The following is a 576,716-nucleotide window of genomic DNA, read 5'->3' as shown; positions in this document are numbered from 1 at the left end:
TTTTAATTGACTTAATTAAAGAACAGTTCTTTAAATTGAGCATGAGAGGTTTAAATAATCCTAAATAGATTAAAATATTGCATTGAGAGAATAAGAGAGTGTCCATCTCTATTTCACAAGGATATTTCAAGTGTAACCAGCTGTCCTCTTGCTTTTATGTATTTAAAGAAGATCCTGGTTGGAACTGGAGTGATGCCTCAGTGGTTAACAGTGCACACTGCTCCTGGCATCCATGTTGGGTGGCTCACAACCTTCGGTAACTCCAGCGTCCAGGGTGTTCTGACACCTTTTGCCTCAGTAGGCATCTATACTCACATGTGTGCATACTCTTCCCCCCAAACACATAATTTTAATACACAATAAAATACACATTCTTAGAAGAGATGATCATAGTTAATCTAAATAGAGCTTTGTGTTCAAGTCACATTTACTTTTTTAATGCTGTTTATTTGGGTCTTTTTGTTGTTGTTGTTTTCTGTTTTGAGATTATAAAAGTAGTGGGGGAGGGATGAATTGGAAGGATTTATATATTGGTGAAATTATTAAGGCCACTCCACGTAGTTAAAAGGGAAGTTTATTTTGTGGGGTACTTACAAATGAGGGGGTAGGTTACAGGGTCTGGCAAGGGTATAGTGCAGTCCGGCCGTGTTCTCTGGAGAACTCTGCTCGGTCTACCTCCAGCATCCAGAGTCCGGGAACCAAGAGAGTGACCTCTTCCAGATCCTTGGTCTTCCGCTTCCTCCTCCGCCCTGCCTTGTGGGCGTGACCATTACCGAAGTGTTGGAACTTCCAGGCCAATGCTGGGATGGCTATCCACTACATCTCCCCCTTTTGTCTAAATAAGGAAGTTCTAACCTAATACAAGACTATATACAAAGAGATGGTTATCAAATATTGTCCAGGAGTAATGAGGGATAATGACCTAAATAAGTTGGAATTACAATAAGTGCAAACAATATCAAGCAAAAAACACATAGTAAAATCCAGGGAAGTCTAGGGCATGGGTAGGTGGCATGTTACAAAGATCATTCCAAAATGTGTCCTATCCTAAAGAACCTGAGTCTAATACTTAATATATCCTATCTAAGATATTATATATGTATATATACTAAGTTGTAACTATAACTGCTAATCTCCAACCTCATCAAAGACCTGAGAAGGAATATAATAAGTATAGACTAACAGAAACGGGTTAATTTAAGATAGAATAAGTAGATAACAAGAAGCCTGCCACGGCCATACAGTTTCTAAACAATGTAAGTCTCTGTGTGCTTTCTTGGTTGGGTCTGAGCGACTGTGGGACTGGCGGGTAAGAGAGATTTGTCCTGACTGTGGGCCAGGCAGGAAAACTCTTAACTACAAATGGCGCCCAACGTGTTGGCAAGAATTTCCACCTAAAACCTGAGAAAAATGATTCTAAACGGAGCTAAAAACAGCTTCCTAGTTGTCTCTCTCAAGTTAGTGGCAGCCTGCCGGTTTGAGCTACTATGGCGGGTTCCTGGTGGGTTCCTGGTGTGTGTATCTGACCTGCAGTGTGGCGGGAATGAGGAATCTATAAGTGACACTTTACTCTGCTGCGTGGTGGATTTAGCCTTTGCTAGTTAAAAAAAAAAAAAAAAAAAAGATTTCTGGGCTATGCACTGCTTTGATAGAACTGCTTCTGAGAGTTGATGGTACACATGGCTCCAGACCCAGAGCTGGTGGCAAACTGTACCACCGCCATGTTGGGAAGCTGAGGTGGGCGGAGCCAGCAGTCACAGCAGCGTTTCAGTCTTACAAAGATGGATATTACACAGAGAATCTGGTTTGTCTTGTCTTTGGGACTTTTAACTGCAGAAAAAGATTTGATTGTAAAAGCTGTTGAGTTAAATAAATACGTAAATTGTAAAGGTAACTTGACTTCAAAATTTGGATATAAGGATATGTTGCTTTGGAAAAGAGTCTCTGCTTTTGTTTCCACAGAAAGCCAGAGACTGTGGATTTGTTCCAGATTAAGATACATCAGGTTTGATCAGCCAAGACCACCTGAAAGGTCTCTGATGACACCATGGCCCAGATGATCCAACATCCAGAATGCTTTCAAGGCAACTGGCTCAGAGGTTCACCCTAATGGATTACTCCATAATCCTAAAATTTTCTTTGTGTCCCCATAAGATACAGCGCCCCCCTCCAGCAGGAAGTAGTAAGAGAAACTACGCCCACATTCCCAACATTATCAAGCTGGCTTTGGAGATGGAATTGGCTCACTCCTTCTCTAAACCCAGACATATTGCTAAAAGAAAAGGTTAGATTCTTGTGTCCCAAATCAGAAGAGCCCTCTGGTGTGGGACAGAGAAAAACCAATATTTTTCTTTAAAGCAGGTTGATTATAAATGAGATCTCTTTCTAAAGAAGAAAGGGGGATATGATATAGATATAATAGGATGAAAGGGTAGATTAGGGAACTTACTTCTAAAGAGCAACAACTTGTTTAAAATGTTTTACATTGGTATAGATTTTAGTCTATTGATACAAACTTAAAGTTAATTTTGTTATACTGTGTGTATATTTCTACTCTTGTTTAGGGTATTATGTTTGTACAGCTCATTTAAAATTGAAATGGATAATTAAAAATAGATTAATAATTAGTCATCTATGATAATCATACTCCTAACCATGTTAGTTAAGTCTTCTAGGTATACACAGAAATATTTTAGATAGATAATTAATCTTCAAATACTTCAAAGACCTACAGAATATGGCATTTAAAATACTTTTAAAATTTAGACTTTCTGGACAATGAGACATGTCTGCTCCTGGCAGCACCAATTTACTTCAGAGACGAAGATGGGCATTGAAGACACTTCATATGGAGTTTATCTTCACCTTGGCAAAAATAGCCATTTGGGCAAGAAACTGTTCTTGCCTGGACTGTTTGATCAACTGGACATGCAAGACCTATAGAAAGGTGACCACTGAGCTTTGCTTGACAAAATGGTCCTTCAGGTTCCTGCTTCACAGAGGAAACTGCCAGACATTCTACAGGACACTGAGAGAAGTGACCGAGAGACTCTAGTCCTGTGGGCTGAAGAGAAATGCGCCAACTTTACAAAGGATCATTAGGTGACTGTCCAGGCTGCCAGCTGTCTCTGTCTACCCTGCAAGACTCCTGAAAAATGCTTGCATCCTTCTCCCGGTTCTCAGGTAATATTATATCCTTCTGAGGTCTTTGATGTGGTTGAAGACTAGATAGTTATAATTTCCTCAGTTATGATAAAAAATAAGTTAGATATAAAACCTTAGACTCACAAATATAAGATAGATAGGATATCTTCTTTAATATTGTACCTGTAATTCTTGCTTGATAATTGTTTTGTTATATGTAATTGTACTATGTAAAAGTTAAAACCTTCCTTAAAAAAAAGAAAAGGGGAAGTGCTGTGTATATCACTCTGTGTAAATAAAGTTCTGATTGGCCAGTGGCCAGGCAGGAAGTATAGGCGGGACAAGAGAGAAGAGAATTCTGGGAAGTAGAAGGCTGAGGAGACACCGCCAGCCGCTGCCATGAGAAGCAACATGTAAAGACACTGGTAAGCCACAAGCCATGTGGCAAAGTATAGACTAACAGAAACGGGTTAATTTAAGATAGAATAAGTAGATAACAAGAAGCCTGCCACGGCCATACAGTTTCTAAACAATGTAAGTCTCTGTGTGCTTTCTTGGTTGGGTCTGAGCGACTGTGGGACTGGCGGGTAAGAGAGATTTGTCCTGACTGTGGGCCAGGCAGGAAAACTCTTAACTACATTTATATCCTTATTTGCACTCTGGGTCGTATTTTGTTTGTAATACTGAAGCCCTCTTTTCCACTTAACATGTTAATAAAAGCACCTTCCATGTTGCTTATAAAATATTTACACCCATCATTGCTAGTAGTTATACAATGTTCTCTTGAATAGAGTTTCCGTGTTTACTAACTTAGACAGTATGGCACTACTGTTTGTAATGCTAAATATGATCAACACAGGCAACTTCATTTCTTTCAAGATATAACCAGCTATCCTTTTTTATGTTCTGGGATATTCTTAGATTTTAAAATTAGCTGCACTGGGACTAGGAAGACACTGCTCAGTGGCTGAAGTGCTTGCTCTATAATCCAGACAACCTCTATTGAATCTCTGAGACCAATGTAAGGGAAGAAGAGAACCGACTCCACAGAGTTGCCCTCTGGCCTCCACATGTACTCCATGACACTCTGCTCCTTACACTTTCCATCATATATACAAAATTAAAATAAACACAACTGTTTAAAAATTAGCTACAGTGGGTACATTCAGAGAAACTAATTTTGACTCTCTCCATTTTACAGCAAAAAATCTCTTAGTCTAGAGTACTTACTGGCTTTCATGTTCTGGGGAACAGGGAGCATTATAGCAGAGAGACCAGTGTGGCAGTTGGAGGTTGTATATCCTCCCCTGCCCCCCAGTGCAGGCTCTGGAAGGAGGGCAACAAGATGGTTCTAAACAATCCAGCATCCCTTGGGCTTCTGTTGATGTATAAACATCCTGCTAGGCCTTGGCCACACCAGGGCAACTAGCTCCTTAATTCAGTGCTACATCCCTATGCTCCATAGAGTAATCAAGACAGAACTGCCTGACTTCTTGACTTCTTCTGTTGCCTTTGGATCTCTGGATGGTTGGCTTGTTTCTTTTTCAGCACTACACTTGGTACTTAAAGACAAGCATGGCTTTTCACTGCAGGTTGGACATCCCTAATATGAAAATCTAAAATTCCCAGTACTCCAAAATCTACTGCTTTTTGAGGGCTGACAGGATGTCACAACTGGAAGATTCCATACCATGAAACTAATCCAGTTACAAAATTATGGAAAGTATCATAGCAACATGACTCCAGGCTGTGTGCATAAGGTGCATATGAAGCACAATGGAGTTTGTGTTAAACTTGGATTCCATTCCTAAGTTATCCATTAGCATATGTGAGTAGACCAAAACTCAAAATATCTGAAACATCCTGGCTCCAATTACTTCACATAATGGATATTCATCCTGTGTTACACTTGGATTTAGCAATGCTTGAGAGATTTTAAAAATATTCTCGCCTGTAAACTGTGTATTATAATGGTTTAAGGAATGAAGATAAGGCACATTATCCTTGAGTGGTCTCTTTAGAATATTAACAAATATTGATTGAATCATTATCACTCATGGGCCTGTGTTCAAACTCTGCCATGGAGAGAATTCATAAATAATGCTAATCTAGCTACACTGTTTTGGAAGATGGACAAGTGGCATGAAGTGGTGAGAAAACTCATGATTTGGGCTGAGGTGGCTTGAAGTTGAACGGTTCTCTGCCACTTCCTAACTCTGCATTTAGACCAGATGCTTTACCTTGCTGATTCCCAGTGTTCCTATCACTGAGCATGGTCCAGTTGGGAAGATCCTGAGTATCATGACTGTAAACTACCTGATGTGCTGAGAAGTACTGTGAAGGCTTAGCAGGGAAGCACATAGTAAAGTGGCTGGGAGACTTTCTGCCCACAGACATGAATTAAAAGACTATATATGTATCTTTGTTTTTTCAAACTCTCGAGGACTCTGTTTCTTTATTTGGAAAAGTAATAATACCATATGTAGGGATGCTGTGAAAGATTAAAGGAGATAATTAATGTGTTGTATGTAACTGAGTTCATGAAATATTATGTTAGCTGGCTGATTTATAACATTACACGGTAATATGCTCTCTTCTTCCTCTTCAATTCAGAAATTAGTATGCCCCCCCCATGTGTTTTCCAAATGCTAGCTGCTTGACAAGAAATGAATGCTGTATGCCACTTTGATATGCTGTTTTTTTCATAGTGCCTTCACAGGATCAGGTAGTTTTTAATCTATAGATGTAAAAAATCATACTTACTAAGAGATGCTAATCCTAAAGAAATCCTTTGTATTAACAGCATTTTTCTGCTTTTTCTAAAGCCATAGTTACCTGCAGATGGCTGAAGCACTCTGAATTAATTCCCCCTTTACATAAACTGAAGGGTTTTGACTTGGAAAATGAAAGGTTGTGAAAAGAAAGACTATGTATCTATATGTATAAATGTGTATATGTTTATGTGTATATGCAAAAATAGGTATGTATAAAAAAAAGGTAGATAGCAAATAGATGGCCAGTGCAGCTGTTTATACAGCATGAATCTTAAAAGGTCTTATAAAAACAAACCCAGTGCCAGTTATTGGGGTGAATGCTGGAAGATCAGAGAAGCAGAACAAGCCACAGCCACCTCACCTTGCCAATTCCTCAGCTGATCCTGTTTCCTCAGACTGGAAGCCTCTGAGTCCTCATCCAAATGGATCTCAGCTGAACTGTTGCTCAAAAGTCTAAAAGCTTAACCAGCTCTAGTTCCTGGTTTTCATGCCTTATATACCTTTCTGCTTTCTGCCATCACTTCCTGGGATTAAAGGAGTGAGTCACCGTGCCTGGCTGTATCCAGTGTGGCTTTGAATTCACAGAGATCTGGATGGATCTCTGCCTTTGGAATGTTAGAATTAAAGGTGTGTGTGCCACCATTTTCTGCCCTCTGTATCTAGTGGCTGTTCTGTTCTCTGATGCCAGATAAGTTTATTAGGGTGCACAATATTTTGCGGAACACAATATCACCATGTTTGTGTAGATATGTAGGTAGATGAGCACCACACAGAGTCACAGAAGATACAGATAGGGTTAGATAGATGCTCCAGTGAATAAAGTGTTTGCAGTGCAAGTAAAAGTATTGACTTCAGATCCCCAACGTTCATTTAAAAGTCCGTGTGGCAGCCCCCAAGCTGGAATCCATGCAAAGTGATGTGGAAAGAAAAGAATCTCATGGGTTTGCCAATTACTCACTCTAACCATTTGTGAACTCCAGATTCAATGTGAAACACTGTCTCTTAAAATGAAGGTGGAGATTGATGGGGGGGGGGGGGGCGGGGACACACCTGATGACGACCTCTGGCTTTCACATGGGCAACTGCACCTGCATAAAATCATATCACACACACCCATGTGTGTGCGCACACACACACACACACACAAACACACACACACACACTAAAATAAAATAAAGGGGGAGTAGGGGGTCAGACACATACACACATAGTCACAGAGGATTACATATAGTTACCCAGATCATAAAATTATTACACCATAAATTTCTCTGTCCGTCCCCTTCTCACTCTTAAAATTTAGACTTCTGTGTACAAGTATGACTAGCTACTAAAACTTTAAATGTCTTAGGAGTTGATTTCCTAATGTGATTCAGATTTCCACAGTTAGTAAAAAATGAATAATGTGGGAAATATCTGTCACTTAAAGAAAAGGGGGATTACTTGAACTAAAAGAACACTTGTTAGAAGAAGCCCATTACCAATCATTGAGAAAAATGAAAGATTCTCCTAAGGCAGTGATTCTCAACCTGTAGGTCTCACCCACTTTGGGAGTCAAATAAGTCTTTTACAGGGGTCACCTAAGACTATTGTAAAACACAGATATTTATATTACAATTTGTTACAGTAGCAAAATTACAGTTATGAAGTAGCAACAAAAATAATTTTACGGTTTGGGGTCACCACAACATTGAGGAACTGTATTAAAGGGTCACAACATTACAAAGGTTGAAAACCACTGACCTAAGGTCAACTTTGTTCTCATTATTCAGTCCAAACTTATTCTTCAGCTTCAGAGTTTGCCTTTAAAAGCCTGCATCCCTGGATCTGAGCTTTGTTTTCTCCACCCCTGAAGTTGAGTGATTTCATGAAGAAACAGAAATACCAAAGTAAGTAGGGAGGAATAAGCTTACATATGCCTCTTTCCAGAGACTACTTGTATTATTAGTAGAATCCCAGCAGCCACAGTACCTAAGTGCTTCATGTCTGACTGTGCAAACCAGATCCTCCCTCCTCCACTAGTCCTGAGTGAAATGTCACAGCATAGAATGAGATATGAACCTTCCAAGGAGCTGCCAGAAAGATCAGAAGAGCTGAATTGCAGAAAATGTAGGGTAGTCATTGTCTCATTAAGCACTCTTCAGCCAAGTATGTAGAGAAGATGACAGATACTCTGTGGTATAATCTTATTTCTCGCTCCCTAAGAGCTTACCTAGATATGCCTGAATGACAGAGAGCTTCATTATGATTCTGTTGACATGTAATGTCATAATTCATCAATGCATGTTTCCTACCTCTTTCTTATTTAACTCATTGCCTCCTACTTTTATATTCTCTGAGTTGAATTTCCTATTATAATATTGTTAGTTAACTTTCTAATTGGTGCAACAGAATACCTGACATTAACAACTAAAAGAAGAAAATTTCTATTTATGCTTATGGTTTTGAAAGTGTCAGTCCATCAGAGTAGGATGGGTATGATCAAGTGGAACTGTTCACATCATGGTAACCCATGATATGGAGAAAAGGAAATGCAGGAAGGGGTTAAGACATGATGCAATCTTTAAAGAGATGTGCTCACTCCATTTGGACCTCCATTCTGCTTTTCACCATCTCTGTATGTCATTTTATTATGAGTCTATCAAGGGAGTAGTGTATAGACTCCATATGACCTAATTATCTCTAGACTATATCACAAGCACATCCAAAAGTGTGTTGAACTATTCTCTGTGTTTTTTTTTAAATCTAATCAAGTTGATAATAAAGATTAACAATCAAAAGCACCAATATTTTTTAACCTTTGATTCAAACTGTTGTTAGAAAGAAACTGAGATTCATCTGTAAGGACACAACTTTAAGAAAACTTCATAGTATCACTCAGTTCTCACAGTATCCTTAGTAAACATATATTTATTTGTTGAAACTTTGAACTAAGATTGACTAGAAGTAGTGGTACCTGTTGTTACTAGTGACATGCTAATAATACCCACAATGCAGTGCATCATAGTTACCAGAACTTTCATTTCCAGATAATATAGTGAGATATAAGATGACATGAAAAATCAAAGAGGAACTATATTAATTAATAGAAAAATGATAATAAAAATTGCATGTGGGGGTAGCTCTTTTTGACAATGTTAGAGGTTCATCTAGAAGGAAGGGTTAGGTTAAATGCAGTTAATTACTGATATTGTGCTTGCTCTGAAAACCAGTATTATGATAGCTTTAAGGAGGCTATTATCACTTTCAACTGTAGGGCAATGTGTTGCAAGATAACACTTGTTATTTTAGCACCCAACCCAACTGCCCATTATTGCTTTGAAGATAATAATCAGAACTAGTAGCAACACAGACCAAAAAGGAAATTATAGTCCCCTTTCTAGGAACAAATAGATTTTACCTGAAATAGATTTTATGATATGGTTGAAAGATATTTGTATGAAAGAAGAAATCATCTGTGGGAAGGCATTTCTTAGCCTATTATACCCAGAAAGGAAATATAATGTTGAGTAGGCAATAATTCATTAACAAATGGTACTGTCTTAGTCACTGTTCTATTCTTCTAAAGAGACACCATGACCAAGGTAACTCTTATAAAATAAAGCATTTAATTGAGGGCTAGCTTATAGTTTCTGTGGCTTAGTTCATTATCATCATGGTGGGGAGCATGATGCTGTAGCAGTAGCTGAGAGCTACATCCTGATACATACACACACACACACACACACACACACACACACACACACACACGTGGAGAGAGAGAGAGAGAGAGAGAGAGAGAGAGAGAGAGAGAGAGAGAAGGCATCTAGGCTTGGCATGGGTTTTTGAAACCTCGGGGCCCATGCCCCTAGTATCACACTTCTTCCAACAAGGCCACAACTCCTAATCCTTCTAATCCTTTCACATAGTGCCACTCCCTATTGACTAAGCAGTCAAACATTTGAACTTGTGGGGGCCATTCTTATTCAAACTACCACAGGCACTAACTTATTGGTTATGACTTGATATTGTAGAACAACATCTAAAACTACCTCTAGTGGCATGGAGGTGATCAAAGCAGAGATCAATTCCCTTCATATACTACTTGCCAGAGTCAAAATACACCAAGAGGAGGATGATAGAATAGATTTATTATACTATTTGAAAATCCATAATTTTATTGTATTTCCCAGAAATCCAGAGAATAGCTTTTCTACTAGGTTGATAAGTAATGCAGTGGTAAGGAATCCATTAGCACTTGTGGGTCCTGTAGACTGACTGACTCCTTCTCCTTCAGTTGTGGTTAAAAGAAGGATAGAGGACACCAGGAGAACAAGGCCCACAAAATCAACTAAGCAGGGCTCAGAGGGGCTCATGGGGACTGAAGTAACAGTCATAGAACCTGCATGGTTCTGGGCTAGATCCTCTGCATATGTTATGGTTGTTTAGCTTGGTGATCTTGTGGGGTTCCTATCAGTGGAAGTGGAGAATATTTTGACTCTTTGCCTGCACTTGAGACCCTTTCCTCCTACTGGGCTACCTTGTCCAGCCTAGTTCTGAGAGTTTGCAGCTACTATCATTGGTTAATATCCCTGGGAGGCCTGCTCTTTTGGGGGGAGCAGAGGAAGAGTGGATCTGGAAGAAAGGGGCGGTGTGGGGAGGGACTTGGAAGAATGGAAGGATGGGGAAACTGTGGTGTGGATGTAATACATGAGAGAAGAATAAAAAAGAATATCTGATTATTAAATTATAAATTTCTAGTATCTTAGAGAAGATAGCATTCTGTGTTAGCAGGGGGCACTTTATAAAACCTATCATTCATAAGCAAGGCTGACAGAATGGCCATCAAGTTTACACTAGCAATAATGGTGTATTGAATGACAGGTATTAATGACTATGGCTATGAGATGGCCTAAGAAGGAGATTGAAAAATAACTACCAAGGTGTTGTTAGGCTTCTGCTCACCAAAAGTCTGACACTAGATACCAAAAATTGAAATTATAGGACTTTGTCCATTTTCTAGACTGAACAAAGTTGACAACCTATGGCCAAATTCTCAGAAAATATTGTTGATATTATCAAATCTATGTAGAAATAGTACATATAATAACCTATCTTCCATCCCTTCCCAAGACAAATCTGTTGCATTTTCCAGAATATACGCTGGGAAGATGAACAGCACAGATGATCTGAAGACAGCTGATTATAGGTTCTAAACTGTCATTAATGCCAGGGAAACTAGAATGCCATTTTCATCTTCCAGTTATGGCATTAATGAGACTTAATACAAGCTATGCAGTAAGTTAGATTCACTCTGATCTTTCTATATATGTATGCAATAATTCCACACATTGTGACTTCATTCTGTAGTTCAAAGTTAACAATGAGTGATTCTTTCCATGGAATTAAACTCCCTGGTATCATAAATGACAGAAAGCTCTACTAGCAGAGGTAAGTTTGTAAAACCTGTCAAACTAAATCAATGGTGATACAAAGAATCAAAACACATGCATTTGCTCTCATACCATGTGCCTATTTATCTATCTCTGGTGATAGTTGAAATACATAATAGGCATGGGAGGCATAGCTAAGAGGGGTCTTTGAAGCTGACCTTAACTCTACAAACCAAAACAGTTTACTCAGAATCAGTAATTAATCCCTGTATGGTTGATAAATAGATTAATGTTATCACATCCCCCAGCTTTATCTGTGATATAGAAAATGTCTGCTACTATGTTAGCTACATTTATATACCTATGAAGAGGGGGAGGAAAGACTGTAGGAGTCAGAGGGGATAGAGGACACCAGGAGGACATGGCTCACAAAATCAACTAAGCAGGATGCACAGAGGCTGAAATGGCAAGAATGGGCCCTGTATGAGTCTGCATCAGGTCCTCGGCATATATGTTATGGCTGTTAGGTTGGTGCCTTGTGGAATTCCTAACAATGGGAGCAGGTATGTCTCTGACTCTTTTCTCTGCTCTTGAGACTCTTTTCCTCTTTTTAGGTTGCCTTGTCCAGCTTGGTAGAAGGACTTTTGCCTTATCTTTTCATATCTTGTGTTTCCTGTTTGGCTATCATCTCTTGGAGGCCTGCTGTTTTCTGAAGAAGAAATGGATGGGGAGTAGACTTAGGGAAGAGGGGAGATGGGGGAGAACTGGGAAGAATAGAGAGAGGGGAAACTGGTTGGAATGTACTGTATGAGAGAAAGAATCTATTTTTAAAAAGTTCATGATGGAAAGGGCATAGTCTCTGCTGAATAGCTTCTTCACAGGGTTACAGAGAATTTGGTGATATTATGTTCATGAAAGAACTTAAGAATCTAAAGTGCCCAACAGTGGAAACATATACTAATGCTCTAGAAATGATGATTTTACAAGTCAGTAACAATAAATTTAATGATGAGCTGAATGTATTTGGAATATTCCAAGCATGGCTCAGTAAAAGTTTCTAGCATTCATTATGGGGGATGGGGGTGGGGGTCAGCTGTTCAGGTGGCCTTGGACTTAGTCTTTTCTGTCCTCTGTCTTACAGTGCTCAGACACTACAGTAGGCTGTGTTGGAATGGCAGCTTCTGAGATGATGGAAGAGTTGCCATAGTAACCCAGGCTCTCTTCCAATTCTTCTCCTATCCTCTCAAACAGGGTGTTCTTCATGTTTTTGCACTGCTGACCTTCTTGACCCATGGAATGAAATTCAGGATTGGTTTCTTTCTGTAGTTTTCAGCTATGATACTAGAAAAGCATGAATAGATAAAGATTTCCCTCCAGACACCTTTCCTGAATCTTGAGGGATTGGTTGGCAATGAATTTTAGACTTCTATTGTCCCTTGCTGCCAATCCAGAAGTATAAACATGTCTGTAAATGACAACTCAGTTTGCTACATTGGTTTCTGTGTGTATGTGTCTTGAATCAGTAGACTCGAAAAAGTTGGTACCAAGTGGGCAGTGCACCTCTCTCATAACTCTTTGATTGATTCTTTTTCTGTTACTGTAGAAATTGCAATTCTCTTCTCACTTCTCCACACCAGGTTTTGGCCACTGGAGTATGAGTAGAAGTAGTAACATATTATTTTGGGTCACAGTATTAATGGTTAGGTGTCTCAAGGAGCTATAATACCTGTTGTTGGTGATAGAGTTACTTTTAATTGAAGGTGAAGATGCTACACATTGCAACAGTCTTTGGGGACTTGAAAGGTTAAATTGCCACGAGGAGAACATTTGCCCTGGGGCTTTCCTAGATCTGCACTGAGATTTTGATGTACTCTCTTTATATCTCCCACAGGATAGCTTACCACTGTAGATCAAGCAGCTCTCTGGCCTTGGCTTGAAGAAATAGACACATTACCCCTCCCACTTGAAAGTAAACTGCTGTCTTATAGGGGAGAAATTTGGTGATTTTTACCTACATCTGAGGCCTGAGATGATCTTGCCTTCAGTCTATGGTCAAGGCCATAGGTTCAGGCTTCAGACTATCTTTTCTCTTGGGCTTGACCAAAAGTAGAAAGGCCATATTTCTGAAGTTAATGAAATCAAAATTTGATTTGTTTATGTTTTATTTATTTAATACTTTTTATGTGTATGCCTTCATGACTTTGGGTGTACGTCACATGTGCAGGTAGCCCTGGAGGCCAGAAAGGGGCATCAGATCCTCTGCAACTGGAGTAACAGATGTTTTTAAGCAGACCAGTGTAGGTGCTAGACTGACTGACCAAGGTCCTCTACGAGAGTCATAAGCATTCTCAACCTCTGAACCATCTACCTAGTCCTTTCTCAAAGTTATAAGTACTGGATTTGTCATTGTGTGTTACTAGTTTTATGTTTATTTGTTTGTTTACTTTTATCTTAAATAGTGAATGCAACTTTGAACTTAAAAATCATAATCATAGCGATCAAAAATGAGGTCACAGTGTCATGAAATGATACATGTAAGCCACAGAGACTGGCTAATAGTCTATACTTCAACATCAAAGTGCATTATCATGACTGTCTTTATTATTATTTCTCGTTTTTATAAACAGAAGGTATCCATGAATGCAAATCTTTCCCTACAGTGTTGTTAACTGTGTGCTTGTCTGTTTTGAATGTGGGTCCTTTCAACTAAAAAAGGTTCTAGTCGGTACAATTGGGTAATCCCTGCAGAGACGATCTAGGCTTCTGATTTGGAATATCATTATTTTTGCTTTAAATACCATTTTATTCTGACTTAGAGACCTTGACCTATTTGGGTTTTTTTTGTTTTTGTTTTTTTTTGTTTTATTTTTTTCCAAAACTGAAGCCTTTATCATTCTTCTGTGACCTGCACACAGTCCTCAGCTTTTCTCTTGATCAGTGTGCTCCTCAGGGTAAGAACTGAACAGCTCAAAGTAGCTTCTTAGGAGCACTTAGTATTTACATCTTCAATGGATTCAGTGAAGAATTAAAAAAACAACTACATGGAAAATCTAATATATGTTCAGTTAATGAATGTGTATGAAATTATATAAATTACACAGCTGACATGTAGCAAGAGCTTATAATAAAATCTTTGTCATTGCTAATCCTAGGATCTTAATCCTTTTTTTACTTGAGGCAGTTAGGAGAGGGGGGAAGAGCCAGACAGGGATCCTTTCAAGGTCTAGGTCCCAAAAGCCCTGAAAATTGGGTTGCAGAGTCTCATATTCTTGGGGATTCTCTGAACCTTAACAGAACGCCTGCCTGATGAAGCAGAGATACCTGGTGAACTACGGGAGAAAGAACACCTTGATGGAGAAAAGAATCTGGTTTCCCAGGTGAAGCAGTTGTCTTCCCTTTGAATATTGTAATTCTTACAATACACTTACAGCCACTTTCTGAAATTAGTATCTTTAGTGTGCAGTAGACAGGGAATGTACTGCGATCTTCTTGGGATGGCTGGCAAATGGCCTTCTAAGCTCAATCCAATTTGACTGAAGTCCTAATACCTAGTAGATACTGGCTTTCACTCACCTGTAATATTTTATGTGTGTGTAGGACATCAGTGAGGAGATGGCTTCAGTTCTGTGACAAGCTCTTGCAGGAAAAAAAAAGGCTTACTCTCTGTAGCCCTCAAGCTCTAGAAAAGAATTGATGAGTAAAAGTCTAAAGAGAAAGTTTTCAGATCAATATTAGAGTAGTGTGGGATACAAAGTACTATGGTCTACCAAGATCAAACTACATGTTCTCTATCTCAAGGAAGACGTAATAGAGTAGACAAGAAGAACATGTAAGTAAATATGTGCAAAATACTATGATGCTTATAATGTTACAAGATGCATTTGCTAAGTGTAACTCAACAAAATTCATAATACAGAGCACCACTTACTTTGTCTTCAAAAGGACATATTTCTGTTGTTGCTACTCTACTGTAAGATGCTAAAATATTGCCTAGATTATTGAAATAGCTTACTGAGTCAGTGATAGCATGGCTAATTGGTTTCTTTCTCTTCCTTCCCTCCTTCCTTCCTTCCTTCCTTCCTTCCTTCCACCCTTCCTTTCTTTACTTCTTGTTTGTTTTTTCGAGACAGGGTTTCTTTGTGTAATAGTCCTAGTTGTCCTGAAACTCAGTACTTGCTTTGAAGACTATGACAGCCTTGAACTCACAGAGATCTGCCTGCCTCTGACTCCTGAGTGTTGGGATTAAAGGTTTGTGCTACCACCGTCTGGCTGGCCAATTGGTTTCTATACCTGCTGAGCATATGGCAGAGATTTTATGGCTAAGCACTGTGATAACTTCATACAGATAAGACCAATGTGGATCAAATGTATTAAATAAGTACTGTGTGGTTAAACCTTGTCTGTTAGTTCAATGGGATTGAGAAAAGCCACAACCTGTAAAGCCCACCTCTGAGTGAATCTTTGAGAGTGTTTCCAGTGGCACTGGGATTGTTAAGGCTCTAAACTGCTGAATGGTTTGATCCACTTATGGATTAAAAAATTGAATAGACTCTAGAAGACGGTAGAATGCTGAAAGGTGGGGTCAGATTCAAGGGTCATTTGAGAGTGATATGTTGTCCTGTCCCATTTCTGTTACAGCTCTACTCTGCTTCCTGTCAGCCATGATGGGAACCATTTTACTTCCTGACAACAAAAAGTGAGAAGCCTCTGTCATATTCTCCCACTACCCTAGTAAAGACATAGGAGCAAGAAACTAAGTAACAAGATCCTCTGAGACTGGCAGCCAAAACACATTTCCCTCCTTTTAAGTTGTTCCTGCCCAGAATTTCATCATAGTGTTGACAAAGTAACTAATACCGAAGTTTTTAGGTATGATTCCTTTATTAAAAGTCACACAATGACTAGTCATTTTAACCATCAAGAAAAGACAGTCATTTTATGCTCTTTGATGCTTTGTTCTTTTTCCATCCTGACTTCTTGTCATTGTAACAATAAAAACCATTGTTCTCTGAGAGAGATTACCAAGAAACTATATATTGAAGTAAAGGCTGATAAAAACATCGAACTATAACTATAAATCCATCTTTGAGTTGATATAATGGCAAATTATACAAAAGACAAAACTATAGTGATGGAGGCAGATAGATGGTTTCTTGGACTGTAGTTGGGGAAATATACTAATTGCATCAGTCATGCCTAAAGATAATGAGAGAATTTTTTCATGTCTAAATTTGCATGCCCATTTGTTAAAGTATACAGATATACACAGTTAGATCAACAATTTTAACTGTCTCTATAGTACTATAATGGCATTCAGCAGTGTTTGACCAAAGCCAGAGCTTCGGGAGTTGTAGAAACGTTTGAACTCCCATAAGTTTGCTGTTGAGAATGTAAAGGAAAACAGCTTATTTGAGTTGAAAGATAGCTGAGTAATATCTTTTACAAAGCTGATATGGTTTGGATATGAAGTATCTGAAAAGGCTCACAAATCAAAGTTCTTGATAGATGAGGACTATAACCTAGTCAGTGTTTTAATCCACTGATGATTTCATAACTAACTTGGTGGTGTTATTGGGAAGATTTGTAAATTTTAGGAGATGGGGCTTTACCTGGAGGAAGGAGGGCATCTGAAGCAGGTCTTAGGCCTTTGAATATTATGGCAGCTCTCTAGCAGCATCCCTTTCTCTCTCTCTCTCTCTCTCTCTCTCTCTCTCTCTCTCTCTCTCTCTCTCTTTCTCTGTGTGTGTGTGTGTGTGTGTGTGTGTGTGTGTCTCCTTCCCACCTCCTTTTCTCCCTCTCCTTATTGCCCCATCCTTCTTCTTCATCATAAGGTGAGCAATTATTCTCCACACACCCTTTGTCATGGTGGTCTGCCTTAGCATGGCCACGAACCAAAAGAGCCAGGTAGTCACTAACTGAAACCTTTCAAATCATGATCCAAAATAAGTCTTTTCTCCTTTAAGTTACTTTTTCCAGCTATTTGGACAGTGACATAATAAATTAGCATAAATGAATATGCTTTGATCAAAGAATTCTAATGCTGTATATTTATCCAAAAGAAATGAAAATCTGCAGTTAAGCTTTGCTTATAGTAGTTCAGAACAGGAAACAGTACAAGTATAAATACATAATAGTGAACAATGTGGAATATCCATATAACAATCCATTGCTGAATAGTGTAAATGAATGAATTACTGATATGCAAAAGCATAGGTGAATACTTACATTAGAAGCCAACTTGTAATATACAAAGGAGCTTAAACTGTTCAGTTCTACTAATATATTTGAGAACCCTAAGACTAACCCGAATGACAGAAACCGTGCTATCATCTTGGGACAGGGTGGGGAGAATTTATGACCAAGAAGCACAAATAATGTTTAATGTGACACTGGTGTTAGGTTTTGAAAGTAGTCATGACTTCACAGGTGTGTACACCTGTCAAAATGTATCTGGTTGTACATATTAAATAGACAAGTATAGTTTGAGATGTTAAAAAAGGAATCCATTGTTGCTAACAGGAATTCATGGCACAACTACTTGCTTATGATGACTACTTCTTAACACAGGACAATCAACTGTTAATGTCACCTGAAAACCTATTTTATGCTAAAGTAAAGTCGAGTAAATTAAGTTAGGAATAAAATACTGTGGTAACAGGAGGGATATCTGAGTAGTTAGGAGCACTTGCTGCCATTTCAGAGGACCTGAAGTCCTAATACCCTCAATAAGCAGTTCACAATTGCTTTTAACTCCAGCTCCAGGGTATCCGGTATCAGATGACCTCTTCTGGCTTCCTGGAGCATCACACATGAATATAAACAAGCACACACACACACACACACACACACACACACACACACACATTAAATAAAATGAAATGAAAAATGTAAGAAAGAAATCCTTTGTTTTTCAGTTAACATTAAACTCCTAACTTGGGTTTGATTCTTCCTGCCTCCTTCTCAGAGTGACTCCCTAGGAGATTTTATTCGAGAACTCCCCTTTCCTATTGCTTCTTTTGACCTACTCCCCAACTTATAGGAACAAAAGTTTTAATACTGACATTTGTTTAATTACAGTTGTTCCAGTCATATAAGCTCTATTGAATCTGAGACCACTTTACTTTCCATCAAGCCTATTAGCAAGACTTGACACACTGCATGGCACAAATAAATGTACTATAAATATTTACTCAGCACACTGATGCAAGGAAAATGAATAAAAGTTAAGTCAAAAATATATCAGTACCTCCTCTAACTATTTTGACAGAAAGACTTATTCTCACGTGTGTCTCACAGGAGCAGATAAGGAGTACTGAGAAGTTACTTCTGATCAGTGAGTATGTGTTCAGAGGCACCAGCTGCAGCTAATTCACTCTGGTATTTCAGGGATGGATTTCAGAACTCATCTAATGAGTGTCCACAGTGGCTTTAATGAGAACCTTGCCCAGACATGACAAATGCCCAGCAGGCAGCTCTTGAACACAGCAAGGCACAAATACTAAAAGTCCATTTTCTAAAAAAAAAAAAATCAAAATTTTTTTTCACAGAGCCACCACATGGAATTAAACTACTCTTTATGTAGACTGCAACTGTCAGTAATGTCTTACACATCATGAATAAAGTAATGCTAACAGTTGTATTTCCAACTATATTGTATTGAGTGTGTGTGTCAGGTTGACCTAGGAGCTGTGATGGCTCTGCCAAGTTAGTGAACAATGGGCTAGAAGAGATCCTTGGTAGGAGAGAAGACCACATTAGTAGCAGGATTTAACTATGTTGAGCCTCAGTTGACTACTTTAACTAAGTTGACACCAATAATTTTCAACTAAATACAAAAGAATAAGTTAAATAAAAATACAACAGCTATTAAATGTTGGTGCATGCATAATTCTATGTTCAGAAAAATATGCCTATTCATTTAAATAGTATTTAACCAATTTGAAAATCATAATTAATTTATAATAGTTTACATATACAAAAACAAAAATAATAAAATTAATATCAAACTCACCATCTGTTTTATGACTTTGAGTCTTCCAAATTAGTAATGTACTATTTATCTCTAGTTAAATAAATAATCCTTAAGGTCTTTCAAGAAGCATAAAATTCTCTCCCTTGATGTTATGCGTATTGTTGCTTTCTAGATCCTTCTAATATTTATTACTCTATTTCTAGTTGATTAACTTGAGCTAAAACTATACCCTCTAAATATTCCAATTCTATTCTTTTCATGTGTTTTACATATAGACTTTCTTTTCATAAAATATAATGGAAGAATTTTTTAGCTTCCAGAATCCCCCCTCTGCTTTGCAGAGGGTCTTTCTCTGTGTCTGCCACATGTGTGTGTGTCCTCACCCCCACTAAATACCTTCCTTCAACTGCTGATTCTGTCAATGATGCTTGAAACTTCTCTGCTGCTAACTGTTGTGCTTGATTTCTCTTGCCTTTTAATTCTTTAACTGTCAGAGTAAATGAACCAGATCAAGACCCTAGACTGTATCATTTCAAGACTCATCAACTGTATCATTTAAGGGTTCATCCAGTACTTCTGAAGATGTTATCATTTGGAGACCTTATCTCAGGATTTCTTTTTATTAGCTCATCAAGGTAAGAAAACAAAGCAAACCCTAAAAGGATAGGTGTGTCCTGCCACTAAGCTGCAGGCACCCTTCCCTCTTCCTAGAACTAGTCTTGTAATTTCATTTTCTTCTTTCTAACAAGGAAGGTCCACTCAGACCTCTTAACCCAGCATTAATATGATCAATATGTATGGTTCTTTAACAGTTTCAGACATTATAGTTAATCAAATGAGATGCTATTTGGGTAACTATTTCTCACTAATGATTCTTTTCCTGATAACACTGTTTCTAGAAAATTACTTCTCACAGGTATAGTATGATGTCCTGTGTCCTGACCAATCAAGTTCCCTGATTAAAGGAGGCTGTCAGATACTCTGTCACAAAACTTACAGATACTGGTCTAGTAGTGACTTCAACAAATGGAATCTGGATTTCATTCAGGTTTGGCCTGCATGGTTCACCTCCACTAAACATTGCAACTGATCATAAACAGAGGTATCTCTTACTGATAAGACAATGCCAGCATGCCTTCTATAGGATTCTGCTAAAAAATTTTTATGGTACACAGCTGTCTACAAAATTAAACCTTACCTCATTAAACAATATATATGTTAACCAAGACGTCAAGGTATTTTTCCTCATTAATTTTGTCTATTATTGTTCCCCATGAGGGTTACAGTAGAATAAATTCAATGGCCAACTTCTGAACTTAAATTGGCTGATGAAAGGCTCCTTGAACTCTTGAACCAGACATGGGTCCTCCACAATATACATCTTACAGTAGACAACGGCAACAGAGAAATCATCCATCTCATCAATGCTTATGACAAAGCCTGTCAAAGATTCTATGAATGAGTTTCTTGCCTGTTCTCTTCCTCTAATAAGAGAAAAACTGCCCCAGCAACTTTTCTAACTATGTTCTTAGGAGGAATTATAGTGCTACTAATAGTCTAACTTTTATGTGTTGCAGATATTATCTTGTAATATGACAAGCTCCAAAGATACACACTGTTGGCAGTCTTATGCTCTGGATCATTACCATCAGTTAAATTTTTTCATGGCCCCTTAGATAGACCTTCCTCTGAAGTACTCTCGCTGTTGTTCCTTCATTGTCAGTTAGAAGCAGCTAAGAGTTGTCATTACTCCCAAACACCCAAACAGCAGTTAGGATGACCTCTGGGATGGGATGAAAAACAAGGAGTTAAACAGACTCCCTGAAAGACGGATAGAGGGGCCATGATTGTGTAATAAGGTGGCAAATCTCCAAGATGGCCAGCTTCTTCCTCACTCTCCTGACTTGAGACAAAAACCACCAGGGGCTTTAGTCTCCTACCAGTAGCCCTCTTGTTGATGGGACTGGCTCAACAAAATCAAGGCCTGATCAGGACATGTCACATAACAATTGTAGATCAATCAACCATCCTATCTGTCTTCAAATGACTAACCTGAAGTGGGCAAGGAAAATTCTTCAGTGGCTTGAAAACCCCAGCCCTCTAGAACAGACTAGATTTTTCAGGTTTCTAGGGGCCTTCTCTGCTTTGCAAAGGGTCTTTTCTCTGTTTCTGTTGAATCTATGCATGTTTCTTTACCCCCAATAAATGTATAAATGTCTGTTTTTTGACTGCATATATATATGTGTGTGTGTGTGTGTGTGTGTGTGTGTGTGTGTGTGTGTGTATAAATATATAAAATTTATGAGATACTTTGTGATTCTAACATTTATTTTCTTATTTTAAACTATATCATCATGTAAATAATAAAGTTTAGATTGATTGCTTGTCAATTATTTTTCTATATATCTATTTTTGTCTTGCTATACCAGATAATACCTTCTGCTCAATGGTAGATGTTAACACTCATTGAGAATTTTCAAGCTTAAATGTTTCACAATATCTCTTCATTCTTCCCACAGCACACAGCTAATCATATTGATTCATTCTAACAAATGCCTGCATTGTCTTAGTTTTTCTTTGTACTCACAGGCTACAGCATATTAATTGCCCATAGTAGATAGCTAATGATTAGCTGAGTTTTGAAACAGTGTCTTGAAGTCATATGCTGAATCACTGAAAGGGTAGTACATATAAATGATGCATTGAAAGCTTAGAGAAGTTTTACTATAATCTTTAATAATTGAGGAATTCTTAAATTATAGATCACAAATTTGAATTGGGCATTAAAATGACATCAGTACTGGTATTCTTTTTATTTCTTTACTGGAGAAAGAACACATATTATAAAAATTTGCCTCTTCATTGATTTTTATGTGTATAATATGGCATTGCCATCCATAAACACAGTGATGTACAGCAAATTTCTAGTACTTGATTTGTCTTGAATGGCTGAAGTTATCTTTCTTTCTATCTTTCTTCCTGTATTTATTTATTTGTTTGTTTGTTTGCTTATCTGGTTGGTTAGTTAGCTTTGCGGCTCTGAGAACCAAGGTTCTTCCCCATGCTAGGCAAACTTAGAGAACATGGCTGTAATCCTAGCACTTGGGAAGCTGAGGCCTGAAGATTGAGCCTGAGGCTACCCTATGTTCCTTACATAAGTGGTACAAAGCTAGCCAAAGCAAGGTGGGGAGGATTATACACAAGATTATCATTGCATTGACTTATTATTTTCTGTGATTTCTATGGCTTGGATTTCTTGTTTCAGTTCTTACAGAAACTTATAAACCTTTACAATTAACTGAACACTACAAAAATCTATAACTAATATGGCTCCAGGCAACACTGATGGAATCTTCAAAATAAAAATGATTTCTTTTTTCTGATAAAGATGAGCAAAAAAGAGCTGTTCTCCAACATGAATGAACTAATGGTTTGTATCTCCTTACACAGAAATGAACTAAGTCATAGGTTTATAAAGTTGATTGTTGGTGGGCCGTTTTGTATGAACATAAGCATTTTTAGCAAGATGTGCAGTGCAGAATATCTCATGTGTCCCTTTGTAATTATGAAGCAGTTTTCACTTTGTACCTGAGTCTACAAATATGGCTGTTGAGGAGAAGCAACATTGGGATATGTACTCTCTGGTGCATGATGCAGATCTGTGACAGTGTGGCTCACGAGTGCCTTCTGAGGTCTCTGTGGTGAAGGTTTTGTTTGCAAAGTTTAGAACCTTTGAGAGAGGGGGCCTAATAGAAAGAAATTAGGACACTAAGTGAATACCCATGATGGGCACACTGGTACACTGGACCCTCCACTTCTCTTTTTGCTTCCTTGAAAATGATCAGGTTCTTCTGATTGTGTTTCATTCTAACAAAGTCTAACCACAGATTTAAAAATTGAGCCAACCAACCACAGACTGAGACAAAATGAACTTTTCATCTTAAGACGTTGTTTACTTTTAGTATTGTGTAACTCTAGTGGAAAACTGGTGCAAAATGTAATTGAGAATTTCTTAAAGAGAACTATTTTATTTTAGTTCTCATTTGTGCCTTAAATTCTGGTCAAATTATAAATTCTTCTAAGTGTTTATTGCTAACAATAACAGGATTATTATTAAATTCAGCTTCAAGATTTTATTGAGCATAAAATAGGTACCTGGTGTTCTAAATGATGCTCTAGGAGCTATAAACACAAGTAAGAGGTTGCCCCTTGCCTTCTAACTGGGATATGATCTTTAGTACCCCTGGTGTTAGATAGCACCCCAGTTCCTTTATACTAAATGCCATAATATTTTGCTGTTGTTTAATATTCTCAAATTCCTTGAATGAGAAAGGAGGGCTCAAAATTAAAGGCAGGATGAAAGATTTAACTTCCACATAAACAAGTTAAAAATGACTCTACAAAGCGGTAATAAGAAGTAGGCTTTTGGCTCATAGTTCATATGTTTCCACTAGTTTGGCTATTTGTCCCTGTGCTTTTTCCAGTCATGGTCTCAACAATTCTCGCTCATACAATTCCTCTTCTTTCTCACAGTTTGGACTCCTGGAGCTCCACCTGTGGCCGGCTGTGGATCTCTGCATCTGCTTCCATCAGTCATTGGATGAGAGTTCCAGCACGAGGAGCCCCCAGCTGGATCAGGCCCTCTGGATAGGTGAGACAGTCGATTAGCTTGAACTGTTTGGGGGGCCCCCAGGCAGTGGGACCTGGACCTGTCCTTGATGCATGAGCTGGCTTTTTGGAACCTGGGGCCTATGCAGGGACGCTTTGCTCAGTCTGGGTGAAGGGAGGAGGGGACTGGACCTGCCTCAGCTGAATCCACCAGGCTGGGCAGAGTCACCTGGGGAGTCCTTGCCCTGGAGGAGATGGGAATAGGGGGTGGGTTGGGAGTAAGGCGGGGGAGGGGTGGGGGTAAGACGCGGGGCGGGGGACAGGGGAATCCGTGGCTGATACGTAAAATTAGATTAAATTATAAAATTTTTTTTAAAAAGTAGGCTGCATGAACATTCTTAGGACTTAAAAGTGTTACAGTTACTTTGTAGAAGTGAATCTACCCCGGTGCAAATGCAGAGGGAAGAAGATGGAAAAGAAGCCAGCAGTGTGAGGCGGGAGAAAAGGCAGGAGTGTAGTGCAGTGTATGTCAGGGCAACAGAGCACTGGCAATGAGCCATTTGACTGCTGGCTGCCCCTGAGGTTGATTTGCAGAGGTGAGGCTTGCATCAGCTGTCAGGGAAATTGGAGCAAACCACCATTAATCCTGAGAGCTTCTCTGCATTTGCATACCACTGTGTGGAATTTCTCTCCAAGTGAATGATTGCTAATTTTATTCAGACCCCAGTTCAAATGGCACATTTATACGGAGGACTCTACTGACCAACTTATTGAAAATAAATTACCCCTTTCAGTAACACTCTACTCTGTTTCATGTCTTGATATCTAAAGTCACCTGTCAGATTTGCTTTTCTCTATGTTTTGTTAACTTAATAACAAAAAGGTGACAGTGCAGTACTTGCGTACAATGAGTTGTGATTGTATTCAACCCCCACTGCCAACTCTCTCATCCTTTCCCACTTGGCCTATCCCTTTTCTCTCTGTCCTTTCCTCTCTCCCTTCCTCTCTCTCCTTCACTCCCTCCCCTCCTCCCTCCCTCCCCTCCTCCCTTACTCCTTTCTTCCCTCCCTCCCCCTCTCCATTCCTTTTTTTTCTTTCTGAGCCCCATTCAGGCAGTCACATTTTTTGAGTGTTTGTTTCCTTCCTCTGGGAAGTAAGATTTACAAAATCCAGAACTTTCCTTCTTTAGCTCTTGCCAAGGGGACACAATTTTCTGTCTTTCAACTTAATTTTCCCTAAAATTTTGTATCCAACAGTTGCTACCCTTATAATGTCTGGGCTATTCTTTGACATATGCTATTAATATATCTTCTTCATCTGTGCCATCAACTGAATTGCAATTTCCACTCCCCAGAAGGCATCAGAAGTACAATAGGACATTTATAGAAGCAAGCTCAAAATCCACCTGAGGCTTCTGCACTATCATGACAGCCTTAGCTTCAGTCCCCAGAAACCAGCGGAGTGACCCTTTTCTAATGGTTTGCTTTTCAAAAAGATATTACATTTGTGTTTCCTCTTTGTAATCTGACCTACTTGGAAGTAGGGGGAAGAAATCATCAAAGCCTGTGGCCAAAATTACATCTAATTTACCACATGAAAATCTGAACATGAACAAAATAAAATGTATAGAACATGCAAATGATATGCCCAAAAGCTGTGCTCATGATAAACCAATTAACATGTTTTTGAAATGTCGCAGCCTACCGTGACAAGTGAGTTGAAGAATCACATATTGAAAGTTATAGAAGTGGACTAACTGAACACGCCCATGTGAGACTTATCTGCTCAGTCTGAGAACACTTGATGGTTCAAACTCGTGAAGCAAGCCCAGCTGGGACAGAAATCCTCCCTGTGTATTTGGATTCAGCACTCCCTTTTGAACACAACAAATGATTTATATAAGAAAGATAAAAAATTAAACCAAAATGTCTCAGCAAATACAAAAAAAACCTGTATTTTTCAGGTACTATTATTTATACATAACAAGATATTATGTTGCCCCCCCCCCAAAAAAAACAGAACAAAACTATATTTGGAAACAGACAAAAATGGTACAAAATAACTTCTTGGTACAAAACCAATGAAGAAAACAAAATTCAGTAGCAAATTTGAATAGAAGCAATTATAAATAAAGGGAACAAATGCATTCTAAAACTTGCGGGATTCCCAAAACTATACATCATAATATGTAGTCTGATGGCATGTTCTGGAACGTAAGAAACATTGGAAAATCTCTGTGATCAGAAGTCACTGCAGCTACTGAGGGTTGAGGCTAGCGAGCAGAGTGTGGTTTCTGCAGCTGCTTTTCTGCTTCGGTGACTTGCTGCTGGCCTAGGATGGAGAGCCATCTGTGAGAGTGTTCTATTACCCAGTTTCCTCCCTCCCACAGGATGGTATATTCTACTGCGGGGTATGTTCCACAAACCCCGAGATCAGCAGGCAAGGTAAGATGTTCCCTGTTTCCCCAGATGGTGCAACTCACTATGCTCTACTTGCTTCCTCCACACTGTGATGCACTTAGGGAACACTCCTAGAACTGGGAGATGTCAATAATAGAGGACCTGGAAGAAAAATTCTCCAATACAGTTATATTTTCATGATAAATGTTCCCAACTGGATAGTTGGTCTCTAATTGTTAGTGCTGGGTTTTGGAAGTTGTGAAGCCTTTTAGATATGAAGAATTGATAGTAGATATTTGTACCACAGAAACATTTTCAATTAGAGTGATTATTGGGTGCTATGTTTTAATATCTCCCCTTTTCATCTTAGAAGTCTACCTGCATACTGACTTGTCGTCAATGATGGTCGACTCTTTCATGATTCTCCTTTGTTTATCAGTTCACATAGGAGAAAAATCATTCATTCCCGAGTGCTTATCATAGTAAAGGTCTTTCTACCTCTTTCCTGCCTCTCCTGTGCCTAGTATTCTGGAGGTTTGAGTAAGAAATGTCCCCTACAGGCTCACATACTTGAATACACAGTCCGTGGTTGATGACATTGTTTGGGGAAAGCTATAAAACTTGAGTTGGAATTATAGCTAGTTTTGAGACATTGTAAGTGGGCAATCGAACTCAGGTCCTCTGGAAGAGCAGCAAGTGTATTTAACTACTGAGCTACTTCCCATCTTCACCTCTAGTTACTTTATACTTGATTAATTTATCTTCATATTATCTTAATGAAATAGATATTAATACTATTTCCATTTTGTAGATGGATAGACAGAAAGCTTTAATTTCTTGTTCAAGCTAACAGCTTTTAACTGGAGAAAATATAAAGCAAGATTGGAGATACTGCTTGGACATGCCATCATTCCTATCAGATTGAATTGGAATGATTTTCTTGCTGGGTAGTAGTAGGAGAGCTGATGCCTCCTGAAGGTGTCTGAAAATCCTGCAGAGGTAAAGGCCTTCTTCCAGATATTCTAGTTGGTTCATCAGCTCTTTTCTTCAGGACTGGGATACATCCAGATTGGTGTGCTGTACAGTAACTTAACACACTCTTACGTCCTGAAGAGGGAGCCAGGAGTCCTGTCTTCTCTGTGTGAGCCTGAGGAGTCAGGGAAGGGCTTCTAAAAGAGGATTTCCCCATCTTTAACCAGTCCTTGCTAGAAATGACTTATTTGCATGAAATGGAAGATTCTAGGAATCTCTTCTCCAGAGATTAATGTTGAGTCACTGATGACAGTCATGTAGATCAGCCCAACTTCAGTCTTGAACCAACAGGCAATCACAGTCACAGTCACATAACTTAGCATTTAATGAGCAAAGATTTGGTGCATTGTCTCGACCCTCACAACCACTATATGGGTAGATGTCTTTATGCTCATCTTGACAGATAGAGAGCTGAGAGGAACAGAGAAAATGTTCTCCAAAATCTCCTAGGAAATAGCAGTGTGATAATTTGAGCCAATATATGTTGGAATTGAGAACCAACCCTTCTTTTTTCTTTTTCTTTCTTTCTTTTTCTTTCAAGACAGGGTTTCTCTGTGTAGTTTTGATGCCTGTCTTGGATCTCCCTCTGTAGACCAGGCTGGCCTTGGACTCACAGAGATCTGCCTGGCTCTGCCTCCAGAGTGCTGGGGTTAAAGGCATGCACCACTGCCACCCTGCTGAGAAACAACCTTTCTGACACTTAGGTAAAAAGCAAGACAAAATGACTATTATATGTTTCCCAACACCTGAAAGAAGAAAGACATTGAAATTGTATCTTCTAGAGGAATGGGTCTTAAGTTCTGAGTATGTAGCAGATGTGCTCCCAGGAAGTATGACTTACTTTTCTATCAGCCAACTTGGGGAGTCTATTAAAGTCACAGGCACCATGATTAAATTCACAGGATATAAAAAAAAAAATTCACAGAATATGTAGTAAGTTGATATTGGCTTGATACTTAGAACTTCTCCCAACAATTTCCTCAATCAACAGCCGGTCCTATCTCCTGCACGACTTATAAGGACTTCCTAAGCACTGGAAAATAAAATTCTCAAATATCTATGACTATTCATATTACTACCACCACAAGTACCATGGGAACTGCAGCTTTTCATTGTAGAGTGAGATGTTTGCATAAGTACACTCAAAGTAACCCTGATTCTGAGGGATTTGTATCCAATGACCCAATTATTTTAATTAATTAATTTTTCCCAACCCAATCAGTTTTTTCTCCCTCCTTCCTCTCTTCCCAGTCTCTTCACCCATCTTCCCCTCCCCTCTCACATCCAGGCCTTCTCCTTTCTCTTCAGAAAAGTGCAAGCCTCCCAATGTATATCAGCCAGCCATGGCATATCAAGTTGCAGCAAGACTAGGCATCCCCTCTCCTGTTAAGGCTGGATGAGGCAACTCAGTAGCAGGAAAGGGTCCCAAAAGCAAGTAACAGAGTCAGGGATAGTCTTTGCTCCCTCTGTTAGGAGTCCCACAAAAAGACCAAGCTACACAACTGTAACATATATGCAAAGGGCCTAGTTCAGTCCTATGCAAATTCTTTGGTTGGTGGGTCAGTCTCTGTGAGCTCCTATGAGCCCAGGTTAGTTGATTCTGTGGGTTGTCTTGTGGTGTCCTTGGCCTCTCTGCCTCCCATAATCCTTCCTTCTCTTCCATAGGATTTCCCAAGGTGTGCCAAATGTTTGGCTGTGACCCAGCTTCTTTTCTGAGAAAGATTTCTCAAATTCTCAATTAGTTGATTATTTATCATTTGAAAAAATAACCTTTGCAAATGTTCTCAGATTTTGTCTCATTTAAGACTTTGAGTGATACACTTGTATTTGAAGTCTAGTGAGTATCGATAGTAAGATTTGAGCATTTGACCTCTTCTTTACTGTAGTTTATCATATACTGAGATCACTGTGTAGATATGGCAGCAATTTATTTCTTGCTTGCCCTGGATCACCTTGCTTATTGCTTTGAAATGGCAATGCCTCAGATGTTTGCATTCTTTATGCTTAAGATAATGCCTGATTCTTTCCATATATGCTTACCATGTTTTATCCATGCCATCCTTACTACTCAGAATAAGTTATGATTAGTTTTATCTATTCTTATTTTCATACTAAAGGAGAAATACTGGAAGATAAATGTCACACATGATTCATTCTTTTCTTCATGTGATAATTGTAGAATTATATGGTAGAAACAAAGAAAAAATGAAGAAAGATGGGAGTAGGAAAAGAAAGAACTTGCCTGGTTGTATTAGTTTTCTACTACTACATGATAGATCAATGCAAAACAAGTGATTCAAAGGATGCCTAGTTATTAGTTCTCTGATTTGCACTTCAGAAGTCCATCACAGACTATCTGGGTCCTCTTCTCAAGGTGTCAACAGGTGATATCAAAGAATTAGCAGACTAAGTTCTCATCTGAAGACACCTTTGGAACAATGTGCTTCGGAGCTACACTTTCGTTGGAATAATTCAGTAACTTGGGTGTGCTGGACTCAAGTAATAATTTCCATGTTGTCTATCACCTGGGAACTACTTTACATAACTAGAGGCCTCCTGAATTCCTTGATGTGATGAAATTTCCTTCAAACTGGCAGTGGCAGGCAGAATTTTTCTTACACTTCAAATTTCTTATTTGATCTCAGATCTCTTAACCAAGATTTAAGAGCCTCCAAAAATTAGATCAAACCTATTTATATAATCATTTTGGCTGGTTTTATTATTTTCAGTGTTTTGTGATTAGTTAATGATACTGTTCATGTTTATAATGTATTTTGATCATATACTTCCCTAATAACCCCCCCATCCCATCCTATTCACACTAAACTTCTTTTCCTTCTTAAAGAATTTGACTCCTACTTTCATGCTCTCTTTCTCTGTCTCTGTCTCTGTATCTCTGTCTCTGTCTCTATCTCTGTCTCTCTCTGTCTCTCTGTCCCTCTGTCTCTGTCTCTCTGTCTCTCTGTCTCTCTGTCTCTCTCTCTCTCTCTCTCTCTGTGTGTGTGTGTGTGTGTGTGTGTGTGTGTGTTACACTGGGGTTATTTAAGGTTACTTGTAGGAGCATGGTTGAGTGGTTATTTATACCTCTGAAGAAAATGAATTCCCCTCACCTGGTAGTCATTAACAGCCAGTTTGTCCTTGGGGAGGGATGGGACCTCACAAGGCTTGACCTTAACAGGGATGGAATACTCAAAGACCCAGTCTTATGTAGGTAACCACAGCTGCTGCAAGTTCATGAGTGCAATGTCTATGTCATAACCAGGAGCCAGCCTTTTACATCATGACTCCTTAACCTCTGGCTCGTACATTCCCCCTCTTTTGTGTTATTCCCTGAACCTTGGATGAAGTGACAGGGATGTCATGAATAAAGGGCTAAGCAGTCACTAATCACTGATTCTCAGCATGTTGACCAGTTACATGTCTCTGTATTAACCATCTGTCACTGCAGAAAGAATCTCCACTGACCAAGGCTGAAAGTAGCACTAATTCATAAATAGAAGCACAAACATTTGGAAGTCATCTTCATAACATGCCTATTTAGCAAAAACAACAGTAGAAAGTTTCCCTAGGGCCTATGACCTATCCAGCCATTAGCTTTTAGCCAGGTTTACAGTCCTGGGCATGTATTCCTTTTTGTGAAATAGGTCTCAAATCCAGTCAGAAAGTAGTTGGTTACCCCCACAACAATAATGGTGCTATAGCACCAGTGGGCACACAGGTCAGTTTTGTAGAATAAAGTCCTGTTTAATTGGTAATATTATTGATGGTTTTTCTCCCACAGGACCTTGCATGACACCTTCCAGCAATATATTATTTAACTGGAAGGCAGGAAGCTTTCAACTCAGTTCCATCTTGATGGCTCTACATTATGCAACTAAAGTGTATGGTGTCTTCAGCAATAGGGTATTATCACTTAGTTGTGGAAGGCAAGTAAGAACAGTGCAATAGCCTGTATTATTTTAGAAGCTTCTGGTTTTTTTATAACTAAAAATTCATAACAAGGTATCCTACATATAACACTGATTTAAGTTTAAAAACTCATCTTCTTGAAGCCATGTTATCTATCTATGCAAGATATTTCATTTCTTCTTCTTCTTCTTTTTTAAACAAATATAGGGGCAGATAAAGGGATGGGAACAAGCTTTTAAAAACTTAGGAGATGAGAAAAAGCAATATAGAAACCATCTAAAATATAGGCTAACTAAAAGTATCTTCTTATCTTAGGCCAACCTATAATAAGATTTTAATTCATCTTGGTTTATGCACACCAGTGGACTAAGAATTTTTAGAAGCTGGGCAGTGGTAGCACTCACCTTTAATCCCAGCACTCAGGAGGCAGAGGCAGGTAGATATCTGTGAGTTCGAGGCTAGCCTGGGCTATAGAGTGAGATCCAGGACAGGCATCAAAACTACACAGAGAAACCCTGTCTTGAAAAAAAGGGGGGGGAGAATCTTTAGAAACATCTTAAAATATTTTTGTCACACTGGTTAATTACTTTTGTCTTTTCCTTTTTTGATTGTTTTTCCTTTTCTTGAAAACAGATTTTTTATCATATAATATATCTTGATTATGACTTCCCTTCCCTCTCATCCAGCCAGCTTCTCCTCATCTCTACTCCTATCTGGATCCACTCCTTTTCTTTCTCTCATTAGAAAACAAACAGGCTATTAAGGGCTAGTAATAAAATAAAATAAAATGAAATGAAAAAATACAACAGGATAAAACAATAACACATCAGAATTGGACAAACAGAGGGAAATGAGCCCAAGAGAAAGCACAAGAAACAGAGACCCACTTGTCCACACATTCAGGAATCCCACAAATACACTAAGCAGGAAGTCATAATGTATCTGCATATATATGCAGAGGACCTGGTACAGACATGTGCAGGTTCTGTGCATGTTGCCTCAATCTTTGTGAGTTCATATGTACTTTTACCATATTGATTTAAAGGCCTTATTTTCTTGGTGTCATCCATCCTCTCTGACTCTTATACTTTTTCTGCCTCTTCTTTCACAGGGTTCCCTGAGCCCTGATGGGAGGGATTAAATGGAGACATCCCATTTAGGGATGAGTGTTCTACGTTGTCTTACTCTGCACATTGTCTGATTTTTAGATCTCTGGATTTGTTCCCATCTGCTGCAGGTGAGTCTTTTTTATCACTATATTACTTAAATTTTAGAGCAGCATTTGGTTTACTCTAGGTCCTTGAGATGTCTAGTCTTGGTTTCTTGGTCACCCAAGCAGTTTCAAGTATGGATTCCACCTTGTAGTATTATTGCTGGGAGGAGCATCCTTCAACAGCTCAGAGATTGAGGGAGATCCATGATGTCAGTAAACTAATCACTCAACTTGACTTTTCTATCTGAGGAAGTAAAACTTAATTCTCTAGGGCAAAAAAAGGTACACACACACACACACACACCTCCAACATGTCAGGATCTCACCTAGGGCTCTGATGAATGATAAGCCTTCAGAGAAACTGGAGTGGAAATGCAGAGCAGGGAAACTGCTGGACAGACAGACACATGACGATTTTTCTGAGGCCAAAAGTTAATTCTTCATTTTATTCTTTTTGGGGGCTGTTCTACTCTATTCTTTTTCTGTTCTGTTCTTTTACCCTAACGTTTCCCTTCTGTCTCTCTTAATGTCTTCCTTCTAACTGTGTTTCTACATCTTTCCTGGTGTTTTCCTTGTCTCCAGTCTTTATTTTTTCCCTTACAGCTTATACACCACAGCAAAATCTTTTAGTTAAGATAAAAACTATAATGTGGTTACATTTTGTTTTTGAAGCGAATGATTACAATGAATACAAATAAAAAAACATGTTTTCCATATATCTAATATGATTAAACATTTTATGTATTACAGGTGAAAAACAGTTGTCCCAAGAACCCACATACATTTATAACCAAGCAACTTGTTATAAATTAACAGTGTAAGCGAACAAGGTAATTTTCTTGGTAGTTCTTTTGCTGGCAGGGTGCATTTTACAGTTACAAAGAATAGATCAATCACTTTATTATTTATCTCAAAAGGCAATCAAAAATTTAATATTTCTAAAAATATTAAAAGAATCATGCCAGGTGGTGGTGGCACGTACCTTTAATCCCAGCACTCGGGAGGCAGAGGCAGGTGAATCTTTGTGAGTTTGAGGCCAGCCTGGTCAACAGAGCCAGATCCAGGAAAGGCACAAAGCTACACAGAGAAACCCTGTCTCAAAAAAAAAAATCACAAATATAAACTTCTATATATGAAAAACAATCAGCTCTACTTTATTTTTTCCTTCTAAACATTTTTTTTCATTTTTCTTTATTAAGAAATTTTCTACTCACTCCACATTCTATCCACAGAATCCTCTCCTCCCTCCTCCCTCCTCCCACCCCCCACAGCCCTCCTTCTCAAGCCACCTCGCATCTCCACATCCCCCAAATCGAGGTCTCTCATGGGGAGTCAGCAGAGCCCAGCACACTGAGCCTAGGCAGGTCCAATTCCCTTCCCACTGCACCAAGGCTGTGCAAGGTGTCACACCACAGGCACCGGATTCCAGAAGCCTGCCCATAGACCAGGGACAGATCCCGATCCCCCTAAACAGTTCAAGCCAAACAACCATCTTCCATATCCAGAGGGCCTAGTCCAGTTCCATGGGAGCTCCACAGCCACCAGTCCACAGTTCATGGGCTTCCACTAGTGTGGCCGGTCATCTTTGCACATCCTCCCATCATGATCTTGACAACCCTTGCCTGCAGTATCTCTCCTCCCTCTCATCAATTGGATTCCTGGAGCTCAGCCTGGTGCCTGGTTGTGGATCTCTGTATCTGCCTCCATCTGTCACTGGACAAAGGCTCTATGATGACAGCTAGGTTATTTGCTAGGCTTTAAAACCTCAGCGTGCAAACCCAGTCACCAACAGTTTTTTATATCAGGAAGCTTAGGGCAGAAATGGGTACAAGGAATTACTCATCACCTTTGATCACCAACCCATCCCCTGCAAATTGGGGGCAGAGAGCAAGGAGAGGCCATAACAGGTAGTTTGCCACAGAGCTGGGGATTTGATGGGGGGATTGGACTAGGAGGAATGGAGGGAGAGGTAAGGATCTGTTGTTAGCCTACATGCCTCTCTTGTTAGAGGGGCCTATGGTTTGTTGGTGAATGCCTGTTTGAGTTGGAGCTTGGATAAATAATGAGTAGTGAGAGGAAAGTTGTGAGGTCAAGATCTGTGTGATCCACTGGAAATAGGGGTCTTAGCAGGGAGTCTTCTGAAGAGCTGGAGATGAGTTTGGGGGATTGCATTTGGAGCAGAGGAGGGATATATGAGGAACTGTAGTTAACCTACCTGTTGCCTGCCCATAGCACCCTGCTGGAGATGGAGAGTGGGATTAAGCAATGAGTGGGGGCAGGGAGGGAAGATCTTTGGGATTGACTGGAGGTGAGGACACAGAGGAAGGGAAGATCACAGAGAGTGGTCTACTACAGATCTGGGGGTAATACTGGGAGTTGGACTTAAAGGAATTGAGGGAGTTGAATATCTGTAGTCAACCTATTTGATTCTCTTGCTGGAGTGGCCTGTGGTTTCCAAGGAATGCCTTCTGGGGCTGGGGGGTACCCTTATGTCTTTTCTTATTCAGAGGACATTTATGACATGATGTCTGGGACCACCTCACAAAGTGTATGCCGTGGCATGTGAAATGATGGCAGTATCTTCTAAGGAAAGTACTTCTAGGTTTAGAGTCACCAGGTCCGTGAGGATTCTGCTAAACTTTTCATATTGTCTGACCTTTGAACAGGTCTCTCAAGTACTGAATAGAGATACAGGAATTCATTCATGGACTTGGGTAGCATTACCTTGCTTATTTCTAGAACCTAAAATGAGATACATCAAATAAAAAAGACTCCTAATGTGAGTCTCTGGCCTCTATATATGCACATATGTGCACCCAGACACACATGCACACACACATGAATATACCATAGACACACAAAGGAAAAAATAACTTCTCTAAACTTGTGTAAAACATCACCATTTTTGTCCTTATTTACAGGTACGGAAACTGGGGCACAGATTAGACAAGACATTCATCTTCAACGTACCATTTCTAGACTGTAGAACAATGAGTATTTTAAAGAAATTTTCACCACTGTTATTTCTAAAAGGGGCATCATAGAAGGCCATATAAGCCATACAAATAGACAAGGTCTCAGGACAGGTACACAAACCGAGAACTCAACATCATTTTCAGGTTCTCCTATATTATTGAGATGAGGTCACCATGAAGGAAAGAAGGAAACTAAGCCCTTGTGCCATGGACGTCAAGAAATAGTGTACAGAACCTGGGCCTTCATTTCTAGTTTCATAAATGATCCCACATTCCTCTTCCACAAATGATCCAGGGAGGGTGAAGTGTAATGACGCTGGAGGATAATGGACTCCGATCACCTTGGGCTGGTCCACAATCATTCCTATGAAACCTTACAAGGGCCATTTATTCTGCTGGTTTTGAGTATCTGAACTGATAAACTAGAGAGAGTTACTTCCTTCATGAATCACACATAGCTATATGTTAGCATGCTTGAGTTGCCAAACAAAGAGTCACAAAATGAGCAAGCTTAACAAGAACACTTAAATTATTCAACACAAGCGAAGTAGCTTCTTTCAGATCACACAGATGGGTAAGAGTCTTCCATGTTAGCTGATATTTTATATGGCTCTTGATGCAGACAATTCCCTTCTGGAAATGACAAACTGCAAAGCAAGATTCTTGCAGGACCACAAAGAAGGAATTTTGTTAATTCTCCCTCTTCGCTTCCGCTAATTCCGTGGCTGTCCAATACAACTCCAAATTCCACAGAGCATTCTCTGTGCATTGTTTGACTCCAGATTCCTCATTTTTATGAAGATACTTGTCACATTGATTAGCAGTACATGCTGCTTTGGCATGACCTCATTATAAATAATTACATCTGTGATGACCCTATCATGATATAGCACATCCCAAGAAACAACTCCTGCAAATGTATCTTGGAAAGGATTCAGTTCTACCCACCACAGCATGTACATTCCTTCAGTCTTGGCCTCACACATTCCTTCTAAGGACCAAAGTTGGCATTTGAATCCATGTAACAGAGCAGCTAAGCTGATGAGCTCTCCATTCACACTGCCACTTACCAGCTGTGGGACTTGGGATAAACTACTTTCCTTCTCTGTTCTCTGCTTTCTCATTTCTGTACTTCAGCACTAATCATTCCGAGTCTGTCCATCACTGTAAGAAATAAAGGAAATGAAAGGAATGAATGAAAATTCTAGCTCGGCATCACAAATGTCATCTGCTCTGGATATATTTTCTCTGATGAACGTCTGCATTTATAAAGGATTTTAGTTTATGAAGCATGCTCCTGTATCTGACATTATTTGCTCTATGCAGAACTCCAGGCAGCACACCGCATGTTTAGTCTTCATTTACAGTGGATGAAGGTACAAAAGGAAAGAAAAACAACCGGACATACTCAAGAAAATCAAGTAACAGAGGCAAAATAGTACCAGGACTCAGGGGGGTGGCAATGAGGCCAATTGTCTTTAATTTACACCAAGCTGAAATCCAAGCTGATTAAGCTTAAATATTAGGGCCTTATGGAGACCCACACTCTATTGACTGTGTCATGTCATGAACCAATGTTTATGTGAGTGAACCCACAAGAAGAGAAAACATACCACAACAGAATTTCAGTTCATAGATGTATGCTATCTCACATTCTAAACTTTCAAATCCAGTTTACTTTTAAAATGTTCAGTGCTAATTTTATTAAATGTATCTCTAATATGTTACATTAAGATAACCTTGAGAAGGAGGATGGCTGAAAATTGAATGCGTTGCTCAGTCGGGCCTTCTGAAAGTCATGAGAGGAAAAGTAATGTGTTAGGTTAGTTTTTGAGGTTCACCCACAACTGAAAGGAGTCCTTTCTGTAAAACCTCCTGCAAGGTTTTCAGCATGGGCAACACAGGCTGATGATTGCAAAATTGCTCTGCCTTAGCAATTAGGACTCCTGTGGTGCCCAAGGAATCCAATTATAGTGGGGAAGTCATATAATAATATGGGAAGTTATCCTGATCGAAATGATATTTCACTAAGTTCAGTAAAGATTAAGCTTGAATAATGCTGAAGTGTGAAATCTCAATTATACATTCAGTTCCAAGGAAAGAGGTGCTTTTCTTGTAGACGCTTGTGATTTTTTTCTCACCTTAAAAATATTGAACATGAACCCTCTGAAATGCCTGGAAATGCAGTTCTCAACATGAACAGACAGGGTGGAATAACTCTGCTTTTTCCGACTGGTTTTCTGTTTTTAATTTAAAGGCATGAAAATGGGATGGGGTATAGCAAGGAAATTGGACTTAGTAGTCACTCCTCCATTTCTGTGGGAAAAGATGGCAGCCAAAAGAACTTCTGGAAGGAAGGGTTTATTTGAGCTCATGGTTCCAGAGGGATAAAAGCCCATCATGGTGGGAAGGCATGGCAGCAGAAGCAGGAAGCTGACCACAGATCTCATCTAACACTGAAAACACAGAGGAGAGAGAAAACTGCATGTGGGGTAAATTTAAGAACTCTCAGAGCCTACCCTAAGTTATGTACTACCTCCGGCAATGCCACAGCACCTTCCCAAACAGTGCCACTCACAAGGGACCAAGTGTTCAAATGCCTATGCCTGTGAGAACATTTCCCATTCAAACCACCATGCCAGCTCACCCAGGACACCTGCCTTTGGGTCTCTGCTCTGCAGCTGCTTTTTTCACTGTCTGACTCAGAGGACTGAGCTACAGCTGTCAGGGCCCTAGCTTCCTCTTCAGTTACTGGCATCACAGCACCGTTCCGTCTTCAACAATGCAGCACCAGTTCTGGGATATGGTGTTGCTAAAGTTCTTAGAAGGAAGAAGCTATCAGTCTTGCTTTCCGTTGGGGATTTCTAAATCAATACAAACTCAATAAACACATACAAAGTCTAACATACAATTAGCTTTATTTTTTTATTTTTTGACTTTTTAAAATGCATGCATGTCATTCCTCTTTTTTTAATTAAGAATTTTTTTATTCATTTTAAATATCAACCAGAGATCCCCATCTCTTCCCTTTCCCCGCTCCCCCTCCACGCCCTTCTCAACCCACACCCCCATTTCCTCCTCCAAAAGGGTAAGGCCTCCCATGGGAAGTCAGCAAAGTCTGGTGAGGCAGGTCCAAACCCCTCCCCTTCATCAAGGCTGTACAAGGTGTCCCATCATAGATAATGGGCTCAAAAAATACAGCTTATACACCAGGAATGGATTCTGATCCTACTGCCAGGGGAACCCTAAAGCAGATCAAGCTACACAACTGTCTCGCTTATGCAGAGGGCCTAGTCCAGTCTCATGGAGGTTCCAAAAGCTGTTGGTCTAAAGTTTGTGAGTTCCCACTAGTTTGGTCTGATTGTCTCTGTAGGTTTCCCCATCATGATCTCCTTTTAACCAAAACAAAATAAATGTACTTTTAGACCTGTTAGCATGTATGAATACCATGATTATATTACATTGAAACATTGAAGGATAATTTAGGACCCAAAACTAGAGATGTGTAAATTATCATCCTAATAAGAAACACTAACAAACATATGGCAAATGTGTATAGGAACACACACTCTCACACAACCTACAATCAAACAAATCATTCATATATACATAAGCATATACATCCTACAATCTAATATGCAATCACATATACAAACACCCATAAACAAAACTATAAACATATACTCTACCACATACATATACCAAAGACATGTCTACAAGTCTGTACTTTCCTTTTTGCATAAATAATGAAATTTTATCATGCAATAACATTTAAGCCTACGGGAAATAAAATGAGTAGAAGTAAAATTGACAAATTATTAGAATGACTTAAATTCAAATAGAATTTCAGAAAAAAATGTTGCCTTATATAGACAAAAAGGAGAGAATCTGAAAGAACCCCACAAGGAATACTTATATGAGCCAGTTTGCAATCAATTGGTATCTACAGAATGGAACACAAGGTGATAGGTACATAAATTTACAGACAACAATATTGTAGGTGCCTGTGGAGGGGCATCAGCCCAGAAGGAAAGACATTGAAGGTCTCAAATGACATGTATGTTTAAGTGTCATGATGTGCAGTCAACTCCTCCAGTGTGACCTGTTAAGTGACAACGTGAGGCTAAGAGATGCCTAGATAGACAGTGAAACAAGTCCCATGGTGCATTGACCTTATTTTTAAAAAAGATTAGCATTTGGATCTGGGCCTGAAGAGCAGTGACTGCCCTGACCAATGTGAGGATCTCTACTGTTCCATCAGGTGAGACCCAAATTAGAACAAAGATGAGATGTGCAAATTTAATATCTCTTACAGTTCCAAGATTGTCTCAGCATCCTGGATATGAACATGGAAAGAGATTTTTAGAAAAGTTTAGCTCACATTAAGCCTCAGCTGGCCACAAAACCAAAATCATAGTCATTCTTATTTAGAACCCAGGAGATTACATCAAACTCCTGGCAAAATAGGATTTGTAACACAGGAGACAGGCATACCTTCTCACTTATGGATGCATTAGCTTGCTTATTGTCTTTTCTCTAGCTTTCTTATAATGTAACTGTTCATTGAAAAGAGTGGTTTTTTGATATAGTCTCACTATCTAGTCCCTGGCTGGTCTGAAAATTTGCTATGTAGACAAGGTGGGCCTCAAACTCATAATGATCTACCTGCCTTTGCCTCCCAAGGTGTGTGCCACCATGCCTGGCCTGAATAAAGATTTTTTATTGATTATTTCTTTAATAGTTTCTTGCATGAATGTAATAAATTATGGTCACATCCATCCCCCCATCCCTTTCCTATCACCATTACCCACCTCTTCCCATAAAGCACCCATCCCACATTCATGTAGTTTGTTTATATATTTTTACTTTGTGTAATGGGAGAAGAAATAATATAAGAACTGTGTGATGAGGGGGATGTGAAATGCCTTGTGGGCATGACATGCTGTGGCACTCATAAACTCACAGCAGCTACAAGTGCCTCCATAAGGTCTGCACAAGAGTGAGCCCCTAAAGATTCAGTCACAGATGGAGGAGTGGTTCATGAGGTCCAGCCCCATACAGAAGTGCTAACAGCAGCCAATGACTGCCTGTGGGGAGATTATTGTCCTCAGTGATGAAGCCACTGGTGAGTTACCTCTGTTGCCGTGGATACCTTCATGTCCAAGTCCATATGGGCAACCCTGGCTAATCTCATTGGGTTATAAAATCTAAATATTATAAAATATTGTGATGAGGCCATATATATATATTCCTATCATAGTGAAGCCACAATGCATCATGATTAAACTAGTTTCTTTGTTGCTGCAACAAATCACCTGATCAAAGCAATTTTAGGAAGGGAAGGTTTATTCTGCTTACAGTTTGAGAACAGTCCATCTTGATGAGGAATGTGTGGTGGCAGGAGTGTGAGGCTGCTTTTTAACATTGTGTCATCAGTCAGGAAACAGAGAACAAAGTGTGTTCATGCTAAAGGAATGTTTTCCTTTTTATGCAGTCCATGGCCCCAACCTATAGGATGGTGCCATTTACATTCTGGCTCAATTTTCCCACTTTAATTAAACTACTCTAGATAATCCCTCACAGACATGCCCAGAGTTTGGTCTCCAAGACTGTTCTAGAGCTTGTCAGTCTGACAGTTAATATAAACCATCACAGTGGTAAATTGATAACCCACTGACTATCATGACCATACATCATGTACCATACAACTAGTTCTTTCAGTTGTCTTATAATTCCCCAGTCTACTTTCTATGTATTGATATAGGTCAAGAACTCAAGATGCAGGAGGTCGTGTGACTTTTCTAAGACCACACAGGCATAGAAAATCTCTAATTTGAACCCAGCTTTACCTGACCCTAAATCTTTGGGATCTTTTCTCTTTAAAATAGTATGCTTATTCTCTGAAATGTTTTCTTTACACTTTAAAAAATAAAGAACATTTCCCTTGAATATTCCTAGCTCTGTGGAAACTGCTTAATAAATGTTTGAGCTGATTTTGAGTAAAAGAATGAGAATATCAGCCACTATGTGGGCTGCCCTCACAGACTCACATATACCCCCAGCTCTCTAGCATACACCCTCACTTTCCTTCCCAGAGTCTCTGGAGCCCCATCTCAGGGAAATCTGGGGCACATGTTCTTGTAGAGGGGCTCTCTACACATGCTGAAAATCTCTGAGAAAAAAAGTTTATGGTGCTAAATTTTGCTCTTGAAGCAGGCAATCTCAAGCTCTGAGCATTTAATTACTTACGACAAAACAAAGAAGCCAACTTAATAGGATAATTGCCCATGAAACAGAATTAAATAGAATCAAAAGAAAAATTGAAGCAACAATATTCTCTTGTCTGAGGGAAGAGCAAAGCTAATTGTTTTCTGTCTGAAGCGCCTTTTTGGGTGTTTCAACCCTGCCAGTTTTTTCAAGACCTTCGAGTAGTGTTGTGCTTTATTACTTTACCTACAGAAGAAGTAAGGTGTCTGTAACCCTGGTCTTTGAAGTTGACATTAAAAAAAAACTATTCTTTTTTTTAATTAAAATACGTCATATCATTTTCTCTTTCCCTTTCAACTCTGCAGTCCCTCACATATCCTCCTCTTCTCTCTCTCTCTCTCTCTCTCTCTCTCTCTCTCTCTCTCTTTCTCAAACTCAAGTCATCTTTTTCTTTAATTGTTTGTGGTGATATTTTATTTGTGCTTTAATAATTAAAGCTTGCCTGGAGATCAGAGGAAAACATCAACCATTATAAATAAACAAAGAAGTCAGGCAACAGGTAGCAAACACCCTTAATCCTATCACTTGGCAGGCAGGATCTCTATGTGTTCAAGGCCACACTGAAAACTGAGCCAGGTGTGGTGGCTCAACTTCCAAAACTAGTTTAACCATGTAGGTCTGGAGATAGGTACAGACAGACAGGAAGTGACAGAGCTGTGTAGGAAGAGGAAGTGATGTAGCTGAATGGAGAGAGCAAATCAGATGGAAGAACAGCAAGGCATATAGACATGGGTAGACAGGAAGTAACTTGCATTTGGTGTTTGGGTGGGAGCTACACCTCACACAGCTCCTCCCCAAACCCGCCCCTTCTGAGCCCACCAAACACAGCTCCTCCCCAAGTCTGCCCCTTCAAAGCCAGTCAAACACAGCTCTTAGCCCAGAGAGGCTCAAGACCATTCCCACAGGGGACATATAAGCTGCATCCCAGAAAACAGACTCATGGTTCTTCTGGTCTCCTCCCTTTTTCCTCTCTGCACAGCCAGGGAATTGCCTAGGTGTGCTTTACCCATTTACTTGGGCTTTTCCTGATTTGATCTGATTCGGTTCATTGCCATGGCAGAGAGGCTTTCAGGAGGCCTAAAAATTTATTATTTGGAAGCTGCAGAGTTGATAAGGTAAGGCTGGCTGGTGGCTTTCCCTATTTCCTTGATCTCTCTAAGGCTTTTTACCCCTATATTTGGCTCCATGTTTTTTTCTTCTACAATTGGCACCCAGTATTAAGCCTGAGCTAAAGGTCAAGCAGTTACAATTAATATAATCTTCTGTGTGTTTACTTGGGGGATGTGAGTGGGAGAGATTTGTCCCAAGTGCTAGCTGGCAAGACACAAGAAAACTTCCAGCTACATTTGGCATATCAACATGGGGCTCTCAAATTTCCATAAGGCCTAAAAGAGTTTTAAAAGAGCTTCTAAACACACAATAATGGAGCCAAAAACAACTTTCTACTCCGTGTCTCATGTGAGTCAAGATATAGAGATGCCAAGGTACAGAGACACCATGGCATCCAGACTTGGGCTATGGTATGGTGGGTTTACAGCATATGGGCTTGATTGCAGCATATACATTTTGCTAGTACAGACCAAAAAAAAAAAAAAAAAAAAGGAAAGAAAAGGTTTTTGGGTTACACACTGCTGGATAGGAGCATGGATCCACTGCTTCCCAGAGTCAGCAGTGAGCATGATTCCCCCAGACCCCAGAGCTGCTGGTAAACTTAGCTCTGCCATGTTGGGAAGCTGAGGTGGGCGGAGTCATCAGCCACAGCTGCCATTTCAGTCCTACTTATACTGCAGTTTAATGTAATAGATTTACAAAAAGACAGATTCAGATGGGATAAATCCTAAACAGTTACAATGTGTGTAAAAATGTACATAGGCTTGGGAAAGAGAAGAACATGAATATAGACAGTTATATAGAGAAATGTCTTTTTAAAGTCTTTAAAGAGACAGTAAAGGTATTATAAAAAAATAAGCCATTAATCCAGCTGGATCTCCTGCTCCCCTAAGCTTTCTTTCCCTCAAATCTTGCCCTTCATTACTCCCACTGTCGTCCAAGTTGTTCATGTAGATCTCATCCAATTCTCTGTCATTGGGTGATCCTTGGATCTTTCCTAGGGTCCCGTTTTCTAGGTAGCCTCCCTGGAGTTGTGTAGCAGTCTAGTCATCTTTGTTTTACATCTAGTATCCTCCTATGAGTGAGTACATACCGTATTTGTCCTTCTGAGTCTGGGTTACCTCACTCAGGATGATTTTTTCTAGATCCATCCATTTGCCTGCAAACTCTCATCCAATAACTGATGGAAGTGGATGCAGAGATCCTCAGCCAGGCCCCAGGTGGAGCTCCAGGTGTCCAATTGTCGAGAAAGAGGAGGGTCTGCAAGAGTGTGAATTGTTGAATCCAAGATTGCAAAAAGCACAGGGACAAATAGCCAAAGGAATGGAAGCACATGAATTATGAACCATAGGCTGTGGAGCCCCCAGCTAGATAAGGCCCTCTGGATAAGTGAGACAATTGAATAGCTTGATCTGTTTGGGAGGCACCCAGTCTGTGGGACCAGGATCTGCCCTTAGTGCATGAGCTGGCTGTTTGGAACCTTGGGCTTACACAGGGACACTTTGCTCAGTCTGGAAAGAGGTGACAGGACCTGCCTGTACTGAATCCACCAGGTTTAAATGAATCCCCAGGGGTGCCTTGATCCTGGAGGAGATGGGAATGGAGGGGAGGGGCTGGGGAGAAGGTGGGGGTGGGTGCGCGAGGGGGGAGGAGGGAACCCATGGCTGATGTATAAAATTTAAAACACATAATAATAAAGAAAAAAATTTAAAAAAAGAAATTGAACTCAGAAGAAAAAAAAATAAGCCATTAAAGATGGACATTACACAGAGAATCTGGATTGTGTTGTCATTGGGATTTTTAACTGCAGAGAGACATTTGATTGTAAAAGCTGCTGAGTTAAATCAATATGTATATTTTAAAGGTGTCTCAGTTTCAAAATTTATGTCTAAGGTACATTGCTTTGGAAAAAAAGGTTCTGATTTTGTTTTCACAGAAGATGAGAACCTGTGTATTGCTTCCAAGCTAATGTGGTATGATCAAGGAATACCCCCTGAGAGGTCTCCAGGTGATCCAACATTCAGAACAGCTTCAAGGCAACTGGCTCAGAGAATACAATGTCACAAACTGTTCTAGTCAGGACTTGACCATAATTCTTAATTTTCTCAGGATCCCCATAAGATTGCCAGTGCACCCAATCAGCAGGAAGTAGTATGAGAAGCTACACCCAATTCCCCAAATATTGTTTATAAATGTTTATTTTTATTTAAAGAGGGTTGATAATAAATGCAATCTCTTTCTAAAGAAGAAAAGAGGATATATATAGATATAGATATAGATATATATGATAGGATAAAAGGGTAGGTTATTGAATCTACTTTTAAAGAGTGACAACGTGTTTGAAATGTTTTACATTGCTATGGATTTTAGTTTATTGATACAAATTTAAAGTTAATTTTGTTATACTATATGTATATTTCTACTCTTGTTTAAAGTATTTTATTTATGCAACTCATTTAAAATTGTAATGTATAGTTGAGAAATGCAGATTAATAATTAGTCTGAATCTACCAAGTTGAGCTGAATCCCCAGAGGAGTCCTTGCCTTGATGGAGATGGGAATGGGGGGGTGTGCTGGGGGGAGGGCAGAAGGAGGGAGAACAGGGGAATCCGTGGCTGATATACAAAATTAAATCAAATTATAAAATAAAAAATGATAAAAAATTAGTCATCTATGATAAACTTATAGTCATGTTAAGTTTTTTAGTTATACATAGATATATTTCAATTCGGTAGTGTTGCTGATATGTATATGTGTTCTGGGATGATCACTTGGGTTTGGGTAACCTGTCATTAGAAAGACTGATTCAAAGTAGATTAGCTGAATGTATTGTAGTTTTTACAATGATATTTTAGGCAGCCATAAAACTAGAGTTTAGATTCCTATTTAATAATGGAGGAAGGTTTATAATATGCAGGGTTTGATGAATAAACTTTGGTTAATATTCATTGATTATAATTGATAATGTGTGTAAATGTATTGGATATCAAATGTATATATTAGTTACATATAAAGTTATTTTTCCAGAATTAAACTTGAATTTTCTATCAATTTAATTAATTAATAATATGTAAACAAAAGACGGTTAAAATCTGGGATGACTTAGATAAGTACAAAAATGCATAAGTATTCTCAATAAACGACTTTTAAATATGAAAGGAAAGGTCAGAGGGAGTCTCTCCTGTCACACAACAGTGCAGATCATCTGTGACAGACAGGAAGCACCCTACAAAAGAGTACAAGCAGAACTTGTAGAATTGTTTTTTGTTTTGTTTTGTTTTTTTTTTTTGTTTTTGTTTTTGAGCTGAGGATTGAACCCAGGACATTGTGCTTGCTAGGCAAGCACTCTACCACTGGGCTAAATCCCCAATCTGAACTTGGAGAATTGTAATTCAAGGAAATGCTAATTAAAAACACTTTCAATGAGTGAATGAAAAAGGAAACACTGTATGTTTCTAAATATTCAGGTTTTATATAAGACAATAATGATGATGATGATGATGATGATGATGATAATAATAATAATAATAATAATAATAATAATAATGTCAAAAAGTTTGTCTAAGCTGATCTGCACTCAGAATGAAGTAACACCTCACTCACACTCGGCATTCACAATAGGTCACGGAAAAAAAAAGTCATGAAGTAGTAGGATTCAGTGGTAAAGGAATAAGAATCAATCATGGGGTATTAAAATGAACAGAGTACGCTATACAGTCTATAACTTATCATTAAAGAATAAATATAAAATAAGATTCTGATTCTGCACCTACAAGTCACATATAATCTTTCTTCATGATAATTAAAATATTTTTATAGGTATTGCTTAAACTTCTCAAATGTTTTCTTTGGCTCTCCAGAAAAAAAAAAAAGGTCCAAATCTAGTTGACTTAGAACAGGATACCCAAATGTTTAAAGGGTTATTTCAATTTCTGCTCCTTAATTATTATATTGAGAAAAATTAGTGGGGCAGTTCTGAGTTCTTTCTGAGCTTGTAGCTAATCCAGTTTGTTAGTGGTATAGTCACTACACTCTAGGACTAAGGACATTCTCTTATTCACAGTTGAATGCAGACTTGTGGGTATTTGGTACAATTATATCAAGTCTATGAGGTGAATTAGAATCTCTTCAAGTTTTTACTGATGAAAGAATAGTAATCCTTTGACTCTTCCTTCAAATTCACTTTTCTTCATGCATATATCTACTTTGAGAATACCACATAACTGAAGAGACTTCCCTTAGCCTGTTGTGTGTTATTGGCATCATCCCGAAAAACTACTTACTGCATCATTTGTTATGAGGCAGACAATGCATCTTTAAACCTGTGAACCAAAAGATGTTAGAGCTTGCATTTTTGTGAACTCAGTTTTGGAATCTGATTCATTGTTGTTCAGGTTCAAAATGTCTCCATCTCCTGTTAAAGAATCTCTTCTCCTATCTCGGTGGTAGAAAATAAAACTCCTAACTTTTTAGGTGAAACCTTAAAATGTCAGTAAAATTAAAGTTTATACTCAGCAATTATAGTGTAAATGCCACAGGGTGGATAATCTAAGGAGCAAATATTCTTCTCTGTATTCTCAATAATGTATAAAACTTTGGATGCAAGAGTTATTTGCATTAAATTTAAGTTTTTAAAATTATAGCTATTTCTTCTTCATCTTTATGTTCAATGGCTAACATGATACCTGGCTACATTACAGTATAAGAAATACTGGATGAGTGAAGGAATGAATTATTTCTAAAATGATATTTAAATAAATGGAAACAGTGATTTGCAATAAAGAACCTAAGCAAAATAGGACAATGTGGGATTCTCTTCACCATGTGCAACCCAAGGCACGTATAAAACTCATTACAAATTTTACACAACAACACCACTCACTGAGCAAACCCAAGACCACCACTGACAAACTCTGTTTTTGGTTATAAAACATTTGGAAAATTTGGAATACAGGTTATAACCCCAAGGATATCAATTTTAGCCATTTTACTGAAGCTGCAAGTTTGTGGATATTTTATTTTTAGAGTGTTACAACCTTCAAATGCCTTCCACAAGCTATAATAAATTTTGAGTGCAAAATTCACTTATCTGTGGAATACAGTCATGGCCTGGGTGTAGTCTGGGTAAATTGGAACCATAAAACCACTAGAGACACAAGAAACAAGGTTGTGTTATTTGCTTTCCTGAAATTAAAGACAAAAAATAGTGACAGGGGGAAAACTCCATCTTTGTAGATTTCTTATGTGAGTTATGCAACTCATTTAAATTCATGGACAATCTATGTACTTAATGAAATACTGACTGTGTTAGGGAAGGACAGTTTTATATATATAATGGCAGCAATACAATAAAGACTTTTGACTTGCTGTCCTTCAAAATGCATACTTTTAGAGTTAGTTGAACTGGGTTTGTAACTTGGCTGAGCCACTGGTGTGTGTGTGTGTGTGTGTGTGTGTGTGTGTGTGTGTGTGTGTGTTGTATATTTGTATGAGGTGTGTGTGTAGTGTAAAGGTGCATGTGTGTATGTGTTATGTTTGTGGTGTGCATATATCTATAAATATATCTATTTATGTTCATTCAGTTTCAGTATTCTTACCAAAAGGCCTTCTAGATACATTCATTGTAACATTCAGAGCCCACATTATATGACTTCCCTTTAAAGGCTATTTTTCAAAAAAAAAAAAAAATCTTCTGCATACAGTTTTCAATGTTCTGTGTCATGTAGCTCTGCCCTTTAGAGTCACATAAGGTTGAGCCAGGATGTAACTTTATTAAATCTTTTCCCAGAATAGCATAATAGCAAACACATGATCCCACCAGAACATCTTTTCTCAGAATTATTGTAAGGTTCATATGGCATTTTCTATGTGATGATTGCTTCATAGTGACATTTAATACACAAAGCAGCTCTGTTTCCAAGATCCAATCCCCCAGTCTAATTCCTAGCAATGCAACAGAGCACCAGTTGCAGTGCTCCCTGCCAACACCTCCATAGTGATCTCATAGACCATTCCCTCCCAGACACCTTCCACCCCACTTATCAATGTTTCCCAGCCCTTGACTCCATCAGTCATCCCCTGATAAACTACAGGCTATGCCTGCCAGAAAACCAGTTAGACTGCCCACAGAACTTCTCTCCTCTATCTGTTCCTTCAGACTCAATCCCCCAGCTCTACATCCCCAGCTCTACAACAGAACATGCTTGGCAGCCCTCTATATCCCCTGACTCCCATAGGATCTCCTGTGGATCCCCTCCTAGCTTCCCTCTCCCAGCTTGTTGCTTTGTCTCAAACTCCCAACTCCCTTATATACCATCTTTCAACTCTGTGCTTTTTCTTTTTAGCCGTGGACCTTTTTTCACAAGAGCCCATGGCCTTGGCATCATATCAAGCTTGTGTTACAGTGTTATCAGCCCGTCTATGACAAACACAAGCTCTGCCTCCTGTTCCACTACTTCTGTTTTACACATCCCTCACTCATTAATCTGCCTTTGCTTTGTTTACAAATGCTCAACCACATGTGCTCACACCCCTCTATATATCAAGAACGGGTTTGTCATGTAAAAAAAGTAAATAAACTTGAAAGTGCTGACACTGCTATGTGGTAAACACTAAAGTAAGCCCTTTGCAACTAGAACATGCAATCACATGTTAACTTATAGCCCTCCTATATACAACAGACAAACAGGCTGAGAAGGAAATCAGAGATACATCACCCTTTACAATAGCCACAAATGATATAAAATACCTTGGGGTTACTCTAACGAAGCATGTGAAGGACATATGTGACAAGAACTTTAAGTCTCTGAAAAAAGAAATTGAAGATGTCAGAAAATGGAAAGATCTCCCATGCTCATGGATAGGCAGGATTAACATAGTAAAAATGGCAATCTTACCAAAAGCAATCTACAGATGCTGTGTGCACCAATCCCTTCTTCACGTTCACATCAGGATAATTTGGGTTTGGGGAGAGATTTAAGCTCAGAGTAATGTAGAATATTTAACTATGTAAAGATGTGTTACATTTATTTATGTTGCAGGATATTATTTTAACTGTGTAAGGATGTTGTTACATTCGTTTGTGTGCTGCATTTGTTCAATTACATAATGTTGTGTTGCATTTGTTTCATCTTGCCTGCCTAAGGCACCTGAATGGTCTAATAAAAAGCTAAATGGCCAATAGCTAGGCAGGAGAGGGACAGGCAGGCTGGTGGACAAAAGAGACTAGGTAGGAAGAGAAATCTAGGTTCCAGAGAAAAGAATGAGAGGAGAGAGCAATAGAGAAGGAAAGGGACATACCTAGAGCCAGAAGCCAGGCTATCACCAGCCAGACGTGGAGGAAGCAGAAAGGTAAGATGTAGAGAAGGAAAGAAAGAAAGAGAGAGAGAGAGAGAGAGAAGAAGGAAGGAAGGAAGGTAAAAAGCCCTGAGGCAAAATGTAGATAAAGAGAAACAGCTTAAAATAAAAGCTGAGGCAAGATCTGTACCAAAGGTGAGTGCCTGGGGTTATAGTCAGAGAGGCAACTGCCCCTGGGTCCCACCACTGGACACAGGCCATCCTGGGAGGACCTGCCCAACTTGGCTCCAGTTTCCGGCCAATCATCGGGCCCTGCGGGAAGGCTCCCCTTTTCCAAGACTGCAGGCAGAAACTGCAGTCTCCAAACCCTGCCCCCACACCCATCTGCTGGAGACCCCAGCCACTTCCTGAGAATCAGAGACCAGCCCCAAGCTTCCATCCTGCCCTGGAACTCCCATCTGGACCAGAGACTAGACAAAATCCCATCTAGAAAAGAGGAGCTCCCATCTGGACAAAATAAGGAGACCCCAGGGACTTCCTGAGACTCAGAGTCCAGTCCCCCAGCTCCTATCCGGCCAGCACTCTCATCTGGACCAGTGCTCCCATCCGGCTCAGAGCTTCCATCTGTACCAGAGAGAGGCTCCCTAAACCTGTCAGCTCTCTCTGGACCAAGTACAATGATAAGACCAAGAACGAACACAAGAGGAGATGGGTAGATGCAAAGGCAGAAGTACATACAACAAAATAAAGAGCAATACACCATCATCAGAACCTAGCCATTCTCCAACAGCTAGACCTGAACATCACGGAATGGAAGAAGAAGAAGAAAACAACCTTATAAGTAACATCACAAAGAGGCTAGAGCCTTATATAGAAGAAATCAAAAATAAAGTAGAGGAACAGACAAACAAAAAATGGGAGGAACACTATGAAAAACTAGAGGAAAGGACAATTAGCAGAAGAAAACAATAAGTCCTTGAATGAAAAAGCAAGGTAGACAGTCCAAAACCTGAAGAGGGAAATAGAAAAAATGAAGAAGACACTAGCAGAAGGAATGCTGGAAATAGAAAATCTGAGTAAACAAACAGGAATTTTAGAGGCAAGTATAACCAACAGAATGCAAGAGACGGAAGAGAGGATCTCTGGTGTTGAAGATACAGTAGAAGAAATAGATTCATCAGTCAAAGAAAACACTAAAACCAACAAAATAATGACCCAAAATGTCCAAGAAATTTGGGACACCATGAAAAGACCAAACCTACAAATAATAGGGATAGAGGAAGGAGAAGAATACCAACTCAAAGTCACAGAAAATATATTTAACAAGATCATAGAAGAAAACTTTCCCAACTTAAAGAAGGAAATGCCTATGAAGATACAAGAAGCCTATAGAACACCAAACAGACTAGACCCCAAAAAAAGTCCCCCCAGAACATAATAATTAAACAACTAAACATACAGAATAAAGAAAGAATATTAAGGGTAGCAAAGGAAAAAGGCCAAGTGACTTATAAAGGCAAACCCATCAGAATAACACCAGATTTCTCAATGGAGACTTTGAAAGCCAGAAGGACCTGGACAGATATAATGCAGACACTAAGAGACCATGGATGCCAGCCTAGACTAATATACCCAGCAAAACTCTCAATTATCGTAGATGAGGTGAACAAGACCTTCCAAGACAAAACCAGATTTAAACAATACTTATCCACAAACCCAGCCCTACAGAAAGCACTAGAAGGAAAATTCCAACCTAAGGAAGGCAGATACACCCATGAAAACACAGGCAATAGATAATACCACAGCAGTAAACCCCAAAGAAGAGAAGTACACACACACACTACCACCAAAAAATAAAAATAACAACAGGAACAAACAATCACTTGTCAATAATATCCCTTAATATCAATGGACTTAATTCACCTATAAAAAGACACAGACTAACAGAATGGATATGAAAACAGGACCCATCTTTCTTCTGCATACAAGAAACACACCTCAAATTCAAAGACAGATACCTCCTAAGAATAAAAGGCTTGGAAAAGACTTTCCAATCAAATGGTCTTAAGAAGCAAGCTGGTGTAGCCATCCTAATATCCAGAAAAATAGACTTCAAATGAAAATCAATCAAAAGAGATGATGAACGAAATTACATACTCATCGCAGGAAAGATCCACCAAGATGAAGTCTCAATTCTGAACATTTATGCCCCAAACACAAGGGCACCCACATATGTAAAAGAAACATTACTAAAACTTAAATCACATATAAAACCCCACACATTAATAGTGGGAGACTTCAACACCCCACTTTCACCTCTGGACAGATCGGCCAAATTGAAACTTAACAGAGACATAATGGACTTAACTGATGTTATGGCTCAAATGGACTTAATCGATATCTATAGAACATTCCACCCAAACAAAAAAGAATATACCTTCTTCTCAGCACCCCATGGAACCTTCTCTAAAATCGACCACATATTTGGCCACAAAGCAAATCTCAACAGATACAAAACAATTGGAATAACCTCCTGTGTTCTATCAGACCACCATGGTTTAAAGTTAAATTTCAACAACAGAAAAAACTACAGAAATCCTACAATCTCATGGAAACTGAATAATGCTCAACTGAATCACCAATGGGTTAAGCAAGAAATAAAGAAAGAAGTTAAAGACTTCCTAGAGATCAATGAAAATGAATACACAACATACCAAAACTTATGGAACACTATGAAAGCAGTGCTAAGAGGGAAATTCATAGCATTGAATGCCCACATAAAGAAGCTGGAGAAATCTCATGCTAGTGACTTGACAGCATACCTGAAAGCCCTTGAACAGGAAGAAGCAAAGTCTCCCAGGAGGAACAGATGCCAGGAAATTATCAAATTGAGAGCTGAAATCAATAAAATAGAAATAAAGAGAACAATACAAAGGATTAATGAAACAAAGAGTTGGTTCTTTCAGAAGATCAACAAGATAGACAAGCCCTTATTCAAACTAACCAAAAGACAGAGAGAGAAAGAGCATCCAAATTAACAAAATCAGAAAAGAAAATGGGGACATAACAACAGATAATGAGGAAATCCAGAGAATCAACAGGTCATACTTCAAAAGCCTCTACTCCACAAAACTGGAAAATCTAAAAGAAATGGATAATTTTCTGGATAGGTACCACATACCTAAATTAAATCAAGACCAGAGAAACCATTTAAATAATCCAATAACCCCTAAAGAAATAGAATCAGTCATTAAAAGTCTCCCAACCAAAAAAAAAAACCCTGGACCAGATGGTTTCACAGCAGAATTCTACCAGATCTTCAAAGAAGACTTAATACCAATACTCTTTAAATTGTTCCACACAATAGAAGCAGAAGATATATTACCAAACTCCTTCTATGAGGCTACAATTACCCTGATTCCTAAACCAAACAAAGATGCAACAAAAAAAGAAGACTACAGAATGATCTCCCTCATGAACATTGATGCAAAAATACTCAATAAAATTCTGGCAAACAGACTCCAAGAACACATCAAAACAATTATCCACCATGATCAAGTAGGCTTCATCCCAGGGATGCAAGGGTGGTTCAACATATGAAAGTCCGTCAATGTAATACACCATAAAAACAAATTCAAGGAAAAAAACCACATGATCATCTCACTAGGTGCAGAAAAGGCATTTGACAAAATCCAACACCCCTTCATGATAAAGGTCTTGGAGAGATCAGGATTACAGGAAACATACCTAAACATAATAAAGGCAATCTACAGCAATCCAACAGCCAACATCAAATTTAATGGAGAGAAACTCAAAGCAATACCACTAAAATCAGGAACAAGGCAAGGCTGTCCCCTCTCCCCCTACTTATTCAATATAGTACTTGAAGTTTTAGCCAGAGCTATAAGACAACTTAAAGAGATTAATGGGATACAAATTGGAAAGGAAGAAGTCAAGCTCTCCTATTTGTAGATGGCATGATAGTATACATGAGTGACCCCAATAATTCAACCAAGGAACTGATACAGCTAATAAAAACCTTCAGCAACATAGCAGGATACAAGATCAACTCAAAAAAATCAGTAGCCCTCCTATATACAACAGACAAACAGGCTGAGAAGAAAATCAGAGATACATCACCCTTTACAATAGCCACAAATGATATAAAATACCTTGGGGTTACTCTAACTAAGCATGTGAAGGACATATGTGACAAGAACTTTAAGTCTCTGAAAAAAGAAATTGAAGAAGATGTCAGAAAATGGAAAGATCTCCCATGCTCATGGATAGGCAGGATTAACATAGTAAAAATGGCATTCTTACCAAAAGCAATCTACAGATTCAACGCATTCTCCATCAAATTACCAACACAATTCTTCACAGATCTGGAAACAATAATACTCAACTTCATATGGAAAAACAAAAAAAACCCAGGATAGCCAAAAGAATCCTGTACAATAAAACAACCTCTGGAGGCAACATGATCCCCGACCTCAAGCTCTACTATAGAGCTACCATAATAAAAACAGCTTGGTACTGGCATAAAAACCAACATGTGGACCAATGGAATCGAATTGAAGACCCTGACATTAACCCGCACACCTATGAACATATAACTTTTGACAAAGAAGCAAAAAAATGTACAATGGAAAAAAGAAAGCATCTTCAACAAATGGTGCTGGCATAACTGGATGTCAATGTGTAGAAGGCTGCAAATAGATCCATATCTGTCACCATGCACAAAACTTAAGTCCAAGTGGATCAAATACCTCAACATAAATCCAGTTACTCTTAACCTGATAGAAGAGAAAGTAGGAAGTACTCTTGAACGCATTGGCACTGGTGATCACTTTCTAAATATAACACCAGTAGCACGGACACTGAGAGAAACAATCAATCAATGGGACCTGTTGAAACTGAGAAGCTTTTGTAAAGCAAAGGATATGGTCAACAAGACAAAGTGACAGCCTACAGAATGGGAAAAGATCTTCACCAACCTCACATCTGACAGTGGGCTGATATCCAGAATATATAAAGAACTCAAGAAATTAGACATCAAAATGCCCAACAGTCTAATTAAGAAATGGGCAATAGAACTAAACAGAGAATTCTCCACAGAGGAAGTTCAAATGGCTGAAAGACATTTAAGGAATTGCTCAACATCCCTAATTATCCAGGAAATGCAAATCAAAACAACTCTGAGATACCACCTTACACCTGTCAGAATGGCTAAGATCAAAAACACAGAAGACAGCTTATGCTGGAGAGGATGTGGAGCAAAGGGAACTCTCATCCACTGCTGGTGGGAATGCAAGCTTGTACAGGCACTTTGGAAATCAACATGGCGCTTCCTTAGAAAATTGGGAATCCATCTCCCCCAAGACCCAGTTGTAGCACTCTTGGGCATATACCAAAGGAATGCTCAAGCATACCACAAGGGCATTTGCTCAGCTATGTTTGTATCAGCATTGTTTGTAATAGCCACAACCTAGAAACAACCTAGATGCCCTTCAACTGAAGAATGGATAAAGAAAATATGGTACATATACACAATGGAGTACTACTCAGCAGAGAAAAACAATGACAGCATGAGGTTTGCAGGCAAATGGATGGATCTAGAAAAAATCATCCTGAGTGAGGTACCCAGACTCAGAAGGACAAACACGGTATTTACTCACTCATAGGAGGATACTAGATGTAAAACAAAGATGGCTAGACTGCTACACAACTCCAGGGAGGCTACCTAGAAAACAGGACCCTAGGAATGACCCAAGGATCACCCAATGACAGAGAAATGGATGAGATCTACATGAACAACCTGGACAACAGTGGGAGTAATGAAGGGCAAGATTGGAGGGAAAGAAAGCTTAGGGGAGCAGGAGATGCCATCTTTATCAAGAACAGAAAGGGAGAACGAGGAATAACAGACCATGATAAATGAAGACCACATGAGATCAGGAATAGGCAGAGTGCTTGAGAGGTCCCCAGAAATCCACAATTATATATCCTCTGTAGACTGCTGGCAGTGGTCAAGAGAAAGCCTGATCTGACCTAGTCTGGTGATCAGATGACTAAACACCCTAACAGTCATCTTGGAACTCTCATCCAATAACTGATGGAAGTGGAAGCAGAGATCCTCAGCCAGGCCCCAGGTGGAGCTCCAGGTGTCCAACTGTCAAGAAAGAGGAGGGACTGTAAGAGTGTGAATTGTTGAATCCAAGATTGCAAAAAGCACAGGGACTAATAGCCAATTGAATGGAAGTACATGAATTAAGAACCAACGGCTGTGGAGACCCCAACTGGATCGGGCACTCTGGATAAGTGAGACAATTGAATAGCTTGATCTGTTTGGGAGGCACCCAGGCTGTGGGACCAGGACCTGTCCTTAGTGCATGAGCTGGCTGTTTGGAACCTTGGGCTTACACAGGGACACATGCTCAGCCTGGAAGGAGGGGATCAGTACCTGCCTGTACTGAATCCACCAGGTTTAAATGAATCCCCAGGGGTGTCTTGGTCCTGGAGGACATGGGAATGGAGGGGAGGGGCTAGGGGAAGGTGGGGGTTGGGGGCGGGATGGGGGAGGACAGGGGAACCCATGGCTGATGTATAAAATTTAAACATCATCATCATCATCATCATCATCATCATCATAATAATAATAAAGAAAATGAAAAAAAAGAGCTGAGCTAAGACCAATCATTGAAAACTAATAATGAATGTCCATGTCATGATTTGGGAGCTGGTTTGTGGCCTAAGAAAAGGCCTGCTACAGAGTAACATAGCAAAGGATCTTGATTTTCTTTTGCTCTCTCAAAACTAAACTAACTGATTCAATCTGAATTCTCAGCCATTGCCTTCCTGGAGGACAACCACCAGGCAGTTACAGGACCATGTCCATAAGCAAGAAACAAGCATCAATCATGGCAAAGCACTACAATTTTAGGGTCATTGGTTAGCATTATTAATTCTTCAATTCTGCTCCTCCACAAAATGCTATACAGCAAACAAGCAACAAAATGAAAAGGCAAGATATAAGTTATTATATTTCCAAACTACTTTTCTCATAGAGTTGATTTACAAAATAAAAACTCAGATAACACAATAAGAAAGTGATCAAAAGACCACATAGATAGTTTTTTTGATGTATAATTGATCAACACGCTTATGAAAAGGTGTGCAACATACCAATCATCAGAAACAGATTAAAGGTACTTTGTACTTGTTTAGGTGAGATGCTTCTAACAAGACAAAAACAAAAGGTATGAGAAGAGAAGGGAATCCCTCCCATGCTGTTGTTGCAATATAAAATATATAGACACTATGGGAACCCTACGGTTAAAATTAAAAATAGAGTATATCATGTGATCCAGATATTTTTCTTCTGGGTGTACATTTAAAAGAAATGAAAGCCATTTTTCAAAAATGAAATTGTATTCCATGTTAGTTGTAGCACTACTGGCTGTAGCCAAGCTACGAACCCACTATGCTCATAGGTCATCGAAAGATGAACTATTGAAGAAATTGTGGGGAACAGACATGTGGTATTAAACGTGCATACACTAGTATAAATTAAATCTTTAAAAAGAAAACAGCCATATGGAAACCTACTATTTTATAACACACACACACACACACATACACACACACACACACACACACACACACACACACACACACACACACATACACACACATACACACACACAGATATACATTCTCATTCTAGTTTAATTGAGATTATCCTACAAAATAGATAATGTTTCTTTCAGAAGTCATAAGTTGTTAAAAACAAAATACAAAAGAAGTTCTTTGTTGAGAGTGTCCAATACCACCCAGACATTACATGCTATAATCACTGCTCTTGGCAGCAGAACAGGACATGATGTGGAGATTGTATTGCTAAAGTTACCAAACACTTTGGTCACAGGACATGGAGAAATCAAAATTATACTGACCAAGAAGCTTCCTCTCTGCTGAATTGCTTTCACAGTTTTGGAAGATGCTAGCAGGCTGCTAGGAGGGAAAAGTCACCAGTCTAACCCAGTTGTGAACTCTATGATGAAGCAACAAGTTTCACCCATGTTATTGGTAGAACTGACAACTATCTGATTGACATTAAGGCTTGTTCTGTAGGAGGAAACATATGCATGATACAGACTGAACTGGTTATGTTTATATATTAAAGAATATACACACACTACATATGTAACCACAATTAAATAAAAAGACAGAAGAAAGGGAAGTGAGGAATTGATGTAATTATATATAATATCAAAAAGTATTTTAAAAGTGCAGAGAGTTAAGAATCTATAGAGTACTGAGCTATAAATAGATGTCTGTAGCAGATATTCCAAACATAAGGTTCAGTGACCATTGCAGAAAAGGGATGGGAATGTTATAAGAGCCAGAAGTATGGGAGAACCTGAGCAAAAAAGCCAGTCTACATTTTGTCATGAAGCAGGGAGGGGCTCCCAAGACTCCATTACCTTAGAAGCTATTGGCAATAGATTGGAGATATGTTGTTCTTCCTTTAAGAATATATCAGTTTCTTGTTTCTGCTTTAAGAAATTATCACTGTTTTCATTATTTTGAATTACACAGGGGCTGGGAAGACAGCCCAGTCTGCAAAGTCCCTGCTGGGAAAACATGATGACTGTATTTGGAGTCCCAGAACCCAGACAAAAATCTGGGCCGGTGCTGTACATCTATAATCCCAGCACTGCAGAAAACACCTGCAGATCTCCAGAGCTTGCTGACCATCTTGCCTAAGTGACTTGATGAACTCCAAGTTCAGTGGAAAGATCTTCTCTCAAAAAGTAAGATTGAGAATTATTGAGGAAGTTAGTCAGCATCAACCTGTAGACCCCACAAGCACAGACCCACCTACACACTTGCACATCTGCACATGAACACACAGACACTACACACACACACACACACACACACACACACACACACACATACACACACACATCACCACCACCACCAGCACCACAATCACCACCATCATCATTATCACCACTACCACCACCACCACTACCACACATAACACAAATATATTCTCTTGCTCTGTCAGTAGCCTCAAACCAGTCTTCTAGAGTTCTGTTGGGGTATTAGAGGGCTATCTGTGCCTGCAGGACCTAAGGGAGACAACTCATGTTGTCTTTCCAGCTTCTTGTCTTTCAAGTCTTCAAAGGTGCAGCTCCATTGAGCGCATGGTGAATAGCTCTTGTTTCCATTTCTAAAGACCATACCTTCAAATGTCTCCCTCTCTTATATCTATGCTTCTACTGTAATATTCTTTTCTCTCACTTTCACAGTCTCCTGTGCCCTAACAAGTATTCTATGACTGTTTTGCATTCACCTAAATGATACAGAATGGTCCCTATATTCATATCTTTTTGATAGCCATGTCTATAAAGCATCTTTTTGTAATCTAAGGCATACTTGGAAATCCCAGAGAATAGGTTGTGAGACTCTGGGAGACTGTTATTCTTACTGTCACACTATCACTCCAAGTCCTATGACCAAGGCTGACATCCTTGGGGTAGGAAAATATAACACTCCTGTCAAGAAGCTATAAAAAATTAAGTTAATCTACTATACACAGGCAAAAATCTGGTGCTCATATCTCGATGCTGGAGAAAGCTCCTACATGTGGCTGTTATGGTTTGGATGGACACCAGCATCTCTAACAATGCACAGGCATATCAGATTGAACACCATCAAAGGATAGATTGATTACCACAGCCTGGCAAGGTTGAGGGGAAGAGAACAAAGGGGAAAACTCTTCTAGCAAATGCATCCAGAATCCTTCCAGCTGTCAGTAATGGGTCCAAGAACTGGGGTATAAATCATAGACTCATTACAAGTTCAGTGAGAGATTTGAAGCAAGTAATGATGAGGTTCCTCCACATATCAATTATGTCATGAGGACATGGGTTCTTGGGACCCTTCCTTTCTAGGATCAGCAGCCTATTCAGCTTTCCTAATTTCACTCCTTCCTGATTGCGAAATGTTTGCCTCAGCTCCTACTGTAGACTTTTTAATGTGAAGAAATGGTAATATTTAACCCAACTTGTTTCAAGAAGTTAAGATATAGTGCCATGAACCTCTAATAGGTTCTCTCTCCCCACTCCATCTCTCCCTCCCTTGCTCTCTCTCTCTCTCTTCCTTTCTCCTTCCCTCCCTTCTCTCCATTTTCCTCTTTCACCCTCCATCTTTGCTGAAGCTTTATGAAGAAGGAAATATTCCTTGACTTCCTTTTTTAACTTATTTCTCTTCCTTTTTTCTTTATGGGATGAGAATATTATCTCAAGGTAGGGACTGCAGGAAGGTTGAAAATATTGTTACTGAATACAGAGAAACAGAACTGTCCTCCGTAATTATAAATTCACATCTGAACCTGAATTCATGACAGTCTTGAATAAAACAAGGGCTCTGCAGGATTGGGATGGGAGTTTCCTAAACTAATATAGAGAGGTCTACAGGAAGAACACAGCACAGGCATCATAAAAACACCTCAAAGCCTTATTTCAGTTTCAGCTGCCCAGACTGCAATGTTTATCATGAGCCCGCTTCGTCTCCAAACTCTGCTGTGCTGAGCATATCCTGGGATCTCTCTGTGTGCTGCTGTGCCCTTGCTGGGGAAAAACATTCATCATCTTCACTGTACTAAGGAAGAAAATGGGAACAGTTTTTCAGTGAAACAAATTGGCATTAATCAGTGAACCACCCTGGAATCAGTCAGATATGACCTCACTTTCTCTTGACAGAAAGCAGTCCTCAGTGCTCCTAACATGTGAACAAGAGGCTTTGATTAGACGTACAGTTTTCCCTATATGTGCAGGCAAACCCTTCTGAAACATATCTATGAATGAAGAAGCCAAAGAGGAGAAAAGCACAGCTCACTGCTTTTCAATGAAATTGTTTTCTATGATTTTAAACTAGACTAGTGGTTTAAAAACCTCCAATGGTATGCCATCAAAGTTCAAAGAACATAAAAAAAGGATGCTTTACTTCAAAGCCTTGAAGTCTTTTATTTTCTTCCATAAATAGCCCATTGCTGGCTGAAATCAGGCATTAACTAAGCTGTGACTCAGGAAGGCACAGAGTAGGACTCAAGTGTGGTGAGTAAAAGCAGCAATTATTCTACATGAGAAGATCAATTTGTCAAAGGAGGCATGAACAAATGCAAATTCTTCTTGTGGACCATAAATATTTAGCATTTCTCAGCATAGTCCATCTAACTGGGTGAGTAACAACGATTTGCTTTATTTATGGAAATAGCCTTGTCTCTAACACTGAGCCATTGCAGCACAAATGTACAGGTGTCATTTTCCCACTACAATTAAGTTGTGTGTGAGGTGGTTTATTATTGATGATGATAAATTAGAGAACAGCATAGGGTTGATTACTTTGGCTCATTTTGTTTGTTTGTTTTGGTCATTTTTGCTGTTTACTGATTTGAATTAAAACAAGTAAATTTTGCATCTAAAGATGGTACCATAATGCCTAACATTGCCAGTAAAAATGACAATGATGGTGAGAAATAGCAAGTGAAGTTGGAAGTGATATGTGCATGTCCTGTAAAGATGTCATTGATGGGTTTCTGCCATGAACCACACTAGGCTTCACATGCATCTTCAGGAAAGCATCTGTCCTGAATTGCTGTAACTGTCCCCTTTCTATCACTGATAAGCAGAAGGAAGGGACCTTCAGTCTTACACAGCCACTGTGTAAGTGACTTCCTTTAGTGAGCACAGTGATAAACAGAAACTCCTGCACAGATCATGCATCATGAGTAATGAAAAGTCTTTGTTTGGACCTTTGACATGCAAGTTCTGCACAACCGATTTCTTTTTATTCATTTATTTAGTAAATATTTCCTGGCAATATACAAGCACTGAGCCCTGTTGACACTTGGGCTTCTCACATTTTTTTTTTGGTAGGAATTTTTACAACAAAGTTGTGAAGCAGATTCTATCACAATGATATTTTCTTGGGAAATATCATGAACTTCAAAAAAGCTTTGATGACTTTCCAGCCTTACAGACACCATTGGTTAAGCTGGATGAAGTCCTCAGGCTTTTCTCAGTTTAAACTCTGCATATTTACCTCAAATTGGGCTGGCTTGTGAATTAGATGATCAGAGAAGGCTTTAAGGTAAAAATGGGATGCTATCTCTATATGATAATTTTAAGTCAGATGGGAGATTCAGTGCTTGTTTGAACACAAAAGGTTATAAAGTATGTATCCAGGAAGTAGCTTGACACACAGTAGAAACTGAGTTGTCACCAAGAAAGTGACCCTTCTTAGGAGCCTGCTGTAGAGAAATTATATAGAACTATAGCCCAGAGGCCAGGTTCACAGTACCTCTCTTCTTCCCTGCCAGCCACTTTGATCACTTTGCATTTGCCCTCTTTCTCCTTGTATGCTGCATTATTTGACCTAAAATGCTCATAAAAAAAAAAAAAAAAAAAAAGCTAAACAGTTGGTTTTTCTCAGCTGATCACTGTCAGCTTTCAGATGACGTTGCAACAGCTTCCATTGGTTTTTAACTCAGAAATATCTCATCAAAATAAACTCAGCTTTGCAACTGGAGACAATATCACAGATCGGAATGAAGCCCAGAGTCTTGTCCACAGAACACTTGCACCCAGTGAAGCATCAAGGGCTGGCCTAGGGTACCAGGATAGAAAGAAATGTGGGTGCATGCTTGCATGTGTGTGTATCTGTGTGTGTACATCTGTGTGTGTATATATAACTGTGTGTGTGTGCGAGTGCGCGCATGCACATCTCTGTATATATATGTCCATATATGAAACCTTCAAAATATCTACAGATTGCACATCCAAAGGGAAGAAGAAAAGAAATAAAACTTAACTCGACCTCTCCTGTTCACTGTACTTGTCATCAACAGTACTTGATATGGTGATAAATTTTACTTGTCCTATATACATATCTTTAGAAACAAAATGATAATTCACTTATCTAACATAAGTGCCCAACAAACTCCTTTTGTTATTACCTTATGGAAAATTGTGTCTTTCTTCATTCCTAGTCTTCATTCTATGATGTGAAAAGTAAACACATCTCTATTAATAACAGAAAGGAAACCAAGAAAATTACACAGATTTGTCCAAGATCATTCAGCAGATAAAAGTGTTAGAATTTGAAGCTCTGTTCATCAGTTTCAAAAGTTCTAGTTCTTTTTACAACATTTTGTAGTGTCTAACAGAATTTTAAAAAATACATCCAGGGCTAACAGAGAAAGCTGAGGAAATGGGCAGAATTTCACAGTCCTGGCTCAGAATACAAAAACACTTCCTGCTTCCAATGGGGACCTCAGAAACCATTTCACTTCCTTGAGCCTCAGTCCTCTCATTCATACAAAGGTCATGCATAGGAATTGTAATCAACTTCATTGGTATGAAGTCATCTCAAATCAAGTTTAGTATTCTGGGAAATCAAAAGACCGATGAATAAATAACTCTCTTGACAGAGATTTCACCAGGTGACTCCCACTGTAGCATACTTCATATTCTAGCAAACATCTCCAAAATGAGTGCCCAGCTCCCCTTTAATAACACCAAGCTCAGAATTTGTTAATGTAGAATATGCAATCTCTTTAAAAATCCTAATGGTAGAGGCAGGACAAAGCCCCTCACCCCTGCCTCAAGGCTGTGCATGGTGTCCCTGCCTCTACCTAATGGACCACGCTCTGCTGACTCCTCATGAGAGGCCTTACCTTCTTGTAGGAGGGAATGGAGGGTGAGTGGGTGGGGGAAGTCTAAAGGGATGGGAGGAATGAAGGGGGAATCTGTAATTGATATATAAATGAATGAAAATTTATTTATTAAAAAATTAAAACAAAAAAGTACTAATGGTCTTATTCATATTTTGACTCCCCGTCCAACATTCCAACACTTGCTTAGCAAGCACCCTTATTGCTGTGAATGATTGATTGATAAATAAAGTGCTGATTGGCTAGGAGCCAGGCAGGAAGTATAGGCAAGACAGGAGAGAGGAGAATTCTGGGAAGCAGAAGGCTGAGGCAGAGGGAGACACTGTTAGCCACCACCATATGAAACATGATGTAAGACACCAGTAAACCACAAACCATGTGGCAAGGTATAGATTTTTAGAAATAGGTTAATTTAAGATATAAGAACTAGATAATAAGAAGCCTGCCACAGCCATAGAGTTTATAAGTAATATAAGTCTCTGTGTGTTTGATTGGGTCTGAGCAGCGGTGGGACTGGTGGGTGAGAGAGATTTGTCCTGACTGGAATAGGCAGGACCAGGAAAACTTCAGCTACATCCTTATACTTCAAAAGCTCAAGGGATGAGTTGATGTGAAGCTGACAGGAAGCTTGCATAAACTATGTTTTCTAGCACTGAGAATGGCAGCCAGAACTTCAAGTATAGCTGATGCCTTCTCTCACCATTGGTAATGTTCCACAAAAAAGAATCAAGTTAGAGGCTGATGATTCCTCTACTAGGTGATAAATAAAACTGAACCACCTGACCTGTGCTCCTCTTCTCATTGTGAACGTTCACGTCAACCTGGTTTCACTCCCACAGACCAGAGATCATGGAAGCTGCCTATCCAAACCCCCAGTGGGTTAGATGATAAGGTTCTTGAGAAAATGATATATAGTTAGTGCTTCAAAAAGTTAAATCAGTAGTGTCTATTGTTTGAGAATTCCAAAATATACATCATGTGTTTTGATCAAGCTCACTGTTTTTAATTCCACTTATTAAAACACAATACCCATGTATAGTCCAAATTATCTACATTTAAAAGATGAAACTCTCTTGGGCATAAAAAAAATTAAAATTTCTCTTTGAACCCAACTGGAACTTCAACAGTGCCTCCAGTGTAGCTGGAAAGTGATCTAAACAGTTGATGTGTGCAGGGACACACCTCACAGGATATAAGGTAGGACATTTCATTCTCCTCATCTGGTCTTCTCCCTGCATGAAGAGGTTAAGTTGAGGTGAAATCTAATGGTTGTTCAAGGATAAATGATGACAATTGTCTCCTGGTGGGAAGAACAAAGTCCATAAAAACTAGGAAAGACTCACTTGATATATGCTTGATTAGGAATTATTCTCCTGGGCAGCAAGGTACTACTACAAACCATTCAAGCTATGACTGACACTGTTCTGGGTGTCAAAATTCCACCTTATAATTGTCAGTACATGGTTGGTGATCCAGGGAGGGCTCAACCAATCCATCACCAATTAAAACCTAATCATCAGAGGCATTTTGAAGATTTACTTATTTACTATGTTTTATGTACATGAGTATTTTCCCTGCATGCAATGCCCATGAAGGCATTGGATATCCTGGAACTGGAGTTACAGATGGTTGTAAGCTACCATGTGAGTGCTGAGAACTGAACTCAGGTCTTCTGCAATACCAACAGGTGCTGTGTCTTAGTCACTGGTCTATTGCTATGAATAGACACCATGACCAAGGCACCAAGGCAAAACTTATACAAGGAAACATTTGATTGGGGGATTGCTAACCGTTTCAAAGGTTTAGTCCAATATCATGGTAGGGAGCATAGCAGCATGCAGGCAGGCACTACAGCAGTGGAGATAGATAGATAGATAGATAGATAGATAGATAGATAGATAGATAGATAGAGACTAGGCCTGACTTGGGTCTTTGAAACCTCCAAGACCAGCCTCATTAACATATCTTCTTCAACAAGGCCACACTTACTCCAACAAGGCCACATCTCCTAATCTTTCTCAATTAATGCCACTCCTGATGACTAAGTGTTCAAATATATGAGCCTATGGGTGTCATTCTTATTCAAATCACCATATTCCATTCTGTAGTTCCTATAGGCTTACACCATATCATAAAGCAAAAATGCATTCACTCCAACTTAAAAAGTCACCATTCTCTATAACAATCTCAACACTGTTCAGAAGTCCGAAGTTCAAAATCTCTGCTAATACTCAAAACAACTCTTAGCTGTAACCCTCTGTAAAATTAAAATAAAAAATCAGATCACATACTTTCCATATATAATCACATAGGATATACATTGCTATGTTGGATAGTTTTATGTCAGCTTGACACAAGTTAAAGTCATTTGAGAGGAGGGAACCTCAATGAAAAAAATGCCCCCATGAGATTAGCTTATAGGCAGGCCTACAAGGCATTTTCTGAATGAGTGATTATGGGGAAGAACACAGCCCATTTTGGGTGGTATAATTCCTTGGATGATGGTCCTGGGTTCTATTTTAAAAATTCAAACTAAACAAACCATGGGGACTAAACCAGTAAGGAGCATCCCTCTATGGCCTCTGTATCAGCTCCTACATCAAGGTTCCTGCTCTGTTTGAGTGCCTGACTTCATTTAATGAAAGGAGATATGGAAGTGTAAGCCAAATCCCCTCCAACAGCTTTTTGGTCATGGTGTCACATAGCAGCAATTGAAATCCTAACTAAGACAATTACAATTTCCAAAGGTGGGAATGAAGCATAGTGAGGAGATACTTGACCAAAGGATAAACAAAAACCATCCAAGCAAACTCCAATTTCCATGTCTCCTTGCCTGATGTAAAAGCAGTCTCTAGAACTCGAAATCTTTCTTTTTTCTTTTTCTTTTTCTTTTCTTTTTTTTTTTTTTTTTTTTTTTTTTGCTGACTGCAATTCACCTCTTTCTCTTGAGCTTGTTCCACACCTGATCTGTAGCTTTTCTTGATGGGTATCTTACAAATCTGATCTTAACATCTTGGAGTCTCACCAAACTTCACCTTCAAGCTTCATGCAATGGCCTCTCTGGACCTCCATGCAGGGACACCCAGGCCTGGCCTCACTAGCTTTGCTTAGCAATGGAGGGAGATTCCACAACCCCTCTCTTGTATCCTTGACTCTAAAGCCAAAACATGTGACTGAATCCATCAAGTTCGTTGGCTTGATGGGCTGAACTGGGGCATCTTGTTCAATTACATTGCAGACAGCTTTCTTTTGTGGATGATTTCTTTCACTGATTAAGCATCTTTCCTTTAATTACTTTTCACTATTTGGAAGCTTAGCTGGTAGTCACCACTCCCCTTTTTCCATTTATCATCATCCTTTTCTTTAAACTTTTTAATTACCTTGACCACTTGACTTAGCTGCATTATACTTCCTGATTCTCCTTTGCTCCTCAAACTGTACATTTTGTATTTTTCCTTTCTCAGCTTGTTTCTTTTCATTAAAGATCTGTGTAAGAGTGACTGCTAGTAACTAGGTGACACAGTCAATACTAGGCTGTCTTGAAATCTCTTCAGCCAATGCCATTTGTCCAACAGTCTTCAATTTAGCCTCAGGGAAATTATTTGGACATGGGCAGAAAACAGCAACATACTTTTCCAAAATATCACAAAAATACTCTCTATGCCACTTACTATGTTCTTCCCCTCTCAAACTTCTTGAGCTGAGCACCCACAGTTCAAGTCTCCCTCAGCACTATCTTTCATGCTCCTACTCTGATGGCCCAGTGCACCCTAATTAAAGCATCCAAATGCAACCAGTTTTTAAAGCCAAAGTATCAAAGTCTTTTATACTCCTCCAACAAACAGCATGGTTAGGCCTGTCACAGCAATATCCTCATCTCTGATATCAACTTTGGTCTTAGTCACTGTTCTATTGCTGTGAATAGATATCATGACCAAGTTAACTCTTACAAAGTTTAATTGGGGGATTGCTCACAGTTTCAGAGGCTTATTCTGTTATCATCATGGTGGGGAGTAGGGTGGCATGTAGAAAATCATTGAAGCAGGACCTAAGAACCGCATCCTGGTCTGTAAGCAGAGGGAGAGAGAGAGAGGCTGGATTGACCTGGCTTGGGCTTTGAAATGTCAAAGATCACACCCAGTGACTGGCACACTTACTCAAACAAGGCCTCACCTATTCCAATGAGACCACACCTCCTTATCCTTCTGAAATAGTGACACTCCCCTGATGACTAAGCACTCAAATATGTGAGCTTAGAAAGGCTATTCTTATCCAAACCACCACATACTGTTAACCACTGAGGGACCTCCTCAGGCATGGTCTTCAAAAGGCATTTAAAATTCATGACAGTGCTGAAGAGATGTCTCAGGGGCTAAGAGCACTGCTACTCTTGAAAGGACCCACATTCTGCTCCTACCACCTACAGGACAGCTCATCACCATATGTAATACAACTGAAGTTCTGGGGGATCTGGTGCTCTATTCTGACTCCCTGGGCACTAAGCACACAAGGGGTCACACACACACACACACACACACACACACACACACACACACATATGTAAGCAAAACACATCAACTCACAAAAGAAATATATATATATATATTTAAAAAGATACATGAAGATGTGAGTTAGCACATGACTGTGAAGGTGTTGGAAAAATATTCTCTTCAAATCAGAGTACTTTATTTTAGTATTTACTTGAGTTTGGGAAATTAGAGACCCTCAAGATCAAATCCTTTTTCTGCCATATATATATAATGCTTGACTTTAGTCCCTAATTCTGCTTTGATTACTGCTCTGAGAATAATTATGATGAAGAGGTGACAGTGATTATGGTGACAATGACAATGATGAGTTTTTACAGACTTGAGAGTAGAAACAAAATGTAAGACAATATAGCTTTCTCCTCTATCTGCTTGCTTTTGTCTTTTTTCTTTTCTTATTTTTTTTCTATTTACTGTTTAGGAAAACATAGCCCAGACTTGACAATTCAAAATTCACTGCATGAACATATTTTATTTAAATAGCTTCATAACTTGGAATGTATTCTTGTAATAGTCAACATGCCTCAGGTGGAGAGAAAATTTGATTTATTAAATTTGTCACTGTGGGTAACAAAGTATTAATTGCTGTGGCAAAATAAATCATGTCCCATTTTTTTATGAGGAAATAATTAACTGTCAATCTCCCATTTGCTAATGTAAAACATTGTAAGGGAGAAAGTCCAATGAAAACCAGAACAAGAAGGGCTTGTTCTGCTGAGAAGGACTCCAGTGGACAAATGAAGATGATCCCTTTCACAGACAAGGTGCATTCTTTAGAAACTGCCTCACTCCTCCTGGACAATAAAAAGGATACTGTATGAAGGGGCTGTGCCTTTTGAGAACATAGCCGTGCTCATGTGGTTGGAACCCAAAGTTGGAATGAGACTAATGTCCCCCATATAGGACCTCAGCTGTGCTAAGGTCTTTACATTTCTTCCTAATAGGACTCAGGGACCTTTGAGGGATCTAAGTTGGACTAGTGAGAAGACAAGCGGTAAGGGAACCCATGACACAGACCTCTCAACTACTCTTACATGGGCTAGAATGCCTCAAATGAGAAAGTGACCCTCCTTGCCCACCAGTCATTTTCATCAACTCACTAATATGGATGCTAGTTTTAACTATATCTGTTCATTTTTCCTACTAAAAAATGAAATTTCATCTAGCACCCCTTCTTGAGTTCTCTTTAGTATACCATTTTGTGTCTCTTTCCCCTGATAAGAACCGGCAGATGCATCTGATAATTTGCACAGCTAGTAGTGGACATCCTGTCCCCAAACCTATTCTGTAACTCAATCTCACCCTATCTTTGTTACTTTTCTAAATCAAAGCACTCAGGATGGTGGGCTATTGTTTGTCTCTATAAGAGGAAGACAGTTTGAAAAATGAAAAGTCTTCTACTTTGCCCCAATAGTAGAGATGAAAATGTATGAAACTGAGACTCTGCTCTTTTGCAGGTATCAGTTCTCAAATTTCCGAAGCTATGAGAATCTCAGTAGGCTAGAGAGTGACAGAGAGACTCTGCCCTGTTATCACTGAACTTGTCACCTCAACTCAATTTTAAGAAGTTAATCAATCTTTGTCCAATAACATATGTGGTGTGATGTGTGCTCTTGTGCCTTGAATGTGAGACATTGCTTAATACATGCATGAGTGTCCATCATTACATTTATAAGCAAATGCTACTCTACTGATATAAACCCCTGAGCAACACTGCACTTTGATCTTCTTTTTTTAAACCAAGCTATTTTGACCCAAGCCCCTAAAACAATAAAAAAAACCCACTGCTCTTATTTCTTTCCTAAAATCCTTTAATGACAACTTATTGCAATAGAGTCAAACTCATGCACAAAATTCTTTATAAACTGACCTCTGCATTCTTGGCCAGATTCTACACATAACATTTAAAGTAAACCATGATTTAAGCCACTAGACCTTAGTTCCTTTTTGCTATTGCTCACAGTTCCTTCCTTTCCATGTATTTTTTGGCAAAACAATGTTTGCTCATCAACATTCAGTGCAGTTGTTAGTGATGCTGAGTTGTTTCCTCTCACTACATTAACAGAACAGACTTAAAGAGTTGGAGTGCAAAATGTAATCTTGACAAATATCATAAATAAAAATGCTCATGACAGCATTGCTCCAAGTAGACCTATTATTGGTGCAGTTACTCTAGTTTCAACAATCAGACAGCAGGAGGATTGTGAGACAATGCCCTCCACCAGCCCCATATCTTCTCCCAATATCCAGATAAACTCTAACGGCTGTGTGTTTCCTTTGCTACAGAAATGAGAGAAGATACTGCCTGCTTTGGATAAAGACCCTGGCATCTGATTCCTCAACGTTTTTTAAGACCTATTCATGTTGCCTGAGGAATCTCACTTACGTGATTTTTTTTTTCTTTCTTCCTTTTCACCTGAAAAACAGAAAAAGGGACAACTCCCTCCAAGCCTGATGGGAAAGAGCAAATGAGATAGTGTCTGGGCAGAAGCTCAGAAGACATGCAATAAATAACAGCCATATTTGACTCAGTCTCTGCTCCCTACAAGTAAAAATGGACATCAATTGTTCAATCAGAGAGGCCTAACGTTGAATTTGATGCACATTGTGTTTCCCTTTTTCCTACCTGCCACAGAGGATCAAGGAAATACTCATGCATATAATTCCCCTGAAAGTGCTTTGGAAAGTATAAAGCACTGTACAATGTAGGTTGTCATTACAATTCTTATGAGGGAGTTGATTCCAGGCTATTAAAAATTTGACTGTAGTCTGGGCAGGAAAGACAGGCAAATTTCCAAACAGATAATAACTTTATCAGCATCTGACTAAATGCAAAGCATTGTGCCCTTCTGGTTGGTAATGAAAATAGCTGCAATTAATTTGACAGCCAGGCAAAACCATGAATTAATGGAGAGTCATTCTCTGAGGGACATTTTCCCTTTGAATGAAAAAACAACGATTGAAATAATTAAGTAAGTGTGTGGGTCATGCTAATTGGAAGCAGGTATTAAGGCAAACTTAATTTATGCTTGTATTACCATTACCTTCTTTATTTAAGCACACATTATAATTTCCTTAATTTATGCATATATCACTGTTTGAATGAGATGGCCCTCATAAACTCATCTGTTTGAATTTTGGTCATCAGTTAGTGGAATTGTTGGTAAGGACTGTGGGGTGTGGGCTTGTTGGGGGCCAACTTTGAGGATTCAAACAACCATCCGACCCCCAATCTCTCTTTCTCTTTGACTGCTGTCCATGGATCAGGATATAAAGCTCTCATCTACTGTACTAGTACCAAGGACCAATCCTCTGAAACTGTAAGTAAGCCATCAATTAAATGTTTCCTTTTATAAGTGTTGTCTTGGTCATGTCTCTTCACAGCAATAGAACAATGGCTAAGGCAGAAATTGGCACCAGGAACTGGGGTAGGCACAGTCACTCCTTTATAAAGCAGGCATGGGGAGATCCGAGTATGGCCAGATGGAAAGAGTTATCACTGTTAGGAGGTCATTAAAGCATGAAAAGTGAGGATGAGAGGTAAAATGGCATCAGGCAGGTGGGCCAACAGGTAAGAAGTGAGCCAGGCCTATACTTTGTATCCCCCAAGTTTTAAAAAGAACAATGAACTTAAGCTCTGAAGGTGTTAATGTGAATTCAAGTTTTTGCTTTACTTAAGAGTGAAATCTCAGTAAAAGGTTGTGACTTCCAGGCTATCACCACTTATCAGTTTAATATTGTGGGGCAAATGAATTTGAAATAGAGCAAGGAGGGATCTATAGGATGGTTTGGAGAGAGGAGAGGGGAGAATGGTGTAATTACATTATAATTTCAAAAATAAAAGAAATAATTAAAAAATAGAAAAAATATAGGTGACGGCTTCTAATTCTTTAAATAAAAACCTTTCTCATAGAATCCCTCCTCTCTCTCATTGACTGGACTCCTGGAACTCTGCCTGGGACCCGGCCATGGATCTCTGCATCTGCTTCCATCAGTCACTCGATAAGGGTTCTATGATGACAGTTGGGTATTCAGCCATCCAATCACCAGCATATGCCAGCTCAGGCACCCTCTCAGCTATTGCCAGTAGTCTATGGTGGAGTCATCCTTGTGGATTCCTGGGAACCTCCCTAGCACTCTGCTTCTCCCTATTCCCATGGTGTCTTCATTTATCATGGTATCTCTTTCCTTGTTCTCCCACTCTGTTCCTGATCCAGCTTGAACCTCACACTCCCCTAAGCTCTCATCCCCCGTCCCTTGCCCCCCATTACCACCTCCCTCACCCCCAGTTTGCAGGAGGTGGAAATGAGGGGTGGGTTGGGGTAGAAGGATAGGCTGGGAGGAGAGAGGACAGGGGAATCTCTGGTTGGAATGTAAAATGAATAGAAAATCTCTTAAAAATTATTTTTTAAAAACCTTGCAAATTTTTAGAGAAAAATAGTACTCTATTTTATTTTTTCTTTATTAAGAAAATTTCTACTCACTCCATATGATATCCACAGACCCCCCTCCTCCCTCCTCCCACCCCCAGCCCTCCTTCCCAAGCCACCCCGCATCCCCACATCCCCCAAACTGAGGTCTCCCATGGGGAATCAGCAGAGCCCTGCACACTGAGCCTAGGCAGGTCCAAGCCCCTTCCCACTGCACCAAGGCTGTGCAAGGTGTCACATCACAGGCACCAGATTCCAGAAGCCTACTCACTATTTAATATTATACATCTTAGGGGCTCAGGAGAGAGAACTACTAAGGGCGAGGACTATTTTCGGGAAATAGAATCTCAGCTCACCAAGCTCCATAGTCCACTTGCTTTAATTCCTCTGGCATAACATCCTATATATACAGCTTCAGTTCTGTTCTTGTGCCTAGCTCCTTTCTTGCCTGATTTCTCTCTATACTTATCTATTGCTCCCTCTAAGTTCTATCTTAATTCTCTTGTCTTAATTCTGCCTCACCTAGGGCCTTTTCAGCTTGTTCTTACCCAGATAGTACTTCCCCATCTGGCTCTTCCTCGTCTTCCATCTCATTCCTCTAGTACTCTCTTCTAGCCCTTCAATCTAGTTCTTCCCCATCTCAGTTTGTTCCTCTCAAGTTCTTACCCATCTAGTTCTTCCATTCTCTTTCCTCTTCTCCATCACACGTCCTGGAAGTCCTGGTATAAAAAAGGGAGGGTTCCTGCTAAATTGTGTAAAGCTATTACTTAATGTCCACCTCACCTATGCAGTGTCCCTTGTGGAATTTAAGTCAGGAGTCTTGTATGTGGGCTGCTATCATTGGGAGTCCTTGAAAGTTGGGCGACCACATGGGCGGTGCTTCCTGTAGTCCTTGAAAGTGGCTAAGGGAGATATATGATTCCAGAGAAAGCCTTTCCTGAGGCTGTTCTCCAAATTCCTGGAATGTGTATGTCCAGAGAGTGATTAGTCCACACTGTTAGCCCTTCTAGGGGAAGAGTCAATTGGGAAAACTATGAAGGCACACATGATTTTTAAAACAGAAGACAAGCCAAGTAACACCAAAAACTCCTTGGGATTTGGCTTCCTCTAGAGGAATTCCCTGATCCCTCCAGGTAGTGATTTTGCTATAACTAGCTGAATTCTTATGATATATTCCAGCAACCCGCAGCATACTCATAGATCAGGGACAGATCCTGATGCCCCTGCCTGGGTGCCCCCCAAACAGTTCAAGCCAAACAACCATCTTCCATATCCAGAGGGCCTAGTCCAGTCCCATGGGGGCTCCACCACCATCAGTCCACAGTTCATGGGCTTCCACTAGTGTGGCTGGTCATCTCTGCACATCCTCCCATCATGATCTCAACAACTCTCAAATGCAGTATCTCTCCTCTCTCTCTCATCAATTGGATTCCCAGAGCTCAGCCTGGTGGCTGGCCATGGATCTCTGTATCTGCCTCCATCTGTCACTGGACAAAGGCTCTATGATGACAGCTAGGTTATTTGCTAGGCTGGACACTAGAATGGACCAGTCCAGGCACCCTCTGGACCACTGCCAGCAGACCAAGGTGGGGTCAACTTTATGGATTCCTGAGAGCCTCCCCAGCACTCTGCCTCTTCCTATTCCCATGATGTCCTCATCTATCATGGCATCTTCCTCCCTGCCCTCCCACTCTGTCTCTGTTCCAGCTTGACTCTCCCATTTCCCTATGTTCTCATCCTCTACTCCTCACCCTCTGCCATCCCCCACCCAGTCCACTCATGTAGATCTCATCCACTTCTCCTTCACAGGATCATCCATGTGTCCCTCCTAGGGTCTTTTCCTGTTAGCTAGCCTCTCTAGATTTGTGGGTTGCAGTCTGGCCATCCCTTCCCTCCCATTTAGTATCCACTTATGAATGAGTACATACTATGTTTGTCCTTCTGAGTCTGGATTACCTCACTTAAGATGATATTTTCTAGATCCATCCATTTGCCTGCAAATTTCATGGTATCATTGTTTTTTTACTGCTGGGTAGTACGCCATTGTGTATATGTGCCATATTTTCTTTATCCATTCTTCAGTTGAGGGGCATCTAGGTTGTTTCCAGGTTCTTGCTATTATGAATAATGATTCTATGAACATAGTTGAGCATGTGTCCTTGTGGTAAGATTGAGCATTCCTTGGCTATATGCCCAAGAGTGGTATAACTGGGTCTTGAGGAAGACTTATTCCAAATTTTCTGAGGAACCACCATACTGATTTCCAGAGTGGCTGTACAAGTTTGCATTCTCACCAACAGTGGAGGAGTGTTCCCCTTGCTCCACATCCTCTCCAGCATAAGCTGTCTTCAGTGTTTTTGATCTTAGCCTTTCTGACAGATGTAAAGTGGTATCTCAGAGTTGTTTTGATTTGCATTTATTTAAAAAAATTGCAAAATTTTAAAAAATTTCTTTGTCAAAACTTTAATTAGTTACCAAGTATAAATAACATCTTATTATCCAGCTATCTAAAATCTAAACCTGAAGTGGAGCTATGATTCTTAAGCGAGAATAGGCAATCCTAGCATTCAACAAGCTTGTTGAAATTCAGATTCTGATCCAAAAAGCTGGGATGGGTTCTATGGCCCCACATGTTTTGATGCTGCCAGGCAAGAAGAAAACTTCTGGGTACCACAGATAGAAGAAGCTCATAATACCATCTCCCACACAGGCCTTCTGACACTGTACTCTTAATGATACCTAGCAACAGCTGGTCATGTCCAGTGCTGGGCTTCAAACCCACATCAGAGATGGACAGGGGTGACATATATAAAGATTACCTTCCCATTTTGTGATCTTATTAAATGCTGTCCTTATCAGTATGACTGAAGGCATGACAAATGGCAGGGATATTATGAGAATAAAATTAACTTAAACAACTCCATGGCTCAAATGAGTTCTTCATTGGATGTTGGTATCTTTGGGCATGGAGGGGCATCCTTTGGTGGAAAGTCCATCTTCTCATTAACAGGGAATATTATTGAATAGCTAGCTATCTTGTTATCTCTGTGCAGGTGCATCTTTACTCCTTGCAGCTCATCAAGGTACATTTCAGATCTATCTATCTATCTATCTATCTATCTATCTATCTATCTATCTCTGTCTCTCTCTCAAAATTGAGGATGGTCCCACCATCAGAGCCATCTGCCATGAGACCATCACTAGAGCTGATCTGAAGTCAGTCCTTTGCCCTAGAACTTCAAAATCAGTGAGTTAAATAAATCTCCTTTGAGGTGGGGGAGATGGCTCATGGGATTAAAAACACTGGCTGTGCAAGGCTGACAACCTGAGTTCCATTCTCAGAACCATCTGTAATCCCAGAACTGCTGTGCTGTGATAGGCAGAGACAGGAGAACTGTCTGGAAGCTCAGAGGCCAGCTATCTGGGAGCAGCATGGCAGAAACAGCAGAAGATACCTCATCTCAAAAAAGTGGAAGGGAGAAAGATTCAGCTACAACTGATTCCTGAAAGTTTTCTTTTGACCTGTACAGAGCTACAGTAGCACCCAAATTTCTGTGTGCATGTAGACACACAAACACAAATAATAATGATGATGATGATGATGATGATATTAATAATAGTAAAAATGTCTACCATTGGGTTTATAGTGCTGCTGGTGGTAATGATAGTTGTGATAGCCACTTTTGACTACCAGGAATGAAAGCCATGGTTTAGGCATTTACTTTCTGGCTTTGAGTCTGATATCCAAATTATGCAGACAAACTCCAGATTGCTGTCATACCACATCTGTCCATCATTGTACACACAAAATCTTCCAGCCACTGGACCAGTTCTCTCTCCTTCATAATTCTACCTCTTAAATGCTACGTCGTAACTGTCTAGTGTAATTTCCAGAACACCCTCCTTGTGTTTCTTAGACTTGGTGAAAATACCTATCTTTTTATTCCCAACAAAACCCCAAGTAAATCTATGGACATTTTTCCTTTGAAGGCCTCCTTTAACATACACAATTCATCACACTGTGGTGGATGTTCATTGTCATCTTATTAATGTGAAATGATTTTCTCTAAATGCTTCACTTTCACTTAATTAATCTTCCCTCCTCTATCTCTCTGTCTCTGTGTATGTCTCTCTCTCTGTGTGGTGTCTGTGGATGGCAGTCTCCCTCTATAGTCCACGCTGGCCTAGAACTCATACAATTATTCTCCTGTTTCTGCCTCACACATGTTGATGTTGCAGGGGATGTACTACCATGCCAGCTTCTACTGGCATATTTCCCTCTTCATTGATCCAAATGGGCAAAGGATCAGATATACCTTATCTCTGCTTTCCTAAGGCTTAGAGTCAACTCACTAGTTCCCTAACTGCTTAGTAAACTTCTACAGACTGAACCCATTGCACTGCAGAGAGCAGGAAACAGAGACCTTTCCAGTGGATCTACACAGTGAAGGGCAGGCCCAGGGCCTCTAACATGGTTGCCTGGCTCTGACCCCTAAGTACTCTTTTATCCTCTGCATATAGACATGCTCCTAGGTATACCACTTTCAAAACTTTATGCTGAGGGATTGGAGAATACCAATTCAGTGAATCATGAATGGAAAGTTTCTATTGAGAGGAATCAAATGGGGGTGTTTCAGAGAAAATTAGATTTTGACAACATACTAAAAAACTTCCAGGGCTGGAGAGATGGCTCAGCCGTTAAAGGCTAGGCTCACAACCAAAAATATAAAAAAACTTATGACCTTACTCAAGTGAAATGAATGAGGGAACTGTACCAGAGATGCTCAGTGAAGTGGGGCCCATGCCCCTGCAAACAAGCCCTGAGTCTTCTTTCATTTTCATTTAGAGATGTGTTTAAGGGGCTCAAATTACCAAAGGACAATTGTTTTGCTCTACACCTGTTTTGAATCCCTTGGGCTATTTTCTTTGATATAAAGTATTAGAAGACATAAAACTCACATGGCCGATATCACTTGGGGCTCACATATGCCAAAAAGTTATGTTATACAAACATTTTCCCTTTGATATATAGTATTGTGGCAGGAAAAGATCACAATTTGTGTATTTATCCATCATTTAATTATCCAACAGAGCAACAAATATCTGTTCATTTTTCAACATGTATGTTCAAAAAAACCTCCCTTTGTGCTTCTTTTGTAAAAAGCATTATCTATCTAGCAGGCCATAGAATAGTGACTGAAAGAGATAAGGTATCTGTCTTCTTTGAGTGTCTGGCTTAGGCCTGGCATTAGAACATGGATGTTCCTGCTCTCAAAGACACTGTAAATCACTCCTATTATTCTTTTATTGATCCCACCATTTTGCACTGAGGATCCCCACACATTTTAGTCTGTATTTGTGGCCAGGATTGTCTCCTTCAAAGAATCAAAGAGAAAAATCAGCTGGGTTGACATCTCCCTGACATGTACACATCTTGCTAGCTACAGCAGTCTTCTTATGAGTGTAGAATTTACAGGGAACTCAGTCAGGTTGTAATTGAGTGCCCTAGTGTGATGCAGCAGAGAAGAAAATGAATTAATCAGACTGCTCTGCTGTGTCTGCCTCTTTCCCCTGACATCCCTCAAGATGGCACATAACAGTCTTCACCTCTTCACTGTGTAATTAATATGATGGTGATGGTCTCCATTTAACTTATTAAATGTCTATCAGCTATGTAATATGTACTTGACACTTTAGGCTACATCAGGAATACACAGTTCTTCTACATTTCTTTGTGTTTCTCAGGAACTTGAATTCTAATCTGGAAACTTCAAGCCCATTATCAGATAGTACATACAGAAGAGTGAACATTTATACTGATCCTGTTTTAACTTCATCCAAATTCTCTTCCAGACATGGCCTAGTAACATACTTTATCCTTGTTTGAACCCTGTGTGTCTGGGTTCTAATTTGACACATCTGGTTCTCCTAGACTACGTAAGATTAACTTCAGTATGTCTCTCCTGTCATTCCATGAGTATTTTCCTTCTGGGATAAAATGAAGATGGTCAAGGCAAGATAAACAAGCTATGTTTGAGACACAGTGAATATACTTTAATGGGGAGGACTGTGTCCAGGGTACAACTTAGATTCCTTCTTGGCAAAGTTTTTTTTTCTTTTTTTTTCCCACAATTTTAAAAATCTTTATTTCACTGACATAAGGTAGCAAACAAACAAACCAGCAGAAACTCTAGCTCTTCAGTCAGCAGATATTCTCATCCAACAGTTTCCCTTTTAGCTCCTGGAAATGTATGTGAAGATTAAAACAAATGAAATAATAGGGAGTTAGCACATGGCTGGTAAAGCTACCCATAGACTCCATTGAATCAGTAGACAGTCTTTGAATGCTCACACTTCAGAAGAGAAAATATGTACAGTTAATAGACACTTACATCCAACCCCTTCCCATCATTAGCTCTGACTCTTGCCCTCTTTAGGATCCATCAGTTCTGCTATCTAAACATTCCAATGCCTCTCTAAAAGTTATGTACATTTATACTACACAAAACAATGAATTTTTACCTGTCTTCACAATTATGCTTGAGGGCCATTCATTGAGTGTGCCTAAGTGGCTCTGCTGCTTCCTGTGTATTATCTCTAGGTTTCTTGCCAAGTGGTAGTCTTTAGTGTTCTTATTTTATGGTGGGAAAACTGAGGTTCAGTTAGATTAGTTAACTTGCTGAAAAGCATAGAGATAGTGAGTGATGACGCCGTGATTCACTCTGAGGTATTTGAGAGTGTCTTTTAGTTATTACTTGTTATCCTTGGATTCTTGAAGAAACATGTTTTGTGTTATGCTAAGATCCTCTCCCCTACCCCTTATGGTATATCAGAATATATTAATGAGTTTCCCCACCTAAGCATTTCTTAAACTTAATTAATTTGGCTGCAATCAAGCACACTTACCATGGGCCTTTTGGATTCATTGTTTATGTGCCAGGAAAATACAACCTCATGAAGGGCTCCTCTGATGTGATTTGATTGACAAAGTCTAATCTTAGTAAAAAGGTGGCTGTATTTTTAAATCTTTACTTACAGAATGCTGTCATTACATCAGAACAATAGCCCTACAAAGTGGGTTCCTAGAACCAACGCTTGTTTCATTTCTATTCAACACAGTGCAACATTTCCTTATGACCAGCTGGAGTTGAAGGAACACCAGGAACTGAAAGTAATTAAGACCTGGCCCCTGGTCTTAAGCTTATAAAGAACAAGAGGCAAGTTTTGCTTGAGTTAGTCAAGAAATGAATCAGCCATCAAGGCTACAGAGAAATGGGGGCTTTTGAGCTAGACATACAAGGATCAACAGGTTTGAAAGGTGGATGGGTATGCAATAATATTTAAGGGCAGGAAATCTACAAGGGGTGTTGAGCACAGAATACATCATGGCAGAAAATAACATGTATGCTAACTACACATGGAACAGAATATGAACCTGAGAAAATGAGCCTAGATTTGTTGGGGCCTGAGGAATTGACTGAGCCTCAAAGAAAGTCCAGTGTTTGAGAGCATGTTGGCATGAAATCCAAGTCAATGTCTACAATATCCAGCATTATTCAAGTTCTGAACAAGTTGCTGTCAAAGGATATTGACAGGGATAGGAATGTACCTGTTACACTCCAAAGAATGTTCGCTTTCATAGTCACATGGAAAGTAATTGATTTCATATAAATTCTTCTTAATATCTCCCTCCCTCTCTTTCTCTCTTTCTATAATGATAGACATACTTCAATAATACAGTAAGCATCAACCAGACATAGAAGAGTTGAAAAGGTAGAGTTTAGGGAACATGTGAAGTCCTAACCCAGTGAAGTCCTGAGTGAACATGTGTTGTTTCACATGAACTTGTCATTCTAAGACCAGTGGTTCTCAACCTGTGGTTCCAACCCATTTAAGGGATCAAACCACCCTTTCACAGGGGTCACTTAAGACCATACAAAACATTGTACATTGTGATTTGTACATTATGATTCATAACAGTAGCAAAATTAAAATTCTGAAGCAGCAACAAAAATAGTTTTATGGATGGGGGTGACTACCACATAAGGAATTGGCAAAGATTTTTTAAGAACCAAATCTGGGAAGAAAGCCTATGGTAGGTTTCTGGCAGTATGACCTACTCATCCTCCATACAGCACTTGTGGTGGCCATGTTTACAATCATCCCACATTATCTGTAGTGTCTTAATGCTGTAGTCATGGCTGTGACAATCATATGTACTTTGCCGTATTCCTGCATCCAAGTGAAATATTTGATATGATCCTGCTCAGTGATCCCTACATGTATATACACCATACACTACCAGAGTGATTATACTTCTTGGATTATAGGACTAACATTACTGTGTGAATTCTCAACACTGTCTTGCTTTTGAAGGCAAAAATCTTCAATAAATCCTGTAGTATTAAACTCAAGATGTCCAAAGCATTCAGCAGCTACAATTTTCTTACACTTTTGTGTACCTCCCTTCTAAACCTCTGACATCACATGACAGAAACCAGGCCTCAGATGTTTAGAAGAATGCAAACTGAGACAATGTGGAAACCCATGTTTTATAACTTAATGTACATCATGTTGGTTAACATTGTATATTGAATTGACTTGGTTAAAATTACCTGGATGATTAGTAAAACATTATTTGTGGGTATCTATGAGGGTGTTCATGGAAGAAATTAGTATTTCAATCAGTGGACTGAATTAAGAAGATACATCATTGAGGTTGAGGTTTGGTCCAAATATGTAGAAGAATAAAAGTGGATTTTACTCTCTTCTTTAACAGAGACATCCATCTTACCCTGACTCTCAATTATAAACTCCTGATTATCAGTCCTCAAGACCCAGACTGAATGATGTAATCAACTTTCCTAGCTCTCTAACAAGACATTTTACCTGTGTATCACATATCAATTTCCTTCCTTATTCCTCCTTTCTTTTCTTTCTTTCTTTCTTTCTTTCCTTCCTTTCTTCCTTCCTTCTTTCCTTCCTTTCTTTCTGTCTTTATTTCTCCTTCCTTCCTTCCTTCCTTCCTTCCTTCCTTCCTTTCTTTCTGTCTTTATTTCTCCTTCCTTCCTTCCTTCCTTCCTTCCTTCCTTCCTTCCTTCCTTCCTTCCTTCTTTCCTACATACCTACATATTTATTTATCTGTTGCAGTTTCAACTACTCCCTGTAAGCTCATGAGTTCAACTCAAGGTACCTTGCTGGGAGCACTCACTGCTTTTGGAATGCTGGAGACTTCGGGAAGTGGATTCAGATAAAGAAAGGTAACTGAGGTTATGTCTTAAAGACTATCCCTGGTTCTTTTTTCTTTGCTCTCTTTTCTGCTTCTTGTCCATCAAGAGATGAACAACTTACTCTTCCATGTGTTCCCACCATTATGATTTTTTTTTTCTGGAGCAAATAAGGTGAAGTAGCAGACTAGTGAGCCAAATGACATCTTTCCTCATTTAAGTTGTTTTTCTCAGGTGTCAGGTCACAGCAGCTATAAACTACACCTGGCAGAGAAAATTGGAACCATAAAGGTAGGCTTATCACAGTGAATAAGACTCACCATATGGTTCTTAAGACTGAAACTGGTTAGTATGAAGAATCTGAGCACATTCGTCAGGTAGGTTAGAGAAACCTTATACTGGTGTAAGCAGAGTTAATAGGTGATTCTAGGGGATGGCCACCAGGCCACAGAACCATCAACAATGAAGTTAGAGCTTCACAAATTTCAGGTTCAAGTGTGGCCTTGGTGAATATCAACCAAGATAAGATGCCTTGAACTTATCTTGGGAGTCTGCCAGGTCCTATCCACCACAGGTTCAAGGGTATACGAAAGTTCATTTAAAAGGCTTTCCCACGTGAAGAGCACCATTGAGGTACCCTCATCCTACAAGCCACCAATAGTAAGTTTTTTTTTCCTCCCAACTTTTTGCCATGCCCAGCTTCTGACATATGCAGAATCTAATGCAGACATGGTGTAGGAGGACCCAGCCACAGAATAAGCAGGCAGCCAGTTTTGACACAATCCACTCTGTGGATCCAATTTTTCAAGCACATAAAATACAATTGTAGGATCACTGGTATCTCTACCCACATTTCAGAAGGAAACCTTGGGGGCTGTGCAATATGTGGCAGAGTCAGAATCCCTGTAGGCATACCCCAAGAAGGCAATTTGTGAAGTTTGGAAGGTGGTGTGATGTAAACTGTGATGGAGACATCGAGATATTGCAGATGCCAAAACATCTGCCGAGGAAAGCCAGAGACAATCAGATGAACCCAACCAAGAGAGAGGCTATGTGGGTTTGGAAAGGTAGGGCTATAATACTAGGGTTTCCCAAGCCCTTTGGGACCATATGTCCCAGGTGCCACACATGAAGCTAAGCATTTAGTGTTTGCACTGCGGAGTTTTGATGTTGATCCCATCTTTCCTTTCTATATTTCCACTCTTTATTTATTTATTTTTTAATTGTATTTGTGTTTTAATTTTACATATCAGCCATGGGTTCCCCTGTCCTCTCCCCTCCAGCCCTGCCCCCTTCCCCCAGCCCCTCCCCTCCATTCCCATCTCCTCCAGGGCCAAGACTCCCCTGGGGATTCAGCTCAACCTGGTAGATTCAGTACAGGCAGGTCCAGTCCCCTCCTTCCAGGCTGAGCAAAGTATCCCTGTGTAAGCTCAAGGTTCCAAACAGCCAGCTCATGCACTAAGGACAGGTCTGGGTCCCACTGCCTGGGTGACTCCCAAACAGTTCAAGCTATTCAATTGTCTCACTTATCCAGAAGGCCTGATCCAGTTGGGGGCTCCACAGCTTTTGGTTCATAATTCATGTGTTTCCATTAGTTTGGCTATTTGTCCCTGTGCTTTTCCAATCTTGGTCTCAACAATTCACCCTCTTACAGTCCCTCCTCTTTCTCCACAATTGGACTCCTGGAGCTCCACCTGGGGCCTGGCTGAGGATCTCTGCATCCACTTCCATCAGTTATTGGATCAGAGTTCCAGCATGACTGTTAGGGTGTTTGGCCATCTGATCACCAGACCAGGTCAGACCATGCTTTCTCTCAACCATTGCCAGTAGTCTATAGTAGATGTATCATTGTGGATTTCTGGGGACCTCTCTAGCACTTTGCTTCTTCCTGTTATTTTAAAATGGAAATATTCTATGCCCTCACTTCTTAGAAATGTATAACTTCCTGTTTGATTTTTCAGAGGCTTATAGTTAAAGGTTTTCTTTGAGAGTCATTAAAGACCCTAGACTTGGATGACTGAATGATGCTACAAACATTTAGGCAACTTTTGGAGAGAGAGTTAATTTTTTATTATGAAGTATTCATATGTTTCTGGGAGTAGGACATACTTTGACTATGAAGTGTAGTCTACAGTATCCCATGTCCTCACTGGTGACACTATTTTGTAAGGCAGTAGCAATTTTGGGAGGTGAGATCTAGCTGGATCCTTATGTGGATCACTTAAAGCAGTAAATCCTCATGGCTCCTTTCTCACTCTGCTTCCTGTTATCATGAGGTAAAGAGCTTTCTCCTCCATATGCTTTTTATCACTGTGATGCTCACTTAAATCATAAGAGGATAAAAGTCTCTGAGCTAAAATAAGTCTTTTCCAAGTTATTTCCATCAGGTATTTGGGGCTACAAAAGTTATATTGTCCATATCCTGCTGGTTCTCTTTGTCTGAAGAACCTTGACTAATACAACATGTGATCTACCAAAAAATAAGGAAACAATAAAGTATCCATAGTTCAAGACACAGGGGACAAACATTAAGTAAGTACCCTGATGTAAGGCTGCCTCAGTTGGCCCAAATACTTATTTTACACATATGCACACGGAAAAGATAGTGTACTTAGATCAGTTGAGTGGAATACATGAATTTGAGAGCTCCATTCTCTCTACACACAAAAGCCTAATGGCAATAATAAACATATTAAAAAACTAACAAAAAAAATTTACCTAGGTAACTGAAAGACTGAAACAACTGCTTAGCTTGTTTCACTTTGACACTTTTGGGGTATTAAAGAGGGTCATTTAGCTAATCTGCTTTGTCATTTACAATGACACTTTGCTGAGTGTGAGGGAGTTTAAGATAGATATCTTCATAATTCCTCAAATATGAAATCTAAAGTGAAGAAATCCAGGCTTGCAGAACCTAGCTATTACATCAATTTTGGGTCATCCCTAAAATATGCTTTTCTTTTATACTTCTGTTCTGCACAGTGAGTCTTCCAACATTTTTCTGGTGGTCTTAAACTCCACACACCCTTCACATTGTGAAAGCCATATTATTAAATTGGGGTATGAATGTCAAAGCCAGGAAGACTTTCAAAGCATGATTGAAACTGGAAATCTGTTAGAATGGAACACTCTACATACTATTGTGTTTGCTCCTGAATGATTTTTCTGATGACTTATGGTGATCTGATTATTACAGTGCAAGGCTCCATGGGCTGAAAAAACATATTGAATAAATAAAAAGCAATATACTTGAAATTACTGTAGGAGTAAGTTCTTACTAGCCCCAAATATAATCTACATTGATTTTCTTTTATAGCCAGTGGCTCAGAAAGGAAGGTAATTACCATCCCATTTCAAGTAGAGATTGAAATATGTTAGCCTGGAGTTCTTTGTAAATATTTTCACAAATAGAACGTTTCCTTTGGCAGGGATAGGCTGTGAGGTAGAGACTTATCAATTTTCATTGAATTGATGAGTTTAACCAAAGTTTTAAGAAAAGTATGGAAAAACAGTTCAATTGCATAGCAGAGGATGGAATTCTCCCCTAGATTTTATGTTTCATACTAATGAATCTGTTTTCCAAGTCACACATTAACTGAAGTTTAGGAAGTCTACTGGGTAATAGTAATGTATGCCTTCTACAAAGAGCATCTGAGCAGTTAGAAGGCTGAGAAAATATTATTTCCTTTTATTCTTCATTTAACATTCTAATGTTCCACCTGGATAATTCTAATTCTCACTTTGGATCACATTATCACATTCTGGAAAACGTTATTATCCTTTAAGATTGAGTGACATTTGAGAACCCACTGTCCACCCAGATGCTGCCTCATAGTTTAACATAAGCTAATGGATTTTTAAAAATAATACCAACTGCCTGTCACTCACACAGATTTGTTTTATGATCTAATATCTGCCCCTTTAGAATGAATGTCTCCTTTGTGTTTGATAGTACCATATATTTTCTAATTATAAGATGTGGTGTTCTTTATGTATGTAATTACTAGCTTGAGTTTGATATTGTGTGGTTCAAATAATATGTGAGTTCATTGCTTTTATATTCATTCCTCTATGGATCACTGAGATGAGAGTATACAAACTCAATGTACTAATGTCTTTGTAAGTTTTAACTTTCAATTCCATTGGTTTTAATAATCATCATTTCTTTTTAGTGAATTTAGTATAGTGTTGTTACCGTGAAGATTTTGCCCCTAATAAGACTTTTCCTTAAAATTTGTAATAATGACTGCCAACTTGACACTTAGGAGGCAGACTCCTAGGCACACCTGTAAGAATTGTCTAGATTAAAATTAACCTCTAAGGATGTCTATGAGGGACAAGAGTGATTATATTGATTGACATGGAAGACATATCTCACTTGTGGATAAGGCCATTTCCTGGCCAGAGGTTCCTGGGCTATATAAAATTGAGAAGGCATGCTGAGCACTAACATGCATACATGTGTTGCACTCTGCTTTTGACAGTGGACACAATGTGAGCAGCTCCCTAAATCTCTTAGGACTGTGGCCTCCCTGCCATAACAGACTATGACCTAGAACTGTGATGTAGAAAAATCCTTTCTCCTTTAAATTGTTTTCCTCAGAGTATGTAATCATAGCAATAAGAGAAGAAACTAAGGCAATGACTTTTTCATCTGAGTTCTGCTCTGTTAACTCTTTTGTTGCATAGCATTTGCCTATCTGTTTTACCTTTCACAATTATTTAGCTTTTCTGAACACTCATATTCATGCAGATAATAGACAAAATAACCCAAATTTTTATTATATTTCCATTATTACAGTATACATTGCAATTTGTAGATACATTATTTTTAAATTTTCTGAACCATCTTATTCAATTCTTTCACTGTTTTCTAAACCTTTCATTCTTTTCCATCTTTTGAATGATCAGATATTTCCCCACTCATTGTCCATGTATTTATTCCAGAATTTTCCAGTATTTCTTTTGCCTTTTTTCTTTTATTATTGTGGCTGTAATATAATTACAATAATTCTTGAATCCTTTTTCTCCTTCCAAGCCCTCTTATATATAACTCCTTGCTCTCTTCTAAATTTATTGCTTCCTTTAAACTAATTGTTACTACATACACACATAAATATATACATATATATTATATTCAAGATTTTAAAGTTTACTTGTTCCTTTAGATTATGCTTTAATAGTAACATCCACATGAAAGATATGGATTCTTATGTAAATATGTCTACTTGTCTTGAGACTTACAAGGATCAAAATCACATAAACTCTTAGCATAACTCTCCTTGCCTGAATGTTATACTATTTGTGTTTTAATTTCTCTCATTTTCTGCCACAAAATCATTCAGATTTTGTGACATTATTTTATATAGATGTTAGACTTCAACTGACCTCTTGATTACTTAGTGTTAAACCTTGTCTTCTTACATTAAGTCCTTCCTATGTCAAATTCAAGTTCCAGGAAAGTTCATTAAATGAGGATACAGAGAGTATAACTGGTGGTCGGTGTGCAACACAGCCTACTGGTTAAGACTGCAGGTGTGAGAGGAAACCTAGATTGAGAACTCGAGCATTACAGTTAGTAAAGTTGTGATGAACTCCCACATGCCTCAGTTCCCTCATTTGTAAAGCAAGGGCGTAGTATTCATCTCATTGCTGAGAAAAATTAAATAATGTATACCACCAAAAACTTAAAACAGTTTAAGGTACAAATATCTGAATCATTTTAAAGGACATGGAAAGAATGATTGGTTGATGGTCATTATTTATTACTGTAAGGCAAACACAAGGATTTAAAATAAAAGGAAATGATACTACAGATCATGGGCAAGTGATTCACCTCCTTTGTACCTCCATTTCTGGTCTTTCACAATGGATTCAGGAATCTTGCACTAACCCTTCTTCTTTGCTTCTGTAGTTACACATCTTTCTAACTGAAATGTACCAACCAGGATATGTGTTTTTATACATAAAAAGCTATGAACTATAAGACATGAGGCTGCACGATTTGGGCAAATTCCTTGTGCAGCTACTGGTTGGCAATAAAGACTTTCTATTCAGGCTTAAGAGTGTCCATGTGGCAGTCTCCACGGGGCTTACCTCGCAATAGCCTCCTCTGGACTCCTCTGAAGCCCTCCCACACCTCATAGTAGCAATGTTTGTCATTTGGTTTTGAAGATATCACCTTTCTTATATGACTGTCCCATCCATTCTATAGAGACTACATAAGGCAGAGATTGCATATTCTTGTTTCAGCTCACTAGGTGTCTTAGTACATTTTACGTTAAAAATAATGCAATAACATAGACTGGGTGAGTTATGAAAAACTTTTTTTTTTAACTTTGACTCACAGTTACACAGGTTCTGGATCAAATATCTGCATCTTGCAATGGCAACTGTGGTGGTTTAGAAGAAAATGACCCCCATAGGCACATAAAGAGTGACACCATTAGGACGTGTGGCCTTGTTGGAGGAACTGTGTCACTGTGGGCATGGGCTTTGAGGTTTCCTATGCTCAAGCTACACCCAGTGACACAGTACTTCCTGATGCCTGTGTATCAAGATGTAGAACTCACAGCTCCTTCTCCAGCACCATGTCTACTTGCATGCCGCCAGGTCTCAACATGACTATTTGGCTAAACCCCTGAAACTGTAAGCTACCCCAATTAAATCTTTTCCTTTATAACAGTTGTCATGGTCATGACATCTCTGCACAGCAATAGAGACCTTAACTAAGATAGCCACATTGCCAACCAGATGTGCAGATGTATAGGATATCACAAGGCAAAAGACAAGGAATACTTGTGTGTCTGTTCTAGCTTTGTTCCTTTTTACTATAAAGGGATCAAACCACTAGAAGTTGATTATGGGGACTCAACCTTGGTGACTGCATGCACTCTTAACCACTTACTATAAGTTTCCATTATAATTAGGTGAAGTTTTCACCCCTTAATACCTGATAATAGATTAAATTTCCATTTATGGCAGACACACTGAAACCATATGCAAATCATAGTCCAGGAAATGTTCACTTCCTAATCTTCTGTCATCAGCATCTTCCCTCAGTAACCAATTTCCAAAAGATGCAGACTTTCCAATAAGAGAACAGGAAGGACATTTATTGGGTCATTTCATACAAGGGTGGTGGGTTATTGTCTCTTAAGTAACAGGACTCTTGTGAGTCACAATTTCTTTCCCTCAACTCTAGTTGCTATTTGATAAAACTTATTTGTTGACTAAATACATGAAGGATATGTGAAAGATGCTCTGTTGACTTTAAAGGGTTGAGCAAGCACTAGCCACTCATAAAAACATAAAGTGTTAGGCATATGGTGTTAAGAAATTCAGAGCCCTTTTCAGGGTTTCATCTGTTGTGTTTTTATCAATTAAACTTGCTTTGGTGTTCTTTATTATAAAGAATATCTATCCTCTAACATCTTTATAATAAAGAATATCTATACTCTAGCATATTCCCTTCAGTCATTATCAATATTGTCATTATGCCTAACCACAATCAGATACATTTATGTCTGCACAAACAGAAGTCTCTTAGGGAGACTGAGCATACAACTGCAGGTGGCATCTTTTTGTTGTTGTCTTTCAGCAGACAAATGTACTTTTCACAGGGGAAATCCCTCCTAAGTTATCTTGCCCTGCTGCTTAGATCATGTATCTCACAGTCTGAAACTTGTACGCATAAGTAGAAAATATCTGCAGTCAAAGCCTGATGCAGTTATTCATATCCACAGTATTTTTGATATAACAATAATTGACATTATCTACCTATATCTATAACCACCTGATTTAATGGATATATATTTAAGTGTGTATATAGGGAGACTGAAAGAGAAAGAAGGAATAATAGGGAGTGAATGAATCATTTCTTGCTAAATAATAAAGACATATCAGTCTTAGCTGACATAATTTGTATATAATTTAAGTCTTTGAAAAGTAATAACTTAGACTGCAGTCAATGTGGTCTGGAGTCAGTTCACATTCAGTTTCTGAATTCATCATTCAGCAGATAATTGTTAGTTCCTATTATAGGTAGGGCTTATGATAGATAATAATAACAAAGTAAGGAGATACTGGCTTGCCCTTAAAGCATTCATAATTTTTTAGCATAGAAGAGAAAGTGGAAAAGAAAACAAAGTCTATACTTAAAAGTAGACTCCCTGGAGCCTGGATTTGGAGACGTGTCTGTCAACAGTTATATCCATGTCCCCATCTTGCAGCAACTACAAGCTGTACTCGGCTTTCTGGTGTTTTGAAAAACAACCTGTATGAATCCAGCTCAACTGTACAGTGGTCTCTATCTTCCTGTTTCTTTGTCTGTCAATCTCTGGTCCTCAGATGGGTCACTCTTCCTCTCACTGACTTCCACTTATGGGTAATGTGGTTCCTGAACATCATGATCTGAAGCCTCTTCACTCTGATTATTTCTTTCCAGCCTCCTGCCTCAGCCTGTATCCTCACCTCTGACCACTGGCACTCCTTCTCATGGTCTGCTTTCTGGTTCTGTCTCCATTCCTCTCCATCATGAAAAGGGTGCATGCCTTAAGCCAGGTGGTACAATCTTTATACCGGTGTTTGCATCTCTATCAGACACTGGCTGTGATAAGGGCTTCTACATATGAACTCAGGCCATGAACAAACAACAAATGGCTGTGAGGAATCTTAAGCCAAAGAAATTAATGTATAAAATTTAAAGAACTTTCTCAAAATCGGGTGATTTCTTATCCATCTCCTCTGTTCCATGGCATATTTATTTTAAAAATTAAAAGTAATGAAGCATCATATGTTATATTTCAATAAATCCAATACATACTCCCCTTAGACCATTAGGAAAGAACAAAAGCACTTCATATCTATTTTATGAGCAGCTACAAAGCCCAAGACACATTCCAGTTGCAGTAATGTTCAAATATGGAGAGTATTTACTTGAATTGATTCAGAAAATATTTACTCAATGCTCATTAAAGGCTAACACCTATAACAAGAACTACAGATAGAACAAAACAAATTTCAAAATCTGCCTTCAAGGATCTGGTATTCTACATAACCCAGATTCATATTCGTAAGTATACAAAGAAAAGCATAGAAGAAATTTTAAAAAATCATAACTTTATCTCCTATAAGTAGTTCAAAGTCATTTGATACATAACTAAAGGTGTATATTGCCTTTATAATCTCAAAATATCTTATAAAATTCATCAAAATGGGAGGTATTTCTTCATAGGCACTAGACTGTCAGAATGATTTTTGTCTACCTTGATTGTCTAGGACAATAACCTTAATTTATCTGACCTTCTGTGACTCTGGGATAGGATCTATCTCCTCCATTCACTCCTACCTAGTCTGTGAATGGATGAAAATTAGATTGCAGAACAGCGTTCAACTTGGAAGAGAGTTGTCATAAACCCACAGAGGAGTGAGTTTAATTTCAGAGCTGTGATGTTCCTGCCTAGCATTTAGCTTTAGAGATGGAGAGCCTGACTGCTGTGTTTGAATAGCCCTCCTGTCACACTCTACCCAGAAGCCATTCAACTCAGGTCTACTTTAGATTTCTCTTCTCCCGAGGCCCCTCATTTCCTACAAACCCAAGTCTCTTCAGAAAGTACCACATATCACCCAGACAAATAAAGACTGTGGATTTCAGCACCATAAGGAGAAAATGGAAGCTATCTAGCCAAAAGGAAAATTAGCAAAGGAAGACACAGAAGTATCGTGATAAAGAGATGCCCCCAAAAAGCAGTGTGATAATTATAGAAGAATTGAGAAAAATGAAATTTCTAAAATGGATTGCACAACCAAGCTGAATATTTAGTACATGGGTTAAAAGATAGGTTACAGCAGCTTAAGTGGATGTTTATATAGTAAAGCATTCTGCACTGAGAGATTTTCTTTACAAATATGTCACATTCCTACACATCCAGCCATTATCAGGCCATATGTTCCAGGACTATCCTTTTATAAGTATTTACACAGACAGGTGGTCTTGGAAAGATAAAGACTGATAGCCACAACTTAGGAACTAATTTGTTTATGTTATAGATAAAGAGAGTGACTCCTTGTGGAAAGACCTTGAAATATCTCTCCCTGGAATATTCTAGAAGAATGAACTTGGAGATAGTTTCCTGCTTTTATCACACACATACACACACACACACACACACACATACACACACACACACACACACACTGTAGTGGATAGCCATCCCAGCATTGGCCTGGAAGTTCCAACCCCCATTGAGGATTCAGTAATGATCACGCCCACAAGGAGGGAGCGGACGACGGAGGATCAAGAGGAGGTCACTCTCTTGGTTCGGGGACGCTGGACGCTGGAGGTAGACAGAGCAGAGTTCTCCAGAGAACACCGCCAGACTGTGCTATACCTTTGCCAGACCATGCAACCTACCCCTTCATTTGTAAGTTACCCCACAAAATAAACCTCCCTTTTAACTACGTGGAGTGGCCTTAACAATTTCACCAATATCTGGTGCCCAACATGGGGCAAATTCCAAAGGCCTAGGCAGCTCCCTCCCTCAGCCTCCTCCACGGCTGGCGGGTACCTAAACCCGCCTGCAAAGTTCCATTTAACCAGGAGACGCCTACACGGTTCCATTCCCAAAAAAGGGAACAGCTAGTCTGGTCTCAGTTCCCTAGCTTAGCCCCTAGACCAGCGAAAACCACTCTGAGTGAGGCATTCCCACTCCTCCCTGAGTGCCGGCTCCCCGCCACCTTGGCTCCTGCCTTCAACTGCCGCCAGCCAAGGTCGCTAACAGGCCTTGCTTTGGAGCTATACCAACGCCTCCTGCTGGCTGAAAAGTGCTACTGCACTACCCAAAACCACAGAAAGGTAAGCTTCTTTCAAGTAAAAGTACTTGATAATTTTACACCTTAAAACTGACTAACAAATTTTGAGTAATTCTTGTAATATGGCTGACAACACTACCTCACAAGAATTTAAAAACCTTTTTGCCTGTATGATGAATGACATTTTCCTGGAAATATACAACCTCCCCAAGACATATCTGGCCTGTACCATTTTGACATTCATTGTAATAATTCACACAGTGTTCAAACGCTGGTTTAATAGTAAGAACAACGATGAGTCATTATTGGGACTGATACAGGCTTTAAAAGTTAGCAATGAAGGCTTACAGAAAAAGATTCTGTCTATGGAATCTGCTGACCAGGACTTACATAAAAAGATTCTCTCTCTGGAATCTGCTAACCAAGATTTACAGGTTTTAAAAGATAGCAATGAAGGCTTACAGAAAAAGATTCTCTTTCTGGAATCTGCTAACCAGGATTTACAGGCTTTAAAAGTTAGCAATGAAGGCTTACAGAAAAAGATTCTGACTATGGAATCTGCTGAGCAGAACTTACATAAAAAGATTCTCTCTCTGGAATCTGCTAACCAGGATTTACAGGTTTTAAAAGATAGCAATGAAGGCTTACAGAAAAAGATTCTTTCTCTGGAATCTGCGGGGCAGGACTTACATAAAAATATTCTCTCTCTGGAATCTGCTAACCAGAATTTACAAAACAAGCTTGTACTCAAAATTGCTTTTATTGATAATAAATATGAGTATTTAATGGATAGAACACTAACTCTCCAGAATGAAGTTGTAGCTACTCAGACACTATATAAGGAAGAAAAATTATCATTACTTGATAAGATAAGGTCCATGGAATCATGTATTTCAAAAGAACATAAAAACTTCCATGATTCCATGAAAAATCTGAAATCCCTTACAAGAGAGGAGGTTTACTCCCTGGAACAGACCCTAGGTGCTCGTTTACAAGCCCTGGAGGAAACTCTCAATAAACATGACAAGGGACCTAATAAGCAGAAGGGCAAGACCATACAGGTTGTAACATCTCCAAATGGCTCTCATACAATGGCTTATCCTGTTATCATCCATGAGAAGACAGCAGATGACACATACCCCGAGCCATATATGACATATACGTTACAACCAATTTCAACAAAGGACTTTAAAAATATAAAGAAAGCAGTAGTTACATATGGGATACACTCCACATATGTAAAACAGATGTTAAATTCGTGGTCTACCTCACAAAGAATCACTCCAGATGACTGGCATCAGTTAATTTCAGCTGTTCTAGAATATAGCCAGCAGTTACAGTGGAAAAGCTGGTTGAGAGAAGAGGCAAGAAATTTAGAACAACAAGGTAAACTCAGAGGTTTTGAGATCTCCCAAGATCAAATACTTGGTGAGGGATGTTTTGCTGACAGGAATTTACAAGCCATTTATGATGAGCATACAATATCCCTATGCCATACAGCAGCTCTAAATGCTTGGGAAAAAATTCCAGAACCTGGAAAAGAAACTGAGGTATACACAAAGATATTTCAGGGACCGCATGAACCCTTCACTGATCTTTTACAAAGGCTGAACACAGATATAACAAAAGCTGTATCAGATAAAGAATTAAGAAAAGTATTAACTGAGTCCTTGGCATTTGACAATGCTAATGCAGAATACAAAAGAATATTTACACCATTAAAGATCAGATCAGCTCCTTTGGAAGAATGGATTCAGTATACTAATGGTGTTGAATCTCTTAACTACAATAATGAGGCTTGGATAGGAGAGACAAATCCCAGAGGTGAAAAAAGGCCCTGTGGTACCAAATGTTTTAAATATGGTACACCAGATCATATAAGTAAAAACTGTACATGGGGTAATCCTAGAAGTAATACTCCTTCTAGGAATAGCCTAAACAGGAGACCCCCAACCACCTCCTGGATTATGTAAAAGATGTGGCAAAGGCCGACATTGGACCAATGAATACAGATCAAAAATAGATATAGAAGGCAACCCTTTACTGGCGGAAAACACCTCAGGGGGCCTCTTGCAGGCCCCCAAATCAAATGTGGTAAGAACATTCCTGGCCACTGTGGAAGACATTCCTCTCCAGGACAACTGAATAAACCAATGCTTATTGTAAAAACCAATACTGCAATGGATGATAAAACAGCTCTGACAGATAAATCACAGTTTACAAAGAACACAATAAAACAAATATCTTGGCAGACTTCCATAAATGAACAAAGACCAAAGCTTAAAATTCAAATTAATGGCTTGGTTCTGGAGGGCCTGGTAGACACAGATGCAGATGTGACTATAATTACACCAAAATCATGGCATCCAAATTGGACTCTTCAAGAGGTAGATGTCCAACTTTTAAGAATTGGCACCCTATCTCAGATAAAACAGAGTTTGAGATGGGTTGAATGCATAGGGCCAGAAGGACAGAGAGGAAGGCTGAAGCCATATGTAGCAAATGTAGCAATAAATCTATGGGGCCGAGATCTGTTACAACAGTGGAATACCCAGATTAAAATTCCTACACTCTCAGAAAAGGAATACAGGCCAATGCATGTTTCTAGGAATAATATCATAACATGTTATAAAAACCAGTCACCAACCATTCAGGCTGTACACAAACAGAGCACAACTGCTGTTGAACTCTCAAAAGTACCAACTGCCTTACCTTTAAAATGGCTAACTAATAAACCTGTCTGGGTTGGACAGTGGCCTTTGACAAAAGAGAAGCTACAAGCTTTAAAACAGCTGGTTCAAGAGCAGTTAAATGCTCAACACATTAAAGAATCTACCAGCCCTTGAAATTCTCCTGTATTTGTTATTAAAAAAAAAGTCTGGTAATTGGAGAATGCTAACAGATCTGAGAGCTATTAATAAAGTAATTCAGCCAATGGGCTCCCTACAGACTGGAATGCCCTTGCCCTCTCTGCTACCCAAAGAATGGCCTATAATAGTTATTGACTTAAAAGACTGTTTCTTTACCATACCATTATAACAGGAGAAACTCCTTGATGAGGAGAAATAAAATATCATCCACCAATGTGACATCTCCTCAGGTTGGAAGAAAAATTAACAATCAAAGGTTGGGGTAGGCTTCTATTTTTGTCTTTCCAGGATAATGGAAATACCCATCTTCCAGAAATCATAAGGCCTTGGATATCTGGATGTTTACAACAGAAAAAAAAAATCTATTGGTAACAATCTACACAGGCAATCTCTGAAGTCTCCAGAAGGAAGATGGGGCTCCAACAACAACAACAACTCTACCCAATCCAGAATGATGCCATGGTAATCATCATCATACTACACTTCTTGCCAGAATTTCAGAAAATCTTACCCATTACTCTAAGAGTTGCTACAGAATCTACAGTTAGTCTAACTGAGATTTAACTATCTGAGCTTTCTCACAATACCCAACAGAGATACCATTGCCCCCTAAACAGCAGGAAGCAATTCTAAGAAAATGACGCCCCTTATCCCTTAGGTTTCATATTTCTCAGGGTTATGGATAATGGTTCTAGGGTTGGGGGTGGAAGAAATGGTTAAACTCAGTGCTCTCCTTAAGGAAAGAAAATATGTCTCAAAAAAAAGGGAAAAGAAGAAATGAAATGGATACGTATAAGATATTATGGTAGACTATCACATACATTAGTAAACAAATTTAGTAATATAGCAGCCTTTGCACTGTTATGAATTCTTATATGTTGATACAAATATAAACTTTTTATATTCCTATTTAAGATAATTTGTATGTTGATACAAATACAGAAGTATGTTTGTTATATTATACACATATTTTTACTCTTATTTGAAATATTTGTATATTGATACAAATGTGAATTTATGTCTGTCATACTGTATGTATGTTCTACTTCTGTTTAAGATATTCTGTATACTGATATATATTTAGGATTATTATCATATTGCATATTGCACTATACATTCCTACCTCTGTTAAAGATATTTTGTGTATTGTCACAATTTGAAGTCATTGTCCTTTTACTGTACATTTACTTACAGATTGTTTGCCTTATTTATAGCAAGCCTTAGTCCTTATGTTGTTTAGGTAGATGAGACTTACAGAGTTATTGTCACCTATGCTTGTCATCTCTATAATTATGTTAGTTAGGTTATCCAGATTTATAAATACATAGGTCAGATGGACAGGTAATCTTCAAACACTTCATGGACCTAGAGAATATGGCATTTAAATAATTTAGAATTCTGTTGACGTGAGACACAATTGCTCCTGGCAGCACCAATTTGATCCCGAGAGAATGTTGGGCTTCTAAAACATTTCCATTTGGAAGTTTGTCTTCTTGGCACAAAATGGCCTACTGGGCAAAGAACTGCCCTTGCCTCAACTGCTGACAGTACAAATGCTGTCCTTTCTGGACAAGCAGGACACAAGGAAAGCGACCACCATACTTTGCCAAGACAGGGTAAGATGGTCTTTTAGAATTCCTGCTTCTGAAAGTGGTCTGTCAGATACTCTAGGACTGTAGCCAATTTGAATACACCAACGATACTGAAAAACATTAGGTGACTGTCCAGGCTGCTAGCTGTCTCTGTCTACTCTTGCAAGACTCCCAAAAGTTGCTTGCGTCCTTCTCCCATTTCTCAGGTATTATTATATTCCTTCTCAGGTCTTTGATGAGGTTGGAGATTAATAGTTATAGTTACAACTTAGTATATATACATATATAATATCTTAGATAGAATATATTAAGTATTAGACTCAGGTTCTTTAGGATAGTACACCTTTTGGAATGATCCTTGTAACATGCCACCTCCCCATGCCTTAGACTTCCCTGGATTTTACTATGTGTTTTTTGCTTGATATTGTTTGCACTTATTGTAATTCCAACTTATCTAAGTCATTATCCCTCATTACTCCTGGACAATATTTGATAACCATCTCTTTGTATATAGTCTTGTATTAGGTTAGAACTTTCTTATTTAGACAAAAGGGGGAGATGTAGTGGATAGCCATCCCAGCATTGGCCTGGAAGTTCCAACCCCCACTGAGGCTTCAGTAATGATCACGCCCACAAGACGGGGTAGAGGAGGGAGTGGAAGATGGAGGGTCAAGGGGAGGTCGCTCTCTTGGTTCGGGGACGCTGGACGCTGGAGGTAGACCGAGCAGAGTTCTCCAGAGAACACCGCCAGACTGCGCTATACCTTTGCCAGACCCTGCAACCTACCCCTTCATTTGTAAGTTACCCCACAAAATAAACCTCCCTTTTAACTACATGGAGTGGCCTTAATAATTTCACCAATACACACACACACACACACACACACACACACACACACACACACACACCATACATACCATAAAATGTATATAGTTGAGGCACTCAAATGTGACTCTCTCTCTCTCTGGAGAACCCTGAACCCATCTTGGCTTTGCATGTTAAGATTGCCTTTTCTTGCCTCTTTCTCAATGTTTGTGTTTAAATCTGTATTAAAACCTTTTCTTTCCAAACCTAAATCTTGATTTATAAAATACTACATCTCATCAGAGAAGTAGTAGTTAGGACCCCATATCTATTGTATAAGTGTTCTAATAATTTGACATTCTTTGGATCACAGTGGTTCAATGGTTTCACTAATTCAGCCCTCCATTAGTGCTTGGTTATGGGCAGAACCATAGTGTCCATAGCTCTCCTCTGTGGGGAAGGTCCTGCTGTATCTGACTGGGAAGAGCAGATAATTTGAATCCTCACACTTTTCCATATGTCATTGGTGGTTCTAAGCTTTCTGTACCCTACAATGGAAACCTAAGAAACTACGCTAAGTGCTTTCAAATAAAGAGCAACCATCAGGCCACATTCTTCTACCAAAGCTGAAAATAGTGAGTACACAGTGTCACCAAGACAAAAACTGGCTGCAGCAGGTTACAACATGCAGACAAATCCTTTGTTAGATTAATCTGTTCTTTCTATCCTTTGGTGTTTCTGGCAATACTTTAATTCATTGTCCCAAATTCATAGACTATAACCCATGTTTATGAATAATAAAATGAACTATAATAAGATATATATGTGCCTCATCATGATTAATAAATTAATGCAGTTCCACACACAACAGATGTGATAAATACATGCACGTATGTGTTTATGTGTACAACTTAGTTGATTCTAGTTTTACATGTAGAGAACTTAAGAGCTGAGAATAGGTGGGGATTTTGAAGATGGAAAAGGACAAAAAAGGAGGGAGAATCTATGTAATCAAATATTAAAACCCATTAAAGAAGTTGAGCCTGAGTGAGTACAATTCCTTATGGGAATAAACAAAATAACAAATTGCCGAGGACAATTTTAAGAGCCATGACATATTGCCTGCCTGAATTAAGTTTCTGTTGTCCAGTATTGAGCCACTAGCCAGAAACTTTTGACATGCCTGGACAAGTCTTCAGTTATTAGAAAATAACTTAGTATTTCCTTATGTTTCTGCTACAGTGACCATTAGTAACAATGTTTTGTGGTTAGGTTGCTTGGTTGGGTTGCTTGGCAACTCAACAGTCCCCTGATCTTTTCCTGGTCTGCTTACTATAAAATCTACCTGAGAAAAATAAAATTTTGCAGCTTGATCAGAATACTGTCTTGCTGTCAATTCTTTGTGCCTCTTGTCCCTTTCATTCACTATTCCCCCTTCTAGGGTCTCTGCTGAAGATCTTACTGGCTGGGACAACAAATTATGATAATTACTCTTGTCTGTCAACTTGTGTACATCTGGAATTAACTAAAATCCAAGCATCTGGGTATACCTGTAAGTGAATTTTCATGAATAAATCATTAAATGGGAATAACCATCTTTGATCCAGATCTTTTGAGGTGGGAAGATCTACCTTTACAGTGGTAGTCTTCATAAAAATAAAGGATTCATTCTATCAGTTCTGTTCCTCCAGAGAATCCTGACTAATACACACATGGAGCATAATAAAGAACACAGAAGTCATTCTGCTCATTAGAAGAAACTAGAAATTATGCAGAGTTGGCATTTAGAATAAAAGTAGAAATAAATTCATACCTTTTACATTAGAGAAAAAATATTAATTAACAGATTAGTGTTAAGATATTTAAAATCCAAGAGTAGACATATTTACTAATGAAATAAGAAGCATACTGGAAGTAGAGACCATAAACAGGTTAATTATTATAGTTAAAGTTTTCTTTAGAAGAAAAGTTTTTTCCTGGAAAATGTTGTTTGAGATAAAGTTGGTGGTCAAAAAACAATGTAGAAATGTTTATTTGGAATCCCCAAATTTAAAAAAATCAAACTAATTTAAAAATATTTTAAAAAGACTTCATCCTGCCAATTAAAAAATATTTGTATTTTATGAGTTTACAGCACAATTGCATAATTTCACCCTACCCTTTACTCCCTCTGACCCCTCTCATATGCTCCTTCTTGCTCTCTTTCAACTGCATAGCCTCCTTTTCATTAATTGTTGCTATATGCATATATGTATAAGTATATTCCCAAATATATAAATGCACCATGCTCAGTCTCTAATGTTATTTGTATGTGTGTTTTCAGCGTTGACCATTTGATATTGCATTGCCAGATGCCTGTAGTTCTCTGTATACAGTTGAGGCCAATTTTTTTTATTTTATTTATTTATTTATTTACTTATTTATTTATTTATTCATACATTCATTTTATTTTACTTTTTGAGACAGGGTTTCTCTGTGTCTTAATGGTACATATCTGGATCTAGCTCTGTAGACCAGGCTGGCCTTGAACTCAGAGAGATCTGCCTACCTCTGCCTCCCAAGGTCTGGGATTAAAGGTGTACACCACCACTGCCCAGCCCATTTATTTTGTTAAAATCAAACAATGTATCAGAAAATAGGAGGTACAAGCAAATATTTAGATGACAGCAAGGAAAACTAAAATTGTAGCAAAAGGTTTGAAATTTTCTTAAACTTACTTTTGTTCCCAGAAAGTGTAACTTCAAACAGAAATGTATTTTAACATTCCTTCAAGTTGGCCAAATTTTATATATTTTTAAAAACAATTATCTTAATTTTCATTTTTCTGATGGCTAAGAATGTATTCTATTTTACACCTGTCAGAATAGTTAATATCAATAACACAAGTGACAGCTCATGCTGGCAAGGATGTGGAGCAAGGGAAAGATTCCTCCATTGCTGTGGAAATCAATATGGGGGTTCCTCAGAAACTGGGAATTGATCTACCTCAAGACCCAGTTATACCAGTCTTGGGCATATACCCAAAGGATGTTCCATCCTACCACAAGGACAATTGTTCAGCATGTTTATCATGGCTTTATTCATAATAATGGAAAACAGTCTAGATGTCCCTCAACAGAAGAATGGATAAAGAAAATGTGGTACACTTACACAACAGAGTATTAATCATGTGTTAAAAAGAAAAAAAGGATCATGAAATTTGTAGGCAAATGGATAGAACTAGGAAAAAAAAACAGTCTTAGTGATGTAACCCAGACCAGCAAAGATAAATATAGTATGTATTCACTTATAAGTGGACATTAGCTGTTAAGTAAATGATAGCCAAGCTACAATCTGTAGACCCAGAGAGGTTAGGTAAAGAGGAGGAGTCTAAGGGGGATTCCAGGATCTTATTGAGGGGAGGAAATAGAATAGATTTTAAGGGTAGACCGGGACCAGATGGACAAAGGAACAGGGGAATGGGGGAAAAAGGTGTGAAGGGAAGGAATGTGGGGGAAAGACAGCTGGAATTGTGGAAACCTAGTTCACTAGAATCTTTCTGGAATCTACAAATGTGGTCCTAATGAGAACTCCTAGTAATAGGGGACATGGAGTCTCACCTGGCCATCTCCTGTAGTCAGGTAAGGCTTCCATTGGTGTGACTAGGTTATATTCAATTTAGCTCTTGACCAACAGGGTACCACAGAAATCCTCAAACAACCCAGGCTTTATGCTAAGGCAAAATCTTTCTCTCTGCAAACTGACAGCAGGCCCTATTGCAAGGACAACACTCAAAAAACAAATTGAACATTGAGAAATTGAGCTGGTGCCTACATGGAGCCCTCACCCTTGCATTCTAGTCTCTTAGGTGTGAGAAAGTACTTTGCAGGCTGCCAAAACAAACAAACAAACAAACAAACCAGACTCCAACCCAGCCACAAAACCTCTGACCTACAATCTGTCCTGCCTACAAAATATGTTATAGCAGTGGTGGCACAGAACTTGCGGGAATATCCAACCAATATTTAATTTGGCCTCAGGTCCACTCCACAAGAAGGACCTCGTACTCAACACTGCTTTGGTAACAAGAACCAATGACTAGATAGCCCAGAGACTTATGGTAATACTAAACACTACTGGTCTAAAAAAAATTCAATAAAATGTTTCCTAATTATATTCTGCTATACTCATAGAATAGTGCCTTATCCTGTCATCATCAGAAAGGCTTCCTCTGGCAGTAGATGAGAACAGATGTAGAGACTCATAGCCAGAAATATGGGGAGAGACAGTCTATATTGGAGGTTGTCACCAAATTCATATGCTCAGAGCTCATGGAATCCCACTGAAGAGGATGTGGAAAGATTGTAGGGGCCAGAGGGTATGCAGGACACCAAGAGAACAGGGCCCTCTGAATCATCAAAGCAGTGTGCAGATGAGCTCACAGAGACTGAGGCAGCAAGTACAGGGAACACAAGGCTCTGTACTAGGTCCTATGCATATATATTGTAGCTATTAGCTTAGTATTTTTATGGACTCCCAATGGTAAGATTGAGTGTGTCTCTGATTTGTGTGCTTACTCTTGGGACTCTTTTCATTTCCCCTCTTGGGTTGCCATGTCCAACTTAGAGATGACAGTTTTTCTTTCATCTCATTATATTTTATTTTGTCATGTTTGACTTTTATTTCTTAGAAGCCTGTTCTTTTCTAATGAGAAACAGAAGGGGAATGGATCCAGAGGTGAAGGGAAGTTGGGAGAAACTGGGAGGAGCAGAGGGAGGAGAAACTATAATCAGGATATATTGTGTGAGAAAATAATCTATTTTCAATATAAGAAAAAGCAAGCAAGCAAAAGTAACAATTATATTTAAGAATTTAAGGATTGAGAAACTTGTATGTTACTGGGGGAGATGTTAATTGCTTTAAACAAGCTGGAGATTAATTTGACTACTTTGTAATTAGAGATAGACAGTAGCAATCCCAGCCATTATGTGGGCACGAACTCTTATGAACATGAGAAAATATGTGCAAGCTGTATATCACTAATATATTTGTAAAGTTGGTAACAGGAAATGAAAAAGAAAAGGATGGTGATTCTTGGTACAGTCTAAATACTAAATGTTGCTGTTCTGGCTCTACTGTCCCGGGTACCCTTGGGGGAAAGGGGTGAGAAGATACAGAATCAATGACACAGACTCTGGGAGTTGCAAGCAAGCTCTCATTTATTAAACAAAGGGCTGACTTTTTTATGTGTGGACTTTTTGGCAGGCTTTGCTCCTAGCTACTGTGATTTTTCTTGGTTGGCTCTGAGGCTGCACGTCATCACCTTCCAGTTGGAGTTTATGGGTCAGGTTTCCTCTGGCCAGAGTGTTCTCTGCACATGTCACATTTCTTTGTTTGCTTAAGGCATGGCCCAGTGTTTTCAACCTTATCCACCTCAACTAAGCAATGTGAGACTAGAAATTACATACAAGCAAATTGTTAAAGTATGTTTGATCATGTGACATTTTAAGCCATTAGAAATATTACTTGGGATGGGGACTAGACATTGAGTTTATGTCTTCCTACATACTAGGTAAACTTTCTACTATTTGGGTCCTCAGGCCTTTTTATTGTTTAATTTGAAGAAATTGTCTCACTAAGTTGTCTTAGCTGACCTTGAAATCACTCTATAGCCCAGGCAGTCTTTGAATTTAAGATCATCCCACCTTAGACAGACAGGACACAAGAAATCATTCTATATTAGCATGATTCCATTTAAATAAGATCTTAAACCACTAGAAAGCCTTAGGGCCCTGTTGCACTTGGGCTCACACAGGGCCAGTACATTCAACGACATACAATATCTTGTACCTATGTGGGACAATCAGCTGAAAAGGTGATAGGACACAAGACCTAGCCACCATCCTGCTTGTCAAGAATCACCCTCAGGTAGAGTTCCTTTTATCTGAAGAATGAAGTACCTTGCTATTCAATCAGGATACTATTGCTCACAAAGATATTGAGCCCCAGAGATGTAGCGCCTTAGAAGAACACCTCCTTACTAATTGCATAAGTGAAATGAGAAACTACTGAACTCATGTAGACATTGCATTCAACACAGTATGTTCCAAGACAGATTGCTCTAACATTGTCTCAAACAGTAGCAGCAAGTATCACCCATGGGAGAATAATATAGGAAACATCCTTACTGGATCCCTCTAACATCTCAGGAGGAAGGCTGCCTGCTTTTCAGTCATGTGCTTTGGTAAACTTTCAGAATTAAGAAATTTTATGACAATTAGATTATGAGCATAACTCCATTCACTTCTCCCTTCAACAGACTTGGTCTGGTGTTGGTAGCTTAGGAATGGAGGGTATGCTGAAAGAAAGTTGAGTCGAAGAGATGTTTAGGCCAGGTTAAAAGAAAGTCTCTTTTCTAGATTCACAGGTATTGTCAGCCATGTTGGGCACAAAAGTTTTCCAGGCACAGTCAAACCATTATCTCTACTGACTCACTTGTCCTTGGGACACAACACAACAGGGCCAGTGTGTCTCCTAATGCAACAGAAGATGTGGCTAGTGACTAATCGATGCAGTCAACTCAAACTGTGTTGAAAATTAGTCACTATGAAAGAAAATTTGATTTACCTCCAAGTAGTACAGCTCGTAAATTTTAGAAACTTGACTATGTTTCCTCTAAATGGGACAAAAGTCTGCCACATTTTCAAGATATTATCAAAAGTTAAAATTTGAATGTTCTGAACTGCCCATAGTAAGAAGGTAAATCTAGACTCAACTTTAGTGAATAAAAGATTTAATAATTTTTCCATTCTTTCTTTATTTTTTTTATTTTGATTTGTTTTGTTTTTTTGAGACAGGTTCTCTCTGTGTAGCCCTGGCTGTTCTGGAACTCACTCTGTAGACCAGGCTGGCCTCAAACTCACAGAGATACACCTGCCTCTGCCTCCCGAGTACTGGAAGCCTGTGCCTCCACTACCTGGCTCCCATACTCCTTTAAAATGATTGATAATTACAGAGCACTTCAACTTGAGATTTATTTTTACTTTGTGTGTATGAGTTTTTGCCTACATGTGTGTGTGTGTACTCCATAAAAGAGAGTCAGATTCTCTGGAACTGGAGTTAAAGATAGTTGTGAGCTATTGTAGGGTGTTCTGAACTGAACCTGTGTCTTCTGAAAGAGCAGCAAATTCTGTCAACCACCAAGCCATCATTCCAGCTGTGCATTTCAACTTGAAACAGTGTATGCACCGAGTTGGCTTTCTGGAGCCCAATACCTATGGTGTGACACCTTGCACAGCTTTGATGCAGAGGGAGGGGCTTGGACCTGCCTCATCTGTATGTACCAGGCTTTGCTGACTCCCCATGGGAGGCCTTACCCTTTTGAAGGAGGAGATGGGTTAGGGAAGGGATGGAGGGAGTGGGAGGAGGCATGATAGGGAAGTCTGTGATTGGTATGTAAAATGAATAAAAAATTTTCTTAATAAAGAAGTATATGCACCCAAAGTACATGGAAAAATATTACAATAATAACTCAAGCCCTCAGTTAATAAAATACTATTTTTATAGATTTTTGTGATTTGCATCTTTATATAACTTACACATATTTTACTTATTGTTTACAGTTTAAATAAATATACAGCCGGGTGGTGGTGGCACATGCCTTTAATCCCAGCACTTGGGAGGTAGAGGCAGGCGGATCTCTGTGAGTTTGAGGCCAGCCTGGTCTCCAAAGCAAGTTCCAGGAAAGGCGCAAAGCTACACAGAGAAACCCTGTCTCAAAAAAAACCCAAAAAAATAAAAAATAAAAATAGAATAAAAAAATATGCATTGTTTAGCTAAGTTTATTCGTAGTTGTTCAGTCAGGCCCCTTACCTCTGGAACCCACAATATGTAGACATTCCCATGGACTTAATATGGAAAATAGCAGTTCAGAGGTTAACCCGTTCCTTAAGTGATGTGCAGCTTAGTGGCAGAGAAGTCAAAACTGTGAGAAACGCAAGTTGGGATTTCAATGAAGTTATGTGGAATTTCTTCTGCTTTGTGCGTTTAACGTGCAGAAGCTAGGAAAGTAAACTCTGTCTAGTGGCAGAGGGAATGCATCCAGGAAGGAGGGTAGGTAGTAGAACAATGTGAAATAAAAAGAGAGGAGAGTACTGGGGCAGGAGTGTTCAAGAAGGCAGTGAGCTGACTGAGGAGGGGGTGAGGAATGCCAGGGCAAGGCTTAACTAAAGCGACATATTCACGAGAAGCTACACCCAAAACTTGCAACTCAAATAGTACCATGATAAAATATAACAGATGATATGAACAAAGTGGGGAAAATAGTGGGAGCTAAAGACTTGTATAGGAATAGAGACAGGGGCATGGGGGTAGGATAACCAAAACTAAGAGTGTACTAGGAAGCCTTATTAAACTCTAGTAGTTTGTAGGAAGTACCTCATGCTAATAAAAAATGTTGCTCCCAGAATACATGGATTATTAAATGCAAATCTCAAAGTAAGCACAGATGACCTCCCTATGAGTTATTGCCATTGCTCTGCATAACTCACCATAACTACATAGTAAGACTTCATTATTTAAGACACTATACACTGTGGTTTCAGGACACAAAGAAAACAATCTTGAACTGACAGTGAATTCTTCTACATGATTTGCTTTCTGCAGCCAGAAGGTGCTAGGCAAGCCAGTAAGAAATAAAAATATTAATAATCTTATACAGCATTGGATCCCACATGCTACAATACCAGCCTGGAAAACAAGAAGTATAGATGAATTTCTAAATGGTCTTATTAAATAAAAACACAAAGCCAAATATAGGGGTGAAAGCCTTAGAAAGATCAGGGAAATAGGGAAAACCACCTGTGAACCTTACCTCAACAACACCACAGCTTCCAAATGTGAGTTACTTCCTGTCTACCCACATTTATATGCCTGGCTGTTCTGTCATCTGATTTGCTCTCTTCGCTCATCTACATCACTTCCTCTTCCTACACAGCTCTGTCACTTCCTGTCTGTCTGTACAGCCCTCCAAACCTCCATGGTTTACTAGTTTTGGAATTTAGAGCATGTGCCACCACACCTATTTCTGTTTCCAGTGTGGCCTTGAACACGCAGAGATCCAAGTGATAGGATTAAAGGCTTGTGCTAACATTGTATTAGACTTCTGTGTTGTGTCTGGCATGTTCCTTTGTCTCCAGGCAAGCTTTATTTATTAAAGCACAAATAAAATATCCCCACATTTCAGCACAAATAAAATATTGCCACAAAGAGGTACCACTGATGCAAAAGAAGTGAGACTACTTATAGATTTAAGGTCTGTTCCACAAAATGGAATTCATGTGGTACTGAAAATGTGATCAAAGACAATAGCTATGGAAGTCAGAAGGCCCTAGCCCATTGATGTTGTTTCTCCAGATGGTAAATATTTGTGTTTATATTGCTTTATTTCTATTGGGACCAACTTGGCCAGATGAGCTTCTTATTTCCTGTAAGCAGTGGCTAAAGCAGAAACACATTACTGTTCCATATACCAACACCTCCACCAAAGCTCAGGGAACAGCCTCAAAGGGGAGGCAGAAAGAATGTAAGAACTGGATGGAGAAGACTGCTATGAAATGTTGTCCTCTGGACATGACATGGCTGCTGCACACTTGAATTCAAAGGGCAACTAACAAGGGCAATCAGCTAAAAGTTCCAGAATGCTGTGACAGAGGTTTTGAAGGCCTTAGGCCCTGCTGAGGATCTATTGGCTGTTGATGATGTTGGGGATGGGAGACTCAACTTTCTTTAGGAATGAGACCACTGGTAGGTTACCCATTCCCCAGTGGTTGATCTAACACTCATCTGTACATGTGCACAACTAATGGGACTCCTCAGGACAAAACAAACAAAAACAAGCAATTTTTAAAAGGAAGTCTCTGTTGACAAATTCAACCCTTGTGTCTGGAAATGTCTTTAGTTTTGAAGGACTATTTCTCTGTCGGTGGAATTCCAGGATAATAATTTTCTTCAAGCACAGGAGAATTGTTGCTCATTTCCATTCTCTTCTGACTTGCATGGTTTCTGAAAAATCAAGACGGCTCTTATTTTCATTTCCCTGGATATAATGATAACATGTGACTTTTATCTCCAGCCAGTTGAGATTTCCTCTTACCAGTTGTTTTTTCAGCAATTTGATTATATGGTATGCTAGAACTTTGGGATACAACAAAAGTCTGAAAATAGCCTTCATTCAAGACAAAGAGAATTGTGAAATTGGAGATGCTGTGATATCCAGCACAAATGAAGTCAATGGAGAAAACAGAAGGGGAAAGAAACCCTCAAATATTCCAGCGAGGAAAGCATGACAACACACAGACCACATTGAGACCACTACTTTTTAAAGAAGAAAAGTAAGTAAGACTTTTATTCCCCAAAATCTCCTTTGTTGTTCTTTAAGTTATAGTGACAGAGAGGAGCTTCACTGGTCTTTAACAAAATCCCTTGTGTGTTGCTGATAACAAAACCAAGGCCAACATTTCATAAGCCATTGGCTAGACACAGGTAGCTGAACCTCAATTCTTAATTTTCAACTCCCTGATGATGCAACTTCCAATCTTGAGTCATTTGAGTCATCATTTCTGTTTCTCAATCCCAGAATACCAACTGCACAATGAATAATATTTTTCTTTAAATCAACTTGAGAGCTGCTCACTCATAAATTTTAGTCCTGTGATGAGTAAGAATATACATAAAATAATATTTAAATATTAGAAATGTGTTTTCTAATTCTCCGTAAAATGCTAGGGTAACAACTCTTGAAGAAAGAATGTTTGAAATCACATCTATGCTCTACTGTGAGTCCTTGCCCTATCAGACCACAGCAATCTGCCTCTTGCCTGGGATGCTCAAGAAGAAATCATGTTTCCTTTTGCCCTAAAGTTGGAGAGAAAGTTTTATCTCTCATTGTCTTTCTTTTCATCAGCCCTAATTGCCAATGTGGGATGTGGTTTCTAGGCAGAGTCTTCTATGTATTCACAACTTTTAAAAAATAATTCAATTTAATTTTTGTGATTATAACTTAGATGGAACATTTTCCACTTTCCTCTCCTCCATCCATATATAACCCTCCCATGTACCCATCCTTCAAAGTCATGGTCTCTTTTGTCAATTGTTACCACATGTAAATATGTATATGTGTGTGTGTGTGTGTGTGTGTGTGTGTGTGTGTGTGTGTGTATTCTTGTATATAACCTGTTGAGTCTGTATAATGCTACTTATATGTGTTTATATTTTCAGAAATGATTGTTTGGCACTAGACAACTTACTGACATGCTCTTTACCAGGGCAGGACCTCCTCTTCCATTCCCAGCTTTACCCTGTTGTCTATAGTTCTTTCTATAGGGTTGTGGTCTCCTGGGTTTTTTCCCATTGAGTTTGGCTTTTTTGAGCACCAGCTTCCATCACTTTCCCCGACTCAGTACTAGTAATTAACCCTAGAGCCTTGTGAGTGTTAGGAAGCACTTTACCACTAAGCTATAACCTCAGCCCCCATTCCATTTTTTTTGAACATCATTTTTTTTCTGAATAATTCAATGTCTATCTGGCAAGTTCCTACATTTTTAGGTAAAATGTATACAATAATAACCAGCAAAAGATGAAAGCAAAAATCATTTATGTATTTCTAATCTATGTGTTTAATTTAAATTATAAGGACTTTAAATTTTTTGAGGAATAAATCCTAATGTTCTGTAACTCTAGTATAACCATGCTTAAAGATTAACTATACATTTTAAAATAGCTAGAACAGAGGATTTTGAGAGTTCTCAACATACAAATGATAAACATTTGAAATGAAGGAAACGTCAGTTATCCTGATTCAATCATTATACACTGTGTGCATATGTCAAAACATTACACTGTACCTGTCTTAGTTAGGGTTTCTATTGCTGCAATAACACTATGACCAAAAAGCAAGTTGGGGAGAAAACGGATTATTTGGCTCATACTTCCATATTACTCTTCATTATTGAAGGAAGTTAGGGCTGGAATTCAAACAGGGCAGGATCCTGGAGGCAGGAGCTGATGCAGAAGCTATGCAGGAGTGCTGCTTACTGACTCACTTCCCCTGGCTTGCTCAGCCTGCTTTCTTGTAGAACCCAGGACCACCAGCCCAAGGATGGCACCACCCACCATGGGCTGGGCCCTATCCTGTTGATCACTAATTGAAAAATGCCTTACAACTGGATCTCATGGAGGCATTTTATCAAATGAAATCCCCTTCCTTTCTGATGATTCTAGCTTGTGTCAAGCACAGTATCCAAGCAATTGTTTTGCACTAATTGGAAATATAAAAATTGTAGCAAATAGAAATTTATGACAATGTGAAACAAGAAACATAAAAACTTATACAGTAGAGCAAATTAAACAAAACTTTTCTAAATCACAGTAAGTCAAGTGTAGTGAAACACACCTATGATTCTAGCTCTTTTGAGGTGAAAGCAGAAGAGTCAAGATTTTAAGGCCAGTCTCCAATACCTAAGGACTCAGGATAGGGGCTGCAGAGATGGCTATGAGGTTAAGAGCGCCGACTGCTCTTCCAAAGGTCCTGAGTTCAATTCCCAGCACCCACATGGTGGCTCACAACCATTTGTAATGAGATCTGGCACCCTCTTCTGTGAATATAGTAGATAGATAGATAGATAGATAGATAGATAGATAGATAGATAGATAGATAAATAAAATATTTTTTTTAAAAAAAGGACTCAGGATAGCCTGAGCTACATTAGACCGTGTTACAGAACAACAGCAATAATAACAAAAAATAATGAGTACATATAGATTGCTTTATTTAATACATTATTGTATGGATTATTTTCTTTGTTGTTTGTAACAGGGTCTCTTGTAGCTCAGGCTGACTTCCAACTCTCTGTGTAAATTAAGAATGACCTTGAACTTCAGATGCTCCTGCCTTTACCTCCCTTCTGCAGGGATTAAATGTATGCACCACTATGCCTGGTGATTTTATCATTATCATTGTCATTATTCTAATTCAGAACTAAATAATTTTAACTGTATTGTTTACTTTAATAATATTTATTGTCTTTTAAACATTGATGTGCACTTTAGATCTTCAAAGAAGACTCACCAATAACCTCTCCCCCCAGACAAGGCATCTATTTCTTGAAGCTTCTCATCATCATCTTTTACTCATTGCTCTTTTCAGCATGGCTTCATCTCCAGGATTCTGAGCAGCAGCCTCCATTCTCTCTTTCATATTTAGTATTATGTTTCGAAGTTTAGTTGAAATAAAAAATCTTTCAGACAAAACTCTGCACTTCAGCAGACAATAGAAAGACATTACAAAGAAACTGAGTAGAGCTAATTTGTCTTTTTCTTTTTCTTTTTTAAGTGACCACCAGGTCTGATTGGTTTGCTCTTAGTTGTTGGCTTGCAGACTGCCTTCAGGGAGAGAACCACATTTCAGCATCTTTGTTCATGTTCGCCCCATAAGAACCTCCCCTCAGTGATGTCTGAAACATACACAAAAAAGAGAAATCTCTCCTCCTGCATAGGTGGTACTTGTCTTCTGAGTTCTATTTCTACCTTGCTAAGAATTGACTATCCTCAAACAATTAAAGGTAGAAATTTGATGCTCAGCCTGAGGGTCTTGGCAATTGCACTGTAGTAGGAAAAATGTCCATATGCCTAGCATCAGGTAGTTCATATACCTACCCTCATATATATGAAGCTTCTATGGTTTCAGGTCATTCTATACTATGATGAGATGAAGAGTTAACCTAAAATCTGTTTCCACAGCTGGTATTATGGGCTTTTTCTACAAGTGGAAACTAAGATTTGTCACTTGATATGATCTGATGTGGGTGTGGTGCTGGTGAGCACTTTTGGGTGTGATAGCAACACACTTGGTTCCCTCTAAAATACTTTGAACCAAGAATCAGTGGTCTCTGGAGAATCCCTGGAAGATCAAGGGCATGCTCCCAGAGAATTGCTCTTTTTTCAAGATAGGGTGCTATAGCCTAAGTGCTAGGAATCCTCTTCTTCCCATCGAGATAGTGACTGACTGATATTTCACCTGAAGTGCATCCTAATTTCACATGTCATGTTTTTGTTTGTTTGTTTTTAGTCTGAGCAGAATCATGTTCTTTCCAAAGATCAAGGAGAGAGCTGAAGGAGGACAGGGGCCATGGCGTGATGGTCACTTTACCATATTTGGGAATCTGTACCTCTTGTGGATCCCCATTTTGACCACTAGATGAGATGTTGGAATAACCTACTTCATTTACTGAACAAGATCCACCCAGAGACTTCACATTGGTATGTCATTAGTTAGTTCTCCAAGTTAGTGCCCCAAACTCTACTCAAAATTATTTCCTCCGTGTTTGTTTGTATTTATTTCTCTCTCCTCTTTTACTTCTTTCTTTTTTTGGGAGGAGGTAATGAAAATTGAACTTAATGCCTCTGTTCAGACTGGATAAGCACTATACACTGAGCTCAACTCCAAGTCTTCATTTTCCTGCATAAATTATTTTTGATGCATGTGCAGTTGTTAGCTGTGTGTGTGTGTGTTTGTGTGTGTGTGTGTGTGTGTTTGTGTGTGTGTTTTGGAGTGGGGGTGTATGCATGTGTGTGCCTCTGTGCATGGGTGTCTGTGTGTATGTGTGTATGTGTTTCTACATGGGTGGATGTGCATGTGCAAGTGTGTTGAATGCATATACATGAGCTACTACAGAGGCTGGTGCATCTCATTCAGAGGCCAGAATAGAATGTCTGGAGTCTTGCACTGTTGCATCTTTTCTTACTACCAGTCTCTCATCAAAACAGAAGCTCATGGGTTTCAGCTACATTGTCTGGCCAGCAAGTTCTTAGTATTCCCCTGACTTCAGTCCCTTGATGGGGTTGCTGAGGTGACAGGCACTTATGCCATGCCTGTTTAATTTTTTGCTTGTTCTTAGTTTTTATAAGGGTGCAAGATATTTGATCTCAGATCTTCGTGTTTGAGGAAGATGTTACCTACTGAGGCACCTCCCTGAACCCCCAGGCTCTCACCAAGCTCCCAGACTAGACTTGAGACTTATGTGCCTCAGGCAGGACTCCCACTCATGATTTCCTGCCTCCCCAAAGTTGAGATTATCACCTTGTGCCAGCAGACCCAGAGTTTTTTCAAATGGCATTTAACATTCATTTTCCCAAAGTGTGGACCTGTGTATCTCATGAGTGACAGATGCTCATTAATCTAAATTACTTTACTTCTGCATTTTGCTAATGTTTCCAAGATGAAATTATGATAAAATACATCATTCTAGGGTGTTTCTAGGCATTGTTACCATGTGAATAGTTTTTGTTTTTAGTAATATACTGCTAGGCGGCAAAAAATAATTATCATCACATCGAGTGTTTGACAGACAGCCTTATAGGAAATTCTAGTTTATTAAAACACATGTTGAGTTTCTTTGTAGAAAAGTTTGAAGAAAAACTATGATATATATGATACACATATCATATGTAATAATGTATATTATTTATCTTACATAAATCACAGCTGAACTTTGCATCTTATTTCTGCAGCATTGGTACTTTTCTTTAAATGTCAGTTTGTGTTGTTTCCCACGTGGTTCTATGTCAGAGCATTGGAGGCAGAAGAATCCAAAGTGCTGTTCACTGAATGCTGCTCCTACTTCCAAACGCTCCTATTTCTGCATTTTGTTTGTCAGAGCCTCGTTACACAGATTAACTTCCCTGGGCCTTAGTTATTTTACCTCTCCAACAGGCATGATAACTACGTGAGAGAGAAAGACAGACTAAGGACAGCAAAGCAGAACCAAAGTGGTCAGGGCACCTACACTAATGTTCCTCTAACCTGGCACAACATCAGAGTTAGCTACTATAATTTTATACCTCATTTCACAAAAATATAAATTATAAATCCACAACCAAGGCTTTACACACAAAAAAAAACTCCCCCCCACACACAAAAACACACATACATACAAACACACACACACATACACACACACACACACACACACACACACACACATGTTACGTTTCTCCTAAAATTTCTTCACAAAATTTTTTTTGAAAATGATGTTTAGAGTCAAGACACTGAAACCCTTCTTTTTTTTCCTCTCTTCATGGATCTTTTGCTATGACCTTCATGTTAGAATTGCAACACGTCTTCAAAGATGCTTCATTTTTTCCCCTAAAATTAGCTTTCAGACTATTGGTATTCTTCTATTCATCATTATGCAGATGTGGGGACTGTAAGGTTTAAGTCACAGCATGGCCATTACAACAATTGTAAAATCTGTTCTAATTCCAGAGATCCCAACTTTAAAAAAGAAAAAGAACACAGGAAAAAGCTATCTTAGGATAGACAGGAAGAAAGAAGAATCTGCACAGCCCTTTGGTATAGGAGCAGTCATAAACATTATGGTGTTTTATTGTCACATCACCCCACCTAACTTTGGGCTTTGAAGACATCAATAATCAAATCATCCAAGATTTGTGAGTATTTAACACATGTTAGACATTGTGCAAGCATATTTGCTCCATCTCCTTTAGTCTTTATGACCTCCATAAGGTAATTATTATTGTTTCAGATATGTTAACTGGAGCATTGTGTGGAGATGTGCAGAGATGCCCAATAGTTAATGAGCATTGGCTGCTCTTGCAGAGGACCTAGGTTCTTTTCCCAGAACTCACGTAGTGCCTCACCACCATCATTTCTTTCAGTTACAAGGGACCTAATGCCTGCTTCTGTTGTGCACTGGCACCAGGGATGCCCGTGGTACACATACACACATGCAGAATAAATATTCATATGCACAATATAATGATACATAATACATGATAATAATAATGTACATATAAATACATATATTCTTAAATACATAAATATAACATGATAAGAATATATAATGTTACTTGTATATATGTTTCAGAGCTGACCATTTGGTATTAGATAACCAATTTCTGTGCTCTTTCCTGAGGAAGACTATTTCTCCCAATATCAGCGTTCATCAGTTGTCTATTTTTTAAAATCTGCTTTGCCTCTATAAGTTATTATGGAAAAAGTACATGCTTATCATAAACTGGAAGTCACAGAGACTTTCTAAGCTGTAATGTGACTATACAATGTATGACATCAAAACATTCCCCTAGAAAGAAGAGTCAGGAAAAGTGTCCCTTTTGTGTATTCCTTGGCTGATTCCAGTTCATGTTAATATTAAGCAAGTGTCATTAAGAATAACAATTCTTAGGACCCACCCCCACTGGGAAGGTTCACCTTTTCCAAGACCCCAGGCAGACCCTGCAATCTCCACGCCCTGCGCCCATCCGCCTGAGATCCCAGACATTGCCTGAGACTCAGAAATCAGCCCCCAGCTCCCATCTGGCCCAGAGGGTCCATCTGGACCAGAGAGAGGCCTCCTGAATCTGTTAGCTATGTCTAAACCAAGAGAACTGATAAGACCAAGAACAAACCCACAAGGAGATGGGCAGCCATCAAGGCAGAAGTACATACAATAAAATAAAGAGCAATACAGCATCACAAGAACCTAGCCCTCTTCCAACAGCTAGACCTGAACATCACAAAATGGAAGAAGCAGAAGAAAGCAACATTATGAATAACATCATGAAAATGCTAGAGGCTTATAAAGAAGAAATCAAAAATGAAATGGAAGAACAGACAAACAAAAAATGGGAAGAATGCTATAAAAAAAACTAGAGGAAAGGATAAATAAAGCAGAAGAAAACAATAAATCCCTGAAAGAAAATCAAGAAAAAGCAATGATCAGTACAGGCAGACTCAGTGCCCTTCTCCCAGGCTGAGCAGTGTCCCTGTGTAAGCCCAAGGTTCCAAACAGCCAGCTCTTGCAGTAGGGACAGGTCCTGGTCCCACAGCCTGGATGCCTCCCAAATAGTTCAAGCTATTCAATTGTCTCACTTATCCAGAGGGTGTGATCCATCTGGGGGCTCCACCGCCATTAGTTCATAATTCATGTGCTTCCATTCGTTTGGCTATTTGTTTAAATGAATCCCCAGGGGATTCTTGGCCTTGGAGGAGATGGGAATGGAGGGGAGAGGATGGGGGGAAGGTGGGAGTGGGGGCAGGAGGGGGGAGGACAGGGGAACCCATGGCTGATGTGTAAAATTAAAACACAAATATAATAATAATAATAAAGAAAGAAAAAAAAACAATGAAACAGATGAGGGAAACAGTTCAAGACCTGAAAAGGGAAAAAGAAAAAATGAACAAGACACAAACAGAGGGAATACTGGAAATAGAAAATCTGAGTAGATGAGCAGGAACTTCAAATGCAAGTATAACCAATAGAATTCAAGAGATGGAAGAAAGGATCTCTGGTATTGAAGATACAGTAGAAGAAATAGAATCATCAGTCAAAAAAAAAAAAAAAAACACTAAAGCCAACAAAGTCATGACCCAAAATGTCACATATATCTAGAAAAAAATCTTCCTGAGTGAGGTAACCCAGACTCAGAAAGACAAACATGGTATGTACTCACTCATTGGAGGATACTAGATGTAAAACAAAGATGACTAGACTGCTACTCACAACTCCAGGGAGGTTAACTAGAAAACAGGACCCTAAGAAAGACATAGGGATCACCCAATGACAGAGAAATGGATAAGATCTACATGAACAACCTGGACATGAGTGGGGGTAATGAAGGGCAAGGTTCGAGGGAAAGAGAGCTTAGGGGAGCTAGAGATCCTAGCTAGATCAAGAACAGAGAGGGAGAACAAGGAATAAGAGACCATGATAAATGAAGACTACATGAGAATAGGAAGATGCAAAGTGCTAGAGAGGTCCCTAGAAATCCACAAAGATACCTCCACTGTAGACTACTGACAATGGTCTAGAGAAAGCCCGAACTGACCTACGCTGGTGATAAGATGGCCAAACACCCTAACTGTCGTGCTAGAAATCTCATCCAGTGACTGAGGGAAGCAGATGCAAAGATCCACGGCCAGGCCCCAGGTGGAGCTCCAGGAGTACAGTTGGCAAGGAAGAGGAGGGAATATATGAGCGAGAATTGTTGAGACCAAGATTGGAAAAAGCACAGGGACAAATAGCCAAACTAATGGAAACACATGAATTATGAACCAATAGCTCAGGAGCCCCCACCTGGATCAGGCCCTCTGGATAAGTGAGAAAATTGAAAAGCTTGAAATGTTTGGGAGGCACCCAGGCAGTGGGACCCAGACCTGTCCTTAGTGCATGAGCTGGCTGTTTGGAACCTTGGGCTTACACAGGGACACTTTGCTCAGCCTGGGAGGAGGGGACTGGACTTGCCTGTACTGAATCCACCAGGTTGAACTGAATCCCCAGGAGAGTCTTTGCCCTGGAGGACATGAGAATGGGGAGGGAGGGAAGTGGGGAGGGGAAGAGGAAGTACAGGGGAATCTGTGGCTGATATGCAAAATTAAACTAAATTATAAAATAAAAAAATTAAAAAGAATAACAATTCTTCATGTGGATTAAGGATGCATGGCTTATACTTTATTTATTCACTAAATACTCCTTGAATGACTGATAGAAGTGAGACCTAAGGCTAAGGCAGTGAATACAGTATCTTCACTCATAAAACTGTTTTATAGAACTTAGAACAGATGTCATAGCTATGTAATATGGCCTGTAATAACAAACACAATGGATAAGATACAATAGTAAGGTTAAAGGCTGAAGAGGGAGCCCTTCAGACTGCAAACATGGTAAAGGACTTCTGGTACGTGTTCTGTAATCAGACGTGAAAAGAACTGAGGATTAATCCCTGCATAACTCTAGGACAAGAAGTAGGCCACTGTCTACTGCTACTGGGAGGTCCTGAGAAGTGAGTATAGTCCAGCATGAGAACAAACACTAGGCAGTTTATAGTGAACTTCCAGTGAATTCACCCAGAACCCGGCATTCTGGTAAATCTCATATCTTAATACGCAGCCTCTGGTGTTTTGTTACAGAAGTGAAAAACAATATAAGGCAAAACCCAATGACTCTGGCTGTAATGCATATTCTACATGTTATAGCAGTAATGAAAGGAAGAGATAAGCATCTTATCGACCAGTCAACTCCCCTATTAATTTCTTCCAAACCTAGGTAGGGGAGATTAATGCTATTTATCAGGGGAAGTTCAGAAAAATCAATCCACTTTAGATTTCTAAAATAATCAACCTAAGATGTAGTAGTAGTGCTCACATCTTGGTGGTAAACAACAGCATTCTAATTGGACTTATGGCTTACAAACAGGAAGGAAATCATCCCTGGATGTAGAAACCCAGTCAGTTACCTAGAGCTAGTGATGACATGGATCTTGGAAAAGAACCATTTCCTTCCACTTTACCAAGCCAGCCTAATTCCTAATTGCCTTTGAAAATTTATTCTTACACTCACAGATAAGTGTGGCTCTCACTCCTCATCAAAGAACCTTCTCTGCTACAAATAGAAACCATTACAGAAAACCACTGTCAGTCAAAATGCAGAGATCACCCCAAGTGATCCTTGGATGCCCAGCTGCAACACATACATCTATAACACATCCCCTGCATCTAAGGGTCATGGAAAATTCTACAAGAGGGGGCAGAAAAGTGGTTAAGTACCAGAGGACCAAGAAAACTGCTGTGAGCTTCCATCTCCTAGAAATGACATGGAAGCTTCACAATATGACTCACTAAGCAAGACCTGAACAATGACAGCACTACTAGATGGAAAGGAAAACTTGTACATGGCCTCACCCCTCTATTAAGAACCACAGGCAGCTAAGGAATGCTGAGAGAAGGAGAATGAGTCTTTCCCTGAGATGAGCCACCTAATTGGTTATCTAATTCCAAGTGATCAGCCCTGAATTCACATATATACAAGCAACACTAAGGGACTCAGCAGGTTGTACTTATATATTTATGTGTTTACACATACTTATATGTGTAGTAATAATAATAAAAGAAAAAGAGGCCATGAATTTGAGAGGATATGAGAAGGGTGCCTGGGAAGGGGATTGGTGGGAAAGAACATGGGAGGGGTTGAAGACAGGAAAGGAAAATAGAAAATGATGTATTTATACTTTAGTTAAAATTAAAAATATTAATCAAAACCCATATGTTGTGTAAAATGCCAACAGTCTGAATTTTTGAGGAACAGTATGTAATAGAGGAGAGGGTTCAAAATCAGAATTCTGTCCATTGTCTCCAACATTCTACCTCTAAGAGCCCTAACTTTTTACTTAAAGCAAGGTGTTAATCTCTGCTTGCCTGGTTCTGATGGTCAAATGAGCTTGTACTGATTAAAGTATTTTGCATAGAAAGAAGGGCACCAATGTTCAAGGTACTAGTTATTGAAAAAGAATCATGTTACAAAGTTTCATTATCATTATTGACTTAAATGTACTGATTAAATTACCTTGCTCCAGGCAGACACATAAAAATATTGTGCACATTTCTCTGGTGAAATTCAAACCCCATAAACTGATTCATCACAGAGAAGAAATTATTCCTGGTTTTGAATTCAGAAGAAATATTTCTCTTGAATTGTCTAAAAGGTGCCATTTTCTTCAATATGGATATATATTTTCATCCATGCTTATAACAGTGTTATTTGGGCTTTTTCCCATTTCTTCATTATGTGAATTCCTTCTGTGAAAAGCTGTTGATGAATACATTTGTCTCCGTTCTATTTCAGAAAGCACAAAGGTGACAATGGAGACCTCCTAGGAATTCAAACCCATTACTGCATTTTTACCATTTTAGCCCAGAAAGAAATTTCCCTGGGTAATTCTTCCCTTTCTTAAAAGGACATGAGTTTTGAATCTGACTTCAGATGCTGTCTTATGACTTACTAATTGTTGTATTAGACAGCTTACCTAACATTTCAAGCTTTTGTCTCACTACACTTTAAGAACCTATAAGTGAACCAAATGAAAAACTTCAAACATGGATGATAAATACCAGAAACCAAACATCTACATAATTAATCCCTTTACTGCTCAACACTGAATAGAGAATCAACTTGATAACAAAAATTGGTAGGAGTGAATTTTTAAATTGTTTTATGTACATAGCAATCCTTAAATTTATTAGAGTTATCATCAGTTTAAAGTCATATTTAACCAGATACCCCTAGGAAACACTAAGATGTCATTCAGCCATTTGGAACCTCGTTTTATAGCTTTTAAAGGATGGTAGAATAATATTTTACTTTAATGTCTTCTATTTGGAACACTGAGAAAAGCTCAGGAGAACCTACCCTGAGTAGATATCTGATGAGTCATTGATAGATAGAAAATTCAGTCCATGTAGCTCATTGGAGAGTGGTGCCACAAATGTGGAAGCTTTGTATAGTTATTTATATATGGACGTTGCCAAATCCAAGGCCCAAAGATGATCTGAGAATAAAGGGCTGCCAGAACCCTGCAGAGAAGGAAACAAAGGTGGGACAGAGCCCTTCCTTGACCCAAGTAAGACATCCAGTTTTCCAGTCAATCAAAGGGAAGAAGACCAGCTGAGGATGGATGAAAAGGGAAAGCTGAACTCAGGTTTTGCCATCTAAAGGGGCTTATGACTAAAGTTCTCTTCTTCCTCTAAGCTGTGGTTAAAGTGAAATATGTACACATGTCAGGTGAGTGAGAAAGCAAATTTTACCTATATTAATAAGGTAGGGAAACACCATTTCAATGTATACACTTTCTCTGAAAGCTGACTCACAGTTTCTGAAACAATATCCCAATCTGCAGGGGAGAAGGTCTCACTCTGTTTCCATGAAGTCAAACAAAGCAGGTGGAAATGTGTGCCCAAGGGAAGCAGACTGCACATGAGACACATGAAGACATTCTCAGTCACTCGAGATAGACCCACACAGCTTTGACATACCCACTCTATTCTGCCTCCACTCCAACTTCCCCAATGCCCCCACTGACCCCCAATTCTTCTTCCCACTAGGAATGCTGTCATTCAGGCTTCATTTGGTCTGCCTTCCCCTTTGCTTCCTGCCCAACCTGAATACTTCCAGCCTCTTTTCTGATTACAGACCTTTTCTGGACACTATTCTTCAGTCATAATATACCACTCATCGACACTAAATGTCATCATTCCCCTTGTCTTTGCACAGGCTATGCTTTTCTTCTGGAGTCCAATATCAACTTCTTCTATATTTATGAGTTCTACCTCATTTTTCCGAAACCCCTTCCAAGTACTGTTTCTTCTCTTTCTTCCTGCTGTACAGTCCAGCATCCCTCCCTGTGTGCCCACCATGAACTTTGATTGGCCCATTCAGCTGCATATGCTATAATGCTGTATTTGCTTGCTTCTGTACAGTACCAGTTTTTGAGCCTGATGAAGGAAAAAAATCTTTTTGTGTTTATATTCTCAGAATCCAACACAGAGCTCAGTAATGCTAGAGGAATTGAATCAAATGGAATGTCTTCTCTGAGATGCATGAAGCATGACTTCATTAGGCAAATATACCAAATGTTTCCATCAAGCCTACATCATAAAGGAGAGAAATTCTACTTGCTTCTAACACATTAGGGCTATAACCCACCAAATTATTGCTGTGCATGAAAGCCTAAGTACAGGACTTTAAATCCTACTCTGAGGATGTTGCCATATAATTCAAACAAATGCTGGTGTGTACCATCTGTTAATAACCTTTCTACATTCTTATTGCTACAAACAAAAGAAGAGACAGGTACTGTTATGCACAATGTTACAAAAAGCAAATGTATATCTTACCTTCTGTCTGGAAGGATGGGGTATTCAGAGATGCACTTCTCTGTGCAGATTGAATTCACTGTCTTTTCAGCTGGAGTTATGAACCCTCTGGGGCAGGGAAATAGAGCGCTTGAAACCCAAGGCACTAATGAATTTTTCATGGAACAATCTTCCTTACTGTGAAGGGAAGTGGATGTATAGCCAACTCAGGGCTCTTATGAACTTCTCCAGAAAGGAGAATAATTGGGCAACTGTTTGAAAATTTCCTCTTAGCTGTTGATCTTAGTAAAATTTAAATGCTCTGTCTGCCACAGACTGAACCAAGAAACCTGCAAAGAAGTTCAAGTGGATGGCAAGAGAGCATTTCCCATCTCTGTCACTGGAACAAACCATTGTAACACATAGCACCACATGATGTTAGAAAGGGAGTCAGCTTAAATGGCTCAAACAAGCAATTTTGAAGACCAAGCTGAGACTCAGAGAGTAGTCATAAGGCCAGAAGCTATCCCATCAAAACCTTCATGGTTTCATCTGGCACATGGGATGTTTCCATCTCAACTTTGGCTTAAAGAACATATAAGAATTATTAGCTGAATACATTGCCTGAATAGGTTTTATGCATGGCTTGATCTAAATTTGAGCAATCATACCTCTCTCCTGGCTCAGCTCACATCTATATCATTCTCACATCTAAATTCTGAGTGGTGACACAAAGTCTGAGCACATCACCAGGTCTCTATGCCCTCCTAGAAGCACAATAATAAAAAGCACCTTCATGCCTTAACATTAGTCAGTGCAAAGTTGTTGCATCTTATAGATTTTCTAATGAATTACACACCTCATCAGGGGGTGTACACTCTGGCTGGCCAGCCCAGCATTGGATTTTCATGGCTGAATCCTGAAGTGAAATAACTCCAACTGAAGTATATGGGCTGGGTATAGGAGAGAAAGTAGATATTTAAAATCAAATACAAGTCAGCTTACTCAAAATAGTGATGAATGGATGCAGGAGAAAAATGGATGCTGTCTGTCATAGGTGCTAGTCAGTTTTCTTACTCCATTGTCATTTCTTCTAGTCCATTCATACCTAAAATTCTTAAATCCATTATTCTAAATGCCACTTGAATTATACCTCTAGTATACAAATCCAAATTGAAATCCATCAACGGCTGTCCATCCTTAAAGCTGGAGTGAGCAACACTCTCAAGGCTCCCCATGACATTGAACATACCCCTTTTAACCTGGTTTAGGCTCTTTTTTTTTTACAAGTTCCACCTAACATTTATCATTCACCTTCTTCCTCTCTACTCCTAAATCTCACTGATTATCCTATAGTCTTCTAAGCCACCATACTGTTTAGGAAATCCTTCTTAGCCTGCAGCTTATCCACCCCCACATTCCACTTTTTTTGTATTAAACTGCATGTGGCTGTTGCTCTTTGGGAGTGAGTTTTATTCATCTACAGCATATTAGCAATGTATAGAATGTCTAATCCATGAAAATACTTCTTAATAGTTTAAAGATTTAGTGTGACTGAATGACTGATAAGATCAATGTAGTGCAGGATAAAGTACATCACAGTTTAAAAGCAAGTTTAGAAGAGAACTCTGTCCCCAAGTGAGTCTCAGGATGGCCTTGGGGAAGTTCTTGAACCACTCAGGTGTTTTCGCTATCCATTATTCATAGGTACCCCATTAAACAATCTTAGTGTCTGCAGGCCAGCATTATACCATGCATAGTCCAGTGCTGGATAAGACCACTGATGTCTTGTCTATCCCAGAAACCGGTATAGAATCTTTTAGGCTGTGAAAGTAAGCCAGTAGAAGTTTCATCATCAGCCCATGATTTATTTCTCTGTGTCCGGGAATGAAAGTGTGTAGTGTCACTAGAAATACTGTCACACCATCTAGTTATAGGGAGCAATCAAGAACAACAGCAATAGTCTATGTTGTTTTGGACGCCTCTAGTTCTCGACTGACCAATAACTCATGAGGAGGTAACTTATGCCTGGCACTGTGATTTTCATTTAACAGCCTATGTCTTCTGTTAGGGGCATTGTTCAGTAACCTATACTGATTTAATATTTTTGGTTATAAGCCTAGCTTTTAATGGCTGAGCCAATCTCTCCACTCCAACACATGTTGATTTTAACCATGCTGACTGTAAGGCCAGAGGGAAATAATAAAGATATCCCATATGCAATTGAATTAATTTACCCTGGTGCATATCTTAGATTTTTCTTTGAAATTGTCAGTGCTTAATATCAGCTCATTTTACTGTAATTTTCTTATTTTTCCCCAAATTAGATGCAAGATATCCTGATTATTAAGGAAACAGGTGACTCCATCACGCTTTAAGTTTGTATTCAAAGTTGGACCTCATACATGCTGCTCTAGACTAAATAGGCCTGATTCCTAACATTAACAGAACACATTGAAGTTTTGTGCAGGTCCTTTTCACTATATTGCCTCACTTACCAGATGTTTTGATCTTTATCTCAGAGATAATCAGATAGAAGGACAAGTGGCATTGCATTACCGTAAAAGGCAGGGCCAAGTGAAATTTCCAGTGTTTAAAGACTTGCCCTCTTGGTTCTTCTACAGGTTTGAATTCCATTTCAAACACATCATAGCCATATGAGTGTAAACAAGCTCCTTTATTTCACTGAACTTGAGTGCCATGTGTCCTGTGGTGACTGATGAAAGGTTTACCGCAGCCCATGGGAGACCCCAGCTAACAAGTTATTAAGATCCCCTTTTTAAAATCTCCCCTGGTTCACTTCATTTGGGGCTCATCCCACAATTTCAGCATATATGTTTTCTCTCATCAATGACTTCAACACTAGTCAATAAGTGACTATTTGCTACTCAAAAAAGTCCTGTCACTTTTAATGTACCTGAAGGCGTTACTGAGATACCATGCTTTATTTTCATCTTAAAAAAATTAGGAGAGAGAAAAAAAAGAAAAAATCACCAAAGAAGGCTCATGTAAGAGCTGCATTGTGGGATGGGTGTTGACATTAAGCCAAGCTGGATCCCTTCAAAGTGATGCCAATCCCAAGGAGGAATGATGACCTTATTACATTCTCTTTAGGGCATTGAAACAAAGATATACCAGAAGTCAGATTTACAGTAGTGCTTCCCTAAAATACTAAGCATTTTGTTAAAATTGCTTCCTATTATGGGATGAGATGTAAGTATCTGAGTATCTAATTATTTCCTTGATACTGATATTGGTGCTTGCCCATGAACCATACTTTTAATAAAGTAGATTATAGAAAGAGCTAAAATCACAACTATTTAGTGTGTCTTCAGGAAACTTATTCAATATATCTTAGGTATTTTAGCCATAAAACAGTAATAATGGAACAACTATCTTGAAATATGAAGATTAATAATACAGTGTACTTAAAATACACCTGGCAGTGCTATGTAGTTGATAACCAAATATTAGTTACATTTATGGACACTCTGCCATAGTCAGAAGCATGACCTTGAGTTAAACAGTATTAAGGATGATGTGTTTATTATCAGGAAACAGAAGGAAAACAACATGAGCTTGCCTAAATGTTTTTATTTAAAAATTTATCACGGTAAAATTCATACAACAAAATCAACCATCTCTACCATTTTAAAGCAAGATAATGCTATCAAATGAATTTTTAGTTTTGTGGAAACATCATAAAAACTCACTTTAATAAAATCTACTTCTTATAAAATTGAACTTCAGTCTGGAAGTTTCTTAAAATATTAGAAATACATCTGCCTTATGACAGCTGTATCATTCTTGAGTATATACTCAGATGACTTTATATCTTACTGTAAAGACACCTCTGCTCTACTCACTATAGTAAGGAAGTGGAATCAACATGGATGACCATCAACTGACTGATGACTGGATATGTATGATGGAATATTATTAAGCTGTAAATAAAATGAAATTGTACATTTTCTAGGTAAATGGATGTAATTGGATAAAATTATGCTGAGTGAGGTCATCCAGGCACAGAAAGACAAATACATGTTCTTTTCTCATATGACAGTCATAATTTTTCTATTCTGTATGTTTAATACTGAATACATGTGAAAGTTAAGAAAGTAGGAACAGGCTCTGTGGGTGCAATTAGGAAAATGGAACATTAGACTACAAGTGAAATGGAAATAAATAAGGAAATATTGGGGGAATTGAGTTTTAAGTCTGTAGCAGCGTAATGGGGTTGACCAAATGAGGGATCATGACAAAGCCTAATAAAAATGAAGTGTTCAAAAAGAAGTTACTTAAGAACTTATGATCAGATAATCAAATTGAAAGAAAAGTAGTAGTAGAGGATAGTGGAACGTGTTTGACATGCACAGACATTGGTAGAACACTGGGGAGTAATGGTTTTCACAGGAATGTATACAGTGGATAGGGGAAAGAAGTGGGTTACCCAAAATTAAGGATAAATCATATATTTATATATGATATATATACATATATATTTATTCACATGAATATATGAATAAAACCCACCAGTTTGGAAGTGAATTAAAAATATAATTTTTAAAAGAGTTCGAACAGAAGCATCAATACAGTGGTGAATTATTCACAGAAGGCATAGGTTATTAAATAAACATCTCAGTGCCAGGCATAGGTTACCTCCCTATGAATTACTGGTCAATAAAGTCCCAAAGAAACCCATGAAACACAGGCTAATGCAATTGCCCTTACCAGATGTTAAAATGCTATTACTGGCTGGGCGGTGGTGGCACATGTCTTTAATCCCAGCACTCGGGAGGCAGAGCCAGGCAGATCTCTGTGAGTTCGAGGCCAGCCTGGTCTCCAAAGCGAGTTCCAGGAAAGGCTCAAAGCTACACAGAGAAACCCTGTCTTGAAACCCCCCCCAAAAAAAAATGCTATTGAAGACACTATACATTTTGGTTGCAGGACACACAGAAATCAATCTTGAATTTGACAGAAAACTCTCCCAGGTGGCTGTTTCATGGTGTTGGTAGATGGAAGGTTCTAGGCAAGCCTCTACATGAGAAAAGACATTAATGACTTTATCCACTGTTGGATCTGGCATTCTAAAATAACACTGCAATGCAATACTACACAATACAATGCACTACAATACAATACACAGCAGTGATATTGTTGATGTGGGTAACCAACTGCTCTCTTGACTGGATTTGAGGCCTGCTCCACAGTCAGTAATTAATGTCTGGTACTGTAAACGTGGTTGTCCCATAAGGAAAGTCCTGGATTTTAGGGGAGAACCTAGTGATGTTGTTTTTCTAAATGGTAGTTATTTGGCTAGAACCTCCAGCTAACTCCTCCTTGATCCAGAAAGCCCTATTCTTCTCTTTGTAAACCCCACCCTCTCAGAGAATCTCTAACAAAGGAAAGGTTCCAAAAAGCCCAATTCTTCATTCTTGGTGGCTGTGGCACTGTTTTCCCTGAAGTTGCCAGTAGCCCAAGACTAAATTTGTCAGTTTTTGATAATTCTTGGGCACAGTCACAGCTTACAGAGGACCCTTCATCAACTATCAACTTAAGGGTATATAAGTTCCCTGCAGGTGTGTGACTTCTCCAGCCCTCATTTCTGGGGCTAGAGGGCTCACCCAGGAGTTGCTGTGCTCAAATATACCTGTTCTTTTTTTTTTTTTTTCTCAATTTGGCTTCACCTGGCTTACTGTGTCAGTGGAGAAACCTATTATAACATTACAGAAAACCTATTAGTAGTGGTGACAAAATGCCTTCTAAATATTTGTGCACAGATTTGTGCTGTCACAATCTTTGGTCAGAGAAGCTTCTACAACAGGCAGTGGTTGTTGCAGAGGCATATTACTATTCAAAGTGCCAAGGACAAGAAACTGTGAGTGTTCAGCACTATATGAGACATCTACATTAACCTACCCTTGCTGCCCATGGCTCAGAAAACATCATGGAAAAGAGGTCACAAAGAATGTAAGAGCTCGGGGATAGAGAAGAGAGCTGTGAAATATTGTCTTTGGACATGACAGGTGAACTCAGTAGCTGTGGTTATCTACATTAGGCTTGCATAAGATAAAGTCATTTAAAAACTGTAGCTAGAAGAATGAGCTTCTGATATTCCAATTCTACCTGAGGAGTTGCTAGCATTTGATGGCTGCTGAGAGAAGGAGAGCTACTTTTCTTTAGAAGTGTGGTCATGAATAGGTTTCCCATGTTGCTGTGGATGACCCCTTGCCCATGGACAAAAGGTCAACCTTGATTCGATGCAGTTGGTTAAAAATAAATTAAGTAATTGAAAATTATAAAAAGAGAACATAAGTTGGAAGGGAGATGAGACCTGAGTGGGCCCACAGGTAAGGGTTGGAGGGAGGGTGTTAGGAGTGGCTAGATTAAGATACATACATGCATGAGAGTTGGGACCAGGACCTGTCCTTAATGCATGAGCTGGCTGTTTGGAGCCTGGGGCCTATGTAGGGACGCTTTGCTCAGCCTGGGTGAAGGGAGGAGGGGACTGGACCTGCCTCAACTGAATCTACTAGGCTGAGCTGAATCCCCACGGGAGTCCTTGCCCTAGAGGAGATAGGAATGGGTGGTGAGCTGGGGGGAGATCGGGAGGGGGGCAGGAGGAGAGAGGACAGGGGAATCTGAGGCTGATATGTAAAATTAAATTAAATTATAAAATATAAAATAAATAAATACAAAAGTTTCAAAGAATACAAAAAGTAGAAATAAAAGAAACTTACATAATCTATGTGTAGTTAAGTGTTCATTGTCCTCATTGTCCCTTCTTCCTAAGAGCTGATGGTCACACTCCTATGTTCTGTCTTTTTTATTTAGTTTCTCTGTGTTCCATGTTTAAGTCAAATATTGCAGTATAGTGAGCTTTGAACTGGATTATTTTACTTACTATAATATCCTCAAGCTTATTGCCTAGTATGTAGTAGATGATTCAGAATTTCTTTTCATTTTTAATGCTCAATAATATTCTATTATTTGTGCTTCCAAAAATTGGATGAACCATATAAGTGCCAATACACACTTTTCCTGCTTCTGCTTCTTAGCCACTGTGAATCTGTTGATATGTGAAGACAGATTTTTTTCAGTCCCTCACTTTCCGATGTTAGACTAAATACCCATTGTGGAATTACTGAATCATATGGAAACCTTACTGTAATTTTTTTTTTTTGAGGAACCATCAGACTGATTTCACAAAGGGCAGACTGTTCTGCACTCCCATCTAGAGCGAACAATGGACCAATGTCACCGCATCCTCTCCAACACGTATTTTCTGGTTTTATTTGTTTGTTTGCTTGTTTGTTCCACATAACCACCCCCAAAATAATAATGTGACTTCTCATTGATTTATAGTTCCCTGAAGACTAGGGACATTGGACATTGTACATATGTGTGTGTGCACGCACATGCATGTGTGCATGTGAATGGTATTATTGTGTATGTTATGAGTGTAGATGATAATTCCTGTTCATGTGTACAGATGCATTTGCCATAGTGTTCACGTGAAGGATAGAGGTCAGCCTTCCAGGCCCATCTTTGATTTTCAACTTTTTGGAGTTCAATGCTTGGTATACCAGTTTTTGTCATGAAAATTCCTAACATTTTCATAGTAAAAGCATCATTCCAAACAAATGGGATAAGGATGAATGAATAACAGAACAGCTTAGCTGGCCTGCAAGCTTCTGAGGATTCTCCTGTCTGCACTCCTATATCTCATAGACTTACTGAAGTTGCAGATGTGCAGCGGGGGACGGGAATGGTTCTGGGATCTCAGCTCCTTTCTTTTTGCTTGATCAGCCATAACGTTATCTATGGAGATGGAGCCAACTCTCCAGCCCTCAATGAACATTTTTTTTTTTTTAAATAAATGATGGGGAATAGGTACTCAAATTCCATATCCATTGGAAATCATGGTTCTTGGGTTTTGTTATTATGTTTTAGAACCTCTGTATTTTATATATTAAATCCAGAAAACATAATTTGCAAGCATTTTCTCCCTTCTATGAGTTGTCTTTCTAGGCTGGTATCTTTTGATGAACTAAAATTTTAAGTTTTTCATGATCCCACTTAACCTTCTTTACAGTGTTATTTCTCTCACTTGAACTTCAATTCCAAGGAAGCGCTAACAACCTATTGTGGGAAGTTTTGCCTATATATATTTTTTTTTCCGTGATGAATTTGTCTTAAGTCTTAGGTGTAGGTATCTGGTATCTTTTGTATAAGTTTTGTGTTAGATAATAGTCCAACCTCTTTTTTTTTTTTTTACAAGAAATTCAAATGTCCCACTTGTTGAAAAGACCATCTTTTTTTCCCCATTGAACATCCTTGGCACTCCCATAAAAAAAAAAAAAAAAAAAAAAAAAAAAAAAAAAAAAAAAAAAAAAAAAAAAAAAAAAAAAACCTCCTTTAACCATACTGATGAGGTTTATTTATGGAATATCTAGAATATCCCATCATTTATGTGTCTATTTTTCATCCCAGCCACATAGTCTTTTAATTGCTGTGAGTTTGTAGTGGTTTTGAAATCAGCAAGTCTTTTTCTTCAACATTTTTGTGCTGATAGCTGTTAGAAGGAGAGTAGTAGTTTGAGGATAATATAAGCTTTAAAATCCAAGAGAATTGGATATAGAGTTTAGTTGAGCACTGCTATGGTTCAGTGTTTATATTCCACCACCCAACAAGATGTATGTTGAAACTTAATCCTCTGTGCAGTGGTGGGAAATGGAGCTTTTGGGAGAAAGATTCAGTAAGGAGGCCTCGATCTTTTTAATGAGAGTGACATCCTTGTAACAGAGGTAGTGGAGAGGTTTTCAACTCTTGCTTTCATCTTGTCTCTGACATGGCAACATATTAGGTACCATTTTCATGCCTTCCAGCACATAGGAACATAGCCATAGGTGGCCACAGTGGAGCCTTCACCTAACACTGTTCCTGCTGGCCCCTTGACCCTAAACTCCTCAGTTTCCTAACTGTGAAAAGTCATTTTAGACTATTTTTTAAATTACTTATTCTGCGGTGTCTGCTACAACATCCCAAATGAGCTAAAACAGCCACACAAAGTTCTGTGACCTGTGACAGATAGGTATTCCACAGACTCATTGCTCTTATCATAAAAAACAACAGTAGTAACAAGTGTTTCAGTTAAGCCCTTAATGTTAGATCAAGTTTGTTTTAAGTGATTCAGATTTATCCTACAATGAAAATGAGCTCTACAATGCTTCCTGTAAATTTGAGTACCAGGGTCTAGAGAGAAGATTCGGCATGTGGAGGATGTGATATAAACACAGAAACCAGGGCAGAGCTCAGTTAGAATCTATAACAAATTCTCTCTTGGATTTTAAAGCTTTTATTGTTCTCACAATACCACTCTCCTTCTAATTGTCACCAAAACAGCTGAAGGAAAAGGACTCAGAAGTTGACAACCCTTGCTGCAAAATCACAAGAACTGAAGTTCACATCTTGGAACTCATAAACCAGGTATCCAGATATCCCTGAGAGATTTAATGTCTTCTTCCAGTTTCTGTGCAAGCACCAGTGTGTGCACCCATATACACATGTATGATTACACTTATAGACATGTATACATGTACACAAATAAGTAAAATAAACCTTTAACAAGATAAATTTCAGGATAACTCAGAAACATATAGACAACCGGAATTCATGAATATAAACTAGCTTCTAATTCCTTTCGCAGCATAGCCTGGCCTGCAGTGATGTGGATCTATTAACTGCAAATCTTTAACTCATCTGCTGTGAATACTGCTTTTCCTGTCATAATGTTGATATTTTTTATGACACGTATTTTCTATTCCAAATAAACTTCCCTACTTTCTGACATGCATAAACTATTGTGTGCATGTCATGTTAACTTTCAAAATTCCAAAAACATCATGCAATTGGACATTTTTCTAGTCTGAAAATTAAAAAAGGGTAGTTCAGTTGCACTATTTCCTCATTTTATCATTCAAGGAAAAAGTGGCACAAAAATGGTGAAATTACTGTCTACTCATACAAACTTGTCTTCTAGACAGTATACTTTGAATGTAGGAGACCTGGGTTTTCAGCTCAAGTCTTCATCACCAAATTCTAGTCCTCTTTGAGCTATATGAATTGGAGGTGATAGTGAATCTTGACTTTTTAGTTTGAAAGGATTCAGAATATACACAGAGGGGGGACACCTCCAGTGTGTCTGTCAGAGGATTTCCAGATTGAGCTAGGTGAGATGAGAAGACTCACTCTCAGTGTGGGTGGCACCATTCCATGGGCTGGGGTCCTTGACTGAATAAGAAGGAGAATGCAACCTTAGTACCATGTATCATCATTCATCTCTCTCCTGACAACAGACAACATAGAACCAGTGGACTTACTTTTCCTACCATGAGGAACTGCATGCCCACAAAGAATAAACCAAAATAATTCCTTCTTCCTTGAAGTTGCATTAGTCAGAAGCTTTATCACAGAGATGATAAGAAAGTAATTACACTAAGTATAAGAAGCCTATGATGGAGTCCTTAACAGAATCTCAAAATATTCAGTTCATTTTGGATCTTTCTCTCGGTCTGCTTTCTTGGATGCTGAGAGAATAATACAAGAAGGTTGATTTTTAACCCGGCTGAAGGGAATATGGAAACATATAGTGATGCATACTCTAATGAGTGTCCAGAGGTCTTATGTAGATAATGACATGATTCCTCTTCATTGTTTGTACCCTCAGCTTCATTTCCCCACAGGTATGGATGACTGTCCCTGCTCAGTTCAGTATGCCTTCTCACGACCATTTCCATTCCAGGTTCAAGAGACCAAATACCAGTTAACATTATCCCTCGGATTGCTCATTTTGTGTGGCAACTGAACACGATATGTACACCTACAACCATCAGCTCTGACAGAAGTGATATAAGCTCTGTCATTCAGCTTTGTTTAATTGCTTTAGAATGAGTCTGATTATCAAAACACTCTTGGCTCTTTACTTATTGTGAGTGATGTGTCACAGTGTCATCAAAAAAGCTGGAATGGGTCAGCATATAGTCAGCAGCAATGTCACTTTGACCACAGTATGGCAAATGTCTAGACACAAGGCCAGCAAACCAGGCAAGTTGAGTGGCATTAGGCACTGCAAGCAAAGTGATATTTATTTCTAGATTATAAGTAAACAGTAAGTCATGTGGAAAGAATCTTAAGGACCATTCAATTTTCTAATCTCATGAATGTGGAAAAGGAGACACAGTAAAGAAAAGAGACACCCTGAAGGTCACACAGCCAGTTTCTAAAGGCTCATCTGGTCAGCTACACAAGCCATGAACTCTGAGGTCATTCCAGCTACATCTATTTGCAGGCATATTGCATGCCATTGCCAATTCCATTTTCAAAAGATTCAAGGGGTAGCTCATAATATCATTACCATTCATCTCAATTTCCTTAAACTGCAAGTACTTAAAATAAATCAGGGTCAATAACGGCTCCTCATCTGGAAAAAAAATTCTCTTAAAAAGTTCCTCATGTTTAATAGCATTACTTCTTTTCCTTTTAGCCAGGCAACATTAGTTTTCCTCTAGCTCATTAGCTTTCAAAAGATAAATACATTTTTGTTGCACTTAAGAAACTACTATGATTATCCATGTAATAATATATGTGACTAGAAAATAAAAATATTCATTACTTATGATCATACCATGCTTATATTTTGCCCTTAGTGCATTTAATAAATTGGTGACTTTCAAATAAATGTCTGTTGAACTCACAATGTAGAAAAATATAGCTCAGAAAACAACCTCTTTAAGAGAAGATTCCACTTTGAATCTAAAGAAAAAGGCATTGAGTAAGAGAAAAACTTGTTTATCCATCTGGACATGGACTCTTTGAATTTTACTATTATAGAAAATAATTAAGTTTGTCATGTATTCAGCGTTTTGGTAGTCAAAGATACAACAAGAAAACAAAATGGACATGATTTCTGCCTTCAAAAAGTTTAACAACAGTAGGAAATAAATTTAACAGAATCTCACTAAGATACAGTCATGGACAGAGACTTGCATAAAAGACAGCCTTCTGAATATTTAGGGAGAATACACAAGCATATGGAAAATGGGGCCAGATACTGAAAAGCTAAACAAACACTTGGGTTCTGGCTAAGTAGCAAAGGGACACCACTGGAAGATTTTAACACGGACATGGCACAATATTTAGTGTAGTATTGTATTATGTTTATCTTTTAAACAAAGATTTGAAGTGTTTTTGCTCTTGAGATTACAGCAAGGATGGCAGAGATAGCCTTCCTCAACAGAGAGAAGCTAGATTTGTTCTATGGCCATGCAGCCTGGATGCTTCAACATTTGCCAGATCTTAGGATCGTGACAGGTCAGGCTTAGTTAGTGTTTGGATGGAAGAAACACTAAACTTTAACCATTCACTACAAGAAGAGAATGGGGGCAGCGTTGAGACCTGAACAGTCAGTCAGATAAACACCTGCTTTCCTAAATAAACATGCTAGAAGAATAAAGTAGCACTGGCTCTTTCAAAAGAAAACAAACCGCTGAACCTACAATTCTAAGCAAGTAGCAAGCTTGCAAGACTAGTATTTTCACCATTGCTCTGGAGAGAAGAAAACTGAAAGCATGAGTATTTAAATATCACACCCAGCATGACAAAAATAGCAAGTGCTAGAACCAAGATGTATGCTAATGAAGCTAAGGTTGGCAATTAAAATGTTTTTTTACAGAAGGATTTATTCTCATCTTCTCTGGTATTGTCATATGAATATTTTGACTGAGTTTAATTCCCTACTTAAAGAGGATATGTGGGTGTGCTTATAGTGAGTATTTCTGCCCAATCTCTCTACCTCACTGCAAATCCAGGTAAAAGGATTGGACATTTGCTATCATTGCCGTGAGCCCGTACGGTCTTCACCATGGAAGAACTCCATGGCATGAGGTTGGCCTTGCAACCTGCTTAAGCCAATAGGACTTGAGCAGACAGGGTATTTATTAAGTCCAAGCTGAAGCTTTAAAAGGCCAAGGGAATGAGAAAATGGTATAGTTATATTGTAATCTCAAAAAATATTTTTTTAAAACGAAGCTCGCAAGTAAAGAAAAAAATTATGTAAGTTCTAACTTCTAAAGGCAAAAGTAATTTCCTACAGGAAAAGCAAGCAGAGATTACAGTATAGTTTTCTTTCCCCTCTTTTGAAATTAAAGGTTTATATGTTTTTTTTATTTCAGTAAACTTGCAAAAAAAGTGAAAGTATGGGTAATGAAAGTTCCCACTGAGTTCACTTTGCTTTTCTCGACAGGGCAATGGTGTTCTCCAAAGGTGGACCACTGATTCAGCCTGGGCACCATGAGGAACGTGTATGAGAAGAGCCATAGCAGAGACGGAGCTACTGACACCTACCATGACAGCTGATGAAAGTTCTCATTGTCTTAACTCATTTGTGCCGACAGAATTTATAAACAGTAGGAACATTTTCTCATGGCCTGAGAAGATGGGAAATTTAAGGTCCAAAGCTCTGTCAGGCATGGTGTGTGGGGAAGGCCTCTTGTTGCCACAACTTCTGGAAAGAACAAATGCCATCTCCTCACAGGGCAGCAAAAAATGAATGACAAGAAACCCTTATGAATGACCATGTTTAACCCTTATGTAGGGCATTAGCTGCATAATGGGGTGGGACCCTCATGACTGAGTCATCACCCACAGACCCTATCTCTTCATCTATCTTCACCTGACTCTCCATCCTTTTTGCTGCCCTCTTACTGGTCCCCTTCCTTCCTGGAAAGAGCACCTCCCTTGTATTTCTATATTACTACTCTCTCTTTACTCTTCCCTCTTCAAGGTACCTTCTTCCCTTCTCATGGTCCACTTTCCACCTCTCTCTCTCTCTCTCTCTCTCTCTCTCTCTCTCTCTCTCTCTCTCTCTCTCTCACACACACACACACACACACACACACACACACACACACACACATACACACACGCATGAGCACATCTATATTCTGTATATGAGATAAGGCACCAAGCACCATACTATTTGTCTTTCTTAATATGGGTTAGTTGTTTCACTTAACAAAATGATTTCCCTTTTTCTGCATAGATCATGATTGCAGATTTTCTTTATGTCACAAGCCACATTTTTAAGAATTAAAATGGAACATGATGGAAAGCCTATGGGGAATATGGACACTGTGCTATCTGTCATCTAAGGTTTGGACGATTGAAACCTCATCTTTGGCCCTGCACTGCCTTTTTTAGAGTCACCCTGTAGGTGATTCTTCACCTGACATTTGAAGAAGTGGGATGCATGTAATCAAAGCTACCAGCAGGCAGTGTCAGGAATCGTTTATGATGGGGGCTCAATAAGGACTGAATAAACGAATAAGTCAACGAACAAATACCTGTTCTTTCCAGTGCTGAGGTTTTACTGAATGCCAAACTTCTCTTCCTTATAAAGAAAATGATCAGAACTGAGTTGAAAGGACATCAGCACGTTGCAATTCTTTTTCCTTTATTCCAACTTGTTTGCCTGTAGAGACACTTAATTATTTATACTGCCGTTAGGAAGTGCAACCAGGCCTTTATGCCTTGGATTCTGTTTCTGTTATTATTAGTCTCTGAGCTGTTTTTTTCTTTCCCCCAGCACAAAGAAGGAGGTGAGACGAGTAGCTGTGCTTCTCTTTCCAAAACCTGAAAGCGCTCAGCTCAGCAGTCATCTGACTCCTGAGCATCTAATGAGAACTATGAGAGACCTCATTTCCTTGTTGGACTCAGTCTTCTTGACCTCAGATAATCAGATAAGGAATAACACAAGAGGAGTGTGGATTATTTCAGTGATTTCTCACCAATGTCTTTCTGTTTATTCATCAGCTCAGCATAGCTGTTTGCTATTTGCATTTTGTCAAAACTGACTGTGCTGAAGCACTTTTCATTTCTGAAAAGAAAAAAACTGAAAATGCTGTGGATATTGCTCTGTATAAATAAAATGCTGATTGGCCAGTAGCCAGGCAGGAAGTATAGGCAGGACAAGCAAAGAAGAGAACAGGAAGACTGAGTCAGTCAGAGAGATGCTGCCAGCCACCATGATGAGAAGCAACATGTATGATACTCGTAAGCCACAAACCGTGTGTCAAGGTATAGATTTATAGAAATGGGTTAAGATAGAAGAACTAGATAACAAGAAGCCTGTCATAGCCATACAGTTTATAAGCAATACAAGTCTCTATGTGTTTACTTGGTTGGATCTAAGCAGCTGTAGGACTGGCAGGTGAAAGAGATTTGTCCTGACCATGGGCCAGGCAGGACCAGGAAAACTCCAGCTACAAATGGCACCCAACGAGTTGGCAAGAGTTTCCACCTAAAACCTGAGAAAAAAGATTCTAAAATGGAGCTAAAAACAGCTTCCTAGTTGTCTCTTTCAAGTTTGCAGCAGCCTGCAGTTTTGAGTTAATCTATGGCGGGTTCCTGGCATGCATGCATGCAGGCGTGACCTAGGCTACATTACACAGGTGTCTCCAAGCTGCGCACCATGCTGTGTGTTAGATATAGCTTTTGCTAGTTAAAAAAAAAAAAAAAAAAAAAAAAAAGAGGTTTCTGAGCTACACGCTGCTTTGATAGAAGCATAGAACCACTGTTTCTAAGAGTTGATGGCTCCCAGAGCTGGTGGTAAATGTACCACCTCCTTGTTGGGAAGCTGAGGTGGGTGGGGCCACTAACCAAAGCTGCTATTTTAGCTTTAGTAATGCTGCGGCTTAAAACAATAGATTCACAATAAGACAGATTCAGATGGAACAAGACTTTAAATGCTTTACAATGTGTGTAAAAATGTACATAGGCTTGGAAGAAAGAGAAAAGGAAATATATACAGTTATATAAAGAAATAGATAGATTTTTAAAATAAAGTCTTTAAAGAGACAATAAAGGTAGTATAAACAATAAGCCATTTAAAGATGGATATTACACAGAGAATCTGGATTGTGCTGTCTTTGAGATTCTTAACTGCAGAAAAACATTTGATTGTAAAAGCTGTTAAGTTAAGCCAATATGTATATTTTAAAGATTCTTTGACTTCAAAATTTGGGTGTAAGGATATGTTGCTTTGGAAAGGAGGCTATGCTTTTGTTTCCACAGAAAGCCAGAGGCTATGGATTTGTTCCAGATTAAGATACATCAGGTTTGACCAGCCAAGACCCCTTGAACTGTCTCCAATGACACCATGGCCCAGATGATCCAACATCCAGAACGGTTTCAAGGCAACTGGCTCAGACAATACACCTTCATGGACTAATCCATAATCCTAAAATTTTCTTTGTGTCCCCATAAGATGCAGTGCCCCCCTCCAGCAGGAAGTAGTAAGAGAAGCTATACCCAAATTCTCAAATATACCAAGCTGGCTTTGGAGATGGAATTGGCTCACTCCTTCTCTAAACCCAAGCATATTCCTAAAAGAAAAGGTTGAGAGATTCTTTTGTCCCATATCAAAAGAGCCCTCTGGGGTGAGACATACAAAAAAACAATATTTTTATTTAAAACAGGTTAATTATAAATACAATATCTTTCTAAAAGAAGAAAGGGGTCTATAATATAGATATGATAGGATGAAAGGGTAGATTATTGAACCTATTTTTAAAGAACAACTTGTTTAAAATGTTTTACATTGCCATAGATTTTAGTTTATTGATACAAATTTAAAGTTATTTTTGTTATACTATATATATATATATATATATATATATATATATATATATATATATTTCTACTCTTGCTTGAGGTATTATGTTTATGTAACTCATTTAGATTATAATGGATAATTAAGAAATATAGATTAATAATTAGTCTTCTATGATAGTCAAACTTATAGTTATGTGTTTTCTAGATATACATAGATATCATTCAATTAGGTAGGTAATCTTCAAACACTTCAAAGACCTACAGGATATGACATTTAAAATGTTTAAAAAATTTAGACTTTCTGGACATGTCTGCTCCTGGCAGCATCAATTTACTTCAAAGAGGAGGATGGACATCGAAGACACTCCATATGGAATTTATCTTCTCCTTGGTAAAAATAGCCATTTGGGCAAGAAACTGTTCTTGCCTGGACTGCTTGATTAACTGGACATGCAGGACCCATAGAAAGGTGACCACTGAACTTTGCTTGGCAAAATCGTCCTTCAGGTTCTTGCTTCACAGAGGAAACTGCCAGACATTCTACAGGACACAGAGAGAAGTGGCTGAGAGACTCTAGACCTGTGGGCTGAAGACAAATGCCCCAACTTTACAAAGGAACATTAGGTGACTGTCCAGGCTGCCAGTTGTCTCTGTCTACTCTTGCAAGACTCCCGAAAGTTGCTTGCTTCCTTCTCCCATTTCTCAGGTAATATTATATCCTTCTGAGGTCTTTGATATAGTTGAAGACTAGATAGTTATAATTTCCTTAGTTATGATAAGAGATAAGTTAGATATGAAACCTTAGACTCACAAATATAAAATAGATAGCATATCTTCTTTAATTTTGCCAAATACAAATAGACTAGATATTATAAATAGACTAGATATTATAAGTGTAATTCTTGCTTGATATTTGTTTTGTTGTATGTATGCAATTTTACTATGTGAAAGTCAAAACCTTCTGGAAAAAAAAAGAAAAGGGGAAGCACTGTGGATATTGCTCTGTATAAATGAAATGCTGATTGGCCAACAGCCAGGCAGGAAGTATAGGCAGGACAAGCAAAGAAGAGAATTCTGGGAACAAGAAGACTGAGTCAGAGAGATGCTTCCAGCCACCATGATGAGAAGCAACATGTAAGATACTGGTAAGCTACAAGCCATGTGTCAAGGTATAGATTTATAGAAATGGGTTAATTTAAGATAGAAGAACTAGATAACAAGAAGCCTGCCATGGCCATACAGTTTATAAGCAATACAAGTCTCTGTGTGATTACCTGGTTGGGTCTAAGCGGCTGTGGGACTGGCGGGTGAGAGAGATTTGTCCTGACCATGGGCCAGGCAGGACTAGGACTACATGAAAATGCTGGAGAAGACTAGGAGTCCACATTTCTTTCATTCATTCATTCATTCATTCATTCATTCTCTCTTTCTCTCTCTCCTCCCCTCTCCTCCTTCCTACTCTTCTCCTTCTAGTTCTTCTCCCTCTCCTTCTCCTTCTCCCTCTTCTCTTTCTTCTTCTTCCTCTTCTCTTCCCCTCCTTTAATCCCTCCCCTTTCTCTCCCCTCCTTTCCCACTCCCTTTTTCTGTTCCTATATTTGATTTTCTCTTTCCTATATTCTCTTCTCTTTTTGGGGACCAAAATATTAATTCAATCATACTCTGTATAAACACCCCTATGTGTTTAATAGATGTGTGTTGCATAGCTTAGTGCTTTGTACAGCATTTACAAAATGTTGCATGCATAGACCACAACAAAGAAACAAATATACTCCAGTTTAAAAAGAAATATCATCAGTTCTTCTCCTAATTGCAATGATCATGATCTGATAAGTGTAATTTATTTAACATTTCTTAAGGATCTACCATATAGAGAACTCTTCATCAGCACTCTCGGTGTATGGTTCTTAACACTATCTGGGTTTAGGTTTAGCAGGAGAAATATAGGTATATGTATTCATTCTACTTTCAAAGCAGACAGTCCCCAGTGTAGATCTGAAATAGCTACAATTAGATCGTGACTTGGGATTTCCAAAGTTACACTTACAAACAAATCCTAGCGTTCATGTTGGAGGTTCTTGAAAAGACAAACAAGTCTTGAAGACATTGTTTAATAATAATTTATATACTGCAAAAAGTACAGACAGCTCAAAGGATGCAACATTTAATTTGAATAGCATAAATAGCAGTAAACATGGGTTGGTGTTTCCTGAGCAGTTAATGTATGTTGTTTCCAGTTAAGACTAAAAAGGGTATTATGGACACAATACTAGTAAGTGATCAATACAGAGTCCAAACAATATATTCTACTTCTAAAGCCTGAAGATGTACTAGCAATAAAATACTTAGCTTGCTGCCTAGAATGTTAGACTTTGGAGAAAAAATATGGAATTATACACCTGTATATGCACACCAGATATAAAACTAAACTACCTGGCCAAATAAGGGATGAATTCATCACATTTTGCTTTCAGCATATTATACTCAATCAATTATCTGAAGTATTCAGGGAATAGTATTTTTGAAGATTTGCACTGTTTAGATACTTGAAATATTGCTTTTAGTGACCAAACACTGATTGTTGACCTGGATATGCTGTAAAGCAGAGATGGGCTCCAGTACAGCCCCAGATTCCTGAAGTCTTTAAGAGTCTTGGACAAAAACAATATGCTGGTACAGAAAGACATGGAACAGAGTAAAACATCTGGAGGCTAAGTGTTTGCTACTCACATTCTTAAGCATGGGGAATAGATAAGATCCTATATATTGGCTTTCAGAAGAGCAAAGTAGCCTAGAGAGATATGATGCCTGATGGAAGTTTAGAGTGTCCTATCAAGTTCTTGAAAGAGGTGTGGAAGTAGAAGACCAGGGAATTCAGAAATGTAAAACTAGTGCTTGTCTGATGAGGAGTTTCTCCATGTGAGAAAACCTTCAGTTTGTGCTCCAATAGGTTAAAAAAAAAAAAAAAAAAAAAAAAAAAAAAAAAAAAAAAAAAAACCTCACAAGTTCTTATTCTCATGATCACACCAAGAAAAGGTGAAAATTCCGAAGAACAATTTTCTTTGGACTTATTGCAATGATACAGCACGGGAGTTGGGCCAGGGTGCCCTGGTGGGTGGGAGAGACACACCATGCAGTCTCCAGGGTGGGTAGTGATGCATAGTGGAAAGTTACTCACACCCCAGGCACAGCATTCATGTGGAAGTTTATTTTGAGGGGAGGGGAGAGGGAATGGAGGGGAGGAGAAAGGAGAGAGAAGAGAGAGAAGGGAAGGGAGGGAGGGAGGGGGAGAGAGAGGGAGGGAGGGAGAAAGCTGGGGTGCACACCTCCTGGAAATAGAGAGAAGGAGAGAAAGAAAGGGAAGGAGTTCTCCTTTTAAAGGGGACTTTACATCAAGATGCAAGGCAGGTCCCCAAGGGTTGGGCCAGAATGCCAACACTTATGGGAGAACTGAGGTCACAGGTCAAGGAGCAATCCAAACGTAGAGGGCTGTATGCATTCTGGAAGACAAACTCTGGTAGGGTACTAAGGTGGCAATTTTAACACTTCTGAAGGCTGAGTGTGAAGACATGAGAGTCAGGACCTCTTGGGAGCAAGTCTTATTTTTTTTAATTAAAAATTTTAAAGTAAAACAGAGTTAAATCACGTCCTCTGTCTCAGTCACTCTTCTGTTGCTGTGCAGAGACACGATGACCGTGGCAACTCTTGTAAGAGAAAGTATTTAATTCGGGTTTGCTTACAGTTTCAGAATCTTAGTCCATTACGACAATGGCAGAGAGCTTGGGGGGCAAGTAGTGCTGGATAAGCAGCTGAGACTGACTCCTGGAGAAAGACAGAGGGGGAGGGGAAGGGATAGGGAGAGAGACTGGACCTCGCCTGGTTTTTTAAACCTCAGAGCCCACCAAACAATGACACACTTCCTCCAGTAAGGCCTGATCTTTGTGATCCTTTCAAAAGGTTTCACTTCCTGGTGACTAAGCCTATGGGGGCCATTCTTATTCAAACATCACCCACCTCCTTCCTTTTTCTTCCTCCAACTCCTCCCAAGTCTCCCATTACCTCACCCACTCCCTGTTAAATGATAGTCTTTTTTTTTTTCATTTTTTTTGTTATTTATTATATTTGTGTTTTAATTTTACACATCAGCCATGGGTTCCCCTGTCTTCACCTCTCCAGCCCCTCCCCTCCATTCCCATCTCTTCCAGGGCCAAGACTCCCCTGGGGATTCATTTCAACCTGGTGGATTCAGTACAGGCAGGTCCAGTCCCCTCCTCCCAGGCTGAGCAGAGTGTCCCTGTGTAAGCCCAAGTTTCCAAACAGCCAGCTCATGCACTAAGGACAGGTCCGGGTCCCACAGCCTGGATGCCTCCCAAACAGTTCAAGGTATTCAATTGTCTCACTTATCCAGAGGGCCTGATCCAGTTGGGGGTCCACAGCCTTTGGTTCATAATTCATGTGCTTCCTTCCATTTGTTTGGCTATTTGTCCCTGTGCTTTTCCAATCTTGGTCTCAACAATTCACGCTCTTACAGTCCTCTTAAAGGCGCCTCCTCACAGCTCTGGCACAGACAGGGAAAAACCACCCTAATGAAATCCACCCAGAGTGTTCAAATGAGGCCTGCTCTCTAGAGGAAGAGGCTCTGCAGAACCTTGTTACATTTAGGAGAAGAACATTTTCTCCCAGTGAGACCCACTGGACTGTCTAGATTTCATGTTACTGTTGGAGGGAGCAATGCTACAGCTTGGGGAGAAGACACGGTAGGGAGGGATATATGCTGTTAAAGAAATACTTGAGTTCTCAGTCATGAGACAGACCAAATGAAAGATCGCACTTTAATGAAGTAGAACTATGGAGCACTCTGAAAAGCAATGATACTTGCCTAACAGAAATCCTCCCAATAAAAGAGAAAATCAAACAGACAAACAAAATATTGGGAGTACTAAAGGCCAATAACTTAAAAAAAAAGAAATGATAGATACCAAATCTTAGATGTGAGGAGTTTGGAGGATACCTGGCATGATAAAAAATGTCAAGAAAACTAACACATAAAACCATTGCTATTACCAGAAACTGTAAAACCACACACACACACACACACACACACACACACACACACACACACACACACACACATTTTCTTATCCTCTTTCCTAAACTCAAAAGTCATTCATTTGAGGCCAGATTCATGCCTGCAATCCCAGCACTTGGGAAGCTAAGGCAAGATGATTGCATGAGTTAAAGGTCAGTCTGGGGTGAATAGTGATTTCCAGGCCATCTTAGGCTATAGTGTGAGACTCTGGCTCAAAAAGAACAAGCAACATTTTAAAAATTGTATCTCTTGTGACAAATTGGAAAATATAAACTGTTTAAAGCAATACTAATGCAATGTTCTTAGTTTTCTTTAGTCCATGGCTTGTGAATGTACTGAACATTGTGTGCTAGCTTATCAAAACCAACTATTTTAATGTGTCCTTTGTGTTGTCTCTCATAAGATTGACCAAAAAATACTCAGAATCCAGGATTAATATAGATCCTACTATACTGGAACTTTGCATAAACAATAAAGGCTATTTTCAGTATCTGACAATCCATCTTTATCTCAACTGTTATCTTTTAATCTAGATATCCTCTGCTGCATGCAAGGAGCTTAAATAACTAGGACAGCACATCAGAACTAATACATTGTCTTGAATTTGATGGCTAGTAATAGAGGGAAAACATTATGTTCTACCACAAGTTCATTTCTAAGCCTTCACTTTAGTTAAAGTTAAATCATACTTTTCCTCATTCATTTCACAAAGATCCATTGAAAGGATTTGCACAGCCCTTGTGTTTAAAGAGTCAAGAATCCAATGGGAAAATACATAACTGAAACCAATGTTTGTTGTAATGGGTGCCTATCTGCTCTCATAGAAGGCAACAGAGAGAGCTGTATAAAACCTTCTAACCCAATGTATCTGCCATATTTATTCTTTTGCAAGTACATAAACTTAAAATAGAAAATAGAATAAAACCAAAACATAGCCTTTCATGTAATACTAAGGTAGCAATTGCCTTACAGGAAATTAAATGAAAAAAAAAAAATAGTTGGGGAATTATGTCACAGGCTAAGGACAATATGAGAGATGAAATACGATGTCCTCCTATCTCCTTCCTAGGAGGCTACAAGGATAGCTCTAAGTGTTCCTAAGCTATCAGTCATTGGAAGCCAAGGGAGTCATAACCCATATTGTTAGAGTCAAACTTCAAGAGTCAACAGTTTATCTTGCACATACTACTCCATTCATCCTAGGCCAGACGTGCTCTATATAGACCAATTAGACAAAACAAATTAGTAAACTGGGAGAGCACTTTAGAGATGGAAGTAAGAATTGGTGTATCATATCCACCACCTTAACTGGTCAAAGTACATCATGTAGACCATTGGGCAAACAGACTACCCAACTTTGACAGGCAGAGATTCAGAGAAAGTCACATTGCAAAATGGCTGCAACACAAGGTGAGTAGAAATGTGTGTGTGTGTGTATGTATTTTTTTTCAGTGTAAGAGGATATAAATACCTAGCAATAGGTAGGAAGCATCTAAATGTTCCAGTAATAAACAGCAATTGCTATTTATAAAAATATTTAATGAAGTGAGGATCCAGCCTACAATCCCGTACATATCTGTTTTAACAAAAAATTTAACAAATTTAAATATAATTACTCAAATTATTCCTTTGTGAATAGCATATTAAAGCAGGGAACTAACAAGACAACTCCACATAGTTTATCTAGTAGTTAAAAGGTTTATTTCAGGGTAACTTACAACCAGTAAAGGGATTGATTGGGGTAACTTACAGCCAGTAAAGGGGTCGGTTACAGGGTCTGGGAGAAGTGAGGTATAGTCCAGTGTGGTTCTCTGGAGAATTCTGATTTGGTCTGTACTCCAGTATCCAGGATCATGATGAGCCAAGAGGGCCTACACATACATATATATCTCAGGTCTTAAGGGCTCCCTTCTGGGCCATGCCCCACGGGCAAGTCATAGGCTTGTGTGGAAGTTACTGGCTGCCTCACTAGGGGCAGTGCTTCAAGATCAAAGCTGGAACAGCTACCCACTACAGCATATTTTTAGCTTTCTATAAGAAATCTACATAAAGTAGCCAGGATGTGGTAGCACATGCCTTAAGTCTCAGCACTCAGGAGGCAGAGGCAGGCGGATCTTTGTGAGTTCGAGGCCAGCCTGGTCTCCAAAGCAAGTTCCAGGAAAGGCGCAAAGCTATACAGAGAAACCCTGTCTTGAAAAAAAAAAAACAAAAAAAAAAAAAAAAAAAAGAAAAAAAGAAAAAAAAAAGAAAAGAAAAGAAAAGAAAGAAATCTACATAAAGTGACTTATGTAGTAGGGGCATAATGATATTTTAGAGAAGCAGATAGAAATCACACTTAAAGCAGTCATCCAAATGATTGTTAACATATAAAAGAACCTGAGAGATTAATCATGTGTGGATACAGAGAACTCGTCTCCACTCATATACCTCAGCAATGAGCACCTTGTGGCATTGCATTGCTGACTCTCTCCTGATGATTGACAGAAAATTATCCTTTTGCACTTAGGCAATCCACAGGGGTCATCAATTAAGTTTATTTCCCACACTTAGGCCTATCCTTAACCTACAATTCGTGCCTCGGTCAAAGAGTGGGCAGGTGATCCAAGACTGAAATTATAATAACAAACTTTCTTATATATCTCTTTTTATTGGTATATAATATGCAAAGCATATGATTTCTTTTAACAAATTAACTGTATAATCCAATAGTATTGAGTATATTTACAGTGCTGTGTTGATGTTACCGCTGTCTCTGCGCTAGACTTTTTCACCATCCTTAGCGCACACTGTTTTCATTAAATAACAGCTCTGCATTCATAATTTACCCATCTCTTAACACCTCTCTTCTGCTTTCTGTCTCTTGGAAGTTGATTACATGTAGTCATACAATAGTCACCCTCTCATGACAGGCTTGTTACTTAGCATATTATGTTCAAGGCTCTATCATGGAACCTGTCTCAAAATCTCATCCATTTTTGTGACTAGTATACCATCTTATGTGTAAATCACTATTATAATTTGAATATACAGTATCTCCCATAGTCTCATGTGTTTGAACACTTGGTCTCCAAGTCACAGTACTATTGGGGAGGGGAAAGGAGTACTTCTGAGGCAGAAGGCATGGTTGATGGGTACAAATAGGTTTCTTAGGGTTATAGCTCTGTACCACTTTCAACTCCAGTTTTCTGTTTCTTGACAGCTTCTGAGGTGTGACAAACCATATGCTGTTCTTGCCATGGTGGACAGGAACCAATACCGTTACCAAGTCTTCCTTGGTATGATGGGCTGTGCCCTCAAAACTGAGCCAAAGCAAGACTGTGTTTCCTTAAGGTGTTCTATCAGCTATTTCCTCACAGCGGTGAGAAATGCAACTGACTCGGCACCTTTTATTTATCAATAGACACATGGATTCTTTCCTATTGGTTATTGTGAAAAATGCTGCTATAAACACTAATGTGTGTATACATGTATATATCTACATATTTATTCACATACCTGTATTTCTGTGATCCGTTTTCTGGAGTACATACCTAGTGATATATATATGTGTGTGTGTGTGTGTGTGTGTGTGTGTGTGTGTGTGTGTGTATGTATGTATGTATATGTATATATGTATGTATATATTTCTGTGATCAGTAGTTTGGAGTACATACCTAGAAATATGGATAAATAATAATTATTTGTTTCATTCTTTTAAGAAGTCATCATCTGTTTTTCAGTGTCTAGACTATTTCCCATCCTCACAGCAAATCAGAGGGTACCATTTCCTCCATGACCTTGTCCACACTTGTTCTTTCCACATTTCTGTTTGTCTTGATAACAGTTATGCTTATGAGTATGAACCGCTATCTCACTGTGGTTGTGATCTGAACTTTTTTAATAATAAATAGCACTGACTCCTCCTGTTATTATTAGCAGCTTGTATACCTTCTTTGAAGAAATGTCTATTCAAATTTTTAGATTTATTTTGTGTGAATTTTTGTTTTGTTTTGGCTTTAGTTATTGAGTCATGGAAGGTTTTTATAGTTTAACAATTCCTTATCAGAAACAGAATTTACAAATGTTTTCTTTATGCTGCTGGATATCTTTTCACACTCACAGTGAAGTCCTTTGATATAAAAATTTATTAATTTTATAGAGTTCAAATTATTATTTTTTCTTTTGGTGTCTGAGCTTTTGGTCTTGTATTTATCAAACCATTGCCTAATCCAATGTCATGAATATTTTCTCCTAAGAGTTTTAAGAGCTCCTTGCAACTAGCTTTTACATTTTTGAAAGAAAAACAGTGTTCTGAAATCTTAATAGGGATTACATTGAATTTAAACGTTGTTGGAGAAAAATTAACATATCAGCAGCATTAAACATTTATGCAAGAATGAGCACGTGGTATTACTCTATTCAAGTTTCTCCCCAATTTCTTTCAACAAGGAGTTCCAGTTCTTTAGTTAGATTTACTCCCAATATTTAAATGTTTAACATACTACTACAAATGGAATTTGCTTCTTAATTTTCATTTTACGTTGTTCTTTAGTATACTATAGAGATGCCAGCAGTTGTGTGCATGGGTCTTGTGTCTTGCAACTTTGACGAATTTATTTTATTAGTTCTAATAGCTTCCTTGAGGCTTCTCTAGGATTAATAATATATAGTATTGTCTTGTTTATTAATACACTGTTTACCCCTTTCTTTCCAGCCATGACAAATCACCATCAATCTTGCCTTCCATTCAAATAAAATATCCTATCCAGTAGCATATGTTCATTTCCTTGTAAGAATTTAAATGCCACTCACTGAAGAGACACAAAAACATCTATAACAACAACAACAACAACAAAGGAGAATTAAGAAAGTAAAACATGGTTTTAAAAATGCCTGACATACCATTATGAGATAAGGAGTCACCAATAATGCCATAGAGTTTCATTTCTGTTGGCCATCTACAACTGGGCATGCAGCCTACCCTTAAGAGTAGTTTTTTTCACCAATGAGACTCCCTTGAAGAAAACTAATTTTTATTTTCAAGTGGCTATCAATTGGAGATTGTTTCTGGGTTAGGGATGGGGGCATGTGTCCACTTCCCTCTCACCACTGGAACCCTCAAGGTATCTCTTCCTGTCTAGATGTCTCTTGATTTCATTGGTTCTAAGGTTCCATGTTTATAATTAGCAAATTCCAAGATTCATTTGAAGAAGTTAACTAATTAATTTTTTCAACCTACCACTAGAATTTTTTTTTCAAATACACTGGTAACTGTATCGAGCACTGGAAATACAGTGATGCTTAAGAAATCCTTCATTTTATCTTTCCTTCATTTAAAATATAGGAGAGAAATGAGAAGTGCAATAGAAACAGAATACAAGGTCAATTATGATAGAGACAGATTACACATGAAGGTAAGATTGCTCTGACAGAGGTTAGGTGAGTAATTGTGTGGCTTTCCTTGCCTCCTTTTACTCTGCTAAGAACAGTAATGACAAGGTGATTTAATAAAATTCCTCAGGTTCTGACATGTTCCATCTTTGCAGAGATTATTACCAAAGTTAGCAGGCACATCGCTGTGTGTTAATATTGATTTCAGCTACTATTTTCCTCTTTTCTTATGCTACACAGTTGCAGTTTACACCACTTAACGTGTTTTCCCTCTAGAAGATTATTAATACTTTGAGGTGTGTAAAATTAGTTTTATGACTTAGAAACAAAATAAAACCAGAAGTGGACATGTAAATAGGTAAATTTGTCATGAAATGGGATCATGTGTCTGAACACTATCAGGCATACCTCCTGTGATGGTTTAAAAGAAAATGGTCCCCATAGGCAGTGGCCCTATTAAGAGTTGTGACCTTGTTGGAGTAGGTGTGGTTTTATTGGAGGAAGTGTGTCACTGTGAAGGCAGGCTTTCAAGTCTCATATATGCCCAAGCCATACCCAATGAGATAGTTCACTTCCTGTGCCAGCAGAATCAAGTTGTAGCTTCTTTTCCACCACAGCTCCTTCTTCAGCACCATATCTGCCTGCAAGCCACCAAATTCCACCATGATGATAGTGGACTGAACCTCAGAAACTATAAGCCAGACCCAATCAAATGTTTCTCTTTATGAGTTGTCATGGTCATGATGTCTCTTCACAGCAATAGAAATCCTAACTAAGAGACTCCCCTAATCTTATTGACAGATAACCTCCATCCATGTACAAGGAATGATTTTTAAGGTTAGAGGCATGTACAAGGTTTAACTAAGAGTAGAACTCTAATCTTTGAACTCCCAGGCCAGTCAACAGTATCACTAAAAATCCTGTTGTGAGATATAATGCATATCTGTAGAACGATATCCAGAAATACATAGGAGACAGATAGTCTGCCTTCAGCAAAGTTAAATGGGATTCACTCTCTCTTTCTGATAGGCTGCTTTGTCTGCTCTGACTACTATTGAGAGCACAGGTGGGAACCTTATGTAAGGAGACATGTGGGGAGACTTTTGTCAGCAGCAGTGGAACTACCCAGAAGATTTTCAAGTTCTCACAGTAAAGTAAGCTTGGACAAAGTTCCAGGAAATGCTGATTGATAGTGATGAGACCACAGTTTAGCACATCCAGCCTGTTTTCCCCAGACCTTTGAGCACCATCTATTCTAAACCAATGAATTCTCTTAACAGTTGTGTCTGCTTGGAGTTCACATCGGGCAGCAGGAAATCCCAGAGTCCCCAGCTGCCAAAGTAGTCAAGTGCTACTAAGGAAGGGAGCAATGAGATAAAGCCCATTAGGAAGGAAGTAAGCTCCAATGACTTCCCATACAGTCAAGGCTTTTCCTGTGTTTTACACAGTCACTAACTGGGGAAAATCAATAAAGGGAGACTTGACTAATGCTCGGGACTCTTGAGTGTCATCAGATAAATACGAGATGTATTTGAAGGCAAACAGGAATTAACAATAACATGAAAAGAGAAACCAAAAGGACCAATCAGATGTCTATTCCATTGTATGGTTCCTGAATTATATCCCTTATAACAAGCCAGCAAATCTAAGTGAAGTAGATTCCTGAGTAATTTCAGCAATTTATCAACCCCAGGGGGAGAGTTATGAGAACTTATGATTTATAGCTGGCCTACTGAAGTGCAAGATGCCAAGGGACTTGCAATTGACACCTGAAATGAGAGCAGTTATGTTTCACACACAAGGTCTGATTTGAGCTGAATAATTAGACATAGTTGCTATTGGTAGAGCAGAAGAATCAGTTGTAGAAAAGCTCACATATTTGAAATGAAAGTTTGCTTACTAGAGTTAGGTCCTTCTTCTATTGGTGATTATTGTTAACTAAAACAATGTAAAACAAGTGTTGATTTTCTATTTCCGCAGTTCCTTCTCTGCTTTCAAGCTGACATTCTTCTGTGTAGAAAGGATTTTTCTCTTTCTCTCTCAAGTATTCCTCTTCCCCTTTTATAACATTATAAATTAATACATGTTTGAAATATGTCATAATTATAGTCATTGTGTAGTCTTTGCCTTCTTGAATTTGCAGAAGGTGTTCAATAGAAGCTCCTTCCCAGCTGCTCCTTCACTTCAACAACCATGGTCCACCAATCTCTTGAATTATTTCTAGCTTTTTGACAAGAGATAATCCAAGTTTCCCTTGTATTTTCTGTGACAAGCCTAGAATCAACCATTTCTCCCCACACAACCTCTGATTCTTTTATTGAGCAATAGTAGAAACCAACATCTAACTTGTGTAATAATTTTATTAAAGTTGTGTCACTTTTTCTAGGGTATCAATATACATACATATATGTATATGCTTATATAAAACCACAAATTCACATGTTAGGCACCAAAATTCTTCTGATTTCACATGCGATACAACTACCCTAATGCTTATGCCATAAAAAATGGTGAGGGCTATTGACTGTCCCTGGTCCAGGGCCTCAAATCATGTGTTATATTTTGGTTGTTTTCTCATCTCTAACTTTTTTCTGCATTAGGCTCATGTTTATGTCTTGGCATCCTTACCACAAACATGTTATGCTGAAGTTCTAAAACAGTAACTTCACTTTATTGTATGCTGAGAACCCAAACATGGACAGAGGGAACCATGAAGTTATATTGTGTGTGGTGGAACTCCTACTGAGGCTGTGAGAGATTCCCTTTGATGCCAGTTCATCACAATTGGTAATACATGCTGTAAAAGGTTTCCCTAGGTTTCAGTGGTATTTGGCAATGCTTCATGAATTTTTCTGGACTTTATATAACATTTTCTCTTAAACTAATTTCTCTATAGCAGTTTTTCATCTCCCAAGTTCTGGCCCCATTTTCCTTAGCTATAAATCTTTGAACATGCTTCTTAGAAGCTGTTGAACACATCACTACTTTTTCTGATATCTCCTTTAGGTTGTTATTCTGTTTCTTGTTTTATTGCTGTGTCCCTGAGTATATTCCAGCATTGTTCCATTTGTGGCCTACTCTATCATGCTCACTGAGTCCATAGCCTTCCAAAACCCCACATCCTAAAACTGCTTACTAATTGAAGCTATAAAATGTCACTCCTTTTTAGCAAACCGTTTCTTCAGATAAACTTGAACTATAACATTATCGCTAAAATAAATATTTAGAATAATTCAGTCTGTTAGTGCATGCTGAGATAGAAAACCATGAGTAAAAGATGTCCTAAGATTAGTCAAATGTCAGAAGGATCTCTCCTAATGAGACAATCCATTTCATGTCTAAAAACTGATATAATATGTACTAGTATCCACAATATCTGAAATGGGGTTCCTCGTGAAAGACAGTCCATATAAAGTCAAAGAAGAGTGTACACAGATTTGAGAGGATATTAAGATCCAAGACTGAGGTCTCTACCTGACATGGTAGCTCTCTAACTGTTAGACTTGACCTACAGTTGATGAAAGCAAATCAAAGATATTTGGCTGATTTTCTCTATGTCCACATGAGAAGTCCCATAGCTAGGGAAGTTGCATTGTTTCCCTATAATTACCCTCATTTTCTCCATGGCCAGTACTTTTAAGACAGCATCTACTCTGAAGCCAAATATTCTGGATTCAGTCCTATCTCAGCCACCTGAGCTCTACCTTGATCTTCTGTGTTGCAATTCCTTGGTTACCAACCAGGAGCTTCTCTTTTATCAGTAGTGTTACTGTGCTGGTGAAGGGCACAGACTCAGACTCTCTTTAACACATTTGCCTCACCTCTAATGTAGTGATAGTAATGATTGCTCATCCATAGAGGAAAATTAAATGATGTAATGCACTGAAGATTTCTAGAAGAGTCCCTAGCACACGGTGAGCAATGAGTGTTTATTATTAGCACACAGTGACCAATGAGTATTTATTATTGAGTTTTTAGAGTTTTTATTACCAAATTAGATGTAGGTGTAAATTGTTCTGTGTTGTGGATAAATGTAAATGTATCATCTCTACTCCTCAAGCATGGGCTCCTTTAGCACATAGAACTCTTGTCCTTCGAGCCCAGCATAAAAGCTAGCTCACAAAGTACAGGTTGTTACTGCAGAGTTCCCCTGAGAGTCAATGACATTGTATATGGACATGGTACATACAGGGCTAGATACTTCATCAAGTCTGCCTTCAGCAGAAGCACTGTCATCTTCCTCATGCTCCTCAGAGATGTCTGCTCTTCATTAGTTCTGTTCCCTCCCTGACTGAGGTCAAGTATTGTTCCATGTTCAGACTATACTCCATAGTAAAACACTCATGAATAGGTGAGAGGGTGGGCCCTTGTGTAAGGAAAGGTTAAACCCTGCTAACATATCTGGAAAAATAAAATGTATTGGCCTAACCATTGGAAGACAGTTAAAACCCATGGATTAAGCCAGTATAGCCATCTCTTCCTTATCTGCCTCCCACTGTCTTGTGTATTGGTTTTCCTTATGCAGGAGTGGGTCCATGGCAGGCTCAAACAAACAATACTTCTCAAAGTTCTGTCATGTCTTTTGACCTGATGTATTCAAGTTTCAGCATAACAGGATAGAAGCAGAATTTCCTATAATGTGTATGGGCTACGCATGCATGAGCACATGTCCATATGTGTGTACCTGTATGTGCAGGACATATGTGTGTGTGTATTTCTGTGAATGCCAGAAGATGATGTTGGGAGTCTTATTTCATCATTTGTCACCTAAATTTCCAACACATAATCTCCCACTGAATCCACACCTCCATCAAGCCCCAGGGAGCCTCATGTGTTTGTTCAACATATGGAAAATATGCTATGTGCAGATACTGAGAGAAGCAGTGTGGATTGGAGTACTCTCTTCACTGAAGGAGATGCATGTAAACAAAAGCTTTCATGAGGCTTTAGTTATGGGCAGTATTTATCACAGAAGGAAGTATCTAATTATACTTAGGGAGCTAGAAACAATAAAATAAAGAGCAATGACAATAATTCAAACCATTCACAACTTGTATTGACTCCTCCTTCAGCTCAATATGTAACTTGGCAATTAATCTCACTTTTTTGACTAAATATTGGAAGGAAAGAAGGAAGGGAGGGAGGGAGGGAGGAAGAAAGGACATGTTTGGCCTTTTCCCTTTTACGAAGACTGGGTTTAAAGAGATGGTCTGAGTTAAGATTCTTATAAATTTTCAACAGATCCCATTGATTGATTGTTTCTCTCAGTGTCTGTGCTACTGGTGTTATATATAGAAAGCGATCTCTGGTGCCAATGTGTTCAAGACTAGTTCCTACTTTCTCTTCTATCAGATTCAGAGTAACTGGATTTATGTTGAGGTCTTTGATCCACTTGGACTTAAGTTTTGTGCACTGTGACAGATATGGATCTATTTGCAGCCTTCTACACACTGATATCCAGTTATGCCAGCACCATATGTTGAAGATGCTTTCTATTTTTCCATTGTACATTTTTGGCTTCTTTGAAACTGAGAAGCTTTTGTAGAACAAAGGACATGGTCAACAAGACAAAGTGACAGCCTACAGAATGGGAACAGGTCTTCACCAACCCCACATCTGACAGAGGGCTGATATCCAGAATATATAAAGAACTCAAGAAATTAGACATCAAAATGCCCAACAGTCCAATTAAGAAAGGGGTTAAAGAACTAAACAGAGAATTCTCAACAGAGGAAATTCAGATGGCTGAAAGACATTTAAAGAATTGCTCAACATCCATAATTATCCGGGAAATGCAAATCAAATCAACTCCGAGATACCACTTTACACCTGTCAGAATGGCTAAGATCAAAAACACAAAGACAGCTTATGCTGGAGAGGATGTGGAGCAAGGGGAACTCTCCTCCACTGCTGGTGGGAATGCAAGCTTGAACAGCCACTTTGGAAATCAATATGGCGCTTCCTTAGAAAATTGGGAATCCATCTCCCCCAAGACCCAGCTGTAGCACTTTTGGACATATACCCAAGGAATGCTCAATCATACCACAAGGGCATTTGCTCAGCTATGTTCATATCAGCATTGTTTGTAATAGCCAGAACCTGGAAACATCCTAGATGCCCTTCAACTGAAGAATGGATAAAGAAAATATGGTACATATACACAATGGAGTACTACTCAGCAGAGAAAAACAATGACATCATGAGGTTTGCAGGCAAATGGATGGATCTAAAAAAAATCATCCTGAGTGAGGTAACCCAGACTCAGAAGGATGAACATGGTATGTACTCACTCATAAGAGGATACTAGGTGTAAAACAAAGATGACTAGATTGCTACATAACTCCAGGGAGGCTACCTAGAAAATGGGACCCTAGGAAGGACACAGGGATCACCCAGTGATAGAGAAATGGATGAGATCTACATGAACAACCTGGATGACAGTGGGAGTAATGAAGGGCAAGGTTTGAGGGAAAGAAAGCTTAGGGGAGCAGGAGATCCCAGCTGGATCAAGAACAGAAAGGGAGAACAAGGAATAACAGACCATGATAAATGATGACCACATGAGAACAGGAATAGGCAGAGTTCTAGAGAGGTCCCTAGAAATCCACAATGATACTTCCTCTATAGACTGCTGGCAATGGTTGAGAGAAAGCCTGATCTGACCTGGTCTGGTGATCAAATGGCCAAACACCTTAATGGTTGTGCTGGAATTATCATCCAATAACTGATGGAAGTGGATGCAGAGATCCTCGGCCAGGCCCCAGGTGGAGCTCCACGAGTCCAATTGTTGAGAAACAGAAGGGTCTGTAAGAGTGTGAATTGTTGAGACTAAGATTGGAAAAGCACAGGGAGAAATAGCCAAATGAATGCAAGCACATGAATTATGAGCCAGGGGCTGTGGAGCCTCCAGCTGGAGCAGGCCCTCTGGATAAGTGAGACAATTGAATAGCTTGAACTGTTTGAGAGGCACCCAGGCAGTGGGACCCAGACCTGTCCTTAGTGCATGAGCTGGCTGTTTGGAACCTTAGGCTTACACAGGGACACTTTGCTCAGCATGGAAGGAGGGGACTGGACCTGCCTGTACTGAATGCACCAGGTTTAAATGAATCCCCAGGGGAGTCTTGGCCCTGGAGGAGATGGGAATGGAGGGGAGGGACTGGGGGAAAGGTGGGGGTGGGGGTGGGAGGGGGGAGGACAGGGGAACCCATGGCTGATGTGTAAAATTAAAACATAAATATATTAAATGTTATAAAAAGGAGAGGAAAAAAGATTCTTATAAATTTTAAGATGCTATGCACAAGACAGGCTTTTACACCAGAAGCCACAAGATCCCTTGGTAACCACACCTGGACACGGGTGAACATGAACCGTGATCTGCTGGGACTAGACTGGGAGAGCTTCACTCAGATGTTTTCATTATAAGCAGCTTTGCCAATCTGACCTAATCCTTGGGCTTTTCCTCTGACACTGAAATCCAAATTACAAGGAACTAAATATGTATAAGAGACTTTTCCCTTCTAAAATAGAGGTAACTGTATTTTGTCTTTGGCTTATAGAAGCATTAAAAATAATACCAAAAAATTAGACAACTCAGAAAATAAGACGCTCCTTGCCAGTCAAAGGTAAACATTGTGAACATTTTTCTGCACATTTAGCTTCAGAAATCTAGGCACAAAAATGCAAACACTTAAACTCCCACTGTGACATGCTAATGCTTCTATGTAATTGTCTATAATATTAAAAATAGATTTATTTATTTTATTTTATATGTATAAATTTTTCCCTTCATGTATCTTTGTGTGAGGTATATGTATGTATATATATATAAAATCAGAAGAGGGCATAGGAGGCCTTACATAGAGATGGTTGTAAGATGCCATGTGGGTGCTGAGAACCTAATTCAGGTTCTCTGCAAAAGCAACAAATGTTCTTAACTCTTAAGCCATCTTTCCAGTTCCTGTTGTTGGTAATATTTTCACCCAAGTGCAACACAGCTAGTCCAAATCACAGAGCATTCCTACCCTCCACTATCCATTATTTAAGTTATTTTTGATATCAGATAGGTAAGAAAGGGACAAATACGTTCTGTTCTTTTTAAAATATATAATAAATGATCTATTATATAATCGGAAACATCCAAGAGTCTATTGAGGTAAAACATCTGCATGGAAAATGTGTATGGGACACCAGGACCTCCACCAAACATTAACATAAATGCTGAGCTAAGAGGTCTGACCTTACTGGGCATGCTCCTCTCTCTTACACAATAGAAGTGCTGACGGAAATATCCACTTCATAGTTGGCACATAGTTTCCATTCCTTCTGCCAGCACCCATGACCATAAAGGGTTTCAAAATGAAAAAAAAAAAAAGTGTTAAACAGATGGCTAGCCTCCAAGAAGCACCCAATCGACAAAAGAACTGAATTTCCCTTGAGTAAAAGCCTGAATCCTGTTTCATATAGCATAACATTCAAAAGTAAGTGTTATGCTCACTAGAGGGTAACTAAAAATTATTACAGACAGCAAGTCAATGTGCAGGTACTTAGCCAGCTTTCAGGAAGGTGGGGGCATGGGAGGGTAGGAGGGGGTGGCACTATTGCTTCATTCACAGACTGAGAAGCTCAGTCCTGTAAGTAGCTTAGGAGAGATTGGCTTATTGCTATCTGCTGTGCCTGGCTCAGTCCTGTGAGTAACTCAGGAGAGATTGGCTTATTGCTATCTGCTGTACCTGGGAACCTAGAGCACCCATTCTGCTGACTTCTCTCGGAGACTGGATTGTGGAAACACCGCTGGTGAGAAACAAGGCCTTGTTTTGTAAATTGCATTAGCAGATAATGAACAAAGCCTCTGCTTAAGGTATTTTAATACTGAGTAAATTCTATAGGTCTCCCACCTGACCTCTCAGAATCTTTGAGTTAGATCTCCTTTTTGGTCCAAATGCAATTTGGGAATGCCTGATATTTAAATAGGAAATAACAGATCTTCTAACAGGCTATCTTCATGAAATGCCCATTTGTTTTTATTTGTTTTTTTTTTATTCATTTTACATACCAACCACAGATCCCCCTCTCTTCCCTCCTCCAGCTCCTCCCAGCCTCCCTCTCATCTCTGACTCACCCTCATTCCCTCCCCTAAAAGGGTAAGGCCACCCATGGGAGTTAGCAAAGCCTGGTATATTCATTCAGTTGAGGCAGGACCAAGCCCCTCACCACTGTAGCAAGGCTGAGCAAGGACTCCCACCATAGGTAGTTGTAGCATGAATCTTAAAAGGTCTTATTAATAAGACAAACCTGACACCAGGTATTGGGGTGAATGGTGGAAGAGCAAAGAAGCAGAACAAGCCACAGCTGCCTCACCTTGCCAATTTTTCAGCTGATCCTGTTTCTTCAGACTGGAAGCCTCTATGTCCTCATTCAAATGGATCTCAGCTGAACTGCTGCTAAAAGCCTAAAGCTTAACCCCTAGTTCCTGGTCCTCATGCCTTATATACCTTTCTGCTTTCTGCCATCACTACCTGGGATTAAAGTCTCACTTCCTGGGACTAAAGGTGTGTGTCACCATGCCTGACTGTTTCCAGTGTGGCTTTAAATTCACAGAGATCCAGATGGATCTCTGCCTCCCAAGTGATAGGATTAAAAGCATGTGTGCCACCATTTTCTGGTCTCTATATCTAGCGACTTTTCTGTTCTCTGACCCCAGATAAGTTTATTAGGGTACACAATATTTTGGGGAACACAATATCACCACAGGTAATGAGCTCCAGAAAGCCAGCTCATACACAAGGGATAGACCTGATCACACTACCAGGGGCTCCTCAAACAAACCAAGCTACACAACTGTCTCACTTATGCAGAGGGCCTAGTCTGAGTCCAGTCCCATGGAGGCTCCAGCTGTTGGTCTAAAGTTCCTGAGTTCCCACTAGCTTGGTTTGGTTGTCTCTGCAGGCTTTCCCATCATGATCTTGATGCCCCTTGCTCATAGAATCCCTCTTCTCTCTCTTTGACTGGACTCCTGGAGCTCAGCCTGATGCATAGCTGAGGATCTCTGTCTGCATCTGCTTCCATCAGTTACTGGATGAAGGCTCTATGATGACAGTTAGGGTATTCACCAATCTGATTAACAGGGTAAGCCAGCTCAGGTACCCTCTTTACTGTTGCTAGTAGTCTAGTCTTGGGTCATCCTTGTAGGTTTCTGGGAACTTCCCTAGCACAGGGTTTCTCACTAACCCCATAATGTCTTCCTCTATGAAGATATCTCTTTTCATTGCTCTCCTATTCCATTCCTCCCCCAGCTCAACCATCCTGTTCCCTCATGTTCTCTTCCCCTCTCCCCTCCCCTCTATTGTCCCCACTCATCCCCAGTTTACTCATGGAGATCTCCTCTGTTTCCCCTTCCCAAAGTGATCTATGTGTCTCTCTTAGGGTCCTTGTTAGCTCGCTTCTCTGGAGCTGTGGGTTATCCTTCACTTTACATCTAGTATCCACTTATCAGTAAATACATACCATGTTTGTCCTTCTGAGTCTCGGTTACCTCACCCAGGATGATATTTTCTAGTTCCATCCATTTGACTGCAAATTTCATAATGTCATTTTTTTTTTTTTACAGCTGACTAATACTCCATTGTGTATATGTACCACATTTTTTTTATCCATTCTTTAGTTGGGGAGCATCTAGGTTGTTTCCAGACCTGGTTATTACAAGATCCTTGCCCTACCCCCAGTCTCCTATTTTATCCTCAATCACTTCATATACAATGATTATCTAAATTGCAATATTTCTAGTAAAATCTACATTCGCTTTATTTCTCCAGCCCCTGTCTCCAGCCCTATGACTTGCTCATCAAAGTAACTTAATGGCCATTTCCTGACCATTAAGGAATATTCTCCTGAATTGTATCCCCTATAAATATGAGGTGCTTTGTACAAATAGTGTTGTATTAAATGCACAAGTTTAGTGATGAAGATAATTAGAAAGTGCTTGAATACTTATGGTTTCTCTAAAAAGTGATTTTACTATGTGGATCACAGAAAAATGACCTGAAAATAATTTGCAACTGCCTTGTTTTTTAAAACTTTCTAAACTTCTCTGTACACAACCCACAAACCCATACTTTTTCTTCACTCTTGTCTTCACGGTTCCCTTTTCCTCCAGTATTTTCTATGGTGCCCTGCCCTCTGTAAGCCTGGCCTTTTCTGACTATGACTTTAATCAATTCCATAGTAAAACCTATATACAATAAATGTAAAATATAATCATTTTAAATTACAGAGGAAGGGGCCTATAGATACTCATGACTAATATTTTTGCTGTTGTGACATGAAAATCAACACACAGAACAACAGCAGAGTCGAAACAGGTATAAATATTGGACACTATAAAACCTGAGACTTAATTTGAGGGATAACACTTAAAATTTTGGTGTTTTTAGTTACTATATTCTCTTCTACTCACAATAGCTAAGGAATGAAATCAATCTAGATGTACAGCAACTAGAATAATGAAGCTGTAATGTGTACGTGCAATGGAATTTTCTTCATCTGTAGAGAAAAATTAAACTAGTAAAGTTGAACGTAAATGGATGAAAGTGGTAGAATGTATAGTGAATGAGGTTACCCAAGCTCAGAGAAATAAATGCTACAAACTCTCTTATTTTATATATTTAACTTGCCGTGTGCTGGGAAGCCAGGAACTTGAAAAAGGACAATTGTTGGAGCATAAAGGGAGGATGATAATAGAGTATAGGTAAAATGCAGGAGAGGGGTTTGAGACTAGAAGGCTTAAGCAGAAAGAGGGGTGGAAGGGTGGGGGAAGTAATGGGGTACAGGAAGGCTTACCAAAACAGTGAATAAAAAACATGTGTAATCTTACTGTCTTGTAAACCAGCTAAAATATTGTTGGTGAATATAACAGAGCTTATGTGAAATGAAAGGAGGCGAGAATACTAGAGATGAATGATTTCAATGAGGGTGGTATAGATAAGTGGATGTGAAAATGGGATAGAAGTTGGGTTATCCACAACTAAAGATGTATTTAAAAGCCCTTAAGGAAACCCACTAATTTTAAGATAATTATGCACAAGTTGACAATGCTAGTTGCAGAAAACAGGTTATTCAATGAAAATTTCAATGTCAGCATGGGATACCTCTTTATGGCTTATCAGTCTGGAGGGCTCCAAATGTCTACAAAGCAACACAGGCTATGGCCAGTGTTCTTTCTTGGTGGCTCTCCAGACTATAGGGTAAGACCCTAATGCTGAAGATAACACACATTTTGATTGTAGGACATAGATAAGTTCATCTTAAACTGACCTTGAAACTTCTTTGTGGTGGCAAGTATTCCTAGTTCCAGAGGCTATTTATTCATTCGACTTGAGAAGAAATGGTTTCACCAGCACTGGACCCTGCATGTTGCAACACTAATCTGCCAATCAATGTTGGCTACAATAGTGGGATGATTGTTCAGGGACTAGTCAAATGTCTTATGATTCGATTTAATCCTGCTCCATAGGATGGAATTCACACTTGGAATTGAAAACTTGTTCAGAAGCCCATAGCTGAGCAAGTAGCAGACCCTCGGAGGAAAACTGCATCTAGCTTCCTTTTAAATATTTATATTAATGCCTATAAATACTTGTTGCTCTTGAACTTGGTCAGAGAAGCTTCTTTGTGCAGTTGGTAATAGTTAGTGTGGAGACTCGTATACAATCCAAGTGCTGAGAATAAATGACTGTGAGTTAACAGTCATAGCATCCAGACCAACCTCCCCATATCAAGGTTCAGGGAGCACTGGGGAAGAGGGGACAGAATGAATGAACAAGACAATGCACGGGAAAGAGTATTGTCAAAAGTTATCTTTTGGACGTGACACCACTGTTGCACTGGTGAAGTCACAGGAGTTGGAGCTGCATACACAAAATCTGTGCAACACCAAGCCAATCAAAATTCAAGCATGGATTATGAAGGAGCTCATGAAGCCCCACCACTAGGTGAGGTAGTATTGGCAATTGATGGATGCTGTAGGAAGGAGAATCTGCTACTGGTGGATTGTCCATACTCCAGGAAATGGGGCCCCATTACAGGTACCTATGAGCAGCACTAACTGAACTCATTTGAATGTTTAAGAAAAGAAAAGAAGACATGAAGTTGGGGGAGAGACATATTGGAAGCAAAGCAGTTGAAATGGAGAATGGGGCATGGCAATAGTCAGTGTGTGTGTGTGTGTGTGTGTGTGTGTCTGTGTGTGTGTGTGTGTCTGTGTGTGTGTGTGTGTCTGTGTGTGTGTGTAAAATTCTTTAGAAAGGGCTGCATAAACAAAAACTAAACAAACTAAACATTATCAATAGATCTGCTAACATGGAAGGGTGGAAGTCTCACAAGGCCCCACCCCTAGACTACAAGCAACTATTGGCTGCTGATGGAGAATCAGTCACTCCCAGGAATGATTCCCATGGTTATCCACTAGTGGTTATCCCTGAAGCTATATATGCACAAGCAATATAAATGGACGCTGCAGGTTTTATTTTTATGTTTGTCCATACATATGCATATGTATGTAATAATAATAATAATAATAATAATAATCAAATTAAAAGATGTTATCAATTTGAGAGTGGGGGGCATGAAAGGGATTAGAAAGAGGGGAAAGTGGAAGGGCTGGAGGAAGGAAAAGAAGAGGAGAGGTAATTTAACTATATTTTTAAAAATGTAAAAAAAAATAAATAAAATTCTCAAAGAATAAGACATTATGAAACTATTTTGTGGTTTTAAACAAGATTGCCTTCATTTACTAGAGTAAACATCAGTGGTCCCACCACTAAGAGGGTAGTAGGGTGTGAGAAAAAGTAAAATTCATCATTCCACTGGCTTCACCCAGAGCAACTTTTTATTCTTGTGCTGTTCACATATCCCAGTATAGTGTGACTCTATGTGTTTACCATCAAGTCCAGTCCTTGACATATGATCAATTGTTCAGCATGTGGTTATTACACGATTCTGTGGCTGATTAGACTTTAAAAAAAAAAAAGCAATATTCCCCATCCTGCATCTTCCCTTTGCATATTAATTTTGATACTGCTCCTGGTGAGCACTTTACTTAGGAAGGGTTTGTAAGTACAGAAGAAATCACATCCTGTGACTTCTGAGGCTTGGGAACAACCTAGCCACCAAGCATGAGGGAGCCTATAAAGGCCCTGTAGAGATGAAGTTGGGAAGAAGGAAGTTACTGTTTCAGACCAGCAATCAGCATCAACTTCCTAGCCATGTGAGTAAAACAACTAGAAAGAAGTCACCTGGACTTCAGCATCAAAGGAATTCCACATGAACTAGCAAGGGGAATCCCCAATTTGGTAACAGTTCTTTTCATGATCCCTCAACAAGTCTACTCACCTTTCGAGGGAAGCACTACCAACTCATGCTGCTGTAACTTTTTTTTTCCACGAATGTACAACAGATCTAGATCATAGAGGCAATCTTCAGCATGAACAAAGGGAAATTTGTTGGTACCCCTTTAAAAAACACAGGAGTTCCTTAAATTCCTTAAATTGTAAATTCTTTAGTTATAGCAGCACCCTGCTCTGTGCATAACACCCACATGGGCAATTTGGCATGAATCCATCGAGACTCATGAGAGAAAGAAACCCAGGTAAGCCCAGGGGTCTTGTTGTTTTCTGTGCCATGTGAAGTGAAGTCCTTTGCCTTCAGATATGATGCTCATATCTTCTGTCAGCATCCGAAAAGCTGGGATGTGCTAAATTATTACTTTCTATGTAGGGAAACTATCTCAGTCCCTTTGCAGTTCAAAGGGATGCAAATCGATTCATGAGCAGAAATACTGACTAGTAAGGCACCAAATCTGGGGACAGTTCAGAGAGCAACTGATTGGGATATTATATACATATGTGAAGTAGAGGATGTGATTTCATTTCTCTAAGCTTTGTTTTAAATGGGAACAAAATGAAGTTTAGTTATGGAATGGAGTGAAATCATATATGAGATGAATTTATGAATTTTTTAGATTCTGAAGTTAAACAGGCTGGCCTCTATCCTTGAGTCTATCAATCATCAACAGTAGATTAAAGACAGTATTTGATCTTCCCATGTTTGAATGTTGCCCCTTCAAAATTAAAGTATTGAAATTTAATGACCAATAAGATATTTCTAAGAAGTGGGACTTATAAGATATAGGTGGATCACGGGGGCTTCTCTCCTCAAGAATGAGATTAAGGCCTTCATAAAAGAGACTTCATAATGTTTCCCATATGAATGTTTTCAGGATTGGCCATTTTCATATCAGACAATTGGTGTGTACTTCTCTGGGGAAGACTATTTCTCCCATTCTAGTCATTTATTAGTTACCTGTAGTTCTTCATATAAAGTTGAATGAAGCCTTGTGGGTGTTCCCATCACCCACTTTTGCATGTAAGTTACAATTGTCCTCATTCAGCTCATATTTAGGCAGAATACATATGTACATACATATGCATATATACACATAACAGCAATTAATGAAAAAAGATGCCATGAATTTGAATAAAAGTAAAAAAAGATATTTGGGAGTGTTTGGAAAGAGGAAATAGAAGGGATAAAGGTGTAATTATAATCAAAATAAAAGGTAAAGAGAGAGGGAGAGGGACTTTATGTAGCCTTCTACTTTTCTCCATGTAAGGACATAGTGTCCCCAACTCTATAAAGGACACCACAACAAGATAACCTCACCAGACAACTGGACCATCCAGCACCCTAGCCCTGATCTTCTCATTATCCAGAAGGGTGAGAAATAAAGTTCTGTTTCTTTAATCAATTGAACACTTTCGGGTAATTTCCCATAAAACCAAAAGAAGACATCCCCTCAGTATTTTTCTCTGATTATTCTTCTGAAAAAGTTATAAAGCAAACACTTCTATGAGGTTCCTGTGAAAAACAAATGAGTCAATGTACATAATTAATTAGAACTATTTTTATACATATAGTTATTACTCTACGCCATCATAGCCTCACCAGCATCACCATTGCCATCATCATCAGATTAAGGCTTTCTGGAGGACTTGGAATATGAGTTGGGTCAGCTTGCATTGGTTCTTCTTACAACATCCAGTGGAAGTTGAGGGCCATGCCCTTCAGAGTGCACCCATGGTATAAGATGCTCATCTGACAACTTTAGTATTCACTAAGTTTGCCATTCAAGACAGTCTACATCATTCTACGATAACAAAGAAGGTCTGAGAAAAGTTAAATGTCAAAGGAGTATTTCTCACTTTATATGTCCATGATGAATCAGAAGATTATCTTGGCTGAGTTTCCTGGAACCTCCTGGTAAACCACCTACTATTTTGAAATTTTATATTTGCACTAGCAAAGATAAGACAGAATTCTGGGGGGATTTAAAGACCATAGAACAATACATATCTGAGATTTGACAACAGACTTCTGTTCACAACTCACTTTTTAGAATTTGTCACATGATTCTACCCATCTCGATAAGGTCAGAAACAAATAAACTACCATGTACCCTATTCTAACTTCGTTTCTGTTGTTGTGATAAAACATTTTGAGCAAAATAAACTTGAGAAAATGGTTTTTTTCAACGTTACAGGATCTCTGAGGGAAGTCAAAGCAGGGACTCACTCACAGCTAACAAATGACAGCAGAAGCCATGAAGGAAAGATACTTGATGGCTTACTCACAGATCCACACTTAACTAGATTTCTTACTGAAAGGATGAGAAACGGTGCTGGGTGTGGCACTGGTTCTGCATGTGGCGCCGGTTACCGCGTGGAAAGGTCACAGCCAAGACAGAACCCAGTGTTAGTTTTCAGAGCTTTATTAGGAGGGAAAGAGGCCAGGCCTGGGGAAAGAGAAAGATAGTGGAGGGAGGGGAGCAGAGCAGAGAGCAGAGAGAGGGTGGGGTCTGTGTCCAGTTTTTTGGCGGGGAGGGGGAGCTGAACCCGGGGTCTTGTCCTTGCTAGGCAAGGGCTCTACCACTGAGCTAAATCCCCAATCCCTTGGGTCCAGCTTTTAAGGCACAGATTGTGTGTCCACGGCGCACATAAGTAGTCGCCAGCGCCCCCTGATGACGTAAAACACAAGACCCCGAGCTGCGCATTTGCGGGAGTGACGACAGAATCCTAACATCTACAAATGACTATCTTCTCAAGGAATGGTGTCACCCATGGTGAGCATTGCCCTTCTGTATCAATTAACAATCTAGACAATCTCCAACAGACTAGGTAATTCCGCTGTTAAGGCTCTACTATCAGATGACTCTAGGCTGTGTCAAATTGACAAAGATGATCAGGACATGACCAGTATGAAAAATCCAAAAACACTGAATAAACTAGTCAGCTTTATATGAAATAATATTGTTTAGCAAATCATCATAACATTCTGATGAATATGGTAATTGTTTTATTTTTTCTTGACTCTGTTGGTCACTTGTGGCTTGGCTGATCTAAGCTAGGTTAATTATGCTTGATTACAAGGTCACATTAGGTCTCAGTCAGCTTCGTGGATCTCTCATTCCCCATATAGTAACAAACTATAACAAACAGAGTAAAGATGTAAGCACATTTATGTTATTTGCTTATATTACATGTATAAAAGCTCATTCTCTAAAGTGACACTCATAGGATATGAATGGACAGTCCCTCAAGACAGTAACAGAAAAGGATAAATATATGATGAACATGATATGCTCTATAGTGTCCTTTCTGTGAAAAAAAGATCTGAAGCTTAGATTCACATGCTAATAACTTGTTTGAATATTCTCAGAACAAAACCCATGAGAGCAGGTTTGAGAAAAAAAATCAACTGCAGTGTATTTAAAGAAAATCCCTCAGATCATACTATAATAATGGCTGAAGCTTTGCTGGTCAAAAATTGAGACAGAATTTGGACTTATTTACCACTGGCATGACCTGCCATTTGAATCAAAGAAACCTCTGAGAAGATGGTATACATTTACATGAAGTATTTTCCTTAGGCTAAGAGAAATTGCTTGGATACAGTGAGACTAAACCCTGAGTCATAATCAGAGAACGTTCTACAAAGATGCTGAGGTAATATCATACATCTTTCCCATCAGGGAAATGCCTGGGGCACAGGGAGACTCAGCTGTGATTCACACACAGGGAACATTCCAAGAAGATGCTGAGGTAAAGAGATGTGTATCTCTTATGAGCACGAAGTCAATAATATTGTCTATTTACTAAAAAAAAAAAATGAAGTTTTTATTTGTTTTCATGGAAAATCAAGTAAGTTAGATCAGTTAATATACATAAAATTAGTACAACAAAATACACACACACACACACACACACACAGGGAGCTATAGAATAAAAAGAAGTGTTCTGTTGTATGTGTGGCTGTTCTACTTTGATCAAGTTTTAAAACAAAGTAAATTAAAGAAACTTTCCCAGAAGAGGTGAATCACAATTTTTTGAACAAAGTATTAAGAAAAGTTCAGTCCAGTGATAGAAAGAAAGACAGAATAAATGAAAGAAGAAAGAAAGAATGGAAGAAAGAAAGAAAGAAAGAAAGAAAGAAAGAAAGAAAGAAAGAAAGAAAGAAAGAAAGAAAGAAAGGGAAGGAGAGACAGAAGAGCATTCAGGAAAGAGGTAGCTATGAGTGGGAATGTGTAGAAGTCTAGGAGACTGTGCCATCTGCAACAGGGAGAGGAAGGACTTTCAAGCAGTGATGGCAAGATGCCAGATCATGGCTCAGGCAAGCAACAAAACTGAAATTTGAAATACACCAAGTCCTCACTGCATTTAGCCTTTTTCCTATGGCTAGCACATGGCAATGATTAACAACTATTCAATTAGTTTTAAGAATTACATTCATACATGAATTATTGACTGCTCCTTTGAACTGAAATTTTCTCTCAGGACTTGAACATACTTAAACCAATCCAGTTACATCCTCTTCTTCACTGTCAACATTGTAATCATCATTGTCAATTAACATTCAATTTTACTTTTACAAGTTTATTAAATAAGAACTATTGGCTATGTGTTCATTTTGTAAGTGAAAAAATGAGGCTTAGGGAACTTTTTTTGTTTCAAAGATGCATAAGTAATTGACAGAGGAGAGTGGGATGCACAGACAGGTCTGCCTGATTTCAATGATATTCATAATAGAAAAGACAGAAAAACTCATACTCATGTTTAACATGGGTCAACAATGGACCTATAGGTCCATTAGGAAAAGATTTAGAAGACTTGCAACTGAGGAGCTACATCATGCAGAAAGGTGGGGGAATTATTTCTGATCAATTTTTGAGTGTGGTCTGGAAAGACAGATACTGTGTCACTTACAGTGGCCCTTGATGAAAGAGTATATTATCATGAAAAGGAGTAAAGGAAGAATCTTCTAGAGGATAGCACAAATGGATTACTAGCTAGCACAAAGGCCTGCAAAGAGCATTTCTGAGGAGACTTGATGCAAGGAAATGAAATAATGAGATCATAGACCTCAGGGAATTAAATGTCAGTTCCCCCTGAATATTTGAAAGATAGACATCCATATCTGGTACACAGAGAGTTGTTCATCCAATTTTAAGCTTTTGTCTGGCTTTCTGTATGCTGGGCAGCTATTCATGACTGATAGGTAAGTAGGTGGATAGACATAAAAATAGATAAATAAAGATAAAAGTAAGTATATAGGTGGATATAGGTAGATAGACAGGCATGTATATATTCGTCTATATGGATGAAAAGATTTGAAGGAAAAAGCAATTTTACAGTTATAGATTTGAAATGATTTTTTTACAAAGTGAAGTAATTTAAAATATAAGATTTTCCTTTCTCTAGAGGATACAGTAAAGACCCTAAATCATGGGCTACATTACTGGTGCTGTATATATTATATATGTTATATCTTAAAAAATGAACTTGTGCCACCTAATGAACCACTGCTTTAATATTCCATTTGATTCTCAAGAGCAATATGTTGCCATGGAAACCTGAGTCTGTCTAGTCATTAACGCCTTATTTTCCCCCACACAAGAATTTGAGTATAATGTTATTCCCTCAGCAAGAATTAAATTAGCAATTATTCACCTGAAAATAGCATCAATGAGATCTAAGAAAATGCACAAAACTAATGATGTGTTAAGTTCACATAAATTATCTTTGAATTACGGTGAGGTCTCATGAACCTGATATATTTCACACACACACACACACACACACACACACACATTGGATGCTTGAGGGAGAAAGGTGAGGAAGACAGAATTACCTGTGTTGGCTCAGCATAGCACATTTGCTCCACTTCCCTATGTAGTTTTCTGATTTTCCTTTAGTAGCACAAAGTTTCCTTTATGTAAACCTGCAAGTTCCTTTATATGGATTTCTCCTATGTATTACTTTTCTCCCTGGGGTATATATCTGATAACTTGCCCACTGCTGTTCTGGTCTCTCTACTCCTGGTTTAATAACTTGGATACCATCTAGAGAATAACTTCTGATTAACTTAAACAGTTTGAAAATTATTATTATTAATATTATTAGTTCTTTGAGAATAATGTACGTGTTTTGACCATGGTTTCAACACACCAACTTTCCCAGATTGAATCCTCCTTCTCTTCCCACCTAAATTTTTGTCCCTTTTTTCATCAAGACCAATTTAGGCTGCCAAATTGATTTTAGATGTGTGGCCTTCCACTGGAATCTGGAGCTTTATATCTGTAACTTACAGGAGCTATATGTTACAGAGAATTGACTCTTCCTCTTCCATCAGTTAAAAATTGCTAACAGGTCCTGGGATAGGCATGGAACTTCATCCTAAACTTCATTTTCCATTCTGGAATTGATCTGTCTTGAACTTTCACAGGTCTTGTGCATGCTGTCACAACTGTGGTGGCTTCAAATGCAAAGCTACCTTGTTATGTCCAGAAGACCTTTTTTTTTCCCTTGTAGTCATCCACCAGCTCTAGTTCTTGCACTTTTCCAGGTCTTCTTATACAATTATTGCTGAGCCTTGGGATGAAGGAGTGCAATGTATGTGTTCTATTTAGAGCTGAGCATTTTGTAATATATTTTCTGCCCCTTGGCCAATTGTGAATCTGTGTGTTGATCTACTACAAACAAAAGCTTCTCTGATGAAAGTTCAGAGATGCCTCAATCTATGAGTATAATGGTAAGTCATTAAGAGTTGGGTTAATACTGTCCATTTAGCAGAATAATGAGATTTTCTCATAGGGGCTACAACCTGTCTAACTTCAGGTTCCTAGGCCAATAATGGCGCTTGGCATGAGCTTCCTCTTGTGGTCTGGGCTATCCAAGCAGAAAGTTGTTGGTTACTACCACATCATTTGTACCACTACTGTACATTGAGCATGTCATACCTGGGCAGTCATGATTACAGCACATGGGGTTCTTAGAATAAGTCTAACCAAAAAAATTAAAAGATTTGCATAGTCTTCAGATTCTTAGGAGGTATTCTGACTTCTTATAGCAGGTACTGCTTTGATCTCTGACCAATATTCTCTTGATTTCTTTAGGTTTTCCACCAAAAGGATCTTATTTGCTTATAGAGTAATCCAGAAATGTAGGACAATAAGAGACTTGGAGAGATCACACATGACTAATCTACTAGTTCTCCATCCTGCATAACTGATCAGAATGTCTTTCTCTTTTTCCTGCCTCACTGGCCCTTCTCATTTATACTGAATTCCCAGCATCATCTCTCAAGTAAACTTGCAAGCACCAATATCTCTGATTCTGAAACTTCTTTAAAGAAAAGTCAAGTTAGCTCTCATGGCTTTGATGTTATATTTGACCTAAATTAAGAAAATTCAGCACCTGTTCCTATAGCTTTAACTCTAGTGTAGTATAAACTGGTTATGAATAGTAGACATCATACTATACAGTGTGACTACTGCTTCCAAGTACTGCATATTCATCTTGCCAGTTTTCTTTTCCATGGTTCAAAGCTGCAGCTTTGCTGAAGTACAAGGATAGATTTAAAAATAAAACTTTCCTAATAAATTTAAACTAGATGGAACATCTTCTTTTCCTTGCAACCAAGAACTCTAACTCAAATCACCCCACCTCTTGACTCAGACAACATATTTTAAACCCTAAATATGAACCATGAAACTGCAAATGTGCATCTGAAGGTGGAACTAAGGAAGAATTTTTTCCCATAGACTATGGTCATAGCCTTTGTGCCATGAGATTTCCTTTCTCTGAGTATGAGTCACCAATATTTTGTTCTTCAAGCAGTAGTAAATGAGAATGGGGGAAATGAATATCATGACATCAAAATCAACAATGCTAAGACTTAAACTGAGAGCTGAATTTGAGAACTGTTTAAATGAACAAGAGAAATGCACAGAGGTTATTTGAATAGCCTCTCTCTTTTTAGGTTGGTAAATGAACAGTCTTTCTGCTGAGGTAGGAGCGTATGGAGAAGAATTAGAAACTTGAATAATGGGACAGTGATTTATAACAGTCTGTATAGAGTTGGGATACAGGCCAACCTGGGACATTAAAAGGACACAGTTGGATGAAAATCTGTTTACACTTTGAAGTTATGGTTATAGGGCCTGAGCAGGTATCACAGATAATCAGAGTGACCAGACTTAATAGGTTCCTGCCCTCATATCCAGAGGTTCTGATTCTGGAAGCAGATGCAGATCTGACCATTTGTGTTTTACCTCAGGGAGTATGAATGAATTATCACATTCTAAGGGTGATCAAACAGAGGATCTTGTGGCTTTCTGTGGTTACTCAAGGGCAGGGATATAAGTCAGGGAGTGTTATCCAGATCCTATGTGGCTTACAAAGGATAGAATCCTAATTATTCAGTGATTCATTTTCCCATTGACACAATACACGCCAGAGTCCCTGCTATATGAAAGATAGTGAGATCAGTGGAAAAGACAAATAAGGTAAGATACCTCCAGCTTGCAAAACTTCCCATATATCTCAGGAGACAGAGACGTTATGGATCAGGTACGACAGAAGTTCTAGAGAGTGAGATAACTACCTTGAGAACCCACAGCAGAGATGAGCAGTTAGAATGGAACTCTATTGTAGGAAGAACAAATATTGTCTGGATGACTGGAGCTGAGCTATGAGAAAGGTAAGTGTTGCTGTCAGATGATGAAAGGAGTGGTGTCAGTCTTTCACAGAAAAAGTCAGAATAGAAAGAGCAAAACCCAACTGGCTTAAAGATACAGGAGATCAGTGGGCAAGGTGCACCAGCAGAGGGACGTGGCTGTGGCTGCATGCAAGGCCTTGGACAGAGGGCTCTTGTCGCTAGATGTGATATAGTAGTTTATGTAGCAAGTGTACCCAGGACCTTACTCAGGTACTGGACAAGGTTGTTGATGAGGTTGCTCTCATCTTCAAGCATCTAAGAATCCATAATTCTCAATATCTAGGCTATAACGAAAAACAACCACAAAGCCATAAGAACTCCTGAGTATTTACCCCACCCCAAGTGTCGTCTCACTGTGAGACTTCAAGGCTCTGATGGTTTCTGCTTCTGCTTTCCTGTTTATAAAGTACTATTTATATAGTAGTACCCACCTCATACAGTTGTAAATATTGAGTTATAGAAAAACACTCATAAAATAGTATTTTCATCCATTTAAGGATTTGCTGTTGTTATTTTTCAATATATTATCATACATTTTTTTTTAAGCTGAGGATCGAACCCAGGGCCTTGCACTTGCTAGGCAAGTGTTCTACCACTGAGCTAAATCCCCAACCCTTACCATGCATTTTTAAACATTTGTTTTACTTTATTTACTTAGGGTGTTTTTGTGCATGTGTGTGTGAAATGGCTATATTCATGCCATGGTGTGCAAGTCAATTCAGAGGACAACTTAGAGAGGATTTTTGGTCTTCTCCTACCACCCTGTGGATCCTAGGTAAAGAACTCAGGTTGTCGGACTTGGTGGCAAGTGCCTTTACCCACTGAGCCATCTCTTTTGCCTCTTAAAAGACATTTGAAATAGTTTCAGAGTTATAGAAAAAAACTGAGCAGATTATCCTATCAAATTTCATCTAAACAACACACACACACACACACACACACACACACACACACACACATACACACACAATGTGTATATACACATAAATATACTCCTTTCCCCTTTTACTAGCATTTTACTTCATTTTGGTCGTGTTCCAAGGAATATGCCAATAGTCACATATTACCATTATCTGAAGTTCATCGTTCATTCATAGTTCCATAGTTTTACCCAGTGTTTTTCTGTTCTAGCTTATCATTTAGTTGTCACATGTGGCTAGGTTCCTCTTTCTTTAATCATCTTTTTAGACTTTTGCAGCCTTTGATGACTTAATTTGGAGGAGTGCAAGCCAGGCATTTTGTGGAATTCCTCTATGTTGGCATTTACTTGACCCTGAAACTGGGGATGTAGTAGGAAGATTGCAGAGACCAGGTATTTTTCTCATCACATGCAGATTCAAGAATATTTATGGTCAGCAAAACTCTATGGTTCATGTTAATCTTGTGTATAAGAAACATGAGTTCTCAGGTTTCTCCAAAATTAAGTTTGGTTTCCCACATTCCATTATATAGCCTGCATAAGGAATTTAGTATGAGCATCTGTATCAGTCACTTTTCTCAATGCTGTAACAAGACACCCAACAAAATCAAATTGAAAGTTGATTTTTGACTTAAAGTTCTAGTGTACCACCCATCACTGCAGGAGACACACAACAACAGGAGGCTAAGGTGACTTGTCTCTTTGTGTCTGTAGTCAGGACACAGAGATAAATGTTGCTGCCTCCCTTGCTTTCTCTGCTCCATTCAGTCTGGGATACCAGCCTGTAGAACGGTACCACTTGCATTCAAGTTGAATATCTCTGGAAACGACCTTGCAGATATATCTGTCAAGATGGCAAAATTAACAGTTGCAGCCCAACAGCTTTCATTGACAAGGTAGGAGCTGTGTGTTCCCTCCTATAGAAAGGAGCATCTACTTACTTCATTGTTGATTTAGCTACATTGATATTCAGTGTGTTTATATTACTCTAACAAAACAGTCTGAATTTTTAAACTTAGTGTTACCTTATTAAAAAATTTAATTAAAAGATAATTTCATCCCTTCCTCCCTTTCCTTTTCCACCTCCTCCCATGTTCTCCTACTCTTAAATTGATGGCCTCTCTTCTTCGATTATTATTGTTACATATATATGTATATATGAATACATGAATATATTAGTATAACCTGCTGAGTTCATATAGTGTAGCATGCATATACATGATTTCAGGGCTAATCACTTTGCACTGGATAACCAATTAGGAACACATCCCTGGTTGAAGCTCATTCTCCTTCTCTCAGCAGTTATTAGTTGCTTGTAGTTCTTGGTCGAGGGATGAGACCCTGTGAGTTTTCCTTCTTTTATTTTAGCATGTCTACTGATACTACAGTTGTTCTGTTCTTGTTTCGGTAGCCCCATGGCTGAGGTGTAGCTGTAGATGTAGCTTCCCTGTCATTTCTGGGAGGCACAATCTCACGGCAGACTTCCTGCTCCTCTGGCTCTTCTGCTATGCCTCTTGAGCCTTAGGTGAAAGAGGTGTGCTGTAGATGTACTCACTAGGGCTGGGTGTCCTCCTATCCAGTCTTCCCTGCATTATAACTGACTGTGTTTTTCTGCAATGGTCTCTGTTTTCTGTAGACACACCCTAAATTTTATTTTTAATTGACACTATTTTCACATAAGTATGGACACAGTTTGATGTTTTGACATGTGTATATATTTTTTACATTTTAAGAATGACAGAATTGGAGTGAGTAGCCTGTGCATCACCTCATGAATTTATTAATAATTTATTTGTAGTACAGCTCTGCCCCATGCTGTGCAGCTAGGGCTGGTGTGACACTACTGGTGTTTATAGCCCTGGCCCAAAAGAAGACTCAAGCTACACCTCCACATCAACCAGGAGTCCACCCAGTGCCAGGGGTGCCGGGCAGTTGGGCTCTATTATGATCTCTTCGTGATGAGGAAGCATTGTCCGGCCCACCCAGTACCTTGAGGTGCTGTGCAGACTGGCACTATTATGGGGAGCAAATGTATGATATAGTATGGGAGAGGGAGAGAGAGAGAGAGAGAGAGAGAGAGAGAGAGAGAGAGAGAGAGAGAATGTTTCATGTTCTGTGGATAGAGACATATATGAAGGGGTGAAAGAAGTGAGGAGCAGGCTAGCCACCCAGGACCTTGGTGATGTGTGGACCTCAGCTGCTGTTGGGGCCCTTGTCTAGGTTCACAGCTTTGATGCAGTCTTAGTCTCTGTCAATGTCCCTGGCTTCTGATACCACCAAAGGCAGAGAGGATAGGGCTGTACAGAGTTGGCCCCACCCCTCACTGGCTGCAACACTAGGGAGAACCGGTCCTGCCCCTTCTTACTGGCAGAAGCACTGTGTCATATACCTCACCTGGGCAGCACAATAGAGTTGACACTGTTTGCAGAGCTACTGATAACCTAGCCCTAAGGGCTTGAGAATGGGAGAACAGAATTTTCCCCTCTTGTATGCCGGGTGGTGCCATAGGCAATGTAAAGATGCCCTCCTCCCCAACCCCTCGCCAGCTGCAAGACATGGAAGAACAAGTCCTGTGCCTCATCTTGGAAACACAGTAGAATTGACCCTGTAGACAGAGGCTTGGGTGAGCCAATCCTGAGGGCATGAGAGGGAAATAGCTGGTACTGCCTCATTTGTCTGCAGTGTAGTAGTGGGGGCAAGGGAAAGTTGCCCTCCCCCTGACCCCTACTGCCTCCAGCTGGCAAGGGAGCTGACTCTTCTTACCAGCTACAGCACTTGGGAAAGCAGGCCCTGCACCTCATCTGGGCAGCACAGCAGAGCTAACCCTGTTTATGGAGGTACAGGTGAGGCCAGCAGAGGGCTTGAGCATGAGATATCTGGCCCTGCCCTTTATCTGCCTTATGGTGGCATGGATGGGGAAGAGATGCCCTCCCCCCACCACCCCTCTTGCCTGAGGTGGGTGGGAGAGATGGCCCTGAGGTCATAAGAGCAGAGACAGGGAGAGGCATCCCTATCCCTCACCAGCTGCAGCACTCAGGAGAGTGGCCCCTGCACCCTGCCTGGGCAACACAGTAGAGTGAGACTTGATGGTCCAGGTGTGGGAGTGCCGACCCTGAGGGCGTGGAAGCTGGAGCACTGTCCCTGCCCCTTGCTCATTGCTGCTGGGGTGATCTAGCCAGGGCAATGCTAGAGAGCTCATCCTGGTGGTGAGAATGGAGGAGACCTAAAAAGCTGACCAACCTTCTAGAGGCTAAAGGCATGGTTATGACTGGCCCACCCCAACACCCACCCAATCTATGAAGGGGCTAAACCTGCAAGGTCTCCACAATACAGGATAACAACAAGATATCCAAGAGCAGTCCCAGTGAAGGCCCAGCACCAGTAGCATAGGAGAAAACTAAGAATAGTGTGACAGAAACCAGAGGTCTTGAACCAGGCCAATGACTTTGCAATGAACACTTGCAAATAAAGATAGATGGACAAAAGGGTTTACTGTGTGACTCACTATGTCACACTACAGCTTTTGTGTTGAGACTTTCCTTTTGTTCTTTTTTTCTCTTAAATTTATTTTATTTGGGGAGGGGTTGCAAGGGCAGAGGGCGGATATGAAGGGATGGGGAAATGGATGGGATCAAGATACATGATATAAAAGATTAAATAAAAAGAAAGTTTAAAATCATTTATTTGTAGTGAGGATATTTAAAATTCTTTCTTCTCAGTATATTGAAATACACAGTACATCAGGGTTAACTATGAACACCCTGCCTTGCAGTAGAACCCCTGAACATACTGATTCTAACTGTAACTCTTTACCTGTTGATCATCCTTCCTATCCTCTCCTCCTTGAAACACTTCCTCATGGTTCTTGCTGCTTAATTTATATGCTAACACAATTTAAATCCTAAGACTGAATAGGCAATTGTAGGTTCAGGTAGAAACTGGCATCTCTAACTTGTTGAGCTCTGGCATGCTTGCATTAATGTCCAATTGTGCTAGACTACCTTTCTCTTGAAGAAGGAAGCAATCGTTCTGGGATCTATCTGAGATCTGTCTGTGGTCCTTCAGGCATATAAGAGCCCTTGGGAAATTCCTGTGCTCCCTGTAGCCAAGGAAACAGTTTTGCTCAGCTCTTGGTTCTGACTTATCTAAGGAGCTTGTGGAGTTATTTGCAGTAAAGCGCACTCATTTCATGTAGGCCACTCTTAATGACTAGAATAACCAGTCCACAAATGGTGAGCCCAATTACTTTATGCATTTAATGCTTCTAACAACCACTTAAATCTGTAATTGTTGCCTGGCTCTTAAAGTGATTGAAAAATCCCATCAGATTGAATCCTTATGAGGTTGTCACTAATTTGCTAGTAGGAAATGCTTAACTTTCTCATCCATGCTAATCACCATTTACATAACACTGCTATGCTTTCTAATCTAAGAATCTCAACCTTAGAGGCTGGTGTTAAAATTGAAAGTACACGAGTCTGGGTGTGAGAAAGCCTAAAAAGTCTATTCTCCAAATGTTTTAGTTACTTTGCACATCACTGTGACCAAATGTCTGAAAAGAAGGAAGTTAAAGGGGAAATATTTATTTTGGCTCATAATTTGAAGATATGGGCTACCAAGGTGTGGAAGATGTGGTGACGGGAATGGCTGCTGGCTGTGGCGACTGGATCTCATATGAGGCTGTTCACTCCTATCTCAGTCAACCAGAGAGCAGAGAGAGATGAAAGTAGGTATTCAGATGGTGTGTTTTTCTTGTGCTCTTTTTTTTTTTTTAAAAAAAGTCTAAAGCTCACACTCATGGGATTATGCCTCCCATACCATGAACACATTCTTAGTTAATCTTCTCTAGAAATACACTCAGAAAAAAACAAAACCAAACAAAATATGCCCACCAATGCACCAGGTATTTCTTAATTTAATCAAATTTACAATCAAAAGTAACCACCATGCCATTTGTGGTAGTTTAAATGAGAATGATCCTCACAGGCTCATAAATTTGAATATTTGGTGCCCAGTTGGTGCAGCTGTTCAGAAAGGATTAGTGACTTGTTGGAGGAGGTGGGTCACTATTGGTGGGCTTTGAAGTTTCAAATCCCTGTCTCCCCCCAACCCCCCCCCCCCCCCCCCCCCCGCCTGCTCCCTGTGAATCGTATGTAATCACTCAGCTACTGCTCCAGTACCATCCCGGCCTATCTTCTCCCTGGCTGCCCACCAGGATGGCTGTGGTTTCTAACCTTCTGGAACTATAAGCAAGCCCCAATTAAATGGTTTCTTTTATAAGCTGCCTGGGTCATGGTGTCTCCTCACGACAGTAGAACAGTAACTAAGTTACCACTTTTCTATAACTAGCTGTGTGATGCTACATTTGTCATGATACCTTTGGGAGTCTTAGTCTTCCTGTTGTAAATGGAGAATGAAAATTCTCACTTGTGAAATAGTTGATCAGCTTATACATGGAAACCTATCGTTATAGGGCAATAAACATAGGTACTTGTTATTTTCAGAAATATAGCTTTGAAATAGTAGTGAAGATGAAGCTGATGATGATAAGTTGACATAAAATTAGAGATGATACCATGGGCTTATGTATGTTCTTCTTGCTATTTGAGGAGAAAGGTGGTAGTGGGAAAGTTAAGATGCAAGGACTAGTACGTTTCCCACCCATGACTGATTTCCTATTGGTATCAACTATAGGTCAAAATCCATAGATCTCAGCCAAGGACTACTATGCCCCTTAAGGAGATAAACTGAAGAACAAATTGTCACATCCAAGTCCCAATTGCCTGTTTGCCTGTTCTTTACAACATGATTTATATTCCAAATAAATGACCGTACTTTTCATCCATCTCAACCCTGTGTTGTGAGTGTAAATGTAATCAGAGACAAAAAGGATATCCCAACCAAATTGCTTGTCAAGGCTGTCATCCTGAGATGATAAACATGAAATAAGCATATTCTTCTTAAATACTGTGTTAAGTGCTTTACAAACACTACCCTACCTGATTCTTGTATTCTTAGGAATAAGAAATTGAACTTCTATGGCTACTGATACTGATGACAATGAACCCCATCCCCCTGGGAATTATGTCTACATAGAACAAATGTTCTCTGTACACTTCTTGGTTTTCCAGAACATTACACTCAAGTTAGAGTCTTGTGGACAGGCATGGACAAAGAACTATGATAATTTCTGCTGTATCTCCAGAGAAGAGAACAACTTACCATGTGTCTTTTATATTACACACAGGGTGCCATGGTGTTGGTTGAGGCATAGTATATAGGTGCTCAAATGACAAGAGAACAAAGGGTCACATATCCTCCTCTATATGAATGTGGGTGGGTGGGGGGAGTTAATTCTGGACCTAAAGGAGATACCAGATGACATCCAAGCAACAACTATTAGAATCTCTGGGGGAAATAAACAGAGGTAGGTGACAAGAAACTATTCATTAAGGTAACTTCAGAAGGGCACTGGGTTTTTAGTACCAAAGACAGAAAGCAGTATTTAGCATGTGTGAGCGTGAGTGTGTGTGTGTGTGTGTGTGTGTGTGTGTGTGTGTGTGTGTGTGAGAGAGAGAGAGAGAGAGAGAGAGAGAGAGAGAGAGAGAGAGAGAGGAGAGATTTAGGAGGGTTCACTCCTAAGTAGCAAGTGCTCAGATCCAAGAGTAAATTGGGTACAACTACAGAGGTCTGGATCCACGACTTAAGCAAAGAAAGCTTCAGAATATATGCTCTGTATTTTCAGCTCCAGATTACCTAAAGAGTAGCAGGAGAGGAAGAAGTAAAGGGATGGGGAAACAGAGTGAGAGAAGGAGGGACAGACACATGGGCAAAGGGAAGAGTGGAGACTAAAAGAGGACTGCAGAGCCTCCATAACAAGGGATTGGTAGTTATGATCCACAAAAAAGTAGAGGACATGCAGTATTTGTCTTCTTGGTTCTGGATTGCCTCATTAAGTGTAATAGGTTCTTGTTCTACCCATTCACCTATAATTCCATGATTTCATTTTTCTTTGTAGATGGATAGAATTCCATTGCATCTATGTACCATTTTCATCATCAATTCATCAGTTGAAGGACATTTAGAGTGTTCTCATTTCCTGGCTATTATGAATAAAGCAGCAATGAACATTGCTGATCTCATGCCTGTGCAGGAGGATATCAAATCCTTTGGGACCATGCCAAGAAATGGTTTCAGCGGGTCCTATGGTAGATCTACTTTTAGAGTTTTAAAGAATTTTCCATACTAATTTTGAGTGTCAGCACTGGTTTGGAATCCCACCAAAAGTAAATGAGTATTCCTCTTTCCCCCACAACATCTCCAGCATTTTTTATCAGTTGTTTTCTTGATTTTAGCCACTCTGAAGTAAGATAAAATCTCAAAGTAGTTTTAATTTTTATTTCTCTGTTGCTAAGGATGTTAAACACTTCTTTTATATATTCCTTAGCTATTTCTAATTTGTTCCTTTGAGAACTCTCTGTTCAGACCCATAGTCCACTTCTTAATTAGGTCATTTGTTTTCTTGACTCTTGTTTTCTGAGTATATATTCTGGATATTAATCCTCTGTTGGATGTGTAGTTGGCAAAGATTCTATCCCACTCTGAGGGCTTCCTCTTCAAATTGTTAATTATCTTCTTAGTCGTACAGAGCTTTATAGTTTTATGAGGTTCCATTTGTCAATTGTTGCCCTTAATTCCTGCATTCTAAGTACATATCCTTACATCCCCAAAAAGTAGAGCTCTTAACCCTCATTAAAGAAGCTTCTTTTTAAATTTTTTTTCTTTATTATTACATGTTTTAAATTTTATACATCAGCCATGGGTTCCCCTGTCCTCCCCCCTTCCACTCCCATCCCCACCTTCCCCTCAGCCCCTCCCCTCCATTCCCATGTCCTCCAGGATCAAGGCACCCCTGGGGTTTCATTTAAACCTGGTGGATTCAGTACAGGCAGGTCCTGTCACCTCCTTCCAGAGTGAGCAAAGTGTCCTTGTGTAAGCCCAAGGTTCCAAACAGCCAGCTCATGCACTAAGGACAGATGCTGGTCCCACAGCCTGGATGCCTCCCAAACAGATCAGGCTATTCAATTGTCTCACTTATCCAGAGGGCCTGATCCAGCTGGGGGCTCCACAGCCTTTGGTTCATAATTCATGTGCTTCCATTCATTTGGTTATTTGTCCCTGTGCTTTTTGCAATCTTGGATTCAACAATTCACGCTCTTGCAGACCCTCCTCTTTCTCGACAATTGGTCACCTGGAGCTCCATCTGGGGCCTGGCTGAGGATCTCTGCATCCACTTCCATCAGTTATTGGATGAGAGTTATCTCTCAGACCTCAAAGAAGCTTCTTTTTAAAGCAGGCAGAGACCATCACAGAAATCCAGCTCCAGTAAAAATGCAAAGAACAATTGACTGTGGGGTACTCATCTCCAACTGCTACATCCACAACACAACCCCTATGTCTAAAGCTCAGGGTATACCACAGAAGAAAGAGTGGAAGAATTTTTAAGAATGAGAGGACCAGATAGATGGCTGCAAGGAGATGGGCCTTCTATATATGCCCTAGAATTTTACCCACAGAGTTTTAACAATATGGTCATCTAAACAAGACCTGTACAATAACAACCCAAACTGACATCATGTAAGAAATCTAGCTGAAGAGATAATAATACATTAATGGCTGTTAAGAGAGGGAGGATTAGCATTCTTCAGGCATGAGCCTGAAGTTGTTGGTCCCAAATACTCATCTCTAAACATATATACATGCAGCACTAAATTGACTCAACAGAGTGTATATATATGTATATATGTATATGTATATATGTATATATATATGTATATATGTATATATATATATATATATAATGTGTGTGTATGTGTGTATACATGTGTGTATATATAGCAATGATAATTAAATAAAAAGCATGAAGTTGAGAGGGAGTGGGAGGCCATGGAATGAGTTTGAGGGGGAAGAGTGTGGAACAGAAATGATGTAAGATACAGTGCTTGTCTATAAGATTCTAGAAAATAGTAAAATACATGTTAAAAAGAAACACGTTGAAGGTATACTATATAAGGTGTAAAACTATACTGGAGAAACAAACATGGTATTGAGACAAAAAGAGACTCATAAAACCATGGAATAGAATAGGAAATCTAGAAAAAAGTCCACATAGCTGCAGCCACGGTAAACATGCCAAAAATGTGCATAGGAGCAAAGATAGTGTCTTCAACAAATGATGCTTGGAAAGCTAGGTATCTGCCATAGAAGATGAACGCTAGATCCTTATCATCTCTCCCCCTTTCAAAAGTCAACTCAAAATGTGTCAAAGACCTTCATGTATACAATGAAACTGTTAAAGGAGAGTACATCAGGATGTAGGCAGAGGTACATGGTGTGTATTTGTCATCCCAGTGCTGGGGAGGCAGAGACAAGAGGACAATTGGAAATCTTCCACCTGATGAGAAACTCTCAAAAAGGAACTGAATGGTACATAAAGAGAAACAAGATTGGAGGTGTCCTCTTGCCTCCATACTACATGCACAAACATTCATATGCACCTGCATACACACATGCAGCCACACACATATATATACAGCTACACACAGACATACAGACACACATACACACACACACACACACACACACACACACACACATTGGTGAAATTATTAAGGCCAATCCACGTAGTTAAAAGGGAGGTTTACTTTGTGGGGTAACTTACAAATGAAGGGATAGGTTGCAGGGTCTGGCAAAGGTATGGCACAGTCCAGCGGTGTTCTCTGGAGAACTCTGCTCAGTCTACCTCCAGCGTCCAGGGTCCCGGAACCAAAAGAAGCCTCTCCTCTCGATCCTGGGTCTTCAGCTTCCTCCCTCAGCCCCACCTTGTGGGCGTGACCATTACCGAAGCCTCAATGGGGGTTGGAACTTCCAGGCCAAGGCTGGGATGGCTACCCACTACACACACACACGCAATTTAAAAATGCAAAGCTTCTGTACAACAAAAGACGCAATGAACTGAGTAAAAGGGGCTACAGGTGAAATGACTTAGTGAGCTGTGTGCAGTGAATCCACAGCAGCAAAACACTGGTTATTTTGTTTTGTTCATGAAACCTGAAGCTTCTTCACCCACATCAGTCAGTCATTCAAACTGTACCGCAAAAGGGATCATTCCAAATGCCAAACAGAGGTTGGCATCACACTTCCTGGTGCCTAAGCATAGGCAGGAACCAAACAGCCTCTTCTTCCCTGCAAATTATTTGCATTCTCAGTGAATTAAAGGGGCTGCTGGCCACCTGTCTCCTCTTCAGAATGTGAGGTCCTATTTAAGGCAATGGATGGTGATACCAAAGCAAAGCAATGAGCCACCTGTTAAGACCTTCAGAGGCAATTAGCTTGAAGTACCTGTGACATGCATATTCTTAATTGTGGATTTGCTAAGAACTCCATAGCCTGTTATTGCATCTTTTTTAATTTTTTTTGAAAATTGTATACTTGTGTTCAATGTGTCTTGTTCATATGCATCTCCTGCTCCCTTTCTCTAGTCATGATCTCCAACATACCTCCCAACTCAAGCCAAACGTTATGCCCTTTTATTCTTAAAATCCCACTAAGTCTAATTAGTGCTGCCTATATGGACATATGTATGAAATCATTGACTGAGCGTTGGGGCATAGGTAGCCTAACAATGGCTGCTATCTCCCCAGCTTTGAGGTGTGATTTTTTTCAACCCTAAGGGCTATACTAAACATAAGTACACCCAACATTTCTTCATTATCTGTCTACCAGTGTGGGTATGTGTGGGTGTGTGCATGTGCAAGCTCTTGTTTGCCTGTGTAGACCAATGAAACAATTTGGGTAATAAAAAAGAAAAGGTGCAAGAATTTGATGTTCCCAAAAATCTAAATAGATTGAAAGGATGATCCAAACAGGATTAAATCTGAGAGGGGATCAATTATATATTTAAAAAAATAAATCCTTAAAAATGATAATTTTAATGCATGCATTGATTTGAGTTAATTTGTAGTTTGTAATTGCTTATCTTTGCTCACACTGTACAGCTAAAATCATAATGCTAAGAGAGATGGTATTTACCTAGAAGTTTCCCAAGTGTATGATGTCCGCAGAGGATATGTGAAGGGTTTGCAGCTTTGGGGCTGTGGGTAGCAGACAGTACCATCTGTGTGATCTTCCTGGACCCATGAAGCACAGACTACTAGAATACAGGTTGACCAGAAATGGAATGGAAACCACATTATAACCCTGTCTATCTGCTCTCTGCAAATCATTCATCAGCCACTTTCAGATCTTCCACATCCATCCAGGAACATGAGGTCCTTGTGCTATGGTTTCCCATGGTTTCTGTTCTAGGAAAATGGCTAAATGACTATCACCTACACATTTTAAGGTTATCATTCCTATCATTAATACACTTTAGTAATAAGCTTAGAGCTTTCATTTTTAAAATCTGATCTCATTGAGTTCTCTGTGCAAAGCCAGAGTTTTTCAGAGTCCTAAAAATCTAACCATCTGTCCAGAGTCATATCATCTCAAACGCAGGGTCCAACACTGAACATCATACTCTTTCTTAAAAAAAAAAAAAAAAAAAAAAAAAAACCTTTTTGTGTGTGCATGTGTCTGTGTCCGTGTGTCTGTGTGTGTGTGTGTGTGTGTGTGTGTGTGTGTGTGTGTGTGTGTGTGCATTAGCCAAAATGTGGAGGTCAAAGGGCAACCTTGAATGTCAGTTTTTACTTACTACCTTGTTTCAGACAGGGTCTCGTATTTGCAACTGTGTATGCCAGACTAGCTAGTCTGTGAGCTTTTTCCTGCCCCTCTCTCCCATCTCACAGTAGGAGAGCTAGTACTGTGTGTGCATATTACTGTGTCTAGCTTGGGTACTGAGGGCTCAAAATCAAATCTTCATGTTTGTATATCAAGTGCTTTGACTCACCGAGCCCACTCCCCAACTCCTCATATTCTTTTTATATAGTTGTGCTGCTTGCCACAACCTAAGAATATGAGGTTTCTTCTGGCTATAATTGTAATGATTGGCCCCCTCCATTTCATTAATCACAAATAACATAAAAGTGTTAACAGGACAGTGCAATTACCTTTTATAAAACTGCATTTCTTGAATTCAGTCACCTTGCTGTTGGTTACAGCCTTATCTATGTCAAGTGATCCTGGACCAACACTTTTCGAGAATGATGTTTTCCACTTTGGGTCCTGGAATTTACAGACACTGTGTGGTGTAGAACACAGGTGAGAATTCTTTTGGAACCTTCAAGTATTCGATGAATCTAGTCAGAGTAAATTCAAATTCCAGTAGTTGACCTTTGTTGTCCTTTCTCTCTCAGCCTCATCTTTATCATCTAGTAAAATATTGATGAATATCTCTCATAATCTATATGATGTCAGTGGAGAAAACACGGATAGTGAGAGCAGTAGGAGCGTTTCGGGCATTGTTATGTTTCCTGCGTTACGTAACTGAGCCAGTGTTGGAAGTGTCAAGAAAGTTGTAGTGGAGAGCATGAACCACTCCTACTGCCAAATAAGTGAGAAGCTCATTCACACTGTGCTTTCAGGACCCTCTTTCTCATTCCTGAAGCACAGGGTGTAATCCAGATTTTCACATTTTTAGAACTTTACAAACAGCAAGTGCATCTGAGGAACAAACTTGTATTCTTTTCATGACGTGTGTAGGTCTTCCGAGGAATGACGTTGCGGTGTCTCAAAGCCATTGGCTCTAAGATGATAAATACTCACACTTGGTACTTGGTAAGGAATGAAATCAACGTCTGTGCACTAAATCCTGTGGAGTGTGTGTGTGTGTGTGTGTGTGTGTGTGTGTGTGTGTGTGTGCATCTTCTAAGAAAATCTGGTGCTCAGTCTTGCACCCTGCTGGGAGAACATACACCAAATTGTCTTTTCATAATACCTAGGGAAAAAAAAAAAAGGAAAGAATTTGAAAGACATCCCAGAAATGAGTTGAATTTGACTCAGAGATGTGAGTGTCCCAGCATGGGTGGCTCATTGGCAAGTGGAGGACAGGTGTGTTGCTGTTCTGAATCTGTTCCCTTTGATGAGCCAATCAATGGCTGGGATTATCTGTAAGCATAGTTTGCCTAGCATATTATAGTTTATGATACATTTTCACAATTCTTATGATCACTGTGTGATGTTTGTCAATGTTCATAGTCACACTGCTGGTGAGGCGGAGAAATGAAATTCAAACTCATGGCTACAGGGTCTGCCTTTTAGGCCAAAATGCCATCAAGCGGTTTTCCTTAATCTCCTTCCTCTTGAACCTGCACAGGATCAGCCATAAGGACTGTAGGACGCTTCCATCTAGTCTGGCTGATAGCCATTTTGACCCATTGTTTTAGGAATCAAAAGCCTAGGACAAACTGATTTCTCTCTGAGTGGCTATAAAACTCCTAGCAGAAGTTGCTGGGTTTTTTTATTACATAAAGTAAATTCAGGAATGAAAAGAAAGACTAGAATGTAACACACATAATGTGCCTAGGGCTCAAACAAGACATACTTTTCATGGGTGAAATTTTTCACCCAAATCAAGGAAAAGATCCTTGTAGCTAAAGGAGACTGGCCTCTGGAAGAATGAATAACATTTGATTTTATAATTATAGCCAACCCTTCTCTCTCTCTCATCTTCCCTAGCTCAGTCTAAGACCATGGAGATTTTCCCTAATATACAGACCCCCTTGAAGGAAGTGGACTATGGAAAAGCATATGGGGTGATAAAAGTAAATAACACTTGATGTTTCTGAAGTATTTAACCACTCAATAAACCATTCATGTGCAATGTCCCATTTAGGCTCCCACTGGAAAAAAGAAAGCAAGGCCTATGGAGTTTTAGCCTTGAAAGGTTGAGAAGTTGATTTCAAAGAAGCTAAATAATTTGGGCTTATTGAATTTGACAGGATGCCTGAAATCTAAAGGCAATGCCCCCTTTGCTAAAATTTTTGGACCTTTGTATACCTATATACATGTATGCTTTGCCTATTTACATAGAAGCACATTTAACTCTAAAATGGACAGGAAAGAAATAATGGTTAGGGGAAGCAATCCCCAAAGTTACACATATTCATTAAGTGTCTATATATGTCAAATACTGTAGGAGGTGTTGATGACACAGTAGTTGGAAGGCAGATAAGTACTGTAATTCTTGCAGTTTCATCCTTGAAGGATGCAGAAAGTATTCCAACAAATAAATCAGCAGAGGGAGAACATGATATGCCGATGCACTGATACATAATGGGTATATGATAGATAGATAGATAGATAGATAGATAGATAGATAGATAGATACATACATACATACATACATACATACATACATACATACATAGGCGGGCAGACAGTCAGACAGACAGATGATATCATGGATTAGATCAGGACCTGCAGCATTCTTATTCTGAGGGGTCAAAGGGAAGAAGTTGTGAGATTAGTGAAGAGGGCAGGGGACTGGGAAGGAATAGGGGTGCAACGGAGTCCAAGAGAGTATTAAAAAGGGATAAGGATCAACTCTGTTGAGGGCCAGTGATGTCAAGAATGGTGAGGAAAAAAATCTGCCAAAAAGTGACATGGAAGCCTTCATAAAAGCAACAGAGTGGAGGTAGGAAAATGTGAGATGATATTCAGAAGAGAAGTAAGACAACGGAACTTGAGACCATCATGTGAAACTAAACATACCAGACTCAGAAAGGTAGGTACCAAACATGCTATCTCATTTCCAGGACTAGGATTTTTTTTTAACATTATAAAAGTGGAAAGAACATAATTTTGGATGAAGAAGGGTACCAGTGAAAGAGAGATGGGAGATGAGTGAGTGAGGTAAATATGATCCAAGTATATTACATACATATATGTATTTTTAAAAAAACAGTAAAAAAAAGTGGCCCAAAATATTCCTAAAAGAAGGAAATAGTGAAAGTGACTTTTTGGCGTTTGACCCCATAGTATCAATAGAAAAAGATTTGATTAAGTATATCTATCTACCCATGTTTTAATGTTTCATAAACAATTTTGTATCTCAGTTTTCCCTTGATGCAATAATGACATGACTTACCACATTATTATAGATTCTACAAAAAGAAATTTTTCAGTGAATCTATAAATCTCCACCAAATTAATTTGCTACATTTATGAGATTTGGGTTGCCTCCAAAATTGTACTATCAAAAATGGAGTTTCATGTATGTAGATTTTTTTTCTATTTGGGGCATTTTTTATAGGTCTCTGTGACAAGTTTGCCTACTGACTTTCCAAACTTGTATTAATAGGAACTGAATAGGCTACCTACAATATGTGGGGTTATGGAATCCACATATTGGAGAAGTTGCCAAGTAAAAAGAGAGAAAAGTCAACAAATAAGATGAAATCAAGCAGTCTAGAATTATGAAAAGATGCAGTTCTGGTTTGTCTCAAGACCCAGACATTTCTGTCACGAAGTTGCAAGAATGTGTGTAATCCATTGTTCTTCGCCTAAGCTGATTTCATTTGGATTCCCATCATGGAAAGTGATTTAATTAATTCATAATAACAGTGACAGTGGTGGTGACTCTCTGGTGAACAGAGCTACCATCAGTCATGCAGGCACTTCCACAGCACAGACTTAAGTGTTTCCTGTTGTTCAAATCTTAGATGGTCTTTTAGGGAAAAACCCAGAACAAGCAGAGTGAAAGCTAAAAGATCAAAGAAGTAGAACAGCCAGCCATTAGTTCTTACCTCTATGAAATTCTCAGCCTAAAGAGAGTGAGTTCCTGTTTCCTCATGCCTTATATAGCTTTCTCTGCCCTGCCATATTTCTTCCTGGGATTACTTCCCAAGCAAAGTCATGAGAATCTCAAGTGCTGGGATTAAAGGTATGTGCCACCACTGCCTGACCTCTCTATGTCTAATCCAGTGGCTGGCTCTGCCCTCTGATCCTCAGGCAAGTTTATTAGGGTACACACTATATCATCACAATCCCCCCTCTTTAAGAAGGAACAATTAACAGAGAATGTAACACATCAATCACTGTGATCAATAGCAGAGTGAGCAAAGGGCAAATTAGGGTCGAACATCAGAACTGGCCATTGCTTACATGTGGCTCAGAAGACCATCTAGCATCAGTTTACTCAAGCAAACGTTCAGCTATCTGACCATGATGGTACTGTTTCCAGGTCTCAAATTTAAAGGGGGAAAGAAAGAACATCTAAAATAAAGCACATTTAATGTTTTTACATTGTGATTCCTCGTTTTCTCTGTATGTCTTTATGGAAGTCCTACTCTATTCTGTGGATAATATACCTGTTATTTTGGTATGAAGTTAAAAGTAAACTTCACTGTACGTCATAGGTAGATACGACATTGTACATGCTGACTGGACAAAACACACCCTGGGTTCTCCTGTCTCTGCCTCCACAGAGCTGCAATTGTAGGTGTGAACCACCACATTTGGGATCCCACTGGGGATCCAGACTCAGGTCCTCATATGTGTATGGCAAGTCCTTTACTGACTGAGCCTTCTTCCAGGCCTCTCTCTACATATCTCACTACTGTCCTTTTCATATACCCCATTCATCCGGTAGCCCTCAGTAGTTTAGCCAAAGCTTTGCACAATGTCCTAAAAGTTCTATGTAGCTCACTGTCTCCTCACCATAGAGTCTTCTCAAAACAAATACCGGATCTTCTGCTGGTTAAGGTTAATTCAACTCAAGTAGTTAGAGTAATGGTTGAAGTTTCATACACGCAAGTGATTCTGTAGGCTCTGGCAACCTGATAGCATAGAGGGATGGAGGAAAGGTTACAAGGAAATATTATAAACATCAATAAAGAGTTAATTTTCAGCCCCAACAGCTGAATCTCCCACTCTCCAAATCCCACATGAACAAATGCAGAAGTCTACACAGACTTTCTTACCCAGTTTCCTAAATGGCAGTCTTCCTAGCTGCCAATACGCTCCATGATTTTCTTCTGCTACCCCAGTCACATTGAGTAACTGGTTCATCCCTGCAGTTACTTCCTGCCCTCTTCACATGAGACTTAGTGGTTTGTTCTCAGAAGTTTTGAGGGAAATTTCTTATCTGCTAGAGCATCCTCAATTATAAGACAGAAAGGATGGCTTATGTCCTCCAACACTGGACTTATTTTCTTTTTGCTACATTCTGAAAGTCATCACAAATCTTCATTATTTAGAAAGTCTTTGGTTTATCACTCAAATAGGAAGTGTCTTCCACAGATTCCTGTACTTGAAAACTTAGTTTGTAGCTGGAGGTGCTGTTTTTAGCAGTTATGGAGCCTTTGAAAAGTGGGATCTCAGAAGAGGAAGTAGGTTTCTAGGGAATGGGCCTTGAGATCTATAGCCCAGATCTACATCCTTATCCTCCAAGATATAGAAAGCATCCTCACCCTCTGGCTTCCACAGCTACAAGTAGCTCACACCATCATGCCTTGCTTGCCATGATGGACAGTACCCTCAAGCCATACCCCAAAAGTTGTTTCTATTGGGTACTTGCTCATAATACAGCCCTTTCTTACCTCCTCTGAGATAAAACCTCTGACATAAGAACTTGTTTATATTCACCACTGCTAAAAATGCCCCTTCTATAAGACTGTGAGGAAGGTAAGGAGAAGGTTGACTTAGACAGAGAAAAATCCTAGTGGTATTCACTGTGCTGAGGTTAAGAATTATTTCTCCATTTCAGCCATTGCTCTGAGTATCCTGGGAATCATGACCAATTTCCTGAGGAGATGCTCTTGCTCCATGAGGTCCACCACTGGTTAATGTTGAAGGACCATTCAGTTCCCTTGTTTAAGAAAGAATGGGGTCACCAAACTGCACCAAATGTCTGGATAAATACTGTGCTAGTATTTGGTACTGTGTTAAAGGACATGGAATTCACCAGTTAGTTCTCACAAAAACACAAGGTTGTTGGTAGTAGTATTCCCACTTCTTTATAATGATTTTGAATCTCCCAAAGCAACACAGCTATTAAGCAACAGCCGAAAAACCACATCCTTGTCTTCTTAATGCTAAAGATCAGTCTACCATATTTTCTACTCTCTTTCTCATGCATCAGAAGACAGCCGTGGACCATCACTCCTGCCTACAGGACATGCAAAGGCTTTTAAGTTCTCATTTTAAGAAGCTCTGATGCATGACAAATGAGAAGATGAAAACTTAAGTGGGAAGTGTTTTTAGCTCCAGTCACTTGGCAGGATAGTATCTAGATGGGGTTTTCCTGGCCACCCCAGCACTGCTTCATTTCTTAGGGAGATCACTGAGATAGCACATAGAGCGGGCCTTGGCTTATCTCTGAACAATACCCACCCCTAACACCACATGCTGCATTGAGCTGGGGGTGACAGATTATGGCCTCTGAAGTACCTGACATCCTCTTCCAATCTTCTGAATGCCTTGTTCAGCCTCCAGGGTTAGAGGAGGGATGGGACTTGGCACACATCTCAGGAGACTACTGAGCAAGTGACTTTGAAATAAACAAGTGTTTATTTGCTCTAGCAATGACCTTAATTACACCCAGCAAGAGATTTCAGCTTGAATGGATTTAACAAGAAAACTAGAGAGTGAGTGGACACTTCAGCTTCAAATCGGGGGGGGGGGGGGGAAACCTCACCAATTACATCACCCTGTGGCTTCATTTTCTAGATTCTATTGAGGTTGAAGTTCTGTGAGCCACAGAAGGGAAGCAGAGAAAAAACAGACAGCATTTGAGACTGTGTTCATTATGGCTAATGCTTTTTGTTCCTCCCATCTTCTGAACGCAGGACTCCCTGAGGATCAAGCCATCAAACGCTGGATGCTGAAGTAAATACTAGCCACTGAAGCCTTGATACGAAAGGCACTTTGAAGATTATCTTGTGCAAACCCCAGCCCAAGGCTACCCAGATCTATCTTACCCTTGACAAGATCTTTGAATGTTTGGCTAAATTTCTCTGTAGACAGTGAACTCATTGTAGAGTCCTCTAGGCCCATTAGGTAATGCTGGACATGAAAATGAGGTCTGGACTCCAATGTCTGAAGGCTGACTTTAATGTGGGAATCTTGGTGGGGAAACTGTATGGGTAGCCTTGTTCCTTATTTCTCAGAACTAAGATTTTTGTTTGTGAAAGGGCATATTTATAATAGAGTAAATGGGAACGCTCATACATGAATTGAAAACTATTCCAGACATGGTGTCTGGTGTTCAGGATATTTCCTATTAATGATGGTCCCTTTTGTTCAGTTTTCTTCCAGTACACTCCATCTATGGCTTGACTAGTACCATGCGATGCAAATTTTTAAAGTACATCTCTGATTCTAAATATATAACCTGTCTTTGGTTTTTCTCTGATGTCTTCCCTAAGAGCTAACATGCTTGACAAAAGGGTTGTGACTTGCTGATGATCAAGTTAAGTACATGCAGGCATACTTTCACTAGTTCACAAGCTCTTTATTGAATTTTGTATCTTTGTTCTCAGTGCTCACCATTTGATCAGGTTTGTAGATGGGGATCTAAATCTTTTCTGATGAAGCAGAGAGATGACACGAACATTCAGTGCCGGAGCACAGCAGCTCTGTCCTGAGCATTGGGACAGGCTCTGTACAAAGTCATCTTATGATGTGGCTATGCAAAAGAAACTCTAATAATTGTTTGTGTAAGTATAAGAATATTCTTGTTGATTGGCAGATAGACAATGAAATAAATGCAGCTTCTCAGACTCTGATAGCCAAATGAGGCTAGACAGCTATTTCCTGTGAAATGTGAGCCAAACGATGTGTTTGAGCAAGTGAAAACTCGCAAGCAATTCTCCAGTCTTTTCTGTTCTCTGTCATAGTGAATGGTCAAGTCAAATGCTTCAGTAATTGATTTCCATCAGCTTGGGTCTTCAAGTGACTCTGAAGTGGAGTCATTCTCCATCAGCCTGCATTAGTTATGAATATAAGCAGGAAGCAAATATACATCCACCCATGTTCCCAAATTTCAATTTACTACAACAGTATCCCTAGTTTATCTTGACTAATTTGATGTTCATTATACAGCTATATTTTAAAGATGAGTTTAAAAGCACACAAGAACTGGGCATGATGGTGCACACATATAGTTCCAGCACTCTTAACACTGAAACAGGGGCATTGCCAGTTCTAGGCCCAACTGGATTACATAGTGACAGATGCAGTCCAAGAAATAACTATGGGGGGGGGGACAAAATAAGGCAAATGAGACAAATGCATGCTTTCTAAAACTATCCCATTGAAAGGTCACCACTCAGTTTTCCTAACTGAATCATGATATTTCATAACTCAGACTTGTGGTTTAAAGGCCAGGCCACATAGTGAGGGGTCTAGAAATCAGAGCCACAAGTAAATGGCCAATTAAAACCATGTGACATTTATTTCCTGGGAAACCCAGCATGATTTTTTTTCCTATTAGTGTAGGTTTACAGTCACTTTTAACTTCTTAAGTGAAAAGGTCTGTCACCTTTGGCTTCTCTCATTTGTCAAAAACCACTTTCATTTTCCTTCTCCTGTTGCTTCCCAGGATGCTCTGCTCTAATTTAGGTTTATTCCTAAACACTTTTTTGCCACTGGTAATTTGAAGGCACATTAAAACAGGGCGCAAAATACCAGCATTTCTACTTATTAGGCCCCTATGTCTGCCACTTTATTTCCATTAATTTATTTAGTTCTTGCTTTGATGCAGGAGGAGACTATCACCATCTTGTTTTACCAATAAGGAAGATGTGGTGCAGTGCATTTAAGGAATTGACCCCAAATGATTCAGATGCCTATAACTGAGCCAATATTCCAATTGATGGATGTGAGATTCCCAAGTCTTTAGAACCAAGCCTTGGGATTCTGAGGTAGATTCCTGACCTTGTTTTTGATCTGTCCTGCTTCAGTCATACGGCCGAAATTAATCTACGGCACTATCTATTGTTTGAATTATTAAAAATTAGAATTTACCACTTAGTGTTTTAATCATCACAGTCTTCTCTGTGAACTGCTCAGTGTGTGGATTAGAAATCAGGTGACAAGTTGCTTGGGTCCATAATTCATTAACTCTGTCTGAGAATTTTGATTCCATCTTCTGTAGAATGGGGACAAGAGGACATTGGTAGGATTGACGCAGTTGACACAACATTACTAGCAAAATTCCACAAAGTGTTCCATATATGGTGTCCTCACCTAGGCTATTTAAAACATGGCACACAGGGCCTGGGAATGAGGCTTAGTGAACAGCACATTTGCCATGCAAAGCATGAGGACTAAAGTTTGGATCCTCAGAACCCATGTAAAAGCCACTGAAGTATAACTGATACCTGTAATCCTAACACTCTGGAAATGGAGACAGGGATCTTAGGGAACAACCTGCCTAACCAGCCTGGCTGGAATTAGTAAACTCTAAATTCAGTGCCTTAATATATAAAACAGAGAGAAACTGAAGAAGATACCCAGTCTATATCGAGGGCCTTCACAGGTGTGGATATGCACCTATACTCACACATACATCCATACCCCTGGTGGATACACATACACTCATGTCATGGTTGTTTTTTAACACACTAAGTCCAATTAGTGCACATGGATGTGTCTTACACGAGGATATGGGAAAACCCACCAGTGCCAAAGAAAGGTGACTCTCCCATCTCCAACAGTCATCAACTGTCAATAGCACCTCAAAACTCAAAAAACAAAAACAGGAGGACAATAATGTTGGGATGGTTCTGGGGAAGCTGAGGGGTAGCTACACTTAAGATATATATATATATGAAAATTTCAAGGAATGAATCTAAAAATAACAATACTATCACATGCCTAGCAGGGATCAAAGCTCTTATTAAGTAGAGGAGACAAAGCCTTCAAGTAGGATGTGGTGAAACAGAATGGATATAAAGAGTCACAATTAGTTAATTCCTTGTGGTCCAGAAGAGTTAATAGCAATGCTATGATGAGAATAGGCTTGTGCATGTCTACTGATTAGCTCGTTTTCCCCAAATTCAAGAGCCAAGCTGGAAACCTAGCACCTCACATATATCTTTTAACACACACAGGATTAAGAAACTAAATGAAAGTAGACAGTGCAAACTATAAAATCCTGTCGATGTCATTTAAATAAACTAATATAGAGAAAAGTGGCAGATCACAGTGATTATCTTTGGAGTCAGCGAGATGATGGCTTCAATCTCACCTTTCTTATTTATAGTATGTGTGATTCAGGACACGATTTTTTACGGTTTTTTCCAATAGTTAATGCATTATTAGTAAAGAAAGAGAAGAAGAATTATATCTATCCCTTAGAGTTCATCTCGGAAATAAATGAGAGAACATAGGCCAATACTGCCAGAACTAGGAAGAAAAAAAGAGCACTTCTTCTAATGACTTATAGAAATCCATAGTTTGCTGTGTATGCATCCTAACACTTAGAAAATGCTAGCCTAACTCCTTAATAGTATTGAAAGTGTGAGGAGTTGTAGAGGTTGGATACTTGAGGACCCAACAGAACAGTGAAATTCATATTAAATTAGAGCTGTTTTCTCCTATTCAATGTTCTGACTTCCAAAAAACTGGTCAAGCTGACATGGCAGTGCAAACCTATATCCTAGCACATGGGAGACTGAGGCAGGAGGTTTAGAAGTTCATTCCAAATGGCCAAAAGACATTTAAGGAATTGCTCAGCATCCTTAGTCATCAGGGAAATGCAAATCAAAAGGACCCTAAGATACCATCTTACACCTTTCAGAATGGCTAAGATAAAAAACACTGATAATAGCTCATGTTGGAGAGGATGTGGAGCAAGGGGAACGAACACTCTTCCACTGTTGGTGGGATGGCAAACTTGTACATCCACTTTGGAAATCAGTATGGTGTTTTCTTAGAAAATTGGGAATCAATCTACCAACTATAATTCTCAAGCATATACCCAAGGAATACTCAATCATACCACAAGGACACATGCTCAACTATGTTCATAGCATCATTATTCATAATACCTAGAACCTGGAAACAACCTAGATACCCCTCAACTGAAGAGTAGATAAAGAAAATGTGGTACATATACACAATGAGGTACTACTCAGCTATATAAAAAAATAAAAAAAAAAAAACAATGAGAACATGAAATTTGCAGGTAAATGCATGGAACTAGAAAATTATCATCCTGAGTAAAGTAATCCAGACTCAGAAGGACATACATGGTATGTACTCACTCATAAGTGGATACTAGATGTAAAGCAAAGGGTAACCAGACTACAACCCACAGCTCCACATAAGCTAGCTAACAAGGAGGGCCCTAAGAGAGACACATAGATCACCCTGGGAAGGGGAAATAGTTGAGATCTCCATGAGTAAACTGGGGATGGGGGACAATAGAGAGTAGGGGATAGAGGATGAGAACATAAGAGAATGGGATGGTCAAGCTGGAACAGGGATGAAGTGGGAGAGCAATGAAAGAGATACCATGATAGAGGGAGACATCATGGAGATAGGGAGAAACTGGGCACTAGGGAAGTTCCCAGAAATCCACAAGGATGATCCCACCTTAGACTACTAGCAATAGTGGAGAGGCTACCTGAATTGGCTTACTCCAGGAGTCAGATCAGTGAATACCCCAACTGTTATCATAGAACCTTCATCCAGTAAATGATGGTAGCAGATGCAGAGGTCCAAAGCCAAGCAGCACGCCAAGCTCTAGGAGTCCAGCTGAAGAAAGAGAAGATGGATCCTATGGGCAAGGGGGTTCAAGATCATGATGGGGAAACCTACAAAGACAACCAAACCAAACTGGTGGGAACTCAGGAACTTTAGACCAACAGCCTTGGAGCCTGCATGGGATTGGACTAGACCCTTTGCGTAAGTGAGGTAGATGTATAACTTGATCTGCTTTAAGGGCCCCCCTGGCAATAGGATCAGAATCTATTCCTGGTGCATAATCAGGCTTTTTGGAGCCCACTACCCATCATGGGACTCCTTGTACAGTCTTGGGTCGGGGAGGGGACTTGGACCTGCTCTACTAAAAGTACCAGGCTCTGCTGACTGACTCCCCATGAGAGACCTTATCTTGTTGGAGGGAGTGGGGGAGAAGGCTGGAGAGGTGGGAGGAGGGAAAAGGGATCTGTGGTTGGTATGTAAAATGAATAAAAACTTTCTCAATTAAAAAAAAGAAAGGAATCCAAGGCTAATGTCGCCTGGGTAATAAGATGCTGTCTCAATTAAAATTACTATTGAAATCAAGTTGCACTTTTTTTTTTCTTGAAGACTCACTGAATCTGGGGGAAAAAGGTCAAATCAGAAAACAACTTTTTTTTTTTTTTAATTTTTACAGAACTTTCAAATGCCACTTAGAAGAGTTGTCTGAGGATTAAAGGCAGTAATTGAAATGAAACCATTTCCATGTGTTCAGCACCAGTCATTATTAACTGTTATTGACATATCCAGTCATCTGTGTCACTCTGCACATGGGACTTTTCTGAGGCTTTTTCTTTCTGACAATTTGCTTATGAAGACTGGGACAGATGCCCCCCAGGTCATAATCATTCAACATACAAAATTTCATTTTTGCAATGATGTGCAAGCAACAACATTCCATAGATGCCAGGCTTTGAATTTTGATCTTTTTTGTGCATGATCCTACTGGTGGCAGACAGTGAGCCATAGCTCCCAGACAGCCAGGTGTCCCACCATCAAACATCTTACCATAGAGTCAGTATTACTACTCTAACATCATAGTACATTTGTGATACAGTTTCACACAACAAATTTGCATTTAATTGTTTCATTATTCTTGCAAAACCTAAAAATCTTAGCATTAAGAAATATTTTTCTGTTAATTTTTTCAAGTTAAATTTTTAAAAATTGAAATATCACCTTCCCACTCTTGGGAGAGTCCCCCTACTACTTCTCAAATTAATATCCTCTTTTCTATTATTATTGTTCTATATATAAATGTATAAACATATGAATATAGCCCACCAAGTCCATTTAGTGTGGCTTGTGTGTATGTGATTTCAGGACTAACCATTTTGTATTAAATAGCCAGCTAGGGGTTTGGAAAAGGCCAATTCTCCTTCTCTCAGGAGTCGTTACTTGCCTATAGTTCTTTGTCTGGAGTTGGGGTCCTTTGAGATTATCCCCTTCCATGTTAGCATGTCTATAGATGTAGAAAGGAAATCATACCTGGTATGAGAAATAACCAACTAATTGGTAATAGTAAGGTCATGGATCTTTGCAGACATCTGCCACTTTCATGTTACTAGCCCAGCATAAGTTGTAAATCACATTCTACAACCTTATACCCACAGATAAATGTAGCTCTGATCCCTCATCAAAGAAGTTTCTCTTTACAGCAAATTGAGACCAGTACAGAAGCCACAACATCATAAATAAGAGATCAACAAATCATGTGGAGCACAGTCCCAGCGGTTACATTTACACCACCATTCCTTCACCTGAGTCTCAGGAAACACTGTGGAAGAAACAGGGGAAAGATGGTAAGAGCCAGAGGACCAAGAAGTCATCTGTGAGATTGTGTCTCCTAGACATGAGAGGGAAGCTACCCTCATGATGCCTCAACAACATGGCTCTCTTTACTGTTACTGTTATTTAAGGAAAAAATTATGATCAATCAAGGGTTTCTATTCCAAGTTCAGTGCTATTTGCACTCACTGCTCTGTGAGGTTTTTGAAATTAAATGAACTTAATGCTTATTGGGTATTTATAACCCCATGCCTTATCAAAGCACTTCCTGTAAAGCTGTGGCCTGCAGGAACCAACTGAGGGATTTCACCAGTCACTTCTTAGCTTGAGTTTAGGCATGGTAGGAGTATTTTTAACAAAAAAATTGTTAAATATTGATAATCCAGCCTCCTCCAACTGAAATCTAATATCTAGTGCCTAAACTCACCCAAAAGGCCATGGAAGTACCTCAGTAGTAACTCAATAATTAACAAATATCCTGATTCTTAAACATTTCTCCATATTAGAATATAGAATACAAATTCTATGTCGTTGATGAGGACTAAGAATGTTTCTATTATTTTTTATGTTAATAAAATTTTTTATCTATAATGTCATTATAAAAGTTATTCATTTTTAAACAAAGCTCCATGAAAAGTATGGTATTTCTTACTCTATTTGCCTACATGTTTTGGTCAGATTTGTAGCATCAGTTTACTGAGATGCTGAAACAGTTCTCTTATCCTAAAACTTCACTATTATATTTTCATGCTCATGACTTTAAAGCACTCAACTTCTCTCCTGTGACTCCCCTGACATGTGCATCTGTCCTTGTCTTCCTATTTTTAAGTTACAGTGTTCTTTCCATATCTCTGGCTGGCATGATGTCATGACATCTCTGCCCTAACTAAATAAACTTGTATTCTTAAGTAGCCTAGCTCAAGTCATTATAGTAATTAGATGCTAACTACTGTACTGGACATTCAAAATGAGTGCCTGGGGTTATAGTCAGAGAGGCAACTGCCCCTGGGTCCCACCACTGGACACAGGCCATCTCAGGAGGAACTGCCCAACTTGGCCCCAGTTTCCAGCCAATCGGCTGGCCCTGCGGAAAGGCTCCCCTTTTCCAAGACTGCAGGCAGACCCTGGAGTCTCCACACCCTGCCCGCACACCCATCTGCTGGAGACCCCAGCCACTTCCTGAGAATCAGAGGCCAGCCCCCAGCTTCCATCCTGCCCTGGAACTCCCATCTGGACCAGAGACCAGAGGAACTGCCATCTGGAGAAGAGGAGCTCCCATCTGGACAAAATAAGGAGATCCTAGGGACTTCCCGAGACTCAGAGTCCAACCCCCAGCTACTATCCGGCCAGCATTCTCATCTGGACCAGCACTCCCATCTGGCCCAGAGAGAGGCTCCCTAAATCTGTCAGCTCTCTCTGGACCAAGTACACTGATAAGAACAAGAACAAACACAAGAGGAGATGGGTAGATGCCAAGGCAGAAGTACATACAACAAAATAAAGAGCACTACACCATCACCAGAACCTAGCCATTCTCCAACAGCTAGACCTGAACATCACAGAATGGAAGAAGAAGAAAACAACCTTATAAGTAACATCATGAAGGGGCTAGAGCCTTATATAAAAGAAATCAAAAATAAAGTAGAGGAACAGACAAACAAAAAATGGGAAGAACGCTATAAAAAAAAACTAGAGGAAAGGACAATTAAAGCAGAAGAAAACAATAAGTCCTTGAAAGAAAATCATGAAAAAGCAAGGGAGACAGTTCAAGACCTGAAGAGGGAAATAGAAAAAAATGAAGAAGACACTAGCAGAAGGAATGCTGGAAATAGAAAATCTGAGTAAACAAACAGGAATTTCAGAGGCAAGTATAACCAACAGAATGCAAGAGATGGAAGAGAGGATCTCTAATGTTGAAGATACAGTAGAAGAAATAGATTCATCAGTCAAAGAAAACACTAAAACCAACAAAGTCATGACCCAAAATGTCCATGAAATTTGGGACACCATGAAAAGACCAAACCTACGAATAATAGGGATAGAGGACGGAGAAGAATACCAACTCAAAGGCACAGAAAATATATTTAACAAGATCATAGAAGAAAACTTCCCCAACTTAAAGAAGGAAATGCCTATGAAGATAGAAGAAGCCTATATAATACCAAACAGACTAGACCCCCAAAAAAGGTCCCCTCACCACATAAAAATTAAACAACTAAACGTACAGAAAAAAGAAAGAATATTAAGGGCAGCAAAGGAAAAAGGCCAAGTGACTTATAAAGTCCAACCCATCAGAATAACACCCGATTTCTCAATGGACACTTGGAAAGCCAGAAAGACCTGGACAGATATAATGCAGACACTAAGAGACCATGGATGCCAGCCTAGACTAATATACCAAGCAAAACTTTCAATCATCACAGATGGAGTGAACAAGGCCTTCCAGGACAAAACCAGATTTAAACAATACTTATCCACAAACCCAGCCCTACAGAAAGCACTAGAAGGAAAATTCCAACCTAAGGAAGGCAGATACACCCATGAAAACACAGGCAATAGATAACACCACAGCAGTAAACCCCAAAGAAGAGAAGTACACACACACTACCACCAAAAAATAAAAATAACAACAGGAACAAACAATCACTGGTCATTAATATCCCTTAATATCAATGGACTTAATTCACCTATAAAATGACACAGACTAACAGAATGGATATGAAAACGGGACCCACCTTTCTTCTGCATACAAGAAACACACCTACAATTCAAAGAAAGACACCACCTAAGAATAAAAGGCTGGAAAAACACTTTCCAATCAAATGGTCTTAAGAAGCAAGCTGGTGTAGCCATCCTAATATCCAGCAAAATAGACTTCAAATGAAAATCAATCAAAAGAGATGATGAAGGAAATTACATACTCATCACAGGAAAGATCCTCCAAGATGAAATCTCAATTCTGAACATTTCTGCCCCAAACACAAGGGCACCCACATATGTAAAAGAAACATTACTAAAGCTTAAATCACATATAAAACCCCACACATTAATAATGGGAGACTTCAACACCCCACTTTCACCTCTGGACAGATCGGCCAAATTGAAACTTAACACAGACATAATGGACTTAACTGATGTTATGGCTCAAATGGACTTAATCAAAATCTACAGAGCATTCCACCCAAACAAAAAAGAATATATTTTCTTCTCAGCACCCCATGGAACCTTCTCTAAAATTTACCACGTACATGGCCAAAAAGCAAATCTCAACAGATACAAAACAATTAGAATAACCTCCTGTGTTCTATCAGACCACCATGGTTTAAAGTTAGATTTCAACAACAGAAAAAAACTACAGAAATCCTACAATCTCATGGAAACTGAATAATGCTCAACTGAATCACCAATGGGTTAAGGAACAAATAAAGAAAGAAATTAAAGACTTCCTAGAGATCAATGAAAATGAATACACCACATACCCAAACTTATGGGATCTATGAAAGCAGTGCTAAGAGGGAAATTCATAGCACTGAATGCACACTTAAAGAAGCTGGAGAAATCTCACGCTAGTGACTTGACAGCACACCTGAAAGCCCTTGAACAGGAAGAAGCAAAGTCTCCCAGGAGGAACAGATGCCAGGAAATTATCAAATTGAGAGCTGAAATCAATAAAATAGAAAGAAAGAGAACAATACAAAGGATTAATGAAACAAAGAGTTGGTTCTTTGAGATGATCAAAAAGATAGAAAAGCCCTTATCCAAACTAACCAAAAGACACAGAGAGAGCATCCAAATTAACCAAATCAGAAATGAAAACGGGGACATAACAACAGACAATGAGGAAATCCAGAGAATCATCAGGTCATACTTCAAAAACCTCTACTCCACAAAACTGGAAAATCTAAAAGACATGGATAATTTTCTGGATAGGTACCACAAACCTAAGTTAAATCAAGACCAGATAAACCATTTACATAGTCCAATAACCGCTAAGGAAATAGAATCAGTCAATAAAAGTCTCCCAACGAAAAAAAGCCCTGGACCAGATGGTTTCACTGCAGAATTCTAACAGAACTTCGAAGAAGACTTAATACCAATACTCTTTAAATTGTTCCACACAATAGAAGCAGAAGGTATATTACCAAACTTCTTCTATGAGGCTATAATTACCCTGATTCCTAAACCAAACAAAGATGCAACAAAGAAAGAGAACTACAGACCGAACTCCCTCATGAACATTGATGCAAAAATACTCAATAAAATTCTGGCAAACAGACTCCAAGAACACATCAAAACAATTATCCACCATGATCAAGCAGGCTTCATCCCAGGGATGCAAGGGTGGTTCAACATACCAAACTCCATCAATGTAATACACCATATAAACAAACTCAAAGAAAAAAAACCACATGATCATCTCACTATATGCAGAAAAGGCATTTGACAAAATCCAACACCCCTTCATGATAAAGGTCTTGGAGTGATCAGGAATACAGGGAACATACCTAAACATAATAAAGGCAATCTACAGCAAGCCAACAGCCAACATCAAATTAAATGGAGAGAAACTAAAAGCGATACCACTAAAATCAGGAACAAGGCAAGGCTGTCCCCTCTCCCCATACTTATTCAATATAGTACTTGAAGTTCTAGCCAGAGCTATAAGACAACACAAAGAGATTAAGGGGATACAAATTGGAAAGGAAGAAGTCAAGCTCTCCCTATTTGCAGATGACATGATAGTATACATGAGGGACCCCAAAAATTCAACCAAGGAACTGATACAGCTAATAAAAACCTTCAGCAAAATAGCAGGATACAAGATCAACTCAAAAAATCAGTAGCCCTCCTATATACAACAGACAAACAGGCTGAGAAGGAAATCAGAGACACATCACCGTTTACAATAGCCACAAATGATATAAAATACCTTGGGGTTACTCTAACTAAGCATGTGAAGGACCTATATGACAAGAAATGTAAATCCCTGAAAAAAGATATTGAAGAAGATGTCAGAAAATGGAAAGATCTTCCATGCTCATGGATAGGCAGGATTAACATAGTAAAAATGGCGATCTTACCAAATGCAATCTACAGATTCAACTCAATTCCCTTCAAATTACCAAAACAATTCTTCACAGATCTGGAAAGAATAATACTCAACTTCATATGGAAAAACAAAAACCCAGGATAGCCAAAAGAATCTTGTACAATAAAACAACCTCTGGAGGCATCACAATCCCCGACCTCAAGCTCTACTATAGAGCTACCATAATAAAAACAGCTTGGTACTGGCATAAAAACCAACATGTGGACCAATGGAATCGAATTGATGATCCTGACATTAACCCACACACCTATGAACATATAATTTTTGACAAAGAAGCCAAAAATGTACAATGGAAAAAAGAAAGCATCTTCAACAAATGGTGTTGGCATAACTGGATGTCAATGTGTAGAAGGCTGCAAATAGATCCATATCTGTCACCATGCACAAAACTTAAGTCCAAGTGGATCAAAGACCTCAACATAAATCCAGTTACTCTGAACCTGATAGAAGAGAAAGTAGGAAATACTCTTGAATGTATTGGCACCAGAGATCACTTTCTAAATATAACAACAGTAGCATAGACACTGAGAGAAACAATCAATCAATGGGACCTGTTGAATCTGAGAAGCTTTTGTAGAGCAAAGGACATGGTCAACAAGACAAGGCAACAGCCTACAGAATGGGAAAAGGCCTTCACCAACCCCACATCTGACAGAGGGCTGATATCCAGAATATATAAAGAACTCAAGAAATTAGACATCAAAATGCCCAACAGTCCAATTAAGAAATGGGCTATAGAACTAAAGAGAGAATTCTCAACAGAGGAAGTTCAAATGGCTGAAAGACATTTAAGGAATTGCTCAACATCCCTAATTATCCAGGAAATGCAAATCAAAATGACTCTGAGATACCACCTTACACCTGTCAGAATGGCTAAGATCAAAAACACAGAAGACAGCTTATGCTGGAGAAGATGTGGAGCAAAGGGAACTCTCCTCCACTGCTGGTAGGAATGCAAGCTTGTACAGCCACTTTGGAAATCAATATGGCGCTTCCTTAGAAAATTGGGAATCCATCTCCCCCAAGACCCATCTCTAGCGCTCTTGGGCATATACCCAAGGAATGCTCAATCATACCACAAGGGCATTTGCTCAGCTATCTTTGTATCAGCATTGTTTGTAATAGCCAGAACCTGGAAACATCCTAGATGCCCTTCAACTGAAGAATGGATAAAGAAAATATGGTACATATACACAATGGAGTACTACTCAGCAGAGAAAAACAATGACATCATGAGGTTTGCAGGCAAATGGATGGATCTAAAAAAAAATCATCCTGAGTGAGGTAACCCAGACTCAGAAGGACAAACATGGTATGTACTCACTCATAAGAGGATACTAGATGTAAAACGAAGATGACTAGACTGCTACACAGCTCCAGGGAGGCTACCTAGAAAACGGGACCCTAGGAAAGACACAGGGATCACCCAATGACAGAGAAATGGATGAGATCTAGACAACAGTGTGAGTGATGAAGGGCCAGGTTTGAGGGAAAGAAAGCTTAGGGGAGCAGGAGATCCCAGCTGGATCAAGAATGGAAAGGCAGAACAAGTAATAACAGACCATGATAAATGAAGATCACATGAGAACAGGAATAGGCAGAGTGCTGGAGAGGTCCCCAGAAATCCACAATGATATATCCTCTGTAGACTGCTGGCAGTGTTTGAGGGAGGGCCTGATCTGACCTAGTTCTTGTGATCAGTTGACTAAACACCCTAGCAGTCGTCTTGGAACTCTCATCCAATAACTGATGGAAGTGGATGCAGAGATCCTCAGCCAGGCCCTAGGTGGAGCTCCAGGTGTCCAACTGTCCAGAAAGAGGAGGGTCTGCAAGAGCGTGAATTGTTGAATCCAAGATTGCAAAAAGCACAGGGACAAATAGCCAATTGAATGGAAGCACATGAATTATGAACCAAAGGCTGTGGAGCCCCCAGCTGGATCAGGCCCTCTGGATAAGTGAGACAATTGAATAGCTTGATCTGTTTGGGAGGCTCTTGGGCTGTGCGACTGGTACCTGTCCTTGGTGCTTGAGCTGGCTGTTTGGAACCTTGGGCTTAAACAGGGACACATGCTCAGCCTGGAAGGAGGGGACTGGACCTGCCTGTACAGAATCCACCAGGTTTAAATGAGTCACAGGGGTGTCTTGGTCCTGGAGGACATGGGAATGGAGGGGAGGGACTGGGGGAAGGTGGAAGGTGTGTGGGAGGGGGGAGTACAGGGGAACCCATGGCTGATGTATAAAATTAAAACACATAATAATAATATTATTATTATTATTATTAATAATATAATATTAATATTATAATAAATCATGATTCAAAAGGCATTCTGGTCTTTTGCAAATCCATGCTTATAATGATGGTTTTAAGATTTGAAAACTGGTATTCCTGACTCCAAAATCCATAGGCTTTTTTCTCCCTATTATACTTTCACCTTTGAAGATAATCTATTTCACAAGATAAACTGTCATTTAAGACCATAGGTCTCCTTAAAATTGCAAGTGCTTCTACCAGCTTGGAACTCTTGATGTCAAGGACTCAACCACATGAGTGGCCTAAAAGCATTTCTATTATTAAATAATTTTCTCCCTTTCAACATTTTCTTAAATTCCAGGTCTTGTATGTGAGGGAAAAAAATGTTAAAGCTGTTGGGAAGGAACCTGGTATTAGCATAGAGAAGTGCCTTTTTTCTAAAGCATACTTCTGAAAAGACTGACATTTTAGAAATTTCAGAATTATAAAGCTCAACCAGCTCAGAGTCTTAGACAGTGGCAGAGAAATTTATAATGGCTATGTTATACATACATGATATAAAGTCAGGGACAGAAAGCAAGGCTCATTCTCTGCCACACTGACATCTGTACTTGTCAAGTTCAGTTAAAAAGAAAACATCACAGGAACATTCAGATCTAGACCTGCTCATCTCATTTAATCTTTACAACCTTAGGAGACCCTTCATGTGCAATGAAATGATTGGCTCTTCTCACTGTTAATAAATGGGAAGGCGAGAGTTAGGACTTAACAACAAATTCTGCATTCAAAAGTAAAAGTTTGATTAATTAAAGCAGATGTCTATGGTTGCTCATGTCTGCCTGTTTTCTATACCCTCCTCATCTCTTGGTTTACACACTAAAATCAAATTTATCATTGAATAAAGTAAGGGAAAAGATGTGGAAATGAAAAGGTGAACTAAAAACCAATTTGATAATTAAAATGCTTCCTTTTACTGGCCTCTGCCTCTCCTGTGGAAAATGGGAGGGTTTGTTGTTGTTGTTGTTGTTTTTACAAGAAGCTGCATGAATTGTCCTAATGGATATGAGTTTGAAAGACACTCAGGTGGGGGAAATCAGCACCATTTTAGTCTTCTGTTCCAAGTCTCTTGTCTTGTGGCCATTTATCTCTGGGCTAAATATTACATCTATCTGCACCTCAACACCCTCAACTTTCAAGTAGGAATAAAAATATCTAAACTGTGAATTACTGTGGCTTTAGTGGGAAAGAATGTGTTGAAAATGCCCTGTGCAGTTCCTGAGAAAACATGATCAACACATTTTACTCCCTTGCATTTCCTTTTTGGGATAGACTGTGTGATACAGACCATTGACTTCCAGAGTATAAGTTTCCTTATCCCTGTTCTTGTTTCTGATTTTTTCCCAGATAAGCAGAATGAGTGTGACTAAATCTATGAATGAGAATATAGACTAACTTAGGAAAGAAAGAGGAACTTCATGGGAAGATTGGAGCTTAGACAGAATCCTATCTCACCACTCCCTTTGGAGACTGAGCTGAGCTACAAACCTCACTAGTGTTAAACCCGATTATTTACTGAAGAAGTGTTTATTGGGAACTTGCTGAGAGCCAGGTCATGTTCTTACTGTCAAAAACAAATAGGAATATAAAACCTCTGTCCTCAAGGGGTTGAAGGCAGAGACAGGTATGCAAGAATCAATTTCACATTTGTTATTAATATCACTGTGTGTATGCATGTGGTGTGTGTCAGGAAGGGGGAGGAGGAGAAGCTTGTGCTTGCCATTACACGCAGGGGAGCATCCAGGAACAACTTTTGTGAGTCAGTTCTTTGCTTCCACTGTTGATTCTGGGGGTTGACCTGATGTTCTCAGGCTTGAGTGACAAGCTCTTTTACCCACTGAGCCATCTCACTGGCCCAAGCATCCTTTTATTTAATTCTATTCTATTTTATTTTTAAATTTCCATGCAATGCCAACCAAACACAATGCACTGGACAGGAAAAGGATCATGAGCACACACCCTTAATCGAGTGGGCTGCCAGGACCAGTAGCATGGAAGCTGAGAAGAAGTAATTTATTTATTTATTTTTCCAATAGTAAATGAAATGGCAGGGGATGCACCTCTAGTGCTTTGTTCTGAGAACTGGATGAATAGATGTAATTAGATGTAGTTAGAATCCACTGTGACTGCCCCTTGGACAAACCATCAATACCTATGTGGGAGCGGGGAGAAAGAGAGAACCCTTGTGAGGGAAGAGTGGTCTGTGTACATGTGATTCATCCAGTGACAGCTCTCTTAGGAAGCTGCTGCAACTCAACATTGTCGCTTATCCACCTGCCTGCTCTGCTTAGAAATATTCTTTGATAATCTTTTACACTTAGCCACTGTTTACTCCCTAAGGCTGTTCTGTCCAGAGGCATTCTTCAGGTGATGCAGTCTTCCTCTCTACAGATACCAGCAGTGTGTGTTGTCATAGTCCATATTGCCTCTGCAGTACCAGTTACTACCAGATTCTCATCCTGCCCTTGAAAACCACCTTTTCTTTACTTCCCCAAACTACACACAAAGGATGAAGATTCATCAAGAGGAAAGGTTAGTGGTTAATGGGAGCAGCAAGAATGCTAATAGCAAGCACCTTTCTTACAGAGTTTATAAAGCCCCAGTAGCTCAGAGAAACTGAGACTAGGTAAAATAGCTGAGTGTTTCAGGATTAGCCTGCTGCCTCCTTTGGAAGAAGATATCACATTAGGAATGCAGTTCTTATGCAAGTTAGAGGAAAAGAAAAAAATTTTAATATACAGGCACATACATGTGCACGCATTTGTAGGCACACACAAACACACGCAGGTCTATATCTCTAAGTATGCCCATACTGTTAGTCCATAGTTTTTAATTTGTCCTGCCTCAACTGAACGAATGTACCAGGCTTGGCTGACTCCCCATGGGAGCCCTTATCCTTTTGGAGGAAGGGATGGGGGATGGGTCAAGGTCAAGGTTGGGGTGGGGAGTGAGAGAAGGCATGAGAGGGGGATTTGTGGTTGGTATGCAAAATGAATAAAAAAGTTCTTAAGTAAAAAATAATAATTTCAAGATATTTTCAGTTAGGTGTGGAAACTCCCACCTCTGTTCTTGTCAACCTGGAAAATGCATTTTTTTCTTTAAGAACTTGTTAGATCTTTTCTGACTTCCCATCCTCACTGTCTCAGCACTCTTGCCTATCAGGGCTCTGCCCCAAAGGCCGGTGGCATGGATTTCTGTCTGTGTACTTGACCTTCACCTGGGCTAACAAACTTCAAAGGCGAACTGCAGCTCCCATACTGCTTCCTCTTTGCTCTGTTAGGAATCATTCTACGAGCATCATGAGCAGAGAGTTGGTGAAAATTCTGGCTTTGTGACTCATTGCCTGTTTGACTTAAATTGAACAAATTTACCAAATGAAGTATGTCTGTCAAACGAGGACAACACGGAGGGGCCAAGGGACTTCTGAGGGAAAGCGTCCTGCTTAATCCCTGACACAGCTAGCTATTCTCACATATACCCAGCTTGATCAGTATTTGCTTTGATATGCAAATACATGAGACTTTGGATGGTCTCCCTTAGAGTAGAGGTGGGATCAGTGTATTTTATATGCTAAAAGGAAAATGAAACAAATTTTAACAATTAAAGTGGGAAATGTATTGCTTTTTAGTCCTGCCCCCTGTCAATATTTCTAGGCCCTCTTGCCTCAGGTAGATCTGTGTCTCCTAGGCCCCTTGAAGGTGGTTCAGGACATGTAACTGTTTGCTTTAATGGAATGTGAGCAGAAGGGATGTACGCACGTTGGGGGTCAAAACTTCAAGAGCTCGTATCAACCCACCTACATGCTTTCTCTCTCTCCAACTGCTGTGTGGCTAGTGATGTCTCAGGTGCTGACTGTTTCAGCAGTCTGTGTCCTAGAGGAAAGACACTGCACAGCAAGAGTACAAACATTCTTGCATGGGTGAACCACTCAACCTTTGAGGCTCTTGATTACCCTTGGTAGGAAGAATACTATCTGATTTCCTTGACCAGGTATACCCAAGATCACAGCCCTTTACACTTATACATGAAAAGAGGTTGTTCAGATGTCATTAAGACTACTGAGCCACCAGGGCTGGGGATATGACTTAGCAGGCAGACTTGCTATACAAGCCCAGAGTGGAAATCTTTGTACCAAAATAAAAGGCCAGGTATTTCTAACCCTATCACTGTGGGAAGCTAAAACAGAAATACTAGTAGAGAAACACAATCTCAAGAAGGAATATGTGGCATGGACTTATACAGCAGAATATCTAATGTCTTCTTCTGATATCCATATGTGCACACACACAAACACACACACACACACACACAAACACACAAATAAAACAAAACAAAACAAAAAACCATGGACTACTGAGCAGTTGATAATTGGACAGATTATGTGAATGTGTATCATCCAATTCCATGAATCTTTTAAAAGCAGAGAATTTTCTTGGTTGGTAAAGAAGTAAACTATATTCCTATCAGGAGGAGGATCCAGGGAGATGGCAGAATCCCACTGTTGAGTTGAAGGAGGCCACATGCACAAATCTGAGAACATCTTCTAGAAGCTGAGCGTAACAGTAAACCACCAGCCGGAAAGAAATTGTTTACCAATACTCTGAATAAATTTGGAGTAAATTTCTTACCCAACATCTGAAGCTAACTGATGGAGATTGCATCCCTGTAGGTCCCCATAAGAGAACTGAGGCAGATAAAGATGCTTGATCTATAGAATATGAAGCTATAAAAAGGATGAGCTTTAAACTACTCAGTTACTATATTACCCTCCATAACCTAGCCCATTAGACTTACACACAATTCAAATTTTTGGTAGGGGCTATGCCACTGAATGGTATAAAAACACAGGCAGTGTCTAAAAGCATTTGCTTTTACAGAGCCTAAAGGAATGGCTGACACATGGTATGTGCTTATTACTCAGATAGAGAGAACAAGATTAATACAATGTCTTTAGCCAAGTATCTAAAAAATCATGGCATTATAATGATGTGTGTAGAATGAAAAAATGTACAATTCTGAGGTATTAGAGATGATCACTCCTTTCTGCATTCTTTTCAAAGAATATATCTATGTATATGTATATATACATACACACAGATATATATGTGTGTGTGTGTGTGTGTGTGTGTGTGTGTGTGTGTGTGTGTGTGTGTGTGTGTATGTCAGGCATTTATATTTTAATTACTTGAGAGGCTGTCTTTGGACTCCCAAACATGGTAGAGTCTCAATTATATTTGTTCAATGCATCTTCTAGTCTTCAAGAAACTTTTTCAACTCTCAGTTAAATGATAATTTGTGATTGAATTCTGATTGCTGAATCAGGAGATAGAAATCATCATTTTTGTTTTTGTTGTTGTTGATTGTGCTTGCTTTCTGGGAGACTGTAGTTCTGATGCACAGTAAACATACTGAATGTACAATGTAAGATTTCACAGAAGGAGCAGCAAGCCAGGAGTTTTCAGTTTCTGGAGGAGGGTAGGCTGCTAGGAACAGGTTAAGGGACATCAATGTGCAGAAGAAGTCTGATCATCAGGAATTAAGGGGCTAACAGACAAGCAAGGCATTTCATGTGGCAATGGCTAGCTTTCAAATTGGACTGGTAAAATGAGTTCTAGAGAAACTTATCTGAGCAAGAAGCATTCCAGGGTGACCATGCTGGTATTCTCGCAGTTTGAGAAGTATAACCTAATCCAAGAAAACAAACAAAAAACACTTGTTTCTGGATCAAGAAATCAGGTAGGAGTGTGAGGAAAGGAACTAATTTTACAACTCATGAGGCTCTAGATAACTGAAATATTATTAAATATATGCCCAAAACTTCATTGCAGAGTTCTAGGTTCTATCCTGGCTGGTAATACTGTTCTTGAGAAGTGATGTAAATTTTAGAAAGTAGGGCCAAGCTGGAGAAAGGGGATCACTGGGAGTAGGTCCCTGGGTAGTTCCTGTCCCTTTTCTGTCCATCTTATTTACCGTGAGGTAAGGAGCCTTTGCTACATGCTCCTACCTTCATGATAGCCTGCCTCATTGTGGGCCTTGAATCAGCAGTGCCAAGGACTTCACACTTACACATCTGAAACCATAGCTAAAATACATACTTCAGCCTTTTAAGTGATTCTGTCAGGTATTTGATTACAGCAATGAAGAGTCTGACTAATATGTATGTTATATTCCTGGTGTAAATTCTTCACTTCACATGTGATCCTGGTTTGTCTGAACAGGAAGTCTTAGGGGTGGTGTTTGAGCCTTTCCATTTTGAAGATGAAAACATGAAGCAGAGAGCCTCAGGATTATAAAGCTAGGTCCAGGATCATAAGTCTAGTCAACAGTCAAACATGGAAGTCTGAGATGTAAGGCATCACCATGTGAGGAGGTAAAAGACACATATTGGAGATCGTGGGTGGAAGTTTAGATTTGACTCTACTATTTTGAAGCTAGGGTAACCATACCAAGTTTATTAACATCTCCAGGTTTTAATGGTATTCTTGCCCTACCCATCTAGCAATTAAAATTCCAGCCCCACAATTAATGACAGGTTTCTATTGGTGATGATAAAAAGAATTCAACAGAGGACATTTTTGACATACCCTGTTGGCCTGTGCCTCTTTGATTATTGATCTGGGCACTGACTGAACCTTTCATCTACCCATGGAGATCTCATACTAGCTGGGAGGGTTAGAGAAAAAGAGGTGAGAGGATGAATTTCTGCTTGTCTTACTCTTCCTGCGCCTGTTTGCCTGCTGCAGAAAGAAGATAATAGTGCTTCCCTTACAGGGTTTTTACAAAGATCAAATGAGATCACTTCTGTAAAGATGCTCTACAAATGTAATGAGACGGCATATCAGGCATTGTTATTCTTCCTGCTCTGTCATTCTACAGAATAAAGGCAGGAAGAATCTCAAAGCTGAAGCATTAGTGGGAGGCAGATTTGTATTTCCAATGGTCCTCCTTGGCAAGCCTAAAAGTAGTTTCAGCCTGAATGACTAGTGAAGAAATTTAAATTTCTCTTTAAATCAGAGATGTCAAAACCTTGTGATTTAGACTCCCAGGAAATACTACTAGTGCTCTCTGCCTGGCCTCACTTCTAATCAAGTACCCAGTGCTTAGTTGAAAGTGAGGAAATAATGGCTTCAATCATGCCCCAAGCCTTCTAGAGGCAGGCAAGCCTGCTTCTTGAAGATCTCTATGGCTTGGAGATCCAAATTCATTACCACTGTCTCCAAACCTATGTAGTCTGAACCTTACATTATCTTTTATTTTTAAATAATGCATTTCATTTATTCTTTGAAATTTCCATAGATTTATACACTGTATTTTGACCATACCCACCCACCACCACCCATCCTTCCTGCAACTCATCCTAGTGACCCCCCATCTGTTCTTCACAACTTCATATATTTCTTTTTTGTTATTAATAACCCCTTGAGTTCTGTCTTGATAGACATGGATATGAAGCTATCCAATGTGACACGGAGAGCCTACCAGCACTCAGATCACCAAAAGAGAAGACCTATCCCTTCCTTGGCAGCCATCAACTGCAGATAGCTCCTCTACCGAGAGTAGGGTTCTGTGACCCTTCCTTTAACCATGCTGGTACTTTATTTTTAGCTGTGAGTCTAGTCTTTAATAGCTGAGCCATTTCTTCAGCCTCCATACTGAAACTGGAACTGGCTTAATTATTTACAGGTAACAAGAGCTGCTATGAGTGCATGTGCACAACAGATATGCCATATATAGAAGTCATCATGTTCTGATTCTAATTCTGTCCCTTCTCCTCCAATTGGTACACTTTTTCCACACTCTCTTCCATACTATTTCTTAAGCCTTGGATCAAAGAAGGTTAATACAGGTATCATCCACAGCAGCAAACTCCAAACCCTTAGCCACTGCCTCATGATAATGCTCACCATGGATTTCTTCTTTAACTACTACAGGGTCAATCTAGGCATTATGGGAATCTTCCACCCTCACATCCAAGCAAGCCAGTGACATTTATGAGTACATTATCACACTTACTCAACTTCATACATAAATTTTATTTTTTGTTGTTATCATTAATGGCATATTATGAGTGGCATTCTACATGGAAGAATGTGGAAGCATCATCTTTGGTACTAGGAAACCAAAATTCAGATACCAGCTCTCTCATGATTTATAAATACCAGAAAAATAAAAATCTAATTAATTGAGTTCAACTTATCATCAAGCATAACTATATTACATAATGATACTAAATTTGCCAAAATTACCGGAGATTACATGTTACATGGTAAGTGCTTGCTAAGTGTCAGTCAGCATTTATTACATATTGACACATATGACATAATATAACACACTAAAGTATATAACATTAAAACAATAAAATATTAATATATTGTACACATTATATAGTGTTATGCTTGTGAACTGTATAACACATATCATATGTATCTAATTGTATATTGTCTTTTTCATTTCACCCAGTCTTTGAAAGCAGTATAGTAAAATATCTTTATGAACATGAAGTTTAGAGGTTAACTGTATTTAATCAAATTTTTCTTTTTCATTTATTAGCTATGCAAGTCATATAATGAACTCTCATTATAAAGATGGTAAATATAGTCCTAGTCTCACTGTGTACTATGAAGATAAATGTTGTGCAAATTAGTATTTAGAGTGCTTGATAAATAGTAGGTGTTTAATAATTGTTGTTGTTATTGTTATCAGCAACTCTGCTACTAATTCCCTTGTTTTCACTGACCTCATAACAGAACTGACAAGATAAAGCCTAACCACATGTCACATTAAAAATAAAACTTTATTGCTTGAAGAATGTTCAAGAGTGTATCTATGTATTACTTGGTGCAATAGTTTGGATATAAATGACCCTCCAACTTATCATGTGTTAAAGGATTGGCAATGAGGTTGTCAGATCATAAGTATTTTGATCTAATCAATATAGGAATCATATATTGATTTACAATTTGACAAAATTATGAGAAAGTCACAAAAACTTTCAGACATAGGGCCTAATTGGAGAAAGTGCTGGGATAAGATTGTGTGAGACTATGTCTTATACCTGGTTCCTGTCCCTATCTCTCTCTCTCTACTTCCCATTATAACATACCCTCTCTATCATAATGCTCTATCTCACTGTAGATACAAATACATGGAACTAGCTCACCATTGATGAAATCTTGAAACCATGAACTAAACTAACTATTTTCATCCTTTAATTGGTTTATCTCCATTTTTTTATTACAGTGATAAAAACGAAAACAAAAACAGTCAACTAAATACACCTGACTATGAAGCCTAGGTAGAAGCACTTGAGTTTCTGGAGTGAATTTTGTATACAAAGGCAATCATCACTTTTACAAGCACCCATTGGACTTTATGCCATTCTTGGACTATCATTTAATGACAATGACTCCATTCTGGCTATTCTCCATGGGAATAGAGGAAAATACCAGGATGAGATGCAGAAGCAAAGACAAGGAAAAATGATAAAGTCAATGATACACATGAGGCACAGAAATAGATCAGTATCCTGAGGCCTAGACTGCCAAGGGAAGCTTGAGTTACTTCCTTAATGATTTATTTGTTTCTTGTTACAAGGAAGATCTATGCTCTTCTGAAGGTGTGTACATTGCAACTGTCAGATTAAAATGTGGTAATAGACAAGAAACCAAGGTGATTATCAACAGTGCAAGAATCCCTGAAAGATGACTAGCATAGTCCTTACACAGGTAGAATGTGAGTATTGTGTTTTCACAAGGGAAAGTAGCAAAACCAAGAGGCAGGTATACTTAAGACCAGGATAACCAACAGCTGTGGAGCCTCCATGGGACTGTAATAGGACCTCTGCATAAGCAAGTCAGTTGTGTAGCTTGATCTGCTAAAGAAGCCTCCTGACATTATGATCAGGATCCATTACTAGTGCATGAGCTGGATTTTTGGAGCATATTACCTAGGGCGGGACATCTTGCACAGCCTTGATGCAGGGGGAGGGGCTTGGACCTGCCTCAACCGAATGTACCAGACTCTGCTGACTCCCCATGGGAGGCTTCACCTTGTTGGAGGAGGGAATGGGTAGTGGATTGGAGTGGAAAGCTTGAGAGTGGAAGGAGGGAAAAAAGGGGGATCTATGGTTGGTATGTAAAGTGGGGGAAAAAAAGGCCAGGATAAGGATTACATTCCATGAATGCTAATTTGTATTTTATACTAGAGGTTGTAAGCAGACTGTTTATCAGACTTATTTTCTGAGCATTCTGTGGCATAAAGTGAATCTCAGGACATGAAGCTGTCTGAAATGAGCTCAGAAAGACTGTTGTCATCCTATAGGGGCAAGGAGATGGTAGGCGCTTGAAGCCAAATCAGTCAAGGTTGGGTGATAGGTCAAGACAGAGGTTGTCTGAGAAACGTTGGGCATCACTGCAGGTGGACAGTATACTGCCTGTGAATTGCAAAGAGAAGGATGGACAAGGACAAGCTTGACTTCCAGAGACTGTCTTAGACCATGGCCAGATGGTCACTCAGAGTGAAAGGGACTCAGAAGGAAAAGATGGATAAGATGGACACACACTCACATGGAGATACTGCTCTGGAGATGCAAGCATGGGTCTAGAACTGAGAAGCCCCTGGCTTTGAGATGTTGAAAATTTAGTATAAGTAGTATTTATAGGATAGTCAGAATGTGTGACAAAAAAAAAGAAAAATCTAGAAAGAGGTTGGAGATTTGCGAGAAGAAATATGGCATGTATAAACAATACGGGAAAGGACTACATATGAGAAATGTGTGAGAGTATATGAGGAAAGTGAGGTTGATCTGAAAGCAAAGGTCCCCAAATGGGAATAAAATCCAGCAGTGCAGGTAGTAGACCAGTTCTATATAGAGTCAAACACTGCCTGTTGGTACAGAGAGAGTAGGGAAACACAAAAGAGTGTCCAGGCAGCCTGTTCCATGGTGTTTCTAATGACAGAAGGGGATAAGGAACCAGATAACGGGGTAATGAAATAAAATGGATGTTGATATACTAAGATTAGGAAGAGATGAGTTGGAGGGCCAGAAGTTAGAAAAGAGAAGTGAAATTTTGAGTTAGAAGCACTCCAAGGCGATGTGCAGGACCTGGTTGGAAGAAGAGGAAATGATTGTCTAATCTGAGAATTTGGCTGTGCAGGGGAAAGTATCAGGAATGGGTGAGATACGCAAAATTACATTTACCAATCTGTATTCCTGTTTTAATATTTGCTTCCTCCAGAACCCAGCTGCAGCAGGAACTGATCTAGAGCACCCATTTGTTTTTATCTTCCTTGCAGTAAACTCAGACTTCCTTTGAAGCATGCTTAGAGCACATTTTAGAGGAATTAAGAAACACCAGAAGTATAAAGTTTTGTGACTGTGGGCTGTTTATAATCTTAAAGGATAGGATAATGTTTTAAAGTAAAGCATTCTAGTGTGTATTAATTCACTACTAGGTTAAGACCTAGATACTTCATTTAGACAAAGGAGTCTCAGTCACTTCAAAACCTTATCTTGGTGATCTTTAAGTCTGACATTATAGATTTTAATCCCATGACCAGTTAGTGGAAATAGTATGAGTTCTATGGACTTTGTTATTAGACCTGAATAGAAACTGGCACTGTAAGTAACGAACCATGAGACATTAGGCAAATCAGTTAAGTGTAAATGCATTGTACTTAATTTGCTCATTTGTAAAATGGGAGCTTTGAGTGTTGAATGGAAAACTGCAATGCTTGAAATGTGTAGAATAGCACTCAGTAACACCTGTCACAATAGAGTCTCTTTATAGAAAAGGCTAAACCTTTAGGTGAAATGCTTGAAAAAAAAAGTATTTTCTTTAAGTAAAAAGAGTCACTATCTTTATCCTGAAGAAAGGAAAATAAACTCCAGTGAGTCACTGCCTGATATAAAGAAACTGATTTTCTCTCTGTTCTAGAAACAAGACCAAGAACTGGGACACTAAAGTTTTGATGAGATAAATTAGGGTTCCATGGTGGATTATCCAATGGAGAATAGACATCAAACTGAGTCTCACAGAAGGGCAACAGAATATACCAGAAATCAACATCATCATCCATTTGTTCTTCTGTTTGTTTATTTGTTGTATTTTTTCAAACTTTCATTTACAGAAATTCATGTGTGTGTGTGTGTGTGTGTGTGTGTGTGTGTGTGTGTGTGTGTTGTGTACATGTGTGCAGATGTGTATCAGGATGTGTACACCCGTGTAGAGGCTGCAGGTGGATATTGAGTAGCTTCTTTCATTCCCTACATTACTCTTTGAGACAGTCTCTTTCTGAAACTAGAACACATGTTTTCTCCAGAGGCCCACAGGTCCCTTCTGTCTCACCCCTCTGGTGCTGAGATTCTGGATGTACATGTGCCACAAGGCCCAACAGGGACAGATGGAATCAAGTAGAGTTTCAGTACTGTTGACTGTTTCAAGCTGAACTCAAATTCTGGATCCCTTCCTTTCTCTCTGCATTATCTTAAACAGTGCTTGACCTCGGAGCCTGAATTCAATTTTGCAAGAATAGGAATGTATCAGTGCACTGAGGGTACATAAGACCCTGTTAACCAGCCAGTGGTACTCAACCTGAGGGTCTCAATCACCTTAGGGTTACATGTCAGATATCCTTCATGTCATGTATTTACATTAAGGTTCATAACAGTATCAAAAATTAAAGTTAAGAAGTAGCAACAAAAATCATTTTATAGTGGAGGGTCACCACAATGAGGAACTGAATTAAAGGGACACAGCACTAGGAAGGTTGAGAACCACTGCTGTAACTTATTTAGCAGAGCACTGGCACATGTTAAGTGCTCATAATATGCTAGCCTTTGTGTAGAAACTGAAATTTTGCAGGGGAAGTTATTTTTATGAGCTTCATCTGTGAAATGGAGCTAGCTAAAAACAGTTATTGTAAATGACTGCTGGGATACTCTACTGTTGTCATGTTTGCAAACTTTAGAATAGTGCTCACCATTTGATAAAGCTTTCAACACTGGGGCTTTCCTCATTGGCATAAGTTCTAACTTTGATACTGAATAAATTTTATTTCTGAAATATCTCTCAACATGTATGTTTAGGGTATCATGTGCCCTCTAAATTACTATAAGTGGAGAGATGTGACAATTAAAGATGTTTTTGTCTGATGGCTGCAGTTGTAGAAACAGTAGGAGTGTTTTGTCTTATCTGTAATGGCAACATTAAGCCTCTGACAGATGTGAGACTGAAGGACTGATAAGCCATGTACACTGCCCATCTTTGTAACTGCCTATGCATGTAAATGGAAATCCAGGTAAGAACATCAAGACACAATGAAAAGACATATCATTCCTCATCTCTTCTTACTTCTGAGCATCCACATCATTCAAACCATTCCTTGGAGCTCTAGGGCCCTATAAACTGCAGACCTGTTTGTACTGTGAAGTCCTCAGTATTACAGTCATTCAGATCCCACAGTTGTGTGGTCTATCTAACATCAAAGTTGAATACTGTTAGTACATTCTTTCAACTTCACTGATGCTTATTAAGGACCCTATAACTGTGGGAGCATCCCAATGATTTCCTCTGCACTTCCCTTTTCTTGCCTTGCAAATCACTACTTCTTAGTGCCTTGAAGCAAACTACAAAAAGACAGTATTAATAGGAATAACATGAGTTTTAATCCTGGTTCAATCATGGAGTAGCTGAAATTATTCTCATTTTCATTCTAAATTTCCTTAATACGTGTATTTCCTGAGATAATGCATCATTGCATGGCCCATAATCCTTTTCTCAAAAGGGAACTTTGTCTCCCAATGACTTTTACTTTAGCTTTTGATATATCTTCCAACTAAGACAGAGCACTTGCTTCTTTTGTGTCTGGCCCCAGGTGTAATCTTTGCTTGTCCTGAGACATAAAACACTGACTACTACACAGAACAGTCACTTCTTGTATCCACCAACTGCCCATGAGGAAAAGGAAAATTGGAAGGTAACTGTGTCTCTCATTGCTGTATTTATAGTCATGAATTCTCAGGCATATACTTTAAAGGCAAATAAATGATAGCATGTGGTTAACTATTATTGACGTGTACGAATAGAGAAAAATCCATCTGAAAATTTAAATATTCAAGATATAAGCTGGTCAGAAGCATTTGTCCATCACTTTTTTATTATTGTTTCTTTTGCTTTTTGAGATTATAGTATAATCACATCACTCCCCACTTCCTTTTCCTCCATTAAAACCTTTACAAATCCCTTCCATGCTCTTTTTCAAATTCATGATCTCAGTTTTCATTAATTGTTGTCACACACATACATAAACATACATATATATTTTTAAATAAATAAATATAACCTGATCCAGCTGTACAGTGTTACTTGTATGTATGTTTACTTTTAATTAACTGCTAACAGTTTATTTCAATACTTTCTAAGTCTTCTGGTAAATGGAGAAAGAAGAGCATGAGCATATCACTTGAGTGGGCTCCAGTCATGAAGATGAATTACCATTTGCATCAGTCAGGAACTTCTAGTTACCAGAGTTAGAAAACCCAGTTCACATGAGCTAAACAAATAGAGCAGTAGGGTGCTCACATAAGCCAAGATGCCCAGAAGGACATGCAGCTCTAAGCAAGTTCTGATTCAGGCTTGACTTCGCTTCTTTTAGAGACACAATGAGTTCCACCTGGTGAGTCAAATAGCTCTAGGTTATAAGTTCCAGAAGAGGCTAACGACTTCCTTGTGAGTGCAGACATAAGCTGGAGAACTGAGTCTTGGGACAGCTAATGACTTGGCTTGGATCATTTTGTTACTTTATGGCTGTAGGTAAGAAACCAGTGGGCAGGAAAGTTTAGCAAAGATCTGCACAAGTGGAATCTCTCACTTCACGCATGTGGACAAAGAGAGCACTGAGTGTTCGTCTAAAGCAAAATTGGACTTCTCAAAAAGATTGTTGAGGTGCAGTGTGTGAAAGCAAAAGTAAGAGGACAATAGTAGAATCACATATCATGCATACAATCATAATAGAAAGATGTTCTAAAATGATGATGTAGAAATCAATCTACATGAACATTAGATTGCTGCTATACCAAAGTACTGGTAAGAACCTGACTTAGTTTATACTCTGTATAGCCTGTATACCTCCCCAATCCATCACCCTCTCCTCAAAAGCCTAGGAATGCCAGGAAGTGGCAGGCTATGGCTGAACATTGGAGATCTGTAGGCAAATGAGAGTGGAAGAAGAGGATGATCGTAAGGATGGGTCATCTGAGCAGAGGCTGAGGGGCAGACCAGGCACTGTGGAAGAACATACATGTGTGTGTGCATGTATTCGCATGAGCTCATAGGTGCACATTGTCACAATGAATTCACTAACTGGAGTTTTCAAGGGAAATACAGGCTAGCCTGGGAGTGGGGCAAACACGGAAGTGAGGGAAAGGAATTATCATGTCACTCTTTAGTTCACTCCATTTTAGAATGTTACTCAGTCATGTTACTTCATTGTCTAGTTGCTTTTAGCCTGCAAAGTGCTGCACAACAGGGCCTTTCTGAAGATCCTCTGACCTCCTGTCTGATGTTGCCTGCTCTCTTTGTTGATAATGAACATGTCAAATGATCAACCTCCATTGAGCTTGCTACTCATTCTTTTATGCAATCCTACAAGGCTTTGTCAGATGCGCACATTTTTTTTTTAACTTTCTCTTTTCTCCAACTCTTTCGAGGAAACTTCTCTCATCAAGGTCCTCCATGTCTGTATGATTTAGAAATAGAGGCCCTCTTCCTATTAAATCATAGTGTATAACCAATACCATCTAGTGTTATACAGTAAGTTTACTTTCCATGACTTGATCTTGCCTCTCCCTAAAAGAATGCCAAACCAGCAAGGTAAGGAGTTTTGCTTCTCAAATATTCTTCTGGATTCATCTTGATTGGAAGAATGAATGAAAGAACATGTGTGTCTTTCCAAAATCATTTTTTGAAGTCACTAATCATGACAATGGATTCATTGTCTCTTTAATTTGCCTTCATTGTTTCCTACATCCAAATCAGTCCATTCTAAGAGTGATTTTTCACTTAACACAATTTCTTGGTATAATCTTTCCATTTATGATTAAAAAGCTATATAGCAGCAAGTGTGATAAAATGGGCAAATGCTGCATCATATTTCTTTCCTGTTCATTTTTTCCCGAAATTAATCAAAATCATTTCATAAGTATTTATTTTTTGAATTATAATAGAAAACACTAACATGAGGTTGCAAAGATGACTCCGCAATTAATTCTTTTCTTAATCAGGAACTAGTGGCACTCAAAAGGAATCATAATTTTCATAAGCATTTATTTTTTAACTTATAATTAGTCTGAAAAGAACTCAAAGGCTTCAAAAATAAATGTACTTGTGCCCAATGATGCATTTCTTTGATACTAACTCGCGTTGGTTAGATCATAAAAATCAGGTACACAGCATGTGATGTGACAGCCTTCTCTTTTCTCCAGGTGGCACAAGGATTTCCTTTCAGGTACTCATTTTTCTAATGCCACTGTTTTCAAACTACCTAATATTTATCTCTTTGTTTCTTAAATAGTTTAACATAGACTATGTCAATTCTACATTTAGTAATTTTTCTGTATGTTTTAGAGAAAGTGTATCTTTACTTATTCTCCCACTCCAGCTTTTTTTTTCTTTTTCTGACATTATTTACGTAATACCAGAGCAAAGATCTCCTCAAAGCCTTTCTCAGGAAAGCAGAACTCAAAATGAAAAAGTTTATCAAAGTACCTCTTCTAAGATTCTGGAAATTAATCAAAAGCTTGCATCATTTCACAAGTATTTGTTTTTTGAATTATAATAGAAAACACTAACACGAGGTTGGAAAGATGACTCCGCAGTTGAAAGCGCAGTCTGCTACTGCAGAGGACCTGAATTTGGTTCCTAATACACATGACAAGTGGCTCATAACCAGCAGTAACTCTAATTCCAAGGAATCCAATGTCTGGAGTCTACAGAAACCCGCACACATATTCACAAACACACACAGAGACACATACATATGCACACTATTTAAAAATTAAAAAATACAACAAAAAATAAAAGAAAAATGCTGGTAAATCTCAGTTAAAGATGATAATGATTTATTCTTCCTGATGCTTTCTTTTCCTCTTCTCTCCAAGGTCTGATGAATCCAGCTTCCATAGCCAAAAGGAATGTCTTAAGTCAAGTCAGGGTTCAGCTCCTATTTTTATATCACATATAACTAGGAATTACCCACAGGGAGTCAAAAATAGACAGAAATACCCTAAAACCACAGTGTAATGTGAGTCATTTCTGTAAGATTTGATTCTGCTCCATAACTTCCCACTTTCTTTTTTATACTTTTAAGAGTCATCTGTGATTTCAACATAGCACAATAGGAGATACCCATTAGCATTCTCCCACAATAAGTGAAGTTCTTCAGCCATTCACAAGCAAAACTGATTCACTGATTCTTCTGAGAGATGTTGAAAAACCCAAAAAGATTCCATCACCAAGGAAGGCTATCTTGAGAGTGTAGAAACCCAGCTAATTGCCAGGTGCCATCCCTGTGGTCCTGGCTTTAGATTCAGAAAAGACTAAGTTCTTCCTTTGAACTTAAGTGCAAGCCCACTTACTGTTTTGCTTGCCATCAAAACTACCAACCAGGGTCTTAGCGGGAGCCATGCACACTCAAATTTCAGAGGACAGGTCCAAGGACCTTGATTCTGGCTGTCAACAGTGAAAAAGCCCCATAATTAATTTCCATGTCCTCTTGACTTTGCTCTGAGAAAAGGCCCTGATACCTCACCAGAAGCCTTGTCTATGCCCGAGGCAACCTTGAAGCCATAATACCCACAGATTATTAAACTGTCCTATTGTCCTCTTCCTTGGCTATGTTCTCCCTTAGGTGCAGCTCCAAAGCATCCTAGATTGCCCAGGGACCTACACAGAGATCTAGAAAATGACTTCCACCAGTGTACATGGAGCCACATTTATAGTTAGACCTAATAACAAGTCTATTTTACATTCATCCCAACAGCAACTCTGCTGACGAAGGTCCAAGAAGTAGTCCAGTGGACTCAAGGACAAGACTGGTTCTATGCACACCTTTTCCTGTAGAAATGAACTGGCAAACCACAGATCCAAAACACCCTCCTGACCTATCCCACTTGGTTGTGATCCCAGAGGCAAACTCATCAGCTCCAGGGAAACTTCTTTGCTGTAGAATTCATATTTAGAGACTACAAGTTTTATTTGATTGTCCTAAAGTCCATCAAAGAACTCTTCAGCAGGAATTTGCATGCCAGAGTGGGTAATTTAAAAATAAAATAAAATAAAAAAGCTTAGTAATGAGGAAGGAAGACTATACATAGCAAAATTATCTCTCAGAAATAAACAGAGATAAGGACATTCTCAGATAAAAATGGAGAACATGAATCACCAGTAATGTAGACAAATTTCTAAACAGTCTTATTAAGTAAGAAACACAGAGCCAAATACAGAGGTAATACCCAAAGAGCTCAAAGAACTAGCAAAGAGCCATGACTACCTTATCTTACCACCTTGACACAGTCGATTCCCCAGAGAGAGCTTCTTCCTGCCTGACCTGTGATTTTATTGCCTTTTGTTCTGCCTTCTCATTTGCTCTAAGCCCAGCCACTTGACTTCCTTGTCACTTCCTGTCTATACAGACTTCCAGGTCTCTGTGTTTGGTACTAGGATTAAAGGTTCATGTCACCATGTTTGGCTATGTCCTTGATCAGACACAGAGACTCTGCCTGCCATGTGATCAGATTAAGGGCATGGGCTACCACCACCTGACTTGTTTATGGTTCACTGATCTCTGATCCCCAGGCAAACTTTATTTATTAACATGCAAATAAAATCACATTTCAGCACAATTAAAATATCACCACATTCCCCCCTTTTTTCCAATAAAAAGAAAAAAGTTATAACTAATATAAGATAAACTATATACAATAAAAACAATAACTATAGTTGGTAGAGCATGGGACTCTTAATCCCAGCGTCATGGGTTCGAGCCCCACATTTAACGCCATTTGTAGCTGAAAGTTTTTGCCAGTCCTGCTCAGCCCCACAGACCCCGCAGCGGCTTATAAAATAATGTCAGAAGCTTATATAAATTGAATATAATGTTTAGCCATTAGCTCAGGCCTACCACTGACTAGCTCTTACATTTGAACTCAGCCCATTTCTGTTAATCTATATGTCGCCACAGGTTCTGTGGCTTTACCTGTATGTCATTACATGCTCTCCTTGGATGATGGACTGACATCTCCTGACTCAGCTTCCCTTTCCCAGAATTCTCCTTGTCTGTTTATTCCATCTATACTTCCTGCCTGGCTACTGGCCAATCAGTGTTTTATTTATCAACCAATTAGAGCAACACATTCACAGCACATTCTCTGCTTATGAGAAATGCTAACAAAATTAAATAGAAGGATACTAAGTAACAACATGGAAGCATAAAACTGTGAAGAGTAACTATGCCACAACAGATATTAACAGCTGCAAAAAAAAACCCACAACAACAACAAACAAACAAAATACAAAGCTGTGGAGCCCAGTTCCAACAGGTAAATCTACAATACAAGTCCTACACCTAAGACTGAGAGATCATTACAGAAGAGAGAGGAGGGAAGTATTATAAGAACCAGAGGGAGAGGAAGTTTGCTGTAAGATTGTATCTCTTGCAAATGTCAAAGACTATACACCCATGAAGTCTCACCAACAGGACTGCCTAAGTGTCACCTGGATAAAGGTGAGAGTGCTCTCAAATCTAGACAAAGAGCTAGAGACAACTAAAGAAAGCAGAGCTTTTCCGCCCTGAAAATGTGTACACACTTGCAGTATTATACAGACTGAGCAGGTTGTTTGTATCTATTTAAGAATAAAGGTGTATATACATAGCAACAAACAAAACAATGGCATTAAATTTGAGAGAGAGAGAGAGAGAGAGAGAGAGAGAGAGAGAGAGAGAGAGCAAATTGGGGAGTGCATGGGAGGGGTTGGAGGGTGGAAAGGAACAGAGGAAAATGATGTAAATATATGACCATCTCAAAAAGTTATAATAAAAAAAGAGTAGATGTACTCTCAAAAACAAAGTATTCCAGTATCATAATAATGACAATAAGCTGACAGTGCAGAAGAGAAGTAAAAATAATCTTTAGAGACCACTGTAACTGTTTATTATACACCAATAAACTAGATAATTTAGTAAAAAGGGATAAACGCCTATAAACATGCTATCTCCCAGGAGTGAATCCTAATGAAAAGGCAACATGACTTCACAGATGAATTCTGCCATAAAGAACCAATACCATTCTTTTTAAAATTCTTCCAAAATATGGAGGAGGATGGAATTCTTTCAAACTCATTAACAAAACTTTGATGCTGAAGCTGGACAAAGACACTGGTGGGGGGGATTGCAGCCTAGAAGGACATAGATTTTCTTAAAATTTCTTGCTATTACAAGCATTTAAAGTCAAAAGTTTCCCCTTAAACACTGGGTTTGTGATATCTCATCATTTTAGATGCTTTGAGGCTATCATTTTGTATTATGCAATATTTCCTAATTTCTTTTGTAGATTATCATCTGTTGGTTTTTAGATGTCTATTTGTTAATAATCACTCTGATATTTCATTTCATAGTCTTGAGAAGAGAAACTCTAAAATTTCAAATTTTGTAAATTTAGATTTTTTTTAACATTTTCACTTATTAAAAAATTAAACATACGTACAATGTGCAGTAATCTTAGTCACCCCTCACTTTTCCCTCCCACTCCCTCCCCAAGATCTCCCATCACATATTCCCTTCTACGTGTCCTCCTTTTGCACTTATTTATTAATTATTTTACATGGGGTCATCTGCTGGGGTAAAGAGAACCTACCAGTGACCACATACTGAAGAAAAGTAACTCTCCCCAAGGGTCCATCAATTGCCAACAGCTTGTTACCTAGATATGGGGACTCAGGAGTTCCTTCCCCATCTATGCTGGATTCTGAGCTGGCTTGATCTTCTGCAGGCCTTGTGTAGGTAACCACAACTGCTGTTAGTTAATGTGTGTAACAGGAATGTAATGTCCAGAGGAAAGCCTTTGATAGCACTCCTCACATCCTCTGGCTCTGCAATCTTTCCGTCTCCATTTTTACTTATGTCCCATTAGCTTAAGGGATGGAGGATATATATGCACATATTATATTACATACATACATACATACCTGCATGCATACATACATACAAATATGAACAGTGTTTTCCTAATTGTAATTCAAGATTCCTGACAATGAATACTTTCTTAGTTGCCAAAATTTTGCTAATTTCTTTCTTTTAAAGATACTATATTTATTTATATAAATATTTTATATATAATATAATATAAATACTTTTCTGGTTTTAGAATTTTAGGTTCCCAATTCCTTCTGTAACATTTTGTCTTGTTACACTGAGTCATATTTGGGCTCCTTGTGATTGGTTTTCAGTAGTTTTAATGTATCATATTTGGACATTAACTTTGTAATGTCTCCTACATGAGCTTTGCTGAGCATCTGAATTGTTAGGTCAGTATATTTCTTCAAGCATGAGAATGTTCCCTTCATATTTCTTTAAGCAATTGTTCTGCTCCATTCTGTCTATCTTATGGGATTTCTATAGGATATTAAAAATTCTATACTGCCTACAAGTTTTACAAATAGTCATATTATTTTCTTCAAAATCTCTCTTTCTCTCTCTCTCCCTCCCCTTCCTCTTTCCCTCCCTCCCTACTTCCATTCCTCCCTCCCTCTCTCTCTCACCTTTCTCCTTTTTGATGGTGATTTCTATTGACTTAGCTTTGCTGTCACTTTGTTTTTGCAGCTGTATTGAATTATACTTCACACATCAAGCTGATCATATTTATAGTGCATACCTGGATGGCTTTGCCATATGCATATATATACCCATGAATGCACAATTAAGAAAATAAGGAATCAATTATCTACAAATGTTCCCACAAATATTTCTTCATCCCCCTTTTAACTCATGCATTCTTCTCCACCTAAACAATTACTCAAATAACCACACAATCATTTTTCTGCTTTGTGCCTTTGAAGGCTAGTTTTCATGTTTTAGAGTTTTGTGTAACTAGTAATACATTGTATACTCATTGTTGTCTGGCTTTCTTCCACACAACTTCAGCATGTAAGATTTATTTCCTTGCATACATTTCCTCTTTCTAACTTCTAGAGTTCAATCTTTTATAGATTATGTAATAATCTATTAAATAATCATAGATTATGTAATAATATATATGATCCATTTGTCTGGGGAAAAAGTATTAGGTTTCAAGTTCTGGGTATTTAAAGTAATTGTACTTCTGCTTTGGTGTTATAAATTAATCATTATTTGAGATTTATACTGATACTTAATTTTTATTATTTCTGCCATTTTTGAAATTATAATATAATTACACTATTTCCCTTTTCTCTTTCCTTCCTTCAAACCCTCCCATGTAGCTCTCCTTTCTCTCTTTCAAATTCATGGCTTCTTTTTTCATTAATTGTTGTTACACACACACACACACACACACACACATTCCTAAATAGAATTAAACTATATTAATCTATTGGCCAGTGAATCTGGATAAATTTTCATAGGCTTATTTGAAATCCACATGGTGTTCATTATTAATCATTCAAATATTTTACCTATTTTGTTATTTGTTTTGATATTATTGATTTATGAAATGTTATAAATTCTAGATAGTTACTTTTTATAAAGTATGAGATTTGCAAATTTATTCTAAATCGGTTACTGGTCTAACAGTGTTTAATGTAGTAAAGAGTTTAATACACAGAATTTCAATAGGTCATTTTTTTCTGTGTTCTATACCCATTACTAAGGATTTATTCTATGTTGTCACCTTTAGTATTTTGAAAGTATTACCCTCATATTTAGGTTATACTCCATTTATGTGTATAATTAGCATGAAATTGTCATTTTATATAGGAAGAAGAAAATTCAAGGGTTTTTGTATTTATGATTACTTGACTCATTAATCATTCTCTTGAAGAGATTATTCATTTCAAATTCCAAACACCAATGGACATCATTATATATTTATCTTCAGGCAATATGTTAGCTTTATAATAGATCTTGAAATCAAGTAAATTAAATCCTTTAAATATAACCTTCTATTTAGAAGAAATATCTACCTGTTTCAGTCATCGAAGTCTCCATTTAAATTTTAGAATAAACTAATCCTTTCCATAAAAATACCCTCTGGGATTTGGATTTGGATCACCATGCAGAAGTTTACTAACTGGAACTGAAATCATGGTATCATTGAGTCTTTCAGAAAATGATATTAGATTATTCTGCTATGTTTATATATGCTTTCATATCCTTCAACAGTAGTTTATAATTGTCAATGCACACATCTTGAAAATTTTCTTGTAAATTAATTCATCTATATTTTATATTTGAAATTATCATTAATGTTTTATTTTGTTATAATATCTATTTTTGTTACAATATCTCTTCAGGGTAGATGCTATGTTCCATTCAAAGATGAGAATTTAAAATTTAAAAACCTTTAATTGTTGACCCAATTTTGCTATGCTATCAAAAATGATGTCAGATATTACTGAAAGAACATTGGATGGATTTACTTAATCATTAAGTAAGTGACCTTAATAAGTCATTTTCTGTATCCCAACAACATATTCCTCTGACGACACCATGTGTTGCCTTTATGAGCATTATCCAGTCAAGAATGCTGTGGCTTCTGTGACTGACCCATTGAAAGCACTGCTGATCTGCTTTCACTCACCTCAGAAATCCTCAACCCTGCACTCTCTGTCTCCATACCATTAACTGCACTGATGTTAGATAGATAATTAATTCACACAAAAAAAATTACTTTTGTAAATGTGGAACCTTTGGCAAACTATCTGTGTGATGTCTCAGAAAGCAAAGACTTATAAGGAAACATTTCAACCTTCATGCAGAGAGATAGGAAATCTTGCCACTCAGAAAACAAAATTACAAGGGACATGATGGGAGTCATGTAATGGCAACAAGTAGTCTAATTAAAGTTTAAAGAGTGATACACATTCTGGCCTTGTTTGAAAACATGACCACAAGTCTGTGTACTTTAAGCCCAAAGGAGGAAATGATATAACAGATACTGCATTGTGAAGCTGATGACACTGATAAAAGGCAGCCCAGTGAGTTTGTAAAAGGTCCTTTCATTTCATCTTACCTTGAAGAGGAGGAAATGTCCCTAATGTCCTTTCTTTGTTGAAAGGCAGTCCTACAATGCACCTCTCAAGTGTTGTGAACAAAGAACTCTTATACCCCTGAGCTTCTTGTAAGCATTGGGATTATTAAAAGCAAATTCTTTTAAACGTCTCCAGAATGAAACATACAGTATTTGGTGAATTTGTATGGGTATCAAATTTCAAGTCAGACAACTCTGGCTTACAAAGAATAAGACCTGAAATAGATTCTCAAGAAAGGTAGATTCTACAATGTGTACACAATCATGACCCTCGATTGCTCACTTAACTGCTCTCTGTCTCAGTTGGCTTAAAGCTGAGGTGATGAACCCTTGGAAATATCTAACTTTTCAGGACATCCTGAACTGAATTGAACGTAGGACTTTGCATAGGGTAGGCCACATGCTGGGCCATACTACCACTGGGCTACAGCCGCCGCCCTGAATATTTGGTCACACATTGTACCCAGTAATTCAGTTAAATGCATATATCATGTAATCGTGACAGGATATTAGATCTGTGTCCTGCTAATTGTAGGGAAAATGAAATAGGCAAATGGAAAATTCTGAAATCTGTTATGAAGACATCAGTGAGAAGATGGATAGTTTTCCATGCAGTATATATATACTCTCTGGCCAGGTCTACATTCTTCAAGATTTATTCACTTTTAGGCTTACTTCACAATGTTTTGGGGATCATACAGAAAATTGAATAATCTGATGTGAATGATAGTCTATGTAAGCACTACACATTTACACATTCCTAAGCACCAATATCAACAAAACTCACAATTTAGATATGAAATTTATATATTTAAAAAGTTAATTGAGATTATTTTAAGTGAAATAAACATATTCTCATCAAAATCTTTATTCTACCTAAAATTACCATAAGCCTGATACTAGAGGAAAAGTACTATATTAAGTACTTCTAGAGTCCATGGATTCTGCACTCACATGCACATATTCACATGTGGCAGAATTACATTTTAACATGGTAAAAATGTCTTTAAAAGTATTAAATAGAGGAAAAATAAATACCCTATAAATAAAATATGACCTTATGGTGGATTAGGCTGCCTGAGAGGAAGAGCAGATTGAGATATTCCCTAACATTAAAGAAGAAAACACATTTTTCTTCACATTTATCAGGCATTGCTGTGCTATAGAATATATGAGACAAACAACAGAGAAAGGGCCAGCCTGGAGTGTCTGCTTAGTTTATTTCTGACCCAACTGCAGTTCTGATTAATGGATCTTCAAACTTCTCCAAATTTCAATTTACTTGAAAAATGAATACAGCAACAACTCTAAGATTTATTGAATTATGGTGAACCAGAATGATCTGGCAAGTCCTTAGCAGGGTGCCTGAAAAGGGTAACAACCCACTAAGTGAATGAAATTTTTCTTGGTTTTTGCATCAGAACGTTTTAGTACATACTTGTCATCGGTGCCACCAAGAAGCCTAGCATGTAATCACAACTCTTATAATAAAACAGACAAAAAAAACCTGAGTTCTGTAATTTCAGGAATACTACTACATGTTCAGATACTTTTTGGAACATTGTGACCATGACCTGGTGGAATCAACAACATGGGAAAAGATAAGAGACTTTTGATTGACATTGTTCTCCACCTGTCTTCTCATTTCAAAGCACTTTAACCTCTTACCTCAAAGAAATTCAAATTAATAATTAGGTTTGATACACATCTGACCATTACACTGTATAGAAATGGACCTACCTTGACTAGAATATGGTTAATTCATTGGCAGAGATAAAGGTAGAAGGTTGGGAAAAACACCAATGTTTTCTGTGAGCTCAACTGAGAAAGTTCTATTTTAGGCGATGTGATTTTTAATCTTAATGTCAAATTAAACAGGATAATGTATGGTGAATAGCTGGTGAAACTTTATTTGAGGACTGTGGTGGTGTTTCTGGAAGAAATTAATATCTAAATGGAAAGAGTAAGTAAAACGCAGGTGGTAGTCACCTAATCCTCTAAGGGCCTGATAGACCAAAGGGGCAGAAAAAGGATAAATTCACTTCCCCTTCTCAAGCTGAAGCATCCATCTCCTGCCTTTGGTGCTAACACTCCACTTTTCAGGTTTCCCATTTCCAGAACTGACACCAGTGATTGCCCTGGATTCCATCTTAAGAACTTTAATGAGGCTTACAACAGAGGCTTCCCTAGCCGCTGGACATACACGGAGTCACACCATTAGTTTTCCTGATTCCACTACTTTCAGGAAACAAGCTGTTGGACTTTATGGCTTCTATAATCTTGTGCCCCAACTTTCATGCTATATCTATCATCTGTCTGTCTGTCTAGCTACATTTCATCTCCTGCCAGTTCTACTTCTATAATGAAAGCCAGTTTATATAGGTGGAGTAAAAGATGCTTGGAGAAATGATTAATAAACTAAGTATAGCGACCCTTTTCTTAGAGTCACTTGCTCGAGTTCAAATTCTGTACCCAATAGTGGTATGACCTTGGCTTCATAATTTAAATTAATCTTCAAAATAGGGATTAAAAGAATTTACCTAGTCATAAAGAATTGAAGAGATTAAATGGCATTCTTAGCATAAAGTTCTAAACACCCCTGAAACATGTCGGGAGGCTCATACACACCAGTTATTAACATTTCTAGTGACTATAACCACTTGTATTTTATTCCTAGTGCCATAGATGTCTTTCTTCTGAAGCAGTTGTTCTCAAAAGCATGTTTCCTGAGCAGCTCAGACAGATAAAATTGGAACTTTATTTTCCATTTGTCGTTTATGTCATCGTGTTCCACCCATTAAAAGCAAGCCTGGGGAAGAGTATGTGTCTGGTATAAAATTGTCAGCAGCCTATGTCACTCTATTCCTCTAAGATCTGCACTGCAGAAGCACACCTCTGCTTGGGTGTCTCTGTAACTATGTCTATCTCTGTCACTGTCTCTCTGTCTCTCCCTCTGTATCTCTCTGTCCCCCTTACATGTCTTTCCTCTTTTATCATCTCTCTTTTTTGTTTCACAAACATACAGAAACATGCACATTGAAACAGATCAATTGTGCTCATGATAAAAAACCAAAAGATTCATGATCAAATGAAGAGAAAGCATAAGGACCTGTGTTCAAGTTCCAAAATGCATTTTTGAAGAGCTAACAATGCCAGCATGCACTTGGAATCTGAGTGCCTGGGAGACAGATGGAGACACAGCAGAGCCCTGGAGTTTGGTCTTAGCTGGTGAGTTCCAGACCAGTGAAAGCCATTGTAATAACACAAAAAAAGTGGGTGGTGCCTCAGAAATAATATCTAAGATAGTCCTCTGACCTCCACAGGGACACATGGGAACACACACACACACGCCCACATACGCCTAAATATGCACACACACAAATACATCTGTATACACATAAATATGTACACACATACACATACACACACACACACACACACACACACACACACACACACATTAAAAAAAATCTTAGTTATTTTTTTTTCGGGGTGGGGGGTTCGAGACAGGGTTTCACTGTGTAGCTTTATGCCTTTCCTGGAACTCGCTTGGTAGCCCAGGCTGGCCTCAAACTCACAGAGATCCACATGCCTCTGCCTCCCAAGTGCTGGGATTAAAGGCGTGCACCACCACCGCCCAGCAAAATCTTAGTTTTTAAGCCATTGAATTTGAGAGTGATTTGTTATACAGCCACAGCTAATTTTTTTTTAAAACTGGAAAATAGAATTCCATCTCCCACATAATTCTCTAGGTCCATCTGTCACTGAAAGTGTTCTCTACACATGGCTGCAAGTATAATGATAAAGAACAGAAAAACAGGTCCCGCGCTTATCTGGCCACTATTAGATCATGTCTAGAAATATGTCCTTTCTAGACTGATGATATTCTCCTGATGTGGTTCCCTCTGTCTAAGAGCACTTTTGATGACTACACTGCTTTCTTCCTGGGAGCTTTTGTCTCTGGTTTCTGTCCTTTCCAATAGGTCACAGAGAAGATAGGTCTGATGGAAATGGTGCATGAACGATTTACCTCCAGAGTCTCAGTTACAAACTGGAAATGTCTCCCACCCAGCACATTCTTCCTTGGAGAAGAGAAGTTTACTTTCTGGGCCTGTTTTCAATGTGTCCTTCCTCATACGGTTTCTACCACAGGAGGAAAATTAAGATATCTTAGACCTAAGAGATGTGGGATTCGCCAAAGTCTGCCAAATGTTTGGCTGGGGTCTGCATCTGCTTCTGTCAGTTGCTGGATGAAGCCTCTCTGATAACAATTGGTCTAGGCACCAATTTGATCACAGGAGATTGCCAGTTCCGGCTATGTATCTGCTATTAGGAAGACCTCCATCTCATAGAACATTTTCAATGAAAAGAATTGTGGGTATAGTTCAATAGAAAAGTGCTTTGTAACATTTCCAAGGCCCTTGGGGTAAGGCCTTGAATTTGATCTGAATTTGATAGCCATCAAAAGATTAAGGAAAGCCCTACAATAGAAAAAAATAGTGATGGATACTAGTACAATTTCATCAGAATCAGTAAATATAATTGTCAGCATTATATGATGCTAAAATGATTATAAAATATAGGGTTTAGACATAAATAGAGTCATTTCTTCTAGTTATGAGTTATGTCTTCTTTGGCAAATCTATTAACATCTCTATGACTGAGGTTGTTCTTTGGCAAAAAGAGTATAAAATCTCTAATGCACATAAATGTCGTAATGGTTAAATGGGATGGTACAGACAAATGTCCTGGTCCACAGTCTAGAAAAAAGTGAACAATATTTGGCACCTGCCATTGCTATCAGTATTAACATTATTTCTAGTACTAAGATCACTAAGTTAGTCCTTCTTTAAAAAATCAATAATAAAACACTACATCTGCCACCTTCCATGCCTCTGGGTCCAGTGTCTCAAGTTCATTTGGATCCTGAGGAATTTCATGGATGGAAGATGCACATGGAGTATAGAGGCTTCATAAAGAAACTTCATGGTATAGAAACAAAAACAGCTAAGAGTTCATTTTTCCTGAAATCTATCCAAGTTTTATCTGAGTCATGGTGTATTTCTTATGAAATATCTTGTCCTTGTTCAAATAATTAGGAATGCACAAAGTAGGAGACACACCCAGAGTAAGCCCCATCAATTAAATAAAATTCAGCCATGTATGTGGCAATGTTTCCATTTGATAGCCCATGGTGTATTATCTAAGAGGCAGAAATGCCTGAAATCAACTCAAGGACCACAGGGGATCCCTGGTAGTGAACTATTTAAATGAAGCACCAAAAGACATCTTAGAATACAATGGTCTAGAGAAACAAAAAGAACTGGAGCATTTACATCTGCTCTAAGGCAATGTGGCCATGTAGGCAATCACTATGTAAATACATATTATAAGAATCATGGCTTTTTTTTTTTTAAACAGACCCTAAAACAAAGAACCAGAAGAGAAGAGAAAAAGTCAAGCATAAGTAATCAAAAGGTAAGTAATTCATTCATTCAGGTCAGGAAGAACCAGGTGGGATGAATACACTGATAACAGTCAAAAACAAGCCAAGGCAGGCATGGAGTCAATAACAGGACAAGGTTCAAAGAAAGAACAGCTCTAGAAGAGAGAGTCCAGTGTCCTTGAGAGGGTCTCAGGGGTGACATGACAACAAGAGGCTTATATAATTAGATGTAATAGTCCCGGAGTCCTCCTAGCCTAAAATACATTAGGCTTTCCCAAAGCTTATACTTCATGAGAGTTTGCATCACTTTCTTTCCAAACATTGTGAGAGCTGTCTTGGTGCCAACTGCTGTTACAGGATCTAGTGACACAATGATGACAAAGACAGACATAATACTTGCTGCTTTGAAGCTCATTTTGGTGGTCAACATAAAAATATCAGCTCAAAGACAGACAGATGATGCAAGAATGGGATTTCTGTTGGTTCAATCCACTTTTTATGTATCTGAGATAGTCTGACAATAGTTTCCTTATCAACAACATAAATGAATATCCATAATAGTTTTCCAGGCTATATGACTAATATGCTCTCTATAAAAATCATAGAAAAAATAGAATTATTATGTAAGTTGTTTAGTATCTCTTTATTGAGGTATTTTGTCATTTAATTATAAAACTAATGTAAGACTAGAGAGATGAGATATAGATGTATAGTAAAATGACTTGCAAGATTTAAAATAAGAACAAAACATTTTCTTTAGATGTTAAAAAAAAAAGTGGCTTCCACATAATAAAAAAAACGGAGCAGTTGCTGTGAGATAAAAATGAAAAGGATATTGTAAACAGCACCAATACCAAGAATAGTTGACTCTATCTGAAGGGGCAGGCACCTGAGAACCTTGGAGTAGAACCCATACAGTCTCTGGGAAGAGCTTGCAACTCTTACTTTCTTGTATGGAAAAGAAAAATCAGAGACAGGGAAGACACTAAAGATCCAAAGTCTGAAAGTGAATAATTATAGAGAATGGAGAAATTTTTCACATAATGAAATAAATATGCTCATTGAGATTCAAGAGGACTTGGAATATTTCACATTAGAGGCTAAACTCATCAAAGGGAAATTATTTCATATCAAGAAAGACTGAGGAGAGGGTAAGAGGGATGAAAAGCAGTTGGAATGCGTAAAAGACACCAGTAGAAAATGTACATTGAATGAAAAGAGAAACAAGTAGACAAGATCTCCTCCAGGTCAAATTCAGAGATTAAGTCAAAACAAAATTCGTAACAGAACACAAGTGATAGGAAACACAGAGAAAGCTACGTGAGTAACAATAAAATTAATAACATGATGAAATTTACCCAGTTCTGTGGATTATACATTGTGTGTTCAACCAAATATTCAAAAATATTTAGAAAAGGACTGCACCAATTCTAAACAGGCAGACTTTACTCAATATTCCATAAATACAGCAAAAAACAGTGATTATTACCAATTTACATTGTGTTATATATCATTCGCAATTTAGAGACACTTTAAAGACTAGGATAAGGTTTTAGTTTCACATATAATGCTGTGAGCAAATACCTTGACAAAAAGTACTTAGGGGACAAAGGGTTTATCCTAAGTCACAATTTCAGGTTGTCACCTATTATTGCCAACAAGTTAAGGCGGCAGAAACTTAAAGCAGCTAGTCACTTCCCATTCACAATCAACAGCAGAGAGAAATGAGTGTGTACATGCTGCCTTGCTTTCTTGTGCTCAGCTTCACTTTTAGTACAGTTCAGGATACCCTGCTTTAGGAAGGGTACTGTACCTGATGAGCTGGTTTTCTGCATCAGTTAACTGAAGGATCAAGACAATATCCCATAGTCCAACCCAATGCCAACAATATTTTCTTGAGATTCTTGCATCAGATAATTTTAGGTTGTGTCTAGTTGACAAAATTAAAGCTCACCATTGCAGGTAGGAAAGGTACAGATTTGTAAAAACAAAATGTCATTTTATGTGAGACTTGGACATCTGTGATTTTGTTGTCCATGGCAGGCCCTGGAACCAGTGCTTCAAAAATACAGAGACAGCTGAGTGGGCCAGATGAAAGAACAAGGTGATGTCTCCAGGTTGCAAATGATTAAGTACAAATAGGGTAATTCTTATTAAATGACATTAATTGTTTGACAAAACCATTTATATTTATTTTATATCATCATGCATTAAAACAAGATGGCCTTTAACTATTTAAGGAGAAAATCAGAAACTATAAAACAATTTTTTTTTTATGGAGAAGCATCAGTGAACATGGACTAAGACCTCACTGTACCACAGATACAATTTCAGATGCCCTATATTCTTCAGTCTGTTTTACTTTATTCTGTTCAGACAGTATGGCCACTTAATTTAATCAATATTGCACTTAACTGGCAAATCAACATCATATGCATTTATAGAGTACATTGAGAATTTTGATGTATGCATCTAACACACAATGATTAAATCAAGCTAATGATTAAACACACATGATTACCAGGTTGCTTTTTCTTGTGAAACATTTGCATTAAAATGACTCTCTTCATTGTTTTAATATATGCAATGTACAATTGATGACTATGGCCATTCTTCTGTGCACCAGAACTCAAAATTCATTCATCATACTTTTTGACTAACAATCTCCATACTTCTTTCTCTTACCCCTCCACTTCTAGTCTCTGGAAATTATCATTCTACTATCTCCTTTGAATCCAGGTATTTTAGAGTCTCTGTATAATCATGCAGTGTTTGATTTTCTGTACCTGTACAATGTTTGTTTTTCTGTGCCTGGGTTATTTTTAATTAGCATAATGGCCTGCAAGCTCATCCATGTCGCCACAAACATCATAATTTCCTTCTTTTCCTGGGATAAGTAGTATTCATTGTATTCATACACCATATCTTCAATCTTATTTTAATTATTCATTATTTCTGGCCTCTCAGCATATCTCTTAGCAAGTTTCATACTTTAGAAACCCCCAAAGTCACAAATAGTGTGAAAAGTTATGAGTCCCAAAAATGAATAGTATAGTCTTTTCTAAGCATTGAGGTCAGTTATAGACTCATAGACAAGGATGAAACCAAATGTGGAGCAGGAAGATCAAAAATGAAATGAATACAATGTCTCTCATGTTCTTCAGCCAGGTGTGGTGGCCAGTGCCTGTGATCCCAGCACCTGAAATGCTGAGACAGGATGAAGATGGTCAGCTCAATGTCAGCCTGTGCTATCTAAGGCTCTGTCTTAAAAACTAAAATAAAGTTATTACAATTAAAGTCGTATTATGCATCCATTTGCTATTGTTATAAATGCATCCTTTTTTCTTCTGTATAGATACTCTTTTTTTTTCTAATACTTACCATTCCTTTGCTTTCTTGATAGAGCTGCTTAAGTTTGTCTTCTATCAATGGCGTGACTTTACTGTCAATTTACCACTTATCTGGATTTTCATCTACTGTGGGGATTTTAATTATGCTGTTGAATTATTGATTCCTTGCAGTCCTATGTTATCTCTCTTAGGCCTCTTGTCTTCCCAGACTGCTGTCTCTGAATTTCAACTAGCTACCGCTTAAGCTTTTCTGTTCTGATTTTATAGAGATCATGATGTCTTCGATTTTATTGAAACATTATTTCATTTTCTAACATTTTCCTCTGATTCATGTGAAAATATTATTCATGGGTATAAAGATCTCCAGAGCATGGAGGGTAATTTTTTCACTTGTTCTGTGACTGGCTCCCTGCTCATTTCTTATGTTGTTCATTTGCAAATGTTGAAACATCCACATAGTTTTCCTATGTTGTATATCTTTGCATTCAATTTTTGCCAGATAGCTGCCAAGCACTTTTAATCTGGGTGACAGATAAGTGCCATTTATAAAGGAGAAGTCCAAATGTGCAGCTACCACTCACACATTCTTGTATATTCTCCAGAATTACTCTTGATCCTGTTGAAGGTGTTTTGCAGCAGGGGAGGTGACTCAATGGTAAGATATTCACTCTACACACAGGAAGCTCAAGTATCTACCCCCTAGAAGTGCAAAAAAAATTTTGGATTCTGGTCATTTTAGAAGTTTTAATATTTGATGTTGTGACAATTTTTTTATCTTATAAAATGTACTTTCAAGGATATTTTTAGGGAGAAGTTGGAGAGACTCTTCATCAAGGACCATTAGCCAAACTTCATTTTAAAATTAAAGTGAGAAGTCCTATTTAAGAAGTGTTTAAATGGTGAAAATCATTGGGATTGGTGAGAGTTTAAAGCAAGATGTGGAGTTTAGCAGTCTTAAGTTTTGGCATTGAATAGAAGGGTGTGAGCTTTAAAAGGAAGTCTGGAGAATATACAAGAATTTGTAAGTTGTGCTGTAGCCAAATGATATCTGAAATTCCCAAGAATTTTCCTCAGAGGCTGTCATCTTGAAATGTGCCAAAGATAACACAGATAAACCAAATTTGCTTTGTGTGGCATGAATTACTCAGGTCCATGTGTATGTGTGTGCACAGCTTATGTTTGTGCTGCCCAAGGGTTTGAAAAGGCTTGGCAAGCACTCTATCATGGAGATGCATCTCCAGACCACCCTTTGAAAACATTACTACCAACAACAACAAGAATAATAAATATTAGATTTATCTGTATGCTCACCAGGAATCCTTGATTATCCTACCCATTATTTGTTATCAAATCTCCTCAAAGAAAATATTCTCATTCAACTTCAGTTCTGTCCTATATCAGAGTTCTGAGCACACTTTAATACATTTTATTCCTTCTAGAATGAATCAGTGAGCTTTTCAATAGATTAAATAGAGGCAATGTTGAACAGTTGATAATGTAGAAGAGAATATGGTGTGTATGTGTGTGTGTGTGTGTGTGTGTAGTGTGTAGCCCTTTATCATCATCATTCTCACTTTTGCTTAATTAAGACCTCATGTCCCGCCATCTCTAATACTGGAACTATGTCCATAACTTTTATTCCTAATCTAGATAATGCTTTTCTAACTCCCTCCTAACTCCTCTCCTGGATCCATCCATTTCTCCCAAAGCAAAATGTAGTTTACAAGCAAGGAAAGTCACAGCATCCTCCATACAGTCTTCATCTATTAATTGGGAATAGTTGGATTGCATTGCAAACTTCAAGGTAAAGGGGAATAACAGAGACAATTATGTGATACTGTCAATATAAACTGTAACATTTCTGAACCTTATCAAAGTACACTCTGCACTTTCTGCATGCAAAAACAAGCCTTGCTGTTGATCCAGAGGTCAAGGCTCCTTTATGCTATCTACTCCTAACTTTACCAAACTACATTCCCAGAGATTCTTTATCCTTACTTTCTAGTAGTGAATTAAAAACAGAAGTGGCAGAATCTGCCATAATCATTTCTAACAGCCAGACTTGGAAATCATGCCTATCATAGTCTTATCCAGTTGTCTAAAATTCAATGGAAGGATCATAACTAGCCGGAGACTTAGACATGAGGTTTAAGTAGTCACATAGAATGAGAAAGTGGCTTGAGCACACAGAAATCTGCCGTGACATCCCTTTTAACTCTAGTAGATGAAAAACTCTATAGGTGTAAATTATAGCACATCTCCATCTTAAAGAAGCCAAGATCTTTTTATAAATCAAACATAACCTTCTAAGTGTGTTATTATATAACATAACCTATTAAGTAGGTTATTACAGAAAACCACAACTGAAGAGAAGAGATGATCATATGTTGTCTAACCCAACTGATGTTGTAGAATAATCTTATTGTATCCTTTGAAGATGTGTCTTTGCCAAGGCACCTTCTGATTAGTTTAATAAAGTTCCATATGGTCAATAGCTAGGGAGGAAGAGGTTAGGTAAGACTTCCAGGCATAGAGAGAGAAGAGAAGATGAATCCAGATATGGAGGAGATGCCAAAGGACATGGAGAAGAACCAGGAAGTGCAAGATGGAATCAAGGTTAAAAAGTCATAGACAAAACATAGATTAATATAAATGGGCTAATTTAAGTTATATGAGCTAGTGGGACAAGCCTAAGCTATATGCCAAGCTTCCATGATTAATAATAAGTCTGAGTCATTTTTTTTTGTGTGAGTTGGCAGCCCAAAGAAAAATCTGACTACAAACAGACACACTTACAATGTAACTTCTATTTATATAAGAGTCACAGAAAATCACAGAAGAAGACTAAAAACAATGATAAAAGCCAGAGAACCAGGTTAGTGTTAGGTAGTATCTTCTAGGGATAACACAGAAGCCATGCACATGACATAACAGTATGCTTGCCTAAAACAAGACCTGAATAATGATAGCACCAGTTTGCTTGCCAATGTAGAGCAAGGAAATTTTACATGTATCCTCCCCTGCATGAGACACAGGTAATTAATGACCTGAGAGAGGGTAAGTAAGTCTTCTCCAGGGATGAGTCCCTTGACAGGTTGGCCAATCCCAAATGGTCAGCCCTCCCTAAGAGCAATCCATATAAACAACACTAAATGGGCTTACTATTGCACATATGTGTATTATTATAGTGTAATAAAAACAGATCATGAATTTGAGTGGGAGTGAGTGGTGGCACAGGAGGAATTGGGGGAGGAAAAACGAAAGGTGATGGAAGTGATGTAAATATAGGATTCATCTATGAAATTTGCAGCTCAGCAGTTAAGAGCACTGGCTGCTCTTCCTGAGGTCCTGAGTTCTATTCCCAGTAACCACATGTTGGCTCACAACCATCTGTAATGAGCGCTGGTGCTCTCTTCTGGCCTGCAGATAGAACACTGTATATATAATAAATAAATCTAATTTTTTTTCAAAATAACTAAAAATTCAATTAAATAAAACATTTTAAAAGAATTTAAGATAAAATCAAACAAATACTAAATTTTAGGTTCAAAATTCTAAGAGCATAAACTACACTAAAAGTATATAAACTGTTTCAGAAGAAGCATAAACTTTAATGAACTTATTTGTTTATTCTTATCTTTGCTAGTATTTATAAAAGACAAAGACTGGGGTTCTAGTAAATGGAATTACTTACCAAAGGTGGGGGAGAGAGAGAGAGAGAGAGAGAGAGAGAGAGAGAGAGAGAGAGAGAGAGAATAATTATATATTTGTATTTACTACACTCATTTACTGCACTGAAATCCAAGGGAAGAGCATATTGTAGATGAAATTTTAAAAGGACTCTTCAAGAAGAAAGTGAAAGCACTTTACACACAGCTGTATAATGGGTTTGTGACCATCTCCGTGACACCATCAGGTCCCACTTTGCTCTTACCACCTCTCTAGCACCTGATCTGTTGTGTGCCACAGTTGCCCAGAATCTGCCACAGGGCCAGGGAAATAGTAATGTCCTCTGAACAGACTGTGTGTGGAGGGAACTTACTCATGACTTACGTTTGTCTCAGAGAGGTTTTTCCTGGCATCTTATTATTCTGTTTTCATACTATAGTGTGAATGTCTTCACATCTGTCATTAGCTGGTTTTTCTGTCTCTCCCCCTTTCTTTTTTCTTTCTCATGCCTTCCATCTACTCTCTCTGTTAGAATGAAAGTTCCATGAATGCATGAGTATTTTCTGTGCCATTCACTACCATACCACCAGTCATGGGCTAAAAATTTAACAAAAGAACATATGGGGAGAGTGAAGACATTAGAGACAAGTTCAATGACAGAGGGAACTGCCTTTTAACATAAAGGGCCACGCACTTTCAAACCTGGTGCTTTCCTAAAGTTGGAATACAGCATAGTCTCCAGTTTCAAAAGGCCCCTTGCCTGCTGGTGGACTATAATGTGCACCATGACTACTCTGGTCCTTGTTCTTTCAGAAAGATTCAATGATGTTGCAGATGTTCCCCCAAAGGGAAGAGGCCAGCATAGCTGCTGTGAAATTCCAGACTGAAACTTAAGACTTGAAATATTGTGACTAAAGATGAGAACAAAAATCTGATGGGATTTGGAAAGAGTAAACAAATTTTTATTCTGCCAGGCTCAAAATTCTATTTTTAGTCCCTTCCTAAAGTTGGAAGGAAAGCACATTTAGGGATAATAAAATGTCACCTTCTGGTAGCATGCCACTTTATAGTTACAACATGATTTTCATTTCACATTTTCAAAATATCCATCCAAGACCTGTACAGTGAATATCACTATTTCTGTTCTTGAATTTGAACTGTGTATTCATGGAACTCAGCCCTAAATTGTCCACAATAGGCTGGAGGAATTGAATTATATGGCCCCTGAGAGATACACCCATGGCACAGGTCTAAGTAGAACAGGGGCTTTGGAAACAGAGCCTGCATGGACCCACAGCCCACAGAGGAGGCAGACAGCAACTTGCAACATGTAACTGAGCTACAGGCAAAACAAATGAATGAATGTTTTTGTACCAATTATGAATAAGATTCAGACTTTCACATTATAATATTCAGACATTATAATATTCAAAACATCCAAGATATTATGCTAACTTTCAACATATGAAGAATGGAAAACAGTATATTGCAAAAAATAGTTAGCAGATGTTGATCCTAAAACACTATTTATTGCTGCTATTAAACAATAGTTTCTCTACACTCTACAAAATAAGTGTAAACACCATAGGAATCAGAGTAAAGACTATCTCACTGGATAATCTAAAACTATATCAAAGAACCAAATGGTAAATTGGAACTGAAAATTGCATTAGCCAAAATAAAATATTCACTGGATAGGCTTGATCACAGAATGGAAATGATAAAGGAAAAAAATAAACTTGATAATAGCTTGATAGAAATTACTTAGCTTGAATCACATGTAGAAAAGGTGAGGGAAGAGAAGTAGCTCTTAGACCTGTGATCTAATGGCGGAAAAAATCAAGAGTCATGCTATCAAAGTGCTAGAAGGACAGTGCTAGAAGGGGCAAAGAAAAGTATTTTTATAAAGTTATTAACTATCTTCTCTAATTTGACCTCAGACTTAAGTTTAAACTGGCAAACAAAACATCTGACTGTTCCTATTATCCTTACTAGTATGATTATAGACGCTTCTTTAACACAAACCATGCCATTACCTCTAGTGACTTAGTAATCATGACACATACAATCCTTTGCCAAAGATCAAAGGCAAAGGTGGTGGAAACAAAATCTGTTAAAAACAATTGCTTTTCTCTGCATTTATTTTTACCAGATGTTATTTTTCTATACTGAAGTTATTGAAATTTTTATTTAGTGTTTGGAATAGCAGCTAACATGAGGAGGCTTAAAATATTTGAAGAGTAAAATAATAAATAGCTACAATACAGGATGGAAGCCAGGCACCAGCCTGTTTAACAGTTGAATACAGTGGTGAGTTTCTTACCAGAAGAGGCTCCACTGACTCTGGTATCCTCTGTGCTTCTGGTACATACCTCCACTGAACTCTTTTAAAACGTGTGATTTGACAGAGAAGGACAAACTATATAGGTTTTATGAATGGCAGTGTAATCGGAGAAAGAGCTGTCTCTCATGCTGTGATGGTTACTATCTATTGACAACTTGAGAATGTCTGGAATCACCTAAAAGGCCACCCTCCAGATACACCTGGGAGGGATTATTTATCCTCTGGGCATGTTTGTGAGGGCTTAATATTGATTGGGTTAATTAAGTGGGAAAACCAAGCTACACTATTTTCTGGTTTAGGGCCCTGGACTACACACAAAGGAGAAAGCTAACTGTGTACTCACATCCATTTCTCTCTATTTCATGACTATGGATGCATTGTGACCAGCTGCCCCAGGCTCCTGCCACCAGACCTTCCCCACCATGATGGATTATACTTTTGAACTATGAACCAAATAACCCCTTCCTCCCTGAAGTTGTTTCTGTTACAGTATTTTATCTAAACGACCAAAGTAACCAAAACAAGCATAAACTAGTTTCTTGTGTACATGCATAATGTGCACATGCCTTGCAGAGTATTATACTAAGGATATTTAACTTATTGGAAAGCAGATAGAAACACATGAAACTCATTCAATAAAGGGGAACAAACATGGCAGTCCAGAAGACAGAGAGAGATTACTTTCAGCTAGGAACATTGAAGAAAGTTTTGTAGATAAAGAACAAATCAAGCAGCTAGTATAGGGGTGTCCACAGAGGAGGGAGGTCAAGACTGCCATTGGAGTGTTCCATCCTTGTGCGGTAAACCCTTCTGCAACCTACTTGAGAACGTCTCTCTTTGGAACTTTGCTATGGATTGATGTGATATGCCCCCTCACCCAGGCTAGTGTTTTGATTGTGTGGTACCCAGTTCTTCCCGCTGTTTTTGGAGAATGTAGAAACTTCAGAGGGTAGGGCTCAATTGGAAAAAGTTGATCCCTGAGGGTGGGGCCTTGAGGGAATATCACCCCCAGCCCATGTCTGTTGCTCTGTCTGCTCCCTACTCCACCATGATGTAAAGTCTCTGCTGCATAGTCGTGCCTCTGTCAGTTGAGTTTCATGCCTTCCCTATATAGCAAACTAACCTCGCAAAGCCGCGAAGCAGATGTCTTCTTTTCTGTCAGGGACGGTGGCCATGGCAATACAAAAGCAACTAGTACAAGCTTGGCTGAGTGACAGTCTCAAGGGACAATGTGTGGCCAACACACCATTTGGAACTTTCTAGAATACTGAGAGAGTAAAGGAACATCAACCAAAGGACATGAGGCAGAGGAGAGAAGACTGGAGATAAGCAAATTCTTTACAATGTTGTTTATCTTTCATTTTTGTGGCCTTGGAGGGCGGAGTATGATTTTGGAGTGGAATTGGTGAGTTCTATGTCAACTCTGGAGGAAATAAAAGGTTGTGTCTAGTCTTTTGTGCCATACTACAAATTTAATGTTGGGTTTCTCAAACCTTGGGCTGATCAAGAATACCTTGAGGATATTATTTTTTTTTTAAATTAAAGATAGGTTTCCCAGGCGGCATCTTTAGTGTTGCTGGTGCATCTACCTAGTGTTGGACCAGGTTCTCATTCTAATGCCCCAGGCTGTGGGCAGTTCATAGTTGTCAAGTGCAGGCCACATCTCTCTCAACGCTGAATGTTTGGACACAGGTACTTGAAGTTGCACCTCACAGAAATGGCAGCTGAGGGCTGTGGATAGAGGGGATTGAAATCCATACTAGATTGGTCCTACAGCTTAATTCATTTTCTGTATTCCTTCTAGCTTAGAGATGATGGAGAATTAAAAGGAAAGAAAAAATACACAGAACTCCGTTAGTAAATTTCTCCTTTAAACCTTTTTCACCAAGACCTTGCCAATTTACAGAAAATAATACAGTCATCTTTTTAAATCGCAAAGCAGATGTAGCATTCAATAATCTGTTCTTTGATCCCATAAAAAAAATAGGAAGAAAAGAAATAAAATGAATATTGCCTCCTTTTCATTCTTTAGTGATGAAAAATACATCCAAGCCCTCCCAGCACTCCCAGAAATAAAATTTCCTTCTGCTTTCCTGGGGTAAGCACAGGGACACTGGGACTGCAATGCTTTACAGAGTCGGGAAAACTGCAACATAAGCAATAAAAGTTCACTGAACATCTGGGTCTCTCTCCTCACTCAAACTGCTAGTGAGCATCAGATAAAGCGAGCATTAGGGACATTTTAATGTCAGTCAGCAAGGTAGTGACTATTGTTCCCTATGAAATATCATACCACTGAATTTCTGGATGTCATGTGTGAAAAATGCATAGGAAGTTGATAGCCAGAATTCAAAGATATATCCATCTAGCCAGACAGAAAAAAAAAACAACCCTAATTTCTTGACTTTGTATTCCCTACTCTCCCTAGGTCTCAGATGTATGAAATAAAATTCCTACCTCAGATAACCTAATCTAGAAAAGTCTTCTCTCTCTCTCTCTCTCTCTCTCTCTCTCTCTCTCTCTCTCTCTCTCTCTCTCTCTCAAACACACACACACACACACACACACACACACACACTGTTTCTCTCTAACCAAAAAGTAAAGAATGCTTTGAACTACATAAAACAAACCCAACAACAAAACCATGATTTGCTTTAATGCACCATGTAAGTGCTGTGGATATCGCTCTGTGTAAATAAAGTTCTGATTGGCCAGTGGCCAGGCAGGAAGTATAGGCGGGTCAAGAGAGTAGAGAATTCTGGGAAGTAGAAGACTGGAGAGAGACACCGCCAGCCGCCGCCATGAGAAGCAACATGTAAAGACACTGGTAAGCCACAAGCCATGTGGCAAAGTATAGACTAACAGAAATGTGTTAATTTAAGATAGAAGTAGATAACAAGAAGCCTACCATGGCCATACAGTTTGTAAGCAATATAAGTTTCTGTGTGCTTTCTTGGTTGGGTCTGAGCGACTGTGGGACTGGCGGGTAAGAGAGATTTGTCCTGACTGGGCCAGGCAGGAAAACTCTAACTACGTGTAAGCCTGTGATTATCTTTATTTTACAAATGAGGGAGCTGAGTCTTAGGAAGATTAATGTCTTAGAGTTTCTATTGCTGTAAAGAGACACCATGACCACAGCAACTCTTATAAAGGAAAACATTTAATTGAGGTGGCATCTTACAGTTTCAGGTTTAGTCAGTTATCATCATGGTGGGGAACATGGCACCTGGAAATACTGTGGCATGCAGGCTAACAAGGTACTGGAGAGGTAGCTGAGATTTCTACATCTTGCACAGACAACAGGAAATGGTCTAAGATACTGGGCATGGCTCAAAGCCTGCCTTCACAGTGACACACTTTCTCCAACAAGGCCACACCTACTCTAACAAGGTCACACTTCCTTATAGTGCCACTCCCTTTTGGGGCCATTTTCTTTCGAACCACCACAGGTCAATACAATAACCTGTTCAGTGTCAAATATGTGCGTAATAAATGATAGACTAATCAGGCTTACTTCATCTCTAGCCTATCCTTTCACCTTCATCACCTTTCAATCTGAAAGAACAGTTCATTGCTCCAACACTGCAGCTTATACCTAACAGGTATCTAAATCTGGAAACTTGTCATTTGGGATTTATTTAAACTGGTCACATCAGCTCTCTGTGAGTTGGTAAACAGAAACATCTGGTAATCTGATGGTTTGTCTTGGGCATGAGACATAGCAAAATATATGTTCTGACTTTTAGTTATTAACTATGCTGATTAGGAGGCATGGGGTTTGGGTTTTACATTTCTGAGTCACAGTTGTCTCGTGGAAAAATGAGAAAATAATCCTGATTTCAAAATCACTCTGTGATTGAGAGCATGAGTGATGTGTCCACAGCACAGCTGCTTCATAGCACATGCTATGTAGGCCAGACCATAGCCTGAAGAATGGTATTGTCTACATTCAGGAGGCATTTTCCCACCTCAGTTAACCTAACCTAGATAAATCTTCTCAGACATAGCAAAAGATTTGTCTTTTTGGTGATTCTAGACCCTGACAACTTCTACCCATCACAAGTCCACTCACTGTCAGCTCGACAGTCAAACATCACTGTTAGCCACTATCTTCCATTTCTTATCCCATAGGCTCATGGCCATTTCAAAAGGCAAATGCACAGAGTCCAACTTCCAAGTCACCATAATCTTTGTCAGTTCCTAAACTGTGCAAAATTTTAAATGTAGAGTCTCTTCCAAGAACCAAGGAAATCTCTTAACTGTGATCTCCTGTATAATCAAAAGGAATTCTACAAAAAACATGGTGGTATGTAGGATGACTTATCCTTATCAGGCTTGAGGGCCAGCAGTCCAAACAAGTAAAAAAGATACTTTATGAGAGCCAACCTGGGTCTGCCTAAGGGCCTTAGCAACAGCAGCTGAGACATGATCTGGAGATGACCGGGACCAATGAGAGGCAGCCATGTCACACCAGCAGATGCATATTCATCAGCCATCCCCCTCCCGCCTCCTGCCGCCAGGGTGAGGTGGAGGGTATATAAGTCTTGCCTCTTCCTGAATAAACTGAGTTTGTTGTTTCGACATTCTCCCAGAGTCTGTGTGGTTTGACTCTGCACATACTTGGTCCCCTCCCCCAAAGAGAACAACAGCACAGGTCCCTGCCATAATGGTACACACCTATAATCTCAGCACCAAGGAATGTGGAAGAAAGTGAATCAGAAGTTCACGGCTATCCTCAATTATACAGCAAGTTTGAGAACAGCCTGGACTACATGAAACCTTGCCCAATAAGCCAGTGAATCAGTCGGTCAATCAACCAGTCAATCAAATAGTATGTATTTCTAATATAACATAAGATAAGCATCCCCATTCCAATAAAAGGAAGAATAGGAGCATACTCAGGAAAGATCACATCTGATTAAGAATAATACCCAGCAAGTCTAAAGTTCCAAATCTAGCATCTGAGGTTCTGATGTAATCATCTGGGTTCCACACTCTGAGTTAACTATGCCCCTCCATCTTTGCTGCCTGTAGCATATGTTACCTCTTTCTGGGCCTATTCACTCCATGAATTCAGCTTACTTCAGTGAAGAGCCCGTAGCCCTAGCATCTTTAATCTCCTAAATTCTCCCTTGCAACTTGGGCTTTCCCTCCACAACTTCTCACAATGGCCTTCCAGGGCCTCCTTCTAGAAAATCAGGCACTGCCACACATTGCTTGGCTTCGGTGGCTTTCTGGAATCTTGGCACAAGCTTCTGTACATGTCCTGATATGGTTACCTTCCTGCACATAATATAATCTGTGGCTTTCCAAGTTGAGGCTTTCTATCATAATGTATTAGCATTTTCAGAAGACAGAGACTTCCATAGATAGGGTCTTGTCCTCAGGGCACCCTTTTTATTTCCTCAGTGCAGAATACCAGATTACACTTTATTTGTTCTAATCTCTTTAATAACTACAACTGCTTTTGACCTTGGTTTGTCAGTAACATTAAACTTTATTCTTGCTCTTGCCAAAATGAACATTTATAATATGTTTCTGTTCTACTCTTTGTTATTTATTTCTTGCTGTAGACCTGGATGAATATAGTACCCATGGCTGAACCTGAATCTCAACTCACCACTATAAAAGGCTTCTTTTCCTAAACTTCTGTTCATATTTTGTCCATGAAGAAAGAAAGAAACTCAGATTAGTCACTGTTCAAAGAAATTTCACTTCAAAGAAGAGATGGCTCAGGCATCTTCCAAGGACTGGAGTGTCATGGGTCCTCAAGGATGGGACAAATCTGAAGAGCTATGATCCCAAAAGGAGGAACCTGTATCAAGTTATGAGAACCACAGACTTCCTATGGAACAAGAGAGCAGTGTAGGCAAAGGTTTCAATTGTATTCTGTATCTTCCAAAGAGGAATTAAGAGATGGGCTGTTGTAAACCACCTCACTTTGTAGATATGTGTCTTGTGCAGATCGCTTTTGCTCTAAGAGCCTCATCTTCCACTTCCTTAAAACAAATATTATGCAATAAAAAGTTTCCCCAGGTCTACTCAAGTTCTGAAATTCTAGAGTCTACAGCTTTGTCATTTAGGTCAGATATAGAAGGAAAAAGACTAAGGAGAGAGAGATCAGATGTTTGGGGGATAAGCCTCAAGTGTTCCTCAATTTCTCAGAACTAGATAAGTAGAATTCAAACCTTAAAATAAAATTAAAATCTTCTTCTCCCCACAACACCAACTACTGCCTTAGGGACCACAGAAAATTAAAATCCATGTGTGTTCCCATTGGGTTTATTTTTAATTCTTTAATGCAAATATCTGAAAAGAGAGGCTTAAGGCAAGTACTGGTAAATTTGAGAAATGTAGCAACAACCTATAAATCAAAAAGCCTCTCTCAATAGGATATAGAGAGAATAATGGGTTGATACACTCTTGACAGCTGATGTGAGACAGGTAGGTGTTAGGTAGAATGGCATGCAGACACACATATACTATATATGTGTGTGTATATATATACATATGTATACACATGTATATATATATAGTATATGTGTGTGTGCATGTGTACTTTATTATCCTGATTCACAGTTAAAGAAGATAAATATACTACCCTACTGAACAAGCATTGTCACTTCAAAGCTGTACACATTCTATCCATGCATACACACCTTTTATAGCTGGACTTACACATCTCATAAGACATACCTGCATGCCCTAACAATACAAACATATCTTTCCCCATACCTTTCTCCAGTTACCATACTTTTGCATAAGATGTTGGACTCTATCCACCAAGAGAGCATAGCTACTGTAGACAGCCCCTGGGTAACTATAACAAAAATTATGTTTGTTTAAAGAATGTGGTGAGGGCTGGAGAGATGACTTGTGTAAAACTTGTATGACTCTTCAAAAGCTAAATAAAGCAGTGTAAGAGGCTGGCACATAGTAGGATCTTAATGGACACTAGTTCCCCTAAAGTAGTCATTGAATTGTCTTTTCCAGTTTCAAGCTATTATGTTCTGGTAAGTTAGGAAATTGCATCTGGCTCCAGGGAAATGCCAGCTTCATCCATGTCACATTAGAAGGCACAAGATAATGATAATGTGACACATGAGGGAAGCCAACAGCAGACTGGGAATGGGATGCTAACTTCTCAGTACTTGAGGCACTGGGTCTGGGAGGTCTCCAGGGCTAGTTCCAAGGACACCATAAAGACAGGGCAGAGGCAGATAGGAAACCTTCCCTCATATTGACAGAAAAGCACTGCACCAAAACCCTAAGTTGTGGTAGAGTAGCAGAGCAGGGAATGAGAGAATGTGAAAATCTCCAAAACACTCTGAAAAATTAGACATTTATAAAGGTCTATGGATTAGTTTTTATGGGAAAATGACAGATATAAATCCTGTTGAACAGAAGACTTTTAGGACATAGGAAGTGTAAGTTAGCTGGGAATATTGAGAAGTAGGTAGGCAAAATTCTCTTTATATGAAGAGGGACATCTACTGGGGACTAGAGGGCATCTGCTGGGATTTCTTGTTCTTGTGTCCTGTAAGAAGGCATTGGGCCAGGTGTCAGGGACCAGCCCCGACCTGTTGAACGGTTCTTGAATGGAGGAGTGAAGAACTGAGAAATAATAGGAAAAAAAAATAGATGTAGACAAAGAAAAAAAAACAACAACAGAGACACAGGACAGCTTAATGAGGGCCCTGGATCAATATGTAGTCACCCCAAGTTTGTTCATGATGAGCTTTTTATACATCAGCAAGGGAAGGGGCAAAAGACTATGAAATACCAACAAGTGTAGATCTTTCAAAACACCTGGTAACCACGCCTTTGGGCAAATCATCCTATTATGCAACCCTGCTGGGCAAAGCAAGCTCAGACTTTCTGACCTTGAGTAAGACCTTACTAGGGAGCCTCTGTGGGCCTCCACAGCCAGGGATACATAAAAGCAGGGAGCTTTTATTAGAAAAGACTCTAAACTTGCTGCACAATGAATTGGGACTTTTATGTCCCAGTGCCATGAACATTCACTCAGCATTTACTTCCTCCTCACATATTCTTTTGCATGTCAGTCTCTGTGGGAAAGGGTTGCCATTCTCTTTCTCTGCCCACTGACATTCTTCCTATGCTAATGCTTACCTCAACCTCTATTCTATTCTCCTGCCACAATAAGGAACAGCTGCACTTAGCAGAGAGAGTATGAATGGGAACATACACTTGGATTAAAGATATAACAAAGAATGAAAATGAACAGGAAACTGATTAGAGAGCAGGTTTAAAGAAATGAACTGGACTAAGAATGAGATGGAAGCAGTAAGGAGAACAGAAAGTCGGAAAAGAAATGTCAGTTGTGAGAGTAACACCAAAGAAAGAAAAGTGATCTACACCTGGTACTACTGTGGAAGATGCTGTGATTGACAAAGGCCAAGATATGCTATAAGTGCTCTGGTTACAAAATCTCTTGGATTTGTGCCCTCACAATCTACTCAGTTTGGCTTAAAATTCAGCCCAGCTGTTGACTGCTACCCTTGTAGGAGCAAGAGACAGAGAGTGAAATCTGCACTCTATTGTGTTTCCTCATTTAAACTTACTTGACCTGGCTTCAAAAGACAAACGAATATACGTGATACTTGGCAGTGCAGGGCACTTGTCTCCCACAGAAACAAGGTATCTTGATTTGCCTTGTATAAGTTGAAGGCCCATAAAAGAGGGCTGGAAAGGAATCAGAAACAAAGAAAGAGTAGCATTCATTGCTCTCCCTGCAGCAGTGAGCCACACAGGGCAGAGGGCTTATGTTGTCATTTCAGAATTATCTGTGACAGCATAAAAATCAGGACATCTCTCCAGGCAGCTGAGAAGGAGGGGCTTCTAATTGCTCTGGGTATCCAAAGTCACCACAACCAACTTGGCTTGGGAAAAGGAGTTCATTAATCCCCAAGACAGAAAAAAAAATGAGCTTTAAATACTGAACAAAATGCACTACCAAACAATTACCTCATTGTGATATGATGTGCTCACAGCATGAAAAGACTCAATATTTTCCTCATAGAGATTTAAACAATCCATATTTATTTAAAGAAAGTGTCAATCAAGTCAGGGATCCAGGAGAGAAAGGGAAGAAATATGTAAGAACAATGTCTTTGGGGCACAGAGAATAGAATCTAAAAATAACACTGCCTGTGTTCATTTCATTTATTTTTGTATCCCTTATGCCAGGTACTGTGTCTAGACCTTTAATAAGTATTGGTAGAATGGATTCATTGATAAAGTCATGTTTTCCAATATATTTCCCTACCTAGAATACCCTTCTCTTCCCTGTGTTCTTTTTTGCTTGAAAAATATTATTTGTATTTTATGTCATGTGATAAATCACACATGAAATATCATTCCCTGGAAGAAATGATGTCTGGCAACCCAGAATAAAGTGTCTTTTCACCATTCCCCTTAGCTCAGCATCAACTTTTGTAGCTATTGCAAGTGAGTCATGTTTATTTTCCTATTTGTTTCCAAATATTCTCAAGGTAGAAATCACTTCTTATTCTCTCTTCCAACTACCCAGCATTATTTGCACACACAGTAGGGTCACAGTGCACAGAATGGCAGACTGTTCCAACAGACATTAAGCAGAAATTATCAGCCTTGATTAGTTACCACTGGAACACAGTATAAAAGGCAGAGAAAAAGCTTAATGATAAAATTTAATGAAAAATAATCTACCCAGTTATGTGTTTTTCTGTCTTGTTGTATCTTTTCTTGACACCAGTGAGGATCCACACATTCTCTATAAATCCTTTATCATCAGTCAGCCATGATTCCTTCAGTAAAGTCTTCTGCCATGAAGTTTCAAAGATGTATTTTGCATTGTAGATACCTTTTGATTGCTTTTATTGAATTGATTTCAAGGTGTGTGTGTGTGTGCGTGTGTGTGTGTGTGTGCGCACACACACACACACACACACACACACACGCACACACACACACACGTGCATGCACACATGGTCTCTTGAAGGAACAGTGCTTTTGTCAGAATGGGCAACAATGGGAGTTCCCTTCCCCAAAGGGAACTCCCTATGCAACCAAATAGGTACTCTTTTAAGTCTCTCTGTTTCCTCCTAAAGAAACATAATGTTAAAGTTTTGACACTCTATTTACTTGACAAATTACATGCTTCTTTATATAAATCATGTGAAAGGATCAAATTATCTACTGACAAAAGTTCTCAGTACTTTCTCAGAAGAGTTGGTTCTAGGTGTCACAACCTTGTCCACCATTCAGAGAGAATCACTTCTAACTACAGTGTCTACTCAGCTCCTTTTGTGGATCTGGTCATAGATTGTACATGTTCTTTGGCCCTGGAATGCTAAATTTTACATGCCTACACTCTGTCTTAGCAACTCCTTCCTATGTCCCTGGAATCCCTGAGCCAGACCCCTCACAGGTACCCAGGCCAAATGTGAATGCTAGACTAATCATGGGTCTAGAGTTAGGTCATTCTAGTGTATTATGCTATCATCAGTTCACTATAAAATTAAGACCATGAAGGTCCATTTATTACTGTGAGCCCCAAACTCTTTAGCTTGGCCATAAAAGCCATCTAGTCATCTGCTTTTAGTTGTCAACCCAGGCGATCTCAAAAATAACCTCTAAGAGTGCTCTGTTGATTGTGAATTTTCTGTTCACCAAACAGACTTTGACCTTCAAGTTGCAATCTCCGACCCACTTTCCTGGACTTAATTGCCTTATTTCTCTATTTCTCTAGATTTTTGTCTATACAGGACCTTCTATCTGACTTTTTGACAGCTAATTTTTATGATAAAATTTTCCCTAAAGTCTAGTTGCTTACTGTCAGTAGTACCTTGACTCAATATATTGTATTTCACCGACTAACCCAATACCACTTTCACCCTTTACTCTGGTTATAAAACTCCAGAACTAGGTACAATATCTAGGTCCACTGTTTTCTTAGAAAATAAGTCCAAAAATATCCAAATTAAGGGCACTGTGCTAGAATCGTATCTAAAGTTGAACATGGGACAACAAAATGCCAACAAAACATTAAATCATAAGAAAAAACATGAAAGATATTTTTCAAATTGCTGTACTGTCTAGATGAATTATAACTACAATATATAAAGTCCATACTCAAATCAGCTTAAGCCATAGCAGGCAAGTATTCATTCCTAGACTTCAAAATCTTAGACTATAGAAATGTAGAAGAAATTCTGTCAATGTCTACCTCTATTGCTTGGAACTACTCTATATTGTGTGTCCTCAACTCTCTTTTCTCCTTAGAGAGAAAGCTCCAAACCTCTATCCACTATCCAAAGGGGAGAGCACCTTGTTCAAACACATGGAAGCGAAATTGCATGAAAAGCAGTTTACATGTCTTTTTGTCTTATGAATTACTCTTATATTGGAGTTTTGTGGCCCAATGTTGTGGAAGATACAATGCTGGCACAACAGCACTTAATTTGGCTACTTTCTCAGTAAAATGACTTAGTCTCTGTCCTCATCTGACTTAAACACTGGAGGAAGGTAGGGAAAATAAACAGGAGGAACAATTAACTAATACAATAACCAGTGCCAACTCACGAGGACACTAAGTGACTCAAATAAAAATGTCTGTTGTGGGCTATGTAATTCTGATCACATATAGGCCCTATGTAGCATCACTTTTGAAACCTTTGTATTAATGCATCACCATGAACTTGGAGGAGAACTGGGTGATGATTAACCAGAGAAATATATCTTACTCCATTCAATAATGAGCACACATTCAATAACATGTTTATATGTTAAAGCTTCTATATCCCACTTACATGAATTATTGAGAAGAGAATTATTTGGTAAAAAGTTGGCAACTTGGGGATAGAAAGATGAGTTAGTGGTTAAGAGTATGTGTTGCTCTTTCAGAAGATCCAGGATTGGTTCATAGCACCAACATGGTAGCTCACAACCATCTGTTACTCTAGTTCCAGGGAACTCAGCCTACCTCTCTGACCTTCACAGTTACCAGGTATACATGTGGGGCATATATGTGGTGAAAGCCAGATTATAATACACTCATCCTTGCTTCTTATGGGTAGGCAGGTTCCTAAGAAGGTAGGACAATATATGTCCTTCCTTGTCTCATACATACAGCTCCTCTCATTGTTAAGGCCAAGAGAAGAATGGGAAAAATTAGTGTCTCTCTGTCCCCAAACTATATTGTATGCTGTTTATTCCCTGATGAAAGTGCTTACCATCAAGTGTGTGTGTGTGTGTGTGTGTGTGTGTGTGTGTGTGTATAATAATCAAGTGTTATAGCTGAAGTTTTCTCCAATCCTGCCTAGCCCCATGGATCCCACAGCCACTTATAAAATAATCACTCAGAAGCTTATATGAATTATAACTGCTCAGCCATTAGCTCAGGCCTCCCACTGACTAGCTCTTACACTTAAACTCAGCCTATGATTTTTAATCTATATGTCACCACATGTTCCGTGGCTCTACCTGTGTGCCATTACATGCTTCTCCCTAGATGGTGGGCTGGCGACTCCTCACTCAGCCTTCCTCTTCCTAGAATTCTCCTTGTCTGCCTATCCCATCTATACTTCCCACCTGGCTACTGGCCAATCAGCATTGTATTAAACCAGTGTACAAAAGCATTATTTCACAGCAAAGTGTAGTCTAGATAATGAGGATGGGAGAAGAAGGAGACACCAGTATGTAAGGAGTGATTCCTGAGGACTTAAAAGGAAAAGAAATCCTCACATCAGCTCAGACAGGACAGTTTGCTCCCTCAGTTCACCCTATGCCAACTGCTGGCCTATAACTTCCTTAAGGAGTAGTTGCCATGATCAGCCCTCAGTCTAGTTAGGATCCTCTTTTTTTTCTTTATTAAGAAATTTTTTATTTATTTTACATATCAATCACAGATCCCCCTCATCCCTCCTCCCACCCCTGTAAACCACCCCCAATTCCCTCCTACAAGAAGTAAGGCCTCCTACAAGAAGGAAGTCAGCAGAGCCTGGTACATTCAGTAGAGGCAGATCTAAGACCCTCCCCCTACTTCAAAGCTGTGGAAGATGTCCCACCATAGATAGTGGGCTCTAAAAAGGCTGCTCATGCACTAGGGATGTATTGTGACCCTACTGCTGGGGGTTGGGGGGGCTTAAGCAGATCAAGCTACAGGACTGTCCCACCTATGCAGAGGGTCTAGTGAGCATATCCAAAGCCTTCCCTTGTATTCCAGGGATTACAATTCAGGCATCTTCCTGTGTGCCACCCCTCTCAACACCCACAGATTCTTCCCTGATTTGAATCCTCATGTAAATGATTCTTTAAGGCTGAGGCAAAATGTCTCACTTTCTTCAAGTTTTCCTAAGATTCTTATCTCTAATTAGTCTCTCTCTCTCTCTCTCCCCAAACTATATTGTATGCTGTTTGTTCTCTGATGAAAGCACTCACCATCGAATGCCTATATGTGGGAGTTGTTTATATGTGCACCTGTCTTCCCCGATAGACTGTCAGTTCTCACAGGCCTGGAAATGCTCTTTCTCATATTGGTAGGCTCACAGTTTCAAATACTGTCCTTTGAAATGAGCAGACACTCAACAAGTGTTTGCCAGATTGCTAACCCTGATAATGTTAGATTCTTGTGAGACATTTTTTTAAAAGTTCTGTATGAAGTGTTATGCTACTTCCAACTTAGAAATAAAAATCTCACACCTTATGTTAAGATTTGGAGACCTATTAATAATCCCTTCTCCTCTCTACCCATGGCCTGAACTAGTGAAAACATTAAACAAAATATAAGAGATTTTAAGCATCTTTATTATTGATAAAAATTGAAATGAGGAAATAGAAAAGACAAAGAAAAATCATAACTCTGAACACTGGCCTGAGCTCTCCCTAGAGTAGACACTGTTTGAAAGCCAATGATTAATACACCAATCCTTGCTTCTTATGGGTAGGCAGGTTCCTAAGAAGGTAGGACTATATGCGTCCTTCCATGTCTCATACCTATACCTCCTCTCATGGTTAAGGCCAAGAGAGGAGTGGAAAAACACCTTAAGTATGACTGCAGTGAAAAGTCCATCTAGTGAGAAATAATCATAAGGAGTAGGAACATATTTTCAACACATCCTTTCCTTCTACAGTCAGGAAATCAATCAGCAATCCTCATCTACTTTGTTTCAATTCAGCTATGAATTATACAGACACAATTCCAACTTCCACAACATTCAAATTCTATGGTGGTGAGCAGAAGCAAAACACATGATTCCTGGGGAGCCATGAAAGTCATCCAATTGAGGGGTCCTGGAATACCCCATGAAGTGGTAGCAAGTAGTCTAGGAGTTGTCTTCATGTTCACCCTTTCTTCCTCTGCTGCCCATCTAAAACTGTCTTAGTCTTTTGTATATAACAAACACCTAGAGCAATGATTCTCAAAATGTGGTTTTTGGGCCAATAACAATGTCAACAACAGAGAACTTTCTATAAATACAGGTCTTCAACTTTGCTCCAGAACTTGGCTTGAGACCAAAGAAAGTGTCGCCAACATTTCTTCCAGAGGCGGGTTGGGATGAACAGTAACTATTGGCAAGCATTGCTTAAGTGTAGAAGAGGGAAAGTCCCAACTCTACCACCCCAGCCCATTAAAAAGACCCTGGTCTAGGAGGAGGCAGGACATTGGGACACTCTGGTCACTTCTCCAACAAGGTCAACTTCTCCACAACATCTGTTGAGCTTCACCTATGAATTCATAAAATAGACAGATTGGAATTTATCCAGCCTTTTCAAATTAGCAGGTTAGTTTATTTGTATGTTTCTCATACTATATGCCACTGTTCTAAAAATTGTGTAGTCCAACAGCCAATATCTGAAAATAGACTGTGGGCTCTTGGAAACTGGTATTTTATGTACATAGGAGATAGAACACTAAGCATACAAATTTATGTATGAAATATCCTTTTAAATTCTTCTCTAACTCAGTTCAGTCTAAAGAAGATAGAACCCAGCTCTATCTGGAAACAAACTAAAATGTGTACTGATTAAGAGACATGTACCACATAATACAATTGTCTCTAAACAAAGTACTGAAATTATATGAATGCTTGGGAAGTGAGTTACTGCATCAACAAAGATCTACAGAGTACATGATATTGATAGGGTATACACATGTATGAATGCCCTTGTCCTAGGGATTTACTCCCCAGAGTCATCTGCTTAGGTGCCTGTCATATGTTCATTTTTCATTGGCAAAGGCAGGTCACCATGGATCATCAGAAGCCTTTTAGGTCATTCTTGAATACCCAAGTCAAATACTGTTAGTCCTGTGTCAAACTGGAATATACCTATCTATAAAGCTGACTGCTACTCCCTGGACGGGTTCATCTTCTTAGAGCCCTGCAGCCAGCCATCACAAGGCTCATGAGGCTCAATCCAGAGAGGTGGGAGAATATTCCATTAGAACTCATCAAGGTCTAACAAACTCTATCACTTCTACTTCAGTATTCTTCCTTCAGTCAGAGAAATCATTTTTTGGTAAAGGTCTAGAAAGAAGAAAGACAGTTATATATATTCTGTGTTCTGTCAAATTTACCCTATGTCTAAGCAATTTCTACTACCCAAAGATCCTAATGCCCATGGCTCTGAAGCCAAGAAAACTTGTGGCTTCTGTTATCTGTTTTTGTTCCATTGTATGCATTCCCTGAGGCAATAAGCAGAGAAATAAAAAGATAACTACACTTGGTTGTGCTTTATGAGTAAGGAAAGAAAGTATATACAAATAAAAATAATGATAAAGATCATATAATCTTTCAGAATATTATTCTGATAAGATTATTCAGGTATAAAACATGTATCACTCATTGTTCAATATTATATATATATAAAACATTTGTATTAAAATATTTTCATCATATTTTTGTTTGGGGAGACTTAAAATTAATCTTGAATTTTGTGTGCCAAGACAATATGTGACAAGATGATAGTCTACCAAAAGTCAAAAATTATTTTTTGTATTTGTAATAAGAATTACATTCAAATAGTGAAATCTTATAAGGGAAGATTTTTTTTCAATGTACTCTAAGGGTTACAAATGATTTAATTCATCTTCTCATTCAAAACATTGAAAGAAAGGATTTTCTATTAAAAGGAAGCTCCAAGTGCTGGTCGTTAGGCAATAAGGGAAACAAATGGGACACACAATGGCAGAAGACATTAGAAATGGAAAGACCAGATTATAAATAATAACAATACATTATTAAATGTGGAGGCCATAGACAATGCTCACATAGAGCAAGGCTATCTTCATTACATTTATACATTAAGTTGCAAAGCAATAGGACTCATCATGGTCTTTTCATACATCATGTCATAGTACTTCCTTCTTACTCATCCCAACAACCTAGTACTCCCTTGCCTTCCCTGACTACCTCTCTCTGCTCCTCTTTGTGGCCATAGTATCCCTCACTTCTGCTTTCACTTCATATGTATTATGTTACCCTCTCCTATCCTTCCTCCTCCCTCCTTGGAGCTTTCTCCCTCTCCTCTCAGGATCCTTATTCCACTTTCATGATCTACATACATATAGAAATATATATGTGTTTATGTGTATATGTATATTTAAGTTTAGAGTCCACATACAAGAAAAAAACAACAGCAACAAAATGCCTTTGTCTGTGTTTGCCTAATTTCACTTAACATGGTAATCTCTAGTTCCCTCCATTTTCTTGAAAATGTCATGACTTTATTTTCCTTCACATACAAATAAAATTTAATTGTGTATATGTAGCACATTTTATTTGTCCAGTTATCTGCTGATGGATATCTGGTGAGTTCCATTTCTTAGCTATTGTGAACACCGCAGCAGTGAACATATATTTGCAAGTATATCATGGTATGGTGATGCTGAGTCTATCAGGTATATACTCATGAGTGATGTAGCTAGGTCACTTGATCTATTAGTTTTTAAGGGACTACCACTCTGACATTCACAGCTGATATAACCATTATAGTCCCACCAGCGGGATACAATGTTTCTTTATCCCCACATCTTTTTCTTTTATTTTTACTAGTTCTTTGAGTGTTTTAGTCATATTCACCCTCTCTCTCAGCTTCGTTCAGATCCACCTCTGTTCCCTAGCCACCTATGTTCATATCCTTAGTTTAAAAAAAAAGTCAAGTAAAATTTCTGCTGTCCATACATTCTTGGATGAGTGACCTTCCACTGAAACATCATCAGACCTACTAAGGCAACACTCTTACAGAAAACTGACTCTTTACCAGCAGCTTCAACTACCAATAGCTTCTTAGTTAGGGAAAGGACTTTGTATCCAACTCCTCTGTCTAGCCTGGGGATTTTGCCAAGATTCGGCTCGTGCAGATCATAGGCATGATGTCACAACAACTGTGAGTTTTTATATGTGCATCAGCTTCTATATCCAAAAGACTGTCTTCCTCTAGTCATCGACCACCTCTGGCTCTTTTAGATTTTCTGTCTTCTCTTCAGAATGATCTCTGAGCCTTGAGGGAAGGGAGTCTCATATAGATACCTTCTGAATTTATTGCTCTTGATTTTCCTTTTTCTATTTATTTCTTCCTTCCTTCCTCCCCCTACTCCCTTTATTTTTCCCAAGACATGTTTTTTTTCTTTTGTGTGTGTGTGTGTGTGTTTTTTTTTTTTTTTTTTTTTGTGTGTGTGTGTGTGTGTGTGTGTAGCCTTGAACATCCTAGAACTAACTCTGTAGGTAAGCCTGGCCTGGAACTCATAGAGATCTACCTGCCTCTCTCTTCTAAGTGCTGGGATTAAAGGCATGTGCCACCACTGCCAGGGCCTTTGGTTTTCTTGATGACAACCATTCTGACTGTGGTGACATGGAATCAAAAGGCAGTTTTCATTTGCAATACTCTGAAAGTTATTGATGTTGAACATTTCTCAAATATTTGTTGACTATTTCTAGTCTGTGTTTTGAGAACTACCAATTTGAGCCAACGGCTTATTTATTGTTTGGATGACTTGGATATTTGTGTTTAAATTTTTCTGTTAATAACACATTCTAGAAGTATTACTGGCAGAAACATTTTCCCATTCTGTATTTTGTCTCCTTGCTTTAGTGACTGATTGCTATCTGTTCAGGAGAAATTTAATTTCATCTACTCCCATTTGTCAGTTTTGGGGGTTGTTTTTGTGATGTCACAACCCCTTTCAGAAAGGAACATATGTTGAAGTGTTTTATGTACATATTTCCTTGTGACAGTTTCAAAGTCTCAGGTCTTAAACTCAAGCTTCTTATCCATTTGTGCAGGGTAAGACACATAGAACTACTTTTGTTCTACATGTAGATAGCTAGGTATAAAATTCCTTGATTTTTTTGAGAAATAATATGAGCTACAAGTTCCTATTTTTTTTCTTTCGAGACAGGGTCTCTCTGTGTAGTTTTGGTGCCTTTCCTGGAACTCACTTGGTAGCCCAGGGTGGCCTCGAACTCACAGAGATCCCCCTAGCTCTGCCTCCCAAGTGCTGGGATTAAAGGCATGTGACACCACCGCCCGGCACAAGTTCCTATTTTAGGAGGATGAACATTGCTGCATGTGGAACTGAAGAGAAGGTCAACACTACAGTAGGAAAGCTCCTAGGAGATGGCTGAATTTGCACTCATGAAAAAATGGAGGCATGTGACAGGTGTAAGCAAATTCAAAATACTCCTTAGAGAAATCAGTAGACAGATGAATGAAGGAATATGTAAAGATTTTTTTCAACTAGGGGTTTATGTCTGGAAGAGGAGGATGGTAGTATCAGAAAATGGAATAGAAAACACAGAATAAGAAAGTAGTATCACCCTTTTTTCCAACAACTCCTCCAGTGCTCTTTCTCTCTACTGAATGACACCCAAATGGTATCATGCTCAATAGACATTCAAGATGTCTTAAACCAGACCTCTGTAACCTGATCCAGGAAGAAGACTCCTTAACTGACTCCATCAGTAGCCTGCCAGTATAAGCACAGTTTTCCCTAAAACATTGCAGATAATATAGTTGTGTCTAGAAAGACGTGGTTTTTTTTTCTTTCATTTCTTTTCATTTTAACATAATTTTTATGTAAAAGTTGTAAAGTATAATGTGGTTTATATACCATTCATAGAGTTCTCTAAATGCTGCTTGCTTTCTTCTTCTCTTTCCTCTTCCTACTGTCAGAACTATAAAGGTAGGTCCTCCAGTGCAGGCTTATCTCCTACAGTGTATACTGAGACACATTCATGTTTCTGTCACCTCACCACCTCTGTGTGATCATAAAGGGTGATATCCAACTGAAAAAAATGTATGAAAAAGAAAAATTCTCAAAATCTTAGAGCTCCTTTAAAAAATATGTAACATTCCAAACTATCTCAGACATACATGCTGAAGCTAGCTCATGATTCATTTAGCACCAACACTTCCTTTGCCTCTCTCAATCTGCTTCCTGTGAAAATACAAAAGCTGATTGCCAAGGTACCCAGGTGCTATGGAGATTGGAAATATAAATGGGATTAAAGTGATAGACAACTAGTGATATAAAGCCAGAGAGAAAAGCCACAAAATGACAATGACTAGAGGCAGGAATGTCAGCTGAGAATAATTATTAATTGAAAGATAGACTTTAAACTGAATGGTGTGCTCCTTAAATACAACCAACTTCACATAGAAATCACTAGAAGATTTTAGCAGTATTTTCATTCTTTTTCTGAAAAAAAAAAAAAGAGATAATCAGAATCTTCATCATCTAAAGTATCTAAATAGCAGAGGACCGGGAAACAGCGTGAGCCTTGCTCTCTTTCAATGTCAGTGCTCTTAACCTCTGAGCCATCTCTCCAGGCAATGTCACCAGCTACATACATACTCAGACTAATAATGAGTTAGTCCCATATATGGCACCATTATTTGGGGATCCATTTCCACACACATAGCCATAACAAACGGATAATGACTATGATGTGCAGAGGCCATTCTGACTGGGAACAGAAGCGCTACCTCCCCAGTGTTCAGAGTACACAATGGTAGCTCAAAACTGGAAGATACCTTAGAGATGATCAACAGAGAATTCTCAACAGAGGAAGTTCAAATGGCTGAAAGACATTTAAGGAATTGCTCAACATCCCTAATTATCCAGGAAATGCAAATCAAAATGACTCTGAGATACCACACCTTACACCTGTCAGAGTGGCTAAGATCAAAAACACAGAAGACAGCTTATGCTGGAGAGGATGTGGAGCAAGGGGAACTCTCCTCCACTTCTGGTGGGAATGCAAGCTTGTACAGCCACTTTGGAAATCAATATGGAGCTTCCTTAGAAAATTGGGAATCCATCTCCCCCAAGACCCAGCTGTAACACTCTTAGGCATATACCCAAGGAATGCTCAATCATACCACAAGGGCATTTGCTCAGCTATGTTCATATCAGCATTGTTTGTAATAGCCAGAACCTGGAAACAACCTAGATGCCCTTCAACTGAAGAATGGATAAAGAAAATATGGTACATATACACAATGGAGTACTACTCAGCAGAGAAAAATAATGACATCATGAGGTTTGCAGGCAAATGGATGGATCTAGAAAAATCATCCTGAGTGAGGTAACCCAGACTCAGAAGGACAAACACAGTATGTACTCACTCATAGGAGGATACTAGATGTAAAACAAAGATGACTAGACTGCTACACAACTCCAGGGAGGCTACCTAGAAAACAGGACCCTAGGAAATATCCAGGGATCACCCAGTGACAGAGAAATGGATGAGATCTACATGAACAACCTGGACGAGAGTGGGAGTAATGAAGGGCAAGGTTCAAGGGAAAGAAAGCTTAGGGGAGTAGGAGATTCGTCTTTTACACATCTGATTCATCTCAAGCCAAAGGAAGAGATGTAACCTTCTCAGTATCCCACAGCAAATCAAACACAGTCCCCTGCACATGCTCATTGACTTTCAGTCAATGTATTAAGACCAACTGAGGATTAAAGGTGAATCATGAAGATTGTCACATTGGCTGCATTGTGAATTCAAATGGTTTTGACAGTGAGCAGACGAATGAGCTCATGACATACTTCTGAAATGGACTTGGCTCTTGTACCGGCAGGCTTTCCTTGTGGAAGGCAGAATCCACTCTGTTGGGGCAGCTACTTAGTAGGGAAAGAGCAGGTTAGAACACTTCTCTCAAGCAAGTGGACATCCTATAAAGATCCAGGATAGAATGAGCCACACTTGGCAGGTTTTTGTTGTTGTTTTTGTTTTGTTTTGTTTTTTCACACTTTTCATTCTAACTGCTTTTCTCATCGCTGTGACCAAATACCCAACAATAGTCAACTTACAAAAGAAAAGGCTTATTTTGTTTTATAATCCTCCATGAAAGGGATGGCATGGCAGAAGGAACATGACACAGCTAGCCACGACATATCCACAGAGAGGAAGAAGAGAGCAGACAGTACAACCAGGATACAAACCTCAAGAGAATTCCTGATCCACTTCTTCCTACAGGGTTTCACCTCCTAAAGGTTTCACAGCCTTCCAGAACACCACCACAATCTGTGGACCACATGGTCCAACAAATGAGACTATGAGGGACATTTTACATTCAAAATACAGCACTTACCAATGGAAAGGGCCAGTCCTGATGTGCAGAGGTGGAGATGAGGACATTTTGTGTTGCTCTTATATATACAGGGTAGACTACTTTGGATTAGATAATCCATCAGGGTCTCATCCCCAAAGAAATCTAATTTTGACATTCTTAGCTTCCTATAGTTCTTCCAGGAGCAGTACTTTGTGATAGTTTTACCATCCCCTTGGGCTTCTCAGCTGCTGTTGTCATTGTTCAGGTCACTTTTACACAACTATACTGTTCAGATTTTATGGGTACTGTGTCCCTGTCATATGTGGAAGACACTGTCTTAAAACAGATATCCTGGTCCTCTGGCTCTAGTTTGTACAGCTTACTATCAGCAGTCACAGCAAGATTAGTTTCTTTTCCCAGTGGCTAACTTTGCCACAATGAACGCAAACTCCACATAGAGTTTCTTCGATGCCCATCATCTTCTCTAAAGTAAATTGGTACTGCCAGGAGCAGATGTGTCTTACTGTCATTAAAAGCCTTATGTTATTAAACATCTTAAATGCCATATTCTGTAGGTCTTTGAAGCATTTGAAGAATGTCTATTTAAAATATATCTGTTTAACCTTGAAAACATACCTAACTACAAGTTTGATTGTTATGGATGACTAATTACTAGCCTCCATTTCTTAATTGTACAAATTACATTTTCAAATGAGCTGCATAAGCTCAATGCCCCAAACAAGAGCAGAAACATACATTCAGCATAACAAAATTAACTTTAAATTTGTATCAATATACCAAAATCCATACCAATGTAAAATACTTTAGGTTTATAGTTGTCTTTTTAACCTATATTTCTGTGTCCTCCTAAACAATGACAAACATCCACAACCCACAAAATGACCAACAACCCACCCACCCCATCTCTTGGGAATGTGAGAGTTGTATTCTCTACACTGCTTGCTGTTGTCTACAGGCGATGGCATCTTTAAGGAACCCTGAGAAAATTGAGATATTAGTCAAGTCTTGGGAAAACTACCCTTAACATTTGTTGCCCAATCTCTGTAAAATGGGAAAGTGCAAGGCTTATCTGAAATCCTGGCTAGAATAGTTTGTAAAGCTGGACCATATCAACCAGCAGCCTTGAAGAAGTTCTGAATGCAGAACTCTGAGGAAACCGCAACAGAGGCATTCTCAGAGGGTGGATTACCTGGGCCACCCATTTTCATTTGCTCCGGTCCCCTTGCTCTGAAAACACACAGACTTTCAAAGATAACATACACATCTGCATTAACACAAGGAAGAATGTGCATTGTCCAGGGATCAGCATACATGTCACCTGTTTTACAGTTTTTCTAGGTTTATTCCTATATAACTGTAGCCAGGATTTTCAGGGGTTCTCCCCTGATCAAACCTGATCTCTATCAACCACAGCCTCTCATTTCCTATGGAAACAAAAGTATAATCTCTTTCCCAACACAATTCATTTTTTAATTCTAGTTTTTAAAGTGAAGGCCTTCCCAAGTATCTATGCTAGTTTAATTCAGCAGTCTCTGTTATAATCCCATGTCTCTCAGCAGCTGTAATTTGCTTATCAGAATTTAAAAAAAAATCAAAATCATTAAGACACCATACAGAATCTGGACTCTGTGTATTTCCCATCCTTATGTGGTGTATCCTTTTTTATATTACTACTCCATATATATATATCAGAGCTGAGGACTGTAGTTGGAGAGCTTCTCTCCAGGTTCCTCCAAGCCCCCATGGTCCCTCAACCCACGTATAAAATAATCATACAGACACTTATATTATTTAAACTGCTTGGCCATTAGCTCAGGCCTACCATTGTCTAGCTCTTACTCTTATATTTAGCCTGTTTCTGTTAGTCTATACTTTGCCACAGGGCTTGTGGCTTACCGGTGTCTTTACATGTTGTTTCTCATGGCAGCGGACCGAACCCAGGGCCTTACACTTGCTAGGCAAGCACTCTACCACTGAGCTAAATCCCAGCCCATATTACTACTCTTTCTTTAAATATGATACTTTATTATTTTTAAACTATTTTTCTATCATTGTCTATTCATTTTCTTTTCTTTCTTAAGCCTGCTCACATTTTTTAAGCACACTGTAACCTGTTTAGAGTGGTTTTTCAATCTTAACCTGCTTTGCTAAGTGCCTGCAGCTGCACACTTGCAGAATCCTCTGAAGCATGAGCCAAACTTTAAATTGATAAGTGGGGGCTGGGGTGGGAGCTAGACCCTCCAAGCAGGGATCTGACAGATGCCCCTACCCTCTCCTTGGTCCAAGAGAGACAAGCTCTACTGCATTTTTAGCCAAGAACTGCATTCAATAGCTCCAGCTCATGACTTAATAGTATATGCCATCCTTTCATATGGCACGGAGAAAGGTTGGGTTATATAGTCCAAACCTGTAAAATTGAAAGATGTCTTTCACCTGCTCAAACATAAAACAAAAAGTTATCTTTGGCTGGCTTGTGTACAACACACAGTTCATACTTGTGTTAATGCAGATATGTATGTTACCTTTGAAAGTTTGTATGTTTTCAAAGCAAGGGAACCAGACACCCATGAAAATGGGTAGCCAAGGTAATCCAGCCTCTCAGAATGCCTGTGTTGCAGTTTCCTCAGAGTTCTGCATTCAGAACTTCTTCAAAGCTGCTGGCTGATACAGTCCAGCTTCACAGACTATTCTAGCCAGGACTTTAGATAAGCCTTGCACTTTCCCATTACACAGAGACTGAACAACAAATGTTATAGCCAGTTTTCTTAGGACATGACTACTATCTCCCCCAAAGCATCATAGTAGAGCTGTCCCTGCTGGAAGGGGGCGCAGGTGAGCCAGCCCTGAAGATGTGAGAGTTGAAGAGCTAGCCCCACAGTCTGTCACCTGGTGGCAGGGGCAACAGAGAGAGCTAAACTGCCTTGCCCCTAGTCTCTCCCCCCTGCCACCAAGTAGGAAAAGCTGGTCCCAGGGTCATGAAAGTGGGAGAGCTGATCTTACTCCTAAAAGTCTGCAGCACTGTGGAAAAATAGGCCGTCCACATAGTCCAGGAAGTACAGCAGAGCTGACCCCATTGATGGGGCACACGTGAGTGGGAAAGGGAGCGTTGACCCCATCTCTTGCCCCTTGCTGAGCTGGCCCTGACGTCATGAGAGTGGGAGAATTGGCACTGACTCCACTGGCAGCAGCACTCAGAAGAGCAGACCCTGTACCTTCTTGGGGCAGCACAATAGAGCTTACCCTGTTGGCGGGAGTGCAGGTAAGCTGACAGGGGTGGAGGGGTGAGAGCAGGAGAACTGAACCTGCTCCCTGCTTGCCTGCCATATTGTGGCATGGGTGAGGAAAAAAATGCCCTCCGTCCCCTTGCCCTTTGCCATCTGCAGCAGGTAAGAGAGCTAGCCCTGGGGACTCAAGAGTAGGAGCGTTGGTCCTGCGCCCCCCTAGCTGCAGCAGGCAGGAGAGCAAGAGCAGGCACACTGGAGCCTGTTGGCAGGGGTGGGGATGAGCAGAGCCTGTGGGCATGAGAACTGAAGATATGGCCCTGTCCCTCACCAACTGCAATCCAGAGAGTGGGTCCTGCACTTCACCTGGGCAAAACAATAGAGCTGGCCCTGGTAGTGTGAGTGCTGGTGAGCCAAGCCTAGGATGTGAGAGCAAGAGAAATAACCTTGCTCCTTGCTGCCTGCTACATTGGGTAAGCTAGCTGGGGCAGTGCTAGAGAGCTTGCCTGGGTGGTGATGAGGGAAAACTGGCGAGCTGACCAACCAAGCTACCACCCAGGCCTGCAGCCAGGACTATGAGGTAGCCAACCCCAACATCCACCTCATCTATGATCTGCTGGAACATGAGAAAAGGTTGGACATGCAGATCCAAAGCTACAGGATCTCCATGACACAGGACAATAACAGGATATCCAAGAGGAGCCCCAGCGAGGGCCCAGTATCCATAGTGTAGCATAAGCCAGAGGCCTCAGACCAGACCAATGACTCATTGCACTCATTGCAATGAACACTTACAAGTAAAGATATATATATACTAAAGGGTTTACTATGTGACTCACAGCCACATTACAGCTTCCACGATAAGATGTGTGTGTGTGTGTGTGTGTGTGTGTGTGTGTGTGTGTGTGTGTGTGTGCTGTTTTGTCTTAAGGGGGGTTTACTTTAAAATTTTGTTTTGTAGGGGGAGGTTGCAAGAGCAGAGGATGAGTGGGGTCAGGGTGCATGATGTGGAATTCACAAAGAATCAATACAGAGTAATAAACAAACAAACAAACAAACAAATGATTTGCTTGGGACTTTTGCTAACTTAGCAGTAGAGATCTTCTGTTTGCTATAATTGAATGTCTTCCTTTTCTTTTTTTTTTATTTGAGAATTTTCTGTGCTAAGATGCCTAAGATTTTTGTTTATCCAACGTTACCCTCTACATTGTATCTCATATAGTTCCCACAATGTGAGAAATGGAACTAATAATGTCTTGGCTTGCCAAAAGTCTCTACCATCCCAATAAATGTTGCCCATTAAAATTTCCTGAGTTGAATTATCACACTCAGGAGATAGATAATCTACCATCATTCTATATCAAATCCAGGTTATTCATAATTATTGTTACTATTATGCCTACTTTCTTTACAATATATGTGGCAAGTAGAATTCTAAGATTATTTTTAATATATTTAACACTGATCTCTAAGACAGAAAATTGATATCACATGAGTGATTTGTTACATCAAATAACTGACAATATACTTGAAGTTACACATCAATTAACATTGAGTTAGTCAAAGGAAGAGAACCTGTACCAGCATGGAAGTCATCTCCCTGCTTAAATGCCAGCTCCTGATATAGGCTAAATTCTGAACGCAGAAATGTGCCACACATGATCTCCTTAGAACTGAAGCACATATTTTTGTGAGTGTACTCTTTTGAGCTATCCAATCTATCTTGGGGATAACTGCATGCTTCTCCTAAGATCCAGGCGACACTTCCTAGTGGGTGCTTCAAGTCACCTCAATAATACAGCGTTTTGGAACGTTCACTGCTCTATTTCTAAGAATCTTCCCTCTTTCCTCTCATACATTTTTACACCTCTCACATTTTCTGATTTAGTAACAACTAATGCAATTTCATTTGTAGTGGCCTCATTTTAAGAAATTCTACATAGGTCCAACTACTTTTTCCTTCCAAATATGCCTACAACACTTCTTGCCACCTCGTTTCCAGTTTCTACCTGCCTGACTATTCCTCTACGGTGTCAGTATTCCTCCTGAGTAGAGCTGTTCCTTGTTTCTGTCTCAGCATCGTTTGCCTGTGTTTTGCAGGCTTTCTTTCACTTTGCTGTCCATATGAAGGACTAGAATCCGCTGGTTGTGATGGATTCAGTCTACAATGTCCCCCCACAGGCCCATGGTTTTGAAACCTTGGAAGCTGGGAAGCCTGTAGGAAATGGACTGAGATACAGAAGTTGGTCCATGGGGTTGGATCCTTGGAGGTAATAGCTGCCCTTAATTCCTGTTTGTTATCTCTGCCTGGTTAGGAGTCTGAATAAATTCAACTCATCCCTCACCTTCGTGTCCAGAGATTCACACAATGCCATGCTTTACCTACTATGATGAAATGAAATATCTCTGAAACTCTGAGCCAAATACACACATTCCCTCAAATCATCATAGTCACGGTAACACAAAGAGATGGAAAAACACTAATGAAGATTTCATAGGATGTCATTGGTTTCCTGTGTGATTTCTACATGCTAAATATCCCAGGCCTTGCTAATTATCTTTTTAAGCTCTTTATTTTTAATAATTCTACCTAAAAAAGACATACTTGTTTTAATATATGTATATAATTTTTCTTTTATAATGATGAAAATATACTGTGAATTGGTAGGAAAAGACAAAAAATTAGTTACATTTAAAACCCTCCAAATGAACATAAATGGATCCACACTTCTGTCTCACAGCAACATCTGGATAGGTAAGGGGGCTTCCCTCTACTTCCTGCCCACAATCAACAGCCAGACCAAATAGGTGAGAGGTCCTCAGACCTCCCTCCTCTATACCAAACTTCTCCTGTCTTACCAATACACAGCACATTCAAACAATGGGTTTCTGGACCCTCTGCCTTCAGGGCACACTTCCCTAACCCCTCCATCATCTGGCTTAGAAAGGAAAGAAGTCACCCGTGAATACTTCTATCCCAGGAACCCCAGTTCCAGACAGATATGATTCAGTCCCCTACTCATGCCTCTAAGACATACTTTGACCACTCAGCACACTCATCTTAGTCAGACAGAGCACACAGCAACTTCTTTCATGTGCATCTATCTGGTAAAGCCAAAGGAGCTTGACTTCCGCTCCCTCCTCCAGGATATACCTCTGTTCTGGATGTTCTCCTTGACCAAGAAAGTAAGAGGATGCTATACACCCACATTGGAGTGCACACACAATGTTCTACATATACCTTTGCTTGTGAAGTTAGAAGTTACAGGATCCCCAGCTTCAACAGCCTCTCCTGCACTTTACAGATCTCAGCTCTAATGATCAGAGGACACACACACACACACACACACCACCACCAACAACAACAACATTTTCCCCTTTCCAATCCTGTACCACATGGCACTGTTTATAGTTTATGATCAGAGACCATGTCCCAACCCAGAACTAAGATTACCTTCAAGTACTCCATTCATCAACCAAGTCTTTATACAACTGAAGTTGAAACTCCCCTGAATTCAGCCAAGACCCAAGAAGCAAGAAGAAAAGCAAATATGGACAATAATGCTCACTAAACTCAGGCAAGACAGAAGTCTTAAAAAATTAATTCCAGATAAACATAAAAACACTCATAAAAAGCCAAAACAAACTGCTTCCTTCACAAATTAATAACTACATATTAATGACAATGGCTCAGATGAAATTCCAGACAAATAATTTAAAATAAATTATAAATGCATTTAAATATCTCGAAAAGGGCACAAACAAATGCATGGATGTACTAAAAGAGGATATGAATAATCTCTTGAATGAACTCCAAGAAAACAAAAAAAAACTGAATGAAGTAAGGAAGACAATTCTTAGAATGAAAATAGAATTCAGCAAAGAGAAATAGCAAAATAAGTCAAACTGAAACAATATATCTGAGATGAAAATTTCAGTAAGCTAAAGGAGAAGGTAGGCAGAAAGCCTTACCAATAGAACAGGCCATATGGAGAATAGAATACCAGGGCTTGAGTGTAGACTAGAGGAATTAGATCACCCAGCTAAATATCTATCTAAATTTTTAAAAATAAATGAAGGGAACAAGTGTAATATGTGGGACAGTCTCAAAATATCTAATTTACAAGGATGAGTAAAAGTATTCCAAAAAACAGGAGAGAAGCAGAAGACACTATTCTGATGTCTGACAAAATAGAGTCCAGCCAACAGAGAATATAATGAAGTTACTTCATACTGATTAACAGAAGAACCCATCTGAAATCTACAGAACACTCAACCCAAATACTACAGAAAAATAAAAATAAAATGAAACAAAACAAAAACATTCTTCTCAGAATTCCATGGAACATACTCTAAAAATGACCACATATCAAGGCACAGAGGTAGTCTCAACAAATCTAAGGGAATTAAAATAACTCCTCGTATTCTATCTGACCACAATGGTATAATTCTGAGAATTAACAGTGAGCGAAATCATAGGAAATAATACACAAACTCGTGGAAATGAAACAACACCACTATTAAACAATTAGCAGGTTATGCTACTCCTTCTAAAGCTCAAGGAACAATGCTGAAAAGAGCTGAAAGACTGTGAGAGCCAGGAAGGTTGGGAGAAGGGTTGCAAAATGCTGTCTCTACAAATTGGCAACACTGCTCCAAGCATGACCTCATAGCAGCTGTGGTTGCCTGCACTAGGCCTGCACAAGACTTGGCCTGTCAACAGCCCATCAGCTAGGGTCCCATGAGGCTGTACCCCTCCCTACTAATCTATTGGCAATTGAGGGGGGAGGGACAGTCATTGTCTCAGTTGTGCACCAAACAGTGAGTCCATCAGATGGTTCCAAACCCTTGGCCACACAGAGGGTCCTTCTTTAAAAAAATCAGTGGGTCACAAAACCAAACTAGAAGACATGAATGTGGGAAATGGAACAGTAGAGAGCAGGGAGGATGAAAGAAGTAGGGGAGATAGGAGAGGGCAGGAGCTATGAAAGTCAACAACACACTCTATGCCTGTGTGAAGTGTATGCTCCTTAGTGTATGTGAAGTGTATGCTATGTAAATACATAAAACTGATGTCCTTTGTACCTAAAGGAAACAAAGTAAACAAATAAATAAATAGGATAAGACCTTTTTTAAAAAGTTTCAATTTTGATAAACATTATATTGTACATGAAAATTAATCTACAATAGCACATTGCCAGTGTGTACTTTTAAATATACCCAAATAAAAATGCAGTGACTTTTTTAAAACAATGAGCCTATTGAGTACTGTTTAAAATCAAGTGGTAGATAACTCATAAGAGACTACAGATATGTCCATTGTTATGAGATAGGGGATCTCCGGCCCTTCCTTTGCTCTTTAGTGTAGCAAAGAGATTTGAGAACAATGTATTTAGTGCCGTCTACCTTGGGCTAGTCTTAGCAGTTTAAAGCATGAGTTCTCACATTAGGTCTTTGCAGCAAAGTGGATCATAGCTGTCTTCATGGGTGAAAGTATACTTGCAGATCAGACTCTGTGTGAGGAACTTGGGAAATGCTGGAATTCTGTGTCACTCATCATGGTGAACATTTCTAATTCCTGTCTCATCATTATCTGAAATACTAGAGTAGCCATCACCTGTGTGGTTCAAGCTCAATTTACTGTAGCCCAAAATAAAAGACTAAATGTCTATCCTGCTCTAAGGTCTCTATTTATTAAAATCCCATATTGCTTATCTAACAGTACCTACTCATGGGTAGACAAAGCCTTGGTAGGCACCAACCACATGGCTTCAAAACAGAATCCAGTAGGTTCCTGGATCAATTTAGACTGTTTTTAAAGAAAGTGTCGATCATAAAGGCAAAGCTGTACTAAATGATTCAATGCCTTCTTTTAACAGAGAGTGAAGAGACATAAGGAATTAGGGAAAAACCTACTTTATTCACTAATTCATTTACATATTAATTCAAGCAAGCAAACAAAATGTACTGAAAGCCAACAATGTAGAAAACGTGAAATATCTCTGTTGAGGTTGATGGCACAAGCAATGGAAGAGGGATAGATTTTGACCAATATCCTATTGCACAGCCTGTCCCCGCCCCAGTTATTGACAACAGTCATGACCTGAAAGAAGCCGGAGTTACAAAAGAAAGTGTGGAAAATAGAACACTTAAGCAATGGGAGAAACCTACCTTTGAAAGAGCTCTCTCACAAATGAACTTGCTCAAATTATTTCCATCACATCTGCTTTCCTTTGAGCCACCTTTCCCTCCTCTGTTAAAAGAGGTGATGGTAGTATCACAGAAGCTCTCACAAAACTGCACTGACTTGTGTGACAGGGAACAACAATGGTTTATTAAAAGTTGACATGAGGAGTTGGGGATTTAGCTCAGTGGTAGAGCACTTGCCTAGCAAGTGCAAGGCCCTGGGTTCTGTCCTCAGCTCCAACCAAAAAAAAAAAAAAAAAAAAAAATTGACATGAATGTTACTCATTAAGTCATTATTTTAAAATGATGATGAATGGAACTGAGTATCCTGAAGCCAGAGAAGATGAGAGGTAGTCAAGCCATGGGATCTCTGAGTGTCTGTTTCTTATGATGAGGAGGGAAAGGGAAGAATTAAATGTCCAAGTTATTGTAGAATTGGACAAGTAAATGATAATGCAAGACTTTGGTTCCTTTCTGTGCAGATGATGAAAAACAAATAAAAACAAAAGCAAACAAGCAATAACAATAACAACAACAAAAACAAGGTTCCAGATAGGTCATGTTTTCTCTTAGGAATATGGTGAGAAAGTCAAAGTGTCAAGCCAGGAATGAAGTGGATGCCCATCCTCCATCCCTATTCAGGATGCCCAGTAGGTGCACTCCAGAACATGGTACAGTATGGAAAGTAGATCAGAGAGGTATACCATGAACTGGAGTTGAACATGGCTCTTTCTTGCTATATCAAGGAACAACTGCTTTTCCCAGTTCACACAAAAAGCAAATGCTTCAAGGGGTGAGCTCTGGATTGCAGTTCCTGGGCTCTGCCGTTTACTTGCTGTATTACCTTAGTCAAAACTGTCCTTTGTATCTCACTTTCTTTAGACACAAAATGGCAACAATACTAGGTCCATTGTTTCAGTTCACCATTGTGTACAAAATGCAGGTTGAGTGTTTAGCATTGTGCTCTCATGGCTGAACCCTTTAATCAGAGGGGATAGAAGGTATAAACTTTTTCTCAAGTGTGGGATTGAGAGAGATTTGACCACAAGATATCCACGTTTCCTTCTAACCCACAGAACCTAAGCTCTCCATTCTTTCCTGCTACCCCATGTGCTCCCTGCAGGGGCCTCGTGGAAGCACTCCATAGCTCAGACCAGCAGCTCGGGTAACACTGATTTTGATCATCATGAAAGGGATTCAGAAAATAGCATTAAAGTGCTGGTGCAAAGAAACTATTTTTGAAAATAAGTACACTAAAGTCACTTCTGAGAAGTCACTGGCAAAGTTCAGATATTTAGGGATTTTGTCCACTCTTCTTTTGAATTGATCAAACATTTATCACATTATCCAAAGAAGTCCAGATTCCAGAAAACCCATACTGAGGGGAAAAAAAGAAAAAAAAAAGAAAAAGTTTTAGCCAGACAGCATGCTGTTGTCACATCTTTCTGGTGAAGATCAAACCTCACTCAGGGTAGGGGAAGGTGACATGTCCTAACATGCAGTTTGAGCTGTCAGACATGAGTAAGTGAGGTGACATCTTTCCCAAGTCTCACGAAGATCAGTACAAAGTGACAACAAAAATCCCAGTAATTGCTTCCTGAGCTCCACACACCGCAGTGGTAACAAGACTTTAACTTAACAAAGAATAACTTCCGTATGATGTAAACTATTTCCGGTTTGCTTTTAAAAATAATAATCATAACAATATAATGTTGCATGCTCACTCTTACAAAATATCGAAGAATTTATACCTCATTTACAGAAGTAATATGAAAATAGACATAAAAGCCCCAAATGTATTTTGATGCCTCAAGTAAAAAAAATACTCAATTTTTTTCTAGAAATATCTCATTTATAAAAGAATAATTAAAGTATGTGAAGACACAGTAATGCAATATTGATGATGATGTTTTTAAAAAATGTGAGACAAGTCCTCAAAACTATGAGACCAATGAGATGAACTAAGATGTGAATTTAAGGGAATAGTGAATGGGGATTAAATTGAATTCTTTGGAAAAACAATGATACAAGAAATTGTTGTGATTAGGGTTACATGATGTGAACAAGCTATTAAAGAAAGTGGGTTAAAAAATCACAAATGTATATGTTGCCTTACATAGGAAAATCAGAAACCTAGGAGGATAGATGCACCTTAAGAGGTTAGCAGAGCTGATTGCAAGTTTGAGGTTTGGTCCATTTCATGTTTTTTTCATATTTCACATTACCTAAATTATTTCAAATAAGTTTCACAATAAACACCACTTTGAAGTAAGAAAAAAATCAATAAACAATTTTTACAACAGATGGTCTACAACCACTTTTCATAAGCTAAGACAATAGTGTAAAATTGCAGAAGAAAATATATGGATTGCCCTAGTAGTCTGCAAGGAGTTAACTAAGTTATCATCCACATTAATTAATGTCATCTACATCATCCCATGTGTAATAGGAGATGAGGTTTTGAAGCTGCAAAGAGTGGTAACAGGAGGATTCAAAATCACTTCTGTTACTTATTGACTATGTGATGTTAATCTTACTGAGCTTTAATTTCCTCACTTGTAGAATCAAGATCAATAGTTCATAGCTTTGCTGTGAGGACCCATTGAGAAGATAAATTTGAAAAGCCTAGGATGGGCTCTATTCATGTTAAGCTCTGTAGTAGAGTTTATCGACATTTCTTCACATGTATTCTTGAAATAAAAGGCAGTCAAGTTCAAAGCCATTGAAGTTTTGTAGAAAGCCACTTCTAACATGAAGGTCCTGAAAGGTCAAAATGCTTAAGGAAGGAAGGGAAGAGATGAAAGAATTACCTAGTTGTTGTATTTTTACTCTCTAATAAATGCAATAATCTTTGGCTCAATAAACCACCAGTTTCTCATGAATTCAAATATTCATTTCTCTTGAATTTCTTTGTATTCTAATTTAGAAGACTTCAGAATTCTCTCAGTATCTATGATACATGACAGTTGTTAAACAGCAATATTAAAGCATGTATTTCATTGATTAAAAGAATGTGTTTGGGGGCTGAAGAGATGGCTCAGAGGTTAAGAGCACTGGCTGCTCTTCCAGAGGTCCTGAGTTCAAATCCCAGCAAACCCATGGTGGCTCACAACCATATATAATGAGATCTGGTGTCTTCTTCTGGCGTTGAGGCATACATACAGGCAGAACACTGTATATAAAATAAATAAATAAATATTTTTTTAAATGTGTTGTTTTAAGCTTAAAAATAAAAGATGTGGCATATTACTCTAATTATTCACTTGGTGGATATTTAATGGAACAAATGTAAATATTTTGTTTTCATGAATATTTTATATTTTTAGAAAATTTATTGTTGGTGAAGGGAATAAGTAGGTGAGTGATAGGATCTTTACTCAGCATAAAGGAGAATTAGATTTAAATTCCAGCATCATACACACACACACACACACACACACACACACACACACACAGAGACATATACACACATACACCACACACACACACCACACCACACACACAAACACAGACAGACACACACACACACACAACACACCACATACACACACACAGACATATACACATATACACCACAGACACACAACACACCACACACACAAACACAGACACATACACACACACACACACACACACACACAAATACACATGATTTAATTGTTTAAAAATAAGTATATGTATTTAAATACTTCCACTAGGTTTTATGATTAATTCATTCCAATTATATTTTACATTTCAACTTTAATAAACACTGCTGAATATTTCATAAGACAAGAAATATTTTCAAAAATAAATGCGAAATAAATTTTCAGCTTACAATTTATAGAAATATAATTTACAAGTTATTTTGCATTTAGTTTTTATGAAAATATATTCAAATTATATATGCTTCACAAAAAGCTCATTTCATATTATAATCTTTTAGAATATTATCGAAAGTAGCACACAGCTAACATGAATTTATCTATCATGCAATCATAATTATTTGTTTAAATGAAGTAACGAAATATATGTTTATGGAAATAAACATGTATGTCTATGAATTATGGATTTAAACTTAAGTAGATCATCAATAGAATTCCATGAGCCACAACAAGTTCATTTACTGGATGATATTTTGCTTACTTGCTTTTTGTGTTGGACTCCTATTCCTTAGGATCACAGAAAGATACTAAATCTCTACGGTATCTGACAGTTTTTCAGATATTATTTAAAAAATTATTTTCCCAGGCTGGCCTCGAACTTGTGATCCTCCTGTATCTGCCTCCTTCAGCAAATCCTACCAGTGTGCACCACCACAATCAGCAAGAGATATGGAAACCACAACTGGAAAAAGTACAGAGACAACTAGCCAAACTAGTGGAAACACATGAACTGTGGACCAATAGCTGAGGAGCCCCCATGGTACTAGACTAAGCCCTCTGGATAAGTGAGACAGTTGTTCAGCTTAAACTGTTAAGGAAGCCCCCCCAGGCTGTGGGATTGGGACCTGTCCTTTGTGCATGAGCTGGTTTTTTGGAACCTAGTACCTATGCTGAGACACTTTGCTCAGCCTTGGTGCAGGGAGGAGGGGCTTGGACCGGCCTCAGCTGAACGGGGGAGACCTTGCCTTGGAAGAGGTGAGAATGGGGGATCAGTTGAGGGGGAAGACTTGGGGATGGGAGGAGGGAGAACAGGGGAATCTGTGGTTAATATGTAAAATGAATTGAAAAATCTCTTTAAAAAAATGGAATAACCCCAGAAACCAGAAAATTATAAAGGGACCATTGGTCAGGGTGTCGGGGTAGAAAGCTAACAGCAGGGGATTGGTGGTATAAAGCAAGAATGAAATCATGGACAATGAATGAACTGCTTTATAAGTGTCTTCTTGCCATTTGTATTTCTTCTTTTGAGAACTCTCTGATCAGTTCAACAGTTCATTTTTTATTAGATTTTTGTTTTGATGTTTAGCTTTTTGTTTGTTTTTGTCTTGTTGGTTCTTTGTATATTCTACACACTAATTCTCTGTCATCTGGTGAAGACTTCCTCCCATTTGGGGCTGCCTTTTTAATTAATTAACTGTTTCCTTTGCTGTAAAGAAACATTTTAGTTTTATGAGATCCTGATTGTTGGTTATTGATCTTATTTCTTGAGTGACGAGAATCCTACCCAGAAATTACTGTAACTAAGTGTTGAAATGCACTCCCTAATTTTTTTCTTTAGCAGTTTCAGAGTTTGTGGTCTTATGCTGAGGTCCTTGATTCATTTGGTTTTGATTTTTGTGCAGATAAAGTGAGAGATAAAGTCCTAGTTTAATTCTTCTACATCTTACATCCAGTCTCCACAGCACCATTTGTGAAAGGTAGTGTATTCTCTCTGATGTGTGCTGTTTATATCTTTGTTAAAAATCAAGTGGCTATATTACATTATATTCATCTGGGTCCTTGATTCTATTCTATTAATCGGTGTATCTCTTATCTTCCAATACCAAGCTGGTTTTATTAAGATGATTCTATAATGACTTGATTATCTTTTTTAACAAAACAAATTATGGTTAAAAATTATTTTCTCCCCTATGTCTAACTTGGATTAAATATACACTCCCATCTATTTTCTAGTCACTTTCCTGTTGTTTAAGCTGAAATGCCTCTAAACTACCTGCTGTGTCTGGCACTATGTTAGGCACAGAGAAATGAAAATATGACATCAGAGGAGATGGAGTTCTTTCAAGATGGTATGGCAGTAGACTTTCACTGAGTGAGCAATCCCATTTGATATTTGGCAGATGCTGCCTTTAAATACATTGCTATGAGAATACCACTGGCTGGTGTCTCTTCTTCATTCTCTCAGTAAACAGCCTTCCTGTGATGGGATTTGGGCTTCTACAACGAACACAATATAACTCCTACTAATGAGTGCCAGATCACATGCCTTGTAAAGGGTCACAAATATTGTGTGGTAAAGTTGATAACAGCAGTCAAGATATTGAAACTATTCAAAAAATAGTTTTGTTTCCTCCACTTTTCATTCAAGCTACCACCTTGGTAGCTATTTCATGTATATTTATTGCCACCGCTCCTCCCCCCCATCACTGGAATTCCTCAGTTCACTAAAATCTGTCATGTAACTTTCCCTCCATTTATACTTCCCTAAGTAAGTCCACCAATAGCTTCCTGGTTATTAATCCGTGAGTGTTATTATCCTTTCCAAATCTACATGATCATTTGCCATTTTTAGAAAATAATATTTCCATTGGCCTCCAGGACACCACATCTTTCTAGTGGTTTCTCCAAGCTTCTTTGCTTTCAACCTCTTTCACAGATTCTGTTATTCTGTATATTATTTAAACCCTAGTCCCACACATTTCTCATAATATCTCCCTGTTCTCCTGTGATCATTACCATCAATATGCTGAATCCTTAGCATTCGTGTATTAGACTAAACTCCACTCACTGAGTTATGCCATGTACAGTGAATTGCCTCAACACCCCTTAAATGTTAGTCAGGCCAGTGTAACTCAGACTGAGCAAAGGAATCATCATCTACCCCAGATGTGTGTCTTCTGGTCCTGTCTCACTGAAGAAAGAGCCCACCTATCAATATCTGAGAATTGAAGAAAGAGCCTATCTATTAATACTGAGGAGTTACCATTGGTGCTCTGTCTCCTACATGTGTCCATTTGCCAACAATTCTGCTCCTGTTCTTAAAAATATCCCTCCCCCATCCTGTTGCTACTGTCTCCTCTTGGTAGCTGTGTCCACTACTACTCAATGTTTTTCTACAATAATCCTCCACAAGGGTTGAAAGCCACATTTCAACAAAGCAGACCTGTTACCTCATTGACAGAAACATCGTAATGACTCTTATTTCCCAGATACTAATGAATAAGATATGCTGGAAAATGATAACAGACACACAAATTCAAAGAACAGACTAAGATAAAAATAAAAGCAGGCCATTGGAATGTCATGTCCTAGGGCTTGTGAAGAGAGCTGAAGTAAATCAGTACATTCAAGTTTTCATGCAGAACTTACAGGGTTGGAGACAATTGCATTGATTTCACATTCACTCATGGAGTCCAGCTATGAGTGGGTAAAAGAACACTTGTTGCCAGTGCCATCTTTATCTCTGTTCAGGAAATTTGTGGCCAGGCATTGAAAAGTAAATGACAGTTCCTGGAAGCTAGCTGGCAGAACAGAACTGTTAAAAGCAGCTAATGCAAAGAAGATTGCTGGTGTAATAGACTCGCTTTGCATTCCATGCCTGTCACATTGGTATGGGTGACCTGAATCTGCCTTCTGTGATATGAAAAGTATGAGATATTACTTGTTATAGGAGTTTATATATATGAAAGGGCAGAATGAAGATTATCTATAGAGACAGAAAGCTGCTTATGGCTTAGGTGAAGTGAAGGCAGGGAGGTGATGTCTAAAAGGCTGCCATCTTTTTTTGTGGTGATGGAGTGTTATAAAAGAATTGTGGTGGTACCTACACATACCTGTGAATATACCACAAACAATGGGATGCAGAAGTTAGAGCAGAAAATTTGTGTGGTATGTGAAAAACTTGTATTTTACAAGGATGAAATAATTTTACATACTTGAAAGTTTAAAGCCAAGAGGTGAAGGTACACGCCTTTAATCTCAGCACTTGGGAAGCAGAGGCAGTAGGATATCTGGGATGAGTTAGAGGCCAGTTTGATCTACAGAACTAGCTCCAGGACGGACACAGGGCTATACAGAGAAACCCTATCTCAATAAATAAATAAATAAATAAATAAATAAATAAATAAATAAATAAATGAATGAATGAATAAATGAATGAATGAATGAATAAATAAATAAATAAATAAATAAATAAATAAATAAAATAACAACAACAAAAATCAAAAAAAGTTATAAGACCTTTCAAAGTATTGTCGTTTTGATTTTTTGATATTTTGATTTGGTAAATCCCTGGCCCTATTTGATACATGCAGAATTATGTATGTTGTACTTCATCTTATTTGTAATTCTAAATCAATTAGAAGTGTAATGGAGATCTTTAAAATCTATGACATCAAATATTGTTTCAAATAAGACATAGCTTTCTTTTGCAATCTTTTGTGTAATATCAAGTCTTTTTTTTGGATTAAAAACAAGCAGCAAATAGTAATATGATTTTTTTTTTTTTACTTCAGTGAAGTCAATAATGAACAAACAATTTTTAATGTATGTTGGAAGGAACCCCGTAATTACAGAAAAATGTCCCAAACATCCTTGAACTATAGGAAGACGATGTGGTCTAGGGATAGTACCTCATCATATAAAACAAGATACTGTTAGCAATGTTGAGGACAATGATAGAGACAGGCTGTGGACAATAACACATGAGTATAGAATCAGGAGTGGCCCCACATGGGCCAGCAGTGAGAATTAAACATGAGACAAACATGTGAAGAAGACAGGGTGGTAGATGTAACCATCTTGTTAAATAAGAAACACAGAGTCAAATACAGAGTTAATAGCGAAGAGGTAAGAGCAATAGCTAAGAGCTGAAAACCTTACCCTTCACTGCTGCTGCTGTCTTTCCTCTCCGCAAGAGAGCTACTTCCTGTGTCCTGTCTTTTTTATAGACTTTCTGTTCTGCCTTCTCATTGGTTGTAAACCCAACCACATGACCTCCTCATCACTGCCTGTCTGTACAGACCTCCAGGTCTTCTATGGTTGGTATTGAGATTAAAGGCGTGTGTCTCCATGCTGGCTGTATTCTTGAACACACAGAGATCTACCTAACTCTGCCTCCCAAGTGCTGGGATTAAAGGCGTGCAACCACCACCACCCAGCTTCTGCTGTGGCTTGCTCTGATCCTAAGGCAACTTAGCATACAAATAAAATCACATTTCAGTACAAATAAAATATCACCAATGCAGAGAAAGAGAAAGAGAGTCCAAATCAGGATATCTAACTCCCTGACCCCTGCTTTCACTAGCCTCATGGCTGCAAATGAATTTTCTTCTTCTGAGTTCCTCTGTCTAAAACACAAGGCACACTACATTAATTTATGATATTGTAGTATCTGAATCATAAAAGCATGAAGAACCAAAAAGGGCATGGTCTAAACCTATAATGCCAGCACTGAGGAGTACACAGATTAAGAAAGGAAGATTGCAAGTTTAAGGCCAACCAGGATCACACAAGAATTTGAGGCCAGCAGGGGCCACAGGATATCTTGATTCTAAGCAAGATAAAGAGTACGAAGAACTAGATAGGATTACCTTTAATTATTTTAATTAAAACTCTATTCATTGAAAACAATTAACATTTAATAATGAATTAATTACTGTTAATGAGATATTCTGTATCCATTTTTTTCTAAGTATTTGAAATTCATATTGTGTTTTGTTCTTTTGGGCAAATTTCACTTTAGAGTAACCACAGCAGAATAATTTGGCTAAATTATTGCACAAAGCAGAAATGGGCCTCCTTTCTCCATGAACAACAAAATGAAAAGTAGGAGTAGTGCTCTGTGAAGGCTAACATCTCCCTAACCCAGGCACTCACCAATTCTCACTAAGTGAGTTTTTTATATGTCTAAAAGTCTGCCCTTATAAACTTTGTGACCTCTGAACTCTTCTCTGCCAAACAAAATTACATAAAACTCTATAGAGAGTGTTGGTTTTTTGTTTGTTTGTTTATTTTTGGTTTTGAAGACTGGGTTTCTCTGTGTAGCTTTGGAGCCTGTCCTGGAACTCACTCTGTAGCCCAGGCTGGCCTTGAACTCACAGAGATCCGCCTGCCTCTGCCTCCTGAGTGCTAGGATTAAAGGCCTGCACCACCATCGCCTAGCTCATAAGGGTAGTGTTGTAAAGACTGCTGTAAAGTACATTCTTTCTAGTTCTCATCTTTGACCTTTTGGCATTTGAATTGGAAACATACTTTCCAAAACCCATGCATAAACTTCCAAAGCAAGCTTCTCACAGTGTCACCAGCTAACCACTCATGATCTGCTTCCCTCTACTGCTCTCTCAGTCAGCAAAAGCAGCAGACAAGCTTCTGAAAGCAGACCCCACACTTCAAACATCCTTGAATCTCAATCCAGGTGTCTCCCTTCATCCTGATTTTGCTGTGATGCAATCCTCCACATATTCCATTACTGGAAATCTGCAGAGGCCTCAGCAGCCACTGCCATCTGAGCCATCTCTGGCCACACAAAGGGGAGATAAACAGGTTTGGCATGAATCCCTTCCAATTATGAAGTTCTCATGAATGAATTGGTCAGTCTCTCTGATACTTGATTTCCACTCACTGTTATGGTATACCGGCACTGCTGAATGCAATTTTGTTCTGCCCTAAGAGAGATTTGGGAGCCTCTTTTATTATTGCCCAGAAACATGTGCCATACATCATGCTATTAAATGACAAATGAGACATCTTTTGCTCTTAATTACTGCAAGAGCAGGCATCTTGTAGCTCAAAAGCAATACAACAACAGTTGAATTTTTCCCTGTAACGTATCACCTCACTCTTAAATTTAGAAGGATGTCTTGGCATGAGTCTTGGGTTTAAAATATTTTTTAAATGATTGCAGAAGCAATTTCAGAAATGTTGAAATGATGCTTATAATATAACAACACTTGGGTCACATGTCATCATTTCAGGAAAGTTTGTTGACCAATTATTCTATGCCCCACACAGTGTTAGGTCTTGGAGATAGAGAGACAGACTCTTGCATAGTAGAGTATATTCCTTTAGTTTATCCATTCAGTGTTGATAGAAGTATTACTAGGAAGGATTTCCAACCCAAAACATTCACTTAATCCAGTGCTCAGCACTTATCTCACATATTTGCATTCAAATACTATGAAGGGCATAAATAGAAGCATCTATTCTAAATGAAAAGCTCTAAGAGATATAATATATAGAGGGTAAACAAAAACTATATAACCATAAAATAAATATAAGATAATTTAAGTACGATGGAGTCCATCACTGTGGAGCAGGCAGCACATTGTTGGGGAGCAATGTTTGGATCTAAGGTTGTGGGTTTGAGTCTTATCTCAACGTTAGACCAAGTTCACAAACTTGGTGGGCCTGAGATCTTCCTTTATGAGAAGACAATGATATATACTATGTTATTTCCAGGAATTCTTTAAGATATTAATACCGTAAAAATATAATTTTACATCATAATAAATGCTCTAAAAGAGAAAATTCTCCTGATGATATAACTAAAAGTGGCTACTTCCATTAACATGCTCAGGTGGTATTAAAGAGCCCTCAAGGAAAAGGAGATAGCACAGCCTAGTTGATGTGCCCTTCTCTTTACCATTCCTTTCAAAGCTGTGGTTTTTTTGTGCTGTGAAAGACAGCATTCCATAGGTATAATTAGTTTATGGAACACAGAACTCCAGACCTTCAGCTATGAGCTCTCAGAGAAGCCAGAGGATCAAATCTAGTGGTTTACATTGTACTAGCCATATGAAGTTTAAAGATAAAGTTTAAATTATTTCAAATAAAAAATTCAAATATGGAAGGAGAAAAATCACACATTGGAAACTGTGCAGGTTAGTCAACCATTGAAAACTAAGGGTGAGGCCTCTACATTTTTTTTCTTCCTTCCCAAAGTGTTTCTCTATCTTACTGTTTCTCTATCTTAAGCAAATATAATAAGAAATGTTAAGCAAGGTCATTTCAAACTCAGTGATAACTACTAAGCTACTTGACACACTATGACTCCTTGGTCAGAGGTGTGTAAATGTGTGAAAACAATATACAAAATTAAGACTGAGAGAATAGTGTTTCCATATCTGATTATAAGTATTTAACTGATAACTTAGAACCCATCCAGTAACTCTTAAAGGAATGTCATCTGATAGTTGATTGGCTCTGTTGCTAAAATATTCTTGAAGAAAAGAGGCAATGGCCTGTCACTAGTATAACTCCTGTTAGTTAGGCTACTGTAGTTTTTATCCTAACATTTCTTTACAGGTATGTGAAGGGAGAGGGACCAGAAAAAGCCCAAGAGTTAAAGTGCATGATTATCACTGATGGATCAGAAAGGTGATGGCGGGAGAATGCAATCTAATTACTAAGGAGGGCCTGGGACTCAACCAATTGCAGCTAAATCAAGGGGGAAAACTACATTAAATATAATTTTTGCCCGTGTAATTTTGAGCCAGATAAAAGAAGTGCTTAAAAATAGAGCCTTTCATTAAAAATTCCAAGGGATGCAAGATTCAGTGTAGATTAAAGTGATTTGTTATGTGGGAAATGAGCAAGAAGCTGTTGGTTTGTAGGTGATTCCACACAGTGCCAACAGAGATGGGAATATCCTAGAAGAGACAGGTCCCCCGGAGCTTCTTCAGCCAGTCAGCTCCTGTGCTTTGTTTAGAGACTTTCTCCCTCCTCTAAGTCCATACACATCACAAACAGATGGTCCCCTGTGGGTGCCTAGAGCTCTTCTGACCCCAGCACTGGCTTCCCTCTTAATAACTCTGAATCCTTTGTCTGGCCACTGCTTGTCACTTTCTGGCAAGAAAGAGAGCAGCATCGACCTATGAGGAGCATGGAGCTAGAGGGTTGTCAAGCAAGGAAGATACCAGTAGCTAACCAAAGCTGATTGATTGCATGCATGGCAAACAGAGTCACCTACTTGAGACTGTAGTGTCTTCCCTGCCACAAGGCCTCCTTCAACCAGAGTGACATCATCAACCTTTCTGCCTCCTCTCATGGCTTCTTCCCCTCTCTGCTGTCTATCTTTTAACAGTTAGAACTAGGTTGCTAGGGCATAGGTCACATTCTATTATGCCTTTACCTGGAAGTCCAAATGGTCTCTGACTAAACACAGGGAAAAATCTTATTCTCAACCTACTGCATAAATTCCAGACACACAGGATACCCTTGTTGAAAGTGCCAGGCTCTTCTCCAGGCTGGGGAAGTTGCTATAGTGGAAGGTGCTGTCCCTGAATCATCCAGTAGAGCTCTGTTTTTAACATGATGTTCAAGTCAGGATGCTTCTCTGGTCACCCACTGTTGCCCCCATCTGTACACATTTCCCTTTCTTTCCATTTTCTTTTGCTGGGGCACTTGGAGTCATTTGAAACAGTCCTGTGCATCTGCATATTATGTGCTACCTCATCTGCTCTGCATCCTCCCTCTTCCTCGTCCAGAAGCAATAGTATTCTGGAGAGCAAGAGTTGACCTGAATCCCAGTGTGGAGTGCTGCCCAACGCCCAAACTGAAAGCTTCCAGTTTGGAGCCATTTTTGCCCTGCATCTTCACTGTAACCAGCTTTTCCTGGTCATCCTTATCTTTCCACAAAGCAGGTCTACATGCTACACCATGAAGACACCCTGACTGCCTGTGCTTCTGGAGAAGAGACTGCAAAAGTCCGAGTAGGCTTGTGTCTCTTACATACTGCTTGGTGAGTTAAAGAGAGAGAAGAGAAAGAGTGAGTGCTGGCCTTCTCCTTTGCACTCTGTTACCACTGAAACCCCATAACATGGGCCTAAAAAAGCTTTGAGGATGCTATTGCTGTTGTTGTTGCCATCGCCGTTATCATTGTTGTTTTTAATAATAATAATAATAATAATAATAATGTTGAATGGAATGATCCAATGGAGAAAAATAAATATACAAGACACATCCTCCTGGACCACAGATGCCTACTCTGAGTTATTTAAAGCCTCTATCCTAGAAGGTCCAGTGTCTTACCATATGGGAACCCAAGAGGTTTGTTGGCAAGATCACAAACACAACAGTCCCTAGCTACAGCCAGCTACTGAAAATGTAACAAATGGTTCTCCAGTCTCAGTCCTTGCTGAACTCTCTGCAGCAGAGAGCCCAGGCTTCTTCAAGTCCCTTCTGAGATAGAATTCACTTTCACATTCATTTCTTCCAATGATGGGCCAAGGGCTCATCAACGACCTCCCCCTTACCACATTGTCCTGGAGAATGCTGCTTTCACAAGACCTGCTTCATAAGAATGACTCATGATTTCTTCCTTATCTCTTCTGACACTGTAAGCTTAGATATAATAATAATAATAATAATAATAATAATAATAATAATAATAATAACAATAACAACAACAAATATCTAAAATGTGAGTCAAAAACCAATGACATTCACTTGGGGGTTCTCTAGATAGGATGCTGCCTAGTCTTTGGAACTAAATCAGTAGACTTTTAAAATTGTATAGAACATTGAAAATTCCCTAAGCCCAGGGATTCTCTGATGTGTACTGAACTGCAAGATGCTGCTATGTTGGAAAAGATGAAGAAATGATGATACAATAAGTGAAAAGGAGGTTGTACTTCACAAAGCTGATCAATTCCCCTTGGAGGATTTCCCATAGTAGTCAAGCTAACTTAACAGCTGCCTAAAACCAGTATTGAATGATACCTGAGCAGGGAACCTAATATATCACATCTGCTCATTCAGTTATCCAGGAAACATTTTTCTCTTGGAGATCCTCACTGGATTAGTGTCCCATAGGGCACCAACCTTAGATTTGCTTGTCTAGTCGTACTTGACACAAATAAGTAACTGGTAAGGAATGGGGTTAACATAGTAAATGTTCTAGCTGAAATTCTATGGAATGCTAGATTATAACAGAGGAAGTGCTAAAGTTAAGAGACTTTGGTGGTGGTTTATGTGGATTGTCAAATTCACAGGATCTAGAGTCAGCTAGGAGATAAGGCTTTGATTATACACATGAGGGAGTTTCTAGATTGGGTTAACCTAGCTGGGAAGACCCACTCCTAATGTGGGAGACCTCATTCCCTGGGCTGGAGTCCTAGACTAAAAGGAAGTTATCTGACTGACTGCCAGCCTACCTCCTGCCCCCTGCTTCCGGACAGTGGGAACCATGTGACCAGCACCTTACACTCCTGCTGTCCTCCCTCCCTTGTCCTGATGGAGTTCCCCCTTGAACTGTGAGCTGGAGTAAGTGGCTGTAAGTTGCTTCTTGTTAGGTATTTTGTCAGAGCAAGAGACAAGGTAACTAACGCATGTGAGCATGGATGAAAATAGCATGGGAAGCTTTGGGAAGGGTTGTCAAATATCCCCAAGGAGACCCAGTAACTGCTTAACTTAGTAGCTGCCTAAAACCAGCAGGGGACTGTTAGTGAGGGATAATGTACCCATCAAATTGTGGCAGCAAGGGGATCAGGTCCAAAGCTGCTGCTTTTACTGTGCTTTCTATCAACTACCATGTGCTGTGCCTTTCCAGTGTCTCCTGGGAGAAAATGTTTCAGTTGCACTGTCTTCCATTAAGGTTTGCAAAAATAGACTTCTGTAAAAAAAAAAAAATTAAAATAAATAAATAAATAATTTTAATTTTATCTTGTTCTCACACCAGAAACTGTAGGCTGTAATTGATTTATTCATTTGTCCTACATTTATTGGGCATCTCTTAGGTACAAATATGCTAAAACTTGGTAACCAAAGTATAAACAGACTCAATAGACCCTCCTTAAGGATGCCAATATATGGGATTCTGACTCAGACTGATTCTGGCTCAGACTGGATCTGCCACCGTGATTGTGCCCACATTTCCTTTTTTAAAATTAAAGTTTTGTTTTTCCTTCTGTGTTACATTGTATGTCTGAGTATGGATTTGTGCATGTGAGTGCTGTGACTTTCGAGCCCAGAAGTCAGATTCCCTGAACCTAGAATTACCTGTGCTTACGGGCAGTTGGATATGAGTGCTGGGAACGGAACTCAGGTCCTCTGGCAGAGCAACACATACTCATAATCTCTGAGTCATCTCTCAGGTCCTCTGAGTTTTCTCCTCTAGCTGTCTTGTTGGAGAAAGACAGTGATAGTTATATCAGTAGCTCAGAACTTTATTGTCTGGTACATTCACCCAGTCAGGACAACATGTGTAGCATTTGTGTACAGAGTTAATGTCTTAGAGTGTCTGTCCCCAGCCCAGGCCCTGTCTCCATAAAATTCCTCTGAACAAAGAGGAATGATTAAATTCCAGCTGCATAGAGGTACTTGCCTTGGACAATACAGAAAAGGAAAAGAAGCAAGCATTTCAAACAGTAAATATTCTCCTGCCATGTACTACTTGAAGCCAAATGTCTCTGATCCTAGAGGTTACTGATCTACCTGATATTTCTCTCCAGGTTTTAATTAAACAACTGACATTTAAAGAACATTTAACATTATGTGTTTTAACATGTGTGTTCAGTCATCATAATTGCTTAGTGATAGATACATTTATCAGTACAATTATTATCACTAGTTGCTGCTTTCCTGGTATCAGTGTTAACATTAGCTTTATAAATGACAGAAAAATCACCATGAAGTAGAGTGATCTAGTAGTCCCGGAACAGAGCTGTGTATGCTTAAACCTTGATATCCTTGATATGCCTCAAGTTCAAACTCACTTCTATGTGGATTTGGATGACACATTTTATGGTCACTCTGTTACCTTTTAAGATCATACTGTGTTATTAGACATGGTTCAAAGGAGACTATGAAGGACATCTAAGGTCACATCTTGATAAATGTGTAAGCTCAGAGAAGGACGCAGGGCTATTTCTAAATGTCATTGACGTTCAACTATTACAGCAATACCCATCCCTCTGGGAGAATGAATAAGTCAACAAACAGCAAGGTATTTTATAAAGTGTAACACAGCATGCATTGTTTGGGCAATGTCCTGTTATTAATAGTTCACCTTGTCCTTTATGAGGTCTGGGTCAACCAGTAAGTCACATAGGCTGAGAAGCCACAGGGAAGCTAATTAGAAAGGTAGACATTTTTCTTGTTATTATACAAAAAGAAATTGAGAATCTTTCAAGAAAGAAGATCCATGAAACTCAAGGAGTCCGTGAAAATCCTGAATGTCATGGAGTCCGCCTCAGAAAGAGGAAACAGAAGGAAGTGTGTGTGTTTGTTTTCCAGTGAGGAGAACAATACTTCTGTTCATGAGATGTGATGGAAGGTGGCATATGGCACTTGGAGGAAGAGGGTTGTAACCCTTGTCCTAATTAGAGATAATCCCCTGCCAAGGTCAACAAATCTCCCCAAGTGGATACTTTCATCACAGGAGCATTGATAATTTCCCAGACTGAACAAGGGTCAGGGAGCAGTAGAGCTGGTTGACATCTCCTCTTTCACAAACATTCTGCCATATTGTTGACTGAAGTTGAAATAAGAAAGAGGAAATGATGAGGACTATGCCCTGACTGCTGGCCAGGTGCTTTCACCTGAAAAGCATTTGTGAAGTTTCTTTGTTTCTAGCTAGATAGAGAGTTGGGCAAAAAGATATGCAAGATTGCTACATTCACTATGTGGAGGGGGGCAGTCAGAAATCTGCAACTAAAATTAAGCAAACTAAATCAACATGTTTTCTATCTTTCAGGAAAAAAAAGATTATTATGAGAAAGAAGAAAACAAAAAAGAAAACCAGTGAGGAGAACAAGAATCCTGAGAAGGGAATGAATTACTAAATTCAATGTCACGCTAGATTGTTAAGAAGATAACATCTGAGCAGAGACTGGGAAAAGGTGGGAAGATAGATAAGAGGATGCCAGGAAGGAGGAAGAACCAGTGGAAAGAGCCTACAGAGGATAAATTTAAAAAAAAAAAAAGGAAATAACTAAGAAACAAATAATAAAGGCAAGGGAAAGAACAGATGAATGAGATCAGAAAGGATATGGGTATCATTCCACAAAGGGACACCGGTCATTCTGAAGCTTTGGCATTTATCATGAGTGAAATGGAAGGTGACTTACAACTGAGCAATGTTGTATCTAACTGAACGCTTTGAAGGGTCACATAAGGATGCACAATATTGGAAGACTGCTGCAAGCACAATGGTCAGAGACTACAGTAGCTTGGAATAGGATGTCAAAGTGGAGCCCATAAGAATGGTTGGGTTGGAATTATATTTTGAATGACAACGCAAGGTTTCTACATGTTTTAAACGTCAAATATGAAAAGAAGAGAAAGTACAGAAACGGCTCGAGAGGTATGGGTTTGAACAGCAGGAAGCATAGCATGACCATCCACTCACAAAAGTAGGGATGTATATTGGCATTTGGGGGGAAGAAGATCAGAAGTTTCATATTACATCTGGTTTGAGATTGTTATCTGTTCAAATAGATGCATCACAAGGGTAACTATACTTGTAAGCCTAGTGTATGATGAAAGAGTCTGAGATGTATTTCACTTACATCATTTTATCCTATCCTCCTCACAATCCAGCAAGGTAGGCTGTATTCCCTCTGGCTTATTCCAAAGTGGTTGAGACATACTCATGATCACATAATTTATAAAAAGATCAGACAGAATTTTACATTTATATCTGAGAGTGAATTCCTCAAGAGAAATTGGTTCCCATTTTCTCTTCCCTTGTTTCTGTTAGAACTGTCTATCTTATTCAGTTTGTACTAGAGGTAGTTAGATATACAGAGCTGCAAAGGCTGCAGACATCTTGGTTAGGCATGGAAGATGCACTCGAAGTTGGTGGGATCCTAGAAAAATGGAATGAGAGAACCAGTTGAAAAGTTGGGGGAGTTGATTAAAGAAGATACTGAGAGTTGGTCATCAAAGACACAAGATACTTCTCAACTTTAACCTGCCCATGCTGCACATTTATTTCAAGTGGATTTAGTAATATATGTATGTGCATTAAGCAAAATATCCCAGGCAGAAGATGATTCCAATGATATATCAGAAAAAAATGCAAATCTTTCATAAGCTATTGCAGTTTGAGCTCTTAAGGACGATTATCTTCTGAATTTAACCTTAACAATTCCAGCATCCTATAGATTACCTAGCACAAAGAACATAAAGATGGACATGTAGATGAATAGGTGCCTATAATGCAAGAATTTGGCTCTAAGGACCTCTGAGAAGGACATTCTGGAAACAGAAAAATAGTCTAAGTGAAATTAAGTACACTGCATTCTAACTTCAGTACAAAGGGTAGCAGATTTCTATGGGCATCTATTTGCATATCTTAACTAGGCAGGCCAATTTACATACATTTATATGTCCCATTCAAAGAGACTTAACTATCAGTATTCAAGTTACTATTTATATTGGGTTTTCCTTTTCTTCTTTCTCTTTTTCTCCTTATGTTTTACTGTTTCTTCTTCACACTTAATATGCATATTTTATGCAAGTTTCCCATACTTTGTTAGTTTCTTTCAGAGAACTATATTATTTTGAATGACATTTTATGGGGGTATGTGTATATGTATAATAAAAGTTCTGATATTTTGTTAATCAAGGTAACTATGTCATTGCATTTATAGCATAACAACATTTCTTAAGATATTTTACTTTTTTTAAAGTCCAAAATTCTGTATCTCATCAAGAACCCTGATCCAGGCTTTATGAATCAACTAAATAATGTGTCACAGGGCATCATGCCTTCATAAATCCCTGCTTATCCTTTAATAAAATGAAAAGTTTTGTGTTCCAATATTATGTCCAAATATTGATAGACAGACATTCATTGCACATCTATCATCTCTAGCAAAAACACTGGAAGACACAGATGATAGAAGATGCGGTGTCCCTGAAGAAACGTTAAATGGGCTGACTGCAGAGGATTGGTGGAGGTGCAGAAATTGAAATCATTTCCAGAACAGAGTAGAGGAAGCAACTGGGAAATTGCAGCAGAAAATTCTAACAATTGTCCAAATCAGTGGTCCCTAGAAACAGCTCCCAAAGAATAATAACAAATGATGGGTTGTTTTCTGTGAGCTCATTTAATATCAAACTGCACTCCCTTTCTAGAGGATTTACAATGGTCAAATAAAAAACCATATCATTTCCCAAGCAAACACCACCTGCAAGAAGATTCTCTCACGCTAGAATTTGCCTTATCCTCTGGGAACAGAAATTGTATGTGTTATCCCCAATCCCAGAAATCAGTGGTGTACAAATCCACTTAAAGAGATGCTATTACAAAGGCACAAGGTGTGTTCCTACTATACACTTACAGTGTATAATGGAAGAGGTAGATAATAGATATATCTACTCAGCAAGTATCTTAACACTTACTAATTGTATACTGTACACTAGTCAAAGTTATGAAAACATCAGGGACTCAAGAAATTATATAAAGAACTAGTTTAACACTGCTCTGTCCCAGACTATGTGCTAGGTATCTGTGAGGACAGCCATTTGAATGTAATATTCACCTTGCCCTTTTGCAACATGGGACATCACAGAGACAATAGCCAGATAAAGAGGTAGTGATGATAAAGAACAACTCCTTCAGTGAATTAATGGCAAGGTCCTGAAAGAAGCATCTCTATTGACATTTTACAGATCAAGAAACTGAGGCTTGGAGAAACTATGAATTCTCCAAGGTCTTACACAACCAGTGTGATGGTTCCAATGTGAAATGTCCCCACGAAGATTCACATGTTTGATTATTGATCACCACCTAGTAGTGCTGTTTTTGGAAGTTTTGAAACCTTTTGGACCTGGGAACCAGCTGTCAAATATAAGTTATGGTGGTTATAGGTGACTCAGCTTTGGCCTCGTTTTCTGTTTCCATCATCAGTGAAATGAACCAGACACCACATATTCTAGCTGCCACAGCCACAAGCCCCTTCTTCCTGATGCTATGCTTCCCCTGATGTGTTACACCCCTGGCCTGGAATTGAAATAAATTCTTCCTCCTTTGAGTTGTTTCTGTCTGTCATAGGGATGAGAAAAGGGACCCAATAAAACTAGGAGAGGATGGATGTTCTGTGTCTAGGCAAGTTGAATCTCAAAGAAAATCTCTCTCAATGATCTCTAGCTGTACATTCTAGAAGGCTCTTGCCATGTACCCTGGTGCCTGGAGTAACATAAGGAATGAGGAGCCCACCTAGGAAGTCCTTGAAGGAGCTAGGCTAGAAGCAGTGGTGAGGTTCTCTCATTGCAAAACCCCAGGGGGAGCCATTTACCTGGCAGTGCAGAAGGTAGTTTTTACTACCTGTCTTTCTTTTCATCTTTTTTTCTCAGTTTCAATTAAAGAAATAAAGGATTTGGAAGGAGATGGACAGGGAAACGGACAAACACACAGATAGATAGGATGGTAGATAAATATATGAAGGCATGGTAGCTCCCACATGTAACTCTAAGACTTGGGAGAATGAAGCATGATTATCGTGCAATCATTACCAGATATGTCTACAGAGACTCTGTCTCAACAGCAGCCACAAAAGTGTGTGCATGTGTGTGTCTGTTCAAAGCTCCAATTTATGAAAACAACTTATACAACAAAATCAGGTCTTTAACAAAGGAATATGTGTCTCCATAGCTCAAAACTACTTTATTTTAATGTGTACACAGTGGGAATATTTGGGGCAGTGTCATATACACCTATTTCCTTGGTTGTAATGTTGATATCATAGGTGTTTGCAAATGTCTAAACTCAGAAGCCTCATTCATTAAATATATAGTTCTTTGCATATACATTATGCATTACTGAACCTATCACAAAAAAACCCACAAGGTTCACAATTAGTCCTCCCCTCAAGTAGAACTATTCATTTAAGTACATTTTATTACAAATTTAGGAAGTATTAACATGGACATTTTCATTTAGGAAAAAATGAGGCCCAGGGAAATGTATCCTCCATTTCTACTGACGCCATGAATAAACTAGAGAGTAAGAAGGTAGCTCCACACTTTGCAGTCATCTGGCCAACAGTTGAGCTGACCATTATGGCTCCTGTATAACTCTGAAATATCCGGTAAGAACATCTAACAGAAGAGGCACACATGCAGAGTATGGCCTTGAAAGCAAGAAAGGTATTGTGAAACTAGTATCAGTGTGTAAAGTCTTTACCCAAATGAGGCTAAATGTCCCTTTGGCTTTCATATATGGGCATCTAGGCCCCATACTTGGAAATTGGCTCTGCTATTTTGGTCCCCTCTCAGTATTCAATCAGCAAATGTATTCATTGAGAGAGGTTGGATATTAGAGACAACAAGAAAAAAAGGAGGTTAGTACCAACAAAATCTGCATGACATGGAACGGTCAGATGCTTTCCTGGTCAGTTCTTGGGAAGTTATTTCATACCTGAGGTGACTAAGTTTGCTGAATGATGTTGGGAAATTCAGTTCAACGTTTTGAGAATTACTGTCCTCACCTCTCAAATGGGATAATTACCTACATTTGAGTGTTAGCTGCTCTAAGATTGAATTACACAAAATACCTAAGATGGGATCATACAGGATTCACTGGAAATCCACTGCTTTCACTCTCCACATCCCTACTCACAAGTATTTGGCTGGAAGAACAGGACATGATGAAGGAGAAAATGGTATTTCAGATTAAAAAAAAAAAGTTAGTTTAAAATCATAGGCAATGTCCTGTGCATTTCTGATCTGCATCTACATAAGACATCAAATCCAGGAAGTGGAGAAGTTGATCTATGGGTGTTCCTGTACCCTTAAGAATGTGTGATCTGGCCAGAAGTTCAACTGAGCCAAAACCAACCCCTTTCAGACTCTTAAATATTTTCCCAATCCATGATTTATTGAACATCTTGGATGGCCCTGCACCCTTCCCTCCTTCTCCCACATCTCCCTAATCCTAGTTCTTCTACCTCTGTGGTCTCACCCACTCCTCTGTTATCCTCTCAAATTTAAGGAGGGCTTTTAAAAGAAATTCTTACCAGGAATAGTTTAGTAATGATTAAACATAATCAGTATTAGTAGAACTAGAATTAGTAGTTGTACCAATCATTACTACAATTGCTGCTGTTTCAGAACACAAGAAGTTATCTCTGGGACCAAATCAGGCCAAACCTGCCTTCAGAACTTGGCTCTTCCACATGGTGATTTCAGATGCAGATTTATCCACCTATATGCCCTTTTGTTAAAATAGTTAAAAGCAAAACCTCTGTCTCAGTGTCCCTGTGAGATTTAAATGAACCAATCTACATTAAATCCTTCAAAATACTCTCTAGAAAATTCTAATTCTTACATTTCTTTTTTAATTTCAAATTTTATTTTTATAAGGATATTTGTGTTTTAATTTTACATATCAGCCATGGGTTCCCCTGTCCTCCCCACTTCTGCCCCTGCCTTCCCCCCAGGCCCTCCCCCCATTACCATGGGCAAAGACTCCCCTGGGGATTCAGCTCAACCCTGTAGATTCTTAATTCATGTAAATTAGAAGTATTGTTAAGAGGGGTCCTTTTTTCACGTGCTACCTTTAAGCCTCCTTTTATTAACTTTAAAATGGTGGTTTTTGATGACTACCTTGGAAGTTTTATTAGCAATTCATGTGAAATATGCATAAAATGGGGTCTGATACTTAACAAGCTTTCACTAAATTGTCCTTTTTATTTAAAGTCTGAAGGTTTTGTATTTTGATAATTTTCTGAACCAACAATGCCAATATCTCATTCCAAATTAATCTCAGATTCTTGTTTCCTCTTTTTTCTCTTCTTTTCTTTTGTAACTCCTCATATCAAAATCAGTGATTTCATTCTACTGACTGTCCATCATTTAAAGGGTGCTGGACTCAAAGTGGCCAGAGTGATTTTAATCTTCACCTGTTATAACAGAGAAAGTAGACTATTAATGCAACTGTGGTCAGTATACAGTTGTTTTTTATTTTGCTTCTTCTAGAGAAAGTGGTCTTGTGGGCACCAGACACAAATGATATGCACATATTTACATGTCAGCAAAACACTCACAGACATACAAATAAAAAATAAAAAAAAAAAATTTAAGTGAAGTCTCTTTTACCCTTTAGACACCAAGAAGACCTTTTGGCAATCTGCCATTTAAAAAAAATGCATATTGATGTATGAGTCTGACTCCTACTGAAAAGTGAGAGAATTCCTCAATGCAACTCTCACGAGGTACAGTTTAAAATAACCTTGCCAGTCAGACACCAGCAAGGATCATCCACTCCCTAAACAGGGGCTTCATCTGGGGCTAGGACTGGTGCTATCAGCAGTGACAAGGACCACTCAGACAGTTTTTATTTCACAGGACCACCAAAGAAAACAATCACAGCATGGATGCCTTAAGACCCGGGAATTATTCTTTTCTAAACCCAGAGACTGGAAACATTACCTCAAACTTGGAGCAGAGCTATGCATTTGCCTAACAGCTCTAGGAAAGAATCCCATTTTGCAATTTTAGGACCCGTTCTACTCTGGGTCATCTAAATCAATATATGCAAAGACTTCCAAATAAAGCCACAGCCTGAGAGTCTGTGAATTAGAGGAATACAATTGAATTCTGTCCAGCAGCTCAAAGTCCAGCCCCAGAGTCACACAGGCATAGGTCTGTAGCTTAGCTGGATATCACTTAGCAGTCTCAGACTTAGCTTTAGCTTCTAAAGAGAGAAAGCATGCAAAACAAGGAACCTGCTGAATTATATGACAAGCACAGATGTTAATGACAAGGTTATGACCTATATACCAGGTTGTCCAAGCCTTTTGCTTATTTAAACACTCATATTCAGAGCTGCTCCATGAGGTGACATAATTGTCCTCATTTCTGAAATAATCTGAGTGAGGAGGTAAAAGAAGCTTAAGTCATTCTAACAAAGGTCTTCTATGAGATTCTAAGGTACTTAAATTAAAAAGTCTTTCTTTTTATGAAAAAAAAATCCTTAATAGACCTTGGAATTAGCCAATGCTGTGAACCACTTTCATTATCATAGCTAGAGTACATTTCCCCATCTGATATCCCTCATAGCTCAGAGTCAAGCAAAGAGTTCCTGTCCATCTCTAGTGCACAGCACCTAAGCACCCTCACTGCTCTAACCCTTCACTTTCAGTAGCAATCTCAGAACAGATGCATTGAAACCAAATATCCCGATCTTATTTGTGAAGTCCACGCGAAGGCAGATCTGAGCCACAGGGAGAATGCTGTTGATTGATAACTTGGATCTCAAAGCACCAAACAGATTGGGGTCCTAGATAATGATCTTGTGCAGACACCCATAGTTGTTGAGTACTCATGGATATAGCAGCCCTGTCATATACAGGGGACATTATTTCATAGAAGTTCTCTCAATCCTCTGGCATTTATCATTGTTCTGTTCTTTACTCCATAATATTTCATGAGAGTTGAGTGTAGATGTGTAACAGATGTCCCAACTATGGACACTTGATAGTTGCTTATACTTTACACTTTGGGCAATTGTATATCTGAAGTAACGTCCCTCTGCTGCAAACAGAAACTTCTTTGATGCCAGCTGAGAGCTACACTAGCCTATGGATATAAAGATAAGTACTTATAATAAAGCTGAATAGTCTATCCATTTAGCACAATGAGAGCAGTAAATTCTCCTCTAGGGTCTATGACCTATCCAGCCACTGGTTCTTAGCTAAGCTTAAAATACCAGCAATGAGTTCTCTCCTATTTAGTGGTCCTTGCCTACACTCAGACAGCAATTGGTTACTCCCAAGATACAAGTGCCACTATTACATCCTTGAGCATATCTCACCAGAACGGTAGTTGTTTTAGTTGACAGAATTTACAGCTGGGTAAGACTATTGGTGACTTTTTTTCCATCTGGAAAATTTCAAAGCACCTGTCATGCTATGAGAACAAACCATCAGGGATGGCTTCCAGGTCAATGCCAGCTTGATTCCTCCAAGTCCTGTGACTGAAGTGTATGATGTCTTCAGCAACAGGATCTTACTAAGGTAACCAAGAGCAATGGCAAATACCTATATTTGTTAGGGGGAATCTCTTGGATCACAGAGTATGCAAAAAGAAAATCTATATGAAGTTAAATGTAATTCTAAAAAGTCTGTGTATGCTGTTTGCCCCCAGGGCTTCTCAATTTCAGTCCTACTGATATTAGAATTTAGAAACCTTTTAGTCAAGTGTTTTCTTATACATGATAGGATGCTTATGTAACATCTTTGGACTCTACCCAGAGAACACTGATAGTCCTCTCTTCTGTGGTGAAATCAGAAATCATACCACATATTGCCAAATGTTCCATGAGAAACACTAGAAGCAAGTTATTTAGGTTCTTGGTGTCATCATTAGCCAAAAGGCAGGTAACAACAATATGTTTCCTCTACAATGACAATGCAGATTTATGAACTCATACATTCATGGTAGAAAAGATCCTGGCAGACAGCAAGTGGTCAAAGCATCGGAACAACTGATGTCATATCAGTAGCAGTGGTAAGAAGTAAGATTAGACAAAGCATGCTTTATTTGTGTCTTCTAATAGGAGCACACTTGCAGCCTAGGTCCACAGCAGCAAATTTCATTTTGCCTGAAGGGCAAAATGAATTTGTTTTGTTTTGGGTTTGGTTTTGGTTTCTGAGACAGGGTTTCTTTGTGTAGTCTTGGATGTCCAAGAACTCACTCTGTAGATCAAGCTGGCCTCAGATTTACAGAGACCCACCTGTCTCTGCCTCCTGAGTGCTGATATTAAAGGCATGCACTACCACCACCCATCATGAAAATGAATGTCTTTATTCATCAGATATTAAATAAGTTCTCTCTTTGTATCAAGAATGCAGCTCAATTCTGAAAATAAACTAACAAACTTTTCTAATAAGGGTCTATCATTGGTAATAAATAATGAAACCAACAAAGTAAAATGCAAGGACAGGTGAGGAGAGAAGGGGTAGCAGAAAGATAATAAAACACAGAAAGACAAAGAAGTATGTCATCAGACAGATCATCAAACAAAAGGAAGAGAGAAAAATAAGCAAAAGACCACACATGAAACAGGCAGACGTTATTGTCTGGTCTATTGTAGGGGCCTCCAGGTCCTGACACAGCAGGCCAGTTAACCCAGATACCTGCTTCAAAATGTCCACATTTCCTAGAGAAAATAGCACATCCTTTGAAGTGTACAGCTGAGTTTTCATATGACAACAATTTGATTGCTCAATTAGTAAATAATCAACTGGTGATCAGCACTCACTCTGAGCTTTGGGAAAGGGAAGGGGAAGATGGGAGTGTGGAATTGAGACCTCTGCCAAGCAGACATTTGACCTATTATGCCAGAGACAAGTGTGTGAACTTGAAAAAACTGTCTAGTAGCATAACTAGCTCTGTACCACACCACATGCACATGCATGGACACACATGCATGGGAACACACACACACACACACACACACACACACACACACACACACACACACTGCCTGGCTTGGAATACAGATGAATTTTTAACAAGCCAATGGTAGAGAAAGCACATGATCATGAAAGGAAACCTTTCCCTGGGCTTCTGGTTTCCCTGCAGAGGGACGTCTTTCAGTGTTACTCTAGTCTCTGTTCCAGTTCTCTGACCCCATCATGGCAACTGGGACAGCTTATATATGAGCTTAGGAAAGATCAGTATGTGTCTAAATTTAGCAGCTTTCTTTTTTCTCTTTCAGTATCTGCCCATCAATGAAAACATGTACGTTAAATGGAGACAAGGCCTGTGGTATGCATCCCAGATGGCAAAATTCCTTAATTTATTTGCCATTCCTACTTACTGGGTCTTCTCAAATCCCAGTGTGAGCCTGCAGACCCTCAGCAGAAATTATACTCTCCTTGTGCTCAGCAAATAAAAATCATTACAAATTGAAACAGAGCATGTTTTCATACTGGAAAATCTCTTGAAATTACTGAGTACAACCTCCATCAGCACCCATTGGATAAAAAAATATGGAGGCCCAATAAATTAAGTTCACAAAGGTGATGATGATGATATTGACACTTAAAATCCTGGGGTAATTACTATATTCTAGGTTCTATTTAATTTTACTATAGCATTACTACATAATGTGTGAAAAGATGGATTCTATTAATATGCTCAATATTTAATGAAAGTGAAGCAAAGAAAGTCAATATAAAGATCACTCACTTTAAAATTGACTAGGTCAAGATTCAGATCCATGCATTCCACACTCAAATTGTTCATGACCATTTTCAAAACCCCTTATCTGTATAACAAGCAAACAGATTGTGGATAATGTCAGAATAAAATCAAATTCGCTTAGAACATCAAGGATTCTAAATAATTGGAACATGAAATTAAGACCATATAAAAATTTCTTGAATGATTATAGACATAAAAAAATAAATTGGGTACATAAGAAAAGAATGATGTAAATAAAAGAACAGACACACAGAATTACCACAAATAATAAAGATGAAAAGAGAAAATCCCAACAGGGGAGTAAAACTATAAAATAGCTACAACTAATACTTCAGAAGAGAAATTATGTAATAAATTTGAGAAAAAATACCTATGAGAACAAGAGAAGCAAGAAGAAAAGGAATGTGATGCTCCAACAGGGGTCAAGATCAAAAAAATAGAGACACACAAGGTGGGGTGATGTCTAAGAATGGATGGTGAGGCTTCTTAGTATAATCACAATTTGAATTCACTGCTACACTTACTAAATGTATTGAAATCCTAATATGAACGTCCTTTCCTCAGGTTTCCAGGTTCGGTTTACAATACCCCTTTGTTCAACACAAATCCTAAAGAAGAATGTATCTCATGTTACACACTGAAAAATATCCTGAGATTGCCCAGAGAAAAATGAAAAATAACTGTAGCAGAGTGCCTCAACACATCATCCTAAAAAATATCCCATTAAAAGCATTGAACAAGAGCAAGGATGGCTATATGAATAGCAATGAGTTTACAAGCAGGATACAGAAGAGCAAATCTGAATCTAGGCACCTGAATTGAAAAATGTAGGGAAGGCAAGGAAAAAGAAGCAGTCAGAAAGGGAACAGAACGAATATATTTCAGACCAGTATTAAATTCTTGACAGAGATATTAAAAATCAATGTACCATAAAGTAATGTATCATCAGAACATAGATAAGAAAAGAGATGTCAATCTAGAATTTTATACCCACTTAAATTGTCAATGAGGAGATGATACAATAGACATAATAAGAGAAAATTTGATAGGTGTAGCCACTGATAGATATTCATCTATAAATCAAAAAAGAATGTACCTTATGAATGTTTAGGTAACTCAGAAGGAAGATGCATTCCACAAAGAAGTCAATTTTTAAATGGATAAGCTTGATGTAAACTCAAGCAATAAAGTTAATGAGGCAACTGTGACTTTTATCAATTTACAATCAGCACAATGAAAAGATAATGTTCTAAATTATCTATCAACAGTGGATTGATTAGTAGTAAATGAGCCTGAGATTTAAATAATTATAAATTTATTGTTCATTCCAAAGAGAGAAGGAGAGATATTGATTATCAACAGCCATGCTGAAGTGTACTAAAAACATGGAAACAGTCAGAAAAATAAAAAAGCAATGTCATAAGGGTTGCACTTAAACTTTTCCAACAGAATCAAAACATTTCCTGACCAGGAGAAGACTCAAAGCACAGAAAGCCACGTCTTAGCAAAGACCAGCAAGGGTCAAGATGTGTTTTTGTAAGCCATGGGGGCTCTAAATGGGGTCACATAAAGAGTGAGAAAAGAGTGCTGTAGAGATTCAGTGTACAGCCTGCTGCATTCCCGAGAATTCCTTAGAATTGTCTTTGCTGTGAAGCCTTGGGGAAAAAACTCTTGAAACCTAAACATCCTGAAAAGTTATTTTCTCATTCATTCAGTATTGGCGTGCCTTTGGACAGCTCTTCAAGTTTCCCCCATTCAATAGGAGATCTCTCCATGAATGTCCCTGAAAGAAATGACTAAGACCAACAAGAGAGGCATGCAGAAGTTTCTCACCATCATCAATTGAGAAGCGGGCAAACACTATGTCCTCTTGTTTCATTGGCCAGAGTTGGTCATACAATCACCTCTAAATGAAATGATACAGGGAAGTCTCATCAGCTAATAATGGGAAAAGAAAAGGAATCTGAAAAATGGTAGGCACCAATAATAATGTGAACTTCACCTCATTCATTGCGAAGAGTTTAAGGTGTCACGTTTTAAAATATCAGGCTAAATTGATAAAAGATGTTTCATGTCAAAAGTAAACAATCTTAGGGACTTTATCTCCACCCTTTCCATCCTTAAATGGGGATCTGAAGGATTACTCCAGCCCATAAAAATCTTTTACAGTGTTCAAGACTTTGTTCACACAGCATTGTAATACATTCTGTTACTTGATACCATGTACTTATTTATTGAGCACCTATCATAGGACAGATATAATAAATAAGGGAAGAATTTAAAATAGAAGATACTGGTAATTCACAGATGTTTAATGACCTCTTTGGGATTTCCCCAAATAGGAAACAAGTACAGTAACTCTGGTTTCTTGTAACAACTTCAGAACTTTCCTCAAGAGACAATACTTTCTCTCTTGTGGAGTCACTACTAAACACCATCCATGCAGATTAATAATCACTGATGAAGATATTGCATAACTGAAACCAACTTCAGGAGAAAGTCATGGGAGAAGAGGCAAGAGAAGAACCAGATTAGATAGATCATTATAAACCATTTTAAGGGCTTTGACTGCTGCTGCTAGAGAAAGGGGCAATCATAGCTGTATTTTGAGTGTGAGAGAGATAAGACCTTCTTAATTCTTTGAAGTTCTACTATCCCTAATGTGGGCAGGGTTAAGAATTGAGAAACTTAGCAACGTTCTTAGAATTAATAGTGACGTGACCCAAGATACTAAGTAGACAGTGAGTATTATTCAACTTTGGAGGAAATTTTAAGAGATTTTTATGGGCAAATTGTGTAATACAAGAGCGGGCAAGGCTGTTGGGAAATTACATGGATATAGGTAGTGGAAAATATGAACATAACAGTTTAGAGTTAAAAGGAGATCACTCAGCTAGAGATGTGAATGTGTGAGTGTCACAAAGATGGATGACTGTCAGTGTCTCAAGATCCATGTCAACTGCTTTAACTAGACCAGTGAACAGTAGCCTTTTCCAATAAATCCCTCTCCTCCCAAAAAATAATAAAATCTGAGGGAATTCTGTCCTGGCTTTAGTGAGACTGAACTATAGAAAGCAGAAGCTTATTTGGGGCTATCCCGAATTTCTTGCTCTTCAGTAGAGATTTTTGTCCTGCATCCCATTTCCCCATGTGATGGAGGGAAACAATGTTCATCATGAAAGATGCCTCTGTTTCTATATCTAAAAGAGACAGTAATGAAGTGAAACTGATAACACCCCTTGCTCAGCATCCACCTCTCTCTCTTTTTTTAACAAACCCTCACACAAACTTTCTGCTATAAGCTCTTTATGAATGAAGATTAACTTGTGTTGCTCTTACTACTGATGGTGATTTAAGATGACAATTATTCAAATGCATTGACTTGGAAATGGATCCAATCATGGTTAATATGATTTATTTATATATAAGATCATTTTGGTGCATACTTCAGGGGAAGAATAGTATCACAATAATAGTAATAGTCAACATTCTTAATGGTGCAATTTTGAATGCAGAATTTCACCAACCCACTTATTGATCCAATGAGACATCCATTTTATTTATTTCCTTTTGACAAACAAAGAAACATGGGCACAAGAACAGAATATGTTTGCTTGCCCAAGAGCACACAGCTAATGTATGGCAAGGCAAAGATTCCACTAACCTGGCTCCAGAAGACACAGAATGTTTGAATCCTTTCTGGCTTTCTGTACAGTATTTATTATCCAAAGTTACCACAACAATGTATTGTCATCCATGCAATCATGGATAGCAATAAAGCAACTTCATCCTGAAAAGGAAAAGTATATGTGATTACTGGTGTCAGCGTTGAAGAAATATCTACAGGGTGGACTCCAGGAAGTAGCTTTGATCTGTTGATGGCCTAATGAAGATCTACTAGTTGGAAGCATCCTAACATTGTTTTGCCCTCCACCCTCCACCCTCCACCCTCCACCCTCCACCCTCCACCCTCCACCCTCCACCCTTCACCCTCCACCCTCCACCACCAGTGCTGTTGCCCACAGAAACATAGTGTTTTCTTCTCAAGGTTGCATAGGGTGCATTCATGTGGCTGTCAGGGTTGAGATATATACAGGGAGTCTGGTTCTGAAATTGTAACTATTTGTGTGCCCAAAGCATACCCGATAGAGATTGTGTACCTGCCTGGAGCCAACAAAGGTCTACCAATGAAGGTCAAGAGATCCTTTATGTGTTTCAGAAGCAGTATCTCAAATAACAGAGCAAAACCAGGATTTGCAACCACGAGGAATCTTCATTCTTTCTTAAATATAAAGTCAAAAGCTCTAAGCTTTTTAAGGGCTCTACTTTTAAACAGAAAATATATTTTAAAATCATTTTCCTGCCACTAATGCTGTATAAGATTTATTGAGTTACTTTAACAGTACTTAAAACTCTTAGTCTGACAAAGGATATGAGTGTAGTTTGAATTCTTTGTGTCTCAACATCACAGGGACATCTACACAGAAAAGACAGCTATGACACAGCCTGGACTCCTAGTCAGACTATGCTTAGAAGCACTTTTGTTTGTCTCCTGCCTGGAATCATCTTAAAGTTTATATTTTATGCTGAATATTATTTCTTTTTTCTCTTCCTCCCTTCATTTCTCTCTCTCTCTCTCTCTCTCTCTCTCTCTCTCTCTCTCTCTCTCTTTCTCATCATATTTTGCCAAAGTCAGTCCTTTTCATTTCTGATAAACTAATGTGTACTAAATTTTCCTTTACCCTAGGGGATGTGAACATTACCAACTCTAACCAAATTAGAGTCATCAGCTAATGCTCACATACACAAGAGTGTTTTTCCTCATCCTCTTCTCTATCATGAGAGTTCCTGTCTAAACTTCAAGCTCCTGCTCAGATATCACTTCCTCTGTAGTATATTTCATGACTTCCCTAGACAGTCTCAATGTGGATCTCACTTTAACTACAGATCTTGTGGATGTCTGATGTACCATGTCTTCTTATCCCTCCATCCATACTATGAACTCACAGGAGAACTCTGGTTCAATTTGCTTAACATTTCCTAACACATAGAAAACATTAGGAATAAATTTGGGGTCCAAAGATATAGGAATATGCATCTATAATAAGATGCCTCTCCCAACAACCACTTCCCTAGAATTTTCTATTTGAACATATTTAATACTATTATTCAAAATCAGGGAGATGATGGCAGGAGGGTATAAGACCTCAGTCAGGAAGAATATGTTTTGTTTTGTCTATATTTCTATTCAACAACACATAGAATAGCATTTAATAGAGTATTCACATTTCAAACTTGCAGAGAGTAAATTTTAAATATTCTCATGACAAAACATGTTTATTATTTGAAGTAACTGACAGCTATGTTAACTAGCTTGTTTTCATTGTCCCACAATGTATTTATAAATAATAATGTCACTTTGTGTTCCAATATGCTTAATATAATTAATAATAGAATACATTTGAGACTTGCTAAGACAATAAATTCTAAATGACTTCATAGCAAAATATATCCCACATTTGAGGTGACAGATATGTTAACTAACTTCTTTCTTTATTATACATTAAATTCATAAATCATAATATCATTTTTGTCCCGTACACTTATACAATTAAAAATTGACAACTTCAGTAAAAATAAATAAAATGTTACAACCATCAAAATAAATAATAGCAATGACAAGGGAAGCAGGCTGAAATGAGATTGAGAATAATATGGAAATGAGAAAAATCAATGTAGACATGCAATAGGCTTGCCATTAAGAAGAGCAATTAAATTAGATTAATTTCATTACTTAAAATGCAAAGAATAGTTGTGAAAGTAGCTTTGAAAACAACTTAAGAGTTGTTTGTCTGAGAAATAAAAATTTCATAACAGTGGCTCTCAGAACACAATACAGGGCCTCAAAAAGTATTTGTGTGGAACTCAGTCCATGGCTGTTGGGTGGAAGGTAACCACTTGGGAACATGATCTTCAGAGGTCTCTTTGTTTTGGTCATTTAGTTTACACACTTATTAACTCACCTGTCAACTGCTCTACCCAGTTGAACATTACAAAACTCTAGTGGCTGCGTCTTCATTGGCTCCAGCCAGAAGGCTGAAACAGGAAACATTTCTTTATTCACAGTTCTAAAAGTTGAGAACTTTGAGGTCAAGACAGGTTCAATGTCTTTGTAGGTCCATTTTCTGGTTCTGACAATAAAAGAGAATTAAGCTTCTTGAGAACTGCTTTATAAGGGCACTAATCCCTCCCCCTTCAGGGCTGCACACTCATATCTTATCATCTCCCAGAGAGTCCCCCTCCAAATACTACCTACCACTCTGGGGCTTTCAACTTGTGCCTTTGGAGAGGAAACAAAGACCACATAGCACAGTGAGAAAATATTCATTTCTTAAATTCTTTATAAAAATAAATGAACACAGAGGGTAGTCACAATGGACTTGAAATGAAAAAAACAAGGAAAAGAGTAATGAACATGGGATTGGATGGTTCAGCTCCCTCCATCTGTGCCACACAGGAAACAATGCTCCTCCTGTTTATGTTTGTTATTCTCTCTCCCCTTTAAATAGAAAAAAATAAATAAATGACTACTTTTGCATAAGGTGAAAACAATTAGGTAAAGTAAAATGGTAGGTTGGTTCTGGGTCTTCTTTTTCTAAATGTTGTTTTGTTTTAAAGTATAAAAGATGATTATTGGTTCTATTATCTAGTTTTAAATTAACATTTATGAAATTCATAATATTATATCCTAGTGAACTTAAATTCTGATAAAACCCCAGCACAGATTTTTCATTCTTTTCTCCACTCTGTAAATGACTTTACCCACAAGGCCTAGTACTATACCTAGCCATTATACCAGCAGAAACCCTAATCTTATCACAATCTCACTGCGGTCTGCATGTTTACAGACCTCTGGTCTGAGATCCAGTGTCTATTCCTCTACTCTTTTCATATCAAACACATTAAAGATCAAATGAAACTGGTATCTTAGGGAGCCTTGCTCAGATTTTGTTCTTCTTCCTGTCTGTTGTAATTTCCTAGGTATGGATTATTTCAAAGTGTTTGCCTCAAAGGTTATCTGGTAACACAAGAGAAGTAGACAATAGATGCATGTTTTGTGCCAGAGTGGTCCAAATATTAAAATGTGTATTCTACACACAGATCTCTAAATGATTTCATTCAGTAAAGAAGCACAGTAGCATATAGTAGTGTGAGAGGACCAACAAGTTGTGCAATAGAAGAGCCACACTGCTTAGCTGGACCTGTCTGACTTTATTTTCACTGAGCATTCTATACATACATAAATTCTCATGCTACAGCCTCCCTCTAAATTGCCTGTCTCTGTCACCCACTGTCTATTGACCACAGTTTTTCCCATAAGATTTATTTTTAGTTTTAAAATATTTTTACTTTTAAAAAATTAAAATATGATTACATCATTTCCCTTCTTCCATTTCTAGACAAGGACCATTATAGAAAACTGAAACCAATCAAACTGCAGAATTGGCAAACCCAGTTCCAATAGATACATCTACAAAGCACTTCTGCATTGAAAGGTCAGGGAATATCACAGAAGAGGGGGCAAAAAGATGGCAAGAGCCAATGGATGAGAGTTTGCTATGTGATTTTGTCACCCAGTAATATCAGAAACTACACCTGATAGGAAATCACAACATGTCCACATGGTTGGGCTTTCCCGGCAGACCACCTAGTTATTTCTGGTTCAAAATAGCCATTTCCAGGTCAGAACATCTTGGCGTGGCTAGGACTCCATGGCTTTACATGGTTGCATAAAGCACGCAGGCCATGTAATCTACACACATGCGTGGAATAGCCACATGTGTTCCTGTACGCATGTGTGGCTCACTCTTTAAAAAGCCGGCGCCATTTTGCACAGGTCTCTCTCTCCTCTCTCCTCTCCCCTCTTCTCTCCTCTCCTCACTCACATGTGTGCTTCACACAGGCCTGTCACATTTCTGTCCTCTTTAATAAAAACTCTTCTGTGGTCTTGTCATGTTCGGGACGTGTTCCTTGTGGGTAAGAGCGCCATAATAACTAACAACACCCACACAGTCTCATCAACTTGAACACTCAAATGTGAACTGAACAAGCACAATGCTAATGGATGTACCAAAGTGGATGGAAAAAGCCTAAGAGGACTCAACCCTACGCAAAGAACTACCAGCAACTGAGAAAAGCTGGGAGTGGAAGAAGTAGTCTTCCCTGGGGAGGGTTACACCAATTGGTTTTCCAGTGCCAAATGGTGAGTCCTGAAAAGATACATATAAGTAAGATCATATGGACTAAGCAGGTTATATTTAGGAGTATGTCTATATAAATATATATCCATGCAAAAACAATTAGTGAAAAAGAGAAGCCATAAATTTGAAGGAGAGTAGGGAGGGGCATATCAGACGTTTTGGGAAGAAAAATGGGTGAGGAGAAATGGTATACTTAAATTATATATATATTTACATCATTTCTCCTCTTACCTTTCCTCCTTCCAACCTTCCCTATGTATCCCCCTTTGCTCTTTCTCTCAAAGTAATTGTCTCTATTTCTTTAACAATAGTATATATATATATATCCTAGTTTTAGTTGCAAATATATTCCTAACTCTATAAACACAACCTACTCAACAGTTTCTTCACTAAATTTTCTATGGTGCTAGGGTTGTAAACTACTTTGACTGAAGCCCAGAGACATTTGACTTATCTTGCAAGATAAGTTAATGATTTGGAATTGACTTTTACACTCTTCAGTCACTAGTCACGTTCTTGATATAAATGCATAGTAGCAAATATCATGAGCTTCCCTCCAAACCTATGTTTGATGATTCAGGTACAGTACAAGTGTGGCTGAGAAGTGTCCACACATGGGGGTGCTAATCCTGCATGTAGTCACCTTCCTTTTTCCAGGCTGTCCACACCACCAAATGCCCAGATAGGAGACAGAGTAACATCCTCCAGAACCTCAGTCTGTGGCTATCAAATGGGTACTTCAGACCCATTTTGCTAGAATGCCAACATACAAAAGATTCACTGTGCTGTTGGAAATGACCAATGGATCATCTGGATGAGTTGGTAATGGCCCTGATGTTCACAAAAGATTCTCTTCCATTTCATATGAGTACAAATAAAAATTAATATGATACACAGCTAGGTATCACTCTTTGCCTAATCTTGACAGAAAGTGGTCAAATATTCAATTTGTGATCCAAGTCATAGTGGCCAAGAGCTCTGGCCTTGTGATCTCCAACATTCACACTCCAAGCTCAGCTACAAAGGAAAGGGATAGCATTCATTGTTCTAATCTTTCCTTATATTTCCTCCAAGATGATACCATCTAGGATCCTGAGAAGTTGATCCCAGTGGGGGGAAATTTTGAATGGAAAGCAAGTGAATCTGAGCAAAGACAGGAATAAATTATAGAGCATGCTGTATTGAACAATATAAGTCTCCTTCAATACTAATGTATTCCTCTTCCCAGCTACTGGGGGTACTTCACAGTGGAAGCAGATTGCGCCACCTTGCTTGCTCTCTAGAAATTGCCTTCAGCTGGACAGATATACTATGACAAAGACTACATATCTTCATAGGCAGCCTATATCCCATAACTAGTCTGTGCAGACAACTTGGGCTTCTTGCTTCAGATTGGGACAACCCTGAAGAATCATCCTGTCTATAGTGCTTGCACACTGTAGACTGAGTTCTCTGTATTTACTGAGTGAACTTCCCCATCTGTTGAATCCTACCTTTCCTCACATCCTTACAATGTGTTTTCATACAAACTCCAGCACATGTTATCAGATGTGTTTCTAGGAAACCAGGTAAGATCCATCTATCTATATTATGTCTGTTCATTTCTTTAGCAATTTCAGTAATGACATTGATTGACATTATATTTTTCTTTATTATCCAACTCTCTCTTTGAATTATTTGCCCAGTATATGAATTCACTACGACCTGTGGGATTGTGTCTATCTATTAACCACCATGAGCATGTTTTCTCTAATTATTAGGTATATGACACTGTTTATCCCCTCATAACTCTTCAGCAATTCAAATATCCCCCTTAGAGAGAATGGAATTGATTTTTGCATGGTTATACAACATAAAATATTCTTGCACTCTCTCTAGACCATTCTTTGGGAGTCAAATGACCCTATCACAAGGGTCACCTAAGACCATTGGAAAATGTAGATATTTATATTATGATTCCACAACAGTATCAAAATTGCAATAATGAAGTATAAATGAAAATAATTTTATGGTTGGGGGTCACAACAACATGAAGACTCATATAAAAGGGTTGCAACATTAGGAAGGTTGAGAACACCTGCCCTAGATGAAGGTTCTGACTTGGGTGAGTGGTCTACAAAGTGTGTCTGCTACAACCTTTGGTAACTGTTGTTGTCTTCTGCTAGATCAAGATTGTGGCTGAGCAGAATCCCCCCACATACTGTTCTTGCTATTCTTCTGAGATATCTTAAGGCCTGGGACTCTGATGCTCACAGCAATTAGCAAATAAAAATATTAGGCATCTCACTAAGTTTCAATTTTAGATAAACAAATAAGATTTAAAGATGGATATTCATCTTGTACTGCATAGAATTCCTTGCAATCTTTGGAAACATGAAGTGAAAATTACTCTTCATTTATACTAAATTCAAACTTAACTGGGTATTCTGCATTTTAATTAAATTCATTTTTTTTTACTATTTTTGAAATTGTGATATAATTATCTCATTTCTCCCTTAACATGAAATATGTATAAAATATTGTAGAACATTCACCATAATGTTCACATTTCTGGATTTGAAGACAGATCATTAAAAAACAACACTCCTCTGTTTATTGGTTGTACAGATACAATCTAGTTGTTCAAATTTGCTCAGCTCTCAGGTCCTTAATTGTATAAAATGGGTAGCATCTGATCCCTGGTCTTGAGAAGGATCAGACATGGGGATGGGGCTAGAGAAGTAGGTGAGTGTTAAAACACTCACATAGTATGCAGGAGATTTGATTTTATCCTGGTGTTCACCTTCCAGTACCACGGGAAGCACATCATGCAATGTAAATACACAGAGCACCTAAGCTGACCAGGAAGAATCAGCTAGAGACTATAGCTTTGGTCCAATGGCTACGTACATTTTGAAAGCTTTTGATTTATGTTATCAAAATGCTCTTTAAAAGTTTACAGCCAATTTCCCTCTAGTGGATGTGAAAGTCTGCATACTCTACAAAACCAATGCCAGATTTTATTAACTCATTTCAACAATTAGTACGGTAGTGATTTTATCAAGCATACTTGATAAAATCCAACATTCGTGGTCTAAACTTCCAAGGGAGTGCTATCTCGAAAAATTAATGACTCTATTATCAAGAACCGAAAATCTAGACTGCTTCACAGAGTAAATCATTCTGATCCAGCAAAGTTTACTCATCAAATGTGCTACTTCCTCCTCATACTCCAGCAAAGGTCAAGGTTAAATTACCCTATTTTTCTTGCCACCCTTTAAAGTGAGCCAACTCCTTGAAGATTAGCTTGTGAGAATTGTACTGAAATGGAGGTAAATGTAGTTCATATGCTGAGAGGAAAGCTGTTCTGCAGAATAACTTCCATCAACCATATCAAGAAAGTCAATCAACTTCTCTGAGGCTCCACCAACCATGAAATTCAGACTGGTCATGCCTCAGGCTGGCCAGTCTCTGACAATCTCTGAATCTACAGTTTGAGGTTTAATTACTCTTATAAGAATTCAAGTAAGTCATGTATCACATCTGCTTGTGTTTTATGCAGTCCAATGTTTTACCAGAAGTGAGAAGCAGGAGTGCCTTTTAGAATGTTTTGTTCTCTCATTCCTTCATGTATTATTTATCCTCCTCAAATTTTTAGTAGACAGTAAAATATAACTGACAGAAGTCATTATAAAAAATAATTAAGACAATAAAACAAGAGCCAAGACTCATAAAGAAACCAACAGTGTTGCTAAACAAAATTATTACTGTATAATGGTCGATGTGACAGAAAAAATGGTATGATGAACTGAGATAGTTGTTCATCTTAAAATGCAACCCAAAAAACATATCTATTTGCCAGGGTGGGGGCAGAAAATAGTATATTTCCATTTTTTCCTCAGCACAAAACTCAAAAGTGTACATTTAAAATAACACTGTGACATTATTGGATTGGCATACACCTATGTTATAGCAAATATCAAGGTTCATGACATCTCTCTGACATCCTGACTGTCTCAGGATGTTCACTCAACAGAAAATGATATAAATGCAGCACATGGCACCACAAAAGAATGTTGCGGTTGCTTTACATTTTCAGTAGATGCCACCTTTGGGAGCATTGATCTCTACCTGTACTATCTAGAACAGTGGCCAATAGCTGCCTATGCCTGGTGAGCAATTGTGACATGGTTGTTTGAGACTGACCCCAGAGTACAATATGCAATAAATGCCATAGAAAGTCATATCTAATTATGACTCTACCTCTGTGTGTGTGTGTGTGTGTGTGTGTGTGTGTGTGTGTGTGTGTGTTACTGAGGACTGAGCCAAAGCCTTGAGCACAGTAGGCAAGCCCTTTACCACTGAGCTCTATGTCTTGTCCCTTTTATTCATTTTTTTATTCTAAGAAGTGTTCTTAATAAGTTTCCTAGGTCTATTTTAAATTTGTACATCTCCTGTTTCGCCCTTCAGAGTAGCTAGTATTTCAAACCTGCCCCACTAGGCATGATTTAAATTACAAATTTTATATTAATTATAGTGTTAATACTTTTTTACTATTCTGTGCTAATATATTATTAAAATTTATTTCACATAAGTCATTTTCATTTTAAAATATGGCTTCCTATAAATTAAAATTACATATGTGACTTCCATTTATAGCTCATAATCAATAAGAAGAATAGAGAATGTTGTGGGTCATATTTTAATAGTATAACCATTGCACAAAATAATTTCACTAAGATACTGTTTTCGGACTTCCAGGTTCTGAGTCATCTGGTCCTGTTAAAAACAGTCATTCCACTTGTCTATATAACGAAAATTATCCATTATCTAGAGACCAGAAAAAGACTACACTAACATAGGATAAGCCTGAACTCTAACCCATTTATCTGCTATACTTCATTCTCTCATTGTGTTCTATTTCATCCTCTTAAACATGATTATTGAAAAGCTGATGAATTATTCTACAAGAATTCACTTGAACACCATACATACCAACTAATTCAGCCTCCACTATAATCTTATGATGAAGTTACTATTATAACTATATTTATTGAGTATAAATTGTAGAAGCAAAGAACTTGCCAAAGGTGGAATAGTTATGAAAGCTAAAAGATGTGATTTGAACTTACTTGTTTAGCTCGTGAATTCATTCACGAAGATTCTGTGGCAAATTGCCTTCTAAGTATTTGTGTTTCTGCCCATCAACCTGGGCTGCTCTCAACCTTGATCAGAGAAGTATCTTTTTGCGGTGGAAGGCAGTCATTGCCGAGATGCATAACTCATCAGGTGCTGAAAATGAGAGACTGGGTGCTCGGCCTTAAACAGAACATCTAAACAGAGCCACCACCAAGGTGCAGAGAAAAGCCTGGAAGGGGAGGCAGAAAGAATGAGAGAGCTGATAGAAGAGAGGACTGCTATGAGGTGCTGTTTTCTGGACGTGACATTCTGTCGCACTCAGGAATTGGCAGCAGTCATGGTAGCATGCACAAGTTCAAACCAGCTAAAACTCTGGCATAGATAAGGCAGATGATCTGTAGGCCCCACCCCTGGCTGAGGAGCTATTGGCAGTGGATAATCACAGAAAAAGAAGAATCATTTGATTTTTAGGGTGTAGTCACTGATTGGTTTCCCATGCTATAGTAATTGAATTATATTTTAAAAATATGGATTTTTGAGGGGAAGTGTGGAGAAATATAAGGAGGAAGTTACAGAGGGAAATGAAGCATATATATGATCATACTGGGTTGTACATGCCAACAAATTTTTCAAAGAAAACATTTTCAAATCTTGTGACACCTGGGGCAGTACTGGTGAGCAATGCTGGAACATTATTGGTGTCCCTTGTTATGTGCTGTAGGGAAGCACATTGTCATTGAGAATTTCAAAACAATAACACACCTGGCCAAATGTCAGCCTGTGTTTATTGTCAACATACACCGACAATTGTAAATTATGTCAATGAACTAATGCATCATTCCCTAAATTGAGTGCTTCAAGTTCTCAACCATTGGATTTTATGAACATGTACATGGGCTTCAAATTTGTGCATTCCTTTTGTCTATTAATAAAATAAAAATTAATTTGGAGATATCTCAGTTCTAAAACAGATGCCTGATGTAGGTAGATCCAGCTGCACACAGCGATTCTGACAATAAGTTTATAATCACTGGGAACCATTCAAACTTACCTTGGATGCATCTGGAGGTTTTTGTTTTTTGTTGTTTTTTTTTCCCCCCACCATATGTGGTAGTACATAGTCCTACATTCAACCACTGGATAAAAAAATTCAAAAAAACAATGATTCACATTTCTGGCAAGGGTAGCATTGGAGTTACTTCAATATGACACCCTAGGTGACCAGGAAGTATGAGTATTTATTTTTATTTAGTTGAATTATTTATTTTTATTATAATTTTCCTTTACTCTTGAGGACTTCATACACATATTTAATGAAATATGATCATACCCACCCTCCATTTCCCTTCTTTTACTTCCTCAACATGGATCCCTCCCAACTTCATGCCCTCCTTTTTATAACCCAACAAGTCCAACGTGCATAGATATCCTAAATGAGACATCATTATCATCAACACCAACCTACCACCAAAGTTCAAGGAACATCAAGAAAAAGGATGCAAAAAAGAGTATAAGAGCCGGAAGAAGGGAATGAAGGTTGTGAAATGCTGTCTACAGAACATCACCTACCACTGTTCTCAAGAACTAAAAGCAGCTGTGGTTACCTTACAAGACCAGCACAAGATCAAGCCAAGCAACACAGAGGAGGTGCTGTCCAGGTCCCATCCCTCACTGGGCATCTATTGGCAGCTGATAACCACAGTGGAGAGGGAGAATCATTCCTTTTTGAGGGTGTTCTTTCTGATAGATATCCCTGCGGCAGTGTACATGACTATTTTTGTTCAGAGTTTCAAACAATAAACACTGTGGACTGTAAAGTGGAATATTTTTATTTGGCGAGTTCACATTTCAGTTCACCCACAGAACATGCTATTCTGTTTCATGATTATTGCTCTAGATACTTCTCTACAGAGCAAAGGGGCATTGAAACCAGATCTGCTTTGGCTGATTCAAGTACCCACTGTGCTAGATTTGCCACTTGACTGATTTTCTAGGGACAAGCAGTCTCTCTCCCTAATCTAAAAACACTCCGTTTTATGACTGGATCAACTCTCTCATTCTATGTATTTCTGAATCAGCCTGAAGAGCCTGAACTCCTTATACAAAATGAAGCAGAGAGAACGTGAAGAAATTCATCTCTGCCAGGACTCCACAACTATGATCTTCATTTTATTCTGATTGCATCCCTGGGCCTTCCTGGACACATTTCTCAGAAGTAAGGTCAGCAGGTCACTATGACAAGTAAATCCTTCTTTCTGTCTGAAAGGAAGCCTAGCACCCTCCCAGCTTCATTTCTAAACAAACTCTTGTAGTTTCCCCAAATGCACCATGGTCTTCAGTTCTGTGATGTGTGTCTGCTCTTCCTTCTGACCAAAGAAACAACCCACTTTCTCAGTCTTTGACATACTTGATCTTCTAGAAAAACCGCACCTCATTCCTTAGGTGCCACCTCACACGCAAACGAGAGGTCTCTTAACTACTCTACTGCAGTCTCCACATGACCTCTCTGAACATCTGCTTCCCTCTATCCTGCCTTAAAAACATCTTAGAAAAGCTCAAGAATTACTTTCTCTCCATTGTTTATGTAACTAAAAGCCTAGGAATAAGGTCTATGTTTTTTTTTTTTTTACTGTGATCTCAATAAACATTTAACTAACAAATGTATCAATGAGATCTATTCTCTGATTGTTTAAAATGGAGCCTCCAAGAAAGCCATCTTTCAATATTAAAAGTAGACTAGGATTATAATTGGCTATTGCAGTAGCTCTTTTTTCCCAAGACTCATATGACCTGAAAATTATGGATGATGCATATGCTTCCTTGATTTTTCTCAATAATATATCAGTTCATGCTTTCTCAGGTCACATACTTTTTGTTCTTTCTTTGGACTTAGTGAAGTGCTGTTCCTACCAGTCAAATGTCCCCACCCATGTAAAAATAATTTTCCCATTCCCTCTCCTACAATCTTAGTAATATATTATGTACTTGCTTACTTGGGTTTCCAGGATTATATAACTCAACAACTAATAAGTGTGGTCTTTGTAACAGTTAATCTTCATTGTCAACTTGGAGACACACCTTTTGTCATGTCTGTGAGGGTATTTACAAAGATTTTACAAAGAGAGAGAGAAAAACCCACCCCGACTGTACAGGAATTGGGATCTTGGGCTGAGTAATACAGGCAAAGGGGGAAAGGAACTGGGTACCCACCTTCATATTTCTCTGCTTCCCAACTGTGGATATCGTGTGACCAGCTGCTTCCCATTCTCAATGCCATACCTTGCACATTCTTTAACTGTGAGCCAAAATAAATTCTTCCTTTCTCGAATTATTTTTAAAAGTATTTTGTCTTAAACAAGGAGAAAACTAATATAAGTGATATGTTTATAGTAGCTAATATCATCTGAGTTTTTCTCATTTGGATAAAAGGAGAATTATTGCTCTTTCTGAGTAATTGTGGCTATTGGGTAAAGTACAAGTACAGAAAGCAAGAGATGGGTTCTTTATATTTTTCATGAAGGCTGAAAAAACTCCACCTTGTGGTTCTCTCTTTCCCTCTTTACAGAGAAAGACAGCAACCCTCTTTACTCGCCAGATTGTTGTGTAAGTCGATAAGGCTTTTCTGTTAAAATAACCAGCGAATAACCTATTACAAGGGTCCTTATTATCCCCACAATAGAAAATGATAAAGAAATTATTTGGCATTGTATAGTATTGTGTAAAAAATGTTTTTATTGTGGTAGGAAAAAAGATATAGTAGTTGCTTTAGTAACATTATTAGTAGAGAAAAGCTCACTAAATTGTCTTTGTAAAACTTAATTATGAGAAAAGATGAATTTTACTGTGGAAAACATTAAATGTTAAACCCATGGGAAACATCTAAACAAAATCCCATTAAGAATTCTAATAGGCTACTTGAACTTGCTTCTGATAAAAACTTTTCCTTGATGGTGAATTTTATGCTTGAATTGGCCACACACAATTCCTGATTGATAATTTTTAATTAAATTTTTATAAGTCCTTGGAATAGCAACAATTAAAAATTGTCTTTCTATGGGTAGGTGATCCTAAAAAGTTAAAATAAAAAATGCAACATCTGCAATGAAACTTAGAGAAGATCCAGCTCTCTCTCCTCCACTGGAGAAAGTAGTAAAGAAATGAACACTTTCCTTGTGATGGTGTGAATGGTCTGCAGATGCCACCAGGTGATTTCATACACAGTGATTCAAGACCACCAGGAAGTGCTCCTCTGGATATACAAGGATTATTAAGATGATTAACCTCTGCAGTTAGTTCAGAGCTCATTAACTGCAAATACCACAGAAATGGCAAATACTTCTCACCATCGAGCTCCAGGCTGCCCCTGGGGTATACCTTCCAGACCACACAGGAGCAGCCACCCTGTTCTCCATCACTCAGAGGGTTCCTAGAACAGTCACTTATATTTTTCATCTGCTTGAGTCTGGTCCAGTAAAGGCAGGACAGAGTTCCATGACTGTGCCTAGTTCACATTTCACAGTAGAACTCAAGAGCCAGATGTGCTTGATTCTGACTAGAGCCTGAGTTGCGTTATTTGACCTCAACCACCAGGTTCCATCCTTTGCCAAGATACCTAGGAGTCATCAAGCCAGTGGCCTGGGGATCCTACTCTCTCCATAAAGCCCTGATGGATAACACAGATGACTCAGTAATCTCCTCATTCACAATATGGACTGGAGGATTTGAGCTCTGTTCCATAGATGGGAATTCCTGCCTGCTTCTATAAATTCATCCCTGTACTAGCCCAAAGCTTATGCCTCTGGAGATCACAGGCCCTAGTGTGGAATCTACTGTGTCATTTTGCTACATGTTCTTGGTGTCAAACAGCTTTCTAAATAGTGATGCTTATTTCCATAGACCTAGACTGCTCTCAGCCGTGGTCAGAGAAGTACCTCTACAGAGCAAGCAGCAGTCAGTGCAGAGGTTCATAACTGGTCAGAGTGCTAAGACTAAAAGACTATGAGTGTTCACCCTAGATAGCACATCATTCTGCACTCCTCACCAAGGTTCAAGGAACTTCAAAGAAGAGCAAATAGAAAGGAAAAGCCAAGATAGGTAGGAGTGTTGCGAAATTCTGTCTTCTGGACAGGAAATGGATATTGCACTCATTAACTCACAATGGCTGTGGTTACCTGAAAAAAAAAAAAAAAAAAAAAATCAAGTTAGCCCAAACTCCAGCATGGAAGGGGAGGAGCCCAAAGCCCTAGCCCAAACTGAGGAGACATTAATAGATGATAACTGTTGGGAGGAGAACCATTCTTTTCAGGGCATGTGGCCACTGGTAGCTTCCCATGCTCCATGCTCCAGTGGGTGGCCCTGCAACCACACACATATGAGCAGCACTAGTTGAACCTAATGGGTTCTTTTATTTTAAAAATGAGGAACGTATGAAGTTGGGGGCAGAGATGGAGGGAGAAATGGGAGCAGATATGATCATATTTTATTACATGCATGTATGAAATCCTCAAAGAATAACTTTTTTAACTGTGGACTATAAACGTCTGACTTAGAAGACTTTCTTATGTACACTACAGAGAAAAGCAAAGAGTATGTGTACATAAGAGATATATAACCCCGGATAAGCACATGGGGAACAGGGTGTCATAATCACAATGCCCTTGAACCTGAGTTCCTCCTGCCTCAGGCCTTAGTGCTGAGATAACAGGTAACATCCTTCTGCCTGTCTGGTAATCAGGTCCATCTACAGCAACCTTGTCTGCTGTAAAATAGAATGTACCTCTAGCCTCTGAGAACTTGTCTAAGCAGGGCAGAGATTTTAACTAAAACTGACAAATCTGAGCTTTAACTTTAAAAGTGTACATGAGTCAAAAGAGCACTCTATATGTAGACTGAAAATAACAACAAGGTTGCAATTTTATCCAAGTAACAGCCCATAGGCAGATGAACAGGAATAAAGCTGATTCTCATTCCATAGCTCTCAGCAGGTAATAAAGAGTCCTGCCTAATGCAGTCACTAGTATTTGTTTGATTGCATAATTATCAAATTAAAGTTGTAATTCATTATAAATCCCATCAATGAGTGGTTAAATATTTATTTGAATGGAAGAAACATGTAGTTAAGAGTTTTTCTGCCTGGCCCAGTCAGGACAAATCTCTCTCACCTGCCAGGCCCATAGATGCTCAGAACCGACCAAGTAAACACACAGAAACTTATATTGCTTACAAACTGTATGGCCATGGCAGGCTTCTTGTTATCTACTTCTTCTATCTTAAATTAACCCATTTCTGTTAGTCTATACTTTGCCACATGGCTTGTGGCTTACCAGTGTCTTTACATGTTGCTTCTCATGGCAGCAGCTGGCAGTGTCTCTCTCCAGCCTTCTATTTCCCAGAATTCTCTTGTCTCTTGTCCCGCCTATACTTCCTGCCTGGCCACTGGCCAATCAGAACTTTACTTATACAGAGCGATATCCACAGCACTTCTCCTTTTCTTTTTTCTTTTTTTAAATAGAAAGGTGACCACTAAACTTTGCTTGACAAAATGGTCCTTCAGTTTCCTGCTTCACAGAAGAAACTGCCACAGACATTCTACAGGACACTAAAAAAAGTGACCAAGAGACTCTAGCCCTGTGGGCTGAAGACAAATGCCCCAAGTTTACAAAGGAACATTAGGTGACTGTCCAGGCTGCCAGCTGTCTCTGTCTACCCTACAAGAATCCCAAAAGTTGCTTGCATCCTTCTCCTGGTTCTCAGGTAATATTATATTCTTCTGAGGTCTTTGATGTGGTTGAAGACTAGATAGTTATAATTTTCTCAGTTATGATAAAAGATAAGTTAGATATAAAAGCTTAGACTCACAAATACAAGATAGATAGGATATCTTCTTTAATATTGTAACTATAATTCTTGCTTGATAATTGTTTTTTATGTAATTTTATTATGTAAAAGTTAAAAAAAAAGAAAAGGAGAAGTGCTGTGGATATTGCTCTGTATAAATAAAATTCTGATTGGCCAGTGGCCAGGCAGGAAGTATAGGCAGGACAAGAGACAAGAGAATTCTGGGAAGTAGAAGGCTGGAGAGAGAGACACCGCCAGCTGCTGCCATGAGAAGCAACATGTAAAGACATTGGTAAGCCACAAGCCATGTGGCAAAGTATAGACTAACAGAAATGGGTTAATTTAAGATAGAAGAAGTAGATAACAAGAAGCCTGCCATGGCCATACAGTTTGTAAGCAATATAAGTTTCTGTGTGTTTACTTGGTTGGTTCTGAGCATCTTTGGGCCTGAAGGGTGAGAGTGTCTATGGGCCTGGCGGGTGAGAGAGATTTGTCCTGACTGGGCCAGGCAGGAAAACTCTAACTACAGAAACATCCTCTTTCTCCTATTTCAAGGGAAAAAAAGTTTGCTAACACATACAATAAATACATCTTCCCTAACCCTCTGTTAATTCCCAGTGCCCCTCAGGCTCAGTTAAGGTTTATTTATATTCCCTCTAATATGAAAATGAACTCCAACCACAGAAATTTCAAAAACATCTACTCATCTTAAGTATTCTGTGAGTTCAGGGTATTCCAAAGAAGGCCTAGGGTCATTTGCTAAGGACCTCAATTATTTTTATCATTATTCCTCCCAAACTGTTCCATGAACCTCCGAATGCATCTCTCCTTTAATGTACAGCTTGTTTAAAAATCTTAAAAACATCCAAGTGGTTAACACATATAGTAAATTAAGAATCCTCAACTTTGTCATGATAGTCTTTTCTCAGAAATTCCACTTGGCTTGTTATTTCATTTGAACAATGATGATTAAGTAAAGGAACAACTGAATAATTTGAAGAGCCTTTACTCTCCCCCCATGTCTCTATCCAGGTACGAGTCAAGAGTTTCCTTTCTTTCCTACATCTGATTATTGTACAAATGAACCTACAGACACACTTCAAGGGTCCCCTAGATAGCTCCACAACTGCCACACCCAAGGACCCTACTGCGCTCCAAGAAGCCAGATTACTTTATACTCAAATTTTATAAATGACAGGTAGGATTACCTCTTCAGAAGGGAGAATGATAAAAATCAGGAGGTAGGCAGACTTAGAGAAGGGACCCAGAGGGCAACCATTGCAATAATTTTCATAGTTCTGCAGTTCTACAGACAGAAGGGAGCTCCTGTTTCTTACCCCCTCTAAAAAAGCATCCTGTCTGAAGGCTATTCATGAGGGTAGGGACTTAAATTTCCAGAAGTGGATCCCCTCTGGTGAACAGACTTGAAACTGCAACTCTAGATTTTCATGATGAAAACAAATTATATATGTTCCCCAATTCTATCCCATCGCCTAAGTCTAAATCTTTGAAAACCTAAAAAGAAAAAGCCATTTTTTTCTGAGAAAGTTCTAGTCAGAGTGGAGAGAGACCTAACATTCCATTGGGTTCCTCAGTCACCTGTATAAGGGACTACCCCCCTCTGTAAGGAAGGACCTTAAGCCATGCTAAAGAGAAAGAAGGAATAATTTTTATCCCTTTAATGAAATAATGTGCTCTTCCTTTACAGAATTCCTGCCCCTGGTTCAGCAAGTTACAGAGCTGTATTGTGCAGTGTTATACATCTCCCTACCTTTCTCAATTGCTCAAACAAGCATAATTTTTCCTTTTCTTCTTTTTACCTCTTTTCTAAGCATATTTTTCTTAACATTTGGGGCATCACTTTTCTCTAAAGTTTTGCTTCCTTCCATGTGGCTGCTTGTCTACCTCAGTGCTAGCTTAACTTGAATGGTTTTTTTCCCTTCTCTTTTCTATTCTCCTCCTTTGGGCAACTACCATGATTTACATATTGCCTGCCCTGGGTTTTCTTTTCAACTCCAGTAAAAATTGTCCTGGAGCTGAGAGAGGAAAAGAGAGAAAAAAGAGAGACAGAAACAGAGAGAGAGAGAGAGAGAGAGAGAGAGAGAGAGAGAGAGAGAGAGAGAATGAGAGAGAGAGAGAGAGAGAGAGAGAGCAAAGGAGGGAGGGAGGGAGGAAAGAAAAAGAAATACAGTAGAGCACTCCTGTAATCCCAGTACTTGGAAAGTAGATTTTGAGTTTGAGGCCAGTTTGGACTACATTATAAGATCCTAACTAAAAATAAAATGAAATAAAATAAAATAAATATTATTAAAGAAGCCTGTATGCTTTACCACACCTAGCAAAGCCCACTCTGATCTATACAGTGAGGTTACCTGCTTTCACAGGAGGTAACATCTGCACTGTGGACAGACTAGTGCACTCTTCTGGTGACTAAGTAAACTTGAGGCAGTGAGAATCTGCTTTGCTCAGTAATGGATCCCATATACCATGGGATTTAGGGCAGTTCAGCTTTAATTTGCAGGGTGTCCAAATCTGTCAGTATTTTCCTTTCATGTGTCTCAGAGGATTTGGTTAAAGGATTCTCAGAGGCCCATTGTCTGACTGGACAGAAAATCTTCATCTTCTAAAATTTGACAAGAATTTTTCCATAAGAGGAGCTTCCTCAAATACATCTGAAGAGGAAGTTCACTTGGGTTAAGAGCACAAAGTTCTACACATGCAAATTCTTTCTCTTCTTTCACACACACACACACACACACACACACACACACAAACACACATACACATACATACTCATACACAGGCATACCCACATTTTTCTATAATAATTTCAGAAAATCTGACAGTGCTGAAAATCCTCTTAGACATCATTTTAACACACCAGAAGCAGGGAGTGGGGTTGGTGGGGGCAGCCTAGTACTCTACCATCCAGTTATGTTGTCAAATAATTGAAAAAAAAAGCCCAATTATATACAAAACTTCTTGATGCCCACCTACAGTAAAATATAGGCTCTATCAATAGATAGGCAGAGCTATGAAACCTTGTTTCCACACCACAGTTAATGGTATGATGTCTACAACAATGACAGTAACAGCTTACAAAAGTGATGTGCATACAGTATTCTCTCTCTCTCTCTCTCTCTCTCTCTCTCTCTCTCTCTCTCTCATGTTTTCTGACAATTATGAATGAACACTCTTACTCTGTAGATAAGGATGCAGAATAAGGACTTTAGTGACAGGTCAAGTTAAGTCCCAGATGAGCATCCTGCACAACCTTTGAAGAGTCAAAACCTGTAAGCAGTGGTTCTTAACCTTCCTTTAATAAAGTGCCTCATATTGTGGGAAACCCCAAGCATAAAATTGTTTTCATTGCTACTTCATAACTGTAATTTTGCTGGTGCTATGAATCGTCATGTAAATATCTGATATGCAGGATATCTGATAAGCGACACCCAAAGGGCCACAGCCCACAGGTTGAGAACTGTTGCTCATAAACAAAGTAAATGAGAATAGATCTGTGACAAATTGTCTAAACAGAAGAAAACTTCCCAGAAATACTATAAGCTTTCAGAGACAAGAACCATGTTACAGTCTGCTGAGTGTTCTCTGATATACAGTAGTTAATAAACTTTTTTTATATGAGGTAAATATTAAACCACACAATCCCTAGCCATGTTTCAGTATCTGCATGTGGTACCCTGGAACCATTTGACCAAAGAAAAGATGGCATTCATAGTCCTGATCCAACATGGCAATCAGTCCCTTTTTCTCTTGTGGAAATGGGAAACCGGAATGGAAAGCCCAGCAGATTACAAAAGCCTTCAAGCTGAGTTCTATTAATGAGTGTCTTCTGGAGAGCAATTGGTAACCACAGTGGTTAGAATTCTTAGGCAATCTGGTTTTCTAGCCTTCTGTGATTCACTGTTCATCTCTTCCTTTTGCTTTATGAGTTACATGATTTTCCACCCTCCCTACTTCCCATTGCCTTGAATTTTAGAATCTTTTTCTACACTTTTCAGCCATATAACCTTACCTTCTTAAAAACTAATCTCAGAAGATGTGAAGGACTGAGTGGTGGTACCCTGCTGAAACTCACAAGTGGAAGGCCTAATTAATATCACGGCCAAGGCGGTGGTAGTTGAAGGTGGCGCCTTGTGCAGACAAATAAGCCAAGATAGTGAAACCCTCATGTACAAGATAAATGTCTTCATCAGAAGTATTTAAGAGGGATGATAGCTCTCCTCCTGCCAAGGATACAGCAAAGCAAGCCATCCACAATCAGGAAGGAGATTCCAACCAAAAGGCAAGCCATATTGCTCCCCTGACATCCACAAACAGGAGAAATCCATGTCTGTTGTTTGACTAGTGTCTTGGAGAGCACGAAGTTGTTTATTAGAGAAGGTAGGGCAAAAGATGAGAAAAGAAATGACTGCATGTAGCTGGTGCCTGGGTCCTCAAACTGGAAGAAGGTGAGTATCCTCTGAAGCTTGTCTCACCTAACTGCAGCCGGTAAATTGATGTAAACAAAGTTGAAACCAGGTATCCACTACTCAGAGCAGCCATCTACTGTCTCTGTGTTGTAACGCAATGGCAGAGAGGTGAGAGGTGGCAGAGACCCTATGGCTATCATTATCCATTCTTATAGAGGACTTTCTGACAAACCCTATTTAAAGATTTGCTTTTTAAAAAAGAAATACCCTTGAGCCCCACAAAGATGAAGTTTCTGCAGATCTCCAGGGCACCCTGAAGTTCCCAGAGAACAAGTACCCCACATGGTCTAAAGTGTCCTCTTCAAGAAAATGGGGTCTGCAGTGCTCCCTGAAAGACAATGTGGCCCGGATGTTCAAATGTTATCGAGGTACCCAAAGCTCTGAGTGAGCTGGATACCAGGTCCTTCCTGCCTGCTGTATTCAGCCACACATGGTATGCAGGTGATCCCTGGAGCCTTTGATCACACTGTTGCCTCTGTCTGAAAGTCTACCCCAACCTTCTCTACCTAGCTGGTATTTCTGTAAACCTCAATTCCACTCAGGCATCACTTGCTCTGGGACATTTGCCTGAAAAACATGCCCTGGACTCAGCAGTTCTCGTCACTTTGTTCATTTCCAGACATCATTACTCTACTCCAGACACGTGATCTCTTTTTGTGACTAGCTTCTCATTCAGTGTTCTTTTTCTACAAACACACACACACACACACACACACACACACACACACACACACACTCACATACACATACACACATAAACACACATGTGTGCACACACATGCACATGCATACAATTTATCCCTTGATATCTGCAAAGACCTGTTAAGACAAGATCATGATGGTTTAAAAAAAAGAACTATGCTGAGGATATAGTGGAAAGAAGAGAATTCAAATAAAGAAAAATAAATAAATAAAAGAAAGAAAGAAGAAAGCTTCGAAACTAAGTTCAGCACACAGGCTAGCCTAGAACAGGGCTCATGTCCCTAGACTCCTAAAGTCCTCTCTTCCACAACTTGCAGAATGTGTCTTGATCTAAGTGTCCTTCAGTAGGTCATGATTTAAGACTGCCTTTTTCCAAAGAGGAAGAAGATCTTTCTGTTCTCCTGCTGAGGACCAGACACAAGTTGATATTATTATGCAAACTGCCCTGCAGAACTCTGCATCCCAGAATAAGCAGGGATTGACCTCACCTTGGCAGAAACAAAGGATCTGTCTAAAGTGTTTAAAGGATCTTTCTTAATAACAAAAGAGAAAGACAAACTTGTGGAAGGTAGGAAGGGATGAAGGGAGGGGAGGGGAGAGGGAGGAAAGGAAGGAGAGGGGAAGGGAAGGGAAAGGAGGAGAGGGGAAGGGAAGGGAAGAAAGGGGGAGGAAGACACAAAAGGGGTTATCCTTTTAAAAAAAAAATGGCATGGGAGAGAATCCAGCATAGTAGTCACACTATGGCTCACTATTAATAAAAAGTGAATACCTACCTGTGCCAAGGACTTCACTTTGCCTCATTTGTATCTCAGATGCATTTGGAGAGGAATGATATTATCTCAATTTGCCAAAGAAGTAGAGAGAAGTCAGGCAACAAGGCCAGTGCTACGACACTGCCAACCAGAACAGTCAGGGTTCAAAACTGCTTCAGAACTGTGTTCATGTGGTGAGACAGGGATCCAGGGCTGGCTTCTAGCTCATGGTGTGGCTATCAATTTACCACACCTGTGAAATGAGAGAGCATCAGTCCTTAAGGTCCTTTCCTTCTTTAGGTCAATGGCTGCATTAGGGCCTCAACATACTGTATTTCTTAGAACAGGACCTTGTTAATTGTAACACAGTCCATTATGGCATTCATCAATAAAGGCTAAAGAATGGTGCTAAGATACACAGCAGTGTTTTAAACCACCTTGATTTTTAATTTTATGCTATTCAAAAAGTGTTTTTTTCCTGAAAATAAATAGTTTATCACATTTTTACGCTTGGAGATAGAAAAAGAAAACCCCAAGTGCTGTATGTTGAGAAATACACTCATGAAACGTTCAAAGAGTAACTCTACTGAAGAGCTTTTCCACTGCGAGTGATTCCTGTCTGTATGTTCTAGAAACTGTTATCTCTTGTACAACCAAAGGGCTTTCATTATTTCATTTCATAGAACACTGCCGGCAAATTGTCTCTGGCAGCTAACTTCATTCTTCCAGTTTTAATTTGAAAGTTTTCCTTAAATTCTATCAGTTGATACCAGCACAGGGTTGGTTCTTTATACACCCCTTTGGCAATACAGCATCACTAGGCAGGTTTGCAGTTCTTTCTCCATTTGAGAAGCTATGACAAAGGAGCTGCTTATATTGGAACCTGCAGTGAAGGGGTCAGCCCACCATGGGAATGCTAGATTTTTTGCTTGGCTCTAAGGCTGTAAATGAACAGACAGCCTATCACCAAATTCCGTTTGGGAGCCCTCAATTTCACCAGGAACCGAACAAAGCCAAACATGTCTGCTTTGTTTATGATGACCTCTTTCCGGGTGCCATAGCCATTATGTCTGAACACTATTTATTACAATCCTCTCTGGGTTTGTTAGGAGTACACTCAAATCTAATTAATCAGCCTGACAAATAGTGTGCACAGTTGTTAAAAAGTAACCATGGGTTTAATGAAGACAAAGGGCACCAGATGTCCCCTTTGATCCTTGACTCAGACTAGTTCTTCTTGTCTCTGGGGATACTGACTGGCCTGACTCCTCCTCATCTTGTTCATTGCCAGCTAGCTTCCTGGTATCCCTTTTCTTGGCAAACACACATATAAACTTGAAATTCTTTTGTGGTTTGGGGTACCATTTCTGATTCATTTCAGTGAATCACTGTGAGCTGGTAAGTCTTGGTCTCCTCATCTGTATGGCAGAGATGGAGGCATCCACCTTGCAGGGCTGTTGGACTCATTATATAAAGGATTTACAAATGCCAGACTCACACTGAGAAAATGCAGGGTATCTTCCTTTCCTGACTTCCACCTTTTTTAGTGTGTGTGTGTGTGTGTGTGTGTGTGTGTGTGTGTGTGCCTGTGTGTCTGTGTGTCTGTGTTCCCAGTTTTCCTGTTCCTTACCCTTCCCTTTGAAAACCCAGGTCTTATTAGACTTAGCAGATGGAGAGCTTTCTGGCTATCTAGTGAGGTAGGCAATTAATATATATATATATATACATGACACAAGAATAACTTGCAAAGTTGCAAAGTGGTACAGGTTTTTCTTGTTCATTTTGCAACAAGATGATCTTTTTTTCTTAACATATTTACTAGGGATGAATACACAATAAACTAGGAGGTGTAGGAGGCCAAGAGAAAAGCAAGCCCACAGCCTTTCTATCTTGATGTCTCCCTACTTTACAAGTTATATTGACTGTCAGCATTGGGAACCGGAAATAGCTCACTATAGTACTTGGGAAATGTATATTGAGCTAGCACACTCTTAACTGAACTATAAATAAGTCTAAAAGATGTTTTACTTTTTATGCTGTTTTGGGATTTTTATTCATTTTGTTTAATTTTTTTAACACATATTAGCTGCTACCTGGAAATCAATTTCCTGTTTCTGCCCCAAAGCATAGCCCCAAAAGGATTTCTCACATTGTGATGGTTGAGTGTACAGCTGTAGAACAGTTAACAGCAATCAGGTGCCTCACTCTCTCCAACTTCCCTTGCAGTTTTCCATAGTCAAATGACCTGATTACAGCCAGTAATATGGAAATGAAGTCTACCAAGAGGGTGATGTGGAGCAAAGCCTTCATTCTTCTAGCAAGCAAGAGCAGCTAACAAGTTGGGCAGTGGTGGCACACACCTTTAATCCCAGTATTCGGGAGGCAGAGGCAGGCAGATCTCTGTGAGTTCAAGGCCAGCCTTGTCTACAGAGGGAGTTCCAGGACAGCCAGGGCTATTACACAGAAAAACTCTGTCTCTGGGAGAAAAAAAAAAAAAAAGCAGCTTACAAAGACTGAGAACAGTCATCATAGCCACCAACAGTTCAGAAGATTTTCTACCAAGCACCTTTGAGATTCTGACTCACACAGCTTAAAACTGACTGCTTTGAGAAACATAACCCATGATCTACATAAGCTAGTTATTTGGATACATTCTAATTTGTAACCCAAAACTGTAGTACCCTCCTGACCTTTGGAGAAAGGTTGGGAACAATTCTCCTACAAGTCAGGCTTCAGTGGAGAAATTATTTGGGGTGCATGCAAATATATTCCAAGTAGCTTCCTGCTGATCCTACAAGAAGGAAATGAGTATGCAAGAAAATGCTAGCACTAAGTCCAGTATAGTAAATGTTCCTGATGCATAATCTTTCTTTGGGAAAGTTCACTTAATGATAGAGGCAGCCCCAGTAAGGACCTAACAGAACAACCCGGAGATGCATTTTGGTGTTCCTTTTTCCAAGGTTTGCTCTGCTCAAGTTCTTGATATGTACACCCTTTTCTCTTACAGATGTCATTTACCTACCTCAGAGTTAGCAGTCGGTTAGTTAGCATGTATCAGCCATGCCTAGTCCATATATTCATCCATTCCAAACTAAGCTTCTGTTACTGGTAAGCAACATGGAGAGAGAAGATAATAAATAACAGTCATTGCCTTCCTAGCTCGCCTTCCACAGCCAGACAAGATGAAAATAAAGAAACCAACAGGACAATAGATCATTGCCGATGATGCAATATGATAAACAAGAAATAAACAAAGATTGTTTGAGGGGAAGTTTTGAGAGCAAGTGTCTGAAGGGAGATGGTCAAGGGTCAGTTCTCTGTTGGAGGTATGGCTTCTTAGTGAGACCTAGTTGGGGCAGCTAAGGGACATGCAAGAAAACTCTCCAGTTAGAAGATGCAGTGTAGGGGTGAGGAGCAGTTAAGTCCTCTTGTCCTTCACTTAATAGCTATTAATAGACATCCTTGCCTATTCATCATTCAAAGTCTAGGGTAAATATCTTTTCCATAACTCCATGGTATGCCTCTGTCATTCAGTTAATTAATCCACATCCATTTACTAATGAATTCATTGATTAGCTACAAGAAGTACAAAACAGGAATGAGTTTAGAATTCATAAGTGATCACATTTGCATACTATCCTGCTAGTCACCCATTACTATATAAAAATGAAAAATTTGCTGGGAGCATACAAGATTTCTCCTTCCTCTATAAAATGAGTAAAACCTAAAAAAAGTTTTCTTGACATTCTTATTACCGCATAACTGAGAGTTGTTTTAGGTGCTGCCTGTGGTTTTGTTTTTGCTTAAAGATTATAGCCCAATGAGGCAGTCAGTATATTTGTTACCTATTAACTACATAACTGTAGTTAGAGTCTTCCTGCCTGGCCCACAGTCAGGACAAATCTCCCTCACCCGCCAGTCCCACAGTCGCTAAGACCCAACCAAGAAAGCACACAGAAACTCACATTGCCTACAAACTGCATGGCCATGGCAGGCTGCCTGTCATCTACCTTTTCTATCTTAAATCAACCCATCTCCGTTAGTCTACACCTTGCCACATGGCTCGTGGCTCATCAGCATCCCTACATGTTGCTTCTCATGGCGGCGGCTGGCGGTGTCTCCCCCCAGCCTTCTACTTCCCAGAATTCTCCTCTCTCTTGTCCCGCCTATACTTCCTTGCCTGGCCACTGGCCAATCAGAACTTTATTTACACAGAGCGATATCCACAGCACGTAACAAATGACTCCCAAATTTAGGGCCTTAAACAATCCATATTTATGATCTTACTGTGAAGATCAGTGCATGCAGACTCAGTTAAAAATTTCTTATGAGGCCAAAGTCAAGCTAATAGCTGCAGCCAGACTGATCCTGTTGCCTGAATGGGGCAGGAAAATTCACTTGAGGGATAATTCGATCAAATGCCCAAGGGAATACTCGTGTTTGTTTGTTTGTTTGTTTGTTTGTTTGTTTGTTTGTTGCTAGCTGTAGATATGAGGCCTCAGTTCCTCACCACATGAATTTCTTTGGAAAGCTGTGTGAGTATCCAGCATGATGATTGGCTCACCCAAGTTTGGACACTTAAAGAAAGCAATGTTTTGTGACAACCTTGGAAGTAACACACTGTTGCTCTTTATTACCTATGTAGACTAATTCTAACACATCATTGAGAGGGAATTGAAAGATCACACACAAAAGTGGGGAATCATTGGGATCATCTTGGAATCAGACTGTCATAAACAGTCAAAGGCAGAGATAACGGAGGGTATAAAGATGTCTCTGGTGCTAGTTGAACACCAGTTCCAATATCTTTCTTGTCCTAGCTCTCATGATCACTAGGACGATCCTGGACTGAGAAAAGCATATGACATAGTGTTGACCAATGAGCTGTATATTAAAGTCTTCTAGAGGTTTCTAAAAGTATTTTTTAAATAGCTTTGTTCCTAATCTTGATTTATATTTCTATATTATGAGGGGAAAGATGAATGCTTAAAAAGTTGGACTCAGCCGGGTGGTGGTGGCAAATGCCTTTAATCCCAGCACTCAGGAGGCAGAGGCAGGTGGATCTCTGTGAGTTTGAGGTCACCCTGGTCTCCAAAGTGAGTTCCAGGAAAGGCTCAAAGCTACACAGAGAAACCCTGTCTCGAAAAGCAAAAAAAAAAAAAAAAAAGTTGGGCTCATTCTAAGAGGAGGGCCAACATTTCTGCCAGCACAAAATGCTTGATACAATTGACTTCCTCAACCAAACTAGCCACTAGCCACTCCTTACATCCATCCTCCTTTCTGTCTTAAAAAAAAAAATCTATTTGTCTAAGGCACTTTTATTAATGGCCTTTCCCATTATTTGTAGCTATAATTTATAAAGTCATCTCCCTCAGACATGGGAAGTCACAGAAAGTTTGTTGGAGAAAAGGATGTGTGTGCTAACAACAGAAGAGTAAGTACGCAGAGGGATGAAAGGGAACAAGATGAATCCATCTGGAGAACTGTATGAAGCTGGGGATGAGAATAAGATGGGCGGTAATGAGAGATGGGGCTGGAAGGAAAAACTGATTCCCAGTTTTAAGATCTATCTTCCACTTTGACAACTAACCCAGGCCTTTGTTGTGTCTTAAGCAAGAGGGTGGCATGAGGGGCTGAAGAGAGAAGGAGCCTTGATCTTTAAGATGTATAATATTTCAGTTTTGCAGATGTCGGGGTGAGAACTAGGAACCGCTCAACAATGTGTTTGTGGCTGGCAGCATCATACCGCATACTTAAAAACTGTCGGGAAGGTGAATTTTATGTTATGTGCTATTTTCCCACTGTTAAAAAAAAAAAAGGTGGTGTGATCATATTTTTAATTTAGAATAATCACAAGCACTAGGGAAAAGAGGCAGACTATAGCTAGAAACATGTTAAAAAGCCTCTTTGAAATTATCTAAGTGAGAGGGGACAGTAGCCAAAAATAAGGAACAGCGGGACAGCTAGAGGGAACAGAAGACAGTTGAGAAACCATTCTGCTAGCAGCCAACAGGTCCCGTCTGGTAGATGCCTGGGAGAGGTTAGCTGGTCAGCTGAGCATTTTCTGGTAGTCTCCTCATGCCAAGGCTTCCTTTAGTTTTTTAAAAAAACTGCAAAACTATTATCTTTGCACCATATTCTCAGAGTTTGAAAACAGTTTAACAGCTTTCCCAGGGTCATAAAGATAAAGTTCCCACAGGACATTGGTCTTCCAGGGGACAGAGATGACTCACTTCACTAAACAGTGGCTTCAGTTAAATTCAGATTCCAGTCAGGATCCCAGGATTAAAGGCCTCCTAAACATTTCTTTTATAGCAACTCACATTACAAAATCTACTTTATATTACTTACGCCCAAGACACATAGCTATGTGTGTTGGCCTGCACATGGTTCTTGCTATGGAAATCTGTTTCATTCATAATTGGGTAATGAAAATACAAACATTAAATGAATCTACTTTGTGTTAAATCAATCCTCATGGTGTATGGACTTGGAAAAATATAACATTGGTATTGGGAATCTGAGAAAATATATTTTTCTAGAATTTGGTCACATTATATGTAAGTTACTCACTTCAGAGGAAGAATATGTACGTTAAAAGTTGCCCACATACATCACAGAAGTATAGATACCCTTATTTTTCCCATTTTACTTATAAATTCTATATCAGTTTGACCCAGGAAGTTGACCGAATAACCAACGCCTTAAGTGGTTTGAACCTTGCTCTGTAAAAAACAATTCTGCTCTAGGAAGATTGCATACGTTCTGTAAACATGGAAAGCATTCTGAGAACTCGCCTGTGCAAGGCCTCTTCCTTTCTTTTATGGAAGCAACCTGTCAATCACTTACAGAAAGGAGGAACAAAAATCAAAAGCGGTGTTTTCATTATTCTGCCTTCTGTTTCCCAAATCTTAATCTGAAAAGAAAACAGAAAGGTTTCACAGAAACAGGAAGTGATGAGACACACAGAAGCAAAGGACTGGCCAGGAATGAGATGATCTTGAAAAATGAGGACTATTCCTAGTCTAAAAGCAGAGATTCTCAAACTTACCAGGCAGAAGACAGTATGAGGGTCCTAAATAATGGCCTCTTGGAAGGGCAATGTGCTATGTCAGCAGATGAGATCAAAGGTAAGCTTGTAAAAGTGTCATGGGGTGGCATCCTTTGCCTAACACTCATGCTGTCAAATTGCCTTCTGAATAGTTGTTTCTATCTGTAGACCAGAGCTGCTCTCAACCTTGTTCAGAAAAGACTCTTTTCGCAGTGGGCGGCAGGAAATAGAGGGTTACATGGCTATCACATTCATGATGCCACAGCAGCTGAGGTTACCTGTTCAGGATTAAGCCAGCCAGATTCCCAGCATGTGTTGGGGAAGAACTTAGACAGCTCTGCCCTCCACTGAGGAGATATTTGTAGTTGATAGCTGCTGGGAGAGGGAAAACCATGGTTCTTTGTGTGTTGATGGGAAACCCATGCTTCAATAGATGGCCTCACACCATGAACATGTAGGCAGCACTAATTCTTAGTGGGTTGGACTTACTTGATTTGTTGAGGGACCTGGAGGAGCTGGAGGGAGAAAGAGGAGTAGGAGATATGTTCATATTTCATTGAATATGTGTATTTTTTAAAGAAAGCAATGCAGAGTGTTATTCTACCTACAGGGTAGGACTACGTAGGAAGGACAAAAGGTTTCAGTGGTGATCTTTATGAATAAATGGCCAATGACCCAGAGGGCAAGTACCATGCATGCCTGTCACACTATCATACCATCTCACACACACACACACACACACACACACACACACACACACACACACCTGAGGACCACCTGAAGGCATTTCCTTGGAAGTAAGAAACTTCAGATGGGAGATCCATAAAAATCATGGAGTAAGTATCTGACCAACTAAGAAGAAATAGAAATAGAAAATATGACATTTTTGAAAGGTAAAGCAGGATGTGTCCTACACACAAAATAAATCTTCACATACACAAAAAATGCCAATTCACATCAATACAGCAGTATTGTTATATATAAAGTTATGTATAAAGTATGAGATTACATATTTTACATGAACTCAAAAGGTTCCGAGGGGGAAATTTCAAGAAAGTTGCACAAGATCTGTCTAATACACCAGTCTACATGGCAATGTTGAGGACAGAAATTTCATAAGGCCTCACCCCTAGATTAAAGAGCTACAGTCAATTGGTGGGTGCTGAGAGAGGGAGAATTGTTTTTCTCTGAGAATAAAACCCCTGATAAGTTATCTAATCCCAAATGATAAACCCTAAACACACACATGTACATATAAGCAACACTAAATAGACTCAGTACATTGCACAAATGTGTGTGTGCAGTGTGCAGTGTGTTTTGTATAGGTTATATACACACAAATATATAACAACATATAATACAGTAATATGATAATAGAGTAATATATAACAATAATAATGAACAAAAAGATCATGAATTTGAGGGGTGAGGAAATGGAAGAAATTGGAGCAGGTAGAAATGATATAAATAGAGTATTTATATATAAAATTCTCAATATATGTGTGTGTATACATTTGTAAGTATTTATATATAAAATTCTCACTATATGTGTGTATATATAAGTATATATGTGTATATATATATATATATATATATATATATATATATATATGTATACATAACAATTGGATTGATATTTCAAAGAAGGTAAAATAAACTTCTTTATTCCCTGCCTGTGTCTGTATAGTTCGTCCTTAAGACTTCCTAAGTGTGTCAAATTTATAAAGAAAGTTGTAGAACATCATCAAAGATTGGATTGCTTTGGTAGTATATAGAGCACCTACTATGTAGCTGGATTGCTTTGGTAGTGTAGAGTACCTTCTTGTACCATGAATACTAGTCCATAGGGGTGAAGGCTCTAGGTAGGCAGCAGCTCAACAGCAATAGGACATTACTGTCAGTTTGTGGAGAGTCACCAATATCCTTGGCAATAGCCTATGTTGCTTGCGGGTTCCCGTAGGACCTTTTTGGGCAAATATGTGCTTAGATGTAGCCCATTCCCACTACTGGAGCTTCATTTGGTGACAAGAGATGTCTAGCTGGGGCTCTGTCTCCCTCATTATTTTGCAATTTTCATTTAGACTACCTTCATATATGTATATATTATAGGGAGTTTCTACTGTGTTAGGTTTCCATACAAGTTCATTAGTTGTCCCTCCTGCATTCCCTCCCTTGACCGTCTCTTCCCTCCCCCTCTCTGTTTCTTAACTGTGTGTGCAGGTGCATGTAGAATGAAGTGTTAAATGGTCTTATTAATAATAAATAAATAAATAAAATATATAAAATAAAATAAAATTTCTGGAGCCAGAAATCAGGGTTAAAACCTGAGCATTCAGAGGAATAGGAAAAGCCACAGCTAACCTCACCTCGCCTCTCCAACTCCACAGCTTCCAAAGAGAGCTACTTCCTGTACACTTGCGCCTACATGACTTTCTGTTCTGCCAACTCATTTCCTCTTTCTGCCCAGCTACATTACTTCCTCTTCCTGCTCAGCTCTGTCACTTCCTGTCTGTCCGTACAGACCTTCAGACCTTTATGATCAGTGCTGGGATTAAAGGTATGTACTACCAGATCTGGCTCTGTTCCCAGTGTGGCCTTGAACTCACAGAGATCGAGACTGAATCTATGTCTCCCAAGTGATAGGACTAAAGGTGTGTGCTATCACTGCCTGACTTCTATGTTTACTACAGCGGCTGGCTTTTTCCTCTGATCCTCAGATAAACTTTACTGGGGGACACATATAAAATATCGCCACAGGTGCATGTGTATGTTCTTGCAGTTTTAGAATCTCAGCAACAATGTCACCATGAAATGACAGTCATATCACCGTCTGCATAAACCACAGATCATCTTTCAAGAAACGGAAAATGTTTAAGTCTGTCTCCCTTGGAGGCCCCTCTCAGATACTTACCTGACTATGCTGTCAGCTCTGCCTTTCCTGACTCGGAAAGGTTTTCATACTGATGAGACACTTTTCTCCTTGCAGGCACCAAAATCTAATTTAAACCAGTTCTCAGTAAGACCCGAAGTGTATACAGATACTTCATTTCCTCTTGTGTCTTTTAAGACAGAGAAAATGTAGAAGGAAAGCTGATGCTTTATTCTTCTTCTGTATGCCATGCTACATTCCAGATGGAATGGGAGTGCAATCTTTGTAATGCAGACCTTTCCATGGTGAGCTCTCCACACTGGCTTCTCCTGGAGTTCTGTTAAAGTGGAGATATTGTTGGTGTCTCCTTATAGCAGCTTTCCAGGGAGGCAGGCATGTCATTTTCCTTCAGGGACTTCTGACTTGGGAAGCTGCCCTGTCACAAACACCATCCTTTAGAAACAGGATCTCTCTGGTTGGACTCAGTCCAACTTTTCTTTTACATGTAAATATTTAATGTCTTCAGTGAGGGCCAGGCTTTCTGTGGGCATTTGACAAAGGGCATAGGTCTTCTAGAATCTAAACCTATATGTGAATATAAATAAGCTAAGAAGTCAGAGATACTTCTGGAGGAGAGAGCCAATTTCTTTTCTTAAATATAGCTATTGTAAATGTAGTCGGTGGCAAGCATCAACATCACAAAACAAATATTATTTTCCAAAGATGCAAAAGAGTATTTTCTCACCATTAAACCGCCCCAGTGAAATAAAATAGACTAAGTCGATTGTTTGGGCTAAATCCAATACATGAAAATCTGTTTTTTCACAATTACAAAAATAGTGTGGGTATATGCCTTGAAGTAGGCCAAACTAATAAGCCTTTCATCTATCCAAACAAGACTATGTTCTGCTACATTGATTTGCCGTTTGAACTTATCTAACTAATTTCTCCACATATAAAAACCTGATGAATTCCTTAACTTGCCTTTGGAAAAGCAACTTAGATTTGATATTTTCACTTTTATCATTTCTGCTTAAGTTAGTCATTATTGATTATCATATAATATCACTATGATTATAATAACAGAAGTTTCATTAATATGTACATGTGAGGCTTAGACCATCCCAATGTAACTAACCATGACCTCCTGGGAAATTTACTTAACCACAAGAAGTCTCAGTGTCTACTCAGTAAAATGGGAACTCTAAAAACAGATTCACAGAATTGTTGGGATGGTTAAGTGAGATATTTACGAAGGACTTGAGGAAAATTTGACAGCTGGTGAAGACTGGAAAAATTGCCACTGTCCTTACTATTATCTCTAAGCCAGTAGATATGGAGACAGCAGAGATCTAGCCACCTTTCATCACTGTCTCTCTAGGAGAAGTAACAGAAATGTAGACACAGGAATGAATGGAGGATCTCTAGTCTCTCTAGGAGGAGCTACACCAGTGTTCCCCAAGCAGACTATCAGATGATGTAGGAGGACATCACTCATAGTCGTTAGGGACATCATAAAGGGCCTTATGCCGAGATGCCACTGCTCAGAACTTGAAAAATAGGATACATAGTAGTTCAAAAAGGGGAAATAGTCATTCTATAAAAAAAATTAATTTAAAATGTCAAAACACTGTCCTGGATCACAGTAGAGACTGCCCTAGTAAATATTTATGGAATAAATGACAGCATACGCAAAGTCCCATGCTGGTCCTAACAGAATGGCTTGCAATGTCTTGTTTCAAGAACTAAATCATTTGGTGGTTGGCATATTACAAAACAAGTTTAGTATTTGTGTGCGACCAAAGCTCTCATTCAAGAAAAGGATGCTTTGAGGGCTAAACAGCCCCATGTCGTCCCAGCAAGAAGAAGCACATTTGAATCCTCTTGGGCTGTCTGCTTTCTCCCCTGTGATAGCACCCTTACATGAAGGGAAAGGTCAATTGGGCAGTTGGGATATTTTCTTCCGGTTGCCTTTGCTCCAACCTCTGACTTCATGAAATTCTTAGAGTTTCTCCCTGCAGCAAGCGATGCTCATTCATCAACCTGAGTCATATTATCTGATTGGGCCCAGTCTCCCTGTCTTCTGCCTGCCTCCTTTTGCTGCTGAATAAATCATCCTGGGAAACATCCAGGTCGGAGGATGGTTTTTACAGGAAAGTTCCATCTGCCTTCAACCCCTCATTGATCCAGGCTGAGAGAAAAAGCGGTGAGAAGCTGAAGAGGAGTCCTCAGTCTCTTCTGCTAAGATGCCCGTTTGCACATGTGACTTGGACCAATGCCCTCAAGAAGGGAAAGCCACAATCCCACCTCTAAGGCCAGACTAGAAGATTTCAGGACAACTCTTCACTTTTTATTCCCTCTCCCTCTCCCTCCTTCAAATCAAAAGAGTTCCCACCTCAGAATTCCAGAAGGCCCAGGAAAGCCTGAGTCCAAGAATCTGAAAAGGAGAAGCAAACTGTTCTGACTGATTTCTAGGTTGGTTTCCTTAAGGTCTAGATAACAACAAGACCATTTCTGAGATGCTTTACCCTTAACTTCTAGCTTCCCAGGGTCCAGGAGCCACTCTGGGAGATCCTCACAGTTAACAAATTAATAGACCCACAAGCTGAACTTAAAACAGAATTGGCTTCCTTTCTGTTTAAAATTCAACATTTAATTGAGTTCTCTCTTGAGCAAAAAAATTTTTTTCCAGTTAGTGCACCGAATTCCAGAAATGTGGGACTTAGGGAGTGCGCTGCCTGAGAAGACTTTTCCCCTGTTCTTTCTGGGTGCTCTATGCAAGGCAGGTGACCTGCAAAGCTTGGAAAGAAGAGTCAAACACACACACACACACACACACACACACACACACACACACACACACACACACACACACGTTTCTGGGGCACGGCCGCTACAAATAACCCTGAGAATGGTTGGGGGGCGGGTTTGGAGGAGGGCGCTCTGACACCGCAGGGAAAGCTGTTTTTGCTTAGGACAGAAAGGAGCTGGGAGTTTGTCTCCGTTAGAGGAAGGCAAACCGCCATCTCCCGTGGGGAAACGGTGTCTAGGGGATAGCTTGGCCAGGTCATTTAGGCTTTCATGGGACGCCACGGGGGTTGGGGAGGTTGCGAAAGCTCCCAGAGCCTGACGTCATTAGCCATCAGCTGACTGTATTCAGGACCTGGGCTTTACTGGCTGCAGCTGCGGTCGCGGTGGAAGAGGTGATGGCCATCGAGACTTTCACCACCTGCAGCCGGGTTCCAGATTGGCACTGCTACTTGGCCCCTGCGCTGCCGATACCCAAGGCCCCCGCTAGACTGAGCGCTGGTGTAGGCAGGGACCAGTGCGCAGCAACATGGGTTTTGCCTGCGACCCTCAGGGCGCCTGGACAGGCGGGAATCCTGCGCTCTAGGCGGCCACTGGAAAAGCCTTTCCAAGGGTCCTTCTTCGCACCTCTCCTCTAAGCCCTGACACTAACAAATTTAGTGTCCTAAACGTGTACACCACGCCCCCATCTTAATGCCCTATGCCTCTTCCCTCCAGACCAGTGGAGTAGAGAATAGTAGGAGGCGGCCCACCTCTCTAATTGCAGTTTCTTGGGAGCATTTTGGTTTTAACCTGAAAGTTGACATTAAACACACACACAGAGAGACACACACTCGCACGCACGCACGCACACACGTACCACATCACTCTCGAGTGGGGAGGGCGGAAATGAGCCCCTCTACTGCGTGTCTCTGGTCTTTAGGAGTTTGTGGGCAAAGCGGCCTACGATCCTGGCTCTGCACCTGCCAAGGACAGGAGCCAGTGCTTAAAAAAGAACCGCGGAGGAACCAGCGGGCGCAGCCAGCTGGAGCGCTCCACTACCAAGCGCAGCCAGGCCCGGGGTGGCCGCCTGCGCCCTCCCGACCCTCTAGTGAGGGCCTTCAAGACCTGGGGCATCCTGTGCGGATGTGGGTGCCGCCGTGTCCCAGCCCCCACACCTCTCATCCTCCTCCCCATTCCGGGGGCGTGGTTTGGCGCGGGGGCGGGTTTAAGTCTCCACGGGTGTCTGACCGCTCTGACAGGTCTCCTAATTCCTCCCAGGCTCAGGTCCCGCTACGTGGTCAGAGCGCCTGAGTAGCACCGCGCTTCCCTGGATCCGAAAGCGTTTCATCGACTTTCACTCTGCCGGGAGCCTCTCTTCTCGCCCAAATCTTTCGCCTGCCGCCTTACCCGCCAAGGCTCGGTTCTCGGTTTCAGGAATCGGCGCCAGTGGCTTCTCCTCGTACTCAGCTGTTGGCTTTGCAGTCCTCCCCACTTGTTCTTTCCCCACAGCTCCCCCTTTCCTCCCCAGGTCCGGGCAGGCCCAATGAACTCCAAAGAGCGAAGTGAAGGGGATGGGAATTGTGTGCTGCGACCCCTCAGAATCGCTGCTAGCAGCGGTGACCTTGTCCTGTAGCGGAGGCTGGGACCCGGGGGCTAGCGCCCGGCCGCCATCCTCCTTGAGGAATGCATCGGTACAGAACCCGCGCTGTCAGTATTTCCTCTGGAAGTGGAGACAAGCAGGAAGGAACCGAAGAGAGAGCTTCAGCACACCTCCAAATTAACTGTTTGGTGACTTGTGAGCGCTGAGGCTACCACCTCTCTCCTGCCCTCCCGCGGGGCTGCCACCTCACCATCACCCACACCTCCCGCCTCATTGCGCCCGCCTCCAGCTCCGCCCCGGCTCCCCATGCCGGCGCAATGGAGTTATCCGAAGGGCGATGATTGCAGCCACAGCAGCTAACTTAGCACCCACCCTAGCTATCGGTCACCCTTGGCCAGCCCTTCTGCAGCCGCCGAGACCCGTGGGCGTCCAGAGCCTAGTGCCGCAGCCAGGACCCGCCCGGCGCGCAGCAGAAGCGCGGCGCCGAGGCGGCTCTTGGACAGCGAAGACTGCGCCAAGACGCTGAGCCTAAAACCAGCCAAGGAGCTGGAGCGCAGAAAACGGACTGCTTGGCTCAGAGCGCCGAGAATTTCGCAGACAAATAGCCACCACTGCCACTGCGTATCCAAGCTGCGCTGATTGGCGGGAAGGTGGCTCGCCAGGACTGAAGGGTCCGCTGCAGTCTACCAGGAGTCTCTTGCTCCCGGGAGCACTATGACCTGACCTGTAGGGGCCCTGCTTAGGGCTCCTGCAATCGAGCAGCCTAGGGAAGAAGGGATCGCTGCCTAGAGGGCCTTGGGGTCTTTAGGAACCCCCACCTCCAACTGCTACCACCAGTTTCTGCGCCTCGCTCCCTTCGGACCCGAGCCATGGAGCTCTCGGATGTACACTGCCTTAGCGGCAGCGAGGAACTCTACACCATCCACCCGACGCCCCCGGCCGGCGACGGCGGGAGCGGCTCCCGGCCGCAGCGGCTGCTGTGGCAGACGGCGGTGCGGCACATCACCGAGCAGCGCTTCATCCACGGGCACCGGGGCGGCGGCGGCGGCGGCGGGGGCTCCCGCAAAGCCTCGAACCCTGCGGTCAGCGGACCCAACAACCACGCGCCGCAGCTGTCTGGCGATTCGGCGCTGCCCCTCTATTCCCTGGGCCCGGGAGAACGAGCACATAACACCGGCAGCACCAAAGTCTTCCCGGAACGCAGCGGGAGCGGCAGTGCCAGTGGCAGCGGGGGCGGGGGCGACCTAGGCTTCCTGCACCTTGACTGTGCCCCGAGTAACTCGGATTTCTTCCTTAATGGGGGCTACAGCTACCGAGGGGTCATTTTCCCTACTCTACGCAACTCCTTCAAGTCTCGGGATCTGGAGCGCCTCTACCAACGCTATTTCCTGGGCCAGAGGCGCAAATCCGAGGTAGTTATGAACGTGCTGGATGTACTAACCAAACTCACCCTCTTGGTCCTCCACTTGAGCCTGGCCTCGGCCCCCATGGACCCACTCAAGGGCATCCTTCTCGGCTTTTTCACCGGCATCGAGGTGGTGATCTGCGCCCTCGTGGTGGTCAGGAAGGACACCACCTCACACACCTACCTGCAATACAGTGGAGTGGTCACTTGGGTAGCTATGACCACCCAGATTCTGGCAGCGGGCCTGGGCTATGGGCTTCTGGGAGACGGCATAGGCTACGTGCTCTTTACACTCTTCGCCACCTACAGCATGCTTCCGCTGCCACTCACCTGGGCCATCCTGGCGGGCCTGAGCACCTCGCTGCTGCAAGTCACCCTTCAAGTGCTCATACCCAGGCTAGCAGTGTTTTCCATCAACCAGGTAACTCCTGCTTGCCTTGCTCTCCCCGCTCCACCCCGCTGGGTTGTTTAGAAATAACTTCTAGAGAGCTAGGGTTGTCTCACTCTGTAGTGAGTCTGCTCCCCTCGCTAATTTAGGCTTTGGGCATCCTTCTGTTGCGTAGGGGCGGGGGCGGAGGGGGGCGGGAGGGGGCGGTGGAGAGGGCTTCAAGCCTCCGGACAAGTGGAACTACACAGCGGCTAACTTCACTCTTCCACTAACTACTAACTTTATTCTTCCAGTCCGGTTTTTAATTTCTCCTATAACAGCAAGCAGCTGGGAAAATCTTTTGCCTCGCACATCGACACCCAAAGTCCACAGGCGCTGGAGCAGGAAAAAGGGTGAAAGACCTAGGTTTAAAAGGTGGCGCTTTGCTTGACTCACAGCAGGTTCCTTCTTCAGGGACTCTTCAGGCTTGGGGTTCTGCGTGGCCATTTCTGAATGGATTCGAGCTTTGCTAAACATGGAATTGTAGTGCTGGATGCCCTCGGATAGGCCCCCCTTCACCCCCCCCATCCTTCACAATCCTAGGACAGGGTTTTTATTTGGGAAATTTTAGTGGCCTTGGGAAATCTACTGTGGTTTCCATCTCTTATTACAGTGCCCAGACCCAGTCCTCGGATTAAATAAATAAATAGGCCTCAGAAATTGAAGGATGGCAGGCTATTGGCAAAGAATGGGAGTTTTTATTAATTGAAAGGGACGTTTGAACGTAGATGACTTTAGTGAAATACTTGGATGGAGTCTCCGACTCTGTCACTCTCCTTTCTTCCCCGGGTCTTCCTCTTCCTCATTAAATATGGATGCCCTTAGGTGGACAAAGTTCGTGTTGTCTGTGCCTGGGAAGGTAGACAAGGAGCCTATTCTGTAAATCCACAAAAACCAATTGATAATTAATGACCTGACACTTTGTTTAACAAATATCTGGCCTTTAGCAGGGAAAGTGAGCTTGGAGGCTTCTTGCTTGCTGAGGGAAACAGCAACAGACTCGATTTAGGAAGAAAGCAACTGTGAGGTGCTTGGCTAGGGGTCATTTTGTATGAATTTGTCCTGTCCTCAACATTTCTGCTTACTCTTGATGTATTGGACACTAAAACTCCTCTGGCCAAGTATGAACCGATAGTTCTTACAATGGACATCCCTACTAGAAATGACTAGTGATTTGCAGATCATTGGCATCATTGCCTTCTGGGGTTTGACTGGATTTAGGGTCCTTTCTCTCTCATGGAAGATCCATGTCTTGTTTGCTCAGGTTGCTTATCTGGTTAGCTTTTGACAGTGTTTTTTGATGTGTGTCTTGCAGAAAAAGCAAATAGTATACATAAAGCATGTGACTGCAGCTATCAGGCATGAAACAGGGAAATAAGAGCCTTGCTGAGAGTGGAGTAGCTGAACTTTTCTGTAATGTAGGAAATGTTGGATATACTCTCAAAGTATCCCAAACCTTTGCTATTCGGTGCACAGTAGAGTTTCGGTTGTAGTCAGTCAGTGACATTGCACACAGACATTGGAACCCCTTGCATTTAATCCCACTTTCTCCCAACACCCACACTCTTCTCTTCATGTTATTTACTATGTTTAAATGTCAGCAAATCATTTCTTCTTCTCTTTCACCCCCCCCCCCGCCCCACCGCCACTGCATCCTCATCTTTATCCTGCTTCTCTCCTCTCTTTTGAAAACGTAACTCGGTCTGAGTTGTTTTCACCACCAACCATAGATAGCTGATATATACAGAAAAATCTCATTTACAACCCACTGCCTTTGAACAGTAGCCTTCCTTGGTGCACAGTACTGAAAGACCTCATCAAATATGCCAGAGTAGTATTTAGAAAAACACACCCTAAGTGTCAAATTATGAATATCTTTGAAGTTCTAAGTATAGACATGTTTTTCTTGCCAAGTGAATCCAGCAAGCAAATTCTGGCTCCATATTTGTTTGATGCTCTACTCAAATACTACCAGATGGGGAAAGATCAGAAATAACCTCAGTGTCTTCCCACTCCCATCCCATGATAAACAGTTCTCCACTGTGAAAATCAAGGCCAACTACATGTAAACGAAATCCATTCACCTTCCTGTTTGGGGCAGGTTATCTGTTTTATAGGGTTTCATAGGCCGAGTAACCTTTCATCAGACTGAAGATACCTGGACCACAGTGTTCTTCAGCTTTGGAGGTGAGATGGGGGTTGGGGGGGGGGGGGGGGAGTGTTACAAGTTCCTTTAAACGTTTGCCTTTGGCGCCCCCTAGGGGTACAGATTCCTAGATCATGCAGGTGAAGTGGAGGTTTTATCTCTTTTCCAAATCCTGATTTATTCATTCATTCAATTATAAATACTGGTTGGTTTTATATGTTTAGCACATAAAGCACACTTAAAACTCTCTGTGCAACAATGGTGAGATCCTAAGTCCTCACCACAGCCTATCCCATCCCCCAGTGGCTGTGTCTCCTTCCAATCATAGTTCCTCTTCTGCTCTTCTCTAGATCCTAAATTCTCCACCCATGTTTCTGTCTTCCCAATATCTCAAGAACTCCCATACATCTGAGTCTTTACATCTGCATTATGGCTCAGTTTTCCCCAACCTTCATATGACTAGCACATTCTCTTTGTCCAAACTCTCACAGGCCACTCTCGCTGATACAGGACTTGATCATTGCTTTGACATAAATAACAATGCCTTAGTTTCTGCACAACAGTCACAACATTTGAAATTATCTCACCATTTTGTTATGATTATTGTGTTTCTTCTTGAAATTCCAACACTCTTGAGGACCCACACACACTGATAGGGCAAGAGAGTGCCCTTTGTAATGACTATTTTATCCCTAGCACTTAAACAATCACCAGACACAGACTAGACACCTAACAAATTCACCACACAAACAGGATTATTCATCACCTGATTGTAAGATATTCAGCTTCACAAATTCTCCATTTATTAAAGAATCCTCCACTGATACACATCTATACACACATGTATACACAATTAAGTTAAATAAGCATTTACCCCTGAACACTGGAGAAATCAAACCACAAACCATGGCATTTGCACAATATTCTACTTATAACTAAGAGCCTTTATTGCTGTTATTATACCTGATAATGGAATATAGGCAACAATGTCCTTTGTTTTCTTTCAAAGAAGAAAGGTCAGAGTATTGGAAATAAGGGGGACCTCCTGAGGCTGGGAAGTGGTAAGGGAAGACTTAAAATTTGGATTTCAATGCTAACCATTCAGCAAGAGTAAGGTGGGCCCCTTTCGCTAGTAAAGAGAGTAATAGAACATATACTACATCAATGAGCATTTAATAAAAAAGCAAGAAGGGAAATAAGAGAGGGAAAATGCCAGAATGGCATAGATTCTTTGAAATGAGTTCATCATTCTGCTCAGCTGGATACCAATCTGTCAATTGAAGGCCATAAACCCTTTGAATATCATCTCTACATTAATCTTAATTCCTTTTAAGAGGATGGCTCAGGTTCAACTTAATATTCTCAAGACTCATGGGATTAAAAGGAGAAAATAGTGTCAACAACACCTTGTCAGCTGTTTCGCTTCACTGAAAATGTCATTTTCAAAAGTAATAAACAAGCCAGTGATTGCCTTCTTAATCCAAGCCATTGCTACTTTTTCCACCCCTAAGGAATCAAATCCATGTCTTAAAAGGGCATTCTCCTTACTTCAAATCCCTGCAGACCCTCTATATGAGGTGACAATGCCCCTTGTAAATCTGTATCACAGCTCTTTTCCTACTGTGGATGTGAGATTTAACCTTAAAAGACCCACTCAAGAGAAGATTCTTCTTAGCATAGAAATAGATTGTATTCTTTCTACTCAATTAAACTAAATCACTAACCTGCCCCAAACACACACACACACACACACACACACACACACACACACACACACACACTACAAAAGACTATTGTAGGAAGGTATAAATAATCGCCTAAATTGCCTATATATTTTCTGGGTCCAGTAACATTGGAAACAATAAGGAACTTTCTTAAGGTGCAAAGCCCAACTGAAACTGGTCTTTTTATTTCACCCTTACAAAAGTTCAGTTGCAGGGAGCCTAGGATCTCCCCTTAAGCCACCAATTAACTTATGTCGGCTTTACATATGGAATTTAAATCAGTAATACTAGGGGTTCCTTTCCCAGATCCTCTAGGAAGTTGATATTTCCCCCATCTTAAACCAATTGTTAATCCTGCTAGTTCAATTCATTCATTACAAGATGACATTGTACACATAAATAAAATATTAACAATAAGGCTCCATTTGGTAGATTTTTTTTATAGGCCAGATACCTTCTAAGCACCATAGCTATGATTACCATTTTATTCTGTTTTAATTTCTAGTGACAATAAGAAGAGTTACCTCACATTTGAAATTCATCTTGTTCTCATTCTTCAGCTCATTAGAGACAGGATGATACAAATCATTTAGTTATTGGAAAATTGAGAGCAATATTATTAAACCAAAAGATGACTGCATTGTGCTTTGTGGGGGGGACTCTAAAATGTTACAGTCAGTGACTAATTAGTCACTTGTGCCTCTCAGTGAAGCAGATAAGCAGATGTGTAGAGTGGAAGTGAGTTTTGCAAGATAACCCAAGTAAATGCAGACAGGTATGCAAATCCGGGTTAATCTAGGTTCAAGGTCATGCTGTTAGATAGGAAATTCTTTCCTGTCATAGACACAGCTCATCAAACAGCAGAGGCTACAGCCAGACAAATACTAATTAAGTCATGATCCTTGAGCTTGACAAATAATGAGGAGCAGTTAGGCTGCTGCTTGTTCTATCAGTAATACAGTAGAACAGAATGCTTTTGTAGCAGGTGAGATAGGGTGTGTGAGCATCTGAGGTCCAGGAATGTGGTTTAAATATGCATTTCTGGTCACTTAAGTGAGGGATTGACCTCAGAATATAAACAAAGAAGGGATAATGGAGTTACAGCTTCTCCTCATTTATACAATTTAAACACAAGTGCATTTATACATCTCTAAGAAGAGGGCTTTTTGTGTCTCACTCAAATCTAATAAAAGGATTCTGTGACTTCTTAATGGACAATAAGTGGCAAGTGATTTCAACCACCCCTAACTTGGTAAACACCTCAGAACACAGAATTACCCATTAAAATGGTTAAGACAGGGCTCTGACTTAACTCACCTCTCTAGTTGCTGTGTGCAGTTTCTAAACCCTGAGCAACCCTACTTCTTTACATTGTTTCAAAATATTCACACAGGCTTAAAATAATAACTGCAATATGAAGAGGAAATAAAAACAATTTTCAAAAGCATATTTGAATGTAAGCTTTCCCAAGAGGTGGTTCTGAATGCTAGGGAATGGAGATATTACTCCTCCTGCTTGGAAAAAATACGTCTGCCCTTCATGTCCTTTCTTTTCTCTTTCTTCATTTCCACTTTACATTGTTGTTTTGCATTTTATTTTTTTGTTTGATTTGTATTTTTGCTTGTCGGCAATGTTGGAGAATGATTTTTTGTAAAGGATTTTTTAGTGATACCCAAATGATCAATTAAGTCTCAGTGGCCCTAGTCTGTGGGCATTTTTGCCTGCGAGTCACAAATAGATTTTGGAGGGAGAATTGTAAACTGATTGTGTGATGTGTGCTGTGCAAGATTACATTATGAAGTTGGTTCCCTTCATATCCAGTTGTATCACCTGATTAGCACAGGTGGGCCAGAACATGAAGAGATTGAAACAGGGGGGGATGGGAGCGACTTGGATTCTGAAACAGAAGCTTCAATGTCATACTAAGTGGGACGGATGCATTAGTCATATTTACACTTTGATGACTGATCACACTTAAAAGCTTACTAAAATGAAGTGAAACCAAGCATAAGAGGAAAAGATTAAGCAACACACACACACACACACACACAGAGAGAGAGAGAGAGAGAGAGAGAGAGAGAGAGAGAGACAGAGAGAGACAGAGAGAGACAGAGAGAGACAGAGAGAGACAGAGACAGAGAGACAGAGAGAGAGAATCAGAGGACACTACTACAATCATCTGTTCATCTGTGACATTTCACTGTTGTCTAAATATTTCTTAGGATGCTAATTTATTCATATCACAAGTTGATCCACTTGAGTCCATTCTGCATGTATTTGTTTCCAGGACACAGATGACAGTTGCAATATTCATCTCAAGCCTTTTCTCTCACCAACAAATGGGCACAATACTGTTTCTCTGAGAGAACAGTAGGCCCAAAATATGCAGTTGGGCAATACATCAACACTTGACATATTGTTTCTGAAGCAAATTCTTTTTTCAGAACTGAAGTAAGAGTCTCAAGTCTAGCAACAGTGTTGGAAATGAGGGAACATCTGTGACACATAGGTTTTCACCTCAGTCAGCCAGATAATGGTTTATATAAATAATATCTTCCTCAGGATGAGTACAGGAACGCTGCTTTTGTCGGCCTCCCTCTGCAGGGGAAGCCAGTATAATTGGCCTTCAGCTTCCCCGGGAAATGTAATTGGATTTACACACTCAAATTATATCATGTGAGTTTTGTTTATGAAGGGTATTTTAGGAAGCCAGGTCACTTGAGCAGGCTTGAGAGGCCAGCTTTTCTCACTGCAAGGTTTTTCAGTCAGCTCTGTGGGGTAGAAGAAGAATGCAGAGTGGATTAATTAACCATGGGGATGCTGGGTGTTCTGTGGAAGGCTCCAGCCACATCCTAGTCAGAATGAAAGCCATTTTCCTAGCAAATGTTACCATGGGACTATCTTTCCAACCAATGAGTTGAGTTTGTGACGTGCTGTCAAATAAACCTACAATGGCTTGTTTCATCAATATCTCTGTACTGGGCTTTGAATGAATGCTTGAAATGTGAATTTCTTTATCTGAATTATATATAATTTTAATATACACAAGACTTGAAATATCTATTTGTAGCACGAATCTTAGAAGGTTTCATTAATAAAAACAAATCCAGGGCCAGATATTGGGGTGAATACTGGAAGATCAGAGAAACAGAACAGGCCACAGCTACCTCACCTGGCCAACTTCTCAGCTGATCCTGTTTCCTCAGACTGGAAGTTTCTGAGTCATCATCCAAATAGATCTCAGCTGAACTGTGCTGCTCAAAAGCCTAAAAGCTTAACCAGCCAAAAGCTTCTAGTTTCTGGTCCTCACGCCTTATATACCTTTCTGCTTTCTGCCATCACTTCCTGGGATTAAAAGGGTGTGTCACCATGCCTGGCTGTTTCTAGTGTGGCCTTGAACTCACAGAGATCAAGGCGGATCTCTGCCTCTGGAATGCTAGGATTAAAGGTGTGAGTGCCACCATTTTCTGGCCTCTATGTCTGTCTAGTGGCTGTTCTGTTCTCTGAACCCAGATAAGTTTATTAGGGTGAACAATATTTTAGGGAACATGACATCACTACATCTATTAGATACTGGGTTATCACATTTGCTCTGTTTGCTGAAATATGTGCATAAACTCTGTTGTTACAAATTGTAAAATACCTATGAAGCACGAGGCTCTCCCAGATCAGGAAATAATTAAGGTCTATATGGTGAGGGCATAAACAAGATGTGAAAAGAAATTTAAATTACATCAATGGGGTTTCTTTCTAAGCTAGTCAATTTTTAAACTGCTGTTTATATTTAAAGTACATAACATGTAAAAATTTTATCTGAGAACAACCACTTCACTTTGTAAAAATCACATCCTTGTCTTGTACCAGCTGATTTTCCAATTGACTGGAACAATTTCATAACCTTCTCTTCATTTGTGCATGTGGGAGAGAGAGAGAGAGAGAGAGAGAGAGAGAGAGAGAATGTGTGTGTGTGTCCATGTGTTTGCCTATATGGTTACATAACAAATGCATTGAGGTTGCTTATAAAATAGACTACTAAGGAATAGTCAGTACATAATCACAACATATATATTTTCAACTTGGAGCATAAGAAACATAGCTCCCAAATATTAACAAAACAGGAGCAGAAAAACATATAGAAAAAATACTGCTGGCATATTTGAGGACAGAAGGAATGTCAGAGGAATATGGTGATTGCCTTCAAATACCTGGGTTCTGCCATGGCAGTGAGGTTGGTTGTTCTATGTGTGTCTCATATCAGCTATGAAAGAGATTGAGGTTCCTTAATCTAGGGAGCTGCTTTTTTAAACATTGAACTCTCTTGACAGGAAGACTCATCAAGGGAAAGCTGTGCCTTCAGATGGGAGCTGTCCTTAGGGAAGTTCTATTATAGGAGGCCTTTTCCTCAAGGTCAATTGAAAGACACTTTACTTACATCTACAAGTAACCAAGGTTACTTTGCATTCAGGAAAAGGGGCAAAGGGGCCCTAACTGAATCTGCTTTCCTTTTGAGCACTCTTCTGGGACCTGTGCCTAACAAAGCATCAACTTGTTTATATTTTAGCAGCCAAATTTGTGACACATGACTACCACATCAGCAAGAAATGATGAAAAATAGATTAGAGTTTGCTGCCTCTCAAAGACAGCACTAGGTTTGAATCAAGAAGAATGGGAGAATGGATATTTAGTAGGTAAATTGTTTATTAAGCATTCATTTGTATCCTAACAGGTTCTAGGTCCTGGAGCTCTGCTGGGTACCAAACTGACCAGGTTATACTTGCGTTTTGTGTGTGTGTGTGTGTGTGTGTGTGTGTGTGTGTGTGTGTGTGTGTGTCCATGTGTTTGCCTACATGAAGCTGATATTTGAATGGATTTGGAAAGGGAGTTTGTGAATCCAATGAAGAGGTAGGGGAGTTTGTCCCTGATGTTCAAAGCAAAGGGTTCAGTAAATACTTTTTTTAAGTCTTTAATCTTTTTTTTATTTAAAAAAAACGTTTTTATTCACTTTACATATCAACCACAGATCCCCCTCTCATCCCTCCTCCTGCTCCCCTGCCATCGGAGAACAGTAAAGCCTGGTACATTCAGTTGAGGTAAGACCAAGCCCCTCCCCCAGCATCAAGGGTGAGCAAGATGTCCTACCATAGGTAATGGACTCCAGAAAGCCAGCTCATGCACCAGAGACAGATCCTGATCACACTGCCAGGAGCCCCTCAAACAGACCCCAGATTTTGGCTTCTTTTGACTCCAGCTCTCTCAATCATGAAACCTTTCTTACAGGAACTAGCAAAGGAAAGTTCAAACTCTGGAAAAAAAAAAAAAAAGAGGTAGCTCTTCCTTTTTCTTTCTTTCTTTCTTTCTTTCTTTCTTTCTTTCTTTCTTTCTTTCTTCTTCTTCTTCTTCTTCTTCTTCTTCTTCTTCTTCTTCTTCTTCTTCTCCTTTATTTTTTGTTTGTTTGTTTTGTTTTGAGACACAGTTTCTCTGTGTAACTGCCCTGGCAGTCCTAGAGCTCTCTTTGTAGACCAGGCTGGCCTTGAACTCACCAAGATCCATCTGCCTCTGCCTCCTGAGTGCTGGAATTAAAGGCATGTGCCTCCATGCCCTGCATTAGCTCTTCCTTCTTGATGAAGTTCATGCAAAAGGCCACAGGGAGGACTGAGGCTAGTTACTTCAGTATCATCTTATCTATCACAAGCTAAAGTCATCCTAAGTCTAGTAACCAGGAAGCAGGAGGAAGAGTCTAGCCCATGTCGGGTAGGGACAGGAAGGTCTGCAGTTCTGGAGGCTCTGGTTACTCTGTTTGACTGCCAGTGACAACTGAGTTATTCCTTGGGGAACCCAGATAATCTTCCCCACACAAAGGAGACAGACAGTAGCTTCAACAAGGCTCAAGTTTCACTCTTGGAACATTGCTATGCCCTGAATTTTCACCTATCACAACAAAGCTATCAGTTGGAATGTGATCACCAGACTGTCATCTCCTTGAGGACAACCAATGGGCCATATTATCTTTGTGTCACTAGCCCCTGGAGTAGCACATGACACAAAGATAGCTCTCAATGTCATTCTTTTAAATTACTGGAATGAATGACTGTGGCCTGTCTCCTTCTTTCTAATCATCCACTCCCAATTCTCACACAGACACCAATAGGCCATGAGAAGCCAGTGACAGAGTCAGTTCCTCTGTGCAGTACATCAGAAATTACCCTGTGATGTGCTTTGTCCAACAAGCCAAAGCTGTTTTCACTAGTCATATGCTAAATAAATTATTTAAATTATATAAGGAAAAATTCAAAGCATTATCCAGGTCATCTCGTTAAAATAAAAGTTACAGAACTGCATTATTTGTGGGTACTTGTCTATCTCTGAAAGTGTCTTTTAACTTCTTTTTCTTTTTGAGATTGTAATTACTTCCTTTTTCCTTCCCTTTCCTCCCTCTAAGCCCTCCCACATACAGCTCCTTGTTCTCTACAACCACCTCATTACTAAACCAGCATGATCCTTAACTACATTCTAAATATTTGTCCTTATACCCACAGATAAATATAGTCCACACCTTTCATCAAGGAAGCTTCTCTTTGCAGCAGAGGGAGGTCGTACAGAGAACCACAACCAGTCAAATGCAGCTGTGGAGCCTAGTTCCAATGGACTATACAAAGCATTTCCACCCATAAGGCTTAGGGAACATTGTGGCAGAGGGGGCAGAAAGATTATAAGAGGCAGAGGGATGAAGAGTTTGCTGTTAGACACCCATAAAATCTCACCAACATGACTCTCTGAAAGTTGTGAATGGGCCACATCCATCCATTCAAAGTAGAGTCCAAATACTAAGAGAGAGGCTGCCCTTTCCTCTGTCTCTGTTCGTTAGCATTCTGGCTCTGGGGTCCACATCAGTTTGTTGGTTCATGGACATTCCCAATCCCTTCCTTGGCTTGGCACCCCCAACAGTAGTAGCCTTCCTAGTGCATGTTCACTATGTGTGCATGCTCAGAAGCATCTTGTTCCCCTCTTTTACTCTGAGTCTGGTATTCAACAAGCAAGGGGTTGGGTGCTCTGCCTTACTCTTAAGGGGAGGGCATTGAACAAAGCAAGCCCTTCCCTGAGCATGAAAATTACTCAGCTGCTTCTTTCCTTCCTTTAGCTTCAAATCTGTCATGTAAAAATCATTAACTTAACCAGTTTGAGTGTAAACTAACAACAGACAAACTAAACCCATGCATCCAATGATATTAGTTAAAAAAAAAAAAAACTTCAGAAAGTCCCCAAAATATAAGAAATTATTCTGTTCAGTTTCATGAAGTAATATCCTATGCGGTTCACTTCTCTGCTGCCCACTAGACATTAAGTCAATGAGAGCAAGCTCAAAGCTAAAATTCCCCCATGTTCTTTGGTAAGCCTTCCTGGCCCAGTGGTGGGTAGCCCATCTTGGAGGATAGGCTCATGTCTCCTAGTGGTGAGCATTCAGTGAGTACAAAGCCTTCTTGCCTCTTCTATTTATGAGGTATAGACATTGTCCTTGTCTTCTACAAAGTGCATAATGACATAACATAAGTTATCGGGGTCTGTCTAAGTCATTCAGCCAGAGAGGAACTGCACCAAAGGACAGTTAGATATATTTTTGAAACTATGTAAGTACTTTTCTTTAAAAGCACAGAAACCACACACTCTCAACCTATTTTTTGCTCTGGATTTTTTCTTAGTGACTTTGGCCAAAGAAATGGTTTTGACATCTAGCAGCCAAAATTTCCATCATGCATAAAAGGTTTTGTATAGAGTGGACATAAGGGGATCCTCAGAGCTAAGATTGGTGCTGTATCATACTCTCCCTTCCCATATGCTTTGTCTCCTTTATGTCACTCCTGATCTCCACATCTGTCTTGACAGCTGGACTGTAAGTTTCAAAGAGTCAAGGCGGCACCTGAATCACTGACAAGTCTCTATGACCTTGATCTAATGTTTTCTCTAGTGTCTTCAGAACTCACTCTTTATTTTACTTCTTTGGGAACAAATGCTTGAGCTGTTGTGTCAGCACTGACCCTCAGAACAAGCTGGCTAAGAAAACTAGCCATATCAGTGAGCTCTGAGTTGAGTGAGAGGATCTTCCTTGCCTCAAAGAATAAAGAATATTCTTGACATCTATCTGGGGTCTCCACATAAACATGTATACATATCACACATACCTATGCACAAAAAGAAGAAAAAATATCTAAAAAGAATATTCTTGACATATACCTGGGGGTCTCCATATAAACATGTATACATATCACACATATCTACGCACAAAAAGAAGAAAAATATCTAAACACTGTGAAATGATTACCAAATTTTCACATAGTACACAAAATTTTTATTTCCCTGAGTTACAATCAAATTGGATATGGGGATTTTTATGCTGTCTTGGTTTATTTGGTTCCTTAAACCAGACATTGACAATTCTTACAAAACATACATCTCAATATCTTTGACCTTGAGCTTCTAAGCAAGTCATTCATAAGAAATGGTTCAACAAATACTGAGAGAGAAAAAAAAAAACTTGCAATATTGTTTATAGTTAATTCTACCAGTGGTTGAGCTGTATTAACACTGTTTGTTTTAAGACCATGTGTCATTTCAGTCACTGAATTTCTTTTGAAGCAATGAATGTGATATTTAATTGGCAGAAAATTGTTTCTTTTGAATATCTAATTAGTGACTTTGTGGCACTTGTCAGGATTGCCTAGCTGGCTTTTTCAAAATGTATGTTAGCTGTGATCAACAAGTCTTTTTATGTCAACATTACTCAAAAATGATTGATCTGCCATTTGCTGAGCCTGAATATCTTGGGAGTGTGGTTTCTGTAGAGTTTTATTTGTCTGTAGCCCCCAGGAAACAGACAAAGTAGCCTCAAGGAACCCACTTCATCTTGCGATAGCTTAGTCATTTCACCTATAACCAGATGAAAATTAGATTCCTCTTGCCAATGTCTCTTTTTATAAATGAATAAGAAAGGCTTGGAACCTAATAAACAAGAGGGGCCAAGAGCTGAGTGATGATATTATTCCTTTAACAAAGCAAGTTTGGTGTGGCATACAGCAACTGGCTGCTTTGCTGAGGGGTTGGCATAAACTCGGCCAAACGTAGAACAATAGTTCACAGGATAAATTCATCTGTTAATCACTTGAGTGCTGGATGAAAGAAACAGAATTGCTATGCCATCCCTAACCACCAACGGCAAGATTGGTGCACACTGGAAGCATGGGCTATATACCTCAAGGTGGGAAAATCACCACTAAACATCAAGCAACATGTTCATCATTTCCTCTCATACACAAAAATACCATTCGTGAGGACTTCTCCTTTGCCATGTATCTAGGACATTCTTACTAAAACAGGGAAATTATTTTGTTCTCAGTTAGTGCTGATGTGTCTTCCTAGGGATCCACACATAGAATGCTTTCCTTACGCAAAACATTTCTGAATACAAGGTTTTTTTTAATATGCTTCACAAAAGATCTGGCCAATCATCAGTTTAAGGTTAGGTTTAAAGCACAGTGAAAAAAATCAGATAATAAAACTTGTTTCACCAGGCCGTTCTCATGTACATGGGTATATGTCAAACTGCAGATCCATCCCAATATCAAACAAACTTTCATACAGCAAAGTAATATATTATCAATAAAACTGGAGGAAAGTCCATATGAAAGAAATAGTTACTTCCAATAAATGGCATGAACAAAAGAAGATTTAGAATTGCAGCAGATTTCCTGGCAAGCCAAATCAAACACTAAGCTGATTAAAGTGAGGTCCTGCTACCTCACTCCTTGCCATCTGACATCTTCTGGTCCATGACCCACCAAGGCATCACCAAGTTCCTATTTTGTAACATTTGAAAACCTTTTCTTAAGAAAATTCCTTCTAGATATTTCCCATTAAAGACGTGTATCTTCATTGTTCTTAAAAGCAGGGGAAAGTAGAACACACTCACATTTGACAATCACTTCTCACTGCTGCTGTTGCTATTGGTTGGTATGCAACAAAATGAAAAATGGTTCTTTTTGATTCTGAGTACCGATGATATATTAGTTGCTTTCTGTTGCTGCAATAAAACACCATGAGCAAAAGTGGCTTATAGAAGAAAGAGTGCATTTTGATTTATGATTCTAAAGGGAGAGTCCATACTAAAAATGAAGGTATGGCAGCAGGCAGCTGAAACAAGAATCTGGAAGATCACATCTCCATCTATTCACAGAAAATAGAGAGAGGGGGAACTGAAAGTAGAGTGAGACTATAAACTATGACCTAAAAGCTCCATAAGTTCCCCCCAAATAGCCATTGACCATCACAGACAATGAAGAAAGCTGGAGGTCACACAGATGAGAACAGAGGGCAAAGAAACGTGAATCTTAAGAAACAAATTATACCTTTAGGCCTTTATATGAATCATATACTAGCGAGTCCTACTTTTTGTTTTGTTCAAGTACACATGCGTGTATATGTGAATGTTTGAGACAAAGTTATGACTAACAACGGTCTCACTATTTAGCATAGGCTGCCCTGCAACTCATTATCCTTCTGGCTTTAATCTAAATCCTGGGATTTCCAGTATGTACCATTGTGGTCAATTAGGAGTTTTTAGCTGGTACAAATTATACTCACACTTTATTTAGTCCATTTTAATTTAATTCTCCATTACTAATATGTACATATAATGTCTAATCAAAAATAGTTGCAATGTGTATTCTCTGAATGATCATCATCAGCCAGTCCCTGAGATAAATTATGGCTTCTGTCATATTCTTGATTATCTGATCAAGACAAATACAGTGAACAGCCATTTTCATGTTCCAGGTACTTAGGCCTTTTTAAAAAAAAAAAAAAAAAACTGTGTATGTGAGATTTAGGGACCAGAAAGAACCAGATCAGATGTTGCTTCATCTGATGTATAATTTATATCACTACAATAAGTGCAAGGCAACAGTAGTGCCTGGAGACAGGTGGGACTATTTCCCAGGGGAAGAAATGAATGCGTTCCTATTTATAAATCTTTGAAAGCTCACCAGGCTTTGTGAGATTAAAAAACTCATCCCTGGAGGTGCTCAGCAGGAGCCAGATGCTCCTGGCCAGGGATTTGGTGCAAAGGAGGATAGTTTGAACAAAATAATTTTAAAACATCCTTTACAATTTGAAGCTCAGGGTTCTGAGACTCTTATATGATTTAAGAATAATTGGTTAGGTGTGCAGCAATCAGAATGTAAAAAGAAGTCCAAGAAACACCCTGCATCCCAGAGAGATGGTATATGTTACATCAGGCTATTTCCTCAAACTTGTTACTCTGGGCTTGACTTCACAAGCCCAACATTTTCTGTTCTACTCATGCAGTAGGCCAAACCAGAAAGCTTCAATAGTATCCCCAGTACATCTCCTCCTCTGTCTCTATGGTTAGTCTGCTGTACCTGCTGACTTCTTCTGTTTAACTTGATCTCTGTTCCTTCTGCTCCGGTTAAAAAAAAAAAAATCTGAATCATAATAACTTCCCTGTACCTACTCTTTCCCCCTTACAATTTACCATGCACCACACTGGATCTTTCCCTGTTGCAATGTGTTAGGGTATACAAGTAAATGCCACTGGCTTCTCATTGTTCCTACACCCCAGAGCTTCTTCTCTGGGTTTCACATCTCACATCTGGCTCTAGCTCAGATGGTACCATCCTTCACCATGCTCTCATTCCTCAACCACAATGTGTCATTCAGATCATCAGAAACACGCATGCCTTCTTCTGCTCCTTAGCTGCCTGAGTTCCCAAGGAGAGAAGTTTCTCAGGGAGGTCTTCTCTGATGTCACAGCTTGATAGTACTTCTTTTTCCCCTTAGAAACTCCTTCCTCCATATCATCCTCCATTTCCTTTTCCCTTCTCTTATTATTTTATTTCTTTTTCTTCTAAGCCCTTTCCTTTCTCCTCCTCTTCTTGTTGCTGTTGCTGCTGCTAATTCACCCTGCTTCAGTGTCTCTCTCACCTACTTCTTTCTCCTACTTCTCCTCTCATTTCCTCTCCTATTCTCTCTCCTTTCTGTCCCTTCTCCCTCACTCCTCTAATTCTCCCTTTCTCTCCCTCCCTGTTATGTCTGACTTTGCTATTATATAGTAAATACAATGAATACAGTGTGTCTGGTTTATTTACTCATCAAATAAATGAATGAGAATATCAAAGGCTATTTATTGTTCAGTACTGATTGTGTGTGTGTGTGTGTGTGTGTGTGTGTGTGTGTGTGTGTGTGTGTAACTTTCACATGTATCTCAAGCTGGTCTTAAATTCAAATTGTTCTGCTGGGGATAAAAGTGTGGTCCACGACGCTGGGCTGGCTAAAGAATTTCAATGTCCAGAAAATTAAAGTAAATCTATATTGGATCAGGGCTCAGGCAGTGCTTCTACCAAGTTTCTAGTGTTTCTTTCTGGTTCAAATGCTAGAGAAGGTTAAAATCTGCAGACAAAACATTTTCAGTACCAACAGTTCATAACAATTGTACCAAAATAGGATGACCTAATGAATCTGCCAAACTGTAACTCCAAGAATCCCACACAAAATTATTGTGTCAGGGTTATACACTTCTTTTAATAGCTCATGTCCTATAACAGTACTTGAGGTTTCCATCTTTAAATATATGGCATCTATTTAAGAAGTAAACAAGCATCTATCCTATTAAACATAATTACTCTTGTTTCATTGCTTTTATGTCTGATGCTGGCTCTCAGTAAGATTGGTATAGCAAATAAGAGTACAGCATTTTGGGTCTTCACAGAAAAGAATTTGATGCTAATACAAGATTAGGCATGGAAGACAGAAAAAATAGTCACCAGAGTTTCTGTAGTATTTGAGACAGAAGACATGTCAATTCAGGCTGAGACCCCCTACAAAATACTTCACCTCAGAGGAGTTAGTGAAGATAATATTTAGAACTACTGAAAAACTGCCACAAAGATAGATCTCCATTACTAGAGAAATGATACTCTTGTATTCATAACTTCACTATATTTTAATCTTCAGGAAATTGCCCTCCTACACTTTACCCCAAATAGAAAAGGAAGATTTGGCAAAATGAATGATAACACATAGTCTAGTATCAGTTTGGTTGGGTTTGGATCATGACAAGAAAACACATTGACCTAGCAAGATATTCAGCCTCCATAAGCCTCAGTAAAATGGGGGAAAGTATAACGTGTGTTTTATTTTTTTTTTAAGTGTGAGAATAAACGGAGTTGATGCAGGAAATTCCCCCAAGCAGTTTCTAACCCAGGAAGGTTACTTGACTTTATGCAGCTTGCAATGGAAGTTTCCGATGGTATGAACTTTGACTCTAATTTATTGACAGACCTCCAGTTCTAAGAATAATTTCCAGCACACAGATGCTCAGTGAATTTTTATTAAATGAGAAAATAGAACCACTAGGGAGGTTAGAATGACTAGCCACTGAAAAGTTGACATTGGACTCTGGGCAAAGTACTAGCAAGGAGCCTAATTAGTGAAAATGTATGTATTTGATACCTTTAGTTCATATGGCCAAGTCTTCAACTGAAAGCTGGAAGAGTATGTTGACACATCAACCTTTTAAGATGCTCAGGACATTTTACTAAAAGGGTTTTTTCACCTTTCTTTTTCTTTTTCTTATTTTTTTTATTAGAAATACTTCTCTTTCTTTGCACGTTCTTTTTGACCTTTCAAAATATTAATAGCTGAAGGAGACGGTGCTGGAATTACATTGAGTCACTATTTTGATTAAATATTGAAGTAGAACATGTATTTCAGAGCCCGTTTCTCCCCCTAGAACCAACATTTACGCTGTATGAGCCACTCATTTAGAGCAGTCAGGCCCACAAACTACATCTCTGGCATTTATACTGCAATGTGTACTTTCACATACAAGGTGGTATATATAAGGAAAGTTACTAGCCTTAATATTATTCGCCGGACAAGGAAACAAAGGTCTGGAAAGAGGAGTGTGTGCGTGTGTGTGTGTGTGTGTGTGTGTGTGTGTGTGTGTGTGTGTGTAAGAGAGACAGAGACAGAAAGAGACAGAAGACAAAATTTGGTGTCATTCCTTGGGTATTGATCACTTTTGTTGTTGAAACAGGTCTCTCACTGGCCTGAAACTCACTCACCAAGTAAGCTAGACTAGCTAACCATCAAGCCCCTGGGATCTGTCTGTCTCTACCGCCCCAGAACTGTGATTAAGGGAGCATACCATCACTCCTGACTTTTTCTAGATGTGAGAGCTAGGTATTGAATCTGGGTCTTTGAACTTGTAAGACAAGCACTTTCTTAAATGAGCTACCTTCTTCAGTTTGCTGGGAGGTTTCTAATGAACCCCAAAACAGTTTACGGCTACAATTCTACATTGTTCATATCCTAGTATGGTTTCTTTCTTTTATACACAGAAAACTTTATGTTCAGCATTTTATCAATGCTGATGAACAAAGAATTTGCTACTGGGTTAAAACAGGAAAACCACCAATGCACCAATGGCTGGATCTCCTGGGCACGCACATATATGGTAGCTCTGATGTTGCCCCCGTACACTCCAGCATGTATAATAGGGTGATCGCCACTGGCTTTCCAGCTTTTCTTATGCTCAGTAATAAAAAGCAGGCTATGAAACATTACCCCCTGTGCATAAATTCAAAAGCCATGGCCTGGTGAGATAGCTCCACAGGTGAAGGTACCTGCTGCTTAGCTTGATAGCCTGAGTTTGATTCCTGGGTCCACATGATGGAAAGAAAGAACACAAGTTACACACACACACACACACACACACACACACACACACACACACACACCACTAATAAATGAATGGATGAGTAAGCAGATGTAAAGTTTTTAATTCAAAAGCCAAGGCATTTGTCTGGAGAAAAAGAGCTCAGAGTGGGGGCCAGGAACCTCACTTGGAGTGGTTCTAATCACCTGGTTCAGATTCCTGCCTGCTCTGCCTTTAGAAGAGCAGATGTTCTAAGCTAGAGAGAATTCTTAAGGTCACCCAAGCCTGTCTTAATCAAAGCAGGTGTCTTGGTCCTAATATCCTGGATGGGCCAGGAGTACTTGTCTTTTGTCCTTAGAGACTTTGGAAGGAAGTCTTGAGGAAGCCCACCTGGCACTCTGTATTCTGCCAGCTCTAGCACATGGACCAATGGCTTTCCGAGACACGCCTCATGAACTGAACGAAGTCAGGACCCTCCTCTACTCTAATAGTACTGAGGTTCTCTGTTTTGTACTGACAGAAGTGAGTGTTTCCAAAGTGGTCCACGGAATCCTCCCCTATCCTGTATCCTCTTTGCGCAGCTCATGGTATTGTCTCCATCATGGATATGCTCCAGCCTCCTCTCCATGAAATCCTTAAACATTCCAGTTTGCTTACACAGGCTCTTACACTATCCCCTCTGCTCAAATCTCCTCCCTGCATAGATCCATGTGATACCCTCAGCATCTGGCTTGAGAGTCATCCACCCAGTGGGGACATCTACTTTTACATACTTATCTATTTCTGTGACCTCTCACCCATATGCATCCCTACCCAACATCCTTTCTCTCCTTATTAACTTATTCATTAACTTAGACTGCATTTAAAATTATGTACCTTCTATTTTTTGAAGGTAGTACAGAAATCGGAAATTATGGCCATGTTTCACTGTGCCTATGGCAGTGCGTGACACATAGCAGGTGCAAGGGGAAATACTGTTCTATTTATTGAGGGTTGAATAAAGAAATGCATTTCTGTGAACACTTGTCCTGACATTTTATCTCATTCTTAAATAGAAAAGCTTCCCAGAACATTTTCACCAGTACAGAGAAAGTGAAACCACTTTATTTTCTGTGTCCTCATAAGGAAAGGTGTAGTCTATTTCATTTGACTAGCATCCTTAGAGCCTAGAGTTCTGCCTACCCTCACTGAGTTTAACAGGGTACCCTTTACAAATCCATTTCCCAGGTATGAAGATTTATATGATGGTTCTGTTCCTTAATCAGTAGTGTGTGCCCACACGTGAGAGTGTGCCTAGGACATGGCAGATTTATGTCTGTCACTTTTTTCTCTGATATAGTATTCTAATCTGTATAAGGAATGCCACTGTCATAGTAGTTATGGGGTCCAGAAGAGTTATGGCACATAATCCCACATTGAAAGACCAGAGAGAAAGAAATGAACATGGAGAGCAGCAGCTAGCATGTCCTGAATGGTCATTATCTGTCAGGGTGCTAAGTAATTGCCTCACTTAATCACAAAAACCTGTGACTAACAGGCCAGTAGCATCACTGTTAACATATGAAGAGCCTGAGCCTCAGAGAAATTAAGTAGATTAAATCTTTCCACACTAGAAAAAGCCAGAGCTGGGATCCAAATCCCAGAAACAGACCTTTAACCAGCAGGCTAAGGGGGCAGTCAGAGTGGGGGGACTTTTCCAGATGTGGCTTTGTCACCCTGTGGCAATCCTGGAAGGTAGTCATTAATGACTCCACTACTTAAAAATTGGTAAAATAAGCATAGTTGTGTTAAGTGGCAAGATTTAGGTACAAATATAGAACAAACATATTTATTTTAAATATTGTGAACAGGATGGTGTTTGGAATGAGTCATCATTGGCTGAAGACATTTCATGTTCCTAGCTTCCATTATATTTTTACAACTGAATGTGTCACAAGGTACATGGCTCAGCATTATAGGCAAGTCACTTTGCACTTACTCATAAGTGCTATGCACTTAAATTTTGGAAGAACATTTTATTTGATTGGAACATTGAATGAGAATGAATAAACTTGAAAAGGCAGAGATAAGCTAAACCCTTGTTGCCAGATTTGCTAATGTTTATCTCCTGCCATAAATGGGAGCTAGTGTTCATCCTTAGCCAGTATGTCCTTCTAAAACCACTCTACTTTCTATATTCATCAGAAAGAGCTGGGAAATTACTCAGTCCCTCTCACCCTGTAAAACAATACAGTTGAGAAATTTTGTAACATTGTTTCATGTGATGTTAGCCTGTTTATGAGCCAAGATATTCAATGTGAACCTAGGAAACTACCTTTTGACCTCTGTTAGGCCAATGTAATATTCCTTTGCAACAATTAGTACACTTTTGTAAAGGAAAAGAGCAGATACTGTAGATATCTACACAGAAGTCAAAATTTTCCTGACTTGTGAAATATTCCAATTGTGGGTGCATAATGGAGTTTATCTGTTCTAGACAACAAATACATTTTAAGTGAAAACAGAAACAGAAACAAACTTGAGCTTGGGATGGGTAAATCAGCATCTAAAGTGTTTGTGTATTGAGCATGAGGATTCGAGTTTGGTTCCCAGAACTCATGTAAAACTGATGGATGCAGTGGTGCATCCTTATAATCCCAATACTGATGATATAGAGACAGGGTCATGTTTGGGCATCATTCACTACATAGCCAGAACAGCCTAATTTATGAGCTCTAGGCCAATAAGAGACCCTGTATCAAAAGAGGTGAACAGAAACCCTGGGGATGGTACCCAAGGTTGTCCTCTGACACCCATGTACACACATGTGGACACACACACACACACACACACACACACACACACACACACACCTTTTTTGAAAATAAATTTAAAACAATTGCTTGCTATTTTTAACTTAGTAACTAATGATGAATCAAATGCTTCTTCAAAATCAATTACCCAATAAAAATTGCCATAGTAACCATCATATTACACCACAGATTCTTCATGCTAGCACTAAAAACTTCCTCAGGAGCTGCTACCAACACCTCAGTGACTGGACCATCTGCTCCCCAGGGAGGAGGGAGAGACAAGGAAAAGGTACTTCTATTGTGCAAATCATTGTGAGTGGGGTCCTGGGAAGCAGATATCTCAAGAGGAAACTTCATTTTTTTTTTTTGAACTGTGTTGTGGTTCTCCATGGTCTTGAGGTTCAGGGCAGAATAATACATCCCTCCCAAGGCCACACTTCTTTTCTTCTTCTTTTGCTTTTGTCCTTTCCCCTACCTGGAATGACTGTTGTGTGGAGATTTTCTCTTTCTCCCTCTATGTCTTACCTAAATGCTTCATCTACACATCTACAAAGAGTTTTTTTTTTCCAAATATTTGACCTAAGGTGGCACAAGACATCTCATGGAGAAGGGATTTTGGTTGTATTATTTGCCATTGGGTTTTCTGCCTCAATCTTACCCAGAAACTAACAAATACTTGTGAAATAAAGGAAGAAATAAAGAAAACTAGCTATGAGATAGTTACTATTGCCATCATCATCCATAAGATGTTCTAAATGGAAAAACTAAATCTGTTCACTCAACAAGTCCTAGAGACTGACTGGATTAGAAAAAGTAAGAAACTCATGTAGATCATACCAGGCTGGGTCTTCTGAAAATGAGATTCTGAAAGGAAAATGCTCATACTTCAAATTTGTTAGGGATGAAGTTGGGCTCAATACCTATGGAAGAGAAGAGAAAGAAGCAGGAAGAGAGGTGTGAATGTATCCAATTATAATACAATTTCAACAGACACCTGGATACTGTAGGCAGTTTTGAGGCTAAGACAATCTTTTGGGATATTCTGAATTGGAGTTATGAACTTTTTTCATATGTCAATGTTTTTTCAATCCTGGAGCATAGCTTTGGATGAGCTCTTCTTCTTCCTTTTCTTCTTCCTTCTCTTTCTCCTTCTCCTCCTCTTCCTCCTCCTCCTCCTCCTCTCCTTCTCCCTTTTCTTCTTCTTCCTCCTCCCCCTGTTCCTCTTTCTCTGCCTTCTCCTTCTTCTTTCTTCCTTCTCCTCCTCCTCCTCCTTCTTCTGATCTTCAAAAGAAATTGATATCTGAGAACTGTCTGACAGAAATAATCCTGATCATACATGATTCATTGGTGAAGGGAGATTTGTGGCTTATCATAGGATTCACCACAATCCACCCCTTTGACACTATGATCCACTTCATATATATTCTGAGTTTCTCCCCCACAGGATTGGTAGGCTATTCTTCTCTGGTGAGGTTTACAAGAGGAAGATTAATGATACCAATTATTCTTATTACCACAACTGCTTCAGGAACCAAATATTGACTCTCTCCTCCACTCTGACCTAACAACGCCTCCCCCTCCCTGCCCTGTGAGCTCTTCTGATGGTTTCAGTGGCTTACATGGCAGTGTGATGATGACTTAATCACAGTGGGGCAGACCTTCTGATCACTGTGGCTTCTCATGCAAGCATCTTACACTTTCTAGGGCTATAACTTATTTTCCTATTGCTTAACTTGGAAGCATCCAACATGCTCAAGTAGTCATCATAGTATGGTTCAGGGGAACTTGTGCTGTATCAACTAATAAAAATATTCTGCTTTGAAAACCTGAAATTCTAAAGGTACAGAACCAATGTTTTCAGAAACTCCAAAGGAATTAGGAAAAACTATGGAAAACTGAGGTTTTTCCTGCCCCTTTTCCTTGCTCCCCAAACTCATCCATTCTGCCCACTGGGAAGACACAGAACCATATAGAGGTCTTTGATTTAAAGTTTTACTGCATATGGAGGAGGACCCCACTCTCAGAGAGTGATCACTGTGGTGTGGCTTTCCCCTTGCACCTTTAGCAGAGTGCTACTGTATTAGCATCTGGGCTGGAGTGAGTGATGGAGTAGAGAAACCCTGCATCCATATGCTGTGCCTTCTTTCTGCTGTGTTTTATAAAGGTCTCTTAGTCTAACCTGACAACACTAAAGTTGCCTATGGTTTTTCTCCCAAACAATTCTCTTCTATACATTTTCCAAACACTACACCAAAAAATACCCCAGACCTATACCATCATCTCCGTGCTTAAATGATTAGCTTTAGGTAAAGTACTCTCAGAGGGAGCTAACTCACATCCCCAGCAGTCCCCTGTATGTTAGGAGCTACAAAGACAGCAAATACAGAGGTTTCTTCAGTGCCCTGTCCATGACCTGCTCAGGATCCATCCAACAGAGGAATAATACAGACCAGCCTGAGTCTCACTGGGCCCTTTGCTCCCTCCTGCCCCATCCATAAAGCACTTTAGATGCAATGTCTGACAGCTTCTGGATAAAGAGGGAAGAGAATTGAATCAATGTCCACTTTGGTCTTCAAAACATATCCGATTTGCCTGACTACGAATATTTATAGACTTCATTTCCAAAGCAGGGTTGAAAATTTCCCTGTGTCCACAAGACAAGGCTTCTCAGAAAAGGCGATGGATTGTTTTCTGACAGCAGCTACACAGGGGTCACTCATTCATTGTTTTATCCAACAAACATTTAATATGCACTGCTAGGAGCTGTGTGCATCTATCAAAGGTCAGAGACACTAAAGGTGGTAGCTTTTCCAATGGCTTCCTCTTCTCTCTCACTCCCGCATTTCCTGTTAGATACATGTATCATAAAAGGACTCTCTCTCTCTCTCTCTCTCTCTCTCTCTCTCTCTCTCTCTCTCTCTCTCACACACACACACACACACACACACACACACACACACACACACACACACCCTCTTTAAGTGAAACCTACTCTACCTTGAAATTCATTGATTCACTGGGGTTAGGTTTTAAAGTTATAAACTGAATCCAGTTTAAAGAAAATCTCTTAAATGCCCACAAAAATCAGTAAACAGTTATATGCTGTTTCATCAAGTCCAATATGCCCCCTATTAAGCAGTTAGCTTATGTTTAGAGTCCATAATCTGTGGGAAAGATTCACCTTTAAACAGAGTGGTGCACTGAAACAAGGGAGGTGAGTCCCCCATCCTTGGAGGCACAGGCTGAGAAAGATTAGTGGATCTTCATTTTCTCACCATGATAAAAGCTTACAAGCAGGCAGCATTATTTGGGGTGCTTCATCTACATAACCCTTTTCTTTATTTCTCTTCCTGCCTCTCAATCCCAATGTCATACATATTTATACATACATATATGTATATGTTCAAATGTATACATATATTCCTCAATATGTAGGTCAATTTTATATATAAATGCTAAATGCACATGTGTGAAAAAAAATCTACTGTGTTAAAATTTTCCACTTCATAGAACATGTTCAAAGAAACAATCTTCTTTTGCATGTCCTATGCAAATATGACACAACTTGTCTGGACCTGAATCTTGGTTCTCCTTGAAAAATAACAGTTGCTTTGGGTAAAGCTTGTAGAAAAAAATAGAACCTGTAAAGCTAAATGTGTCAATATAGATGCTTGTAAGAGGACTTTGGTAATGATATCTGCTACTGTGTTCAAGGATACATCTGTGAGTCCTAATATAATGAAGTACAAATTTTCTGAATGTGAAGATTAGATGCAATCACATTGAATGAAAGGATTTTAAAACCAGGTGCACTTCCTGCTCCATTATGAAATACAATTCTGGAACAAGTTAGAACTCTAAACTGTTTTTTTAAATCCATTTAAATCAACAATGCCATACTTTGAGAGACTTAATAAGATAACCACAGTGTGTTCTAGAGGCATTGGTGGGGTCAGGGCTCCGCTCGGCTTCTCCCAGCTGGCATATCCATACCCACCCTCTCCAAACTTCATCTTCCTCTCCACAGTGCTGATCCTTTATACTCTGCCAAATGCTCTTGCTTTTCCTTCCATTCTATACACTGATCTTTGAAAACATTGTACTTTATTTCTAGCTGTACTAACTCATATTCATTATTCATGTTTGAGCTTAAACTCCATCCTATCCAGGAAGCCTTTCTGGGTTCTGTAACCTCTGTGGACTCTACTGCTGTGCATTGTCTTTATAGAACATCATAGTTAGTACTTCCAGAACTAGAGTCTGAAATCTGAATGGATGATTTGCAATCCTGGCACTTCCACCTATATGGAGAGGTGTCCTGAGTCAGAGAACTAGTAAATTTTACCTTATTTTCCTTACCATAAAATGGGGATTATCATAACTAGATATTATAAGCTTTGGATCATCCATAAAAGAATTATCACTGTCAAAACCATTCTGATTGAACAATATCTATGATGACTCTAATAACAATAGCACTCATTTCATTGATTTCCTGTGAGAATTAAATGAGCAGATACTCATACAATGGTTGGGAAAGAAAGTGATATTAACTGTTCCTCCATGCATCTTTGCCATAATAGTCAACCTCTGTGTAGTGACTTCATGTTCTGCTGTCTGTCTTCCTCATCAGACTTGAGTTGCTAGAAGGAAGATATGAAATTTATTCTGATGATGTTTGTATAGCTAGGATGCAAGTCAAGGAACAGCTTTAAAGTCCCATTTACACAAAGGCAATGGCCCTGTATGGCCAGATCAGAATTCTGAGAATGGGGACTGAGCTGGTAGATAGCTTAGTTGTAAAGTGTTTGTGCAATGAATACTAGAATCTGAATTAAAATCTCAGGACCTACCTGAAAGGTCATAGCAACCCTGGTGCTGACTAGGTGAAGAGAGGCAACCCCTGGAACTCGAAGACCAGCCATCCCAGTTTAATCAACTAACCCAAGGTGCAACTAAGAGACCCTCTTTCAAATAACAAGGTGGATGGCTCTTGAGGAGTAATAGCTGAGATTGACCTCTGTCTCCTACATATAAACACGTACACACACACACAAAACATACACAACACAACACACACTCCATTCACACACATACCACACATCACAATCCACACACATTACACCACACACACATACAACTTACTACAAACACACAACACACATCATAAACCATACATGCACACATACAAAATGTACATCACAATACACACATACACCACACACTCCACATCATCACACCACACACATACACACACATCACACACACACACACACACACACACACACACACACATACACACATCAAACCACATACCCCATACACACAACACTTACATACACCATGCATCACAAATCATACACACATACATACACTATGCATTACAAATCACACACACACACACACACACACACACACACACACACACACACACCAAAATGAATGCTGAAATGTTTTAAATAGAATCACTATATTCTGGGTACAGAGTAATTTTGAAAATTGAGGTGTGTGCTACCCACTGATCTGGAGATAACACACTGGGTATTTGTTATACTCTGCCAGTGGCTGATCTACATCTGGATCATGTAGAGGGTTTTCTAGTCTCCAGGTATTGGTGTTCAGAGTCAAGTGAGTCTCTGTTGGAGGAAGGGGGGCTGTCTTGTGCTACATAACATGTGTGGCAGTATTGCTGGCCTTCTCTGCCATCAAATGCCAGCAGCATACCTCTCCATCCCAGTTGTGATAACCAGAGCCATCTCCAGACACTACTAAGGTTCCCTGGTAGGAAAACAACCCCTATTCTTCACCTTATAAATAGTGCTGAATAGCTGAAAACCTGGCACTTATGACAAAATCCATGCACACCATCCTGACATTGTTTATAAGGGCTCTGATTTTCTGTCTGAGCTGCTGTTGTTTGTAATAGCCATGTGTTCAGGAACATGTGTTCTTTCTTAGCTGATACAGCCTAATCAATCAACCCAGTAAAGGTATTTCTGCAAGGAAAATGTCATGTTTTCTGATGTCCACTTGTTATTATGTTCCTGCTGTTTCCTGAGCATGGCTTTTCATTTTAGATTTAATCTCTTTTAGACATGGTAAATTTCTCTTCCTCTTTTTGGTTTCATGCAAGGAATCTCATATATTTATTCATTATAAACAGGAGTCATGATATGTTCTAATTTATCAGTATAACAAGAAACTAAGGTGCTATATTTGAGCAAAATGCCTCTGGAAAGATCAGTCATTTGGCCTTGGCACTCACCTTTCCGGGGACATGATTACAGTGTTTTGGAGATGGTCAGTTCTGAAGTTTCACCATTTGACATCATGGGGACCCAAGCAGGGTTAATAAGAGAGAGACCTATTTATTGTGGTGGTATTATGTTCCCCACAATATTGTGCACCCTAATAAATTTATCTGGGGTCAGAGAACAGACAGCCACTAGAACAGAGCCAGAAATGGTGGCTAGAAAATGGGTCAGAGCAAGCCATAGCAGAAGTTGGGCGGTGGTGGTGCATGCCTTTAATCCCAGCACTTGGGAGGCAGAGCTAGGCGGATCTCTGTGTGTTCAAGGATACAGCCAGGCATGGTGACACAAGCCTTTAATCCCAGGGAGTGGAGGCAGAAAGGGAAAGATTGTATAAGGCGTGAAGACCAGAAACTAGAAGCATTTGGCTGGTTAAGCTTTAAGGCTTTGGAGCAACACAGTTCAGCTGAGATTCATTCTTGATGAGGACTCAGAAGCTTGCAGTCTGAGGAAACATGACCAGCTGAGGAACTGGTGAGGTAAGGAAACTGTGGCTTGTTCTGCTTCTCTGATCTTCCAGCATTCACTCCTGGCCTCAGGTTTGATTTTATTAATAAGAACCTTTAAGATTCATACTATAATTTATTGTTATTATTTGTTTTGTCTTGAATTTTCTTCCTTATTTTCCAACACTGGCCCCAATACTTAGTAAGTATTAGGGAGAAAATAATTAAAAGTAGAGAAATGATTTATCTATTACCAAGGGCTGTAGTAATATAAAAATGTAAACTTCCCAAAGAGCTTGTACTCCATAAGCAAATGGGAAGGGCCATATTTATGAAACCCTTTTGGTTAACAGGGCCTTATTTAGTAGGGGCAAGTTATAGGGGCAAATCTCTTGGTTACCAGAGTAAAGGAACCTGGAAAACCTCCACTACCCAGAAATGTAATCTCTTGATAAGACATATGACTTGCCCTTAGGAAACAGCCTTTCTTACAGTGACAGGCATGCAGAGGTCACTTGTGCCTCTTCAGCGACTCTTACCAAATATCTCAGCTGCTCCTCCAGACAACTGTCAACACAAATTTACTGACTGACCACTGCATGTCAAGTATGGGGACCCCGCGGTGGCAGACGGCATCCACTACCCTCAGAACCCACAGATGAGGACCCCACACTGACAGAACCCCTGAGGCAATGTGATAAGAGCATGCTCCAAAGCAGGCCAGCACAAGAATGGGGACTACCAGGGAAGAGTTGTCAGAGATTTTTTTTTAACTACATATTGAGTCCTAGGAATGTAGCTCTCTCTCTCTCTCTCTCTCTCTCTCTCTCTCTCTCTCTCTCTCTCTCTCTCTGTGTGTGTGTGTGTGTGTGTGTGTGTGTGTGTGTGTGTGTGTATGTGTGTGTGTGTACATGCAAGCTTGTTGAAAGTGCACAATTGAAGAAAAAGGAATCAAATGTCCAAAGGTCTGGAGATGTTAGAGACCTTGTAGTGTGTCATCCAGGGTTCCATCAGGAAATAGACCTTCAGAGGAGTAATTATGTGAGCGCAGGCAAAGATTAGGATAAGACTACAGGCACATATGTCTTATTAGCTACCCACACCTGAGCCATAAGGAAGCTGTTTCTGGTCTAGAAACTTGAAGAGGCAAGGATGTGGGTGGTATTAGCAGATCTTGATGAGAATTGCAGCACCTTAGAAGAACATAGTCATCGCCCAAACTGTAGAATGAAATACTCACCTCCCTTCCCCTCCTCTTCCTTCTCCTGTCCCATCTTCCCTTCAACCCTAGCTCTGGTCCAGATTCCCCTATCTCCCTCTTGGATTAGTCAGAACTCAGATGGAAGTTGAGGCTGAGGACACCTGACACATTCAACCCAGAGGCATCAGTTTGAAGATCATAGGATAGGACACAGAAAGGCAAATCACAGGAGAAGGTGAATAACCAGCAAACTGACCCAGCTACCTTCGGGCTACCCCAAGTAACTAGAAGCCAGAAAGTGCACAAAGTGGGGAGAAAAGAATCAGAAGAGAGGCTGGAAGCTGGAGAGGTGACTGAGTAGATAAAGAGATTGCTGAGCAAAGATCTGAATTTGGATCCCCAGCACCCATATACAAAAAACAGGCTTGACAGTGAACACCTGGCTGAGGGGCAAAGACAGGGGAATGCAGGGGCCTCGATTACCAGCCAGTATCAATGAAATGATGATCTCTAGGTACAGTAAGAAGCCTGCCTCAAAACATATAGTGGAAAGCAAAAGAGGAAGATGCCTAAAGTTGATCATTGGCCTCCACATGCACAGAAAAGCTCACGCTTCTCTACACACACACACACACACACACACACACACACACACACACACACACACAGAGGGAGGGAGAGAGAGACAGACACAGAGACAGAGAGAGACAGACACAGAGACAGACAGAGACACAGAGACAAGCAGAGACAGAGAGCACAAATAAAGGATTGAACTGGAGAGACACAGTGTCAAGTGCCCCAGCCCCAGAGTCCTTCCTAGTCTCCTCAGTGCCATGATGTGGAGGCAGCCTGTGTAACATAGCAGCGCTAGTGGCTGCCATGTGGGATGTTGGCTATGCAGCAAGCAAATGCTAAGCACTTTATATGCGAGCTCTTTATTTCATCTTCATAGCCACTCATGAAGAATTAACACTTGCTGGCTGCTGGGTTCCAATTACCCCCGAACTATAATCATGTGCATTGTTTCATTTTACCCTCACAACAACTCAACTGTAAGTCACAGAGTCTCTCTCTCTCTCTCTCTCTCTCTCTCTCTCTCTCTCTCTCTCTCTCTCTCCCCTCTCTCTCCCTCCCTCCCTCCCTCCCTCTCACTTTATCACACTCTTGAAGAAACACCCTGATTCATAGAAATATAAGCTCCAGGAAGACTGAATCTTGTTCTGTGTCACATCAAGCCTGGTACATTGGTTATGGACAATTAGCCAGTGCTTGCATAACTGAAATAGACTGTGATAATAAAATATAGATTAGATTCTGACACCCATCCTCTAAAAATTCTAAGCTATAGAACCACCCTGGACAATGGAGAAAGACTAGCAAAGAGAACATGCATCATCCTTCTTTCCTGTTTGTGTCCATCAGAATCTGTTTACCTCAGACCTACTCTCAGAGAAATCACAGCCTACCTTTTATTACCTCAACCAAGGTAATTCATTCATTCAATACATATATTTCAAAGTCTACAGCATTATTAGCCTTCAAGCTGCAAGAGAGCATGATCTGGCTTTATTTTGTTCACTCACAGATAGCCCTAGTACACTGTCCACCCTGTAGAAGACAATTAATCCATGAGTAGGAATGAAAAGGAAGCCAGAGAAATGCAAGCACAGTGCAAAGCCCTGGAGGCACAGAGGCTATCATACTTAGTGCAGAGCTAGTTACTAGCCTGTAGGTCAGTGATATGGCTCTGTATAGATAGTGTCTAAGAGATGAGGAAGAAATAGAAGGTTGACCCAGTTTAATCTTGACCTCCATGAAGGGAGTAGGTTCTTATGGGACAGATAGTAATAGGAAGTCTGAAGAGCTCATGCCAAGAAAATAGTGTGGTTTCAACAAGTATATGGGAGGATGAGGGAGAGGTGAGTTTGGGAGAAGTAAAAGGATAAAGGATGAGACTTAATAGGTCATTAAAAGGAAGGTTCCAGACAACTTCTCTTCTATTCTTGCACCATCTTTTATCTTACTACTTTGCTTAGCTGAACTGAACCTCATTTCTCCAAAGTGTACCAAATTAGATCCACTCTACCTCATTCCAGCAACTGATCCGTCCATATTCAAGTTTCCTTCTTAACCAGCATATAGCCATCATCATAAAGCTGATATTTGCCAGACTAAGAAATATAGAAAATAATTAACTCTTAGTATCTTTGATTGCTTATTACATCCCAGCTATTGGCCAGTTTCTTAGGAATTCCTGCAGCAATACTCCTCAGAACCCAGGCAGGCTCTGCTTCCTTTTCTCCCATTCTTTTGCAAACTCATTCCAAATAAGCTCTGGGGAATTTGAATCCAGCCACTCTGCTGAAGTAACAGTGTTACAGTTTCCAGTGACCTTGACATTGCTGAAGTCCCAGTCAGCATTTGGTTCTTTAGCAGCATTAAAAGTGGCCATCAGCAGCCTCCTCCTCTTTGTGGCACTTTGGATGCCTGACCACTAAGTTGGAAACCAGAAAACTGATGGTTCAGTGAACTCTCAGTTCTTCACAAACAGACATTGTAAATACCCTGTTCCTTCTCCCTGACCCATGAAACACACAAATGAACACACACACACACACACACACACACACACACACACACACACACACACACACTGACCCTTGAGCAAGAGAAAAGACCCAGACCTACCTTTTTCCTCTGCTATCATTCCAGAGTGTTGGAGGTGCTGAGTGAGGGTCAGGGATCAACACTTTTTTTTTTTTGCAAAGATCGCAGCGATAAATCAGTTATTATTTTAGGCTTTAACAAACACAAAATCATCCCCCCTCCCTGGTATTTGTCTTAGGCTTCTCCTCCTCCCCTGCTTTTGCTTCCCCTTCCTCCTCAATTCTTTAAAAATATAAATGTCATTCTTAGGCTGCCAGCTTCCCAGACCCTGATTTACTGTCCTTTGACAGTAGAAGATCGGGATGTGGCGGCAAGCATAGGCAATTTGGTCATCCTAGTGCCTTGTGCTAGGTCTGTGAGCTGGAGTAATTATTTAACTTTTATGAGTCTTCCTTTTCTGTGACACAGATTGTCCATTAAAGTAGAATATGGAAATTTTAAAATGCAAGGTCTAGAACACATCTGGGTGTGGAGACAGTTTTCTTCGGACAGCTTGTCAAGAGGTTGGCAGGCATCTCTGAGATCTCAGCCAGGAGACACTCTTGGAACACTCAGCTGCTGCTGTGTTCACCTCTCTGAACATCACGACACAGATACTTATAACACACTAATGCTTTTATCTTGTAATTTGTACTATGGCTTATTAATATACTAAAAAATATTGACTTCATTTTTCATCTGGTCTATTTTTTAAAGGTTTATTCATTCCCTTTGTTTCTTCTCTACCACTGGCCTTTCTATTTTTTTAGCCTTTAACAATTTTATTTCCCTTGACTATCAAAATTTCATATTAAATAAAATCTACTGTCCCCACTCTTTTAATCTATTCTTGAGTGTGTCTGTCTGTCTGTGCATTTATGGCTGTGTCTGGGTTTGTGTGATATCTTTGGAAAAGTCTACATCATCCCTCCTTTGTTATCTATCAGGATGTTATTCTTTGAACTCAAGATGTTGTTTTCTACTGTTTTCTATGATCTTTCACTTTGGTCTGCTTCTTTATTGTTCTGGCACCTTTCAAACTTCATTATGTGCTATTTATAATTCCTTATGCAAATCATAAATTGCAGCTGCATCGAGGGTCCACAACCCTGGCAGAGGATGCTGACAAGGACATTGGCCTCCCACCTGGGCTCGGCAGACTCCTGCAGATCACCTTACACACTGACTCTCTCCTCTCTTTCTTCATGGACTCCTTAAAGCATTTAGTCTTGGTCAGGACTGTTCCTCATGCTATGTCTCAACTGATTTCCTCAAACATAAATGTGGCCATCCACTTGCCTGCTCAAGCCCTATAGTGGGTCTCTATAATACCATAAGAAACAAAGTGAACAATCATAAATGACTAGTGGTATCTCACTGGGAAAAAGGCAATTCAAAACCACCAAGAGCATCTACCTCACTCCAGTAAAAGTGACTATGAACAAGAACACAGACAGTGACAAATATGGGTACAGATGTTGAGCATAGGGACCTCTTCAACACTGCTTGTGATGATGTAAATTAGTCCAGCCACTATGGAAAACAGTGTGGAAGCTTCTCAACAAATAAATGCAAGCAGAATTAGCATGCGATCTAGAAATCCCAATAGTGCTTATATATCAAGGGAGAGCAACTAAGCACGATTAAGAGGCATCTGTACTGGAATGTTTATTGCAGTGTTATTCACAATAGTCAAGATACAGAAACAAGCAAAGAGTCTCTTAATGGAACAATGGATACAGAAAAATGTAAACTATTTGCACAGTGTAAAGAAAGACTGAGGTCTTGTCATTTAGAGGAACATGAAATGAACTTGGAGGAAAGACAGCTACCACATAATCTCACTCAGGTAGAATTTTTGAAAAACTTTATCCCAATAGTTCAGAGTAGAAGAGTAATGTCACCAGAGGTTGGGAGCAAAGAAAAGAGAAAATATGGGGAGAGAATAGCCAGTGGATGCAATGTTAAATAGAAGAAGTAACTTCTGGTATTTCATTGCCTGGTAATGTAACCATAATCAATAATCATATATTATATGACTAAAAATATCTAGAAGGGAAAATTTTAAATATTCTTACCACAAATAGATGATAAAAGTTCAAGGTAATAAATATGCTAATCACTCTAATTTACTAATTGTATATTTTGAAGCATGACATTGTGCATATAAATATGTAATTATTCTGTATTTATAAAATATGACAATTTTAGGGCTAGAAAATAGCTCAGAGGGTAAAAGCCCTTGCTGTCAAGCATTACAACCTAAATTTGAGTCCCAGCAGCCACCTGGTAGAAGGAGACAACCGACTCCTGAAACTTGCCTTCTGACCACAAACACTCAATGTCATGCACTCACCTAGACACACACACACAAATAAATATAATTTAAAAAAACTTACAATGATAATAATTATCTCCAACAGGAGTCAACATATGTTGAGCAATTACTGTGTTATAAGCTTTTTTGCTAATTGCTTTCTCCTGTTATCTAACAACATTCTGAAGAAAGTATTCTCATTATAGAGGCAAGAAAATGTGAAGGGCAGAAAAGTTAACTAACTATGCAAAGTTCACATCACAAGTAAATAACTTCATTGGAAACACAAATTCTTAAGCACTGTGCTAATGGGTTAAGCTATATGCTCACAGTATACAAATTACACTATGTAGCATCTGTTCTCTTAGGAAGAATAACCTTAACGTGGTAGCCATATGCTAACCGGTAGAGATGGATTTTAAGATGCACTGAATCTGATTCCAGAGTTGACTCTGTAGTCACCTCTCCACTCTTTTTCCTGGTCAATAAGTACTGGACATAAACATTCCTTGTAAAGTAACATAAATAGGAGAAATTTTAACAATTCTCAAATTCTGAAATAATAATCCCCCATGGAAGAACATGTACAATGTATCATTTATCTAAAAATAAAATGGAAAAATATTACTTCACAGACCATACTTTAGAAAAGCAAAGGACTTCACATTTCATTATATTTCAGCATAGACATCTGTGGTGTGACAAGACTTTTCCTAAGGAGATTCACCACACAAGTATATTCACCCCAGATAGGAAGCTCATGACAGAGGGAAGTATGGATAACACCAAAGCCCAACTTGGTGAACAAATGAGTTTCCTGGTGTTAGTGGGGAATGTGGGTGAGGGAATATAGGCGAGGAGTTACTTACAGGAGCAGAAATAACTCAGTGACAACTGTGTCACAAAAGCCCACCCAAACTGGGTGACAGACTACAAAACCTGGGAGACTGGGGCATGCTACACAGCCTACAGGTGACTCAATGGTTTGGAGAGTGTTCTTTCTAAGTGACTCACTTGATCTAAACCTCTTATAGTCAGTTTGGCAGGTCTCTGTGTCATCCAAACAGCAGGTCTGGTCTCAGAGTCTTCTTTGCAGCTTATCTCTTCTAAGAGAGACTCCCAGCAGTCTTTACTATTTACTGTAGATGGAGTTTCTCTGTGTCTCAGCAGCTGCTCCCAAATAACCACAAAAAGATAATGTAAATTATAAATGCTTAGCCAATAGCTCAGGCTTGTTACTAGCTAACTCTTACATTTTAAATTAACCTACATTTCTTATCTATGCTCTGCCACATGGCTTGATACCCATTCTCAGTACAGTAAGTTTATCTCCTCTCCAAGTCTCCTCCTGATTCTGAGATACTCCTCCCCCTCTTCCTCATGCTTTCATTTTTCTGCAAGTCCTGCCTAACCTCTACCTGTCTGGCTATCGGCCAGTCACCTTTATTAACCCAAACACAGTGACACATATTCACACAGTGTAAAGGAATATTCCACAGTTTACTCTTGGAAAAGAGGGGCCTAGTGAATCTGGCCAGTTTCAAGGACTTCCTGAAGCTATTGTGAGTTGTTTACCTTCTGGTCTAAGGAGCTTCCCAGCAGTATAGAATTTTTCAATCTCAAAGGAAACTGCTACACAACAATATGCAAAGTTATGGGTTATATGGTATGGAGATGAAGTGTTTCATACTGGCTCATGTGTTGAGGGCTTAGTCTGCAGATAATGTCATTACTTGAGATGCTATGGAAACTGTTGAAGGTGGAGCCTATAGCCTCAGGAAGTCAGTCACTGGGAAATTTTGAAGATTATACCTTGCTTCCCAGTCCCTTCCAACCTCCTTGCTTCCCCCTGCCAAGTGAGCAGCCTCTAATTTTACACATTCCAGAGCCATAATATTCTGTTTCATTGAGTGGAGAATCAATGGAGACAGACTGTGGGCTGGCATCTCTGAAATGATGAGCCCAAAGCAATCTGTCCTTCCTTTAAGTCATTTCCGTCAGCTATTTGTAACCAGAAAACTGACTGGCACACTGAGCATCTGCTCTCCAATAGGCTTTTCTGCTTCTTAGAGGGAAATGTTCTCTCCTGTCATTCAAGTGAGAAAGTTGATCCTCAAAGGGACAAAGCAACTTGCCTAAGTTTTCCTAGAAGGTACATAGTAAAGCTTAAGGTTATAAACCCAGATGTGTATTCACAACACTCCAGCATCTGGCAGGTCAAAGCTCTGAGTAGGAGCTGTTTCAATTGCTTTGTCAGAATCCCTACCTCAATCCACCCTAATCTCTAGAGTCTGAACATCCCAGGGGAGTGCAGAGACTGTCCTCCTTCATGTACCCCTACCCAAACTTCATATTCTCCTTCTGTAGCACTGCCTCTGCCCGATGTGTCTCTGGTAATGTTCCAGTGAACGTCTCCATGAGGACTGGAGTCCATTAGCAGCAAGGACTGGATGTGGACATCTGTTCCCACAGTGATGTGTGAAAGCATGCTGTGGCTTGCAAAGGTTACAAGTCTGTAGCTAGAGAATCCAGGTGGTGACCATGGCTCCCAGATTTCCTGAGCTGTTTACCTATGAGCCAGCTGTCCTCAAAGCCTCAATTTACCTTTAAATGTAGTTGATATGATGCTCCTGGGGATGTTTTTGAGAGGAGGAGAAGAGATAAAAATGAAACTTCTGACAGGCACAGGGCTTAGTTCACCCTGAAATGCTGCAAGAATATCTGAAATGAAACATAGCTAATCCTCAGGCAGGCTCACAGACCTTTTCCCTGCCTTCAACAGCTTATTTCTAATTTCTTAGAGCCACTTGGATATCAGTTCTTTCTTCTGGACTGTACAGCATGAACCTCTCCCAGAGCTCCTTCACTTTTTTTTTTTTTTTTTTTACAGCCTTAAGAGTTGAGCCACAGGGCTAGTATGGTAGTTCAGTTTGCATATGAGGAACTAAGTTTGATTTCCCCACACATGCATATGAACACTCTCCCACACACACTTGCACACAAATACACTCATGTACACATGCACACACACCCAAGAATGGGTTACAAAAATGAGCACATGAATGGTACAGTGTGACCTGAGGACACTGATCTCAGTGTGTTGATGGAGTGGACCTTTTCTATGTGAAGGCTGGGGGGGCCCTTGAATGGGTGGCAGAGCACCAGAGTTATAGGTTCAGGCTGTGTTCCTAATCACTAGGACTCAATCCTCACCTCTGTCACTCACCCCCTTCATTATCTCAGGTAAATGATTAAACCTTGAAGCTCAACCCTGACATTTACCAAATGTTTGTCTTATTGCTTGCCATATATGGGCTATAAGGAGAGCCACATACATTCTAACATACAGAGCATGTTGAATGATTTCTAGTACATGACCACAGCCAAAAGATGCTATAGTGAGTGGTCCCAACTGGGTTCACTCACATGAATCTACGCACCAATTATCTCTATTGCTCACATAGCTATTTTGCAGTGGTTAGTAAAGTATTGTCTAGCATTTATTTAGCTAAGAAATTGTCCCCTATATTTTACCAAAAGCAATCTACAGATTCAACGCAATCCCCATCAAATTACCAACACAATTCTTCACAGATCTGGAAAGAATAATACTCAACTTCATATATATGGAAAAACAAAAACCCAGGATAGCCAAAAGAATCCTGTACAATAAAACAACCTCTGGAGGCATCACAATCCCCGACCTCAAGCTCTACTATAGAGCTACTGTAATAAAAACAGCTTGGTACTGGCATAAAAACCGACATGTGGATCAATGGAATTGAAGTGAAGACCCTGACATTAACCAGACCAATGGAATCGAATTGAAAACCCTGACATTAACCCGCACACCTATGAACATATAATTTTTGACAAAGAAGCCAAAAATGTACAGTGGAAAAAAGAAAGCATCTTCAACAAATGGTGCAGGCATAACTGGATGTCAATGTGTAGAAGGCTGCAAATAGATCCATATCTGTCACCATGCACAAAATTTAAGTCCAAGTAGATCAAAGACCTCAACATAAATCCAGTTACTCTGAACCTGACAGAAGAGAAAGTAGGAAGTAGTCTTGAACCATTGGCACCAGAGATCACTTTCTAAATATAACACCAGTAGCACAGACACTGAGAGAAACAATCAATCAATGGGACCTGTTGAAACTGAGAAGCTTTTGTAGAGCAAAGGATATGGTCAACAAGAAAAAGTGACAGCCTACAGAAGGGAAAAGGTCTTTACCAACCCCACATCTGAAAGAGGGTTGATATCCAGAATATATAAAGAACTCAAGAAATTAGACATCAAAATGCCCAACAGTCCAATTAAGAAATGGGCTATAGAACTAAACAGAGAATTCTCCACAGAGGAAGTTCAAATGGCTGAAAGACATCCCTAATTATCTGGGAAATGCAAATCAAAACAACTCTGAGATACCACCTTACACCTGTCAGAATGGCTAAGATCAAAAACACAGAAGACAGCTTATGCTGAAGAGGATGTGGAGCAAGGGGAACTCTCCTACACTGCTGGTGGGAATGCAACCTTGTACAGACACTTTAGAAATCAATATGGCGCATCCTTAGAAAATTGGGAATCCATCTCCCCCAAGACCCAGCTGTAGTGCTCTTGGGCATATACCCAAGGAATGCTCAATCATACCACAAGGGCATTTGCTCAGCTATGTTCATATCAGCATTGTTTGTAATAGCCAGAACCTGGAAACAACCTAGATGCCCTTCAACTGAAGAATGGATAAAGAAAATATGGTACATATACACAATGGAGTACTACTCAGCAGAGAAAACAACGACTTTATGAGGTTTGCAGGCAAATGGATGGATCTAGAAAAATCATCCTGAGTGAGGTAACCCAGACTCAGAAGGACAAACATGGTATGTACTCACTCATAGGAGAACATTAGATGTAAAACAAAGATGACTAGACTGCTACACAACTCCAGGGAGGCTACCTAGATAATGGGACCCTAGGAAAGACACAGGGATCACCAAGTGACAGAGAAATGGATGAGATCTACATGAACAACCTGGAAGACAGTGGGAGTAATGAAGGGCAAGATTTGAGGGAAAGAAAGCTTAGGGGAGCAGGAGATCCCAGCTGGATCAAGAATAGAAAGGGAGAACAAGGAATAACAGACCATGATAAATGATGACCACATGAGAACAGGAATAGGCAGAGTGCTAGAGGGGTCCCCAGAAGTCCACAATGATATATCCACTGTAGACTGCTGGCAATGGTCGAGAGAAAGCCTGATCTGACCTAGTCTGGTGATCAGATGGCCAAATACCCTAATGGTTATGCTGGAACTCTCATCCAATAACTGATGGAGTGGATGCAGAGATCCTCGGCCAGGCCCCAGGTGGAGCTCCAGGAGTCCAATTGTCGAGAAAGAGGAGGGACTGTAAGAATGTGAATTGTTGAGACCAAAATTGGAGAGGCACGGGGACAAATATCCAAACAAATGGAAGTACATGAATTATGAACCAAAGGCTGTGGAGCCCCCAGCTGGATCGGGCACTCTGGATAAGTGAGACAATTGAATAGCTTAAACTGTTTGGGAGGCATCCAGGCTGTGGGACCAGGACCTGTCCTTAGTGCATGAGCTGGCTGTTTGGAACCTTGAGCTTACACAGGGACACTTTGCTCAGCCTGGAAGGAGGGGACTGGACCTGCCTGTACTGAATCCACCAGGTTTAAATGAATCCCCAGGGGAGTCTTGGCCCTGGAGGAGATGGGAATGGAGGGGAGGGGATGGGGGGAAGGTGGGGAGTGTGTGGGAGCGGGGAGGACAGGGGAACCCATGGCTGTTGGGTAAAATTAAAATACAGATATAATTTTTAAAAAGTTTAAAAAAAAAAAAAAGAAATTGTCCCCTAGTCTCCTGACTGAACTCCAGTTCCACTGAATCTCCTTTAGGTCCTAGCCAGGTTTTTCTTGGATCCCTAAGTCAGAATTCCTGCAATGGCAAGACTGTTTAACTTTAGGCAAGCTATTTAGCCTTTCTGCACTTAAGTTCCTTCCTATGCCACATAGAATCATTACTGAGATGAAACATATATGGAAAAAACTTGGCAAAATGCTCTATATTTAACATGAATTTGAAGTATGTTATATTAGCTATAATTAAGTCTTTTACTTGCAGTTTGTGCAACATCCAGAATTTTAAGAAACATTTGTCCTAGTATATCTCCTAAGGACAAATGATGGTACAAAATCCATAAAAGAAAATATTACAAAACACCCCAAAGCCAGTTCATTAATACCAGTTTGCCACATGTCTTTCTATTACTCTATTTCTAATGCTTTAAAGTAAAGCCAACACTGGGGCCAAACTCGGCTATCACCTACTTTGTGCTATTCTTTTCACACACACAGAACTCTTACAGGGAATAGTTTCCAATCTGCTGTGAATAAAACAGGACTCCAGCCTTAAGAACTCAGATGCAGACCCTGGAGATGTCCTGTGTACAGTGTCTATTGCAACGAAAATGCAGGATACCAGCAAACACCATGTTTGAGGGCAGCGGGCAGAGAAGTCTGAGAAGCCCCTGGACTGTTCCTTTTCTTCTCAACCCTAGAGGATGAGGCTGGAACGAGTACCCATTTGACACTGGACGGCAGTGGATTTTTCTGGAATGACAACTTCTTAAATCAAGTGGTGGAGATGATTCTGTGAGTGTCTTATGAACAGCCTACACTGTGGCTGCCACCCCAGGAAAGATGTGGGGCACCCAGATTCCTGGAGATTATTTCCAGTCCCTGTGGTTGGAAGAGTAAACTTCTTAAAGGGGTTCCATATTTGGATGAATTTATGGAGGGCTTTTTACATCAAAGTAATTGCTTTCCTATTCCCACTGACAACAAAACTAGACCAAAAAAGCTGGGCGACTGTATCTTCTCATACAAGTGTATAAGATGTGATACATGCTTATAGAGTTTGGGTATGATAGGCCCAGGGTTAAGACATGGAGCCTCAGTGGACACAGTCTCTACCCCCAGGGGATTCAGACTCTAAGAAAGCTGGTGAGCATATATGCAAAGGAGACTAGAAATCTGTTGACCTAATTTTCGGTTAGTTCTCAGAAAATAGATTCCAGTTCTCTAACCTGCAAGGCCATCATCTTTGCAGATGGACATGGAAGCTTTCCAAATTAAGGGCTGTAACACCTATAGGAGATCTGCATCTTCACTTCCCCAGGAGATTCCAGTCAGGTTAATTACCATGGTTAGTATCACATTTTTCTCTTTCAATTTTCTCATAATCCACAAAAAGACCTGGTTTTTTTTCTTTTGAAATATATAAAATATCTAGTCACATTTCAATAATCTGTAGTTATCCCCCATACTTACCCAAGTCAAAGCCCCAAATCACTCCTCAATGAAGCTTTTGAAAGATACATCTTGCTTGTCTCTCTGGCTCCATCCTTCTACAGAGCAATCTATTCCTAGGCATTGTGACCTTGAGCATACAAAATAAGCCACATCTCTTACTGGTCAGAACTCTCAGATGGTCCAACCCCTAGGAGAGAAAGGCCATTGGTATTAGCCTGCCTATCCCCAGATGTTCTGTCATTTTATGACCTTTCAGAGCTCACCTCAAAGAGTGTTCCCCAAGTTTCCCCTCTGATCCATCTACAGTGTACTAGATAATGGGATTCTATTTCTCAGAGCCTTTGCAATTCCGTTCCTCCTTCTTAGACTGCTCTTCCCTAGCATCTCATTTTCATAACCAGCTTTTAATTTTTCCTTTGTTCAAATACCCCTTATCTATCTATCTATCTATCTATCTATCTATCTATCAATCTATCTATCTTTCTTTCTTTCTACCTATCTATCTATCTTTCTATCTATCTGTCTATCTATCTATCTATCTATCTATCTATCTTTCTTTCTTTCTACCTATCTATCTATCTATCTATCTTTCTATCTATCTATCTATCTATCTATCTATCTATCTAGTTATTGACAGGGGGCAAGTGCCTGCTATGATGTGCACATGGAGGTCAGAGGACAACTTCTTGGAGATGGTGCTCTCCTTCCACCCTGTGATTCCTGGGTATCAAACTCAGGGTGTCAGGCTTGGATGCAAGTGCCTTTAACCACTCAGCAATCTCACTGACTCTCAAATGTTTGCTTAATGTAGAAATGTCTCTAACTTCCCAGAAGTTAGCAACTTCAATATCCTCTTCATGATACTGTAATTTTTTTTATCATGACAAGCACTGCGACCACCATGTATTATTCTTTGGTTTTCTTGTTAACTGTGTCCTGCTTCTAGAATGGGCTGTATTCTCTTTGCACTAGTTTATAAAGCTATGTCAGACCTGAGCCATCTCTGTGGTTAAACTGAGGACCAGAGTTCAGACCCCCAGAGTCTACATAAATGTTAGGTGGATCTGGTAGCCCACCCCTGTAATTCCAGCATTTCAGAGACAGATAGAAGATCCCAGAAGCAGATGGAGAGCAGAGTTAACCATATCCTTATCAGCAAGCCCTGGGTTCGAGTGAGATACCCTGCTTCAATAAATAAGTGGAAAATGATCAAGAAAGACTCAAAGTTAACCCAAGTCCCCACACCATACAAATGCAAGTGCACATACCCACATGTATCCACACACAGGCAAGCATACACTAACCCATACCACACATTGATACATGTGAGAAAAAGAAAAGGAAAACTTTTTCACTTTCATAGAACTTGCTCCGTAAATAGTCTTGAATGGATACATTAATATAGGTTAGTAAAGTTTAGACATATCTAAGAGTAAGATAAAATACTGATTCATGGTATTTCTTCAACATCTAATGCTTGGCATATTAGCTCTGAGTAAGAGGTGTTTTAAAGATACAGTAAGACAGTAGGGGCCCAGGTTGAACTATGTAGTTGGACAGATCACAATACACAGCAAACCCAAGAGAGTGCTAACTCCTTGAAACCCCAAATGCTATTGTCACTAGAAAGCAGCATTTACCTTATCATAGTAGCATAATAATAATTGAATGATTTAGATATTCTTAGATTCTTATTAGATAGCATGAGATAGATTAGATTACTTGATAATAAAATTATTTATGAGGTCAGTGAAGTCCAGACACTGAGGGCCTGTGGAGGATGGCTTGTGTCTAGACTCAATTCTTCTCAGTGTGTGTTTTCCTTTACTAAACAATGTTTCTATCTATCTTATTTTCCCAGTCTCAAGTCTCATTTCACACTTAACTCAAACTTGTTGGCATTTATTTTGTCACATAAAAATAGAGGACTATGTTGATCAATTTTCCCCCAGTCATTGACCATTTATTCTTCTAGAAACATTTTTCCATTTTGACTTATGCATATCATATGCAAACCTGGTATAATTTTGATCATGTATTTCTCTATCATGTACTTTAATTTTTCTATTTTCATTTGAGTACCTCTTTTGGTACTATTTGTTACTCTTAGTCAATTCCCACTGCAGTCAGTTTTGTAGAAAAATGTATTTGATATTCATAAACTCTTTCATGAGAATTGCATATGCCATATTTAGTGTAATATTTTTAAAACTGTAAAGCAAGTTGAGCAGTATTTATATAGCTAGTGATAGCTTTCCTTTACTGAAATGGCTCATTCTGATCTTGTCTGCATTCACTCACTGTCTAACACATTTGCTAAATTAACATTTGTTAGGGATATTGTTTGATGTCTTTACTTTATCACCATTACTGCAAGATCATCCTTAACCCATATCTTGTAAACGATGATTAGTGGTACATAAGAAAGGTATTCATTAATTCATGTGGCCATTCATCAAATACTTAGCATATACGAAATGCAGAGCAATTCATAGACTCATTGTTGAGTAGTTATCTACTGTGCAAGGCAGTGGGTATCAGTCAAGATGAGAAACTATCATGTCTGTATGTGTAGAAGTAAAAAATCCATTGTGGCTTATAAACATCAGCCAAGCAAATAAGTATGTAATTATAATTAATGATGAACACATAAGCTGTAAGAATCACAAATGTCAGGGAAATCTGACTATGATAAAGTGATTAGGGAACATCTCTGGGAAAACTATAATAAAAGTAGAAATGAGTGGTAAAATAAATCAGCAAGACAAGAAGTCTCATGAGAGGCACCCATAGGCAAAGGGAACAACTTTCAAAAGTCCCCAAAAGAAGAAAACCTTAGGGAATATCAGAATCCATGTAGATGCCAGGTAAGTATAGTGGCCTACCAATAAATGCTTCACTGAGAACACAGACAAGGTATCCAAGGCACAAGCTGGCCAGCCAGACTAGCCATATCAGGTAGCTGTGGCTTCAGGGAAAGGCTATGCCTTGAAAGAATAATGTGGAGTGTGATCAAAGAAGATTCTTATTGTCAACTAGTGTCTCCCTGTGTATATGAATGCATGTGCATGCACATTCACACATTATGCATGTAAAAAGACATGTGTACATGTATACACCTACCACACATATATGTATTTTAAAAAGGAAGAAAAATAATTGTTTATATAACTTGGTCCATACCTACTCTGGAATTGAGTATCACTATACAAGTATCAGTCTTGACTAATGGATGCTCATCCAATGCACTGAAGCTCTTCATTTTCCGTGTTATAGGTTCATGAGTGGATAGGCATGTAGGTGGAGTTTTTTGTCAGGACTCCCCAGTAAATGCACAGAGACTTAATATTAGTTATAAATGATCAACCTATAACTTTGCCTTGTTACCAAGAAGCTCTTACAACTTAAATTAGCCCATACTTCTTATCTATGTTCAGTCACATGGTGGTACCTTTTTCAGCATGGCATGTTCAAGTTGCTTCTCTCCACCCTCCTTCTTCCCCATGTTCTCTTCTTGTCCACAAGTCCCACCTAACCTCTACCTGCTCAGCTATTGGCCAGTCAGCTCTTTATTAACCAATGAGAGTAATACATATTCACACTGTACAAAAAGATTGTCCCACAGCATAGGAATGCAATCAATTTTATTTTGACTTGGAATCCTTGCTTAACTCTTCCTCATCTAATTATTTTACTCTAGAGACTTTGGGATTTTTCACACACATAGTCATCACATCTGAAAATAACCATAGCATGATTCTTCTAATACTCTTCCTTTGCAAATAACTCAATAAACTTAAGGAATTCCTGTTCCTTTGTTTGTTTCTTGTTGAAGTGGTCAGGACTTGGGAATAGTATTATAGTGATAACTATAATTATAATGTGCAGTTAAATGTAGTAATAACTGATTTACAAACCTTTAAGCAAATGCTTTCAACCTTTTACCATTGAGTGCTGTATTGCTTCAAGTGTTTATGTTTCTGTTGACTTTAATATTCTACAATGTGGTTAGGAAAGTTGGTTTCTGTTCTGAGAATTTTATTGATAAGAAAACTATTGAGTTTACTCATGCTTTTTATATAATGGGATATTTTATGTATATGTGTATATATGGTAAATCATATTAATTGACTCAAAAATATTAAATTACCCACAAATTCTTAGGAAAAAAACTCAGCCTAATCAACTTATCTTTTCTATACATTTATGGCTTCTATTATTAGTTATTGTTATGTCTAAAAAGTCACCTCCTCGTGATTATGAACAAAATTAACCAGATGTATTGTATTCAGCATATCAACATTATGCTAGTCCAAGGAAGACATTGTGACATACATCTAGAATCCAAGCACTCCAGAGACTAAGGCAGGAGAATTGCAAGTTCAATGCCAGCTCTGTCGCAAATAAGACAGCCTCATAAACTGAGTTGGGGAGCATTCTCTACTTTCTATTGATTGGAAGAGATAGAATATTTAGATTATTTATCTCACAATTGTTTTATAGTTATCTGTTGAAGCTATTGGGGTTTGTTGTCTCCCTTGTGGAAAGATTTTTAATTATGGTTATACATATTTAAATTTTTTCCCTCTCTTTTTGAGTCAACTTCAGAAACAATGCACTTTCAGAAACATCTTAATTGTATTTGAGATCTTACTCACATTAAAATCCATAATTAGCATTACTATTTATTAAATTCATCAAAGCCTTTAATATCCTGATTTTCTAATTCTTAATACTGCTCTTTTGTACTTTTTCTCTTTGCTCAGCTTGCAAAGAAGTGTTTCTGTTTTACTGTCCTCAGCAGAAAAGAAACAGTCAAGTTTAGTGGCCCTTTAACTTTATGTTTTATTTCATTGCTTGTTTCATTCCTATTGTATTGCTTTTTTCCTTATATATACTTTGGGTTTATCCTGGGGCTCATTTTGTTTTATTTGGTTTAGTATGATTTTGATAATTCTTTATGTTTAGTGGCCAGCATATTCATCTTCAACCTTTTCTTGTTTAAAACTCCTAAGTTCTGTTCTGTGGTATTTTCATGGTTCTCCAGCCATCATTTTCCATTAGAAGATTATGATGGATTCTTAGATCAATGAATTTTTTGGATTTTTAAAATTTTATTAATTTCTAAGCACATGGTATTTTACGATGGTTCTTTTGTGCATTGCTTGGTAACTTGATGCCATCATAGGGATGTTGGTTATTTTTCTGTTGCTGTGATAAAACACCAGGGCTCATCTGATTTATGGTTCCAGAAGGTTAGGGTCCGTAGTAGTGGAGATGGCATAGCAACAGGTGGCAGACGTGGCAGCTGGAGCTGAATGCTAAGAGTTGAGGGATCACATCTTCAGTCAAAAGCAGGAAGCATAGAGAGTGACATAGGAATGGCACAAGGCTTTTGAAACCTCAAAGCCCACTCCCAGTGACATATTTCCTCTAGAGAGGCCATACCTTCATAGTCTACCCAAACAGGGCCATGAAATGGGGAAAACAGATTCAAATATCTGAGGTTGTGGGAGTACATTCTCATTCAAAGCACCACAGTAGTCGTTCATTATGTTTGTTTGATGGAAGTTTTTAAAATCTGAAGAAGCTAAATAGCATCTGGTCTTGTCTTAAGATGTGTTTATATTTTTTAGTATTTCTCTATGAATAATTTCAACTATCTAATTGTTAGATGCTGAACTTCATTTAATTGAAAGAAATATTCACTAATTGGAAGAATTTTTTCTTGCTTTTTCATTTTTTTAATATAATAACTACTGGAAATAGAGCCAGCTGGTGGTGGCACATGTCTTTAATACCAGCACTTAGAAGGCAGAGGCAGACAGATTTCTGTGAGTTCAAGGCCAGCCTGGGCTACAGAGTGAGTTCCAGAAAAGGCACAAAGCTACACATAGAAACCCTGTCTCAAAAAACCCCCCAAAATAATAATAACTGCTGGAAATACATCCCTCTGATGTTGATCTAGAAATAATTTCACATATTTTACCATATTTTGCATTATATATTTTGAGACTATATTATTATTGTGTTAAAATTTATGAGTTTTTGCTTTTCCTGGTACATTGAACATTTTCCTGTTATATAATGATCCTATTTATCCCTTGTAATACTTTACAAAAAACAAACTATTATCTATGCAACACAACTAACTTTATTTTGTTGTAAATTTCAGAATTTTGGTGTAGGTATATTTAGGAACTTCTCATCAATAACATGGATTACTTCTTCATATTTAATCTAGAAATAGGTCTGCTACTGGAAAGTAGATCCCAAATGTCTAATTTTGTCCTATGACTGTTTACAAGATTGTTTTTGGCTTTTAGCAATTGGGCTTCCATGTGTACATGAAATTTTGTTCACATTTAGCCTATGTGGACCTTACTGAGTTTCTTGAATCTGAAACTGCTTTCATGAAAATCAGTAAAAACTTTGGTTCTTTAAACAACTTTTCTGCCATGTTCTCTTTCTCCTTCCCCTATGACAATCTAAGTTATAGGTATGTTAGAATTTTTAATATTGTCACACATATTATTAAAGCCTTTAAAAATCTTTTTCCTCACAATGGGCATTTTCTACTGATGCTTATCTTTTCTATGTGCTGCTTTAACATCACTCAGTGAATGTTTTAATTTTAGGACTAGAATTTTTATGGGTGTGCTGATGTGAGCCTGGGTTTTCTGTTTCTCTGCTTATTTCTTGTCTTTTCATTGATTGCTAGCATACTCACCCTTGTCATTACCTGAGCAGTTAAAATCACTGTATGATGAATTTTGACTGCTAATTCTGATATCTGGCTCAAGTCAGAATGGGTGTCTCTGTTGATCATCTTTTCTCTGGAGAAGGATATACATCTCCTTCAATGCTATATAACTTTATATTATGTTTGGGAAATTGTGAATCTAGGTAAGCTTATCATTTTCTGGAACTGGTGGTTTTCATTTGGTTTCATCCTCATAAATGTTTGACTTGGTGGAAATCAAATGAAAATCTTTGACTCTTGGTCTGTAGTTCCAATCTCAGTTCTGATCCTTAATCCCCAGTTAAACCAGTTTTTATCTACCATATGCATGTGTCATTCGGGGAAAAAAGTTTATACAATAATTTTAGGGACTGAGAAAGTAATTCAGTGATAGAGTACTTACTTAGCATTCCCCAAACTCCAGATCCATTCTTTACCAACACCCCAAATTTTAGGTTCTCTTCATTTAAGAATTTATTCATTTATTTTTATTTTGAGATATAGTCTCAAAGAGTAGCCCAGGCTAACCTCAAACTTGTAGCAATCTGTTGTAGGATATTTTTATACTATGTGAAAATGTATTGCTGTGATTGGTGCAATAAAAAGCTGAATGGACAATAGCTAAGCAGAAGGTAAAAACAGGATTTCCTGGGAGAGAAAGGAAAAGGAGGAGGAATCTAGATGCGGGGGAGATGCCAATGAGGCATGGAGGGAGTTGAACATACAGAATGAAGGAAAGTTGTAATGTAGATTAATAGAAATGGGTTAATTTAAGTTATAAGAGCTGGTTAGGAACAAGCGTAAGTGATAAGCTGAGCTTTCATAATTTATAGTAAGTCTCCATGTCCTTATTTGTGAGCTGGTAGCCCAAAGGAAAGTTCACTTACAGCAATTCTTCAACCTTAACCCTTTGAGTGCTGGGATTATAGACATGAGACACCATATCTGCCTCCTTTTAGGGATTCTCTCCTTATGTTAGGCATTATGGGTTGTGTTTGGTTTTTTTTTTTTCCTTGAGTTGGTGACTAGTCATGACTCTGTCAAAGAGAAACTTAGAGCAGTATTAAAAATATGCACACCTACTAATCGTAAATGCATGCTTTGCAGTACCATCAAAACATAGTACCTTCACCATTAGTGATGTATGCTGATCCTTTTTGATTCCTTAACTCCATCTATCCCTAGCCTATTAAAGACCCAACATTGCAGTTAATGATGGAGGAAGGTGAGGTGAAGTGTAGAACCTCATAGCCTTTCTTATCTCAAGTTTCTAATGAAGGTTCAGGCTTAGACTTGAGGACAAAACCAGCAGTTTTTTTTTTTTTTTTTTTAATTAGGGAGAGTTGCCAAGAAAGGTCTGTCTGAAAAGTGACTTTTGATTCCAGATCAGAATGAAAAGTTTCATTCAACCAATGTGGCACAAGACATTTAGGTTACTGAAAGAGATTCCTCCTAAAATATTTACTCATCTTCATCTTTGCTGTTTGACTCATCTAACCAGGATGTTTGGAATTGTCTCACAGGTACTGGCCCAGGTGGTGCTATTCATGTGCATGAACACAGCTGGGATCTTCATCAGTTACCTGTCAGACCGCGCCCAGCGCCAGGCCTTCCTGGAGACACGGAGGTGTGTGGAGGCCAGGCTACGCCTTGAGACAGAGAACCAAAGACAGGTACCAAATGCAAGATTGTGTCTCAGATGTCACCAAGACAGTCTTTCTATCTTATCCCAGGAATCTGTCTTCCTTCCAAATGCATCCTGCTTTTCAAGTGTTCTCTTCAAATCTCAGCCATGGGATCCCAGATCTAAAATGCTCATATTAGACTTTGAGTCAAAGTAGGTTGTTCTTATCCTCCACATTAATTGTTTCCTACAATAAATAAATAAACATACTAAATACCACCCTAATAACTGACACCACTATTTGAGACCAAGGCAATCATTCTTAGAAATCACTGGCACCCTCATATCAACCTTCTTTCTTAAAACTATAAATTATTATTTCAGATAATTTTTTCACTACTTGGAATTTAAACTATAAACTCATAGCCAGGCAGTGGTGGCTCATGCTTTTAATCCTAGCACTTGGCGGGGGGGGGGGGGGGAACAGGCAGAGACAGGCACATCTCTGTGAGTTCGAGGCCAGCCTGGTCTGCAGCTCTGGTTCTAGGACACCCAGGGTAACATAGAGAAATGTTGTATCAACAAACAAATAAACAAACAAAAACTATAAACTCATATAAGACCCTGATATTTGTCAAATTGTCCATACTTCACCCTAGTTTTTGGGAGGGATATTACACAGACTAAATTCAATGAACCTGAAGCCAGACTCAGACTAAAGACATGTAGATGGGGTTAGAAGATTGCAGAAATAAGTTTCTGTTATAAAAATATTGAAATAAAGAAGAATCTTAGACATACTGATTGGGAAGATTTATGGAACTGAAAAAAATAGCTTGTAGCAAATGATATGTTTTTCTAGGATGAGATATGCTTTTTCAAAAGATTAAGATTTACTCCTGTTACAGATATTCAGATGTGAAAACTGCATACATTCTACTGCTTTTGAAAGCAATTGTTAGAGGAAAATATTAAGAGAGTACTGAAAACCAGCTCTAGAACCAACGTACAGGCTCCTAAATACACATGTTACTGGGAGTTGTATGCATAGTGGACATATTAGCTGTACCATAGTGGGTTCTTCTTCTTCTTCTTCTTCTTCTTCTTCTTCTTCTTCTTCTTCTTCTTCTTCTTTTCTCCTCCTCCTTCTCCTCCTCCTCCTCCTTTTCTCCTTCTCCTTCTCCTCCTCCTCCTCCTTCTTCTTCTTCTTCCAGATATGTGTACACTGTAACAAACACATCCTAAGCCTTCACTTAATGGGTTGAGACATTACACTGTAGCTGTGAGGGGGAAATAGAAGATTCTGCATTTTTTAGGCATGAGTTTGGTAAAATAAAGGAACCTAGGTCTGTGCTATAATGGATGTGGTAGACAAGTTGTGTCTAACCATCCAGGCCAATACTCCCAGCACAGAAGACAGCACTGATCCTATAGATTCTGCATCAGTGTTAGGGAAATCAGAAAGGAAACTTCTTAGTTAATGCCTAAAACAATCGCAAAACCTCCTTAGAAGCTGTACTATAGGTTCTCTGGATAGCTCTGAGGATCAGTTAGAGAAAATATTTCCCAAAAGGAAAGCACTTTGTACAATAGAGATCTCCAGGAGTGTATATTATGTTCCTCTGTAAAGCAGAACTGTTGCCAGATAAATACGTCACTCTTTCTATGGGACATGTGACAACTTAAAAAAAAAACAAACAAACAAACAAAACACCTCACCATGCTAATAATTTTTTCAGTTGTTCAGTTGGTCTATCACAACAAGAAGCATGCTGAGGTTCCAGCATGAGTCATTCAGCATGCTCTTTGCAATGTTTATGAAATACTGGAGACAATGACAGTTGTGCCTTCACAACCTTAAGGTTTTTTTCTTTTCCTGTTCTTCAGTTCCAAATGTCTGATTATCACTATAATACAGCTATCTAACTTGCTACAGAGATTCTTCTACTGCCACTTCTAATCATAATTAACCTTTTTAATTTGTGTGTGTGAATATATATATATATGTGTGTGTGTGTGTGTGTGTGTGTGTGTGTGTGTGTGTGTGTGTAAGGGGGAAGATGTTCCTATCTGTGTGTGTACATTGAGAATAGAAGAAGGATGTCAGGTGTCCTCCTCTATTACTCTCCAATTACACCTTTTGAAGCATAGTCTTTCTCTGAACCTAGGACTTGAAATTTTCTTGACTACTCTGGAACTCATCAAGTCCCAGAGCAACCTGTCTCTGATCCTCAGAGTTTTTCTAGCTTCTTATATGAGGGCCAGAATCCAAACTCTAGTCTTAATGACTATGTAGTAAAATCTCTTTCAACTGCCAATCCATCTTTCTAGCTCCTTAGCTTATATTTTTATTTGATAGAAGGAAGAAGAAATGTGTCAAGATGACAGTGCAAACTCTCCAGATGCAAATAGTCCAAAGACCAGTAGAGTTTGTGCCGTAGTCTACTGCTTCCTAGTGGAGCTGTCTACACTACTAAGTTCTCATCCTTAGGGTACATATGCATTCATCAGTAGTATCTTTTCAGCATTATATTTGCATGACAATATAAAATTCTTGTTGGTTTCATGGACAAGAGTCAAGAAAAACTATCACTTAGTAGATTTTTTTTGTAAGAATTAAAATATTCTGTAATCTTAAAGACCCATGCTCACAGATATGATCAAATAGCCTTTGCATGTTGCTACCGCCTTCTTCCAGTATCTAAGATAACTGACACTGTATCATTCAGTGCCAAAGTGACTTCTCACTGACATTGGGTCTGCTGCAGGTTTCCATTATCCATGGGAACATCCTTTGTGGTAGAGGGGCAAAGGAGTTCAGCAGAAAACACACAGGCTTTTGAATGAGAATGTCCTGGATTTGAAAACTTTCTCTGGTTACTATTTTAGTGAGCTGAGTATAATCTGAATCTTCTTTTCTTCATCCATAGCAAGGATACAATAATATCCTGCCTGAAAAGCCTCCTTAACAATTTGAAATATTGTGTGCAATGCCTTTGCAAGTCACTGAAGAGTTTCCATTAGTGTTATTTTGTATAATTATTTATGTGACTCAGCCAATTCAGCTCAGTCCCAAGAGGACTCATTTGGGAAAACATTATGAATTGGCCTGTCTCATTTGAAATAAGGTAGAGCTATTTAGCTGGGGGTTAGGGAGAATGGAGGCTCACCTTAAGTACACGGCAGCTAGACCTCATCATCATTACACTTCTTCTGTATTTTTCAAAATATTATGTGTCACTGACAAATACATCCTCATTTACCTCTTAGAGATAATTATAATACTGTAATGGTTCATAATTCTCTACAATGCAAAGGAGGTACCAGAAAAGCCTAAATAACAGATGGCAAATGCTATCTGGATAATATCCCTAAGGATCCTAACAGTACTTTTTGCAACTAAACGTCAAAGCTGAAAAAGCTAGGTTGAACATAAATGATTCTGTTTGGTGGAACTTTTCAAGTATTGGCTTTATCTTGTAGTAGGACACAAAGGGAGTATGTAGCTGACTTATTTGCTCATTCACAAGCTGACTTATTTGGTGTGGATGGGTTATAATGGGGAGGGTTCAGCTGAGCATTAAGAACATAATGGCAGCCAGCCATCAGCCCCGGGACTCACAGTTTATTGGATAAGGAAGGAGACAGATATCTCCAAATATACTTGTGTCAGTAGTGGTGGGTCACAGATAAACTACAAGCATATAGAGAACTCCCTAAAAAGAAACACTGTCCAAACTGACCCATGGATAAGATTCAGCACAGTGAAGAAATGACAAGTACCCTATCCTGGTCAAAACACACAAAATACCTTGAAAGAGAACACAGTTTATAGGTGTCACCTATAAATATTCTCATGATTCTTCATTCACCTTGACATCTGTATAGGCACTCATCCATAGTTTAGAGAGTCAATCAAGTAAGACTTCTTGGTCACTCCAGACAGGAACTCGAGAGTGCTAGAACTTCAGTTATTTAAGTTACTGAGGATATTGGTAGATAATCTGTTGAATGTTTGGTACTAGGTTTTGTCTGATTCCCTCCAGGAAGTTGTGTACTTCTTTGGTGGAACACTGCTGCTTTCCATTCACTGAAAATACCAAGTAGACAGTCCTGAAACCACATACACAGAAACACAACAACCAAAATAAAACAGATTCAGCAGATTGTATTAATATATTTGTGCATCCATATTGGCTTAGTTGGGGTTTCTATTGCTGAAATGAAATACCATGACCAAAAGCAAGTTGGGGAGGAAAGAGTTTATTTGGCTTACACTTCCACATTATAGTCCATCACTAAAGAAAGCCAGGACAGGAACTCAAACAGGTCAGGAACCTAGAGGCAGGAGCTGATTCAGAGAACCTAGGGAGGTGTTGTTTATGGGCTTGCTTCCCTGGATTGCTCAACCTGCTTTCTTATAGAACCCAGGACCACTAGCTCAGGGATGGAACCACCAACAAAGGGCTAGGCCCTCCCCCATCCCTCACTAATTAAGAAACTGCCTTTCAGCCAGATCTTATGGAGACATTTTTTCCAGTGAAGTTCACTCTTTGCAGTGACTCCAGCTTGTATCAAGTTGACATAAAACTAGCCAGCACATATATGTACACATGTGATGTTTATATATAGCATATACAAGTGTGTATAACTATATCTATGTTATATATGTATATAATGATAAGTAACCAATTTGAGATTGGGAGTGCCTGGAGGGTTTAGAAAGAGGGTATGTGGGACAAGCTGGAGAGAGGGAATAAAAGAGAATATTAATTAATTCTATCTTAATTAAAATATAATTAAAAAGAGAAAAGAGATTAGAAAGTATGTTTATCCTGGAATGCAGAGAACTTGATAAAGAATAGTTGCACATGAATACCTTATATTTATTTTGTATGTAAATGATAATGGAAATTATACAGTATGCAGAGAGATAAATAAAATGCTTTATTTCCAAATAAAGTGATTTCTGAAATAACCAAAAATTGAAAAATACAATCTCCTAAGTATTAACTATGAACTGGTCATTTCTTGACATGCTTTATATACAGAACGCACAAAATTATTACAGAGCACTGTCATAGCATGCTACATTGGATCTCAATCTTACCTATTATTTGTTAGGGAAAACTATGAGACCCTGAAATATGTTTCATGGCTCATTCCTTTATATATACCATGAAGAAGTGCCCTAAAACCATTGTGGAATATGACTATAGATATGAAATGCTCTCAATATTTAATGGTAGTTACTAATTGTTTTTCCAAACAATACTTTTGAAACATGAAAAGTTTTTCTTGGTGATTACCATCCCATAATAAGATGCCTGAAGTCCTGAGAAGTAGGTTTTATCATTGGAGAACCTGAAATTGCATGCACATTTCTGGAGGTCAAACACTAGATTTTAAACAAGCTTCCTGAATGTGACAAGTTTACAATATCTCATTTTCTCTCTCAGAGGAAATGGCAGAACATCAGACAGAAACTATTGAGTGGTCCCAAATGCTGACAGCTGTAATTTATATAATAGGCAGCTAAAGTTGAAAAGATACTGGTCCCTCTTCTGTTGGAAGACAAAACTTTGTCATCTTTCCCACTTCTTCCTCTTCCTTTTACCTTCTTCCTCACCTTCTTCCTTTTCCTCCTTCTTCTCCTCTTTCTTTTTGAAAATTGTTATCATAAACTATAAGTACCATGGTGTATCCTGATCTTCTTATCTCTTGCTCTCCAATTTTTCCTTCTTCAATCTCTACTTGAACCCAGAATCGTACCCTGGTTCAGAGCTAGTGAAGAGTGGATGTTAAGAAAAAACTTTTTAGTGTCTAGAATATTTGAGTTCTGATCCCACTTCTGACGCAATCTGACTATAAGAATTCAGGCAATCTTCTCCCATTTGGAAACCTTGGCATTGTGTATGTGTGCAGATGAACACAGTGATTATTCCCTCCTCTGAGGGAGGGATATCTTAGCCCAAGGCAAACTAAATGTTCTATGCATATTAGAGAGGACTCTATGGTGATAATGACATTGTTGTCACTTATCTCTATAGGATGACTCTCCAGTGACCATCTTCAATCTGTTATCTGCAAGATATTAAGCTAATCCCATACATAGCCCTTTTGTGCCTTTTGGGTTTGGGTCCATCTTCTCTTCCAAGGTTCTTTCTCATCCATTACCTTCTCATACTGCCCCAAATACCCATGAGCAAGGAAGCTTGCCCTCCTTCCTCAACCCTCTCTCTCTCCATCAAGATAAGATCTCAAGTGCCCCAGGTAGGCCTGAAACTCTTGATGTAGACAAACATAATTAATGAGCATCCTGTAACCACCTCCAAAAATGCTGTAATTATAGGAATGCACCCATATATGCAGTTTAGATAGTGCTAGGGATTGGGCTCAAGGATTTGTACATGCTAGAAAAGAACTCTCCCAAATTAACTATATCCCCAGCTCTGGCATGTAGTTCTTTCAGCCCCCAAAGCCCACCTCCCTTGCAATACATTTCTACTCTACTGTACTGACATCCTTGCCTCCATGAGACTTGTTCTTACCTCCTAAGTTGGGCTGTAAAACTTTTCTCATAACTCTATGATGCTATGAATGTTAACTCTCTTACAAACTGCATCATACTTTATGGCATTAACTCACTGTTCTAGTTACTTTTACATTGCTGTGATAAAACCCCAACAGAAGCAGCTTAGAGAATGTCTGTCTTAGGCAATGTTCTATTGCTATAAAGAGATATCACGACCACACAACCCTTATAAAGGAAAACATTTAATTGGGGCTGCCTTACAGTTTCTGAAGTTTAGTCCTCTATCATCATGGTGGGAATCATGGCAGCATGCAGGAAGACTTGGTGCTGGAGAGGTAGCTGAGTATTCTACATCTGGATCAGCAAGCAGCGGGGGTGGGTGTGCAGTTTGAGCATTTGAAACCCAAAGTCTACCCTAGTGTCATACTTTCTCCAACAAGACCACATCTACTCAAACAAGGCCACATGTCTTCATCCTTTCAAATAGTTTCACTCCATATGATCCTATAAGGGACCATGTTTATTCAAACCACCACAGAGAAGTAAAGATCTTATAGTTCCAGAGGGAGAGAGTACATCATGGTAGGGAAGGCAAGGTGGCAGGAGCAAGAAACTGGCTGATGACATTCTATCTATACACAGGAAGCAGAGAGATAGCGTGAACAGGAAGTGGGGCAAAGATATACATTCTCAAAGCCCCAACCCAGTGTTGTAGTTCCTCCAGCAAGGCTTCCTCTCCTAAAGGAACAGTAATCTTCCCAAACAGCACCACTTACTAGGGACTATATGTTCAAATGCCTGAGCCTATGGGGAACATTTCTTATTACTCCCTCCTCTATATATCTCTTATTTCATGACCACCACAGATTAGTGTAAAAGCAGTTTCTATATCTCATTCATCTGATATTCTGACACTTACCTAGCATTTTTTATTAATATTCATTCAATTGAATAATATTGAACTTGAACTTTAGCTCTCTCTTGCTCTTCTACAGGTGTTATTATAAAAAATTGGTCCTGTGTAAAAGAAAGGAAGCCTGTGCCAATCATAAATAATCATCCCGACTGAAGCTAGCAATTGGGTAAGAAGCATTCTTATCCAATTTAGGAAAAGCTGGGACAGACTGAATCACATCTTTAACAGACCAGCTAGGGGAATTTTCCATCTGAAAGTTACATCTTGGAACATCTCTCTTTGGGGAGTTAGATTCTAATTATTGTAGTTTTCGTAATCCATTTCTCCTCCCAAATGATCCCAATGGCCCATATTTATTTTAAATATTAAAATGAATTAATTGTTTTCCTTTCAGCTTTGAGACTTGCATAAACCTCTTTATGGTAATCATGGCATTTCGAGGTGTCTCAGAAGCTCCAGGGACACTGGAATAAAGTTTCTGATGATACCATATGTCACAGCAGCAGGAGATTATTTTTAAATGCAGCAGCTGTTTTTACTGTATTAAAACAGCTCTGTTTGCCTTTATCATCTTTGTTAGACAATAGTGGTATGAACTAGAGGTTTAGACAATAGACTGAAAAACAAAGTTGGGTTCCTCCCTGAGTTCTGAGTAGCTTAGTTTGATCCAAGTTTCTGCCTCCTAGTGCCTAGGATATTTTTAAAGGCACAGGTTCTAGGTGAATAATAGGAAAGAATTAAGGCTGGCTTAAAAGTGGGAGAGTCTCAAAATATTTATTCTTCTCCAGGTGAAGAGATCTTATTATAGTATAAAATCCACTGGATCTTCCTGCTGTCCAGTCATGTTTCTGCTGTTCTCAATCCCTTGTAATCCCTTCCTTAAACCACCCATCAAGTTCAGTCTCATCTGTTAGCATATCTCATATTCTTTATTCTCATTCACTGTTTCCTGCATATTCTCCACCCTTCCTACACTTGTTCTTTGTGATTGTCTTCTTACCTGGTGTGACTTTCTTTCCACCCCTAGCCTCATACATTCTTGAGTGCTCAGTTCAACTGTTATCCCTCCACAAAGACTCCCTCTGAACCCAGCTTTGTGACCTTCATCAAAGTTCTATTTGTTCATCTCCTTATGACTTTAATTTCTTTCTACAGTCTTATGGATCCCTCCTTATATTTTTTCTATGGGATGGATTTATTGAAATGGAACAGTTTCAAAAAGAGGGAAAACACAGACCAAGAAAAACAAGAGTTAATAGACATGTAGTGTGGCCTCTACTAACTGTTTCCCAAGTATTGTTTCATCTATTAATAGATGAATGAGAAGACTTATGACATGCTTTCCTCTTGTCGTGTAATTACTCAGGTCCTTATCCTCCAAAAACAAGAGCCCAGTCTAACCTTTACTGTTAAGAATGTTAGTCAAGCCTGACTGTGGTGGCACACACCTTTAATCTCAGCACTCGGAAGGAAGAAGAAGAGCCAGGTGGATCTCTGTGAGTTCAAGGCCAGCCTGGTCTACAGAGCAAGATACAGGACTAGGCCCTCTGGATATGGGAGACAGTTGTTTAGCTTGAACTGTTTGTGGGGCCCCAGGCAGGGGGATCATGATCTGTCCCTGGTGCATGGGTGCATGGGTGGACCAGTGCCTAGAGTGTGACACCTTGCATAGCCTTTGCACAGGGGAGAGGGGCTTGGACCTGCCTCAGCTGAGTATGCCAGGCTCTGCTGACTCCCCATGGGAGACCTTGACTTGGGATGGAGGATGGTTGTGGGGGAAGACTGGGGGTGGGAAGAGGGAAGAGGGGGGGGATCTGTGGTTTGTATGTAAACCAAAAAGAAAATTTCTTAATAATAATTTTAATTATTTTTAAAAAGTAATTTTAAAAAAGAAGTAAAAAAATAATGTCAGTCAAAAAGTGCAGGCCTCCCATGCACATCAGCTAGCCATGGTAATCAAGTTTCAGGAACATTAGGCACCTCTTCTCCTATTGAGACTGGACAAGGCAACCTAGTAGGAGGAAAGGGTCTCAAATGTAGGTAACAAAGTCAGAAACAGCCTCTGATCCCACTATTAGGAGTCCTACAAAAAGACCAAGATATATACTGTCACATATGTGCAGAGGGCCTAGGTCAGTCCCGTGCAAGCTCTCTAGTTGGAGGTTCAGTGCCTTTTTCTGAAGAGAAAGGAGAAGGAGTAGATGGGGAGGGGAGAGGGGAGGTTGGGGGAAGGGACCAAGAGGAGAAGAGGGAGGGGAAACTGTGACTGAGCTGGGAAAAATTAACTAATCAATTCACTAATAAAAATAAATTTAAAAAAAAGAATGTTGGTCAACTCTTGTTCTATTGGTCCCCCTTCAGATTCTATATTCCTTTACAGAAATGGCATCAACATGCTGCCAGAAACATATTCATGACCATCCCACTCTAGCAACAATCTGCTCTGCATAGTTAAATTTTGTTCATCATCTCCATTGTTTGTACATTTTCAGAGACAAAAGTAAAAGGTTATTTCAATCACCATCCTTTCCCCAATATGTTGCATTCTGCAATTTCTTGTGATGGAAGAAATAGTTGAAATCTATGTTATCTAAACTCCACCAAACACTTATGAGTATTGACAGCACATGAAACTGAGTGGGGAAGTGTGTGTGTGTGTGTGTGTGTGTGTGTGTGTGTGTGTGTGTGTGTGTGTGTGTGTAGGCACAAAGTCAATGTTGGGTGTCTTCCCCAATCACTCTCTGGCTTTATTTTATTTATTTGTTTGTTTATTTTGTGACAGTGTCTCTCACTGAACCAAAAGCTCACTGATTTACTGAGGCTGGCTGGCCAATGAACTTCAGAAATCTGCCTTATGGTCAGCTTTTTTATGTGATCCCAACTCAATCCTCATGCTTGCATGACAGACACTTTACCAACTGAGCCATCTTATCAACCCCTGACAAAATTCCATCCCTTATCTTTGATCCCCCTTTAGAAATTTCATAATATTAACTCATGTATTGTTACTATCCAGTTAGATTAGTACATCATAAAGCACATACTGTGAGTCAAGCACTCAGTTACGTCCCTGAAAATTTTTTTTAAAGATGATGTTTTCAATAGAATTTTTAGAGTAAACTGGAGTTCTGTAAGATTGACACTTTCCAACTTAGTCTCATAATTATATGTAGCGTATCTTACATCTCCACTCTTAAATGGCAAACTCCTTGATTCACAGAGAGCTTTGTATTTCTCCACCACAGCAACTTCTACAAATATGTGAATACTAGAGGGAGAAAGAATTAAGGGCCCAGAATCAGAAAATCAAGAGCCAGAAAATCTAGAGAGTTCCCTTTCCCCTGTACCTTCTTTTTTCTCTCCTTCTTTCCAAATAAGTTTCTCTGTTATTCACATCCCATTGTGGGAAAAGACAGTGCCTCACATTTACATCTACTTCAATCTAAAGAGTCTAAAATGGAAACAATATTCCTCAGTCAATCTGAAAGTATTGGAACCGAAATATAATTGACCAGACTTAGGATGAGTAACTACCACACAGTTTGCTGGGAGAACACATCACACACAGAATTGTGGCCACTGAGAACCTTTCCTGATTGTAGGGTGAGCAACGTTATTATAGGTCTTCAACATTCTGCTAATGACAAAGGACTATGTTACTTTTCCTCCTGAAATATGAGCAAACATCTATTTACCATAGATAGCATATCAACAGCACAACAAAGAAATGATTCCATATAAGTCTAACTTGGAGTAATGAGTTTATTGGGGTTACTCACAAGGACATTAGTGATTCAAAAGCAGTTGTAAGACCTCTATGTGGGGGATAACTCATAAAAGCTGTACTTCTGGAGCTCCCTGCACAACCAACATGCAGTCTGCTTCACTAGGGATTTTTTTCTTTACTGTTTCACAATCTTGGGGAAGGATCTTGTGGATCTGGCTAAGTTTTATGAGTTTCTTGAGTCTTGCAAGTTTTACTGTCTTTCTGAGTCCTAGGCGTCTCCTTCCCCCTTCAGGAGGGGATGTTTCAATTTGGAAGAAATGGCTTCACCATACAAGGTCAGCACCATGGTTCCTTCTAGCTGCCAGGAAAGTGTTGAGCCATGAGCAAAGGCTTTGAGTTAATGGTTATTGATCTCCTCATCACAGCTGTTTTGTTCTAGAGAACAGTCTTTAGTCCATGTGAGTGAGTAGTCCTCCACTCCTCATTCCATCTTTGCAGTCTTTCCATGCATCATTCATATATGGGGATGGGGGGTAAAGTAGGAGGTGGTTTTCAGAAAAGACAAACATGGAATTGAATCTAGCTTTAATCTAATTCTGAGAACCTTCATCTGTCAAATATTAGACTCCATACATCTTAAGGTTGTAGCCAGAAAATCAAACTACCTATGAAAGTACAGGGTCCACTGGATGACTTAGTAGGGCAACAAAGGTGTTAGTTGAGGATGATGGTTCACTCTTGGTCCATTTATTTGTGCCACATCCTGAGTTTAACAACAGTAGATACTCTGAGTCTAATAGTATGGGTTTTCTTTCTTGTGATTTCTGTTCCTATTCAGATTTCATCCTTGAGCAATATTTGCTTTAAATACTTCTCCTTATTCAAAGAGAGGCCACCACCCTGTGCTCATTTGCATACAATTAACATTTTCAGAGACATTCCAGAAAGAAGAAATCAATCACCATGACAGTACACCACACCTTTGATCCAGCTTTGAGATGTAGGGGAGTCACATGGGGATATTTTATCTCATGAATCTAAACAGAGCTGGTACTGGATGCAACTGTAGACATATTTTTAAAGCAGTAGTAAAATAGAGAAGAAGAAAAATAAATACATGTATTTCAAATGTCCCAGGGCTAACACAGCCTACCGAGTTAACTGGATTTGAGTGTTGGTCCATTGACTGGACTTGTACACCCTTCATCTTGTATAAGGCACACTCAAGATAGATTGGTCATCAAGAAAAGGAAGCAATCTAAGAATAGTTTCATAGAAATCTTGGTACAAAATCTTCTGGACTTTTTTTGTTCCTTAATATTTTGCCTATGCCTCCTTTGAAGGAAATGTTATCAGAATAGTTTCTTTGGAAGAGGTTTTGGGTTTTTTTGTTTGTTTGTTTTTAGCTCTCCACAGAATATGACCCATTTTTTCCTCAGAAACAAAGCTTATTTCTTTTCACACTCCTTTTTTGTTGGTAACATCATACTTAGCTAAATCTGAGCATAGTGGTAGTGAATACAATGGTATAAACAGGTTCAGAAACAATAATTCCTGCTTCATGGTAAAGAGAGGACTTGGCTAATAGAGCAGATGTGAGGGGTGGACTGAAAAAGACCAGAAAGCTATGAGCATTAAGCACACTGAAATCCTCCCTCAGAAGAGCATACCAGTGAATCAGTGCAGTAGGTGGCTACTCTAATGCAATATGTCATTTAATTCTGTAAATTATTTATGAAAGCCCCCAAATTACAAGTTGATCTTTAAACAAAAATAGAAATTATTCTTGATTAGTGGTTGGAATCTCTAAAGTTGAGTCGGAGGCTTAAGTGAAGACTCTGCTTCTAGACAAGAAGCTTGGCATAAGGTGAAATGACCATTTCATTTACTCCAGAACACTAAGCTTTCCTTCTCTAGACTGTGTGTTTCTTGACTTAGCAAAGGTAGCTTTTCAGTGCCACCCCCATGTCATCATAATCTGAGCCACAGGGCAATTATCTCCATTTATCTAACTCTCCTCCTTTTCCTATGTCTCCTCCAGATCTCTGCAACTATCCCTTAACTCTCTGCCAAACTGAATCTTCTAAAATAGAAACCGTCCTAGTTGACTTGTATATTTGGTTAAGGGATTGTCTCCCCTCAAATCTGTTTCCACTTAAACCTCAGCAGATGATCTTATAAGGTCAGGTCTTTTCAGATGTTCTCAAGTGAAGATGAATTCATACTGTAGCCGAGTGGATCATCCTCTGACTGGTGCCCTTATCTCAGAAAGGACAAAGATAGAAACCCAAAAGCAAAAGAGGGACTTCAACAAAGAAAGGATCATGTAAAGACCAAAGTAGTGTAAGGAGAAAGGTGCCTATAGGGAAGGCTGGCAGCCAGAGGAAGCCAGTGACATCAGCCTGCTTCCAGGGAGACTTCTCCCCCAAAAGGTAGGGTTTGAATAGGATCTTCCCCCTTTGACTTGTGTGGTGAAATTTAATCTATATTATAAGATACTAAGAAGCAAAATATGAACTATGACCTTTAAAGAAAGTTAGGGCTTTGTCCTCATTGATACATTAATCATTTCATGCCATAATTACAAAATTGATTAGTAGATTATCTCAACAATGTTTCTGCTACTAAAACAGCTTGGCTAAGTCTCATGCCCACTCTCATTCTTTTGCCCTATGACAATCTGTTGCCCTTTGGATTCTTTTTATTATTATTATTATTGTTGTTGTTGTTGTTGTTATTGTTGTTTTTATTTTTAGTTTTTAGTTTTTTTATTTTTTATTTTTTAACATTATTTATTTATTTATTATTTTTTTGAATTTTTTTACTTTATTATTATGTGTTTTAAATTTTATACATCAGCCATGGATTCCCCTGTCCTCCCCCTCCTGTCCCCCCCTACTTTCCCTCCAGCCCCTCCCCTCCATTCCCATGTCCTCCAGGATCAAGACACCCCTGGGGATTCATTTAAACCTGGTGGATTCAGTACAGGCAGGTCCTGTCAACTCCTTCCAGACTGAGCAAAGTGTCCCTGTTTAAGCCCAAGGTTTCAAACAGCCAGCTCATGCACTAAGGACAGATCCTGGTCCCACAGACTGGGTGCCTCCCAAACAGATCAAGCTATTCAATTGTCTCACTTATCCAGAGGGCCTGATCCAGCTGGGGGCTCCACAGCCTTTGGTTCATAATTCATGTGCTTCCATTCGATTGGCTATTTGTCCCTGTGATTTTGCAATCTTGGATTCAACAAGTCACGCTCTTGCAGACCCTGCTCTTTCTCGACAATTGGTCACCTGGAGCTCCATCTGGGGCCTGGCTGAGAATCTCTGCATCCACTTCCATCAGTTATTGGATGAGAGTTCCAAGACGACTGTTAGGGTGTTTAGTCATCTGATCACCAGACTAGGTCAGATCAGGCTTTCTCTCGACCATTGCCAGCAGACTACAGAGGATATATCATTGTGGATTTCTGGGGACCTCTCGAGCACTCTGCCTATTCCTGTTCTCATGTGGTCTTCATTTATCATGGTCTGTTATTCCTCATTCTCCCTTTCTGTTCTTGATCCAGCTGGGATCTCCTGCTCCCCTAAGCTTTCTTTCCCTCAAATCTTGCCTTTCATTACTCCCACTGTTGTCCAGGTTCTTCATGTAGATCTCATCCATTTCTCTGTCATTGGGTGATCCTTGGGTCTTTCCTAGGGTCCCATTTTCTAGGTAGCCTCCCTGGAGTTGTGTAGCAGTCTAGTCATCTTTGTTTTACATCTAGTATCCTCCTATGAGTGAGTACATACCATGTTTGTCCTTCTGAGTCTGGGTTACCTCACTCAGGATGATTTTTTCTAGATCCATCCATTTGCCTGCAAACCTCATGATGTCATTGTTTTTCTCTGCTGAGTAGTACTCCATTGTGTATATGTACCATATTTTCTTTATCCATTCTTCAGTTGAAAGGCATCTAGGTTGTTTCCAGGTTCTGGCTACTACAAACAAAGCTGATACGAACATAGCTGAGCAAATGCCCTTGTGGCATGATTGAGCATTCCTTGGGTATATGCCCAAGAGTGCTAGAGATGGGTCTTGGGGGAGATGGATTCCCAATTTTCTAAGGAAGCGCCATATTGATTTCCAAAGTGGCTGTACAAGCTTGCATTCCCACCAGCAGTGTAGGAGAGTTCCCCTTGTTCCACATCCTCTCCAGCATAAGCTGTCTTCTGTGCTTTTGATCTTAGCCATTCTGACAGGTGTAAGGTAGTATCTCAGAGTCGTTTTGATTTGCATTTCCCGGATAATTAGGGATGTTGAGCAATTCCTTAAATGTCTTTCAGCCATTTGAACTTCCTCTGTGGAGAATTCTCTGTTTAGTTCTATAGCCCATTTCTTAATAGGACTGTTGGGCATTTTGATGTCTAATTTCTTGAGTTCTTTATATATTCTGGATATCAGCCCTCTGTCAGATGTGGGGTTGGTGAAGACCTTTTCCCTTCTTTAGGCTGTCACTTTGTCTTGTTGACCGTGTCCTTTCCTCTACAAAAGCTTCTCAGTTTCAACAGGTCCCATTGATTGATTGTTTCTCTCAGGGTCTGTGCTACTGGTGTTATATGTAGAAAGTGATCTCCAGTGCCAATGCATTCAAGAGTACTTCCTACTTTCTCTACTATCAGGTTCAGAGTAGCTGGATTTATGTTGAGGTCTTTGATCCACTTGGACTTAAGTTTTGTGCATGGTGACAGATATGGATCTATTTGCAGCCTTCTACACAGTGACATCCAGTTATGCCTGCACCATTTGTTGAAGATGCTTTCTTTTTTCCACTGTACATTTTTGGCTTCTTTGTCAAAAATTATATGTTCATAGGTGTGCGGGTTAATGTCAGGGTCTTCAATTTGATTCTATTGGTCCACATGTCCATTTTTATGCCAGAACCAAGCTGTTTTTATTACAGTAGTTCTATAGTAGAGCTTGAGGTCGGGGATTGTGATGCCTCCAGAGGTTGTTTTATTGTATAGGATTCTTTTGGATATACTGGGTTTTTTGTTTTTCCATATGAAGTTGAGTATTATTCTTTCCAGATCTGTGAAGAATTGTGTTGGTAATTTGATGGGGATTGCATTCAATCTGTAGATTGCTTTTGGTAAGATTGCCATTTTTTCTATGTTAATCCTGCCTATCCATGAGCATGGGAGATCTTTCCATTTTCTGACATCTTCTTCAATTTCTTTTTTCAGGGACTTAAAGTTCTTGTCATATAGGTCCTTCACATGCTTAGTTAGAGTAACCCCAAGTTATTTTATATCATTTGTGGCTATTGTAAAGGGTGATGTATCTCTGATTTCCTTCTCATCCTGTTTGTCTTCTGTATATAGGAGGGCTACTGATTTTTTTGAGTTGATTTTGTATCCTGCTATGTTGCTGAAGGTTTTTATTAGCTGTATCAGTTCCTTGGTTGGATTTTTGGGGTCACTCATGTTAGTATTAACATGTCATCTGCAAATAGGGAAAGCTTGACTTCTTCCATTCCAATTTGTATCCCCTTAATCTCTTTATGTTGTCTTATAGCTCTGGCTAGAACTTCAAGTACTATATTGAATAAGTAGGGGGAGAGGGGACAGCCTTGCCTTGTTCCTGATTTTAGTGGTATTGCTTTGAGTTTTTCTCCATTGAATTTGATATTGGCTGTTGGCTTGCTGTACATTGCCTTTATTATGTTTAGGTATGTTCCCTGTATTCCTGATCGCTCCAAGACCTTTATCATGAAGGGGTGTTGGATTTTGTAAAATGCCTTTTCTGTGTCTAGTGAGATGATCATGTGGTTTTTTTCTTTGAGTTTGTTTATATGGTGTGTTACATTGATGGACTTTCATATGTTGAACCACCCTTGCATCCCTGGGATGAAGCCTACTTGATCATAGTTGATAATTGTTTTGATGGGTTCTTGGAGTCTGTTTGCCAGTATTTTATTGAATATTTTTGCATCAATGTTCATGAGGGAGATCGGTCTGTAGTTCTCTTTCTTTGTTGCATGTTTGTTTGGTTTAGGAATCAGGGTAATTGTAGCCTCATAGAAGGAGTTTGGTAATATACCTTCTGCTTCTATTGTATGGAACAATTTAAAGAGTATTGGTATTAAGTCTTCTTTGAAGATCTGGTTGAATGCTGCAGTGAAACCATCAGGTCCAGGGCTTTTTTTTTGGTTAGGAGACTTTTAATGACTGATTCTATTTCCTTAGGGGTTATTGGACTATTTAAATGGTTTATCTGGTCTTGATTTAACTTAGGTATGTGGTACCTATCCAGAAAATTATCCATTTCTTTTAGATTTTCCAATTTGTGGAGTAGAGGTTTTTGAAGTATGACCTGATGATTCTCTGGATTTCCTCATTGTCTGTTGTTATGTCCCCCTTTTCATTTCTGATTTTGTTAATTTGGATGCTCTCTCTCTGTCTTTTGGTTAGTTTGAATAAGGGCTTGTCTATCTTGTTGATCTTCTCAAAGAACCAACTCTGTTTCATTAATCCTTTGTATTGTTCTCTTTCTTTCTATTTTATTGATTTCAGCTCTCAATTTGATAATTTCCTGGCATCTGTTCCTCCTGGGAGACTTTGCTCTTTCCTGTTCAAGGGCTTTCAGGTGTGCTGTCAAGTCACTAGTGTGAGATTTCTCCAGCTTCTTTATGTGGGCATTCAGTGCTATGCATTTCCCTCTTAGCATTGCTTTCATAGTATCCCATAAGTTTGGGTATGTGGTGTATTCATTTTCATTGATCTCTAGGAAGTCTTTAATTTCTTTCTTTATTTGTTCCTTAACCCATTGGTGATTCAGTTGAGCATTATTCAGTTTCCATGAGATTGTAGGATTTCTGTTGGTTTTTCTGTTGTTGAAATCTAACTTTAAACCATGGTGGTGATAGAACACAGGAGGATATTCCAATTATTTTGTATCTGTTGTGATTTTCTTTGTGGCCAAGTATGTGGTCGATTTTAGAGAAGGTTCCATGGGGTGCTGAGAAAAAGGTATATTCTTTTTTGTTTGGGTGGAATGTTCTGTAGATATTGATTAAGTCCATTTGTGCCATAACATCAGTTAAGTCCATTATGTCTCTGTTAAGTTTCAATTTGGCCGATCTGTCCAGAGGTGAAAATGGGGTGTTGAAGTCTCCCACTATTAATGTGTGGGGTTTTATATGTGATTTAAGCTTTAGTAATGTTTCTTTTACATATGTGGGTGCCCTTGTGTTTGGGCCATAAATGTTCAGAATTGAGACTTCATCTTGATGGATCTTTCCTGTGATGAGTATGTAATGTCCTTCATCATCTCTTTTGATTGATTTTAGTTTGAAGTCTATTTTTCTGGATATTAGGATGGCTACACCAGCTTGCTTCTTAAGACCATTTGATTTGAAAGTCTTTTCCCAGCCTTTTATTCTTAGGAGGTGTCTGTCTTTGAATTTGAGGTGTGTTTTTTGTATGCAGCAGAAAGATGGGTCCTGTTTCCATATCCATTCTGTTAGTCTGTGTCTTTTTATAGGTGAATTAAGTCCTTTGATATTAAGGGATATTAATGACCAGTGAGGCGCAGTTGCCTCTCTGACTATAACCCAGGCACTCACCTCTGTTCCAGATGGGAGTTCCCTTATTTTTTAAATTATATTATTTATTTTGCCTCCCTACCACAGTTCCCCCCCTCTCCTCCCATTTCTTCCCCTCACCTCCCCTCTGCCCACCTCTCAATTCATGCCCCCTCTGTTTCTGTTCAGAAAGGTGCAGGCCTCTCATGATAAACATGGCATATCAAGTTACAGCAGGACTAAGCTCCTCCCCTCGTATTAAGGCTGGGCAAGGCAACCCAGTATGAGGAATAGAATCCCAAAATCCAGCCAAACATTATGGACATTCCCTGTTGCCACTATTAGAAGTCTCAACAGAAGACTAAGCTACACAACTGTCACATAGATGTAGAGAGCCTAGTACAGTCCCTTGCAGCTCACTGGTTGTTGGTTCAGACTCTGTGAGCTCCTGTGATCCCAGCTTAGTTGATTCTGTGGGTTTTCTCATTATGTCCTTGACCCCTCTGGCTCCTATAGTCCTTCCTTCCTCTCTTCAGCAGGATTCCCAGAGATATGCTTAATGTTTGGCTGCAGGTCTCTGTATCTGTTTCCATCAGTTGCTGCATGTAGCCTCTCTGATGATAACTGGGTTAGGCACCAATCTAGTCACAGGAGATGCACTCTCTTGGGACTCTTGACCTTAGTGTTTATTCTCTGAATTATATGTACCATACATCTCCACCATTTAGTGGCAAGCTCCTTGACCTATGCAGTACTATGTATTTTTCCTCTTGTAATATCTACCCTGGTATTTAATAATTTAGTTACTCTATTGATGAGTACAATGATGATTGAGCTAAAGACTATCTCCCACAACTCTTCTTCTCAAAATATGTGAATATCTTTGCTGAGTATAGAAGATTCATTTCCCTTCCCCCTTTCACCAAATGGATGCTTGATTTTTCAAAAGCCTACATAGCCAGCAGAGGGTGTTCTTAAAGGTCTCTCTACTTCATCAATTCATCTTCCTTCCTTCCTGTTGTCTAACAGAGTTTGCAGTTCAGCTCAACAGAAACCACATCTATTGCACACTGTTAACATGTAAATATTTTGTCTTGATTTCCCAATACCTCAAAGTATTTTAATTACTGCATATATGATTTTGTAAAACTTTGTAATATGCAAGAGACCTAATGCTGATTTTCTGGCCTCATTTCATTAATACATTCTTGCAGTCATCATTGTCCATTAGCCAACTAGAATGCAAGAAAGAAGGCAGCATGAAGATGATCTGCTGCATGCCCCGTATGGAACAACAATGCCTGCCACAAACTCCTTCATTGATAAGCTAAATTCAAGAAGCAACAGTTTGTCAGATACATGACTGAGTAGTAGATGATACTGCATAATAGACTATAGAGTAATAGGAAAAGATCACAAGATCCACTGCATACAACAAAAGAATGTTTTCTAAATTCCATTTCAGAGTCCACAGATGTGTGTAGTCACTTGAGATCACCAATTACTCTGTCTGGGGACAATCATCTAACCTCTTTGCCTGGATCCCCATATCCAGGAAACAGTGACAATAAACACATTTGCCTCACCAGTCCTGGAGATCTAATGAGATGGTTATGTACAGAGGCTGACGCATAGTAAGTGCCTTGTTTAGATCCATCTTGGGAGTGTTGAGCTCAGTGGTTTGGTTTGGTTTGGTTTGAATTAGATTGGTTTGGAGTTGAGTTTCAGAGGCAGAGTCTTACTCTATAGCCTAAACTGACTTGGATCTCTGTCACCCAGGCTGGCCTTGAACTCTGATGATACTGTTACTTCTTCAGCTTCCTGAGTGCTGGGATTACAGATGTGAGCCACTACACCCAGTTTACATACTTTCTTGAAACAAGAAAACATGTTCCACAGAAAACAAAGTCATCAGCCTGTCCTACACTGAATTGATTTTAAGTAAGCATAAAGAGATACAAATTGAGATGTTCACCATGCATAAAGATAAAAAGCTCAAAGAAAATTAGATTGTATCTTAGGCTATGAAGGTTAACTCATGCTTGTGGCCTAAAACAATAGAAAAATAAAACTAATGAATGAGTGAGTATTGCATGCAATGTCTGGGTAAGCTTGAGAATGGTATTTCATGGTTTTCATGTGTAAATTAGAAAGGTGTTTTTTATAACTGTACTTCTGAGCGGAAAATTGGACCCAAGTTCATAGTTAAACATCGAGGAGGAAAAGTGATGATTCAGCTCATTAATCAGTTGGTTTTCACATCCAGGTGCTCTAAATCCCAACCCTTGGGAGGGAGTTCAGGACAGACAAGGCTATGTAAAGAGACCCTGTTTCAAAAAGTAAACAAAAAAAGGAGGTGGAAGGGAAAAAGGAGAGAAGGTCAGATTGGCAGGAGGGAGCTGCAGACATCCAGAGTTTACTGCAGGAGCACTTTCTTGGGACATTTGTGAAGGGAAAGCTGGAAAGAGGCTGAACTCTGCTGCCCCTGCGGTACTCCTTTGCAGCTCTGGCCTTGCCAGTTTAGAGGCAGTAAAGCAAATGTGCAGTCCGGAAGCTTGTTTGACTAGATGGACTGGCTATAAATGACTTTTGTCTGACCTTCTTTCTTAACCTAGGACATGGATTTAGTATTCTCTACTTCACTAACTTGTGCTGGCAATAAAACGGGGCAATAAATAGAAAGATACTTTTAAATGTAAATGAGCTACATTATTTTAAAAATCATTGCTAACAATAATTATTGTTATTTTGTGTTGTGTTTAACAATGATATATAATCTCCTAATGGTGAATGGTGCAACCAAAAGGCTGCATATTTGAATCTTAACTATTCTTTCAACCTCTAAATTAGGTACTCCAAATGCTACTAAGATATGACATTTTTGAATTAATGTGAAAAGTTCAACTCAATATAAAGTTCTACCCTTTTTAATTTTAGTGAATGGGTATATAAGCTTTATATCAATGAATATAAATACACTAGAATTATAAAATTGAATTGGAAATTAAGAATTTACTCTATCAGGGATGGTGTTGAGAAAGCCTCCTGAAATCTGTACCACAGCATAGTTCCAGGCAGGAAACTATGGAAATGACTATATATTACTATTTGAAATAGGCGAGAGTTTTTCACATCTAACTACACACAGCCATACATTAGGTGGTTTTCTAATGTAATGCAGCTTCTAACACTAACAAAATGAAATACAGTTTGTCTTCTCAGAGGTGGGCTGTCATGAAGGTAATGAAGGTCAGGCTGGAGGGCCCCTCACTGGAAAAGTTTCTTTGAGACCTCAGAAAGGCTGCTGAAAGTTAGTAAATACTGTTTTCAGTTTTTATTCATGCATCTCCTCCAACTTACTGAAGTCTCAGGAGCCACCCAGCCTGAAATGAGCTATTGCTTCTATAGAGTAGATGGCATCCTCTTTGCCAACACACCTTCAGTACCAAAGCCTTCACTCTGTAATGCACAAGTTTTTGCCTCTCCTAAGAAGCCTGGGGGTTTAAAAATCAATGCATTCTGAATGTCTCCCCTGATTTTCTTAGGAAAAGAAAAACTGATGATATAGAGGTCATTTTTGTACAAGCATTTGCAGGTATCCAAAAACATACATGGCCTTTCATCATGTTAAAGCACTAGTTGGTAGTTTTTTATAACTTATCCCTGTCCCCTAACACCAAATACAGCATGCATTTTTCATTATTTCTTTTAATTTTAAGATTATAATATAATAACATAATTCCCCCTTCCCTTTATTCCTTCAAAACTCTCCCATATACCATTCCACCCTGGCTTCTCTCAAATTAATGTACTCTTTTCATTAATTGTTGTTATACACATATAGATGACAGGTAAATAGAGACAGACAGATAGATGCATACATACATAATACATACATACACACTTACATACATATTCCTAAGTAACACCTGCTCAGTCTATATAATGTTACTTGTGTCTATGTTCTTGGGGCAGGCCAATTGGTGTGCTCTGCCTTGAGGAAGACTATTTCTCCTGCTCTCAGCTTTCCTTAGTGGCTTTTAGTTCTTTGTAAGAGTGTGGCATTATAGTTTCTTACCCCATTCTCTTTGGCATGTTTATTGATGATGTCCTTGATCAGCTGATGTTTAAGTATCCATGTTGGTGAGACTTTATGAGTGTAGCTTCTTGTGGATTCTAGTCCCAGTGGATAATTCTACAAAACACTGACAAACCTAAGGCTCAAGGAACATGGCAAAAGACAGGGCAGAACATTGTAAGAACCAGAGGATCCTGTAGTTTGCTGTATGAATGGTCTCTTAATAATGTAGCACATATTTTAAGGGTTTCTGACTATTAAAGGAGTTTCTCATTATTGAAGGAGACATCCAATAGCTAATGTTAAGTTTGGTGGAACCTGTGAATCACAATCTTCTATGTAAGAACTTCACAGGACAGTTTTCTTTCTGAGTGAACTTACACCATGCACAAACAACTGAATTGATAAGTTGACAGCAGGGTCTCATAAACCAAATTTTGATTCCTACTGCTGCACCCTAGGAGCTGTATAGTCTTAGATAAAAGAGTATATACCATTATGCGCTTTACCTTCCTTACTTGTTGAGTTAGAGTGTACCAATCCAACGTATTGGGTACTGTGAAACATATTGGAAATAAATGCTCATACTGAGACTATCTGAGAGATTGTTGTCATTAGATAGCCCTTCCCTGCTCTCAGGGGTGTCCTGGCATCCCCACAATTCCCAGCATGGCAGGAATGTTTCTGTACCCTCTTTCACAGAGGCCACATGCTGCTCAGGAGGCAGGGCTACAGTGGTCAGTCACCTGGTAGCACGATCAGAGCCTGGTATATATCACAAGTGATGACTATTTAGTGAGGAAAACTGAATAGTCAAATAGAGTCAAATATGCATGCTCTTTTGGTGTCTAATAGAATGGTGTAAATATGTGTGGTGTGACATTTGCAAATACATAATCAGAAGGACTTCCAGGGCATGCATAATTTGTAAGGACGTGGTGAATTTTTGAGAGGATTTTTGAGAGAACTGATGAAATTTTAAAATGCCTTTTTTTCTTCCCCTCTCACCTCTGCCACCATTAAAAAAGAAGACGGCACTATTCTTGTCCACTGGCCTTGGAGGTGAATGAAATCCTGTCTTAGGAGATATTTTGTCCTTCTCTAGACCTTGTGTACTAATTTCCTGGATGGATTATGAAGGACAGAGATTAGCAAGCTCCTACTACCACAATTAGTTACAGAGCCCTATTGCCTTTCACATCTACCCTAACAAAATGTGGACACTAGCCACTTTGTGGTAGCCACAGAAATTGTCACTGGATCCCATGGAGCTACTGACAAAAATCAGAAGTAGCTGAAACACTGTCTCCATTTAATGTCTTCTCAGTCTTGCAGGAGTATATCTAGTTGGCCAAAACACAAAGTCACACCCAGAGATGAGCAGATTAGAAACATGAAGTCATGATCCTTTCTCACAAGGGAGCATCCCTTTTGCAATTGTTTGTATCTCTTTGGTAAATTTCGTCAGTGTTGAACCAGTATAATCATCTATAAAACAAAACAGTAATACCCACTTGCTTATATGTACCCGTAAAGTACCACTCTCTCCATATAGATAGATACAAATGTAGATACAGATACATTTATAAATATGTGTATACATATGTGAATATGCATATATTTTTTCCATTATTTATGTTATACTTGCTAAATCAAGAAGCATAACCCAAACACAAATACATGCTGTAGGTATTTCTCAAGCAGAGTTGTTATGTAAATGTTTGCAAATAATCTACTCTGTTTAGCTAAGTTTCGATTGTCCGTGATCCCCTTCCCAACACTGATACTGAATGAGAAGCCTGGCTTGCCTCCCCATTAGCTGCAGATTCACAGGAAGACAGACAATATTTGTTCTGATTCATTCACAAACACAGAAATGAAACAGAATCCTCTAATACTAACCATTATTTTTCATTCATTTTTGAAGCTCAAAGTGTGAAAGCAAAGAAATGTGGGAAAGGAACAAAGGAAAAGAAGGAATGAGCATTTATAGAACCCTCAGTCTATGTCATGACTCAGATTTGTCCTCATTACATAGAACCCACAGTGGGAGGCTGGATATCATTCCCATTTTAGAGACAAAACTATAGATGCCACTCCACTGTGAAATAAATGGAAACCAGTTTGTCTTCGTCTGGAACAAAATTGATTTCTTCTCCTAGGTAGCATGAAGATCAGGGTGGCAAATATATTGAGCCACATTCCTGTGGTTTCCTAAATGCTCACAAGAAAAAAAAAATCATTTCACACTGACTAGAAAAGAGGTCTATAAATATGAATTGGCCCCTGGGAAAATATCACCAGTTCCACTGGATGATTGAAACGTCACTTCTCAGGTTCATGAAGCTGTTCCTAAACAGATGTTGTGGGCCTTTTAAATGTTTTTCAATGTTGCCTTATTTCCAGCTTCATTTATTACCTCACCAGTAATTTTTTTCTTCGTTTTCCTGGCAAGCCAAATGAATTGCAGTCTGTGCTTGATCAGTGTCACTGTGCCTCTGTGAGTGTGTGTTTGTGTACATTTATTGCAAATTGATCCCAGCTCTGTTGATAACCGGAATACAAATGTATGGCAGAACACATGAGATAAGAGATAGCAACAGACTGTGGACATTTATTTAACTGTATTACTTAAATACAGTGGAACCTCTGTACTCCTGAAATGGGAGGAAGCTTCTTTTCTTAACAACTGAACAGACCAGTAAACAGACACAGTGATCAGCTGTTCTCATGTTTGTCCACAGGACCACAGGCAATGTTTCAGTACTGCATGAATCTACCAAGGTTTACTAGTCCCTCTCCATAAACTGGGTCTTCTTAACTGACCCATGCATAATGCAAAGGAAATCATTCAGTTAGGAGCAGGAAGATCCATGTGTTCAAAGGATAGTATCCAAAAGGATAAGCTATAGAAAATGAGGCCAAAGTGGGCACTTTTGTCTTGTTAGCTTGGAATGATTGTTATTGATCTCATGGAGCTGTTGAGTGTGTGAGTTGAAATCCAAGAACAGAGATGAAATACAACCTCTGGAACAGGTTGACTGTACTTGTTGTTCATCTGGAAGCAATTAAGGATGGAGGTAGAGACAAAGGAGAGGGAAGGGCTTCTGCATCAGGCTCTGGTGTCTCCCAACATTTAAGAGGTGATCAGAGGGGAAAGAATGAATAAAGGAAGGAACTAAAACTGTGAGTTACAACAATAACAATAATTAACAACACAACACCTGGTAATAACATACACAGAAGTCCAGGGCATTTATAAAGTTGGAAAGGATGGTGCCCTGGAGTCATGGTGGAAGCTGTGAACAACTCTTCCAGTCTCTGCTGTTGAAAAGGGAAGAATCATCAAAAGCTACAAGTAAACCCATTTCTCCTTAATGTTCAGTAACATAAAGAGGCATATAAGAGAGTAGGCTGTGTGATAGCATCGCATGACACTCCAAAACAGGAAAAGAAAATAATTTGTAGTGTTACAAATCCTGGGTCCTTGACAATCAATGTAAAGCATTTCAGTTTTAGTATCTATTTTCTTTGTATCTCTTTGGAATGAACACAGGATATGTGGCTCATTGTGCTGACTTTGATCCTAATGTCATTAATATCTTATTACAGCCAATTTCAAGATACAGTACAGTGTATAGTGTATCTACTGTTATCCCCAGTGCAGAGCACAGTGCCGCAAACTCCTTCCTGATTGTACATTCACCAAATAGCAGTCTGTCAGATACATGAATGAGTGGTGTACAAGCCTGCACAAAGGATTATAGAATCTTGAGAAATTCCATGACAGGACCTGGTCCTCCACTATACCAAAGGGAAGGAAGACCACACAAAAGAAGAGAAACCAACCTCACATCTACACATTGCCATTTATTTGTTCTGAGCTGTTAAGACAACCACCTAACCTCTAGGTGGCTTGATTTTCACATCTGAAAAACAATGATGTAAGCGTATCTTCCACATCATTTGCTATGAGGACAGAGATGATTCATGGTCAGAGCATAACAGACAGTAAGTGCCTGATAAGAACCTTATTGATGCTGATTTTGTATGATGACAATACTGTCTTGAGTATTAGCTTTTTTAGTTAAACAATGCACTTACTTGAGGTGATATTTTGTGTATGCTTTAACAAATAAAGCTTGCCTGAAAATCAGAGGGCAAAGCCATCCACTAGTTAGCCATAGAGGCCAGGTAGTGGTGGCACACATCCTTAATCCTAGCACTTGGGATCTCATGCCTTTGCTCCCAGTACTTGGGAGGCGCATACTCCTTTAATCCCAGCACTAGGTAGGTTGAGACAGGAAGTAATAGGGCTGGGTTGAGAAAAGAATGTAAAATGGGAGGAGACAGGAGCTCAGGCCTTTGGGCTGAGGAGTTGGTGAGGTGAGAGGTGGTTGTGGCTTGTTCCTTTGTCTCTCTGACCTTTCAGCATTTACTCTGAGATTTGGCTCTGGGATTTTATTAAGACCAACTAGGATTTGTACTACATTTACTCCTTCAGAGGTTCTGCTTAGCTTTCAGGATGAAGTTCATGTTTCCCAGCTCACTTCACTGTGATAACTTTGCCTCTGACCAACTCTACATCGAGATGCTTAAATCACCAAGGGTACATCATCTCTCAAACACTGCTTCACTCATATAACTCCACACATCTAAACTCCACTTACTCCCACAAACTCAACTCCAGGATTCCATTTTCCCAGAAGCATTTACTTGCAAGGAAAGATATCCTTAGTGGGGTCTGTATTGTCTCACCCTTCTACTCATCACTTCATTTCCAATCTCAGGTAACCATGCTCAAGTTCCTGGGACTCTTTAAGGCAGCAATATTTCACTTAATAAGTCTCATCATGCTGAAGACAGCTTTGAAAAAATATTTGATGAGTGGAATAATTAATGTAACACTCCCAATTAACATGGCAACTGTTAATCCCACCAGGAGAGAATAAGACTACTACTACATTTCTTGAGCCAAATTTGAAGCAAACTTTATTAAATACTGGCCAGGACAGTAGACACTGGCAGGTCCATACCCAGAATTCCCAGAATCTGGAGGTGAATTACATTACATTAGTCAGTGGCTTATAAAAGCAAAACCCACAGGCTATGTACTTCTCACCTTCATCTAATCAGGGGCAACATGACTTACTTCTTGCCTTTGTACCTCCTGCCTATATGTGATCAAGCACATCCAAACAAGCCGAAGCAACCAAGCTTGTTTACAGAAGAGAAAACACAAGGACTGTTGTCTTTCATGAACAATAGTTCCTAGCATTCCAGGAAGTTAACTGTCCTTATGTGAGTGTGGCTTAATGGTTAGAGATATTTTTTGCTTTATATTTCTCTTAAGCATAGTAATTGAAACTTCAAACATAATGTTAACCCTCACACAACCTGCCTGAGTCAGCAAGCAAACTTTCCTTGCTCTTCTGCTGCATACCAGACTCCTGTTAAGCCTACAGACAGTTAAGAGCCACTGAACTTTGACCTCAAAGAGCATAACAACTAAATGTTGTTGCACCCACACAAATTATCTTCTTTTCATCTCTTGCACCCAATCTCTCCTATCCAACCCATGCCTCAAGTCTCTGCCACTATTCCTTGATGTTCATAGTAACTTAGCCCCTACTCCCATTCTTAGCAATTCTCCAAAGGGAAAGAAAAGCAGTCTGAACAAAGAAGTGAAGAACTGGCTTGCAGTTTCAATCTCCCAATGACTTTCCACCATCATTGGTAGATCCAAATGGGGAAACCAAACCGAAACCATCAAAGGAGTGGACATCTGAGCAAGATGCCTTGGAAAGCTGCGTGGATTTTGAAGGATTAAATGAGAAGAACATTAGCCACCAACCAAGCAAGGGACTGTTTTGAAATTCAGAGGTGTCATTTCATTGTCTCTGCTGTAGGGACCTTTTAATCATATTTAAGGAGCAAATCTTAAGATATTCAGATCCAAAATTAAGAGGAATACCTGATCCTGGTGGTCCAGTCCTGCAAACTCAACTACTTTGGAGATGAACGTTCAGGATCACAAGTTCAAAGACAGTCTGAGTTACAGAGTGAGCTCAGGGCTATGCTTTCTATAGGCTTAATGGTTCTCCAAGACCAGGGTTCTCAACCTTTGGGGTCAAATGACACTTTCACCAGGGTTGCCTAAAGCCATCAGAAAATTCATTCAGACATTACAATTCATAACAGTGGCAAAATTAACGTTATGAAATAGCAATGAAAATAATTTTATGGTTGAGAATTACATCTCCCTGAGAATGGGAGTCAGATAGTGACCTAAGAGAAAGCTCTGTGCTTGATGATGATTGGGAGAGGGGAAGAAGCCTGTGGAATTTGAGTGTGGTAGAGAATTTCTTGTCCCAGGTAAAGGTAACTTAAAGGTCTCAGTTGCTAAACAGTCAATGGCCACCAAAGCAACCCAAGGGCAGTGGCTTCAGAGATCTCTGCCTCATGCACTCAAAGAATGACAGTCACAGACAATGAAGGTTGAGTTTTAGGGAGGAGTTAGACAACTTAGGTGGTGATATTATTGCCAAAAGAAGGCAAGCAGAGCTCCCAGAGGTGTAGTTGACACCTAGGAAGACCAATGAAGTATCTGATCACACAGGTAGCCATGCTCAATTGGTTGCTTTTTAAAGGGACAAGCAAGGTAACAAGAAACCAGAACATGGTTCTGGGCCTCTATACCATTCTGACATTCAGGTCTCCTGTCAGAAGGGAACTACCAATAGAACCAGGACATTCCTGACTTCTGGCCAAGACACATCTGTCTGATTTTGGGTTTCCCCATTCTAGCTACCTGGTTGTATGGTCTTAAACAGCAGACGTATGCCATAAATGCAGCAGAGGGGAGGAAGTAGGCAGTATCAGGTGTGGTAAATAAGAGAGGTACTCCTTGTCTGTAGAAAATGTAAAGTAATGATAAAGACTGAATGATGTTCTGTTTTTCTTGACACTGGGCACTGGTAGTTTTGAACAGTGAAAAAACATTCCTCTTTGTGTCCCAGAGCTATGCTCAGTAGAGGACCCACATAGTACCCATCCCCTTCTACTCTCCATCTGCTTGACATTAGCACTGCTCATACACAATGATCCTGACACAAGCCCTACCATCTAAGGCTTAGGATACCCATAGAAACCATAGTTAAAGTACTGTTGCCAAATAGTGACAACTCTAACAATAAAATGAAGGCAAGGTCTTGGAGTAGTAAAATGATAAAACAAAGGCAATGTGATGCTTGGGCAAACTGCTGCACTCTCCTGAAAGGAAATTAGCCACCATGAGGAAGAAAGAGCATGTTCACTGACTCCCCAAAACATTAGACTCTGCTAAGCAGCTCCTCTGGGGAAAATCCTCCTTTTAAGCACTTCTCAGAGACTGAAGACTTCAAAGTCTTTTCAGCAATTGCTCAAAGGTCTTTTCATATAAGTGTAGCCATTTGGCTCAGTCATGGAAAGTGCTCTTGAGAATTATACTACTGGGATGCAGGAGATGGACTGTTTTAGGCTTGGTACCCAGATGTTTAGTTAAATATTTGTCAGGATGCTTCTGTGAAGGTGACTTTGGATAGGATTAATTTTTAAATGGATGGTGTTTAAGCAGGCTGCTCCCCATAAATGTGTGTGGTCCTCACCTAACCAGGCCAGGATAGAACAAAAAGGCTGAAGCAACAGAAGGGCTTTCATTCATAGCAGATGGACTTAGAGCTCCAACTGGAGCCTTGGCTCTTTCCCGAGTCTACACTCTGAATGTCTTAGGACATGAACTGCAGATTTTCAACCTGCCAAACTCTAGGGTCATGTAAGCCAACTTCTTAGAATGAATTATATATAAACCATTGAGGCCTAGAGAGAGAGAGAGAGAGAGAGAGAGAGAGAGAGAGAGAGAGAGAATCTTCATTGTCTCCAATGAAGCCTAATATACTTTGTATGGTTACTTATTATTGCCACTGTTGTCACTATAAATACCATCTATTAACTACATTTAAGCTCAAAGTGGTAAGAGCATGAGCAGCATGCCCAGTTGTTACCAGAAACTCAGGTGATGAAGGACCGCCAGCCTTTCTCAGCCTTCTGGCTTCCTCTATTTTCCTTGAAGTAGCTCTCTCCAGCCTATTCTCCAGTCAAAAGAAAGGCTGAGGAGAGGCAGTACTTCTAAAGTCACACAGCGAAGTGACAGGGTCTGCGCTGAGGTTTGTCAAGATGTGGTCTTGGTTTGCACTGCAGGTGGTGTCTCCTGTCTCCCAGTGGGCATTCAACAACGGCTGTACAACTGGTGCAATGGAAGAGAGCTTCATCTGCAGGTTTCCAACTTGCTGTACCTTGAAAATAATGAAAGGGTCCGGGAAAAGTCTTCACTCTGAAAAGATAAGACGAGGAAAAATTCCCAAGCCTAATTAGTGTGCCCTGAACCCTGAAGTTGCATTCCATATCCTGGAATATAGGATGTAATGCAGCCCATGGCCTATGATTGGGCTGCTGACATGAATGAAAACACCTTAAAGCCACTGGTGTTGAGTATGGAAGTTTCACATAGGTAAGGGGATCCTTCAGCAGATGCATCCTAGATGAGACTTCGTATTTTCAAAGTATCATATGAGCGCCTGAGTATTTTTATGGATTAAAACTCTAGATAGATGCTGAGCACCTGCTTGCTGCTGAGACTGAACACTCAGATTTCTGTAGACCTTCCTGGTGACCTAAGCTCTGGCTTGCCCTGGGTCCAGAAGACAATCCATTTTACATAGAAGCCCAGTTCCTCCACTACTATGTGGCAGGATCTATATGTAAAGAGCTTTGTCCTTTAGTCAACATAACAATCCTGGGAGGCTGAGATGATTATTTCCGTTCTACGGATGGAGAAACCAAGGCTCTCAGATGCTGTGTAAATTACCACAGAAAAATTGAAGGTTCAGCTCAAGCTTTCCTGATCCCCTAACCCTCCAGATTCTGAGTAGAACAGATAATGCCTGGGGTTTTAGACATCTCAAGTAGGCAGGAGTGTTTTCCAGAGTTTTGGCCACTTGTCAAATTACTCTGAGATGTACCTAGGAGCCAAGCCATCAGCAACCTTGGGTATTGTTCTCATACTTACATTTCCCACCCTGGGTGAAAAGTCTCGTAACCTTATAAAATGTAAAATTAAATGCCCGAGTCAAGTTTTAATTTTGCTTTTTAAATTACTAAAAGAGCCACTGAATGGTTTTCCACTGGGCAGCACAATTGTCTCTCCACACACTACATCTGCTCATTTCCCTGTATTTCCCAGGTTCCATCTGTTCTCCAAACACGCAACAGCTTTCACACCTGTGTGCAACTGGAGCTCTAAAGTGGCACTTGAAATAAAGCACACTTGCAAATATTTGGATTGTGGTTACAAAATGCTAGACATTGGTTCTTTCACCAATAATACTCTTTGAGCACTGCACAGGCTCTATGAAATAGATGCTACGCCCACATAGACCTGGGAAGGGATAAAGCTTTCAAACCCAAATTTAGGTCCAGGCTAGGCACATGACTCCTATAGTAGACCAGCAATGATCATCTTAACCTGCTTCACTTACCTCCTGTCAGAGCTCAGTACTTACTAATAGTCAGCTTCCAGGACTTGTCCCATCCACAAACATGCATTGGCTTCCACTAATATTATGTGTATACTCCAACTGACCTACACCCAAACTAGCTTCTCCATTTCCCCACAAGTATCATCTATTTTTTTCCTACTTTTATGCTTTAGTCACTTTTTAATTAAACCCAATTAAGTACACTAACTGATAAAAACTGGTGGTTGTTTCTTAATTAGTCCCAAGTTGCAGAAGCAACCAAATTAGAGAGCTTCTTACAAGCTAAAGACCATTTGCCCTGTAGCAATCTGCTTAGTTATCACATGAGAAGGCTAAAGTTCCATCAGGCTAGATCAGTGGTCAAGTGGATTCAAATGGGAGAAGTTCTACCAAATGAATGTGCAATAAGAGTGGTTGTATAAGTTTCAAAGAAGCAGAAAGAGGAAGGTCTCCATAGCACAGGACGAATCTGAAAGCTTCACATATGTGGGGGGATCCTTCAGCAGATGCATCCTAGATGAAACTTCAGATTTTCAAAAGATCATATGATTCACTTGAGTATCTTCATGGATTAAAACTCTAGGTGGATGCTGAATACCTGCTTGCTGCTGAGACTGAACACTCAGATTTCTGTAGACCTTCTTGGTGACCTAAGCTCTGGCTTGCCCTGGGTCCAGAAGATAATCCATTTTACATAGAAGCCCAGCTCCTCCACCTTCCCTTACTGACCAATCTGCTGAAGAAGCCAGTAATTTCTCTTAGTCTTCCCTGTGGTCTGTTGGTGTTCTATTAGTTTTACATGTGGGACTGTTTTGCTTTCTGATAAACTCCATGTCCAGGACTTGGGCACCAATTTTTTGGCTTTGTAAATACATGATTAAATGGGCAGGTTGTGATCTAAGCTTCAGCTGGTAGAAGAAAATCTGTTTATATCTCTGTTGTACCCTTCCCAAATGTATGATCTTTTGTTGCTATTTGGGGGTTTGGTTTGATTTTTGTTTAAACATTAGCTCTGTAGCCTAGACTAGTCTTGAGCTCATTGCCTCAGACTACCAAGGGCCAGTGTTATAGGCATGAGCCACCACATTCCAGATCTAAATGCATGACTTTGGGTGGCCTGATTTAAACCCTTTGGCCTTTGTTATCTTCATGTGTAAATGAGATGAAACTAACCACATGACAAAGGACAGGTTTCAATAGGCAGTGGATGTGAAGCAAGTGGCATGCTACATGGTGTATGGTCAATATGGCCTGAAACCCCAGAACAAACTTCCCTCAGTGCATGCATGTTGGCTGCAGTTTGTATTGCTCTGCCTGCAGTAGAGCAAAGGGAGTTAACACAGAGAGCTAGGGATTGTGAGAACACAGGAGGGGTGAGGAGTTTTCAAAACCGCTCAGGAACTCTGCAGCTGCTTATAAACTCAGAAATGCTGCCTGAGTCGTGGCGCTGCCTGTTCCCTCTCTCTTCCTGTATGTGCATTTGCATGAAACAAAGATCTCCAATCCCTCAGTTTCCCCTTTGACTTCCCCTCTGAGGTACTGTAGCAGCTGATGGCCATGAAACCATTTTGGTGATGTGAATAGAGATTATGTGAACTGAGAGGGGAATCCAGAGGCAGCTGCTTCATAAATTGTGAATCCAACCAGGGTTTCTTTTCATGCAAATGGAAAAACCCAGGGAGGAAAATAGATGCAGAATGTGAGCAGAGACTCCATCCAGGGCCACAGCGTGGCTCCAGGAAAGATTCTTGTACTTAAAATCTCCAAAGCCAGGACAGTGTATATTGGGCCTCAGCAGGAGCTGAGAATTGTAATAAAGGGTAAACCTTCCTATTTTCTTTCAGTTTGTGTTTTCAGGGATCTGAATGATGTTTCTTAAGCAGTGAATGGATCCAAGGAAAACAAAAGGGCTGAAAACAGGCTTTTATAAGCAGACTCCAGGCAAACTCCCATCTTCTTGCAGAAAATGCTTTACAGAGGGAAGACCTGGGACAGTTGCCAGAAGCACAAATGCCTGGAGCCTGGCAAGTCTGGGTGCTGGAGAATTTTTCTATGAAAATGTTATTTTCAAGATCTCCCATGAAAGCATTGATGGCATGATGTCAGCTGAGGATTCAATGAGTATTCTAACTGGAAGACTAATTAACAAATAATTCCTGAACATACTACACCAAGAGCGCATTCATGGGCCCCTTACTTCTAGAATACTTACAGAGGTGTTATTTGTCAGTTCATTCAGGAGCTGCTTATTTACTCAGCACCTGCTACTTCCAAACATTGAGGAGGTTGCTGAGGATCCCATAGTGAACAACACAGACACTATCACCATCTTCAAAGCATGTGAAGTTGTGGTAGGGAAAGATACAGCCTAGCACCTATAGAGAGCATTGCAAAGGGAAAGACAAGCAGTGGGAGTGTCTGGACTGCAGAGCAAAACTACCTAAATTTTCTGAAGGAAGGGGACTTAAATGATTTGCAGGAGTACCCTGAAAGACAGATGGGGCTCAGTGGAGGCTAGCAGAGCCTTGGGATACCCATACTCAATAATGCAATTAGGTAGCAGGGAGCTGGCTTAGTCAGTAAAGCTCTTTCCTCAAAAGCAGGAAGCTGAGTTTCAATCTTCTGAACCCAGACAGGGTGCCATGTAGCTGAAATCCCAGGCATGGGTAGATGGGAGGTAAAGATGGGTAGATACGTAGAGGCTCACAGTCCAGATACCTGGAACTATGTGGTGAAGTTCCAGACCAAGAAGAAAATGTAGAAGGTATCTGAGGGCCAACGTCTGAAGTTATCCTTTAACCTTCACATATGAACCATGTACCATATTTTCACCCAGACCCATTTGAACACACACACACACACACACACACACACAGAGGGAGGGAGTGGTTATGCATTTTCTTTTTGACAAAGTGAAAGTCCCTCATTGTGCTCTTAGCCAAGAGTGAGAGAGAAGTAAAGGGTCATAAGAAGGGATTGGAATCAATGAAACAGGGGTCATCATGCTTATATGGGCTCTGGAACAATACAACAAGCTTCAAATGTAAGAAGTGACATGATCAGAAGTAGGAACCCTATTAGTCCACAGTCAGGTCAGCAGTCTGTGAGCTAAGCTTTTTCATACATGCATAGCCTAGAGCCATCAAAAATGCCTGTCTGGTAAACACACACAACTGAACATGACCTTCCTTAGTTCCCAGTCACTCACTGAGGGGCCACCTTTCAACTTCAAGCATCCCGCAGATACTCTCTCTTCTCTGCTGCTTCAACAGGGTGTCTACATTCAAGTAGTTTCTTCTTGCTGCTCTGTCCTGACACTGGCTCATTAACACGCAGCTTTTGTTCTCCAGAAGAGGCAACTGCCCCGCCCACCTCCACTGTGGGCAACAGCAGGCTTCTCCCAGTGTGACATGCCTACCTGTGCATAAATGGTCATGGAAACCCTTCCCCTCAGTAGATCATCAAATGAAACAAGCAGGAAAGGAAAGGTCAGGGGAAGACCTTGATTTGTTTCAAGATGATAGCAAATAAGCTTAATTTTCATTATTAATTCCATGCAACCAAAAAGCCTACTGCACAGCTTTACAGAGACCATTAGTGACACCTGCATTGACAAATCCTGGTATAGTAAGACACGCATCCTAACCATCATCCTCCACTGCCCCTTCAGAACAGCAGTGAAGGCCTACCTCTGGGAAGCTGATTTAGTTAGACAAAAGGCACATCCTTGGAAAATCTAGAAATACAGTAGTTTCTGGCCTCCTCTTTCCTCCTCCACAGTTCTGTTCATACAAGTCTTCCAGAAAGCTTCTTGGGTGCCGATGTTTCTCCACCCTACTATAGTGAATTTAATTTAACACATTCTCTTGTCTGGACTACTACACTGACCATTTCATTTCATTCTTGCCTGCCTCACTCCAGAATAACCACTTCACTGAACTGACTGTTTGCCGCCATGGCTGGAATGATATAGAGGCAGGGAAGCCACGTTAAATCCTATCTTTGATCCTTAAAGGAAAACCGTCCACTGTTGGTTGTTACTCTGAGATTAAGACCTAACTGGCCCCAACACTTTACCTTACATAGTTCACTTTACTGAGCTCTATCCATGGTCCTTCTTTTGGCATCTCACATATGCGGGACATCCTTTTTCAATCAGTCCTTGTGCATGCTTTTATTTCCCCTTAGGACAATTTTCCACAACTACCAGCACACACATAAACACACTCTCAGGCACATAGCTGAACTTCAATTAATTAACCACACATCTAAGTTAATCACACTCTCTCATCCTCCTTTATGGACTCCCAGTGTATTAAGCATGTCTCTTTTATTGCACTAGTAATAGATGTAGTTGTATAATTATTTCTTGGATCTTTTCATTAATATCTACTTCTCCCACCAGACTGAGTAAGATCATATTAGGCTCTATCTATGCCCCAATGGATTATGATTAGCTATCGCAGTTTGGGACACTAAAACTTGTTAAAGGAATTATGACTTATAATTTTACATCTGCTTTATGTTCTATTAGATTTCACACAAAGATAAAATGGTAATAAGGAACATATAAATTTTGAGTTCATGCCCACTCACTTTGCCTTTATTTAAGAAACTATCATGAACATTTCTACAGACAACACATCAACACTGTAATTGCCAATTCAAATGGAGATATGATGAGAGCATCAGTGAAAAGTTGTGTCAATCTACTTGAATACAAAACAGCATGTTAATACATTTTGATTTGTTATAGTTTAGTTAAATATTTTAATCATCATTAGATAGTAGTGCCTTTTCCAACACTAAAGCAGTAAAAACTCTTACTTCACGGTTACTACACACAGAGAAGTGGGTCAGAAAGGTAAGAGTCAATTAAAGCCCTTCATTTAAAAAAAATCATACAATGAATCAAAACTAGAGGCCTAATGTTTTCTAGGTACCTTTCTAGGTACTGGATCGTTGGTGTTGAATAGATGAGGCCAAGAAAAACCCTCATGAACTCAATCCCAGCTGACACAAACAGACATTTATTACAGATAAATAACTACTGTTTGGGGAGAGCCTCTGCCCTCCCCCAACCCCAAGATGAACAGTTTGAAGAAAGGGATCCTTAACAAGGGTTTTTGGTATCACAATTAATGGCTCCTGGGAGGTGTAAGATCCTCTGTGGAGAACAACTCCATTTAAACTCTTTGCATACATGTATATGTTTTGGAAGCCTATAGAATAGTCTTGCTTCCATGTGACTTTTTCAAATAGCCTTCATGCTAATTATCCCCCACTACAGCCTCTCATGCTCTCCCCTCCCTCCTTAACCCACATTATTTCTCTTTTCACCTTTATGCTGCATGTTTATACTCTCCCACTTCCCTTAACACATTTCTTCCCCTCACTCTTTGTGTGCCCCCACTCCCATTTCTAGTTTTATGACTTCTACAGGTAAATTGGAGCTAAGCACACAAACCCAAAGATTCTAAGCTAAGGTCCACATACTAGAGAAAAAGAACATGCAGCCTTCATCTTCCTGGTTTGGGGTTATCTCACTCTGTATTCCTTTCATTTCTATCCGCTTACCTGCAGATTCCGTAGTATCATTTTTCTTGACAACTGAATAGAACTATACTGTGCATAGGCACCACATGTCACTATCCGTACATCAGCTGATGAGCATCCAGGTTGTTACCGTTTCCTGGCTACTGTGACTAGAGTTGCAGTGACTATGGATAAGAAAGTACTTCTGGAGTAAGATATAGATTCCTTTGGGTAGAAATTCAGACACTGACTCTATGAACTTACAGCAGGTCTATTTCTAGTTTTTGAGGACCCTCCACACTGATTTCAGCAGTGGCTGCACTCCCCTAGCAGTGAGTGTTCCCCTTCCCCTACATTTTGCTGTCACTTGTTTTCTTGGCCTTAGGCATTCTGAATAACAAAGATTTTGTTGAAGATAAAGATAAAAGCTACCGAAAATTAAATAATAATGAGTGTTAAGAGAAAAAAAGAAATCAACTAAATACGAAAAAATTTTAAAAAAAGAACCAATGTGAAGAGGGAGGCCAGAAATGTGTGGGCATCTCAGATACCTCCATGAGAAAATGAACTTGGGTTAAAGAAATCACAAAAGTGCACAGTCAACATTATCTTTCATTTATTCAATTCCCTGCAGTTATTTATAAGCTGAATCTTTAAACATTTGAAGTGGCTGTTTTCACTACCTATGTATCCATACACCTTTGCTCATGAATAAACAGATCTGTTCCCACATTTCCAGGGCTGTGTGGACCGCCATGGGTGCTCCCATGGGATGCTGGTGCTCCCTGAGGCCTTCCACTCACTCACTGAATGCTACCATCCAAAGGCAGAATTCAGACCTCCCAGCCTGCATTAGCTTTCAGGAAGAGAACACCCCACATCTCACCCTGGAAGCAGCTACAGCTTAGCTCCTGCAAAACAGGAAGGGGCTTCTAAGTTACTTCTCACAACCATCCCAAGACTTAAAAGTTAAGGAATGAAAATCTTAGCCTGTCTGTGGTGAGATTCAAATTCTCTAGGCCATTAGAATATAATTGTTTGAGGTCAGTGTGGTTCTTTGCAGGCCTTTTGGATTTATCCCAGTGTTCCGTATTCAGACCCAGGTTTTACTTGCCCATTCATCCTGTGTGTATTTACAGAAGTCTCTTTAATGCATGGCCATCTGCGAGGACTTTCTCTACCAAAAAATAAATGAACTCAAAGAGCTCAGTTTACTGGTTGACGTATACGCAGAGTAGCACCTTGTGCTGTGACAAGTACTGTGAGAACGAACAACACAGAAGGGCATGATATCAGAGTGGATTAAAAATCCCTTTCACAAAGGAAAGGAGATTTGACCTACAATGCACTGAAGAGTGGGACTCCACATGCTAACCAGAATACATGCAATGAGTGTTCTATACATGCAACGAGTGTTCTATGGACACACATTGAGAACACAACATAGAGGACACAAAACTGCCTCACCTCACAGAGTCTGACAATGTGTGTAGCAGGTCAGGGGGACAGGAGAGCACATGCATTCTTTGTTTAGGTAGACTGTGTGCTTCTAATTTCCAAAATAATTAAAATTTCTACTTTGGAGAACTAGGCTTTGAGGGATTTTTTTTTTTTTTCAAAAACGAGTATCTCTGGCAAGGTGAAAGGAAGTTTCTAGAAGAGTCTCATAATCCAGATTACTACCCTGTATTTATCATGACTACAGAAAGTTTTTACTGTTCTTGTTTGTTGATCCACAATTAAATATTCCCTCTATACAGTGATGGTGAATGGTACTTGAGATGATATGTGATGGCCTCTATTAACTCAGTGTCTAGCCAGCAGTGGTTGTTCTTGGAGCTGCATAAATGATGGCTAGTAAGGGTACTTGCCCAAACATGCCATCCAGGGATCCTGTCTAGCTCTATGTAGAAAACTTCCCCCAGAGGATCCAGCTTTTCCCTGGGTTTCTCTTATGTCTGGAACTATGATGGCACATAGGATGTTTTCAATAATTATTTGTTGAGTGAATGATTAAATTAATACCATAATTAGTAAAGATATTTGAAATCTCATCCATCTATCAGGAACCCTGATTGAGCATATCCCCTACATTCCTTAGTGCACTGAGGCTTTTAATCTTTAGGCCCTCACTGGAACACTCAGCCCCTATCACAGTGTACTGAGTGGTTTTGTGTGTCAACTTGACACAAGTTAGAGTCATCAGAGAGGACAGAGCCTCAGTTGAGGAAATGCTTCCATAAGATCCAGCTGTAAGGCATTTTCTCAATTAGTGATCAATAGGGGAGGGCCCAGCCCATGATGGGTATTGCCATCCCTGGGCTGCTGGTCCTGGGTTCTATAAGAAAGTGGGCTGAGCAAGCCAGAGGAAGTAAGCCAGTAAGCAGCTGCCTTCCATGGCCTCTGCATCAGCTCCTGCTTCTGGAATCCTGCCCTGTTTTGAGTTCCTGTCCTGACTTCCTTCAGTGATGAACAGCAATGCTGAAGTGTAAGCCAAATAAACCTTTTCCTCCCCAACTTGCTCTTTGGTCATGATGTTTCATCTCAGTAATGGAAACCCTAACTAAGATACACAGAAATACCTAGCTGCTGCCTTAATTAAGAGGGTTTGCATATGTGTATGAGTGACTCTGTATTTATATGCCTCAAAAAGGTGCCTGGTGTGCAAAGGGATCAGGACAGGACATTGGAATCCCTGAACTATAGGTACGGATGACTATGAGCCACCATGTTGGTACTGGTAATCAAACCTGGGTCCTCTGGAAGAACAGCCAGTGCCATTAACTGCTGAGCCATCTCTATATCTCTAAGAGTTATTTTTAAAAGACTCTTATGGAACTCAAAAGATGGCTGAACAATTAAGAACATTTGCTGTTCTTGCAGAGGACCTGGGTTTGGTTCCCAGGGCTCATATGGTGCCCCAAAGCTGCCTTGTGACTCTACTTCCAGGCAATTCAGTACCCTCCTCTGGCTTCTATGGACATCAGATATACATTGTTCATATACATACATTCAGGAATTCACACATATGCATAAAATGAAAACAAGTTAATATGTTTTAAAGAGCCTTGTGGAGTGGGTGAGAGGGGATTAGAACACATTTTGTAGAAAATGCAACTCTAGAAGGCATGTTGATTTGAGTCCTCTGATATCTTAGGTGATCAGTTTACTAATGCCTTGTTTTTGGTATTTTCTACAAATGTCAGCTCTTATGAGCTACATAAAGTCTAAGGTGTCATCCAGCTCCTACCAGTGCTTGACTCAGAGAAGGCTAGTGTCTGTCTGTCTGGCCTGGATACCCTAGACAGCTTCAGAGCTTTAATCACTCTGCCTACCTGACTCTAGCCTTAGAATACAACTCAGTGAGTCTGTGAGGGGTAAAGCATGTGACTTTACAGAGCTGCCAGCCACTCGTCCAGATGGTCAGAGCACAGAATCCATGAAAGAGTCTCATGAACATGGATTTGGGTTTCAGGGACAGAACTGCCTCTTAAGAGTGCATTGGAAGGACTGAGTATGATTTCTCCTCCTCTTTTCAGGTCTCACAAACCAGGGCCATTCTATGCATGCAGCCCCATCACCTTCCCTGCACTGTGCCACTCTCCTCACGCAAGCCCTTCTCCCTTCCTGGCACTTTGGTTCTTAGGCCTCACCCCTAATGCAACTACTAATGAAAGGGTTAAGTCTCAACCACTTTTGTAAACTGACCACACGGTGTATGTGAACTGAGTGCTTTCTTTCCATTATTTCTTCTTACCCAGGCTGTGCCAAGTGTGCAAGTGGCGTCATAATTAAACATCACCCACCACCCTGAGCACCAGCGCATGTCAACGCCATGATTAGCCCCTACTCTTATTCAGCAGCAATTGTATGAACAGGGCCATAAGCACCTGAGAAATGGACAATTAACATTTGTGAACATGATAAAAAGACATGATGTAGGGGCATTTGCAAAGAGAAGTATGCCTCTCAGTCACATCATGGGGCAGATTTCAAGAGTGGGGGAAGCATCATCATACAGCACTCAGTGGGCACTTCATTAATAAAGTGCTTTGTATGAGGGGCAGGATTAAGTAGAGTAGAGAAAAGGGAGAGGGAATAATGACAGGTCCTTGCAAATTCCACTTCATTAATTCTCAGAACAACCCCACAAGCTAGACGGTAATAATACCTCTGAACAAATTAGGGATCTAAGGCATAGAGAACGACTAGCTTATATAATGCTACATCTCTACTACAGTTGGGGACAGGACTCAATACCTCCTTGAGACTTGGAATGCAAAAACATCCCTGTCCCATAAGAATTCCAGCAGGGAGTAGAAGGAGAAAGATTGCATCCTGGCTGCTCAGCTTGTGCAAAACATCAAATCACTTCCAGACTCAATTTGTACATTCGGCGAGGGTTTTCTGCAGACTTACATTTAGACTCTTGTAAGTACACATAAGATAATAAATGATAATGTTTAAAAGCCATATAGCAGCACTTAAGAACCATAGTGACTAGAATGCATCCATCTTCATCCACTTATCAGCATCCAGGCCCTAGTCTGGGTTCCACCACACAAGGATTTTGTTTGTGTTGTTAACCAGGGCTTTCTTTTTTCTACAATAATAATGACTGTTATCATGACCTATATCATTTCAGGTGCCAGGTCTCCATTTGCAAGCTGCATGTGTCTCACTTTTATTTCAATAAAGAGTCTCTGTGGTAGCCTGCACTGTATCTGCACAATCCTGAGCCTTTCAATAGTTAATCACAGATCTCCTGGCTACTGGTGGATTCTAGGGGAGGGGAAGTCATCATTTTGTTTCTGTATCCATGGGTGAGCCCACTAGGCTTCAATGAGTAGCTCCAAACTCATGTCTCTGGATACACTCAGTGAGTCTTTTCTTGAGAACAACTTCTCATCGTTACAAGAGCTCCCTCCACCGACCCCTTTGCCTCTTTCCTTGGTCCCACACACAACCCAGTCTCCAAACCAGTCAGAGAAGTATTTTTAGCTGTGAAGGAGTATTTTTAACTGAGCTCCTAGTTATCACTGGAATTTAATACAAGCATCTTGTGCTATACGACCTGTCTATGTGTCTCTCCACATTGTCTAGTACAGCCCCCTCCCTTTGTTTGCCCTCTTCACTCACATCTTCCCTCAATTATGCTGGAGAGCATTGCATTAACCGTTTATTCTTTCTATTTTTCTCTTTGTCCTAACATGAAAATGGCTCACTACAAACACTCAGGTTTCATATCATTCAAAGAAAAGGTGATTCATCATCCCTCCTTTGAATCACATCATTAACTATCTCATTCTTTTATGACCTTTTGTGTTCTTCCATGTCCCTCATCACATTTTTCAGCATGTATCAGTGTCTCTGGGCGTGTAATATGTGGTCTCGCTTCTCCTTATTAGACTGTAAACACCACATCAGTAGGCCCTACACCCATCAGTACTCAGCAAACACTTGTATGCTCATAGAATGACAGAAAATTAGCAACTCCTCCAGAAATATAAGAGGCCTAGGGCTTCTACACCTCTACCCCCAACCTGTGTATGACTCACTGGTCAGCCTAACAAGCTTGCCCATCTTGCTTCTTCTAGGAGCGGCTTGTGCTGTCTGTGCTTCCCAGGTTTGTCGTCCTGGAAATGATCAATGACATGACCAACGTGGAGGATGAGCACCTGCAACATCAGTTCCACCGCATCTACATTCATCGCTATGAGAATGTCAGGTGAGGATGTGACATCCTACCCTGGTCTCCATGGGATCAATGATCCATATGTGCCTGCCACTCTCATCACACTGCTTTGAGTCCTTCATTTACCTGATTAATCCATTAAGTCATGCTAGTTAATCAGAGACGTCTGCACTTCCATATTGAGGCTGGAAACAAATGTCAGAGAATTTGATTATTTTTGCTGATTGATTTATTTCAATCCTAAAAAATTAGTTTGCTGTATTTTAAATTCAAAATCCCTTTAGAAGATCACAAAAAGAAATCCCAAAATGCCACCTGGGAACATCACTTATAATCACGTACATCTCCTCCATATATTCCTTGTGGCATTTTCAGATCATCACGAAGAAGGATGCAACTCCTTTTCTGTTACAAACATACTGTTTTGTAAGCAACCATACATGCATATATTAATACATTCACCCACCTGTGAATCTGTTAACTCTTCCAACTACTCATCCATTCATACACTTCCTCACCCACCTACCCATCCATCCACCCATCTATCAGTCCATCTGTTTGTTAGTACCCTCTTTGTGCTCAGCAAAATAGTATGTGTAGCAGATACTGAAATCTAGAGAGTTGCCTCCATAGTAGTGAAGATCTTAATTTAGATCTTAATTTTGACTTTTCCTTGAATGTGTCCTTGAATTATCCATTTTTTATTTCCGTGTCTATCTTTGAAATAGATGATTTAACATCTATCTTGAAGTATTTTCTGTGGATGATATGGATGAATATAGGTATACAAAACATAGGTTTAGAAATCTAGTTTCATATCAGATATATTGTAGATTATTTCAGAAATACTTCCTAGCTGCAAACAGTCTGTCCCTGGATGATTCAAAATTTACTAGAAGGCTACACCACAACTCACAGAAAAACTGGAGAAGGGTAGAAAAGCTGACTGAGGAAATGGGCTGGAATGAAGAGAGGCCACAAAGCCAGACAAATAGCTCAAAATCACATCAGAACACTAGGCTATGTAGGGTGCCACTGCAATGGTCTCTGATTAGACTACTTATGGGAAAAACCAGGGTCCTGATACAGTACCACCATTACTCAGAAGTGGGGTGTTGCTGCTGCTGCTGCTTCTTCTTCTTCTTCTTCTTCTTCTTCTTCTTCTTCTTCTTCTTCTTCTTCTTCTTCTTCCTCTTTCTTTCTTTCTTTCTTTCTTTCTTTCTTTCTTTCTTTCTTTTTTCTGCATCTCAAGTTAAAGCCTGACACAAACATGTACAATTGGCTAAGCCTGGTCATTTTCTAGGATAGCCAGGAAAGCTAGCATCTGGCATTTTCAGCTTGCACAATAGAATTGTATTTCCCTCCCACCAAATCTCGTAAGACAAGATTTCCCAGCATTGGATGAAAGTCCCTGTGTTGATGAGCTCCTAAAATGAAACACATAGACAATTCCTTTTCTGCTTTGGTGGCAAGTAATAGCAGCTCCTAGCACACCTGTTCTCTGCCTGGTACTGACGACACACATTCAGTGCACTGTCCCACAGAAAACATGACTCTGAGTAGACCCTTAGCAGCCATAGCAACAATCCCCATTTGCATGCTGGAGTTTGCCAAGCAAACCTTTGCAAAAAGCAACCCCAGTGAGAGGTACATATACACAGAACTTTGGCTCTGGAAAACAAAAAGGAGCTCATCAATACTGCTTCTAGATCACAGTATCTTACACAGCACTATTTTATTATTAAGTGTGTTAAGTATGATAATTGATCATTTTAAGGGACACATGAAGAGTAAGAAAGTAGAGGATGAAGTGGGGTATAGAGAAGCTTTTCTGGGAGAGGTGGTCCTTCTGGTCCTAGCTGATGTGGGTCAGCTAGATTTACAAAGCAGAAACATGAACACTGTACAAGGGATCTGCTCTAGCTAAGGCTGAGCTTTGGGATGTACAGATGACAACTGGTTTTCTGCTATATTTCCCTGGTATATTACAAAGCAGCTTCACAATCAAGGTAGGCCCAGACAGAGCAGAAATTGGATGGATTTTTGTGGAAGATAATAAGCAAATAAGTCAATGTTTGGTGGGTAAATATGTTTATGTGTGTGTATGTATGTATGTATGTATGTATGTATGTATATATATATATATATGTGTGTGTGTGTGTGTGTGTGTGTGTGTGTGTGTATCCATATATGTGATCCATATATATAATAAAATATGTAACATATGAAAGTGCCTGTCACCATAGAGAAAGAAATGAAAAACTACCTTTAAAAGGACACACGCACAGCATTTTACTCTGTCTCTTGAGTTTACTCAACACATCTTGGGATGGGGTCTCTTTTCCAGGAGTTCATACCACTCCAAATGAGCATGTGGCCTCCTGCCCTGCATTCTCCATGCCCCAGGACTATGGAAGCAGTTTCTAAGAGAGAATTCTGTAGGCATCATGGACCCTAAGACTCGTTATTCTCCAAGAGAGAGCAGCAAGATGCCTGCAGCTGTAGACTCTTGGTGCTAGAAGGATGAAGTCTACACGTGGCAGGAGGCTGCTTGCCTGTTTGGAGGCCACTGGATGCTAAAATAAGACCAGAAAGAAGGAGAGAAGAGGAGGCTCTTTCTTAGTTGGTGTCTGAGAACAAAGCCAGACCGGTTGCTACACCCCCTCCCTAGCCCCCAAAGCCACCCGCACTGGCATTAGGAGCATTTAAAAAATTATTTCTAATCTTGTCGCCCTCTGCATAGCAACCTGCCTTGTTTATTCTCCCTTCTCTGCTGTTGTTTTAGTTTTCAGTGTTCATTTGATGAGTGTTGCCTAAAAATTATCCCCTATACATTTCTAAGTCTCGTTATATGTTGTATGATTATTGCCTCCTACCAGTAAAGGGTGCAGTTACACCCAGTGGAAGATTCTAAGTTTACATATAGAGTCAAGAGACCTTTTGACCTTGAGTCAAGCACCTGGGTGAAACAGAAGGATAAATGGAATGAAAGCAATGCCCTGGGGGCTGCTTCTGTCAATCACCAATCCTTTTTTTTTGCATCATGTGACTGAAGCAGGAGTTATTTCATCTTTACAGTGCATAGCACTCTCTCAGGGCCCTTCCACGTTTGCTTCTGTGGATCCACAGGGGTCTGAGGTTCTCCAGTTAAAACAGCCCACACTCTGGAAAAGAAGGATTTAATATTGAGTAGTTCCACTATTTGTACTCAGAAAACATGTAATGAAGCTGGCTGCGTTCTGGGTAGGTGGAACCCAGAGATGAATTTTGTCTCATTTTTTAACTAATAGATGGAACCCACTGATCCATGTGTCAATGTGTTGTTGTTAAGTGTCATGGAGAGAGGGAGCACACAATTGATAAGACACTAGAGGGTGGGTGTGGCAGGTACATCAGCTGGAGATGTACCTACAAATGTTCATTCGTAGTATATGATGGAGGTCATGAAGAGCATGTAAGAATTTAATAGAAAGGACCAAGTCAGACAGGGCATAGAACATACCTTGATGTTTCCCAAAGGGTGAAATACAAGCAATAATCAAATAAGATGTCCTGTTTTGCATCCATCCTTCCATTCTGAGGTCCTGAAATGGCATGGCACACTGACTTCTGCTGACAGTACCACCTCTGTTACATGCCACTAGCATGGAAATAGCAGTCCTGGCCCCACCAGGTAGAGGAGCAGATTGACTAAGCCAGTGGTCATGCAGTGCCTCGTTTGTAGAATGCTTGGGTGGACTCTTCCCCTTCCCTGTCCAAAGTCTTATGTGTAGAGCAAGACTCCGCATCACTGAAATCTGTATGACTCTGAGTGTTTTAGCTGATCATTCTGCCAAGGTCTCCAGTGTTGCCACCTTAGCTCCTCATTTTGGGGGAAACCTACTTCTTGTCATCTGACAAGGAGGGTAGAGCACATGCCAAGAGGGCTCAGGGGCTGAGGAGGTCCTGTGTTCTCTCCTCATGCCAAGTCTGTTTCGTTCTGTGTTTAAGACATCTGTGTGTCACCGTGCATTGAGGAACAACAGAGATAAATCATAAAATGTCATCACAAATGGGTCTCCTTCTACTGACCTCTTGGGGGTGGTTTACAGTGCAGGACCAGGACCATGGGTTTTGGCTGTCCTTTTGTCTATCCTGATCTCTAATTTTACCCTCCATCATTGTTTAAATACTGGAGCATTCCTTTTAACATGCACTGCAAAGAGCTAAGATCTCAAACCACAGAAGTGATTGATTGATTTGAATAGAGTTTATATGTCTCCCAGAATGGATAAAAATATTAATCTGCCTTTCCCCACCTTTTCCTTCCCCATTGTTTAGTATTCTTTTCGCAGATGTCAAAGGATTTACCAACCTCTCTACAACCTTGTCCGCTCAGGAGCTGGTCAGGATGCTCAACGAGCTCTTTGCCAGATTTGACCGGCTGGCCCATGTGAGTTGCATTTAATTCCATCCTAGACCTTGCAGAAGTGCGGGCCTGCATGTGGAATTAGGGAGGAAAGGACTCAGCCTTCATGTCCAATGCCATTATCATTCTGCGTCCTGTCCCCAGGCATGGGCCCCTGACCCTCTCACACCCTGGAGTCCAATGTTACTTGTTTATAAGTCTCGGGTGGAAGGTGTCTCAGATTGATTTTCCCATTGAAAGACAGCTGGTTGAGTGATAACCAAACGGGTCTTTTCTTTCTGCTTTCCATGATCCCTTCACAACGCCAGGTGCCATGCAGCTGCAGGCCCAGAGCTGGTATGCAGAGCTGGCTCCCTGCAGTTTCCTAGCCAGCTCTGGCCATCTGCAGTGAATTAGCCTGTTCTGAAGAACCAGTGATGTGCTGGGCCATCCCACCACTGTTGTGTTTGACCTAACTTAAGAGCTGTGTTTTAGCTAAAAAGACACTACCTTTGTATTTCAGCTGCCTTAATCATAGCTAAGCAAGAAAATAGAGGAGATGAGATGGGCATCTATGATCAAAACACAGACTGTGTTCCTGGACTCACTCACATGACAGGGGAATAACACTGTCACACTGCACTTAAGACTGGACTTTGTGTTCAAATAAGAATAGCTCAAGTCCTGCTTTGTGATGTATACACAACAGTTCTGACTTCTGGAGCCATAGTGAGAATTAAATAACGTTGTGTCAAGAAGAAATTCACTTGTAGAATTCCAAATTTAAGGCTGCCACATTTCAAGAGAGATGCTGTCATAGCTGCATATGAGCAGCCATTAGGTACTGTCAGGCCACTACATGAGAATGATGAATGCCCATCTTCTTTTTTAAAGTTAAGTCTAGTTGAAAATACAAGGGTTAGTAGTCAGTACACTAAGTGTGTTATTACCCCATCCTTGTTAACCCTGGAATGCTCTGGAACCACAGAGGCAGAATGTAACCTTTCTATCAGAGAATCTTTCCCAGAAAAAAATGACTCTGAAGTTGATTCTCAAAAGTGAAATAAACAAATATCATTGATACAATACAGTTTAGCAGTGAAGAGAAAGATATACAAAGCAGTAATGAAGTTCAAATACAGTATGCCAAGAGAAATATGGTAGATACAAGAAGTGGGGATTTTATAGCTCTGCTTATAGATTTTGTAAGAGACAAAAAGCAGACACATAGATACAAGGAGTGCTAGAATGGGAGTGGACAGGGTGTTAGCCAAGGAGCCTGCAGTAGGTTAAATCTGGGAGTGACATGGCAGCTTTGTATCTTGATTATGATGGTTGCATGACTGCACACATTTGTCAAAAGGGAAAGTCTTATACATAATTGAGAGACCAATTAGCAAAGTGAAGAACTAATGAGAGAGTATTTCATGCAGTGAGGAGATCAAGAGTAGAGATGTATCTCCAAATACAGAGAGAAACCAGAAGCAATTGTGGAAAGGGAAAGTGCAAGATAGAACATGGAAGAAGTGAGCAAAGAGGTGGGCAGGGGTCTGCCCAATTACCTAAACTCTTAGTTGATGTTAGTGTACAACCAATACATAGGAAACTAGCAGGAACTGAAGTCTCCTCCCAGGAAGAGGGTTGAATTTACCTGGTACCCAGGATTTAGAGGGAAATATACATATAGCATTTCCTTTAATCATTGACTCAGTGATGGTGGTATAAGTTACACATTCTTATTCTCTTTTCTAATAGGGCTCCAATATTTTTTTCTATAAAGAGAAAAGAACAAAGATAGTTCCTGGTACTAATTAAAAATTGATCAAAGTCAATTTCTTGTGTCATAGAAACTGACCCTCCATCACCAAACACACACACACACACACACACACACACACACACACACACACACACACACACACACACACTGACCCAAAGAAAGGTTACAAAGTTTCATTTAATCCAAGCTATTCCACCATTTATTATTTGTTATGTTTGGGCACAATACAAGACTCTGGAAAGAGAAAGCCAGTGCCTTCTGCCAGGAATCTCCTATTCTTGCAAGAGACAAGGAGGTGAAACCGTAACATTGTAGCAGTGTAGTACAAGTATCTTGGTGAGAAGTTGAGAGAATATCAAGATTGGGAATGGAGTAGCCACCTGGTAGCATCCAGAGATGAGGGTTCCATCTCCAGACTTGGTCAGTGCTTTTAGTATAAAACACACTCAAAAGGCAAGAAGTGTGGAAATTCAAGACTGCTAGAGCATAAAGGACATGGGAGAGGCTCGTCACAGGTGAGCTTCAAGAATAAAGGAAAAGCAAGTGTTAAAGGGAAGAGCACAGCATTTTAAGACATGTGAACTTTGTTTCATAGCCTGGGCTTCTCACCCTAGTGATTTTATTTGCAGTGGGAGGGAGGGGGCAAATAGGGGATCTTTAGCCAGCCAGTTACCCAAGAGAGCAGGAAGCCATATGCTGTTATTTAAGGCATGCATCTGATTAAAGGATTCTAAAGAAATGAAGCTGGGGAGGTGGCTCAGTTGATAACGTGCACATCATTCAAGTGTGGGGACCTGAGTTTGGTCCCCAGCACTCACTTTTAAAAGCCAGAAATAGCAGTGTGCGCTTCTTATCTCAGCACTGATGAAATTGAGACAGGTGGTTCTTTGGAGCTTGTTAGCCTGCTGTCCTAACTGAGTTGGTGAATTCTGGGCTCACTGGAAGACCCTGTCTTAATATATGCATGAGTAAACCAAGGAAGACTCAAGACTGACCTCTGGACTCCACACACATGCACACCCATGTGCACACACTCAAACATCAACACATACACGTACCAAAAATGAGTATCATAGGATAAACTTACCAACTTTTTAAGAATATTAACCATTTATAAACCACCAGTGCTGAGTGATTGCTTTCTCTGGTGGAAGGAATGTTTTTCCTCCAATTAGGTTATAGTGTTCTCACAACCAGCCTGTAAGGCAGACCTTATTGCTCCTGCCTTCTACATGAAGAGACCAAGTGTCAAAGAATTAAATTATCCAGAGCTATTCATAGTTGATGATTTATAACTCAAACACAGACTAGCTGAGGCTTCTTACTACTAACCTCAGGCATATTAGGGAAAAGAAGATGAAACACTAAGGTATCTCTACTCATACATGATGCCTTGAAGCTGAGATGCAGGTATAGGCTTGGTTTGGATGTTCCTTCGCAGACTATCTCTCTTGAGTCTCCATTTCCTACCAAAATCAAAATGAAGGATAAATTAAGCATGTGTTGTCTCAGCTGAGATCCATTAACAAAAAAACACTCACATTCATGGTCTGGAACTTCCAGTCAGCCATCTTTCACCTTCCCACACCTTGAGGGCTTCGGCACCTTGCCTGAAGAGTTTGACAAACTCTGCCAGCGAAAATGATTCTACTTACTTAGAAATAAGGAAACTTCCCTTTGACTATTTCTGTCCTCCACCTTAGGCAAGTCCCTGCCTTGCTGGGTTCCAGGTTCTGCTATTAAATAAAAGGGATTTGAACTTATATTTATCTTACATCTTCTGGAGTTCTATAAGACTCAAGTTGCCTTCTGTTGGTATTTTCTCGTGGATTTGAGAGAACCTACCTCACCAAGCATCTTACATTGCCCCATTGTTACACTGCATTATTAAAATACAGAGATTCCTTTCAAGTTGGCCATGAAAGTTCCATTTAGTGTGTATTCTACAGTGCCCTTAAGGTTCAAGCTGCTAGGCTTAGTGTTTGAACTGTTGATATTGAAATTGACAAAGTTTGGTAATTCCAGTATCTGATCTTTTAAAATAACATACCCCTTACCTAACTTTTCCTCATTCAAAGTAGGAACAGAGGAAAAATACATATGAGTATACCCACACTACTATGAAGAAAGAATGTTCTATTGTAATATCATTGTCATCATTAGGATCTTAAAACTTCCTTAAACTTCTGCCAAAATGGGAAGCAACATCAATCTTTTAACAATAAGGAAAAACACTGTGGCGAGCTGATCAATCAATTTCTAATGAGATGGCATTTCTATTATCTGAAATAACATTATATAGGGAAAAATCAAGTTTACACCTCCAAACATGGTGTTATAAATTCATGACAAAGATCATGAAACACAGAGCATATGTGTAACTATGTACCTGCCCTCTAAAGATTGCTGGAAGTCAGGCTCTCAAGGCACTGGGTGTGTGACAGAAAATAGGTATCCAAAGGGACTTTGGCTTTTTCTATAGTTTAAGTTTTACTAGGACAGTATATTCACACATAACTCTCTGATTCCAATAAGATAAAATTAGACAAAATATTGTATGTTTGTCATGATTTTTATGTCGATTTTTAAAGTACATTGTTTTGAGAATTTTTTATTTCGCACTGTTTTTTTTCTGTAAGTCAAATAAACACTTGATTTTAATATAACCGAAACATCAAATATGTAATAGCACTGTATATACTTGTAAAATTTTAACTCCTTCCAAAAATGTGTTACTATCTTTGATATATATTCCTCAATTTTCATCTACTATCTACATACATAATTTAATCAACTCTGGATTTTCAGGATCTTTATGATATTAAGCCAATCGAGATGGGAAGGAAAGGTTATAATAAGACTGATTTTAAATGGAAGATGGTCCTTATCCTACTTTACTTTTTAAACATCATTTTCCAAAGCAGCCTGTCTTCTCTAGCCTGAGCTTTTAAAGCAGTTTCTGATAGAATTTATTTGGAACATTCAATGAAGTCATCTGACAGCTCATCAAACATGTTAAGAAAAGTGTGTCTGAAAACTGACAGAACTTGGCAGATAAGGAGTCAGTCATTTTTCTCATATATATATATATATATATATATATATATATATATATATATGTGTGTGTGTGTGTGTGTGCACATTAGCATATTTCCTTGTATACACATATGTATGAAATATATACCATATGCTATATATTTATTTTGTATATAAAATATATTTTATATAAAATATGCATATATACACACAAATAGATGATAGATAATGAATGGATACAGAGAGAGGGAGATGATAGATAGATAGATAGATAGATAGATAGATAGATAGATAAGATATTCCCATTTACTTAGAGCCTATAGATTTTGAAGAAGGCTGACAGCTTTACCTCTTGTTTACAAAAAAAAATGGACCCCAGAAGTGAAAATTGTTCAGTGTCTTCCCCAAAGTGGTAGTAAGTCATTTTATGCCATCTTTTCTCAAAATATATTTTTGTCAGGGGATCTGCCATTCTGTACTGTTCTATAATTCTTGAAATTTAATGGAGAACATTCACTGAGCTCCAGAGTCGGACAGTCATAGCCTTGAATTCCCTGCCTATCTCTTCATAGTGACATGGGCTTTGCCTCCTGAAGCCTGAAGATCATCTATATGAGTCACAGCTCAGAAGGCAGTTGTAAAGATGATGTGAAAGGAACAGCATGAGTGTAACGTACCTTTGACATGTGGTGCATGCTTTGTGCTCACTATTCCATCCTTTCCTCGCTCAGATTTTCTAAAACATGGTCACTTCAGTATACATGGGGATATCACTGACTGGGAGTTGTTGAGCAGCATACCTGCTGTGAGGAAGACTGAGCCAGTTCACCTCTGATCTGGGGGATTTTCTACATGTTTCATCCTCTCACTTTCCCACCCATAGAGCAGAGGTGACAGCTACTTGTCCTGTGTATGTGAAAGATACAAAGCAGCGTTTTGAACACAGAGAAGGCTCCTCCCAGGCATCAGCTGTCATTGGCACTGCAAAGGGCCATGTTTCCTCTCTTACACATTAAGGACAAGGCACATTCTTTTGTCCCTGTCATACATAGAGAACTAAAACTCACTTATCAGTGTTTTCAGGATGTTATCCAAGGTGATGAGGCTAGCAAGCCTGCCAGTAATACAGACAAAACAGATTCTTAGACCAAAACATATCCTGCCCAGTCTCGTTCCTTCATTCCTCACCATAGCCAACAAGGAGGCTGGCTCTATACCTCAGGTTGGTAGCAGTAGATTCTCACCAGCCTGAGTCACACACACCATGCCCTCCCTCAAATGACTTTTCATGCCTGAACTCAACAGCTCTTTCCTTCTGGCCTCAGTCTTCTGCAAATCAAAGTAAGGAAGTAAGGGATTAAAGCATTGGCATTTAGTCACCTTTACAGGCAAAAATGAGGAATATATATATGGCTAAAGTAATGGGTCTCTCCCTTCCCTTATCTCCTCATTAAATTCATGTCCTATAAATAAACATTCAGAGACAGAGACGGAGGGATAGAGAAGAGAAAGGGGGGGCACAAACACAGTGGAACTTTATTCGACTGTAAACAATAATGAAACCATGACATTTGGAGGAAAATGGATGGAACTGGAATTCATTATGATAAACAAAACAAGGAAGACTCACAAAAAACAAATACTGTGTTTTCTTTCTCATATGCAGAATCTAGATTTTCAAACGGAGAAATTTTATCTTATGGGCATGAGATGAGAAAAAGAGTGTCAATAAAGATAGGAGCAAAATTGTGACTTTTATCATGCTTAATTTATTTAGGTATTTTCTTTAGGATTAAATCTTTCTAGTTTAAGGTATTGAAAATCCTTGTTATAAAAAAAATAATGAGGCTAGTAGATAATATCCTCTATTCTTCCTCTTCCTCCTCCTCTCCCTCCTCATCTTATTTTTTTTTTGTTGTTCTTGTTTTTTTTTGTTTTTGTTTTGTTTGTTTGCGTGTTTTTTGGGTTTTTGGGGTTTTTTTTTTGGCTTTTGAGGTGTAGTCCAAATTATGCCATACTATCTTCAAATTCAGTATGCAGACAAGGATGACCTTGAAATCCTGATTCTCCTGCCTCCATCTCTTGAGTCCTAAGATTACAGGTGATCAACCTCAAGTCTGGCTGATAGTATTTCCATTGTTGTTTGGATGTTTGTTAATGGATTTTTCTTTTTCAGTTCTTGGGCAATTTTTTGTAAGTTTTGTATTATGACAAGGCTGCCAGCTAAAAGAATTCTCATTATTTTTTTTGGTGGTTGTTGACAATTTTTTTATAGTTCCTTGACAAGTATATTTGGGGATAAATGTGCCCTATGAAAATCTCCCAAGCCCTTTGATGTTTTTGAATAATGGTCCCGTGGGCTCACAGGCCTAGATACCAGCATCAGTGGGCAAGGTAATCTCTAAGTTCATTCTAGATACTCTAGAGATTCAAGAAGAAATTGAAGACCCCCATCCCCTCTTACTGATCAGACTTCATCAATAGCTCTCTAATGAAAAAGTAACTACATTGAATCACAAACTCCTAAAACTACCTGGGAGCAGGGAGTATGCATGGCACCGAATCCTACAGGATGCCTCTGTGCCTACTTGGGAGGTTAGAAAGGTTCTGGAAATCTAACTCAGTCAGATAATCATCAGAGGTGGTTCAAGTTCTTATTCTACCTGATGGTATTTAACTAGTATTCAATAGTTACCAAAATGCTTAGATTAGGAAATCAGCAATACTCTTGGTATTTTAAGTATCTACTGAGCTTCCAGCTCAGAGGGGCCCTTTCTGTTTACATCTCCTCTCTTTAGCCCTGAGACCCTGCTTTCAAAGGTGATCCGCCTACCCATGAACTCATAGGTCCCTATGACTCAGCTCTAGAAGGTCTGTAAGAAGTTACTCAACTCCAACCATTCATCCAAAGAAATAGTGCCAGTCAGTGTTCCCTTACTATAACACAATACCTGTGGTTGTTGATTAATTTATAAGGAAAATATTTATTTTGCCACAGTTTTGAGTTTCAAACAATAATTACTTGTCCCTAGTGCTTTGGTCTGTGGTGACATAGCAAACCATTAACCTCATGATGGCTGGGAAGCAGAAAGAGGTCATGGCAGTGTGTTCTCGCATCAAGAATACATCCACCTAGGGACTAGAAGACCATTCCACTAGCCTGTACCTCTTCAAGTATCCACCACCTCACAAAAGCACCAAGCTGTGGCCTAAGAATTTACTACCCAGGGCTTTGCAGAGCTTTTCAGATATAAACTACAGGAACAGCAGAAGGATGTTGCAAAGGTGGGTGATACCTGACTCTGAAGTAAAGATACTTGACATCACTTACATCTTTCTTTGAGCTTTCTGAAGAACTGGTCGGTCCTCCTGATGACACAGTCCTTTCCCTACCACTCTGTTTCTTTTAGGAGCATCACTGTCTTCGCATTAAGATCCTGGGAGACTGCTACTACTGTGTGTCTGGACTGCCTGAGCCCCGCCAGGACCATGCCCATTGCTGTGTTGAAATGGGCCTCAGCATGATCAAAACCATCAGGTAACTTGTAATCTCCTCTGTGGTGCTTGAGGCCTCATTGTGCATGAGAAGCCATGAGGCCCCATTTATCCTTTGCAGAAAATTTTGGAGTGTGGTTAAAAGCTTACTTTATTTCACAAAACCTGAATATCTCTTGGTTCTCCCATAGAAGCTAATGAACCTGCTGGTCTCCTAATGCTATGGTAACATTTCACTTTTAGTCAGTTATGTAGGAACTCTGATCACAGATATTCTCATATGGATACAGTGAGGTTGAAGAGATGAGCAAATCCTCTTCAGAGAGCAGAGCAGGAGAGATAGGCAATGCACATGCATTTTTACTACAGTACAATAATCTCTGAATAAAACACAGGATTTGAGGAGGTTAAAAGGAAGACCAGTTAATTAATCTGATATCATGGAGATGCCCAGGGTGGAGAGGTATGAGCTGTTGCTTGAAATATATTCTGCATAGACATCAGCAGGATGCTGGAGGTAGAGTGGGGAGCTTTGAAAAGGAGATAGATATATATATGCAAATCAGGATGTGCTGCAACTACTGGAGCCTGGAGTAAAAAGAGTGGAGATGGTCCATCAATGGGTAGATGCCAGAGCCCACAGGACCTTGATACAAATATATATTCAAGTCAACAAGCATTGGATTCTTGTGTGTGCTGCAAGTACTTTTAGCTTTTGTCAACACACTTGTCCCAAGTTCTAGTGAAGGGAAGATGTTTGGGGATTTGAAGATTGTAGAATTAAACTGTATGGCTTTAGGACAAAAGTTCATCCCTGTCAAAATTCCCATTGAGATTCTAAGATGGTTACAGAGCCTCCAGATACTACATTCTTACACAACTTTGGAAGAGAGAGGGCAGGTGTGTGTGTGTGTGTGTGTGTGTGTGTGTGTGTGTGTGTGTGTGTTGGAATGACACCCAAATTCTCTAGTGAAATGTAGTACAGCAAGTCTGGAAAACCCACTGCATTTAGGGAGATAGGATTTTCAAGGTAGAATTAGAGTAGACCAAGAAAAACCAGTATAAAGAGAGTTTGTCAAAATGTAACTCCATAGCTTGGAACTTCTCACTGGGAAGACCCACCTGGATTAATGTAAGAGATTCCATAGACAACTCTACCTTCCCAAAGGAAGGGGACTACAAATCCATATTCTCCCAAAATCTGGCAAGAAATTTCCCTGGGAAGAAAAGGAATTTTTTTAAACAAATGCTTTGACAAGGTCCTGGTGATGAGGGCGTTACTTTTGAAAGTCAGTTAAATGGCAAAGATGGCCAGCCTCTTTGCTCTTTGTGGGCTACAAGCCTTTCTGCTGGACTCTGCAAATCAGGGACTAGCACATGCAACTGGTGGAACCCATCTTCCAACCAAGAGTTAATGGAGCCTACAAGACCAGGTCCTGGAGCACAAGGCAGTGGAAAATCAGGAGAGACGGACTCAGAAGTCTTGGGTCTGAGTGACTTCAGGCCAAATCTGTGATTCCTTCCTTGTCTGGGCAGTGTTCTATTTTCACTCTTTCATTTTAAAAGGAAGGAGTTTTTCCTTTTAAAGTCAAGAAATTCTAGATAACTTGGTTCTCTTTTGGTGCCACATCCAATACCATTCTAATGTCTGGCCACACTTCCTGGCCCTGCCATAGTTCACCGCCCTAACTCCTAGAATGGCCAGCTCAGTAGTAGAGGTAGATTGATAAAAATTCTGCAGAAGAATCCTATATACATCCAGGACTCCATGAAAGCTACCATACCGCTATGCCAGTTTGAAGTAATGAAACTAGAATCCTTCTAAATCTCTTCAATATTTTTCCATCAACAGAAACCACATGCTCATCATGGCAGTAGCTTACTTTCCATGTCATATATCACACTGTAAGAAAATTGTATGAAGGGCTAGATAGATGGCTCCATGGTTATGAATGCAAACTATCTTTGGAGAGGACCAGAGGTCAGTTCTCATGGCACTCATGTTCAGCTTCTCACAACCACCTGTAGCTCCAACCCCAGAGGACAACCTCTTTTGGCCTTTGCAGGCACTTACACAACACCCACCTCCAACACATGAGCACACACATGGACACGGACATGGTCACAGACATACACAATTATACACATAATTAAAAATAAGAGAAGATCTTTGTTCAAATAAAAAATTATACAATTGCCACTTATTTTTAATCCTATCTAACCTTCCCTCCAAACAGTCTTTGATATCAGCTCAAAAGTTTAACAGTGGTTATGATCAATTTTAAGGAACTTTTTAAGTTTGCCCATAATATTGAGAATAGGGATCGAGGGGTCGTGAGGTAAAATAACAATGTATAGTATTTTGCTATGCAATTCATGACAGAAACTGAAGTCTCCACTGTTCCAAGTAGACAGAGAAGCTATAGACGTCAACTTGTTTATTCTCTGTCTTCTGTTCTGCAAAAGTTCCCACCCTTAAAGCCTGGAAAGATGAGACTATTGGCTTCAACCCAAAGTTTCCTTTAAGTCAGACTAACTGTTCATTTGGAGCCTTGAGACTTTGGCCTGAAAAAAAAGACCAATTCTGACGTTTTAATAGGGCTTAAGGGAAGCAATTGGACAGATACCCGGGGAAGCAGAGATCTCCACAACCAAGCAGATATATGATGCTTATCCTGTCAGCCAGCCAATAGCTCTGTAAGCAGAGGTTTATTGAGCACTTCTATATGTTAGACTTGTGCCAAAGCCTGGAAACCCATATATTTTCTTTAAGCCTTTGCTCTGCATGACTATACAAAGACCACTTGGGTTTATTGACTGTAAAGTGAAGAAGCCAGACCAGACACCCTTGAAGTCTCTATTGGTTTTGAAAATCTGTGACTTATACCTCCATAAGCCTCACAGCCAAACAGTAAAAATTACTGCTGATGTTTCATAAGACTTTCTGTTTTGAATTTAAGCTGAAGCCATGCTGTAGAGATGGCATTGCAAAAGAACTGAGCAGCCTTGGGTCATGCTCACTTCTAATTCTTCAGAGAACCTTGTCCCTGGTCCTTTTAATGGCAATTTAGGGCCTTTCTGGAACTTTGGAGTTGGATAATGAGAAGTAAAAACTTAGATAAGTTCAAATGATTCAAGGGCATTTTTCTTTAGTTCATTTATTAAGTACCACTTCTACTTCCTTAGGATAAGACACATTGGTTGCATATTTTTTAACTGCATGACTCAGAACCTATTAATACTCAAAGAACTCCTTGATTATAATGTAGGAAACTTGAGGTCCAGCATTAATTCTTCAGCTAACAAGAAACTGTGGCACAGAGGAATGAACAGGAATGCTGGATTTAGGCAAGTCTTTGTTGTAATTGGCTCAGGCTTCTAGAATCTCACTCCTACTGACAAATATTTCAGTCTGGGAGATGGCTGCTGAAAATAGTCACACTCCAGTGTGTGTAAAAGAGAATCCGAGTTACTAGCTTTATGATGAGATAATTACTCTTTACCAACCACCACTTGCACATGATGCATTTGCTTTATTCTACTTCAAAATACTTGTCCCAATAGAGACTGACTATTCAGCTATAAAAAAGGACCTTCTGTAATTTTTGATAGCATAGATAAGTCTGGAAGACATTATGTTGGGTGCAATAACCCAGGAATCAAAAGACAAATGCTGTAGGACTTCATTAATGTGGTATCTGATCAAGCTGATTTCCCAGAAGCAGAGAAGAGAACAGCAATTGGAAAGTTGTAGTTCAAGGGTAGAAATTTTCAGTTTTAGGAATAACCCTAAAAGGCCTTGTGCATCACTTTGACTGCAGTCAATTATACATTATATTCTTAAAAAACGCTTATAGAAGTTTCCTTATGACAAAAATGAAAACTACATAAGAAAAAAACATGCCAATTAGCTGGGTTTAATCATTCCATGATGTGTACATGAAAGCAATGTTGTGTACAGTATGTAAGTACATACAATATTGTCTGTTAATGAAAACAAGAAATAAAATATAGTAAAACTGATTTTAAACATTCATAGTAGGCAAGAGCCAAAACAATCAATATAATTGAGGGAGAAATGGCTAAATATCTCAGTGGCTAAAGGTGCTATCTTGCAAGACTGGTGATCTGAGTTCAATTCCCGGAACCCACATAAAGATGAATGAAAGACACATCTCCATGATGAAGCTGTAATCCAACCTCCAAACGTGCACTGTGGCACTATGTGCCTACACTCACACATAACACACAAACAATATTATAAAAATAATGATAATAACAACAAAAACAAGTACTCAGAACCAGGAAGGCAAGCACTCCATAGTTCCAGTACCTCTAACTCTTTGCAGTCTTGTTAGATACCACTGAAGACAGAACTATGACTTTGTACCCTTGATCTAAACCACCTTGGTACTTGTTCTCTCCATCTACCCAAGATAAGGCTGCCACGCTGTGTCCCACAGTGTCTCTAAAAGGTGGGATAGTGGTGGTGAGAGATGTGTGTACATGTGGTTAGAAGTGCTTTCTTGGGTTCTCAGTATCCCCAGACTGTACCCCTGATGCAGTATTATTTTGGAGGAGTGCCATTCAGAAGTAGTCATCTTCTCTGAAACATTCTCCAATAAATGGGTTTCCAGAGTTGATGCAGATACCACAACCTCCAATCCAATTTTCTGTTGACCCTATCCAGGCAGTGTATGGCTCATTTTTGTCCCTAAACTCATGTTTAAAAAGAAATTGGTCCTATATTTTTATTGGCAGATAATACTCACTTTTTTCTTACACATGTAATCAAAATATGTCACTACAAATTTCTATAGGTGAAAAAAAATAAGAAAAACAATTCCCTCTTTCATCTGCCTTTACTGGGGTATCTGCATAGTAGATCTTTTAACAAAACAAACAAACCAAAATGTTTTTCTCCCCTTTGGAGACAGAGGCATAAAGAACAAGCCATTATAACCATCAAGAATGGTACAAGCTGTAGGTGTATATGTATGTGTATGTATCTAGGCATATGCACACATGTGGTGTGTTCACATGTGAGAGTGTGTATGCATATATGTCCTATGTGGTTATGTATATATGGATGAGCGTGTCAAGCAATGAAGAGGACCTTAGAGGACACTAGCATTCTAAACTCAACAATGGAATTACTACAAAAGGCATTAGGTTGTATCCTACAAGCAATGTGAAGTCACAGGCACTGTGGAAAAATGACAGAGCCAGACAGACACCAAACAGTATCTGTGGATATGAATAACTTCCTCACTAGCTGAGTCTATGTGAAGGAAACTGTTGAGAGATGCTTTTCTACCAATTTAGGAGCAAGAAGAACCTGACATAGGAAATTGCTGGGAAATAATAGAAAAGATTGGAAATACTAGAAGCTGGAATCTCAGATATTAACTAAGGGACAATATTTAAATGCCTATCATGATATTATAATTGCATTTTAATTGACATTATTCTGGGAATTTTGGTTGGGATTCCACTGCATTAAAGGTACAATTTGTTGCTAGACGTGATTGTGATGAATATTCCTTAAAGTAGAAGTGATTTACAGGGTATATGGTTCATGAAGTAGATAGTTCTGGATTTCCATCAGCAGACCCCTGTCTGTCCTCATCTTTGCCTCTTACTAGACAAGTGGCCTGTAGATGGTAACTTAAATTAGAACCCCATGGTCTGCCATGCAAAACAGAGATCAATGGATTCCAATAAGAGTAATTTCTTTAAAACCCCAAATAGGTAAATAGGTGACATGCGTGTTGTCATAACAGAAACACTTTTAACATTTGTTCTATTTTAAATTATATGTGTGGGGGATATGCACCTTTGAGTAAAGGTACTCAAGACATCTAGAAGAAGTAGTCAAGTGCCCGGTACTTGGAATTACAGGCAGTTCTAACATGGGGGCTGGGAACTGATCTTGAGTCGTCTATGTATGCACTCTTAACAGCTGAGCCATATGTCTAGCATCATACATAGAAATACTTTTAATAGACCCTTGCTGATGAGCCTGAGTTAGGTGGTAGAAAATATCCCTTAACACAGTTACAAAAACCATTCCTTTATCATGCCTTCTAGCCAATTCCTTTAAAATAATGACAATTACTTGAGTTTATTGAATACTTAGGGTATGTTGGGCACTGAGGAAAAGGCTTTGTTTATATTAGTCCCTTACATCTTCATGAAACCCCTAGGAGTTAAGTGGGGGTGGCAGGTAAACTATTGATGCACTCTATGTGGCTACAGTATACACTGGTAGTCAGAGATACTGTCAGAATCAGTGTCAGCCCCAGACAGCTAGATCTGCTGAATGGCCTCATACCAACCAACAGATGCCCCAGAAAGAAGTTCCCCTTGGCAAGTGAGGGAAATAGTACACACAGAGGTCAGATAATGACTCAAGAGTCACACAACTCTTTAGTGGCAGCACAAGACTGCCAATCTGTAGCCATCCATAGTCACAACCAATATGTTTTCTGCCTCTCGGCCCTACATATATTGCTCCCAGCATGCAGAATCTGCCATCAATACATAAAAGATCAATGAATACCTTAGGAGACCTCATACCCATTCCTAAAAAAAATTGCAGAGCTGATAGTAATAGAAAAACTCGGCAAACATCCAATAATAACATGAGAATAAGCCCCAGACAAAATAACCTCATAGCAAGCACATTCTATTGAAAACACTTGACTTAGAAACAAGCACTTAGGTAGCTAATGGTGGGGTAGGGGCTGAATGTAACTTTATTTCTAATGAAGCATTCAGTGCCATCTTATGCATGTCTGTTCATAAAAGTCAATTAATTAAAATAGGTTTAGATAATAGTTTCTTCTACATAGATTGAAAAGTAGCTCCAGATGGACCCTTCTGACATACCCTGGGTCTATTCTTGGGATCCTTAATAGCTGAGGAGATGCCAGAGTTGACACTGGGCTCTGCTCTCTGCAATGCTTTCATTAATGATCTTTAAAAGGTGTCCTTGATGAATCTTAATGAAATTTGCAGAGCAGAGTCTTTTCAGTGCAATTGCTAAAAAGCTGTAGGAATGACTCCAGAATGCCAAGCAGGAACAGCGTTTCCCAGAAGCTTATTTAGAGCAAAGGTCCCAATCCTTGTGGCAGGGTTGCTCTGCCAAGCAATATGGTAGGACAACGACAGAAAAGCAGGAATCATCGTATTTCTCATCACTTGAGGAAGAATGCCAAAGCGCGTCTCTCAGCTCCGTTTCCTTTCCCTTTCTCTCCACTTCTGCTTCCTTCCTCTTCTCACCCGGCTGCTGCTCCTTCTCCCGCTCTTTGCTTCCTCTTTCTGTCCTTCTCTCCTTCTCTATACCCCTCTATTTCTTGTCTGTCTCTCTCACACACATGCTTTTTCTCTGTATCTCTCGCCCTCTCCACCATCATTCTAAAGCCCCTTTCTCATCCTCTTTGAAAACATCACAAAAGATAGCTACATTGTTGATTTTCTCCTTGCTGTTATGAAACACCTGGAAGGATGTAGCTGAAGGGAAGAAAGGTGTGTTTGCCTGCAGTCCATCACACCTGCCCAAGCACGGTGCTAGGAACAGGAGGCTGTTTGCTCTCTCTGGGCAGATTGAGAAGCAGAGAGATGAATTCTGGTACTTATCTAGCTTTCTCTTTGTTATTCAGTTTGAGATCCCGGCACACAGGATGATGCCACCCACATTCAGGACATATCCCTTGGGTTAATCCTCACTGGAAACGCCTAAGCATGTGCCACATTAATTCCCTGGGCTAAGGTGACCTCATATAATTAAATCAATGGTTGAGATTAGCCATCTGAATAGCAGTCATAAACCTGCATGCCTGTTAAGATGCAGTCATTTAAATGGCTTTCAGCACCTATCTCGTACTTATAGTCAACAAAACTAATGTTGAGGGACTGTTCATCTTTGGGCATCTCCCTGAATCAGTTCCACACCTTTACTTCAGTTAAAACAGAAGCCCTATGAGAAACTATTATTTTCTTCAGATAGGATAAAAACAAGCAAGTGATCTCTAGACAAATGACATACAACTTGTCAGTGGCAGAACCAAGGGCATGAGCCCAAAGGCAGGAAAGTTGTTAAAACAATTCTGTTATAGCTGCAGGGTAGAACAATGGAAACCCACTCGACATCATAGTTTACATTAGTATTACATGGTACAGGAGAGTACTGAGCCTTTGCAGAAGTATACGTGGAATAGCAGACAGAAATACATATAGGGCAAACAGTTTCATTTTTACAGTGGCTATAGCTCTCCAAATCAACAAAAGCAAGCAAAGCACAAGGAACCAAGACTATAAGTCACACAAGTAGACAGGGTCTACGATGTCCACTCCAAGCTTCAATTGGATTGTAGTCATCACAGTTCCCCACACAGAGCTGAAAGAGAAAGCCACCAAATCCTGACAATGATAGGTTGGGCCAGCCCCTACCTGCTTATAGAAACCAATTTTTTTTTAATTTGCAGGAATTTTATGTGCCAGATGATATCAAGATGGACATTTCAAGTCAGACATGAGAAGAATGTTTTACACCACAATAATTGGAAAACTTTATAAATAGTATTCTGTTCCCCAGAGATGTTTGTGAGACATTTCTAAGCAGGACTCTGGGTCTGACCCTCAAATTCAGTGGTCTATGGAATGTGAGAGAGGCCACATCAGTCCTCATAGACAGATCCAATTACATATCAGCAAATTCTTATACACAGTCGGAGCCTTATTCCATCTCCTACAATTGGGCTACATATAGCCCATCATAGCCTATAGTGTGTGTGTGTGTGTGTGTGTGTGTGTGTGTGTGTGTGTGTGTTTACACATATGTATGTGTATTTATCACCAGACTGGTAGACACACGTGAGTTAGAATAAATAATGTATTCATGAATCTCTGATCCTTGGTTAATACTTTCCACATTCTTTGTATTACTCAGGATTGTTGAGTGTCTGGCATTTTAAAAATCAACAAAAGGGCAAGATTGGAGTTTAGATTAAATCACCTTACCAGTTTAGATATGAAGTACTGGCAGGTCCTTCAAATTCATATTAAACAGGTAACTGTTTTTGTGAGACACTTCTTGAGCCTTACAATGTGTGGAATAAATTTTCTGTGGATTGGATCGGAGGTGTCTAATGGAAGAGTTGGATTTTGCTTCTTGGAGCACAAATGTCTAAGCTGTTTGCTCTATTTGCCCTAATATTAACAGCTAAGTCTAACCTCTCCTACAGCTGCATATTTGTCAAAGTTTTGTTATGGTCATTCTTATTGCTATTAAGTAAAAACTATTAAGAAATTTGTAAGATGGGTATAAAGGATGGTTCGGGGTGGAAGGCAATGTCCAGTTGGTTCCATGGCTACCATGATGATCGACCCACACCTCACCGTGACTCCTGAGGCTCCTCAGCAAACTCAGCTGCTTTGTCAAGGGGTACTTTCATAATCCTTCTTAGCTCTGGGGTTTATTAGTAGAAGACACATTGTCTGTGTATTGGATTGGGCCAGCTCAGAACCTAGTCTAGAAACTTCTTTTCATGCTTATCTTGAAATGAAACCATGGAGGACAGTTGTAAAGCACTGTAACCAGACTTGCAGATAATACATGAAATTCAGCCTTAAACAATATACTTCTTTTTTAATTTCATTTTGTTTAATTAACATTTTTTTTCATTTATTTCACATACCGACCACAGTTTCCCCTCTCTCTTCTCCTCCCACTCCCTTCCCCCTGACTCCCATCTACCACCCTCCCCATCTGTTCCTCCTCCCTCTCCATTCAGAAAGGGGCGGGCCTCCCATGAGCTTGAACATAGTATGGCATATCAAGTTGAAATAGAACCAAGATCCTCCCCTCTGCATAAAGCCTAGGCAAGGTAATCCAGCATAGAGAACAGGTTCCCAAAAGCCAGCTAAGCACCAGGGACAGGTTCTGACATCACTTGTAGGAGCCTTACAAACAGACCAGGCTGCACGACTGTCACACACATATACAGGGCCTAGGTAGGTCCCATGCAGGTTCCCTAACTGTTGGTCCAGGATCCACGTGCTCCCATGAGCTCAGGTCAGCTCTCTCTGTGGGTTCCCCAACCTTGACACCCCTGGCTCCTACAATTTCTCCTCTTTCTCCCAACAGAGCAGGACTCCCAGAGCTCAGCCCAGTACTTACCTGTAGGTCTCTGCATCTGCTCTCAACACTTACTAGATAAAGGCTCTCTGATGACAATCAGGGTAGTCACCAATCTGATTACAGTAGATGGTCAGTTCAGGTACCCTCTCTACTGTTACTAGGAGTCTTACCTAGGGTTATCCTTGTGGATTCCTGGAAGTTTTCCTGGCACCAGTTTTCTCCCTAGCTCTGAAATGCCCACCCCCATCACCACTTCTCTTTAGTTACTCTCCACCTCCTCTATACTGCCCCCAACCTGCCTTCCATGCTCAGCCTATCCAACATGCTCCCTCAAGTTCCCATCCCCCATCTCCCCATCCCCAGCCCAGTTTACCCAAGAGATCTATTTCCCCTTTCCACGGAAATCCATGCATCACTCTTTGGGCTCTCTTTGTTATCTATCCTCTCTGGAGGTGTTGATTGTAGGTTAATTATCATGTACTTTACTCCTAATATCACTTATGAGTAAGTACATACCATGCTTGTCTTTCTGGGCCTGAGTTACTCAATCAGAATGTTTTGGTTTTTTTTTTTTTTCTAGTTCCATTCATTTGCCTGCAAATTTCACTAGGTCATTGTTATTTACAGCTGAGTAATACTCCAGTATGTAAATGTACCACATTTTCCTTATCCATTCTTCACTTGAGGGGCATCTTGGTTGTTTCCAGGTTCTGGCTATTATGAATAATGCTACTATAAACATAGTTGAGCATGTGTCCTTGTGGTATGATTGAGCATCCTTTGGATATATGCCCAGGAATGGTATGGATTGATTCCCATTTTTCTGAGAAACCACCATATTGATTTCCAAAATGGCTGCACAAGTTTACACTCCCACCAACAATGGAGGAGTGTTCCCATTAGTTCACATCCTCTCCATTGTAAGCTGTTATCAGTGTTTTTCATCTTAGCCATTCTGACAGGTGTAAGATGCTATCTCAGAGTCATTTTGATTTGCATTTTCCTGATAATTAAGGATGTTGAGCAATTCCTTAAATGTCTTTCATCCATTTGAGATTCTTTTGTTGAGAATTCTCTCTTTAGATCAGTACTTCACTTTTTGATTGGATTATTTGGTATTATGGTGTCTAGATTTTTGAGTTCTTTATATATTTTGGAGATCAGCCCTCTGTCAGATGTGGGGTTGGTGAAGGTCTTTTACTATTCTGTAGACTGTTCTTTTGTCTTATTGACCATGTTCTTTGCCTTGTAGACTCTTTTCAGTTTCAATAGGTCCCATTTATTGTCTATCTTAGTGTCTGTGCTACTGGTGTTATATTTAGGAAGTGGTCTCCTGTGCCACTTTCTCTTCTATCAGGTTCAGTGTAACTGGATTTATGTTGAGGTCTTTGATCTACTTGGACCTGAGTTTGGTATAGGATGATAGATATGAATGTATTTGCAATCTTCCACATGTTGACGTCCAGTTATGCCAGCACCATTTGTTGGAGATGCTTTCTTTTTTTTTCCATTATGCAATTTTGACTTCTTTGTCAAAAACCAGGTGTTCATAGGTGTGTGGATTTATGTCAAGGTCTTCAATCCAATTCCATTGATCCATGTGTTGGTTTTTAATGCCAATGTCAAGCTGTTTTTATTACTGTAGACCTATAGTAGAGCTTGAGGTCAGGGATGGTGATGCCTTCAGAAGTTGCTTTATTGTGCAGGATTGTTTTAGCTATCCTGGATTTTTTGTTTTTCCATATAAAGTTGAATATTATTCTTTCAAGGTCTGTGAAGAATTGTGTTGGGATTTTGTTGGGAATTGTGTTGAATATGTAGATTGATTTTAGTAAAGTTGACATTTTTACTATGTTAATCCTACCTATCTATGAACATAGGAGATCTTTCCATTTTCTGATCATCTTCAATTTTTTCTTCAAAGAATTAAAGTTCTTGTCATACAGGTCTTTCACTTGTTTGGTTAGATTTACCTCAAGATATTTTATATTATTTGAGATTTTTGTGAAGGGTGTTGTTTCTCTGATTTCTATCACAGCCTTTTATCATTTGTATACAAGAGGACTACTGAGTTTTTTAGTTTACCTTGTATCCTGCCACATTATTGAAGATGTTTATCAGCTGTAGGAGTAACCTGGTAGAATTTTTGGGGTCACTTATGTATAGAATCATATCATCCACAAATAGCAAAAGTTTGACTTCTTCCTTTCCAGTTTGTATCCCCTTGATCTCCTTTTGCTGCTTTATTGCTCTTGCAGAACTTCAAGTACTATATTGAATAGATATGAAGAGAGTGGGCAAGCTTGCCTTGTTCCTGATTTTAGTGGAACTGCTTTGAGTTTCTCTTCATTTAATTTGATGTTGGCTGTTGGTTTGCTATATATTGCTTTTATTATATTTACATATGTTCCTTGTATCCCTGATCTTTCTGAGACCATTATTATGAAGGGGTATTAGATTTTCCCAAAGGCTTTTTCAGCACCTAATGAGATGATCGTGTGTTTTTTATTTTTCTTTCAGGTTGTTTATATGCTGGATTACATTGACAGATTTTTATATGTTGAACCTATCTGCACCTATGGGATAAAGACTACTTTATAATCGTGGATGATTTTTTTAATGTGTTCTCGGATACAGCTTGCCAGGATTTTATCAAGTATTTTTGCATCAATGTTCATGAGAGAGATTGGTCTGTAATTCACTTTCTTTGTCGCATCTTTGTGTGGTTAGGATATCTGTGTAACTGTAGCTTCATAGAAAGAGTTTGGCAAAGTTCCTTCTGTTTCTATTGTGTGGAACAATTTGAGGAGTATTGGTATTAGCTCTTTTTTTAAATTCTGATAGAAATCTGCACTGAAACCATCTGGCCCTGGGCTTTTTTGGTTGGGAAAATTTCAAGAACTACTAATATTTTCTTAGGGTTCATAGGTTTATTTAAATTGTTTATCTGGTCTTGATTTAATTTTGGTATGTGGTATCTATCCAGAAAATTGTCCATTTCTTTTAGATTTTTCCAATTTTGTGAAGTACAGGTTTTTGAAGTATGATCTAATGATTCTCTGGTGTTCTCTGTCTATTGCTATGTCTCCTTTCTCATTTCTGAATTTGTTAATTTGGATGTTCTCTCTCTGCCTTTTGGTTGGTTTTGATAAGCGCTTGTCTGTCTTGTTGATTTTCTCAAAGAACCAACTCTTTGTTTCATTGATTCTTTGTATTGTTCTCTTTGTTTCTATTTTCCTGAGTTTGATTATTTCCTGCCATCTACTCCTCCTGGATGAGTTTGCTTCTTTTTGTTCTAGAGCTTTCAGGTGTGCTGTTAAGTTGTTAGTATTAGATTTCTTTAAATTCTTTATGTAGGCATTTAGTGCTATAAACTTTCCTTTAGCACTGTATTCATAGTGTCCCCTAAGTTTGGACATGTTGTATATCCCTTTTCATTGAAATCTAGGAAGTCTTTAATTTCTTTCTTTATTTCTTCTTCGACCCAATGGTAATTCAATTGAGAGTTGTTCACTTTCCATGAGTTTGTAGGCTTTCTGTAGTTTGTGTTGTTGTTGATTTCTAACCTTAATCCACTGAGACCCAATAAGATACAAGAGGTTATTCAATTTTTTTGTATTTGTTGAGATTTGCTTTGTGACCAAGTATGTGGTCAATTTTAGAGAAGGTTCCATGAGGTGCTGAGAAGAAGATATTTTCTTTTGTGTTTGGGTGAAATGTTCTGTAGATATATGTTATGTCCATTTGAGTCATAATGCCTATTAGTTCCCTTATTTCTCTGTTAAGTTTCTGTCTGAACGACCTGTCATTGATGAGATTGGAGTGTTGAAGTCCCACACTACCAATATGTGGGGTGTGATGCGTGATTTAAGTTTTAGTAATGTTTCTTTTACAAATGTGGGTGCCCTTGTTCAGAATTGAGACTTCACCTTGATGGATTTTTTCTGTGATGAATATGAAATATCCTTCTCCATCTCTTTTGATTAATTTTAGTTTGAAGTCTATTTTGTTAGAGATTAGGATAGCTACATTAGCTTCTTTTTTAGGTTCATTTGATTGGAAATTTTTCCCAACTCTTTACTCTGGTGTAATGCCTGCCTTTGAAGTTAAGATATGTTTCTTGTATGCAGCAGAAGGATGGATCTTATTTTTGTATGTGCTCTGTTAGCCTATGTCTTTTTATATGTGACTTGAGATCATTGATATTATTGATATTAATGGATAGCGATGACCAGTGGTTATTAATTCCTGTTATATTTTGGTTTTGTTGGTGGTAGTGCTGGTTTGTGTGTGTTTCCCTTCTTTGGGTTTTGCTGGTGTGAGCTTATCTATTACCCGTATTTTGTTAGTGCAACTAACTTCCTTGGGTTGGATTTTTCCTTCTAGTACTTTCTGTAGGGCTGGATTTGTGGATAGGTATTGTTTAAATCTGTTTTTTTCATGAACTATCTTGTTTTCTCCATCTATGGTGATTGAGAGTTTTGCTGGTCATAGTAGTCTGTACTGGCATCCAAGATTTCTTAGTGTCTACAAAATTTCTGCTCAGGACCTTTTAGGTTCTAGAGTCCCCATTGAAAAGTCGAGTGTAATTCTGATAGGTCTACCTTTATATGTTACTTGGTCTTTTTACTTTGCAGCTCTTAATATTATTTCTTTATCCCATGTTTAGTGCTTTGATTATTATGTGGTGAGAGAACTTTTTTTCTGGTTCTGTTTATTTGGTACTCTGTAAACTTCTTGTACCTTCATAGGCGTGTCCTTCTTTAGGTTGGGAAAGTTTTCTTCTATGATTTTGTTGAATATATTTTCTGTGCCTTTATGCTGGAATTCTCCTTCTTCTACCCCTGTTATTCTTAGGTTTGGTCTTCTCGTTGTGTCCTAGTTCTCCTGGATGTTTTGTGTTAAGAATTTTTTGGAAAATGTAACATTTTCTTTGACCTATGAATCTATTTCCTCTATCATATTTTCAATGCCTGAGATTCTCTCTTTTATCTCTTGTCTTATGCTGGAGATGCTTGCACCTGTAGTTCTTGTTTGCTTACCAGACTTTCCATTTCAAGAATTCCCTAGGTTTGTGTTTTCTTTATTGCCTCCATTTCACTTTTTAAGTCTTGAACTGTTTCCTTCACCTGTTTAATTATTTTCTTGGCATTCTTTAAGGGATTTATTGATTCCTTCCAATTTTTTGTTTGTCTTTTTCTTGATTTCTTTAAGGGAATGTTTCGTTTTCTCTTTAAAGGCCTCTATCATCTTCATAACATTTGTTTTATTCTGCTTCATCTGGGTTGAGATGTTCAGGTCTTACTGTTATAGGACTATGGGTTCTAGTGGTGCCATATTGCCCTTTATGTTGTTAAATATATTATTACACTGGCATTTACCCATCTGTTCTTCCAAATGATGCAGGTGGTCCTTGTTCCTGTGTTGGCTACTGATGTTGCCTGGAATGGTTGGCCAAGGGCAGGAAGATGAGGTCGGTGGGGGTGGGTGGTGCAGTGGGTCTTGTGGGAACCAAGTCCAGTGGGTGGTAGCACTGGTGGCACAGCTTGCCCACAAGTCTCTCACCTATTGTCCCCATAATATACTTCTTGAGGTTCATTTTCCTCATTTGTAGAATGCTGCTGGTAATGACATGAGATCACTTTTAAAATTCCACATCTGGACAAAGCCCTCAGCAAATGTAGCTCTCTTCCATAATGAGCTTCCTTCTCTTTATCTGGAAAATTAAAGGCACTCTTTCTCCTGGGCACCTGAACTCTAGTCAGATCTTAGTATTATATGTAGCTCTGTCCAGTTGATTGAAGCTCTTCTGACATGAGTAGAGGGAAAGCAGACATCATTTTAGCAGGAAGGAGTGACTAGAGTCATGAATTCATAATTTTGTATAGGTCTGACTATAAGCATCCTTTAGAGAACTGGTATCCTTAGGAGAAATTAGTAGCTAATACTGAGTGTTCAGCATGAACCAGGCTAAACATTCCCTCAACACAGACTATAAACCAACTTTTCAGCTCTATAAAGGCCTCATCCTTCTTTCTATTACATTTGTGGAAACAAACTCAAAGATTAGTTGCACTATCCTAAGACCCTCAGCTAGTAGGTAGAAAAGCTTGACTTCCACTTCAGTGCATAGTCCATGCCCTTAGTGATGGAAGTTCAATGTCTATCCCAAATCCAAGAAAGTGATGCTCTTCATCTCAGAGTAATAAGGGATGCTTTGCCCAAGTTTGTGTCTTCATGCAACCATTTGTTTAATAGTAGAGAGAGTTCAATTTACTAAACAATGACTGCCACACCATTCTTGTCATGTTGCCAGCAACTTCTATAGATTGACTAATCTCTTTGAAAGGGAACCATTGGAAGTACTTAAACACAAAGGACAATTCTGAGGCTTTACCTTTTACCATACAACTGTACCATTTTGTCTTGCTAGTTCAATCACAAGGAATGTTCTCAGTAGTCTGCTTGTTGATTGTCACATTATTTGTCCACAGAACTGTCAAATAGTAATTATAGCTATTATTAAGAGGGTTCTTATTTAAAATAAGTCTTAAGGACTGGAGAGAAAGCTTGGAGGTTAAGAGCACTGGCTGCTCTTCCAGAGGCCCTGAGTTCAATTCTCAGCAGTCACATGGTAGCTCACAACCATTTATAAGGAGATCTGGTGCTCTCTTCTGACCTGCAAGCATACATGCAGGTGGAGCACTGTATACATAATAAATAAATAAATCTTCTAAAAAAAATATAAGTCTTAAATGGAACCTTAACATGAGGAATAGACTCCATCATGCTCTAACAAAAGGGGACAGATTTGGAGCACCACACCCTCTCCCAACTAGCCAGGCCTAAGACACCTCAGCAGTTCCACTGGACTCTTAGATTCCTCTTGAGACAGCCACAGGGTTAGGAAGCAAGAAAGCCAGTGAGTTGTGTCCATGAGCTACTAACCACTTTTGAACATGGATGATTCACATGTGCTAAGTACTGTATTAACTAAACATGAAAGGTGCCTGCCTTCAGGAGCCTCAAGTCATTGGTGAAGGCAGAGGATGCTGGTATTGCTGATACAGGAGATCTGTGGTCATTGTCTCTTCATTATGGCTTACTGGACACAGCACAACACTCCTGGATTCCCCTATGGAAGAGCTGAGCAAGTTCTGTCCCTGACTTCCTTTTTAACTCTGAGAAGACCCACAGACCGCCATCAAGAGCTGGTCTTGAAACTCTGTATTGATGGATCTTAGTAAAGAGGATCTATGTTGTGCATTATTCATTACTTCTACATAGTTTTATTCTCAGCTTTATTTAAATCAAATCCCAAACAGAACGAAATAGAAGCAATGCAGTAAGGAAACATTATGTGTCCTTATGACTTTCATCTTGTAGAAGAAAATGGAAAAATCTCTTTTTTCATTAAGACACTTCAGCATTCCTGCATAGTGATAATTACTTAATGACATTAGCACAGTGTGCTGTATAATACTCCCTCATATTCATTGGCAAATCATTTTAACATGTTATCCCCCTTGGGGCTCACAGCAATGTAGGCACAGCCTCATTTTACAGTCACTGAGCCTCTAGGTCAGCCTAGGTTATCTTCCCAGGTGGTCATACCAGGAAGGCATTGAACTTTTTTTTACAAAGAGTCTCTTCAGTGCTAGTTCAGTGCTAGAATCCTACTTACCAACTCTGTGGCTACATGAAAAGCCACTTACTTTCCTTCATCTGCAATTAAAAACCAAGTTATCCTTAGTATTCCAAGTACACAGTTTCTCTCTCTCTCTCTCTCTCTCTCTCTCTCTCTCTCTCTCTCTCTTCCTCTTCCATTTAATCTTGAAAATACTGTTTTTATTTGCATCTTAGAGATGCACAACAAAGAAGTAACATTTCTCAAGGGAATGTAGCCAGTGATGGACAGAGTAAGATGCCAATAGACTGGCATTAGAATACATGATACTAACCCTTAAGGCATAGTGATAATATGTAATTAGAAAGATGTAAATATAGACAGATGGTTGATCAGCCAGGATAGTATAATTTATGCTGAAATAAGTGTGATATAAATTATGTTGGTTAAATGGTTGTGCAATGTTTGTTTGTACTTGTTGAGATCTTACTCCAAGAACAAGAGGCAGAACCTGTTATCTCAGACCTCAGTATGTTTATCACAAATGTCTACTGAGATCTCTTGTCCAGGAGCAGGCTGGGTGCCTGACCCTGTTACAAGGAAGAAGGAGAGCAACCAACAGCTGAGGATATTCAAACACCATTGCAACCTTAAGAACAGGAATGTCTGAGAGGTGTATCTGCTGTGGGAGCAAAATGTGGGAAGCTAAGATGTGGAGAGAATTCTGCTTTGCTCAGAAATCCTCTACTGGAAACTGTAGCTTGGCAGTTTCAGCAGAAACTCCCCTGTCATTTTTGCTAGATGTTATAAGCACCAGTTTGATGATATTTTGCTGCTGATTGTTATTTGTTCTTTTACTCCAAAGCCTTATCTGCAAGGAACTCCCCCTGCTCTGCCCAGCATTATCAATTGGGAGCTACAGCTGACTGCCTTAGAAGGATTTATTTCTCTGGGTGTTGCAAGCACCCAATATGATGGTTTCATCTAATCCCTACTTGCTATTTCTTCTTTTACTTATGCTTGCTACATGCTTCATAAACTCACTCTTCCAAAACCAAAATTCTAGCTATGGTAGATTTTTCTCCAGACAAAACAATAACAAATATCTCCCAACAGCCCTGTGGTTTGAATAGCAATTTTTTTTTCACTCACAATTCATATTTGTTATGGGACAGTGGAAAATGGAAAGGAACCATTCCTTGTACTGATTCAAGAATCATGGCTAAGAAATTCTGTTTCACTACAGATTTTCCATCCTTGTCCCCTGCCTCTTACTATCTGACTAACCTCATTATGTTAATGTTCCCTAGCCTTGGGTATACAAGTGATGTTGTAGATGTATCAATTTAAATGAAAAGTGACAGGCATTTAACACTTATGGAGAGAGAGAGGAGTGTTCTCACTAGAGACAAAACCCTTCTGATAGGCTAACCAATTCTAAGAATACAGCTCTAAACACAGAATAGCAACCCTAAATGAATACTTTTAAACATGTTTACAATTCAAAATATTTTGTTTTCCCAATTTTTAGTGAAAGCAGTGAATTTGAACATAAAATGTTCAAGTTTTTGTCCAGTTCCCCTCAGACTAGAATAGGGTTGCCTCTTAAGAAATCCTGAAAATACAATAAGTTGAAAATGCATTTCAAATACCTCATCTGCCAGATTTCATAGTTGTTTTACACCATTGGTTACTGTTGTTAACACATGGTTGAGTGCAAGCTCCTTCTTTCTGCCTGTGCCTAGCATTGAAGGGATTGTGCTAGTACATGTTCCTGACCCAGAAGTAAATACTGAAACTCAGAACTCAAAGTGGGGCTACTAATGAACAAAAAGAAATGTGTATTGCCATAAAGTAAAAAATAAAATAAAATAAAATAAAATAAAATAAAATAAATAAAATAAAAATAAAACTGGTAAGCCAAGCCATCATCATTCAGACCCCATATAATCTATAGCACCATAAGGCCAAAGTCAGGTTCCAAGTTTAATTATTTTTACACCCAGCTTTAAAGGCTATCAGAGCTACAGCTGTATCTCGCAGAGGTTGACAGATCTCACAGACTCATACTCTTGGCTGTCATGGCATTAATCAGTTATAACAAAGGACTGCATAAGACTGTCTGGTAAAATTTCTTCTACCTTGATATCCATCAGTTATTTCTACAACCTCCTTAGAAGACAATGCATTTTTATATCATTAGGAAATGGGCTCACATTTTATCACCAAAGCTTCTTATTTTGAATATCATTTTAAGCCAAGTTGCAGATATTCAGGGCCAAGATTTTTGATAAATTATATAGCTTGAGTTTGACAATGAGATTCCTGAAAACATAGAAACATTTCCAAACTTCCACTGTCAAATGCTCTCTTCAGATCAATGGATTCATTTAAAAAGTTAGTTTCTCTCTCTTTCTCTCTCTCTCTCTCTCTCTCTCTCTCTCTCTCTCTCTCTCTCTCTCTCTCTTATTCCTAAACCATCAGCTTTTGAAGTAGCAAATCAAGATGGCCTTTCTCAAATATTTCCAAGAGGGAATATTAACAACAATACCTTAATCACAGAAAAATAAGAAACCTTAGAGCATTTGTCTTTTAACCAAAGAAAAAGAAAAAACCCTCACCTTTGACAACTCTTCTAAGTACTTTTTAAAGAAAATAACCATTATATTTTTATAGAAATGAAATTTTTAAGTTATATCCTTTTGAAATATCATATACTACCATTTGAAATTCTACATAAATGTCTTTTATCCATAAACTAGAATTACCTGGGGTGTTCTGAGAATGAAAATGGGATGAGAGCTTGTATCTAGAAAAAGTCCTATCCTGGCAGCATCATACTCTTTGCTCAGGATGCTTCTTCAATATCCACAAAAGACTACTCAATATGGACCCTGTACAGTGCTAAAATTGAACCTTAGTAAGCCCTTTCCAGGTTAAGACCTACAAACACTGTATAGAAGTCCAACGTCTTTCCTGACTCTCATAAGTACACTAGATGAGTCTTGGGTTGTGAATCCTATATTTCAGAGACTATTGCTTTAAGGAGTAAAAGTTAAGGGAAGGATTTCAATCAAGAAATAATGGGTTGAAAAACCAAAAAAAGAAAAGAAATAATGGGGTGATGAAATCATCTCTATATATGTAAGGAATAGGGAAGCCATATCCAACAGCAGAAATGGGGATCCCAGAATATGCATGAGGCTTGATTGAAGGACAATGTTCACAGAGGCCTACTGAGAAGAAAACCGTAAAGCTTTTTGTTGGAAATAGAGCATGCACTGAAGTATAGTGCTAACAATCTACCCCAAGTTTATTCACAGTTTGGTACAAAAATTGTTGGTATCATTTCCAGAAACAAAGGTGACAAGATAAGTTTTGGGAGTAAATTAAAAAAATGCATTAAGATGGCTCAAAAATCTAAGGATTTTCAGACAAGAACAGAGTCCTTCCAGGTATTGGGGAACCCAGAGAGTTTCATGGAAGAAGTGGCATTTGAATAAGTAAGAGATAAATTTATGGAGTAGACAGTTATGGTTGTGCCCTCTCAGCCCAGTGATGGTCATCTTGGCCTAATTAGTCTTGTCTCTCCATTCATCTGTCAACAGGTATGTGAGATCCAGAACAAAGCATGATGTTGACATGCGAATTGGAATCCATTCAGGTTCCGTGCTATGTGGTGTACTGGGCCTGAGAAAATGGCAGTTTGATGTCTGGTCTTGGGATGTGGACATTGCAAATAAACTCGAATCTGGAGGGATCCCTGGGTAAGCAAAGAAAAGTCCTTTCTTGCCTGACTTTCCATTGTCTAACTTTGTGGTGCCAGGTTTTCTGTGTACATAGTGCAAAGAGAGAAATCTAGGAAGCAGTTATCCAGGAGGAGGTCAGATATTAACACTGCATACAGTACTGGCCTGAAAATTCTAAGGAAACGCCCCAGAGATGACAAAAATGATAAGCCAATGAGGTTGATGAGGTGCTCATGTCTCTCTCCTGCAAAGCGCTGGTTCTTTGACTTGGCTTCATATTCGAATCACATCATTATAAAATACTCGTGACCAGAACTTATGTTGGTTCATCTAAAGTGGAGTCTTTGCAGTATCAATTTTAAGTTTTTAAATCACTTCTAATGGGCAACCAAGATTAAAACCTATTGACCGCCAATGTCTACATGACTGGGCTCTATTCCAAAAATTCATTGCTTTCTTTGAAAACTTATCTGCATTCCAACTCTGTTTGGCAAGACTGGTTGATATTGAACCTCCAGATACAGTAGTGTCCTGGCAAGCAGAACTAAAGTGGTACACAGATATCTGAGTTTCACACTCAGAATCTTTAAATCAGTGTGTCTGGGCTGGAGCCTGAGCAAAACACCTTTCTACCAAGTGTCTTGGTGACAGTGATACAGCTGGTCTCCACATGATACAAAGACTACTGTTCTTGAGCTTTTTGTCAAGTGAGACAACATATATAAAATCTTTCCTATTCAGGAGACTCTAATTACGACTGTGCTTGTAGTAGTTAATTATTTAGTAACAATGTCTTAGAGAAATCCTGAAAGAAAATGCCCCATCTCTATCTGAAACTGCTATTGTAATAGGGCAGTATACCTGTCTCTACCAAACATATAACACATGAAGGAGCAGTGTACATCGATTGTCCTAGGCCAGTCTTAACATCTGCAGAAGGAGAAAGAAAACAAAAGGGGGATGAAAGGAAAAAGGAAGAGACAAAGGAGATAGGAGGAAAGAGAGAAAGGGGTAAAGGAGAATGTTTGTTGCCTGAGGCTATGGGAGGAATCAAATCACATGATTAAATTCATGACGACAAACAAATCTTTAGCTGTAAAACATAGTATTTAGGTAAAGAAAGTACTACATGATTGTTAGATTTTATTTACTATCATGATTTATTACAAGAAAATGTCAGGCAACACATGAGAATACTATTCTCTGAGCACAGATTCAAGTCCTTAGAGGAAAATGAAGTCACTGGACCATCATCTCTGAAAAGGCTTCACTTCAAAGCTCAGGTTAGCAGCAAAGAATTTCAAAAGGAAACATCAGAACCCTAGTTTCTATCAAAAAGCATCCCAGTGTATCCTGATCAGAACTTTGATAGAATAACTGGTATTGAACAGAGGTGAAGATCCCTTTATCTACTAAAAACATGGTACTCACTTAACTTGGGCAAGCATCAGTCCCCTCTGAACACAGAGCAGATTGATACAATGTAGCATCCAGATGAAATGTCCAGGAAAGTAGGTATTTAGTATGGTTATTATAAAAAGTAAATCAGCTGTCAGACTTTGCAAAATCTTCATAGTAACCTCATTTTTTCTAAGAGGAAAAGGCAGTGTCCTCTACTGTTTAAATCTTAACTTGATTTTAGAGAGCAGCTCAGGGCTCCTGCCTTGTGGAATATGAGTTTCTGTGCTTCCAGGTAAAAATACCATGGAAACATTTTGGATATATCTAGCAGGTGTCTCAAGAGAACCCAGACTGTTTTCATACATTTGCTTGATTATCTCAGTCTTGAAATCGATACATTTGGAAGATGTGGAGAATGTGCTCTAAATGAGCAGAAATGCACCATCTGAGGTTTTGTTTGTTTCTGCAATGAACCATTCTTCCCAGAAAGCAGGAATTTGACAGATAGGTTAAATGGTCAGAGGAGGCAGTAGAGGACATACCGAAAGCACAACGCATTCTTAAAAACCCCTAAACTTAAAAGTGAAAGAACTCTTCATTGTTTATTTGAATATATTGCTTCTGGATTCACAAAACCCAGGCAGAGAATTATGCATCCACTTTATTCCTCCATTTGCTCAGAGGATCACAGAGTCGGCTTTAACAAACTGTTAAGTTAAATCTAGAAGTAGGACACGTTTAGCAAGCATGCAATCACATGCTGAATTGAGAGAAATGGCAGTGGCTTGAACAGCTAAAGACAGCATGGGGCCAATACTGAAGGCATGTCTGACAATGTGCTCTGAATGGCAGAATCAGTGACAGAGGCCACATTCAGATGTCAAACTGTCTCCTCTGAGCCTTAAGGAAGCATGGGATATACCACAGTGAGATCACAGTGGCATTTTTAAGAATATTCTGACCAATTTAAAGTGTGTTTTCATTGCTGCAGTGTTCTGTACAGTGTTTTGACTACTTTACACAAATCAGCTCTTGCACATTCACAATGACATTATGAGGTGGGTCTATTAGCTTTGCCATGCTTGTGGGTGACAAATAGACTCAGAAAAGTTAAGTCATTTTCCTCAGAGTCTTGTAGCTAGCAAACAGAAGAGTTAGAGTAGAAATCCAGCCATCAAGAAAAAAGCCCTCCATCATAATTCCTTTGTTATTCTTCCCATACCACAATACAACACAGTAAGTATCTGACTTAGACAGTTGTGAGAAGAAAAAAATATCTTCCTTCCCGACAAGGAATTACAGCCTGAGGCTTCCACAAATCGAGTTTGATCCTAATCAACTCACATACTATTTCATTTAAAAAAAGAAAAAAGAAATGTGGATTGTGAGCTACATGAGTTACTTAGTTTGTGAATGGGCCTTGACCGTTGCCAGCTTGTGGGTTCCATGTCACTCTGTGCTCCTTTGGATATACATTAGAGGGGAAATCACATCTTCCAGTATTTTTCTAAAAAAGGATGATCCATGTAACCCTGTGTACATAACAGAACTGCACCTGGTATACAAGTTGGAGAAACAAGGTGCTGATATATAAAATGTGAAGTGATGGGGCAAGCTCTGAGACAGAAAGGGAGCCATGCTATAAGATGATATAGTTATAACTGGAATTCAAAAGCATCCCCATCATTTGTTTTTCCAGGATAGCCAACACCATGGAAAGAAATCACTGGCTCATAGGCAGTGTTGGCAGTAACAGGAAAAGCCAAAGGGTGCTCTTCATTGGGATCACCATCAGAGCCATCTGTGTGAGGCTATAGTGCCCTAAGATGAAGGGCTTCTAGCTTCATCTTATTTTTTCCCTACACTTCGGGGGGGGGGGGGGCAAATTTGTCCTCAAGAACATGTTATAGCAGTATCCTATGTATATCCCTAATTGTGCAGCATCAGGAATTATAATGATCCCTTCTCTGTCCACACAGGAGAATTCACATTTCCAAAGCCACACTGGATTGCCTCAATGGTGACTATAATGTGGAAGAGGGCCACGGCAAAGAGAGGAATGAATTCTTGAGGAAGCATAATATAGAGACCTATTTGATTAAGCAGCCTGAGGAGAGTTTGCTATCCTTGCCTGAAGACATAGTCAAGGAGTCAGTGAGCTCCTCAGACAGGAGAAACAGTGGGGCAACATTCACAGAAGGATCCTGGAGCCCTGAACTGCCTTTCGACAACATCGTGGGCAAACAGAATGTAAGTCCTTCCTTCCTTCTTCCAGTTAGCAACAAGTGCATGCCTGAGTGCAGCTCCAACCAACAGCCTCAGAGGAAAGCAATTCATCTTTAACCTTTTCTCTACTGAGCACCATAATTGAAAATGATCAAACAAATTTCCTCAGGACAGAATTAACCTATGTGCACGATTTCAGGAAAGGGCAGAAATACCACGTTCCTGACACCTTCTTATTTTTTTGATGCTAAAAATAAATGAATGCCCTGTGACACAGAATTGTATCTATCCAAAAAAAAAGCTCATATAGAAAAAGTTCAATGTCATTAAAAAAATGCTTGCATGTACGAGAATGGCCCCCTTTAGCCTGTGGTCCTCAGTCTTCCTCTAAAATTTAAAGTCAGGAAGGCAGCCTTGATGGAGAAATAGGAGGGTAGCATTGGGTGGTGCTGGGGTGGGTGCTCTAGAGAAACATGCAGTTTCAAAATCACTCCTATGAGTCTAGTTTTCCACCCTGTGGATTTGCTTCTGGTATGACAGAATGACTACAAAATCAGTACATAAAGAACAAATCACTAATAATCAAAATTAATTTTTAAAATTATTTATTCAGATATCAGTATCACACTAACCCTGGTGAAACACTCCAGCTCTGAGAGGCACAGTAGAGATGAGGTTTAACCAGGCTCAGAGCCCACGTGGAGAAAGCAAGTCCAGTGAAGAGCTCGAATTCAGAGCATCAGCCAAGCACCAGCTCTGAATAACGTTTTCCCTTTATCCATTGAGACAGAGCACATGCTGTTAAAGTTATATGAAATCCTCTAATTCTACCACAGTTTTTTTTAAAGAAACAAATAGGAAAACCCTATGTGCAGAATCTATCTGTTTTGGACATGTTCCCGAGCCAAGCAGAAGCTGAGAGTATGGTGGAGTACATAGACCAAATCAAACAGAATTCGGATTTTATGAAGATATTAAAGGGTGGGTTTTTGTTGTTGTTCTGTTTTGTGACAGAATCTCACTATGTAGCTTCTGCTGGCTGTGTAGACCAGGCCGACCTCAAACTCACAGAGATCTGCCTATCTCTACCTCCTGAGGGCTGGGATTAAAGTCAAGTACCACCATGTCCCATGATGATTTATCTTTTACAACTGAAGACCTGAACATTTCTCATTAGCTCTTAGATTGGATACATGTATCTGTTAAAAAACCATTTAAAGGAGAACAGTCTTTTTTTTTTTTTTTGCATTTGACAAATTGAAGAAGGGTGGGGCACTCTGAGGCCAGGTTAACTTCAATTCCCTTCCAGTTTTGTGGGAAGGAGCTATGAAATAATGCATGTGCCAGATTCTACCAAGAAAAACTACAGACTGAACTGACCCAGCATTCCTTGCAATGTTTACTTTTAGGCCTTCATTACTCTCTTGTGAGTATTTAATTTACACACAAAATAGTATTATGCCTGAGCAGGTCATCAGGATTCCAATGCCAACTTTTTTCCACCCCTGAATTGACAAGCATGTTACAATCTCCAATAAATTAAAGACTGGTATATGTACTTTGGGGAGTAGATGCATGGCCAACTGAAAGTGTCCCCTCTGTTTCCTCTCCTAGTACAAGCTGGAGCCCAGATGCTGGTTTTCATAGAGAAGGCAATATGAGCACCCTTACCTTGACATGCCTCAATAATTTCATATTACATTCTCTTTCCTATCTGTTTTGATTTTATCTTTCTTTTTTGAAACCTCCATTCAAGCTAGTTGTTGGGGAACTGGAATAATTCCTTATTGTTCTAATCTCAGTTGCTCCTGCCCTTGCTGCTAATAACTGAGAACCAAGAAAGGAGAAATGGAGTTATGTGGTTTCATTTCAAGGCTGGTTGACCTGGTAGAATTTTTACGAAAAATGGAAACATTTCTTTGCTAATTTCCTAATTTTGATGACATAAAATGGTTAGTTACTACAGAGGATGTCAAAGTAATCAATATATTTGTACTGTAGATATTGCACAATGACTGAATTTTGCTTAGATGAAACCTATCTGTACCATCTTCTGTGTGGATAATTTCAATTTATGTTGATGTCTTAATACTGAAGAGCCAGGAAATGTGTGATGATCTCTGAATAAACACATGTCACTAATAACATCTTCGAAATGATTGAGCTGATTAAAATTATCATAACCATTCAGAATTTATATTTATGCTTAACTCTAGAAATCAGTGAGCCATATGCTCAATTCAGAGACTTAATGTGTCCCTGGAAGAGATCAAGACTGGTCTGCCTGAGCCTACACTGTGCCAAAATACCCAATCAGTTCCACCAAGCCCAGACGAATGAGTGTTTGCAGAATATAGATAAACCACACTTACACTTTGTTGGGAATTTTCCAGCCAAATTGGCCAGATGTTTGGGCTTCCATTGATTCACAATGTGTGCTTAGAATTATTTTTAATAGCATCATATAGCTGTGCCATATTCTGTGTTTGTGTTAGCAGATGTTCACGTAGCTAAATCCTCACATATCCAGTCAATGGGGATTATTTGAGCATCTATTGTAATGCCAACTCTAGGGGGACAAGGAGAAAGAAAGAATTAAAGAAAAACATTTTAGAGAAAAAGTCCGTCAGTGTTTTGTATGTTTCAGAAAAACAGGAATTACATCTGTTTTTCTCAACATTATTTGGTCCAAAAGTAAGATACTGTCTGATAATTCACATGATGTGATTAGTTTGTTTAGCGGACAAATGAAATGGTATCCACAGAGAGTAAAGGAGGCAAAGTTGGGACATGAGAAAAGCAGACCTTGAAGAATACTCTACAGAAGGCAAACACACTTCCTTTAAGGAGGCAGCTAAGAAGCAAAGCAGTCAGGAGCCACCTGGGGGCGTGATGTCATGGAAACCCAGACAGTTTAGCATTTTCAAGTGAGGAACCATCAACAAATCAAAGGCAGCCAGCTGTTCTAATAACATGGAAAGTCAAAACCACCCATTGGAACCAGACTAAAGAATATCACTGGCAAGATACAGAGTTGGTGAGAAGGTGGAATCAGAAACCTGATCATCATAGTTGATGAGAAAGGAACCAGGGCTTCTCAGAACTCCAACTGTCACCCCCCTCCCTCCCCCCTTTTAATTTTTGTGATTTACTAGTGGCTTAGAGGAATGAGTGAAATTGCTAAGAGTGATCCCTGGCTCTCTGGTGAGTTTCCCAGTCCCTGTGTGCTTCATGTTGATGTTGGGCATATTCTCTGCTCCTATATGTCCATCCACGTTCATTAAAATTAATTACTTGGGCCTGGCTGGGTGCTAACACACATGTTAGTTTTAAGCATCCTAAGGACCAGTGCTCTGCCACTCTGAATCCAGATATGTGAAAATGTTCTGCCCAGAGTCTTCATGCCTGGTCTTCCTGGGCGTTGGGTAAGTCACCACTGGATCTTCTATTGCCCTAGGTTTCTAAGTGTAGGAAAGTAAGAAGACCAGAAGACAAGCAGACTATTAGTACTTAAGATTACAGAAGTAGAAGTCAATGGCCCAAAAGAGACATGCTGAGTATTTTTAGAGAATATGCACAAATTTGAAGGCAAATTATTGGAGTCTCAGGAAAAAAAAAGCTGAGTTTGGAATAATATTTTAGTTTCATATTAAATGTTATATTTGTTTTTCTGGTACAGTCTCTAAAATATCTGTCTAGGCTTAAGCTCCTATGACTACCATGACTTAGCAGGTCAATAGTCTAGATTTACTACTAGAATCTAGTAGTGAAAGCATAGGCCTGGTCCTTGTCTTCCAGGAATGTAGATAGCAAGAGCCTGGGGGATGCAGGGATTTAACCCCCCCCAAAAAAAAATAAAGTGAGTGGTACTTAAAAAATAAGGATATGTGACAACTAGGGAGTAAATATACTCTCTGCAGGGTTGATTTTCAATGAAGGCCTTCCTGAGATTCCATGTGAGTGCTACAAGGACTCTCAATACAATTTGCCAGGACAGAAGTATTTTACAGACGAAACAGCACAAAATCCTGAGGAAAGAAACATTTTAGTATGTCATAGAAAGCCTTCATGGCTAGAGCGTGGTGGACAGGGGAGAGATAGCCTCTAGGAGGATACAGTTGAAAGCTTAGTCTCTCAAGCTTGTACAGTCTGTATTTTATCCCCAGGGGAGTGATATGGAGGTGTAAGCAGGGCAGTGGTATGATCTGATTTAGACTTTCAAGAGAATGCTTAGCTTGTCTTCTGGATAATGGGTAGAAGGGGTTGGACTTTGACAAAATGGATCTTAAGCTCCAGATTTACAAGATGACAAAGGTGAAGCTTTTACATTGCTGTTAAATTTTTGTGAAGAATGTTAATAACTTTAATTGGATTTTTCTGGCAAGTAAAATGCCAGGAAACACAGAGTTATGCTTTTAGGAGAGAGAATCCTCTTTGGAGCCTGGGATCTTTCTCCATGAGTGTAGAATGGTCACCTTCATCCCACCCATCCATTTTACATGCAGGATGGCCTAAGATTCCATGTATTGGTCTATTACTCCTTGGGCTTCTTAAAAGACTTATTTAGAAAAAAGAAAAAAAAAAACAAAAATCCAACTATTGGTACTACCAAAAGTACACATTAGTCACTCCTACTTAACAAATTGACATTGTTAACTTGAGGCTAATGTGTACAACATGGTGACTCTAAATAGAAATGGGATTTTTATAATCTATACAACAGACAGAAAAAGGATGGCTTCATTGTTTAGAATATAGGTAAATGGGTATTGGTGCTGCATGCCTTTTATCCCAGCACTTGGGAGGCAAATGCAAGTGTATCTCTGAATTAGAAGACAGCCTGGTCTACAGAGTGAGTTCCAGGAGAGCCAGGGCTATCATAGTAAGACCCTGCCTACCTTCCCAAAACAGTTATAGGTAAATATCTACAGGTCACTAGCACAGTGAAATCTCATAGCAGCCCTATATAATCACTGTTTTGACACTAGACTTACACATAAGAAAAGCATTTGTGGTTTGAAGACCCCAATTAAGTTGCTGAAGGATACGTGCCAAAAAATAATAGAACTGGAATCAGAACCAAGCTAGGTATGAACCCCCACAACCATGTATTTTCCATCATACCACAACTCTTCCTCCTTAGTATCCTAAGTCTATTCAGAGTTTCCACTGTCTACCTTGATTTTCAAGTCAGTCAATCCTAGAAGCTCTGTGTGTGTGTGAATGTGTGTGTGTGTGTGTGTGTGTGTGTGTGTGTGTGTGTGTGTGTGCGTATTCTGAGACACATGGGCCACTGGCTCTCAAAAGCTATTTAGAATATTCTGCTATAAGCCTAAGAACTGACCAGATGTAATCTTCTACCTTACCTAAGTAGCTAGGTGTTCATCACTTGAGTATCTACCTAATGGCAAAATATTCAAGCAAGCATTCAATTTTGTTCCAGTTGGCCTGGAAGATATTGAAACCAAAAGAAAATGAAATGCTGAGAGAGGTACTGGCTGGGCTGGCAAGGATAAGATCCAAAGGGTTCTGTGATTTCTGTGGACCCCACTGGGAGTTTTCTTAAAACCAGTTCTCTAAATCTTTTGGAAGAATAGGAAGAATTCTCACCTAATAGCTTTTCGGATTTAAATCTTCTATAGGTCTATGGCTGATCATGCAGTTTCACATGGCAAATTGGTCTGACCAGCAATGAGTTTTGTGATCTTCAGATAAATCTCTGCAGGTCCCGAAGTGTCCAGAAAAGGACCCTTGTAGTTGGAGTTTTCCTGCCTGGCCCAGTCAGGACAAATCTCTCTCACTGGCCAGTCCCACAGTCACTCAGACCCAACCAAGTAAACACACAGAAACTTATATTGCTTACAAACTGTATGGCTGTGGCAGGCTTCTTGTTATCTACTTCTTCTATCTTAAATTAACCCATTTCTGTTAGTCTATACTTTGCCACATGGCTTGTGGCTTACCAGTGTCTTTACATGTTGCTTCTCATGGCAGCGGCTGGCGGTGTCTGTCCCATCCTTCCTGTTCCCAGAATTCTCTTCTCTGCTTCTCCTGCCTATACTTCCTGCCTGGCTACTGGCCAATCAGCATTTTATTTACACAGAGTGATATCCACAGCACTTCCCCTTTTCTTTTTTTTTTAAGGAAGTTTTTAACTTTTACATAGTAAAATTACATATAACAAAACAATTATCAAGCAAGAATTACAGTTATAATATTAAAGAAGATATCCTATCTATCTTATATATGTGAGTCTAAGGTTTTATATCTAACTTATCTTTTATCATAACTGAGGAAATTATAACTATCTAGCCTTCAACCACATCAAAGACCTCAGAAGGATATAATATTACCTGAGAACTGGGAGAAGGATGCAAGCATTTTTTGGGAGTCTTGCAAGAGTAGACAGAGACAGCTGGCAGCCTGGACAGTCACCTAATGTTCCTTTGTAAAGTTGGGGCATTTGTCTTCAGCCCACAGGGCTAGAGTCTCTCGGTCACTTCTCTCAATGTCCTGTAGAATGTCTGGCAGTTTCCTCTATGAAGCAAGAACCTGAAGGACCATTTTGTCAAGCAAAGTTTAGTGGTCACCTTTCTATGGGTCCTGCATGTCCAGTAGATCAAGCAGTCCAGGCAAGAACAGTTTCTTGCCCAAATGGCTATTTTTGCCAAGGTGAAGATAAGATATGAAGTGTCTTCAATGCCCATCCTCCTCTCTGAAGTAAATTGGTGCTGCCAGGAGCAGACATGTCTCACTGTCCAGAAAGTCTAAATTTTAAAAGTATTTTAAATGCCATATTCTGTAGGTCTTTGAAGTATTTGAAGATTACCTATCTATCTGAAATATCTCTCTGTATATCTAGAAGACTTAACTAACATGGCTATGAGTATGATTATCATAGATGACTAATCATTAATCTATTTTTAATTATCCATTTCAATTTAAAATTAGCTATACAAACATAATACCTTAAACACGATTAGAAATATACACAGTATAACAAAATTAACTTTAAGTTTGTATCAATAGACTAAAATCTATACCAATGTAAAACATTGTAAATGAGTTGTTGCTCTTTTAGAAGTAAGTTCATTAATTTACCCTTTCATCCTATCATATCTGTATCATATCCCCTTTTTATCTTTAGAAAGAGATTGCATTTATAATCAACTTGTTTTAAATAAAATAGTGGTTTTTCTCTGTCCCACACCAGAGGGCTCTTCTGATTTGGGACACAAGAAGCTCTTAACCTTTTATTTTAACAATGTGCTTGGGTTTAGAGAAGGAGTGAGCCAATTCCATCTCCAAAGCCAGCTGGGAATTTGGGCGTAATTTTTCTTACTACTTCCTGCTGGAGGGGGGCACTGTATCTTATGGGGACACAAAGAAAGTTTTAGGATTATGGAGTAGTCCGTGAGGGTGAACCTCTGAGCCAGTTGCCATTCTGGATGTTGGATCATCTGAGCCATGGTGTCATCAGAGACCTTTCAGGTGGTCTTGGCTGATCAAACCTGATGTATCTTAATCTGGAACAAATCCATAGCCTCTGGCTTTCTGTGGAAACAAAAGCAGAGACTCTTTTCCAAAGCAACATATCCTTATATCCAAATTTTAAAGTCAAGATACCTTTAAAATTTACATATTTATTTAACTCAACAGTTTTTATGATCAAATCTTTTTCTGTAGTTAAAAATCCCAAAGACAACACAAACCAGATTCTCTGTGTAATATCCATCTTTGAAGATTGAAACACTGTTGTGGCTGCTGGCTCCGCCAACCTCAGCTTCCCAACATGGCAGTGGTACAGTTTACCACCAGCTCTGGGTCTGGAGCCATGTGTACCATCAACTATCAGAAGCAGTTCTATCAAAGCAGTGCCATAGCCCAAAAACTTTTTTTTTAACTAGCAAAGGCTAAATCCACCATGCAGCAGAGTAAAGTGCCACTTGTAGACTCTTCATTCCGGCCACACTACAGATCAGATGCACATGCCAGGAACCTGCCATAATAGCTTAAACTGGCAGGCTGCCGCTAACTTGAGAAAGACAACTAGGAAGCTGTTTTTAGCTCCGTTTTAGAATCTTTTTTTCTCAGGTTTTAGGTGGAAACTCTTGCCCCACGTTGGGCGCCAGATATTGATGAAATTATTAAGGCCACTCCATATAGTTAAAAGGGAGGTTTATTTTGTGGGGTAACTTACAAATGAAGGGGTAGGTTGCAGGGTCTGGCAAAGGTATAGTGCAGTCTGGCGGTGTTCTCTGGAGAACTCTGCTCGGTCTACCTCCAGCGTCCAGGGTCCCCGAACCAAGAGAGAGACCTCCTCTCTATCCTTGGTCTTCTGCTTCCTCCTCTGCCCTGCCTTGTGGGCGTGACCATTACCAAAGCCTCAATGGGGGATGGAACTTCCAGGCCAATGCTGGGATGGCTATCCACTACAGACCCTTGATGAAAAGAACTTAAAGGGAAACTCAGTAGAATGAAAGGAGTGCCCTGGTTTCTCAACTTACTAAGTTAATAATGCACTTTGTGTAGCCACACTTCCTCTCCACACCTCAGCATATGCATGCATACTATGACAGCAATGAAATGGTTAAGCCAATAGTCCTTCCCTTTGATCATCGAAGACACCTGCCAGGATCTGTGGCTGTATTGTGTGAATTATGGCTGTTTCAGAATCCTCCCTTCCAAATCCAAGGAGTCCATGACTCACTAGCAAGTGACAAGGACACCTGCTATTCACAGTCATCCTAGGATAAAGTAAATGTTGTGTTGAAACTATAACCTTAAAACAATGTAAAACATTTGAAGTAAAATCTTTCACAACTAGGGAGTGAAACACTGCTCTCTTAGCACTCTGTATAACTTAAGTTTTGATTGCATGGACGTAAATACGTAATTAGTATCTCAAACACTGTTACACTTTGCCTCCTTTCAACATTCTTCTTTGACATGATCATTGTGTTCTTATCAAGTTTCATCCCTCGGATTTTATTCCTTCCTTTGTTCCCACTCCTAAAGATTAGCCTACAAACTCAACACCAGGCCCTTCTCTGTGCAGATAATTGCCTACTAGACAGGAACATGCTATGTTCAACCTCATTTTAGTTTTCATATTCTAGAGGAGCAACTCTCACCCACCAAGATGATCACTTGTCCATTCATTCATCAACTACATGTTGAGTAACTGCACTTGGCTAGGGGAGGTGCTGGTGTAAGCATGGAGAAATGGAAAAGGCTGCCTGAATAGTCAGGAGCTTTTAGTTAATAGCTGATTCTTATGTATCACCAGGCTCAGTGTGAGCATTGCTATGATTATAGCACAGTGTCATGAAGAAGGGGAGACTGACCTGAGGGAATCAGGGCAGACCTTCCAAGGAAGTGATGTTTAATCTGACATCTACAGGAGGAAGTATGCCAAGAATGAGAAAGCATGGCAGCAAGGAAGGGAGAAACAAATCCACCCTCTTAGCCCAGCTTTCCATTGCCTCAAACCAAAGCATGGGATCCCCTTTCTCTACACAGAAATTAACCTCAAATCACTTCCACTGAAAACACTCAAAACCTTGGTGTTAAAAAGGAAGATATTTTCCCAGGGTCTACTATTTCTGTTCATCATCAAACTGCTCATCTTTAATCTCATTATACAGAAAATTAGAGGCAAATTTTTCTCCATAGGCAATTGGTTTTGAATGGTTTTAATGTTAGATTGGGTTTTGGTGTTCCCTGGATGAGACATCTATTGTGTTGATGCTGAGAATATGGAAGACTTCAGGAAATTCCCTGTAGTTAAATCTATACTCTTTCAGTAACACGGATTTTCCTGGTGGTACAACCCCAGATTTCCTTGAGCTCAATTCTGAAGACAGCTGCTGAGTTTGGCTGGAAAGTCATTAGAGGGTCTGGTTTTTCACTTTGTTCAGAAAGGCAAGCTGGTTTGAAGGCTTTTGTGGAGTGTTTAATGGATTACACAAACAATTGGATCTCATTAACTTTGACTAATTACCCTTCCTTTCCCTGAAGTTCTGGGGTAAATGCAAGTGAAAGAGATAAAGTTAGATATATTGATGTGGCTTGAACAGAATTACAGATCTAAAAACCTTTATTTAAGTTGGCAACTGGACAATATATAGCCTGTGGTTACTTTACAGACATTACTAATGGGAACTTTTTAAAAGCAAGTCCAATGGACTCTTCTTTCATCAGGGATAGACTTGGTATTTGCAAGATGCTTGCAAGTCACCAACTGTGGCCTGACAAACTGGAATCCATGAGTAATCACACAGTGGTGTTGTTTGTTTTTGTTTGTTTCATAATAGCAGTGATGGAAACCAGAGCCTGCAACATGCTAGGCAAACACTCAACCACTGAGTTACAGCTTCAACTCCCTGTTGCTTTTTTTTTTTTTTTTTTTTTTTTTGAGATAGGCCACACTAAGTTGGTCCAGTTAGCCTTAAAGTCACTCTATAATCCAGACTGTCCTTGAAGTTGTGATCTTCTTGCTTCAGTCTCCTAAGTAGATGGGGTTACAGGCCTATACCATCAGTGTAATGTTTTAAACATATGGGAATAGATCTGAAGATAAACAGCAAATGCCTGAATTTTGCACTGCCTAAATTTCCTAATTTGGGAAGAAAAGTGGGATTTACTTTATATTGATCTTGGAACCCACTTTTCCAGTGCCTGAGGTAATCCTATCCATTGTAAAATTTCATTAACCTACATTCAGTTATTCCCAAACTTACTTCATAAGGGATAGCTTCTATTGTTTTGACACAATGAAATTTGTATCTATGAGATTTTTTTTCTTTCCAAACAAAATTGCACTGATTGCTAATGTTTCTTGCTCCAGTTCTTCAGTGGTGTGTCTCAACTGCCATCTCTTACCAATATCACTGTTCTGGAACACCAAAAAAAGTCTCATTGCCCTGGGGTGCCAGCCAAGCAAAGATACTAGATATTTTTGTTGGCATGGACAGCCTCTTATTGGCTATTCAATAATTGCTTAGTTTGAGTTGACTTGGCCTCAATATGAAACTTCAGTGGCATATCCCAGGAAAGTACACATGACTGGTGGAGCTTTTTAAAAGTTCCCCCACTTCTCAAGGACCCCCAAACTCCTCTTGTGAATTCCAGGTTGTGAAGTGTTATATCCAACGTTCTCCCTTACTCTGTGATTGTGATGTCACTTATAATACCGTAAAGCAGAGATTCTCAACTTTCTTAACCCTGCGACCTATTAATACAATAGTTCCTCATGGTTGTGGTGACCCTCAACCATAAAATTATGTCATTACTACTTCATAACTATACTTTTGCTACTTTTATGAATCATTATGTAAATATCTGACTAAACAACCCCCGAGGGGGTCATGATCCACAGGTTGAGAACTACTCAACTGTCTTAAAAGATCTATTTAAGTCCTAAGGTCCAGTGAGGCTTCACATATCTTGTGTGTGATAGCTTCCACCAAGAAGTATGTATTTGTGGAGTACTTGGCTGCAAAAAACACTCTTTAAGAGATCAGCTCAGGAACAAACAATGAGGATAGCAATAGCAACCCAGAGAAGCTAGATTGATCAGACAATTCTGATGGGAAGTGTATACCAAGAATGCTACCATGAGAGAAAGGAGACACAGCCAATCGCCAAACACTTTCAACCTACCAGGTCATTTCTTCTCATCTCCATTTTTGCCCTGTTTCAAACTCTATAACTCAAGCTCCAAAGGATCAGGCCTCCATGGGCATCCCCATACATGTCACACACACACACACACACACACACACACACACACACACACACACGCACACACACACACACGCACACACATGCACACGCACACACATGCACACACACACACACACACACAGGAATAAAAGTATTGATAATTACATTTGATCAGTATATAATACAATTGTATCTGAACAAATCCATCCCAGTAGATATAAAACACCAAACATGAATCATTTATCAGTAACTCAAAAAAATCTCTTCTTGAAGGAGATTAATGCTTTATAATAACCTTTAAACTTTCCCCAAATTTCTACTAAGAAAATACATACATCTATAAATATGTACATACCAGCACATTGATCTAAACTGCATTTTCTTATAGCATTGACATTTCTCAAAAACTGGTGCCTTTTCTATTTGGGGGGCGGGGGTGAGTAACTTGGGTCCTTGTATATGTTCTTCATTTACTTCTTGAGTTGAAAATTTCCAGACTGTGAACACAAGATGATTTTACCCATGAGATAGTGGTCACTTTTCCAGCCACAGCCAGGCATTGGCCCACTGATTTCAGTGCTAGGGTTACTTGGGTTCACACCTATCTATGTCCTGAAAAACAAACTATAATGTGTCAACTTCTCTCACACACACTCACAATTGCATCAGGGGTCCCTGCCCCTCACTAGGTCTAACACTGTACCTACATTTATTCTCCCATAAATTGGGGTTTGCATATCTCTTGAATGCATTACTGTGGACACACTATTTTAAGGCTGAAATTTCCATTGGCAATTGAACTTCCCATTAGATGGCTTCAAAGTGGTCATGTGGAAATGGATGTAACATGTGGTTTCAAGCAACTAGCAGAAGTTTCAGGGCTGCCTTGTTTTGTTAAAAATGGCCCAGGTTGTAACAACTCAAATGCAGTAACTTTTCCCCACATTAGTGACACAATTCTGAATCTAGGCAAGCCTCTCAGACAGAAAAGGGTCAATGTAAAAAGACATTTGTCCAAAATCGTGATTGCTGGAGTCACTGGATAAGGGATTAGAAACTAGGTCTCAGATGCTGAAGGTTTGCTCTTGGGGCTCTATCTTCTGTTGTGAGACTTCTCCTCAGTCACCTGGAATTGTGGTTTATCTGAAGGCTCAGCCACAGCTGACCACCAGTGCACATCCCATCATAAGAAAATGAAGGCCAGTATCCCCGTTCTCCAGTAGTATGAGCTGAACAGCAATGGTGAGGCGTTGGACAGCATGCAGAGCATGCAAGAAAAAGAGTGTTTAAATATTCCTGAGTTTAAGTACCCAAATAAAAAAACAAAACAGTGGGACTTTGTGTTTAAATATTCCTGAGTTTAAGTCTCCTAATACAAAAACTATTTTAATGATGCCATTCATTCATACTAGCTAAAGGTAAAAGGTAAATTCATAAGATGCAAATCAATACCAAATTAGTAAATATATCCTGCATGATGAACCAACACTGGCAGTGCTTTGCTGTGTGTGTTCTTATCGTCATCTCAGAGAGTCTGAAATTGGAGTACATAAGGAAACAAAGGATAACCAAAGACTTGCACAGAACTTTTTGCCCCCATCATATTTACCATGCAGACAATATTTGGAAACTCTGAGTTCTGCCCTAAGATGGGATTTACCAGTGGACCCAATTGCCTGGGCCCTGAACTGACACCATTTGCATATATCTGGACATTGAAAAACTAGCTACAAAGGGTAATAGAATCCTCTGATAGGCTTCTTAGAAATTTCTGGACTGTTAATTCAGAAAACAGAGGGGGCATTCTGACCCTTGTTATTTCATTTCCTGGTGTATAAGCAATAAAACCATATGAATTACTTAAAAGCTCTTCTGGGGGCAGAATACTGAGACTTTCTCCCACTGCAAGACCTCATTAGAGAATGCTTTAGCTTTGTGTAGAGAGATGATCTTACTTTCACAAGCAGTATGAAAAAATAAATCCAATTCTTACATTAAAAGTGTATAAGCACATCATTTGGATGTGATGCTTCATTTTCTCTTCATTCAAAACAAGGAAAACTGTGTCATTGACTATCGTGCCTTGCTTGTATGGACTGGCCCAAAATCCTACAGATTTCATTCCCATAAAAGGAGGAAATACTTCATTCATGGTTTTGGAGACTTTATGGGGATATTTTCAGAACTGTCACCCAAGTTGATGGTTATCTAAATTCTACTCTGTGCATTCCTTAAAAAAAAAAATGTTAACTCACATTCAAAGAAATCTGTGCTCCTCATCCCTAGATGTGGGAAAAGCATAATTCTATCTTTTCCAAACAGGACAAAATTCTTCCTGAACTCTCAAATCCAGAGCACTGAAACTATCCCAAGAGCTTTTTTAAAAAGAAAAATGGTAATTATTTAAGGTGGTAAATATGCAAATGAGTGTCACTTACTTATCCTACCATATGTAATGCACTATAACATCACTGTATGCCGTTTAACTATATGATTATAACTTATCACAATACACAAATTAATTTTTTTGTAAAGGAGGAGCCTCCTCTTATGGTGATTGGGTTCATATTTTAACAAACAGTAGAGGAAATAATCTGTGTTACTGTATATACATGGGGTGTTTCTATCTGGTCCAATTATTATTCTTGGTCCTCTAGGACCAAGGATGCTACATAAGAACTTGAAAGGCTTTGTTTTCTACAGTCCAAGCCCTGCAGACAGCAGGCAAGTGGACTAACAGATGCTCAAGACCAGGTGTAAGATATGTCCCAGAGGTAATGGAAGGGTGGTCCAAAATTCTGTTAAGCCAGTCTTTGATATTCCAAATTCTCAGTGCAGACTCAGGTTTGAAACTGGAACTAAGCAGTCTTTGAGAACTGACATGTCTGCTCAGTGTAAGTAGGGAAGCCCTAGTGAAGCCCTGAGTTTGCTGAACCTGTCATCCTCTGTACGTCCTTCCAAATCTGTAGTGAGCTGGCCCTAAGCCACAACTTTATAATTTAAAGTTTAAAGGTTCTTGCTAGACACTGGAATGTCAATTGTCATAGTAGTGTCTTTTTTTTGTATGATGACCTGGTGATAAACTAGAATAAAGCTCAAAAAATATTTTTTATTTAATAATATTTAGTACAGAGAATGGAGTTATGTAGGGGAAAATGGGAAATAATAACATGACACTGAGTAACGAAGACCAGCAACGCCTGAGGATAATCTTGATATAGACAACCTTACATTCATCCACTCTGTTGTTCATTCAATGTACATTTATTAAAAACCTAGCAAACTCATCAGGTGCTAGAAACTTGGTCATACATGAGGTACTGTTCCTCATTTCAAGGAGATTGGAGTCTAATGAACAAGCATACATGTGCTCAAGAAACAGTTACTCTGCTAAGGACAATGTAGGCTCAGAATATGCTCCCTGAAGAAGACTGTGTCTGACTTCATTTTGAAAGGAGATATAGGATATGTATTTGCTCAGGAGCTATCTGTTCTGATGCATCAGACAAAATGGACTGGGTAATTGTTTAACATATCAAGTTTTGTCAAGTGTCTAAACTCCAGTATGGGATCACATTCCATTTACATGGAATCTGAGATCCATACAAGAGTTTACACATGGCATGAACAGACTATAAGACATCATGTATGAAAACCAGATGAGCCAAGGAGCACCTGGGGAGATAAGTAAAATGGAAGTCTGTCTCCTGAAAAAGATAACTGGGCATTCTGGAAAGAGTCATATGAAGGGAGACAAAGAGGTCATATTCGGAAACTGGTCCAGACAAGTAGAAGATGGGAATAAAAGTGAATAAGGAACTCTGAGCACCGTTTCCAAATTAGCATCCCATGGAACATATAGAAAGAAATCAAGAAGAGGGAGTTTGGGGTCAACATCTTCGGACAGTGCAGAGGCTAAAAGTCTTGTATCTACAGATCTTATCCATGCATTTACCTCAGTTATATATATTAGGAGATCTCAGTTCATGGATATAAGAATGTGTCTGTTCAACAAGCATGTACTGAGCAACTACAAAATTTGAGGCATTGTCACAGGTAACTGTCAATAAGAAAAAAAAAGACCAAGTCTCTGGTCTCAAGGCAACTACTGAGAGAGGCAACAGGAAGCATAGATTAGATTCATATTTCCTGACTGACTGGTTCACAGATTGCAGTGTCATGCAGAAATCTTTTTTTTGTGTGTATGTGTGCTTCTTGGAACATATTGGGAAAGAGTGAATGAGAAGGATTTAGTCATGAGACTGTGTGAGCTGACGTGAAGAATCTGCAGGGATGCTGTGAAGAATGTGCTTAGATTTACCCTCTCACCTCATCACTTTTGCGTCTCCTTTATGTTCCTGTCAATTCCCTCCCCACTGCCAGTCTCTGTCCCCGATTTCTAATTTGGGGTTTTGTTGTGAGACCTGTTTAGTTTAACTATTTGTATTAACATGTGTAACTGTAGGGTTATCACTACACATTAGGATCTGTTTGGGCCATCAGAGAGCACACCTGAAGACAATGACTTCTCTCCTAAATCAGTAGTAAATAGTCCTACACGGGAGAATGGTGCTGCCTTTAACCCCTTTCCTATCCACACCTCATTGTTGATAGACACTGCACATATATTCCAAGCTGTTGTGAATTTGAGTGACAGCTCTTCACCCCATCTTCCAACTAGAAAAAGGATTTTCCTACTCCTTTCTCCATAGTGGAAAACTGGATGGGTCACACGGCTATAATTTCTGCCTGAAATCTAGTTAGTACTGGGAACCAAAGCCAAACAATGGTAGAGCCATGCGGGAGTGACAGGACCTAAAAAAAATCAGGACTTCAGTGGGTTTAGAAGAAAAAAAGATGAGTCTCACAGAAAAGTTTTCATGTCATAAACCAAATAATGACCTCCCCACCCCAATTCAAATACAGATAACAAAGGGCTCCCTAGATCCTGTAATGGTAACTTCTACAACTCCCATACTCTCAAACAAGGCCCTGTCTTCAAAAATCTGTAATTCACATCTGGACTTTGGTATGTCCTAAGCACCTTGGGGAGAGAGAATCATTTCAGAAATATCTGAAGAGAGTATGGACCCCAAGAAGGACAATTCTGGGAACTACAGCTTCTGTTTTTGTGATGGAAGGTTGATACAAGCGTTTAACCCAAGCCATAACTGACATTTCTACTGCTCTTCTGGCCTCTCTGATATCTAAAGCACCAGATAAGATGAACAGCATGATTTATTAATAGCATCATCTATTTATAATAGTACAATAATATCTGATTAGCATAAAATACATTCCTACTTTATTCTGAATTCACAAGTATCTAGAAACACCAGCTAACACTAAGAATACACAGTATAATTGAATGTTAAATAATACATTTGTAGCAATTCTTTATTAAAATGTATATTTGAACAGACATTTAACCATGTATGTACATGTCATATTATAATGAAATATGCTGATCATATTTCCCACTTCCTTTCCTTTCCTCCACTTGTGTTCCTTATCTTAAAATTCAATTTGGAGTTCAATTTAAAACTGGAATCACTCGAAAATTCCAGTTTTGTCTTGACCTGATCTCAGTCTAGCTCTTATATGTTAGGTGACTTAGAAAGAACAGAAAGTAATTGTGCTATTAAAAATAGTTCATTCTGGCATGACTCTGTATACACAAATGACTCATGTCACACATTTCCCAGTTACTCCTTACAAACAAATCACTGTAAGGATACAATTATCTGGACTTCCAGTATTGGAAGGATCAGCCCACTAAGATGAACATAGGACAAAAATCCAATTATTTTCCAATGTAAGTTATCAAAAAAAAATCCCAAACTGTAGTCACCCCAAGAGTCATGCATCCATTGCAATGCATTGGGAGTTACACAAAGGTAGATGATTGGCTGGTGTCTGTTCCTTATTTCAATTTGTTTAACCTCTTGAGACAATTTTGTTCTTCTCTTTATTACATGTAGCCTAAATACAGTTGTGAGTCACTTTGTGATGCAAGTGTCTCTTTCCCAACTAGTAACTCCATCAGATAGTACTGATAAATAAAAAGAGGGTTGAGAACAAATTCACTCTCACTAGGAACAAGCACACTGATACCCAGGACCATGTAGGGGAGCTCTGAGCAGGCAAGATTTCATTGGTCTCTGCCTTACAGAAGTGGTCAATGACACAGAATCCTCTGGTCAGCAACCAACAAAATTCATTCCTAGTTCCCAAGGCTTCTTACAGACTGGCATCAGTTACTGGTGATACTTTCCATCAGCTCACATCAGCATGAGAAAAAATAAAGGTAGAGTAGACAACTTACTCATCACTTGTGCTAGTGTGGAACATAGCTCAATGACAGAGCATTTACCTGATGTATGCAAAGCCCTGGGTTTGATCCTCAGCCTTATCAGAAAGCAATTAACAGCTAATTAACTAATTCAATGTGATCCAAGGGTTGTCTTTTATTCCCAGACTATGTCATTTTTGTTGGGGGAAAAATGTCCAAGCCCTTCTTTTTATGAAATAATGGTGCTTGGCCTCTTGAGTTGATTTAATGTTGGTTTTTCCCTTTAGTGGATATACCCTAAAGCTGCACTTGTGGTAAACACTGCTACTGTAACAAATCTGTCTATCCCCAAAACATGTTTTGAAACTTACCTGCTCATGAAGCTTGCAAGTCTCAGAGCAGTAGGTGTGATGGACTCTAGTAGAGTGGATGTGCTTGATTTAATTCAAAGCAGGAAATCTGTAAGAGCATTAAACTTATAAACAGCAAAGGAGATGTCTCACTACAAATGTATGTATATACTGCGGCTGTTGAACTCCAACTGTTGACACTTCCAGGAAGCATTCTGGCATCCCTCAGCCACAATGAATGCCCAGACAGGGGCAACCTGTGCATCCTTCCCACCTCCTCTCCAAGACAGAAAAAAATAAGTTATGTCCGAGCTGCGTGGGAGGAATTGCTGCCTGTGGAACCAAATGAGAGATCCAATGGGGGACTACCAGTTCATCTTCCTTGGCTGCACAACCTCAGTGATTCTTAGGGAATCAAGCTCTCTGGCCCAACGTGGATCCTGCTGTTCAATTTTCTGCAACATTGGTCCCTGCTTCCTTCTTTCCATTCCAGACCTCCTATTCCCCTTGCTGTTTCCTGCCTTACCTCCCCTGAACATCTATCCTTTTCTCTGTAATGATCTCCTAGGTACTCAGTGCTGAAATCAACTGTGTTAGTGGAGTGAGTGTATATGTAGCTTGGTCATGTTGGAACATTTTATTCTACTCATTATGCTGGGGCTGAAGAAGAGGGGTTTAGTCAATTCTACCTCCAATGGAGCTTTACCATGGAGTTCTTTAGAGATCTCAATTTTATATTACATTATATTCCTAACAGTGCTATAGGAAGAATCATTACCACATGGACTAGATGACTTCCAAAAGGTCAGAGCCCATGACTCCTTTTCCGACCCTGAAGTCAGTGGGGTTTTTTTATTTCAGTTTCAAGAAAGTTATAGCTCTTGAGCAAGTCTCTCCAAGGCTATAGATGCATGAAAGATTGGGTCCAAAGTTTCTTAAAGTGCTCTGTCACCCTTCATGTGCTTTCCTGTGATGATTCTAGAATCTGTGACAGTCTAGCCTGTGGTCCAAGCGTAACTAAACTAAGAGGCTGGTAGAGTAAAAGAGAGGCTGTGAGTATGTACCAAAATGAGGAGTGTGTTCTCCCTCACAGATGCACCACAGCCTTTACCTCTATTCAGGGAAATCCTTGATGGTGGACTGGGCTCCTCTACTCCTCTATCCCTTTAGGCCAATTTATAGTTTGTTTGATTTAATTTTTAGTTTTCTTTAACAAGCCATCTTAAATTAGAGCTGTGAGTGAGTATTGCATTCGGCTTGAGCCAGCCAGTTGATTTTTATCAGTGGCTGTTAAATCACCAGGAGACAAGGTCTCTGATGTGTCCTCACAAGCCAATGCAATCTCTGCATCCATGTCCCCACATCCAGTTACCAGCCATGGTGGTACACCTTTCTATACCTCATGCTGTGTAATCCTGGGAAACAGTGAGATGCTGGAATTGCTTGCCTTTCTTGCCTAAAGAATATCATACATATATCTATATGAAGATATAGATATATAATGGTTTGTGTTGGAAGAAAACAGTTTATGTGTCTTTAAAAAAAAAAAACCTTATTAATATCTATCAAGTTTGAGAAGCAGAGCCTGGCACATCTGAATGTCTGTGTTTGAGGGATGCTCAAACAGAAAATGAGGACCACAAGACACCCCAAATCTTCTCATCACCATTACGTGAAAGACCTTATCAAAACGTGGAATCTACTCAGTGGGAGGAGATCCTATTGGTGGGCTTTTTGGACACACAGACTTCCTGTTATTTCTTTGGTGCTCTTTCTCTCATACCTAGGAGGTGCCTGGTTGGAGAAAGAGTGGTAACTCACATTACTCAGGCAACAGCTCTCTATAAATGCCTCAACCAAAGGAATTCAGTGTAGCTACACAGAGGAGAGAGAGTGCCTCTCTGCACAATCATTTTGCCAGGTTGTGTTTCTCTGAACCAAATGCTAACTGACCAAGTGTTGTAGGCCCCACTGAATACAACTGCATGGAATGCTGTGACTGTGTGCAATGCAACGTGATCTAAAAACATTGCCTTTCTTTCGGATCCGAAGGGGACTAGCAGGTTTATGGTGTTTGCATGTGCTTTCCTCTAGACTCTGGCTGCCCTAACAAGAAATTCAATAAATCTGCTTCCAAACCATCTCGCACAAGCTTTGCATGTCCAGTCTGGGCCTGAGGAAATTAACAAGAGAATAGAGCATACCATCGACTTGCGGAGTGGCGATAAGCTGAGAAGAGAGCATATCAAGCCATTCTCACTGATGTTTAAAGACTCCAGCCTGGAGCACAAGGTAGAGCTGAGTCTCCACGGCGGCTTTTTCTGAAGTAAATTTTTGTCAATGTTGGTGGGGTTAGAGAGTGCAAGGGCTGTGGTTTTGCTTTCTGTCTGTTGCTTGTTTGGTTTGGTTCAGAACTGTTTTCTCTTACTTTCTTTGGAAATCATGAATAGACAGAAGGCCATGAAAGGAGATGATCATTAGACAAAGAAATCCTCATCTCTAAGCTTTAAGAGAAAGATGCCTAAAGAACAAAGAAGCCTTGACTCATTAAGCATCAAAAGAGCTTCTTCCACTTTGAGAGTAGGAAGCTAAGTGGTGTTGCTAAGCCTTTGTGTCCACTCTTGGACACATTAATTTCATTGTATCCCTGATAGCCTGATATATGTGGACTCTCAGAAACAGATGTAAATATAAGCAGTGACCCCGGTATCTCTTAGATTTTCAGACATTCTCCAGTTTTCCAGTTTTTGGCTGGATCAGAATCCATCCCCAATCTCAATCTGGTAGTAAGCTGTGGATTCTGAGTCAGGCTGAATTGCTACTTCCTTTCTATGTGACCTTTGACAAGTAGAGTGACTTCTCTGAGCATGCATTCCTTTCTGCAAAAGAAGGGTACCATACATGTCTCAATCAGGGGTTGTCTTGGTTACTTTTTTGTTACTATGATTAAAAAACAACAACAACAGAGCACTAAAGGAAGAAAAGACTTCTTTTGACTCACAGTTCAAAGGACAGTCCATCATGGCAAGGAAATCAGGGTACTTGAAGCAGCTGGTCACATTGCCTTCACAGGATGAAAACAATAATAAATGCTGGTGCCAGTGCCTTTCCTGCTTTGTATTCAGTTCAGGAAACCAGTCCATGGAACTACCATTAGGTTGAATATTCCTACTCAATTAACCTAGTCAATAAAACCCCATGTGTACCCAGAAGCTAACTCTTCTAGATAATCCCTCACAGGCAAGTGCAGAAGTTCCTTTTACTACACGATTCTGGATCCTGTCAATTTGGCAATCATAAACCTTCACAGAGGTTATTATGAAAGTCTCCCAGACGATGCTTAGGCAACTTGCTTTGGCAAGTTGATCCAATAGGGCAAGCCATCACTGTGCAGATAATGTTTTCCATTTCCTTCTTCTGCTCTGGCTCTTATACAAAGGAAGATGCATGGAGTGTCCTGCTTAAATGAACTATGCATTTTAACTCTTAGCAGCAGACAGACCTTCCCTGGCTGAGCACAGGATGTGTTTGGCACCTGCAGGGGCCTCCAGCAAGAACAGCAGGGCATTTGCAAGCAAATTTCAGGAGTTTGACCCAATACTTCTTGAAGCTCCAGTGAACAATTCTTTTGTGAGTTTGCTCAGCTGCCTGGCAGACTGTGCTTTCCCCAGTTGGGGGAATTCACAACTCTATGCACATGCTCTGCTCCCAGTGAGTGTCTCTGATTACTACCTATAGTCTACAAACTCTAAACTGAATGCCTTCTACCTTCAATTCCCAATTTAAATTCCATTGAGTCTACATACTAAGCAAACAGAAAAGAAAGAAACATTTTGCCTCTCTTAACACCACCCAAAAATAGCAGGTGTGACTTTCTTATTCATAATATAATGAAGGGCTTACAGACCAAAATTAAAATCATTTTGTTTCCTGAGTACTCTATGAAAGGAACTAGAACAATGAGCAGAGTGGCTTTTCAGAGAATCTTCTCAATTAGCCTGTGTAGACACTATAGTTCCACCCAGAAGTGAACAAAGCCCTTTTATTCATTCTTGCTAAAAGTGTACTTGCAGACTGCAGTATCTGGTGTGTTTTAGTTCATTATGTCTACATCTTATTTGCAACTCCCTGGTACTAGAACAAAAATGGGTCTATGTCAGGCAACACATGTCTGGGGTTGAGTTTGCTGGCCAGGGAAGGTTCTTGCAGAACAGTTAGAGGGTGATACTCTGGTAGACATGAGATCTGCCCACTGATGGACCAGTCATGTGCCACCTAGCATGTGCTCTATGGTTCTCAGTGATGAGGGCACTGTAGCACACTTAAGGAGATATTCAGTTCCCTCTGTGATGTTCCAAAGACTTTCGTCAGTGTCTCTCACCCTGAGATCCTCTCTGTAGACAAGGTTACTGCTAAGCGGGGAATATGTAATGAGTGGTTTCAATTAAGTATCTACAGCTAATAGTATAAAATGACAAAAACATCAGAATAAATTAGATGCTATCATACAGTTCAGCTTGTACTTGATCAAGAGAGACAGAGAGAAACAGTTGTGAAGCCCGGGGAGATGGAGTGAAAGTAATTGTGATACAAAGTCCAGTGTTCTTGCTCATAACACAGCCTCTGCTCAGGTTCCCAGGGCTTGCTTCTACTGGTGCTTTCATGAAAAAGAAAAGCTTGTCCATCCTCATCCTTTGGGAATTTGAGACAGATAGATGAGGCAGAGAAAATGGTTGAGGTAGGGAAGTGCCTTAGCAAAGTAAAAAGAAAATTCTCAGAGCACAGGATGCTAGATTCAGAGAACAGGATCAGTGTGGTACATCAGCTTCTTGCATCCTTAGAGAAAAGTCTACTCTCACACTTACAAAGAGAACATCGACCCTTCCAAAGCCAAGAACCGTATTTTATTGACTCTAGGGATCATCAACTCAGCAACAAAAATTATACAGTATTAGGAATCTACAGAAAGCACACACACACATGCACACATGCACGTGTGCACAATCAGACACCACACACACAGAGCCAAGTTAGCACAGTCAAGTTAAAGATGAGAAGGAAAAAATATCTTCCCAATACATAGCAGCAGTGAGGAACCCACATGCCTAGTCCTGTCAGTGAGTAGGTAAATGGAAAGAATGCCCCAACATCTAAATTTCAAAATGAAATCTACACAGGTTTGCCCCCAAATTCACAGTCTAGGTGTGATTTAAAGAAAAGCCTCAGGCAGAAAATTTAAAGTGGTACTGGTTGATACTGCCACCTGGTGGCTAGAAGAAACAATCACACACCTCCTAGGGAAGAATTGGCAGGTTTTAAGATTCCTGTGATTTCAAGGCACCTTGATTTCAGAGGTATCTAAATGTACATGCTTTCAAAAATTCACATTTTAAGTAAAACCATGCAATTGTAGGATTTTAAGTGCATAGAGTATTTAAAATTGCAAAACCCCTATTTTCCCCACTGTCCTACCCTAGTTTTTAAAAGCAAGTTTGGATCATAAAAGCAGTTCTCTAAAAGGAAAAGCAGAAATGGAAACATTGAATGTACCCTCGCAGTTTTGTATGGAGTAAAATGTTTCATTCTGTTTAGGCAACATGAACAAAAAGGAATGGAAATTCGGTCATCTCTACCTTTATGAGTGAATCACAGAACATAAAGCTCCATTGAAATGTATTGAGATGCCATTGCTTCATCATAGCTTATAAGAACTGATATGTCTATTCATAGTATCATGTGCAACAAGGTTTTTGCATATCTCTTAGTGTTGCACAAGCAGCTGCTGAAAGAATAAGAAAATGAAGAGAGAATTAGAAAGGTGGTTCTCTGGGCAAAGTGCTTGTCACACAAATGTGAAGGCTTGAATTCATATTCCAAGAATCTACAGAAAGCTAAACATGATAACAAGCCTCTGTAATTCCAGTATTCATGGGCAAGATGGGAGGTGTAGACAAGAGCATCCACAGAAACTTCCAAGCCAACAAACAGCCTGGCGTATGCAGTGGCAGTGGCAAACAGAAAAGACACCTTGTCTCAAACAAAGGGAAAAGTGAGGACCTACATCCAATGTTGCCCATTCCCCCCCCCTCTCTCTCTCTCTCTCACACACACACACACACACACACACCATAGAAACATAGAAACATATACACAAGAAAAATGAGGAAAGATCTAGGGTGCAGAGATTGAGGAGGATGGTCCCACTTTCCATGACTTGTCTCAGTATCTATTTTACAACTGATGATTTGAAAAACATAAGTGGGCCTTGATCTGACTTCATTCAGTAAATTTTCAGGAGGGAAAACTAAAGTTCTCCCTGATTCCCACTTTGGAATTCACTGTGGGTAGCTCCTCTCCTGCTCCCACCTCCATTGATGCTTTAGACTAGGTCCCAGAAAGCTATGCCATGAACCTGTGGCTTAGCTACATTTGGACTACACATTGCCCTTCTCTGTTCCTTGGTTTCCTCCTCTTTTAAATCAGGACCTTGGACAGATCTTCCACTGCTTCCAATCGTTCCTAGGCACCATTCACGTTTGGCCCCTCATTGCAAAGCCGTTATCTTCACTCTCACCATTTACTCATAATGTATTTCCTGTGACAAGCCATAGAACACAAGAATTGTTCTTGGCCATATCACAATCCGTGCTCAACAGTCTCACTTACCAGCAAATTCATGAGGACTTTTTGGGTAGAGCTCTGGAAGGGAGAAAAGGACTCAGTTATTAAAGGTCCGATATTTCATAGAGAAAATTTGTCTTTCTTTAGTAAAACTAAGTATTTTCCAATGGGACTTACACATCCTGGGGACCAGCAAAGATTAGGACAGCAGAAAAGAGATATAGGATTGAAACATGTTTATTAAATGCCATTGGTGATATTAGGATTTTTTCTCACATAAGACAATACATTCGCACAGGAGAGAAGTCTCAGTGGGCAGTGCACTTGCTGTAAAAGAATAGTGATCTGGGTTCAGATCCACAGAACCCATGAAAAGCTAAGCACATAGCTCATTGCTGAAGTGATACAAAAGGCAAAGATGCCTAGAAGCTCTTGGATGGTGTACAAAACAAGGTAGAGGGTGGGGACTACCAGCAAAGTTTGTTCTCTCATCTCCACACATGTACCATGGCACACGCATGTCCACTCTCACATGCTCGAACATAACATACATTTACATTTCATGCACATACACAAACAGAGAGAGAGAAGAAGAATGGTGATAATGCATTTTAGTAACAGTAGTTTACACTAAGTATGTGAGGAAATAAACAGATCTTCCTTGATCTTTCAACACATTAACATTTTAGCATCAGGCCCCCCTCCCCCCGCCGAGGCCTTAAAGGGATGTGTGTGCCTATGTGGTTATTTGTGCATTTTTATAAAGCAGACTATTCTGTACATAGGGGCCAGGAGCAGTTTTAATTGTCCTGTGCTTGAGTCTTTTTCCATATTGCTATTTAATTAGACGGTAATTTTAGTAACTGTATGCTGTCCCATTGTATGTTTAGACCATATTTTTTCGCATTTTCAGTTTTTCACTACTGCGAGTTTTCAGCTATGTCTCCTCCATGGCCATTCTTATGGTTAAACACATTCATGCTCACTCCTTACTTAGGGTGATACCTTAAAGACACAAATAGAAGATGTACCTCTAAAGTATATCATAAACATTCTGAAATTTCTCTGAGGACAGGTGCCTCTATTTTCTTAAAAATAACAATTTGATAAAAAGCAAACAGTATCTCCTTGTTAATTTTTGTTACTAATTGTGATTGGGGTTGTAGAGCTTTTTGTATGCCTTCTGGTCTTCAGATTTCTCCTTTGTGTGATATCCCTTTTTCTTAACTCCCTATCTTTTATTGCAATATTCACCATTGTCTTGGGAGTTGTGAGCCTTCATCATCCAGCAAGGAACTTAGTCTTTGTGGGATCACCCATCTTGCTTCATTCTGTTTTTATAGTTCTTTTTTTTTTCATTTTTCTTTATCAAGAAATTTTCTACTCACTCCACATACCATCCACAGATTCCCCCCTCCTCCTTCCTCCTATCCCCCAGCCCTCTTTCCCAAGCCCCCCCACTCCCACATCCCCCAAATCGAGGTCTCCCACGGGGAGTCAGCAGAGCCCAGCACACTGAGCCTAGGCAGGTCCAACCTCCTTCCCACTGCACCAAGGCTATGCAAGGTTTCACACCATAAACACCGGATTCCCAGAAGCCTGCCTGTAGACCAGGGACAGATCCTGATCCCCCTGCCTGGGTGCCCCCCAAACAGTTCGAGCCAAACAACCATCTTCCATATCCAGAGGGCCTAGTCCAGTCCTATGGGGGCTCTACAGTCACCGTCCACAATTCATGGGCTTCCACTAGTGTGGCCCGTCATCTCTGCACGTCTTCCCATCATTATCTCGACATCCCTCGCCTGCAGTATCTCTCCTCTCTCTCTCATCAATTGAATTCCCAGCGCTAGCCTGGTGCCTGGCTGTGAATCTCTGCATCTGCTTCCATCAGTCACTGGACAAAGGCTCTGTGATGAGAGCTAGGTTATTTGCTAGACCAGTTACCAGAGTAGACCAGTCCAGGCACCCTCTGGACCACTGCCAGAACTCCAAGGTGGAGTCATCCTTGTGGATTCCTGAGAGCCTCCCCAGCACCCTGCCTCTTCCTATTCCCATGATGTCTGCATCTATCATGGTATCTTCCTCCTTGCCCTCCCACTCTGTCCCTGTTCCAGGTTGACCCTCCCATTTCCCTATGTTCTCATCCCCCACTCCTTGCCCTCTGCCACCCCCACACACACACCCAGTCCACTCATGTAGATCTCATCCACTTCTCCTTCACAGGATCATCCATGTGTCCCTCCTAGGGTCTTTCCCTGTTAGCTAGCCTCTCTGGAGTTGTGGGTTGCAGTCTGGTCATCTAGTTATCTAGATGCTAGATCTAGAATCCACTTATGGGGGAGAACATATTATGTTTGCCCTTCTGAGTCTGGGTTACCTCACTCAAGATGATATTTCCTAGTTCCATCCATTTGCCTGCAAATTTCATGATATCATTGTTTTTTTACTGCTGAGTAGTACTCCATTGTGTCTATGTGCCACATTTTCTTTATCTATTCTTCAGTTGAGGGGCATCTAGGTTGTTTCCAGGTTCTGGCTATTATGAATAATGCTGCTGTGAACATAGTTGAGCATGTGTCCTTGTAGTAAGATTGAGCATTCCTTGGGTATATGCCCAAGAGTGGTATAGCTGGGTCTTGAGTGAAGTTGATTCCCAGTTTTCTAAGAAAGTGCCATATTGATTTCCAAAGTGGCTTTACAAGTGTGCATTCCCACCAACAGTGGAGGAATATTCCCCTTGCCCCACATACTCTCCAACATGAGCTGCCTTCAATGTTTTTGATCTTAGCCATTCTGACAAGTGTAAGATGGTATCTCAGAGTTGTTTTGATTTGCATTTCCCTGATGACTAAGGATGTTGAGCGGTTCCTTAAATGCCTTTCAGCCATTTGAGATTCTTCTGTTGAGAATTCTCTGTTAAGCTCTGTAGGCCATTTTTTAATTGGTTTGTTCAGTATTTTGAAGTCTAGCATTTTGAGTTCTTTATATATTTTGGAGATCAGCCTTCTGTCAGATGTGGGATTAGTAAAGATCTTTTCCCATTCTGTAGGCTGTTGTTTTGTCCTATTGACCATGTCCTTTGCTCTACAAAAGCTTCTCAGTTTCAACAGGTCTCATTTATTACTTGTTGCTCTCAGTGTCTGTTACTGGTGTTATATTTAGGAAGTGATCTTCAGTGCCGATGTGTTCAAGACTACTTCCTACTTTCTCTTCTATCAAGTTCAGTGTAACTGGATTTATGTTGAGGTCTTTGATCTACTTGGACTTGAGTTTTGTGCATAGTGACTGATATGGATCTTTTTGCAATCTTCTGCATGTTGACATCCAGTTATGCCAGCACCATTTGTTGAAGATACTTTCTGTTTTCCATGGTACAGTTTTGGTTTCTTTGTCAAAAATCATGTTTGTAGGTATGTGGATTAATGTCAGGGTCTTCAATTCCATTGGTCCACATGTTGGTTTTTATGCCAGTACCAAGCTGTCTTTATTACTATAGCTCTATAGTAGAGCTTGAGGTCAGGGTTATGATGCCTCCAGAGGTTACTTTATTATACAGGTTTCTTTTAGCTATCCTAGGTTTTTGGTTTTTCCTTATAAAGTTAAGTATTGTTCTTTCCAAGTCTGTGAAGAATTGTGTTGGGATTTTGTTGGGGACTGCATTGAATCTGTATATTGCTTTTGGTAAGATTGCCATTTTTACTATGTTGATTCTACCTATCCATGAGCATGGGGCACCTTTTCATTTTCTGATATCTTCTTTGATTTCTTTCTTCAGAGACTTAAAATTCTTATCATAGAGGTCTTGCACTTGCTTAGTTAGCATTACCCCAAGGTATTTTATATTATTTGTGTATTGTAAAGGGTGATGTTTCTCTGATATCTTTTTCAGCCCATTTATCATTTGTATATAGGAGGGCTACTGATTTTTGAGTTAATCTTGTATCCTGCCACCTTACTGAAGGAGTTTATCAGCTGTAGGTGTTCCCTGGTAGAATTTTTTGGGGGTCACTTATGTATACTATCATATTGTCTGCAAATAATGAAAGTTTGACTTCTTCCTCTCCAATTTGTATCCTTTTGATCTCCTTTTGTTGTTGTATTGCTCTAACTAGAACTTCAAGTACTATGTTGAATAAGTATGAGAAGAGTGGACAGCCTTGTCTTGTTCCTGTTTTTATAGTTTTTACTGGAAGGTAGTACATTTCCACTTCTGGTTCTCATTCACTTATGGAACAAGACTTTCTTTGAATGAAGTTTAGGATGGAAATGACAGCTAATTACAATTACAGATGGATATCCCCATCTAGAGAAACCTGCATAAAGCCCTTCAGCCTAGGAAGAGTTTAATAAGAACTTTCTAAATATAATGTTCCATAAGCCATGCACTGCCCCAGAATGGGGCAAGTCCTTCATGTAGAATAAAAATCAGGACATGTTAAATATATATTCTGTAATGAGTTGGGCATTTTGACTTTTGGTATTGTCATGTTAGTAGTTTAGGTATTAAAATAAAATCATATCAATGAAAATGAGATTTCCTTCCTTCTTCCAGTTCTGACATCATCTGTTCAATTCTGAAATATCTCCCTTTGAGAAAGCCTCTTTCTGTATCTGTGCCAATTCTCCTCATCCTGGTGGATAGTTTATAGACTGCAGAGTTGCCTGGTGATCTTTTCCAAAATGCAAATGCCTTCTGGTTAACTGCCCTTGTGATTCTGATGTGCAAGAGGATATGCATTTCAAGACATATTCTTGGAGGATTCTGATTTTCTGAATTTTCAGCCACATTCCTTTGTCCTTTGGCTGAGTGGGCATGATGGGAACTGGCTCATATGAAAAGATCCCTAGGTCAACACTTGAGCCAATATGGACTCTGACATCTTCTGAAAGGCTGTCAGTGGTACCAGGAGAAAAAAAGGACCTTGATTCAAAATCCCCTTTAGAAATAAAATCAGGCACAAAAAGTTGCTTATTGTTTGGTAATAACAGAGACAAACAGGTTGGTAACCTTCTGTCATTCCTATGGAATTTTGTACTCAAGCAAAAATCCTCATTTTGTTCAAAAATACTTAATCTTTGGTTAAAAAGAAAAGAAGAAAAAGCATAGACTTGATCACCTAGTAAATATGACTTGAGCTGAGTACCTGTTAGTACAAGTGAGGAAACAAGACAAAGGATTTGACCTCATTGGCATGCTTATGATCATCTGCCCATACAGGTTAGTATGATAAATTGAGGGCTGGCAAGATGACCCAGTAGGTAAATACACTTGCTGTGAAAGCTTTTGAACCTTAGCTTGGATCCCTAGAGTCTGCCTAAAAGATGGACACTTAGTGGCAGCATCTGTAATTCCACCATTCCTTCAGAGAGATGTAATGCAGAGACAATAGAATCCTCAGAGCTTCTGGGCCAAGGATTGGACCAGCTAGCCTGGCATACAGAGCTGGAAGAGTATATGAAATCATATACTATGTATTTGAATAAATCAAATATTTTTATACCAATCTAAACCTGGATGATGGTAAACCCTCAGAATAAATTTCACAATTCCAGAGATATTTAAAGAAACTATTTAATGAAAATCAGTAAAAGGTCCTCTCTTAATATCCTTTATCCTGAAGTACCAGGATTCCAATCTTTATCCCCTTAATTGAGCACCTATTATTCACTCACTGAGAGAGGTATTCCCATCACTGCCTTTAGATTATTGGAGCAGACACATTGGATACCTTGGCTTCTAGTATGTGTCTTAAGAATAAGAAAGAGAGAATGTTTATTTAAGGGCATCCAGTGCTTGAGTAGCTCCAAATGCTGAGTGTCTTCTTATGAGAACAAGCTATCCAAGTGTTTTCATAGCTTTCACTTATGAGTTTCTTCATGTTCTTTCAAGAACTGTCTTTCTAGCCACACTTCTTGTTATTTCTAGCAAGTCCATCTGGCATAGCTCAGAGTGTTTGATCAGTTCAGTGCATGCTCTGCTTGCCTGGGTTCCGCTAGCCATCATGTTCTGGGCACTGGAGAAAAACAGAAAGCCACAGCTTCTGTTCTCATGAAACTTACTCTCCTTTTTGTGATCTTGGGACAGTCACTGACCCTCCCATCCTACAAATGGGTATCAAAGTGCCCATCAGTGGTGATGTTGATGTGCAGAAGAAATGCAGTGAATGCTTGTGTGCCTGCAATAAACTGCTTCTGAGGTAGCAGTATTACAAGAAAGCATATTCATCTATCCCTTGCCATCATGTCAGGCTCTATCATAAGCATTTTATACTTTACACCTCATGTACTATTACAACACCTCTTTCTGTAGGTGTTAGTTTTACCATTTGACAGGTGTAGAAGCCTCAGAGAATTTGAATATATTTCCAAAGGCAGCAGATATGGAATTCAAATCTATTTCAATATGTCTCCTAAGCCCATACTATCAGGTATATAGCATCAAAATCCCACATTTTTTCATAGTCCCTGCTTTTCATGCAGTTTAAAAATAATTTTATGATACAGACAGTAAGAGATACGATAAACAAAAGTGATCATATAGCAATTCATGTGACAAAGACCTTGAAGGAAAGAAAAAAGTAGAATGCAAACCCATGAGCAGGTATTTTATCCTTTACCTAGCCCCTACATAGACACATATGCATATACATATACAAATGATTCACCACTTGTTTTTGATAGCATGGAAAACACTGAGAAAGCCTGGCTATCACTAGGACAACTCTATTACCCTAGCTCTCTATGTACACGTGTCAATCAAATAAATGAATAAATAAATGCATAAAATATCTTTCCTCTTAAGACAGTGGGAATAGGAACAATGCTGAGCTGTGTGCTTAGAAGAAGGCAAAAGGGTTAAGAGTCAAGAATTTAGTCATGTAATGAGATGGTTTTGAAAGAGCAGAAAAAGAAGAGATAGCTCTTAAAAATACTTAAGGTGTATGAAGTTAAACTGAGAGAAGCTTCACATTTTATGCCCAAATCAGCTATTAGATCTTATTCATTCTTATTTAACAAAAACCATTGTAATTTTCATGACCTGAACCAAGTTCTGTGCTGGATACTTTCAAACCATTTGTTTAATGTCACCATTTTCTACCACATAAATGCTACTGTTTGCCACCCAAGAACATCTTTAGATAATGCTTTGGCTCAGTAAAATTGATACCTTGTGTGTTCAGAATTTCACTCAGTTGTCTATACACTTTATAAAGAAAATCAAAGTTATGTGGAGGATTAACTGGTTTCAGTGAAGATGGATCAGACACATCAGAGCACTCTCTCTTACCGTAGATTTTTGAGTTGCTATGACTGGAAAAAGTATAGAAAGGGAGGAATTTGACTAAGAAGGCTTGAGAAAGAAATGAACTTTCTGGTGGGTTCTGATGTTGGCTGTTACAACACAGTAATAAGCAAGCATACACATCTTTTCTTGGAGATAATCAGAATTTTTTCACATCACTTCATTCTTTGTTCAGCTATTACAAGTTGGAACGTGGAGCATCAACCAAATGCTATCAGATGTTGTTGTTTTCATTTTTCTAAATCAGGTACTGCCTCATCATCCTCATGATCTCATTTTAAAGGCTATTTTGAAGGAATGATTCTCTTGTAACATCTGGTTTATCTTAGTTCCTTCTTGCTGTTCTTGTGAGTCTTAAAACAGCAAGAGTATTTAGGTCTCCTTTTCAAGTAGGAAGGACAATTTTCAAAGGGGCTCAGAGAATAAATCTACCCTTATTCAGATAGCAGCTTTATAGAACTCCTCATCTTCTTTACACCTTGTAAAATACTGCCATTTGTACCAGCCTCTAGGCAGTCAAATGATTTTAAGGGCCATTTCACTTGTGTATTTTTATTAGACCAATTAACCATCTCTTGTCCCACAAAATCAGTGGCTTTTAGAGCAAGAAATACCATTTCCGCCTCCAGTGATAGGATGTAGAATGATAGAATTGAAAAGATTTTACCCCAAAGGTCATTGACACATTTCATTCCTTCTTGTTAAAGCATCATTGTTGGCACTCAGGGCCTTCCAAACAAAGAACATCATCGAGAGATACTATTCTTTTGGTTTCATTGTGGCTTGTGCAGTGGTCAGTCCAATACCCTACCAAGGATCCTACCACTTATAGTTATACAGTTTGGAAGCAGTGTGTCTTTCTGTCTTACACATCTGACACAGCTCATTTCAGACATGTGTTACCATGTTTCTTTGTGAGTCATCTAAACATGAAAAGATACACCTTCTCTCTAGCATCAGGTTACTTGGAAGAAGTGAGGTGGTACAAGATTGAGAAAATGATCACTTGTAGAATTGTTGTTGCTGCCAATGATTTTATTGGACTAGAAATGAAAAAAAAGAGAAGATATTACTTAAAAACTTACATTTTATGGCAGAATAGATGTGTGTTTTGTTGTGGCTATTCCATTTGTCTAAATAATATATGTAAGGATGCTCTAGGCCATCACCATGGAGGATAGTACACGAACGTAACTGTAGTATGGGTCAAATTACTCAATTCTCTTATACAGAATTAACAGTTTCTCCCCATTGAGACCCTCCTTTTATTCAACAATCATATATTAATTTAGACTAGTGAAAGATGTGTGAAAAAATCCCCTTTCTTAAAGCTAGTTTTATCCAAAGATGGGATGAAATTTTTTTAAAAAGTTTATTTATTCTATAACCAGAAATGTCTAGAACTGAGATAACATTTATTTCTGGGTGGTATTACTGAGAAATATTGGTGGTGGTAACAGTTGAACAAGGACATAAGTGAACATAACCCACTTCATTTATGAGAGTATTATATTGATCACAATGAGACACAGTGCACACAGTTCAGTTTTGGAGCGCTATCTCCCCCCATTACTTTCACTGGAAGAGCCATTAACACCATGTAGGGAGGTCAGAATATAGTCAGCACTATTATTTTTTTATTAGAGATGGAGAATCCTGATTTTCCTTCCTCCTTTGATCATCCCTCTGTGGATGAAGACTCCGAATGGATTTTTCTTCCAGATAACCATGTAAATACTTGAATCTCTCAGTTTCCTTATGATGGATCTGGAACCCATTGACCCTTATGACTGACTAATTCTAGAGTTAACATTTCAATAGGTTTCAGGGCCAACATCTCCAGACATGAACAAAATGTAACACAACTTCTTGATTCATGCCTTCACAAGACACTGTTTTGAGCACTTTGTGCATATGAACTCAGTTTGGTTTTCCAACAACCTTTGTGAGTGGCTCTGGTCGCACCCATTTGCTAGGTGACAAAAATGAGATCTAGAAAGCCTAGTAGATATGCCCCCAAGTTCCATAGCTAATAAGTGTTGAAGCTAAGGTTCAAAAGCAGGTAGTCACACTCTGATTTACTCCATACTCACAAGTGAAATATGGAAAGATAAATGTGGTCAGATGAGGACAGAACAGATGAAAAAAAGAATGTCTAATTTGAGAAAGCAGATGCATGTAACAAACCCAATATAGCTACGCACCCAAGAGGTATAGACCTTCACAAGTCAAAATGAAATTCAGTGAATCAGTGCTCAGTCTTGATACTCTAACATCCTGAGCCAATTAGGAATTTTCTTTTCATAAGCCTTCTCTCCTTGTATTTCAAAGTCACAATGCATTCCATTCTGAAACCCAGTATTCTGTGTTTGATTGACATCAATGGCACAGATTTTTCTTTTCGTGGCTGTGCAAGGAACTGAAATTCAAACATGAAAATAATAGAATGTTTTAGCATCACCAACCTTATATGTCCCCATTTTGCAGAAAAGAGAAGTGATTTTCAAAGAAATTAGATTTGTTCATAGAGAAATACTGGCAGGGCTAGAGACAAAGTAAGTCTCCCTACTTGATTCCACCAGCTTGATATTTATAAAAAAAAAATGATGAGCACAAAACTTCCTTCCACTTTAGCTGGGACCAATGATGAATGAACAATTGTTTAAATGTCATCAGTAAGAAACTTTCAGGAAAGGAGTCACAGAAACAGTTTGGTATCTACTGTGAATGCTATTCTCCCAGTGAGAAAAGGCCAATGAATGGGAAGGAGCCCTAGATAAGAGTGAAAGCTCAGACTTAGGCACTGGAGAATTTAAGCAGAGGGAATTTATAATCTAGAATGGCCTGCCCAGACTTACAGACAGAAAACCTGCTTCCCTGACTAAGCAGAGGTGGTCACCTGATGGTAATTAACTGACATTTGAATAAATGTAAATAAAGTATATTACAGAATGGAGTCTAGAATTAGAAAGATGATGGTCTATCATAACTTCAAGTGGCTGGTATGCTGATGATAATGAGGATGATGATGGTTATAATGATAAAACTGAAGGATTATATACTCTAAGGATTGTGGATTATGTTTGTAAAATCCCAATATCAAATCTATATAATCAGAATGGTTATCAGTCAACCAATTAAAAAATTAAATTATGTGTAACCAGACACCATAAAGAAGTCAGACATTTATCTCCCTTCAAATTATGTTTTGTAACTAATTTATTTTGGCCCATGTGGGTAACTATGATTGTCCCTGGCCCTAGGCAGCACTATTGGTAATTATTAATAACATGGATTTTTCTCAAGTTTTGTTAGGAGAGAGAGTTTCTTATGGAGATTATTCAGGGTTCCTGGATCACCTCCAGATACCAAGCAGATTGTCAGCAGTTTAACCGAAGCTTCAGTGCTTGAGAATGAAAATGGCATTTCTCTGCAAAAGCAATGAATGCACAATAGATGTGCATTCACTAAGCAATATCACACCTCCCCAGGTTGTTCACCAGCTACTGATCGTTCCCAGAACCTTTACCATGACTCTGACCCATAAGTTGCAATCTACAACCTAGACCACAGCCAAAATTCAACAACAGTTTCAAAGTCCTGTAACTGTTATTTCAAACTATTAGTCCAAGAAAACAGCTGGTGTTGTCATTTCACTGATCTGACTTAACTCTTATTATCTATTGCGGGCAAAGAGCATAGAGGTTATGAGAGAGACATTGACTAGCTACTAAAAATTAAAACCAAGGATTACAAGGTTGTAGTGCCAGATTTAGTTTTGTGCCTCTTTCCTCATTCCAAACTAAGAATCTTCATTCTTCATGATCCACAGCAATTCACTAGACTTTTGTGTCACTAAGGCAAAATGAAGGACTTGGCTAAACTTTATTGTAATGCCTTTCACAGTTTTTAAGACCTCTGTCCCTCTTTCTAAAATATTATTACACAATTTAGTGACTCTACAAAAGTTCAGGAAATGAAGGAGTGAGACGAATACAAATATCCAACATTTGATGAGCTTTTAAAGCCAACAATGAAATTACTGAGTACTCTGGGTAACCTAATAATACCACCACTCCCCAGGGCCACCTAGAATGAACAACAGACAGGCATCAGCCTATTAGCCTATTAGCTTTGATTTGCCTTGCGTGAGACAAGAGGCTACACCACTGGAGGTCCTGTGAGCTGCTTTAAACTCTAGATTCTATGAAGTTGTTCTCAATGGTTCTTATTTAAAGGAAGGTAGAAAGATTCCCTGGTGACATGTTTGTTTATGACCCCTCACCCCACAAGAAATAGAGCACCATCCTTAAATAACTTCATTTTGCTTAGGAGGAAAGCCCACAGGAGTTTGATTTGCAGTGTACATGGCAAGGACTCTTCTGTTCTGTTAAATGATAGAAGCTCATGGAGCTGGAGGAGCTCATAAACCCTTACAGGCCCTTTACTAGGGAAGGGGTATATTAATTCCTGGCAATTCAGAGGAAAGTTGGTGGGAGGGATGGAAATATTGCCCTGTGGTGAGTTCAGAAGATACAGCTTCCTACTAAGCATTTTCTACAAGCTGTTGCATTGTTGCTTCCTGGTGCGTTCCCTTAACCTCAAACTGATGAAAATTACCTCCTCCAAAACTTTAACTCTGCTACAAAGTCATTGATTCTACTTTTTTTTAATTACAGTATTCTCAAATGAGGGATGAAGTATTCAAGTCAAACCTGGTCTGTGCATTTATAGTTCTTCTGTTTATCACTGCAATTCAAAGTTTGCTTCCTTCTTCAAGGTAAGTATGAAAGAGCTAAGATAGCAGCTGAAATGCCTCTATGAGGTGATGGGCCCTCAGCTGGAACCATCCAGCTGACCTGTTCAAAGAGTTTAACATGACTGGGTCCAGGATCTAAACCTAAGTGCTCAACAATTCTGGGTCTATTCTGCGTAATATTCTCTTCACTCTGCCCAGGCAAAAATCTTTCCTAATATTAATGAAATAATAGCACAAACTGGAATAGTCTGCATCCCTACTGAAAATTACACCAGCAATGAATTATAAGAGGTTCAATTATTTGTTCATATGCCCACAGTAGTCATTCATTGTCATATCATCACTTCTAGGTCAGCAAATTTGAAAGTCAAAGCTACAAACACTTACACGTTGATCGGTCACTGACAAAACACTTTACATACAATAACTCAAAAAATCTTGGGCTGGAGAGATGGCTCAGAGGTTAAGAGTACTGACTGCTCTTCCAGAGGTCCTGAGTTCAATTCCCAGCAGCCACACGGTGGCTCACAACCATCTGTAATGAGATCTGGTGCCCTCTTCTGATCTGTAGTCATACATGCTGTACACAAAATAAACAAATAAATCTTTTAAAAAAAATCTTTTGACAAGCTCACTGGGTAGCTACTATCAATGTTGTCTCTATAAAGAGAAGGGACTTGAGGCTCAGAATGCTATAACAGGTTTCCCATTTGAAGCATTACAGCCTTAATTCAAGCACAGCAGATGTAGTTCCAGGGTGAGGCTTCCTAACAAAGGCTGGGGCAGGAATTGTATATGACAATCCTTGTGGTGGTGATCTTGTTTGTCTACTTGATTGGTTTGAGATATATCTAGAAAATTAGGAAAATACATTATTAGGTGTGTCTGTGAAAGCGTTTCCTGAGATGACTGGCATGTGGATTGGTGGACTGAATCAAGAAAACCACTCTGAATGCAGCAGTATCATCTAACAGATAGACTGGAACCCACATCAAAAAAAAAAATCAGTTGGAGCCAGCTTGTATTACCATACATTTGACTCTTGTCAAGTGGTGTGTTTGTTGCTGCTGCTATGGACATCAGATCACATATTCTCTAATCTTTGAACATGAACTCATGTATCTCAGGCTAACATCTGCCAGGGCTGCACCATTGATTCTGATTGTTCTGAGCAGTTCTTTGACTGAGCAGCTAATGTTTGCCCTGGATTTCCACCCCACAGACAGCCATTGTGGGACTATTCAGCCTCTCATACTGTAAGCCAATCTAATACATCTCCTATTACAATCACATATTTCGTTCTTTACATTCTTCTGGAGACACCTGATTGATAAACAAGACTAAAACAATTTGTTCTATAAAAAAGACCTTCAAACATTGTTAGAGTCATGTTAGAAGACATAAAGGGTCACAGAAAGAGCTATAATTGTCCCAAGATGGGGGAGTGTTAGCCTTAGAATGAATAACTATTAAGACACTCATTCAATAAAACTTAGAAAATACATTGAATTTCAATAAGTTCACAATGTATTTTAAAGGCAGAAGCAGATAAAAAACTAAAAACATTTTCCATCTCTTCTATATGATTTGAACCACAAGATGGCCAAAGAGAAGAAACATCACACAAAGTATTCCAGCCAAAAATCATAATAAGGAATGGTAGAACTGAGGTAGCGCCATTTTCCCACCCCTAGTGAGATAAAGGATGTAGGCACTGAACATGAAAGAATGGGATCCACACAAACAGGAGACATGTCCACATCTTCCAATGAAAAGACCTGGAAAGACCAGGAGAGGAAGCCAGGCTTGATATCCTGACTCCTTTGGAGAAAAGACTTGTAACCTTTCTTGGTAGCTATATAGATAGGAGTCACTGATCATGGCTTCCAAATGCAGCTTATAACTGGTCCACAGCTACCATTCCCACCTCACTTTCTTAGTGACCAGGAAAACATGACCGTGGAAGAGATTGCCAAGTGGAAGTCTGAGCAGGCAGTCTTCATATTACGGAACCTGAACGGCATATTCAACTTCAGGACAGCAAAGCTTCCTTTACCATGCACTTGTTTCCTCCAACAGAGCTTGCTACTGTTGGATGTTTTGTGATGACACAGAGTAGGCGCCGTTCCCTTGTACTTCTTTAATGACTATTTTAAGGAAGTAATCTTTACTCCAATGACAGCCAATTTCCTTCCTGTCCTTGAAGAAAAAAATTAATAGACCCTGGCAAATGTAGACAGTGCTAGCCCTGTTTTTTGCTTTACTGTTGCATGTTCACAGATGTTCCTTTCCCAGAAGGGTAAACTGAAGAAAGACTACAAAATGCCTTTTGAGAATATAGAAACTGTTCATCTATATCTGTATGTATACTACTAATTAGAAAGAGAGATAAAGGAAGGAAAGAAAGGAGGGAGGGTATAGTTAGAGTTTTTCTGCCTGGCCCAGTCAGGACAAATCTCTCTCACCCGCCAGTCCCACAGTTGCTCAGACCCAACCAAGAAAGCATACAGAGACTTATATTGCTTACAAACTGTATGGCCGTAGCTGGCTGCTTGTTATCTACCTTTTCTATCTTAAATTAACCCATTTCTGTTAGTCTATACTTTGTCACATGGCTTGTGGCTTACCAGTGTCTTTACATGTTGCTTCTCATGGAGGAGGCGGCTGGCGGTGTCCCCCTCCAACCTTCTACTTTCCAGAATTCTCTTCTCTCTTGTCCCGCCTATACTTCCTGCCTGGCCACTGGCCAATCAGAACTTTATTTACACAGAGCGCTATCCACAGCAGGAGGGAGAGAGAAAACTATTGAGGGAAATAGAGGAAAGGAAGGGGAATGCTGAGCAAGAAAGGGAGGGTAGAAAGAATAGAAAGGGCTAATCTGACCATTTTTGGTGCAACTTACAAATTGTATGGTATTGCATATTTAACTTTTTTGACACCTAGTTTCCTTGTCTATAGAATGGATATTGTGAGTGGCTAGAAAGACGACTTAATGAGGCAAAACACGTACTGCTTTTGCAAATGACTCAAAGTTGACTCCCAGAGCCTACATCGGGCAGCTCACAAACACCTGTGACTCCAGCTCCAAAGGATCTAAAACTCTCCTCTGGACTCCAGAGGTACCTGCACAATCTACATACTGACACACAGATATGCACATAATTAAAAACAGAATAGATATTTTAAAGGTATTTTCAAGAATGGAAATAAAAGTGTCCTCTTTTCAGGACCACCACAAGTGAATCAACCATGTCTCTTGGGGGGCAATTGTGGCTTCTTTCTCCTTTCCAAGCCACATGACATGCGTCTGTTGAATGATCTAAGAATACCAGCATCTCAGAGTTGCTCCAGGATCAAATGTGAGATTGCACTCACAGGCTATTTGCAGATTCTGAAGTTTCATACAAATGTCGTCTTTGGGTACAATCTAAGGTTCTGAATCCTATTGAACCACAAGCTTCTGTGGACTGAACACGCCTCTCCACTGATCTCTGCCTCTCCAGCAAATGTCACATTGTACTACCAACTGGATCTGTATTTTAAACACAGACTTCAGAAAGTAATTAAACTTTATGTCCAGAGAGGACCCAGACAGGGCTCTTTGAAAATCCCTTGTCATTCTTTTGGAGACTCAACTTCAGAAATGAAAGGTTTCCTTGGCTCTCTGGTGCAGCAACAATGCAAAAGTAACGTCAGAACCCCTGGATGCCTGGATGGCTCTATAATTAGATGAAATCTGCAATGTGATGCTGTAATGTTTGTGTGTGCAGCACTGAGAGGATGCTGGGGGAAAAAAAAACCTTTCAGAGGAATTTTACATGTAGTACCAGAACACAGTAGAGAAAGACTCTCTTAGAGTCAATATTCTTCTCACATATCTTTAAATACCTTTAATATCATGAACTTCACCATCAAGAGAAAGAGACTTTTATTTATTTGAATAGAGTAAATAGGTTTCTCTATTTAACCTCAGAGACTTCTTAAAATGTAAAGCTAAAAGTTCCATATTTGGAGGTTTTTTTAAAATGATGCTTGTAGTTGGAGACCTTCTCTCCAGCCCCCACCAAGCCCTGTTAGTCCAACAACCCACTTATAAAATAAACACACAGACACTTATATTATTTAAACTACTTGGCCATTAGCTCAGGCCTACCATTGTCTAGCTCTTACTTTTATATTTAGCCCATTTCTATTAATCTATACTTTGCCACATGGCTCATGGCTTATCATTACATTACATCTATCTTGTCATGGCGGCAGCTGGCAGTGTCTCCCTGCCCAGCCTTCCACTTCCACAATTCTCTTCCTTGTCCCACCTACCCTAGCCTTCCTGCCTGACTACTGGCCAATTAGCACTTTATTTATTTTAAATAATCAGAGCAACATATTTGACATGCAGAACATCCCACAGCAGATGCTCAGAGGAATTAGTTAATAGCTGACAGTTATAGAGTCCTTTTGGAACTACAGGTTCATACATAGGAGGCTCTTGTCTTATCCTGGGGTTACTCTGCCAACCTTTCACATCATTTCCCCTTTCCCAGTAAATCCAAAAGAATTCCAGTTAGGATTGTGGCACATTTAGGTGGTTTTCTGTGAAAACTCTTACCTGTAATCTTCAGTGTTCCCTCATGACCTCCTGCTCCCTGAAAACATTATGCAAAAGCGCAAGAGTGAAGTGTACCACAAAGGGTTTGTTTTATAGATTTCTAAACAAAAGAGTATGTAAACCTGTGGCAGCAGCTGTGATAGACCAAGCCAAGAAACCATGTGGTCTCCACAGTTGTTCCTTCACCTGCCCAGAGAACTGTCTTCAAACTCCAATGTGAGACCTCTGTTCTGATGTTGGGGAATCCCAGTGTATGAAAGGGGCATGTTAATGCTAATTAGCATGCCCCCTTGTCTGGGGAGAATGTAGAAAACATGCCTTGCTTGGGTTCATGGGTGGGAGTCTTTTCCAATAGAGGCTATTGAGGGTAGCAAGGGCATTGCACTCTACACATAAAACCCAAGTCAATAACTGTTCACTGACCACCTGCACACTTCTCTGTATCTCTTTGGTCATGGAAGAACCCAAAGTAAAACTGAATCCTATGGCATGAACAAGCCATGCCCCCATTAAGCTCCTCACATAAGCAGTAGTATAGGATGGCAACCTTCAGCTCAGGACTATAAAGCCCAGACTACAAAGCCAAGAGCCATCCTTTTGGTCCCTATATACCTTGAAGTTGTGGCCACTTAAACCTTTGCATATCTCCTGGGCATCTTTCAGACTTGCTCTTCCCAGTTTATTTCTGCCTCACCCTTGGACAAGGGCCATGCTTAATCTCAGTGGCTGCTGCACATCATGGAGATATGCCAGCTGAGCAATAGGCTTCTTCTTTTGAGGAGCTGTCTGACAAAGTGATCCACCTGTGTTCTTCATATGGCTTTGCTGAGTGCCAGTGAGTAATGCAGCCTTCTCAGGGTGTGTTTCTTCATTCCAATGGTGGCGGGGGTGGGGGGGGGGGAGAGTCCCATCTGCCTTGAGCTCTCCAGGAACACAGGGCTGCACAAACCTGCTGTTCCTATCCAGAATTCCCACAGAAATTCCTTGTGAAGGTGATCCATAAAATCCAAAGTGTCATTTTTAAAATTCTAAAAATAACAGCTAAGGCTGTGGGACTATCATTTTCTAGCCTTCCCATTACTTAACTATGTAAAAGTATAGCTGTCTGGCAGGCAAAAAAAAAAAAGATAATAATATTCCACAGAGACTTTTGGATCCCTCTCCTGGTGATCAAGATATTGAAATATTGGACCCTAAGAAAGTGGAATTTCCCCAGGAATCTTTTGCTGGAAGAGAGACAGCATAGAGTCTGGCCCACGGAGGAAGCCTCCCAGACAACCATACTGGAGAGAGAATGCTGGTCCATTTAGATAAACTTAACTCTGACTCTCACTTTTAAGTACCTCAACCCTACTTTAAGACTCTGGAGATAGGTTTGGATGAGGAATGAGAGTCACCAGATCTCTTGCCAACATGACCACATTGAATAAACTTTCTTTTTCTGCCTTTCATTGTTAACGTAGTTGTTTTGATGGACTTGTGGAGAAACGGTGGCTTGTTAGAACATGGGATATGACCCCAAGTCCAGGGACAAAAGAAGCTGATGTGTCTGGCTACTTCCTCTTCGTCAATTTCTTCTCCTCTCCCTCTCAGATACTATGAGTGGTGCTGGCGTATCTGACCACATTTCTACAAATCCTTTTGACTCTTTCATTTCTTTCAAGCCTACCAGCTTCTGGATAGATTCATCTTTAACCTTACTACTCTCCACTGTGCACAGTCTTCCTCAGACAGTTCTCTCACTGCCAGATCTTCAACCATCACTGCAGGCCCAGAAAACCACAACTAACTATCCTTACATTACCTAATTGTGCACAGCATATTTGCAAACAAATATCAGCTATTTAACTTTCCCCTAATCACTTCATTTGCTAAGTATACCCAATTAAGATGATAAAATCATTACTGACATCCTTATTTCCAAGAACAACCCTAGACACAGCCACATAGCACTAACTAGACTGTCCCCACAGCTTTCTCTGAACCTTAGTTCCCTGTATTGCTCCATTGCTGAGCCCTGTCTCAACTATCCAAATCTTCTTCTAAACAGCTTTTCAGCTGTTTTCCCAATATCTGACTATGACCTTCCCTGGTTTGACATTGTGAGCCTGTAGGGCAAAACTTCCTAACACACAGCAACTTTTGTCCACCTTCACAGCTTTGCAATTTGAGTTGTGTGCTGGCTGGTTGTATATCAACTTGACACAGGCTAGACTCATTAGAGAGATGGGAACCACATTTGAGGAATATCTGGCTGTAGGTAAGTCTGTAGGGAATTTTCTTAATTAGTAATTGATGGGCAAGGGCCCAACCTATTGCAGATGTTGCCATACCTGGGGTGGTGGTCCTGGGTTCTATAAGGAAGCAGGCTGAGCAAGCCAGGGGAAGAAAAGTAGTAAGCAGCACTCCTCCATGGACTCTGCATCAACTCCTGCCTCCAGGTTCCTACCCTACTTGAGTTCCTGCCCTGACTTCCTTCAGTGATGAACTATGATGTGGAAGTATAAGCCAAATAATCCCCTTACTCCCCAACTTGCTTTTGTTCATGGTGTTTTATAACAGCAATAGTGACATTAGTTAAGATAGGTCATTAGCAAACTCCAAGCACACTGGCAGTGCTTCTTCTGCCTTGATCATGTTTCCCCTTATCTCTACATTATAAAATAAAATTCTTTTCATTCTGCCAGGTTGACCCCAAATGTCATCTCCTTCTTGGAGCCTCCCTGGATTTCCTTTCTTGCTTTCCAAATAAAAGCTCTTTACGACTTGTTATGGATCACCACAAATCAGACTCTTTTGTCATTTGTATATCCATATTCTCTTCTAGGTTATGATCCCATAGATGATTTGGAAGATATGGTTTTAGTCCTAGTATCTTGATGCCTGCTATATGCATGAGAAGAAAGCTTATTTAACAAATATATAGCATTATAAACCACAGAAGCAAAAATAATTACTGGAAACATGAGCATATCATTCCCCAAAGAAATCAGAATGGGAGTAAAGTGATATAGCACGGAGGACTTTAAATTCCGGCATCAACACTCATCAACTCAATTACCCATGAAAAGCTACCTTCCTGTGAGCTTTAAACCTTCATCTGAAGGGGAAAAAATACTCTTGGTTTCTTTTTAGGAATGGAGATTAGATATCATATAAAATGGCCATATAGTGCTGGCACATAGAGCTCAAACATCATTCAGGCAGAAGGAGGCTAAGTGTGAGTGTTAGTAAATACAGTTGTATAAAGAACTAGCATATGGAAGATCTTAAAGCAGATAATTTTAGGAGAAGACAGGAACTCTCTGGCCTCTTCTACAAGGGCACCCTTTAATAATTTGCAACAGTTTGCTGGCTGAGAAGTAAGAAGATAAGTGATGCCAGTATAGGTCACAAACAGCCACAGGACAGAGGACAATGGATTGAGTACCAAGGAGAGGAATAAACATGCTTTGTGTTGAAGTGGTTGATAAGGAGAGAAAGTGGTCAAAGACAGAATATTACTAGTAGATTCCTGCATTGATGGAGACACCCTGACACCATGTGGAGGTCTGCAATAGACACTGGCTTCCAAGAGACAGAGGTCTCATGACATCTGGAAGCCTAGGATGTAATCTCAGAAGGAATGTTGAGGACTTAGGAAGGAATACTTACTCTTGCCCTAAGCTACACCTCTTACTTATAGATCCAATGACATAAATACATTTCATAAAACTATAGTAATCATTAACCCGACTGAATACTGAGTTGATTTGTGAGTAGGAGAGTAGATGGGGAAAGGAAGAGTCATAAAACCTTCCATGAAAAGGAAAAGGATGTGGTGGGCTTCTTCCACAGCCAGAGTAATGACATTGATGAAATGCTGCGGTGGAATGTCTTAGCAGCAGACACCATATAAAAGGGGCTGAGGCTCGGTAGATAAAGTAATAGTCATTCAAGTGTGACTGAGGGTTTGAATTCAGATTCCCTGGTAAATGCCAGAGAGGAGTGTCAGGACACTATAATTCTAGCACCCAGGAAGCAAAGGCAGGGCATTCCCAAAGCAACATGGCTACCTAGAATAGGTGAATAGGCAAGGTACAAGTTCTAGGAAGAGATTTTTCAATATAGGGCAGATAGTTATCAAGGAAGGCATCTGATGCCAGCCTCTACCTTCCACGCACATATGTGTGTATGTACAAACACACACCACACTTTGCACCTACATACATGTGAACATGCATACAAAGTTTATCCACACTACATACACATATTCATGCCCACCCCAAAAAAGGAGAGAGGGAGGGAAAGAGAGAAAGGGAAGAAGGAAGGAAGGAAGGAAGGAAGGAAGGAAGGAAGGAAGGAAGGAAGGGAGAGAGGGAGGGACAGAGGGAGAGGTGAAAGACAAGGGGAGAAAGAACAGAAGAAACAAACCAAGTCAACTATCTCAAGTTCCTCACAGAGGAACTACAAACAGGATGGGGAAGGAAGAGCATGCTAGGGTTGTTTCGGGGGGCATGAGGTGACCTGTGCCCACATGACCTGCATTCTGTGTTTCCTACAGGTTGATGCCAATGACCATCCAGTTCTCCATTCTGATCATGCTGCACTCTGCCCTGGTCCTCATCACCACAGCAGAGGACTATAAGTGTCTGCCCCTGGTCCTCCGCAAAACCTGCTGCTGGATTAATGAGACCTATCTGGCCCGGAATGTCATCATCTTTGCTTCCATCTTGATTAACTTCCTGGGAGCCATCCTAAATATTGTAAGCATCCTCCAAGCCCCTTGGCCCTGCAGCATCTAGGGTAGAGTCAAGAATTAAGAGCTGGTGGAACCAGCAGCTTCTTGCATGGCCCTTCCTTATATTTATGTGCCAGTTCAGCCCCAAGCTTGGGGATGAAGGGCAAAATAATGGCCCCTGTCTGAATTGTGTATCTTACTGTGGGAAAGTTATCTTTAACCCACCAGGGGAGCTTAGTTACCCCAAAGGACCTTCACAGGCCTTCAGTTTCTACACTGTCAGTGGCCCATAAATTATAATGGTAATAAAAGTAGTGATTTATTTCTTAAGTATCAGAACCTACCTGCTATGTGCCATGCACTGAAGGAAGACCATCACATATTTTTCATACTTAATCCCCATATAAACCCTATGAGGTAAGTCTCATTTATCCCCACTTTATGGCAGAGGCAACTGAGGCTCAGAGATATGAAATAACTTATTAATAAGGTCTGTCTGACTCCATGATCTGTGCTCATCCTAATATGCTAAAATACATCTCTGGGAGTTGGGCAGGATGGGGAAATGAAAACAAAATAGCTGATGCTGATTGAGTACCTACTATGTGCAACAGGTGGGTATTATTCTTTCTATTTGATGGATGAAGAAACTGCACTTCAGGAAGGCTGAGTACCTTGTCTATGACTTTCTAAGGGCTCATATTTGATGCGGCACATAGAAATCAGATGAAACCCCAACTGCCATAATACACATGGTTGTTTTTAATATGATGATTCACATTTCAATGGTTTTGTTTTCTCTATATAGTCAGACCATGAGAGCAACCGGTGTCTTCTGCATATATACAGTCTGTGTTGTCTCTGGCCCAGGCTAAATTTTAGAGGTGCTTGATCTAACTCTGGTCTTAACCTTGGCATGTAGAGTCAGTCTGCTTAAGGCATCATCTTGTGGATAAAAGTATCATTGTGCTCTTTGGGCCATGTGATAATGTCCCTGAGCATTTGGTGACCCAAGCTATAGACTCTTCATGTTGTTTAACATCTGACTTAGAGGCTTAGACTGCCTCTAGTTCACTGGTTTAAGCTCTGTAGTTGTTGTAAAAGACTCAAAGGGACAAAGAAAGGGGAAACATCATCTCATGATGTGGTCATCCAATAAATGTTGTATAGAGCAAGGCAATTGAAATTGATGCATATGGAGTCACTGATCCACATAAAGTGAAGTGGTAGCTAGGATCTCCACTCTTGATGAAGTAGATTTTCTAGGATGCAGGATTTTGAAAAGACCCCAAAAGGCTCTAGGTTGAGATCACTGCATCCCTAGTGGGGCAGGAAGCTATGAGGCTTTGGAGTCAGATAGACCTGCGTTTGATTCTCAGTTCTATCAGTCACTGGCATGGTGGCCCTAGACAAGTTACTTTACCTCTCAGAGTTTCATATTTCTCAGTTGTAAACTGGGGATAAAAACAGCAGCTACCTCACAAGATGGTTGTGGGGCTTTTTAAACAAAGTGTCTGGCACAGAGGAGGTATTCACCCTGGAATGCCAAAGAGCCTTCAACAGTAACACCTACCCTAGTGGATGTCCATCACTCCAATGTTAATAATCTTTCTAGAAAACGTGCCCCTTTGGATCCCTTAAATTCTCCCAGCTTTGTATATGGAGACAGGCTACGAATTCACCACAGACCTCTTCCCCCATTCTCCAGCTCTCTTCTGTGCCCCACAAACACACTCTAGTGTCCCAAAGTGACAGAGCAAACAGCCATCTTAACCCAGATTCGTGACTAGCTTACAAAAGCTTTTTCTGAGCCAGTGCTTATTTTTGAAATAAAAGAGGTGAAAGGAACTGGTGCCTCCCTCCTGGCAGGCGAGCCCCTCTAGGCCCTCCTACCCCAGCTTTGGCTCAAGGCCAGCAGCTGCTAGCACACTGCTCTGCTCCCAACACTCACACTGACTGTTGTTCCTGTGTCTTTTTGTTTTTCGTTGTTGTTCTTTTATTTTTTTTTAAATCCGCAGCTGTGGTGTGATTTTGACAAGTCGATACCCTTGAAGAACCTGACTTTCAATTCCTCAGCTGTGTTTACAGATATCTGCTCCTACCCAGAGGTATTTATTTGCAAGCTCCCAGTGGTGAGAGGTGGACATGGATACCTCCACCAGCACAGGGCCACAGGACTGGCCAAAGGGTCTTAGAGATTGCTCCAGAACTCATGTTCCTTCTGTCTCTTCCTCCTTCCTTCCTTCTTCTCCCCTTTCCATCTTTCCCTTTCCCCATGCCCTCTGTTTCTCCGTCCTCTTTTCTGCTCCCTCCTCTGCATCTTTCCCTTAACCAGCCTTCCCTCCTTCTCTCTCCATTCTTTTTCCTTTCTTTCTTTCCCACCTTTCTGACTATCCATTGGTCTATTTCTTTCTTCTCTTTCTCTGCTAATCATTTCATTCAAGCTCACTTACAAAACCCTGCAGGAGAATGTGTGGTTTCTGTGGTCAAGTAAATGTACTGCTCCAGCAGTGTTAAAGGGGAGGGAGGGAGGGAGGGAGGAAGGAAGGAAAAAAGGAAGGAAGGAAGAGAGGAAGGATGGAGGGAGGGAAGGAAGGAAAGAAGAAAGGGAGGAAAGAGATAAATAAAATAGAAAAAATAAAGGTAGAAAACTACAGCTAAACTTAACTCAAAGTGGTAGGGAGAGTTTCCAGAGTACCAATGGGTCTGAAGACATCCCATCAGGATGCCTGTTGTCATCATGCATGTTTAGCCCTCTCTCTCGACCACAGGGCCATTTTTCAATCCATGGGCCATAGGGTCAATCTACAGAATCTGTTAGACTGGACCTGTGTATGTTAGAGTAGAAATTCTAGACCAAGAAAGATAATAGCTGGTAGCTCTGGAAGACCCCCAACTAATCCCATATTATAAAGACCAGGGATAGGCATGTCCCTGTGAGAGGTAGCAGACTCAGAGAGCTCTCCAGCAGGCGAGAACAGAAAAAGTCTAAGTAGTCACTCTGGGTCTAAGAATTGGACTGGAAACAATTGAATCCTCCATGTACACCAACAAAGGAGAAGTTGCCGCAGCCAACATATTATAATAATAAAGCTAGCGTTCGGAGAGTAGCCTGCTCAATCATGCTCCCACCTTATGGCTTTGCTTCTTTCTTACTCCTTTCTGTCCTTTCTTTCTCTTTTCTACAGTTATAATGGCTTGGTAAAGGCACTTGTACTATAGGTTCCTTATTCTTTATCCTAGTCCTAGAAGGCAAAACCAGACTCTTCCTGGGGATGTGCAAGAATGGATGGGGGATACCACACAGCCTGGTTCCTCCTCAGTGTCTAAGATTCTGTGTGAGACCAGCTTCCTAAGAACTTCTTGATTTGGAGACCATAGGGGGTACCCCAACATTGAAGGGAAAGGAAAGCTAAGATGCAGGTAGTCAGAGCTAGCTAAGCTGTATTTCACTTCTGATCAAGTCAGCCATTACTTTTCCTGGTCTGTTTCCTTTTCTATGAAGTGGGGAAATGACTACCTTGCTGTCTACTTACTTGGCAAATATATAGCTCCTAGCATGTGTCTGGCATGAAGCAGGTGTTCATTGTGTGCAAATCTTTGTCCCTGGTCACTCTAAGTCAACACTCTGTACTTGGATACTTATCTGGGCTTCACATCTCAAGACCAAGGCATTCATGGGTTTGTTTTCATTTTTTAACTCTAAGGACAGGGTGGTCATGCTTTATGATCACACAGCTTTGCCTCTATGTCTCAGTTTCTACAACTATAAAATAAAAGTAATTCTCACTGAGAAGCTATGAAAATAAAGTAAGTATATCCACAAAATGAACTTAGGGAACACCTGGCACAAAAACAGGATCTACTTATGAAATGTCTGGCATTACTTATTATTTCCTGTTGAAAGATCTTGTGTGTACCAACAATATGTATTATAAATAAGCATACTCAAAAGTGGAAATGTGTTTATAAATATACTCTAAAATGGAAATACAATTTAAAAAAATCAAATGAGCATAAAGTGGAGATTTAGAGCCTTCCTGTACAACCAATAAATCATCTTACTCCAGAGTCATCAAACTACAGTAAAAGAGCTAATTCATCAGCTGTAACAACCACTTGACTTGATCTATCTTTTGCCACTTCAGTCTGCATGGCTGTGTTTCTCTCTAGGCTCTTGTCTGCCAAACTAGAAGAGATTAGACATTCAGAAATTCTAAAGGCTTAATCTAGCTCCCAGTACTCACAAGGGTCTGTCCCCAAGCCAAACATGCCATTTCTCTGGGCCTTGGTTCCCTCTGCTATCAACATGTTTGCACATCATCCTTTGAGAAACCATGCGTAGTTGAAAGCACGCTACCAAATTGGATGATCAGCTACAAACACAAAGCTGTTATATGATGCAAAAAATAACTTAGTTCTAAATTGGAAGCCTGTCACTTACTGGAAAAGAGTGAAGATAAAGGAAATGGATGAAAAGAAGCCATGTTCCAACAGAGGAAGGAAAAGACACCAATCTGTAAAATGAATGCAGATCACATGTGTAAACCCAGAGGGTTATCATCTTCAATCCTGAGAACTTACTCATAGTTCTCAGGAGGCTCATTTCAGAAACAAACCTCTTTACTTTATTTCCTATCTGCCCAAGAAGATCACTGTTTTTAAGCGTGGCCAGGGTTTTCTATGATCCAAGAGAGCTGGTTTTCCAGTAGAGGTTTGGGTGTCTGTGTCCTGTATCATGGAGTCACATTTTTGAGCCCATCCAACCTTCAAGCCTGCCCTTTCAGCTACACGATGCATACTGATGGCATCATTTCAGCACACACACACCATTCTTTGTACCTTAATTTTTTCCAGTTAGAACATGTTTCAAACCACTTCACATCTATGAATTTTTTAAGCTTAGAAGATAAATTTTGTAATGTTACTGTAAAATTACCCAATGACTGACCTCAGGACAGAGCCTACTGTCTATTTAACAATGTGTAAGAGAAAGAAGGCATCCTTCTGACGAATAACAGGCAAGATCTCCCTTTCCACTTGGGACAAACAGAAACAAACAAACAACACTTGAAACAGTGGCTTTCAGGATACTGAAGCCCAATCGATGAAGACAGCGATTCCCAAGAGGTAGGAAGCAAATGGAGTGAGTCCTGGGATATTGTGAGCTTTGTTCAGATCATGCCTCAGTGAGGTGAACCCAGCTGAAACATGGTGACTTCTTGCCTTGAGAATAGACAAAGAGTCAGCAGAGAGCATGGCTTAGAGGTTGCAGAACGTAACACATAGGAAAGAGAACAGCACAGAGAAAGACTCGGAGAGCTGCAGAGTGTCCAGTCAGCACAAGCGCGTGAGAAACTAGTGATGGGGAAAAACCATCACAATTAATCAGTATCCACAACTCACATGGGCCAAAAATAGTGTGTGACTCCTTGCTGGCTAAAACACATCACAGTCCACAGGATACTCAGCAGAGCAGGGGCTAATGGTTTCAGTAGTGTTAAATGTCTATTCCTAGATTATATTCTGCTCTGATTCTTCCTTCAAAAAGTCCTAAGTGCATATTCAAAAAGACGCTGTTTTCCCATGGCTTTATTATATTTCAGAATGAATGTTGAAAATACTCATAGGAATTTAAAAACATCCAGGATTTAACAAAATTAAAATCACTGTGGCTAGCATTCCATCAATGATGACCAGACCTTAAAAGGAAGGAACTATGATTGATAATGAAGGAGGAAATCAATCAATGCAAATCAAGCCAGAACTGGATGTTTATGTATAATTATGAAACAAGCAATAAAATAATTTTCATTATTTTATTTCATATGTTTAAAAGACCCAAAAGATATATGTAAAGTCCAAAATGAACATTTAGAAGTAAAAACTATTAAATGTGAACTGAAAACCGCACTGGGAGGAAGTTAGTAATATTAGACATTGTAGACAAAAATAAAAGAGGAAAACTGGTGAAATAGCACTAGATGTGTCCAAAATAAATTACAGAACAAAACACGCTTAAAACAGACATTAAGTCCAATCTTAAGCAATGAAACACCTGGATAATTTGAGTCCTCTCCCACAAGAAGAAAAAAAACCAAATAATTAATGAGCCTTTCTGTCCAAATTTGATAAAAACTATAAATCAAAAGTCCAGTAAAAAAAAAAAAAAACCACCAGGCACAAGAGATATTAAACATACACATACATGTACACACACACACACACACACACACACACACACACACACACCATAATCAGATTGCTCAAAATTAGTAATAAACAACAAAATAATAAATTGCAAGCAAGCAAATCCTGGGTATATATGTTATACATCATAAACAGTTAAAAATATATTTCATAAAAAGGCAAACATGACAATTTGAATCTAGAGTAAATCAAATATAACATTGCACCACAGCATGAAACACACACACACAAAAAAAAAAAAAATTCTAAGAAAATTCAACCCACTAACTAGCTCAGAATATCAGCCCAGGAATCCCACAAGCACCAATGGTGACCCCTGGATTATGACATCTCCAATCCTTGAACATGCAAGGAGCGCAGGCTGAGGTTCAATGAGAACAACTTCATCTATTGCCTATACACCCTTACTGTAGCACTTGCTGCATGATCTGTAGTTACTGTAGACCAAGTTATGTGTGAATCAATCAGTGTTTGGATTATTCTTTTAAACTATAGTGACTTTTGGAAACTGACAGCTTGATTTCTCTCCTTGCAGTGTGAGTTGAGGATGACATAGGTTTGGGCAGTTACCCAAGTAGGCACAGAGAATTCAATCTATCTGGCTTGTGTGTGTAAATACTCAATTCCTTCTCCAGTTGTGATGGTGTAAAGTTCTTCTTGCTCCTCTTATAAGAGGAAAATATATGTTGCCAAGGTAATTTATGATATGCTATGATGGTGTCCTAACATGAATATGATGCCATCCAAGCTGAAGCATAGTAGGTCCTTAGTTAACATAGTAGGTCCTTAATTAATGGTCATCTATTAATGGATGCAAGCTTTTGTGTCTAAGGAGTTTATTTTGTATTAACAGAACCCTTCATGCTTTATCAAGTCATATGAGTTCAAGACTTTCAGAGTTAGAGGAATTTGATTTATTCACGATTTCCCAGGTTAGTGTATCATCTGAGAAGAGAAAACCTTGAGTATCCAGAAATAGAAAACATCTCCATGGGCATTCCTAATCCTTAGAACTGATAAAAGAATGGTGTCTGTGAGTCACATTAACTATTGAATAACATGGGGAATTTAAAGCAATTCTTAGAATGTTTTCATAGAGTGTGTGCACAATAAATGTTTGATTGTAATCATTATGTCTTCCTTACACCATGTCATCCCTGAGACAATATAGATTTCCCCTCAAACTGGTCCCCATGTTACCCTGAGTTCACTTAACATAAAACCTCACACTGCCAATTTTTGTGATTGTACAATGTAGCCACAGTTCATCCTCCAGCCTGAATTGCCTACTTTCTCCTCACATGTCAACTTATACTCCAACATCCAAAAATTGTAAAGGTCAAATTATTTTATTATTGAGTCTCTTCTTTTCTTCCTGTATAGATTGTCTTATTCCTTTTACCTAAGACAACTGTAGATTTTTTTCCCTAGGACAACTCTATTTTTCTCTATACTTCATAGTATACATGGTTATATAATTCATGTATTAATAAATACTATAATAGAATTATTTGATATAGTTTTAAATGAATTTTTTAAAACCACTGTTTTCCAAGAAGACCCAAAATTTAAATGGAAGCCTAACTTTCACAATCACCTCCACAAAGGAGTGACACATTTTGGATTTTTCTGGAATGGAAAAAAATTATACTACTCCAATACACAGATATTTGAATTTATAGACATTACAAGGAGAAAAACTATGCTAGTGTTGAAAGTAAAAAATGATAAGTTTATAACTTCATGACTCATGTCATAAAAGATGGAGAAGAAACTTGGAACTTAATGGTTTTACAGGACATAGATTGCATGGGATGTAAGAACTCAGTACAAAACAACCAACTTCAGAGTGCATGCTAAAATAAGAGTAGCATATAGTACAAGAGGAAATAATTCACCAAAGAGATAGATTGTAACTGTGTGCAAATACGGTGTTGTAATTACAGTATATATGCAACTTCAACTTTAGCTCCAGTCTTCTAGTTTCATTTTGAAACCCTTCTCTGTTGTCATTCAAATATTCTTCCGTCACAGAGGTCCTTTGACCTCTTGGGTTTTAACTACTATCTTCTCTCTTCTCTGTGTCATCCCCTCAAATCCCTCATCCATATTCTTACTTTTCTTCTTCCATGGCTCCTTAAAAATGGAAGTCTATACATTTTAGTCCCTGGGTCTTCATTTTTTTAAATATTCTCCTGTGGTCACTTGCACGCACATAGGTGGAGCTGATTACTGATAAACATGTGACTCTAACCACAGTTGTCTTCCTGGGGCAACATAACAAGAGCACAAGATGAATCTTTTGCCAGACAGAAACCCAGTAACAAGTGATATTGGGTCCACAATCTACCAGGTTATAGAAAACATAGAATTGATGGATCTGGACCCGAAGAGAAGTCTTTGTAATGCTTCATAAAGCCATGATACTTCTGTAGCCCCTGTTTTATTTCCTAGTTTCACCTCTCACCATTCACTTGAGGTAGAAAAGGGACAGAGGATATACTCCTACTGTTGTACAGAACCTTGTCTTTTTGCTTCTTGTATTCAGCAATTTAAAGTCACAACTTTAAAACTGCAGTTTGACTAAATCATGGAAGTCAGTGAGTTGATTCCTTTCCCTGGAATAGAAATAGGAAGGACCTGCTTACACAATTTATTGAGACCATAAAAACAGAATACCACTAATCCACCATGAGAATAATATGACTCTAGATGCCTAGTGTATCTTCAAGGCAAAGTAAAGAAAGCAGGAAAGCAACATATATTCTCTCAGCCTGTGTTACCAGCTCTCCTTATGATTAGTTGCATGGGTCTTTTGTTTAATCCAAGGAATTAATTCTCCTGTCGTCCTGTTACATATACCCTGGCATTTAGATTATTTTGTCTTCCTATTTGCTGTCCATCCCTCAAGACCCAGAACAAACTCACCTCTTTTGTCCCTCTATAGACATACTTTCCCTCCATGAAATATGCTCACTCCTGCCTCTATGTTCCTGTCACAGTTGGCCACATCGCCACCAAAGTACATTTCGATTGACATTTTCATGTCTGCCTCACATTTATTTTTACTGTGATTCCCTTTAGGTCCAAGCCAGTTCTTATTCCTTTCTTCAACCTCCCATGCTTACCTGTCACTTACCCTGACTACAATAGGTATTCACTAAATGTGTACTACGTTTGTTTGTTTTTTATTTAACTATTGTGCTCCCCTCGAATTTTTGCTCCAAGGGTGCAATCATTTCAATAGATTTGAATATAATACACTATTCATAATTTAAGTTGATACAAACAGGCACAACTCGGTGCTGTGCTGAGGGCAACAATGAACCAAGACCCCTTGGATCTGTTTTTCCTACCCTATACAACCTGTGTTAAAAATAGAGCATCTTGGAAGTTTCTTTGGATGGAGAAAAACTGTGCAGACTGAACTCTTTTACATCTGGGCCCTTCACACATGGCTACCTTGACAAGGGCATCAAGATGAGCTATGTATAAATATTATCCAAGAAAATACCTTAGAGGACAGCTGAAGACAGCTTATCCTTCCATTCGGTACAGGGATTGGTAGCTGGGTCTATTGGGAGAAACAGATGAGGTAAAAGAAACAACAAACAGCAGGCTTTAAGGGTGGTGGCAGTGCCTGCTTCTTTTCTAAGCCAATATACAGGGGGTTTTCCCTCAATGAGAAATCATCTGGGACACTGCCTACATTTTTTAATCAATATTTGTGAAAAGGTTGCATAAATGAGTTGGTGTCACCTAAGGAATTCATAGCACATCTTCAATACTGGGAGATTTTTAAAAATTCTTACCTACCTCCTCATCCATATAAAAGCTGCTGCCTCTCTGTACAATAAAAGATAGAAGGCAATGTAAACATGAAAGAGTTATAGTGTTATCAAGCCCCACATTGCCACTAGAATCATACTCATGCAAACTGAGCATATCTAGATGACCAAGACACCTCTTTCTAGCTTCAAGATCATGAAGTTTATTTAGCTCTATGACCATTGGTTTTTTAACCTATACTACTGAGAGCTGTGAGTCCCATCATGAACCATTTCATTGAATACTTCAAGAGAAAATGTATGTACAGATTTTGAGACCAAAATGGTCTTTTGACAATATGAATTTTACTTATCACATTTTAAACCAACACCCAGCATATGCTAGGATATTAGTTTTATAAAGAAAATAGGCCTATGTGTTTTCCATAGAATGCGAAAAGCCTGCTGTGTAGTCGCTGGGAGACTGCTCCACTGTTCAAGTTCTCAGGTTATTCTAAATTTGCAATTAGAGTAGTCATGCGTGACACAGAGTGGGAGATGACATTCTAGTCTCTGTGAGGTACAATGTAGGTTGGGAAGATGCTTCCCAGAGGAAAGGACACCTGACACGTGAACAGAAGAAAGTCTTAGTCACCTGGATGAGATGTGAACCACAGGCCATGGAGGTGTCAGAGAAGGATTAAGAGAGTGAAAAGAGCTACTACATGGTACCCTGTGAGCTCAGCTGTGTGGGAGAATGTGAGCACTTGGAGGGCAAAGAAAAGATTTCCAGTGAGGAGTAACATGCTCAGGCTGGTGTTCCAGAAATTCTAGGTTGAGAAAGAAGGCAAGTGTGTGTTTTTAGAGATGCTGAAGACCAGCAACAGGTTGAGATGGAAACAAAAGGAGGGTGGGGGACAGGATTGTTCAGTGGATAAAGGCACTTGCTGACAAGCCTAGGGGTCTGAGTTCAAATCCCAGAACCCACATGGTGGAAGGAGAGCCCCAACTCCCACAAGTTGTCCTCTGACTCCCACATGTATGGTGTGCCTTTCACATACATACACATAAATAAGTGATAAATAAATGTGGGGGAGGTATTTAAAAAAAAAAAAAAAAAACTATTCCCAAGCTGCTCCTGAGAACTAAAGCAAGTAAAGGAGATGGAGAAAGCTGGGTGGGTATGAGATCTGTTAAGGAAGTAATGGAGGGCCTAAAAACTGAAACTAGCTGACAGTGGGACATGGGGGAGAAGAAAATATCAATGGGTAACCTAAGAAGCTGGAGAGATGGCTCGGTGGTTAAGAATCCTGGCTGTTCTACCAGAGGACTGGGATTCGATTCCCAGCACCCACATGAAGTTCATGACCATCTTTAACTCTACTGCCATGAAATCTGACGCCATCTTCAGGCTTCCATGGGCACCAGGCATGTATGTAGTGCCTAGACATACATGCAGACAGAACACACAAAATACTAAAAGGATAAAAAGCATTTTTTACAACGATGAGACTGAAGAGGAATAATGTGAAAGATGATGCCACTCATAGAGACAAGGAGTAGAGGCTGGTGGCAGGAAAAGGAAGAGTTCAACTCGAATTTTAGAAGGCTCCAGACCTCCCAGGGGAAATGTTCAAACAAAAATCTGCCTGATGAGACTAGTGGGCAGCACGGCTAAGAGAGGGATCCTCAGAGGTTCCTGTGAGTCCGACCACCTTTGTTCTCTCTTTGCAGTACTTCGTCTTCACGGGGGTGTTGGCCATGGTGACCTGTGCAGTTTTTCTCCGGCTTAACTCTGTCCTGAAGTTGGCTGTGCTGCTCATTATGATCGCCATCTATGCCCTGCTGACGGAGACCATCTATGCAGGTCTCTTTCTGAGTTATGACAACCTGAACCACAGTGGAGAGTAAGTGTCTACCACAGTGTTTATCAACCCAGGTATCACGAAAATGAAACCACTGGACAAGTGGTTGCAATTGTGTCTGAAACTGAAATGAAGGATTGGCTTGTTATGAACTTATCTCACTCAGACATTGTCCACCTTACAAGTCTAGGGAAAAAAATCTCTACTTTTCAGCATATGCACTATAGACTAATTATAATCATTATTTAAAATTTGAACTAAATTGGGTATAGTAGCTTAGATTTCTACCACTCCTAATAATTAATTTGCTCAATATTAGCAGTTGTAAGGCCTGTGGGAGCTAATTTTAATTTAGCTATAGCAATATTGATAACATCAGTCACTATGAATTGAGCAATAATGATCCTTCATTATTATATCTGAAATATAGAAAAATGCAAGAAATAATGTATAAGTCCAGATTCCTTAGAGAACAGAGCCTGGGGTAATACTTAGATTCTGATATAACTCCAGGAGGAGGGAGAAGTGAGCAGAGAAGGGAGTGGAAACAAATGCAAGATGAGGTCCAGTGATGCAGGCAGTGTATGTTGTCAAGAGATTTAACCCCCGGGTTCTGGAAGATCCATTCACTCAGCTATTAGAAGTATCAGCAGCAATTGGGAAAAGTGTCTCAGAGTAGAGTAAGGCAGAAGAATGTGTCTTCTGGTTCCTTCACCCTTCTTCCCACATTGACCACACTTCAATCTCTGGATATACTTCTGGGGGTTTCACTTGACCCACTGACAACCAATGTATCAGACCAGACTTTGTCCAGGAAATAGTAGGAAGAACCAGGTATTGAATACTGGACTGACTAGGATCAAATAGAGGAAGCACATATGTCTGAGGCCAGGTTAAATTTCTAGTAGTCTTAGAGGGTAAAGCCAAGACAATCCAAGAAACCTCTAAAAGTGTCTACACTGCATGTCTGTGAGTCAGCCCTGAAAGTAAACAATGACAATTAGCCATGTTTGTTTCTGTATTAAAGAACAAAGTATTTCAGACATCTCTTTCTCTCAAGAACAATCACCTAATCCACTAAATACAGGAATTTTTGCTGTTGTTGATTTTTTTCAATTTTTATGCATGTGTTCACATGTGTGTGAGTGCACATGTGTGTTACACATGCATGTGAAGGACCAAGGTTAATGTCAGGAATCGTCCTTAGTGATTTTTCCACCTTATTCATTGAGGTATGGTCTCTCAATAAAAACCAGGGCTCACTTAACTGGCTCTTCTCACTAGTCCGCTTGCTATGGGATCCCTTTTCTTTACCTTCTGAGGCCGGAATTGTAGCAGGCTGCCATGCCTACCCAGTAATTTTACGGGTTCTGAGGGTCCAGACTCTAGTCCTCACACATATACAGCAAACAACTTAAACACTGAGCAATCTCCTCAGTTCAAAACACTGAATTTATATCTGTTCCAGTTGTGACCTCTTCTCAAATGTGTTTAACATCTGCATCTAAGAAATATAATGCTGTTTTATGTTGGTTTTGTTGGTGGTGATGGTTATTGTTGTCATACAATGTCCTCTTTTTAAGATCCACATCAGTTGATATCCATAGACCTAGTTCATTTTCCCTGAGATATCCATAGTATATAATGTCAACATATCAAAATATATGTTATCTTTGGCCTATTAATAGAAACCCAGGGTCTTCCTAGTTTTGTGTACATGTGTCTCCTGGAGCTTCGTGTGAAAACACACTTGCTGAATTATAGGTTAACTGAATTCACTACTTGAAAACAGTATCATATTGCCAAATCGCTCTCCAAAATGAGTCTAACAATTTTCCTCTTATAGGTAATTCTCCTATTGCTCTCCATTCTTGCCTTTGATGTTGTTAGACCTTTGAAATTTTACTGGGTTTATGAAAGTTCTTTTTCAGCACATACTATATGCATGCATGTGTACATACATATTTGGGGTGGTATACACATGTGTTCAGGTATAGTGTGTGTGTGTGTGTGTGTGTCTGTGTGTGTCTGTGTGTGTGTGTGTGTGTGTGTTGTGTGTGTGTGCAGAAGCCCAAAGTTGGTGTCAGATATTATCCTCAATCTGTGTCTCCCTGAACACAGAGTGCCCCTCATCTGCCTAGTCTGGTTGGACAGTTTGACCTCAATAATCACTGTCTCTGATTCCCTTGTCTCTTACTCCCCAGTGCTGGGACTACAGCTGACTGCCACTTTTGCCCAGCTATTTTTACATAGGTCCTGGGGATCCAAACACTGGTCCTCATGCCTTTGTGGAAAGCACTTTACCCACTAAGCCATCTTCCCAGCCTGGAATTGTGCTTTATACCACTTGACATTTTTCTTGATGAATTTATAATAAAAGAGTTCATATTGTCTTTATTGGATGAGAAGAATGCTAAGACCTCTTTTTTTTATAAGTACTACAGGCCTATTGAGTCCAAACATCTAGTATTATAACTTCATTTACCTATAGCTATCTCCTTGTAGACCCTATCTCCACATATAGTTATACTGCAGGTTGTGGAGACACAGTTTGTTCCATAGTGTTGCCCCAGGGCTACTGTGAGTCTCGAATGTGCTTAGCACACAGAAAGGTCATTTTTAGTTTCTTCTCCTTCTGAGGAGAAAGGTTTATTATTGTTATTATTAAAATTAGTTTTGAGGAAAAGTTAGTAACTTCTAAGTAAGAATTGTGAGAGCAAATATAATCCCAAACTCAGGGCTGATAGTCAAGTACTTCTCTCAACTACATCTTCTCTAAAGGTCAGCTATTGGTTAATCTTGTGTTATCTCATTCTTTGCTACCAACAAAATTAAGTTAGAAATAAATAAAAAACACAGTTGCTCAGTCTCTGCTAAAGTATATAGGTCAGAATACCCTGCATCCCACTGGCCATCAAAGGCCAATGGGACTCACTTTGGAAGTCCATGGTCATTCATGAGCATTTTTGAAGCTTAATCCTGATTTCTCTGGAGAATGGTAGATTAATTATACAATATAGCAATCAAACAAATAAAACCTGGGTGGGACATTCTGGCCACATCTCAATTGGTATGGTCCAGATCCTGAGACTGTTTTCCCCCACACTGCTCGTCAGCCCCACTGCATGACAATCCCCTGTCTCAGTAGATGATAGTGAGCTCATAATGGGAGTGGCTTCATCCCTAGTGGCATGTTAGTCACTGGACACTGATATTCCTCTGGATACCTTGCCAGGAAGCACTATAGTGAATTGCTTGAGAGTATCAATTTCAGAGTTAAACCACCCGGATTCAAATCTCAGTTCTTCCACCAGCCACATGTGTGAACTTGATCAAATTAATTTAAGATGATTCAACTTCTCCAACTCTTGCTGTTCTTAATGAAGTAGGAATATAACACTGATTTCTTTTCTACAGGAATGTTTTTAAGAGTCAAATATGATAAGCATTTGCACTATGTTGATGTTTGTTATTAAACATGGTCCCTCCCTTCCATAAATGCTAGGATTCTACAAAGTTCCTCATTTTCATTTCAAGGCTTTGGTTCCCTAATTGGTATCTCAGCTTCTATTTATAATTATCCCATCTCAAACTCATCTTGTCAATGCCCATTCTTTCTTCAAATCATTCAATGGCTCTCTGTTACCTTTGAGAAGCTTAAAGTTCACCAGTTTGCTGGATATTCAAAACTCTCCTTCCTTAGACCTGTACTGAACTCTTGAGTCTCACCTTACCTCCTGAAACTCTGTAGGTTACTATTTACAGCCTGTACATTGGCAGAGAAAATTCATATACTTTTCCCAAATGACCTTCTACACGTACATCCTCCTGTGTTTATGTGTCCATTTCTGGAAGTCCAACCCACAATTCTTGAGTCACAATTCAAGGATAATCTCCTTGGTGACAGCCTTAGTTATTATTCCTCACTTCCTATCCCAACATTAACCTCTTCACATTGTAGTCATCAATTTCCATGTTTTCCTCTTCCATTACAATGGGAGTTTAGAGGACAAGGAGCATCACTAAGATTCATGTTTCCATTGCTTAATAGTATCTGGCAATAGGTTTTCAACTAAATATTTGCAGAATGGAATGTTCAATGGAAATGAATGTGTGCCTAAAAGCAGCATTAGCTCATTTGGAATCACTTAACAATATTGATCCACAGTAAGTCTACACTCACCTACAATGCCTACAATTTCGTGTCACCGTTATCCTTAAATTGTATGTGCTCATTCTGTAAGCCCAGTTTGCTTTTGCACTGCTTCACAGATAATGCTGTTCCTCCTGGCTATACGTTTTAACCTTGTTTGTGGTTATTTACCATCCTTATCCTCTCATAATTTTTATTTATATATGCATTCTACCTGATGATTGAAGAATCTATTTACATACCACTAATGTCTTGTTGACATCTTGAAATATAGGCAAAACACTGGAATCCACTCATGCATTATAATAGATTCAGAAGGACTAAAATTAATTTCTGGCTCTTGTTTCAACTCACCATATTGATAGTTGAGGACAGCAGCACTCTCTGTTCACTGTGAGCATTATCTTCTCCAGTTCTAGCAATAACTACCCCCTTAGATAATGATGGTACTTGGAAAGGTATCCCTCTAATATCCACTTTGGGTCCTGGAAATAACAATGATAGTGTCTGTCATATCCTCTGCTTTCAGAAGAATATAAAGGCATTTACTTCACTTCAATAAAATCTCCTAAGATTTACCCTACACGTGTTGCTACAAAATAGGTGCTTCCAAACAGAAAAGATTTCACCTCTACCTTTCATTTCTACATTCCTCTGCCCTCCTCCTCACCCCATGCCACATGTACACATGTTCACAGGCTGTATTTTCTAACTCTGTTGATTCTCAGCTTTGTCATTTAGAACTAAATATGAGTGAGGAGTTTCTTGGATCTTTCCAGGCTGCATAGAAACCATGGCTAACAAAATCATCCTTGCAAGACCACATCAATAGTTTAAGCAGTGAAGATGTTTCAGACACAAAAATTCATTGTGTTCACAGGGGAAAATAAGTTGGAATAGATGAAGTCAAGAAAAATGACGCATGAAAAAGTGTTTGGAGAGAATCAGAGAAAGTTGGAGGTGGCAGAACCTAGGTACCATGTGTTGCTGGAGCAGATCCCTCTTGACCTAAATAGCAATCTACTTGATGTCTGCTTGCAATCAGAGAGGGTCCAGTGTTGCTGTCACCATTTTTAAAATCTTAGCAAATTTTGTAAAGATCTCCCTTCATTTCTATTTTACACACACACACACACACACACACACACACACACACACACACACAATTGGAGCCAATTCGTCCTTTTGAACAACCATGGTAGAGGTTCATTAACCCACTGAAATCCCTTATCTCTGCCATCTGTTCACCCACATCACCTATTAAGCCTTTCTACTACTCATATTCTTCCACAGCACTTTCCTATTCCAGGAATTCTACTGTCTTCCTCCAGGAATGGCCTTCCACAACACTGCCCCTGCTAGCTTCCTGGCCTCAACAGGCACTCCAAATTAAACACAGAAATGCAAATTTCATTTTTATTTGGTGTTAAACAAAATTCCATTATGTGTATGTACCATATTTTTATTACCCATTTATCAATTGTTGAATATCTAGGTTGACTCCATTTTCTAGCTATTTTGAGTACAGCATCAATGAACATAGATTTACAGGTATCTCTGTAGTAAGTTAACATCAACATCATCATGAATTATTAACATGAAAGAGAAAGAGCAAGAAGTATATGTAAAGTGGCTTCTTCAGATATAACACAAGTTTTCAAAAATGCACACCAGTAATAAGAGAGAATAAAAATAAATTTAAATGGGATGGTTTATTAGGAGTTTCATGGAAGAAAATGGAGACCAATAAATAAAAATTTGGAGGTGAATAGTCAATATTGAAAACTCAGAACTTTGTACTTGAAATTTGGGTTCTTATCTTGGAAGTGACACAAATGAATATATAACCTTGAGCCATTGACCTCTTCCCTCATGGGGCAGTCTCTTATAAAATAAAAGTCTTGCAAGGGGTATTATATTACACATCATACAGAATAAAATGGATTTGCCAAATGCTTTGTAATATAGCCAATTATGTAAACCTAGTATCATTCTCTACATTAAGCACAAAAGTAGCTTATAAAACAATATGAGCCAGAGAACCTTAAATTTATAGATACATTTTTGCAAAGAGGAAACAGAAATGACATTTAATGGATTCCAAAATAATCATAGTTTCCTCTGGATAGTTAGTTGTCTTTTTTAGTTTCTAGATTCACTATAATTAGCATAAATGCCTCATTAGTGAGTCATACATTAAATATTAATTTTTATGATGCATCAGATTAAATGATCTCTAAAGATTATAGTGGCCCTGAGGATTTCATTCCTCTACATGTGTTTTCAATTAACAATGTCCTTTTTCCAAGGAGCTAAATAACTTTAGCTATTTTATTAATACAAATCAATATCTCAAAATTCCCTATGTATTAAGTCTGTAAAACCCAGTATTAGGCAAAGCTCAGTAATATGGAATGTATTTGAGCCAATTGACTCTCTGTATGTTTTTCCAAAAATCATGGTAGGTACCAAAAAAAACTTGTGAATTCAAATGAAAATTCTTTTGGCTATTTCTCAACATGATTTGGTTACTATTCATATACTTGGGTCCCTACATAGGATTTTTTCATATGAAATACAGCTAAACCCTCAAAAATTGTTCATAATTTTCTTTCATTTTTTTCTTCTGAGTCTGGTCTAGTCGTGTCTCTATTTTTGGTCAATCACTGCTTTCAAAATTATTCAAGAAGTATTCGTGTTGTCTCCTGAAAATGTGTTTCAAGTGATAAATTGCTGGGCTGAAAATAAGTTTTGTGCATCACAGAGAAGAGGATATCTTAAGTGCCAGGCAGTGCAAGAGTCTGGGAAAGAATGACAGATTCCAGGGGAGGTTCTAAACATAGGACATCTCTCATTCAAACAAGTAATGTGAGCAAATGGTTCTTTAAAGTAACGCAGACGTGGACAAGATTATGTGTCAGAGGCTTCACAGAGCAGTGAGAGGAAGGCATGAACCAGGAACCATGCCAAACACCTCAGCACCGTTGTTCATTTTATTCTCGCAGTTAAGGAGGTAAAACATTGTGGAGTCATTCTTCACATATGAATGAAGCAAGGCTCAGAGATATCAAGTGGCTGGTTCAAGGCCAAACAACTGGTCAAAAACAGAGCTGCACTAGTAATCTGGATCACCTGCAAAGTTCATGTTGTTCATCATTTTTCTCAGCAGCCCATAAACATCAAAGACCAGAGAAGTAAGTGACAGTAAAAAAGAGAATTACAAAAATATGCCTCTCTCCTCAAAATAAGCACAATAGTATAGAAAGAGTGAATGAATGGGTGGGTGGATGGATAGATAGATAGGTCTCTACCCCAATACATGAGTTACCGTCTAGCTCTCCTCACCTTAGCACTCTTGTTGGATGGTCCCAACAAATTCAAGCAGTCTCCCTTACTAAGTTTCCATATGGCCTCAAACATGACATGATATTTGCCTATTATCCTGAGGCTACAGGTGTGTAAATACCAAGCTAAGTGATATATGGCTTAGATCCACACCCTGGCCATCTTACGTATTTTCTAAACATCCTGTCTGGATTAGTTACTCTCTCTTATCAAAAGTGTCAGAGCAACAAGAATATATTTACCCTAATTACAATGTCATCTATATACTTGATTCTTGCCTCTGATGAATTGTTTTGAGAGCATGAACAATGTGTCTTCTTCACTTCTTGATCCCAGCATATGTTAGGATACAATAGGTGCTCAGTCATGATATGCTTTTCTGGGACCATAGCTAAGCATCAACAATAAAGCCTACTGTTAGCATCTTGGCATAACACAACCAAAGCCTTCATTAAAAGATAAAAGAAAAATGAGGGCCAGCTGAGCCTAGTCATAAAACCAACATGACAATTAAAATAATTGATAGAGGAATTAAGAGTATCCAACTCAAGACTTAATACAATAATCTGAACATGACGGCACTTAGGATAAAGACCATCACATAGAAAGCATTGAATACTGGCTTCTTAAGTAGGTCAATGCCTTTAAAAATGTCCCTTGCTTATAGAAATTGTGTGAGCTGGAGAGAAAGGCTGGGATGGAAGGAGGGAAGAGAGAGGGGTTTATGGTTAGTATGTAAAATAAATAAAAAATTCTTAATAAAAAAATAAATGAATACTTATCTTCACAAGATATTTTTATCAGAGTATTCAATCTCTTTGAAATGTAGAAAATTACTCTACAAGTAGAGACATTATTACTAATATTGATGAGATCATATTGTCTAGATGCTAAACTCTAGATTCTTTTTGATCAGCTATACCCTATGTGGCCTCATAGGCTTGATGGTCTCTTGTCCTCTGAATGAGATCACATGCAAACACTTATCTATATCACATGTTGGATGTTTGGAAAATACTCATTTAATCTCCTCAGACTCAATTTTGAATCTGTTTCTTCATGTTTATCTTGAAATCTCTCCATGATATTAGTCAGCATGCCATTCTGCCTTTGTTTTTCTCACAGAGATTTCCTGGGGACCAAGGAGGCGTCACTGCTGCTGATGGCCATGTTCCTCCTTGCTGTGTTCTACCATGGACAGCAGGTAATGCCATGTTTTTCTCCAGCTACCCATGGCTAGCTGGCATTTCCTTTTGCCATAAAAGCAACCTTGCTAGACTTCTCTGATCCTTGTAGCAAGTGATTCATGTGTGTCTTAATAAATTGGTTCCTAATAAAACCACCTAATGAAAGACTAAGCTGGACAAGATAATTTGATAGACTGTTTCTAATGACCTCTGAGCCCCCTGAGCCCCTCTATTTCAAAAACATCATAATCCTCAAAAATAAAAAGTAAAAAAAAAAAATAATAAAGCTCTTAATTTCTAGCTGAGACAAATTGGTATCTTTCCCAATTCCATGGCCTGGATATGAGTTTTACTTGAGAAGGTGTGTACTGCTGCAGGGAAACACACATGTTCAAGGCTCAGTTGACTCATAGTTCTAGGCAGCTCTTCTCAGCAGAGTGCAGCCTTTGACAAGTTCTTATCTCTCTGAAGCTCAGTCTCCTCAACTCTAGAATAAAATATTAATATATGAATAGATTGTTTTGAGGAAACACTTGATATTAGTTTAAACAGCTTTTTTTGTTGTCATGTATGTAAACAGGCAAATAAATATTTTCTCAGGGTTGTAACCAAGTACTTGAAAAGAAGCCAATGAAAAAAGGAAAGATTTATCTCGGCTCACAGGTTAAGAAGGGACTTGATGCATCACAGGAAGATAGGCATGATACCTAGTCACATTGTGTTCCCATAATGGAAGCAGAGAACAGACAGGAAGTCATTTCAGGATGTCAAAATTCAAGGCCTACTCCCAGGGGCCTACTCAATCCAATAACCCTCCATCGACCTCCCAAGCACCATCATAATCTGGGTACTCAGTGTTCAAATTCATGGACTTATGATGGATAATTCACATTCAAACCACAACAGTACAGGAAGAACTTAATTGCTAATTTGTTCTCATGAAACAGCATAACTGTTGTGTGATTCTACTTACTCTGAGCCCCTATTATTTATTAGGATCTGGACTATAAAATTCAATCCCTGCATCTCTTGGAAGATGGTAGACCATAAACCATGCAAAGGTGTTGTATGAAGAACATGCTTGCCTAGGGCTGAAAATCATGCAAAAGTGTTGAACATGTAGAACATGCTTACCCTGGATCTTCAGGAGAGGAAGTTGTTCTACCTAGGAGTTCTATGGTAGGCTTCATCCAACCGCCCTTGCCTGGTGTGCTCTTCCAAGGGAAGGCTATTCTCTGACTTCTAGCACTCCTTAGTTGCCTACGGTTCTTTGCATAGGGTTGAGGCCTCATGGAATTTCTTCATCCACTTTAGCATGTCTACTATGAGGAAAGAAAGAAAATAAAAGAATACTATAATCTCAAAAAAATAAAAGAAATAATAAAAAAATTAAAAACCATATAGGACTTCTCTACGCATGCTGCTACCTATGAACACTACTCTCCTGGTGAGATTTCCAGTCCCCTGTAGGAACCAGGCACTGCCAGCCTTGCTGCTATGCTCTGGATTCTGGTTTGTCTTTCTTTTGTCCATGACTCCAAACAGACAAGAACAGAAAGAGTATATCAAAAAAAGTGTCGGCCAGAGCATGTAACAGAGACACAGCACTGGGAAATCACCATGGAAATAGGCAGTCAACAAACCAAAGAAAACAAGGGATGAAACAATTAGAAAGTCTCAAGAATTCAGAGATACATACATGAAGCTATTTTTAACAAATTGGGTGGGGTATAAAAATGTAGTCAAGAAAAGGATGGGTAGTGTTTACTTGTTAAGTAAAGGAAATGTGGAATTAACTGCTAAGTTCCTATTGGACACCTCACTTTATTTAATCCTGTCAACAACCTGGAATGGGAGTTTTGGCCTTCCCAGGTTACAGATGAAGCTACTCTAGCCACAGAACTGAGCAAGAGAACTAGAATTCCAATCCAGTCTCTCACCAAAGCTCATCTTCCTCCTTCATGAGCCTGGAGCAGTACAAAAACCTTTTTTCCATACTGATTCTGACCAGGGGCATTCAGTGTGGTTTGACTTGTTTTTATGTCTCTGCTGAACTTACAATGAAACAGTAAGGTAAATGTGAAAGTCCAGCCATTTCCAGAATTCCTGTACTTAGGTCCCCCTGGCTGTCTCTGAGCACAGAGTCCTGCTCTCTAGGGCTCCATGGTTTCCTTTAATAGAGAATCTCTTAGTCTGATACACAAGTTATAACAAATCATCACCCATTCCCTTTTGAGGACTCTCAAAGCAGAACCAGCTGAGTCTATCATACAGGAAGACTATATGTGCACTCCATCTTGAGGTCTTCATCTGAGTTGGGAGAAATCCCCACATATAAATGAGAGAAACACTCAGAGTGAGAGTCCCCATTTCATAACAATAAGTACGTTTCTTTTTCTTCCTTCACCATAATGTATTGCCCTGTTCCCTGTCTGGGCTTCCTTCCTCACGTGGTAGCCTTCTAACATACTGATTGAATATATCCTGTTCTGCATTTGTCCTGCAAGAGCAGAAAGCCTAATCATCTTTAGATGATATGTAAGGTAAGAGTATGGAAGTGCTTCCCATTGGCCTGGTAATTTGTGACATTTGATAATTTTCCATTTTATTTCTCATTTTAAAGATCTTTGAAATTGCTTAACTGCCCCATAACCATAGAAGCTATAAGGGATAGTCTGGTACTCAGACCTCGACTCCACCATTAAAGATATCTGACCTTCAGTAATTTACTCTAAAAATATATATGACAATAACAGGTTCTGTTTCACAGAGTTGTTGTAGCCTTATATGGGATGTAATCACAATATGTTTATATTGGTGGCTTACACATACAATGCTTAATGTTATTAGCTGTTTGGAAATAAATCTTTCACACAGACAGGGAAGTTACTGCTGTCCATCTGTTCCAAGACAGGAGCAGAGATTCAAGTCCTCTGCAATCACAACGCTAAGAAAAAGAGCCAAAATGGAATTGGAAAGCAAATGCTCCATAGTTTCTGCTTCCAGTCAGTCTTTGCAATATGCCCTGCCTCCTATTATAGAGACAGATTCCCTCAGGATTGTATCATTTGGTGTCTATCTATAGCATCCAGTGGGGTCCTGTTCATCCTGGTTACAGCTTGCCCACTCCTGGACTTGCTTCCTGTTTCCCTTTGTGACTCAGAGGCCCTCTATTTTTAATAAAGACTGAAAAATGCCCATTGATGCCTGGTGCACAGCAGTGTCGGGGGGTTGAGGGGTGTTGAATGTGTAATTATAATCTCCAGAATGACAAAGGTGGTTATGCAACTGAATAATTAGGAAATTTCATTTTGCATGAATGTGGAGATGATATGCCAAACACTTCCTCCTCCTCTGACAGAGGCAGGTGAATGTTCAGGATGCTGGACAGGCAGAGCGAGTAAATTGGATGCCTCCCACCTTATGCCTGATTCACTGGCAGCCCGGGGAGTTTGAGCTTTGCCTGAGCATCTCCTTTTATAGCAGAGGAAGCTACAATTGTGCATAGAAAAAGAGATTAATGAGGTCATCTTTCTACTCACCTACTTTTGAGTCTGGTTTCAGAATCTATCTGAAAGAGCCAAGCCTTGGAACCTAATGTTCTTGAATGAATTCCAGCAATGCCAGTCAGAGATTAAGTGGCCTTGAGACATTCAACTTCTCAGAGCTTTCATTTTTTAATCTGTACAGAGAAAAAGATGATAGAGAAAAACTGAATGAACACCCGCCCCTCCCCCCCACACACACATACATACCGTGTGTAAGCTAAGTGCCACAAATTAGAGTTATGTTCTGGGTTCAAATCCAGCTTCTGTCTTTGAGACCTTCATAGACTGTCTTCACCTCATATCCACTCCTTCATCTGTTAAAATGTTGCATGACTGAATGAGGTTGAACTCATATAAAGTGCCTGGAACACCTCCTGGCCCACAACAAGGTTCCATCAATATTCACTGCCATGTGCCTAGCCTGGCACAAAGAAAAGAACTTTGTGTACAGACAGGTCTGATGAAAATCATGGGGGTGCAATCTGCTTCAACTTATACTTTGAAGCCAATGCTTAAGAATCTTCACCTTTACTCACCATGCCTATGTCTTACATCTGCACTGCTTCCCTCCATGTCTGTACGAACCAGAGATACTAAGCAGAGCTCTTCCCTTTAGTGCCCTCCAACAACCACTCACTTATGGGGAAATAAATGTGGAGACTTTGTTTCACTCATTTTTGGAATCAAGCATGTACTAGTTGCAATAGAGCTTCTGTAATCTAAGGAGGAGTGTTAACCCATGAAGATAGTATGTTTGACCCCTGCCTTCTGGGACGTGCTTTGTTAGAAGTCAAGGCTATACTGGACCAGCACATATCTTTATAGACCTGCCTTAGACACAGCTACCTGCTATCACCAGGCTGAAAACTAAGCTACTCTTAGGGAAATCTTTGCTTAAGTCTGACCTTCTGGATTTCCCTACTCATATTTCTGACTCAAACTCAATTAAATGAAAACTCTTCAACAGTAGAGCTGAAGAAATTATTCTGGACTCCAGTCTAGTGTGCATTTTTTTAAGAGGCGGAGCTGTGTTTAGAAATAAGGATAAGAAAATCCTGTTCATTTGGCAAATCAAAACCTGCTGCTTTTGAGTCTGGAAGAAAAAGAAAATTCAAAGCAAAGTTTTCATCTGACTTCATCTACAGATGCCTTACATGATAGGAACGTCTTATGGATCTCTGTTTTCCATGTGTCAGAATGCTTTAATCATTCATATCTCTTAAAGCAGGTATATCAGAGCAATTATCCTAGATGTTAGAAGTAAACCTTAAGAGCTGGATGACTCAGAGATTTGGAAGAGCAATCAAGAACAGTATTGATTTCTACACCCTGCTGCCTCCACATGGAGATTTGTTTTATGGTGTAGAAAACTCAAATATACTCAGAAGTAAATAAAATAGTATAATGAACTTATGAAGTCCAACCAACACATGTCTAGCCTGTTTTGTCAGCATCCTCATGTATGTTGCCCACTGTCCCTTCCCTCCAGTTATTTTGAAACTTCCTACACATCTTCCCATTTAATCTGCAAGTATTTCAGTCTATCTGAAAACAGGGAGCTTCTCAATTAATCCCAAAGTCATTACCACACTTTTTAAAAGAAAACAGAAGTGGAATAATTCTGTCAAGCTACTAGGCCATATTTACATCTACTAATGAGTATTTATTCTTAAAGCTTGCTTATTTCAATTGAGACCCAAAGTCTGTGTCTTGCCGTTACCTTATAAATCTCTTAAGGCATTTTTAAATCTTTACCATCTCTCTCCATCTTCCTTTTTCTTGAAATATTTTGTGAAAGCCATCTGACTCTTGAAATGTCTCTCTGTCTTGTTTGTCAATGCATCCTCTAAGGTTATTGAATGTATTTCTCAGTTCTTTGTGTTTTTCATTGATTCTTCTGTGTAGAAGCTTTGTGAGATCCAGTTTCAGTGTTTTATGAAATATTTAATTGGTTTCTTTACGAATTACTTTTAAGAGGTTATCATATCTTTTCATCTCTGTTTTGATGATGTTAGCAGCTACTCATAATAGCCCATATTCATTTATTTTATAGTGTGACACACTAATCGTACCAGGAGCCCATAATTTGCCAGCTGGAATATAAAAGAGAACTGTCTCATCATCAATTATATGTCACCTACAAGTGCAGCTCATAAAGCAAAGTTAATGTGGAACTTTTTCTCTTTAAACCTGCCCAGGCAAAGTTTGCCAGTGGGTTTTATCCCTCAGCATCATTCCAAGGTGACAAATGAGTTTGGTTCCTTAAGTCACTGTGAATTTATGTATTTTAACTTGTTTCCTGTGTTTCCATCCACTGCAGTTTTTGTTCTTATGAGATCTCAAATTTGTCACATTTTTTACCACTGCAAGCCCATTGAAATGGGTTTTTTAATCCTTCTGACATACCCCAATAGTCTTGGATAGACTTGTTTATGGTGTGAATATATGTTTTAAGCTTATGAATTTTCTGTCCTAAAATTCCTGCAAAAGTATGTATTATGTTTATGGGAACTTGTATTTTGAGTAGTTTATAGGAACTCTAACCTACAAGTTTGAAGTGCATATTGGCAGGAGACTTTCACTGTTTCCAGGCCTTAAGAGTGGAGAGCTAGAAACACTCGGTCTGATTTCACAGTGATATTTCTGTTTCTTACTGAAAACCAGAGGCATTTTTACACAGTCTCTCATGTCACACAAACTGAACTGTGTAGCACATGGACTTGAACTCTTGATCCTCCTGGCCCTGTCTGGCAAGTGCTGAGGTTACAAGTGTATGGCACCAAGCCTGGCATGACCAGAGGCTTTTATAACCACACCAGTCCTCTGTCTGTTTTATGCTTTCCTCCCCCCACAAAAAAATTCTATTTTCAATGACAAAACCACAATGTCCCATTTGCTTCATTATGCAGTTTACATGTAATATTCTAGATTAATAATGCAAATATTATCACCTATGGTATGATAATACTACGTGGGTTGTGAGTGTTGGGGTGGAAGTGTGTGTAAAGGAGGAGGGAGTACTCTTAGGTTTTTAGGTTGGTAATTGATATATGATGGACAGCATATAATTCCTTCCCTTGGAGACCAAGCCATCAGAGCATAAAAAAACATTGTTCATTTCTTTCCATAGCTGCAATTAGTTCCATTGTGTATATTACTACAGTTTGTTCAGCCAATAGAATGAACACTTGGATCATTTCCAGCTTTTACTTTTACAAATGCAGCTGAATGACTGACCTTGTGCCTCTACCAAGACTTGAAAATAAAACACAGACACTAGCTAAAACTTTTAAGTCTTTGAATTCAGGGCACCCAACCATGTGCCCAACAGTGCAGCATGTTGTTCATGCTCATTGCTAAAGACCTGGAAATGACAAGAGCCCCAATGCTAAGATAAAGATGCTTTATGAATTGCCCTTGAAGAGAAGCTTTCCACCTCCAATACGGAAAGAAATCAGAACAAGAGGAAACTAAGGTGCAATGAGTCAGGTCTCCTATGTGATTTTTCCTTCACTGTCTGGTGGTCAGTGGTAGTTGCCTCGAATTCAGGGACAAGGAAACTTAGATTAACTCCTTTTTCACACACATGACTGAATATGATTATGACCCAAAGCTCTAAGCCTTAGCTGTCTGGCATGAAGCCCAAGATCTTCTCAGTATTCCTCCATTCATTTATTCCTTATTGCTTAATCAGGGAGTTCACAGACTCTTGAGCTGACTTTAGGACACAAGGTCAAAACCTGGCTTTGCCCCTAAGTGGGGTATAACCATCATAGTCAAGTGACTTAACAGTGTTTGTCTTGATTTCCTCATCTGCCTTCTGATTAGATCTACTGTCTGGATCAAAAGATTTAATATTTATATAGTGCATCAAACAGAGCAGGGCACACAGGCTGCCACCTGAGTGTTAGGTGTTTTTAATACTCTCATGTGTTGGGGTAACAAATGCTGACAAGCTTCTGCCCTTTGAGGGATATAACTCCTCATGCTGTCACAAGGTTCAGACTGCCTTCACAGATTTCCTTAGACTCGGTGCCTTACACACAGAAATTATTCATTCACAATTCTAGAGGCTGGAAAGTTTAATATTGAGATCCAACAGGGTTTGGTAGCTGATGAAGGCATTATTCTGACTTGCAGAGAACCATCTTGCTGCCCTGCACATGGCCTTTAATTAGTGTGTCCACATGATAAAGGAAGGGCAAAGCTGATCCTGTCTCCCCTAGTAAGGTCAGGAATCTCATCCCAAGCATCCCACCTTCAAGGTCTCATTGAACCTTAACTTCTCTCCAAAGATCCCTTTGCTAAAGATATGCCACAAAGAATTAAAAAGTAGGGTTTCAAAATAGGAACTCCTGTGTTCAGGGTACACCTTCAGTTTAAGACAGAAAGAATGCAATGTCAAGCAGATGGAAAGCTTCCTGGACATGTGCCACTTACAGTCAACAGAGGAAATGGGTATTGTCACATAACCCCACACCGGAGACAATCTATGTGCAGATAGCACCTGAGAGAGCAGATGCCCATCCCTGCAAGCTCTGAGCATCCTCCTCCAATAGCTTGGCTTCAGGCATGTGCCTTCCAATGAGAAAAGCAGGCTGTCTTTCACCTGTGAAGAGTCCCAGAGAACCTTCCCCCACCATCTTCCAGACATGTGTACCTGAACCTACTGCTTCTCTGTGTCTCCTCTCAATTATAGCTGGAATACACAGCCCGCCTGGATTTCCTGTGGCGAGTACAGGCCAAAGAGGAGATCAATGAGATGAAGGAGCTGAGGGAACACAATGAAAACATGCTGCGAAATATCTTACCCAGCCATGTGGCCCGTCACTTCCTGGAGAAAGACAGAGACAACGAGGTGAGCCTAGGTCTGACTAGCTAGTGGGGAATGGGGTGGTGTGCAAATGATCACACTGATCCCTAGCTCTTAAAATAAAACTCTGTTACACTCAGGAGATTTAAGAGAAAAAAAAAAAAAGACCATGCCTATCACATGGTACCTAGCAATCCAATATGTCTGATGCTATGAAATTTACACACTGTCTCTTCTGGCATCTAGTACTTTGCCTGTTGGATGGATATAAGACCCCTATTAATCACTGGATTGGAACTTTAAGCTTTTACATATGTGCATGCACATATATATATATATATATATATATATATATATATATATATATGAATATGATATAACATATGTATACCATTGGGAGGAGGAGAGAGAGAAAGGGAGCTCCAACAATTCTAAGTGTATCCCCAAAATAATTGAAAGCAAGGTCTCAAAGAGCTGAGATATTTATGTCTTACATATAGTAGTCAATAGCCAAAAGGTGGAAGCAACCCAAGTCTTCATTAATAGATGCATGGATTAGAACATGGAGCTAGATATTATAAGCCCAATGTTTGGTCAAAGACCCTAAAACAGCTAAGGTGAGACCCTAATGGGAGGCCTAGAAGATGATGGAAATAGAGAGAATAGGAGCTGCGTTTGTGAGAGGTAGAACTAAAGAACTCGAAAATGATGCCAATGTGAGTGATGAGAAATGAAAACACTGAAATTATTGAGTTTACCCTGGACGTTTGAAGGGAAAGTTACTCAAGAGCAAACAGAATACTGTTTCGAACACCAGAGGCTAAGTGCATCAGAGTGCTTGACTGTGCTCTGTGAGACACGCAGATAGACCAAGCACTATGGACAGAATCCCAAGGGCCACCACCTGTAGACTCTGCCTCAAGAAGACATCGCACAAAGATGAACTAGTCTGGCTGCTTCTTTTTCACAAGATGGTGAGCTCAAGGATGCTCAGGAGAGATTCAGCCAGTCTTGATCACCACTGAGCCTCATGCCTGATCCTTGATCCCTTGCTGAAGCACTCAAACAAGGCCAGCTGACCCTTGAAACGTGGTACAAAGGCAATGTGTGCTGACATAGAGGCTGGGCTGACATTGCCTTTCATTACAAGGTTTGCAATCAGCTCAACAGAGCCTGACAACTCTTAGAATAAGGTTACAACAGGCTTTCTCTTAGAAAAGTCTAAACCAGCTGGCTAAGACAGAGACCACTGGTTACTGATTTGCTGGCTTGTTTTAATTTGTGGGTACAATGCCTTCCAGAACATAACAGAGTCTCCAATTGGCCCAACTACACACTATCATTCCTATTACCTCTAAGATCCTCAAAGATGTTAAATGTGTGACCCTTACCTTGGGACCTTAGATAACAGAACTGAGATAGTCCCATCCAAGCCAAAGAAGAACAGAACAGTAAAAGAGAAGGCATGCTTGGAATATCAAACTGCAGAAGCATTTGACTCCCGGAGGGCCTCTCCAGATCATAGTTACTCACTCTTCACAACAGGTAAATTTTTCTGGAGTTGTGTTTGGGCTTGGTTTTCTTGAGACTTCGCTACAAGAGTTTTTTGACAGCTGCTAGAGCAGAGAGAATGTGAATGTGGATGTTCATCAATCATGATCACCAAATGGACAGACAGGAACACAGGAACCTCAGAGGGGAATCCCAAGCCAATGACAGAGAGCTTCTTTTCATAACATCATAGCTGTGAGACGCCTGAGGAAGAGAGAAGAGAAAATGATATCATCCTGAAAGGAAAGAACCCACGTGGAGATGTGCAAAACTCCAGGTACCCAGCTGGGGTGTGGACCGAACCCCACTGAGCAGGATCATAGAAAGTCTTTAAGAGAGGGTGACATCTGAGCAGAGATTATGATTACTGACAGAGAATGTCCTCAGGTCTCAGATATTCTTTCTCCCCTGGCTTTCACTTGGTATAAGAAGCACAGGACTTAATTACCAGCAGCCTGGGTACAGAAAGGATCAGACAACACAGTTCCCTGAGAAAAGAGGAGAGCAGTTTCCCCATGTTGGCAGGTGGAATGGAGGAGGGGTGAGTGTGAGTGTTCAGAATCCTCTACACAGTCCGAACCTGTACTCCCAACCCACAGAGAAAGATGACAATATAACGATTATAGCTTTTCTATATTCATTTACCCTTCTACAGTTTACAACACATTTTTAGCTTCTTCCAACCCAGAATAGAAAGAAACAGATGGCACACTGAAAACAGTTAATTAGAGTGAGTTAAAATAAAGCCACCATCTCTAAAGGTGGTGGGTAGGTTGCATGCATCTCTCCAAGCTCCTTCACTCTTTTCTAATTTTCCTGGGTAGGGTTAGGAATAAACTGGGTACACAACATCAATAATCGTCCATGGGCTTTGGCATCCAGGTGGGGATTGCCAATGGGAGACAGTGCAAGGAGATGTGAGTGAGAAGAAGCAGTGAGGCCAAGATGGACATGTATTTCCTGGGAATCACATAAGGCTTCCTGTATTCCTCCACAGACCTCCTCAAGCTGCTGTGCTGTCCCCATGTGAGATCAACTTTAGGTTGTTCTGATTTGTTCTCATCCAAAGAGATGATAGCTCTATATGTCTTAGTTCCTGAGAGGTTTACTAGGATCCCCTGATTCTCCCTTTATCTTTCTAGTTGAGTCCATTGTGTATTAACCTGAATTATCTTGCTTTGTTTGTACCACCTTGCTTGTCTGTGGGGATCAGGAGACATATAGCAAGACCTCTTGGGTCAGAGTGTTGTTTTGTTTTGTTTTGTTTTTGTTTCCACTACTGTGGTAGAATGTCTGAGCAAACAAGCATCTTAAGGAAGGACATACATTCTGATTGTGTCCATGATTTCTATGCCTGTGGTGACGCAGAGGATCATGATAGAGGCACATGGAAGAGCAGAGCTGTTTACTTCACTGCAGCTAGGAAAAAAGCAAGAAGTGGATAGCAGAGGAAACATCCCCAATGGCCCACTCCCTACTTTCTGCAATGCAAATCTATAAAGTATCGATCTATCAGTTAGGTTCAGGCCCTCTGCACCCACTCAGTCACTTCCCCAAATCCTATTGGCTAGCAGCAAAGTTCCCAGTACATGAGCCCATTACAGACAGTTCATATTTAGACCACAATAGGCAGTGATTGTGCAGAATTATTTCCACCTGATCCCCAAAGCGACATGGGTGAAAGCAATTACTAGGAACAGTGACAAAGTCACAGCCAGTAGCAATGCCATGGAACAAAGAGCCAACTGGAGTGGAGCATTTCATTGTGACCAGGTGCAAAGCAGAGAAATAGTCAGCACCCTTTCACACTCGAAGGGGTGAAGGTCAGAGAGTCCGCCTTGCTGCCTAAAGTCATGTGACCACATCTGCAGAGATCATCATCTCTCTTTCCACATTCATTGCCCTGATCTCCTGGTGGGGGGGACTCCCCATTAAATCTTTTACCTAATCTAGTTGGGGAGGATACAGTGAGAAGAACCACAGTGACTATGGCATGCATCACTGATGTTATCTCCTCAAGAATTCGTTTGTGTCCAAAATAAACAAGTTTCTCCTCCCATGTGGCAAGCCCAATAGTATGGGTTCCCCTTTCTGCCCCTCTTGAAGATGGAGGCACAGCACTCTCCATGTTCTCTGTCAGCCAGTGAGTAGGTAAACAAGCCATTCTGGTTCCATTTCCTGAAAAGAAACGAAGGATCCCATTTGGGTCCTGTGTGTATCTAACCCATCATCACCTGAGAGCCTGTGCTTGTGGGTTTTCTTTATGTATATTAGTATCTTCTGGACACTCTCGCCACCAGTTAGCATCTGGCCAAGAAAAGAAGTGGCCCCACTCTTTCCCATTCTTCTCACTTCCGATAGATGCAATAGTCAAGAGCTGAACTGAGTCCATATTTCCAAGCTCAGTGTTTTATCTAACATAGATTCCCCTGATGTTAAATCAACTTTCCATTCAAATAATGAGCTAAAGCAGTTTCCAGCTGTAATATTTCTTCCTGTGTATCATGGCTAGTATTGCCATCATTCCTAAATGAATACATTATTATTATTGCCACCATTAGTAGTAGTTTGGGCTCTGGAGTCAGTCTATCCAGTTATAAATTTCTTCTCTACCCCTTAATAACTGTGAGTTTTAAGCAAAGTACTTAACCTCAACCTCTCTTGTCCTCCCATAGATAAAATAAAGACCTTAATTATATCTGCCTTAAGCAGTTATTGTGAGCATTAAATAAGATGATCCATGCAGTATTCTGTGATGTGCCTGGCATATAAGTGCTCAGTGAAAATAGCTGGTTTTGTCATAATTTTATTTTTTAGGAAATCAGAGCAGTGGCTGGAAGTATGACTTAGTAGGTAAAATACCTGCTGTGCAAGTGTGAGGAACAGATCTTGGACACATAGCACCCATATAAATGGCAGATAGGCGTGGTGGTAATTACATCACTTTTAAGGCAAAGAGAGGAGGTCCCTGGAGCAACCAGGCTCGTTAGACTAGACACATTGTTGGTCTCTCAGTTCAGTTGAGAGAATCACGCCCAGTGAAAAAGGTAGAAACTTCAAACATCAGCCTCATGCCTCCACACACATGTGCACACCCATGTACACAGCATGCAAACATGTATGCCTACACACAAATGCACATGCATGCAAACATCTATGCACACCACATATACACAAACACATGCAAAATGAAATAAGAAATCAGAACACTCTAAATGTTGGCAAGACTGAGAAATGAAAAGAAAGAGACAGGTGAGGGAAGAGCTAGGATTCATTAGATCTCCAGTGGGCAAACACTTTAGGAAGCCCTATGGTGGCTGACCCTATTGATAGGGCTATAGGTGAACTGGGCCGAGAGCATGAGCATGGGAGATCTGACCTGGCCCCTCATCTGCCATATGGTGATGTGGGCAGGGGAGAAATGCCCTACCCCTACCCCACCCTCACTACCTATGGCAGGTGAGAGTGATGACCCTGTGGTCATAAGAGTCGGAGAGTTGTCCCTGCCCCTCACCAGTTGCAGCACTCAGGAGAGTGGCCCTTGTGCCTTGCCTGAGCAACATAGTAGATCTGGCCCTGATGGTGCAGGTGTGGGAGACCCAACCCGAGGGAATGAAAACAGGGGAAGTGGCTTTGCCTCTTGCTCATCACTGCAAAGAGTGAACTAACCAGGGCAGTGCTGGAAAGCTCACCCTGGTGGTAAGGACTGGGTAGAAATGGTGGGCTGACCAGCCCTGCATCTATCCAAGCACAGAACCAGGGTTATGAGTTGGCCCATCCCAACATCTACCCCATCTATGATCTGTAGGAGCATGTGAAGGTTCTGTAGACCCAAAGCTGCAGGAACTCCATGACCCAGGGCAACAACAGGATATCCAAGAGGAGTCCCAGTGAGGGCCCAGCATCAACAATGTAGCAGAAACCAGAGGCCTTGAACCAGACCAATGACTCTCTGCGATGAACACTTGCAAATAAAGATATGTAGATATAAGGCTTTACTTCAAGACTCACTGAGTCACACTACAGCTTTCATGACATGATTTTTTTTCCTTTTTTCCTATGTTTTCTATTTTCTCTTAAATTTTATTTTGTTTTGGGAAGAATTGCAAGGGCAGAGGATGGATATGAAAGGACAGGGAAATGAATGGGATAGAGATGCATGATGTGAAAGACACAAAGAATAAATAAAAAGAAAGTTTAAGAAAATAACAGATAAAGGAAAAGCCCTGGTGGGCAGATATTTTACACAGTAGAGGCATTTATACTGTAGGAAATAAAAAGAAGTTGGCTATGGAGTAGATATCAGAGGATAAGATTTTCTCTTTTCTATTTTTAAGTAGAAGTAGAGGCTGTGTGGGCTGAATTGTGCTTCCTCAAAATTTGTGTCTGAAATTCTAACCCAAGGACATCAAGCTGTAGCTGTCATAGGAGAAGTGGTTGTATTAAAATGAAGTCATGCAGGTGATCCTGGGACAGTCTCACTGGCATCCTCGTAAAAAGAGAAGATTAGAACCCAAAGTAAAGAACACAGTAAGATGCAGGGAGAGATGGGCATGGACCTTGTGAGTAGAAGAGTCTCTGAAATGCCTTGGTCTCAGATTCTCACCCTCCAGAATGATGAAAAATACATTTCAGTTGTTTAAGTCACTCTGTGATAGCAGCCCACACAAAATAATATAGGTAATTGAGTAGTAGAGACTATTACCCAAAAACAAACAACAAAAAACTCAGCCGTCTGGAGGATATGATTCTTTCAGCTTACTTACACAAGTTCTCTGATTCATGAAGCAGAAATAGCTTTCTTCCATGCATCCATACCTGCCCAAGGCCAAATTGAGCAGGGTCTGCCCTCCCTTAGGAAGCCATTTGCTGCTGTGCTTCTCTCCTCTGTCACTCTGTCCAGCCAGTCACCACCGGCCTGAGTTTCTTTGGAGGAAAACTACATTGATTCACACTTCAAACTCAAGATTGATCATGAATCAGTGGCAGTGTCTTTCTCTGACATAGGGCATGATATAGGAAGAACACGTGGACTAAAGAAACCCTGGAATCTTCTACCCTGCCTCTTCCACTGTTAGCTACATGATCCAAAAGAACAATGGAACTCTTCTGTCTCATTTGACTTATCTGTGAAATGAGAATAATAATTAGGAAACTTTGCTGGATTGTTATAATTCATCAGGTTCATGTGAAAGTACTATTAAGGTTTTACTGTTTCCTGATAAGACCAAAAAGTCATTAACTCAGCAACTAGTTGTTTTTGTGTAAGGCATGCATCACATTTCAGGACTGCAGTAAACTCACCAAGATGGATGGCATGTATATCTTTGCCATCATGGAATTCATGTTTAAAGGAAGAGTTGGATGCTGGGGCGAGGAGTGTATTACAGAGATGCTTGTGGCACTTCGACAGCATTGAGCTCAGCCTCCTGCCCCCATTCAAGAGCCAAGAAAGTTTCTGCAAAACACATCTCTACATGATTAGTGAAGACCGGAAACCAGACGTTACCTCATTAAGGAGCTAACCTCAGACCTAGAAGAAAATTTCTCATCACCGGACAGGTGGCATAAATGAATTTATTTACATGGTGGCATGGAAACTGTTTGTTTCTTCTGGAAGAAAACCTTGAAAACTAGAACGTAAGAGGCAGCACTTCCCTGTCGGAGATCCTAGGAAATACAAAATGGAAGGAAGAGAAAGAAGACATTGATATACGATGCATTATTGGGTAGATCAGCTAGCTATCTATGTGGGCAATGGAAGCTGAGTCTTACAGTTCAAAGTTACATGACTGTAGGAGTGAAGGAGGAAGGTACAAAATACCACTTCCCATCAGTTGTTTGTGGAGACCTGGGATTTAGGGATATTAATTCTCTGCCTCTTCAAAGCTACCAGTCACATGAGCAGAGTGCCCTCTTGTGGCCAAAGGAAAAACTCACAAGACCCGCAAGTGTTGACAGTTGAGTAGAGTGAAACCATCTCAGGGAGGGTGCCTGTAGCAGTTGCTACAACAGGATTTGGAAGCAGAGAAGCAGACTCATAATACAACTCAATGAACGAGCACAAATATGCAGGGCTCTGAGTTCAATGCCAACACATAAGCAAAAAGTAGACATGCTTTAGTGTTTTACGAGTCCAAAGAATTGGGAACTTGTAGGCCTTATGTTAAAGAGATAGGCAATAGTGAGGCTATGAGTATGTGCCATGGTGTGGTGTTAGAAATTTACGTTGAGGGCAACTGTGAGCCACTGGAGGGCTTTAAGAATGGAGGAGTGGGGTTGGGGATTTAGCTCAGCGGTAGAGCGCTTGCCTAGCAAGTTCAAGGCCCTGGGTTCAGTCCTCAGCTCCAGAACAAAAAGAAGAAGAAAAGAATGGAGGAGTGTGGTAAGTATTCAATATCATACATATCCCTTTAAAGGGGTCACTCTAGGTGGCATATGGAGATTGCCTTTGAATAGAACAAGGCTGGAAGTCTGCAAGTAGGAAGCTTTTCTATTACTGGTCAAGCAAAGCACTGGAAAGAAGCTTACTTTTAAAAAAATAACAGCAACACTAAGATAAGTTCAAGAGGAGTGGGACCAAGAAAGAGTCCAAGATAACTGATATTTCCTCTGTAGATTTTGTAGCTCTGGTGTTTCTAATAGAAGAGAATGAAGGAACAGATGAAGTCTTAGCTATAAAGAGAAACACTCTAAGTATGTAGCATCATAGTTTAAAGAGTGTGAGAAGGTGGTGCACGCCTTTAATCCCAGCAATCGGGAGGCAGAGCGAGGAGGATCTCTGTGAGTTCGAGGCCAGCCTGGTCTACAGAGCGAGATCCAGGACAGGCACCAAAACTGCACAAAGAAACCCTGTGCAGGGTTTTGTTTGAAAAAACAAAAACAAACAAACAAACAAAAGAGTAAGAGAACAATCCAAGGTGATCAAGCCCCAAGAACTAATCTAGAAACATGAATTTGGAAACTTCTATGGAGAGGTTGAACATCAATGAGCCCTGTCAAGTGAGGCTGTCCAAGGTGAACAGACAAAGCGCTTAAAATAGATGGAAGGTTTTTTCCAAAATAAATCCTTAAAGGGGGCAGGCATAAGAAAATGAGGTATTTCATGGAAAGTCAAGAGACATGAGGTCCTGCGTGGCCAGTGTGCTGAGCTATGAGGATGCTCAGTGAGATGGGAACTGGCACATGTACACTGATTTTCCCAATTTGGATGACTTTCTCTCTATTTGTTTCATTCCAGCATGAGATGTGAATAGCAATAGACAGAGTAGAAAGACAGCTCAAGAAGGATGGAAGCCAGGATGAGGAGGGACTGGTTGACAGACACAAGTGTCTGCAAGATCATTTCCTCTTTAAAAAAGACAGCTAGTGGAGACCAGCATGGAGAAGGCGGGAGTAAGACAAAAGAGAGGGTTAACAGTGACAGCAGAGTTGCCAGAGTTGAAGGGAAAAGGATAAAATAATTACATACACACACACACACACACACACACACACACACACACACACACACACATCTATGTATGTATGTATGTATGTATGTATGTATGTATGTATGTATGTATACATGAGGGCTAAAACCAAGGAGAGTTACCACCCAGTCTCAGCTTTCTTGGTGAGGCAGCAGAAAGGTCATCTATGGAGAAGGACAATGTGGTAGGTTAAGTTAAGGAGAATCCTGAAACTCTGGACCAGTCATTGAGAAGAACAGAAGATTTAACCAAGGACAAAGGCATGACATTCAAAAGTGCTGGCTCAGCTGAGGTTGAAGACCACATGATTCTGTGATTATGATCCAAGGGATGGAACATTTATGTCCCTCTAAATCTTCTAAGGTATATTTTTCTGGGCATACCCTAGTAACTTACTTCCTACAACTAGAATACAACTTCTATTCCCCCTCACCTCCCAATAATACCACCTTACCAATCCATCAAGGGTTAATGTGTGAGGACAGAGCCCTCATGACCCAGGGTACCTCTCAATGACTAGAACCACCAGCCAGGGACCAAGGATTTAACAATACATCTGTTGGAAGATTCTTTGTGTCTAAACCATGACAACTGGAATAGTGTGCTTATTAAAGAGTTCCAAGAAAGCTGCCTTGCTCCTCCTGGCACGTATGGACACAGCTAGAAAGTGCCATCTTTGAACCAGAAAGTGGCTCCTCATTATACACTAAATCTTATGGATACTTACAAGCATCCAAAACACAAGAAATAAATTTGTGGTTTCTAATCAACCCAGACTGATGTATTTGGTTATTGCAGCTTGGGAATACTGAGACATACATTGCTAACATGTCATGCCTGAACTCTCATTTTTTTTTTTGTCTTGCCACTGGATTCCCGTCTGCCAGATCCTTATGTACAGGTAGTATCATTGCAGAACTTGAGCTCTGATGATTATTTCTACCTCCTCTCTGCCCCAGGAGCTATATTCGCAATCCTATGATGCTGTCGGGGTGATGTTTGCCTCCATCCCTGGATTTGCAGACTTTTACTCTCAGACAGAAATGAACAACCAGGGAGTGGAATGTCTGCGCTTGCTGAATGAGATCATTGCTGACTTTGACGAGGTAAATCTAAGTATCAGAACTCTAGGGTGTATGTCAAACACAAATATGTATTAGATTATTTTACTTTTGCAATCAATTTCCATCTGAATAAATGGATGTCTTGATGAATGTATAAAATATAGACTAGTTAAGTCAATCAACATATTCATCACCCACACATTAAGGTAAAAAACACTAAAAAAAAATGTAACCTCTTGAAGATGAAATACAATACATCACTTACTTTAATCATTGTCTTAGAGTTTCTATTGCTGTGAAGAGACACCATGACTATGGCAACACTATAAAAGAAAACACTTAATTGGGATGGCTGGCTTACAGTCCAGAGGTTCTGTCCATTATCACCATAGTAGGACATGATAACGTGCAGGCAGACATGGTACTGGAGAAATAGCTGAGAGTCTTACATCTTGCAGGCAACAGGAAGTGGTCTGAGTGTTACACTGAATGAAGCTTGAGCAAAGGAAACCTCAAAGCCCACTCCCATAGTGACACACTTCCTCACATACTTCAGCAAGGCCACATCTCCTAATAGTGCCACTCCCTTTGGGGGCCATTTTCTTCCAAACCACCACAGTCACCATAGTTTGCAGTGGGCTCCAGGACTTCTCCTTCTGTCTACCTGAAACATTCTACCCTGTAACAAATATCTCCATATCCCCACCTCGCTTTGGCTCCCTAATGCTATTATTAACAACCATTCTACTTGCTGCTTCTGAGTTTTACATATGATGATCCCATATGGATATGTGAAATTACAGAGTAGGGTCCACATAAATCAGACACAATCACTTCTTGCCTCTCATGGCTTTACCATGTAGACTATAAGTCACTTTCATAGAAGGAGGCATGGCTAGTGCATTGGTTAGCAGTTATGGTTAGGGCCTTGTAAGATGTGAGGGGAAACTCCATGGTGACTGCATGTCTTCTAAAGTAGGCTACACATTCATCACAGAAACCTTCTCTTGTTCCCTGCTGGGACCTACTACATTTAGAGACACTGTCTCAGGCTGGGAGAACAAACAACCTAACACATGCAAAGCTCTGGGTTCCCCACAACCATAAAGAGAGTGATAGGAAAAGGCATTGGACATTGTTTATGTGAAAGAATAATCTTTAGTTTATAGTTCTGGAGGATGGAAGTCCAGGGTCAGGCAGCCTCATGTTTTGAGGACTCCTACTATCTTGTAACTTGGCTCTTAGCTAAGTAGTTCTAGAGAAAAGATAGAAGGACAACATCTGACCAGTCACAGACAGGAGGAAGCCAGGAAAATTTAGTTGTATGGAGGTAGAGGGGGTTGGGCAATTGAAGACTCCCCCAAGACCTTCAAGCTAAACTACTCACAACTGAATGACAGCTAAAAGATAGACATGTTTAGTTTGTGTCTTTGAGAAAACATCAGACATCCGAGTATGCAGACCTTCATACCTGACTCACATCTATTCCATCTATCACATCTGCCTATGCATGTCCAGCACTTGAGACTCTATGAATTTTATAGTCTTAAAGGGAGGCAAACAGCTGGAGAACTAAAGGCTGATAATATCAATGTCCTGGCAGAACTGTGTTCCCTCTATAGCAGTGGTTTTCAACCTGTGGGTTATGGCCCCTTTGGGTCTCATATCAGATATCCTGCATATCAAATATTTATATTATGATTCATAACAGTATCAAAATTACAGTTATAAAAATAGCAATGAGAATAATTTTATGATTGAGGATCACCACACCATGAGAAACTGTATTAAAGGATTGCAGCATTAGGAAGGTTGAGAACCACTGCTCTAAAGGCTCCAGGAAAGAATCTATTCCTTGGCTTTCTTTTAACTTTCAGAGGCATATGAGTTCCTTGGCTGATGGCTTCTTCCCATCTATAAAACTATCAATCACATAAATCTGACTTTTGCTTCCACTCCAATATCCCCATCTCTAGTTCTGTCTTTTACTTTTAAGGGCACTTATCATGTGGCATATCCCCAGGTTAGTTTCCATCCCAAGATCCTAATCCTAATCTCACCTTCAAAGTCCCTTTGGCCATGGAAGATAACATATGTGGATTCCAGGGATTGGAAACTTGGCATAGTTGGGGCCTGACCCAGGAGCATGGTTCTGCTTATTTAAGTTACTAAAGACCAAAGTATCCCTTCCTTAACACTGGTATGAAAATTCCATGTAATATTGTTGGAAACTTAAAGGCTTTCATTCAATCATCCATTCATTCAGCACCACTGTGCTCAAGGTTCTGTCTCGGTTCTGAGTGGTGAACAGAATTGGCAATGACACCTGCCGCCAAAGTCATCTATCCCAAGAAAAATGACAGTCAGTAAACAAAGTCAGGACTACATCTAAGGAAAGGAGGTGATACAGGACAGCAAACTAACAAGGTCTGTGTGAAAATGGAAGCTGTGTTCCATTTAAATGCAGTCATTGAGGCAATGTAAAGAAGAGAAGTGTCAGGCAAGATGAGAAAGAAGAATGGGAGTGGCCATGCCATTGTCTGAAGGAAGAGTAGCCCCAGAGGTGTTAGAAAACACAGGCACCCTAATACAGAAGCAGGCCTGTCTTGTTCAAAAGTAAGCAAAGAGGCCAAGGGCTGGAGCAGACTATAGAATCAATAAGGACTGGGTGTTGGGTGGGGTTTAGTGGTCATGGCAAGTTTTGCTGGGCTTTGTGAATACTGACTTTGATCCTGAGTAGAACTAAAAGCCATTGAAGAGTTCTGCACTAAACAGGGGTATGTTCTGACTCATTCATAAATGATACCACCTGGCCACTATGCTGGGCAAGAGGCGGCAAGGACAAGAGTGGATAAAGCTGAATACTAACAGTGTTTTAGACCAGTAGTTTACAGTAGGGAAAAAGTGGGAGTGGTAACATTCTAAGTACATGTTGGACATAATTTCCAAAACATGTGTTGACTGGTTGGGGAATGTTTTTTATTTCTTATTTAAGCTTATCAAATACCCTGGGTTATTCCAGGATTCACTGAAACAGTTAAGAGCATTTAGACACATCCATCTGACACTTAGCAAGTCCTTATAAATGTGGATCGACTGATTGAATGCATGACCCTTGGAGAGAAAAGACGCTACATCAAGATGTTCAACCATTTTAGTTAGATCTTTCTCCATAGTGAATGGAGGAGGCACATTTTCAGTAGCCCCAGGCTACTAGAGACCCATATAGCAGCTGTGTAAACACAAGAACTAATGTCATGACCTGAATCCTTTGCAGCTGCTCGGGGAAGACCGGTTTCAAGACATAGAGAAGATTAAAACCATTGGTAGCACGTACATGGCTGTCTCAGGACTGTCACCAGAGAAACAGGTAAGGTCTCCTTGGACTCGGCCACACCTGTGCATGTGTCTGACTGTTGTCATGTGCTGAGGATGGAATGGAAAACAGTGGGAAGGAAATCTAAACTGGACCCTCATGGTTGCAGGATGTACATTCACTCTTGACAAAGGAGGTTTCCTGGATGAGGTGCTGTTATTCTATTAAAATATTCCAGGCTTGATTCTGAATCTCTCTGTTCACTTGAACAAAAATCTGTGCCAAGGAATACCTTGACTCTGATAGAGCTGTGGGTATTACAAAAATCCTTAATACTCATCCATTTCCTTATTCTTGCTTTCATTTGATCCTTCAAAAGATGTTATGGCATGGTGGTGGTGGTGGTGGTGGTGGTGGTGGTGGTGGTGGTGGTGGTGATAATAGCATTAGCTTTGTAAAATATTTGACTATGTGCTAGGCACCAATATTAATGGGGATACTAATTTCTACCTTCCAGGGCTAATGGGTGAGTAATCTGAGATAATTTTCATGTTCCCCATATGAAGCCATAACCTGGCAAATGTTATATGAGTTTGAGTCAAAGTCACCGAGAAGATGGAATCCTCATTAAGTCATTGTTGTATTTATCCTTCTTCTACACATTTTTATTAAAGGAAGATACACTAAGCATAGCTATGTGAGATGAAACCCATGCTGGTATTACAAGTGTGGCCCTCAATAGCAGGAGTTGGAAGACAAGTACCTCAGGCCACATCTAACCAACCACCCATGTTTGTAAATAAAGTTTCATTGTACACAGCATTCCCATTTATTTCCATTTTATCTTTTGTCCCTTTACAACCAAAATGACGACATTGAATAGTTACAACAAGGACAGTATGGCCTGCAAGACTAGAAATATCTGATGCTTGGCCTTTGATTGAACTACCAACTTCTGTAGGGTCCCAAATTCTCTCTCACACAAATCTCATTCAAATGTGAAGAGGTGGACAGGGCCATCAAGCTTCACCTCACTTTACAGATTTGGAAACTGAGGTAAAGAGGCTCACTCTGCACTTCTCTCAGGGAGTTCACAAATATGCATGGGAACATCCCTTAATCAGATGCTGTGAGCATTTCAGAGGAAACAGACACAGCTTCTGGACTGGAAAACCTACATGTACAAGGATAGGAAAACATAAAGACGGGCATTGATACAAATACATGCACACCAGTGAGCATACTCCAGAATCCGTAATGAGGCAACCTTCCTAGACACTGGTAGATGTGAAGGAAAGATATGATGGCATCCACAGACTATAGTGTTAATTGAATCTCCTGTGATCTCGTGCCTCTGGGATACTGATGGCTTGAGTGTGTAGGGGCTTCACTTGCATGGCTATTTCCGCCTAAGAAATGTGTACTTGGGGTTAGACTGCAAACCTCTGCTGAAGACATCAAATGTTTGTAACCCTGAAAGAACCCTTCTCTTGTTTTCTCCAGCAATGTGAAGATAAGTGGGGGCATTTGTGTGCCCTGGCTGACTTCTCTCTTGCCCTGACCGAAAGCATACAGGAGATCAACAAGCATTCATTCAACAACTTTGAACTCCGAATTGGTGAGTTGCAGCTAGAAGTGGAGGACTCATTGAGCCAAGTGTCTTTGTTCCATCAGTCCCTCCCATTTCCTGGGCATCAAGCCAGGAAAGCTTTTTCTTGCAAAATGCATGAGGTTCTGTATGACCCTGACAAGGACAGGCACAGAGTCAACTCGGGCCCTTCTGGGCTTCCTCGTCCAAGATGCTGGCAGCAAGGCAGGATCCTGACCCAGGCAGAAATGCAAAGTAAACACTAGGCTGGCCTCTCCTCCAACATATCTGTCTAGTACCCTCACCATCTGTGCAAAGGCATGCTTAGAAAGGCAGCTAATGACCCAAGAATCACGTAATTGACTTTTTCATGTTGCTCAAAGCTGGTAGTCAATGTATTGCTCTCTGCTTATCTTCTGGATAACACCTCAGACAACAGCAGGATTCTACGTCTGAGGCTATCACATACAATGTTGAGGCAGAAATGGGCAAAAAGAACAGTTTCTCAGCCATACAGTCTCCTTCCATAGCAGGAAAGACACTCCTTGTGCAAAGTGGCCACACAGTAATCATTGCAACTGACTGATAATCCTCCATGTTTTCATAATTTGTGCATCCCTCCTTCATCTCCCCTGGGCTTTCAGGAGCCTCCAGAGGTCCAGCCTGAAAGCCCCAAGCTCTAGCTCACATTTGCATTTTGTAGATGAAGAAACTGGATCCCCAAACAGAGGAGTCACTAACCTAACATCACATCACACAGCCAAATAGCCGTGCCAACAGCAGCTTCAAGGACCCTGACTCTGAGATTAATTGACATTCTGGCTACCAAGAAGAGGTTTAAGACAACTTGTGCTGCAGTCCTCCTGCTGTAAACATCCTGTGACTGACAGGCCATTTTATTCCATTAGACTCTCCCTTAACAGCTTGCAAGAAAAGAACAGGGGTTAAAGAAATATCAATATCTGTTCCTCAGCTCAGAGGAATGCCACATGCTTTTGTTCTTTGAAGCAAGGGTTTATATTTATGGTTTTGATCTATGGATGGGATGTTGAAGGCTCGATCCCACATTTCTCATCAATCTCCTGTCCTTCCTGAAATCACTGACTTCACAACTGAACCAAAAGTCAAAAAAGAATATTAGCCCTGAAAAGAGAGATGGTCTAAGTAAATTCCAAAGATATTGGTAAGATCAGGGATGTCGCTTGATGTGATATATTAAACTGCTGCTGTTGTTTCATTGATCTCCAGAGTGAGAAACTTTAAATCCCCACTGGATCGAGCATCTCAGTCTGTGTTTCATGTCCGTTATAACCAACTCTGTGACTTGAAGCAAGACACTGAGACTTTCTTAACCTCACGTGCTGATCACCTCCACTGCCTGTGACCTCATAGAAATCATATGAAAGTCAAATGACACAATGTCTTTCAAGGTTTTAAAGAACTAATCATCATTGTGATTCCTATGTATTCTACAACCTCTGTGTGTGTGTGTGTGTGTGTGTGTGTTGTGTATAGTATGTAATGTCTATATGTATATATAAATGTGTTGGGTATAATGTACAGTATATAGTGTCTGTGTAGGTAGTATATTGGATAGTGTATAGTGTGTGTGCAGTGTAGTGTACTAGATAGTGTGTAGTGTGTGTATATATAATGTAGTATATATGTGTATATGTATAGTATAATGTATGGTATGTAGTGTGAATGTATAGCATGGTATATAGTGTGTAATATATGTGCATATATGGAGTATAGTATGTAGTGTCTGTGTGCACATGTGTTCCATTCTTGCTTCTGCCTAGAATGATCTTACCCAGTTCTCTTTAAGGCTAGTTCTATTCCTTTCCTCAGGTCCCTGGTCAGAAGGTCTTTCCTAACTGCTCTACTCAACAACATAATGTCTCTGGTCTCCTATTTCTATACACTGATTGTTTTAGTTTTCATTATCTGCTAATATTATATTACCTGCTTTTAAAGTTATTTTCTGCCTCTCCAGTAGGAGACAAGCCTATGTCTTCTTGCCTCCCCTACTCTACCAGTATCTCACATATCAGATGCCTAGTCAATGTTTATAGAATTATGAAATTCTTTCTTAGAAGAAACAGATGTGCACAGTACACATTTAGTGAAATGTTGTCATTGCTACAAGAGTCATCTAGATTTCCTGAAGGAGTAAGCATTGAGACTATCATTAAAAGCATTTCCAAATGAAGAACAGTATTGGAGCAGGTCACAAAGAGTTCAAACAAAACAAGACTATAGCACCAAGGTGAATATGGTTACCAGGTGAGGGAATTAGCAGTTCAATTTGGCGTGGTAGAGAGGGAGGAATTGGGGACAGTGAATTAGGCTGGCAAGCCAGGCAAAAGCTAGGAAGCTATGAATTACAATCCTAAAGAGTGTTGGCTTTATCCTTAGGAACAAAGAAGTGCTGGCAGATGTTTAAATGTGTTCTCACTGGATAGTTGTACAGATCAGAAAGCCCTTTCCCTTCATGTAGCAATGGGGAAAGGACAACGGGGTACACATGAGACATTGCCATGCACTAAGAGAATAGTGATGGAGATCTAAATGGAAACAGAGAAGGAAATGGTCTGCCCAAGCTCTCAGAGTACTGTGCAAGCAACAAAAGATCCCAGGGCCCTGAGTCCTGGACAGCACTTTGACCATTCCACATCCAAGATAAGTCTATGTGTGTGCGGAAATGAGGATTCTCTTATGTTGATCACTCTCTGGCAGTGGCTTTGCTCATATTACTTCATATAAACTTCATTTTGTATTCCAATTCATAGATGGGTAAAGTGAAGTCCAAATAAGTTAAATAACTGATCCAGGTGACTCATCTAGTTTGAGGTAGGACCTGGACTATGCTGATCCAGAGATGACACTCATGCCTATCACTTCCCTGGCATGTCCAGATGCCTAACTGCATTTCCTCTACCTTACTTCTTGCTCTTTTGGGTTCTTTTGTAGGCATCAGCCATGGCTCAGTGGTAGCAGGTGTAATTGGCGCTAAGAAACCACAGTATGACATTTGGGGTAAAACTGTGAACTTGGCAAGTCGAATGGACAGCACGGGGGTGAGTGGCCGGATCCAAGTTCCAGAGGAGACCTATCTTATCCTGAAGGACCAGGGCTTTGCCTTTGACTACCGAGGAGAGATCTATGTGAAGGGCATCAGTGAGCAAGAAGGAAAAATCAAAACGTACTTTCTCCTGGGAAGAGTCCAACCCAACCCATTCATCTTGCCACCAAGAAGACTGCCTGGGCAATACTCCCTGGCTGCAGTTGTCCTTGGCCTTGTTCAGTCTCTCAACAGGCAAAGGCAGAAGCAACTCCTCAATGAGAACAGCAACTCGGGCATTATCAAGGGCCATTACAACCGGCGGACTTTATTAACACCCAGTGGGCCGGAGCCTGGAACACAAGCTGAAGGCACCGACAAATCCGATTTGCCATAAAAGCATTTTCCTTGTGTTTCTTTCTCTTTTTTTGTATTTCTTTTATATATAAAATAAATATACTAATAAAAAGGTTTAATTTTTTTTAGAACAAGGATGGTTTCATTGGTCTTTGAATATACCAGATCAAGGACACAATTTGAGGTTCTCCTCATTCACCACCCTTTTCTGGAACATGTCTTATATGCTAGAGGCCAAAGTTCTTCTCATCTAAATTAGAAACGGGGGTTTGTAAATGGAGCCTTGATATTATCAGGTGCCTAATAACAACTCACATTTTTTTGAAATCTAATCATATGCCAGGCAAAGTATTATGTTACATACTGACCCAAGAACCTCATAGCCCATACAATACCTGTGTGTTCATTCAGCTGATATTTGCTGAGCATCTGGAATGCACCTAAGTCGTTCCATGCCCCAGAGAAATTCTGGCAAAAGCATTTTCCTCATGGAGCTAACATTCTACTTAGGAACAACAGACATATTATTAAAGCAATACATAATCTATTTTCAGATGGGGATAGAAGCAATAAAAAGGTTAAATGTGGGGACTGGAAGGAAGGCTCTGTGGCTAAGAGGGCTTATTTTCTTCCAGAGGACCTGAGTTCTGTTGCCAGCACCATGTCAGCTAGCTCACAACTACCTGTAATTCTAGTTCCAGGGGCTATCACCCCTCTTCTGGCTTCCATGGGCACCTGTACACACATGCCATGCATTCACACAGACATGACACAAACACCTAAGTGAAAGTAAATGTTTTTAAATTATGGCGGTCAGGGATTGAACTGAGTACTGGGGATAGCTTTTTCAGGCTGTGATGCTGGGGATGAACTCTCAATAATGTGAAAGTGGAAAACTCAGGGATAAAAGTGATGTGAACAAATGAGCCAACTAGTGCAAACCCCCTGTGGTGGATTTGCATTGGAGGAACAATTAGAAAGTCGGTTGGTGGGATTAGAAGCTAGTTTCCTGGGAAGACGGCATCACATCCTCTTCTCTCATGAACACAGGCTACAAGGAAAGTGTCATACAAATGGGAAAGCTGAAAAATGCCAAAGGCTTTGATAGTTTGCCTAGTTAACTATAGAAAGAGCTTCGGGACCATATGAGTCAATAAACACTCACTGCTATAACTAATGCCCACCAAGCTTAGCAACTAAAACACAATAAAAGATTGATTTGCTGTAGCTGGAAATTTTTATCCAGAGCACGCTCATGATTCAGTAATGCCAGGCCCAAAACTAAAACAGATAGAGAAACAGACACTCCAACCTAAATTCAGGACTCCATCAAACACAGCAGCGAGAGGCTGAGTCTCCAAAAGCCCCATCAGGTAGACATCTGGTCTGGGATCCAACATCCAATCCAAAGCACTGAGTGCCCCGCATAGGGGACCCAGAGAGCTTCATCCTCTCCACTGCAGGGTCAAAAAAAAAATGCTACCATGTGCTTTGTTTCCTATGATATTGGGTGACATGCAGAAGGAATTCACTGAGTCAAGAGGTTATTCCATGATCTGAATCTCTTCTCTCTCACTTCCAAGTATGGTGCCAAGCACATGGTATGAACTCTGTACACCTATGACCACAAAGGAAGCTGTGGTGATTTAGCATTCTGAAACTTTTAGATGTGAGGAAAATGATAACTACACCAAAGAGCTAGACGTGATGCTGTGGTCGTGACCTGTAACCATCCTGTTTAGCTTTTGTCAACGAGGTGCAGCCTATGGTCCTCTAGGAAAGGAATCTCCAACCAGGGATAGCCCAGATCAGATATTGGTATGTCTGTGTGTGTGTTGGGGAAAGAGGGTCTTGATTGTTAATTGATGTAAAAAAGCCAGGTCATTGTGGGTGGCACCATCCCCTAGACAGATGAATCTGGACTGTATAAAAAGGCATCTCATGATGTAATTGTTTTTCTCTGCTGAGTAGTACTCCATTGTGTATATGTACCATATTTTCTTTATCCATTCTTCAGTTGAAGGGCATCTAGGTTGTTTCCAGGTTCTGGCTATTACAAACAATGCTGATATGAACATAGCTGAGCAAATGCCCTTGTGGTACGATTGAGCATTCCTTGAGTATATGCCCAAGAGTGCTACAGCTGGGTCTTGGGGGAGATGGATTCCCAATTTTCTAAGGAAGCACCATATTGCTTTCCAAAGTGGCTATACAAGCTTGCATTCCCACCAGCAGTGGAGGAGAGTTCCCCTTGTTCCACATCCTCTCCAGCATAAGCTGTCTTCTGTGTTTTTGATCTTAGCCATTCTGACAGGTGTAAGGTGGTATCTCAGAGTCATTTTGATTTGCATTTCCCGGATAATTAGGAATGTTAAGCAATTCCTTAAATGTCTCTCAGCCAATTTAACTTCTTCTGTTGAGAATTCTATATTTAGTTCTATAGCCCATTTCTTAATTGGACTGTTGGGCATTTTGGGTCATGAGGTTTGCAAGCAAATGGATGGATCTAGAAAAAATCATCCTGAGTGAGGTAACCCAGACTCAGAAGGACAAACATGGTATGTACTCACTCATAGTAGGATACTAGATATAAAACAAAGATGACTAGACTACTACACAACTCCAGGGAGGCTACCTAGAAAACGGGACCCTAGGAAAGACACAGAGATCGCCCAATGACAGAGAAATGGATGAGATCTACATGAACAACCTGGACGACAGTGGGAGTAATGAAGGGCAAGTTTTGATGGAAAGAAAGCTTAGGGGAGCAGGAGATCCCAGCTGGATCAAGAACAGAAAGGGAGAACAAGGAATAACAGACCATGATAAATGATGACCACATGAGAACAGGAATAAGCAGAGTGCTGGAGAGGTCCCCAAGAGATCCACAATGATACATCCTCTGTAGACTGCTGGCAATGGTTGAGAGAAAGCCTGATCTGACCTAGTCTGGTGATCAAATGACCAAACACCCTAATGGTCGTGCTGGAACTCTCATCCAATAACTGATGGAAGTGGATACAGAGATCCTTGGCCAGGCCCCAGGTAGAACTCCAGGAGTCCAATTGTCGAGAAAGAGGAGGGACTGTAAGAGTGTGAATTGTTGAGACCAAGATTGGAAAAGCACAGGGACAAATAGCCAAACGAATGGAAGCACATGAATTATGAACCAAAAGCTGAGGAGCCCCCAACTGGATCAGGCCCTCTAGATAAGTGAGACAGTTGAATAGCTTGAACTGTTTGGGAGACACCCAGGCAGTGGGACCAGGACCTGTCCTTAGTGCATGAGCTGGCTATTTGGAACACAGGGACACTTTGCTCAGCCTGGAAAAAGGGACTGGACCTGCCTGTACTGAATCCACCAGGTTTAAATGAATCCCCTGGGGAGTCTTGGCCCTGGAGGAGATGAGAATGGAGGGGAGGGGCTGGGGGGAAGGTGAGGGCGGGGACAGGAGGGGGAGGACAGGGGAACCCATGGCTGATGTGTAAAATTAAAACACAAATATAATAAATAACAACAAAAAAAGAAAGGCACCTAAGCTTGAGCCTGTGATTGAGCCTCAGAGCAGTGTCCTCCATGGTTATTGGTGAACTTCCTTCTCTGTGAGTTCCCTGGTGAGAGACAGTGCTGCATGTAGAGCAAGTGGGTCTTCCTCAAGTTCCTGCCCTGACTTCCTTCAATAGTGGACTCTAACCAGTAACCTGAAATAAAAGAAAAGATTTATAGGTTAGAGTAAAATAATAAACCTTTTCTTCCCTTACACTGCTTCTGGTAAGAGTGTTTTGCCACAGGAACAGGGATGGAATTGGAAGAGTCACTAACCACATTCAAAACAGCCAGACCCAAATAGTCATAGCAATTGGTGTGAAAAACCTCTACATACACTCAGTTGTTGTTGTTGTTGTTGTTTTCTGATAGTGTTTTGATACCAAGTTAATGTATGACAGACTTGGGCAGAGAGTGCTTTAAGTTTGAGACTTCTGGATGTAAGCCTGGGAACCCACAGAACCATCCAAGGCTGCAGTGAGGATGACAGGGACCCTGCACGGCACTCCACAGAGGCCCGCTCTTCCTGCCATCTGGAGGAACAGTGTCTCTATTGTATGGTGAGCCTGGCATCTTTCCCTGTTGGAGTCTTCCATTTTGTTACTTGTCTGTTTTCACACCCTTTATTACGCCTGAGTTACTACAGCCATGAAAAATTGATGCCATAAAAGTTGTGAGCTCCCTGAAAAGGCTTCAAAAGTTTCACTTGACCCTTAGCTAACCAACTCTGAGTCCAAGGTATGGATTACTTCTGGGATGAAGTAGATAGTCTGCAGGGGGGGGAGGGGTCTGGCCCACAAAACATACCCATTGGGCTTAGCGGTGGGTGGAAAAGGAGAGTTCCCCCAAGACTACAGTTACCACTGCTGATGTAGGTTCCAGGACCAGAACCTGTCTGGCTGGGTGTTGAAGTTCATTCCCTTGCCTGGAATTTTAGTTCCAGATCACAGACATTTCAGCTGCTCTGGAGCCTGTGTCAGCCAGCATTTCCAAGTGAGAATGCTGCTCCCAGATTAGCTGTGGGCTCCAACTGTACCCAATATTTTATTGATGAGTTACCAGGGAGCAGAGTGCCCTGAAGGTAACACCGTGTGCCTATTTGAATTATTGATTGCACAGCAGCCACACATTTCCATCTACCAACCTGGAAAATTGGGTCACCCTTCCTTGGTGGGCACCAAGCTTTCCAAGACAACTCAGTGAACCTGCTTTGCCTTTTATAAAGAACAAGCCGGCCTCAAAGGCAGTCTGTTTCATTTGGAAACAATTGTCTCACTCACAGTCTCCTCATTGCACACCAGCAGGGCCCCTCTGATGACACTGTCGTTATCAGGGTAGCTAGAACAAATGTTTTTAGAGTGTTTTACCGAAGTGTCGATTTTAAAAGTACAGTTTCAACTGATCTTCATAATAACACAGTATTGTGCCAATTTTCCAGACAAATGGATCTCATAAAAAGTAATAAAATCAACTCTATTTACACATGAATTTTTGTTTGTTTGTTTTTTTGAGATAGGATTTCTCTGTGTAGTTTTGGTGCCTGTCCTGGATCTCACTCTGTAGACCAGGCTGGTCTCGAAATCACAGAGATCCGCCTGGCTCTGCCTCCTGAGTGCTGGGATTAAAGGCGTGCGCCACCACTTCCTTGGCCTGGAAGTTCCAACCCTCACTGAGGCTTTGGTAATGGTCACACCTACAAGGCGGGGCAGAGAGAGGATGCTGAAGACCCAGGATCAAGAGGAGAGGCTTCTCTTGGTTCCAGGACCCTGGATGCTGGAGGTAGACTGAGCAGAGTTCTCCAGAGAACACTGCCGGACTGCACCATACCTTTCCCAGACCCTACAACCTATCCCTTCATTTGTAAGTTACCCCACAAAATAAACCTCCCTTTTAACTACGTGGAGTGTCCTTAATAATTTCACCAATATACCACCACCCGGCTACACATGGATTCTTAATGCTGAGAAGAGCTTAAGGGTCATGTGTGGTCCTA

General features: G+C 39.6%; 1 protein-coding gene and 1 long non-coding RNA gene across 4 annotated transcripts; one reads left to right on the top strand and one right to left on the bottom strand.

The window, feature by feature from the left end:
* Positions 1–184,622: 184,622 nt before the first annotated feature.
* Positions 184,623–346,090, bottom strand: LOC118597441. Its single transcript, XR_004946815.1, has 8 exons — positions 345,907–346,090; positions 345,622–345,760; positions 322,122–322,251; positions 320,291–320,429; positions 317,074–317,309; positions 309,725–309,892; positions 307,366–307,491; positions 184,623–185,860 (listed from the first exon to the last, which is right to left on the bottom strand). It is a non-coding gene; the product is annotated as an uncharacterized LOC118597441 (long non-coding RNA).
* Positions 343,811–571,310, top strand: Adcy8 (adenylate cyclase 8). Of its 3 annotated transcripts, XM_036209021.1 has the most exons (18): positions 343,811–345,997; positions 395,928–396,077; positions 439,553–439,683; positions 443,971–444,082; positions 452,264–452,391; positions 473,728–473,886; positions 477,249–477,519; positions 497,959–498,156; positions 514,468–514,568; positions 523,700–523,901; positions 525,895–525,984; positions 535,588–535,760; positions 544,342–544,420; positions 552,651–552,809; positions 562,747–562,893; positions 566,129–566,221; positions 567,671–567,785; positions 570,729–571,310. In XM_036209021.1, the coding sequence occupies exons 1-18, from the start codon at positions 345,041–345,043 to the stop codon at positions 571,214–571,216; spliced, it is 3,753 nt and encodes a 1,250-aa protein (XP_036064914.1). In that variant the 5' UTR covers positions 343,811–345,040; the 3' UTR covers positions 571,217–571,310. The 3 variants fall into 3 exon arrangements, with proteins under 3 accessions (XP_036064914.1, XP_036064916.1, XP_036064915.1); XM_036209023.1 differs by lacking the exon at positions 497,959–498,156; XM_036209022.1 differs by lacking the exon at positions 525,895–525,984.
* The last annotated feature ends 5,406 nt before the right edge of the window (positions 571,311–576,716 follow it).

The sequence above is a fragment of the Onychomys torridus genome, chromosome 16 (assembly GCF_903995425.1).
Source record: "Onychomys torridus chromosome 16, mOncTor1.1, whole genome shotgun sequence".
Classification (NCBI taxonomy): Eukaryota; Metazoa; Chordata; class Mammalia; order Rodentia; family Cricetidae; genus Onychomys; species Onychomys torridus.
This window is presented reverse-complemented; position numbering and strand designations above follow the sequence as displayed.

Excerpts from the sequence above, each read along its gene's own strand:
- Adcy8 (XM_036209021.1), top strand. The coding sequence starts at position 345,041 with ATGGAGCTCTCGGATGTACACTGCCTTAGCGGCAGCGAGGAACTCTAC. Across the intron at positions 345,998-395,927 it reads CAGTGTTTTCCATCAACCAG|GTACTGGCCCAGGTGGTGCT; the intron begins GTAACTCCTGCT and ends ATTGTCTCACAG. Across the intron at positions 473,887-477,248 it reads GAATCTGGAGGGATCCCTGG|GAGAATTCACATTTCCAAAG; the intron begins GTAAGCAAAGAA and ends CTGTCCACACAG.